Source organism: Crotalus tigris, unplaced genomic scaffold (assembly GCF_016545835.1).
Source record: "Crotalus tigris isolate CLP2741 ecotype Arizona unplaced genomic scaffold, ASM1654583v1 scf7180000018879.704157, whole genome shotgun sequence".
Classification (NCBI taxonomy): Eukaryota; Metazoa; Chordata; class Lepidosauria; order Squamata; family Viperidae; genus Crotalus; species Crotalus tigris.
The window spans coordinates 281,273-704,157 of record NW_024097253.1 but is presented as its reverse complement, the minus strand read 5'-3'; the positions used below and the strand labels follow the sequence as shown (position 1 = coordinate 704,157).

The following is a 422,885-nucleotide window of genomic DNA, read 5'->3' as shown; positions in this document are numbered from 1 at the left end:
CGCTTGTGTTCCAATGGCCAAATCCTCAGTGTGACCAGCAGTGGATTCCTCTTTTTTCTCCATAGCAAAGTCTTCATTGAGTCTTCTCTGTCCTCCCAAGGTAGTAGGTAAGCAGCCAGGGCGCAGCACCCCAGGAAAGATAGCATTTTGAATGAGACTTAGTTTAATGTCAAGGTTCCGATAAACAAGACCAAACAAATCAGAACTCCAAGGCTTGCGATTTCCTCAAAGAACATGTTTATTGGTTACATAGTATTGGCATGGTCAAAAGTGAAACCAAGTCTGAAGTTCCCTTCAGAGAGCAACAATATTACAAAGTTAAACTTCCCACCCCATTGCTATGCAATTAGCTATGTTCCCCAATAGAAGAGTTTGGTGGGCTTTCTAACTAAATGCCCCTAACTGACAGAAATGACCTTGGTCCCACAGGAGCATAAAATGTTTTGTCTAGTAGAAATCCTCCATCCCCCTTCCAATCTTGTGGCAACTTAGAACAAAGGAAATGGCTGCATCCAGGTTCATTGTAGAGTTGACAATATGCATACCTCGTGTAATGGTCGAACACCAAAGTCCGTGTTATTTGTTTTACAGAAATGTTCTACTCTGTTGGACAAAGGTTATTTCCAGAAAGATGAGCAATTGGCATACTGCAAGCAGCAAAGGAGAGTTTATTTCTTTACTCCTGCTATAAAAGTTTGCTTCCTGAAGTTCTATTTTCAGAGGGAGAAGTTTATTTTATTTATGTATTTAACAAATTTAAATATCACCCATCTCACTCTGATTGTGACTCTGGGCAATTTAAAGATAAAGGCATCAAAACCATATGAAAATACAATACATACCAAATTCAGTAAAAAAAATAAAGGAGCCAAGTAAAAACAAAAGAAAAATAAATTAAAAATTAAATACCTAATTAGTACCATTAATATTTTAGGAAACTACCTGAATGTTTTACAGACATATTTCTAAAAGTATCCAAACCAGAGTTCTGAAATCTGATACTTTCTTGTTGGAACGTTGGGAGAACTTTTTTTAAAAAAAATATTCTTTAAAGTTTGATAACAGTCTTTTAATTTAAGATTGTTAAATTAACCTTACAGTCATCTTTATATCACCTATGGTCTATACATTTAGCCGAATCACAAATGGTGTCCTTTCCTGATTTGGTTTTTTTTTCCCCATTTCATTATTTTTCCATTACCTGCAGAATGTTACAATTCCTATGCTCTGTTTTGCACCCTGGCTAATTAAACTAAGTGGATTTACTTTTGATGTTTTGGACAGCTATAGCTATAATAGATAATGGGGTTGGTCATCTTAACTATTATGACTATTTTCAACATTTTAAAATAAAATAGAAACATTTTTGTAAAGCTGTTTCCTATGTACAGTGAAAGCACTATAAAATGCCATACTCAGATTGAAGAATCTTTTGATTGTGTGACAATATTATAACTCACATACTAAAGGATCAATAAAATTAAAAATATTTAATGAAAAAAATGAAAATAGAAACTGAGAAGCATTCTTACTTACATCCAAGGACATAGGATAAATTTTAGAAAAATAGGAAATAAAACCAAAATGATAAATACCTCTATTTTATATATTACCATCCACAAGAAATATACAGTATTTTGCTGATTTCATTTTCCTTTGTGGGTTCATTACTAAATGACAATCAAACAGTCCTTAATTTCTTGTTTCCATGTCACTTAGAAACCACACAATAAGTTCCAAAATGAAAGAATTTCAATTCATTCATTTTAAAACATATCAGTGTGATAACCTCGAAGAAATAACTGATAAGTTCCAAGGATGGGCTTTTATTTCATACAATTATGAAATACAATACAAGGATTCTCTCTCTTGAATTGTATACCAAAGCATATTCAAACTTTTAAAATGCAGCTAATAGCTGCTGTGCCCTAATAACTATAGCAACAGGATGAGCAAAATCAGTCTGTTATCTATGGGCAAAATGACAGGGAAGTATTTGCATTTTAAACAATTCTGGTGACAGATTTTGGTTGGGGTAACAAAAAAAAATGCAATTGGGGCCATATACTTGAATAAACATTGCAAAGTACAGTTTATTGGAGTTTGACTAGCATTTGAGTTGGACAATTTAAAGAGAGGCAACTAGATTTCTTTTCACTTAATTGATCACATTTACTTTGTTTATTGCTTATTGTTCCTTCCCCTGTTCTTCTGTAAACATAGATGTAAATTTACTTGTATTTCAAAATAAGATTTATGCATCTGAAGAAATGGACAACTGAATGAAAATGTAGGACTTCAATCAATCAATCAGTTTATTATTAGTTTAATGAAGAGAAGGACGAGGGGGGACATGATAGCAGTGTTCCAATATCTCAGGGGCTGCCACAAAGAAGAGGAGTCAAGCTATTTTCCAAAGCACCTGAAGGCAGGACAAGAAGCAACTGGTGGAAACTAACCAAAGAGAGAAGCAACCTAGAACTAAGGAGAAACTTCCTAATAGTTAGAACAATTAACCAGTGGAACAACCTGCCTCCAGAAGCGGTGAATGCGCCAACACTGGACATTTTTAAGAAGAAACTGGACAGCCATTTGTCCAAAATGGTATAGGGTTTCCTGCTTGAGCAGGGGGGTGGACTATATGACCTCTCTGACAAATTGAAAAATAAAAAGGACAAGTATAGAAAGTGGAAAGAGGGGAACATAACTAAGTCAGAATATCAGCAAATAGCCCGAGCCTGCAAAGATGAAGTGAAGAAAGCCAAGGCTCAAAATGAACTGAGGCTTGCGACCAAAGTCAAAAAAAACAAAAAAAGCTTCTTTCAACATGTAAAAAACAAGAAAAAAGTGAAGGAAATGATTGGTCCATTAGTGGGTGGAAGTGGAAAGAAGGTGACAAGCAAAAGGGAGAAAGCAGAACTATTTAACTCATTTTTTGCATCTGTCTTTACACAAAGGGAAAAAACAGACCAACCTATCCAAAATAGTGCCACAAAAAACAAAACAGAAACACAAGTTAAGATAGGCAAGAAAATCGTTAGTGAGCACCTGTCCAGCCTAGATGAGTTCAAATCGCCAGGACCAGACGGATTACACCCCAGAATTCTCAAGGAACTGGCAGATGTGATATCGGAGCCACTGAACTATATTTTTCAAAGATCCTGGAACACAGGGGAACTACCAGAGGACTGGAAAAGAGCTGATGTAGTTCCCATCCTCAAAAAAGGAAAAAAAATGGATCCAGGAAATTACAGACCTATCAGCCTGACCTCAATACCTGGGAAGATCATGGAAAAGATAATCAAACAACGAATCAACGAACACCTAGAGGCAAACAAAGTCATTACTAAAAGCCAACAGGGGTTTGTCAAAAATAGATCATGCCAGATAAATCTTATTGCATTCTTTGACCAAGTGACAAAATTAGTGGATCAGAGGAATGCTGTGGACATAATTTACTTGGACTTCAGTTAGGCATTTGATAAAGTAGATCACAACCTACTACTTGACAAGATAGAAAAATGTGGGGTAGACAGAACCACCACCAGATGGATCCGTAGCTGGCTGACCGGCCGTACTCAGCGAGTGGTCCTCAATGGAACTGCATCTATATGGAGGGAAGTGTGTAGTGGGGTGCCCCAGGGCTCTGTTCTGGGCCCAGTACTCTTCAACATCTTCATCAACGATTTGGATGAAGGGATAGATGGGGAACTCATCAAATTTGCAGATGACACCAAGCTGGCAGGAATAGCCAACACTCCAGAAGACAGGCTTCAGATACAGAAGGATCTGGACAGACTTGAACACTGGGCACTAACTAACAAAATGAAATTCAATGGTGAAAAAAGCAAGGTTCTACATTTAGGCAAGAAAAACCAAATGCACAAGTACAGCATAGGTGGCACCATGCTCAATAGTAGTAACTGTGAGAGGGACCTCGGAGTCCTAGTAGACAATCACTTAAATATGAGCCAGCAGTGTGCTGCAGCTGCCAAAAAGGCCAACACAGTGCTAGGCTGCATTAACAGAGGGATAGAATCAAGATCACGTGAAGTATTAATACCACTCTTCAATGCCTTGGTAAGGCCACACTTGGAATACTGCATCCAGTTTTGGTCACCACGATGTAAAAAAGATGTTGAGACTCTAGAAAGAGTACAGAGAAGAGCAACAAAGATGATTAGGGGACTGGAGGCTAAAACATATAAGGAACGGTTGCGAGAATTGGGTATGTCTAGTTTAACGAAGAGAAGGACAAGGGGGGACATGATAGCAGTATTCCAATATCTCAGGGGCTGCCATAAAGAAGAGGGAATTAAGCTATTTTCCAAAGCACCTGAAGGCAGGACAAGAAGCAACGGGTGGAAACTAATCAAGGAGAGAAGCAACCTAGAACTAAGGAGAAACTTCCTGACAGTGAGAACAATTAATCAGTGGAACAGCTTGCCTCCAGAAGCAGTAAATGCTCCAACACTGGAAGTTTTTAAGAAGAGACTGGACAGCCATTTGTCCGAAATGGTGTAGGGTTTCCTGCCCGAGCAGGGGGTTGGACTAGATGACCTCCAAGGTCCCTTCCAACTTTACTACTATTACTATTACCTTCAAGGTCCCTTCCAACTTTATCATCATCATCATCATTATTATTATTACAGCCATAGGCCAATAGTAAAATTAAACATTCAAATAAAACAGAACTAAACAGAACCAAACACAAGAAGGCATACCAATATATTACAATTAATGATGTAATCAATGAGTATCCAAAGTCTGCCTAGTTTTACAGACAGTATAACAAAACCTATCTACCTTCAGAGAGACTGAGTTATACTGACCTGACATTAAAAATACATTAAGTATGGTCTAATACTGAATAAAAACACATAATAAAATTAATTATAAAAGATTATTATTATCTTCAATGTGCACTTCCAGGATTAACCAACAGTAAAGCTGTATTACAATTAACTTGAGAAGAATCAATGACTGAGATTACCCATACCATTGTCTCCAATTGTCCAAACCCATTTATTAGGATTATATCTGGATTGGATAAATCCAGATGAAAACAAATAGTTACAGAAATTCTCTTTGTAGCCATCTAGGGCTAGAACTTTGCAGTGATGAACCTTTTCAGCTTGATGTGTCAAAAATTCGGAAAATGCCTAACTTGACTCTGCTGGTGTGTCACACACCTCATAGAATCATAGGGCTGGAAGGAACTTTGTGGGTCTTCTAGTCCAATCCCCAGCCCAAGGCAGGAATCTTTATTCTGTCCTGGACAAATGGTTGTCCAATCTTTTCTTGAAGACCTCCAATGATGGAACAACCACAATTCCAGTATTCAAGCTGTTCCATTGATTCATTGTCAGCAAATTCCTCCTTAGTTACAGGTAGAATCTCCCTCTGATGAGCCTTTTGTTGTTGTTGTTCCTGAAACAAAAAGGAAACAATTCTCTAACACCCTTCGCTTCATCTAGGCCTCAGCACTTGGCAGCAATGCTTGGGCCTCAGCTTGAACCCTAGTGCCCCTGCTGCCACTCAGAAAGGCTGCTTTGTGCTGTTCCCCAAAGTGCACTGCTTACTTTCAGGCAGTATTCTCTTTCTGTTGACAAGCACCTGCAATCTATATGAGGCTACTCTGGGTTGCACAAGGCCTTCATTTTTAAAGCAGCTTTGGAGAATGCAGAGCCTCTGAGCCTCTGAAAACTGTACTAAAGAATGGCTCATTCTTGTGGGATTTTTGGAGGCTCCGAAAACTGCATGAGAGCAAACCTCATTCTCATACAATCTCCAGGGCATGCTTTTGAAAATAGTTGTTGGTGAATGTTGGAGTATCACCCAAAACATTGTGGCATATCACCTTTGACATTATCATAGGTTTACCATTACAATCAAACACTATTATGAAAACCATTCATCTATCATCTTCACTGCAGGTGAATCATTAGGTTGCCCCAGAGAGGAAGAGAAATTTAAAATATGTGTACAACCATGTTTTGAATGAATTCATGAATATAAAAAGTATGCTTGCATAATTAATTTTCTTTAAAGGGGAAAAATAGACATTATCTGATATTACTATATTACTATACTTTGGTTTGTTTAAGGTCAATTTAAGAGTAACTGAGGAGAACTGGGAATATAAATACAAACTTTTTCAATAATGAGTTACCCAAGCTTGGCAATCTCTTTGTTTTACTACCTTGTATTCCTTGTGTATTTAATCACACTTGGCCAATAAAGTATTCTATTCTTTAATCATCTCATTAGAAAAATGCACAAATAGATGTGCTTGCTGATTGAAATCAATAATGATATCATTTAGACTAGCTCAGCTCCGATGCCTTCAAAAGATTCCTAAATTTTGCAATTTATAAGTTCTACTCCCTTCTTTTGGATACTGATACCAAAATATGTTCTTCAGGGAGTTTTCTAGTATTATTTATTATGTACAGAAAAAAGTCTTCCAGAAATAAATTAAAAGGCCAAAAGAAATTAGTAATCATTGCTAAAATGCTAAAATATGACAATTTGAGCTTCTGAGTCACAAACACCTGTACTTGTTTATAAAAGAATGTTTAAAGTTTCCAGAAGAAAACTAAGTAAATAAAGCAAAATATTTTATGGGTGATAGAAGGGCTATATTTATCGGTTGAAAATCTGTTATATTCTAAAATGTAATAAATGCATTAGTTGCTAATTTTTCAACTCATCTTTCTCAGACCAAACTATCAGTTTATATTTCATCAGCTATTTAAAGAAGTTCTATTTTTAATTGCATGGCAACAATGCATAATCAACCCTCCACCTCCCAAGAAAATTTGGCCAAGATATTCTCACTATGCAAAGATAATGAGAAGTGATTGGCAACTGACAACCATGATTTTTTTCTGCTTTGGGACAGGTCACAATAAAATATTGGTTTCTTAATGTGAAATTTGCTTCAGCAGTTGAGAAATCTTAATTTCTTAAGGAAAGGTGCTATCTGTTTTAGGTCTTTTCTTTTTAGTTTCATTATAAATATCCAATATAATGAGCAGAATTTCAGGAATAATGGTTTCTGTGTATTTGTCAGAAATCCCTTCAATCCTTTTCGAGGCTCTGCCATTCTAGTGGGGGGGAGGTTTTTCCTCTGCTGGGAGGGGGGCTTGTGGCTTGTAGTTCCTCTGCTTTGTTCCTCCTCAACTTTGGTGTATCTCTTTGGGTGTGAAGTGGAGAATGAAATGTGCCACATTATCTCCAGTCCGTTGCAAGATCCGGTGAAGCACCTGGGAACTGTTCCTTATCAGCTCCGGTTCTCATAACAACTTCACACCTGTGGATTGACTGGATGCAAGCTGGACAGTTGGGCTCTGGAGTGGGGTTTTGTGAAGCAAATATTTTAATGTAGAGAGAGGTGAGCTGAGAGCCCTGGAGAGGTCCGTCAGGCTGGAGTCCAGGAGCAGAGGCAATGACAGGCAAGAGGGGTCAAAATGGGAAGCCCCACCCACCACTGCTTGCCTGTTGCCCTCTCTGCCTGGAGCCTCTGGCACCTTAAAAAAAAAAAGCTTGGAGAGCACCAGCTTTGTTTTTTTTCTTCCACCCTCCCCTCCATTGCCTCTGCTCCTGGACTCCAGCCTCACACTGAACGGGGAGTTGGCTGATGCCCCATCTTTCCTGCCCCGTGCCAGGCTCCTCCCCACAATTGGAGCTGCGCTAGTGCCGTTTGCCTCCTTCCTCCTCCCCCCACAATCAGAGAAGCCGCGCAGGCCCTGCTATTCACCTGCTACCTCACAACACAGCCCCTGAGATAGCCCATCGCACACTGCCCCCAAGAGCAACATGGCTGTTGCCTGCCACCGATCCGATTGGCTGTTGGCTAACTGTCCCATGTGGCCCAAAGCTCGGGACAAAGGGAGCCTTGGTGAATGGGCCAGGCTGAAGGGCACGAGGTGGAGGGCCAGGGAGAATGGGCGGGGGTGGTTCAGCTGAGGAGGAATGCTGCAGGCAAATGGGTGGAGGTGGTAGGCTTGAAGCGAAGGAAGTGTGGCCAAGGTAAGAACCTAAAGCTCCCATTCTGCTCTGAAATGGATGATGGAATGCCAAGCGGCGTTCAAAATATTAAAAAGATTGTTCTTGGCAGAGCCGATTCTTTCTTTTTTTTTTTTTTACAAATTTTATTTATAATACAATTAAAAACAAACAAACATTGGATTTGATGTAACATTACAGTATATACATTCTTATCAGATTATTCCACTTTTTACAATCAATTATTCATCTCTACATATACATCTAAGTTTTATATACAATACTTGTTCTAAAATAACATATATTTCTATCTTAACATTCATCTTTAATCCCGACTGTCCTCTTCAAATTCCTCCAGCGGTAAAATTTATCCCAGGTTTCATAATAAACTGATCCACATTTATCTTTTAATATCATTGTGAGCCTGTCCATTTCCTGCACATGCTAATATTTTATGTATTAACTCTTCCTCTGTGGGAATTTCCTTCTCTTCCATTTTTGCGCTAAAGCAAGCCTAGCTGCAGTCAGGATGTGTAGCAGCAGGTAGATTGTTCCCTTGTCATATTTTTCTGTCGTTATTCCCAACAAGAAGAGTTCAGGTTTTAACTCTAAGTCCAGTGTTAATATATCCCTCAACCAGTTTCATGTCCTGTTCCAATACTCACGGATCTTTGGGCATTCCCACCACATATGGTAGTATGAACCTAATGCTGTTTTACATTTCCAGCATAGGGGAGAAATGTTTGAACCCATTTTGGCTAACCTTACGGGTGCGAAATTTGGCAGAGCCAATTCTAAAGCACCCAGATCCAGAAAAGGCATTCATAATCCAGGCTGATGCCAGCAGTGTTACTCCAAGGGAATGAACAGGAAAAACTGCAGTCCTGTGCTTACACCTCCAAAAAATTATCAGAAACTGAACAACATTGGGCAGTGTGGGAGAAGGAAGCTTATGTAGTGCACAGGGCCCTCCTCACCTGGAGACACTTCCTGGAAGGGAGCAAGATCCCTTTCCAAATATGGGCTGATCACAAAAATTTAGAAGCTCTTAAGACACCTAGGAAGTTAATCCCCAATGAGCACTGTGGGCTCAACACTTCCACCAATTCAATTTTACTCTCCATTACCTGCTGGGAGGAAAGAATTTCTTAGCTGATGCTCTATCTAGAATGCCACACTATAACAACACCAAAGCAGAGGTAGTCAAACCTCCATTACCAGCCCAGCAATTGGCTGTGCCAATTGTTACAAGAACATAGAAGAGGACCCCCACCCAAATGGACGGCTCTGCCCCAACCAAGTTCAAGCAGGCCCTTGAGACAGGTAAATGATTCTCAAAGTACAAGAATCTCTGCTCAATGCGAGATGGACTGGCATGAGTAGGAGAAAAACTGTATGTCCCAGGCACGCAAAGGCTAACAACTATGCAAGCCTCCCATGATTCAAAACTAGCGGGACACTTCGGGTTTGTGAAAACCCTTCACCTAGTAAAGAGGCAGTTCTGGTGGCCATAATTGAAAAAGGACATTGAAAATTATGTAGCCAGCTGTCCTGTTTGTGCCACAGCAAAATGTATGCAAGGAAAAATGCCTGGCCTTTTACAGCCAGTAGCTAACCCTTCAGTACCCTGGAGAAAGATCTCTATGGACTTTTATTGTGGAACTGCCAGACAGTGCGGGAAACACAGTTATTTGGGTCTTGACTGACTTATTCTCAAAATAGGTCCACTTCATCCCATGCCAGAAGATCCCAATCACCAAAACCTTAGCTAAAATGTTTCTTCAACACATCTACTGACTACATGGAGCCCCCCCAATGCATAATTTGGACAGGGATGTCCAATTTACTTCCAAGTTCTGGAAGGCCTTTTTGGATCTTTTGGGCACAGAACAGGGCTTGAATTCTAGTCATCATCCTCAAACGAATGGGGGGACAGAACGAATAAACTCAGTTCTAGTATAATATCTTAGATGTTTTATTAACTATCAACAGACATTTGGACCGACCTCCTGCCGTTTGCTGAAGTGGCATATAACAATGCTATTCACACTAGTACCAGATACATTCCCTTTCAAGTGGCTACAGGGCAGGTGTTTAAACCAATGCCAGAACTGCCTACTATTTAACCCACCATCTCTTCCCTTAAAGAATGGATAAATCAGTTACAAATACCTGGTTGATAGTAAGGAAAGCTCTAGACAAAGCCAGGGACACTTTCAAAGTTCAAGCCAATAAAAAAAGAATAGAACCCAAACCTTTCCATATCAGGGACAGGGTTTACCTATCTACTAAGTTTCTACAGTCATTTCAACCTTCAAAGAAGCTAGGCCCATGTTTGTAGGACCCTTTCCCATTAAATGTATTATAAACCCAGTTACTGTGGAGTTAGAACTCCCAAACCCCTTAAGGCAAATCCACCCGGTGTTCCATTGTAATTTACAAAACCAAAAATACACTCGCCTTTAAGGTATTAAAGCTCCTCCTGCATCACAACCTATTATGATAGAGAGAGTGCAGCCCTTTGAAATTAAGGACATCCTAGATTCCCGTAGGCACCATGGGGCTGTCCAATATTTGGTGGCTTGGAAAGTTCTTCCAGCCTCCGAAAATAAGTAGGTACATAAAAAGCATGTTAAGAGCCTCTATATTATTTAAACATTTTCATGCTCGGTACCCAGATAAACCTAATTAACCTATTGTTCTCTTCCCTATTTTATTGTTTCTGCAGGCGGATTTCTCCTTCTATTAAGGGGGGCAGCATGTCAGAAACCCCTTCAATCCTTCTTTTTGGGACTCTGCCATTCTAGTGTGAGGGAGGAGGTTTTACCTTTGCTGGGAAGGGGGCTCGTGGCTTATACTTCCTCTGCTTTGATTCTCCTCAACTTTGATGTATCTCTTTGGGCATGAAGTGGAGAATGGAATGTGCCAGGGGCCATCTGCCTTATCTTCAGTCCGTTGCGAGATCCAATGAAGCACCTGGGAACCATCCCTTATTAGCTCCAGTTCCCATAACAACTTCACACCTGTGGATTGGCTGGATGCAAACTGGACAGTTGAGCTCTGGGGTGAGATTTTGTGAAACAAATGTTTTAGCACAGCAATTTGCATGGGAAAACTTTAGATCTTGCTTTGCTCTCTTGCTATCACTATCTCTCAATAAAAGTTCTTTTTGAAACAATGCCTGTTTCAAGCATTCTGCTTTCTTGGGGGAGGAGTTGAGGCAGGACCTTAGCAGTATTCTGTAATATGTGATTATTACTGTCAACTTGGCTATATGTACATTGTCTTTCTTTTTCTTTAAATCTGTAATTTTTTGCGGCAACTGATTTACCATAACTGTCCTTTAGAATTTCCCCATGATAGCCATTCCAGGAACTTTCTGTGGGAAGAATATATAGCTCTGCCACCATTAGCACAAGTGTCAGAAAGAAAGAAAGAAAATTAAAATAGCACATTCCATAATGCAGAGACCCAAGTTTAATGAAATCAAAGATGTTTATACTCTAAAAAGATTAACACTTAGTAAATCAGGCTTCAATACAAGTCATCCATCTGACAAGATCTAAAACGGTGGGCGGACTCCAAGTCCTGCCATTAAACAGAGTTATGGTGGAGTCGAGGAGACATGCCTTCTGTTACCTGCACAATGGAATTGCATTCTACTCCCCACCCAAGATCCAAATAACCCCAACCTTACCTACCTTTTGGAAGGTTCTAATATCTAGCTTTTGTTTAGGGGATTGCAAGGTTTTGTACCTGTCTTGATTACTTTTCACTGTTTGGGGCTAGATGAAGTTGCCTCAAGCACAGTATGTTTTATTGGTTAAAAATATTTTGGGTATTATGTGTCATTTTGATTTTTTTTAGAAAGTAATGACAGCATAACAAGGGGCAAAGGAAAAGCTGCTCTAGGATATAGTTTATGGCATATGCAGGTGTGAGACTGCAATAGAATGGTTTTGAAAATGAATACTGTATAAAAAAACCTTCATTTTATTAATCTAGTATTGCATAAATAGCAACACATTGAAAATATCTGCACATTTTTAAATCTCACAGCCTCTTTCCTAACCCACTCTTTACCTGCCTGGTAAAAGTCAGGGGAATACATTGCTCTGGCCATTTTGATGAATGACTTATGAAGAAAACTAAATGGAGAGAATTCAAGCCTACTAATTCCCTTGAGTCTCTCAATAGCTTTTTCCCTATGCTGGAAATATAAGAGATATAACAGCACAAGTAGAATGGTATTTTAGAAGAAGCAATTCTTTTTACCAATATCTTAGGATACTGCAAACTAATCCACAGGCTTAGCACAGGTCCAGTGGCCAAACAACATATTGAAGGGGAGAAATAGGGAATACAGTAGAATGGGGTGGAATCCAGAATGCTAAGCATGGTACAACAAGACAAACACAACAAAGCTAAGGGTTGAAAAGATGTTCTCAGCATTTTCTCCCAGAGGCTGGGGTCAATAAATCAGCTTTGCTGAGCCTTCACCCAAATGCACAGATGAGTCATGTTACTCATTAGAATCTGCATTCCTGGATGTCTGCTTTTTGCCCAGTCTGACCTGCAAGGCTCAGGCTTTTGCTGTTCTATCTTTAAAGCATAACCTTGCCTAGGATTGACTGAGAGGCCATCAGTCAGTGCAGGAAAAGACCCGCAAGGTCTATTGTATTTGCTGCAATCAGATTAAGATCTTTGGTCCCTTTATTGTTGCAATCACCCACTCCAGGATTATTGTCACTAAAAGCCCATGAGCCCATTTGTTTGTCGTAGTCCTCCTCTCAAGACATGTCCAGCATGGTTATAGCTTTTAATACTTTCAATTATAACATCTTTCTGGGCCATCTGGTATGATTTTGGTTTGAGGCTATTGATTTGAAGTGGTTCCAGTCCTTCTTATCAGTTAGAAACAGAAGGTAGTTCTGGGGAACTATTGTTTGAAGGCTAAATTGTTGACTATTATGTTTACATAGTTCAATCTTATGTCTAATACTATATAATATCTACAAAAAACTGCTGAAGGAAGGCACCCAGAGATTTGAAGTAGAGGGCCGTCAAAGATGCGGATAATACCAGCTGTTATCTTCATCATTTAACTCCACTGAATTCAACTAACACAGAGCATTGCAATGATAAAAAGAAAATAACAAATTTCCTGTGGAAATGCAGAGGGAAAGAGAATCATTACCAGTACTTTATTAGTATGGGCAGGGAAATGAAAACAGACCTTTAATTATAAATGAAAGGGTTAAAATGTATGTCAGAAAGCATGGATAGGCAGCTTATGGATCATTATGAATATAATGACTGTCCTTTTGGGAGGACAGTCCTCCTTTTTTGAATTCTGTCCTCCCTCAAAAAGTGTCCTCCTAAATGTCCTCCTTTTCCATATTTGAAGACTCATCTGCAGGGCTTTTTTCCCCTCATAGAACGCCCAGAAGTCATTCCAGGACCTTTTTTTGATGGTTTTTTTCAACTTTTGCCTGAGCTGTGCTACTCCCCCTATTGGCTTTCAAAAGCCAATAGGAATTGCTGCTGAGTGCGCCAAAACACCCAGGCGGCAAACTTTGCACATGCAAGTTGCAGGAACTTTGCACCCCTCACTGCTACCCAACTACACCATCTCTTACTTAGTTCCGCAGATAGCTGGAGGAGACTGGAGCGGTAAGTTTCTCTTGATCTTCTCTGTTCGGTTCTACACGGGGATGCACAGGGTAGGCGGTGGTGCTGGGGGGGGGTGGCTGCAGGGCCGGAGCCAGCGCGGCTGGTGCTTTGCGAGCCGCAGGGCCGGCTCTACGGGAATGCGCAGGGTGGGCAGTGGTGCTGGGGGGCAGCTGGGGGGACGGCTGCAGGGCCGGAGCCGGAGCAGCTGGTGCTTTGCCTTTGAGAGCTGTGGGGCCGGCTCTACGGGGATGCGCAGGGTGGGCGGTGGTGCTGGGGGGCAGCTGTAGGGCCGGAGCTGGCACTTTGCCTTTGCGAGCCATGGGGCCGGCTCTACGGGGATGCGCAGGGTGGGCGGTGGTGCTGGGGGGTGGCTCAGGGCTGGAGCTGGCTCGGCTGGTGCTTTGCGAGCCGCGGGGCCGGCTCTCCACGGCAGGGCAGCGGTGCTGGCAGGGCAGCTGTGGGCAGGGGTGCGGCAGGCAGTTGACCTTCCATGGGCCGCGCCATCTGGTGATCTACGCAGTGCTGACCTGCGCTGCCACCACCTCACCCTGCGCATCTACGTGGCCACCCTGGAGCGCCTGGCTCACAACACCTGCCGCCCACCCCCGTGCAGTCCAGCCGTGTAGATTTGGGGACAAGTGAGAAATCGAGATTGAATGTTGATACTTAGCTGCAGCACTTGCCGTAAAATTCAATATGAAGGGTATTTCTTGTTCAGATATTTCCAATATATTGTTAGAAGATGATACATTGACAAAAAATATTCATTCAATGGAAAAGTACTCATTTAAATAATTAATAGGCATGTAAGCATAATTACAATATAAAATGTTATTGTTACAAATGTTTTTTATTATGCATTTATCATATTATAGTGTATTCTGTATTATTGTTGCAATAAATACAATGTTTCTTTTATTTACGATATTTTTTTCTTCAATTTATTCGTGTCCTCCTTTTTGTTGTAAAAAAGTTGGTCACCTTAATATATAAGAATGTGAGCATATCATAAGCTGCTAATAATTGCATGTCAGACACAACTAAACAATCACAAATTTGGGGGAGAAAACTGGATTTTGAGGACTTAATCTTACTTTCTGTTTGCCGCAGCACCAAGATGCTTTACTAACCATTCTGAGGAATATGTCCTTAGGACATCAGCTCCATCTCATCCCCAATCCACAGGTGAGACAGCCAAGACAAATTTTTGTTTGTTCCAGTTTGAAAATGCTGTTTTCCTTATTCTCAAAACATGAAACTTCTCATGCACACAATTTAGAGTGCCTCAGGGATGAACCTGGGGAAGATGTTATGAAGGACAGTGATCTGCTCAGCTTCATTTTGTCCAGGAGTTCTGCTAAGAAATGCTTTTTTCCATAGTTATTTTGGTTTTAATTGCAAAAGAGGCCAGAGACCTGGTCTTTTTTTATATATATATAAAGGAATAACAAATTTTCTAGCAACAGAGATATTTGAGCCAGGAATATTTAGCATACATATACATTTTATGTTGGTGTGTTAGGGAATGGGAAACTAAACAAAAAGCTAACACATGCATATAAATAGTGACGGGTTGAGAGAGATACAACTCTGCCCAATCAAAAACATTTTTGGGGGGAAACTGAAGGGAGAAGAAAAAGAAAGATTCAACATGGAGAGCTCCTCAACTTGGACTTTTCTGCTTTCTATCTCAAATCAGCTTTTCTAAAGTAGGCTTTCTAGGGGAGGGGGTGAATACAATAGATAAAGTTATTTTCTATATCTTTAATAGAACTATTGATCTCACTCAATTTTACCAATGAACTATCCAGATTCTTCAGACTGAAACCTGAAACAATTTAGTATTTAACAATTTAAAATGAGAAATTCGGTTCTTTAAAGGAAAATACAGATAAATAGGAACAGTTTTGGAAGGTATTAGAAATGCTCTGTGACTCCGGTTCTGAATGTAAGAAATAAAAATAATTATTTCAGAAATTGTTTAATGATAATATTTTAAGGTGGGGTAATACCAATTTATTTTAAAGATATTCAGATAGGTATGACAACACATTACATTTAATCTTAATAATCCTAGCTGAAATTTAAGGAGTGGGCTTAACAATTATAAAATGGAATAACTTAAGCTTTTAAAAGTAGGAGCTTTGAAACATGCAAGATAGTTGCTGTGATATTAGACATATAAGTAGGCCACTGGAAACCAGACACAACCGAAGTAGAGGAAACACAAAAATAAAGATACAGCTTATGCTAGAAAAAAGGTCATGGTTAACAGGTACAGCAAATGCAAGGGGCTTTTTCCTGGGAGGGGACGAACAGAAATTTATTCTATTTAGGCACTTCAGATTAGCTGATCGGGATTAGCAGGTGGGCTTGAGTGCGATAAGGTGTGTGTGGGGGGGAACCAGCATCATGAAAAGATATAAATATGTACTTTTAAAGACTTTCTGCGTGAGTTTAAGACCACCAACTTTTGCAAAAGTTCAATCTCAATAAAACTCTGCTCCTGAAATCCAAATGAGTTTGTTTATTTTTTAAAACTCTGAGCCACGCTCCAGACATGAACAACAAAAATATGATCAATTAATGACTTTTTGGATTTGCACAGTACAACAGATCAACTCATCTAAGAATAGTAACACAGTAATAACAACATTCAGGATTCTTAAGCACAAAAATAAATGTATTGTTATATGATATGAGCACCAGCTAACAAGATCATTACCTAATTCCCTGAGTATTGGTAGACAGAATTATAAATTGAACCTCTGGTTGCAAGACAATACTCTCATATCTGCATTGGACCCATATATGTCATTTTAGAAGAATATTACATATTATAGTTGTCAGAATGGATAAGTACTTTTGAACATAATAGGTTTCAATTTATATTAAGATGGCATAGAAAAAATGGCTTTACCTATTGAAAAATGGCTTTACCCACCTCCTCCAAACAGTATTTGCTTAATGTTTACCTAGCAAACCATAACATTATTTTTTTATTATTTCAGTTTGTCCTACTAAGGAATTATCTTACTATGGTGGGAGGGTTTTAATGGACAAACACTGCTGTCACTATTTTTAATGCACATGATATTTTATTTTCACCATCTACAGATGGTGCTGTAGAGCAGTTCTGCTTTATATTACTACACATATGTAGAGTTCTTTGCTCAATCAATTGCCATGTCTTCATTTTCAATTCATTTATTTGCATCTTATTGGCAATTACATAAAAAAGTTCCAAGAATAAATCTTACATGTTAGTCATAGAGCAGCTTACCACACAAAAATATTGGTTTATAAGGGAAGGCATAATCAATGTAGTTTCAGATTTTAGTAATGAAAATATGATAGGAATATTTAGTATGAGAATTTAATAGCACTGGATCTATTAGCTAATACTACCGGAACAAGGATAAAGAACTGCTCATAGCAAGATCCTGCTACTGAAGAAGCAGCAAAATTTCCTTGATTTAATTCAAGTCCATCCAAAATCAATACTTGAATAACAACTTTATTAGCAATGAGCCAAAACTGCAACAAATGTATATAAACTTTTGAGTTCTCCATAATTAATATCAGTTAAGGTATACAAAAAGCAGGAAATTAAAAAGCAGAAAACCACCATACACTTTTAATATCATTTTGATGAGTTCTGGAAATCTCAAAGCTCATTAGCTTTTTTCACACTTGTTTGACCTAAAAATGGTGTCATATAACTACAATTTCATTTTACTTATATGTTGAACCAACAAAGCTTTCTTTAATAATGGTCCTAATTATTCAAAGTACATACAATGCTAGCAATCCCACATCTTCTCCCAGTTTGATATTATACTTCGACTTTCATTATTCTCAATCAGTATATAGTATCAAAAGCTGCTGTATTTATTCTGAAAGTGTGAGAACCTCCTAGTTTCCAACAATACACAAGTGTGCTACTTGAAGCATCTGATAAATGGATCAAGAATGAGAGGCCCAAATAAATGGAAGAAAAAGTCAGAAGCAAGATTCATTTTTGAGATTTTTATTCTCTTTCTTTCCTTTTTTTATAATACTGATTTTTAGCTTCCTCTGTGCTCTGTTCAAAAAGAATAGAGAGGAGTTTCAAATTTTTACATCATTTCAGCTTAGTATGCCGTTCTGAACTGTCTATGTCTTTTTAGGGAAGTAACAACAGAATAGCAGCAGACAAGGAACAATGGAGGGAACGGAATGGGATGACATAGGCTTGAATCAGCTCTGGACATCTGACTTTAAGCATGCAACCAGCTTAAGAAGAAAAACTCTACTTGAACATCAGGATGATTTAAGTCTATGTCTTTCATAGACTGAGGATGAGTCTATGAAAGGATGCTATATAGACTTTGCTTGTTGGAAGTTGGTTGGGAAGGTTACAAATGGTGATGACGTGAACCTGGGATACTGCAACGGTCATAGATGCATGCCAGTTGCCAAGCGTCCAAATTTTGATTAGGTAATCATGGGAATGCTGCAACTGTCGTAAGTGTGAAAACTGGTCTTAAATCACTTTTTTTAGTGCCATTATAATTTCAAACAGTCACTAAATGAATGGTTGTCAGTTAAGGACTATTTGTATTGTATGACCAGAGCACTTTCAGCATCTCGTTTTTTATTTCCTTTGAGTTTAAACTGCTCAAGAAAATAGTTGCAAAAATAAATCAGTTACTGGCATTGTGCACTGATGTAAGAGTACTTATGCATTTATCATTATGGATATATTATTAGGCAATGTGTACAGATTGCAGGTAGCCATTTCCCTATTGTAATTATTGGATGGAGTACAGTTCTGCCTAGGAAACATTGGCCTGTTCTACTGTTGTTAAGACAAGGAGCCTGTTCGTGGAAAAAGTTTTTACTTAGTGTCTATCGAAGTTTTTCAAAAAATAGAAGAATGGCAATGAAATTAATAAAGGGCCTGTTTTGGCAATTGAAAGGCTAAAGCCAACAAATAAAATGATGTTCTACTAATCAGTCAGAATGCAAACAGATCATTAACAAGTCCAGACCCATCTCCATATTTTCTTCCTGTTAATTGGAATGACCTAGTTAACTAATACAGAGCTCCAGGGCATCACTGCCATTCAAGAAAGTACAGTATCTTCTTCAAACAGCCAAAATATAAAAGGTTTATGCCAAACTCCGTTACTCGTGGTTAATATTATCTCATCCATCTTGCCCAGTGTCACTTTACAGTGAGATGGGTTACAAATGAATTTAATAAATAAAATCCTAGCTCCATGGATTTTTCAGTAAGCATTCTTCTCCAGCAGTAACAAAAAAGAATATGGTTTACTTTCTGCTATTTTTTAAACAAAGTCCTAACCATCACTAGCCAGAATTTTAATGAACGCTTGGAGCCAGAAGGAAATGAAAGCGAGAGAGACCTTGAGAAGCATGAAAATGGAGCCAGTTACCAAAACAAATGCCACCTGTGAATTGGCTGGAATTCAAATGGACCTGGGACCCTGGGGGGAGGAATTTTTCTCCAGATCTTGCTTTGTTTTCCTTGCTATCACTAGCCCCTAATAAAAGTTCCTTTTGAGACAATGCCTATTTCAAGAGTTCTGCTTTCTTGGGTGGCTTTGTTGAGTTAGGACCTTACATAAGGCAAGATCGGCATAGTGCCCAACCCAGAGAGGCAGGTGCCCTACCAAGGTGGGTCGCGACCGACTTGTTCCTTCCTAACAGCAGAATGGAAGAGAGCGAAATGGAGTCTTGGGGCAGAGACATCACTCTGGCAAACCCCAAGGAAGCCACTTCCAGGGACCTGGAAGAAGCTGAACCCTCAGCCAAAGGAGATCGAGCCAGGTGGTCACTTGGGGTTGGAAAGAAAGAGGACTGGGAGGAAAAGGCTCAGAGAGTGACCCTCATGTGAGGCAGAGGAAAGAAAAAAGCTAAAAAGAAAAATCCGGAGCCTACCCCTCCCGAAAAGGAGAAAGAAGACCCCAAATCAGAGCTGATGGAAGCAGTGTTAAAGCAGACCATGGAATATGTGAGAAAGTCCTGTGAGGAACTAAAAGCCCAACTGAAAGAGTGCCCAGGGTCAGAGGAAGAAGCGAGGAAGGAGCACAGGAAGAAGAACTAGCAGTGCCAGAGGCGGCAGCGGTGGCTTGCCCCCCCTGAAGCAGCACGATGAGGGCATTCTTCTCAAGTATCCAGAGAGGGCCCACCCCAGTCTACGGAAGTGAAACTGATTCCATTGGGGGTGAAGTTTGACAAAAATCCCCAAATGGTTGGGGTTCTTCTTAGCCCAGATGTTTACCTACATGCAGATATACGGGAGAATGCTGCCCACGGATGGGAAGAAAGTCACTCTGGCACTGGAAGACACTGCTACTAACTGGATGGTGACCCTGTACAATTGCAATGCTCCAGAACTGAGACATTTCAACCATTTCATGGCAGCCTTCCTTCATCACTTCGAAGACTGTTTGGCAGACCGGAAAGCCTGTGAACACATAAAAACAGTAAAACAGGGGTGCCAGCCCAATGAACATTGAGGGTTTGACCATATTCAAGCTCTTTTGTTGCATTTTATATCATCTCCTAACAAAAGGGATATATTGTGCATTTTGTTGCATTTTATATCATCTCCTAACAAAAGGGATATACGGCGCGCGAATTATATAATTAGATAACTAAAAATCACAAACAGTAGCAGTACATTCAGGGCAAGTGTGTCTGACATCCCCTGTATCTAAGATGTCCAGCTTAGTTCAGTGCAACACCTGCTTTGCAGCTGTTTTTCGCAGTACCCTTTTCAAACTTGGAAACTGTCCTATCTGTAAACAAATCACTAGCCTACAAGGACAGATCATTTACCTAGGGTCTGTAATCCGTGCTCTTCGGGCAGAAATTAGGTGTCCAGTTCAGCCCCTCTACTCTAGTAAGCCTCCCTGCTATCAGCCCCCTTTACCACAAAGATCCTGCAGGAAAAGGGCAGTGTGGACAACCGTGGGATCTGGCAGGGTGAGAGCTGTGAACCATAAACACAAAGCTTTCGCTGTGTCCCTGCACAACAGCTACAGTGCCCTTGCTGACCTTAATAGGGACATTAAGGAGACTGGTAAAGGTATTTGTGAAGATAACTCAAATAAGCAGGGGATTGTGGTCCGAGATGAAGAACTAGATTTTGACAGGGAGAAGTGTGAATCAGGTATTGCACATCAGTCATGCAAGAATAGAAAGGCTCCCAAAAAGAGAAGCTACCTTCTGGTAGGTGATTCAATTATAAGGGATGTAAATTTAGGAAAGGACACAGAGGCTTTGAAAGAGGTCAGGTGTCTTCCAGGTGCTACTGCCAGTAGGGACAAGAAGCGTATTTCTAAAATAATCAAGAATGGCAGCAAGGACTGTGATGTGGAGGCTATTGTACATCTTGGCACTAATGATCTGTCCCAAAAAGATGTACTCTCTGTGCAGAATGATTTCCAGAGCTTGGGGAAGGAACTTAGCAGAATAGGCTGTAGGCTTACTTTCTCAGAGGTTTTACCAGTGTATAAGGAGCAAAACGGAAAAGGCCAGCGCATAGCACAATTCAATATGTGGCTAAAGGAGTGGTGTAAAGGGGAAGGCTTCGGATATATTAGTCACGATGTCAGTAGCTGGTCCAATCAAAAGATGTACAAAAGAGATGGTTTGCATCCATCAAAAAAAGGGACTGAGTTACTCGGCTATAAATTCACAGATTTTCTGGAGGGAAATTTAAACTAAACAGCGGGGACAGGGAGTTAATTGATACGGAACAACCCTGTCCCCGGCAATTTAAAAACTATAGGGCTATCAGTGCATGTAGCATAGATGTGTGTGTGGACAAGAATACCAACCTTGCTACCAATCAAAATGAAGCCTCTAATAGCGAGTGCCACATAAAGTGCACTAACCAAATAGGTGGTAAGACAATAGGGGAACTCAGGCACCACACAGGTTATGTAGAAAGGAAACACAGGGCCACCCACAAAGGACTCAAATGTTTATACACCAATGCACAGAGTATGAACAGCAAACAGGGTGAACTAGAAATTCAGGTTAACGAGGGCAGATACGATATTGTTGCCATTACGGAAACATGGTGGGATGAAACTCACACATGGAACACACAGCTAGAGGGATTTAAATTATTTAAAAGAAACAGACCAAATAAAAGAGGAGGTGGAGTTGCTCTCTATATAAGAAATAACTACATCTCCACAGAAATAGAGTACAACAATGATAAAAACTGTCTTGAATGCATTTGGGTCAATATAAAAGGGGGGGGGAAATGACATTGCCATAGGTGTATACTACAGACCACCCAACCAAACAGAGGAAATAGATGAACTTTTTGCTAGTCAGCTAACTAAGGTATGTAGGAAGCACACCACAATAGTAATGGGGGACTTTAACTACCCTGACATCAACTGGGAGACAAACTCCGCACCAAGTGGAAGATCAAACAGGTTCCTGGCAAACCTAGCAGACAACTTTGTCTCCCAAAAAGTAGAGAAGGGAACTAGGGGATTAGCCATTTTGGATCTAATTCTCACTAACAGAGATGAAATGATAGACGGTGTTGAAGCCATAGGAACCCTGGGAGGAAGTGATCATGCAATATTAGAATTCAACATTATAGAAGCACAACCAATAGAACACAGTCAAACTAGAGTCTTGGACTTCAAGAGAGCTAATTTCAATAAACTTAGAGAGGGCTTGGGAAGGATTCCATGGATGAGAATCCTCAAGGGGAAAACAACTCAAGAAGCTTGGGAAATTTTGAAAAATGAGATAATAAAAGCACAGTCTAGCACAATACCAACAAAGAGGAAAAATAACAGCTCTCAAAAGAAACCAGCATGGCTGCATAAAGAACTCTCTGACAAATTGAAAGATAAAAAGGACAAGTACAGAAAGTGGAAAGAGGGGAACATAACTAAGTCAGAATATCAGCAAATAGCCCGAGCCTGCAAAGATGAAGTGAAGAAAGCCAAGGCTCAAAATGAACTAAGGCTTGCGACCAAAGTCAAAAATAACAAAAAAAGCTTCTTTCAACATGTAAAAAACAAGAAAAAAGTGAAGGAAATGATTGGTCCATTAGTGGGTGGAAGTGGCAAGAAGGTGACAAGCAACAGGGAGAAAGCAGAACTATTTAACTCATTTTTTGCATCTGTCTTTACACAAAGGGAAAAAACAGACCAACCTATCAAAAATAGTGCCATAAAAAACAAAACAGAAACACAAGTTAAGATAGGCAAGAAAATGGTTAGGGAGCACCTGTCCAGCCTAGATGAGTTCAAATCGCCAGGACCAGATGGATTACACCCCAGAGTTCTCAAGGAACTGGCAGATGTGATATCGGAGCCACTGAACTATATTTTTCAAAGATCCTGGAACACAGGGGAACTACCAGAGGACTGGAAAAGAGCTGATGTAGTTCCCATCCTCAAAAAAGGAAAAAAAATGGATCCAGGAAATTACAGACCTATCAGCCTGACCTCAATACCTGGGAAGATCCTGGAAAAGATAATCAAACAACGAATCAACGAACACCTAGAGGCAAACAAAGTCATTACTAAAAGCCAACATGGGTTTGTCAAAAATAGATCATGCCAGACAAATCTTATTGCATTCTTTGACCAAGTGACAAAATTAGTGGATCAGAGGAATGCTGTGGACATAATTTACTTGGACTTCAGTAAGGCATTTGATAAAGTAGATCACAACCTACTACTTGACAAGATAGAAAAATGTGGGGTAGACAGAACCACCACCAGATGGATCCGTAGCTGGCTGACCGGCCGTACTCAGCGAGTGGTCCTCAATGGAACTGCATCTATATGGAGGGAAGTGTGTAGTGGGGTGCCCCAGGGCTCTGTTCTGGGCCCAGTACTCTTCAACATCTTCATCAACAATTTGGATGAAGGGATAGATGGGGAACTCATCAAATTTGCAGATGACACCAAGCTGGCAGGAATAGCCAACACTCCAGAAGACAGGCTTCAGGTACAGAAGGATCTGGACAGACTTGAACACTGGGCACTAACTAACAAAATGAAATTCAATGGTGAAAAAAGCAAGGTTCTACATTTAGGCAAGAAAAACCAAATGCACAAGTACAGCATAGGTGGCACCATGCTCAATAGTAGTAACTGTGAGAGGGACCTCGGAGTCCTAGTAGACAATCAGTTAAATATGAGCCAGCAGTGTGCGGCAGCTGCCAAAAAGGCCAACACAGTACTAGGCTGCATTAACAGAGGGATGGAATCAAGATCACGCGAAGTATTAATACCACTCTTCAATGCCTTGGTAAGGCCACACTTGGAATACTGCATCCAGTTTTGGTCACCACGATGTAAAAAAGATGTTGAGACTCTAGAAAGAGTACAGAGAAGAGCAACAAAGATGATTAGGGGACTGGAGGCTAAAACATATAAGGAACGGTTGCTAGAATTGGGTATGTCTAGTTTAACGAAGAGAAGGACAAGGGGGGACATGATAGCAGTATTCCAATATCTCAGGGGCTGCCATAAAGAAGAGGGAATTAAGCTATTTTCCAAAGCACCTGAAGGCAGGACAAGAAGCAACGGGTGGAAACTAATCAAGGAGAGAAGCAACCTAGAACTAAGGAGAAACTTCCTGACAGTGAGAACAATTAATCAGTGGAACAGCTTGCCTCCAGAAGCAGTAAATGCTCCAACACTGGAAGTTTTTAAGAAGAGACTGGACAGCCATTTGTCCGAAATTGTGTAGGGTTCCTGCCCGAGCAGGGGGTTGGACTAGATGACCTCCAAGGTCCCTTCCAACTTTACTATTATTATTATTATTTGTAAGAATGCATTTCTGTTTAGAACTTTCCTCTAACATGTATTTCTCTATCTTCATCACTTGTATGCTCCCCTCCAAAACCAATTTTTCCCAGAGCAGCTTTGTGGAAACATTGTAATGCTAGTTAGCTACATGTCTCAGATAAGATAAACTATTTATATCATTTCTTGCAAAAAGAGAGAGAGAGAGAGAGAGAGAGAGAGAGAGAGAGAGAGAGAGAGAGAGCTTGAATATGGTCAAACCCTCAATGTTCATTGGGCCATATTCTATTAAATGAATGAGATATATCAGCTTTCCTTTGTGACAATTTCTGGTTGTGTTGGACCTTAACTCCCAAAGTACTCAAACATGATGATCAATGGTACAGAAAAGATAAAGTCCTCCTATTTGGAATATATTTGTCTATACTGTATGCTGTTTTCTGAATTTATCTTCATGATCTATGGTTTAAAAAAAAATTCAGAAGATAACTTGTAAGGAGCTGACAATTTGATTGTAAAAATGAAGCCACCCCCCCCCCATCCCCCAATTATAGGTTCTATAGATTTTGGTCTTTAGCTACAGAATACTTGGGGCTTTGTTCTCCCAGTTATACACTAAATTTAATAATCTGGGTATAAGCATTCTGTGAATCAGATTTCCCCAACTTGGAACAGCTGGTTGAAATTAGTACAAGATCATTTTGTCTACAAATTCTAGGAGCTGCAATATTATATATCTGGAAAATGCAAAGTTGGGGAAGAGTAATATAAATAATTGATGTGATATGCAAAAATACCACCTCCCAGGAAAAATAGTTTAGCTAGATCAGGGGTGTCAAACTGGCGGCCTGCGGGCCAGATGTGTCACGCAGAGGCCACACCCACCCTGCTCTGCAAAGGCAACAAATATCGCAATATGTCACGATACATCACATGATGCAATTGAGTTTGACACCCGTGAGCTAGATTATTTACATCTGAAGCAGAGCACAGTAAAGTAACAAAATGAGATGCTACAATTTTCCCTATTCTTGATGTCATAAAATAGTACGATATTACAGAAGCACTCTTCTAATTCTGTATTTTATAATAATTTTACAGTTGCTTGGAAATCATGTTTGCATTTATCAAAATAAAAATTTGGAATGTAAAGTAAGACTAAATGAAACAAATCTACCATTTTAAAAGATGTGAACTTAGATTCCTCTAATCAAAGTGATTGTAAAATTGGATCTGTTTGTGAAAATGGATGAACATAAAAGTTTATTTCAAAGTGTGGTCACAACACATATCAAACTGATAACAAGTCAACTAATTTTTCATAGTCTTTGATCATGATTGTTTCTGTTTTTCAAAAAGATCCTGTGTAGTTTAAAGGCTAGGAGATTTCTTACAGCTAAGGTTTTGTGGATTAGAAGGATCTGCTCTAAAACCATCCCAAGAATAGATGTCAGACTGACTGATCTGTCTTTAACTGGATCTTCCACCTCCCTCTTTTAGAAGACAGAGACATTTGCTGTCTGCCATTTATTTGGCATTTCATCAGTTCTCTAGGATTTCCCAAAGCCAATATGTAAGAATTAAGCCAGGGCATAAATTACTTCCTCCAATATCCTAGGTTTAAATTCATTTGGGCCTGGGCTTCAAAGTAAAGTGTTATTGTCAGTTTCTATGAATTTCAAGCTACAGTCCTGCTTCTGCTCCTTGTGTTTAATAGCATACACAATCTTTTGTTGAACCAAATTAGGAGCCAAATAATTTGTGCCTTCTATTATTTGACACAGAAATAATGGAGGTGAGTGAGTAGGTATGGCTGTTTTACCACTCCCACAAAATTTAGAAGTGATCTGAAATCTTAGATCACAAAAATAGATGTGAATGTGCTATGCTGCTAAAGGAATAGCTAGATCTTCACAAATATGCCTTTTTGAATTAAGTTCTTCCTTCTATGGGAAGCAAGCATTATGAAATTTTTAAGACAAGTAAATCATAAAAATCTAGGCAGTTTTGGCACAGCGAATGTCACCAGGATTTTATTTCACTGAAATATTAAAGAGCTTTACATTTTCATTAACTTTCTTTCCCATTTCAACCAATTCTATCCTGTTTTTACCTTTCACTCAAAATTTAAGGTTTGTTCTTTCAATGTGTTCATTGTCAAAATTATAATCTGTTTGAAGAAAGGTCTTCCTCTTCTGACTTCCTAATGTCACTATTTTTATATTATTTTACTTTGCAAAGTGCTAAAAAGTACAATTATCTACCTATCTTATAAGATTGCATTAGTTTTGGTCATTTTTCCTATCTCTATTTCTCCAGGTTAGCCACTAATTATATAAAACTAAACTAGTTTTAAACACATAATTTTCCTCCAAGAGAGAATGTGAATTGCAATTTGATAGTTGAAAGTTATAAATCGGGGTGTCAAACTGCCGGCCCGCAGGCTGGACGCGTCATGACGAAACCGTACCCACCCCATTGCCGGCAATGGAGAAAAAGTTCCAATACGTCGTGCGATGTCACGTGACGTCGCAAGTTTGACATGTCTGTTATAAATGGTTTGAAATTAGGATGTAATCTCAATTGTAAGTGAAAATAAATAAGTGAAAATAACATACAAGGTAAAGTACATAATGTTAATTCAGTCTAGGAAGACTATTAGTGGCACAATCCATTTAATCCAATTTCCTGGGTTGCATAACATATTTAACTAATTATATAGTTAACTAGTGTTTGTTTCAGAGTATTGTAAGAATGCAAACAGTCTGTTCGAATTCTTATGGAATTGCAAATTGGACTTTATATTTATTATAACACCAAATGTTATGATGGGTAACCATATACATTTTCACTAAATACATACACATACATATGCTTACATGTATCAGGTTTGTCCAAACATTACTGTTCTATACAGCGAAGACTACATAGTTGCCATATATTTTGGGTTTTTTTATAATCTTTATTACTTCTTGTTGAGTCTCATTTTTTTTTCCTTTTTCTCTTTGAAGTTGCAAAAAAATGGAGCTGCTTTGTATGTTTAGTATCTTTTGTTTGGTCATATCACGGACAATTTGTCCTATAGATAAAATAGGGTTAGCTATACGAAGCACTGGTTTACATCTATTAATATTATTTCATTAAATATAACAATAACAACATTTTCTCAAAATTTCTTCCACCACCCCTCAATCCCTTTCAGCAATAGATTATCTTTGTATTATAGAAAGTTTCCACATTTAGAGGCAATTCAAATTAACATTCTTTTGTGCGCACTCATATACAATGCTGAGAGAGAAAATAAATGTTTAACTAATAATATAAAGCTAAGGGCTACTTTAAAAGGAGGGGATTTCCTAGAATTTTTCCTTCTAAACATCACATATAAATAAAGAAGACAGGGGTTTAAATATACACCATTATTTTTTTTTAAAAAAATGGGGTGAATGTTTGACAAATAAGGGACCTGGGAAAAGTGATGATTAAGCTTCTTCCCATAAAATTTCTTTAATTATATTAGGACAACAGGTACTTGTTCCTATATACAATTACATCAATGTTTTAAAATTCCAGGTATGTGGCTAAATTCGGGTCAAAATAGTTTCTTAAAGCAATAATTCTGTTCACCAACTAAGATATCTCTTATATATATATATATATATATATATATATATATATATATATATATATATATATATATGTAGGTCTTTGGTTGTTCGGGTTTTCTCCCGCGTAAAATTGGAAGTGTCTTGGCGACGTTTCGACGAAGTCCCATCGTCGAAACGTCGCCAAGACACTTCCAATTTTACGCGGGAGAAAACCCGAACCACCAAAGACCTCAGAAAACATATATATAGATATATATATATATATATATATATATATATATATATATATATATATATATATATTATTAGGTTTTATAGGATTAGGAATAAGGTGGGGTCGGGATTGGGATTTGGGTTAGGATTAGGGTTGGGGTTAGGGTTTTTTTAAAATAAAATTCTCAATATTTAGCAAACAGCATGATGTCTGGGTTCATGTATTTAAAAAAACAATGAGTGGTAGTTAATTATCATAAACAATATGTTAATTAGTCGCTCGATGGTCTTCTTCTTGCTAATATATATTCAAAGTTACATATCACATTCATTTCTCTCTAACTCATTTTTCTAACCATTGATAAAAATTATCCCATGTTCTAAAACAGTGGTTCTTAACCTGGGCAATATTGCCCCCAGGGGGCGATTTCATTTTTTAGGGGGGTGATGGAACAAAAAGGGGCGACACGGGGGCGAAGGAATGAAAAGGGGCTGATTTGGGGGCGATGGAGTGAGAAGTTTTGGGGACACTTTTGAGACTTTTTCGTACAGTGAATCGCTGTATATCTAATGGAGGGGGAACGCTTCTTTCAAAATATCCCATGTTGAGTGGCTCTATAAAACATTTTGCATTGGACTTTTTTAGCATGCACTCCAGTTCGATATTATATTTTCTTTGTGTCTTTTTAATCCTTTTTACAGTGTGCGTGACTATATATACTTTCCTCGAATCTTAATTTAGTTTCAGAGTTTTTGTCTTGAAATTCTTAGTTCCTGCATTGCGGTTTGTTCTTATGCCCTTTTTATATTTCTTTTTGCATCTTAAATTTCACTTGTAATTCAATCATTAAATGTTACTGTTTTTCTTTTCGGGCATTTCACTTTGTTGCAATTGAATTTTGTTTTCAGTGGTCATTATATTTAAGTGTCTTGAATAAATAAGATAATAATGAAATACATGTATCACGAAGTTTGGGAATAAAGTGACGGGTGGCACCAAACTTTTTTCACACAGTTATGATATGGGAAAAAGACTGGAAATAAATTATTTGCATCGATATGTCCTGATGACAATTTTAAAGAAAAAAAAAGTGTTTGGATAAATTGAAGAATTATTTCCTATATTGTGATTGACAGGTTATATTGGGGGAGGGGGGTGATAACAACTTCCTCATTGGCTCAAAGGGGTGATTCATTCAAAAAGATTAAGAACCACTTTTCTAAAATACATTAAGTTTTCTTTCTCTTTTATCTTTAAAGTATCCATTTCTGCACACTCTAAAATTTTCTTAATTAATTCTTCTTCAGTTGGTAAATTTTCATTTTTCCAATGTTGGGCAAATACAATTCTTGCTGCAGTTAGTACATGTAGAAATTAAATATATAGTCCTTCTCTTAATTTGCTCCTATTATTCTTAACAAAAATAATTCTGGCTTAAAGTCTATTTGTTTTTTAGTCATTTTCTCTAACCATAAATGTATTGTTAACCAATACATTTAGGGCATGTCCACCAGATATGGTAATAAGTACCTGGTCTTTGTTTGCATTTTCAACACAATACTTTGTTTGAAGTATTTTAAAACATTTTTGCTAGTCTCACTGGTGTCATATGCGAGGGCTTTTCAACTTTTCCACCCATTGTACCACTTTTGGGAGATGGCAACATCCGAGTACCACCAGTCACCTAGTAAGGTGTCAAAAACTTGATGACCCCCCCCCAAAAAGGAAAAAAGTGATAAAGTACAGGTAGTCTTCGACTTACAACAGTTTGCTTAGTGACTGTTCGAAGTTACAATGACACTGAAAAAAGTGCCCCCCAAGCCACAGTCGAGCAAGACACCTGCCTGCCCGGCCGGCCGTGCTCTTCCTCCTGTCTGAGGTTTTCATCGTTGTGAGCATTTCTGTTGAGGATTGGCAGCGGGCGTGGGATGGGGGTATTTGGTTTTTATTCCCCCCGTCTGCTGGGTGGTTGCAGCAGGTTTTGGTCACTTCACATGACCCTGGGACGCTGTGACCGTCATAAATATAAATCAGTTGCCAAGCATCTGAATGTAAATCACAAGACCCTGGAGATGCTGCAACATTCCAGCTGATTGACGCTTCTTCTGGGCTCAGCAGAAGTGCCAGGATCAGTGCTGCTTTCCAGATGATTGGTGCTTCTTTGGGGCTCAGCAGAAGCACCAGGATCAGCACCAAGCTTCAGCTGGAGCCTGGCGCTGATCCTGGCGCTTCTGCTGAGCCCTGCAGCTCCAGCCATCTCTCACTCAGGCTTGTGCAGTGCTACCACCAGTTTAGCTCATTCCCCTCCCCCGCTACCACTTTTCTAGGATGGTTGCGTACCACCTGCCAGGTGCCAATGTACCACAGGTGGTACCCGTACCACTGGTTGAAAAGCCCTGTCATATGCCATCTGTAAAACATTTTATGTAAGTTTTCTTTATATGCCACTGCTTTCATTAATTTAGCATTTCTTTCCCATAACTTTTGCCAGTTTTCTAATTCTATATTATATCCAAAGTTCTTTGCCCATATTATCATTGTTTCTTTTACCTGTTCTTCCTCCATCTTTAAGCTTAAAAGTTTCTTAATCTTTTCATCTGTTTTTAACAGTATCTTGTCAAATTCTGTCCTTTATAAAATCCCATTGTTTTAACATCTTTTTCATATCTGGTTTGGATGTGCAAATATGCCCGCCATGATAAATCAATACCTTGTTCTTGTAAATCTTGCCTTACAATTTTCCTTCATTTTCCAAGTTATCTTTATAGGTCACAACTTTGTCGTAATTAATTAAATTTGGGTAAGCAAAAGCTTGATATTTTCACTTTTATTTTTTCCCATTCTAAAAGAAGTACATTTCTTATAAAGTGGTTTTGAAAGTATCTATGTATTTTATTCTTCCCATAACACAGAAAGGTATGCCAACCAATTTGTAGGTCATGCCCCTCTAGGTATAATAGTCTTTTGTCTCTAAGCATTATCCATTCTTTAAGCCAGTGATGGCGAACCTTTTAGTTCGAGTCCCAAATTGCAACCCAAAACCTACTTATGTATCGTCGGGTGCTGGATGGGCGTCGCCCATTGGGTGGGCGTGACTTCAGTGGTAACGGCAGACTGGGTGGGACTAAAAAGTTCAATCAATCAATTCCAACTTTGTGAGATCTTCTTTTTTCCTGCATGAAGTTGAAATTGATTGATTGAACCTTTTTTTTTTGCACACGGCGGCAGAGGCCTAAAGCGAAAAGGTTTTATAAAACCCAGCTGAAGGCCTAGAACTGGGGCAATGGTGCATGTGCCCACAGAGAGGGCTCTGTGTGCCACCTGCGGCACGCGTGCCATAGGTTCGCCACCACGGCTTTAAGCCATGTTAAAATAGTTGCTTGGTAGTATAACATTCAATCCGGCAGTCCAAATCCTCCACTTTCTTTCCCTTCTTGTAGCATTTTCAGTCCAATTCTAGCTTTTTTTCCTTGCCAGATAAATTTCAATATTGTTGTATTCAGTTCATCAAAAAAGGCTTTTCCCAGTCTTACAGGAATCATTTGAAATAAAAAGAGTACTTTTGGTAAGATATTCATTTTTACTGTTACTATTCTCCCCAGCATTGAAAGTTGTAGATTTTTCCACTTTTCCAGATCCAATTTTCTTTGTTTTAGCAATCTTACATAGTTACCTTCTTCTATTGTTACACATCTTGCTGTTAGATAAATTCCCAAGTATTTAACTTTAACTATTTGAAGATTTGGGTTTTTTTGCTAGTTGGTTTTTTTGTTTTTCTGTTAGATTTTTTGTTAGCACTTTAGTCTTTCCTCTGTTTATTTTCAATCCTGCCACTTCTCCAAAATTTTCTATTTTCGCTATAAGTTTAGTACTTGTTTCAAGCGGATCTTCCAATATAAAAACCAAGTCATATGCAAATGCTTGTAGTTTATATTTTTCATCTTTTATCTCCAATCCTTTAATTTCTGTATCTTGTCTGATGTTTTTATTCAATACTTACAGTGTTAGTATAAATAATAATGGAGATAGTGGGCACCCCTATCTTGTGCCTTTTTAATGTTAAATTTTTCTGTAAAATCTCCATTTACAATTATTTTGGCTGTTTGTTTACAATAAATTATTTTAATTACATTTATAAAGTTTTCTCCAAAATCCATTTCTGCTAGTTGCTGAAACATAAATTGCCAGTTAACATTGTCAAACGCTTTCTGTGCATCAAGAAATATTAAAGCCATCTGTTTCCCTGGATGAATTTCATAGTACTCTAACACGTCAAGAATCATTCTTAAATTATTTTTTATCTGTCTTTTAGGTAAAAAAACATTTTGGTCTGTATGTATAAATTCAGTCAAAAATTTCTTCAGTCTTTCTGCTATTATTGAGGCAAAAATTTTATAATCTACATTTAATAACGATATTGGTCTCTAGTTTTTTATTTGTGTTAGATCAGAGTCTTCTTTGGATATTAAGGTAATATTGGCTTCAGTCCATGTATTTAGTATTTTAGCCTCCCAAAGTATTTCATTACACAGTCCTTTCAATATAGGATTTACTAAGGTGACCAACCGTCCTCCTTTAGGGAGGATAGTCCTCCTTTTGTGAATTCTGTCCTCTCTCGAAAAGTGTCCTCCTACATGTCCTCCTTTTCTAAACTAAACTGCAGGGCTTTTTTTCTCTCCTAGAACACTCAGAACGGCGTTCTGGCACCTTTTTTGATGGTTTTTTTTCAACTTTTGCATGAGCTGTGCTACTCTCCCTGTTGACTTTCAAAAGCCAGTAGGAATTGCTGCTGAGAGCGCCAAAACACCCGGCCGGCAAACTTTGCATATGTAAGTTGTCTGCAGCGAAGGCGAATTGGCAGGAACTTTGCACCCCTCCCTGCTACCCAACTACATCATCTCCTAGTTAGTCCCGAAGATACCTGGAGGAGACTGGAGCGGCGATGCCACGGTAACTTTCTCTTGATCTTCCGCCCAGCTACGGCAATAATGGCTGTGGGTGCAAGAGGCAGGGGTGGCAGGGCTACTGCGGGCAGGGGTGTGAGGGGCGGTGGTGGCCGGCTGTCCCCGTGCTGTGGTCTTGCTCTACACAGGACTGCGCAGGTTGGGCGGTGGTGCTGGCGGGGCAGCTGCAGGCGGGGTGTGTCGACGGCAGGCTGCCCCTTGGGGCTGGAGCCAGCGCAGCTGGTGCTTTGGGAGCTACGGGGCCCACGCTACACAGCAGGGCAGCAGTGCTGATGGGGCGGCTGCAGGCTGGGGCACGGCATGTAAGCATAATTACAATATAAAATGTTATTGTTACAAATGTTATTATGCATTTATCATATTATAGTGTATTCTGTATTGTTGTTGCAATGAATAAAATGTTTCTTTTATTTATGATATTTTTTTTTCTACAATTTATTTCTGTCCTCCTTTTCATTGTAAAAAAGTTGGTCACCTTAGATTTACCAAAAATCTCAGAGAATATTCAAAATATATTAAATGGAAAAATAACAACGATGGAGTTTATAGAGGCTATAAAAAGGCAAAAAAATGATAAGACTCCAGGTCCAGATGGATTACCTGCAGAGCTTTATAAATCATTACAAGATATACTAAGTCCAAAGATTAATAATCTCAAAGCAACTGTCCATGTGATTCCTATGAACACTTCTAGATTGCTAAAAGAGATAAAACAAGAACTTGAAACAATGAATGAAAATAATCTAGATCAGCGGTTCTCAACCTATGGGTCGCGACCCCATTTGGGATCAAACGACCATTTTACGGGGGTCGCCAAACAACGCAATCCGCCATTTTTCCCCCTCAGGGGGCGCCGCCGCGCATGGGGGACGGCGCCGTGCATGCGCGCCACGCATGGGGGCAGCCCCGCGCATGCGCGGCGCATCCGTATGACAGGGGTCGCCGTCACACAAAGGTTGAGAACCGCTGATCTAGATAAATTGCTTTATTCACAAAATCTCAGAATTATTTAGTAATTATTTATACTGTTTGGTAAAAACACCACACTGGGAAATATTTTAACACCAAAAACTAATGGCACAAGTTTCGAAGTACAAATGCGTCCAAATATCACACTCCAGCATTTTAGGCAGCCACAAATACAGTAAACCTTGATTTTTCCAGCCTCAGTGTAACGGATGCATTGGATAAAATTCTATTGTATAATATCATTATGTAAATATATCACTTTACCAAATCCTTGTCCTCTTCAGTGCCATACTTTCTAGCAGAAGTTTTGTTTTGCAACCAGACAGTTTGTAATGATATTTTAAATGACAGTGGGTAAGCAAGCTATAGGCACATTACTCACTACCTCCCAGAATATTCAGGATCTACATAGGCTTTTCAGACTCAAATATTCAAACCAGTGTATTGCATACCAAGCAACCTTTGTTGCTGCCCTATACCAGTGGGTCCCACTGATTACATCTGATGGGACCAGGAAGCCTTCTCTGTTATAGTGCCTCCTCAGATATGTGTATAGTTGCCATTCTGGCTATATTATAATAATATCTTTAAGACCTGCCTATCTTCCCAGGTCTTGTGGGGTGTGCAATCTATGAGATAATGGTTCTTTTCTCTGGACATTATTTTTGTGTTATTGTATTGTGTGGATTGTTTTATTTTAAATTTGTATATTATACGCTACCCAGAGTCCTAATGGATTTGGGTAATTTATACATTTAATACAAGAGATATAGGAATCAGCATGGATCAATGAAACACAAAGTGAATCTTGAGAGATGCCCTAAGTTTGTAAAGAAGACTGTCAGCTGGGTAGATGCACGTTCTAAAACATCACATGCATATTCCACTGGATGTAAAAATATTAGCCAGTTGTCTTGTTCATTCATTCAATTTATATGGCTGCTCATCTTGAACATGTGACTTTGGCCATAAAATATGACATTAGCAACCGAGATTTGGTTGCCAAGTCCATGTTCAACAGTCCAAACCACCAGATTAGACAGTAATGGCCAACGATCAATGGTTTCTACAATCAAAGAAGGCTTAACTGAATGTCTAAGGATCTCTAGGATTCCACAAACTTTAAATCCATGAAATTGGTGGTTACTCAGTATCTATCATATCCATGATCTGCATGCTTGCCTGATTTGGGATCTGTAGTCACAAGGACCATTAACTGACAGTTGGGATTGGCATTTGAACTATCTGGCTAATACTGCTTTCCTATTCTAGTAGCCCATTTAAATGGGACAGGAACTATTTCCCATGAGTGTATGACGTGGCTTTAATTGAGCACATAGAAATAAAATAAACATGTATGAATGTAGGTATGCTTATCTGTGATGGATTTTTTCTTCAAGGGAGAAACAAGGTTGGATTCTCCCAACTGCAGGGGTTCTTCAGAAGGGGTTGCAATTTCTTCCAGGGGCTCACAAGTGCTCATTGTTGGCTTGACATGATTCTTGGAAATAACAGCAATAACTTAGTCAATTTTGTTCCAGTTGCTAATTAAGCCATATATCAACAGAGGTGGATCAGCAATGTGAATAGACATTAAACTCTGACTGCTTTGTCCAGTATTTTATCAGCTAATCCCTCCTGAAGCCAATTTATCAAAGTAGCCTCATTCCAGTTCATGTCTTGGGCTAAAAGCTAAAAATCATTCACATAAGCTGCCATTGGGCAATAATCTTGGTATTGCTCTTTGCTACCATAGTCAGCTGTGAGGGGCTTGAGCATTATTGGTTAAGCATTATTTTTGAGTATTGTATGTTCAAGCATTAATTTTAACAGTCTAATGAATTCCTCAAACTTGTCCAGCAGAGGGCTCCATTGAAGCAGCAGCCCATTTTGCAATAGACCAAGTCAGAGTTCTCAACCTGTGGGTTGCGACCCCTTTTGGGGTCGAACGACCGTTTCACAGGGGTCGCCTAAGACCATCGGAAAACACATATTTCCGATGGTATTAGGAACGGAGACACCGCTCTGCATCTGTCTCCGCACGGCCTCCTCCGCCATTTGTAGAGAGAGAGACAGAGAGGCACTTTCGCTTCCCTTCTCTCTCTCTCAGGCAGACTTACCTCCTGCGGGGCTCCTGATTGGCCCTGCGCCCGGGTGCCCCACCCCCTGGGAGAAGCACGGCCAGGGCCTCGTGGCTTGGAGCTGCCTGGGGAAGCCCCGGGATCCCTGCTGGGAGCGGCCCGCTCGAGGCTCCGTTGAGCGGGTCAGCCCTCCTGCAAGCCGTGGCCCAAGGGAGACCAGCCCTTGCAATGCCCACCCAGCCCGACCATTGGACCTGCTGGCCGGGAAGGCGCGCTGGACTCCAGGCTGCTGGGAAGGAAGAAGAAGATGCAGCAAAGGTAGGAGAGGAGAGCCGCCTCCTGGGCCCAGCACTGGTGGTGGCTTCCTTGCCTCCCCTTCCTCTTCCCCTTCTTCCTCTTGCTGCCCCCAAAGCGGCTTGGATGGGCGCCGGGACAAGAGGGGTGCCTGGGGGAAGCAGCTGGGCTGGACGAGGGGCTGGCAGGGGCCATGTGGCACCAGCCCCCACCATGGCTCCATTGGATGGGCAAAGGGCGAGGCCGGGCAGCACAGAGTCCCAGCGGAGGCGGGGGCCAGGCCGGGGGCGGCAGGGACCCCGACGATGCTGCCCTGTCGCTGCTGCTGCCATCAGAGCCGCTGCCTCCCGTCCTGCTCCCCTCCCCGCCCGTTCGGCTGAGGACGCGCAGAGGCCAGGGGCAGTGGGGACCTCCGACGATACTGCTGTAAGAGAGAGAAAGAGAGAGAGGAAAGAGAGAAACAGAGGAAAAGAAAGAGGAAAGAGAGAGAAAGAGAAAGAGGGAGGAAACAGAGAAAGAGAAAGAGAGAGGAAAGAGACTGCCTTCCCAGTTGCCGAGAAAGGAAAAAAAAAAGAGCCGTGAGCGAGTTCCCCTTTCTGCCTCGTTGCTGAAAGCTTTTTTATTTTTAAAACGACCGCTCGTTCAGAACTCCTTGGGGCTTGTTTGCACGAGCTTGTGGCAGATCAGTAAATAAAGGGGTGGGGGAGCCAAACGGTCCAAGGCGTTTGCACCCTGAATGTGTGGATGTTGCTTTCATGATTTGCCACCACCAGCCCCTCTCTTCCCGCCCTGCTCGGGCAACGTGCTGCTGCTGCTGGCTGAGCTGAGCTGCGTCGCTAAGCCGATCCCCACGCCTCCTGGTTGCCCGGCCGTGCTCCACCCCCGTCTGCCCTACGTGCCATGCCGGAGCCTCCCCCGCGCCGCCCGGCCTGCCTCCCTCATGGTTGGAGGGCATCTGTGTGTGTCTCCAGACCTTACTGGACTACCATCCCCAGCAGCCCTAAAAAGCACTGTGGAAGAGTGGGGAATGCTGGGAGTTGCAGTTCATCACCATCTGGAAAAACATGACTCTCCAAAGATCGATCAATCCTTCCTTCCTTCCATCCATCCATCTCCTTCCCTTCCCCTTCAATCTCTCCTTGCTTCCTTGCTTCCTTCCTTTCCCCCTCAATCTCCTTCCTTCTCCATCTCCTTCCTTTCCCCTTCAATCTTCCTTCCTTCCTTCCATCTCCATCCCTTCCCCTTCAATCTTCCTTCCTTCCATCTCCTTCCCTTCCCCTTCAATCTCTCCTTCCTTCCTTTCCCCCTCAATCTCCTTCCTTCTCCATCTCCTTCCTTTCCCCTTCAATCTTCCTTCCTTCCTTCCATCTCCATCCCTTCCCCTTCAATCTTCCTTCCTTCCATCTCCTTCCCTTCCCCTTCAATCTCTCCTTCCTTCCTTTCCCCCTCAATCTCCTTCCTTCTCCATCTCCTTCCTTTCCCCTTCAATCTTCCTTCCTTCCTTCCATCTCCATCTCTTCCCCTTCAATCTTTCTCCTTCCTTCCTTTCCCCTCCAATCTTCCTTCCTTCTTTTCCCCTTCAATCTCCTTCCTTCTCCATCTCCTTCCTTTCATCTTCAATCTTCCTTCCTTCCTTCTATCTCCATCCCTTCCCCTTCAATCTCTCTCTCCTTCTTTCCTTTCCCCTTCAATCTTCCTTCCTTCCTTCCTTCTATCTCCATCCCTTCCCCTTCAATCTCTCTCCTTCTTTCCTTTCCCCTTCAATCTTCCTTCCTTCCTTCCTTCCTTCCATCTCAATCCCTTTCCCTTCAATTCTCTCCTTCCTTCCTTCCATCTCCATCCCTTTCCCTTCAATCTTTCTCCTTCCTTCCCCTTCAATCTTCCTTCCTTCCTTCCATCTCCATCCCTTCCCCTTCAATCTCTCTCTCTCTCTCTCTCCTTCCTTCCTTCCTTTCCCCTTCAATCTCCTTCCTTCTCAATCTCCTTCCTTTCCCCTTCAATCTTCCTTCCTTCCTTTCCCCTTCAATCTCCTTCCTTTCCCCTTCAATCTTCCTTCTTTCCTTCCCTCCCTCCCAACATTTTTGAGCAAGGAAGAGTAAGCTTCTCCAGCAAGTATTGCTATATTGTTTTTGTGATTAATCACTATGCTTTAATTATGTTCACTTTGTAACAATGAAAATACACCCTGCATATCAGATATTTACATTAATATTCATAACAGTAGCAAAATTACAGTTATGAAGTAGCAACAAAAATAATTTTATGGTTGGGGGTCACCGCAACTTGAGGAACTGTATTAAGGGGTCGCGGCATTAGAAAGGTTGAGAACCACTGGACCAAGTCAAAAGATTAATTACATAGCTCAGGGGTCCCCAACCTCCAGTCTGTGGACCAGTACCGGGCTACAACATGCCAGCAACCGGTCTGCACAAACAAGTAAAGCCCATCCATGGGATGCAGGCAGCACACAAAACTACGCATTCTCCGGTTCACTGAAAAACCTCTCTCCATGTAAACGGTCCCTGGTGCCCAAAAGGTTGGGGACCTCTGACATAGCTGACTCTGGATGGTCAGGTAGAAAATCTTCAGGATGAAGACTCATAAAAAGGATGCACGATCGTATTGTGAATTCTGTTCATAAGCAAGTAATTTGTATTCTTTTAATTTAGAATACGATGTAATTCTTCTCATATGCTCAGTCATTATTCTTCATAGTAAAGAATGGAGTGCCATAACTTCTAATCCTGAAGTGTCACCAAACAGGTTTGAATTCAAATGGCAAAGAAAATCTCTTTGGAAAAGGTACTGTACATATGTGTAACAGCCATTCTTATTAAAGATCAGACAACTCATGAGCCCTGGGGTCATCCTTTCAGAGATATTTCCTTACCAGATTCATCAATCCCTTTAGCAATTATAGAATCATGATATATTCAGAGATGTACCTGCACTGAAAATAGCCCAAGCTGAACTGTATTACGCAAACATAAGATAGAAAATGTCATAAACCGTTTTCTGTTTATGTTTAGCTCATGCTGAGTTATATAAGAAAGTCAAACATCAGCACAGGAAATGTTTAATGACATTTTTATTATGTTATAAACTGCTTTATGATAAAGTTTATGTTATGCTTTATAAAATTTGCCAAATTTGCTTTCCATGGGAGTCATGTATCCTGGATTTTGGACTGATTCAGTAAGTTAGCCCATTTGAATTATCTTAGTTCAAAAAGATTTTGCCCTATGGTACATGGTTTGATTTGTCTGCATGATTAAATGTACAATAATGGTTCCCTATGACTATGAATGAACATCTTCCCATTGTATTTTGTATTACCTGACATTTTCAAAGGCAGCTATATAGAATCAATATTATAGTAATGAAGGCTATACATTTAAGGATTTTAAAGGCATCGTTGCTTCTTTTTTTCCCATCATTCACAAACATTATAGATAAGTTTCAGAAAGTTTCAATAAACATGGACAAAAAAATCTCCACAGTGGCTTGTATAACTCAAGCCTCTATACACTACTTGATTTTACAAATATACACATATGCAATTAAAATTGCTCAGAATTTGCACATCACCAATGAACACCAACCAGACTAAGCATGCCAGTGATTCAGATATTTAAAAAAACGTTTCCTGCTATTGCAACTTCCTTTCTAAACTAATAATTAAAAGATGCTTAAGATCACAAAATTGCTGTTAAAATATGATCAAAATATGACTAGCAAGGATAAAGTTTGTAGTCTTCATCATATGTGTGTAGCTTGCATGTGTGTATGTGTGTGTATAATAAAACATGATACCTTACATAAATGAACAAAACCATTGAAAAAAATTGAGCCAAAAGTTTGTCAAAGGTAGAAACATAATTATCTACTATTTTGAGGCAGGAAACCAACCAAACCTTTAAGCAACATAAAGGTCTAAATGTGATTTAAAAAGCAAACAAATTCAACTCAATTCTCTACATTTGGAAAACAAAAAGAATCTCGGCCTTACCTCATGCATGACCTCTATTTATCATGAGTCAGTTAACCCTCTACAAAACATTGTGTCTTCTCAGCTATCAAAGTGTACCCATTCCTATTCTATATTTCTGGTCTTCTGAAACTGTTTGATACGCAAATACAAAGAATTATTCCCCATTCACGCAATATAAAATAGGCAGTCACATTTATTCTGGAATTTAAGGAATTTACAACTGGTTTAATACAACATAGTACGTGTTTTCCTCAAATGCATAATAAGAGTAGAACAGCCTTGTTTATTCAAATGATCTTTATTCTAACTCTCTCATTTGTGGCTGAACAATCCCGCCCACATACACATTCCCAAAATTACACCACAACCTCCTGGCAGAAATTCTAAATTCCTAGTGGATGTCAATTATACATCAAGGAGCCAAGAACAGAGGAAGTCACTCATATACTAAAATTATGTGTAAATTATAAATGAGATATCACAGTTGATCCTTTTTTTATAGTCTTCATGAGCAGCATTCAATATAAACATGCCCTTCTATGAGTTCCTCTTTCTACTAAACACTTCTTAAAAAATTTTACTTGACAAAAGTTCAGGTACTTCGAGTTTAGCTCAATTTTTTTAAAAAAAAAAAAATAGGTAAGGACTGTTGTAATATCCCCTGCTGATGTAATCTTTTCAGTTTAACACTTGTCATAATCTCTCTGAAAGTCAAACTTGATTTAAAAATAGCTGAGTTCCATATAAGTCAGGGGTGTCAAACTGCCGGCCCATGGGCCGGTTTCATCATACTGAAGCCGCACCAACCCCATTGCCAGCAATGCAAAAAGAGTCACGATATGTCGTGACACGTCACGTGACATGGCGAGTTTGATATCTGTGATATAAGTGGATTGACAGAAAGCTTTCTTTTCACAATACATATACTGGAAACAACAAACTCCTTCCATAATCCAAATAGATGTGTTATGTTTATGACAGTTAAAAAGGGGAATGGTTTATTCTTAAGCACTAACACACAATCTTTTTTAAAACCTCAGGTAAGATTTGTCAATACTGTAGAATATTGTATTTATTCAAAATATTATAAAGTATAGATTCTAGTAAGCATGTTTCAAAGTACAGTTGTAGTTTCTGTTCTGGAAAAAAAATAATTTAATGATTAGTTTTTGGTAGGACCTTGTCATTGGAAATAAAGCAGTGATTAGAATGTTAATAAGGATTGGGGAGATTAAGATTTAAATTTGCACAACTGATCTGAAAATCAGTTGCTGTCTTTCAATCCAACTTACAATGCAGGTTTTTTTGTGAGGACAATATGGGGACTCATTTACCAGCTTTTGCTCTTGGAAAAAAGCAGGATATAAATTTAATAAATATATGTTATTTTACAGCTGCAATCTTGTAATTCCTAAACTGGTTATTCAAAGGAAAGCTCTGTCTTCACCATTCTTTCAGGAAAATTCTGAGATCGTTTCCTTGGAAATAAATGATTCCCTTTCCAAAAATGAAATATTTCTCAAAATCACTCCCTTAGCTGTAGGTTTTAGTTTTATATATTTCTTAGGGAACATACTGAATTCTTACTATGAACCAATAACCACGAACAATCTGCAGCATTACAGATGAACATGTTATTTTATCATCTCCAACAAAATTTAAATAAAAAAAGAGGAAGTCATTACAGTAAAGGGAACGTCGAGTCCTTACGGGCGCTGCAATTCCTGCAAGCAGCGCCCGTTTTCCAGCCAAGTTAATACCTGTGTAACGGGACATTTTAAAAATGTTTTGATTTACTAAAGGCCGTTTAAAAAGCAAGAGAGAACTAATTACGCTCTGAAGAATCCCCAACCACGTTTTGTGTCATCAACCTTTTAAGGGGGGATGGCAATTATGACGGATTATTACTGACGCTGAGGGGAATGTGACCTCATGCGCAGAATACCGCATTCTGAGAAGGATGAGCGATGACGCGTCTTTAGTAAAGGCAGCAGAGGACAGCAGCCGTACCTGCAGCGCTTCTCGATTACGTGACAGAACCTTCACGTATCCGGAGTCCTCCACCAGCAAATCTATCGTCGGCCCCCGCTCTTCCCCTCCCCCCCCCCGTGAAAAGAGCCCGCAGCTCTGAGTCGGTTTCTTTACTACCTGAGATAGAAACTGATTGGCTGAGTCAGTCCCGCCCTCGGGAATGACGCAGAAAATCTCCGTTTGATAGGCAGGTAAGGCTCGGACGCGGCCATGTTGGGAGCGGAAGTGAAATGAGTAATAGCCCCAGCCGCGGGACAAGTCAGGCGCTGAGGTTAGATTTACCGAGCGACGGAGGCTTCCAGTTGAACGTCTGCTCCTACGCCGGCGTGGGTATCCTTGCCTCATCCGGAGGGGTAAGAACCGCGTTTCCGGCAGTCTCCTCCCCTTGCCGGGGAGGAAAATAACGAAGAAGGATCCTATGTCTCAGTGGTATTCCTGAGGGGCGGCAAGAGACAACGGCGGCGGGAGCGTGAAGGTAAAGAAGAAAGATGCCGTTGGCACAGTTGGCGGACCCCTGGCAGAAAATGGCTGTGGAGAGTACGGCCGAGAGCGGCAGCAGCGTCGAGGTAAGCTGGTAGGGCATTCCCACATCTGCAGGGCTCGGCTGGGCAACCGCGTGGAATCCCGCCTGCACCCCCCCTTCGCCGCTGCCGGGCAAGATCAGGAGGAAGTGGGGGGAGAACCAGGAGGAAAAGATCGCTCACCACCTCAGCAAAGGAGCGTCACTGCCCCGTTGCCGCCTTTTGTCCGTCTTTCATTGAGAGGGCTGGGAAGAGTCAGGCGCGCTCGATTTCCTCGTTTTATTTCTTTTAGAGGCGCTGGGCGGAAGCCGGGAAGTAAAAGGCTTCCTGCTTGCCTTGCCTCTTTGACTCGGACTCCCTTAATCCTGTGCCCCCAGAGTATGTTGGGCTGCAAATCTTATTACTTCCAACCAGGGTGGTGGAGGATAATGGAAGCCATTTATCTAGCAAAGCTGTTTGACATCAAGATTGCCTCATATCACCACCTCAAATCGATTTTTCAGTCAGTTTGTGACCATCTTTGTCCATCTTGAAACATTTCACTGACTAAATTAGTTGTTGGATTCTTACTTGTTCGCTTACAGCCCCCCTTCCTATAACCCTAGAGTACTATACACATACAGCAGACTTTTGGAATAAAACTTTATAATATATATCCTTACTTCTTTGCAGCAAACAAATACGCTTTTGGAAGTGTTTACCCTATTATCCTTTTACACTAACTTCCTTTGCAAACAAATAAAAAAGGGTTTTCCAAATAACTTTTTGTGTGTAGGGCTAACAGAATGCTGTTCCTTCTAAATAATGGAACATGTATGATTTGGATTGTATGCCTTTTGTTTCCATTTGCCTTCACATGCAGACATTCTCATGTTAATTTAATAACACACTTTTTATTATTTGACAGTTTCCTGTTTTTCACAATAGTGTCTTCCATGATAAAGGAGCCTTTCGAAATAAATATTTGTATTGAGTCTCTTTTATAGAGATAGTGTTTAAAGCAATCTCTTCTTTGTGCTTTTTACAGTTTATGGAGAGAAATGTTACACCCACCTTTAACACTACAGAAAGATAACTTTCTGTGTGAACTTTTTAGTGGTTGTTATATATGAATTTGCTAATGCAGAATTATGAAGAGTGTAAACATATCTTCCTCATTTTGTCATCTTGAAGGGTGGGGTTGGGGCTGCCAGATTGTCAGCCTTGGTAATGCACAGTTGAAGGACTCCTGCCGCTTTTGTTCCCTTTGGTGGTGTCTGGTTACTTTCACATTATTCCTCCCTCCATTTCCTCTCATTTTGCCCAAATGCTTAACTTCCTCCTAGTCTTAAGAAGAAAGAAGGAAGTTTGCAGAGAGGTTACATTTTTTTTATTCTTTTTTGTAAAAGGAAAGTCTGCACATCTTGCTTCTGCTGTAAGAAAGACACCAGCAGAGGAACTGGTGATGATTTGTTTCCACGTTTTTCTCACAGTTCATATATTTCAAGAAGCAGTTTATGCTAGTTATTCAAAATAGTTTATCCAAAATAGTTTTGGCTAAATTTAGATTGTCTGGCTTAATAAATCAAAAAGTAATCCTGAAGTTTTAGATTACATGCTTACAAGGTTCACTTTCTTATTTTTGCGGATAATGGTAATTATTGTGTCTACTTTATTTAAATGTATATAATTAAGTTTTAATTTGTTTCCCACTCATAATCCATTTTATATTAGATTTTATGTTTTACCTTATGAATGTGTTAGTGATTTTTTTAAAAAAATTCTATAGATGACAACATAATTACCATTTTACGTGTGTGTGTGTGTGTGTGTGTGTTTGTCACTGGAGAATACAATTCCATGTTTATGATAGTTTTTTCACAATAGTATTCAATGTATCAGTAACTAAAATGAGAAAGAAGAGAACCTAGTGCAGTGGTTGTCAACCTGTGGGTCGGGACCCCATTTGGGGTCGAACGACCATTTCACAGGGCTCGCCAAACAATGCAGTCTGCCATTTTTCCCCCTTTTCCTTAGCTGTGCTACTCCCTTTTATTCTATTGGCTTTTGAAAGCCAATAGAATAGACTCTCTTGAATAGAGTCTAATTCTATTGGCTTTCAAAAGCCAATAGGAATTGTCCAGGCTGTCTCTGCCCTGCTGAGCCCGCCAAAAGTCCCATTCTGCAAACGGTGCTGCACCAGTTGAGTAGTCCTCGACTTACGACCGGTTGAGTAGTCCTTGACTTACGACCGGTTGGGGGTCGCGGCATTAAAAAGGTTGAGAACCACTGACCTAGTGGATAAGATATAATTGAGAAAATAATAAAACCAGATGAAATATAGTTAGATATTAAGTAGATAATTAAATTTTATGCAATATTTGATTCAGATACATATCTTAATCAAATTTTTAAAAATGTGTTTGGTGATTAAATCTTTTGAAATTAAGTTTGATCACTCGTTTCTAACTCATATCTCCTATAGGATGATGCATAGAGGATGAGCATTGCTTTTATTCCAGCTGTCTGATTGTATGCCATCAAGTCAATGTCAACTTTTAATGACTATATAGATTTTCTCCTGGACAATCTGTTCCCCACCTGTCCTCCAGAACTTTCAACAGTGCACCCATTGTGGCTATAGTTCAGTCCATCCATCTTGCTACCGATTACACACCTTTCCCAGTGCACAGAAATCCAAAATAACTACTTTTGACATTAGACTGAAAAAATGGAAATGCCAGCCAATTTCAGGCATATAGTTCAGAAGCCCAAGTATGTGATTTAGAAACACTACTTATGCTTAGATAAGTTTAAGGTGAACTCAAACCTGTGATCAAAAGGCTGCAAAATAGGGCAGACCCATACCTTATATGCCAGAGAATTTGTGTGATGTACTGTCATCTTGAAATGTTTAAGGAAGTAAATCTTTTTTTTTTCTTAGTACTCTAGAGCACAGGTCCCCAATCTTTCCCGTTTGGCAGCCCGGGGTGAAAGGGAGAAACAAGAAAATTTATGCCCATGTGTACATGTGCACAAACAGGCCTGGTACACCCCGAGGGCGCTAGCACCCACACACATAGAGAACTGCATGCACCCGCAGCACACTAGTGCCTACATGATGCTGATGGTGACGCTAGCCTCCCATGCAACGCTGGCAGAGGTGCTAGTTCCTCCCGCACATGTGCAGACAGGACCAGTAGCGCCCTTGTGACAACTAGCCTCCTTGTGGCATCACTAATGCGCATTCAACAGCCATTCCAACAGCCCAGTGGCTACTAGGCCACGGACCAGTACCCCATAGGTTGGGGAACCCTGCTCTAGAGGCATAGAGAATGAACTGAGTCATTATTCTTAAACAGATATTATTAATGTTTACATCTTATAGTACTTGAAATACCAATATTTCAAAACATTGGGAGAAAGCAAGACTTGTTTAGTTTGTCTAAAGCTTTTCTATTTTTTTAATAATTATTGTTTTACAAAACTATGTTTTATATTTTTTTAGATAAATCAAAGGCAAAATTGGTTTTGGTTAATCCTTGGAAATATTAATATAATTATTTATATTGATAGTCCTCAATTATTGACTGCTTTGGACAGTGAACATTCAGTTACAGCAGTAATGAAAAAGTAACTTTGTGACCAATGCCCACATTTTTGTCCTCAGCATCTCTCTTTCAATCATGTGTTTCCTATTACAATCAGTTAGTACATATTACCTTGTGCCTGACCAATTGTGTGCCTGCTTACTCTCTTGTAATCCCTTCCTCTGCAATGAATGTAAATAGAAGCATCAATTATCTTCTTGCTAATTATCCTAGCACTGGGTAAGCATTCCAGAGGGTGAGGAAGTGAGGTTAAAGGACCATAATATTTGCCCTTTTACCCTAGGCTTCCTCATAAATTAAGTTCTGGAAACCTTTCTTACTGTTTAGGCTCACCTAACCATTTGGGATCATATCCTTCTGACAAACCAAAGGAAAGCTTAAGTAAAATCAAAAGCACAGTTGTTGTCATATGATTTTTATTTACCATGAGTTTGTGCCCACCCACCCACAACAGTTTACAGGGCTTCCCAAGGTAGACGCTTGGGAGTCAAGGGCAGTGCCAGCAGAATATGCCTTCAGGCAAGAGAAGAGTGGCGTGAACAGGCGGGGGCAGCTGAAAGACCGGGTGGCACAAATATCTGACAGGTGGAGGAAGGCGGCAGGGGAGGCTTGTGCCTCCTGATCCTTTGGCTGCCCCTGCCTGTCTGCGCTGCTATTCTCCTTGCCTGAAGGTGCTTTCTGCCAGTACTGCTCTCACCTCGTGAGCGTCTGCCCTGGGAAGCCCTGTAAGCCATTGCAGCAGCGGGCAAGCAGACGGTGGGAGGGTGCAGGTGAGCGGCTTCGGCGGGTGTCTGGCAGGTAGAGGGAAGCGATGGGAGGCTTGTACCACCCAGTCATGGCACAAGCCACAAGAGAGTTGACGGAGAAGGAGGCAGATGCTGCTGCTGCCGGGAAGGTGATCTGCAGGGCAAAGCGGGGGTGGCCAGAACTGAAGAAAGCCCCTCCAGCAGCAGATGCGGCTGTTGCACAGTGGCGGAGAATCCTTTCGCGTAGCTCCAAAACACCGAAGGGAGAGCTGGTAAGGCGACCATGCCTCCCTCGCCCATCCTCCGTAGCATGGCAGTCCGGCTCGGGAGGGGAGTGAAAGGGAAGAGGCAGGCAGGCAGCCAGGTCATTGAACGGCAGGGGGAGGTCGCCAAGCGTGGAGTGGCCTGCCTGCAGGGGCCCTGAGGTAAGTGGGTGCAGGACGCGTGGGGCAGCTCCACCCCCCACACCTGCCTCACCTCACCTTGTGGCGGCAGCACCAGTGCAACGTGCACTGTCCTGCCCCACTGCTGCAGCAAGCAACCAGACAGTGGGGCTTATTTTGGGGTAGGGCTTATATTAGGTGCATGCCAAAAAATCAGGCAAGGGCTTATTTTCTGGGGGGTCTTATTTTCAAGGAAACACAGTAGTGACTGCTTTGCTTAGTGACCAAGTCACTAGAACCAATTGCAGTCCCTAAATGAGGACTATCTGCACTTCAGTTACTCTAATATAGTTCCTCCAATAACTCTTCTTTAAATTATGATTTTTGTAGAATGGTCAACAAATTATGGATGAGCCTATGGGAGAAGAAGAACTAAATCCACAAACAGTAAGTAGAATATGAAGATTCACACCTTATTTAGATAATTTCAATCCATGACTGAGAGGAACTTCTAAGATTTAAAAATAAAGATTCTTATATAAACTATTTAGTAACATGTCAGTAAAATTCATTAGTTCAATTCTTAATGAGACAAATACATTGATATACTAAGCCTGATGTAAAACTTTCTATAATTGTTCCGCATTTTTATAGCAAGTGTGACAATAGTAGGACACTGAAAGGTTTATTAACATGATAAAGCAGAGAATTAGTAAATGAAATTAACATGTATATAATCTCTAGTACATCAAACTTCAAAATATTCAAAATAATAATGGGATTAATATAACTAAAAGTATTTCACTGAGTTTGTATCTTATGATATATGATTGTATTTTATGATTATAATCATGATTTATCACTTGTTGCCTGTATATACACTTGAGAGCTTATGCACCAGAGAAAAATTCCTTGTGTGTCCAATCACACTCAGCCAATACAGAATTCTATTCTGTTTTGTTCCATCCTAAAATATTGATATATTCGATGCCTCAAGGAATATTTAGTAAGGATTGGCTGTGATCATCTTGCTCTTGGAGATGCAATTAAGAAATTTCAATATTAACTCATAACCTGGAGTTATCTTCTATTATCATGTTTGGGGCTGAAATCAACAGCATTGGTAGACAAACAATTTTGGATCAATTGTTGTGAATTTAACATACAATGTTCTTCTTGGCAGTATTCTTGGTGTTTAGAATTATGGGCTTTTGAGGCATTGGAAGTTTTCCAATAAAATGGTGTGTTGTTGATATGTATTACCTGTGAACATCCATATTTGTTATTTTTGACCAAGGAACAAGACTTTCTGCTACTATAATCAATTTTTTCGGAATTGTTTTACTTAACATAATTTTCCAGGATCTTTCTTCCCTTTTTATTATCATGATTATTAATTTTAAAATTGCTTTATAATACAGTTGCATATATTTGTACTTTTATAAATTAGTTTGTTATAAAACTTTTGAAAGGGGAATTGGAACAACCTAGTTTTGGTGAGGTTCGGATGTTTCAATCTAAAAATGTTGTGCACACCTCCATAAAACATAATTTTTTTTAATGTGGTACAAACTCCTGTGCTGTAACTATTTTTTAAGGAATATGTGATTGTTATTAAAATCCTCTCTTTTTAGTATGCATCATGCAATTATCCAATAAGTCTACACTGTTCTATTTTCCCATATTTTCTCACCCTGAAAATCCTTAAAGATGGTTCATTTATGTACAAGGAGTCCTCAGCTTACAACCACAATTGAGCCCAAAATTTCTGTTGCTAAGTGAGATTTGCCCCATTTTATGACCTTTCTTGCCACAGTTGTTAAGTGAATCGATATAGTTGTATAGCTAGTAACACGGTTGTTAAGTGAATTTGGCTTCCCCATTGACTTTGCTTGTCAAAAGGTAACAAGTACATTTATTAATGACTGGAAACCCTTTATGGATTTTTTGCTGGCAATGGAAAAAATCAGTTGTTGATTTATGGATTCGATGCTTAGAACGGGGAAAATATGGAAAGAATGAGATTATGACATAACCTTAAAGGGGGAGGGTTGATGTTAAATTTATAACTGCTGTAAAGAAGGTCAAGCTGATCTTTTATATAAATTCTTTATTATTTTTTCTTTCCTTCATTTACATTTTAACATCCACTTGCACTTTTTCTTTCCTTTTAATTTATATTGTATGTTTTCTTTTTATTATAGTATAATATCTCCTAACAAACATTTTTTTAAAAATGACATGAACTCCCCTTATTATATTGAACCAATTTTATTTTATTTTCTAGGAAGAAGGCAATATTAAAGAGATTGCAATAACATATCATGTCAAAGAAGGGCATGAAAAAGCAGATCCTTCACAATTTGAACTCCTTAAAGTACTAGGCCAGGGATCTTTTGGAAAGGTAAGAGAGACTTTTGATCTGTTAAAAGCTACCATAGTATTTACCTCAACCTATAGTAATCAGAATTCCCTAAATGAATATCTAGTTCTTAAATTCCATCTACCAAATCTTCCTTTAGGTTCTTTAATTGTCTCCTAGTTTTCTGCCCAAGCTCAGATTTAAATATCTGAGAATGATTGTTCACTAATTATGAATGGTGAACAATCTAAACTTAGTATACTTCCTCACAATTTTCCATGGTTGAATTAATATAAAAACTTGTTTCATTAATAAAACTCTGCAATACTTTAGATTCTGGTTCAGAGTGCTTTGGCACATACAGGACCATGAATGTAGCACCTGTCTGCAAATCCTCAAAGCAACCACATCATTTCCCAAGATCCAGCTGCCATAACATCATGGAAAGAGATATCACTACTTTTAAGAGTCACAAACAAAGTTACTTTCATTTTCCTAAATTCTTCAAAGGACCTTTTCAGAATCTAATCAAAGTACTAAATAGACTAACTGTGAAGTGGGCAAGACTTTGTTTTAGACCAGAAGCATATAAAACATTTGGAGAACTTTACATTTGAATAATATTTGGTATGTGCTGATCAGCCATACTCCTCTTATTTGAGTCAGAGGGTTTTTCATAATCTATTCCCCTGCAAGCTGCAGAGTTGAAACCAATATTAATACATTTTGCATGTGTGTACCAAATTGTTAAAAGGGCTGCTTTGTGCAAGTTGATGTAGCTGCTTTGGAATCTGCTCCCACCTGTTTTTGCAAGTGATATACATGCACAACTTCATCATTTTTCCCACTGAAGTTAAGTAGGTATACAAGCATATGCACATACTGTATAGACAGCTAGGAGCAACTTCTGATGCTGCAAATTCTTACATTTACTGTAAGGATTCAGAAGGAGGTACTTTGTAAATGCCCCATTCACTTTTACATTTTTTAAAGCTTTGCAGAGTCCTACTTTTTATATTGTTGGCTTATTCAACTGTTTATCACAATAACGTTGTGTTTGACATTAAAAAGGCTTTACTTGTGCTTGCTACAGGTATTTCTTGTGAAAAAAATCTCAGGACCTGATGCCAAACAGCTGTATGCAATGAAAGTGCTTAAAAAAGCAACATTGAAAGGTAAGTTATGCAACCTATAGATGTTTTAAAGAAAAAGTTGCTTTTTCACCATGGTTGTCACTGTGAACAGTCACTGTACAAGGGAGTTGCTAAGTGCGGACTATTTGTATTCAGGCAGAAGTTAATGAAGGTTGTCACGCTGCTGCTATGCCAAATATTCAATTGCTTAATAATTTATTTTACATATAAGTTGCTGGATTGTGGGGGTAGAAATATAGTAAAATTAGTATTTCCCTGATCACCTATTTGTATTTGTAATTCAATGCTTTTATGGAGAGGTTAGACTAGTGATGGCCAATATTTCTGAAGAACAATCCTGAAATTATTAAAGTGATGATTATAAGATAAGATAAAATAAGATAATCTTTATTATCATTTTTATACTGTAGACACAATGGCACACATCAAAAATGAAATTTAGTTGCCTGTTCTCAAAGTGAAACACATACATGAACAACATACTATGAACAACATATGTATAAACCTACATCCCTACATATACGTAGCAAATAAATATTAAATATTGTCCATCTTGAATATATAACGGAAGGAGGAAGCTTGAGAGTTCGCAAGGTTAATGCTGTATGGAATGAAACTGGCTGAATCTGGATGTTCTGCTTCGGATACCACAAAGCCTCCTCCTAGAAGGTAACAAGGAAAACAGGTCGTGAAGAGGATGTGTAGTGTCATTGTTGAGCGACCAAGTCAGCCTACTCGTTAGACGCACACCCAGGAATTTGATGCTGGTAACATCTCCACAGGTGAATCATTTATGCACAGAGAAGTGTGGCTGTGCCTGCCTTTTCTGAAATCAACAATGATCTCTTTGGTTTTTCCGGTATTTAAAACTAGGCTGTTTTCCTTACACCAGTTCACCAACCCTTCAGCCTCCTTGCGGTAAGCTTCTACCTTGTCATCCTGAATAAGGCCCACTACTGTTATATCATCTGCGAACTTCACAATATGGTTGGTGGCAAACCTAGCACAACAGTCATAGGTCAAGAGGGTGAACAGCAGCGGACTTAAGATGCAGCCTCAGGAGAACCTGTGCTCAAAAAAATGGTATTAGAGGTATTTGTTCCAACTCGCACAAATTGGGGCCTGTTAGTAAGAAAATCAAGAATCCAGTTGCACAAAGGAGTGTTTAAGCCTAAAAGGCCCAGTTTGTCTACTAGATGCTGGGGAATGATTGTGTTAAACGCCAAACTGAAATCGACAAACAACAAACGCACATGAGTATTACTTTCCTCTAAGTGCTTCAGGCTCAGATGGAGAACGGAAGAAATAGCATCCTCCTTAGAGCAATTTGGTCAGTAGGCAAACTGAAGCAGGTCAAATGCTGATGGGAGGCTAGATACAAGTGTCCTTTATCAGCTTCTCAAAGCATTTCATGATGATGGATGTCAGTGCAACCAGACGGTAATCATCGAGGCCTGTAATTGTGGACTTTTTTGGCACTGGCAAGATGATGGCCATCTTAAAACATGATGGGACCACTGCCTGCTGCAATGAGAAATTGAAAATATCTGTGAGAACACAAGCCAGCTCCCCTGCGCATTCCTTGAGGACACGTCCAGGGATGTTATCTGGGCCTGCTGCTTTCCGAATGTTAACTGCAGTGTTTTCCGGACAGAGGTGACATCAAATCTTGGCACTTGCTCATCATGATGGGGCACTGCTTTCCTAGCAGGAGTACTATTTGATGCCTCACATCTACCAAAAAATGCATTCAGTTTGTTTAGGAAGTCTGTGTCATCCTTGCATCTTGATGGAGCCACCTTGTAATCTGTAATGGCTAGGATCTCTTGCCACATTCACCTGGTGTTTGTTGGGTCCCAAAAAAAGTTCGGAATTTTCTGGCAGTGGGCTTGCTTTGCACCTTTTATGGCACTTTTCAGATTTGCTCTGGCTGTTCTAAGTGCCAGCATGTCATCAGATTTAAAAGCCACATTCCATGCTTTCAGCATCTTGCGGACCTCATAAGTCAGCCACGGTTTTTCATTCGCCCTCACAACAATGCTTTTCAGGACACAGACATCTTCTATGCACTTTTGGATATATGCAGACACCGTGGTGGCACACTCCTCAACATTTGTATGTTGGTTATCAGTAGCTGCTTCCTTAAACATGCCCCAATCTGTGCACTCAAAGCAGTCTTGTAATGCTTCTATAGCTCCCTCTGTCCAAACGCTCACCTGCTTTACTGTAGGTTTCACTGTGACTAATAAAAGTTTATATGCTGGAATAAGCAGCACTGAGAGATGGTCAGAGGAGCCCAGGTGAGGGCGGGGGATAGCTTTGAAAGCCTTCTTGATGTTGGAATAAGCTAGATCCAGTGTATTGTCCCCTCTGGTTGCAAAGTCCACATATTGATGGAAATGTGGCAGGGTAGCTTTCAAATCCACTTTGTTAAAGTCACCCACTGTAATAAATGCATCCTCTAGGTGAGTAGTTTGTAAGTCACTAATGGTATGACAGAGAACCTTTAGGACCTCTTCTCTGTTTGCATCAGGGGGGATATACACAGTTGTGATAATGGTGACAGAATTCTCTAGGCCAGTGGTTCTCAACCTGTGGGTCGGGACCCCATTTGGGGTCGAATGACCATTTCACAGGGGTCACCAAACCATGCTGTCCGCCATTTTTTTCCCTTTTCCCTAGCTGTCCTACTCCCTCTTATTGGTGGCCACACCCACTTGGGGGTCACTACAACATGGGGAACTGTATTATGGGGTCACGGCATTAGAAAGGTTGAGAATCACTGCTCTAGGCAGATAGAAGGGTCTGCATTTGATGGTCAGAAGCTCCACATCTGGGGAGCACAGACTTGAAACCACCTTGGCATTATTACACCATCTGTCATTTATATAAAAACAGACACCCCCTCCCCAGGATTTGCCACTAAGAGTAAAACTCCTGTCCAGCCGAAATGTTGAAAATCCCATCAAGCTAACAGCACTCTCTGGGACAGAGGGCTTTAACCAAGTCTGTTGCAATAATGACACAGCAATTTCTCACCTCCCGATTTGTTGTTAAATCCAGCCTCAAGTAATCCATTTTTGGTTCTAAGGAGCGAGCATTTGCAAACAAAATAGATGGAAGAGACACTCTGTAAGGTCTAGCTTTTAGCCTAGATGTTAGGCTTCTACGCTTGCCACGCTTCCTTTTACGGTCGCACCTCCTCCTTTTCTTCTGAAGATAATCAGCAACAGAGGGAAACTTCCCAGCTGCAATGGCTGCTTCTCCACTCTGCCCCTGCCATCCGAAGTACTGGCTTTGCTGCTCAAAACACTGAGCACGATGCTGTTTCCCCCTCCAGCAACTTCCTTTCTTCCTCCTTGCTCCTCCGGACATTGCAGCTGATCTCACAACTCCGTCCTTGATTTTCTCCTTCGTAGTAATCTGAGGCCATGCAGGTTCTCCCAGACAGTTTTCTCCACCATTCCTTTCGCACTGAATTTCTTCATCTCCAATATGGACTGACGTTCGTATGAAAGTTTAGCAGCCTAACTCAGCTTAGTTGTCCCTATTTCTGAAAAGCGTTTCCATCCGGATCGTTCATTTCCCTTCCTAATCCCCACACTTTTGAGAGCTGAAGCAGCCTAGCAAAGCAAGGCGTCGCCATCTTTGGAATCCTGGAGTAATGATAAAACTTCTGCCTTTGCCAAAGCTTGTCTATCTATTAGCTATCTGAAACACAAGTTGGTATCAGCAGACTTGTCTATTTTAGCTATCGAGTAGCATTTGATTTGAGAGCCAGTTTGGTTTATGGTTAAGACATCAGGCTAGAAACTGGAAGATTGTGACTTCTAGTCCCACTTTAGGCACAAAAGTGACCTTGGGGGTTATCATTTTTTTCTTAGTCCTAAGAAAGGCATTGGCTAACCACTTCTGAAAAACCTTGCCAAGAAAACTGCAGGGACTTGTCCAGGTAGTTTCTAGGAATCAGACTCGTTTGAGTAGAAGGAAAAAATGGTATTTGATTGGCTGCACAACTGCATTTACTACATTTTATATTACATAGGTTCTGGAAAACATTTAGGCTGAGATAACTAGATATGCCAAAACAAAAAGTCTAAATTCACTTAGTAGCTATTAATTTGAATGAAATGTTTTATAGTTCGTGATCGTGTTCGGACAAAAATGGAACGTGACATCTTAGTAGAAGTTAACCATCCCTTTATTGTCAAGTTACATTATGGTAAGTTTAATAAATTTTGCAAATCAATGCCATATGATTAGAATATCTGTGTGAGCCCTTTGTGTTAGGCAAAGTAAGATTGCTAGCTTATTGTTGGGAGAGTGTAACAACAAAATTTTGAAGCCCAAAATCAAGGTGGGGTTACTTTAAGTTTCTTTTTCATTCTTCCTTCAGTTTTTGGACTGTGTAATACATTGCCAAGTCCATCCTTAATGGCTCTTTCATACTTTCCCCAAAGTCAGGTCTATATAATTGTTATGTATAATGCTTCAAAAATATATGTTGTCTTAGTAAAAATATTGATCCTGCCTAACAGTCAACAAATTGATTAACATTAAATGGTCTAGCAATAGAGGGAATTAGAAAATGTTTCTTCTGACAGGATAATTTCATGTGTGCAATTCCACCAATAAGTCGCCAGGACTGAGCTTTTAGAAATATAACTAAAAAAGCCACAGTTATGAATTGTTTTTATTATGACTTTGATGAGATTGCTTTGTGTGTTCACTGTTGCCAGCTTTATGGTTCACATTTTTGCGTATCTTTTTTGTCTCTAAGATAATTAAGCAAATCATTCAGAAAATTTGTTTCTTTTATTATGCCTCATTTTCCTTAAAAATATGTATTTACCTAATATTGGAATTTAGAAGGCAGCTGGGCTAAATAAACTGACATTGCTCTATAGACAGGTTATGGAAATACTTTTTCCAGAGGGCATTGCCTTCACTATACAAGATAAGCAGGAGCCAGCAGTTTTCAGAGCAGAGGCATAGTTAAATCAAAAGGTTGCTTTAGACAGCAAGATGGGCGACATATACATTTAATAAATAAAACAGCTTAGCTCCAAGGCCATAAAATATAGGGCAAAAAGTCCATTATAACAGGAGAGAGGTGGGAAGACAAAGTTTTTAAAGGTTTTGGATACAAAAGGGAAGTGTAGTCTCATACACTGACAGGGCCATCCTCTGTTTATTGTTACTTCATACTAATTTCAGTGAAGATTCTTATTTAACAGTGCTGTGCTGTGTATCTGAAGGACTTTAGCCAAATCTGAACCTACCAGCCAAATTAAGCTGGGATGAGATGCATAGATTTACTGTCAAAGTCCTGGTTCAAGAAATCCAGCATCCTTCTTTCTGATGGGCAAAGCAGAGCTTTCCTACAGTGATCTTCTGAGGCATTCTGTGCAAACTTTTATGAAACTGATAATATATTACAGCGTATAGCTTAATTTAGAGCCAATATCTGGTTAAGGCTTCAGGCTAGAAATCCAGGGACTATGAATTCTAATCCCAATTTAGGCATGAAGCAGTTGAGTGATCATGAGCCAATCACTCTCTCTTGGCCCTTCCTCTCAGGAGCAAGTCAGTGGCAAAACATTTCTGGCAATCTTGCCAAGAAAACTGCAAAGACTTGTCCAGGTAGTGGGCAGGAATCAAAACCTGACTCAAATAAATATATCTTAGTTTAAATAGATTCTGAAAGATATTGTATCAAGCCTCACTGAAATATTTTCTCTTATTTTTCAAGCATGGTAAAATATAGTATTACATTCATACAAATAACCATGCAGACCAATATGACAATTAAAAAGTAGCATTAATACTACCTGGTATATAGTGATAATCAAAGTTTGGCCCAACATTTTCCATTTACATGGAGGTTGATATATAACATTCTGCTATTTCCAAGGTTGTATGCCATCCCAATTTTACACAATAGTATCAATTCATAAAACTGAAACAATAGGCTCATAATGTGGAGCAATCTTGCTGTTCTTGCCAAGAACAGACCTAATGTATTTCTTGTGAAGATTAAATAATCAAATGCTGTATATATTTTCCACCAGATATCATTTGTTTCATAGAAGCATTTCTCTTTTATAAACATTCTTACTGAGATTCAGGAACCTAGCTTGAAGACATTTTAATTAGGAAGAGCTCCCATAGTGTCTCTTACAGATACACTGAATTCTACAATAAATGTTTTAGTATTAACAGGCAAGGATTGTACATTTTTAGTGAATTTGAGCTTTGGGCATTGTTTTATTGATTATTTGAAAATCATAGCCTATGGGAAATGCTGGAGTTTAGCCATTGTATTTTAATACTCCTCCAAAAATTGTTAATGACCAAGTATGTTGAAATAGCAATTTTGTAATATGAATACTTCGTATGACAAAGGATTCCCTCCAAGCTAGCTCTAACAGCTATTATGCCCTTTTTAATGCGGGACTGTGAAGCCCCTTAGGCAGGCAATAATAGTTCAGCCTTCTCTAGTGGGGTAATTTTCAGGAAGGATTGAGAGGATGGTAACAGCATCAGTCGATGCAGTTAGTTACTTACTACAGCACAGTAGTAACTTAAACAGCAGCAGTAGGCACTAAAAGGTGATGGGTGCCAGTGTTCGCATGGTTATCTAGTTCTAGCCTATGGAGTGTAACATAAATAATTAAATAGTTCCTTTCCATGGCTAGAGATACTGTATTGACTTTACTGAAATCAATTGTTTACTTTTCCCTCAGCTTTTCAAACAGAAGGGAAGCTATATCTTCTTTTAGACTTTCTCAGGGGAGGCGATTTGTTTACACGCTTATCCAAAGAGGTAAGCAAGGTTTATATGATAATTATGACAAAAGCTTTTTAATAGAACTTTCATTTTAAAAATGTGCTTAACTATGTAGGAATATATTCCACATTTTTTAATTTTTTGTATGTATAATATAGCATTTCTTCTACATTTTCTGTACTTTGAAATAATTCTAAGAGCTAATTATGATTATATATTAGTATGAATTTTAGATGCTTTGTGTTAATACTTATTTACTAATGACAGTGACTTTTATAAAATGAATATTTGTATGCCACTTTTAATTATATATGTTACATTTTAAATTGAGAAATAAACATTCTTACCCTTAGTCCCTTAGAAAATAAAGACCCTCGACTTCATTAGATTGAAGCAAAAAGTAATTTTACTAAGGAAGTTGGTTGCAGTAAAGACCAGCCTCTGGTCTTCATCACCTGTCATTTCTCCCTTCCTATTTCCCATCATGTACATACAATCATATTGTCCATTTGTCTGCCCCCTCCCCCCTCCAGCCATTGATGGTAGGAACTGGCAGGATTGACACTACCTTAGTTATAGAAATGCATGTTTTTCTTTGTAGGTCATGTTCACAGAGGATGATGTCAAATTTTATTTGGCTGAATTAGCACTCGCTTTAGACCATCTGCATAGTCTTGGGATAATATACAGAGATCTAAAACCAGAAAAGTAAGTTATTTCAAATTGGATTCAAGTAGCTGTATCCATGGAATTATGATGAGGCAGAAGGATATGGCAAAAAAAAAATTATGTTATAAGTCTCTGCTTTTTTCTATGTATATTGTAGTTTCAATGGAAATACTAGAGAGGAATAATGTATAGCACAACACTACTTTCATCTTTCTTATAAAAGAAACAAACACTTGCAAATGCCCATGGCTACATTTATACATTTGATAAATTTATTTATAGTAGATGTTTATAGATGACTCTTATCAATAGAGGTGCAATGACTCAGTGGTTAAAGCTGAAAAGCTGACAGCCCAGGTTATAAGCTGAAAAGCTGACAGCCTGGGTTCAATACCTGAGCACCACACAATGGGGTGAGCTCCCATTACTTGCCCCAGCTCCTGCCAATCTAGCAGTTTGAAAACATGCAAATACAAGTAGATAAATAGCTACCACTTTAGTGGGAAGGTAACAGCATTCCGTGCGCCTTGGTGTATGGTCATGCTGGCTACATGACCACGGAAGTTCTTCAGACAATGCTGACTTCCTAGAGTCAGACACAACTGGACTGGGGAAACCTTTACCTGTATCAGTAACGGAGTAACCTTGAAATAATACTCTATAGCTTTCTTTAATCATTGCCAATAAAATTTATATAACCAATTTAAAACTTCATTTTATTTATAGCATACTTCTTGATGAAGAAGGACATATTAAATTAACAGGTATGTAAGGCAAAATTTACTTTCTATGAATGATTTGTAGACACCTTGCTTTTTGCATGATAAAACAGAACGATTTCAAAATACAAGCACTTAAAAATAGCCCACTTAAAAACTAAATAATTTTCTGGTTAGAAATATTACTAAATATACTTTTTTTTCCTTCCAGATTTTGGCTTAAGCAAAGAATCTATTGATCATGAGAAAAAGGCATACTCCTTTTGTGGAACAGTGGAATACATGGCCCCAGAAGTAGTTAATCGGCGAGGTCATACACAGAGTGCAGACTGGTGGTCATTTGGTGTGTTAATGGTAAGTTTTAATGCATGGGATGACTAAAGTCTATGGATCTTTGATATTCGGCCCCATGCTTTAGTACAGCAGTTCTCAACCTGTGGGTCGCGACCCCATTTGGGGTCGAACAACCATTTCACGGGGGTCGCCAAACAACGCAGTCCGCCATTTTTTTCCCTTTCCCTTAGCTGTGCTACTCCCTCTTATTCTATTGGCTTTTGAAAACCAATAGAATAGACCAGCGGTTCTCAACCTTTTTATGCTGCGACCCCAACCAGTCGTAAGTCAAGGACTACTCAACCGGTCGTAAGTCGAGGTCTACTCAACTGGTGCATCTAGTTAATTTATTCTGAACATAGTATGTATACCCGGGATATAAATTGGCAGGATAAATAATTAAGTTCTTTATTTCACTTGTTAGCAATTTGCAGGTCACTATAAATTTGGCACTATTTTTATTATTTCATAAGTAGCTCTAGGATAAATTAAATCCTCTCAATATACATTCTATGGGGTTGAATCAGGACAAATGGAAATAATTTATACCTAAATGGAATTATACTATAAAAATAGTATTTCTCAAATTTGTTATGTTCATAATCAAATCTAAGCAAATTTGAAATTTTAAACTATTTTAATGCTTAATATCCTTTTGATTATTGAAAATTGCAACTAAAAAACTTTTTTGAGATTTTTAAAATGTAATGCAATATTTTCACTATAGATTTGCTTAAATAACAAATGTATGTAGATTTTGAACTTCTGTGTTTAGAGTACAAGCTGTTAACAAGGTCAATATTACTTATGTATTACAGAAAAGCATGAAGTTAGCTTTTACAAGAAACATAATTATGCAGTTTTTGAAAGAAAGGGGATTTTAACATGTTTCTAATCTGACTAGAATGTTATATTTTAGTGTATTTCTTCACAAGTATATTAAAAGCTATATTGATTAGCATGGAGTAAGTATCTTGCAACAAAATTAAATGGTTCAAGTACAGGATTTTTTAAGTTCTCAGAGAAATAATCTCAAATATCCAACTGTATGAATTTTTAGTTTTTAGTAGTCAGTATACAAATAGCTCCTAGATTTAAAATACTTTGAGATATCACTTAGTATCATATGAAATTATAAGCAATGTTTTAAAGAACTTTCTAGACAAGAAAAAAGAATAATTTCAATTTCCAAAAAATTAGTAGCCAGATTAATTTTGACTACTTTGGGTATATATACTTATTCATAAACCATTTTATTAAATATTTAAATTTCTTAAAGTGTAAAAGCAGAAAAGAAAAAATAAATATGTTTTGAAATTCTTTCATTAAAATAGAAATTTGTCAAATAATTTTGAATTACAAACATCTTAACTCTTAAAGCACATTTTAGCCTCACCATATGTGTTCTTATATTAGAACAGTCTGTTTATCAAAAATGGTCCAATCTCACTTTCAAGGTTCCAATGAAATTGGAATATAATGTTTTGAACTCAGAATATTTTGATCTTATAATGTGTTGCAATGTTATCTGTTTTTATTTTACAATTTTAAAAGCAGAATGGAATTGAAAACCTATACTTAAAAGTAAAAAAAATCTAGGAAAATAAAATCTTATATTTGAAGAATATAAACATATTGGAAGCATTAAATATAGAGTTAAACTTTTGAGCACTTAAGCTGTTTATTAATAGAGAAAATTGCCTATAAAGCTCCTAATTTACATTTTTAAAAAAAATGAAAAATCTGCTAAATTAATCTTGTCAAAGATTTTCTCCATATCTTTTAAGATAATTGATGAAAGTTTTATTCTTTCAGTTTGAAATGCTCACTGGTACGCTACCTTTCCAAGGGAAAGACAGAAAAGAAACCATGACTATGATTCTCAAGTGAGTACACTCTTATTTATATATGTTTCAGATATTCTAATGGGTTTGCCCTCTGGGTTGTAATATTTAATGACCATTCTTCCCTTCATTTTGAAAGATACTAATATATTATAAATACATATTTCAGATGTCCTGATTTCTGCATCAGAAGTGTAAAGACATTCAACCCAATGCTTTATAATTTGGCATATAGTAACTATTAGTTCTTTTGACTCCTCAAATGTCTCATGTATCATAGCTCTTGTTCATGTTATTTTCAAAACAGTGTTGGTGTAATCAAACCTTGAAGAGTTTTCTCACATATTCAGTTTGTTAACACTGAATAAGTGAGAAATATGTTTTTTCATTGCTTATTTCTACAATTTATGCTGCTTCTTGCATACCAACTTAATTCTAATATATACTTGGTCATTTGAAAAATCTATAACACTGATATTTTTGCTTGATTTTTGGTAAGTTATATACATCATCTTGTCAGACTTTGACTCTTGATGAATGCCTGGCAATTTTTTTCAAAGTGCCTGCATGGTATGCAAGATATAGTAGTACTATGCTCATAAAATATTACTTATCATACTTCATGCCATATACAATAATAACTCTTAATTCTTCAGATATTAACCCTATATTTAGGAACTTAGTAGAAGCTCACAGACAGAATATGAAAAACTGCAGAACAGATCAATCAGGCTCTGTATAGTATATATTTCCACTCCAGAGTTTAAATCTAGGTCCTTTCCTCCTAGCCTTTAAAATTAAAAGAAATTTGGCTATTCTTTTCTAGACTTTGAGTTAACTTCTCAATATTTACATAACAATTTTGGCTGCCCTGAGAACCGTTGCTTCCACCTCATCAGTTTTAGATGTTACATTCTGTTATCTTGCAGAAAAATATATTTTCATTATTCTTTAGTTAAATTTAAACCCATTAGATCAGGACAATATACTTTTCTATTTCCCTGCCTCTTTTTAATAGTAATTTTACCTTTTAACTGACATTTACATCATTTTACAATATTAGCTCAACCTCTGAAACATGGTTCTTGGATCAGATACTTGGTTTGTCCCATTGCTACCGCCTTTAGAATTGTGAAGGCTGGGAATGTGAATTGATTTATACTTTTTTAAGCAGATGATACTGGGTTTTTGTCTCAGAGCCCAAATATGTAGTAAATGTTAGACTGAATGCTGTTACAAGAAGTACAGATCTGACAATAAACCAAAGACCAAAGAAGTTGCATTTCACAAGGAAAATGAAGTGAGCAACTGGAAGTTATATATAAAGAGAATGATATTTTTAACACACATTCTAGCAAGTATGGTCCAACCACAAATAAAACCGAAAAGAGAGTTAAAATTAAGCAAAAGCAATAAAATCAATATACTTCATGGAATATTTTAAATCGCAATAAAAATAGCACACCATTATAAAATTCCATACCTATCATCCATCTTACTTTGTTCATAAGATGTACAGAAAAACAGTCCTACCAGCATTCTCAGCATTGGCTCACAAACACTTGCACTAGTTGCTTTTATTATATAAAAAGAATTTCAAATATTTTTTAAATACATCCGAAGATACATAAAGTGGAATAGATGGGAATAATTTTTTAAAACATGTATGAATAAGATGCAGCAACATGAAAAAGGTAAATAAGAAAAATCTCCTGTCCCACTGACTATATTATCTAAACAGGATCCTACCAAGACAGGAGCTGGGACAAGTAGTGAGCAAGGCTAGCTGCAGAGCCTTAAACATTACTATGAAGAGCTTAAAATCCCTTCTTAATATGGAGCCAGTTTAAGACCCTGCAGCAGGTGGGAAAAAAGGAAAAATTAGTTCCAGAATAATGCATACTGAAACTTCTGGAATGAGGTCAGAGAGGTAATAAAAGAGCCTGCCCATAGACTATTATAGTCTGGGCAAGATACCACGAGAGCCTGAACTTAAAAATGTCAGTAGCCGGAAACAGTTGAATTTGGCTGATGTTCAACAATTAAAAAAGACTCACTCTCATAGTTGCTGCTAAAATGGCCAAAGAGAGAGCGTACTATCGTCAAATGGGAAGAAATTAAAGTGAGTAAGTAAAGTACAAACTATATGTACTTTATAAATATGTATTATGGTACATATTTAGTAAAGATGGGAAAATGGTGGAGAAATAAACTCAAGAGAAGGGAAGTGGATAGTATGAGATAAGGAATGAAAGTGCTATATGTAAGAGTGTTTCTGGTTCACCTTATGAGTTAGATCAGGAGAAACACAAAGTAAGTCAAATGTAATGCAAATAGTATATTTAAGGATATACCATGTTTCCCCAAAGTAGTTAAGACCCGGTCTGATTTTTGCCTCCAAAAGAGGCATTAGGTCTTACTTTTGGGTGGTGTCTTATATTTTCCGTGACACCTGCCTTGCCTCGCGGCAGTGGCATCAACAACCTCTTCCAGCAGGAGCCTACATGGCAGCTGGCCCACTTCTGCTGTGGCCGCTTGTGGCAGGAGGCTACCCAGCACATTGCGCTGCTGCCACCACAACAAGGCGAGGCAGGAGGCCATGTGGCACATTGTGCCGCTGCCACCACAACAAGGCAAGGCAGGTGGGGGAGAGGATGGAACCGCCCCATGCAGTCTGCACCTGCTTCCTTCAGCCCCTCCCCCCCAGCCAGGCCATTCCTTGCTCCCTTTGATTCCCCTCCTAAGCTGGACTGCCATGCTACTGTACAGAGGATGAGCCAGGTAGACCTGGTCCCCCTTTGCTGTTTCGGAGCCAGGGGGAGTGATGGCAAAAGGCTCTGCTGCTGCTGTGTGCTGCTGGATGGGGCTTTCTTCACACTCCATCCCACAAAGCACCTGCCTTGCGGCACCTGCCACCTCTTTCTCCGCCAATTCTTCCATGGCTTGTGCCGTGACCGCCGACTCCCTCCACCAGCCCTCCGTCGCTGCCACTGGAGAGAATGGAGAGTGGGGAGGGGAGCGGCTCTGCGCAGCAATGGGGAGTGGCTCTGCACAGAGATGCAGAGCAGAGTACTTGCTTGCATCACCCCTCATCTCCCTTCTCCGTTCTGGAAATGGCAGCCCTGTTTCCTGCCATTTCTCCAGCGCTGCTATAGAGCTTGGCGCACCATCGCCCAGCTCTTCCCTCTGCTCCAAAGCAAAAAAAATTCTTTACTAACCTGCTGTCACTCCCCCTGGCTCCGAAATGATGGAGGGGGACCAGGTCTACCCGGCCCATCCTCCATATGATAGCATGGCAGTCCATCTCAGGAGGGGAGTAAAAGGGAGCAAGGAATGTCCTGACGGGGGGGGGGGCGGCGAAGGAAGCAGGTGAGGGGCACATGGGGCAGCTCCACCTTCTCTCCCACCTGCCTTGCCTTGTGGCGGCAGTGGCGTGATATGCTGCACGGCCTCCTGCCCCATTGTGGCAGCCAGGTGGGACAGAGTGGGCAGGTCCTAATTAGGGCTTATTTTTGGAGTAGGGCTTATGTTAAGTCCACCCCTACAAATCATGGTAGGTTTTTTTGGGGGGTGGGGTTTATTTTTTACGTTATGTGGGGGGGGAAAGAGACAGGGTCAGGAATGAACGGGTGCTGAATGAATACAAAACTTAACAGCTTTTTATTTAAAAAATTGGTAAAAGAAATGTATGAAATTGTTTATGAATGTAGTAGAAACAAGGACAGAAAAGCATGAAGTAGCAAGTGATGTACTGCAAACTTGATGTAACTATATTTCTCATTTTCTTATCTTGGGCCTTTAATTTCTTTGGCTTATTATTATTCCCTTTCTGTATATGATGTTGGTTAGCCATGCTTACAAGATGGGCAGCCAAATAAATTGATTAAAATAAAGAATGATTAATGTTGCCATTTTATGACATACTGTGAGGCTTTTAATAGTTTATTTTCAGATAAGAGGCAGCATCCAATATCAGGAGAAATTTTTTTGTCATGTTCTCCTTTTCACTCATCAGTCTCTTTCCCCTGGCTCAATATGCATGGAAGCTGTTTGAACCATCCCCACCTGACCTGAAGCTCAAATGATGAAAGGCAGCAGAATAGTGAAAAATCATTCCAGTCAATGGTACAAACAGTGAATATTAATACCAATTATTTAACCTGTAGTTAAACTACAGTATTGTACAGTAATAAACTAAAACCAGTGAATGTAGATTAATACCCTTTATGTTTGTAAACTATTAATTTGTTTTCTTTTACAGAGCCAAACTTGGAATGCCCCAATTTTTAAGTCCAGAAGCTCAGAGTCTTCTTCGAATGCTTTTCAAAAGAAATCCTGCAAATAGATTAGGTAGAATATTAAAGTTACCTAATTAAGATTCCAACAATAAATTAAATAATCATCTAAGGGTTTTTGGTATTGTTTTTGTTAATAACTTTTAATAGGAGCAGGTCCCGATGGAGTTGAGGAAATTAAGAGGCATCCATTTTTCATCGCAATAGACTGGAATGTAAGTATACAAATCAGGAAAAACACTATTATAAGAAATATATCATGCTTACTGACTGTTCCAAGTTATGGTGGACTCCCCCAAAAAAGCTAATTATTCAGTTCTGAAGTTCTCATATCCCCTCCCACAATCACGTGACATATTTAGAATGTGTGGCAACCAGCCCACATTTACACTTCTTTTCACCATTTGTGGTCACATAACTGCAATTTGAGTCATTTTTTTGTCAGAAAATGTTTATTTCCATTAAAATCCACTCAGAAGGAATAATGGATTTGCTTAGCAACCATTGTGCTTGCTTAGGGACTGCTGCAAAAGTCGTAAAATCAGCTTTGGTCATGTGATAACCCACTTTATAACCATCACAACTTATAACTAATTGCAAGCTCAATTACAATTGTAACTCAATGACTACCTTGTATGTATTTGTAATATATTAACAATTTGTTTGCCTTAGAAATTGTACAGAAGAGAAATTAATCCACCATTTAAACCTGCAACTGGTAGACCTGAAGATACTTTTTATTTTGATCCTGAATTTACAGCAAAAACACCAAAAGGTAAAATATATACTATATGAGGGAAGTTTTAGTATATATATTTCAATTTTTCTCTGGCACAAATATATTAAATTTTATTTTAAAAAACTTTGCCATAGTATTCATGCTATCATATACAGTCCTTCTATATTAAAGAAAATCCCTTCCATGATTTTGTATTAAATGCGAGATAACTCTCCTTGTAGTTTAACTTAAATTGTCAGAATCCATATCTATCTGATTTCATACTTCCCTTGTTCTTTTCCTCTGACCCCAATTCCATTCTCTTCTCTCCCTGGGTTCTGCCATACTCCTGGAGGGGAGGGGGGGAATGATCGTGGGTTTATTGCCTTAGCTTCCTCTATCGCTACAATGTAGAACTTTGCTTTCCTGCACTATTTCTCTCTGTACTTTCCTCTCCCTAAACTGTCAATTAGAAAAGGGGGAGGAAGAAAGGAATGCAGCCTCCAGCAACTGGCTTATCTCTCCACTCTCAAGAGAAGGTACTAAGAATCGCCTAAACATCGCTGTTACAACCAGAGCCGGCTTGATGTTATCTCCCCTTTCCCACGATGGACCTAACACCTATGGATTGGCCGGTTTGAACTCTCCGGATGAACTATGGGATAGGGTTTGCTTGGGGACACTTTAACCCATTGATCTGTGCAGGAAAACCTCAGATCCTGTTTAGTATGCCTGCTATCAGCTTCTCCTAATAAAAGTTCCTTTTGGAAGAGCTTGCTTCCATGAGTTCTGCTTTCTTGGGATGAGGTATTGAAGTGGGCCCTGACATTAGGCTCCGAGACGTCCTATACCTCGGAGGAAGAGGTGGTGGAGACGCACAGTCGTAAGCCTTGCTGGTGCATAGGCGTAGGCAAGAAGGACAAGTGGGAGAAGAAATCGAATAAGGTGACACTGAGGCAAGGCAGCCACCAACCAGGATGGAAAGATCCCTGCATCTTAGTGAAGATGAGGACGATCATGGAGAGCAATCAAGCTGGATCCTGAAGAAGGCAATCAACCTGATGAAATCAACCCTCATCTCCCTCAAAGAAGAAAAGCCCGAGCCCTGCAGCTGTACCATTACCTTGGGCTGCAGCAAAAGGGACACCGAGGGGGAGTCCGAAGCCAAGGCCCCAGGAACGTCAGGCGGAGAAGCCCCACTCCCAGCCGTGCGGTAGCTGCTGATCGGGATGGACGACACTACAGACGACGTAGGCATCAATACATCCAGAAGTTCCCTCCCCTGGACGTGAAGTTTCAAGGAGAGCCACGGCGCCTGGGATTCTTCCTAACCCAAGTCCTCAGCTACATGGAAGAATACGGCCGAGACATCCCGACCGACAAGGCTCAGATCCGCATCATACAGGCGGCCCTGGACAGCGTGGCAGCTGACTGGGTAGTAGACATGCACGACTCCGATGCCCCAGAGCTCCAGAACTTCAACCAGTTCATGTTCTCCCTTAGATGACGTTTTGAGGACCCGTTGGCAGACCGGAAGGCCCGTGAGAAGATTAAGACGGTGAAGCAAGGCAGATGCCCAGTTGCCGAATACACCCAGGAGTTCGGGCCATTGCTAGCAAGCTGAACTGGCCAGAAGACATCCTGCTTAGCCACTTCAAGGATGGGCTGAATTACAACCTCTACGATTCCTGCCTTCCCCGAGGAAACCCACACTGATTGCACGATTGGTACATCCTGGCAGAGGAAGCCAAAATCGACCTGCTCAAGAGACATCGCAGAGGGAGGCCATAGAGCTGATCACCCTCTGAGCTGTCACGCAAGCCCGCAAAATCTCAACCCACAACCAAGAAAACCAGCGGTTGCTTCAAGTGTGGGAAAGAGGGGCATTGCGCTGCAAAGTGCCGCTCAAGAAACCCCAGGAGAAAGCCGACCGGACACCAGCTGGGAAGTCAGGAAAGTCACCCGCCAAGCCGTGAGAACCAGCCCTGAAGGGCACTGAGGCCATCGAGTTCCCCCCTCCACCCAAGGGGGGAAAGGAACCCTGGCCTATACCACAGGAGCATCCAACTCGTCAGACGACAACTCCAAAAATGAGCCCCTGGTAAGTGGACCTATCGCACCCCTCACCTGGACAGTAACTATCCTAGCCTCCTCCATGCCCGAAGCTGTAAAGGTTAGAGCCCTAATAGACTCTGGCTGCATGCGTTGCCTTATTAGCCCAATGCTGGTGGGAACCCTGGGCATTCCAGTGAGGAGGCTGAAGAAACCAATATCCTTTGGTCAATTAGATGGGTCCATAGCAGAGGGAATGCCAGCCGCTCTAGCCACACTACCGATCCACTTTACCCTGGAGGACCACGAGGAGACTTTCATGGTGACCCCAGGCACGGAGTGGCCAATAATATTAGGGACGGCATGGCTAGCAAAATGGAACCCCTGAGTGGACTGGAGGACAGCGGAGCTCAGGTTCCCAAAAGGGGATCAAATGGGATCGCCACCTGAGGGAGGTCCCAAGAGTTCCCCTCTGGAAAAAGCAGCAATGGGGGAGGAAAAAACATTGCCCGAAATGCCTGAGGAGTACAAGGACCTCGCTGAAGTCTTCAGCAAGGAGCGGTCGGAAGAGCTACCCCCTTACCGACCCACAGACTGCACTATAGAAATCAAGCCAGGAGTGAAGCTCCCAAAGCCTAGATTATACTCTATGAGCACCGAGGAGCTACAATAAATGCAAAAAATTTTAGATAAGAACTTGGAGAGGGGCTTCATTGAGCCAGCCTCCCCACAAAAGGTAGCAGCCCCAGTCCTGTTCAAGGAGAAGAAAGATGGCACATTGCGCATGTGCGTGGATTATCACACCTTGAATGCCATAAGCGAAAACAACATGGACCCTCTCCCCCTCCTGAAAGACATGCTGTCCCACCTATCGAAGGGTAAAATCTTTACGAAACTAGACCTAAGGGAAGTCTACTATTTCATTAGAATTAAAGAGGGGGACAAGTGGAAGACTGTGTTCAATTGCCCTATGGGGTGCTACCAATTTAAGGTCTTGCCATTTGGGCTGCAGGGAGCCCCTGCGGTCTTCATGCAGCTGATCAATGATGTACTGAAGGAGCACCTATACAAAGGAGTCCTCGTCTATCGGGACGACATCCTTATATTTACAGAGACTAAGGAGGAGCATGTAAAATTAGTCAGGGCAGTTTTGAAAAAACAGCCGCCAACCTCTATGTAAAACTGTCAAAGTGAATTTCACAAATAGAATTGACTACCTGAGCTACCCGCATATCAACCGAAGGCATAGAGATGGACCCCAAAAAGGTCCAGGCAGTGCTAGAGTGGGCGCCACCCCGCACGAGAAAGCAACTACAAAGCTTCATGGGGTTTGCTAACTTCTACCATCAGTTCATCCCTTCTTTCGTCCAGATAGCCCTGCCTATCACGAACCTATTAAAGACAAAAGAGGGAGGCTTGGTAAAACCTAGTCAGCCACTAACTTGGATGATGGAATGTCAAGCTGCATTCGAAAGACTAAAGAGACTTTTTTCGGCTGAACCAGTTTTAAAACACCCCAACCCAGACAAGCCATTTGTAATCCAAGCCGATGCAAGTGACATAGCAGTAGGAGCAGTATTGCTACAGGAAAATGACAAGGGGCATTTGCGACCCTGTGCCTACACATTCAGAAAACTCTCTGACACGGAGCAATGTTGGGCGGTGTGGGAGAAAGAGGCGTAGGTTGTGAGATGGGCACTCCTCACCTGGTGGCACTTCCTGGAAGGGAATAAAATCCCATTCCAGGTCTGGACAGATCATAAGAACTTGGAGCCCCTTAAAACACCCAGAAAACTCACCCCCAAACAAGCCCAGTGGTCACAACACTTCCACCAGATTACGTTCACAATCAAACACTTACCAGGGAGGAGGAATTTCCTGGCAGATGCTCTATCCTGCATGCCCCGGTATAAAAGCTCCCAGCCAACCATCTCCAAGCCGCTCATGCCGGAAGTGCAGCTGGCAGCACAAGTAACCACAAGAGCTCAAGCAAAACTAAAGCAGCCGATAGCCAGCCAAGCAGGGATCGAATTCAGGAAGGCTCTAGTAACTGATGAATGGTTCCAGAGCCACAAAAACTTATGCGCTATCACTGACAGCTTACCATAGGTGGGGGAGAAGCTGTACATCCCCAAAACCCAAAGGATTACATTTATGCAGCTTTGCTATGACACAAAACCAGCAGGTTACTTTGGATTCGTGAAAACGCTGCATTTAGTAAAAAGACAGTTCTGGTGGCCATCTATGAAAAAGGACATTGAGAGCTATGTGGCCAGCTGTCCAACCTGCGCAGCTGCCAAAAAACTGCAAGGGAAAGCCCCTGGACTGTTACAGCCAGTGGCAAGCTTCTCAGCCCCCTGGAGGGAAATCTCCATGGATTTCAAAGTAGAACTACCAGAAAGTAGTGGAAACAGTGATCTGGGTGGTCACGGACTTATTCTCAAAATAAGTACACTTCATCCCTTGTCCAAAAATCCCCACCGCTAAAGCCTTAGCAAAACTGTTCGTCCAGCACATATATAGACTGCATGGGGCACCCCAACGCATAATATCAGACAGGGGGATGCAATTCACATTGGATTTTTGGAAAGAGTTCCTGTCCGTTTTGGGGACCACCCAGGAGCTGTCATCTGGTCATCATCCTCAGATGAATGGGGGGATGAAGCATTCGAACTCAGTATTTGAACATTATTTAATTTATTAATTTCCATCAGACAAACTGGACCGACCTGCTCCCTTTCGCAGAAGTGGCATACAACAACGCGGTCCATTCCAGCATTGGCTACACCCCATTCCAAGTAGCTACGGGCCAAAGTTTCAACTCCATGCCGGAACTAAGTGCCACTGAGCCAGCCATTCCCTCCTTGAAGGAGTGGATTGTACAATTAAAAACACCTGGCCAGTAGTTAGAAAAGCACTAGATGAAGCCAGACAAGCCTATAAAGCACAAGCAGATAGGAAAAGAGTCAAACTAAAACCATTCTTTGTAGGGGATTTGGTTTACCTATCCACAAAATACCTAAAATCCCTGCAACCATCCAAAAAACTAGGACCAAAATATGTGGGACCGTTCCCCATCAAAAGAATTATAAACCCAGTAACAGTAGAGTTAGAATTACCAAAACCCTCAGGCAGATTCACCCTATCTTCCACTGCAGCCTACTAAAATGAGAACAGCGATCACCTTTACGACCAGCCATCGCACCATCGCACCACCCATGGTTGAGGGGGAGCAGCATTTTGAAATAAAAGAAATCCTTGACTCCCGAAAATACCACGGGGCAACCCAATACCTAGTAGCATGGAAACACCTTCCGTCTTCCTAAATCAAATGGGTTCATAAACGTCACGTTAGATCCCCCAAACTATTAAAAAAATTTCACACAGACTACGCGAACAAACCAGACTAACCTCTCAATATTTGTTTTGTCTCTCAACAGATTGATCTCTCATATTTTTAAGGGGGGCAGGATGTCAGATCCCATATCTATCTGATTTCATACTTCCCTTGCTCTTCCATTCTCTTCTCTCCCTGGGTTCTGCCATACTCCTGGAAGGGAGGAGGGAATGATCGTGGGTTTATTGCCTTAACTTCCTCTATCGCTACAATGTAACACTATGCTTTCCTGCACTATTTCTCTCTGTACTTTCCTCTCCCTAAATGTTAATTAGAAAAGGGGGAGGAAGAAAGGAATGCAGCCTCCAGCAACTGGCTTATCTCTTCGCTCTCAAGAGAAGGTGCAAAGAATCGCTTAAACATCTATGTTACAACCAGAGCCAGCCTGATGTTATCTCCCCTTTCCCACAATGAACCTGGGGATTGGCCGGTTTAAACCGTCTGGATGAACTATGGGGTGGGGTTTGCTTGGGGACACTTTAACCCATTGATCTGTGTGGGAAAACCTCAGATCCTGTCTAGTATGCCTGCTATCAACTTTTCCTAATAAAAGTTCCTTTTGGAAGAGCTTCCTTCCATGAGTTCTGCTTTCTTGGGATGAGGTGTTGAAGTGGGCCCTGACATGCCATCAAACTATTCTTTGTACACTACAATTTGCCCAAATTTTGGAATTTATTTTCTTGGAAGTCTCATCTCTCTCTTGCTATTAGCCTTTCAGAAAAACATAGTTATTCTGTCAGATACCTGACCTATGCCAACTAAAATTTCATTTTTTTTTATAAATATTAATTTTCTATTTTTACAATCAAGTGCTTAATAGACAACATAATGACTGAGTCCATTAGTAATTCCATGGTACTTGTAAGTTTCTTCAAACTAAATCCAATATTACACCATCCAATACATCCTCTCTTCTTCCAGGAATAGACATTTTTCCACACTAAGAAATACAATTCTTATTGTTAATAAATATACAGTTATATATCAGCATTTGTTACAGTTTTCTAATAGTATCAGTAATATCAGTTTAGAATATCTTTTCTAACCAAAACATATCTTAATTGCATTTGTACTCAATATCCATTTATTCAGTCCATGCCCTATTTTCCCCTTTTTCAATTTAAATATCTCAATCATTTATAATTTCAAAACAAGTTATATTTGGTAACCAAAAGCTGCCCTTATTCAAACTTTTTAGCATTTTCTTATTTCCCTTTTCATACCAAGATATAATATTCTGATTACAAATCTTATCTATCTATTTATAATAATACTTCTATTTCTAGCAATCTATTCTTAACCATATTCAATCATCTAATTAATGATATAACATCCCCTCTTAATAGGTCAAAACTTCTGTTTTCTTCAGACCTACTCTAGCTTTCTTCCTTTGCCAACTAACTTGCCAAGTCAGTGCATTTGGATCATCAAATAATTCTTCCTCTATTTTTGTATATGTTATTTGGCACAAGAGAAACAATTTAGTTAAGGTATTTCTGGAAGAACTAGCCCATTGATATTCATTAAACAACCTCCCTCCTTCTCCAGTTCCCCACAGTTCTGTTGACAGCTCTATCTTCCATTCCATCTTCCTTCCTTATCCTCCAGTATGCTCTGAAATTCTGGTTGGTAAAATGTCTTTTTCATTTCCAATATTATCTTTATATCTTCTAATTCTTCATTTGTCTGAGTCTGGCCATTAGTTCCTTCCTTTAGATCCTCCATATTTGGGTCAGCATTCTCTAGTTTTCTTTCTATTTTCTGGGTTGCTAGGTCCTTCTCTGTAGTTGCTTTCTGAGTTTGTAGATTTAAATTAGAAAATTGTTCTTTTGTCTCCTTTGTGTTATTTTTAATCTCATCACAAGCTAAGGAAATTGTTTCTTGTATTAATTTTAACATGGAGAGAATTTCTTTCTGTGATTCATCAGTATTTTCTTGGTGGTGTGTCAAACTGAGGCTTCTGGAGACAGATATTAAGGATGGTTTTTACCATTTAGAGCTAAATATGGAACATCTATTTTATTTTTTGTAAGTGGCCTTTATAGAAATCTGTTTAAGCGTTTAGAAAGTTTCAGTCAATTGTCATTAGAACTCCAGATTATCCAACCAACTTCTCAATCCATTCTTAAACCCTAAGCAAATATAAGTAAAATTCAATTTTTTCTGTCCAATGAGAAATATATCCTTTCTGTCCAGGGAGAAGAAAGAACCATTAAAGGTTATTTATCAATCAAGATTTATAATCCAAAAGGTTCCATCATATCAGGCAATAGTGTATGTTTCTTCTACAGGAAAATAGTTCCACAATACAGTTCTGAAGGTTAGTATTTGTGTTTGTAGTTCAGACAGGCCAATTTTAGAATAGTTTATCATCTCTTGCCACACAGATAAGCAGCCCCCAGGTCTGTTCCTTTTTCTCAGCTGCATTCTTCAAAAGTGAAAGTTGCCAAGCCAAGCCAAAGCCTTATCTAATTCTGGGCTTCAAGCCTGGTTTCTTTTAGGCATAATAAGTTGTAGTGCTGTAATTCACCACTAGATGTCATTAATACCGTTTTTCAGTTTTTAAATCCAAAACTTGTATTATAAACTTTTCAGGTCTCTTTTTTAAAAAAAAGAAGAAAAGGTTCTTAAAAGCACTTTTAGTCCCCAAATTTCCAAGCCATATATATATTAACTCCAAATTAGTCTTGTAGATTTTTCTATTTTCTCCAAGTAATTAATTCACCACTTTCTGTTCCTGAGGGAATGGGGCAGAAATTCCCCTTCCCCCTCTCATTGGGGAGAGTGCTTTGGGCAGCTTTTCAGGAAGAAATCTTAAAATCATAAAGAGAGGATCAGGTCTCACCCAGCTTCATCCACGTTGGTCTAAGGTTGCTTGTTGGTGCTTATTGTCTTCCATTGTCAGCAGCTTTTGACAGGCTACGCGAATGTAGCCAGTCTTTCCCCCGCCGGCTAGGAGGGCTTCCTTGGATCAAATGGGAGGGCTGCTACCCCCAACCCCCTCCGTGATCAGTGAGGGTCCCCTTCTTGCATGCTGCCTCTATGGGGCGACTTTTGACCCTTTTCAGGGTCCCCCAGCGGGGCAAAATCGAATGCAGAAGATGGAGCTGCAACTTCAAAACTGGAAGCCCAGCCAATTAAAATTTTAATGTTTGAAATGTATTGTAATTTACTTAATTTTTAACATTTTTATTACTCTTATAGCTTATTTTTTATTATGAACTGCCTTAAATATTTACAAAACTTACTGAACATACTTATCAATGTATTTTTTGCAGATTCACCTGGTATTCCCCCAAGTGCTAATGCTCACCAGCTTTTCCGGGGTTTCAGTTTTGTAGCTATTGCATCAGATGATGAAAATCAAGCTATGCAGACATCTGGTGGACATTCAATTGTTCAGGTGAATGTTCTTAATGCAGAACTTTTAGATTGACTGTTATCTAGTTCAGAGGTCCCCAACCTTTTGGGCACCAGGGACCAGTTCCGTGGAGAGAGGTTTTTCCACGGACCGGAGGGGGTGTGGTTTTGTGTGCTGCCTGCATCCTGTGGATGGGGCTTTCCTTGTTTGTGCGGACCGGTTGCTGGCAAGCCATGGCCCAGTGTCCATGGACCGGGGATTGGGGACTTCTTATCTAGGCCAACATTCATAGCACAGACACTGTTTGCATAGTTTTGAATGCAGATGGCTACATGTAAAATGCTTACAGAAAGATGTTTCATATGTGTAAAAATTATTTTGAAAGAGTTGCACAGGTGACTTGAACAATATAAACTATGTAGCAATCTAGTTTGATACAGTGACCTTCTGTAGATAGTTTTTTTTCAGTGATTACAGCTTACCATATCTGAAGTGCTAAAGAACATAAAAGTCCTAAACATTGCTACACGCTTAGTGAGTTTTAGCATCTTTTAGAGTTATCCCACCACCCTTATGCCTACATAATAGCAGTGAGGTGATGCTTTGCATCATTTCTACAATGGCTAAAGGATGCTATGAAGTCGCTCCTAAGTACCTAATGGGGAATTGCCTTTAGCATGTAAGTCATTCCCTTGCAAAATGAACAAAGAATCATACTACTTGTACCTTTGTTACTTTGTGCATATATTTTATTTAAATTCATTTAAACCATTTATAAATGTTCATTATAGACATATATGTTGCCCTGCTGTTTTTTACTAGAAGATATAGCCACTTTTTTGTTATGATTAAGATCAGATACTTAATATTTAACTGTTCATTATAAAATTATCATTTATCTCCCTCAGTGTATTTAAACATTATTTACTATGCGTGAATATGAGCATTCTGGCAACAAAATGAAAATTAGATTCATTTTATTTTAAATTTAGTACAAATTTACCTGTAAATATACTGCACATTTAAGATATTTTAATAGAAAGAGCTAAGAGAACTCATTAATTAATAATGTTATTTTGGTAGCAGTTGCACAGGAACAGCATTCAGTTTACTGACGGATATGAAGTCAAACAAGATATAGGAGTTGGATCCTATTCCGTTTGCAAGAGATGCATACATAAAACCACAAATATGGAATATGCTGTAAAGGTAATCACTGCCCAATTATATAAGAAATATAGCTATTAGTTGTGTTGCTGTTTGGATGGCCATGGGTTAGATTACCGAGGCTGAAAGTATAATTGAAGTTCTGACTCTAAAAAAATGTTACAAACTTCAGTAAATGAAATATTTTGAGAATCAGAAATAAACATTTATAGGAATGAAATGAAGTTCTTTAATCTGTTTGTCTGTCTGTCTTAAAGTCAGTTTTGGGCTCCTGGCAACTGTCTTAACAGTCCCTGCAATTTTCTTGACAGGTTTTCAGAAGTAGTTTGCCATTGCCTACTTCCTAGGGGTGAGAAAGAGTGGCCCATCTAGTTTCAAGCCTAAGGCAAGACTAGAACTTGCAGTCCCCTGATTTTTAGCTCAGTGCTTTAACTAGTACAGTAAACCAACTTTCTCTTTAAACTTAAAGGGAAAATACTGTTTTGAAGCTGGTTGTTCTTATAAAACATAATTTAACTTGGGGGGGGGGGGTAAGACCTAAAATGTAAGCTGTTAGTACTGTATAAAATTATTGATTTATATATATTTGCTCCTCTAGATTATAGACAAGAGTAAAAGAGACCCCACAGAGGAAATAGAAATATTGCTACGATATGGACAGCACCCAAATATTATTACTCTCAAAGATGTAAGTAGGTAATATAAGCATATTCACAGAAATTAAGTCATTAATATTAATGTGTTATTTGCCTTTATTAGCTATTAGGTTAGAAATTTTGTCCAGCATAAGTAATACATATATCCTGGGTTTTCTCTGGAACTGTGAACTGCAAATCTTTTTTAACCCCAAATACTTTGGCAGACTGTTTATTTAAGCTGAAAGAGATTGCCTTCTTTCTTGGCTGACAGAAGCACAGATCAGAGAAATGATCAATCTTAGTAAATAGGCCTGGTCTTCGATGTAGAAATATGATCTTAGAATACTGATAGATTTATAATAAAATCAATGAGGATGGCTTTCTAAGAACCTGAGGTAGTGAGTAGTGGCATCGATAGACCCACAGGTTTGCCAAGCATATTCTTGCTTTTTACACGTTGCTACTCCCCAGAGTTCCCCAGGAATAGGATGTATAATCTGTACAAAGCATAAACAAAAGATTATGGAGCTGCAACCACAACAAAAGAAAGACACCCCTAAAAATAATATAGGAAAATACAAACCCCCAGGTACAAACATTTATTTAGCAAATTTTCACAAAAATGAATTAATTCAGAAAGGGTACTTATGTTAGAAATTCAAAACTGAGAGCAAAAAAAGGCCTGTGTAGCCATGTGACCTGAATTCAATCCTTGCTGCAGCAGTGGCCATTTTGAATTCTGTGACTTGCCTGGGCCATTGGACTTACAAAGCAGGCAGGGCTTTTTTTTGTCCCTGGTCACATGGCCAAATGAGCTGAGCCAGCATTGAGTTTTTTTGTTGGTGCTGGTGGAGAATCTGTTGCTGCTTGGGCTTCAGGACTAGAACTTCTGTAAGTATTTTTTAAAAAAATTGTTGTTACTCTAGAAAAGGGCTTTTCAACTGGTGGTACGCATACTATCTGTGGTACTTTGGCACCTGGCAAGTGGTACGTGACCATCCTAGACAAGTATTGCAGGGGAGGGAAATGAGCTGAAGTGGCAGCAGCACCGCACAAGCCTAAAGGAGAGACAGCTGGAGCTGCAGGGCTGGGCAGAAGCCCAGGATTAGTGTAGCTACAGCTGATCGGCACATCTGCAGGGCTAAGGGGGCTGGGCAGAAGCCCAGGATCGGTGTTCGCAGCTACAGCTGATCAGCGCTTCTGCAGGCCTATAGGGGCTCAGCGGGAGAGGAAGAGGAAAAAAAAGACAACAGGAGAAAGAGAAGGGGACTGCAAAAGAGAGCCGGAGACCGCAGCCTTGAGAAGAATCAGCTGGAGGTGCATGGAAGAGAAAAGGAGGAGGGGGGAGAGAAGAGAGGATATAAACGAAGGGAAGGGAAGAGAGGATATAAAAGAAGGGAAGAGGAGAATATAAAAGAAGGGAAGAGAAGAGGATATAAAGGGAGAGAAGAGGATATAAAAGAAGGGAAGAGAAGAGAGGATATAAAAGAAGGGAAGAGAGGATATAAAAGAAGGGAAGAGGAGAATATAAAAGAAGGGAAGAGAAGAGGATATAAAGGGAGAGAAGAGGATATAAAAGAAGGGAAGAGAAGAGAGGATATAAAAGAAGGGAAGAGAAGAGGATATAAAAGGAAGGAAGAGAGGATATAAAAGGAGGGGGAGAGAAGAAAGGATATAAAAGGAGGAGTGAACCTGATTTCTCCATTGACTTTGTTTTTCAAAAGGTTGCAAAAGGGGATCACATGATCCTGGGACTCTGTGACCATCATAAATATGAATCAGTTGCCAAGCATCTAAATGTAAATTGACCCTCGGGATGCTGCAGTGGTCATAAGTGTAAAAAATGGTCACTTTTTTCCAGTGTCGTTGTAGCTTTGAACATTTACTAAGCGAAATGTTGTAAGTTGAGGACTACCTGTACTTTATCATTTTTTTCCCTTTTTTTGGTCATCAACTTTTTGACACCTTGCTAGGTGACTGGTGGTACTCGAATATCGCCATATCTTAAAAGTGATACAATCTGTGAAAAGTTGAAAAGCCCTGCTCTAGAACGCTTGCAAACAAATAGTTTGCAAACTATTCTTCTTTTTAAGTACTTACGTACTATTGTATTTCTAAGTATAGTACTTGTAGAAATGCTAGCCAGCCTCCTCACAAAGCATTCTCTAACATTGTGTTTCCTTGCTTTTATTTTGGAGATTAGCATATATTATTGTAGTTTGTAGGTTTTAAATTTAAATTGCCTCCAGAAGTTGTGGGTGTCTCATTACTGAAAGCTTTTAAGAAGAGACTCGAGAATTTGTGGCAGTGAATCTCTACCTTGAATGAGATCATTCCCTGCTCATTAAGATGCACACGCCTTGTTAAGTGCACATGAGGTATCTCAGGGTGGGGAAGGCCATGGGGAGCCCCCATGGCCTCCCCAACCCACTAAGATACCTCATGCTTCCCCCTCCCTTCCTGCTGTGCTGGACTCACTTACCTTGCAAAATCTGTCTCCTTTCTGCCGCAGTTTCTTTCCCTTTGAGAGAGAAGAGAGTTGGCTTGGAAATGCTTTTCATATCGACAATGGAAGCTCCTCAGTGCCGTAATATCATGCAAGTTCAAACATACATTCTCTGCAAAAGAGATCATGGCCACCTGAAGCTTCCATTCGGGGCGGGGAGAGTGTTTGCTTTGTTTGCATGCCTATGGGACATAGTGTGGAATTGGAGTTGGCCGGGCGCAGGAACCAATGCTATCCATGGCCCAGTGCACTGCTTGCTTACATGCGCCAAGATTTGCTGCACCAAATCCCTGCATTTTGAAAGCCCCACAGGCATGCAAACCCTTTTTATTTGAAGGAAAGAGAGATTGGAAGGTCTGTGTGTCTGCCAATGGGGGGGGGGCTTGAGGAAGGGAGGGAGAAGCAGTTGTAGGGAGTGGGGGGGAGAATAGGGTGAATGTTGCAGAACCTCTGCGGTCGTTTGTAAGGGCGAATGCCTTCCATGGTGCTGCAATATTCTTAAATTTGGGGCTTGTAAACACTAGGGGGCGCTCATCGGGTTAAGTGAAGGCTTGTAACTCAGGGATTAGCTGTATACACAAAGAGACAATACATTTCCAAACACAGATGTAAACCTTTCTTAGCAGAAATGATACTAAAGGTACAGAATTTTAATTGCTGAGAAATCAAAACATTAATACATGGTTTTAAAATAAATGAAGAAATGAATGAATAAACATGTCAGAGCTCTTTTATTTTTCATTCATTATATAGTGGGAGATTCTCTTTCCATTCAGCTATCCTTTTGGAAGACATCATTTAAAATAATTTCACATAGCCAATTTAACCAATATTTGTTTCTTGTTATTTAATTTTATCTTCCTTTCTGTGATTGTCATGCAATTTTAGGTTTTGTTGATCTTATTTAAGTTGCAGTGATTTTTTAAACTGAGTTATCCTTTATCTTGTGATATTTTCTGGGTTCTTCAGATATCATACACTATTTCAGGAGGTTATAACCAGTATTTTGAGGTTGATCCAGCAGGGTCCTTTTTTTGTGAAATAATTTTGTATGTCACTTTCAGGTGCATGTATGATTGGATATTTAATGTTAATTTTCAGGTATATGATGATGGAAAATATGTATATCTGGTAACAGAACTTATGAAAGGTGGAGAACTGCTGGATAAAATCCTTAGGCAAAAATTTTTTTCTGAAAGAGAAGCTAGTGCTGTCTTATTGACAATTACAAAAACTGTTGAATACCTTCATGCACAAGGGGTAAGTCTGTTTTTGTCAGCTATCTATTTTTAAAATCATTATCTATCAGGCTCTTCTGCAAAGAATTCTCGCGCAGTCTCTTTAACAAAACTTATTAGGAAGAAAGAGATGGTTTTACAAGAATTCCTTCAATTGAATTGTTTCCCATCTAAAACCAATGTGTACCAAAGAAAGACAGAGACTTCTTTATTTTTCTGGCTGTTTTTCTGGAAAGCTGCAGAAAAACTGACAGGTCTTTTCAGAGTCATGAAGGAGCCTGCAACTGATTTTGCATAAAAATCACAGTAATTTTTTGCTTTGTTTTTCTTAAGGTTGTTCATAGAGATTTGAAGCCTAGTAATATCCTATATGTGGATGAATCAGGCAATCCAGAATCTATTCGAATTTGTGATTTTGGCTTTGCAAAGCAGCTGAGAGCAGAAAATGGCCTCTTAATGACACCCTGTTATACAGCAAATTTTGTTGCTCCGGAGGTAAAATAACTATTCATTATTTGTCTGCATTTCCTGTGTAGAAAAAAACATGTAATCTGGCAATTCCTTTTTTCTTTAAATGTATTAATTTATGTTTAGAAAAATACAGACAAATATATTTAAAAAAAGATGGAAATCAGAAAAAGAAAAGAGAAGCAGGAAAGCCAAACTAAAAACATCAACGTGAAGTTAAATTTTATACCAAAGCTTTGGAACATGACTATTTATTATATAATTGTATGGAAGGGATAAATCATACTGTGATTTTGAAAAAAAATGTTAAGGAATAGCTTTTGGAAATAGGCTTTTTCTGGGTCTAAAGATACTAGTATAGTAGATTCCATTCTGTACTTGGTTATATCCAGTATATCCATTAATAAACATATTGTCTGATGCCTGATTATTTTTTTGTAAATCCTGACAGGGAGTAAATTATATCTGGCAAAACATTTTGCAACTATATAGTATGTAATCAGCATAATAAATACCTTAGTATAAAACAATGCTAGCAGTTTAACATCCTGAAAAAGATTCATTATTTACATCCAAAAGATTTAGGGTGGCTTAGCAAAGTCTTGTACCAGTCCCCTGAAAAGCCAGACAGACCAGGAGTATTACATATTGCAACAACTGTTTAGAATACAATAGTTCCTGGAGCAACAGAAGCACTTTTCACAAATCTGATTATTAAAAAACTGAATATCTACCAGACTTAAGTTGATTGCTTCCTGTTGGTCCCCCTTACTATCCAAAATATATATATATTGGGTTATAGAAAAAGGGAAAAATGATTATTAGAAGCAAAAGACAATCTAGCCATCCTTAGTGACAATTTCAGAATCTAACAATCTGTTTAACCAAAATTTCTAGCTGTGCAAAACGTTTTTCTCACTTCCTTGTAAAAATAAGCTATATACCAGTGGTTCTCAACCTTCCTAATGCTGCAACCCCTGCAGGCGGGGGCAGGAGGAGGGGCGGGGTTTGCTCGCTCTCGTTCTCTCTCTCTTTCTCTCTCTGGCGCACGCGTTCCACCTCCTCTCCTGTGGCTGGAGCGCACACCGGGCAGGCCGAGGGCGCATACGGGCGGTCACCCAGCAACTGCCTTGGCCCGGGAGCGCCGCGGAAGGCTGCGCCTCCCCCTCAGCCTGCCCACCCGCCCTCGGCCATGCCGCTCCATGCCGTGGCGCTTCTGCGTCATGATCACCTGCCTCAGCAGCAGTAGCAGGAGCCGCAGCGCTCACCTCGCTGCCCTCCTGCCCCACGCCTTGCTCCATGCAGCCCATCCCTCCTCCGCCAGCACCTGGCCTCGCCACCCAACGCCGGCGGAATCCGGCCTCAGCGCCAGCATGGACAGACCCGCTGCCTGGAGACAGATAGAGGAGCAGTGTCTCAGTTCCTAAGACCATTGGAAATATGTGTTTTCCAATGGTCTTAGGCGACCCCTGTGAAAGGGTCATTTGACCCCCAAAGGGGTCACGACCCACAGGTTGAGAACTACTACTATATACTGTAGGTAGTCCTCACTTAGAGACTATTTGATCAGTGACTGTTTAAAGTTCAATGGTGCTGAACAAATTATACTGATGACCAGTCCTCAAAGTTCCAGCCATCGTACCATCTCTGGAGTCACGTGATGTTGATCTAGTAACTTGGCAACTTGCTCCACTGATAGCTTTCTATAAACAAAGTCAATGGGGAAGCCAGCAGGAAAGATTGCAAGTTGTTCTGGCAAGTCTCCCTTTCCTTTCTCACATATGCCACTGCAGCCACCTGCACATCCTCCCCCACCTGCCTAGCAGCCACCCCTGTGCTGAAAATTGCTTGTGTTCTGTTGCAGCCATCTGTGCATCTTTCCCCACCCATCATCAGCCACCACCCCCATCCTGGGCGTGAAATCACTTGCATACACCGCTACAGCTACCATATCCCCCACCCACCCAGCATCAGCCACCTCATGAGGCCAAAATCATTCACATGTGCCACAGCAACCACTTTCATACCCTCCCTCACCTGATAGCCACTTAAATTCCTGCTGATCTGCAAGCCACCTGGTACCTCAACTTTCCTCACTGACTTAATTGTTCTTTATCCTACATATGGGACTATACATGCATTGGCCAAGCCTTGAAGTTTATGTAACATTCCTATCTTTTCCATATTTAAAGAATTTGAGGCTGATGATCATACACAAAGAAACCAAGAAATTGGATATGTGGCTTTCTACTTCTCTTTGAATTACATGAGATGTAATTATATGAACTGAATGGATTCCATGAGATGGTGAAACAACTCTGCAAATGAATTTATCTAAACTATTTTATTTTGATAGTGCTATATGGATTATCCATTATTTATGTGAATGATGTATTTCAGTTTCGGTTTTCTAGTCTTTTATAGTCCAGTGATTTTTAAACTGTCATTTTTACTGCAATGAGAGTTTGATTTAATAATTCAAATATTGTTTATTAAAATATTAAATTATTAAATTAAATTATCCAATTTGTACTTCAGTTTCTCAGTGATTTTGTAGTGAAAGTAATTTACAAAAGTAATATTTACAGTTAAGATAATTGCTTTTTCTGTATGATTTAATTAATAACATTATTTCCATAGGTGTTAAAAAGGCAAGGGTATGATGTAGCATGTGACATATGGAGTCTTGGTGTCCTTCTGTATACAATGTTGACTGGGTATGTTTCTATCAACTTACTTTATCCTGTATCTATATATTGCTAAAATTCTTGTGTCTGCAACCTTTAACTGGGCTAAAATGTGCATCACAGAGCAAACATTTTTGAGCCAAGATACCTCAAATTGGCTAACATACAGAACACATGGATCCACATAGCTTCAGTGGAATGGAAATTTGGCAAATTTCATAAAACATTTTATAATATAAAATTATCATAAGGTATCATAATACAAAATGTCATGAAATATTTGTTGTGGTCATCTCCTGATGTTCAACAAGGGTTAATTTCAGGGCAGATGTAACTCTGGATATCTTTGAATTTTTAAGAACTTTTCATGTTCATTAGAAGCTTGGAAAAAATATATAGCTATTATTAATCTTTCTCAAAGAGTTCACTTGTCATAGCTCAAATTATAATACTTCTAAATCTGTTCCAGTACTGAACAATTTTAGTACTGCTATATGTAATATATTACTTTTCTTTCCTAATTCTTTTTGAAAAGCTTTTTGTTCACATTAATAATTGCTAAGCAGTTACATAGTCTCATGAATAATTATTTCTACAATTTATATCAAGTACAGATAGTCCTTGATTTACAACAGTTCATTTAATAACAACAGCATTGAAAAAAGTGACTTATGCCCATTTTTTGCAGTTAACAACCATTGCAGCATAGTCACATGATCAAAATTCAGCCATTTGGCAACTGACTCATATTTATGTCAGTTGCAGTGTTCTGGGGTCATGTGATCACCTGTGATCTTCTGACAAGCAAAGTCAATGGGGAAACCAGATTCACTTAACAACTGTGCTACTAACTTTAACAACTGCAGTGACTCACTTAACAATTGTGGCAAGAAAGGTCATAAAATGGGGCAAAATTCAACAAATGTCTCAGAAAGACATTTTGGGCTCAATCATTGTTGAGAACTACCTATATTAATTTAGTATGTCAATTCTGATAATGGAATTCAGCAGAATTTTTTTTTAATATGTTAAAACAATTGTCTTTATTTAGTTATACTCCCTTTGCAAATGGCCCTGATGATACTCCAGAAGAAATTTTGGCACGAATAGGTAGTGGGAAGTTTTCTCTCAGTGGTGGATACTGGAATTCTGTCTCAGAAACAGCAAAGGTATGTTAATCATTGTTCTTGAGAGCTCATTCAGTAAGACAGGATATAAATCACTAAGTATTAATAATAGCAAGTTGCATCATGTTTTATGAGTGTAGTTTTTTTGGGGGGGGTGTATTTTTTGTGCCTTCAAGTCATTGTTGATTGCCTGGCAACTAGTCCATGGTAAGATTTTGGAAGTGGTTTGCCATTGTCTCCTTCCTAAAGCTGAGAGTGAGTAACTGGCCTAAGGTCAGCTGCTGGTTTTTTGTGCAAGGCAAGACTAGAACTCATAGTCTCCTGGTTTCTATTAGAATTCTTTATTGGCCAGGTATGATTGGACACACAAGGAATTTGTCTCCTATATACTCTCAGTGTACATATAAACAACAAAGTGATAGGTCATAGATCAAAAATCATAATTACAATCATTAATCGTAAGTTACAAACAAGTGATAAATCAGAAGATACCAATAGGAGAAGGTAGTTGAAAAGATGAGAAAAGAGAAGGATAATAGCAATACAGCATACTACATGGATAAATATAATTAGGCCTAAGACAGTGCTGTGGGAATTAGGTGTTCAGCAGAGTGATGGCACAACTTTGTGTCTACCGTATATGCCGGCGTATTAGGCGACCCGGCGTATAAGACGACCCCCGTCTTTATAGCTGGGCCGCATTCCTAGAATGTCGTCTTATACGCCGGAAACTACCAGTATTTCCGGCGTATAAGACAACTCGGCGTATAAGACGACCCCCGTCTTTGGCGCCGATTTCAGCGCTCGCGGAAGTCGTCTTATACGCCGGCATTTACGGTAGTTGTTTTTGCATGCAGTGCCCTATAGAAGCGTCCTGATGAGAGAAGTTAAAACAGTTTATGTTCAAGATACAAGGGATCTAGATATTTTAGATATCTACATTTTTGTAGAGATGTGAGGAGTTTGTAGATAGATATACCAGGGCTTTAGTCACTACATCAAACTGGCTCTATAGTATCATTACATATAGTGAAATAATTAGGCTATTACTAGGAATAAAGCTCAGCAGTTTATAAAGCCTTCTTCTTATATTAGTGATTGAAATAATTTGCTTTTAGATTTTGTATATGTATAGGGGAAGGGATGCTACAAAAATGGCCATTTTTAATTCCCAAGCTCAGTATTTAGTTCTTTTATTTCCTGTTTCCTTTTTTATATCCCTTATCTCTGTTTATGCAATTAAGTATAACCTGGGCATTTTTTAAAATAATCTTTTTATTAAAGCTTTATAAACACAAACTAACAAAAAGCAGTAGCTGGAAAGAGGAAGGAAGGAAGGAAGGAAGGAAGGAAGGAAGGAAGGAAGGAAGGAAGGAAGAAAGAAAGAAAGAAAGAAAGAAAGAAAGAAAGAAAGAAAGAAAGAAAGAAAGATGGGCAAAAGTGCAGAAAGAAATAATTGAAAAGGAAAAAATAGAAGCTTCTTATTTCTTTTGCAGCAAATATAAACACATTACAAAATTCTCTTACTCTGATTACAAAAAATCCCTTCATCCAAGGACCAAGGAATCCTTTCTAATCTGAAATGATGTTTAATACATCTGAATCAAATCCATCATTTTATTATTTTATAAAACTTGTGCAATTTAACTAATTGTTTACAGGACTTAGTTTCAAAAATGCTTCACGTTGACCCTCATCAGAGACTGACTGCTGCTCAAGTTCTAAGACACCCATGGATAGTTCACTGTGATCAGTTGCCTCAGTACCAACTCAACAGGCAAGATGCTCCACATCTTGTGAAGGTAAAAAAACAACAACCCAAAAACGTATGCATGCTGTTCCTTAGAGCAGCCCTTTATGGCACACCAATGGCATATATCGGACAACATTTTATCAGAACTGATATGCCCTTCTGGTCATCTAGAGGAAGCCTTCTAAGAATATACATGGAAGTGGATTAGATGGCAGGCTTCTCTACAGTAACCCCCATTCTGTGGAACTTTTCTTCAGACAGATCCTGTTGTGTTAGTTTTCCGGAAATAAAACTGCTTTATTTCAGTATGTTTTTGGTCTCAGTGAATGACTACATGGTAGCACTTATTAGGGAATTCATTTGCAATTTACAAACATTTCTTTTGTATAATCCTTTGTAATTAGAGTGAGCTATATAAATAGTTAAATGAATAAATAATCTGTTTACTATATTGTGATCTGCAGTTTGCCCCCTTATTTTTTTCATTACAGGTGGTCCTCATTTAACAACCACTTGTTCAGTGACCATTTGAACTGGCAACAGTGTTGAATGAGTTGCACTTACAATTGGTCATTGAAATTCTGGCCTTTGCAGCACCCCTCAACCATGTGATTGTGATCTGAGCACTCAACAATCAGCCTGTATTTCCGAACATCATGGTGTCCCATGATCACTTGATCGCAATTCACAACCTGTAGTGCTGGTTCCCCACAAGGAAAGTCAGCAGAGAAGCTGACAGGAAGTAGGAAGTTATGATCATGTGAAGTTCTCACTTAAAAACCCATGCTGCCCTCACTTAACAGTAACTGGGGATTGCTAGAATTGCCGTCTGTAAGCAGCACGATCAAGTGAGAACAAGGACTACCTGTATTGTACCATTTCCATTTCTAACAGTGCTTTGAAATTTGCACATTTAAGATTTTCTTAGTCAAATGATCCATTGAAGGCATTTTCCCTATAATCAATCTTTTGTCATTAAGGAATAAAATCAGTAATTGTTTATTTCTGTCAAGCAAGTCAATCCTACCCTATGGGCTTAAAAGGAAGACCATTAAAACATGACTATACCAGCAGGCCATTGAGGTTAGGACATTTTAATATAGTTCATTCTCGCTTTGGAGTATTTGTCTAATATAATTGAACTTCCCAGAGTTATGTATAGAGAAATGTACTTGGATTTGATCTTGTAAGTTTTTTTTATTTTTTAACCTTGTTTATGGATGTCATATAGAAATACCATTCAGCAATGTCAGCAACAGGAACAGTATATAAGTAAGCCCAGTAAATAATAAGCTCTTTCAGTGTTTTTCAAAAGGCAATTTATTGCTATTACATATGGGTTTAATAAAACTACAAAGTTTGTTTAACATACTTTGTATTTTTCTTTGTTTCCACATCTAATATGATAAAAATGTAAAACACTTAATAGAAATCAGAACACTTAGTAACCAGTGATACTAAAGGCACATATGGTATCATCTAACTAATTATTGTAGCTTCTGCACGATAATGGTTATTTGTTATTTACACAAATTCTTCTTCCTATTTGAGAACTGCAATTAGCATTATTAAGAACAAGTCTAAATCACATTTTCGTGAGAGTTGAGAAGTATACAGTGCTAGAATGTTGGACATTCCCTGTCAACTAATATTTTAAATGATTTGGGGATATTATTAACACGCATTCCAACCTGTAGGGATATTGCATTGTAGATTAAGATAAATAATTTTTATGTTTTTAAAAAATATTAAAATTCTACTTCATTAAACCCTACCGCTTGTTTAAACTCTATAATGTAGTCATTTAACCCAGGATTCAGAATTTTAAAAATCTTTTTATTTTTATTCCTAGGGTGCCATGGCAGCTACATATTCAGCATTGAATCGCAATCAGTCACCAGTTTTGGAGCCAGTGGGTCGCTCTACGCTTGCCCAAAGAAGAGGAGTAAAAAAAATTACCTCAACTGCTCTCTGAAATGACCTTGTGTAAAAAACTCGGTACCACAGTGAGTTGATAGCACAAATTATGGCAACAGGTAGCACATGCCCCAATTACCTGAAAGCACACTCTTACAGCTGGTACTGTTATACTGCTGCTCCTGCTTTCATCTTTTGAAAACTCTTAAAGATAAAACATTTTCCTTCAAGTGGAGGAAAAAGTGGAATCAGTGGAAAAAAACCTATTAATGGAAATAATTATGAACACCTCGCTACAATAGATACACTGAAGAGAAAGCACTCTGCACCATATAGCATTATTTTTATAGGGAATGTTTTTCCTCCCTTTAAAATAATTATTTGATACATGTAAGGATGGACAGTTTATGTTAAGCACTTACCTTAAAATATGTTTATATTAGCACTGTGTAATTTGTGCCATCCAGCATTTTATATGTTTTGTATATTTTTCCTAACAATACACTTACGTACTGTTTCCTTGTCTTTAGACTAATTGATTTGACAATTAAATCTGATTAAAATGTTAATCAGTATGATTGGACATCTCTAAAACAGCTTGACTGTTAAACAGCTATTGAATGTAATTCTGTGAATGTGTATTTCCTTGCTTGGATCTTCCCATGGACACATTAGAAATCTTGGGAATTGTTAAAGCATTTAATGGTATAAATGGAATCTTTTAATCACATATGTGGTTTATTATGTATGGAAGCAAAAAGGGTCTGCATATCGTCAAGATGAGTGTCTTTTTGTGAACCTCAGAAACTATGGCTAAATAGTTTAACTTTGGTTCAGCTGATGTTAATTGTAATTGGTTTTTCTTTGTTGCTTAAACAGCAACAGTATTTATTGCACAGTGCTGATCAGCAAATGGAGAGGGCAGAAATGTAATGTTTAAACTGAAATAATGCATTCTCCAATAATAATGATGTTAGATCATTTTTGTGACTAAAAAATTAACAGCAGGTCTGTTATACTTGGGCCACTTTCAGTCTATAGACAAAAGCAGCATTGAGTACAAATTGAACAGAATGTGTCCCAGTGTCTTCAACTGTTTCTAGGGGCTCTGCCTTCAAGGTTTGGTATGTTTATAGATTACAACCTTGAAGAATGCTGCATAATCAGATGCTAAGATTGTAATCATAAACATACATACTAAACATAATGGCACTACTTCTGAGGTTGTTTTTATCATTTTTATGGGAACTGGGGAAAACTTTCACCTCTTCAAATTGTCTTGGGATTACATATGTGAGATATCAAACTTTTATGTATTGCAAAATATAGTATGCTGAAGAAATGAAGAATTTTGGGTGGATCTTCAGAATTCTGCCAAAGAAATTACTCTTTATACAGTTGTAATATTTCTTTATTGTCTTGCATTTTGCCGATAAGTTAGTCTCAAATCATTGTGATAAATACAAAGCAGGCAATGAAATATATCTTTTTTTCTATCAAATGTCCGTGATCTCTTTAATCACTGGGTCCTATAGTTTCTTTGTCTTCCTTTTAGTTGATATTAATTTGTAGTATTTTCCAGGGTTTCATCTCATCTTTCTGCCGTACAGACTTATGCAACTGTTTCAGGTTACAACAGTTTTATTTGTACTGTAATTTAAAATCTTTTCACACGCTAGTTCTTAAATGAGTCTTTGCTTGTATAGATGCTGCCAGTTAACCACCAAGAGGCCTTTATTTCTTACTGTTGGTTAAACGTTGAAGTTTTAAAATGCTATTTTCTTCTGTTATGCTTGAAAATATTTGTTAATTTTGCTACATGTTGCCTCAAGATTTAATTGCAATGACAGATCCTAAATAGGTGATATCTAACTATGACCTATTTTGTAGTTATAGATAGCTTTTCATGACAGGGTCTAGTAACATGGGGACTGTTCATATGATTTAGATTTTCCACATGAAATACATGGGCATGAGCTGTTTCTTAGATTTGGATGGATGGAAAAATACGGTTTTATTTGCTGCAGTTTTCTAATTTGTCTATTTTTAATATTTTGAACACCAGTAGTTTTCAATCCTAATGTGTTTATTGCATTTACTTTGCCATGATTTCCCTAAAGCATCTATGGTGTAATTCACAACTACATAAACATGTTCTGGAGTGCTTTTTAAATTTTAAAGAAAATATAATGCTGAGTTTTTTCAAATAGATACCTTATTTTGATGTCTATAAACATATGTACTAATTGTTTTTGGACATGGATTAAATCTAACAAAGATACTGAAATGCTAAATGTTGTTGCTGAAGTTCCAGAAATTTCACAAAATGCTTATTCCATTTTGGGAGAAGATACAAATCTTTGCTTCTTTCTTAATAAGTAAAGAGCAGACATATAAGACATATTTATATCTTAAACCTTGGGAAAATGAATCCATTATTTGTTTTAGTTTGCTGCTCTACTTATTTTATTTCACTTTGCCACTGTATTTTATTGACTTGCAGGAAAAATATTCTATCTCTGCATGAACATTTTTAATAACCATGTTCCAAATGGAGGGATTTTATTAGATGTTTTAAAGATGCTATTCACAGTGAACTCATGCAGTTAGATTTATAATTAACAATATATAGTTAGAAGTTTCTTGTATAACATTCTGCAGGAAATAAATGCAGTCATACATAGGTCTGTATACATATTTACAAATACGTCTTCTCTACAAAATAATTTTGAGCAGTTGGATTCAAGCATATAATATTTCATATCTAATCTGTTTATAGTCCTAGCTTACCATGATCTTAAATGTAATGGTTAGAGAACATGAAGGTGAACACATTGGAATTTATCTATAAATAAAAAGCAGGTATTTTTCCAATTGGGTTGCACTGGAAATTTTAGATTCAATCTTATCATAAAATTTCATCTAACCTTAAGAAAAATTAAATTAAATAATTTACTTTCCCTAGACAGACTACCAACATTTTTACTTTATATAAAGCAATCATTTATGCATATTATATTTAAGAAAAAGAACAGTTCATTTAAATATTGTTATATTTACAATAGCTCAGTCATATTTTCCAAGTTACTTAAGAAAAATAGGTAATGTATTTATTCCATGTCTTTTTGAAAGATCAGCTTGAACATCTGATATTTCTTTTTCCATATCAAAGTCTAATCTACATTGGATGATTCTAAACATTATTTAACAGCATATGAAGTCAAGGATATTGTGCAATAGTTTGCACACTCTCAATCTTCTTAATATTGGTAAGTATTGTTCAGTTTGCCATATTTCTACAGGTACTCCATCAATTTCTTTGACTTTCCAACTTGGTAATGATCTATCTTCTAGAACTGAAAGTTCTTGTAAACAATGTATCTCTCCTAAGGTATTTTAGATGTTGACAACCCTTATTTATACACTTTCCACTTCTGTTTGATCTTTATTTAATCAATTACTGTCTGCTGATTGCTATCCTTTAGTATAGCAAATGGATGAATGTCCTGACATTGGAGATAGTTCTTTTTGGAAAATTTTTCTTCATTTTCTCTGTTTCCATCTTGGATGTCTTATGAAATACTTTCTTTTAACAATTTTCTGAAATTCCTCCCAGATATTTGTTTTTCTTGACTTTGCTATCTCTTCTTGGGAATACCTACCACTTGCAATGATATCATTCCAGTTTGATTTCTTCAGTGTCAGTGTTTGACAGTCCCTTTCCACATTCCTTCAAACATCAGCTTCTTTTACTTCATTCCACAGTTGCTCTGGTTTTCTATTAAGGTGCAGACCTTCAGAGCAATTCCTGATGTTGCCCCTTGAAAACAATGGGTATATGCTCAAAATCATATCAGGGAAACTGGTTGACTTTGTTCTTCCACTTTAGTTTGATTTGAAATCTACATATAGTTTGTGATCTGTTCCACAATCAGACTTTGGCCCATTTTTGCATTCTATAACCTATCTCTTCTACTTCCTTATACCAATAATATACTCAATTTGTTGTCAGTGTGCTCATATAAACGTATAATCCTTATTGTGATTGTTTGAAGAATGTGTCAGCAATGAAGAAATTATTGGATTGGCAGAAATGGATAAGTGGTTCTGCTTCATTTCTCTTCCCTAGGCCATGTAGTCCAACTACATTTTCTTCCTTATTGTTTCCAGCTTTGGCATTTCAGTCAGCAACCACAAGCAACACATCTTGTTTGGACATTATGTCAATTTTGGGTTGAATTTGGCTATAGAACTCCAACGTCGTCGTCGTCTTCTTCTTCTTCTGCATCAATGGAACTTGAATATCCATATTATATCGCCTGCAGAATCTAATTCAAAGGTGTCAAACTGCTGGCCTGTGAGCCGGCTGCATCATATGGAAGCCGCGCCCACCTCAGCTCCGCCAATGCAAAAAAAGTCACAATACGTCGCGACACATCACAAGACGCGGTGAGTTTGACACCCGTGATCTAATTGATATCAAGTCATCAAGCACTGTCTTTACTACATCCTTCCTGACTATGAAAGCAACACTTTCCACTTAGTGGAATTATTCATTGTCCTGGATAATAAACAGTATGATTTTCCAACTGAAAGTGCCCAATTTCCAGTCCATTTCAATTTCCTGATGCCAAAGATGTTAATGCATAGTTTATACTTTGTATCTTTTATTGTGTTTAAACTTCCCATAATCATGTTTTTAAGTTCCATGTTCCCTCCCTAATTTTGTCTTTGCAGCCTTTGAATTTTTTTCTTGAATGGCAATATCACTAGATTTTCAGAAAACTTTAATTGCATCATAAATATCATTAGTACTCCAAAAGGTCCTCAGCTTTTCTTCAGTAGCATATAAATTATTGATTGATAGTAATGAATAGCTTTTGATGCTGATGTATATATATCTTGATACTTCTGACCTAAACAAAAGAAAGTCCACTTAGAAGGGATACAGTTATTTTACCATTTTAATGACAATGGGGCAGGCAACTATTTAAGAAATTTTAAAATACATATATAAAATATTTTTATATGGTTCTGTACAATAATTCTTTATATTTCATAAGCATAGCATGCAAATATAAGATATAGTAACACGCTTAACTGTACTGTATCTTTCAGACAACATTAAAGTTGCATCTATCAGATGCTTTCATTAGCATTGCAACTAAAATGCTGGTAACTAGGCAAAAAGCATGGGATACTTTTTATTATTTTATTGAGAGCTTTCTCTGTTTTTAGAATATATGTGTGTAATCTTGTTTCCAAACATTATCACATATGAGGCTGGAAGGATACTAATGCTTGTATTCTTGTCAAGAAAGGTTTTGTAGTCTTCAAAAGAAACTCAAATGATAAAGCAAATAAACTTTGAAAATACTGCATTTATGAAGCATTTTATTTCTTCTAGGTGTCTGTTGCAAAGCAGTTCTATTTCTTCACTTCTATGTCTCATAGACAGTTTCAAGAATTTAATAAATAAGTTTGTTGCTATAGAGATCTACAAGTCTGAGTTTTATGTAGTTAGCAAGCAATATTGAGGGCTTTCTATGACAAGTCATGAAACATACATAAAAGTTAAGAAGAGGAAGAAAAAATCGAATCCTTTAGAATAAATAGAAGACATGCCTAAGATTGGGCTGCTGTTTTTTCTCTAACATCTGAGGAAGGTAGAAGCAGTATTGCTCTATGTTACAAGAGAAAGGATCAAAAGAAAGACCCTTAGCAGAAAGCTAAGAAATAAAATAGAATACTATTTTCTCAGTTAATGTCTCAGTTAATTGTGGCTAAATTTTGGAAAGTTAGTTTTTATTCAGATAGATACAGCACTATGAATATCAGATTGTTATGTACTTCATGGACTCAGCTGTTAGAATTGCTCTGTATTTAGATAATTTTTATTTTAAAAAATAATCGTTATAGAAAGCAAATATATTGCCAGCATCATATTCAGCAGGTCAGAGGTTCAAATCTCACCGGCTCAAGGTTGACTCAGCCTTCCATCCTTCCGAGGTAGGTAAAATGAGGACCCAGATTGTTGGGGGCAATGTAAAATATATATATACATTGCTTACTGGTGTACACCGCTTAGACAGTGCTTGCACTTAAAGCGGTATATAAGTCTCATAAATAAATAAATAAACTTAGGCTCATACTTTAGGATGTTTTCTTCCTATAAATTGGCAATAATACTAATCTACAATGATGGGTCTTTGCATTCAGCTATATTTGCTGCCATAGTATAAAATTTTTGAGCAGGTATGAGGAACATATTTTAACCGCAAAGGTTCAAATATTTCAGAAGATTGCATATCTGATGTATACATTCCTGATTGGGGCCAGCCAATTTTAAGCATGCACTTTCACTTTATTCAGTTGCCATTCATGCTGTCTCTGCTGAGGTCATCCCAATCCATAGAAGTACTACATTGGGGGAAGGCTCGCATAGCTTTTCGTTCCTAGTCTAGAGTTAATTATCTGGTTTATATAGTCCTGTCTTTGAAGCGGTCGAATGTCAGCCTTGTTCTCTTTCACCTAACATCCACCTAACAGGTACAGGTGCAGGAAACATACCACAGAATTAAAAAAACAGCTACATGATTTCTTGGAATAAATTGGGTCTAGAAATTATAATTACTGCAGAACTGAAAAGAGGTAATCTTTATACACAGAACATGCAGAAACTGATGCTTAAAATCTTTGTGAGGAAAATTTTAAACACAGAGTACATTAAATACATTCAATTATTAAATTTATAAATTTGAGAAAGGATGTACACCCACTTTATATACGTTCATTCCAGCCTAGCCCAAGCCTTCTTAATTTCGGTAGCCTGCTTACAATATACTTCTATGGAACACCAAAGAAGTGCATTTCTCTACCAGACCTTACTTTAGAGCAGGGGTGTCAAACTCAATTTCACTGAGGGCCACATCAACATTGCGGTTGCCCTTGGGGGGGGCAGGTGGGTGTGGCCACAGTGGGTGTGGCCTACTGGGTTGGAATGGGTGTGGCCAGCTCTACATCATTCGTCAAGGGTGCCTGTGGGAGCCTGGGCAGGAGTGGGACAGATCTGAGAGTCTCTGGCAGAAGGGGGTGGGACCAGGGCAAGTACCAAGGCATGGTCCAATGGAGGAGCCTCACTGTTCTTCTCAGGCCATGCAGGGGGGCTGGATAGTGGCATGGGCTGCCCAGAGCCTTGGGCAGCAGAGGTCAAACACCCAGCCTGGCCCTCGAGCACCCACGGCACCAAGCCCAGCCCACGTCCCCAAGGGGGCACCCAGATGCATTTACCTCCTCAAGGCTGCTGCTGCTGTACTTACTCTCTTTATCCAGGTTGCTCATGATGGGTACGAGGACAAAGTCAGAGGGAGGCCCATTCCCTCTCCATGGGAGGAGACCCAGCTTTGTATCCAAAGTTCCTTAGCAATAGGATGGGAGACCCCCCAGGATAGGTCAGGAGGAGGGGGCAAGGGGATGGTGAAAGGGCAGCAGAGCAGGACTTCCCTCAGACCCTCCCTCTCCTTTCTTTCTTCCTAAGTACAGAGTAGTGGGAAAATATTTTGAGATGAGGGAGGGAGAAAAACAGGCAAGAAATGCAGCTGGGGAAGTGTCACCCTTTATGAGGAATGAAGAAATGCACCGTCACCTGGAAGTGGCCAGCACATGGCCCTCACCTACTTCACATATCTGGCTTGGTGGGTTCTGGGGGAGGGAATGCCATGAGCAGCGTGAGAATCAGCTTTGCACCTTGCTGCCTGCTGAAACTGGGCAGGCTATGGGCTAGACAGCATTGCACTTCTCATCAGATTCGCACCACCCGGCTCAGCTCTTGGCGCTGTGAGGAGAGCGCCCTGCTGCCTGCTGAAACCAGGCAGGCTGGGAGCTGGGCAGCCTTGTGTTTCTTTTTGGATTTGCGCCGCCCAGCTCAGCCTCTCGGCACTGTGAGGAGAGCGCCCCGCTGTCTGCCGAAACGCCTCCCCCAGAGCCCATCAAGCCGGATATGTGAAGTAGGCAAGGGCCATTTGCTGGCCACTTCCAGGCGATGGTGCATTTTTTCATTCCTCACAAAGAGTGACACCTCCTCAGCATGCACCCAGAGAGTGCGGCCGACGTGGCAGGGGCTGGTTCCTTGCTGTTTCCAGATGGCCTTGTGGAGCTAAGACTAAATGCGTTTCAACATAGATGGCCACTACAAAATTGTATATTGGCTCCCGGCCAGCCTGGGCCATGGCAGCGGGGGCCATTCCCTCATTGTTTCCAGGATGGCTTCGCGGGCCATATGAAACCACTTTGCGGGCCGCATCCAGCCTCCGGGCCTTGTGTTTACATACCTGCTTTAGAGAAAGTGGGGAAGAAGGTAATCAGGCTACATATCCAGGCTGTGAAGCAGCAAAGGCAAAGAGATATAGAAACTCGAAACTTGTTTGAATTTTTACAGTCCAGGTACGGGATTTCTGGTGGGCTGATGGTTAAAGGATAAGTTAGTAAAATTGCAGCAATGAATCAGGTACCACTGTTTGGAAGGAGGCTTACGGCTATTTGTAATGCTTATGGATAAACTACTATGATGTCAAGTAAATAGGCAGTAATATACACATTCCTCAATTAATTAAATGGAATGGATTTCCAAATAGTGTAGTGAAAACGTCACACCTCACCCCGAACTCTACCAGCTCGTAGGACCGCCTTCCTCAGCACTGATTCCTCCCACCGGCGGAGGGCGCTAGAAAGGCTCGCGATCTCCCGGAGGAAGTTGAGAGAGCGCGAAGCGCATTCTGGGACCGAGATTTTCTTCCGCCTTTCTTCTCAGAGGGCTTTGGCAGAGGCCGTATCGACTTTTACCTACTATTGCGCGACGTCACGCTGTCAGTTTCTCCTTTTGCTCTTTGCCTGAGCCAGCAGTGTAAAAAAGGGCTCTTTCCTTTTCGTTCGGGCTCGTCAAGGCTGTGTCCGCCGATTGGTAGCTGCCACCATGCCGAAGAATAAAGGTGAGGCCTTTCTGACACCCCCCCCCCCAATTTGGCTTCCATCGACTCCTCTCCCTCCCCACGCCGTTGTCTGCAGATGAATCCCCCGAGGAGAAGACGCCGGTCGCCTCGTCGGCCTGGCTCTTTCCGTGCTTTCTTGGACCCAAGGGCTTTAGTTTTGTACGAGGACTTCTGTTCTCCACGTGTTTCGCTCCGTGCTTTCTCCCTCGTTTCTGGGTGAAGCCTTTTCCTAAGATAGTTGACCGAGAAATAAGTCTGCTTACAGACCTTTTCTAGACCTCCTTCCAGTTACGTGCTGCTACATAACTCTCAGAGAAAAGTAGTCTCTCTTTAATAAAGTGGAGCTTACTGCTAAGGGTATGGTTACAGGTTGATTCTTCCTGGTTTTGACCGGATATTATACATTTAACAGAAATGAGAGGCTGTTGGTTTAATTTTATGAATCATAGGTTGGCCTTGATTTTTAGATAATTGATATCTGGATTTCTTTTTTGGCCTCTTATTTTTGTCAATAGAGGGGTATAAGAATACCTTTCAGAACTGTTTAGAGACTGTCCCTACTGTTTATTACCAGGATACGCTTCCCTGTGATGTTTAAAAAGATCCCACATTGATGGAACATTGAATATGTTTTTATCATTTTAATATTGAAAATGAGTATTTCACTACTGTGAAAACTAAACTGTGGTGGTTCATTAACATTCAGAATTGAAACTGTTCTTAATTGCATATGTGTAGACCTGTATACCATGTGTGTGTGTATACACAGGCAAGCATACAAACATATATCCATACAAAATATTTAGAAAGCACCCTGGCTTGCTTTCTTTCATCTCCACAGCAAAGTAGAAAAATATACCAAGATTTGCAAATATCTGAACCAAAAATTATTTATATCCCACCTTTAAAATATACCCCCCCCCCCAATAACCATGTGAGAAGAGTTGGGCTGAGAGTGCCTGGCCCAAGGTCACCGAGCTGGCTTTCATGGCTAAGGCGGACTAGATAAAATATTGTTTATTTAATTCAAGGTTGTATATAGCTTTCCTAGTAATTGATTAAAGTAGTTTTTACTGATCTAAAATGTCTGGGAAGTTGTACTTCCATAATCTCCAGATATTCTGGTCCTATGGACTAGGTATTCCTGTTTCCAGTATCACTAGGCTAGGCAAATCTAACCTACAGTTTTTTTAGAGTGTGGTTCCACGTTTGCATGTAAGTATCTAAACTTTTGTTTCTTGTAATAGTTGCTATTGTTAATTGCAAGTTTAAGCATCTTTGGTATTTTTATTGCTATTACTTTAATCCAGCTATATAGAGTGGATATAGAAAGTCAGGTTTTTGAGATATAAAAAAAAAATCAGACCAAGGTAATCACTTTATAATTCTTTCCACCTTTAGCATATAAGCTGTACAATTCAATTGAAAAACAAATATTTTAAGGAGAGAAAATAAACTTACAGTGATGTGGTTGCATAAAGATGCACATGCTAAAATTAATACTTTGTTGAAGCTCCTTTTGATTTTAGGACAGCATTCAGTCTTTTGGGATAGAAGCTTATCAGCATGGCACATCCTGCTTAGGAATCTTTGTCCACTCTTCCTTGCAAAAGTGCTCCAGATCTGTGAGATTTTGAGGACATCTCTTGTGCACAGCCCTTTTCAGGTCATTCCACAGATTTTCAATTGGATTCAGGTCTGGGCTCTGGCTGGGCCATTCCAAAACTTTGATCTTCTTCTGGTAAAGTCATTATTTCGTTAATTTGGAAGTAAACTTTGGGTCATTGTGTTGAAAAGTGAAAGTTCTCTTCATCTTCAGCATTTTAGCAGAAGGTTTTGTGTCAAAATAGACTGATATGTGGAACTGTTCATAATTCCCTCCACCTTGATTAAAGCCCCAGTTCCAGCTGAAGAAAAGCAGCCCCAAAGCATAATGCTACCATAACCATGCTTCACTCTGGATATGATGTGCTTTTGGTGATGCAGTGTTGTTTTTGTGCCAAACATACTTTTTGGAATCATGGCCAAAAATTTCAACCTTCGTCTCATCAAACCATGCATATTTTCCCACATGGTTTTGTCAGACTTTATGTAGGTTTTTTCAAAAGGCTTGGATGTTTTATTTGTAAGAAAAGGCTTCCCTCTTGCCAATCTACTCAACAGCCAAAATGTATGAAGAATACAGGAGATTGTAGTTACATGTAGTACACAACCAATACAATCAGAAATTCCTGCAGCTCCTTTAATGTTGCTGTAGGCCTCTTGGCAGCCTCTTGGATCACTTTTATTGTTTTTTCATCAGTTTTGGAGGGACAAACAATTCTTCGTAATGTCACTCTTGTTCCATATTTTCTCCATTTTTTGAAGACTGTTTTCACTGTGTTCCAGTGGTATATCCAATGCCTTAGGAATTTTTTGTACCTTTCTCCTGACTGTTACCTTCCAACAATGAAATCATCTTGTTGCTTTGTACACTATGGCTTTTGCTGTAAGAGGTAATTGAGTAAATGTCAGAAAAATCCTTCTAGCATAGCTGAATTTTATATGAGCATGATCATTTAATTGAGGGCAGGGGTTTACTGACTACTATTTACTGTAGGTTTGAATGTGATTGGTTAATTCTGAACACAATCACATCCCTAGTTATAAGAGCCTGTGGACAATTCTGCAGCCACATATTCTAGTTTTTCATTTTTTCCACAAATTGTTTTTCAGTTGAATTGTACAGTTGATAGGTTGTATTAAAGGTGGAAAGAATTCTGAAGTGATTTATCATGGTCTAATTTTTTTTACATCTCAAAAACCTGGCATTTTAATAGAAGTGTGTGGTTTTTCTATATCCATTGTATTTGGTATTAGATGGAAATCTAATGTATCATAATAATTTCACACTTTTTGGAAAGGGTCTAACATAGCTCTGGTATCAACAATAGTGTTATTGGAAAGTTTCAGATTTTGCCTTAAACCAGCCACCCCCAACCTTTCCAGCTCCATGGACCAGCAGCAGTGGATGGCAGGGAGGATGGTTTCATGCATGCAAGCTAATCCCACACATGTGCAAATAGAGCTTCATGTGCTCACCCGCCACTTGCACAACCTGGTTCCCAGCGACCCGGGGTTGGGGAACCCTGCATTAAACTATTACTTTTTCATTTTTTTTGCAATTTAGGAAAGGGAGGTAAAAACAGACGACGAGGTAAGAATGAAAATGAATCTGAAAAAAGAGAATTGGTTTTTAAAGAGGATGGACAAGGTAAGATGTATTGTCTTTTTTCACTTTTTAACATTAAGCGGTTCCGTAGGAGGAAGGCTTATTTGTGGTGTTCTTGCAGAAGATTGTATTGGTATATGAAAAATATAGGCCTCACCCAAGTGATGTACTCTAACAACAAGAACATTTTTTGTTGAAAAATTGGTAGAACATGCAGAGAGTACTTTTTGGGAAAGTACTGTACTGCATTTGGTGTGTGTGTGTCTATAGTAAAAAAAATATCTGTTTCTTTGCACACTTTCATTACTGGCATCAGTTATTTAGTGTTGACGTATTCTTTTAAAACCCTATGCTGAAATAAGGTAAATTATTTCAGAAGCTTAAAATCTTATTTTGTTTTTAAAGTAGCATCACATGTAAAACAATTAATCCTGTATTATATTGGATGCCATAATATTAATTTACATTTTATTGGACTCACAGGAAGCCATAGAATGAAAAAAACAAAACCTAAAAATATATAAATTAATGTGCTCATATCAAATAATATAGAGGTCATGTGGCCTGTTACTAATATGTTTTTTTTTCAAAAAAGCATATTGATTTGAAAAATGTAGAATAGATTTAATTCTAGGGTAAGATATCCTACATTAGTAATAAAATTTTATTTTTAATTGAAGGGATGAGAATTTGCAGATTTCTAGTCATTGGGATGATTTTCGTGTGTGTGTGTGTGTGTGTGTGTGTGTGTGTGTGTGTGTGTGTGTGTCAAGTGAGAGAGAGCCAGAAGGGAAAGGGAAGAGAAAGCTGAGGTGTTAGAGAGAGAGAATGAATATTCCTTTGTGAATGGGAGAAAGGTTGTTTCTTTTGTTTTTACAATGGCAGTAGCAAATAGTACTTGCTGCTGAACTGTTGCTGCCAAGGCTTTTGATACATTGAAGCATTCCAGCTCAGCAGAGCTTATCTGGACATTTTTCTTGGAAGATGAGCAAGCTGAGAAATCTGTCAATTACAAACCCAAAGAGCTGAGTCCCAGTTCCAGGAGAGAAAGAACATGTACTCGGTCTTCTGTTTATGTACTCCTGTTCCTAATTCCACTACAGAAGATTCTCATCTGGAATTGGAAACAAGAATTCCAACATTTAGAATTGCAATGGGACCACATAAAAACAAAATGATAACAAGGCAAAGGAGTGGCAACTTGCTTGGAAAGGAAAATGATAGGAGCTGAAGCTTTACAAAATCTTGACTCTAGTGAATCAGGACTGGAAAATTAAGGATACCCAGAGAGTTAATCTTCTGCTGGAATACTTCTCTGATAGCCTTCTTGAAGCTATATATCACAGGGACTGCATGAATTCCTGATCTTTAGATTGGATATGTAACTCTTGAGAGACACAAAATAAATCATGATCATGGAACAGACCGAGATATTGGAAGAATTAACTATTAATTCTTTATAGAATTAATTCTCTGTTAGGATTTAAATAGAAAAATCATTACTCTCCAAGCTCTCATGCAAAACATGTTGATGCATGGCTTAGTGATTGAGCTTTCACATATTCTTTTTGGAAGGACAAATGGGCACCCAATCAACTCCTAAGTAGAGCAGTGCCAAAATCTTTAGCAGGAGAGAGAGGGAGCTGAGTAGGACATTTTTGTGTTTAACAAAGGAAGAAAAGGCACCCCACAGAAGAGAAAGTCTTTGTTTATTGTTGTCACCCAGAATAGTTTGTATGTCACTATATAGAAGAAAGAAAACAGACAAGAGAAGAAATGGAAGGCTACAAACCAGTGGAGCACTTGACCTGAGAAGTGACCAAAACTTCTCCAGTGTTTTTCAGTACACTTTCCTTTTTATGTTTACATCTCAGTGACTCAGTTGTCAGGTCTGCCTTATCATTACTGTTTCAGTTTTGATGGGTTCAAGTAATTTCACAGGGCTGGAGTTTACTTTTACTTACCCAGAATACCATGTCCGCCATATGAAATTCCAAATGCCAGTGAGCTACATTACTGTGAAGTATGAAGGAATCTTAACCTACTTTCCAAACATTCTGAACTTTGATATATCCTCAATAGAAAGGAAGCAAGCCAATTACCTTCCCACAGACTATACAACTGTGTTATAAATATGTCACATTCTCAAACACGTTTTTATTCTGTCTGTACTTGAACAAGAAGCTTAGGCGCGAAGGCAGATACTAAATCTTGCCAGTGACAGCTCCTGTCCAATATCCCTAGAAAAGTCTAGGAAATTACATTTATATAATAATTATAGAATGACAATCTGATTAATACTTCAGAATAAATGACAATGCATATTTATTTTAATTTATTAAAATGCCTTCATTGCTACCTCCACTAAGCAGGATGTATTGAGGCATTCAGCTTAGATAAATCACATTTGTATGAATGAATTCTTGCATTGATACAGAAACTAGCAACTATTTTGTACACATTATACGGGCTTCTCTTAAACATCAAAGCATGGGAGAAAGAAAACAGCTGCTTTCAATTATTTATGTATCATGTTCTCATTTGAAAATAAATTACTTTTGGAGTTTTATGCTATCATCTCATTTCTCAATAAATTTTAATAGGATTTATTGTTCCTAGACAATTCATTTCCAGTCTGATTACAGTATCCTGATTACACTATGTCACTGTATTACACCGTATTACGGGATAATGTTTGATTCTAAAGGTTCACATTCCTTTTACCATATAAGGACTTCTGAGTCAGCAATAATTTGCCAGAGAAACAGCATATTTTATTAAATGTACTTTATTATTTTTTTAAAAAGAAAAATATAAAACCAAACACATTATTAAGGAAGAAGATAGGGGCTCATTTATGGTTTTAAGAGCAAGCAGGGTTTTTTAATGTATGATTAGCCCCAAAATATATTTAGGTTCTGAAAATCTACAAAATTAGAAAATACTTTAAAAATAAAGGCCATGCTGAATTTGCTATAAACCTAATTACTACCATTATTTGACATGGTAATGAATGGCATACAAACTAGAGTTCACTGTAGTAGAGTTGTAATTGTGAAATTTCCCTTCATTTAAAGTCTTTAGATTTTACTTTACAGTGTTGTACATCACATCCTAATTTTATTGTTCCACAAGATGTTGCTTCTGTGGTTCATCTTTAGTGGACATGTAAAAAGTTATTGGAATCAAATGTGTACTTTAATTCAGAGGATTCTTAAAACAAATGTACAGTTGAAACCAGTTTTTCTTTCTTCCCCTTTCAGAAGAAAACTGATACCCAGTGCAGCTCACACAGTAAAAGTATTCCTTGACTGTTTTAGGAGTCTAAAATTGCCCACACATCTGCATTTTGTACCAGCTGAAGCTTCCAGATACTTTTCAAAGTGCTTTTATATGTATGTGTGGCATTGGCACATACACGAAAAGAGCAGGGCTTGCATCACAACACCATGTCTGCCATCTTGACTTTTTTGACATATAAGTACCCCATGAATACCACTGCACAAATAGGTAAACTCATGTACCATTATTTCCAGCAATTTAAAAAGTCAAATACAACAGCTTGAATTGAGATTGAAAGAAGATGGGCACTCATACAGCAATATGTTTTAAGAGTAACCAACAATTTGCTGTACCAGTTCAGGTTTAGAGATTTTTTTTTTAATTATACTTTTATTTAAAAGGTAATAAAAGCCTACAAGCCTACAACATGTTTACCTTATCTGGATTTAGTTTATTTATTGTTACCCATCTGGATCTTCATATTTGACAGAATATGGCTCAGTATTTTACTACTTTTCTTAAATATGAGAGAGGGAAATAATGAGTTGAACAGCAGACATCTTGATTGAGATCAGCCCTGGATCTTATGATGCATTTTGTTTTAAGATCCTCACACCCCAGATCTGAAATATCTACACACAAACTTTGCTTTTTCAATATGTGAACCCTGAGTCAATTGATGGATGATGAAATTCAAATAGCTATAGCTACTTTGTGATGCAAGGTTTTTAAAATCAACTGTCATATATTAAAATCTTGAGACTGTTTCTCTCTGGTATAATAGCTATAAATGTGTTACATAATTATCAAATTCTTAAATCATGTGTTCCAGAATATGCCCAAGTTATCAAGATGTTGGGAAATGGCAGACTGGAGGCATTATGTTTTGATGGTGTAAAAAGGCTGTGTCATATCAGAGGAAAGTTAAGAAAAAAGGTATGTTAATGCATTCTGATATAGGGGCAACCTCAAATAAGTTGGTATATTAAACAACTAATGTGACAGTATAGTATATATATATATATCCTGCTACTGGTTCCAAGGTCTTGATTTCGTGGAGTGACCTGTGCCTTTCATAGCACAATACTTCTTTTACAGATAAAACTAGTGACTCAAAAAGCATTTTATTATCCTGTGTTTTGACTGCTGCATTTGCTGATTTTACCATTACTATTTTTGGTTTTCTTTTTTATACATCTTTTATTCTTGCTGTATCTTTTATTCTGCTCTAATTTCTGATGCCCCTGGAGGTTCTACACTACAAACACGTAATATGTCTTGTAATTGTTCTATGAACGGAACCCTGAATTTGGATCTTCCATGCCTTGAACTAAAATGTCTCAGATTTTTATTTTTAATCCATGCACAGAACAATATTGGGCTGTTTTCATCTGGGTGGAAGTGGTTAAGTGGGAGGTAGAAGAAAGCCAAAGAACTGAATTGGCAGCTGAAGGAAAAAGGCTGAACAGACCAGTGGGATGTGCTGTGCTTGAAGCTAAAGGGGAGAAGAGAAAGATGATGTGCCTCATTCCTGCCTTAATTACTTTCTTGGATTTGTTTTGTCTAAAACCTGAAACAATGAAAGCACATTTGGTTCTGCCAAATCTTGGATGACTCTAAATGGTTTGATAGAACCCATGAAACAATTATTTTTCTTAGATTTGAAACATTTTTTTCCTGTTTTGCACATACACCTGGTCTGTATATTTTGTTTGCTACTTTTTACCATTTTCATTTCCAGCTGATTGTGGTTCTGGTGGTAAATACTTCCTATTTTAAGAATTTCACTGATTATATCTCCTCCAATTTTCCTTACACATTTTCTTTTTCCTTGCTGTTTTCTACATTGCATGCTGTTTTGAGCACTGAAAACACTTTTTAAATAAGACTAAATTAAACAGTTTCTGTAGTGCTGTTCCAGTTCCTGGAAATCTTTCTTCCTTCTCTATGAACTGTTACTCTACCTCTCTGTTACTTAATGTATCCCATTGCTAATGACTCATTGCAGATATTCTCCCCACTAACTGTAAGCATGCAGCATTTTGGATCCATTCTGTATTAGCATTAAACATTACTTTATAACTCAAAGCCTCAATGGTACAAGGTTAATGGAGTAGGTGCTGTTGTACATTATCCAAACTTTTAAAAGTTTAAAAATTTCTACAATCAGAATGTTGAAGGTTGAACATGGCATCTTGTTACTTTTTTTCCGTATAGTTTTTCTGCTCCAGAGTGCATAACTAAATGTGAAGACATGCAGGTAGACCCAAGTGTGATTTAACCTCTACATTAGTGTGCAATATTATGCACACGTCATATTATATTCAGCAACTGATCAAGTACTTGAATTATATAGCTTTCACCAAGATTTATTGCTTATCTCAGCCAATTACAAGTCTTTTAAAGATTACATTTCGTTAAGTGTTTCAAGTGAGAAATATATTTTTTAAATGTTACTGTGGAAAAAAGAATAAAATTTCTTTCAGTTCTTTCTTTTGATTTTTAGGTTTGGATAAATACATCAGATATCATACTGGTGGGTTTAAGAGACTACCAAGTAAGTATATTATGTTACTGTTATTACATAAGGCAATGTAATGACAGTTTGGCTGATTTTTTGTCAACAGAAGGTGGAACTCATAAACACTGATTTAGTCATTCACATTTATTTTTATTTTCTATGAATGTAAAAAATGTAAGGATACTTTTCTTCCTTTGGATGTTTTTTATAAATCTTGAACAGTGCTTTAGGTAAAAAATAATTTAACATTTATAAAATTCATGTTTAAGCATAATTTATTTAAGCCTAAATTGCTCAAAGATGTAACATTATCTTTCAAAACAGACAATATACAGGTTACAGGATAAGAAGAAGACATCTTTCTTTGACCTTAGGTAGTTTTGCAGGAAAGTTGAGTCATGTCATAAACAGGTAGTGTTGAATAAGGATATGATTATGAGACAATAATATAAATGATAGACTATATGATATTATAAACTATGCGTGTTGATTCATCTTCAAACATAAGTATGTAAATGCGTTGTTCTAACCTAGGCTATATTAGTAGTAAGACCCAGAGTTACTTAGCATAGTATTGTAATCTCAGTACAAATACTGTGTTTCCCCGAAAGTAAGACCAGGTCTTACTTTCTTTTGGCCTCTGAAATAAGCACTAGGGCTTACTTACTATGGGTTCAATCCATAGCCCAGTGCCTGCAGCACCGAGTAGACGTGCAGGCTGACGCTTAGCAGCCCAAAGGCGGAGGTGCAGGTGGCAAGGTTCCACCGTCGGCCGCTGGCAAAAGGCCCTGGCAGGCCAGTGGCGAGGGGGTGCTCCGGAGGTCGAATGGAAGATCTGGGCCAACTCACCCCGCATCAGGCAGGAGCATCCCAGCAGGGCGATCCAGAGCAGCATGGCCAGGAGGGCAAAGAGCCCCTGTGAGGGCAGAAGCAGCACAGGCAGCCACTTGGTGCCCGCCGTGGGCAATAAGTGTCCCAGGAGCAGAAGGGCCAGCAGGCAGGACGGGTGGAGACTAGGGTGCACCAAGAGCTTGGCCCGCAGGTGCCACAAGAACAATAGCAGAGCTGCGACCAGAGCCAAGATCAGACAGGGCAGTGGCAAGTCGCACAGCAGCTGTGTGGCCCATGCAGGGAGCCGCTCCTGCCGCTGCCCATCGGCCTTGATGAAGAGCAGCCCGGCCCAGGCACCACCGGCCCCCAGCAGGTGCAGCAGGCCCAGTAGTCTGGCCTTGGTGCTGGTCAGGCGGCAGCAGGGCAGCTTCTGAAATCGATCTGGGGAAGAACGGACTTACTTTCTTCCCTTTTCATCCCTTCTGTGGTCCCTTAAGAGCCAAGTGGCAATCGCTTGGGGAAAAGGTAAGGGGGGGGTGAAGAAATCTTTCTCCTCCCCCCATAAGCGCTCCCAACATCAGCTGGCCACGCCCCCCATCTGGTTGACAATCCTGCCGCTAGGGCTTTCTTTGGGGGGAGGACTTACTTTTGGAGAATCATTGTAGTATGGGAAGCTGAGTGGGTGGTTAGTTTTTGCATTACCTAGTAATGTTATTATAACTTGGTAAATAGCATAGTCTCTCTGTAATAGCTTTAATAATACATATTTTGAAGAATACATAGATCTTCTAGTGAGCTATTTACTACAGTGTTCTATTCTCATTAGTAGATGGTACAGAGCAAATCAAAGTAAATTAATGTTTAAGGTGTCAGAGGTTGTGTCTCTCATTAGATATAACTTGATAAAAGAAAGTGTTTAAAATATCCTAATAAAGTTTTCATAAAATTCATCTGAAATCATTTTTATCAACAATAATTTAGGATAACAAGGCTGATGTCATTCTAAAATACAATGCAGATGAAGCCAGAAGCCTGAAGGCATATGGAGAACTTCCAGAGCATGGTAAGAAATTCTCATTATTGCCCAGGTCACTGTGAATAAAGGACACACATACACTTAGCCTCTTACTCAAAAACATTTTCAAAAATATATTCATGGTTTGTGTTTTCATTTGTACATAGCCAAAATTAATGAAACCGATACATTTGGGCCTGGTGATGATGATGAAATCCAGTTTGATGATATCGGGGATGATGATGAAGATATTGATGATGTAAGTAATCAGAAAGATTTCATTTTAAAATTAACATGTCTGTTTCAAAGAGAATGTATATTCATAATTTTCATCCTCAGCTTTGTTATATCTTACCTTGAGATCTAGCAGGGATATAGTGAAAATTCTCTGAACTTTGGAAGGTAGGCTTCTCATTGAAAAAGATCTGCCCTATGTAATATGCTAGCACAGAATTAAGGGGTTCTTGAAACAGAGTACTATAGGTTTTATAGTAATATGCTACAATTTTTGTCCCTATAGTATAGAATGACAGTGTTTGAAAAATTGAGATTCAGTTTCAGCTCCTGGAGGACCATAGAAGGTTGAAGGTGGTGCTATTATATCACTAGGAGGAATGCTGTTGATATTTTTCTAAACATATGTTCATATTTTGGCAGAGAATTAGAATTGGTGACTTATGAGTAGCAAACCTTCATCACACCCATCACACCCTCCTCAAAAGTTCTGTAGTGCATGGCTGAAATTTAGCCATTTTCCACCAGATGTTGCACCACATGAAACTTATAGGATGTTATCCTTGCTTATGATAGTAACAAATTAGGATTTATTTATTTTTTTACTTAGCATGAAATAGACATGAAAGGCAGACAGTGGTAACTCCTGCTCAGAATTAGGGCTGACCTTTTTTCCTTGCAGTTCAATTTGATTTCATGTGGATTGCCAGAAACCTTATCTAAGCACTTCCCATGGTGAGGAGATGAGATTGTCAAGTTCCAGTCATTTAATGCATTAAAAAGCAGTTTTGTTCCTAGTATTTAAATAGATTTCTGAAAGATTGAGCAAAATTGCTTACATGTAAATACTATAGTGATTCATTATACTTCAGTATTACAAAAATTGAGACTTTTTATAAATCCTTAACTGTCCTAATGATACAGAGGTTAATGCTTTTTTCAGACATTGAGATCAAATTAATATGGGGAACATCATAAAAAGTAGTTAAATTATATGTGTGTTGCACACAGTTGAATTACATGATGCCTGAACAGTCATGTATTATAACTACTTTCATTTGGTGTCCTTTGTTGAGGTACTAGAGGTTTTTGTTTTGTTATTAGCCATCAGTTACCCAGATTTCGTGTAAAATGGATAGCCATATACATTTTCTAAATAAAATAATAAATGAGAACAATTTCAGTTTGAGTAGAGTAGTTCAGAATACAACACATTAAGTTTATTTACTAGATAGTATTGCCTATCTGTTCTAATCTGAGCAATTGTACTTTAATTGCAACATTTTAACATTTTTTTCATACTTGCAGATCTAAATGGAACTGAGAGGAATACATTCCAACTTTCCACCTCAATTATTTTGTTTTCAAATCTTTATGCCTAAGAAGACTGAAACTGCACAACATTTGTAGTTACAGCATATCAATATGTACCCAATGTTTAAGTATTTATATTTCTTTAAAAACAGAAGTTGGACTCATAAAAGTTAAATGAAATAATATGGCTATTTTTATCTCTACAATAGACTCTTACATCTGTATGTAAATACACATACTATAAATTTCACACTGGTTTATCTGTTTTCATCAATAAATGTCACTAAGACATATTTTTGAAATAAAAAATATCACCCTATAATTATCAAGAATTTTGATTAAATACCAATTCAGGTTAGTATTCAGTTGGCAGATGTAGTGTAGTTTCCTAGTATCCCTTGACAACAAAGAAGAATTCTAACAACTGTTAATCCCTGAATCTGCTTTATAAGCTTTAGTTGCATATTATTTTTATACAGTATTTAATCATTGTTTCCTTTTCATAGATAATATTTCTAGAGTGGAGAAAAAATAGATTTCAAAAAATTATGTATGTTTGAACAGCTAGTTTGTATTGGTAGTGATAATATTGAAATTAATTTCTGGGTGGCATCAAATTTAAGGTATTCATTACTTTAACAGACATACACTTGCCACATAACCAATTAAAAATATTTTGCCCTTATGAAATTAAATATTTCTGTTAATATATATATTTTGCTGGATACAGTGTTTCCATGGGTTGCTTCAACTGGAAAGATTAGGGAGAGTTTGGCTTAGCAGATTCCCCCTTTCCTGAAAATTGCTGTAATGATTTAGGAGAGAATGTGCACATATGGCAGGAGGGAGGGGAAAGCCTATATTTACTATAATAACAAGAATTGATGCTATTTGTGGAAGGGCAAGCTTAGATTCAATTCAGTTAAATAGGTTCTTTAGAAAGATTTCATTTTAGTTTTAGATTGAGTCTATTATGAGGTACAATTTGATAAGCAATTTTGTATGCTCTTTATCAGTATATGTAAATATGACATTCTGAAAACTTAAATCTGAACCATCAAAGAGACAAATGAATTGTTTGAGTTTGATTAGAAGTAAAGACCTAAACTTTCGGCAAAGATTAATAGTCATATTTATACATACATTGGATTTGGTTGTCCTTAGTATTCTGTTCTGTGTTTTCTGACTAATATATTGACTGCAACAGTTTACATAATGAAAATTATGTTCAGAAGCTTAGTGGTTTTTTTAACAGAGATGACAATTATTCAGAAATCTGAGTTCTGAATATCACATGCATTTTGTTGCGTTTGATTGCAACTGCATTATATAGATTGTTCACAAATCATGCTGAGCTGTATAATTTAACATTGCTTATCTTGCTGTCTGAACACAGACAAATATAGTTTATTTAACAAATCATGGGTAAACAAGCTTTGCATGCTAGACAAATACAACCTTGTATTACTATTCAGTTACCCATGAAACGTTGAATTCTCAAGTTGAGGGCTCTTGACAAGTACTGAAGTTCCTACACTGCTTGCCACTTTTGCTATTGAATCATACCAAATTTGCTATCAGATGATATCAAATGCTTCATGTTGACATGGCTTTTATCATGCTGCAAATGTGCGGAAAAAAGATTTTTTAAAACCACCAAGCCGGTCTGCTCTACTGTACTCTGTAAATGTATAGTGTCAATTAGTTTTCTGATCTTTAAATAATATAAAAGGGTTTGGGATGAGAATCTATTTGGAGCTTAACGACAGATAAAAAATGCAAATATTTACATTTCCTTGAATAAAAGAAACAAAACCAGAAATGCTTGGATGGAAGAAAATAGTAGATATAGAAATACTGAAAATCTTACCACTAGTAATGTTTCTATTAATGCCAAAATTAAAGATGCATTGAATGGTTTGATTTATATATAAATTTATTTTTTAACAGCATCATTTATATTAGTTTAATTCTGTTTGCTCTGACTGCAGGTCTAAATATTAAAAACTAAGATACCTATATAGGTTTAGACACGGGAATTTAGCTTTGGAATAGCAGTAAAAAGGCAGATACTTTTGCAGTTGTGTTTCTTAAAGATATGCTTATCTGACTATTCATCTAAGGATCTTGGGTCAGGTGGGATGTTTACTTTATCTTCACAGCAACATGAATGATATATGACAAAATATGGTTTGTTAAGATCTCCCAGTGAACTGCAATTACATTACCAATGTTTCTCAGAATATATTTTTCAAACATAAATTGCATAATGTTATTAAGTTTGTTAATTTAAAGGTTTTCTGAAACTGGTGCTGCTGAATCTCTTTGTCCGAATGAATATGAAACTTTCTCAGTACATAAGATATAAATTTTGTTCATGTAATAGTATTCTTGCCCTTAAATATCAACTGTTTTCTTAAAAACTGATGCCATGTAACAATATAGTGTGCTGATCATTTGTATTTGAAAAATATGTACTTAAAGGTTGTTTATGATAGCTTAATTAAACAGGCATGTAACTCCATTATATTCAGCAGAATTGACTGAAACCAGGTTACAGTATATATTGTTCCTTTGTGACATTTCAACTCCCAATCTCATTGAAAAATAGTCCTAACAATAGTAATGTTTTCTATTACATTCAGTTATCTTTTTTCATGGTTTAATCAATGAAGAAAGCATTCATACACCAGGTGCTTCAGTCTCTAATTCTAGTCCCAGATCAGTACAAACTGTTTTTTGCAAATGAATTACATAAATAATTGAAAAGCAGATTTAAATTGGTATACTGTAGTAGATTTAAATATTTAGTCTAATTGTTTGGGGATGAGAAGATCCAACAATAGTATTTATAGTAAAGAATTGGTTTAAGTTTTATACATTTGGGAATTTTAACTTTCATTGCCTTTTTTCAGAGAATAAACAATATTTTCTTTTCAGATGCCCATCTATCTTAGTTTCTGCCCCTCTCCATACCTTGTATTTCAATGAGGGCAGTTTAAGATGGAATTTTATGCAGGCTTTTTGCAATTATGAATGAAATACTTGTCACCACAGATGGCATCAAAGAGCTGATCTCCAACACAAACAAAAATGTGCCTGGACAAGATTAATATTGAATAAATAATTCAGCCTGGGACTACAGGCTAAGCTAGAAGAGGGGGACTGGATCTTGGATGAAGGCAATGGCAAGGCAATATAGGCAAAAAATATATAGGTAATACCTATATTGTTACCAAAAAAAATCCCCTATTTGGAACTACCGTATCTAGATGGTCACTAGGAGTCAAGCTTTGCTTTTTGATTAGATTCCCAAACTAAATCTGAAACATCATTCCCACTTGCAAAAAACTATGTTATGCAGACCTAGAATATATTCTAAGATAATAAATTGCATTCAATTGCATTGATTGAAAGGTAAATCAATATATAAGAATAAGTACAATTATAACAGTTTGGGGATAATTTATTTAAATCAATAGTTATATAAAAGTCTAGTGTATTTCTTATTTCCTGTCAAACTTAATACTTTAAAGTAGAAGCATTTAAGACCCTAATTAGAGGTATGACTGGTTAAGGTGAAAATGAACTGTTGTGTTGAATGCTACCAGATGCAGATGAATGCTATTCAGTGGTCACCATATTTCAACTCTGGACAAGCTGATAATGGATTTTCAAGCAATATCCCTAGTATCTTAATTAAAATGAATCATTCCTCATAAAATAGGAAATAATCTACATATTGGTGAAATTGAACATGAAGAATTGAAGTTAAACTCAACAATTCCTAATTCTAAAATTCTGATTCGTACTTGCATTACTTCTATTTCTTGGTTAAAATTTATTTCTAGTCCAATAATTAGAAGATCTGATCTTTGTTTCAAACCAGTTTTTTTTTTAAGGTAAACCATGGTTATGTATGTTTCAGGTGTGCAAAGCTGCTGTTCAATGGGTTTGCTTTTGCATTGCTGTAGAATGTAGATGTTGATACTCCCATATACAGGTGAAACTTGAAAAATTAGAATATCGTGCAAAAGTTCATTTATTTCAGTAATGCAACTTAAAAGGTGAACCTAATATATGACTCATTACATGCAAAGCAAAATAGTTCAAGCCGTGATGTGTCATAAGTGAGATGATTATGCCTTACAGCTCATGAAAACCCCAAATCCACAATCTCAGAAAATTAGAATATTACATGCAATCAATAAAACAAGGATTGTAATAGAACAATATTGGACCTCTGAAAAGTATAAGCATGTATATGTACTCAGTACTTGGTTTGGGTCCCTTTTGCAGCAATTACTGCCTCAATGCGGCGTGGCATGGAAGCTATCAGCCTGTGGCACTGCTCAGGTGTTATGGAAGACCAGGATGCTTCAATAGTGGCCTTCAGCTCTTCTGCATTGTTCGGTCTCATGTCTCTCATCTTTCTCTTGGCAATGCCCCATAGATGCTCTATGGGTTTCAGGTCAATCAAGCACAGTAATCCCACGGTCATTGAACCAGGTTTTGGTGCTTTTGGCAGTGTGTGCCTCTCCATTCTTCCTCCAGACTCTGGGTCCTTGGTTCCCAAATAAGATGCAAAAATTGCTCTCATCAAAAAAGAGGACTTTGGACCACTGAGCAACAGACCAGTTCTGTTTTTCTTTAGCCCAGGTAAGACAATTCTGACATTGTTGTTCAGGAGCAGCTTGACAAGAGGAATGCCACATTTGAAGCCCACGTCCAGGATCCATCTGTGTGTGGTAGCTCTTGATGCACTGACTCCAGCTTCAGTCCACTCCTTGTGAAAATCCCAACACTTTTGAATAGCCTTTTCCTGACAATCCTCTCCAGGCTGCGGTCATCCCTGCTGCTTGTGCACCTTTTTCTTCCACACTTTTCCCTTCCACATAACTTTTTATTAATGTGCTTTGATACAGCACTTTGGGAACATCCAACTTCTTTTGCAATTACCTTTTGAGGCTTTTCCTCCTTATGAAGGGTGTCAATGATGGTTTTCTGCACAACTGTCAGGTCAGCAGTCTTTCCCATGATTGTGATTCCTACTGAACCAGACTGAGAGACCATTTAAAGACTCAGGAACCCTTTGCAGGTGTTAGCTGATTAGAGTGGGACACTTTGAGCCTAGAATATTGAACCTTTTCACAATATTCTAATTTTCTGAGATCGTAATTACATCATCAGTTTATTACATTTTTGCCTTTAAATGCATTACCCAATCACAACAGGAACATATATATTGACTTAAAAGTATTTTACTTACATTGGATAAAAAAGACTTTTGGATCAGCAGTTTTGGATAAAGAAGAAAGAAGTATGGGAAACTTACCCTAATATCATAAGAATTACTGCCAATATCCTAAATATACATGTCCTGAAAAAATTAAAGACCTGTGGCACTCCTGATACAGATGTGAGGAACAAGTGCTCAGCATAATGCTAAGAACAATGTTTTTATCCATATGATTTCCCTGTTGGGACAATCAAATCACAGGCTTTAATATTCATGTAGAAAAATGTATTCTGACAGTTGCTAGCTACTAGATTTTTCAAAGAAATGCCTTTTGCTCATTGTCACTCAAGGGAAATGGAGGAGATTGCAGATTCAGCAGGATTTAACAATTTAGTACACTGAACTGTGCTGCTCAAATAACAGATTGTTTTTATAATAAAACCTACATATGGAGATAATAGTCATTCTGTTGAGATTGTCCCCATCTCTTTTTCTTAATTTCTACCCTGATAAAGTGGTTTTGATAAAATCTGACTCGCTTTCTAATGAGCTATAATAAAAAATGCTCTCTAGCAGATAGGAGAAACAAACAGCATAGCTTCGATATTTTGATGTTTAAATCATTTGAAGATTCTGACTGCAAGAGGATTCCTAAATATGAAGCATTTTAGTAACCCAACTAGTAAGATGTTAAAATACAGGTAGTCCTCAACTTACGACCACAATTGAGCTCAAAATTGATTTTGCTTAGTGAGAAATTTGTTAAGTGAGTTTTGCCCCATTTTACGACTTTCCTTGCCACATTTGCTAAGTGAATCACTGCAGTTGTTAAATTAGTAACACAATTTTTAAGTAAATCTGGTTTCTCCATTGACTTTGCTTGCTGGAAGTAACAAAAGATGATCAATATTAAAATTATAGACTGATCATTTCTTTGTCAGTGGGCAAATGTACAAAATCAGCAGGGGATCAAATATTTTTTTCTAAGCTTTTTCTAAGGTCAGCATAAATATCTGCTTTTCCATTTCCATGTAGGCTCTAATCTGTGTTGAATGATCCTAAACATTATTTTGCTAATATATGAAATTAAGGATATTGATGGTTTGCATACTCTTGTTAAATTTCCTTTTTTGGGGTATTAGTAGTAGACTGACCTACAAACTACAGGCTTAGTAGTGATCAAGTGCTAATTTAATATCCTTTTACAGAATAATAGGAGGTCTTCTAATCCACCCCCCTGCTCAAGCAGGAGACCCTATATCATTTCGGACAAATGTTGTCCAATATCCTCTTTAAAACCTCCAACGATGGAGCACCCACAACTTCTAGAGGAAGGCCATTCCACATTAATTGTTCTCACTGAAAAAATTTCTCCATAATTCTAGGTTGGATCACTCTTTGATAATCTTTTCCCCATCACTTCTTGTCTTGCTTCAGGGAAAGTAAGTCGATCCCCTCTTTCCTGTGACAGCCCTTCAAATATCAGAAGATTGCTATCATGTCACCCCTAGTCATTCTCTTTGTTAGACTAGACATATCCAGTTCCTGCAACCATTCACTGTATGCTTTAGCCTTCAGTCTCTAATCATCTTTGTTGCTCTTCTCTATACTTTCTAGAGTCTTAATATCATTTTTGTATCATAGTGACCAAAACTGGATGCAGTATTCCAAGTGTGGTTTTACCAATGCAGTATAAAGCAGTACTAGCACTTTACGTATTCTTGATACTACCCCTCTGTTGATGCAGCCTAGAATTGCATTGGCTTTTTTGGCACTTGCAACATATTGCTGGCTCATACTTAAATGATTGTATACTAGGACTCTTAGATCCCTCTTACAGTTATTGTTGTAGAGTCAGATATCATCTATTCCAGTGGTTCTCAACCTTTTTAATGCCATGACCCCCCCCCAACCGGTCATAAGTCGAGGACTAAACCGGTTGTAAGTTGAGGACTAAACCGGTCATAAGTAGAGGACTTTTCCCATGCGTGGTGCCGCCCCCTGCAGACAGAGACAGAGCAGGCTGACCACCAGCTGGGCCACCAGCTGGGCCAGCCCAAGGAAGGTAAGGCACCTGCCGGAAAAGGGGAAAAAATGGCAGACAGCCTTGCTTGGCGACCCCCATGAAATGGTCGATCGACCCCAAATGGGGTCGCGACCCATAGGTTGAGAACCACTGATCTATTCTATACCTGTGTAATGCCTTTTCTCAACGCTAATTGCATTTTGTTCGACAGGGCCCTGTGTTCAAGTCTATCAAGATTCTTCTGAATCTTTAGCCTTCAGGGTGTGGGGCTATTCCCCCAAACTTGGTGTCATCTGCAAATTTGATGAGTTCCCCTTCTATTCCTTCTTCTAAATTGTTTATGAAGATGTTGAAGAGTACTGGGTCCAAGACAGAACCTTGGGGTACCCCACCGCATACTTCCCTCCATGCAGATGTAATTCCATTGTGGACTATACTCAACATTGTAGTCAGTTACAAATCTATCTGGTGGTAATGCTGTCTATCTCATATTTTTCTATGTTACCAAGAAGTAGTAAAATAAAAATAAAAAATAAAATAAATAAGTAGTCTGTGGTCTATTTTATCAACTGCTTTACTTAAAACTATGTAAACTATGTCCACAGTATGTCCTCTGGTCTACTTATTTAGTCACTTTGTCAAAGAAGGCAATAAGTTTTTGTTATACTCACAAACTAACCAAGAACATTTTGACTTTCCAAATTGTGTGAATTCAATCCATTTAGTTGGTTTCATTTATCACAGTCCTAATTTGTCAACTAAACACATCATGGTTCAGCTAATAGTCTACATTGGATAAATGTGTAGTGCAGATACCCTAATGTGCACTTAGCTGTGGGAACAAGAATAGAAAGGTGAACAGTATAGAATTATTTAAGTTTGTGTATTAGAAAAAAGGTAGATTAATAGAATGTAAGTAAATAATATGAATCTATCATATCAGTGAAAACTGTAATAATCATTTTGGAGTTGTGGTGAGAAGGAACGAGATGGGATGGCAGCCTACACTTGTTCTTGTGCAAGATCCTTAGTTATAAACAGTGGTGGGATTCAAATATGTGAACAACCAATTCTCTGTGTGAATGCCACTTCAGGAAGTCCATTTTGGGCCTGGGCAACAAAAAGTTAACTACTGGTTCTGCCGAAGTGGTGCGAACCGGCTGAATCCCACCGATTATAAACTTTAATTCTATCATAGAGGCAAAATATTTCCCCAGCATTATTCCTGCTTGTTTTTTTTTCCTGGATAATTCCCAATAGCTTACAAATATTCAACTGGAGATTTAGGAGTTTATCAGAGCTCCTGAGACATCAGGATCCCTAGAAAACTAGGGTTCAGATAGTTTACCTTTCTATAAGATTGGAGGATTTATCTCTGCTTCTGTGAACTTTTTTTTTCCTGTTAACTTCCTTAATGCTTTAGGGTACCTATCTGAAGCTCCTATTTCTTGCTGTCCTTTTTTCCACTGTATCCCTGTATTCTTCCTCGTATCTCAAAAGAAAGCCTATAAAGTCGGACTGGGAGAAACTCTTCGGGGGCTTTTGTCAAATAAACTTCACTACAATGATCCGAGGGAGAGCATATGGTGAATTTGCACTTTGGTTTGAAAAAATACAAACATATGGGAGAAAATGTACTGCCCGAACTCGTTTCTCGTCCGCGTGGTTTAGTTTAATTCTCCCGTTAATTGACAGGAGTGCTTAACGTAAATCTGGAAATTCAGCCAACCACCCTGAAGCAACCGTTTGCGTTTTGCTCTCTGCCTCCCAGAGTAGCAGCTTTGCTTTCGGGACCAGGGGCAACCGTCACGAATCCTTTTTGGCGCGCACTCGCGATCAGGCTGCCGAACAGGCGCTGGTGCCTGGGGCAAAAAGAAGAAAGTAAGGGAGCACGAGCAGGTTGCCACACGTTAATCAAAAGGTAGCAAGAGCCGCGGAGAGAAGGAATGTACACCTGGAAAGTGCCAGAAGCTACGCGGCCGCTGAGGCTCCCTAGTTTTCAGCAATTGCTCTCTCAACACCCACCGACTGTATCAGTCTCCAGCCTCTCCAATTCTCTAACCACGCGTCAGGTGTAGTGCCGAAACGAAGTGCGCCTGTGCGGTGGTGGCCGCGCAGTAGCAGCAGGAGTAATACTACATTATTATCGGTTACGGTGCTTTAAGCGCGGTCCCAGGCGGCTGGGAAGAAAAGTAAGCAGCAGTATCTAGGGTGCCGGAGGAGGAAAATGGCGGAGCCGGGGACACCCCGAACGTCTCCCTTGTATTCGCGGGCTTCAGGTAGGGGCGAAGGACTAGATGACACGATCTTCTGTGGGTGTGGTTTGTAAGCGAAGGCACCTACTTTGTGGAGAAGCCTGCTGCCTGGGACCTCCTGGTCTTTTCTCCGTCGCCGCTCTGGGTTCCCTCGGAGCAGGTGTCCTTCCGTTCTTGGTGCCCAAATTGTAGCCGCAACCCGGTGTTCCTATTGTTCGGTTCCAGACAAGCCCCATAAAGAGCCGCTGTGTAGTAGCGAGATTTGCGAGGGTGGGTGTGTGCAGTGGCATTTGGCAGGCGGGTTCGTTGGAAATGGTTACGTGGAGAAAACTGGGACGGCGCCAAACAGCCTTGGGAAGGTTGGGGAATGGAAGGTTGAATGCACTCCAACACTGATGAATGGAGGCCTTGCGGGAGGTGGAGGTGAGGACCGAAGAAGCAGAGGGCTATTTTATTCCTAGTCTTCGGAGATATTAACTAACCTAGGAATAAGTGGGGCAGTAAAAAATAGGAAGAACAATCAATATTCGGGTGGTGGGTCTTTTTCGTCCAAACACCGGTCAGTTTTTTTTTAATTTTTTTTATGTATATTTTATTAATTTTTTACAGTTTGTACTTTTCATCTTTTCTCTCCATTCCTTTGATTTTTGGATCCTGTCTAACATTCCTATTCAACACTTCCAGAGTTAAGATAAATAATAGTGCAGATAAAGGACATCCTTGTCTTGTGCCCTTTTTAATATTGAAACTCTCCATGAAATCTCCATTCACAATTGTTGTGGCCATTTGTCTATGATAAATTGTTTGAATTATATTCATAAAATTTTCTCCCAAGTCCATGTAGTTTAGTTGTTGAACCATAAATTGCCAATTGACATTGTCAAAAGCTTTCTGTGCATCTAAAAAGATCAAAGCCATTTGTTTTCCTTGGTGCATTTCGTAATATTCCAGTGTGTCTAAAATCATTCTTAAATTATTCTTTATTTGTCTCTTTGGTAAAAATCAATTTTGGACTGAATGTATAAATTCAATCAAGAATCTCTTTAGTCTTTCTGCTATTATTGAAGCAAAGATTTTATAATCCACATTTAGTAGAGATATTGGTCTGTAGTTCTTTATCAGAGTCAAATCTGAGTCTTCTTTGGATATTAAGGTAATATTGGCATCTATCCATGTATTTGGTAGTTTGGCTTTTAGTAATACCTCATTACACACTTCTTGCATTGGTAAGATTAATGTATCTTGCAAAGATTTGTAAAATTCTGCTGGTAGCCCATCTGGTAAGCCTGGTGTCTTACCATTTATTTTTTTTTGTCTTTTTATAGCTTTTGTCAACTCCATCACTGTTATTTTCCCATTTAGCATATTTTTGAAATTCTCAGAGATTTTTGGTGGCTTAGCATTTTCTAGGTATTGCCTTATTTTTTCCTGTGGAATTTCTTCTGTACTATAAAGTGTTTCATAAAATTCTTTAATTATTTTTTGTTGCATCATTTTGACATTGTAGATTGCCTCTCACCTCTTGTAGTTTGTTTATCAATTTCTTCTTTTTTTCTTTTTTCAGTTAATAAGCCAACCATCTCCCCGTCTTATTAGCATTTTTAAAAAAGTTTTGTTTTCCTCTTTTGATTTGTTGAGCCATTTCTTCAGCTTCTATTAGATTTATTTGTGTTTTATTATCTCCATTTGTTTTTTAAGAGTTTTCTTTTGTGATCTCTTTGTAGTTCTAATTCTAGTTTTGTAAGTTCTTTTGTAAGCTTAGTTTGTTGTTTTTTGTCTTTCATCTTTTTCACCATGTAAGTTATGGCTACTCCGCTAAAATATGCTTTAGCTGTATCTAATGGTGGGATTCAAATATGTGAACAACCGGTTCTCTCTGTGGATGCCGCTTCCAGAAGTCCATTCTGGGCCTGGGCAACAAAAAATTAGCTACGGGTTCTGCCAAAGTGTTACGAACTGGCTGAATCTCACCACTGGCTGTATCCCAAATATTTTGGAGTGATGTATCTTCTTTCTTATTTTCTTTGAAGAAAAATTCCATTTCCTTTACGGATTTTTGTATAAATTCTTTCTCTTTCAATAAGAATTGGTTTAAAGTCCATCTTGCTTTTTTCTTTGTTTCTCTCCAGATCATCTTTATTGAATTATGGTCCGCCCATACGTTAGTTTCTATCCCGATTTCTTGTATATCCCTTCTTAATTCAGGAAATATCCATATCATGTCAATTCTAGACCATGATTTGTGGCTGTTTGAATAAAATGTATATTGAGATGTCTTAGGATTTATTTCTCATATCCTGTATACAAATTTCTTCTGCCATTCTGAAAAAAACCTTAGGCAAAATATTTCTTCCTTTTTTCCCTATTTTACTACTCCTATAATCTAACTTTCCATCTATAATTGTGTTAAAATCTCCTACTAAACAAATATTTTGGTATTCCATTTCCACTATTTTCTTGTGTAATCTTTGATCCAGTCAGACTTTTTTTTAATTCATCAGACAAGGACTTAGAAAATGCTAGGAAGAGATTCCTTTGGCAGAAGGGAAAGTGAAATACATCCTATATTCTAAACTGTAATGGTTTGCTTTCCCCTGTGCCTCTACAACCAGGTTTTGTTTGACATTGACTGTCATGGGTAGGAGCAGGAACTAGTATCTTTAGGGAAGTTAAGGTTAATCCAGACAGGATGAGGGAAGGAGAATAATGAACAGGTACCACCAGATGAGGGGTATACACACATACTGGGGAGAAGAGAAAAGCTCCGATATACCCCGTTGATGACACCTGGCCAGACAAACGAGGGCACCCGCTAATGAGGAAGGTAGCAAATGGGAGGCAAAAGCACCTGGACACCCCCCTGGATGATTATATATGCAAGGGAGGGACAATAGAACTTAAGAATGGGGGAAATGCACTGAAGGCGTGCCTTGTGAATGACTCGGCAATAGAACTATGGCCCCGATCAACAGGAGAACAGGCAAGTAATAGCGAATGCAAATGGGATGGGTATCTCCTGTGCTCTCACATATGTACCCAGGGGGCAATGAGGGTAACAAGCAGTGGAGCCATTCCAAAGGCACACCTGGTTAGCAACCCATTAACACATACAGGAGCTCACCCGTTAGCGAGACAAAAACGGGAGGGTGATAAGAAACAGGAACAACGAGACAACCAACCCCCAGGAGTTTTCACACGGACAAGGAAAGCAATAAGGCTGGCAAATAGAAGAACAGAGCTTGAAGCACACATGCTAGATAGCACAGCAATACAGAGGCAAACTAAGATGAATGAGGGGGTGGGGAGAGATGACTGTGAGCAGATGAAGAGCGGATCTCTAGGCACCCGCACACACACAAAGAAAACAACAGCAATTGGAGAGGAGAGGACAACTTTAGAAACGGCCCCTTTAAGAACTACACAGCCGATGCTAAGGAGTTAACCAATGACCCAATCTAGGGTCAAAGCGCAGAGGCAGCCAGCCACATAAAAATGGACTCCCACATCCAGCATTTTATACCCTGACGATGTCGGTAGTATGGCCAACGAAAGCTTGGTTTTGTAGATTAAACATTTGTGTTTATGATTTTATCCTGGTGATCACTTTATTTTATTTCACGTTATATATATTTGTTTTCGTAGATTTTCACGGGTATAGGTATGCAGGTTTTGGTATATTCAGGTCTTTTCTCATGTAAGATTGAGAGTATCTTGGCGACGTTTCGATGAGGTCCCACTCGTCATCTTCAGGCTGGGGTCTTGTGTGTGTGTGTGTGTATGTGTGTGTGTGTGTGTACACATACATACATACACACATACATACTACATACATACATACATACATGTATAAATATATTCAATTTCATTGGAAGGCATGAGTACACCATGCCTCTGTGCATGGCTTTCATTGACTTTCATTGAGTCAAAGGCATTTGACTCTATTCCAGCAAGCAATAATTAATGCGTTACTCAACTAAGGCATAGACACTGCTTACATAAACTTGCTATAATCAATATATGAAAAAGCAACAATTTGTCTTAATCTTTTTTTTATAAATATTTTATTAATTTTCTATTTTTACAATCAAGTGCCTAATAGACAATGTGATGACTGAGACCATTAGTAATTCCGTGGTACATGTAAGCTTCTTCAAACTAAATTCAATATTACACCCTCCAATACATCCATTCTTCTTGTGGTAATAAACATTTTTCCACACTAAGCAAATATAATTCTTATTGTTGTTAGTAAATAAACAGTTGCATATCAACATTTATTAGATTTTTCTAATAGTGTCAATATCAGTTTAGAATATCTTTTCTAATCAAAACATATCTTAATTACATTTGCACTCAGGGCACAGCACAGAGGCAAAACAGTCCACTGGCAGTTCAAACTGCCCTTTATTTGCTCCAAAGTTTCCCCAAATGCTCCCATGTTTCTGGCAAGCCACAGAACAAAGTAAGACACACATACAGCTTCAGCAGCCTCCAGCTGCAAGTAGTTTCACAAGTTTTTAACTCTTCAGGAAGGGAAAGTGTGTATGGAACAAGCCATCCTCCTTCAGATTTCAACTTATACAGTTAGATTAGAAGAGTAATTTACTTAAGGCCACGTAGATAACAAGGAAAGAAAAATACATCCAAAATTTAATGAGTCTGTGGAAATACAAGCTTGCCTGAGCAGTTTCAAAAGAGAAGTCAAAATTCAGTCTGAGGTCTTTGAACACCAAATCAAGTTTGTCAGCCAGTCCAGTGGTCAGAGTTTCAGGGTTTCCAAGCAGAAATCACAACACAGAACAAGAGATCAGAGAGTTGTTTCCAAGATCAGCAACAGCACACAAAACTCCAAGCATTCAGCGTTTGTTTCCAAAAAATGTCCCTTCCCACAGCATCTCCTTAAGTCTCAGTCTCCAGGTGTGCCTTGTGGAGAGGGGCAGGGCGCTCTCTTCCCAAGTAGTTGAGAATTCCCTCCTTCTCTCTACTCTCCATGCTCTAGGATCAGGAGGGGGTGGCTCTTGCTCATCACCAGAGCTCTGTCTCTCATGTTCATCCTGTCCAATCCTGAAAGGCCCTGGCGTGCCTCAGCCTGCTCTTCCCCACATTCCTCTGAAGCCACAGACATCTCTCCCTTGACCTCGGTCAGCTTCAGTTCCACCTCATTTTCCTCAGCAGATTCAGGCTCCGACAGGGGCATGACAATCCATTTATTCAGTCCATATTCTATTTTTGCTTGTTTCAATTTAAATTTCCCATCCACGTTCAAAATATCCCTATCATTTATAATTTTAAAACAAGTTATATTTGGGTAACCAAAAGCTTCCCTTATTCAAAGTTCTTAACATATTCTTATTTCCCTTTTCATATCAAGATATGATATCGTGATTACAAATCCTATCTATCTAATTATAATAATATTTCTATTTCTACCAATCTATTCTTAAGCATATTCAAAGATCTAATTAGTAATATAACATTCCCTCTAATAGGTCAATGCTTCTGTTTCCTTCAGTCTTACTCTAGCTTTCTTTCTTTGCCAACTAATTTTCCAAGTCAGTGCATTTGGATCATCAAATAATTCTTCCTCTATTTTTGTGTATGTTATTTGAAACAAGAGAAACAATTTAGTTAAAGTATTTTTGGAAGAAGTAGCCCATTGATATTCGTTAAACAGCCTCCCTCCTTTTCCAGTTCCCCACAGTTCTGTTAACGGCTTTATCTTCCATTCCATCAGCTCTCCTTTCTTATCCTTCAGTATGTTCTGAAATCTTGGTTTGTAGAATGTCTTTTCCATTTCCAATGTTAACGTTGTGTTTTCTAAGTCTTCATTTGTCTGAGTCTGGTCATTAGTTTCTTCCTTTAGATCCTCCATATTTGGGTCAGCATTCTCTAGTTTTCCTTCTATTTTCTGGGTTGCTATTTCCTTCTCTGTAGTTATTTTCTGAATTTGTGGATTTAAATTAGAAAATTGTTCGTTAACCGCCCCTTTGAGGAAAGCACTAACTGCCAGATGTTGCGACAAAGGAACCAAGTTGTCACAGGTAAGGACCGTTGATAGGGCCGCGACCTGCCTGCGGATGGTACTGGGTGATAAACCCTTGTTCATACCTTCCAGCAGATAGTCCAAAATATTGGGAATTGTGACTGAGAGCAGCCTGAGATGTTGTTTAGTGCACTACGTGCAGAAGTTCCTCCACGTGGCGTCATAAATCCTATTAGTTGAGGGGTGCCTTGAGGCTTGAATCGAGATCACCCCGGACAAATATGATTGCCTAGCTAAACTTTCCCGCTCAAGTACCAGGCGGCCAACTGGAGCCATTGTGGATCTGGATGTTGAAGATTCCCTTGGCTGAGAGCCACTCAGTCCGGGGGAATCCTCTATGGTGGCGAGAGCGATAGATCCATAAGGTCGGCAAACCACGGACGCCTTGGCCAATGTGGAGCAATCAAGATTATTTCCGCCCTTTCCTGAATCAGCTTGCGGATGGTTGCCTGTAACAACAGAAGGGGAGGAAAGGCATAAAGCAGGCCCCCCGGCCACTGGTACTGGAGGGCGTCCGTTCTCTCCACTCCCTGTGTCGGGAACCTGAAGAAGAACCTGGGAAGTTGCGTGTTCGACGCGGAGGCAAATCTTATCGAGATGTCCCTGAACAGTGCCGGGTCCAGTCGCCACTCCGAATTTATTTATTTATTTATTTATTTATTTATTTATTTATTTATTTATTTATTTATTTATGAGACTTATATACCGCTTTAAGTGCAAGCACTCTCTAAGCGGTGTACACCAGTAAGCAATGTATATATATATATTTACATTGCCCCCAACAATCTGGGTCCTCATTTTACCTACCCCGGAAGGATGGAAGGCTGAGTCAACCTTGAGCCGGTGAGATTTGAACCGCTGACCTGCTGAACACAGTCAGCTAAAGTGGCCTGCAGTACTGCACTCTAACTGCTGCGCCACCTCGGCTCTTATGGTCCACTGTGACCCTGCTCAGGGAATCTGCTTGTCGATTCGCCTCCCCCGAAATGTGTTCCGCCCTGATGGACCCCAGGTTGGACTCTGCCCACAGACCTAGGTCCAAGGCCTCCTGCATGAGCAACCAGGACCGGATCCCTCCCTGTTTGTTGACGTGAGCCTTGGCCGCCACATTGTCCGTCAGAATCAGGACGTGCTGTCCCATCACTAGAGAGGAAAACTGCCAGAGAGCTAAGTGTATGGCCCTGAATTCGACCCAATTTATATTGTGAGCTAGGTCCGACCGGGACAACTGTCCCTGGGCCAGATGAGTCCGAACATGGGCACCCCAACCGAACAGACTGGCATCTGTAATCAAGGTGAGTCTGAGGGGCTCCTTGAAGATGGTCTCCTTGGTCATTGCGGATGAAGCCCACCATAGGAGGGATAACAAAGTGTGGTGGGGAGCCCTGACCTTTCTGTTGGAGGAACTGAGGTTCTGTTTCTGGAAGGGAAGGAGGAACCATTGGAGGCTTCTTGAGTGAAGCCTGGCCCACGGAACGATCCCCATGCAAGAAACCATCTTTCCCAAGAGTTGAGACAGCTGTACCAGAGGCACTGCTTTGCCCCTCCGAACCTGATGCACCAGCTCTCGGATGCTGACCCGACGTTCCTGTGAAAGATAGACCTTGCAAAGGTCTGAATCTATGATCGCCCCAAGATGTAGGAGATGCTTTGTGGGGATCGTGTGGCTCTTTTTGAAGTTCACTGAGAACCCGTGAACCTGGAGTGTATGTATTGTGACTTCCAGGTCTGACTGGGCCGACTGGAAGGAACTGGACTGTACTAGAATGTCATCTAGATAGCATTGCATGCGCATCGGCATCATCCTGAGGTGAGCCGCCAAGACTGCCAGAATTTTTGTGAAAACCCTTGGAGCTGAAGATAGACCAAAGGGAAGGGCTCTGTATTGGTAATGCCGGTGCGCATAATAAAACCGGAGGAATCTGCAGTGTTCCGGAAGTATCGGGATGTGTAATTATGCCTCTGTTAGATCTATGGAGGAAAGGAAATCCCCTTTTCTGATACTGGCGAGGATGGACTTTAGGGTCTGCATCTTGAACCTTCTGTAGGTCAAGAAGTAGTTCAGACCCTTTAAGTCCAATATCACCCTCCATCCTCCTGAGGCTTTGGGGATCACAAACAGGATGGAGTAAAACCCCTTTCCTTCTTTATCCTGTGGCACTGGTTCTATGGCTTTGATTTCTGACAGATGGGAGATGGCCTGCCTTGGTTGCGTTTGCGTTTACAGACACTGTATGAAACGGTCTGGGGGAAGAGAGTAAAACGCTAGGTTGAGACCATACTTGATGTTTTCCCTGACCCAAGACTCGGTGGTGGTCACCTCCCAAATGTCGCTGAACAGCGCCAGGTGACGCCCGATGGGAGAGCCCTCCTTGGCGTCATTTGGACCGCCTATAAGGGCGGCCACCTGAGCCCCGGAAGGGACGTTTGGATTGGAAGTAGCCCTTGGCTCCCATGTTCTGGCGGTCCTGTCGATGATCCTGCCTGGGGGGAAAGGATCGTGAGCCTCTTGACCAATCCCAGAACTACCCTGCCCAAAAGGGCTACCTCCACTCTCAGGTACCACTGGGGTGGAAGGCCTGCCTACGGAAATCCTGCTGGGGCCGCCTATCCGACCGTTTGGAGGGGTGAGCCAGGATTTTCCGTTTATCCTTGCCCTCGATAATGTGCGGTTCGAGGATTGACCCGAACAACTGTGTACCGCTATATTTGGAAGTGGACAGATGCCACTTTGACTTCAAGTCCGTTCTCCACTGTTTCAGCCACAGTAACCTACAAGAGGCAACTGTGGCTGCAATGGATCATGCAGAGTACCTGGTCGAATGAAGAGAAGCGTCTGCCACGTACTCTGAAGTGGCCACTAACTTCCCTAGTGTCTGATGTGTCCGAACCTGATCCAGCAGAACAATTGCCTGCAGTTCGCGAAGCCACATGATTGAAGCCCTGGCGAAGAAAGAGGATGAAGTGGCAGTCTTGATCGCACATGCCGAAGCCTGATGCACACAGCAGAGGGAAAGTTCAAACTTCTTGTCCTCCGCCTTCAGGGCCTCAGCCATATCCCCTGGAATAGCAGAAGTGGAAAACAGAGAAGTCAGGAGTATCAACAGAAGGCACCTCCAAGAGGGAAGCAAATGAAGGAGAAACATTGAATAGTTTCTTCTCTGTACTATTAGGAGACGGCAGAGTGGCCAGAGATAACCACTGTTTTTCCACTGTAGTGCGGAAAACCTGCGGACAAGGAATCTGCTTGTCCTCCACAACCTGTTCAGCGAACAAAGGGTTAGACTCCTGTTTGGTGGAGGTAGAGGGTTTATCCTCCTGTACCGAAGTGAGGTTGACAGTGGTAACGGCCTTTATCAGTAGAGACCTGAAAAGAGAAGGATCAAAAAGCCCCAAAGTTGACGCCTGTTCGGGCACTGCCTCCTCATCCTCTGACATGGGCATGTCAGATATCTCCAGGTCAACAGACCCCTCCTCCCCTAGCTGGGAAGAAGTCTCAGAAACGTCTGAACCGGGGACTGTGGTATGTCCCTTTGCAAAGGCAGTATAGAAGGAGGTGGTTGAAAAGGTCGTTGTCCCCTAGAAGACATGAATTGCATAAACGCATTGTGCATGAAGGACTGAAACTGATCTGACCACATGTCCCTTTGTTCCATAGAACTAGCCCCAGCCTCAGCTGGAATAAACATGGCCTCAGGGCCTTGATGAGTAGATGATGAGGAAGAGCGAGGGGGACCAACCTGCTCAGTTTCCCCCTGAGGAGACCAAGCCCTTGGGACATCATGAGAAAGAGCAAATGGAGGCTCAAATGGAGAATTGTCCAATGGAGCGGGGGGGGGGGAACCACTTCACTTTCACTGGACCTGAGCCTTTGGGCTATGGAGAATTTCTTTTCCAGTGCCAAATGTCTCCTTGAGGCCTCTTGCTCGGCTGATTTTGAGGGTCCTTGGTAGAAATGTGTTTAGTCTTGGCCTTTTTCTTTCCCCCCATGTCCAAATCAGTAGATCTGCGCTTTGTTTGTGCAGGGGAATACCAGAGCCCTGTGATGCCTGGGGCGAGGAACTATCTGCCATTGCAGTCTAGATAATCCGGGTAGGAGATATCCAGAAGTGGGGGGAACCCAAACACACAGATCTGGTTGACAGAGATGGAAAACCGATCCTCGCTCTGCACAACAACAATGGCAAGGACAGCCAGACAGCTCCCTAGAACTGCCTGTCTAGGCCAGTGACAAATGCTACTCTCTCTGTGGAACAGATGGTCTAAAAAAGTTCCCCTTCGCTCAACTCACACCAGAATAACGATATGTGACAGAACCACCAATAAGTAATTAGAACAATAATTCCAATATAGGGCAGAATCAAATCTGTGATTCGTATGAAAACAAGCTGCAAAACCTCCCCCCGGTTAAAGGCCTGGTAACACAGGCCAGTAGCAAATAAGGCAAGCCTCAATGTCTTTAAGAAGAACACGAGAAAGGGAAGCCTCCAAACAGCCTGAGTCCCGATCTCCAAGGGCCAGCTGGTAGGCTGGTCTGCGCTCCTCTGTTCCATCTGATCGGCGGTGGAAAAACCCCCGCTTGAAGAAAAAAGGCCTGCAGCCTTCTTTACAGGAGCCCGGAAGGCTCAAAGCCAGAAGGTCCCTTTTCAATTTTGAATTTAAATCTCTGCCAATTCGATCCCAATTACAACAGAAACAAAAGAAATACTACACTTTAAATAATTAAAAATAAGGATTAATCTAATTAGATTTAAATAGATGAAATTAACTTAGCCTAGTTAAGGAGCCAAAATTTCTGTGCCTTGCTGAGCACGAGACTAAGTCAAAACTGGGAAGACACACCCAGAGGGAGGCGTGGCCAAAATTCTGACCTAGTCTCTTCTGAGCAGGAAGGCTGAAATTACCCATCCATTGGATTCTGCACTCATCATGCTGGAGAATGGCATGGTAAATGTGATTGGCAGGCATTCAGCAAGCTAAGCATAATTTTCAAGAACAACCTCCCCCTATGCATGAAGAGAAAAGTTTTCAGTCAGTGTGTGCTACCTGCTATAACATATGCCGGTGAAACATGGACCCTAATCTCACAATTGATACAAAAGCTGTGATTGAAACAAAGAGGCATGGAAAGATACATGCTCAGCATTACAAGGCAAGATAGAAAGACCTGCATATGGATTAGAGAACAAAGAAAAGTATATGATATCGTCAAGAGGGTAAAAGAATTGAAATGGAAATTTATATTCATATTACAATGCAGAAAATTCTTAAAGTGAATATAAAAATTAAACCAGAAACTTTCCTTCTGGGTCTAATGGAAAAAGACTTGGAAAAAAAATTTGGAACTCTGATTTTATATACATTGATGACAGCAAGACTGCTTTATGCACATAGACCAGGGGTAGGCAACCTCGGCTCTTTTATGACTCATGGACTTCAACTCCCAGAATTCCTGAGTCAGGAATTCTGAGTTGAAGTTCATGAGTCATAAAAGAGCCGAGGTTGCCTACCCTTGACATAGACGAATGGCTACAAAGGTTGATGGAATTAGCAGAGATGGCTAAATTGACTGTTTTGATAAAAGAAAAGAATATAAGTACTTTTGTTTCTACTTGGAAACCGCTTCTGGACATTGTGCTTGCAGTGGAAAAAAATGATACAGATAGTCCTTGAATTACGAATGTATCGGAGGTGTGACCCTTTGAAAGCTGTATGCAATGAAATTTCATTTTGATGTATTCCAATTGGTGTACATTTAAAGTGACAATAAAGTTATTATTATTAATGGAGCCTGCCCATTCCATTTGTAACTCGAAAATTCATGGGAGTGAATCTCATACTTGGAACGAGATCACTCCCTGCTCGTTAAGATGCACGCAGCTCAGTAAGTGCACATGAGGTATCTCAGGGTGGTAAGGCCATGGGCGGCCTAGTGATGGAACAGCCCCCAAGGCCTCCCCAACCTACTAAGACACCTCATGCTTCCCCCTCCCTTCTTGCCATGCCGGACTCACTTACTTTGAAAAGGTCTGTCTCTTCTCTGCTGCAGTTCCTGCTTTTGAGGGACAGGAGAGTAAATGGAAGCCCCTGGGTGCCATAATATCGCACGAGTTCAGACATCGATCCTCTTTTGCAGAGAATGTGTGCCTGAACCCTCCCCCCCAACTCCGGAGCCACGTGGCCGCCACCCCCAGAACAGAGATTTTAAAAAACTATTGCCCATCGCACACTGCCTCCCTGCAGCACCTTGGCTTCCTGCCTGCCACCCGATTGGCTGGCGGCTATCTGTCCCATGCAGCCAAAAGCCTGGTTCAAAGGGGGCCTTGGCAAAAGGGCCATGCTGAAGGGCACAGGGCAGAGGGAAAGGGGCCCATTGGCCAGAGAGAATGGGTAGGGGGGCAGCCGAGGAGGAATGCCGAGGAGAAATGCTGGAGGCAAATGAGTGGAGGCAGGAGGCAGTATAAAATTCAGGAAGAAGCAATAGAACCAATTAGAAAACTAATAGAAGCATATTTAAAACAGGGAGTCCTTCGCAAATGCACCTCCCCTTGCAACACCCCCATCTTTCTAGTTAGAAAGCCAAAGATGGACCAGGAAGGAAACCCAGTCTTCAGATTCATTCCCGATCTGAGATTGATCAATAGTCACATGATACTCCACGCCCCAATAGTTCCCAACCCAGCCACAGTCATCACCGAAGTCCCAGCTTCAGCCACAGACTTCACAATCATAGATCTCTGTTCCGCCTTTTTCAGCATACCAGTAGACCGGTCCTCCCTATACCTCCTTGCTTTTACCTGGGAGGATCAACAGTACGCATGGACTTGCTTGCCACAAGGCTATACTGAGTCCACCACTCACAGATTCTAAAAGCAGACCTATCATCTATTTCCCTGCCGGGGGGTTCAGTATTAATTCAATATGTGGACGACCTTTTACTGGTGTCAGACACTGAACAAATTTGCAGAGCTGACACATCATCTGCTCCTTTCCCTGGCAAGGTGTTCTATCCCAGCCTATGTGAATCCTTGTTATGCTTACAAGGAGAAACCCCTCTTCCAAGAAACAGGCAGGAACCGTAAGAAAAAACCAACCCCTGTTATTCTCACAGACCTGAGTCAGTGTCCAAGGCAAACAAACACAGTCCACAGAAACTTCACCCTCAATACGAACGGTTGGCTTCCCACACCTTCCCTTTTATAATTCAGCTAAGGCATGACTTCCTAATGCCTTCTCCTTTGCCTTTGGGGCCGCCCCATTGCATTCCTCTGTCCTACTTGCTTCTCTTTTCTATGCATTCATGCATCCGTGATTTGTCCCAACTGTTCTTCATCACTGTGCAACTCAGGCGCTCAGCACAGTTGTGTCTCAGCCTGAGCGTGAGTAGGGGGGCCAGGCTCCCCCTCCAATTGTAAGTCTTGGAGCTCCTGAGAGCCTTCTTCTGACTCTGATGTCACTCCAGGCCCCTTCTCATCTGATTCCTCAGATTCAGCTGCCGGATCCACTGGCTGGTGAGGAATCACAACACAAGGAGAGGACATAAGGCATCCCCTTCTAAACTACAATACTTGCAACAAGAAGTCACATACCTGGGCTACTGCTCCTGGGATACGAAAACTAACCCCAGGGAGGATAGACGCTATTCTTAAAATGAAGCTTCCCTGTACAAAAAGGCAAGTGCGAACCTTACTAGGCGGCCTAGGGTTCTGCCGCCCATGGATTCCCTCTTCTGGAGAATTAGCCAAGCCTCTCATTCAACTTACCACTAAAGACATGCCCAACTCTGTTACCTGGATCAAACCATTAGACCTTACCTTTTCAAAAATAAAACAGATGCTGGTGTCAGCATCGACCCTGGGTCTCCCTAATTACCAGAAACCCTTTATGCTGTTTATTCATGAAAACCAGGGAGTGGGCTCAGGAGTCTTAGCTCAACAATTTGGCCCCTCACTACGTCCAGTGGCATAATATTCAATACAGCTAGACCCAGTCAAAAGGGAACAGTTCCCTGCTTAAGAGCAGTAGATGCCACTGTGGAAATTGTAATAAAATCAAGAGATCTGGTACTAGGTTGGCCGCTTAGTCTGAAAGTCGCAGACACAAACTTTCACACAACAGAGTTTAGCACAATATGAAGCCGAGCTCTTCATCTCACAACACATTTCCTTGAGAAGTGTATGACTTTAAATCTGGCTACACTATTACCAGCAGGTCACACAAAGGGAAATTTGCATGACTGCTTACACCTACCCTGACCTGACCTTTCTGCTGTCCCTCTGTTGAACCCGGACTTCGAACTATTTACAGATGGATCCTTTTACATACACGAAGGGAGGAGGGTGATGGGAGCAGCCGCTGTCTCCTTCCATAAGATTGTATGGGCAATGCTGTTCCCTCCTTCCTATAGTGCTCAAGCGGCTGAACTCACACCTTTAAATTCAAGCTTGTGAGAAAGCGAGAGACTGATCTACCAGCGTATATACTGACTCTAGATATGCGTTTGGGATTTGCCATGCTACTGGAGCCCTGTGGAAACAACAGGGATTCCTGGCTTTGTCAGGGCAACCCATAGCACATGCAGAGTTGGACTCTAAATTACTAGCAGTTATTCAATTACCATTAAAAATAGCAATCATCCATTGCAGGGCGCACCAAAAGGATAATTCAGAGGTGACAAAAGGTAACCAGTTTGCAGACCAAGTTGCAAAGTGGGCTGCAATCTAACCACTCCCACAAGCCCAATGGCCCTTGCCTTGAGGGTGAACATCGAAGTCCCATACAAAGAGCTGCTGGAGGAAGGGGAAGTAGAGTGTTGGAAGGAGAAATTTGAAGCAGAATACAGGGAAGGCTTTTGGAGGGTCTCTGATGGAACACCCATAGCGCCTCTCCGACTGCTGCAACTTATTTGCCAAAGATTACATACCAAAGGCCACTGCGGAATGCAAGCAATGGTAGATGCAATAAGGGGAGTATGGTACATGCCAGGGGCATATAAGGAAGCCACACGAGTGGCAGGAACCTGTAAAACTTGTCAGGCCAACAACGCCATCTCTAGGAAGGCCAGCCACATTGGGGGAAAGCCATGGACACAGCGGCCATTTGAGAAAATACAAATGGATTATATACAGCTGCCCAAAGCAAACGGCTATCAGTATGTTCTTGTATGTTCTTGGATTGAGGTTTTCCCTTGCCGCCATGCTACAGCATTGGAAACAGCCAGACATTTACTAAAAGGCATAGTATCACACTTTGGGGTGCCCAGCACTATAGATATGGACAGAGGGAGACATTTTGTAGCACAGATCCTCACCCATATATATCAAGCCCCTGGCATTACACAACCTACATACCCCTTTTTCTCCAACTAGCTCTGGGGATACAGAAAGCTAGTCATAAGATAAAGACTCTCCTTTAGACTACTCAGGAGACACGCTTAACATGGCCCAAGCCCTGCCCATTGCCTTGTTTTACATTAGGACCACGCCTTGATGGGACATGGGTATTTCACCATTCGAACTGCTCTTTGGCCGTTCCCCAGTCTCCTTAAAGGGATTAGACCCACATTCTCTAAACCTGGAAAGGGGAGATATGGTTCTCTCTGCTTACCTTACAGCCTTACATCAAAGGCTATGCACCGTGTGGAAACAGAGCACCTTGACACACAGACCCTGCCCTTGGAGGAGGCCTTACACCCGTTCGAGCCAGGAGACTGGGTGTAGATGAAGTCTTTTGCCAGAACAACACCCCTGCAGCCCAGGTGGAAAGGACCCTTCCAAGTCCTGCTGACTACACAAACTGCCATCAGGGTCGCTGAAAAGGATGCCTGGATCCATTGGACTCACGTCAAACCAGCCATATTGGATCACAGCAAAGACCCAGCAACCGAGCAGAAGGTGCCACCCATATGACTTCAAAAGGACCCAGACACCAACAAGTGGGCGCTAAAAACACTTCGAACTAACAAGATGGGAGGGAAGACTGTGGGGAAATTGGGAATGGGAATTGTTAAAATTTGTTTTATATTTGCATGCATAACCACTGTATCAGGACTCTTGGAAATGAACCTCTTTCCAGAAAAGGGAAACATTTGGGAGTATTTAGCGCGAGAAGTCTTGAACACCACCAATTTCTGCCTGGCAGGGGGAAGGTCTGTAAAGGGTATTCTCACTACCTGCCTAATAGTTGTGGCTTCAGGACCCCAAGCTATAATTAACCACACCAAACTAAAGAATTTCCACATCAAGGCTTCCTGTATCACTATCTTTGACTGGGGTAACAATTCAAATTACAAAGACCAAAGCATGTACACCTTGCAGGTTGCCAAAATGGCCCAAGCTGCTAACTGTTTCAAGTAATAAGCTGCAAAAAACCCAGAGTCTCCAACTGCCAAGATCTTAATAATAAGGAACTCATTTGCAACCATACAGAAACCATCCCATTCTCATATAGCTATGTAAAACTCACCTTAGGTTGGTTCTTCCTGTGTAGGTTGAAAGTATACTCTTACTCCCGGCAAACTCAACAGGAGGGCCATGCACCTTAGAGCAACTAACCATGGTGATACCCTCACTTCAAAGGTGACAAAAGAGAGACCTACAGGAGCTGACCCCTGATTGTTCCCCAAAAACCTGGTTACTAACAAAGGCAGGATATGTATCTCTAGCTGTGTCCCTGGTAGGGGTACCAGGCTTGGCAGTGCACAATGCCAGGGCCCTGAACAGCCTAGCTTGCACACTAGTAAAAAGTTTAAATTCAACTTTCCAGGCGCTGGATGCCTTGAATCAGGAACTGAAGCAGGTGAGAGAAGATACCTTTGAAAATCGAGCAGCCATTTATTATTTGTTGTTAAGACAAAATCATGGGTGTGAAGAGTTCAAAGGATTGTGTTGTTTCAACTAAAGAGATAGTTCACAGCTGATAGAGAGTGACATCCAGTGCCTGAAGGAACTAACACATAAAATTGCATACGAAAAATCTCCTTTTGATTTTTTTATCCAGACTCTTTGGCTACCAAACTTGCATTGGCTAAAAATTCTTATTTTGGGGACAATCACAGCTACAGTTGCAGGCATTCTCTTATGTTATCTTTGTCAACTCATGTCGCCCTGTCTTAACTACTAAAAAGCATGTTTTTCAATAATTCCAAAACAGGACAGAAAAGGAAAACAAATTTCCTTGATGATGAGTCAGATTGATTATGATTACCAGGTTTATTTTGATAAAGACATAAGTTATGCGGGGGGGGGCTAGGAATCACAGGCAATTCCTTCCCCTTGCACAAAATGGGGGAATTGATGGATTATTGATTCAACCAAGAACATATTGGAAGTCAGCATCTACTTACCCCTGAAAAAGAAACATCTTTGGGAAATATTAAACAGGCAAGAACCATAGGAAAAGAGGCAGAAAGCCTATCCACAGAAATCAATTATTACAAATATGGAAGCTGCTCCAAAAGAAACATATATTTCCCTTCTCTTAGAAAAATCAAACTGAAAAATAAAAGTACTGGAAAAGAGTTTTTTTTCCTCTCCCTCTCCCCTCTCCCTTCCTCCCCTTCCTAGCTCAGTTAATATCCCCCCCACAAGAGCCAAGAAACATGTAGCAAAAGAAACAATGTAACAGTAAGCGCTAGCCTTGAATAAACAAAAAAGAGCTGATAGGATTGCCCTACGCACACATAGAAACCAATAACAGAATTACCCCAGACATACACCAGAGCCTATGACAAGATTAACCTAGACACACAAAAACATCATCAACGTTATTTCCTTCCTTGAGTGATAGGATTAATCAATCCTGACAGGAAAAAACCAGGCTAGGAAATTAAGAGGAACAAACTTCTTACAAATCTCATCAAGACTTAAAATAGAAAGAGTATAAATTGTACCATGTATTTAGATGATTTTTACTAACTAGTCCAGAACCCATTGCTGAGTCACTTCTTTGTCTGGCTTCTGTAATAAAAACCACTTTCTGGCAGCTTGCTTCGCTCAGTGTCTGTTTTTTTCGTTTGCGCTGAAGACTTATTCCTAGCTGGAGAAATGCTGAAGAGATTTTCTTCTCACAGTATAGAGCAGGGGTGTCAAACTCAATTTCACTGAGGGCCGCATCAGCATTGTGGTTGCCCTCGGGGGGGGAGGGGGGTGTGGCCACGGTGGGTGTGGCCTACTGGGTTGGAGTGGGTGTGGCCAGCTCTACATTGTTCATGTCAAGAGTGCCTGTGGGAGCCTGGGCAGAAAGTGGGAAAGATCTGAGGGTCTCTGGCAGAAGGGGGTGGGACCAAGGCAAGTGCCAAGGCATGGTCCACTGGAGGAGCCTCACTGTTCCTCTCAGGCCATGCGGGGGGGGGCTGGATGGTGGCACAGGCTGCCCGGAGCCTTGGGTAGCAGAGGTCAAAAACCCAGCCTGGTTCTTGAGCACCCATGGCACCAAACCCAGCCCCACTTCCCCAAGGGGGCGCCCAGCTGCACTTACTTCCTCCTCAAGACTGCTGCTGCTGTGCTTGCTCTCTTTACCCAGGTTGCTCATGATGGTACGAGGACAAAGTCAGAGGGAGGCCCATTCCCTCTCCATGGGAGGAGACCCAGCTTTGTATCCAAAGCTTCCTTAGCAATAGGATGGAAGACCCCCAGGATAGGCCAGGTGGAGGGGGCAAGGGGATAGTGAAGGGGCAGCAGGGCAGGACTAAGGCAGGACTTCCCTCAGACCCTCCCTCTTCTTCTTTCCTTCTTTCTTCCTAAGTACAGAGTAGTGGAAAAATATTTGAGATGAGGGAGGGAGAAAAACAGGCAAGCAATGCAGCTGGGGAGGTGTCACCCTTTGTGAGGAATGAAGAAATGCACCATCGCCTGGAAGTGGCCAGCACATGGCCCTCACCTACTTCACATATCTGGCTTGGTGGGCTCTAGGGGAGGGAATACCATGAGCAGCGTGAGAATCAGCTTTGCACCTTGCTGCCTGCTGAAACTGGGCAGGCTGGGGGCTAGGCAGCATTGCACTTATCAGAATCGCGCCACCCAGCTCAGCTCTTGGCGCTGTGAGGAGAGCGCCCTGCTGCCTGCTGAAACCAGGCAGGCTGGGAGGTGGGCGGCCTCGCGTTTCTTTTTTGGATTTGTGCCGCCCAGCTCAGCCTCTCGGCGCTGTGAGGAGAGCGCCCCACTGCCTGCTGAAACGCCTCCCCCAGAGCCCATCAAGCCGGCTATGTGAAGTAGGCGAGGGCTATTTGCTGGTCACTTCCAGGCGATGGTGCATTTTTTCATTCCTCACAAAGAGTGACCCCTCCCCAGCATGCACCCAGAGAGTGCGGCCGACGCGGCAGGGGCTGGTTCCTTGCTGTTTCCAGATGGTCTTGTGGAGCTAAGACTAAATGCGTTTCAGCATAGATGGCCACTACAAAATTGTATATTGGCTCCCGGCCAGCCTGGGCCACGGCAGCAGGGGCCGTTCCCTCACTGTTTCCAGGATGGCTTCGCGGGCCATATGAAACCACTTTGCGGGCCACATCCAGCCCCCGGGCCTTGTGTTTGGTATAGAGCATTAATCCCAAACAATTCAAGCAAGCTTATACACTAGGAGAGGATCCCAATAAAAAATTGCTTTACAACTGATAAAAAAACAAAATAACCACAAAAGGAGACATCGGAACCCTGGATGGTATGAAAACATTACAGCAAGAAAATGGAGTATTTTGATATGTAGATTGAGCCAAGGTCCTGACTGTTTTTCTAATAGCTGATCTTACATTTGAGCATGAAGAAATAAGGAATCAGAGCAATAAATATCCTTGGATACTTTCATGATTTATTAAATTGCCAAAGAAAGGTCATTGGAGCTAAGAATAAAGATTATTTTAGAGATATATTGAAGGAAGTGGAAATGGAAAATCTAAACTTTGGAAGCAAGTTTCCAAAACACATTGACCATATTGCTTTTCAATTGTAATAACATTTGTTATTTATATATAGTATCCTGGAAGTTTTCAAGATTTTTCAAGCTTATTTATCTTCCTCATATTCACATAATGAAAAAGTTATTTTGGATTTATTGGTTGAAAGGGAAGCGTCTTCATGGATGCCAGTGTGGCAGAGAAAGAAACCCAGAATTAGACTCAAAAACAAATTTAAAAAATTTAATGGTGTAAAAGGCAATGTTGATTTCATGGATTGTTTTAAAGGATAATGATTTAGAGCTGGAAAATGCAATTATACACATGCGTGTTTAAATTAGTAAAAATTGATAAATGGATTAAAAGGCAATGTTGGTTCTATGGATTGTTTTAAGGATAATGATTTAGACTTAGAAGTAAGAAATATACAATTATATTCATGTGTGTTTAATTTAGTTTGATGACTTTTTTTTTTATTGAAAATTTTTATAAATTTTTACAAAAAAACAAAAGAATAACAATACAACAAAAAAATAGACAAAAAACTAAACAAAACAAAACAACCCTTTCCCTACCCCCCCCCCAAACCCCCACTCCCTCCCCCCCCGGAGCTTCCCAGAGCAGAATATAGGCTTAATTAAAAAAATAAAAAAGTTATATGAAAAAAGAAAATATAACTAAGATACATATATGTATATAAAAATAGAAGTTATGAAAAAGCTAAATAATATTTTTTATATCCAATTTAAATTGTATAAACTTTATCCATTTATCCCAAACAGCAAAAAATTTCTCTTGCGATTGTTCTTTTAAAAAAGCCGAAATCTTTGCCATTTCCGCCAAATAAGACACTTTAAGAAACCATTCCTGCAAAGTAGGCAAAGATTCCTTTTTCCAGTATTGTCCTACTAACAGCCTTGCGGCTGTGATCAAGTTTAACATCAATATAACCTCCTTTGTGTCACAATCAGTAACTATACCTAACAAAAATAATTGTGGAGTAAATTTTACCCTCCTTCTAAAAATTCTTTGAATATTCCACCATATCTTAATCCAAAAGGCTTTTATATTTCTACACGACCACCAAATGTGATAGTAGGTGGCATCCAAACAACCACATCTCCAACATTTAGGCTGTAGGTCAGGGTACATAAAAGACATTTTTTGTGGGTCAAGGTGCCATCTATAAAACATTTTATAAAAATTCTCCCTTAAATTCTGTGCTTGTGTAAATTTAACATTTCTCACCCAAATGGTTTCCCAGGTATCCAGTAGGACTGGTTCACCAAAATTTTGCGCCCATCTGATGATACAATCTTTAATTAATTCTGTTTCTGAATCCAATTCCACTAGAACCCCATAAATTCTCTTAATATGATTTAGTCTTTGGTCCTTCACTTGCTTAATAAAATTTTCATCTTCTCTGAGAAAACCCACCTTACGATCCATCTTCCATCTATCTACTAATTGCCTATATTGGAACCAAGTATAAGTAATGTTTTCATGTACTAACTCTTCCAATAGTTTTAACTGCCAATTTTGTCCATCCCATTGTTTTATGGAAGTTTGTTTGATATGGAAATATAAAAGTTAAATGTGGAATGAAAAAAGAAACTTGGCTTTATAGAGACTAAGAATGCATTTCTTGGAGTAAATGATTTAGACTGGAATTTTGAAATATTTAATTAATTAGGAGATTTTTGTGTATAATAATCTGTTTCGATATGGTAATTAAATGGATCGAATTTGGTTTGTTTAATGAATGGAAATAAATTAAGTCAATGATTATGATAAGCAACAAAAATGGACTTACTGGCTGAAAGGTTAAAGATAATGATCTAGATTTAGAAGTAAGAAAATTATAACTATGTGTGTAATGTTTAATTAATTAAGAGATATATGTGTATAATACGATTTGATAAGATATGATAATATTGTTTTTTTAACTAAATTAGCTATTATTGGAAGAAGAAATAAGATTGGTGATAAAAAAGGGATGAGAGAGATTAAGAACTTGAATTTATTTGCAAGAGATATTTGAAGGGGTAATATGTTGATGTAAAACATTATTTGATTATGGTAATTGAAATTGATAAAGTCTAAATAAACAGGCTTAGTAGTAATTGAAATTTAGGATAGAAATGAAATATATTAAATTTATTATGTTACTTGAGGGAAATAGAGAGATGATAGCGAATGTATTAAGTTGAGCTGTTATTCTGTGATTTTATGTTGGGAATCTTTGTTTAGCCAAACACCACGGTGTGTCTCAAACACTTTTTGTTAAAACTATAAAACCAATAAAACATATTTTTTTTAAAAAAGCCATTTCAACACTGCTTAGCAAAATGCTGTTCTAACAGATTTTCAGTTTAATAGTTACTGGTTTTGAAATCTTGTTGGATTTTTTAAGAAAAAGACAATCCAATGCATTGATGTTTTTTCCCCCAAAATAAAACTTGTCTGCATGCTTCATTTATTTTCAATAAATGTCTTCCCCTGAATTCCAAAACACCAGTTTGGCTTGATAATCAAATCCAGTCACCAGCATATATTATCATAGCAAGATATTCACTAGCTGTTTTCCTGCACATATCCAAACGAAAAGCCAATACAAACTTGCTGGGGAGGGGAGGAACAATTTTCTCTGTTCTAATTAAAACAATACCAATATGTGGTTTTATTCAGAAAGAGCTGAAAAAAAGTCCTGCCTAGAGTCCCAGAGAAAGGCTGTGAAAAAAAGTATCTAATACAGGACTAGATGGCAATGATCCAACTCTGTATAAGGCCTTTTTCTGTTAAGTAATCGTCAGCTTGGGACCACAAATGAGCACAAATTTCTGTTTCCTAAGCAAGACAGTTGTTAAGTGAGATTTGCCCCATTTTACCACCTTTCTTTCTACACTTGTTAAGTGAATCATTGCAGTTGTTGTTACACGGTTGTAAAGTGAACCTGGCTTCCTCATTGACTTTGCTTGCCAGAAGTTTGTAAAAGGTGATCACATGAGTCTGGAACACCGCAACCATCATAAATATGAGCCAATTGCCAAAGGTCCAGATTTTGATTATGTGACCATGGGATGCCGTAAGTGTATCCAATGGTCATAAAGTCACTTTTTTCAGTGCAGTTGCAACTTCCAATGGTTACTAAAGGAATGGTTGTAAATTGAGGACTATCTGTACTCCATAAAAATGGGAAATTGTAATGTATTTGGCATTGCTAAAATACAAACTTTAAAAATCTTTTTAATAAGAGATTGAGGTTATTAATGCCTATCTTTAGAATATTTTGTCAAAGGTGAGAGACTAATACTTAAACTAGAAACATTAAGCCTTGAGTCAGCTCCTCACTCTCAGCCCAACCCACTCATAGGGTTGTTTTTGTGGAGGAAATAGGAGGCAGAAGGTATGTTCATCACCTTGAGTTGATCAATAAATATATATGAATAAATATATATGAATAAAAAATCTAATAACAATAATACCATTAAAAACCTGCTAAAAGTCAGAATTCAGTTTCCTGAGACACTTTGAATCTGTGAATGCAAAAGATGGAGATAAATGATAGCTGAGTAAGGTTTCTAGAGAAGTCATTGTGACAAGAACAGAATGGGTATCTTAGATCAGGGGTCCCCAAACTGTGGACCATAGCCCACTACTGGGCTGTAGCCTATTTGCAACCAGTCAACGGGAGTGCCGAGTGCCTGCGCTCACCCCACTTATGCAAGTGACAGGTGCACACACCCACTCACACAAATGAACTGTGTGTGTGTGCACATGCCTGCCCCTTGCACAAAATCATCCCCCTTCCCCTGTGCCGGGTTGCCAACTCGGAAAGGCTGGGGAACACTGTCTTAGCTAACTCCTTGTTCTTCTCTGTAATCAGCAAAACTAAATATTGTTTCATTTTCATATTTTATATATTTCAAAACCTGGATGCAAAAATTGTTAATGCAGGATTTATATTAGAATTAATAGAAATTTCATATTTGGACTTTTAGCCCCATGGTAACCTTCAGAATAATTGATTTCTGTTCCAAGAATGTAGTGTATAAAAACATAGATTTACAGTCAACATTCAGAGGAGCAGCCTCTTCTAGATAGATTCCAGGAGAACATACATGTATTAAACATGAAAGGTAGTTTAAGAAACCAAGACTGTTCATCTTTCTTGCAAATAGCTAAACTGAATCATGGAGAGAGCGGTATTAGCTGTTGTTGATCTTGTATTTAAAATACTTAGTTACTCATAGAAAATAAACTTTGAATTTAAAGAATAATACACTGTTTGCCTCATTTTATTTTAAAAGTAACCTTCCCAAAGATTGCCTCCCAATGGCGACTGAATGTAATTCTAATAGTATGTATGGTAAGCCCACTGATGGGAAATAATGGGAATTATAGGTCAACTGGCAACTCTTTTAATCATTCTGACCAATTATATAGTGCCCTTTATGCCATTCACTATCTACTTAGTTGCCCTTAAATGCTGCTAAAACTTCATGCCTGATGGAATTTAACAGTCTTTATGACATAAAGCCAATGTATGATACTGAGCTAAAACAAATCTTAAAAGAACCAGTATATGAAATATATTAAACTGCTTATAGCATCCGATTTTTGTGAAATATTTCATTAGTACTGATTAATAAATCTTACAATATGTAAATTGAAGTAAAGTTATAATAAAATTGTCTAGACAAAATAATAAATTACTTTGCTATAACTGATTTTTCTTTTTCTTTTTTCTTTTTGCTATTAGCTGTGGATGGATTTCTGAAGACTGATGAAAGACAAAGATTAGCCAGAGAAAGAAGAGAAGAAAGAGAAAAATATTTTGGTAAGTTGTATTTTCTTAGTCAATAAACAAGAATAATCTACATACAGCCTTGAGTCTTTTGATTACTAACTATACTTAAGAAATAAGTATAGTTAATGTATAGATAGATGGAGAAATAGAGGACCCATCTTGGATTCATTAGGACGCATGTTTCTGCTGTTCTCATCTGGGATCAGAGAGATTTATTATTCTTCTAGACAGTATCCCCAGTCTTCGGCATAGTTACTGTACTTTTTGACTTTTCAGTCTACCAATGCTTCGGTATTATTAAAGCAACAAGAACTCCCTGAATATGATCAGAAACATTTGGGAATCAAACAAGCGGGGCTTTTTTTTTTTTGTCATAGAACGCCCAGAACAGAGTTCCGGCACCTTTTTTGGATGGAACCTTGTAGGGTAGGCAAGGCAGGTTGTATGACGTGTGTGAGTTATGGCACTTTTTTTTTTTTTTTTTTTTTACAAAAAAAGCACTGCGAAGCAAGCAACTTCCATTTAGAAGAATAAGGGATGTCCTGACCTAGTTTCACTCTATCAACTGTTAGGAACTCAGAGTAAACTTCTCTCGACTTAGTAAAGTATGCATATGGAAAGTTTACTCATGCTCTTATATTATATCCAGATTTCTTGGCTTGTATCTAATTTCCTAGGAAAAATATTATTTTTTTCTGCCTAAATGACCATCTGGCACTAGCATATACTAGATTGAATGTGCGCTTGTTTTCAAGAAAATAAAATGTCAGTGAGCTCAGTGCAGTTTTATTTTGTATGCTATTTCTTTATTTGACAACTAATTCTAGTTAATATTTAACTGTAAAAGAGCTGTAATGAAATATTGCAATGCATAGGGTTCCTGTTCAAGAAAGTTAAACCATGTTTTCTATTCAACAGATATTTAGTACTCTGTAACTACTGAGTACATGACCTTGTTTGACCTGTTCTGGTGATTTTCTCTACTAGAAATTGTGGCTCAGTAACATTTAACATAATTTCCCTTAGAACATTTGTTTTCTATACAGTATATACATATGCAAACTTGGGGCCCATCAAAGCTTCTGATAACTCCACCTAGGTCAGTGGTGGTGAACCTATGGCACGGGTGCCAGAGGCGGCACTCGGAGCCCTCTCTGTTGGCATGCGCGCCGTCACCCCAGTCCTAGACCTTCAGCTGGGTTTTATAAAACCTTTTTGCTTTAGGCCTCCGCCGCCATGTGCAAAAAAAAAAAAGGTTCAATCAGTCAATTTCAACTTCTCGTGGGGAAAAAAAGATCTTGCAAAGTTGGAATTGATTGATTGAACTTTTTAGTCCCACCCAGTCTGCTGTTACCACTGCAGCCATGCCCACCCAATTGGCCATACCCACCCAATGGGCCACATCCACCCGGCACTCGATGATGCATAAGTGGGTTTTGGGTTGCAGTTTGGGCACTCAATCTCTAAAAGATTCGCCATCACTGACCTAGGTCTTCATTGGTATTGGTCTGACTGCCTAAGCACTGGTTATTAGTTTAGATAACAGTTGAAATATGTGGGGTCAAGTTTTATTTGAGATTTTTAATTTATTTATTTTATTATAAGCTGTCAGAGAGCAGCAAATCTTAGAAAAAGAAAGAAGAGCAAAGCTTCAGTATGAGAAACAAATAGAAGAAAGATGGAAGAAGTTGGAGGAGCAGAGACTGAGGGAGGAGCAAAAGAGGGCAGCTGTGGAAGAAAAGAGAAGACAGAAGCTTAGAGAAGAAGAGGTAGGCAGTTGTATGCAGTATATTATTATTACCATATTTGCTGGGATGATGATTTGGAGAAAATATTTGAACATGATTTTTTAAAATATATTTTTAAATTCATAATCCCCGAGTGCTTAGAATATTTGCTTTTTTGTTTGATTAAATATATTTGTATGCTCAGCATACAATTCAGGATAACATCCTTATCAGTAAACTAATGAACAAATGATAAAAGGCAAAACGTAAAAGCATGGGGACCTGAAGAACTGAAAAAAATGCAGTCAACAGGAGTTCATTCTCTCAAGACAGTAGTATTAGTGTTTTAATTTCTTTGGAATAAAGACTCTTTGTGTGTTTTTAATACTTCAAAGATGCATTCCTATTAAGTAGCAGATTTTATAGAAGAGAACTTGGCACCCTTTAGAGACAGTAGGGTTGAGCCTGATGCTTGGCTGTGGTTATATTGAATGTAGGTTGTCATGAGGGTTTTCAGTTGCTATTTTATTGATTTAATGTTTTTATAAAAAATGTTGGTTGTTTTGTATTCTGTTTTAACTATTATGTCTGAAAGTCCACCCCTTAAATGAAATGCCATAAAATGTTCAATATTTTTTGAAAATAAGAAAGTTGTTTGAATATATATATGTGTGTGTAATATGAAATATGAGTATGGAATGGTATTACATAAGAAGAGGTAAATATATGTTATGAAAAATGATGAGGGGAAAAAAACCCTCTTATACCTGACTGAACATATTATGGTTAGCAATCTTTAAGCAAATAAGAATGATGCTATAGTCATACTGGATAGAGTGGTCATAATAATAAGTAGCCAAATTTGGCCATAGATATGTGTAATTAGAAACAAATCTAGGGATTTTGTTTTGCTTTGTTGGACTTCTAAACCTGCCACAAATGCCAGGCAGGATTTTCTGACAAAAAAATACAAAACATAGTAGGCAAAATTAAGTATCTTGCATAGTTATCAAGAACTGTGTCTCCCTAAGGAGGGGAAGAGAGTAGGATGGGAGGTGAGAAAAAGGAGGGAAGTAGGGAAAGTTTTAAGAGAGAGTGGACGCAGCCTGGGAGGAGTGCGCAGGTCATAATAATGTTTATTTTATCTTAAAGTTGTATTGTATACTTTTTTTTGTAATGTTTATATGGAAAAAATAAAAAACTTTCATTATAAAAAAAAAGGAACTGTGTCTCCCTGTGAACTGTCAGGTTGAGATAGGTTATTTATGGCTGTTATTAGAATGGCAACTTGATGGAGATATTCAAAGCCCTGTGATTGACAAGGTTCATCTCTTATTGATGAGACTCATCTCCTTATTGACATCATAGATTTACAATTAAAATGGTCAGGCTCAAAATCAAAAATGATTCATGGCACTTGTCATGGTTCCAATAGATGAAACCCATCAAAAGAACTTCAAGACAAGAATTCCTCCTCAAAGAACATTTTATTCAGGAAACAAAGTATCTGCACTACGTAGTTGAACCCAAAAATTAGATTCCCTTCCCCTAGATACAAAGTAACAAATTGCAATTCCCACCTCCAATAAGCCGTCATAAATTATATTCTCCAATTAGCCTGAAATGTGGGTTTTCTCTCCAGCTCCTCAGCCCACAAAACATTATCAGTTTGTCCTTGGGTTCCCACAAAGCAGCATTATTATTATGGCTAGCTGAGCTCAAGCATTCATCCCAACCCCTCTTCTGCACTTGATCTCTAAATAGAAGAAAAAGCATGTTAAAAGCAAAGCAAAAATGGCTGTGATTTTCATCAGTTGTCAGAGCGGGAACATCCAATGTTTACAGCGTTGACAGCAGTTTTTCCAATGTGAGTTCTTTATTGTTTCATACTTGTAGACAAAAGTTTGGCAGACTGAGGAAACTACTGTGTGCATTTACAATATCAGTTGCTTGTGGGGATGGATATTTCCCAGGTCATGGCTAAGGAATCTTTTAGTCACCTTTACTTGGGGAAATTAGTTACCTTAGATGCCAAATACTTGTCAACTTAGATGTCGACTACTAAATTAGTGTATCTACCAACATAATAACTTATAAAAGGAATTACTTATTGCCTGCACCAGGAAGCATTGCAAGATTGCAGTATAATTTTGACTTGTGAGCTCTGATGGCTATGCTTTTGTTGTTAGATTATTTTCTTTATTTAACCTGTACACCATCTTGATAGTCTCCACTTGTTATTATTACTATTTTATAAAATGACCAATATATATATAACATATTGTACCATTTTTATCTGAAACATTTCTGATAATGGGTTTATAATTTGTGGAACAAAATAAAAATATAATTTTATCACTGATTCTTGGTAACAGGTGGGTGTAATGATTAAGAAGTAGGATTAGAGGAGAGTTAGGTTCTAGTCCAGTGGTGGCGAACCTATGGCACACGTGCCAGAGGTGGAACTCAGAGCCCTGTCTGTGGGCGCATGCGCCGTGCCCCGGATATGGCGAGGGATTGCCTTCCACCACCCTGCCCCGCCCACCCAGTCTGCCATGACCACCACGGCAACGCCCACCTGGCACCCGGTGATAAATAAGTGGGTTTGGGGTTGCAGTTTGGGCACTGGGTGTCTAAAAGTTTCACTGTTCTAGTCCATTTAGCTACTTGAATAACTTTGGGACAGTCAATATCTTTCAGCCCAATATATTACCTGGAATTGTTGGGGGGGGGGGAGAGAAGAGAAGGGTACACTGACCACAGCTTCTGAAAAACGTATTGTATCTTAAGCATTGTTACAAAATAGAAAAATAGTTCTGCTGTAAAATAGTTCTGTTTTGATGCTTTTATTTTAAATGTATTACCAACTCAGTATCTCTCAGCCTCAGGATATGATACAAGCAATAAAAATAACCCCCAACAGCTATGGATAAACATCATTGCAACATCATAAACAGGAAGTTATAAAATAAAGTCCTTATAAAATAAAAGACAAGATTGTACTAAATAAGACCAATCTGTTACTAATATTAGTTTCATTTTGGGCCAAGTGATGACCTGGCTATTTTCTGAAGATGTATGTGAAGATAATAAATGTGTGTTGTTAAATATATTTAACAACAACCAAGCATGCCACTTCATGAGTTCAAACAATTTTTTTTGCATTAATTTCTATGTCTAATGATCTGTGAAGACTCTAATGTCTGTTCTGCTTGAATTATAGGTATAACATTAATTACATTTCTTATGAAAACCATCTATTTAATATTGTCATATACCAGTGATCCCTAAACTTTTTAACACCATGGACCAGTTTCGTGGAAGACAGTTTTTCCAAGGATTGGGAGGATGGTTTAGGTTTTGCTTGCTTGCCTGCTGCTCACCTCCAGCTGTGCAGTACAGTTCCTAACAGGCCACGGATCAATACCATGGAGGATCTATGCCTTATACTATCCTTTCTCAACCTCAACTAATACTCTTTCCACTCCTAACAATTCTCTTAAAATATTGCAAATAAGAGCTTTAAAGCTAAACAAATTTATAAATGTAAGTCTCTGTGATCCAAATGTAGTAGTTGAACAAGGGGGAAGATTTGAATTAGGAAATAATTGTCACACACACTACACACATACATACACAAATCTACCTCTCTCTATCTCTGTCTGTCTGTCTGTCTGTCTATTTGTCATGTACCATCTATCCATTTTGGCATATCACTTCCCGGAATGCAATCAAGATTAGGAAACAGATTTGGGAGAATAGGAAGATGACTGTACATTATTCTTAGTGGGACAATATAAACAATATGAAGAAAATTGATGAAGAAAATTGGGTAGAGTTTTTTTTTATTCCCAACCTATCCGGTTTAACAGGCATTTATTTATTTGTAGAAAGATGATAAGAATAACCAGGAATAATATATTTTTTTTAGTTACGTTTTGGATTTTTTTCTTAATTATTCAAACTGATTAAAGAAAGAAGGAAATCTATGTGAGATGGGAAAGAAGTGCAGGAACTGAGTTTGTCCACTGAAGGGAAAAAACATAGCTCTGCTGAGATGACGGAGTGACAGCTTCTCATGCATTATTCTTAAATAAATTAAGCTCAGACAGTCACGCAGCAGCAGTATTGCCAGAAGAGACAGATGCTGGGGGAGATCTAACTTGTATTACTAACTTCAGCCTCTGTAGCAACCTTAGGAGTGACTGCAGACAAAGGATATGTATATTCAGAGGTGAGTGGATATAATGGAGATCCTAATTCATTTCTTTTAACGGTGCTGATAATAAAAATGTTAAATTTATGTGCTGTCAGAATCAATCTTTTTTTAAAGATGCTTTTTAAACGAAGGCTGATTTTTTTTAAAAAAAGAACAACAAACCACCATGATGTTGCATGATTTGTTTATAGGAACGATTAGAGGCTATGATGCGGCGTTCCGTGGAACGAAGTCAGCAGCTAGAGCAGAAACAGAAGAGGTGGTCGTGGGGAGGAGGACTGGCTGCAGGCTCAGATGACAGAGATGGTGGGTGAGACTGGCTGCATTGCAGATTTTAAACTGAAATATTTGAGTTGAAAAGATAGCTGCAGAATTCCTTCTCTGTATAGAATACTATAGAGTATGAGAAAGAGTCAGGGGCATCATTCATGAAGTATATTCTATGACTTATTAAATTTTACATTCTGATTGTTTCTTGAAAGTTAGGTATGCCAGAGCATCAGTGCAGATAATGTTAGAAAAGAAATAAATTCCATTGAAATAAATCATTTTAATATTACTAGCCCTCAGCTGTGTATAACTTTGCAGCAAGTATTTTTTTTTTAATTCCAGATGCTCATAAAAGCTCAGGGGAGTTCTTCATGATTGTGCAGTATTTACAGCAAAAAATGAATTATTCTCTTAGCATTTGCTTTGGCTGCTTTCTTTTTCTTTTAAAGCAAATAATTAAATCAACCATATTCTACTTTTTATGATTTTGAAAAAACATATTTTTAATTCACCAGCTTTTTCTAGTAAATTTTGATCAAACAAAAATATTTTCTTTAATTGTAAACATCTGAAAACTAAACAATTTTGTATTAATATTTTATTGTAAAACTAGAGATAAATCACTAGGCATCACAAGGACAGTCTTGTAATGTTTCTGTAAACACACACATTAACATTCTTCTTGTATTATTGGGTTTTCATGCTTGATGTAATTATCGCCTATTTTTGCTCTGGTTTTTTCCCCTGTGATGTAGGTGAATCAGAAAATGCCCAATCCTCTCTAGGTTTAGCTGTCAACACTCTTCTTCCAGACCCTGTGGTTTCCACTGCTGCTGTTGCTGCTGAACCCTACAATGGTATTTGAGAGACTCCCAGTGCCATTGTATTGTTTATCACTATAACATATCCACTGATCTTGTCCTTCCTTTAATGGCTGTGTTCTCTGTTATTTCAGTTACAACTATAACAGCGTTCTTATTGGAAATTCAGGGCCAATTCTCCCAAGTGCTATTGTTGCTCTTTTTTCATTTAATAATAACATATCCCATTAAAATAAATGGAAGTTGTGCAGCAGGAGGACTTGGTAAATTGCACCTAGGCACTTCACTGTATTTCTTTTTCAGTTCTTTCATAATGAGGTAAAGCATGCTCAGCATTTCAGCATCACTGATATTTCAAAATATTTTTTTCCATTAGCATTTGACCTTTTCATCTCCTTTGTCCATCTGTGGGATCTGTGTGTGTGTTCATGTATCATATATGTGAGACTAGAAATGAAAAATGAGTAGAAACATAACTAACTGAAAATATTTCAGTTATACAGTATACATAAGCACTAATGCTACTTTGAAGTAGAAATAAGAATAACTTAATTTCTTATTTTGTTGCCTCGTATGAACATTAAGTCTTCATATATTTAAATGGCTAGGTACAAACAGTTCATTTGTATCTCAAATTGCTTTCAATTATGTATTTAGCTTAATTATTAAAATTAATTTGCATATGTTTTTATGTGGAAGGTTGCCTTTGTTTAATGACATATATATAGCAACTAAAAATATTTTTGTTCTTATTGTTTTTCTCTATGCCGTATTAGAGCACATACTTTGAAAGAGGAAATAGAACCGCACTGAATGACAGGCATTTTTAATTTTATTTTTGCTAATACATGAATATGGATCTCTAACCAAACAGGCCTATTTTGTATAGATTTCAGCAGAATTCAGAACCCCAGTCTTCCAAGGCTATGTCTGCCCATAGAGATTTCCTGCACAGACATAAATGTTCAATATCTGGGTGCCATAGAACGTAGAAAAGACACTGATGTGAAGTAATGGTTTATTTCAAACTATGAGTTATACAGGAAGGGGTTCACATTGTTTCCAACATTCTCACCTTTGGAACTGTTTTTAACAATTATAGAGAGATATAGGAGTTTTATAACAAAAGAATAAAATCATGAGTCATAGCAGCATGAGTAAAAAGCAGAGGCTGTATAAATATGAGCTGGCTCCAATTGATTTTGGGGGATTAGATATGCTTAGAATGTTTATTAACTTCACTAGCTTTTAGACTCATCAGAAATGTGGGGGAGATTCATGGAATACTGTAGTTACTACATATGATTGGATTTAAAGTAGGGAATAAAGAATAAAAAGCTTCATGTTGTGTTAAAATCTTTTCACCAGACACTATTAAGATGTAGCCAATAGAGTATATCATTAATTGATTAAATACATCAGTATTTTGAGGTAATATTTGTTAACTGATTGGTTTTACATAGGTAGATTTCAAATAAACAAATGAGAATCCAAATGAATTAATTAAAGAGATGTGATTAAATTCTTTCTTTGACAGATATGAAAGATGAACACTGCCAGGCAGAATGTGCGAGTGATTCTGCTTTAAAGGAGCCTCTTGCATTGATTCTCTCAAGTTTCTTTGAAAGAGTATGAAAAAAATGCTGATTCCTTTCACTAGAAAATCTAAGAGATGATCACTTTGCAAATGGCTGATTACACACAGAGAGCCTCAAAAGAGGAAGGATAGTCCGCTCTGTTGCACAAAGGTTTAGGTCAGAGTTCCCCAACCTTTCCGGCTTGGCGGCCTAGAAGAAAGCAGCAGGGAAATGTGCGCGCGCAGGAACGTGTAAATAGGCCTCTGGCACCCGCTTGACATCCCTGCGCATGTGCAAATGGGGCGGCTAGTGCCCGCATGGGGGTGCTATCGTGAATGGGACGGGGCTCACCAGCTATACATGGGGCCTGGTGGCCAACAGGCCGTGGCCTGGTACCAGGCTGCAGATCATAGGTTGGGAACCCCTGGTTTAGGTGATTCAGGAGATAGAGATACTAGCTGTGGTGGTAAAAGCTATGTACCCCCTTATTAGTTTGAAAATATGGAAGGTCTTTCACTGTTTGAACAATAGATTGGAAAATTTTAAAAGTTTGCCTTCAATGGATATCCCTTCTCAATTTAACTATGTTAAATCAAAGGGTTTCTGCAAAACCTTTTGCACTTGAAATTCATTATCAAATAATCTTATACTGTAGTATAACACTGAAATGTTGATTTTGTAAGAAGAAAACCTTAAAGTAAAGCTTACGATATGGCCAGACAGATGTGCTTTATTCTTTGTCCTGATCCTTTCTAAAGATCCATGGTAACAAATTTAAAATGTTTAGCACTGTGGAATGAATATAAATCTCTTCAATGCGTCTCTCTGCAGCATGTGACAAACTTTCAGTTTCTACAATGAATCTGCCAAAGCAAATGGAGTCGCCTATCAATAAACGTCTTTCCTCCTCCACAGCAACAATAACTTATTCCCATGATAAAGGCAAGTGAATGGGTTGCTCATTGTCGCTAGAAAAATATCTTCTCTTTTTAGTTCCAAGGCATTCCTTCCTCTTTTTCTGCTTTCCCCCTCCCAGTTTTCTTCCTTAACTGTTCTTTTTTTCGATCAGCTTTTTTTTTTTTATAAAAAAATAGGACAAAAGTCACTGATGCTGAAAACCTATCTTGGGAAACAAGATACTATAATTAGATCATTAGTCATTTCAAAAGTTTTAATCACATTTTAAAGTATTTTTAGTTTATATCTGGTTCATAACGGTGGTAGTAGAGAATGCATGTCTTACTGAGCTATTGCTTTAAGAGCACAGGTAGAACATCTCAACTAGGAGAAGAGCTTTGCTGACTTGTCTTGATCAAGGGATAAGACAGACAGACTGTATATACATACTCACATACAGACACAAAAATACACACAAACTTTGTTACACAAGTGAACATGACTTACCTTGGGCCTGTCCTTTGGAGTCAGTATAGTTTGGATTTCAATCACAAAAAGCTGTACTAATGGAAGAACTATACTGAGAATTTTCCAATAGCTGACTTTCCCTTCTGACAATGGCTTGAGAATATTTTCCTAACTCATTGCAACCATGTAGAAAGGAGGACAGAATTGTGCTGTAACAGTGTTTTGTTTTTTTTAAGGAAAAAAAACTTCTGAAACGTTTTTAACTCCCATATATAATTTTATTGCTCATCTAAAATATTGTTACCATTATTACATCTGTGATACACTTTATACAGAAAAGAAGATTCTTCCAGTACTCGTGTACTGGAGTTAAATATAATGCAAAATGACACTTGCTTTCAAGTAAAATATAAATAAAGTATTGCATTTAGAAATAGATTCTTTTCCAAATACAGGGTTTTGTACAAGGCATTGCCTTCCATCTTAAGCCGAGTATAAATTGAGGATAACGGTGCCTTTCTTAAAGGACTGTAATAAGAATTGCAAGAAGGCATGAATATAAGCTTCAAATATTCTGAAGTGTTATATAAGTTCTTAAAATGTTTGGATTCAGATTGTTCAGCCATTTTTACAAATAATGTTAAATAATATAAAATATTTTCTATGTAGTTAGAAAATGCTTTTATATTGATAAATATAAATGCTTTTATATTAATTAATATAACAAAAAAACCTAAATGCTCAATTATTTTATTTGTGGGACAACTTTGCATAGAATGTGAACAAGGATATTGTTTTAAGCCCTTGCTTTTACACTATGATTAGGTCCCTTCTATGGACAGTTGGCACCTGATAACCAGGCATCTTTTCAGGAGTTAGGATTCAGATGTTCCTTTCCAGTGAAGATTTAAGTGAAGTAACACTTGAAATAACCATAACTGATTAGAAGAAAGTAACTAATAATATTTTCATTGTGGTATTATTTGTGCTTGATTGCAAGACTGGTCAGTTTTTCCAGTAGTTCTAGTATTGAGGCTAGTGTATAAATTTAGTTTGTATATATAGTAGCAGGCTGAATAGAGACTGCATGAGCTCTGTTCACGGTACGTGCTAGACAAAATATATTTTGGAAAGATCTCAACTCTTGAAAACTTGAGAGAAAAGAGTAACGAAATGAGAGGAAGAATTTGTGATACAGATCTTTTTTGTATATATATATACGATGTAAATTTGGAGGTCTATAAGTCTTGCATTTGAGAATAGATGTAATAAATTCAGATTGCTCATCCCTGATAAAATTGGATAGTTATTAATGTGTAATTACAGTAAAGGACTTAGAAGAATATGTCAGTTACTGTTGGCAATATTTACTTTTTCTTTCACCATCTTCCAAGAATTTAAGTATGCACTTATAGGCACTTTCTATTTTCCACTGATTTTATGGAACGTCTATCTAAATATGCTTCTTGCCTAATCCTGTGCACCTGATTTCACTTATGTGGTGACTATGTAGTGATTTTGTGCTGGTTGAGTTGAAATTCAGTCTTGTGCATGTTGTTTGTTCTGAAATCATCATTTTCTTTTCTATTTTCTGAGAAGTTTTCACCAATAATTCTTCACTTATTGTTAACTGTGGCTAAAGCATGCTTTGTTTGGTCTTTACATATAACTGAATTCTAAAATACATACAGAATTTGCACTGCAGCATGCTTGCTGTTACCATGCCAGTGGCAAAACTTACAATGAAGAATTCTGTATGTTTTGAGAGCACTAATAAAAATGTCAGAATATAAAAATTGAACAAAACATAATTTGAATATTTTGTACTAAATAAAGCAGATTCTTACATTTAAATTTAAGGCCCAGATAAAATAGCTCTCTCATATTCCTTATTGATCACTTATACTTAGAATATCACACAAGAGTATACTGATCAGTATATAGAAACAAATTTCAATGTATCTATCAAAGATGATAGATTTTATATTGTAGATAGGATTTTAATTGGCTGACCATAAAATTATACTTTTGACTATTGTTTCATAAATTAAATTCAGGAAAAAAAAGCTGTCAATCCTTTTTAATAATAAAGTATTTTACCATTTTATGTCTAATACTAACATGCTAACACAATATTGACCAAAACCTAATGTGGTTTACACCATGAAAACTTCTTTGTGGAAGAATTAAATCAAAGGTTTGGAACTTTAAAATATGTTTAGCTTTATTTTTGGTTGTAATTGTTTATTTCTTTTGTACATCTTGTTTATTCATTTCTTATGTTTAATTGCACATTTTAAAAGTGGTTATTTTTTATTGTTTATTTGCTTCCATCCTTCAGCTCATCGCATGCATCTTAGTCCAATGGAAAAATTTATCATTTCTCGACTATTGACTCCCACACATGCTTCTTTAGCCAGAAGTAGAAGTACTTTAATGCTTTCTGAGAGGTATACTGATTCAGGTAAAACTAATATCTTCAGGAATATTTTAGCCACTTAAAACAAATTTTCCCATAAAATAGTAAATTTAAGGAGTCTATCCAGAAGATTATTGATAAAATACACAGGGAGTTCATGTTAACCCTAAATAAAGGACTTAAAATGATTCATCTAGCCCAGGAGCAGGTAACCTTGGCTCTTTTATGACTCGTGGACTTCAATTCCCAAAATTCCTGAGCCAGCTATGATCTAGCCAGTGAAATTTTCATAGCTAAAACTATATTGGGATGATAGGTCTGTTTTCAACCTTATAGGTTTATTTTTTTAGGTTGTGGTATGTATTTCTGACTTTACTAATCTATAGCAGTACCGTAATTTATTAGAAAATGAAGAATTTTGAATGACCCAATCTTAAACACTTACAAATAAAGTGCTTGTAAACTTAATGTTAAGTTGCTTGAGCAAAGATGTTATGGCTGTTTAAAATGGGAAGACAATTCAATGTTTTGGGAAATCATGCGTTTGGTTGTTTCTAATAAAATGATGCTGTTTCTTTCCTCTTTTCCTTGCTTTCTTTGTCTGTGTCTCCCAATGCACTTGCTATTGTACTATAACTCTTTAGTATTCCATATCTGTCCTCGTGTAGCACCAGCCAGCCCTCTTAAAACTTCTTACAAGCCTTCCCACACTCGAGGTGTGGAGAAAAAGAAAGCAGCATCTGCTTCCATATCAGATTCAATGAAGGGAGCAAGTACAAGTGAAGTCTCACAGGTAGGTTTGAAAACTACTAATTCATACCTTTTTTTAAAATATATTTATATGTTGGTTTATATTTTGATTCCCCAGGATAAATATACAAATACGGATCTCTGCTTTCTTTTCTCCTATCTTGCACTAATAAAAATGTTAAGAAAGAAACCTTATGCTATGCATTCTTGCATTTGAAATGAAGTGTTATTTTGGAGATCTTGCTTTTTTTAATTATTGTTCCCCCAGATATTTAGACATTCATAAAAGTGAATGTTGCATAAGAGCATCCCATCCCACCATCAGAAACGGTGAAATATCAGAGATTAGTTTCTTTTTCTTATTGTTGTGTTATTCCACACATACTGTATAACACTGTTATGGTTTCTCAGATTTTGTACCAATCATTCACTGATAACAATTTTGCCATTTATTGACACTTCACCATTAGAACGTAATACTGAAATTATATGCATATTTTAACTGTTGATTAAAATAGTACAAAGGCTATTGTTACACTCAGATTCCACTTGTAGGCTTCTGGTTTCCTCCTCTGAGAAGGGAATACTTGACTAGATTAATGTTTGTTTAGATAATTACATTTGTAGGAGCTTCAATGAAATAAATGAAATATAAAGTTTAATTGTACATTGTTTATTTATTTTTAATTAATTAGGCTGCCTAATTCCAATGTAACTCTGAATTATACAATATTAATTTTAAAATACAAAATCATAAGCTCTTTTTTGTATATAATTTTTATTAAAACTTTTAAACAAGAAGATAGAAACTAATGCAAATCTAGTATAAAGTAAGAAAGAAAAAAGCAATCAAAGCAAAAAATACAATAAAAGAATTGGAAAAAAAAATAGAAAGAAAAAAGATATATATCTTTGTACATATTGAACTTGCCACAGTAATCATATATTGAAATAATCATCCCTGGCTTTTTTCTATTCATTAATCCTAAAAGGAAAAGTTGTGGTTTCAATTGAATATTGATCTTTAAAATCCTCTATATCAAAGTGCGCATTTGAATCCATTTTTTAGCTTTTTTACCAGTCTACCAAGCATGATAAAACATCACAAAACCACAAGCTCTAAAATAAAAGCCATGTACCATGCAAAAATCCACACCCATTCTAGTCCAATGCTAGGCTAGAAATTAGGTTTTAAGGAAATATTTTGAACAAGTCAAAGCTAGACAAATTTCTGGGAAAGAATGTTCTTCCACAGGGCAGATGCTGCAACAGAAGACACGTTTATTAAGTCTTATCATATGGCACTGTTTAAGAGATAGGACCAGAAGCACGCCAACTCTGTCTGATCATGCAGGATGAGTAAAAACTATGGAAGACAGAAGATGGCTTATATAACCAGACTCTGAACAATTTTTTAGGTAATAATTCAGATCTTGAATTGTACCCAGAAGCTTATTAGGATTCAATGCCACTCATGAAGCAGTAGTTTTACTTGGGCATGCCGTGGTATGCCCATAACTGCCAATATTGCTTTATTCTGAACCAGCTGCAACTAACAATTGCTTTCCAGGGGCAAATCCATGTAGAATTGCATTGGTTTAATGTAGGGTTTGTAAATAGCCATCTTAAAAGTTTTACTTAAACGTTGACCCCTCAAGATGAGCTGTGGTTTGCACTTCATTTTCATAAAAGTTCAAAGGAATCATCAAGTCCAGTCTCCTAGACATTTATTGAGGCAACCCAGAATCTAATGTTAGCCTTAACATAGATCTGCTTAGCCATTGGTAGAAAACTGGATAAATTGAAATGAATAAAAAGGAAGAAAATGTGCTCCTGTTCTTTTTCTTTCCGTTCTTCCCATAGCTTGTACATCTAAGACATAAAACCACTGCTTATATTGAACAAAATAGGCAGCAAAATACCTTGACCCCTGTTATCTTTCTCTAACCGGGAAATTGTTAGGCACAGGAGTTGCAGCTGTAATGGCAGCAGGTCTCTACTAGAAAATTGCTTGCATATACTGTAATAGTTAATTCTTTTCCATTTGTTGGACTACTTAGTTCATCATTTGGGAACTGGTTCATTTGGATTGCTACTTAATTCTGATACTGTGACAATTATTGCAAATCTCACATAATCAAAAGTAAATACCCTGATAACCAGATTGGTTCCTTAGCAAAACAACAGTAAGGTGGAAATTGTTCCTACTATTCAAAAGAGAGAGATATCATTGCTTCATTTGGGTAGGAGAAAGAGGTACAAATTCAAATGTTAGTTTCACTATAAATAAGACTTGTATTTGATGTACAGCAGTTATACTTACTTTCAAAATGCTTCATAACTAAATATTTCAGTTCACAGTAAATCTATTTTTAAGTTTTTGAATCTTTGGAAACTATTCTTTAAGGTTTTTTTTTTCTAGTTAGCTAAAATATTGAAGCAAGACACTGGTAGTTTAGTGAGCTGTCTGTGGAATTGCTGGAGTGTTGTAGTCATTGTGTAGATCCTTCTCTAGCTGTTTTTTTCTAGAGTGATAATGGTAAGGAATGAAAACAGAACTGAAAGGATTCCCAAACTGGGTATCTTCTGACAATGCACACTTGGCTTGATTTCTCAGCTTGACTTGGCATCAGATTAACTGATGCAGCTTGGCTTGATTAAAATCTGTATTGCAAACAAGAATGAAGACACAATACATAATTGCCCACTGGGAGTATAAAGGACTTGGCTTCAAGGACTCAAGGATTCTTCCTTCACAATTAATGAATGCTTGACATGGTCTTGCAGGCTTGGTTTTGGTACTATATGCACAAAGGAAAGTCAAACAGTTCTTAAACCTCAGAGTTTGGACAGTGAATATACAAATTTCAAACTTGTGTGATATTTTCTTATGCAAAAGGCAGGTCTGTGTACGTATATTTATATAAGAATTTGCATATGTGTTTGTTTGTATCTATATATACATGTTGAATAATTGTTTGTCTCAGATTATCAAATTATATTATCTTTTTTAAGAATGAGAAGAAAAAGAAACAATCAACAACACCTGGCACATTATCTGGTTTTGGATCTCCTCTTAAAAAATCTGAATGTCCAGCAGTTGTATCTAAACAATCAGCTTCACCTGCCACTCCAAAGTAAGAATGTTTTGCAAATTGTCATGTCCTCTGAGTAAGCTTAATGTATGCAATTTTTATTTTACAATGCGTTGTTTTCATCATGCAGAGTAGAACATGTCATCTTTCTCTCTGCAGAAATGATCTGCATTCTTGTTGCCCAAGTTTATGCTTGATAGATTTATACTGAGAAAATAGCAACAGCAGTACTAAGCAGATACAGGTGCTATTTCTAGTTTTGGCTCTACAAGTGTAAGCCAAACTATATGAGGTAACACCTGGAGCTTGCCAGTGAGAATGTCCTGACACCCAAAAGTATTCAGCCACCTTGCTTAACAAGGGTCGTCAGATCCATCCCATCTGATAGAAGTCAAATTTTACTTCTTCAAAATGACACTGGGGGTTGCAGTTATATTTAAAATAATGCCTCATTTCATTTTCTTCTTCTGTCCATGATTGCTTTAGCCAATCTCTCAACCTTGCCCTTGTCTCCCAAAATGTTGCCATTGAAATTACTGGTTACTTTCTCATCATCTTGTATCCTTGCTCATATGTATACTCATGACTGAGGCATGCTGTTAAGTGAACATAATAATCTCATTTTGTAGGACAGCATTAGCCTTATTGGCCCCATTAAAAAGGACTGTTACAAAAAATGTAACTCAATGTTTTAGTGTGCTTTCCTCCCTTAATAAGCCTGTTTATATGTAATTTCATCAGAGAGCTGGCCACTTATAAACTTGCTCATGATTTTGTTTGAATACATGCTGCAAAATATACAAAGTAGGCATGCCAATATGTAAAAGCAAAGGAGTACGGTAGTTAGGTTTAGAGCAAAATTTCTCAGGAGACAGGTGTCAATTTTGTCAACAACTAAGACTTCCTCAGAGATGAGAAATATAAGCACTGAAATTAAACTAGAATGGGGATAAGTGGAATTGCATCTTTGAGTAGACAGCACATTAATGGCTTCTTTCAACTATAGGATTAGGATTCTTACTTGCTTTATGTTAAGAGATTTTTACTGAAATTCAGAGGTGGCACGTGGTTGTGGTTAAAGTGAAGAAAGGAAAGTGACATGTTGGGCATTCCCTTCTTTAATTCAAGGGCACAGCAGTGGTCCAGTCTTGCTCCTGATTTTCCTGTGCTGTTTTCCTTTTTCCATTTTAGCTATTGTCACAGATAACATTGCCTTTTTCCCATTATCTACATGCCAGAACCTGCCTGCTTGGACCAAACCTGGGTGTTTGGGATCTGTACCAAATACCTGAAGCGGTTATTGTGTGCACAGGATTCTTTCCTAATTATATTTATAATTAGTTCAATTAGTGCAGTTTAGTGCAACTAATCCTATTATAAGAAGATAACTTTAAATTATGTTATACTGTATTAAAAAGACGACATAGAAGCAAGATTGTGTAGATGTGCAATTGGCCTTAAAGAGTAGAAAAGTATGGTTTTTAACCTTTCTAGAAACCACACAAATATCACTTGGAATTCCCTTTAACCATAGTTTCAGAACTGACTAGCAAAGCTGATCCGTGGTGCTTCAATTAGAAAATGACCGATTCAGTACCAAGATTGCATGAATTAGCTGTAAAATCCTTTAGATTTCCCCCCCCTAATGTTTTTCTTCAATATAATCTTAAAACAAACAATGCAAACAGACTAATAATTTATGTATATTCTACTTTTGATATATTATACGAATGCTACTTCATGCATAAATAGCTTTGATAAGAGATGTTTTGAACAAATTTTTAAAAGATAGATTGCTTCATTCCCACATCTTTATTTTTTATCCTCTCCCCCTCTCCCCCTTCACACATACATGTACATAAACACAGATGCACATTTATAAAATCTAAGTAGAAAGACATGCTATATTAAAACAAAAAATGGCTCTGCTATCAATAAATGATAGATGACAAATAGGACAGTATGTGTGCATGTATTTGCTTAATATTGGAGCTGTTTTATATATTAATAGAAAAATGCCAATAAACATCTAAAACAAGTTTACAGGGTTAATCCAAGAATTTATCTTGTAGCTCATTTTGGATTTAAATGGTTACCACTTATCAGACCGGTTTCCAGTTAAAGTTAGATATCTAGTATTTTCAATATATTCAGCAATGTTTTCACCTGAAATAACTAATTATCAGGCTGCATCCCCACACAAATTATATTTAAAGAAATGTTATAACTAAATGGATATAAACCTCATAATTGTATATCTGTCACAATTCAATGTTTATCTCTTTAGATTATTGCTTTTATTAATGATGTTAATAGTCATGGTATAGCCAATTGTTTCATGACATTGTAATATTGTTTTATCTGTTCTTAAGTGAACTATATATAAACTCTGTATCTATTCTGTATTGTCTTTTTGTAAAAAAAAAATACAAAACCAACTCAATTCTATCTTCCCTTGTGCTATTTTTTAGCTTAATGTTTCATTCATAACCTGATATAAAAGACTGAGAAAAACAGTCAAGGCTATGATTAATTATTATTGACTTGATTTTGTTTATAAGGCAAAACTGAATTATTTGAAATCTATGTTTTAGATCAGTCTCAAAGACTTATCCACAGTCTCCCAAAATTAATAAAACATATCCAGCTTCTCCTGTGAAAAATCGTACAACTTCAAACTTGAACCAAGGAACTCCTAAAAAAAGGACAGCAAAAGTTAAAGAGAGTCAGCGGGAAAGTATTAGTCAAAGAATTCAAGCATCACCAGCTGAAGCTGTAAATCAGTCTAGTGCTGAAAAATCTTCTATAGGAAAAATTGAAAACACTGAAGGTAGATTCTCATTTAGCTCAGTTGACTATTATTTTACATGATTATTTTCTGTCACTAATATTTGGGGGGGGCGAGGGGATGTTAATTTAAACTTTACCATCAATAATTATTTTGTACTATATCCTTAAGAAATTATTCACATGTATTCACAGAATAAACTATGCAGATAGCATCTAGGAGATTGACATTAATTAAAATCAAGAATGCATATTTATAAATATAATAATACATATTTCTGACATTTCATTGACTAGAAAATTCAGCCATCAGGGTAATATTGTGTGCCGTTCTATTGCATATATAACTTGTTTCCTGCCTGCAGATTAATATTCAATTCAAGAACTTATTTTTAGGGAAACATGTAGCAGGGACTACTGATGTGGAAGAAGCAACTAGAATTCTAGCAGAGAAAAGACGTCAGGCTCGACTTCAGAAAGAACAAGAAGAAAAGGAAAGGCAAGAAAGAGAAAAATTTGAAAGGTATCCTGCTCTCCCTATATTAATAACTATAACCTCTTAGCTATCAGATGCAGACATGTGCAAATTAAGAGTATGTACTTCACATATTTAATTAGAAATATGCAACACCTCTCTTTGTAGTCTTCTAGTTCTGTTACCTTGTTATTTGGAACCAGTTCTTAATGATATATTAAATAGAAGAGAACATAAATGTACTCCCAACAATATATTGTGTTTTGAAGGCTAGAAAAAGAAGAGCTGAAAAGAAAAGCAGAGGAAGAGAGGACTCTACTGGAAGAAAAGGCTCGTAAAAGAGAAGAGGAAAGGAAATTGGAAGAAGAATTAGCAAAAAAAAGAGCAGAAGATGAAACAAGAAAAAGAGCTGAAGAAGAACGCAAACTGAGAGAAAAGCAAGAAAAAGAATTGCAAGCTATGCTTGAGATACAGGTGTGGTGATCTAATGGTTCAGAGCATGTAGTTTTCTTTATTTTCAAGGTGCAACATTTTATATAATGAATTGAATGTTCAGAGCTGTTGTAAAATATAATGAATCCAGATGAAGAATCTATATTTTCTTTTAATTTTCCTTTGCTTCTGTAAATACTGCATATACCTTATCCTTAGGTATATGATGCATAAAATCTTTTTATGTTTCATATCTGTGTTTACTTAATACTAGAAACTGAATATTGCAGTTTGGATCAAACTAAATAGTGTGATGCAGACTCTGAAGGTAACAGAATGGAATATATGAGTAATTATACAGAAAACACTGAACCTTTGATATTATTTGCATTCCTCTTTAAATGACAAGTTGTCTTAATGCTACCAAAATGTCCATGCCTGGATACAGTTCAAATGTCTGTCTTTTGAAATTGCCTTGACAGATCAGACCTTATGTTTAAATGTTTTAATCCTAATGCTGTTTTAATTGAATTAGTAGGCAAAAACTACAGTTTATACATTAGTGGACACATTTTCCCTCTCTGGCTTCTTCAGATTAAGCCATAGAAGAGTTTCTGCTTTCCATTGTGCTATATTTTGGGGGAAACTAATGGCACAGATATGTGTATTCCCTATATACAGTAATTACCAGGCAGGTAATGGGAAAATGTTCATTATTTTCACAAATGCTTGTGTCAGTGCTCACAAAGGTATGCACATAATGCTAGCAGAGAATTTGAATCTAATTCTATTTCAAAAAAACACATTCAAATTAAATTTGGAACAGAATTTGTTGGGTCAGATTTCACTTATAGTTTCTGTTACAAGAATTTTCATGAGTCTGGGTTGCAAGCCTAGTGCCCATTCCCCTGCAATTTTCCTACACAGGATATTGTTTCACCCTATCTAATTCACTCTCTCCCTACATTGAGGAATGCAGTGGGATTTTGAGGGGGTAATTCCTGAAGAGACTCTGAGATAGTGATAGAACACAGAATGTGTTTTGATGGACACGTGCTCCCCGTGAGTGAGCAACATCCAGCAAATACCACAATCAATTGAGTATCACCAGATAGAGAAAAAGAGGAAAGCTAAAGAAAACCTGGCACCAAACATTTCAGGAAGATCTGAAAAACCAACATTAAAAACATCAGCCTTAAATGGAAGGATATGGAGACTATTGCTTCAGACTGAAAATTGTGGAGTATGCTTGTAGCCCAATGTGCTTAACACAGGATCATATTAATAATAATAGTAATAATAATAAGTTTTAATTATTAATTAATAATTAAATAAACAGTAGTAATAGAAGCCCTTGGAGCAATACCCAAAGGGTTACCTAGATACATGGAAATTTTGAACTTATCAGACTTGAATATTCTGACTTTGCAAAAAACCACCTTACTTGGAACAGCCTATATCAGGGGTGTCAAACTGCCGGTCCACGGGCCGGACCCATCACCAGGAAACCGCACCCACCTCATTGCCGGCAATGGGGAAAAAGCTCCGATACGCCGAGTGACCTCGTAAGTTTGACGTGTCTGGCCTATATACTGTACTCAGACGTTACTTTAACAGCTCTTAGGTCCTTGGTTAGGACTTGAACTGTTAAGTTTTTACCAGTACCAGAGTGTGAATCAAATTGAAAATTAAATCTTTAATAAAAACAACTTGTTGGCTTATATTTAATTAGAAAGAAGCAGCAGAAGCTAAAGCACGAGAGGCAGCTGAACATTTACGTTTAGAAAAGGAACAAATTATGCAGCAGATAGAGCAAGAAAGACAAGAACGAAAGAAGGTAACAATTTTATTCAAATCAAATCTTGTTGCATTGTTATTTTACATTGTTCCATGACTATGCGAAGGCTGCTGTAAGAAAGGAGCTGTCAACTACAAAAAATACATACGATTTAATTACATTCTCAGTATGAAATGCAATAACTAAATTACAAGCTCTGTTCAGAATTATTTTTTTCAAGTTTACTAGGACTATTAACAATTGTGTTATTTTCTGCATCTTACAAAAAAATGAAAAGCTGGAAAAAATTATGCATGTGGTAATTATAATTGTAATTAATTTGGTAATAGAAGGGTGTTGGCATTACTGATTGACCATTTTATTATTGTTATATACTGTACATAATCCCTGTGTTGCCTGGGGAGAGGTGGAAATTTTAAAGTAACATTTACAAATCATTATAGTACTTCCACCAAATTAGAACTAAAAGAAGGCATGCTAGAGATACCAATAACAATCAGAGCTTTTTGGAAGAGGTGCCAAGAATATAAATAACAAATAGTGATGGCTTTATGATCTGCTTATATGTTTGTAGAATCCTGTACATTAATTCAAAACTTTCTGGAAAATGACATTTTTTTCCACATCTTATACTTCTTTAATCTCATTAAATGAGGAAAGCAAACTTTTTTCTCTCATTTCAGCGAATAGATGAAATAATGAAAAGGACAAGAAAAAATGAAATAACAGAAATCAAGGTATTAGAAAAAAAAGTTATTTTAATAGAAAATGCAGAATGTTGTAATCTGGTTCATCCAGAAATCCTCATATTATTCCCCAATTTTAATTTAACAGAATGACTAAATAACTTATTTCTTGTCTCTGTTGTACGTATTCACTGTAAAGAGAAGAGTTAAACTGTCTTAGGGCTATAATGCTTAATATATGAAGTAAATTTCTTTCTTATAAGTGGGAAAATAAACTGTGAAGAATTGTTTTAAGATGACAGATGATAATGGGAGGAAAAGCAAAAATTCTTCCTTTGCTGTTTTTCTCTTCCAAATCAGTCAGATTATGTATGGGGAGGAGTTGTGGCTAATTCTTAGTTGTCCAAGGTGTACTACTTTCCTTCAATACAACTGATTTAATTTGAAGTTCTTTTCAGTATTATATAGTCAATGCATAATAATAAAATTGAAAGTATTGGCTAAAAAAACCTGAATACATACTTCTTTGTTGATTGTGTTATAATTTTTTAAAGAGAACTGATGAGTTGAGATACAGTGCTGGATTCTTCGGTTATATATGTAGTATATATATATTGTAGCTATATAAAGACGCACAAAGGACTTCTGAAGTATAAGACAAGAGCTCTGTTATTGCTACTCCTCATATCACTCCTTATTAATCTTAGCTTTAAATATATAATAGTGGTAAAACAACCTTTCTTTCATTCCAGCCAACACTGTCAGCCTTTCTATGTAGAATTATAATCTTAAAAATTTAAAGTTATCTCATTGAAGCAGTTTTATCTAGCCCGGAGGTAGGCAACCTTGGCTCTTTTATGACTCATGGACTTCAACTCCCAGAATTCCTGAGCCAGCATGGCTCAGCTTCGAAACTTCTCCCTTTCCCCTCAGCATAGCTGGCTCAGTAATTCTGGGAGTTGAAGTCCACGAGTCATAAAAGAGCCAAGGTTGCCTACCCCTGACCTAGCCCCTACCCCAGTTCTACTTTTCTCTCATGCCCCTAGTGGCTAGGAGGAAAAATGTAGGATGATTAAAGAATGTCCCTAATGCAACCCTATTTTTGTGGACCACTTCAGGATTTATTTCTGCAAAGAAATTGAAGACTTGGTAGCTTAGTATAGTTCCAGTAAACACTCTGGCCGTTTTGGATTAAAATTGCTTCCCTCTAAACCTGGTGATAATCAATCACAGAATATGCTACTCTGTCCATGGTACATTTAAGTGAGCTAGGTGACTAATGACAGATAATGTATTGGTGTTGTTAAAGATACTATTAGTTCATCTTTTACTGGCATTATTATGTCTATGTTCCCTTTAAAATCATATTATGATTCATCACACATTCAGCCAGATGTTTAAAATTGATTTGGCATTTTTAATCCACCTATCAAATCCTTTTTAAAGATGTGGAATAATTATTACTATTAAAATTTATTACAGCTGCCCAACTGCAATAGACTCTGGACAGTGTACAAAATTAAAAAAAAAAAAACAGATAAAACCTAACCCACACAGCTCAGACTAAATCTAATAATCTAAATCTAATTTAAACAGTTTAAAATGACACAAATCAGAACAAAACAGTCCTCCTGACCCCCCCCCCAAAAAATAACAGCAAAACGTTAGCCTGGAACCAAACCATATTTTAAGAGTTTTTCTAGAAGCCTGGAATAGAGTGAAATAATTTTTTAAAGACATTTATTACAATAGCAGATAACATTTAAACCCCGTTGAACTCTGCCACATATTTAATTTGAAAAGGATTTATATGTAATGCATCTATGCATTATATGCAATGTAATTGTATGTACTGTGTTTGATGATAACAGAAAGAAGATACAAAATCAGATGAGCCAAGAATCTTGAATGTGGATCAATATCCCAACTCACTTACCCTTAGTCAAGCAGGTAAAATGTGTAATTTTGGTCACACCTGCATACTAATAATCACTCAAAATCCATACCTTCATGAAAGATGTTGGTTTTATGCTTTCTCATCATATGTTCACAAAGCTGAATTTAGCTTATTTAGGATGTTATTCTAGGACCTTACTCTGTAGCTTTCTCATACATACTTTGTTTACTGTTTGTGTTGTTTTTCATTGTTATGTCTATCTTTCTTCTTAATTTTTGAGTTTCTCTTATTGTTCGAGATTTGGTAGTGCATGATGTAATTTTAATAAGCAAACCATCAGCCTTGTTGGGGTTTTTTTTTGCAATACCAGGGAGAACTGTTACTCCTCTTATTTGCTATAGTAACCAGAATTTATGCAACTCAGAGATGTTTATGTGTTCTAGAGGAACTGTGGCATATTTTCATGTGGAAGTGTGTGTGTATATGTGTAAGCACACACACACAAAAATAATAAAAATGAAGTGAAGTTATTTAGGCAGTGGGTGCTGTAGTTGCAATGTTTCCAAGCTAAACAAGAAACAGTAACCCAATTGTATTACTAGTTAGTCCCCTGAGACATTTGGGGCATCTGGTAAGCAAAGAAATGATGCTTTGCAAAAATTCAGAGCACAAGAGACAGGGCTTACCTATACTAATCAACTGGTTGTTTTCTACCTGTTCTGGCCAGTAATGATCTGTTTCCTAAAAGATATACCAAGAGAGTAGTCTTCTTCCTGGTTTAGTTTGATTAAATGAGGGAGATATTCTAGATCAGCTCTGCTCCTCCTTATAGTGAGTTAGGACTCTGTCTGCCCATTGTTATTTAAGTAATATTAGTATGCATGTATCTTACAGTGAGGGAAAAATTATTTGATTCCTGCTGATTTTGTTCATTTGACCACTGACAAAGAAAGGATCAGTCTATAATTTTTTTTATAATATTTTATTAGTTTTCTAATTTTACAACAGAAACTATAAACCAAGAAGAAGGGGCTAAAAGGAAAGAACAGAGACAAACTAGAACAACTAAATCCTAAATATAATTGAAGAAGATGGAAAAAGACAATGGGATACTCACAATAAATATAAATGAATTAAATTCCCCCGTAAAGAGGAAAAAACTCTTTACATGATTACAAAAATTAAAAATGGATATAGTTTGCCTACAAGAAACACATATTAAAAGACAATATTATAAATCTCTGGAATGCCCGAAAATTGGGAAACTTTATTTCTCATTAGCACAACAAAAGAAAAGAGGAGTAGCTTTATATATCAAAGAAACAATGAATCCTAAACAAATCTACTTGGATGAAGAAGGAAGAATACTAATGTAGAAATAACGATAAATCAAAAACAGACATTGATGGTAGCAATTTATGCACCGAATAACAAACAAGAATGCTACCAAAGATTACACAATAGTGGAAATGGAGTACCAAAATACTTGTTTAGTAGGAGATTTTAACACAATTGTAGATGGAAAGTTAGATTATAGGAGTAGTAAAATAGGGAAAAAAGGAAGGAACATTTTGCCTAAGGCTTTTTTCAGAATGGCAGAAGAAATTTGTATACAGGATATGAGAAATAAATCCTAAGACATCTCAATATACATTTTATTTAAACAGCCACAAATCATGGTCTAGAATTGACATGATATGAATATTCCCTGAATTAAGAAGGAATATACAAAAAATCGAGATAGAAACTAATGTATGGGCGGACCATAATCTGATAATGACCTGGAGAGGAACAAAGAAAAAAGCAAGATGGACTTTAAACCAATTCTTATTGAAAGAGAAAGAATTTATACAAAAATCCGTAAAGGAAACGGAATTTTTCTTCAAAGAAAATAACAAGATACATCACTCCAAAATGTCTGGGATATAGCTAAAACATATTTTAGAGGAGTAGCTATAACCTATATAGCGAAAAGATGAAAGACAAAAAACAACGACAAATTAAGCTTAAAGAAGAACTTACAAAACTAGAATTAGAACTACAAAGAGACCCACAAAAGAAAACTCTTAAAAAAAACAAATGGAGATAATAAAACACAAATTAAATCTAATAGAAGCTTAAAAAATGGCTCAACAAATCAAGAGCAAATCAAAGGAATGGAGATAATAGATGAAAAGTACAAACTACAAGCATTCGCAGATGACCTGGTATTTATATTGGAGGGTCCGTTAGAGAAAGTCCTAAATTATTTGCAAAGATTGAAGAATTTGGAGAAGTAGCAGGACTGAAAATTAGTAGAAAAAAATTTATAATTTTAATTATAAAGTTATAATTAAAAACCTCACAGATAAACAAAAAAACCAACTATCAGTAAAAAGAAACCTTCAAATAGCTACTAAGAAAGTTAAATACTTGGGGATATATTTAACAGCAAGATGTGCAACAATAAAAGAAGATAATTATGTAAAATTATTAAAACAAATAAATCTAGATTTGGAAAAAATGGAAAAATCTACAATTCTGGGAAAAATAGCGATGGTAAAAATGAACATTTTACCAAAACTACTCTTTTTATTTCAAACAAAACCGATAAAAAATTGACAAATTTTTTTCAATGAATTAAATACATTGATATTGAAATTTATCTGACAAGGGAAAAAAGCTAGAATCAGACTGAAAATGTTACAAGAAGCAAAAGAAAATGCTTACCCTACCAGACTGGGTCTTGTACTATCAAGCAGCCGCACTAACATAGTTAAAAGAATGGATAACTCTTAGAAATAAAAGACTATTATATCTAGAAGGGCATGACCTACAACTTGGATGGCATACTTTCCTATGGTATTCACAAATACTTTCAAAACCACTATGTAAGAAATGCACTGCTTTTGACATGGGAAAAGGTAAAATCAAGAACTTACATGAAAATACCAGGATGGATTTCGAGAATGGAGGCGTTTGTACACCCAAACTTAATCAATTATCAGAAACTTGTGACTTATAAAGATATTTTGAATACTGATGGGAAACTACAAACTAAACAAGAATTGGAAGGACAGGGCATTTAGCTATCATGGTGGCTACACCTGCAAATGCAAATGAGATATGAGAAAGATGCAAAAATATATGGTTTTTACAAAGACCAGACGTTAGACCAGATACTATTGTCATCAGATGATAAATTGATTAAGAAACTGTGCAGCTTTCTGTTAAATTTAAAGTTGGAAATGCAGACAAAATCCAGGCACATATTATCATCTTTGGTGGACATGCCCTAAAGCAAAGAACTATTGGTCAAAAATACATAGGTGGCTAGAGAAGATGATAGGAGCACATGTAGACTATAAACCGGAATTATTTCTTTTAGGCATAATTTCAGAAAATTATGATAAAAAATGTGTATACTTAATATTAGATATATTAACATCAGCAATAATTATATTTGCTCAATACTGGAAAAACGAAGAAATACCATCTGAAGAAGACATAATTAAGAACATTTTGGACTGTGCAGAAATGGATAGCCTCACATTGAAAGTGAAGGGGAAGCAATATTCAGAATACTTTCAAACATGGGAAAATTTGTATAAATGGTTAGAAAAACGGAATAAAGGGGAGGAATGGAAATTGTACTGCTATTAATGTCAAACACATAAACCCAAACATGTTGCTTATTAAATACTAAAAGACTGCTACTGTAAAAAAAATAATAAAATATACATAAAATACTTATTTCACTCATTAAAATGCAAATCAATTTATAACTTTTTTGAAATACATTTTTCTGGATTTTTTTTTCTTATTCTGTCTCTCACTGTTAAAATAAACCTACCATTAAAATTATAGACTGCTCATTTCTTTGTCAGTGGGCAAATGTACAAAATCAACAGGAAATCAATTTTTTTTTCCTCACTGTATATGGAATGATAACACAGTGACCTCTCTGGATTTAATTAATTTGTTAATTGACTTTGAGTGTCCTTATCTACCTCATCCAGGAATAAAAGATTATAGAAGCTGTGTCAGTGATGGAAATTATAGAGAAGCACTAGTTTTCTTATTAGATATGCTGGGTTAGCAGTAAATAGCAGGAATAGCTAGACCTAGGGGAGGGAGGGAGGGAGGGAGGGAGGGAGAGAGAGAGAGAGAGAGAGAGAGAGATTATCATATCTGCAATCTGGTTTGTCATGCAGTAAGATTGGCACAATTTATACTGCTTGACCTACTTGAAACAGTTAACTTTTCTGTTCCTCCCACAGGACTAGAGCTGGGAATGCTCTACAGTGAGGAATCCAAGTCTTTTTTATTTTGCAGAAACTATTAAGACTCATTGCCCTTGGCCCCAGTTGTCTGGCAATTTTGTATTCTGTCCTAGCCTTCTTTCGTGTAAGGCCATCAAAACAATTTATTCTGTTGAGAGAGCTGCCTCTTTCTCCCAAACTGTGAGAGGCCTAAAACAGACCTCAGAGGTCAGCAAGAGAAAATATTATTAGCAACAGTGTTTATAAATAAATCTTACATAGTGGCTTTATGAGGAGTTCAAGGACTTGCCTGCTGTCAAGATAATTTTATAGCCTTTGTAGTTCTAATGATATGGCGAAAACTCAGCTTAGCTATTAAATATTATTGTTTAATAATATTAAATATTATTGTTTATTATTATCCAATGCTTCGGATTTGAGGGGAAAGTCTTATTTTCTCAACAACTGAAAGAAACAGTGCTTCAGAATTATGTGACTGTTCTTTGCAACTGCATCTGATCCAAATAAAAGGTGTTCTTTGTTTAAGGAACAGTTGACAAGTGCTATGTGCATACCTATGCACTCTAAAGAACCTTTTTTCCTTTGAATCGAAAATGTTGCACAGCCTAGTAAAGCAGTGTTTACTTTTTACTGGAATTACAAACTTTCTTCACTTAAGGAGCCCCTGGAATGCCAAGAAGACCTAGTTCTCTATAATTTATAAATATTTATGTAACACTTCTGTGATGACAGATATTCTTCTTGTAGTAGCAGATATCAAATTAAATGTTAAATTTGCCCTCTAGTCATATAGGAGTCTATCTAGCTTCAGTTACAGGTAATCCCTGAGTTATAAGCGTTCACTTGACACTCATTCAAAGTTACATGATGAGCCCCCCCTAGTGCTTACGAGCAAGTTATGAATATTGCAGCACCACAGTAGTCGTTCGTCCTTATGAGTGACCGCAGTGGCTCTACAACATTCACCCTGGTTATTCCCTCCCCATCCCCACCCCGGGTCTCCCTAGGGCTAGGCACTAGGCCTTCAATACTCAACCTACGAAGATTGAGATCCTTCACTTTCTTGGCTGCTCCAGGTCTTTGGTGCGTTTGCAGAGAATGGAGGCCTAAAGTAACGCAAGATCACATGAGATCAGTGGGGTGAGATCTCACGTGATCTCATGGTACTTTAAGCCTCTGTTCTCTGCAACAGAGAACGGAACCGAAGCTGGGGGACGCTTCCATGTGCCTCCAGAGGCCTTTCCCAGGCCACTGCTGCCCAGATCTGAGGCAGGGAATGCTTCTGTGCCCCCCCCATGGCCTGATCCAGGCTCCGGAGGCCTTTTCCAGGTCGCTGTGGCCCGGATCTGAGGCCGGGGGGTGCTTCTGCGCCCCACTGTGTCCCAATCCAGGCTCCAGAGGCCTTTTCCAGGCCACTGCCGCCCAGATCTGAGGCCGGGAAACACTTCCGCTTCCCCCCATGGCCTGGCTTGGGCTCTGGAGCATTTTATAGGCCCAATCAGGCCTCAGGGTGGCTGTGGATGTATTTACCGACCTTAGATCTGGGTGGCAGTGGCCTGGAAAAGGCCTCCGGGGCCTGGATCAGGCACAGCAAGAACTGCGACAGAGAGGTGATGGATCTTTTCCAGGTGAGTCCGACGCGGCAGGCAGGGAGAGGGAAGCATGCGGTATTTTAGTGGGTCAGGGAGACCTTTGGGACCTGTTCCATCACTAGGCCCTCTGTGGCCTTCCCCACCCTGAGATACCTCATGTTCACTTAACAAGCCATGTACGTTTTAACGAGCAAGAGTGATTTCGTTCAAGATACGAGATTCACTCTACAAGTTTTTGAGTTAGAGAGGAATGGGCAGGCTCCATTACACTCATAACTCGAGGACTACCTGTATTCTAACATAAGGACAGGCAGAATTAAGTTACTTCCTTTGGTCAACTGATATTTGCATTCTTTTTCTTTGTCCTTTTTGTTTGTTCATTTAAACTAGTTGCATTGATGTCATTTACCACAGCCCCTAAAAACTGCTCCAGTTTTGCAACAAAGTGCTTTTCCTGAAATAGTTATAGCACTGTTTTATAGCTCTTCCCCAAAATTGAAGCAGCTACTTCATATATTTTCAGTACATTCATTAATAGTTTTGAAGGCATGACCATGGGAGAGAAGCAACCAGACTAGTGCATTCATTTCTTGCACTGTGTCTAAGAGGAAATTTTTATTTATCCATTCATTTATTTATTTTCACATTTTTTAACTGCCCAGCTCCCTCAGAGATGAATGAAGTTGTACAAAATTTCTCATTCTTGGCTTTGCCTTTTTTCCTCAAAGCTGTATTCAGAATATGAGTACCCAAACAAGCATACTGCTTTTGAACATACTATTGGAGGATGCTTTCATCCACTGTAGAAAAACAGGTGATTGTATTCTTCTACAGCAGATGGAAGATCTTTACCCTGGGTGGAGATGTCTGAGTGCTGGGAATGTAGCAATTCCTGCTACTTATGGTAATTCTGCTTTTAATGAGTGTAGCCTGAGTTCTAGTAGAGACTTGAGAGTTGGTTTGGAACACCCTTTCTCAACCTGGCTGCCCTCAAGTCATGTAAACTTTGTCTTTCAGAATTGCCCAATCAATGTTGTAATTGCTGGTAATATGGGTTTTAAAGTCTACACCTCTCAAGAATCTCCAGATGTGGGAAGATTGGTTTGAAAGAATTATTGCCTATTTGATGTAATGTTTATCTATATATTGGGTGGGGATTTCTCTTACATAAGAAAATGTATGTATGATTTGCATAAGGCCTACCAATTGAAATTAGTGGGAGGACAAACTCACTTTTTATCCACCTGAAAATTAAACCTCTTGCAATAAATTCAGTTTTTAAGAGAGAAATATTGAACACACACTGATGATATGGGGCTCTGATGACTTAAAGCCTGTCATTATGTATTATATGAGCATAGTTTTCATGTTAGAATGATATTTTGAGAAATTGAAAGGCTTTTAATCCTGGAGAACACATACATAATGGTTGCCTTTCTCCGACAATTTCTTTTTTCCAATCCATCTATTCTTAGTGGCTAAATTTCTGCTATTAGATTCTCCTTTTATAAGGGGAAGAAAAAGGAAGATTGACTGTAAAGAAGAGAAATGAAGGGAGAAATACAAGAAGCTGCAACTTTTACTTTCAAATTTCACTGGGAATAATATCAAATGTCTTGTTATAAATAAATCATGTATTCAATTCTTCAGTGACATATATTTAATTTTCCAGACTTGCATATTTTAGTTCCTTTTACATTTGTGTTTTGAATTTTGTCCAGTCAACTCGGGAATACTGTATTTCCCTGAAAATAAGCCCTACTCCAAAAATAAGCCCTAGTTTTCGGGCGAGGCACACACCTAAAAATCAAGCTGGGGGGGGGTAGAGCTTCCCACATGCCCTGCACTCACCATTGCAACCAGGTCTCCCATACCCAACACCTGTCTCACCAGCCCAGCCCAGTTCTTCTGTGGCTGTTTGCCGCCACTCTCTCTCTTGCGCGTGCATCACCCCAGCCTCCATTTCATTGTCAGAGGCCTTCAGGAAATGCCTCTGCTCATGTCAATCCAGAGCTCGGTTCTCAGCTGCAGAGGCCTTTCCAGAACGCCTCTGACGGTGAAATGGAGGCTGGGGGGCACTGCACATGTCAATCCAGAGTTCCACTCCCAGCTGCAGGGGCATTTCCTGAAGGCCCCTGATGCCGAAATGGAGGCCCGGGGTGATGTATGTGAGAGAGTAGCGGCAAGCAGCCACAGAAGAAGTGGGCCGGAAGGCTGTCAGTACTGCCACTGTGAGGTGAGACCATGGAAAAGACATCCCCCGAAAATTAGACCTGGTGCCTCTTTTGTAGGCAATAAATAAATAAATAAAATAAAGTCGGGTCTTATTTGGGGGAAAACATGGTATATAATAAAGTATTGTATGGAATAATGTGAGTAAACCTGATGGATTTGTGAAAATTGAAAACTTTTTGCATGAAAATTTTAAAATCACATTTTCTAATGCGATTCTTTTTGCAGAAATTAATGGAATAACAAATTGCAAAAATACTAAAGGTGTTGAATGTGCTGTGTCTGAATCTTTTCCTCGTGAAGTATTTTCTAATGGTCTTAAGCCACTTATGGGCCTTATTCAACTAGATGCAATGGATGTAAAATCTCACAGCCTGGATGAGTCAACAGATGAAGTTCAGTCTATGGATGTGAGGTACACAATACATTTTCAGAAATAGTATTAGTAATCTAAAGAAGGTAGCAATTCATTTTCTGTACTTGAAGCTGCTTTAAAATTGTATTTTTGAATGTTATAATATGGGATTGTGTTATATCAGAAGACCTACACAGGTTCGCTTCATGACTAAAGTTACTCGCAACCTGGCACTAATTCTTTTAAACATTATTGTTTTAGTGAAAAAGGTTTAGTTAATATATTCCTATGTTGTCTTTTGTTCTTTTATTTCCACCAGCACCTGTAAATCAATATTTGATGTTCAAAGTATCAAATGTATTTAATGTCAATAAATAATATGCAAATGCTATGCATCTGAAGAAGATTCCAGTGTATCATAATGTTTAGAAACTTAGGATAGGAGCTTCTTTCAGTTCAAGGCTTAATATATACATAACACTTATTCTCTTATCCTATTATTCTTCCATTTTAAAATAAGTGAGATGAAATCATTTTTAATCATATGAAGACAGTTTTATTGTCATACTTATATATGTTAAAATATACAGCAATACTTTGATTCTTTTCTTTCTTCAGTCCTGCTTCAAAAGAAGAACTTATATCTATCCCTGAATTTTCACCACTGAATGAAATGATGCCAGGAATTACTTTGGACCAAAATGGATCAAATAATAGGAAGGCTCTTGAAGAACTCCTAGATTTTACTGGCCAGGCCACTTACCCAAAATTAACAAGTGAAAGTATTAGCATAGATGATTGTAATAAAAATTTGATTGATGGATTTAATAGCCCAAGCCAGGAGACAACACTAAGTACCTTATGTTGATAAATACATCGCTACATAGCAATAAGGTATGGTGCTTTCATAGAATACTACTATTCAGCTTTCTTTTCCAGTCAAAAGTTGTTTGACAGAAGTCAATTCATTTCTTTCTTTAAATGTTAAATAAGTGGCTATGCTATCTTTTGTCTTACTTATATTTTCCCTAGTTATGTTAACCACAGCCACATAAGGGCTGGGGAAATGAAAAGGAAAAATTCTTAAACCAGAAAGGGTTTTGGGGTGACAGAAAAGCAAATTCCATCAGATATCTCAAAGTTTTTGAATTTTACTTTGTTTTTTTTAAAAAAGGAATCCATACAATCAGAAGGTGCACAACAGCACACACTTTGAAATGTGAGTATTGGATGTCCATATATTGAAAAACTGTTTTGTTCAGTACATGGACTGAAATATCAAAGAGCTTTTATGAAGAGGATAAAAGGGGAGGAAAGAGGTTTTCTTAGCAATTGAATGTGCAAATATTGGCAGTGGCTGAGGCAAAGCAGAGAAAAGAAGAGAAAGAAGGGCAGATTATGAGGAAATGGCAAGAGTCTATCTGTACATCTGGGAAAATCACTCTGGGATGTCTCTTGATTTTGTTTTGCCTTAAATCTAGAACAAAACTCAATTTCACTGAGGTCCACATCAGCATTATGGTTGCCCTCAAAGGGCCACTTGCTGTCCCCTTCTCTCCCTCAGGCTTGCCCCACAGAAGCCTCTCCTATTCCTTTCTCGCCCTCAGGCTTGCTCCAATGACATCTCTCCTTTCCTCCCTATTGCCTTTCCTTCCCCTTTCTTGCCAAAACCCCTCCTCTTATATCCTCTCCTCCCCCATGCATTTACTCACTTTTCAAGCAGTTTTCATCAGCTGCAGCTGCGTACACTGATTCTGGGGTCCCCGCCAAGCCCCGCAGCTCCAGCTGACTCTTCCCTGAAGACTGTGTGCGGCTGCCAGCCACCCCCAAGGCCGCCAGAAGCCTCGATCAGCTGGAGCAGTGCATGTCAATCCCAGGGCTTCAGCTGAGCCCAGCTACACCACAGTTCCAGCTGACTCTCCCCCAGGACTCTCTGGTGCTGCCGCTGCTTCAACTCACCCCTCTACATAGAGATAATCCCTGAGTTACAACCGTTCCCTTAGTAAACATTCAAAATTACACGCTAAGCACCCCCTAGTGTTTACAAAAAACTCTCGAAATTACGAATGTTGCCGCAGCACGGCAGTCATTCACCCTTACAGACGACTGCAGTGGCACTGTAACATTCACTCGGCTATTTCCTCCCTCCCCCCCGGGTCTCCCTAGGCACTAGGCCTGTGGATACTCATCTTGCAAAGATCAAGAGATCCTTCGCTTTCTTGGCTGTTTCGCTGCTTCCTCTGGTGCATTCGCAGATAATAGAAGCCTAAAGTAACGCAAGATCATGCGAGATCAGTGGCACGAGATCTCACACTACTGATCTCACATGATCTCATGGTAGTTTAGGCCTCTGTTCTCTGCAACAGAGAATGGAACAGAAGCTGGGGAAGAACGGACCTCCAGAGGCACGCAAAATCCCCCCCGGCCTCCGTTCTGGGCATTGGAGGCTTGGAGGAGGCCTCCGAGGCCCAGAATGGGCCTCTGGAGCCCCGCTGAAGCATTCCCCAGTATCCTTTCTGGGCAGCAGCAGCATGGAAAAGGCCTCCGAGGCCCACATGAGGCCTTCAGAGGCCCGCTGAACCGTCCTCGCCATCCTTTCCAAGAAGCAGCGGCCCAGAAAAGGCCTCCAATGCCTCGATTGGGCCTTCGGAGCCCCTCTGAAGTGTCCCCTAGTGTCCTTTCTGGATGGCAGCGGCCCAGAAAAGGCCTCTGATGCCCAGATTGGGCCTTCGGAGCCCCACTGAAGTGTCCCCCAGCATCCTTTACAGGCGGCAGCAGCCCTAAAAAGGCCTCCAATGCTTGAAATGATATCAGGGGACGCTTCAGCGGGGCTCTGAAGATCCGTTCTGGGCTTTGGAGGCCTCCAAGGCCCAGAATGGAGGCCATGGGTGGTGTCCACGTGCTTCTGGAGGTCTGTTCTGGGCCTTGGAGACCTCCTCCAGGCCTCTGAGGCCAGAATGGAGGCCAGAGAGGTGGCCATGTGCTTCCAGAGGTCCATTCTGGGCCTTGGAGGCCTCCCTCTTGCTGGGAGCAGAGAAAGAAACATAGGCTGGAGAAGAGACAGATCTTCACGTGACCCGGTGTGGCAGGATGGGGGGGGGAACAATTGTGGGCCCCCAGGGGAGGGAGTATGAGGTATTTCAGTGGGTCAAGGTAGGCCTTGGGTGATCTGAAGATGACCTGTTCCATAACTAAGCCCTCCATGGCCTTCCCCTCCCTGAGATATCTCATGTTCACTTAACGAGCTGCACTTTCTCCCACGCATTAAATTAGCAAATGCGTGGGAGAAAGCTGGGAATGAATTACGTTCAAGATACAAGATGCCCTCCTTCAAATCCTCAAGTTATGAATGGAATGGGCAGGCTTCTTTGCATTCGTAAGTTGAGGACTATCTGTACTCAGTATTCCTCCTCCTAGTCTGCTTGCAGGTCAGATCTAAACACAAAATGGGCCGTATCTGGCGCATGGATCTTGAGTTTGACATGTCTGATCTAGTACAAAACATTTTGGGTGTAATTTGCTACTGAACTACAACTTTGAAGCCCTCCCCCCCCCCACACAAATACACATATTTGTTTCATGTATAGCTCCATTCTTGGCACATTCATTGAGCATGAATGGGGACCTGGCTCTATCTAGCAATGTCCTTCATAATAACATTCCTTTGTAGATACATGGTGTCTATTTTGTGTGTTTACTTTTAAAAAGAATTTACGCAGTTTTTATATATAAACTCCATTCATAAAAGTCTATCGTATTTCCCTGAAAATAAGACCAGGTCTTATATTTATTTTTGCTCCAAAAGACCCACTAGGGCTTATTTTGGGGGGATATCTTATTTTTTTATGTACAGGAGGCAGCAAGAACTCGGAAGCCAATTGTGTCCGGCAGCAACCACAGCCCGCCAGCCCCTTGGCCAGTGCACTGTGGGGCTGCAACGCCCATGCAACGCAGGTGATTGGGACCACTGCTACTGCCAAGCCGGCCCTTTCTGTCCCACCATGGCTGCAACAGGGCAGGCAACTGCGCAGCACATCCAGTGGACTGGTACCACAGCCACGAGTTGAGGTGAGGCAGGTGGTAGGGCAGGGTTGGCCTAGCTGTGGGTGTGGGGCTCTTGGAGCAGTTCCACCCTGCCACCTGCCTCGTCTCACCTTGTGATGGTGGCATTGGTCTGCTGGACGCGACACACAGCCACTGGGCCACGAGATGCACTGTGCGGCCGCCTGCCCCATTGCGGCCATGGGCAAGCAAACGGTGGGACTGGGAGAGTGAGTAGCTGCACGGGCTTCAGCTGGACGGGGTTGGTGATTCTGGTGCCACTGCAGCGAGGTGAGGCAGGTAGCTGAGCTGGGGTAGCCTGGCTGTGGTGCCCTGAGGTGCGGGTGCGGGACACACGGGGCAGCTCCACCTTCTTGCTACCTGCCTCGCCTTACCTTGTGACGGCATCGGCCTGCCAGAAATGCCATGTGGTTGCCTGTCTCACTGCAACCGCGGGCAAGCAAACGGTGGAATGGAAAGGGCCGGGCCGGCAGTAGCAGCGCTCCCACTCATCTGCATTGCATGGGTTTCACAGGCCCAGAGTGTGCCTTGGCCAGTGGGCTGTGGCTATTCGACAGTTGGTTCCCATGCGCTCGCGCCTCCTGTGCGCACATCAATAGTGTCTTGAATTCATTGGTTTACATATGGTACCTTTACCTCTTGTCCAAAGGCGCCTGCTTGGGTACAGTATGTACAAATACTTATTTATATTTTATATTATCATTTATTTTAAGTATTAATGTTAATAATATTATTTCTTTATATTTAATTATATATTAATATTATTGTTTTATAATTCAATACATCCGTTGTTTATTGCAATGGACCTCTGGCTGATGATCCTAACGAGCTTATTTTTGGGGTAGGGCTTATATTACGAGTGTCCTGAAAAATCATGCTAGGGCTTATTTTCCTGTTGGCTCTTATTTTCAGAGAAACACAGTATTTAGCACTTGGGTTTTCTAGGGATATCTGCCTACCCTTCCATCAATTTACTTAATGTAAAAACAATAATATATTGTATAATAAAATCTGAAAATGAATCCAAATGTATATTACAAAGAATCTTGTGCCCTTTATACTACTGTATAAAGGTTAACAAACTTATATTAGCAAAAACATTTATGGATTTCCAAATTAGCTACATGAAATATTATTACCTGCCATCATAATGGATGAGAGTAATTGAAATAGTTAATAGATGTAGTAATCTGTAACTTAATTATATAACATGATAAGATCTGTATGCTACTTGAAGTTCATCTGCATGAATGATGGCTCAGCTACTCAAGGATAATATCCATATTTGTGATTTCTTTGCTCAAGGTTCTGTACTTTTGAGTATACTCATTGTATTTCTCTTTCTGATCAGCAGAGGAAATTGAGAATATAGAACACTCTCAATGCTGCTATTATCAGTAAAACAAGAGCCTGTCATTTTAAGAAGCTGCTGCAGTCTGCAATACTGGATACCAGGAGCTCTGCACTGAATTTACAGTCTTCCCAAATGAATTGCTGAGTAGTCACGATAAAAGGCGGGATTTTTTTAATGGTTTGAGGAATTTTTGTGGGAGTTTTGTTTAGAATATGGCCTAGTGAAAATGTGAGTCCTAAACATCCCTCTCAATGGATTCCATTTATTTTAAAAGAAAAAAATAATTTTGTCACTGAAACATGGTATGTAAATGATTATTAAAATGAAATATTGCCAATATGCTTGTTTTTACTGAAGGCCCATCTTAATGTCATTTTATAAATATTTCACTGAAGCTCTATAATTGAAAAGGTATTGAAAAATAATATGCAACTGTTGGAATCCAACTATCTTGAAGACAGTGTAGAATTAGAATTATCCCTCAACATGTGGCACATAACAGATTTTATGTTGTTTTAATCAATAACTTAGTTAGTATTACTCTGTGATGACAATATATGCTAAAATTAAAAGGACTTTATTACATGGATCTAAAACATATTTAAGTTTGTTTCTTTGGGATAAAATATTGCTACATTTAATTATGTATATTATACTGCTTCATAAGCAACTGTATCAAAACTGAAATATTTATATTGAAAATAAATCCGTTCTCAATATCAAACTTCATAAATCACTGGAATTCTGAAATTCAGCATTGTAATGACAATAAACAATCTATAGACATGGCAACATACTACTAAGATGTAATTACGAATGCAGAAAATTATATTTATCCAACATGATAAACTGTTAGCATCTTTCACTTAACAAATGTGACCGAAGAAAAGTTCTTGAGATAATCAATATCTTAAAAAACTATAGCTCAGATAAACATTTTAAGAACTGTTGATTTTAACAAGCTCTTATCTAGATTTTTTTTTTTTTTTTTGTTAAAAATCAATGGAACTTGTAAAGGTTTAATTTATCTTGGAAGTTGGCATAAGCAATTTCAGTTTTCAGTGACCTCTTTAATGCTGTGATGTATGCTGCCTAGGGAGGTCAATGTTTGTCCTATTCTATAAAACCAAAATATTTGCTAAAGCTAATGAATTTTTTTATGTTAGACTGTGTTAAACTATAACTCTGTTCTTGTGACCTATTTAATAACAAAAATATGTGACAAAAATATGTGACAATATACATTGCTTACAATACTTATATTAATGTATTTCCACAAAAGTAATTCCTTGTTGGCTTGCAAATATGTTGTGGCATGGTACAATGTCTTTCACGTAATCCTGCAATTTCCATCTTACACAATAAAATATATCAACCTATTATATATGGCTATGATACTGTGATAGTGGTGTTTTTGTTCTTGTTTTGTTTGAGAAATCCTTATTTGGGCATATAATAGTTTTGCTTGTGTGTGTGTTTCTAAAATATTTTAGAAGTTCTATAAGGTTTCCCAAATATCAGTTTTCTACTCATTTGATATATTCTTTCTTCAGCTGTATTAGAAGGCAGATTCAAGAAGATATCCTTCAGTTGCAGAACCTGCCTTCTGGCTCAAGTCATTAAAACCCTGGAGCAGGGGTGTCAAACTGCCGGCCTGTGGGCTGCTCGCATCATATGGAGGCTGCGCCCATCCCAGCTCCAGCAATGCAAAAAAAGTCGCGATACATCGCGATATGTCACGTGGCAAATTTGACACCAATGCCCTGGAGGATCCTGCTTTATTATATCTTTTAGACAAATGTAACTAGCAGTCTAATTAGGAACACTCCTGGTCAGCCTAACTATATGTTATACAGTATATTTTCTGAACTAAGAAGACCTAAGTTGCTGAGTTTTCTATTATCCCTGTAGGACTAAGTACCTGCATATGAATGGATACTTATAGTACATGTCAGCTCCCACCTCATTCTTAGCTTGTGTTTCAAAACCATGCAGTGACAATCTGCCATGAACTATGGTGAGAATGGATGGGAAGGTTGCTTGGGGGAAAGTGAAAGTGACTGCTGCTTGGGGAAAGCAAGAGTTAACTGCTGTCTCTCCCCTCCCCCCAGCTGGGAGAAGACTGCAGCTGCATACCAAACTATGCTTGAAGTGACCATTCTCAAAACATCTTGCTTGAATCGGGGGGCCAGTGATGGGAAACAGCTAAGGAAAAGAAAAGTTGAACTTAGGGATTTGATTCGCAATTCTGGCTATGCACTATTGCAATGCACTTGACTTGTAATAAAACTATACCTTTCTCAACAAATGGAGCCAAGGATCGTTTCTATTTAGAGGTTTAAGTTGTAGCAGGTCTGACAGTACAGTACACTTAATTAAAAACAGGGTACCATGCAATTTTATTGTATTTTTATTCTATAATAAATTTAATCTCACAAAAATGTGATATAATACTTGAGAGATCACCAGGAAATCCCCGACCTGTAGGCTATAGTTGTAAACTGGATGGTTGAAAAAAAATTCCAGAAGAAAACAAAGACAAACCACCATAGGACTATCAGCTTTATGGACATGCACACAAAGTAAGCTGCAATCAAAATCACAACTTGAAGGAGGATTTACCTTACATTAACCTCCAACATAGCATTATATATCAAATTTCACATTAGCACTTATTATGGAAACATTTTAAATATTTTGAATTATTACTAAACTAGTTGCCTGGAACCAGCTTTAAAAGCCCTTTCAGTAGTTATCATTTTCTAAATACCCAATAATGTATATATTGTGCTTGACTTATGTATTAATCTTCCATAAAATAGATTTAAAATAGATTGCTTTAAAGGAATATTTCCAATTAAATTAATTCCTACATAATATTTTAAATTTTAATTCATCAACACATCAAGAATGCATTATTTTGTATTTGGATGAGCAATAGTTCTGAAAATAAATTTTTCTCTTCAAACAACGCATGTTTCACAAAGCCTAACTTAAATGAGAATTTATCATATATATGAAGAAGCAATATTCCTGGATGATGTCTGTCACATTGTAAGCACTAAGTATTGACTGATCCACCCAATGGTTGCAACATCTTTGATTTGCTTTACTCTGATATGTCTCCAGTATTCATAGGGTTATATCCAATTATATAAATCTCTAGCACAAAATGTCTATGAGTTCCAAGAAAGCTGATTTCATTTTTTTAACTATTAATCATTTGATTTAGATTATGAAAGCTATTACACAATTCCAAGTGATTTCATTACACTTGGTAAAATTATACTAATTTACTATTATGATTGTATATTGCTATCAGCAATTCTAATATTTGTATTTGTCGGACCTGCCACAACTTAAGCTTCTAAATAAAAATGATCCTTGGCTCCATTCGTTGAGAAAGGGATAATTTATTAGAGATCAAGTGCATTGCACTAGTGCAAAGCCAGAACTAAAAATCAAGTGCCAAAATCCCTAAGTTCTACTTTTCCCTCCCTTAACTGTCTCTCATTGTCCACCCCAATGCAACGGATCAGATTCAGGCAAGAAATTTTCCTAATGGTCAGTTCAAGCGTAGTTTCACATGCGTCCCCCTTCTTCTTCCAGCTGGGTGACCTTGAGGCAGCTTTTTGAGGAGATACAGCACTTACTGTTATAAGTGCTAATATGTGTCAACTCTACAACAAACCTGACTACAGCCATTTTGCTCGTTCGAGGTTGCCACAAGAATGGGAGGGGCTGTGGAGGATTTCTACTAATCTAAACATTTTACTGTCCTGTGGGAAGCAAGGTCATTTCTGTCAATTAGATGGGGGCATAAGCATTTAGTTAGAAAGTCCGCCAAACTCTTCTATTGGGAAACATAGCTGATTGCATAGCATTGGGATGGGAAGTTTAACTTTCTAATATTGTTTCTCTCTGAAGCGAAATTCAGACTTGGTTTCACTTTTGACTGTGCCAATACTATGTAACCAATAAAGATATTCTTTGAGGAAATCTCAAGCCTCGGAGTTCTACTTTATTTGGTCTTGTCTATCGGAATCTTGACAATAGGGTTATCAATGCTTTAATACAGATGTTTGTGCAGGTAAGAATATCAACCTTGCTGTCAAGGAAAATCAAGCTTTTGATAAGAGTGTGCCATACTATGTGCACTAATCAAACAGGTGGTAAGGAAGTAGGGGAACTCAGGCACAAAACAGGTTATGTAGAAAATAAACACAGGGTCAGTCAAAAAGGACTCAAATGTCTATAAGTATATACCAACTCACAAAGTATGAGGAATAGACAGGGTGAATTAGAAATTTAAGTAAATGAGGGCAAATATGATATTGCTGCCATTATGGAAACTTGGTGGGATGAAACCCACAAATGGAATATACAGCTAAAGAGATTTAAATTATTTAAAAGAAACAAAGTAAATATAGAGGAGTGGAGTTGCATATATATAAGAAATAACTATTTCTCTACAGAAATAGAGCACAACAATGATAGAAACTGTCTTGAATGCATTTGGGTCAATATAAAAGGGGATAAAATGACATTGCCATGTTTACACTAGGCCACCTAACCAAACAAAGGAAATAGACAAACTTTTTACTAGTCAGTTAACTAAGGTACGTAGGAAGCACATTACAATACTAATGGGGGACTTTAACTACCCTGACACCAACTGGGAGACAAACACTGCACCAAGTGGAAGATCAGACAGGTTCCTGACAAACTTAGCAGACAACTTTGTCTCCCAAAAAGTAGAGAAGGGACCTAGGGGATTAGCCATATTGGACTTAATTCTTACTAACAGAGATGAAAAGATAGAAGGTGTTGAAGCTACAGAAACTTTGGAAGGGAGTGATCATGCAATATTTGAATTCAAGCACAAGCAATAGAACATAGTCAAACTAGACTCTTGGACTTTAAGAGAGCTAATTTCAATAAACTTAGAGAGAGCCTGGGAAGGATTCCATGGATGAGAATCCTCAAGGGGAAAACAACTCAAGAAGCTTGGGAAATTTTGAAAAGTGAGATTATAAAAGCCCAGTCTACGACATTACCAATGAAGAAGAAAAATAACAGCTCTCAAAAGAAACCAACATGGCTGCATAAAGAACTCTCTGATAAATTGAAAGACAAAAGGGACAAGTATAAAAAGTAGAAAGAGGAACACATACTGTAACTATGGCAGAATATCAGCTAATAGCCCTGCAAAGATGAAGTGAGGAAAGCTACGGCTCAAAATGAACTAAGGCTTGTGAAAAAAGTAAAAAATAAGAAAAAGCTTCTTTCAACATGTAAAAAAACTAGAGAAAAATTCAAGGAAACGATTGGTCCATTAAAGGCAAGAAGGTGACAAGCAACAAGGAGAAAGCAGAATTACTTAACTCAGTTTTTGCATCCGTCATTACACAAAAAGAAAAAAATAGTCCAACCTATCAAAAATAGTACTGTAAAAGACAGATTAGGAATACAAGTTAAAATAGGCAAGAAAATGGTAAGTGAGCACCTGTCCACCCTAGATGAGTTCAAATCACCAGGAGCTGATGGATTACACCCCAAGGTTCTGAAAGAACTGGCAGATGTGATCTCAGAATCACTAAACTACATATGTTAAAGATCCTGGAGCACCAGGGAACTACCAGAGGCCTGGAAAAGAGCTGATGTAGTTCTCATCTTCAAAAAGGGGACAAAAATAGATCCAGGAAACTACAGACCTTTCAGCCTGACCTCAATACCTGGGAAGATTCTGGAAAAAGATAAGCAATGAATCAGCAAACACCTAGAAGCAAACAAAATAATAACCAAAAGCCAATATAGGTTTGTCAAAAACAGACAAATCTTATTGCCAGACAAATCTTATTTCATTCTTTGACAAAGTGACATAATTAGTGGACCAAAGGAATACTTGACTTCAGTATGGCATTTAATAAAGTAGACCACAACCTACTATCTGATAAGATAGAAAAACGTGGGTTAGCATCATCACCAGATGGATTCATAACTGACCAACCATACTCAGCATGTAGTCCTCAGTGGAGCTGCATCTACATGGAGGGAAGTTTGCAGTGGGTACCCCAAGGTTCTGTTTTAGGCCAAGTGCTCTTCAACATCTTCATCAACGATTTGGATGAGGGGATAGATGGGGAACTCATCAAATTTGCAGAGGACACCAAGCTGGCAGGAAGAGCCAACACTCCAGAAGATAGGCTTAAGATACAGAAGGATCTTGACAGACTTGAACATTGGGTGCTATCTAACAAAATGAAATTAAATGGTGAAAAAAGTAAGGTTCTACATTTAGGCAAGAAAAATCAAATGCACAGGTATAGTATAGGGTGTTTCAATAGTAGTAACTGTGAGAGGGATCTCAGAGTCCTAGTGAACAATCATTTAAATATGAGTCAGTAGTGTGCTGCAGCTTCCAAAAAGGCCAACACAGTTTTAGACTGCATTAACAGAGGGATAGAATCAAGATCACATGAAGTGTTAATACCACTTTATAATGCCTTGGTAAGATCACACTTGGATACTGCATCCAGTTTTGGTCACCAAATGTAAAAAAAGATGTTGAGACTCTAGAAAGAGTACAGAGAAGAGCAACAAAGATGATTAGGGGACTGGAGGCTAAAATATATAAGGAACATACCCGTTGCTGGAATTGGGTATGTCTAGTTTAATGAAGAGAAGGACGAGGGGTGACATGATAGCAATGTTCCAATATTTCAGGGGTTGCCACAAGGAAGAGGGAGTCAAACTATTCTCCAAAGCATCTGAATGCAAGACAAGAAGCAATGGATGGAAACTAACCAAAGAGAGAAGCAACCAAGAACTAAGGAGAAAATTCCTAACAGTTAGAAAAATTAATCAGTGGAACAACCTTCCTCCAGAAGTTGTGAATATTCCAACACTGTAAGTTTTTAAGAAGAGATTGAACAACCGTTTGTCTGAAATGGTATGGGGTTTCCTGCCTGAATAGGGGGTTGGACTAGAAGACCTCCAAGGTCCCTTCCAACTCTGTTATTCTGTTTCCCCAAGCATTCCCCTCTTCAAACCCCTCTCCACAGTTCATGGCAGTCTGTCACCGCATAGCAACGAAGCATAAGCAAGCATAAGATAGCAGTAGACAATATTCTTTTCACTAATAGGATATAATACTGAAAAAAAATCAACTAAACATCTATTTTATTATTAGCTGTTGCAGTGTTTACAATTTATTTTTTCAATATTATGTTGGGAGAATTTCCCTGAGTTCCTAAAATTAAGATGCGGAGGCTGGCTACTTGAAAAGGTCTCTCTATTTGATCCAAAAACAATACAAAGTTTGCTTTGGGAGCAGCTGACCACATCAGTAAGATTTTTACAGGCCTTCTCAGCCCTTTGAATGTAATATATGCTTTTATGGCTGGAGGAGTTTAGAAGAAATATTTTGATATCTCTCTTATCAGACATGATATTTTTGGTTTAGGTATATGATCTTTGTTGTTGTTTTTGGGGGTGTAACAACCCTGGACAAAAGTGTTAAATTCCCATGCCCCTTAGGTGTGGATTGGTTCACTGGCAACAATGTATATCCACTTCTTTTCCAGTGGGGATCTTCTAATGGGGGGGGGGTCAAAATAAACTGTACAAGTAGTACCAGTGGTAGTCTCTAGACCACGGGTGTCAAACTCGCCACGTCACGTGACGCAACGTATCACAACTCTTTTTGCATTGCTGGAATGGGGTGGGCGTGGCTTTGGTATGATGAAAACGGTCTGCAGGCCGGCAGTTTGACACCCCTGTTCTATACCAATGGTTCTCAGCCTGTGGTCCATGAAGATTTGAAGAAATGTTAAATTCTTGAATTAAGTCATGTTTAAATCTTGAATTAAGTCATGGGGGGTCTGTGGCCATGATCTGTGGCCACAAAAGGTATTTAAAGGGGATCTGTGGCGAAGGTTGGGAACCTCTGCTCTAGACTACAAAAGATAAATTTGTATGATTGCTTATGTATCACATGTACAAATAACCATTAACTAGTTACTGTTACGTTTTAGTCCAGCATATTGCACTAATTTAATATAATCTAATGTCCCTATCAAATTAGCTCCAACTAATCATGAACATGATTTGCCTACCAAAAAAGGAAAGGATATTGGCATCGGGTCCCCTTTGGAGCAGAAGAGACATTTCGAGATGGGTAAAACGGTGCTTTTGCATATGGATGAGCGAGCTCCTGCCGCAGCACCGGTAACGGACAGTAAGTGTTTTCCGGTTGAAACCGGTATATCAGGGCAACCTGGTCTACTTCAAATATGGGACGGAGCATACTCCTTCCGCTTTCGCCTTTCAGCCGCAATGTAGGAGTCTTCACAGGCAGTCCCTTCTGCGACAGACTATTTGTGTGTTAAATCTAAATGTACCGACAAAGAATTAAAAGGCAGACTAGTATGGCTAGCTGATGACAGTTAAATAGCTCGAAATAGTTGTACTAGTCTCCCTTTAATTCTTTGTCGGTAAATTTAAATGTAACCGACGATAGTTACAGATTTTTATGATTGTAGGAGAAGCTGAGTACTTACAAACCAGTTTGACCCATATACGTTTAGTGTCTCGTGAGAATTCAGCCAAGAACTAATCAGTACAACTTCCTGAAAAAGGGAAGAACATACAAGCCACAAGCAGCAAACATGGAGAAAGGCACGAGCTTGGCAGGATCAGAGGATGGAAACGCGCAGCCATTCTCTCCCGCACAAGAATCGCCGAGACAGCCAGAGGAGTCTCAATTTTTTTTTTACCACCTACTTCCGGCTCATGTATTTCCGGGGCACTAAGCCCAACTCGTTTTCCTGAGGCGGAATAGGCAGGCGGGCTAGTGGACGGGCTTCTCCTTTCCGCCTTCCGCTTCGCGGGGCGTCTGTTCTACCCCGGTCCGAACCTGGCGGATCCAAGTTGGAGGGAATCCGGGCGCGGCGAGAAGCTCTGAGTGGCCGCTCGGAGAGCTTTTCTGGAGCAGCGGTTACTGGAGGAGGAGGAGGAAGGGGAGGAAAAGGGTCGGAACGGCGGGGCAGAGTAGAAGGTGAGCATCTCCCGGTGCCGCCCCTTTCACGGGGCCTCAGTGCTTAGGCTCGCCGCGGTGGAAAAGCGCACCGGACGGGCTTTCAGGAGCACGTATGGTCTCGGGGGGGCTGAGACGAGATGGCTCTGCGCCATGGTGCTGCGTTCCCTCTACTTTAGACTCTCCAGTCCTGGTTTCGCAATTGGGACGCGCCCCCTCCACGTCCCTTTTCTACCGAGAGAGGGACATCTTATTTGCGTGACTCTTAAGTCCATAATGCGCGGAATCCGGATTTTAGATAGGAATTAGTATGAATTAAATGATGCTAACTGTTGTGACATCTTATGAACTTGCTGTTCTAGGGCGGGGAGAACCGAAACGGTCTCTTTTGTAACTAAGTGAGCAATAATTTTATCAAACTATGAGAGGAAAACAGTTTTCTGAGAGGAATTCCATATTAATGAATAGAGTTATTGCTGTTCTCTTTGTGATCATCACTAGGTTTAGATTCTCTATTTTACGTTTCAATGTGTAACACAAGTAATTTTAAATATGATAGTAATGTGAAAGAAGATTCAAAATATGCCATGGTAACATTTTTTAAAAAAACAAACCATTATAATATATAATGTTAACTCTTACCAAATTCAGGGTCACTTTTTTCTATATCTTATTAAGAGAGAAGCATTTACTTAAGTGATTTGAGCTTTGTACTGTCTTGTAGAATGCCATGGGCTATCTAAATTTGTATTACAAGGAAAAACATTAATTAATGGCAGTCTGTATAAATGATATAGAATTCAGAGCAAAAAAAATATATAGTATGATTTTTTTTCATATGAGTTTGATTTATTTAATTTTTGCACTTAAATAACCAAGCTGATTTAGAAAAAGTAAAATTTATGCCTTTTACAAAAGGCAATGACCATCTCTCATGATTAATCTCAAGCAATTAGTACTTAAGAGAAGTACAGTAGTTAACTGTGTCAAGCCATTGAGAATGTTACCACTTGTTCTATTAACAGTTGCTATAATGCTGTTATTTTATTTCTGACAATAATGCTGCTGTGAAGAAGTAAGTTCTAAAAATCATCAGGTTGTCTGTGGTGGAAAGCATACTAGGGTAGATGTACTTCTAGTTTCATCTAATGGAAACTTAAATAGTATAGAAAATTATATAGGAAGGCATAGTTAGGTTTATTTGAGAGTTTTGATGTGAGTGACCTTTTAAATCTAATATTTTTCTCATTTCAATAGTTTTGTAAATGTTTTTGCATGATGTCAACTTAAGTGTTATTCATTCCACAAAGTAGTAACTTAGTATTTAGTAACTTGGTAACTTAGAATTTAGTAGCTTGCCACTGAGGTTGTTACACTTAGGAAAATTTATTCATTTCAGAGACAAATCTTGCTTAGCAAAGTTTCCTGTGAGATCAGATAATTATAACTAATTTGGCAGATAATGTCTCTTAATGTGGGTATATTTCTGCAAATTCCTTTTAATATAGTTGTTAGAATGTGGTTACATACATCTGTTCTTTCCATGATTCAGCTCTTATTCTATGATAGTCATGGTGTTCATTTTGTAGAGCAGAGGTATTTTCATGCACTAATGGTAATGTTAAATAAGATTTCCATTTGTGTGATTGTTCCCTGAAAATGCATAATATGGTAAACATAACATCCTATGAAGATTTTTCCTAAGGAATATTAGTATAATCCAGAAACCCAGAGTCTTACTTACTGGATACCTTTTGCTTTTTTTTTTTTTTTTAAACAATGAAATGGGTTTAAATTTGTTGATCTTATATGCAGGTGATGCAGATGAGAATTTTAGATCAAGATTGGCACCCAAGAGATAATTGTGAGAGCAATTCCCATAATATGGAGAAAAAGTGACCATTGGATCAGTCTGTGGCTCAGTTTTATTTTTATTTATTAAATATATATGCCACCCATCTCTCTTTTTCCAAAGGAACTGTAGGTGGCTTACAGAGCTGTGAAATCATAAATATAGAATTAAAAAATAAAAATGTAGAGCACAAACAGTATGGGGATGGGCTCTTGTCTATCATTCCACCAGCCACCTTCAGCACAGAGTGCCCCCATTGGGGCCTGAAGCAATGGCAGAGCCAGGTTGTAAGGCCCTTCCAGAAAGCCAAAAAGATGGAAATGGATCTCGTCTGGCAAAATGTTTCAGAGGACAGGAGTCACTGCACTCTTCTTGATCCCGCTAGCTGAAATTTATTGACTGACAAGGTCTGCAGCAGACCCTTTCTACCAGAGTGAATGGGGTGAACCAATTCTATTGAAGCAAGATAGTTCCCCAGCTAAGCAAACCTGCAACCAATGCAGCTCACTGAACAGCAGTGTTACATGCGTCACCCTAGAGGCCTCCTAAACTGTCTGTACCACTGCATTCTGTATTAGTTGTAGCTTTTGAATACTTCATTTTAATCACCTATTTTAAAAAAGTAATTAATAGTAAATACTTAAATATACAGATATTTACATATTTAACATACATTCAGAGCTAAAGAAGCTTCTTGGATGAGAAGCGAAATGTCTTCAAAGAAAAACAAAGTCCAGTTGCCTCTTGAAAAAGCACCTTTGGGATACTTAAATATACAGTGCTCTTTAATTTTGATATTGTTTCTAAAAAAGCTAATTGGAGTGTATTGAATAACTTAAAACTATAGTATGATCTTAACAGAAATATCAATTTCTAGCACATGATTTTTCAAATTAAATGTTATTTCCCAATTTTATTAATCTAGTTTCCATTGCCTAAGAGCAGAGTACAGAGAAGAAAGTCATTCAAATCCAACTGATGTGAATCCTTTTAATCTTGTAATAAAATTGTATTACTTTTGCCTTTTTGTCAGCCTTGAAGAAGAATTTTACCAACTTAATTCTCATCAGTATTTGTAATAATGCAGGAGTACAAAATAAGCCATTTAAATATTGTTTGAGTATACAGGAAATTTGTACAAGGCAACTGGCTGAATCCCTTTCAGGAAACAAACTTTACAAATTACAGATGAGTTCACCCATCAAATTATATAAAAATCAGACTATATAATGTCTTTTGTTTGACTACAGTTAACAGAAATAATTTACAAATGAAGAGATTTTCATGAACTAGAATATATTTTCTTTTTGAACCATAACTATAATGTAAATAATTACTTGATATGTCAATAATGGGCTAGATAAATTTAAATTAGATTTAGACAAGATAGAGTTGGTATAGATCGCAGGTCGGCAACCTGCGGCTCCGGAGCCGCATGCGGCTCTTTGAGCCTTCCCCTGTGGCTCCCAGCCTCCTCTGCCTTTGCAGAGAGAGACAGAGACAGAGAGAGTCAATTGCGCTTCCCTGCTTCCTTCTCTCTCTCTCTCTCTCTCTCTCTCTCTCTCTCTCTCTCTCTGTGTGTGTGTGTGTGTGTGTAAAAGAGAGTGCACTCACAGTGTTCTCTGAGGAGCTGAAAAGCTTACTGGGCAGAGCTCCTCCCTTTGCTGCGTCTCTGCAGGAAGCAGGAAGGGCAGGAGAGAGCTAGCTAGCCCAGCTAGGCTGTCTCAGGAATTCTGGGAGTTGAAGTCCATGAGTCATAAAAGAGACGAGGTTTTCTACCCCTGAGCTTGTTGGACAACAGCTTGAAGCTTGCCAGGTGAGCAGCAGATAGGAGAGGGGGGAGAAAGAGAGAGAAAGAGAGAGGGAGGGAGGGAGAGAGTGTGTGTGTGTGTGGGGGGGAAGAGGAGTGGTAGACCAAGGGCAGATAGGGAGGGAGGGAGAGAGACAGAGAGAGAGAGACCCTTTTGACATCTAAAATGAAGATAACACTGCATATATCCCTTTTTTACCTTTGTGTGTATGTAATTTTATTCTCTTAAAGCATTCTCTTGGTGATCATTGTTTTAATAGTATGGATATTCCCAAGAGTCATATTTTTACTTTTATTTTTAATGTGTGTGTGTGTGTGTATACATACACACACACACACATACATACACAAACACACACACACCCATAATAAAGGTAAAGAAGGATATATGCAGTGTTATCTTCATTTTATATATCAAAAGGGTTTTGCGGCTCCCGGTGTTTTGTTTTTGGTGGGAAACGGGTCCAAGTGGCTCTTTGAGTGTTTTGGGTTGCCTACCCCTGGTATAGATAAACAGAAAGCTGGTTTTGCAAATAAAGTTCAGCCTACTTTGGATAGTCTTACACCCATGAAAGAGCAATTCCATAATATGGGAGTGCTCTTTGAATGATCCAGCTGTCACTGGATTCACAGATAACATGGATTTTTACACAAGATTGAAGTGCCAATAGTGACTTTTCATAGTCAGATTTGGTTACAGTTATCCATACCTTGGTTTCTTTCTGGATTTTCTATTGCAACACTATATATGGGATGTCATAAAGCTTGTGGAAACTGCAGTTAGTACAAAAGATGATTGCTAAGTTGCCAACCAATGCAAGTTATAAGAATCAATTGGTTACTTTTCCGAAAGATCTATTATATTGGTTGCCAGTTGCTTATTGGATATAATTTAAGATGTTGGTATCTGCATATCTGGCATGAACTTGCTTGGGAGATCAGAGGGCTTTTTGACAAACAACATAGGCAACAATGCATTTTGGGAAATTGGTTATATCCTTCATGGTATCTTCCTATGCATACTAGTCTGGTTCAGTGTTTTTCTTACAACAGACTTAGGAACACTGACATCAGACAATGCAAGAGTGGCCTACAGATCCTTTCCTATTATTCTTTGGGTTTTGAAATCTCTTCAAGTATTGTGCATCTTGTTCTCAGGGTGTTCTTGTTTTTGTTCATAGAGCTTCTGTTCAATATGCTGATACTGAATTTTTAGGCTATTGATGTACCTGAAGAATTGGAATGGAAGATAAAAAAATAATAATGCAGGCCTAATTGATTCATTTTAAAACCTGCAGTAACATTTTATACGTGATCATGAATTGTTCCTGTTGTAAACTTTAGGGCCAGCCATCGGGAGAATGCTATTTTGTCCCATTATTGTTGATCAGCTTCCAAAATGGGAAAAGAGAAGAGGTCCTGTTACATATTAGTAATTGGTTGAAACAGCACAAAACGGGGAATGAAATAAATGGATAAAATTTCCCAATGAAGCTTTCATTAGATGGATATATTTATAGTGAACATATGAATTTAACTATATATTTGGCAAAGTTTTTCTCTCCTAAAGTAGATAAATTTCTGAAAAGATTCTATGTTAAAATGTATTGACAATTCCTTTCTGCAAGGTAAAAGTATCTGCATAGGAAATTATACTAGTCTTATTTAAACCTGAAGCAATATCTCATCTATTTCAAATTTTCCATGATTTGAATATGAAGGCGTTGCCTGGTTGTGACTTTATCTGTATTCGACTTTGGCCTGCTGAAATTATTTTGAGCATGGACAGGAATGTTCTATTTCTGAATTCTGTCTAGAAACACTTCTCTGATATTGGATGCAGAATACTTTACTGTTTTATTAATAAGCAGAAATCTGAAACTGAAATTTGAAACATGGATGATACTGGGTAGAAATGTTAAAGCATCAAAAACACAAGAAAATCAAGTGTTTCTGTAGTGATGTGCACAAAAGAGATCTATTTAAATGAAAAGAAGAGCAGTAGTATTCTACCATAATGTATTAAGTGTAGAAGAGACATTATTATACATTTCTGGTTCTTTCTTTCCCCTAGCCTTTCTTAGTTAAATCCATATGTATAAAAATGTTTTTGGGATGAACAGTATTACTGACCATGTACCATTAATAAAGGAGGCAGGTCCATTTTATCTGTGGTTTCTCTATAGTTTACAGTATATAAAGATAAAGCTATTGTAACAAAACAGCAAAAATTTGGTGACTGAAAGTCAACAAACATTTTGTAATAAACATTTTTGTAAAGTAGTTTCCACTTCATTCAGCAATAAAATAGCTAAGGTTTCTGAATTGTTTGCTATGCATTCCTCATTTAAGGTAAATTCTACATTAAAGTACAGTGTATGTCATTAAATCTTCCATGGAATGTTAAAGAAAGCATTCTCTTTTTACAAAACGCAGTAGATGAAAGTACTCCAAATCTCTAAATACAAAAAAACTGAGATATAATATTGAGTTGGTATAAATAGAAAAGTAAAAACTTGACATTTCTCCATGTTTGAATTTGGGAGTTTATTTTGATAGCACAGACTGGGGATTTTGAATACTTATTTTGTATAATGCTAATTCAAAACTATCTGCATGATAATCTCAATATTGCATAATTTTTGCTACAGTGTATATCATGACAGGTTGTGACAATTCAGGAAGGTGTGATAATTCAGAAAATAATAGTACATACTGGATATATCTTAATTATGGCATGACTATTAAATTATTGTGTATTTATATTTTTAAGAATATAAATTTCTGCAAGATTTGTTTATATGTGTTTGTGTGTGTGAATCTTAATATCTAATTATTGCACAGTGATTTGCGAGTTAGTGGCTGAGCTCCATGGATAGATTGCAGGATGTTGTCAGACCGGCCCCAGTCTGATCTCTTAGGGAAGTAAAACTCTCAATTCCATTTGAAGTGAAAAAGCAGTTTTACTAAGAGATGCTGATTGCAGGACAGTCAAGCGGAATCTAAAATTCCCACAGGCCAATACAGAGCTAAAAACCCTGGTTTACCCGGGTGCTTCCCCTGTGGTCCATCTGAGCATAGCCAATCCAACACCACCATGATGTTACCGGAAACTGTGAGGTGTTTGGGCTGGTGAAATTCAACAATCAGGGCAAACAGATGCCAGCACGAGCTGGATTCCAAATAGCTCTGTTCTTCCTCAACTGTCAGTTACCCCCTCCCAATTTCCCGCCATAAAGATATACAGCAAATTGTCCTTTTGTTCCCCCCTCCTTTTCCCATTGATGATAGAACGCGGCAAGGTGCCAAGCTGAAGTGGCAAGGTGCCAAGCTGAAGCTGCTAGTTCCGACATGCTACCCTCCTTGATAGAGACGTTAATCCTGCAAAACAAAAGGAAAGACACAATATAAAAGAGAAACAAAGTAGAAATACAGTTAGAACAATACTATTTCAATTTATCAGGATACTGGTTGTGCAAACATTTGAGAAGTTTGGCCTTTTTAATGTATTTAAGGTTCACCCTTTCAGTTTCTGAAGGAGGGAAGTCCTTCCACGCTACCAAATACTGAAGTTTCCAAATTGGCTGGATAAATCCCCACTTTAGGTTTTTATCTATAAAAAGATACAGCTCCTCCAGCTCCCTCGGGGTCATCAAGTATAGTTTGGGCTTGGGTAGCCTAGCCCCCAGCAAGATCTCTATGGAGCAGTCTGTTGATTGGTGGGGTGGGAGTTCATCTAAAATCTTTTCACTAAATACATCCCGCAAGACCCAGTACTCCATTAGAATTTGGCGATCAGATTTCTTCCATTCTTGCATAGTAGACCTAGCCTTTGGTTTGATTCCTTCCTGGCTTCAATTTAGGCTTTGTCCACTCCATTGGATTTTTAGCAAACCCCCCTCCAGTTCACATAAGAGTTCCACTTCTGTAGCCACACTAGTCCCAGCACCAAATGTCTCTCCAAGCCCAGGGCCACAATAAAACTCAAGAGTCTCTGTTTATGCCCCCATCTGCATTTCTAAATTTGGTGATGAATATCGCTGGAATCCCACCCACCCCGGTCACAGAGCCATCTATCTGGCAGAATGCCACTGGCACTTTGAGCAGTCTAAGTCTCACTCCCAAATCTCCACCAGGGCAAGGTTGACCAAGGACCTGGTGTCATGGGTACCTCAGAGGCTGGTTTGGAGGAGAAGGAGGAAGAGTTGGAGCTGGGACCATCCAACGGGGAAGGCATGCCAGGGGCTGAGGACGATACTGTCCTGGCCTCTCAGGCATTGGGGGAGGTGATCAATCAGACGGAGAGCTGCCTGCCTGCACAAACACGGGAGGATCGGCTACTGATAGGCAGCCAGTCTCTTCTAATGAGGAACAGCTGCCTATCCACTCAATCCAAGGGCAGGGAGAGTGGAGCGTAGGCAAGTCCAGAGAAGGACTGCAAGACTACTTAGGAGGAGGTCGCCCCACTCCCTTCTCACAAGGAACACCTGGAGGGGAGTAACTTAAGGAGAAGCTGTGAGGAGTTAGTCTTTGCCAGGTACAATTGTTTACTTTGGTTTACCCTCCGCGGCTTTTACTTGTGCCTGTTGTTTTTTTGCCTTGCCTCTCTTGGAAGATTGCTCTTCACATTTTGTTTTGGACCGCGCCCTTCTCTTGTGACCTATGTTTCCCCTTTGCTTCACTGGGCTTTTGGAACTGTTTCTTGCCTGGCACCTGTTTCTTGTTCTTGTATTGTGCCTGGACCTGCCTGGTGGATTGGACTTAGAACCCTCAGCCTTGCTGAGTATGCTCCTACTCTGTGGCCTTTCTTTTTACTACTGGGGTTGTGTTTGGGAGTCTGAGGGTGTCTGCCTTCAGGGTAGCATGAGGGTGGAGCCTTACCAGTTGTTGGAGGGCTGTTGGCTGGAACTTCATTAAGAAAAATACAAACTCTCTAGAGGCCTGTCTTGCCTTGACCACCTGGGTCATAAAACCTGGTACATCCTTAGTCCAGAAAGGCCATCAGGCTGGCTTTATGCTCCGAGAACTGGGCTATCAGTAATGGGGACAGTCACCGGGATGACTGGACTACTTACCAGGGGGACATCATTGGAGTTATTATTGCTCTCCTCTGAGCTCCTCACTGGGCTGGTCAGAGTTCTCCCGCCATCCTTCCAGGGTGGTCTCAGGGATTCATAACTGCGGCTTGGTAGACTTTTTGGTGGGCCTTGGAATTGTCTTCTGGACCAGTTGGTTGAACCTACACTCAGCAGCCCGGTGCCTCTCATTTCTGCATTTGAAACAGGCTGTGGAACATTGCTGAGAGTTCTGGACACCTGTCTTTGCTTTTGGGGGTTCCTTCTTCTCTGAGAAGGATTTCCACCAATCTCTCCCTGGACAATGCTTGTTAGGAGCACGGTCGATCTCTGCTTCCTCAGGGAGAATGTACAGCCATGGACAGTGGAAGGGGTGCCCCTGGAGATGTAGGTGTTGTAGATCTCGTTGGTTAGCTCGTCTTTGAAGCAGCCAATCAGGATGTCTTGTGTCCAATCATTCAGTTAGCAGATCGCAGAACTCCTGGGTATACTCGGCTTTATTCCTTCGGCCCTGGCCGATGGTCTTGATTCAGTCTCTAGCTTTTCAGTCAGGAAGAGGGTCTTCAAAGTGCTTGTGGAGCACCGCCATGAAGCAGTTGAAATTTCTTAGCTCCGACACATCATCATTGTGGAGGGGGACCATCTACCTCGATGCAACTCCTTCCAGGGCCATGGTGACACATCTCACCTTGCTGCCCTCTGTAGCTATTTTGAGACCATATTCTGCATGTAGGTCCAAACTTGAGCTAAGAAGGACCCCAGTTGCTGGGAATCTCTGTCAAATTTCACACCCAGTTGTGGGGTCTTGTGGCTCCTCCTCGCCAGTGCAGTCCCCACAGGGGCCCTGCACTGGGCCACCCTTCCAGGTGTTGGGGCTGCTGTGGCCGCTGCCGCCATGGGTCCGTCACCAGCATTGCCTGCTGTGGCAGATGTGGTCATCCCATCAGTTGCTGACACACTAAGCATGATTGATTGTCTGGCTGGAAGGCTTGGATGACTGCTTCTCATGCCTTGAGTTTTTTTGAAAGCTCCCCGCATAAATTTGATGGCTTGTTCCATCACCCAATCAGCTTGTAGATGCTCTCTACCCGTCTCTTCCTTCTCCTCCTCCAGTTCTTTCAGCTCAATCTTTTGCTCCCTCTGGTGGCTTCCACAAATAAAAGTCACCCCTGAGGGCTTCTCTTCCTTTCTTCCCAGGGACCACCTGAGTCTTGGCAGGTTGCTGCAGCTCTCTGCATCTATTATCTAGTTAGAGAGATCCAGCCTGGAAGGGGACCTGGACAAAGCCTCCCCCCAGCATTCAATCTCCTGGTTGCTCTCTTGAGCCGACATTGCGTGCACGATCCCCACAGTAAAGGTGATGCCCTCTCCAGATTGACAATAAATGCAGATTCTGCTTAATGTCAGATCTGCCCCAGGCTGATCGCTTAGGGAAGTAAAGTCTCGACTCCCTTTGAAGTGAAAAAGCACTTTTACTAAGAGATTGCAGGAGAGTCAAGCAAAATCTAAAATTTCTGCTCACCAATACAGAACTAAAACCCCTGGTTTCCCCTGCCCCCAGTGGTCCAACCGTGTGTAGCCAATCCAGCACTACCAAGATGTTTTATGCAAAACTCTGAGGTATTTTGGCTGGTGAAATTCCACACTCAGGGCAAACAGCCTTGAAGATGCCAGTGCTCCAGCACGAACTAAATGGCTCTGTTCTTTCTCAACTGTCAATTACCTCCTCCCAATTTCCCGCCATAAAGGTATACAGCAAATTGTCCATTTGTTTCCCCCCTCTTTCCCATTGATGACAGAAGGCAAGGCACCAAGCGTTAATCTTCTGCTAATCCCTGGTTTACAACACTTTAGTAGGAATGGTATGATTTAGGCTTCTGTCCCACTTTTTTTGTGGGCATTTTTTTTCTTTAGAAAATTACGTACGGCAGAATTTTTAAAAAACTAATGAATGCAGTATATGAAATCAGCAACTTATCAAAACTTCCATTTCAGATAAAATACGAGGTTGTTTTTTGCTTTAGTTTTTCGTTTTTGTTAATTATTTATAAATTAAATACCTTTTTTGAAATATATTCTGGTAAACATTAAACTATTAACAGTTATAGTATGTACTAGTTACTGCTAAATATTTACTTGTTTACATTTTTTCTAATAGTTTAACGAAGACAGCTTACAAGTATATGAAAAGATGGTTAGATCACGGTCAAGATCACCACGATGGAAACGAAGGTAAATGGTCTTCTTTTTCTATTGCTCATACAGGTTTTACTTAATTTACTAGAAGACAGCAGCACTAAATGATTATCTGAGAAATATTTTTAATTATTGCAATTATATTTGGAAGTAAATGTATTCAGGATTTTAGGGTGAGAGATCCTCTTATCTGTAAGAATGGAATATAATATTCTCTACTGAGAATATAGCTGTGATAACATTGTTTATCTTTTGGAATGTAGCTGGTGATGGAACAGAAAAAGTTTTATGCGGCACTTAAAATTTGCTGCACTTCATATAAATAGTTTTCAGAAGCAGTTAGTCTGTATAATAAGAATTATCTACATGATAAAAACCTGTTCCAGTTTTACTTCATTTTCCCTCAATTTAAGCAACAAAAAAGTGAAGCAGCTTGTTTAATTTGCAAATGTTTTTTAAAATGTAAAGATGCCAAATATAATAAGCTCCTATATGTAAGTTAGAACAATATTTTATGCTACTTTGTCAGACTCTCAAACCTACTGACATAATGTATGTTGCAATAATTGAATTGAATTCTGTATTTATGTGTTTTCATGTAGATCTTTATCACCAGTCTTCAGAGCACAGGAATACAATAGACAAAGGCATTATCACATTGATTATGACTCTGAATATAAGATTTTCCAAAAAGACTCAAAGAAACTTATATCTTGGAGAATGGAAGAGGCAAAACATGGGCAAACCAATCCCAGATATATACCACATGAAGCTAACTATCATCGACTTCATGAATCCAGGTCATATTCCCCTTCTCTGAAAAGAAACCCTTCAGAACACATTGATAATCATAAATCTTTTAGAACATATTCACCTGAAAGAAATGAAAATATCAGAAGAAACCAATTTACTTCCAGATATTTAGAAATGTCTCACAAAGAACACCATCAGTCATTTTATCCATCTAAAGTACATGTCAGAGAAATGCATGAAGATACTAGAGCTGTTGGAAACACAAAAGAAATGAAGACATACCATAGGCCATTAAAGACTTTATGTAAGTTTGAAAGGAAGTGGAATGAAAATGACTTGAGGCAGCACCAGTTACAAGAAGACAAGTATGTTCAATCATCTCGAAGATTTTCTAATGAATGTATGCCAAGGAGTTCTTCCCAGAAGAGGTAGAGAAATTGCCCAGTTTTATTTTTATTTTTTTTAGTGGTGTAAAGCCTCAAGTGAAAACTATTTTCCCTAATAGTTGAAGATTTCTGCCCAGAAAATTATTTTCTCTAACAATAAAAATATAGTTTAATTGTGGGCTACTGGTGTTAGAGGAATTTTATTTCTTTTATATTAATCCTGTTGGTGACTAGCATATTCAAGATCATAATTTCCCCTCTTTGGTGGCTTGAGGGATCACGGGGTGACACATTCTACCTAACACCTGAGTTTACCAGCATTCTGCATACATAAATTCTCATTTTCTTTCTTACTGCAAGTATAAACTACTTTATATCAACACAGGTATCCTGACCGTGATTACAGAGAATATGGGCCCAGCTCTAAAAAGGTGAATGAAATGGAGAGGTATGATAGAGAATCCGCAAGCAGTTCCAAATGGAAGCAAAATCATTCTTCCAATCAGAAAAAGGAAGAACAAAGAAATCTTGAAGATCAATGGCGTGCTGAACTTAAATACAGTAATAATTGTGAAACTAAGATTACATATGAGTATTCTCATAAACATCATAGATATCCAGATGGAGGAAAATATTCCTCTGATGAAAAAGAGAAATATGTGAAGTTGGACAACGAGAAATACAGCTACTGTAAAGGAGTTTGGAATAGTAAATATTCACGTCGTCATAGCAGTGACAGAGCAAGCCGAATGGGAGAGCCTCACGCTGAAGTGGGAATGAAATATAATTCAGGGAAAGGCCGCAGTTCATGTGCTAAATTCTTAGAACAAAATGAAAAAGAACAAGCAAAGAAAGATGTGGATTTTAGGGGAAGAATAGATTTTTCCAGCAGCTACCAGCATGATACCCAACATAAAATTTCAGATGTTCATGCTAGGAAAGAAAAGCTCACTGTCAAAGTGGATATGAAGAAAACAATGCATAAATACAGGTAATGTCTCTTAATTATATTTTATTGATTTTATTTCAACAAATTATTAAAATGAACATATTTTGATAATTTTAGATCAGTACAGTGGTATTTCGGTACTCATCGTTAATTAGTTCTGGGAGGTGCGACAAGTACCAAAAACGAGTACCAAATAAGGAAATAATTTAATGAATCACAAGGTAACCACACCAACAAGTTGTAGCTTGTGCGTTGTGAGTACCAAACAAATGATGAGTACTGGGACAACATTTTTATGTCAAAATGCATTGAGTACCAAATTCGATGACTTTCAAAACAGTTGAGTACCAAGATACCACTATACTGTTGAGTTCAGTGACCAGGATTCAGAGAATTGCAGTAGCTTCTTCCTTCATTGTCCCATTAGCTTCCTGAACATCTGAATATCATGGGACAGTTCTTACCTTTATCTCCATGAATATCTCCAGTGCAAGGGGCTGCAGTTAAAATGAAAACTCGGGGGAAAAAAAAGCTCCTTTGCGTAGTGCATCCTGAAATATGTTTGTTTGAAAGTTATTTCAAAGTAATTTTAAATAATCACCTAAAAGATGAAAAATGTCATATAATTATAACTTGCTTGAATTAGCTTGGCCTTTAATGGTTTATTTTGTGACACTATGAATCATGTCTGTAATCAGTTCATATAATCAAAACTGGATGACAAAAGTTTTCCTAGTTTTATAATTTCAGAGACTGATTTGTGGTTGCTTTAAGCATGTTTTAAACTTGTATGTTCAGATGTGCCTTTATCAAGTAGTGTTCCTCACTCAAATCTTGTATATTATTAGATGAAGAGCTCTTTATGTTAACTCTGAGCAGTGCTATCTTACAGGATAAAGGTGAAGGGATGCTGAAAGTTATAATTGGTCACAGGTTTCAATCTCTATATGCTGCCTTTTCATTCTGTATTTTGGGGAGGAAGTCTCTCACAGCTGTACCTTAGAGAAAACTATTCTTCTATATTTTTTGTTCATTTATGACAATATTTTTTATCATATCTAATCTCGGAGTTAGGCCAGCAACTAACTCCAGAGTTATAAACTGCATAGCCATGAAATGCTGGCAGTTGAGTTGTTAACCTGTTGAAAAGATAAGATAATTATAGTGGTGCCTAAAACACATATTTTAGATCATATTTATGCAGAAATATTGAAAATCAAAAAGGGTTCGCAAATGTTTAAGCACCACTGTACAAAGATTGAACTTGCTCAGTTCCCTTATGTATCATTACATAAGGGAAAGATGACAATATAGCTCAAAGGATGAATAATAGAAGCTCTAGTATCCTAGAGCAGTGGTTCTCAACCTGTGGGTCAGGACCCCATTTGGGGTCGAATGACCATTTCACGGGGGTCGCCAAACCACGCTGTCTGCCATTTTTTTCCCTTTTCCCTAGCTGTCCTACTCCCTCTTATTGGTGGCCACACCCACTTGGGGGTCACCACAACATGGGGAACTATATTATGGGGTCACGGCATTAGAAAGGTTGAGAACCACTGTCCTAGAGCAACATTCAGCATTTTGCTGATTTGAAAAATCATTGTATATTTTATGATGCATTATTTTCTAGATTTGCTGTATAAGTGAAAATATAACTTTCTGTAGCATGTTTTTAAAAGCATAACAGAAACCCAGATAATGAAATTTCAGTTGGGCATTTTGTAAGTCTTATACTGTGGTCTTGTGTCTCTGAAGAAAATGAAGGAAAATGCCAATACAGTGCAAGAATAATCATGTCAGCTAGCACCTTTATTGTGCTTCGCTGCTTGGTGACAGATTGTCAAGAACTGTGGGGAGGAAGGAGGGAAATGCTTGGGAAACAGAAAATAGAAATTGTACTTTATTGAGAGGCTACCTCAAGGTTACCCAGCTGACCATTATGAAAACATCTTGCATGAACTTGATTGGTTACACTAGGGCAGTGGTTCTCAACCTGTGGGTCGGGACCCCATTTGGGGTCGAACGACCATTTTACGGGGGTCGCCAAACAACGCAGTCCGCCATTTTCCCCCTTTTCCTTAGCTTGCTACTCCCTTTTATTCTGTCTGTACCCTGCTGAGTCCGCCAAAAGTCCATTCTGCAAACAGTGCTGCACCAGTTGAGTAGTCCTCGACTTACGACCGATTGGGGGGTCGCGGCATTAAAAAGTTTGAGAACCACTGCACTAGGGGCAATGAGAGACAGTAAAGGGAGGATGAGGGATTTGGAGCATGATTCTCAGTTCTGGCTATGCAGCGCTGCAATATATTTAGAGTTTGGGAAGGATTCCATGTTTGAGAATCCTCAAGGGGAAAACAACTCAAGACGCTTGGGAAATTTTGAAAAGAGAGATAATAAAAGCCCAGTCTATTACAATACCAACGAAGAAGAAAAATAACAGCTCTCAAAAGAAACCAGCATGGCTGAATAAAGAACTCTCTGATAAAAAGGACAAGTATAACAAGTGGAAAGAGGAGCACATAACTAAAGCAGAATATCAGCAAATAGCCTGAGCTTGTAAAGATGAAGTGAGGAAAGCTAAGGCTCAAAATGAACTAAGTCTTGCGACAAAAGTCAGAAATAAGAAAAAACTTCTTTCAACATGTAAAAAACTAGAAGAAAGTCAAGGAAACTGGAGACTAAAACATACAATTGGAATTGGGCATGTCTAGTTTAATGAAGAGAAGGACAAGGGGGGACATGATAACAATATTCCAATATCTCAGGAGTTGCCACAAAGAAGAGGGAGTCAAGCTATTCTCCAAAGCACCTGAAGGCAAGACAAGAAGTAATGGATGGAAACTAACCGAAGAATGAAGCAACCTAGAACTAAGGAGAAATTTCCTGACAGTTAGAACAATTAACCAATGGAACAACCTGCCTCCAGAAGCTGGGAATGCTCCAACACTGGAAGTTTTTAAGAAGAGATTGGACAGCCATTTGTCTGAAATTGTATAGGGTTTCCTGCCTGCGCAGGGGGTTGGACTAGATGACCTCCAAGATCCCTTCCAACTTTATTATTATTATTATTATTAATCATCGCAGTCAGCCAGATGTTCAGACTGGATTTGGCATTTTTGTCTACCTATCGAATCCTTACCAAGGACCTGTGATAGGCAGATGTGGATGTTTGATGGTATTACAGATATCGTCGCAGGATGGAAGCAGTTCCTAGTAAGGCCGCCTTTTGCAATTGACTAATGGCGAATTTGTCAATGCCGATGGTGTTCAAGTGGTGCTCCAGTTGTTTTGGGATTGCACCCAAGGAGCCTATTACTATTGGTACTACCCTTGTTTGCCTTTGCCACAGTCTTTCTATTTCTATTTGTAGGTCTTTGTATTTTATTATCTTCTCCAGTTCTTTCTCGTCTATACTGCTGTCTCCAGGCATTGCCACGTCCACTATCCAGACTTTTTTGTCTTTCTTATCGACAATGGTTAGGTCTGGGGTGTTGTGTTGCAGGTGCTTGTCTGTTTGAATTTTGAAGTCCCAGAGCAGTTTAATTTTATCATTTTCTATGACTTAACTCCATTTTATGATCCCACCAGTTCTTACTTACAGGCAAATGATATTTCTTGCAGATCTTCCAATGTACCATTGTTGCTACTTTGTCATGGGGCTGCTTGTAGTCAGTCTGTGCGATCTTCTTGCAGCAGCTTACCAGGTGGTCCACTCTTTCTTCAGCTTCTTTGCATAGGCGGCACTTACTGTCTGTTGTTGTCTTGTCAATTTTGACTTTGTATGCATTTGTCCTTAAGGCTTGGTCTTGTGCAGCCAGAATTAATCCCTCGGTCTCTTTCTTCAATTTTCCTGCTCTTAGCCATTGCCAGGTTTGTTATTATCTGCTTTCCCAGCTATTTTTTTAATGTATTGGCCATGTAGTGCTTTGTCTTCCCATGCCTCTATTCTGTTCTTCATTTGGTCTTTCTTGTAGGCCAGTTTGGTCTCTCCAGTAGTCAGTAAGCCTTCCTGATATACTAATTTCAGTGCATCTTCATCATTGTTCTTCAGATATTCTTTCAAAGCCATTTTTTCTTCTTCAACCATCTGATGTACTTGTAGCATTCCACGCCCACCTATTTGCCTTGGTAGATAAAGTCTGTCAATGTCATTGCGTGGATGAAGGGCATGATTCATTGTCATTATTTTTCTGGTCTTCCTATCCATTGCTTTTAGTTCTGCTTGAGTCCAGTCCACTATTCCAGCTGTGTATCTAATGACTGGAATTGCCCAGGTGTTGATTGCCTTTATGGTATTTCCTCCATTGAGTTTGGACTTTAAGATCTTCTTCACTCTCTTGATGTATTCACCTCTAATCTTTTTCTTGACTTCAGTGTGCTTGATGTTGTCAGCTTGAAGGATACCCAATTATTTGTAGTAATCTTCCTCATCCAGACTCTTAATGTTATTTTAGTGGGGCATCTTGATTCCTTCAGTTTTCACTATTTTTCCTTGTTTGACAGTAAGTGTGGCACATTTGTCCAAGCCAAACTCCATTGCAATATCTTGGCTATATATACGGACAGTGTTCAGCAGCGATTCTATTTCAGATGATGTTTTTCCATACAGCTTCAGATCATCCATGTAAAGGAGATGGGATGGTCTGGCAGATGTTTTTGATGTTTGATAGCCATGTCCTGAGTTATTCAGTATTGTTGACAGAGGAAACAGTGCAATAGCAAATAGTGGTGGTGATAATGAATCTCCTTGAAATATTCCTCTCTTGATATTAACCTCTCCCAGTTTTTCACCATTGACCTGCAACTGTGTCTTCCACTGTACCATCGATCTTTGCACAAATTTTCTGATGTTTCTACTGACTCCTCTTAGATAATGAATCTCCTTGAAATATTCCTCTCTTGATATTAACTTCTCCCAGTCTTTCACCATTGACCTGCAACTGTGTCTTCCACTGTACCATCGATCTTTGCACAAATTTTCTGATGTTTCTACTGATCCTCTTATTTCGAGGCACTTGATTATCCAGTCATGTGGCAGAGAGTCAAATGCCTTTTTGTAGTCAATCCATGCCACATTCAGGTTGGTCTTCCTTTTCCTGCAGTTTTCCAAGATCATTTTGTCTATTAGGAGTTGATCTTTTGTTTCTCTGCTGTTGGGGCGGTTTCCTTTCTGCTCGGGTGGAAAGAGATTGTTTTCAACTAGATGATATTGTACTGCATCAGCTATCACACCAGTTAGCAATTTGAAACTTGTTGGTAAGCAGGTAATTGGCCTGTAGTTGCCTGGTGTTGCCCCTTTTGCTGGATTTTTCATTATTAGGTAGGTTTTCCCAGTTGTTAGACACTTTTCAATTTCTCCTCCTTGTAGTATATTGTTGAACTGCTTGGCAATGAGTGGGTATATAACAGTTAGATGTTTCAACCAAAACCCATGCAGTTCATCTTCACCTGGTGCTAACCAATTTTTGATCCTCCTTGCTCTTTTTTCTACCATTTTTGTTGTTATTACTAGTTCTTTCATTTCAACTTCTGTTTTACTTGCATGCACCTCTTTTAACCAAGCCACATCGTTGTTGTGTTTCTTTGGGTTATCCCATATCTGCTTCCAGAACTGCACTGTTTCTTCCTTGTCAGTACTGACTGATTCATTGCAGTTTCTCCATTGATGGATTGGTAGAAACATTTCTGATTGGATTGAAATTGGAGGTTCTGCCTATAATTTGCAATTCAAGCTTCGTATCTGCTGACTTTCCTGGCTATATTTGCTGCTTTATTATTTCCAGTGCTTCCTTGATCTTCCTTTTTTCTAAGTGGTATTTCTTGATTAGGTATTATTTGGTCTTGTTCTTCATCTTTTCTTTCATCTGTTCTAGCTTGCTTGCATGTGATCTTAACTTGCTGATCTTATTTTCCGGTCTAACCTTCCATTTTTGTGATGCACTGTTTGTTTGTTTGTTTGTTTTTTGTTGGTTTTGCATCTCAGGTATTCAGTTATAATTGCAGCTGTGCTGTACGTTAGTTGGTTTGTTTCTTGCAGTGAATTGGTGCTTATACTTGACATTGCAGTATTTGCATCTTTTAATGCTTGTGCTAGCTGTTTCCTTGGAACAAGCTTCAATGCAGGCAGCCTTATTCTGTTGTTTTTGTGCTGTTCTAGATGCTCAGTTATTCTTTGTTTCAATTCTTTTATTTCTTTAGTTAGAGGGTTTTGTTCTTCCTGAGGAAGAGTACCTGGTTTCCAGATGAGAACAGTTGTATATCTCTGATGGATTCCTTCACTGCCAACTCCCCCTGGTTTGCCTCTACATTCTGAATTACTCCTGGCAAGGCTTTGATTTCTTTGCCCTGGGTAAACCCTTGCAGTTCGTCCAATTCTGTTTTTGTCAATACTTTATTTTGTATTACACATCGGCGTTGATCTGCTAGTCTTTGTTCTGTTATTTCTGATTCTGGATGTTCTTCTTTCCAGAACTGGTGCATTCGTTTTAGATTTCCTCTTTTTGTTGGACTTGATCTGTAATAACAGATCATTATTTCTTTGTTTTCAATCACTGTATTTGCGACAGGTAAACACCTTTTCTTCCAGTAGTTCTGCAGCTGCTGACCCTGGTTGCTCAACCAACAGTCCTGAGTCCTATAACCCATTTTTCACCAGATATCCAAGAACTCCAACATCTAGCGTGGACCTTGTTAACCCGGGCGACATCAGAGCCGGTATGGCTTTCTGAAATTTACATCTCACCATATTTTTTATGGGAGAGACACTCTTTGTCTGACTCCACTGATGAGACCTGTCCAATATGGTTGAACCTCTGGCATAGCTCTCATCTTCCTCAGAGTACACAAGCCCCACAATCACGTCAAGGTAGTGCCTCATTGGGGGATGATGATGATTGTTGTTGTTGTTGTTATTATTATCTCTAATAAAACTATACATTTCTTAACAAATGGAGCCAAGGATTATTTCTGTTGAGAGGTTCAGGTTGTGAGTGATCTGACATCACATATGATTGAGGCAAAATGAAAAAAACTGATTTCTGCCATACATAAAAGATCAGATAACTCTTAGAGTTATGATCAGTTGCTATTTGATATGAGTTGAAAGTAGGATTAAGTATCACAAATACACAAATCTGATTGGCTTTCTATTGATGTCATAAAAAAACAAAATAGCATTTTTTTTATAGCTAAGCAAATCTGGAGACACTGTTATCACTATTTCACATATATGCAGTGTATATGGGGAAAGACTGAGCAACTGTATTTCTGCTCCACAAATACTTTCATGCCTTTGCATTGTGTATGAGAATTCAAAAACTGCATTTTGTATTTGAAATTGTATATGTATATTAAATTTGTATATGAATGCAGTAAGAACAGTGAAATGCTATAAATATGAATATTACATTTGTATATTGAATCATTAATATTCCTACCTGTCTCCATCCTTATATGTGGATTAATATTCATTTTCCTTTTTTAATCTCTATTGCTATTTTATTCAAATACTTTGAATGTTATTTTAACAGAGAATATTTTCTAAACTTTTCTAAATTTATTCCAGGGCAGCTTCTGGTCATATCACGGAGAGGCAGACATCATGTGACCTAGTAGCTGTTGGTAAAAAACCTCAAAGTTTTCATCCTGTTTTTGAACATATAAAATCTGTGACGCAGAAGATAGAACAAAACCCATCAAAAGAATTTGCTCAGGAAATCATCACAATTATCCACCAAGTTAAAGGTGGTTACAGAAAGTTAAAAACATCTTGTTTCCATGTGGTATCATCACTGTCTAGTAATCAAAATATTTTGTATGTCATTAATCCAGGTAAACCAAGATATGTGAAATGTTGCAGCTGTTTAATAAAGTAGTATGAGATTATTATCAAAAATCCAAGAAAGACTATTTCACTTTTTAAATTAGAGGTGCTGCGATTTTTTTAACAATTGAAGTTCAGATATAATGGCTTTGTACATGCATATATAGATCAAATTAATACTTTAAAAAACATTATTGAGGATTAATGGACACAGAAGTGTAATACACACACAAATTTTTAATTTGAGATAATTTTAACTAAAATGTATATCAATTTGATCTTTCTGCACTTGACTGCCTAAAATGGTAAAAGTTATATGGGCCCCTTGAGATGAAAGGATTAGTGAGTAGATTTTGAAGGCTATATTGAAATAAAATCATGCTGTACGCTACCATTACAAATTTATGAAGGAAAATATGGCTTTAAAGTTTACAAGGTTAAGACAGTTATGACGAACCTTTTAGACACCAAGTGCCCCAAAACCCTTCGCCCACCCCTGCTCCACCACTTGCTCCCCGCCTGCTCCCAGGGACACCTACCGCCTCCATAGCCCGCTGCAGCAAATCAAGCGGCCCTGCAGCACCATGGCCATGCCCTCTATCCATGCCCCGCAGCATCATCTGCGTGAGAGGGTGCGAGGGCGGAGTCTTGTCCCTGCTGCCTGGCTGCCGTGTCCTTGGCTGTGTTGCTCTGCATGGGCCGCACCCGGGGCGACTTCTCCAGGGAGGCTGCTGGTGGTGAGGAGGGCGGGCGGGGCTGGGGTGACAGTGCGTGTGCCCACAGAGAGGGCTCTGCGTGCTGCCTCTGGCACACATGCCATAGGTTCGCCACTACTGGGTTAAGATACTACAATCTTCAGGGTGGAGATTTCAATTGCTAACCATGATATTGCTGCTTGTCAATTTAGCTTTTTTCTTCATTGTCTTCACAGCAAATTATTTTAAATCTTCTGACCTTACTTTAAATGAGCGCTTCTCAAAAATACAGGAGATATCAGGGGCAAATGAAGTTAAAAGATATTTGGATCCAGAGATTCACAGGTAAGGTAAATTTATTCAACCCATAAAATTTATTTTGGTTGATTAAATAACAAATAATTCTGCAAAATTAAGATATATCCAGCATGTGATATCTGCCTTTTCCACTATGAACATTTCTTGGTTCATTTTCTGGCTCTTCCCAATTATTTCTATGATCTAATTATATCCTACCCTTTCTATTCATATTCAGAATGGTCTAAATGCATTCCTGCACTATGACCAACATAGACCCAGAGATTTTAAAAAACTCCCAGCAAGTTGTATTATTCAAATATATTTTGTGTAATTTAGTATCTGTTGTAGTTACATTTTTTCCATATAATTTATTGATACTAATTTGCTTGGTCATTATATTAGGAGAATTGATATGTCTCTGGCAGAACTTCAGAACAAACGAGCTATTTCGTGTGAGTCTGGACAGGTATGTATATTTATCTCCTAGTGAAAAAAAAAACAAATTTTCAGCAGTGGGATAAAGTGTCTTATTTTAATGAATCCATAAAATGTTTATTTATTCAGCATGTAACCCTACCTTACTGAAACAATGCTGTATCTTTATTTTTTATTGAAATGCATTTCTTATTCCAATTGCCTCCCAAAGAGCTGAAATGGATGTAATTCTTTCTTCAAACATATGAGGTGTCTAGGTTCCAACTAATGGAACACTTCAAAGAACTTCCAGGCATTGTTTATCTAAGAAGTCTTTATTCATGTAACAACGTGTCAGCAGGCATGGATGGATGCCAAGATCTAAATTCCCCTCCCTTGATCACATAATGTTCCAGCCTATTCCCTCCTCTTTTTTACAGTCATAAATCACATTCTCCAATCAGTTTGAAGGCCAAAGGTTTTCTTCCATTTTTTTCAGCAGCCAATTCCTTATCTCACTAATCCCTCACATGCATTCTTTCTCTTCCCCTCCCAGCATCATTTAAGTTAACTTTAAAAATATCACACAGCTTTGCATATTTTGTCAGAGCAAGAACATCCAATATTAGCAGCATTGACGTGAGGTAGATTTGGCTGAGAATTTTAAGTTCACTAAACCAGGGCTTTTCAACTTTTTCACCCATTGTACCACTTTTAGGATATGGCAATATCCAAGTACCACAATCGCCTAGCAAGGTGTCAAAAACTTGATGACCCCCCCCCCCGCAAAAAAGGAAAAAAGTGATAAAGTACAGGGAGTCCTCGACTTATAACAGTTTGCTTAGTGACTGTTCAAAGTTACAGTAGCACTGAAAAAAGTGCCCCCCAAGCCACAGCCGAGGAAGACACCTGCCTGCCTGCCCGGCGGCACTCTTCCTTCTGTCTGAGGTTTTCATTGTTGTGAGCATTTCTGTTGAGGATTGGCAGCATGGTTGGGGTGAGGGTGTTTGGTTTTTATTCCCCCCCCCCGTCCGTCTCCTGGGTGGCTGCAGCAAGTTTTGGTCACTTCATATGACCCTGGGACACTGTGACCATCATAAATATGAATCAGTTGCCAAGCATCTGAATGTAAATCAGAAGACCCTGGAGATGCTGCAACATTCCAGCTGATCGGCACTTTTTCTGGGCTCAGCAGAAGCACCAGGATCAGCGCCGAGCTCCAGCTGGAGCCTGGCGCTGATCCTGGCACTTCCGCTGAGCCCTGACAGTCCCGAAGAAGCACCGATTCTGGAGCTTCCGCTGAGCCCTGACAGCCCTGCAGCTCCAGCCATCTCTCTCTCAGGCTTGTCTGGTGCTGCCACCGGTTCAGCTCATTCCCCTCCCCCGCTACCACTTTTCTAGGATGCTCGCGTACCAGCTGCCAGGTGCCAATGTATCACAATGGTACCCGTACCACTGGTTGAAAAGCCCTGCACTAAACTGATTTTAATAGTTGAATGAGAATTTTTTACTGCACTATAATGTATAATGTCCTGTTAGGGGCCCTATTACCTGATTGCATTGTTAATTTCAGTGTAATTATTATGATAATTTTTGTTTTTATGGTTTTAATTGTTGTATATTGTTCGCTGCTCAGTCAATTGGTTTGAGATATAGAAATTGAATAAATAAATATTCATTTCTGTGAAATATAACACTTTATTTTATTCTAATACTGGTCTTATGTTAAAGTTAGGTGAAAATAAAAATAAAAACTTTTAATTCAGTAATCCATTTATTATATTTTTAGAATGTTGTGAGAGTTCTAGAGGATCCAAATGATTTAAGACATGACATAGAGAGGCGAAGAAAACAGAGACTGGAGAATGAAGATGAAAATATATTTTACATTAATATCCCACAAAGGTAGATGTTCTCAAAAGAAATAATAGTTGGAATTGAAATACGATAGTCACACTATTACATTCTAATGCTATTTTCATGATGTGCATCTTGAACTTACTTTTTCTTTTCCCTTTGCAGTCTTACATGAAATATCATAATCCACACAAAAATTCACATAGTATTCCTTTGTTTTCTACCCTATTACTAGAAGATACTATAATTTGAATTAATGTTGATCTTAGTATCAACTTTTTACTATTCTTTTCTTTCCCCTGATACCCTCATTATAATAAGTTGTATTAGCATGATATAGTTTGGATTATAGACTATAAATGAACTAGTTTAGTTGTAAAATATCTGATGTACTATATTGGGAATTGAGGAAGAAAATGCAATCAGATTAATTGTGTACAAAACTATGTAGTCATTCTGTTCTTTCATATCTGGTTTGAAATACTTGTTTCCTACCTACATAGTCAGATGATTTTTTTTTAATTTTGGCGGTATGAATAAACTTTGAGATAGCAGTCACAGAGTAGAACCCATCACGTTTCGATTTAGTTTTTTTCCAAAGACAGTGCCCATATATTTTTGATACTCCTTTTCATCTGTGAAAAAAAACATTTTTCCCAGCTCTTCAAAACTAGTTCATTTTTCATTAGACATTTTTGCTTCCACCTTTCAGGAGATACTTGATTTTATTTAGACCTCAGCCATATAATAATGCGAATGCAAGCAACTGAGATAGGATACTGTCTTATATCCTTCTATAAGATTCATGTTACTTCTATAACAAAGATTCATGTTACTTTTCAGTACATTTTAGTTGAAATGTTGTAAATTTCTATTTATTTATCATATTTATATTGATAAATTTTAGTTGCCCTCTTCTGAAACTTCTTTAGCTCCATTGTATCCTCTTTGGGATGTGATGACCAAAGCTGCACACAATAGCCCAGATGTGACAGCATCAATGGTTTATATAACGGCATTATGGTATTGGCACCTCAACTTTCAGTACTGCTTTTTATTATCTCTAAAATGCTGTTGGTTTGTTTTATGATAGATGTTATAGCAATGCCTTCAATTAAACTGTTTACACCCAAGATCTGTTTACTCATTACAGGTAGTCCTTGACCTACAACCACAAATTTTGGTTGCTAAGTGATGCTCTCATAAAATGTAACCACTTTGCTTAGCAATGGCAATCCAGGCAATTGCCACTGATAACTGAATGCTCCAGTCTTATGTGAGGCAACTTCATGCTAGCTTCCCACAATCAGGTCATTGGGGAAGCTGGCTGGAAGTTGCAGACCTCAGGCCCTACTGGCTTGGGGAGGAAGCAACAGTGTGGCTGGGGTTATTACAGAGCGTGCGTGAGGGCATTGGAACTGTTTGGATTTTCAGCTCCAAAGTCAAGAGTCTTTCCATCCTGAGGTTGAATATTCTCCATGGCTGAAAATTCTCCTTGGATTTTGGCATGGGATATTTTCAGCCACCCTTCAGAATGGAAAGGACTTCCTCTTGTTTCTAGGTACTGGCTAAAAAAGCTCCAAAATATACCAAAATCCAAGCAAGAATCTGTGTAGAAATCAAAGAATACATGCAGAAATCTGCTGCACACATACAAGTCACTCCACATGCCAAGAGGACTCCCTCTCATTTTTGCAGGTTGGCTGACAAACTCCATGCCAAAATCCAAGCCTCAGTGCAGAAATCCAAACTGCTGCTGCCTCCCTCTTGTTTCTAGAGGCTGGCTGAACCCATTCCATGCCAAAATCATTCTTGGATTTTGGCATGGAGCTTTTTCAGCCACCTACCAGAGATGAGAGAAAGTTCCCAGAAGGCAGCAGTGGTTTGTGATCTTTCCTGCTGGTTTCTCCATTGACTTTCTGGGAAAGCTGGCAAGGAAGATTGCAAATGGAAATCACATTATTGCAGGGCACATGGTAACCAGTCATAAGGACAAATAGATTGCCAAGTCCCAAGTTGCAATCGTGCAACCACAGGAATGAGGCAATAGCCATAACTTTAGGAACTGGACATAAATCCTTTCACTAAGCAACATTGTAATTTTGAATGGTAGCTGAATGGTCATAACTCTACCATTAGTCACGGTTACAATTAATCTCATTCATTTATATAAGTAGTTAGAAATGTTTGCACTAGTGTGCATAACTTTACATTGAATGATATCCTACACATTGACATCTATTTCTCTAAATGTATAGAAATCCCTTTGAAATTCTTTCAAGTCCTTTATTGTTTTTATGACTGTTCACAGTTTAGGGTCATAAGTAAACATGGCTATTCCACTTCTCATGCCTGAATCCAGGCAATTTATAAATAGGTTAAAAAGCATCAGCTAGACATAACCCTGGGGAACCCCCTAGCTCAGACATGTTAAACACAAGGCCTGCGGACCAGATCCAGCCTGCAGAGAGCCCAGATTTGGCCCCCGGGGCTGTCCCAAAAATGGCAAGGGACTGGCCCCTACTGCCCCAGCTCTGGCCCACCCCAACCCGGTTGGGTGCTCCCTGGTGCACACACCTGAAACGGTAAGCGCTCAGGGGTTGGTGGTATGCAGCAGAAGCTGCAGCTCATTTGCTTCACCCCGCCCCTCCCAGCCTAACCCCGTCATGCCCCACTTTGCTAGGTCTCCTCCTCCGGCTCTGCTTTGCCAGGTCGCACCTGTCCTCACTCGGGCCATGGCGTTCTGTAAGCCTAGCACCCCAGGATATGCCCAGCCTGCGGGATGAAAGGCCCAGAGAACGGAGCACGCGGTGGCACAAGCCAACCATTGGCCGGCTCCCAGTCGCCCTCTCCATGTGGTAGGGCTGGAGAGGGAACGCATCATTCATGCCAGATGCAGAGCAGCTGCCTGGAATTTTCTCCCCCTTTCCCCTCCCCTTTTTTTAACCTCATCCCATTCCATTCAATGCAGCTGGAGGAAAAGAGCAAGAAAAGGGAGAAAGCAGGGAGGTGTGTGTGTGTGTGTGTGCGCGCGTGTGTGTGTGAGAGAGAGAGAGCCATCAGGGAAGCAAAAGTGGGGAATGGGGAGCGTTGCAAACAGAATAAGCAAACTTACAAAAAGGGAATCTCTCTCTCTCTCTCTCTCTCTCACACACACACACACACACACACACACACACACACGTGCTGCATCAGAGGGGTGGTGTGCAGGCAGGTGAGAGCAAACTCGCAAATTGGCTTTGTGGTCTATTCTTGCTGCCTCCCCTCCCTAAAACCCAGCCGATAATAGAATTCTTTGGATTGAATGGGACATTAAGAGGAATTGGCGTGAGTTGAAATTAAAAGGCTGAGTCAACTGCCCCCCCCCCAATTATTGGAAAGTGTTTCTTGCTTCTACTTTCTCTCATCTGCTCTTTTATAATTTAATCCAGCCTTACCCAAACTAATGTCTTTTGGATGTCATGGACCACAGTTTCCACCAATGCAATGATAAAAGCCCAGACCAGCACAATACCATTGAGAAAGAAAAACAAGAAATTCAAGAAGAAACCAGCATGGCTGCACAAAGATCTCTGACAAACTGAAAGAGAAAAAAGACAAATACAAAAAATGGAAACAGGGGCACATAATTAAGACCGATTATCAACAGACAGCCAGAATATACAAAGATGAAGTCAGGAAAACAAAGGCTCAGAATAAACAAAGACTTGCAACAGAAATCAAGGATAACAAAAAAAGGTTCTTCCAACATATTAACAAGAAGAAAAAAGTCAAGGAAACTGTAAGCCCACTAAAGAAAGAAGATGGCAAGGTAATAATAGGCAACAGGGAGAAAGCAGAGCTCCCTTAACCTTCATACTTTGCATCAGTCTTCACACAAAAAGAAACCATAGCCCAACATACTGTAAAAAACCACTGCAAAAGACATACTAGAAACAAAAATTAAAATAAGCAGGAAAATGGTAAGAGAATACCTATCTGACCTTGACAAAGTTAAATCACCAGGACCCGACAAATTACATCCCAGAGTTCTGAAAGAGCTGACAGGTGTTATCTCAGAACCAATGCTCCACATCTTTCATAAATCCCAGGAAACTACAGACCAATTAGTTTAATATGAATACCTAGAAAAGATAATCAAAAAACAGATCTGCAAACAACTAGAAGCAAACAAAGTTATAACCAATAGCGGACTTTCGGTTTGCCATCGTGGTGCCGCAGATGCTGGAAGACGAGTTCCGTTTTTTGCGACCAATTTCGTCCCACAGGGGGACCCTGGAAAGAGTTGAAAGTCACCTTTAAAGCAACACGGATGAAACTGGGTGAGATTTGATCTTCTTTTTAAGACTTTAAGTATTTTTTCTTGTAAAAGCTGCCCAAAGTATTTTCCCCATGTGAGGAGAGAAGGAAGGGAATTTCTACCCCACCCTCTAAGAACAGCAGCAACTAACTACCCAGGGGAAACAGCAACTATAAGAACAATTTAAATCTAATTGGATGTATATGCTTTTGAAACTTGGGGACTAAAAGTGTTCCTATTCTTACTGGAGACGTTTGTTTTTATCTAAAAAAAAAATAAAACTTGAAAAACTATCATAAAAACTTTGGACTTAAAAAGCTTTAAACGGCATTGGTGACATCTTGTGGTGAAGTATAGTATTATAACTTGTTATTGCCTAAAAGAGACTTGGCTTGAAGCCCAGACTCCAGAAAAAACTTCTTTGACCTTGACAGTTACCATCTGTGAAAAACTCAGGTGCAAAGAAGGAACTTCTGGGTCACATATCTGGCCTGTTTGAACTATGAATGTAAACTTTTATTGACTTTCAGAGCTATACGTGGGGAATTGCTTTCCTATTTCTTTATACGAGAAGCATCTGTTATGACATAAGATGATGGAATACCTTGGACTTATACCTTACTTGACAAATAATTTCTATTATAAAGACCACCTATAATATGTGAAATAGATGTCCCATACCTAGCTATAAAAAACAAAAAACTATTCTTAGTGTTTGATTCTTCAACTTAACATATTATCAAGAGAATATGGATAGAGACCAGGAAAAAATCCTTTCCATGTTAAAATCAGTACATGAAACCATCCTTTCAGCTTGTGACAAAATAAGATGCAACATAAAGGAATAGCGTGTGGTCCTCAATGGAACCGCATCTACATGGAGGGAGGTATGTAGTGGAGTGCCCCAGGGCTCTGTTCTGGGCCCAGTGCTCTTCAACATCTTCATCAACAATTTGGACGAGGGGATAGATGGGGAACTCATCAAATTTGCAGATGACACCAAGCTGGCAGGAATAGCCAACACTCCAGAAGATAGGCTTAAGATATAGAAGGATCTGGACAGACTTGAACACTGGGCACTATCTAACAAAATGAAATTCAGTGGTGAAAAAAGCAAGGTTCTACCTTTAGGCAAGAAAAACCAAATGTACAGGTATAGTATGGGGGTACCTTGCTTAATATTAGTAACTGTGAGAGGGACCTCGGAGTCCTAATAGACAATCACTTAAATATGAGCCAGCAGTGTGCTGCAGCTGCCAAAAAGGCCAACACAGTGCTAGGCTGCATTAACAGAGGGATAAAATCAAGATCACGTGAAGTGTTAATACCACTTTACAATGCCTTGGTAAGGCCACACTTGGAATACTGCATCCAGTTTTGGTCACTGCAATGTAAAAAAGATGTTGAGAGTACAGAGAAGAGCAACAAAGATGATTAGGGGACTGGAGACTAAAGCATGTAAGGAACGGTTGCTGGAAATGAAGAGAAGGACGAGGGGGGACATGATAGCAGTGTTCCAGTATCTCAGGGGCTGCTACAAAGAAGAGCTATTTTCTAAAGTGCCTGAAGGTAGGACAAGAAGCAATGGATGGAAACTAATCAAGTAGAGAAGCAACCTAGAACTAAGGAGAAATTTCATGACAGTTAGAACAATTAACCAGTGGAACAACCTGCCTCCAGAAGCGGTGAATGCTGCAACACTGGAAGTTTTTAAGAAGAGTCTGGACAGCCATTTGTCCAAAATGGTATAGGATTTCCTGCCTGAGCAGGGGGTTGGACTAGATGACCTCCAAGGTCCCTTCCAACTTTACTACTACTACTACTACTACTACTACTACTACTACTACTACTACTACTATGATGCCAGCTTAAATATACAAACCCAGATCTTGACTACAACCAAAAAAACTAAAAATGCAGAAAATAACAGAAGTGGAACAACTAAACACCAAGACAGAGGACTCAAATGACCAACAGATCCAGCCAACGAAAAAATCAGAACGGGGAGGGACAATATTGAAAATGGAAAAGACGTTTTACAAAAATCAGAAGAAATTTGAGAGAAAGAAAGAAGAACAGATTGAATGGAAGATAAACCTATCAGGAGAAAAGCAAAGTTTTACATCTAGGCAGGAAAAATCAAAGGTACAAGTACAGATTGGATGAAACCTGGCTTAAAAACAGTAACTGTGAGAAGGACCTTGGAGTCCTAATGATGATCGCTTGACTATGAGCCAGCAGTGTGCAGCAGCAACCAAAAAAGCTAATATAATCCTGGCTTGTATAAACAGAGGCATAGAATCAAGATCACGCGAATTATTAGTACCGCTTTATAAAACCCTAGTAAGACCACACCTGGAACACTGCAGCCAGTTTTGGTCACCATATCACAAAAAAGATGTTGAGAGTTTGGAAAAAATTCAGAGAAGAGCAACTAAGATGATCAAAGGCCTGGAGACTAAAACAGACGAAGAACGGCTGCAGGACTTGGGTTTGGCTAGTCCAGGGGTCGGCAACCTGAAACAATGAAAGAGCCACTTGGATCTGTTTCCCTCACAAAAGAAAAAACTGGGAACCGCATCATGCATGCACACGCGGAATGGGGCTTCATTAAAGAGTGGAGCCTAAGGTGAGACATGAACCGGCCCTGCCCGTCCAGCTCTGGTATGGACGGCTCTGCCATCCTGGCTTCTCCTCTTGGAAAAGACTACTCTTCCCCCCGCCCCGCGCTCTCCCTCTCTGGGACTTTCTTCTTTCTGCCTTTTGGCGCGAAGGTTCCCAGGGAGCAGAGGAGGAGGCCAACGGGGAGAAAGAGCTGCTGCGGCAAATCTTCCAAGGCGGCAGCAGACAGCCGCTCGGGCTCACCTATCTCAGCTTGCTGCAGGAGGCTGGAGTTAAGGCTTCTGGCTCTCTTTGGGAGGGGTGCTTGGAAAAGAGGATGAGAAGCGGAAAGTGGGAGAAAGGACTTCTTCCAGCTCTCTTGGGTTCTTTCGCTGGGAGGGCGAAGAAGCAGCAGTTCTGCTCCGCAGAAGTGGGAGCAGGTGACCTCTCCTTCAAGCTTTGCCAAGTGATTTCAGGAGCGAAGTGAGGTCCGAGTCCCTGGAATGTCAACTCTGCAAAAGAGGGAGGCGATGGTGGGATTAAAATAAAACGGGGGGAGAGGTTGAGGAAACTCAGCAGACGGCTATATCAGAGGGCAAGCAAGAAAGGCAAGATCAGGGAGAGGAAGAAAGCTTTTGGGGCTTGCCCAGCAGGCAGCTACTCCTCACTCTCAGAAATCGCCGTGGCAGGCAGGGACCGCGAGGAGCAGCCAGGATTGGAGGAGCAGAAGTCAAGACTGCCAAAGAGGAGGAAGGAAAAGAAAAGTGGAGTTCTTTAAATAGTCACACACACTTTTACCTTTTTTTCCTATTTTTTGCAACGACCAGTTGTAGACATCCACGTGTGTATGTGTGTCAGGTTTGGAAGCCTTCGTTTAAATCTGCGCACGGCCCGGACTGCCGGCGTTGCCATGGGATCACCTGCGGTTCCAGCAAATGCGGCATGCTTCTCTTTACAAATGAACGCAAAAGGTTTCAGGGTTTTGCTTGCCTGCCCGCCCGGGTGGAGAACCTGCGCTGCCCCTTCTCCGGCCGGGGAAAGAGGGCCAGCCCCGAGCCTGTCCTGGAGGACTTTTTAGGCCCCGGATACCCCCCACCCCCTCCCCCGTCAGCCCAGGCACTGCAGCTCCACAGCAGGAGGGAACCCTCCAGACCTTTGGTACTCCCGGCTTGCCGGCAAGGCTTGCAAACTCGGCTCCCGCCAGGAAAGCAGCACCTTTTGAGGCAGGGGCTCCTAGCAATTGCATGCTTTGGGGAAGGAGCCGGGCGACCTGCAAGCAGGCAGCCGCTGGGCATGAAGTGAGCGGCAGCAGCTGGACAGCACAAATTGAGCAGCGGCAGGAGGGACGCAGGGCCTTGATTTGTTGCTTATCAAGGCCGTGTTCAATTCGTGCTGCCCAGCGTCTCTTGTTCCGCCACCACTCAGGCCCCTTTTTCGCCGCTGGAAGCATGCTGCATTAGCTGGCACCACAGCGGGAGGTCCCACGGCAACGCCGACAGTCTGGGCCATGCACCACCGGCGTCTCTGGTCCTGAGCTGTGGGCTGCAGGAAATATCTGGACCCGAGTTGTTCGCTGCAAGGACGCCCTGCCTACGGCAGCGCCACCAAACCGCCTTCTTTGCCGCTGGTGTCCCCGGGCTGGAGCAGTGAAAGCTGGTCCAGCTGGTCGTCAGGGTGCGTAACTGGGCCATGGATGGCAGGCCTTGCTTACCGGCAACGGTGGAGGCTTCCACGCCAACCGGTAGGTCTTCTGTGCCGCTCCGCTTGGACCGCCGGCTTCTGGCTGCGGGGCTGCCTCCCTCTGGAGCTGTCTTTCCTCCCCTCCCATCTATGTCAAGCCCATGGGCAGATGGCGTCCCACAAACCAAAGAAGTTGAACCGATCAATTCAAACTTCAGAGGTTTTTTTATGAGAAGTTTGAATTGATTGGTTCAACTTTTTTAGTTTCACTTTTTTTTTTTTTTGCACTGCACATGGCTGGGAGCTGCAGGAAACGGCTGAAAGAGCTGCATGTGGCTCTGGAGGCATGGGTTGCCAACCCATGGGCTAATCTAAAGAAAAGAAGAAATAGGGGAGACATGATAGCAGTATTCCAGTATCTGAGGGGCTGTCACAAGGAAGAGGAGGTCACTTTGTTCACCAGAGCACCAGAGGGAAGGATGAGAAACAATGGTTGGAAACTGATCAAAGAGAGAAGCAACCTGGAATTAAGGAGAAACTTCCTGACAATGAGGACAATCAACCAGTGGAACACCTTGCCTCCAGAAATCATGGGCGCTCCATCACTGGAGATTTTTAAAAAGAGACTAGACAATCACCTGTCTGAGATGGTATCGGTTCTCCTGCTTGAGCAGGGGGCTGGACTAGAAGACCTCCAAGGTCTATTCCAGCTTCTATTCCATTCCACTCCATTCCATTCATCCTGTGGCTATGCTGGCTAGCGATGGAATGCCTTATTTTTTCTGCAGTATGCACCTAGGAGGCAGTAGGTCTGTGGGGTTTAGATGTATTTAAATATTTGTTTCTTCTGCCTAATTTATTAAATCAATGTCTAATTTGAAATTAAATGTTTCAGAGAAATCCAGGGTGGTTTACAAGAAAGCTCTCAAAGACAGCTATTGTAAAGCATCACCAGCACTGCTTAAAACAATATTAAAAGTGTGTATTTTAAGAAATAAAAATATTAGTAGTAATTTACTTAGTGCTGTTTGACCATAAAATGTTTGTTGTTCTACATATGCCTGGCTGAACAGTGTGTTTGGAGTTGCCTCTAAAAGGGTGAGGGATGCACTGTTCATATTTTTCTTTGGAGAAAGTTCTATAATTGGGGTGCTGTCTCTGGGAAGGCTCTGCTCGTGGCTACTGTTCTATAAACCAAACCAGAGGGACCATCTGGTCTAAATGGATGGCAAACAAAGATGATTAGGGGGCTGGAGGCTAAAACAGTGATGGTGAACCTTTTAGAGACCGAGTGCCCAAAAACTGGCCCTGCCCCCGCTCCATCCCCTGCCCCGCCCCTGCTCCGCCCCTCATTCCCCGCTCCGCCTGCCCACAGGGCCACTCACCGCCTCCAGGGCCCACCGCAGATCGCCCAGGCAGCCCAGCAACACTATGGCGGTCAAGCCCTCTGCCCATGCCCTGCAGCATCAATTGTGCGTGAGGGCAGAGTCTTGTCTACACTGCCTGGCTGCCATGTCCTTGGCTGCGCTGCTCCGGGTGGGCCACACTCAGGGGTGACTCTCCTTCAGAGGGGCTGCTGGAGAGGAGGGGGTTGCGGGGGGGAGGCGAGGCTGGGGCAATGGCACATGTGCCCACAGAGAGGGCTCCAAGGGCCGCCTCTGGCACCTGTGCCATAGGTTTGCCACCACTGGGCTAAAACATATGACAAATGTTTGTGGGAATTGGGTATGTCTATCTTAGTGAAAAGGACTAGGGCTAGTGACATAATAGCAGTGTTCCTATATTTAATGGGCTGCAACAGAGAAGAAGGGGTCAACCTATTTTCCAAAGCATCAGAAGGCAATAACAGATGTAAACTAATCAAGAAGAAAACCAGCTTTGAACTAAGGACTTGTGAAAACAACTAACCAGTGAAAAGGCTTGCCTTCAGAAGTTGTGAATGTTCCATCACTGGAGGCTTTTAAGAAGAGATTGGATATTCCATTGTTTGGAATGGTATAGGTCCCCTGCTTGAGCAGGAGGTTTGACTAGAAGTTCTCAAAGGTCTCTTCCAATTCTGTCATTCTTTGAGAGAAGCGCTGCCAACTTTTCCCCCTCCCCTCGTCCCTTCCTGAGCACAGAGACAGAGAGGGAGGGAAGGAAGGAGGGGAGGGAAACAGGAAGAAAGAAAAGGAAGGAAGGAAGGAAATGGGAATGAAAAGGAGGGAGGCAGGGGAGGAAGGAAGGAGGGAGGGAGGGAGGGAGATTGGAATGAGTGGGAGGGAGGGCCTGAGGGAAGTCCTACCTTACCACCTGGCCACCAGCAGCCCTGTTGCCCTTTCACCATCCCCTGATGGCCTCCCATCCTATTGCTGAGGATGCAAGGGTTACAAAGCCAGGTCTCCTCACATGGAGAGGAAGTGGGCCTCCCTCTTACCCATGCTTTGCTCTCCTGCACCCACCATGAGCAACCTGGCCAAGGAGAGCAAGCACAGCAGCAGCAGCCTTGAGGAGGAGGTAAGGGCAGCTGGGTGCCCCCTCAGGGAAGTGCAGCTGGGCTAGGCAGGGCTGTGGGGTCCCGGTGCTGTGGAAGCTCAAGGGCTGGGCTGAGCGCTTGACCTCCACTGCCCAGGGCCCCGGGCAGTCCATGCCACTGTCCAGGCCCCCCCGTGCACAGCCTGAGAGGGACAGTGAGGCTCCTCAAGTGAACAATGCCCTGACACTCGCCCCAGTCCCACCCTCCCTCCGCCGGAGACCCTCGGATCCGCCCCAGGCCTGCACAGGCACTCCTGACACAAGTGACATTGAGATGACTACGCACACCCAGTAGGCCACGCCCATGCCAGCCACACCCACCTAGTAGGCTGCACCCACCCCAGCCGCACCCACCTGGCCCCCCAAGGGCAACCACAATGCTGATGTGGCCCTCAGTGAAATTGGGTTTAACACGTCTGCCCTAGCTACATCCTTATATTGTGAAAAATGCTAACCAGTCATTCAAATGCCCTAGGCAAGTATGTTTCATATATGTGTATCTCTTTTAGCTTTTGGTTTTGCTGCACTGCTACCATCTTTCAGACAAACAATTTGCTATCAATTATCTTTATTCCAAAGTTGAATTTTATAAGCCAGTTTAATTAATGTAAAATCCTTTCCACGACATAGCCTTCAAAACATGTACATTCCAAATAGCTGTGCCTACACAACACTAACATATCTTATCTTCAGCCATAATATTAGCAAAATGCTGTCTGGCAAAGCTGTTCCGAACGATGAATGACCAGGTAAACTGGCTCTTTGCTAAACTATAGGTCATTCTTTGCTCTCTATAATATATTTGTCACCCACACTCAGGCCAGATCATTCATTATTTAAATAAACTTTGTTACACATTCAGAGTTCCCAGTACCAAGCCATCTAGCTATAATTTTTGAATTCAGGTTATCCTTCAGTATAAAACAATACTAGGAGGAATACAATCATTCCACATCTGTTTGGCAGATGCTATATTATATGTCAAGCACAGTCAGAGCTACCTTTTTTCAGAATTAGTTTATTAGGTTGTTATATATTCTTAGGATTTGCTGTGGCATTTGAATTTTGACACTGGCATCCACTGCTTTACATTTTTCACTGTAAATATTTACCATGTGTCTACAAAATGCAGGCCATTTTATCAACCATCAGTTTCCTGGAATTTAGTTTTGTTTCATTTTACCTAATAAATTTAAGATAATTACCTTATTGAATCTCTTATATTTTTATTCACAATTTTTGAACAAAAATATTTTTAATATGGTAAAGTGGCTGTCATTAAAATTGATGCTTTAAATGTGTTTAAAAAATGAATCATTATTTTTACAAGATGAATTGCCAAAACTATTGAGCTCATATCCATTTAACTTCTCTATTTATGAGGCCATAGAAAAAGATTGCTGGTGGCTGCCACCCTTTTTCAGTTCCTTTCCAAACTAGAAGATCATCCAAAAGCATATTTTGTTTAATTTGACATTTTGGCAGGAGTTTTGGCATTTATATTATATTTGAATAACTATAGTGTCTCTTTGAATCACTAATCTGTCAGATTGTATTTATGGAATGTTTGGTTCAGACTTGATCATGAACAGCTTTGGTCTAATGGACATGACTGAATTGGTCTAAAATGATTGGATTAATTTCAGATGGATAAAGATGTACTATAATGTCTTAATATGCAATAATAATTTGATAGATATTGAATAATTAGAAAATACTAATCTTCTAAAACAGATCATTTTAGAGTGTTACATTGAACTATAAATTGAACTTTCAGAAGAGAATAAATAGTGTAGCTTTTGCACAAATACTTAATGGTGCTTGATAATCTGCAAATAATAATGTATTTAGTCTCCACATATGGAAGATTGTATGAGCAAAAATACTTTATGATTAGCATGTTTATTAGAAATATCAGATGACTGTTGAATTTATCAAAGTTTTCATAAATTATGTTTGATTTAAATTTTATATGACTGACAATTTAAATACATTTATTTAAATTGATAAAAGCTGAAATATTTTGTTGTTTAGGCATGCACAGGATAATAGCTTTGTAAAACTTCAGAATGCTCAAGCATACAAATACCAGAAATCACCAAGATTCCCAAGTCAGCCTTTCAGAAAATTTATTAAGAAACCATACACGGTAAGTTATTAGAAATTAGTTATGTACTTTCACAATTCCATTTATTTTGACCGAGCTTTCATTGTGACGTTTTTGTTGTAGCTTTGTTTGTATTAACTATTATACATTGCCTAGATTCCTATAATCTTAGGGCAAATTATAAATACAATTAAATAAAACTTTTTTAGTTTATCATTTAATAATGGGTTATCTTTAAAGCAAGAGGCAAAGACTCTTTTCGCTTTAGAGAGTTTGAAAAAAAATGCAGAAGTTTAAGTTACTTGCACATTGTGTCACAGAGCAAAAAAAATATTGAGTTTTTTCCATTTTTTTCTGGGACAATATGTGAACAGCTCAAAAATAGCTACAAAAAGTGAACTTGATAAGATTTTATACAGAAAATACAGAATTAGTTGCATTGCATATCTTTCCTTCTACCAAAAAACCTTCAAATTGTGTGTCACATTTTGAAATAATTCACACCCTAAAAAGAGTTGTTACAGAGTAAATTGGGTTAGATTATAGATTTTATTATTTTTAATTTCAAACAGAACTTAATAAGGCAGAAAGGCATAATATTTGTAGATGAAGAATCTATAGACATAGACTGGAAAGGCAGTGTAGGATTATGGAAAGAGAAGCAGAGAGAGTAGGAGAAATTTTTTAAAATGGTTTGGCTGTTTTCACTCAGTCAGCTAGAGAAACAAGCTAAATTAGCAGTTCTAGCGACTTTTTCTATTTGGCTCAATAAAAGGAAGGTTCTATCAGGTTTTAGAAAGTGAAATACAGTGATTCCTTGAAAAAAACTGTTGACAAGAATGAAACTCATGATTGCAGCCACATTTGTTTGTTCCTAATAGTCCTCTTTTCTTGCACCTATAATAAGCTCTTCCTCTTAATAACAGTAAACATGATTATCCTTGCCAACAAGAATTTTTTTCCCTTATGAATTTCCAAATCTATTATATAGAACAGGGCTTTTCAATTGGTGGTACGCGTACCACCGATGGTACATTGACACCTGGCAGGTGGTACGTGACCATTCTAGAGAAGTGGTAAAGGGCGAAGGGAATGAGCTGAACTGGTGGCAGCACCGCACAAGCCTGAGTGAGAGACCTCTGGAGCTGCAGGGCTGTCAGGGCTCAGCAGAAGCACCAGGATCAGTGCCGCTTTCCAGTTGATTGGCGCTTCTGGACTCAGCAGAAGCACCAGGATCAATGCCACTTTCCAGCTGATCAGTGCTTTTTTGGGGCTGTCAGGGTAGGATCAGCGCCGGGCTCCAACTGGAGCTCGGTGCTGAATCTGGCACTTCTGCTGAGCCCCAAAGAAATGCCAGTCAGCTGGAGCCTGGCGCTGATCCTGGAACGTCTGCTCAGCCCAGAAGAAGTGCCGATCAGATGGACAGATCCCGCCCCCCAAAACAAACATGCTTTGTGGGTAACCTCCCAGCATGACAGAAGTGACCAAAACCTGTTGCATCCACCCAGCAGACAGGCAGGAGGAATAAAAAACCAAACACCCCCCACCACTGCCTATCCTCAACAGCAATGCTCACAACACCGAAAACCTAGGACAGGAGGAAGAGAGTGGCCGGGCGGGCAGGCAGGTGTCTTGCTCGATTATGACTTGGGGGGGAGAGGGCAGCTTCACCCCCCCCCCAAACTCTGTCCTCACAAAAGCAGAATGAAAACTCCAAAAAACGACAAGGGAAAAAGGTTAAAACAGAAGAGTGTCTTGTGATGGTTTGCTTCCCTACTTCCTTCTAGTAATTTAAATATGTAAAGACCGCAAAAGAAAAAAACTTGGCTTTCTTTCATTATAATTCAGAAGGGAGGAACTGGAGGATTTGGGGGGGGGTTGTTTCAAAGGAAGGGAAAGAAGGGATTCAAGTCTGTGGGGGGCGCAGCAAGTGAATGGTGATGGCACATGATTTCTGGTGTTGGGAGGGGTGGTCTTTTTAAAAGAGCAAAAGGAGGCAAAAAATAAAAATCCCTCACTCCACCCCCAAGAGCTAGATGCGGATGTGATCTTTTTTTTTTTTTCTTGTTCAGAAGAGACACTCTTCTGTTTTAATCTTTTTTTCTGGTTGTTTTTCGGAGTTTTCATCCTGCTTTTCTGAGAGGGCAGCATTTGGGGAATGTGAAGCTGCCCCCTTTCCCCCCCAAGCTACCAGCTGAGCAAGACGCCCGCCTGCCTGTGCTCTTCCCCCTGTCTGAGGTTTTCATTGTCGTGAGCATTTCTGTTGAGAATTGGCAGGGGGGCTGTTTGGTTTTTATCCCCCTCCCCATCTGCTGGGTGGTTGCAGCAGGTTTTGGTCACTTCTGTCGTGCTGGGTGGTTACCCATAAAGCATGTTTATTTTTGTGGGGGGATCCCAACTCCGGTTGCTAAACTTGCTTAAATCCTCTTCCTCCACCTCTTCCTCACTGGAGCCCCCCTTTATCTGCAACAGTGCAGCAGGAAGAGCCCTGTTGAGCTGGGGATAATGGGGATCTGTCCTCTGCGGAGTAGGGGCAGGGTTACTATGCTCCCTGTCAATCAGGTTTGATTTCCTTTTTTTCTCCCCCCCTCCCTCCGTGCTTCCCTGTTTACAGCTGCCTCTGAGCCCCTCATTTTTGGGAGTTAGCATTGCCGGCATCTCTTTTTCCTGAGCCCCTCGTGCTGGGTAACTGTTGCCACCCAAGAGCTGTTTTAAAGTTAGGGAATCTTTGGGGGATAGCCAACTAGCACCCCAACACCCCCCATGCCTCCACTTCAAGTGCAGAAGCCGCATCCCCCTCCAAAGCCCCTGCAATCACCTATCAGCTTCTTTGTCAATCAGAAGGAGAGAAGGGGGTAGAACAGTGCAAAGATTAATGTCAGAGAAACAGGCACAAGTTTCCCAGTAAAAGTGTGGTAAGTGGTTGTACAGATAGTCCTCAGCCTACAACCACAATTGAGCCCAAAATTTATGTTGCTAAGTGAGAAATTTGTTAAATGAGTTATGTCCCATTTTATGACTTTTCTTGCCACATTTGTTAAGTGAATCGCTGCAGTTGTTAAATTAGCCACACAGTTGTTAAGCGAATCTGGCTTCCCCCATGAACTTCGCTTGTCAGAAGGTCGCACAACGGAATCACGTGACCCTGGGACACTGTGACTGTCATAAATATGAATCAGTTGCCAAGCATCATTCCCCACCCCCGATTGAAAGCCACCGGTTGAAAAGCTCTGCCGTAGGATATTAGTTAGCCCTGTTATTCTCCATGATTTTCTGTGGAATCTCCCAGTTGTGATTGGGAAGGTCTGGTATATCTATTGTGCAGATGTATCTGTACTCTATGCCAGCTACTTAATTGTGCCATTCAATTTATCCTGTTCCTGCCTGCTTCTATACCCCGCCACAATAAATTGGATTGAGACCTGTTTGCACCACGGGTCCTGTGTAGTGTGTGTTTGAGTGCCTTCTTACTGTTATATTCCCAGAGTTGTGAGTGCTTCAACACTGGAGCTTTTCAAGAAAGGAGTGGACAACCACCTGTCTGGGATGGAATAAGAATTCCTGCCTTGGGAAAGGGGGTTGTGTACAAATTCTGCAGATTAAGAGGTTGTACAGTCCCAAGATAGATGGAAGGAGAGGGAAGAGGTTCAGTATAGCCATACCCTAGAACAGTGATGGCGAACCTTTTAGAGACTGAGTGCCCAAACTGTAACCCAAAACCCACCTATGCATCATCGAGTGCCGGGTGGGTGTGGCCCATTGGGTGGGCATGGCTGCGGTGGTAATGGCAGACTGGGTGGGACTAAAAAGTTCAATCAATCAATTCCAACTTTGCAAGATCCTTTTTTTTCCCGCGAGAAGTTGAAATTGACTGATATGAGCCTTTTTTTTTTTTGCACACAGCAGCGGAGGCCTAAAGCAAAAAGGTTTTATAAAACCCAGCTGAAGGGCTAGGACTGGGGCGACAGCGCGCATGCCCACAGAGAGGGCTCTTAGTGCCAGCTCTGGCACCCGTGCCATAGATTCGCCACCACTGCCCTAGAATCTCAGGATATATCTAGTAGGTTCAAAGTTTATAATTTTAGTTTGGCAAGATTCTGTCCATTAGGTATAAGCAAATAAAGGATTGGACTTGGTTGGATTTTGCTGTGTCGTCTTTGGGTTTAAGCGTGACAGATACCAAACCACTCTGCTATGTGGTCTCCTGGGAGCTCAACCCCTCTCTCTTAACTGTCTCTCTCTCTCGCTCTCTCTTAGACTACATCTTGATGTCATCCATGTAGAGGAGGTAGCTGATGGAGTTCTACTCTTGAATTTGTATCCATATCCACTCCTTGTGATTATCTGGCTGAGTGGGTTTAAGTGTATACAGAATAGTAGTGGGGACAGTGTTATATATGGTATATGCTGCACTTGATGACAACTTGTGTGAGATGTCTTGAGTTGAATCCCAGTGTTGTTTTCTACGGTTAAATTGAGTTCTTGAGAAAGATCCTTAGTGTCCTATTGCCTTTGCATAGTGCCGAGCATTCACAGATCCATGTCTGTGTGCAATGAGTTGCAAGTTTTCCGGTAGTCAATCCAAGTTGTATCAGATTGGCCTGTCTTGACCAGGCATGTCCAACCTGCTGCCACTGGTTGCATGTGGTCCCGGACAGATAGTAATGCAACTTCACAAGATCGTAAACTTTTAGCATTATTATATGATTTTATATTATAAAACTGTGTTATATATTTTATATGTGGCCCAAGACAATTCCTCTTCACTGAGTGCAGTCCAGGCTAGACCTTAAGTCTTGAGCAACTGCTCTATCTTATGAGCAATTGGTGTTTTGAGCCTCTGGTGTTGTTCCCAATTCCCTTCTGAGCTGTGCTGATATACTGGCTCTTTTGGTCCTGTAGCTTAATGGCCATAATGCCTGATAGGACTTCTTGTAGAAAGTTGTAGGGAGGCAGGTTATTGACTGATAGTTGGCTAGTGCTGTTCCCTTATGGGAGGTTTTCATGATCAGTACTATCCTTGCCTGAGTTAGTCACTCTGGGTGGGAGCTTGCTGCTGGCAGCTAGTTCATCTGTGCTGCTAGACATTTATCCACTGCTTTAGTTTCTTTAGCCAGTAAGTCTGGATTATGTCTGGGCTGAGTGCTATTCAGCTCTAGTTCAACAGTAGCAGACACTGTTGAGTGTCTGCTACTGTGATGATGACTGTGACTGTTCTGGGAGATTATTATGGTCTGCTCTCAGGTCCTGCGGCCCTTTGCACTGATATTATGTGTCTGCTCTTTCTCCCATATGTCCTTCCAGTACAGTTCAGTCTCTGCTATTGGTGGCTCTTGTGTTATTGTGTTATTCCACTGCAATTGGGAATGCCCTTTGGATAGTTCTTTGGAAAAAAAGGCATTTATCTTCTTGGTCTCTGCTTCTCTGATTTATCTCCTTAGCCTGGTAAGCAGTGCTATGAGCCTTTGTTTAGTAGTTTCAAGGCCTTCAGATGGAGTCAGGCCCTTGTATTTTTTCAGTAGTCGAGTTTTATCCTTAATCTTTACACCTTTCTATAATTCCACCAACTGACTAACCTCTTTCCAAGTTGTCTTGATATTAACTTCTAACCTTATTTTCGGGGGTGGGGGTGTACTGCTTCTGATTGTGTAGCCTGTACCAGTTCATTGGTTTGAGTTATGCGGTAGTAGGGATTTCATGATTCTTTTGGAATCTTCTAGCATACTATCTGATGGTACTCCTCCCCTGGTAACTCACCTTGAGGGTTGGTTGTAGCTAGTTTATCAATGATCTTATATCTCATATCACCTACTGTGCTCTGTAACAGAGGCAGTGGCAGTGACGTTCCAGTTTCAGGTGTGGCTGCACATCCAGTTGTTCTTCTGAGTCTCTTTCTCCCCCTTTTATTGCTTTTGTTACGGAAGAAAAATAAGCATTCTTTATGTTGGATTTGCAGGGCTTATAATTTGAAAAACCTAAATATTCAATAAATCATTGCAATTTTCTTTTAATATAGAGCCATTATACTGAAAATTCACATGATGATATTGCAACCAATCGATTTAAAAGACCAATTGAAAATCCTGAAACAGTTCAAAGACCCATCAAGGTATAAATTTAATTTTACTGAATTGTACTGGATCAGTAGAATTACTTTTCTCTTTACAATATAGTTACACAGTTTAGTATTAACACAGACTATAGAAGGTCATTATAACTAGAATAACTGAATGAACTATATTTTCTAAAACATTCAGTTTCCTCCAGTAAGAAAAGTGCTATGGTCCTTGGAAAATATTCCTGTTGCAGAAGCACTTTGTTTAAAAAATAAATATGCCTTGTATCTCCTACTATCTGCTGTGAGTTGTAATGCATGAATCTAGTGAGTTTCTATTCACAATAGGAAAATAGATATCTAATTAAAACTGGAACAAGTTTCTTTTAAAATTCAAAACTGAATCATTAAGATAGAGTCATTAAGCAACATAAAATTGTTCTGAGACTCTTATGCTGTCTCTCAAAATAAACATAATTTAAATAAGCTATTACATTGTCCTTTGTCTAATGGAAATTATTGTCAATTTAAAGATACACTGGTTTATGTAAATCTAAGTTTATTCCTTAGATCAGGGGTCCCCAACACCTGGTCCATGGACTGGTACCGGGCCACAGCATGCCAGCAACCAGTCCACATAAACAAGCAAAGCCCCATCCAAGGATTGCAGACAGCACACAAAACCACGCCCCCTTCGCTCTGCGGAAAAACCTCTCCACAGAACCGATCCCTGCTGCCCAAAAGGGTGGGGACCTCTGCCTTAGATTGTGGAGAATGGGGATGAAAAAAGATATTTTGGACCTTTCAGATATTTGCATAATATTTGTTAGTTTGTTTATTAAATTTATGTAACTGTCCATTCGGTGCTACAACTCTGGACAGCCTGCAGCAATGGAAAAGCAAGTTTGACCGATTAAAATAAAAAAACTGTTATAATATAGGGTTTAGTTGGCATATAGGAGGATATATAAAAAATTATTCATCAGAAATATTGAATCTCTTAAAACTATTACGACTGTACAATCATTCTTAACTATTGCTTTTGCAGTAAAAAATACAGAACCTTTTAAATTCTAATGATTTATTTAAAGTTATTTAGAAATTTTATGCACATGCATTTTCAGAGAAAAGCTTCATTTTTTAATCATCTTTTTCACAGATCAGAACTTTCTCATGAGAGGGAAATCTGCAATAAGGATTGCCAATATTAATTAGTAGTAATGGAGGTTGTAGGAATTAAAGTATGTTACTCCATATGCTGAGGCATTGTTCTACATTAGAAGAGTTCTTATAAGTTTGAGGTCTGTGTAGCTTCCCTTGTTATTTATCAGGCTTTTTGTCCTTTCTGACTTTTTTAATTTTTATTTTTAAAGAGAAAGCATGTTACAAATTATTTCGCTGCAATGCCAGAAACTTTCTTTTTAAGAATACCTTAAAAAGGTATTCTTTAAACACTAAATATAATGGGTGGCTGCAGTTCACTGGTTTGTTTGGAAATGTGCCTACTTCCCCAAATGGATGAAGATACGCAAAAGTACTAAGGAATTTCATACAGGAGAGATGGCAGTAGTACTTGATAAAATTATAATTTGTTATGTCTCCTAAGGTAGATGTTTTATAAATAGGCAAAAATGAACCTACTCAAGCAGTTGTTTTGTCATAATATCTACATCATATTCTTTCAGTATTCAGACTGCTATCCTGTAATGTAAGCCCTTCAGATTTCTTGTTTACCTTCTGACAAATCTTCCCTCTTCGAGGGAAATGGGTAGTCTAGAAATATGAAATAGAAATAAATAAATAAAACTTTTGAAGCCTTTGCAAGGAGACTTTTATATATGCACTAGTGTCTATGAAACTCTCTAAACATATGTGTGACAAACCAATATTTTCTCAAATTTTAATGATATTTAACAACAACAGCTATCTTCAGATGTGTTGTAAATAGTATTTTTAGATGGTATTTAATGTTAGCCTATAATATCTGAACCTTTTAAATTTGGTGATGGAAAATTGGATTGATGGAGCTAAAGGGGTAGTAGATAAACCAACAAGAAACAAAAATTAGGAAAGTTAGCAGATGATAATGGTTGGAAAACATTAGGATGTTGAGAAGAGGCCAACCTAGTTTAGCTAAATCATGTTCTATAATTATCATAATTATACTATATTTCCTAAATAATCAGTAATAAGACCAGCTAATCCTACATATTCTTGAAAATTAACGGCAATATTATACTTCTGAACTTCATTTTGTGTATTATGATTTCAAATCATAAGACACAAAGTTTCATAAAATCTGTTTATTGTTAATGGGGTGGGGAGGCTGTGAGCACTCAGTCAAAGCCCCATTTTATGTGTGTTATGCTACACACAAAAGGGAAAGCTATCTCCCCTCCTGACCTTGATGTTTTCTTGAATAATGTTTCTCTATAGTATTCTAGCTAATGGGGTTTGGGGATATTTTTTTAAAAACGTTTTGCTCTTTTTCCTAGAATATGGGCATTTTTCTTCAAAGTCATAATGTGCGTGTATATATACACACACAGATAAATGCATACACAAATAAAATTTATACTTAAAGTTCTTGATTCTTCTATTAAGGATTATTTAGCTAAGATTATGAAAACTATTACATGATTATTATTTTTTCTCAACAGTGCAGATTTATTGATGGGCGCCCCCACTTCAGATCAAATTTAGTACAAAAGGGATTGTACATACAGGCTAAATATCAGCGGTTACGTTATGCTGGAGCAAGAGGAGTTACGACTTATAAAATCAGAGAAGAACTTTTGAGAAAACAGCAGGTAAATGAATTATTTTGGGTCAAAGTTTGAATGGTTGCCAAGAAAAATATAATTATGGTTAATGACAAGAATTCTACAAATAGATAACAAAATGAATTCTAAATACAAATGACTATAGATGACAACTATACCTTCACTGCAATCAAATCATGGCAAGTTCTACAACAATTATAATAAAACAGTTGTCATTATCTTGATAAATATAAAAGATAGAAATTGAAAGGCTTTAAAAATATATTTGATTGATTTTTAACACAATCACCTTAATATTTGGTAAACAGTGTGTTGTCTGAGTTAGTATTTAAAAATAATAACAATTAATTTCTATAATATAGTCCATATAATGGCTTTGCTTGATTTTCTCTTCTTCCAATAATATTCTCTTTTGCCAACCTTAAATTAATACAGTTCTTATTATTTGAATAAATGACAAATTTATTTTTCTCATGCTTCTGCAAATAATAACCACATCAATATAAAGCTTCTTTTCTAATTGCCTCATCATAGATCCTGTTTACAGAATTCTTATTTAAATTTGTTTCCCCACAATATTCAAAGCATTCTTACTGGCTAAGATTTTCTCAAAATTAGTTACACTTAAGTATTTAAGTCTTTTTTCTCATACAAGCTATCCCAACACTTTTACATTTCTCATATCTTAAAAAAAGAGAAAACAATTCTTTTATATAAATATCCCAACATTTTTATATTTCTTATGTCAAAAAACAAAACACAAAGGAAAAAAGAAAGAAAAAATACTGTTACTTGAGGGGTTCATCCCTCTTATACTAATCTTCATTTATATCCAAAATCTTTCTATTTCTTTAGCCATATTCAAACAGATGCTTAATTTTTAAATATTCCCTCTGGTAAATCCCATCATCTAATTTCTTAATTATCACTTCAGCCCCCCCCCCTTTTTTTTTTTTTGCCAAACATCTTTCCTGATCAATACGTTTCGCTGAATCAAAGAATCTTTCCATAATCTTAAAAGTGTTGTTGCAGGTACAAAAGGCAAAACAGGTAAGATGTTTTTATAGGAAGGTTTCACCCCTTCATATTCACTGAGAATCTTTTCTTTTTTTCTTTTTCTTTCTTTCCTTCCTTCCTTCCTTTTCTTTTTATTTCTTTTCTTTCTTAATTTTATTTATCATTTTTTGTCTCTCACGTTCTTGTAATTCTCCTGGCAGAGTCCATTTTGTCAAATCTTTTTTCTTGTCCTCAAACTTATTTTGTAATCTTAGGGTATAGGTTACATGTCCAGTATTTCCTGTAAGTTTTTCCCCCTTCTGGGTTAAGTCATATTTCTTCTATTGTTAAGTTCCATCTTGAAATCTCTCTCCTCTGTCTCGTATTCAGTTGTCTGTTTTTTTCTGCTTACTCTCTGTTTTTATTTTCTGAGAATAATTGTGTTGTAAAGTTAAGTTGGAGATGTGTTCATTTATATTTTCAAAGTTATTTTTAATTTCCTCATGGTTTAAGATCATTGTTGTTTGGTTGCAACATAGCATAGATCTCTTGGTATATTTCTGCAGATCTCTGGTTTTTCATGATAGCTAAAAATCAGGATTTTCCTTTCTCTGCAGTCAGTTTTAGTCACAGTTGACTTAGTATATGTAATCCAGAAAGGTCAATTCTTTTTTTTTTAGAGTTTATAATTCTCACTTTGTAGAAAGCCCAAAATGTTTTCTTTCTTTTTTGTCACAGCTGTTCTTTCTTATTAAGACATTGAAGGTCACCAAAACCACGTTATCTTTTCCTGGGCTTTGCCAGTCCCTGTAATAAAGCAATTTCTGTTGTATATTTTTATCCACCGCTAGATGTCAGCACCAGTCAGTAATAGACAATTGCTTACTTTTATTCTCATGATTTAAAAGGAAAATCTTAACGGATTCCACCAATTTCAAACTTATCCAAATTAAGTCATATTCACTTCATTTCAGTATATTTCTGTTCCCCCTGAAAAGTTTAATTTGCCACTTCCATCTGTAGGAGGGTGGGGCAAAGATTCCCCCCCCTTCTCACTTTCGGAGGCTTTTTGCTTCTTGGGGTTTTTTTTTTTCTTTTTTCCCATGAAATCAATTTTCAAGTAGAAGAGAGAAAATCACTGTTCTTACCCAGTTCCAAACATTTTGTTTACAGTCAGCTTAAAGTAGTGCTTTTGGGCTTTGGCTGCTTATAGCTTGGGCTAGACTCTGAAGTTAAGCTAGTCTTTCTCCTGCTGGTTTCTGGAGGGCTTTTCCCAAACTGATTGGATCGACCACTGTCTCTCCACAACCAGCGGGACTTCCTTCCTTCTTTGTTGCCTCTATGGCAGAGGTTCCCAACTTTTTGGGCATCAGGGACCAGTTACAGATTTTTCCGTGGACTGGAGTTGGCATGGTTTTGTGTGCTGCCTACATCCTGCAGATGGGGCTTTGCTTGTTTGTGCGGACCAGTTTCTGGCATGCTGCAGCCTGGTACTGGTCCATGGACCAGGGGTTGGGGACCCCTGCTCTACAGGGCAACTTCAGGCCCATTTAGGGTCCCCTAGCAGGTAGAAATTGGCCGTAGGGTACAGAGCGCCACAATCCCTTGGCTGCTGTGCTATTGTGCAAAACCGGAAGCCTGAAATTGAAAGGCTGTTTTTATTGTAACAATTACTTAAACATTTTTGATGCAAGTATGAATTATAAGTACATACCATATCTTTGAGTATTCATTTATTACATTTATATTTTCTTTGTTAGAGTAGCAGCTTGGTTTCATGATAATCATGCAAGATAGATTATGTGTGTGGGGGGGGGAATTCCACCCTCAACCTACTATTTATTTCATGATTGCTAGTTATTTGTTTCTGAATATAGAAAGCTCAAATAATAGAAATTTGAACTGGCTAGGAAAAGTAGACTTCTTACACTTACCTGTTTTGATGAAGTGATTGCAGCTATATGGTCATCATCTGAGAATCAGTGTGAGAAACATCACTGAAGCTGCCTAATATGTTAATTCTAAGGGAAGAAAATATAACTCTATATAGCTTTCAGTAAATTATGGTTCTTCTGAGTTTTCTCCTTTTTTTCTTTTTTTCTCTTTTAGCAACAAGGAAGCAGTGAAAAAAAAGTTTATTAAAGTCAGTTGCATCAAGCACTACCTTTCCCATAGTCTTCCAACAGACATTTGAATTGATAATAGCATAGCAAAACACATAAGATCCTTACAGTAGTAACCTGAATATTCTTTTTATTCTATATTATTCTTTTGCTGTCTTTTTAAAATATAAACTTAAAAGCATAATTATTTTTTATTGATCTATAGACAAAACTGGGATTCTTTCAGTTTAAAGTGTGGGCTGCAAATTAAATGTACAAATTAATAAGTATATCCATCTTTTAAAATATAGCACAACTAAATGAGTTAGATTTTTTCTTAAGCTGGGCCAAGTGATAGTCCTTTTCTTCCTTTTTGCTGACTAGAAAAAAAAAATCCTGGGTTCACACTATAATGTAATTGGGTTGATTTTGGCAGCAGGTAATGAAGTCATTGAAGCTTAGCATTATGTAGAATCCAAGCCACAATAGTTTATACAATAAACATGATTAAATCCTCATGTAGTAAATGCAGTTGGGAAGAATGGTTTGGTTCACATTCAACATTAAGCCTTAAATTCTATAAATAGGCCAATGATTAAGTTTTATCCATTACACTAAACCAAAACTACTCAAACATTATGGCTTAATATATGAACACACCCAATGTGAATCTGCCTAAACAAAATATATTCTTTCCAACGGAACCCTACTTAATTAAACTAGTACAAAGTACTTGAAAGAAATTGCTTTGCCTTTCTTTCCAGGAAGGGTTAGTGCAGAATTAGTTTCTAGAGGCTGAAGCAGAAGCAGAAAAGGGTTTTATACAGCTGAGGACAATACATTTAGTTGACAGCATTTTACAGCATTGTTATATTTGTAAAAGTAGAACTATTTAGGTTGAGTGAATGACTCTAAATAGTTCTTAGTGTTTTCCTGTAGTTAGCATTCACAGTGTTTTATTATCAGAACCACTTTAAGCATCTATAACATTTCATTTTAAAATTAATGTACAGAAATAAAGTATTGCTAATTGCAAATTCCAGAAGCCTAGCAATTATATAGGATTTCGAAGATACTTGGTACAATAGAATGTTTTTCCAATCCCTTTAGAGTTCTTTTGGGTGAAGTTTATGAGGGTTGTTAAATGTAGTTAGCACTGGTAAAATTTGGAAATTCAAAATTAGCTTTAGAAAAGCTAAACAAATAAAAATATGAAGCAGCAGATTAATACTTTTTGCTAACAAATTAGAAACTTTTGTATATTTATTTTTTTTTTCCTTTCACAGGAACTGGACATCTGAACTACAGTACTGCAGTAGATAACAAGTTTAATTTTAGAAGTAACTGTTTGCATTAAATAATGCTATCAAGAATTGAAATGGAAAAACTTTTCTTGATAAAGATAATTTTATTTTTAGTAGTATAATGTTTCAGGTCTTTTCTACAGTTTTAAGAATGCTTTTCAAAAATAGCTTTCAACTGAACATTGTAGGATTATTATTTTGTTCCTCGTAAAGAGAAGTCTGAGGAAAAAATCCCACCTGAAGGAAATCTTTATTTATTATCATTTTTCCTCTAAGCATGATTTTGTTGCTAGTTGTTATACATAAATTTATATGTTTAAAGTTTATTGCTTATATAATAAACAAACAAAATAATTACTTACAGCCTCTGATATACGAAGCCATATTTTGCCTTTCCTAAAATGTTCCATAGCATTATAGAAAAGGTGTACCTTTGGGTTCATGTACTTCTGATCTAATATGATAGGATCTTTAAGCATCCTCTCATCTACATACACAGGACAAGCAGATTCCATATGCAAAAGATAGTCCCTGAGGTATTCTGGTGCTGAGTCCTATAAGATTTTATAGATCAAAACCAGCATTCCAGATTGAACTAGAAAACCCATTAATAGCTTCTATAATTACAGGATAGGTATTACATATAATGGCAATTTTTATCTGTCAACATTCTGATTGCCATATTTAATATCATTTCTATCTTCCAGGTCATTTTCAAAGGTAATTCTGTAGAATGTGTTATATACTCTAACACAGGTAGTCATTCTTCAAAGAAAACATATTGTTGTGCTGCTCATCTGTGAACACAGAGGTCGCTTTGCAATCTCATTCTGGAAGCCCAGAGTCTAGCACAATGGGAGCATCAGACATTCATTGTTACAATAATTGTGGGTGTTATTCTGGGATTCCATTCATAATTTTCTATCAGTTTTTGGAAGACTGTCTTCAAAACTGGTATAGGCTTTGTGACACAGTATTTGTCAGTGGGTTCTGTCAGCAGCCGCAGCTTTTATTTCTCTTGGCTGAATGTCACAGTTGCATAGGGTTTCATTCACAACATCTTTGTAGCACTTGTGTGGATGACCTTGAAGTCTCTTTCGGTCTCCAGTTCACCACAGAGCAACTGGTGAGGCATACAGGGGCCTTTCATTCTTATAGTGTATCCCAGATGTCTCACCATGTGGTAAAAGTGGATGAGTTATCTCCAGGGCTTCAATGAAATTGCAGCACCAACCTATGCTGGAGGAAGATTTCCCAAGTCATATCTATTTACTGACTATTCCTATTCTATGGTATTGGACTAACCAAGGATCAGATTACATTTCTCTCACAGTTTCTGCTTCCTATATAAGACAGTGCTTCAAGCAGTCAGTGGAATCAGTACAACCATAGTGCCTCCAATTTTTGGATGTCATAGTCAGTGGCATCAAAACTGCTGAGAGATGTACAATAACATCAAGGAAGAGACACTGGTCCTTCAGGTATTGACAAAAGTCATTCAATAGAGTGACCAGTGCTCTTTCTGACTTATGCCTAAGCCTTAATTTAGAATGGAAAGGAGCAAGATAATCCATTTCAAGGTAAGATAGACTGCTGTTGCTTTCAAGGCCAGTGGCATCAAACACATAATTTACCTCTTTAATGTAGCCATTCATATTCTTTCTACATTTCTGAAGAAACAAAAAATGTGAATCTAGCCTGAAGCTCATACTGCTGTGTTTATACACAGGGGCTTTTGTGGACACCAGCTATATGGAATAGGCACATAAGTCGCAGATCTTCTAAGTGACATTGCTAACTTGTGGGTGACTGTGTAAAAATCTCATTACTGTCTACTTGAAGGAAAGATTTGATATCTCTCTAAATATTTCAAATAGAATATTAAAAATATATACAAATAACAGTTAAAATAGTTTATTTGCATTGTCACCAGAAGACAGGATTATCCTTCAACCATGTCCTGCTCCTTTGTGTTTTTCCAAATTCAATACTAGTTATGAGTATTACATTCAAAATATATTAATGATTTAATATATGTACAAGTAAACATGATTTTTAAAATATATTTTTTAAAATAATTTTATTAAAACCACTTTCTATAGGGTAGGAAGCATCTGTTACAATAAATCAGCGTATTTATCATGTTAGGCTTCTACTTGAGAGGCTAAGCTGAAATCAAATACAGAAGAATCCAAATAATAATTTATTGTAGCAAACCTAAAACTCATTATGAAAGAATTGAAGCAGGCAGTGAACATCTAATACAAGTTCTGTCTATAATAATGCTCAACTTTTTTGCATCTTTTTTGAATAGGAAAGTATATTTTAATTATGGTAAATGTAGTGCCAGGATAGTTTACTTTTGCACGTGAGAACTATCATAGCTCAAAGGAATAGTCTAATTTCCTTTCACATCTCAATACTTTGATCAGATATGTCTAAACATAACAAGGGTTCACTTATATTTTCCTGTTTTTGTCCTAAACATTGGTCTTGAGGCACCTGTTTGGTTATATAGTGTTACTGCTATGCACTCCTAGAATGGCACTGAAAAGTTATTTTTGAAGATTGCAGGTGCTTCTCTTCCATGAGTATTGTGGCTGTCAGAAGTACAGCACCAGACTGTCTCAAATCCCATGTTTATTTTCTCTTAATTAGTGGCTGATAAAAACAAAGTTGTGCGTTATCACGTTTTTATTGCATAATAAATTAACCTATAAGTACTTTTTTTAGTAAGTAGGGAAGCTCAGTGCTTTTGTAAGTCATGATTTTCCATTCCATTGCCATACGCTAAATAAATTCCATTATTTTTTATTATTATTAGATTTTTGTCCCACTTTATCTACTATTGGAAGGTGCTGAACTTTTGTAATATTTTTGTCTCTTCCCCACAACAGCTGTCTGAGGTGGGTTGGGCTGAGAGAGAGTGACTGGCCCAAAGATGTATATTGTCCATTATAGAAACTTTGATAAGAAAATGTAAAGAAACAAAGAAATAACTTGTTGAAGGAATGGATGGATGAATTGCCTGGCTGAGGAATTCTGGAAGTCCACAAGTCATAAAAGGGCCAAGTCTGAAGACCCTTGGTTTAGCCTCTGAAGGAGAAACTTAACCTGATGTATATGCTGATTTACTGTAACAGTTCTTAGTCTATCCTTTACCAGTACTTTCGATTCCTCATTATTTACAGATGATATTTCTGCCTAGCTCTGATTCTAACTATAGTAACTTCAGTCGGTCTCCAACAAGAATCCTACCATCCGTTCCTTTTACTTGGTGGTCTATGATTTTTGCATGTAAAACAAAAGGTTCTGAACTGAAATATGGCTGTTAGAATACATTATTTTTTAGTGTTTTGAACAACAGAGACTGAGTACATGCTCAGGAGGACAGACATCAGGCGTGAGTGGGGTCTTTGATAACTAAGGAAAGGGGGCAATGGCAACTTGGGATGTATGTGGTTAGTGATGGGAAAATAATGCTGATAGACAATAGCAGATAGTCAGGTGTGAATTCCTACTTATGACATTGGGCCTTAGCAATAAATTAGGAGTTCTGCTACTGTATCAGCCTCCCTGACTGCTCTGCCTGAGCATATCTTCAGGCTAGTGGTGAAGTTCTTTGGAGGCAGTGCAGAAGTATCTCAGGCTCAACTGACACTTGTTCCAGGTTTTTGTCTCGGGGCATGATCTGGAGTTGGGGGATGTTGCTTTCTGGAGTTTACTTTAGCAATCCGCTCCCACTTGCAGGGAAATGTTGGCAATCCAAGTTAACATTGGTATTCTTGAATTGTGAGTGCTTAGGAAAGTATCCCCTCCTTGTATGTTGCTAACAGCCATTTCCAGTGGGGAAAACAGGACAAAGCAGAGTGGGGAAAAATATTTTCCTTTGCTATATTTCCAGGGTCCCTACAAGAGAGCCCTTTTAAGGATTATGTATTAATAGAGTAGCAACTAAGCTACCTCTGTTCCTAAATGCTAAAGCTGTTGCACATAAAAAATGCTGATCAACTATCACAGCCACAGCAAGTTGACAGTTTTGCTGTACTGTTGCCTGTGGATGGCTCCACTAAATGCAAACACAGGATAAACTGAGCCTGGTTTGTTCTTAATCTTTTAAGTGGCCACAAACTACTAGCAAAAGTGGCATTTGATCACAAGGCAAGGAGGCATCGAGAAATGTTTCCCCTTTTGCATTTGAGCATCCAAGAAGGGACAGGAAAGGAGAAAGAGGAAAGACAAAGAAAAGGAAAGGGGAAGAGAGCAAGGAAGGAAAAAAGGAAAGAAGGGAAGGAAGAAAAAGGGAAGGAGAATGAAGAGGGAAAGAAAAGGGGGAAGGAAGGAAAGGAAGGAAGTTAGATTATAATGAGAGGGAGGGAGGGTCTGAGGGAAGTCCTGCCATAGTAGTTGGCCACGACCAGCCCTGCTGTCCTTTTGCCATTCCCTTGTCCCCTCCTCCTGACTCTCCTGGTGGTCTCCCATCCTATCGCTGAGGATGCTTTGGTTACAAAGCCGGGTCTCCTCGCATGGAGAGGGAGTGGGCCTCCCTCTGACCCACACATTTTGCCCTCCTGCACACACCATGAGCCTGCACCACCAGGGGTCCTCCACGTGGCCCATGAGCAAAGGAACCACCACCGAAGAAATTAAAACCAATACTTTTTTCCTTTTTTTTTAACGGTTTGTAACATTTTATTAGATTATGGAATAAAATACAAAAGCAAGTAGGACACAGTGGAGAGGAAGAAGGGGGGGAAGTGAGGGGGAGAAGGGGAAAAGGCATTGGCTTTCAACTTCCTCTATTGCAGTAGAATGAAACATTAACATCGAACCTCAACTTTTTACTTTTCCATAATAGTACTGTATAAACTAGCCATTTTTATAACAACAAATGAATCTAACCAGTAAAACCCAAAATCTCACCCCTTTTTTTTCAGTCATCAATTTTTTGACACCTTACTAAGCACTGGTGGTACTCGAATATTGTCATGTCCTAAAATTGGTATAATCTGAAAAGGTTGAAAAGCCCTGGCCTAGAGCACTGCTGGCAAAAAACTTGGAGCAAACCTAATTGGATAAAGGTAGCAGCTTTAATTAGAGCCTATCTATCCTATTTCAATATGGGCAGCAAAAAAGACTAATTACTCTGTCCTTATTTGGCAACCCAGTCCCTTTTGGGTCAGAAGGGATTGACAGAACATTTGTGAGGTTGTATGGACTATTGGCATTCAGTGAATAAAATCACTTGGATTCACTGTTAGACTCCAGCTGAGTAGGTTCTTTGGAGAACAGTGATGCATATTCATGTGATGTTATCCAGGCTGAGTTCAAGCATGTTAATCCCAAGGAAGTGAACAGGATCCTCAAGAGTTGTAAGTATGATTCCCTGTATATTGTATCCTTCTGATTAGTTAACATAAGTGGATCCACATGTCAGTAAATTCCTCTTGGAAAGGGGACAGTTCCATCTGCTCTTCAAGACACATCTTTGGATCCAAACAATCTGGATAATTTTTGACCAGTCAGCACCCTTCCCTTTTAGGGAAAGTTGTTGAGAAAGTGGTTGGCTTCCAGCTTCATAGGATCCATAAGAAGTACATTATATGGAACCTTTCCAATTGGAATTCAGATTGGGATGGCTTGGTCACACTTCTTGACTATGTGGCGAGTATGTGATGGGCTGGCACATCCTGGATCTCTCAGTGGCCTTCTGTACCATCACCATGGTGTCCTGGCTGATAAGGCTGGGAGAGAGGGGCACCATTTGGCAGTGTTCTTCCAAAACTAATTTCATTCAGTGTTGATGGAAGAGATTTGATTGAGCTCTAGGCCTCTGCTTTGCAGGAAGCCTCAGAACTTATCCTTTTCCTCCTTTTTCATTATTTACACCAACCCATGGGTGAGTCATCTGTTGGTACAAAGTATCACTGATATGCTAATAATGCCCAGTTGTATACTTCAGCCCTCAGCCATACAAAGGTTGTTGAGGTTCTGTCCCAGTGTCTAGATATTGTGAAGATCTGGATGGAGAATAGGTTGTATCTCATCCCTGCCAAGTTGTTTGATGTCCATCTTTGATTCTGGACAGGATAGCATTGCCCTGTTTAGTCTTTAGATCTTGGGGTCCTGGAGTCACAGCTCCTGCTTGAATAGTAGTGGCAACAGTAGTCAGGAGGACTCTGGCTCCGCATTGTTTTATGCACTAAAATTGTTCCCCTTCCTGGACTGTTCATGATCACTCATGCCTTGGTGACAACCTGAATGGATTACTGCAACATATTCTACAAGTGGCTGCTTTCAAGACCATCTGGAAGCTGCAGCTGATTCAGAATGCAATTACAGGTACATCTTGGTATACCTACATTACACCATTGTTGCCATAATTACACCAACACTAAGCTGAAATAGCTGCCAGTGTGCTTCTGGGTAGAATTCAACACATTAGTTTTACCTATAAAGTCCTTGGCATAGGGGTGGGTTATTTATAGGATTTCTTTTCAGTTGTTGGACTGAAAGAGATGGGTAGGAACAAGAAGGGTGTGCATCAGCCCCTGAAAAGAATATCATCTTATGGAACCTCACCCTTTCTGACCCAGTGCCTGTCCTCTGATACACTATAAGCCCCAAGATCTGATTGGCCCCGACCCTACCAGCTTCTCATAGAGATCTGGATTGCTCCAAGGCCTGGGGCTCAGAAGACCATTGAGTGGTCATTCTTGATTGATTGTGCGGGTTTACACTCAATGATCACTGTAGGTTTTTAGTCTTTGTTAAAATTGCTTTTTATTCCTTTAACCAACGTGCCCTGAATCGCATTCGCGAGAGGGGCGGCCACATGAATCGATTGAATAAAAATCACAGTGAGCAACGCTTTCTCCCGGGTACCGCCGGATGCCCGAAGATCGGCCACGGCGGGGCATTCTCGTGCCTTTGCCCTGCTTGTCAGGGCACTGCCAGTCAGAGTCGAGTGGGTAGCTGAGCGCCAGTTCCCTTTGTAGTTCCACTTCCTACCTTGCCGCACGAAGGGTCTCGAGAAGGGCGACACCCACCCATTCAACCACCCCATTCCCTTGCAGCGAACCGCTCCCGCCGCCCCTTTGCTTGCGTTCCCGCCCTAACGCGCGCGCGCACTCTCCCTCGCTGCTTCCCTGGCTCGCAGTTCCAGGTGGGATCGTTTCCCCCCCCTTTTCCTTTACGTTTCTCGCTGGCGCGTCAAGTGCTTTGTCGTCGTCCCCTGTTCTTTTTTTCTGTCAAGAAAAAAGTCCCCCCCCTTCCTCTTTTCTTCGGAGGGCGGGAGAGTTTCAGAGCAGGAAATAAAATATAACAGTGCTGCTGTTGTTGCAATGGGCACTGACTAGTCGAAAGGAAGCGAAGAAGACGTTGCTCTTTCTGCAATCGGAGAAAAGAAGCTTCCTGTAATTCATCTGACTCCATCGGCTCGGTTGCCTTTCACCGCCTCGCAAACCTCAAACTTTCACCCTGTCTGGAGGAGTCCAAGCTCGACATAAATGGGTAAGTGTGAACGTAGACATAGCTTGGGGTATGTGCCTGTCTTCCTCCCCCCCCCTCTTTTTTTTTTTTTTTTGCTATCTGAGACTTGCTGCGTGGCTGATCGCGAGGCAGGCCGAACCGGGTGGTCGCTATTGCTATTCGTCTCTTGTGGCATATTATAATAGTAATGGCAAGTATCGTGAGGCGGAGTAGGACACATCCGAAGGGTGTGTCTTGTCTATCTCACTCTGTCCGTTTGGGGAAGGGGAGAAGGGGCAACGTCAGGTCTGTTTTCCCACCCACCCCTAGAGATCTTTAATTGTCTGGTCTGCGCGGTGACTCTCTGGCCGGGGCGCTTGGAGGTGTAGGGGTGGCTGCTGGAAAGGCTTGAATGAAAGCCGGGAGGCCAAATCCATCTCTTGTTATCACGCGCTGTCAAAAAAGCACCACCACCCATCCATAAACGGGGGATAGGGAGGGAATCCCTTCCGTGGCGTTGCCTTTGCACCACGCGGCGTGGCTGCCATAGCGCCACAGACGGAAGACGGCTAGTTGGGGGTGGGGGGAGCAAGATGATGAAGTAGTAGAGAAAAGATGCCGGGGCCTGGAGCTCGCGAGCGAGCCGCCCTCTCTGGTATCCGGGGAGGGAGCGCTTTTCTTGTCAGTGGTGCGCGAGCGGGCAGGCCAATGCAGAAATTAGCCTCCGTAATATGGCAGGAAATCGGAGGGGCGTGTTACCCATTTGACTTCTCTCTCTCTCTCTCTCTCTCAATCTCTCGAATGGGAACTGTGGGCTTTTCCTCCCGCCCCCTGTTCCCGACACCGCATGAAATGTCTAGTTGGCTGCTTTAAACAACATCTCCCTTCCTCTCCCTTGTAGAGACGCCTAAAGGGGAATTAGGAATCCGCAACTTTGCTATAGCTTTCTTTGCGTGCCTACCTGAATCTGCTCCTGGATGGAGTGGCAAGCTTTTGGAAAAGGCCACAGCTGTTGACCCTTATTGATCTTGGCAGCCAGTCATCAAGATGTTGTTTGAAACAGACTCACAGACTGTCTTTCAAACTGTGACTGGATCATTAGAGCATTGGTGCTCTGGAATGTCTCTTCTCCCTCTTTTTTCTTCTCCATCAAAATTCTAGTTTATAATCTAATAGACATACTTGGTGAAAAAGATGTCTATTCAGAGAAGAGCAACAAAAAGGTAGTATTAAATTAATTTGGGACTTCTTGTATACTAACGTCTTCAGGAACTTGGATGCAGAAAAGGTATGAGATTTGTTTGAGATCTTTTTTGTGGCATGTTAGCAAAATTAAGGCATGATTCAACTATTTATATTGTTATTAGGGTTCAAGAGAGGCAGAAGTAGCAGTGCCAGGCACTAGCTATCTGAAGGGCAAGGAGCCTGTTTCCTCCTGAAGAAGGGACTGCATTCACTCATTCTGCTTAGGTTTTTTGTAAATACAATGACTCTCTGTGCAGCAAATATTCATACTGTTGGAAAGTAGAGTGTGCAGCTCTCTTGAAATAGTACAGTCAACTGATTACAGGATTTTTTTGGTTATGTGCACTAATTGTGCAGAATAAAATATTTCTAGAATTTCAAAGATAAAATATCTGTTTATTTTGGGGAATTATCAAGTATCATGTAAATGAGAAGGGAAGATGCTTAGGGGAAGAAGTTTTTCATGTTTTTTAAAAAAAGTTTTCAACTATCCAGATTTATATATGCATTTTATTTCTTATGTCCTTTCATTTGCCTCTGTTTTTCACTGCTGAGCTTTAGATGATTCTGTGATAAATATTCATCCACTGTGCTGTTACTGTATTTAAAATTTAGTTGGTTCAGTTAAAAGGACAAAGTCTTGCAAAGCTTTAATATGCAGCTTTACAGAATGTGGCTAAATTTTTGTATTGTTCTAAACCATAATGTGGTTTATTTGATTGTAACAAATTATTATGTGAACTGATTTTCTAATTTTTAAACCATTATTTTTAACTTCATATGTTGTATAAAGCAAGACAAAATATATTTAAAATAAATATTTAGCATAACAAAGTAATGTGTATGCAATACACATTATTTGTATGTGATACAAATTTTCCCTGTGTAGTTAGTATGAAAAGAGAAACATGAAATACACCTTCTAATATTCTAATATTCTGCTGCATAGTTTCATTTGTGGACTTAGAATCATTCTTCATCAGAACTACACTCTCCTTGGTATTTTATATTATGTAGTTGGATGCATGATGGGTGAAATTTATGTTTTTTATTGATTGGTCATGAATAGACTATCATGACATTTGTTATAAATTTGTATTTATTACTGAGTGTATTTTTTTACTTTTTTATTTTATTGCTAATCACCCAGAGTTCTTTGAACTGTGTGATATGTAAGTATTATTAAATAAATTTGTATGCAATACTCACACAGGGGCCTTCTTAAATGTGGTTTCTCACTAAGTTCCAACCATCTTAAACCAGAATTTCAGCCTAATAATTTGTCTAAGACCCACTTCTGTATCCATGCTTTTGCTTTCTTTTGATGTGTTCGACTTGAATATGTACAACTTCTTAGCGTTCTTTTAAATATTTGGGCTTAATATGTTGATCGTTTGTAGACTACTCTCTTGTTATAATTCATACATAATAATCTTGGTCCTCAGACTATGAAGTTTACAAAGGTTCTGTAAACTTTTTATACACTGTAAATTTTCTTCAAATATATTGACCACTCTCTTAGAAATATGAATCTGAACTCTAAGAATATGAGTACGATTGAAGAATACATCTCACATCTTGATCCCAGTTTCATTGCATGAAAGAAAATACAATATAGCTAGTCCTTGATTTATGACCATAATTGAGCCCAACTGAAAGCTCCAAATGTCTGTTACTAAGTGAATTGCACATGATTTTACAACCTTTTTTTTACCACAGTTAAAGAAATCATTGCAGTTGTTAAGTGAATCATGTGCTCATTAAGTGAATCTGGCTTCCTCCATTGACTTTGTGAGAAGCTGGCTGGAAAGATTAGAAATGGTGATCATATAACCCCACAATACTGCAACTATTGTAAATAACATGCTAGTTGCCAAATGCCCAAATTTTGATCATGTGACCCTGGGGATGTTGCAACAGTTGTAAGCGAAAAATGGTCATAAGTCACTTTTTTAATGATGTTATAACTTCAAACAACCACTATAATGGCTGTAAAATGAGCTACCTGTAGTACTTAATAGGTAAATGTTATTAGGTAGTCATTGACAGAAAAATTTCTCACATACCAATAGAACATACAACCTATATTTAGATTTTTAAAAAATCAATATATGTATAGGTATAATGAAGTGTGGACCCCATAACCCTAAAATTGGAAAAAGCTGTAACAAGAGAAGTACATTTTTCATGCACATAATGTGTCTCTAATAGTTATGGCATAACTTTTCCTTTCTAAAATTGTATTTAGATTACAAAATAAATTTCCTGCCATTGCATACATTTTTATCTTTGATTTACATCTTAAGTGCAATCTGATGTGCTATTTATTTTTGCTATGGGCTGGGAACATATAACACATATATGTCACAGTATTCTTGATTTTGATTTTGGTGGCGCAATGGCTCAGTGGTTAAGGTTCAAGACCCAGTGCCGCACAACGAGATGAGCTTTCGTCTTTGCCCCAGCTCCTGCCAACCTAGCAGTTTGAAAGCATACAAATGCAAATAGATAAATAGGTACCACTTTGGTAGGAAGGTAACAGCACTCTGTGACATCATGCTGGCCATGGAAGTGTCTTTGCATAGTGCGGGCTCAATGGTCTTGAAACGGAGATGAGCATCCATAGTTGTCAGTGACTAGTGGAGTAAAATCTGCAAAGACCCCCTTTTTAAATGTTGATTTTATTGATTCTCATTCAGATGAAAAAATAATTTATTTTCAAGGTTCTAGGATGAATAAGAGTGACATTTTTACCTTAAAAATCTTAAGCATGATCTTTTGTATGTCTGATTTATTTCCTGTCTTTTCTTAAAATTATTTAGTAAGGAGGACCCAAATGGTTATCTTTTTTCAAGCAGCTTCTGCAAGATTGACAAGCACTGAACATCTACAAGTCAGATCAGATCAGACCTTGGGAGAAAGGGGATATAGTATAATATAGTCACTCAACTGGGAGAAATACAGAAATGACTCGCACAAAAGAATCAAGCTATTTGATTAGGAAAGACCAAAACAGAGACAACAATCCCCCCAAGTCTTACTTTCTAGCTAAGGCAGTGTTAGGAAAAGTTTTTGCCTAATCTCATAGGATGAACCTGAGTTTTATCAGAATCCATTTACATAGTCCATCCATTAACAATTCTAATGAGTGCAAACCTTTTCAAATTTAATGGCCTATATGTATTTTTCTAGAACCCGTGTTATTTTAAATAACATTAAAGCAGTTTAATATATTACTGTTTCCAATACTGGGAGTTTTCCTACTCTTGAGAGCCAGAGGATGTTCAAAACATAGGAAATGTATGCAGGAGGTCAGGAAGGTGGATCTTGTTTAAGAAAACTAGGCCAGTATAGTAGTCCTTATCATTTGCTTTTACATTAAAGATACTGTACATATAAAATTAGTTTTGATTACTTGGATTCAGTACTGGGTCTTTGTGTAATATATATAATTTTAAGTTAGCTTGGAAGAAAGGATTTGCTTTACAAAAATACTAGATTTTGTTTGGGGAAAGAAATGGAAAATTTGAATTAACAGTTGTTGGGGGTACTATTCAGCATGTCCAGGTACTTGGTTGAAATAGTGTCAGAGCAAATATTCTGCTACTAGGATAAATCCAGAAATATAGTTTGATACTTGAATTCATTTGGACAACAAAATTGATACTCTTTAGAGTCGATTTCTTCACCATACGCAGGATTGATTGTTTAGTCCATACTGAAGATGTATAACAGATTTTGGTTGTGTTTTGAGGTGCTGAATCACAACTTAGGTAGTGTTAAAATAATTATTTTACTGTGCACCCATTTCTTAAGTATTAGTATGCTATGTGAATTGGCCTTATTCATAAAGCTGAAAATGTCTGAAAGACCTTCTAATCCAGTCTAGCTACCTACATTAGGCAGCTTATTTACTTATGTGTTAGGGATCAACTCATGACATTCCTAGCACAATAAGGTTTAAGCAAAAAAAAGTTGTAAAATGGAATGATGTAGAATAGTTTTTCTTGCACTCTGGTTACCAGAAACATCTATTATTTCAATCTACTAGTCAAATGAAACTTTTAAAGTTTCTAAACTTGATTTGACATTAAATCTTTTTTTTTACAAATTTTATTTATAATACAATTAAAAACAAACAAACATTGGATTTGACGTGACATTCCAGTATATACATTCTTATCAGATTATTCCACTTTGTACAACCAATTATTCATCTCTATATATTCATCTAAGTTTTATATACAATACTTGTTCTAAAATAAGATATATTTCTATCTTAACATTCGTCTTTAATCCCTACTGTCCTCTTCAAATTCCTCCAGCGGTAAAATTTATCCCAGGTTTCATAATAAACTGATCCCACATTTATCTTTTAATATCATTGTGAGCCTGTCCATTTCCACACATGCTAATATTTTATGTATTAACTCTTCCTCTGTGGGAATTTCCTTGTTCTTCCATTTTTGCGCTAAAGCAAGCCTAGCTGCAGGATTTGACATTAAATCTTATCTACAGAAGCTACAGTATGATAGGACATGCCAATACAACAGATGCTTCTTGTGAACTGTGTTTAGTTTCCATTAGATTCAAGGTGTAATTGAGAAGTTTCTAACTTCGCTATTCATTCACTATGCCTTTTGCAAATACAAAAAACAATTTGTCTCAGAGATAATTGTGATTTCTCTGCAGTTCATTTGCTGATTACTGTGCTACATATATGCAAAAGAACAAATATGTTTCAGACTGGACTTTGATTTTGTGCTGTTTCTAAAACTCCATTGTCTATGTTTTCTCCTCTGTCTTGAGCAATGGCAAATAGGCATTTACAACTCCTGAGGCCTAGCAATAAGCTCAGGAATTAAAAGGCTCTAAAGATATCTCCGTACAGATTTGAATTAAGTGCAGGTTAAATAACATGACAATTAAATAAATATATATCTGATTTGAAATTTGTACTCAAAGCTATTCAACAATACCAGTCTCTTATTAGATTTGAGTTGAGTTGTGAAATGGAGTAGCACAAGTTATATTCCTGGGCATTTTTTAATTAATTATTTAGATCAGGAGAGAATGCTTATCAAATTTGAAATGACACAAAATTGTGTGAGATAGTTAATACTCTAGAAGATAGCAATGACATTCAAAATTATCTTGATTTGTTAGCAAAATGGACTTCAATGGAATTCAATACATGTATATAACGTTCATCTAGAAATGGCAATCAATTACATACATGTAAACTTAATGAATATTGGCTTGGCAATAATACTTGCAAAAAAATCTTGAGGAATAGTAGTTCATTAAAACCAAATTTGAGTTGGCCATATGATAGGGATGCAAATAAAAAGGTAAATGCCTTCTTAAGATGTATCAACAAAAATATCATTTTAAAATCGTAAGAAATTGTTCCCACCTTAAACTATTTCTCTAAGTTGCATATTTTAAGGGGGATTCTGAAATGGGCTCTTAGACAGGCAACAGGATTCTCCTGTTATTAGAAACTAAGTTAAAAGAAGAAGAATTGAAGGGAGATGTTTAGCCTTGAAGAGAACAAGGGTTCAATAACACTTTTGAAGTACTGAGAGGACATCACATGAAAGATCAGCGTGTCCTCTGTATTCTATAGTACAGAACGTAAGAATAATGGATTTTTTGAAATGAATGTTTAGAAAAACATAAAAAAACAAGAATAGCTAACAGTGGAGCCAATTATCCAGGAAAAGTGATAGACTCCCTTTCACTTAATAGTTCAAGCAAAAGCTGGACAGCCATTTATCTCACATGACTTAATATGAATTTCTGTGTAGAGCAGGAATTCAATTCAGTAGTCTAAGTGGTTTTCCCCAACTATTAGCAATTGTGTAAACTGAATCCTCCGTATTAGTTGTTCATCAAGACACTGTTTATGCAGTTTTGTACTATCTGATTTGACACATAAAGAATAAAAAATAAAACAAAAAGGCAATTGAAAGCAATTAAACTCTGTATCAAAACCCAGAGTCTGTAAGACAAGGATTCAAATCTTTCTTAGGAACAATATTCAGTGGGAAAGGAGGAAGAAGTTTCTTTTATTTGGGAAGGAAAGAAAATGGGATGAGTAATAAGAAAAATCAAAAGTTTATTCAGATAGTTTGTATTGGATTCTTTTAATTTACTTTTAAATTGGTCTTGAATCCTAATACAGATTATGTATAATAAAGTATGTACTAGGTGAAAAGAAGAAACTTTGTTCTGAAAGATACTTTCTTGTCCTTGAGACCCAAAGCATTTCATATCAAATCAGTTTATTACAGCCACATGGCCAGAAACAGTAAAATATCTAATTGTAGGCTAGTTAGATACATATATAAAAATGCACTGAGTATGTTCTAATGATGAGTAAGAACACATATAATAAAATTAATTTAAAGATTATTAAAAAGATCTAAAATATTTATCTTATTTATGTTCCAATGAAATGTGCAGAATCTAGCCACCTGTACCGAAACCACAGCCTGTTTGTCCTTAAGCAGCCACTGGAGATAAGTAATGTCAAAACGGCCAGGATACCTATCGATTATTGGGAGGATAAGGATTTTTTGAATATCTCTATAGAAAGAACATCGAAGGAGTATGTGTCCAACAGTCGCCCCCTCTCCTGAGCCACAGGAGCAGAGTTTTTCAGTCAATGGTATCTTGCCGTATAGGATAGCTGATGGAAGCGCATGGCACTGTGCAAGCAAAAAGGAGGGGGATGTGAGAGGAGGCGGGGCTGGGGCAATGGTGTGTGTGCCCACAAAGAGGGCTCCGAGTGCCGCATCTGGCATGCATGCCATAGGTTTGTCACCACTGGTCTAGTTTCTTGTTTTGAAGTTAGCATTTTATGTGTTATTTTATATAATATTTTTAATTCCATTTAATGTAGATGTTGCATTTTTCAATTTTTATGTAAAGTATTTTTGGTTAAAATATTAATGCAGTTCCAAAAGTAAAAGGAGAATTTTCTTTTCAAATTTCTGCTAATTTCATGAATATATGGCTAACTATTTATTTATTAATAATACCCAGTCCAATAAACTCTGGGCCACTCACAAATAAAGAACAACATAGTTAGGACCTATTTTATTGGTTTGCTCCAGATATCTGATGGATTTTACAGAGTTCCAGAAGGAGCTTGGGGCCATTCCATGGATATTGATACACAGTTCAACTGAGGCTTTAGTCACCACTTGGATTGAGAGTCTCACAATAGCCTTGGATCAAATTGTGGTTTTGCAGGCTCTCTCTGCATGTAAATCCTAGAAAACCCTTTGATTTTCTGATGTGCTTTGGGAGTTGAAGCAGTGTAAGTGACTCCTAGTGTTTTGCTGGAGGAAAACAGAGTTAATCTAACTGCGTACAGGAGAAAGTCTTTCTTAGGCATTGCTTTGTGGCATTAAGGATAGCAAAATATTGTTATTTCTCTGCCCTTATTATGTCCCTAGAGAGCCAGCCAGTGGTCCGGTTTAATATGACCCAATTTTTCTTAGGTAAGGAAAGTCTGAGAGAACATGTATAGAACTGCTGTAAGGATTATTTTCAACATCATTCAGATAAAATCACTTGTATTTGGATTTAGGGTTAGACTCTAGTTAGCTGTAATGTTTTGGTAGTTCTCCTTTCCCCAGGGTTGGATCCAGTTGATGTTGGTAGAGTGGAAGAGATTGAACCTGAGGCCTCTGCTTTGTGGGCTTCCCCAGGACTCTGCTCTCTTCCTACTTCTGCTCCATATCTACATGAAACCATTGAGGAGGTCATCCTTGTGATTGTAATGGTATGTGCAACTGAGGAGGAAGAGTTGCAGCCTGGACTACAGTTTGATAAAAATCTGATTCTGAAGGAAGAGAAACATCTTAGAAACATCTTAGTTTTGGGGAGAGTAAAAGTAATGGAAGGGAGAGGGTTTTCTAGACTTGCAAGGTTCTGTTAGTGTAATCTTATAGTAAAGATAGTATTTATTCATTTGCATTCCACCATAACTCGTAACATTCCAATATACACACTATAACTCAAGGCAGCAAACATATACAACGTGCCTTCTTCCTCTTTTTTCCCCCACAACAACAACCCTATGATGTGTTTGTCTGACAGCGACTAGCTTTCATGGCTAAGGCACCACTTCATCTCATGGTCTCCTGCTTTCTAGCTCAGTGCCTTAACCACTAGACCAGTGGTTCTCAACCTTTTTAATGCCGCGACCCCCAATGGGTCGTAAGTCGAGGACTACTCAACCGGTCGTAAGTCGAGGACTACTCAACTGGTGCAGCACCGTTTGCAGAATGGGACTTTTGGTGGGCTCAGCAGGGCAGAGACAGCCTGGACAATTCCTATTGGCTTTTGAAAGCCAATAGAATTAGACTCTATTCAAGAGAGTCTATTCTATTGGCTTTCAAAAGCCAATAGAATAAAAGGGAGTAGCACAGCTAAGGAAAAGGGGAAAAAAATGGTGGACTGCGTTGTTTGGCGACCCCCGTGAAATGGTCGTTCGACCCCAAATGGGGTCCCGACTCACAGGTTGAGAACCACTGCACTAGACCAAACTGGCTCTCATAGTTGATGCTTCTTGTCTGAACTACTTCAAAGGATTGAGAACAATACAGACAAGAGATGCCATTAAAATCTTTTTCTAGTGTTGAGCCTGTGGAGGTCTGGATGGGAAAGAATAGAAAGAATTTTGGCAAAATTGAGTGTTTGTGGGTTTTGAGACCATGAATTTACAGATTTTGTACCTCTATCTCTGGATGTGGATGCAGCAGTTCAAATGGAGTTGTTGAGTAATTTGAGGGTCTTCTTCAACTATAGATCTTGCTTGGAGAGCCTTTATACAGATTATCTTGTGCACCAATTACATTCATTTCAGGATTGGCCTTACTCATAATAACTCATGCTATAGGAACCTTCCATTTGAACTATTGTAATAAGCTCTACAAGTGGTTGCCTTAACATTCAGAAACTGCAGCTGACCCAGAATGCAGAACTTCCTGATGAGATACAAGGTTTGAGAGGAGACATCAAGCAGGTGAAGGACATAAAGTTGGTAAACAAGATAATCTTCTGGAAACTGAAGTAAATGAGGGAATTATCCTGGAATTTCATGCCAAAAAATTTCAGTTAAGATTCAGAGCAATTCCTGAACAACCTGAAGAGGACATCAGAGCAAGGATGATTAAAGCTTTGGCTGTGTTAATTGATTGTGGTGAAAAAAGTCTCAACCTGGACATAGACAAGGCGTATTGACTGAACTCGAAATTTGCTGCTATGAGAAAATTGCCAAGGGAAGTTTTGGTCCACTTTGTAAGAAAAACAATAAGGGACTGTGTTCTGAACTGTCATTTTAAATCAAAATTACGAATGTAGAATGTAGACATAATTATTTTGAAGGAAATTCCTCTAAGAATTTTGCAAAAAGGGAAACCTACTCATTCCTTACAGATATTCTGAAGATGAGAAAAAAACCTTTTCATTGGAATAAGTTTGAGGGGGGTGACACTTACATACTATGAACAAAGATTTTGACTGAACTCTATAGATAAAGCCAAGGTGTTTTTGAGCAGACATAAATTAATTTCAGAGACAGGTAATGAGATGGAGATGGATAAGTCTTCGGAAGCAGACCAGCTTCAAAAAATTGGTATTGAAGAAGAGATGCCTGAGGTGTCTGTACAGGAATCTGATGTTTCATTTAAAGATGGAAAGTAAACTCATTACATGGAATATCAATGGGGCTAATGCCCCATCTAAGCGTAAAAAAATATTTCATTATTTGAGAAAACTTAATGCTGGTATAATCTGTCTTCATGAAGCACATATTTAAAAACAATGAGAAATATCTAATAAATAAAAGACTAGGAGGAATTTGTATCTGCTGGATCAAAAAAGATAAATGGAGTGGTTTTATATATAAAAACCTAATTTAAATCTAGCCAACTTCTTATCAGATGAATATGGTAGATTCATAATAGTGGAAATTGAATTTAATGGAATAAAATCAATAGTGATTGGTCTATATGTGCCAAATGAGGGGAAAAATTTTTTTTAGTATCTTATAGACCAACTCTTGTCTTTTTCATATGAAAATTGGCTTATGCTGGATGATTGGAATGGAGTGACTTTGCCACTTTGGGATAAAACATCTACTAAGGGGATCAACTAGCCCAGGGCAAACTACCAAAGTCATTTTTTGAAATGATAGACAATTTATCAATTATGGAGGCATAAAAATGGCTTTGCAAGAAAATATACCTTTTTTTCAGAAAGACACAAATCTTTCTCAAGGATCGACATGATATGGACCTCTAAAAATTTAGCACATAGAACCATAACCCAACAGTTTTGGTTCTTAGAAAAAAAGTTTTGAGTTATAGATGGAGATTAAATGAATCTATTTTACAAAAGGAGACAACTGCAAAGAACTGCAAAAAGAAATTACATGAATATTTTGATAATAATTTAGGTAAAGGGACAGATCTAATTACTGGAAGGCTAGTAAGGCATTATGAGGGGTTATTTTATGCAATACAATTGGTTAGAGAAGAAAAAATCTTTGGAAAAGACCCAATCAGACAGAAAGAAATTGTTCTGCAAAAGTCACCCCCCGGACCCTAAAATTCTGCACCAAATTAACATACTACGTCAACAACTGTCTATGTTAACAGTCCAAGAAATAGAAATAAAATAGAGTTATGTGAAGCAAAGACATTTTGAGTTTGCAAATAAACCAGGGAGATGGTTGGCATATAGATTAAGAAAGGAGAGGGAAAAGAGAACGATTGAAAAAAATTGTGAAGGTAACAAAGTAATAACTGATAACGAACAGATTAAAAAATCTTTTCACAATTTTTATTCTAATTTGTATAGGATGCAGTAGTTAGATAGGTCAAAAATAGATGAATATTTGCTTAGACAAAATTTGCCAAAACTTTCACAAACTCAGAGACAATTTATGAGTGACCCAATAACTACCTTTGAAATATCAGAAGCTATAAGAAAAATAAAATCTGGCAAAGCTCTGGCCCAGTCAATATTATAAATGTTTTGAAGGTGAACTTCTTCAGCCATTAAAGGATATAATGATTGTTATATTACAGGGGAGAAAAATACCCACAACATGGACAGAAGCTAATATTGTGCTACTTCCAAAGGAGGATCAGGATGCCACAATGATAAAGAACTACAGATCAGTCTCATTGCTAAATAAGAATTATAAGCTATTTGCTGCAATTTTGGCAGAAAGACTAAAAAAACTTTTACAGGTATATATAATTCATGACGACCAAGGTGGCTTTCTGCCAAAAAGACAACTAAGGAATAACATGAGAATGTTTTGAATATTATTAAATACTTACAATATCACAACAAACAACAGGCAGTGTTAATATTCTTAGATGCTGAGAAGGCCTTTGACAACTTAAACTGGGTCTTTATGTTTAAAGTTCTGCAAGAAATGGACTTTGGGGGGAATTTTATTCAAGGGGTCAAAGCTGTTAATACATTACAGCAAGCAAAAATGGTTATTAATAGCGATCTAACTAACTCGTGGGAAATTCCCAAGGGTACAAGACAAGGATGTCCACTATCTCCACTGTTGTTTATCTTGGCGCTGGAAGTCCTGAACAGAGATATCAGGCAAGGCGAGAAAATAAAAGGTATAACTGTTAAGAAGGAAGTGTATAAATTGAGGGCCTTTGCTGATGATTTGGTGATATTTCTCAAGACCCAAAAAATAATATAGAACAGGGCTTTTCAATCTTTTCATCCATTGTACCACTTTTAGAATATGGCAACATCCGAGTACCACCAGTTGCCTAGCAAGGGGTCAAAAACTTGATGACCCCCCCAAAAAGGAAAAAAGTGATAAAGTACAGATAATCCTTGACATACAACAGTTCACTTAGTGACTGTTCAAAGTTCCAATGGCACTGAAAAGTGCCCCCCAAGCCACAGCCGAGCAAGACACCTGCCTGCTCAGCGGCGCTCTTCCTCCTGTCCGAGATTTTCATCGTTATCAGCATTTCTGTTGAGGATTGGCAGCAGGGGTGGGGTGGTGGGGGTATTTGGTTTTTATTCCCCCTGTCTACTGGTTGCAGCAGGTTTTGGTCACTTCACATGATCCTGGGACACTGTGACCGTCATAAATATGAATCAGTTGCCAAGCATCTGAATGTAAATCACAAGACCCTGGAGATGCTGCAACTTTCCACCTGATTGGTACTTCTTCAGGGCTCAGCAGAAGCACCAGGATCAGTGCCAAGCTCCAGCTGGAGCCTGGTGCTGATCCTGGCACTTCCACTGAGCCCTGACAGCCCTGCAGCTCCAGCCATCTCTCACTCAGGCTTGTGCGGTGCTGCCACCGGTTCAGCTCATTCCCTTCCCCCACTACCACTTTTCTAGTATGGTCGCGTACCACCTGCCAGGTGCCAATGTACCAAAGGTGGTACCCGTACCACTGGTTGAAAAGCCCTGATATAGAACACTTGATGAGGAAACTAAATGAGTTTGGCTCCTTGGCCGGTTTTAAAATGAACAAGCAGAAAACATGAGTAAGAATATGACCTCACATGATGGTGATATATTGACTAAAATGTCTGGTTTTAGGGTTGAGAAAAAGGTCAAATATTTGGGGATTACGTTAACAAATTCAAACACAAACATTTTCAAAAATAACTATGTGCCTCTCTATGTGCCTGAGCAGGGGGTTGGACTAGATGACTTCCAAGGTCCCTGCCAACTTTATGATGATGATGATGATGAAAAATTTTATAAGATGATGTACCATTGGTATTTAACACCAGATAAATTATCAAAAATATATAAAGGCATTTCAGATGAATGTTGGAAATGTAAATATAAAGAGGGGACTTTTTACCATTTATGATGGATGCGTGACAAAGCAAGAAAATATTGGAACAGGATTCATATGCTAATACAGAAAATTCTTAAAATGAATTTAGAAAGAAAACCAGAGACTTTTCTTTTGGAGCTAAGGGACAAAAACCTGGAAAAAAATATGGAACTTGATAGCAGCAAGAGTATATGCTCAGAAATAGAAGACTACATCAATTCTCACAACGGAGGAATGGTTGCAAAAACTGATGGAGCTAGCAGAGATGGCTAAATTGACTGTACTGAGTAAGAAAAGAACACCAATACTTTTATTGCTAAGTGAAAACCACTTCTAGACTTTGTGCTTGAGGTGGAAAAAAATTAAACTTTGATTTTGGGCTTTACCAATTAGATAGATTTGATATTATCAAAATGGCTAGTTTATGTTATTTTGTAAAAGTAAAAAGCTGAGGTTTGATGTTGATATTCTATTTTACTGCACCAAAGGAAGTTGGAAGTCAATGCCTTTTTTCTTTTTTCTTCCTTCCCTCACTTTGCTATTCCGTTTTCCCTTCCCTATGTTTTCTGCTATTTACTTTTGTATTTTCGTTGTATATTATAAACTAATAAAAACCTATGTGACAGATTAATTTGATTTTTTCCTGTACTTTTTTTTTTTAAAAAAAATATTGTTCAGCAAATACGAATTCTCCACATTTTGGGGAGATATTTATCTGGCCATGGACAGATCAATATGTAATCTCTTTTTAAGTAAGAGTTTAGAAATCACTGTTAGTTTTTGCTAAAATACTAAATTAGCATTATTACTGTGTTACTACTGAGTATACAAATTGTAAGCCGTTTTATGTTTAGAATTAGACAGTACTTTCTAAATACAAGAAAAATAATGGTACAAAGTGTATTTGTATCATTCATATTTGAAGTATGCCATTAGATCTGTACACATAATTCTTGAAATTAACTAGTAATTGCTATAATTATTCTCCATATGTGGATTGTTATCAAAACTGTTTTGCAGTATTTTAACATTACTAAATGACATGCAATTCATCTTAATTTGGTTAATTTTGCTTACTGTTACTATATACTAGTTTTCCAGCTTTTTCTTTTGAACTGCTTATTTAATAGTCCTCAGTACCAAGTGCAGTAAAACTTTAAAAAGCTTATTTTTATATCAACTTTATTATTACTCCAATTTATTTAAGACCTGTATAGCAAGAAGCCTATCGCGCCTGTCCCTACCAGCTCAGGAGCCGCCGGCACCAACAGCAGTAGTGCCAATCCCGCTCCCAGAGACCCGCCGGTCGCTACCAGTGTTCCATCGCCATCTGGCTCTGTCCCTGGAACATCTGGCCCCTTTCGACCTCTCTTCAATGATTTTGGGCCCCCATCTATGGGCTATGTGCAGGCTATGAAGCCACCAGGTGCCCAAGGCTCCCAGAGCACATATACAGATTTGCTTTCTGTAATTGAAGAGATGGGCAAAGAGATCCGACCTACATACGCAGGTAGCAAGAGTGTTATGGAACAACTGAAGCGTGGCATTATTCATGCCCGGGCGCTAGTAAGAGAGTGTCTAGCAGAGACAGAGCGCAATGCCCGCACGTAACACTCACTTCCTCCTGGCGCCACCCTTGGAGGATCTTAGCACTTTCCAGCTAATCAACATTTTAGAATCTGGAGTTTTCCCCTTCCTTTCAAATCTTTCTACCAATCAGTGTCTCAAGTCTTAGAACTGTGATAGCCTTCAAAGACCTTTATACCAATTGGCACCTAAGAATCTGAAGTATCTCCATTTACATCACAGAACTTCCCATCAATTGGCATTCTGGGAATATATACAGAAAACGTTCATTGTGCATATCCTTGGTTTACTAGTCAAAATAATTGCTGGTGACAAGTTCTATATCTTTATAAAATACATAAGGTTTTTGAAGAAATAAAAATCTTTAGAATTTGGATTATCTCTTCTTCACTGTGCTTTTCTATTTTTTTTATGTGGTGAGGGAAATATTCTCTACCTCGCTAAAATATTCCTGAAGGGCATGTATTGCAAGATATGCTTCCTTAGTAAAGCAGTATGAAACCCTCTCTTCCTCTTGCAACAAGAGTCTCAACCAGTGATCACTGAGCCTGTATTGCAAAACTTGTAATAAAATGTTTCTACTGTATAGCAAAAACAAAACAAAACAAAACATTTTTAGAAGTGTACTTTTTCCTGTGTGAAGTGTCAGAACAGGCTACTTTGTAGACTGGTATTCCACAGTAAATATTAATGTATTCATCTGATACATAATAGTCGAATGGCCATATAAACTATAGCAACTGTACAACATTTAACCATTGTTATAGTTGAATTTCCCTGATGGTTTCCTTTGCATGTTTTCCTGACAAGTCCTGTGGTAATGGATTGCATAAATATTTGCACAGAAAACTGGACATTATTGCATTTCTTGACTTGCTCTTTAAATAAGGAAATATGCTGAAGCATATCTTCAAGAAGACTTGGGTCCTAAAGAGTCAGAGAAATGGTCCAAATGTATATTTTGCAAAGTATTAGACAAAGTAATAGTGAAAGAGAGTAAACAAATAGTTATGAAAATAGTTCTACAAATAGTATAGCAATATTATATTTTAAGCTAAGGTGTTGAAATATAGGTCCCTATTTAAACAACAAGAAGTCTAATATTCATTGATACATGCAGGCTGAAACATATATCAAGATAAATCACCCAAATTTCATTCTTATTCCTATAATGTTGTGTTCTGATGAGCAGGCCCATATTTAAACACTAAGAAATCTAATATTGTAAGCTTTGCAAGGTAGGCCAGGCAGGAAACATGACCAGAGGAACTAATTCTCCTTGATTGTAAAGCTACATTAACAGAATCTTGCAAATCTGAAAGTACAATTCTGCACCATCTCCTTTACAGCCCAAAAAACTTGGGAGGGTCTCTTCTGAGCCTTTCCCCCATCCACTATCCACCTGCAAGCTATGTCTTTTCTTATCTGACTATTCCCTTGTCAGTGTCTCGTTGTCCAGTCTCCTATAGTCTTTCCCACATATTATTACAAATATGCTCTGATATACATAGAGAGGGTAAAAATGTTGTGCTAGGATTCACCTGTTGATGAAACACTGCCTTATAATGTTTATTAGTGACTACTGGAGTGATTGTGTCCATGTGCTGATGATGATCTACATCATCATAATTGAGTCAGATAAAGAGGTTTGTGGGGATGTACCTTCGATTCATTCAAATACTGACAGTTTTCTTGGCAACATTTTCAGAAGTGACTTTCTATTGTCTTCTTCCTAGGGCTGAAAGAAAGTGACTTGCCTTGATTTTAACTGGCTTCATGCCTAAACTGGCTTCATGCCTAAGGTGGGACTAGAATTTATGGTCTCCTGATTTCTAGCTTGGTGCACCAAACTGGCTTTCTAAAGGTAAAGGTAGAAAATGTTTATTCAGTTCATAGAAGACAGCTGCTTCAGTAAGATTGACATGGTAATATGATGGACTATATTACAGCAGTGGAAATTCCATTCCCAGTTGTGGTCATAAGCTGAGGCAACCTGTACTGATTTGACAGCAATATAGGCAAAAAGGATCAAGGGTGAATGTAATAGGCCTTGTATCTTGTAAAGTGAGCTACAGCTCACAAAGTCTTATGACTTTTAATAAAATTTGTTAACTTGGTATCAAGTTAAAGTGCTATCAGATTCCTTCTGATTTTTGGCCACCATTGGTTAACGTGGGTCTCCTATGTTTAATTGTTCTCAAGAGGTGCTTTGTGATAGGGAACTCTGGTGCCTTCGAAATCTGTGCTTTTGAAATATTTGTCCAGCCTTAATAAATATGAAATGAGAGATGATAGATGACAGCTAAAATCCTAGGATCAGTCAGCAGAAGTAAAGGATATTCTGCTTTTGCTAATTTCACCTTGTTTATTGCATGCATTTTAGAGCACTGAAATGTAAGAGGGCTGTGATGGAGCATATATAGGGGTTGCCAATAAAAAAAGATAAAGGGCCTGTAAATCATATCCATTGAGGAATGGTTGAATGAGTTGGATATGTTAGTCTAGAGAAGTGGCTATAAAAATATTATATGATTGTCATTCAAAGTAGAGATTTAAACAACAATGTTATGAAAACTTAGGCAGTGCAACAGATTCTTAGGAAAATTGGGAAAAGGTGCTAGGTAGTCAGTATGGCCATTATACTATAATAGTAAATTTATTGTATTGGCTGGAGTAGATAGCTTTTGTTTAACAAAGGTTAACACTGATATTAACAATATCTGATATCTGCCTGTATATTGAGTCCCTACTCTGCAACAAACACATATTTGTAGTACTTTTGTATTTTTGCACTAATCAGAAACATTGCCTGCTATATGTCAATGAAGATTCTCAATCATCCAGGTAAAGTTATCTGAAAGCTGAGTCATGGCAACTGGACTTATTTTCTTGCTAGTTTGAGACATTTCACTGGTTATCCAAGCAGCTTCAGTTGTCATGATTTAACGTTCCAATGATTGCCTGATCTACTTTGGAAGTGCAGTTTTAAAGCAACTGGTATTGTATCAGGATGCTTTTTTGAGCAATATTGTAACGAATTGTGAGAATAAAACATCTTTTCCATTCTCTCAGAAACAAGTGTGATACTATGCAATCCTTCTGAATCAAAATAAACATTCTTTAGTTTTAATGGATCTAAAAATAATATTTTACCTTCAACTAGAAGGAATGGATACGATCATGTTAGATCGGTAACACTGAATCTTTTGGGTGTGGAATCTTTTAGTTATAAAATGCCTAACTTGACTCTTGCGACATGTCACACCCACCCACTCCCAAACAAAAGAGAATCAATTTTTTATGTCCCTGTCCATCTATGCCACTCTGAACAATGGCACTTGGTGGCAGGGCCAAGACTGGCCCAAAGTTGAGGCATGGGCTTCAACTTCACCACTGTCACTCAAAAAGGCTGCTTCACTTCATTCCCCAAGGTGTGTGAGCCTTTGGGAAAGGCATGATTTCCCCTGTGGCCCAGTGATCCCCAAGATCTGCCATGTATTACTTACCTTCAGGCAGTATTCTCTTTCTGTTAACAGGCCCCTGTGACCTACCCAAGGCAGTTTTGGGTTGCATGAGGCCTTCTTTCTTCACAACTATTTAATAATAGTTTAAATAGTTAAGCATCCTAGGGTCCTTTCAAAGGGAATGGAGAGAAACTAATTTTAGATAGGTTGCCTGATGCAACTCCCCACCAGTCCCTGTTGCTAGAAACAATTTTATTTTACTTTGACTCTTTTGGACAGTTTTGTAATTTGTTAAATGTTGCTGATTGGATTATGGGTATTCATTCATGTATTTTAAAAATTAGAGAAATCATTCTGGATTCCCCCCCCCTAATTTTGTACTGTATCATTATATTTTCCCTTCTAGTGGAGGCGATAGTGGAGTTTGACTACAAGGCTCAACATGATGATGAGCTGACAATCACTGTAGGTGATATCATCACCAACATCAGAAAAGAAGATGGAGGTTGGTGGGAAGGACAGCTCAAAGGCAGAAGAGGTTTGTTCCCTGACAACTTTGTAAGAGTGAGTACAAAGTGAAAACTGTTGTTTTATGTCATCAACTTACATTATCTTGTTGAGATGCAGGTTTGCAATATTGGGAGCCAAACTGAAAACTGAATTGTTTGAAAAGCTTTATGAAAAAAAATAAATGATACTTGTTGTTTTTGTTATAATTGCTACTGATGTATTGTTTTTGTGATATTTTCATAATCACCTTTTATTTTTATTTATTTAGTGTTTCATTTGTATTAATATTGATGTAAAACATTGAGAAACAGGTTCAGTTGTGGCAGTATACAAAAAAGTAAACAATGACTTTTTATCAAATTGAAGGTAAAGATTTTAGCATAAGAAAAGAACAGAACACAATTACATATGCGTTGATATGTTCAATTATTTTATAAAAATCACAATTATATAGCACTTATAGTTTATTTTTAAGATATGTATTTAAAATATTGCATTTAAGACATAATAGAGATTTGTGAAGGCAGAGGGTGCTAAGAATCATCAGGGTAAATCAGGCTGCCTTTGGACTTTGGACAGGAATGGTCAACATTCAAACAATGAAAACAGACGCTCACCTAAAAGAACTGCTGATTGAATTTAACAATATCCATTGGGCTATCATTGGATTATGTGAAACATGACAAAAAAGTGAAAAATTAGTTGAACTTGATAGGACTGGGCACTAGAGATACCGAAGATGGACGATTTGGCAAAGTTGGTTTTCTCATCAACCAAAAGCTGAAAGACTCTGTTGTAAAATTTGAAAGTATATCAGACAGAATAGCTCAATGCATCATTCAATTGAACAAACTATACAAGTTTCAAACCTTCCAAGCTTATGTGCCAACAATAAGCTATAGTTTTGATGACGTTGAACAGTTTTACGACAATGTGGCCCGCCTTCAAGACAAAGAAAAATGCCAATACAAAATACTAATCGGTGACTTTAATGCAAGGAAGAACAATACCTGGAGAAAAAGCAACTGGCCTGTATGGAAGTGGTGAAAGAGATAATAAAGGTGACAGACCAATAGATTTTGCTGAAGGACAGGAACTGTATATCATGAACTCATTTTACAAGGAAAAAAGCTAGCAGAAAATGGACATGGAACAGTCCATCTGGGTACACAAGTGAAATTGACTACATCGTGTCAAGTGATAAAACCATATCCTGCAATTGTACTGTCATCAATCGTTTTAATGTTGGAAGTGGCCATAGAATGGTATGAGCTAAAGTGAAGATAGACTGTCAAAAAGTGCATATGAAAATGATAAAGACATCACAAAAAACAAAAATAAAGAGTGACAAACTGTTAGAGAAGAACAGTGATTTTGAGATTAATCTAAATCACTTTGCTCTACTGCAAGATTTGGAAGAGATGAATATTACAGACCAAAATGAACAAATAGTCAAAAACATCCTTGAATCTGCTACATCTATAGCACTGCCGGAAAAACACCTTGTACAGTCTCTGATATGAAACTATTGATTTAATACAAATACAATGGACAATGAAGAATGTCTGAAGTTTCACTAATAAATTGGAGTATGTTGAACTTTGTAAGACCTTAGGAAAACGTATCCAAGATGAAATGCATCAGTTTAATGTGAAGCTTGTGGAAAATGCAATTGAAGAAAACAAAGGGACTAATAGAGCAAAATGGAAGCTTATATATACAAGAAATAAGACTATTGCATTAAAACGTGAAGATGGCTCTTGTGTGTAGAACAAGATAGGAAATGTTGGAAATAATTGGAAAATTCTATTTAGAGCTATACAACGATCAAGATTACTCAAAAGTAACAACACCCACAAAAGAAGAAATGCCAAATATCCTAGTGGAGGAGGAATCAAGTGCCATAAAATCAATGAAAAATGGCAAAGCTTCAGGAAATGACTGTGTTATGATTGAAATACTGAAAGTTGGTGGTCTCAGTTTACACAAGATACTAGCAAAACTATACTCGAGATGCCTCAGAAAAGAAAAAATATCCGATGCATAGAAAAATGCTGAAGTTATTCTTATACACAAGAAAGGGCCCCAAGATGATTTAAAGAACTATTGCCCAATAAGTCTTCTTTCAATCATCTACAAGGTTTTCACCAAGATAATAGCAAAATGAGTATTGAGAAGATTAAATGATGCAAAGCCAAAGGAGCAGGCAGAGTTCAGAAATGGTTACAGCACAATGGATCATATCCAGGATGTTCAGCAAATCATTGAAAGGCACAACAAGTACACCATGTCTCGGTGCATTGTTTTCATTGACTACGAAAAGGTATTTGATTCAGTATTCCAGCAATCAATAATTAATGCATTGCTCAGCCAAGGCATAGACACTGTTTACATAAACTTACTACAATCAGTATATGAAAAAAAAACAATAGCGATTATTTGCTTTAATGATGTTAAAGTGAAAATCAACATAGAATGAGGTGTACGACAAGGTGATCCAATAGCACCTATCCTTTTCTCAGCCGGCCTTGAAGAAGTATTTCGCAAACTAGATTGGGCAAAAGATAGAATAAAAATCAATGGCTCTTATTTAAATAACTTAAGATTTGCAGATAATGTTGTTCTCTTCTTACAAGACTCAGAAGAGCTACAAAGACACATAAAAGAGCTGCACAAAGCAGGAGAACCATTTGGCTTAAAAATAAACCTGAAAAAGAGCCAAATAAATTCACCAAAGAAAGAAAAAATTATATCAGAAGAACTAGACCGCTACATATACCTTGGCCAACAGATCTCAATGGTAAGTGATAACAATAAAAGAAATCGGCAAAAGAAAGCTCAGGACTATATTGGTTGGAAACATGCGGAAGAGGCTTTCATCCTGCAGATGATAGACAATAGCTAAAATGATGATGATGAGAGATTTGTGAACATAAATTCAGTTATAAAATTGTTCTAAATTTATAGTTACTGTAAATAACCATGTTGTAAAGTAAAGCTAACAAGTAGTAATTTCTGGCTCTGTTCATATTCTTAATTTTTTTCTAATAGAGGAAAGGCTAGAATGGATCTGTCAGGCTTTATTTTTCTTAAAATTGTGAGAAATCAAAAGAGGAAGAAAATATCTACTTTGTGCAAGTTAATTTGGTAAAATAATTTCTTTTTAGTGAGTTCATGCTCAGCAAAGCAAGTGCTCTAGTATAAAAGGTAAAGATATCAGTCTTCTGAGAAATACAAATGTTATGCTATGGTGTCATAAGGCCAAAGAACATATTGTCAAACCTTCAAACAATTCTGTCTGCAGCCATCTTTACTTGGTTTTCGGTTGCCACAGCTATGGGAGAGGGGGAGTTTTGTTCTTTTAGTTTAGCCATAACAAATACTTTCTTATGGGAACCAAGGTCAAGCTATCTAAGTTTTGGCGGGCTGGAGATATCATTAGAAAGCCCGCCAAATTAGTTAATTGGGGATTGTGATTTATGACAACTGTAGGGGTGGGGAGTTCAACTTTTACTTTATAACCTTTGGTGGGTTGAGAACTTTCAGTCTTGGGTTCACCTTTGTTCGTGCCGATACTATGTAACCATTAAAAGTATTCTTTGAGGAAAGCAATTGCCTCAGAGTTCTTATTTCTACTGGTCCCATCTATCGGAACCATGACACATATTTTGAGATAGTTCCATTGCTAATCTATGCCTATTTCCTTTAAATTAGTGTATATGTTAATAGATAGTACAACACAAATGTATATACACAAATAAAGTGGAAGATGATAGTGGCAAAATTTTGCTGACTTTAATTTGTTAAGTGCAACAATACAATTCTCGAACTTGTGGATTGTAATGTTTGAAAGAATCTACATTGATTGTCCCTTTTTCTTCTTCTTCATCTGGATATTATTTGTGCTTCAGATGGTTTGAAGTATAAACTGTCCTGGTACATTTTTGACCAACTGTACATTGTGTAAGTTGTAGGTTCTCTGATGATTTTGATGATTGGTACATAATAAAATAACTTTTTTTGGTGGAATATGCTATAAGTTATTTTGTGAAAACTTAGAACCATTTTAACATACAAAATATATGAAAGAAGAATGCATCTCTCCAGATAAATAATAAAACTAAGTAATATCGTTTGATTAAAAATGCATAAAAATGCATTTCTTTTTAAAGAAATTGAAGAGCTTCTCAGATTCAGTTCTTCTTTTGGCCTAAAGAGCACAATATAATTTCTTTCACATACAGACTTTCTTTTTGAATAAAAGATAAGTATGGCAAAATGACTAGAGATACAGTATATATGAAATAAACAGAACATTAAACAATTGTATGTAATTTAGATTTCATAGTTACTGCCTTATTTAACTATAAAGTTTTTTAAGAGTACATTAACCAACATCCGGTATTACTGCTTACTAAATTTAAGCTTCAGAATGGTAGTTACACAGTATATAGGATATTCTTCCCAAGCTGATAGTCTCCAGTTGGATTGAACATTGGATAGAAATTCTCAGGTTGCATTATTATCCCAACTCATCTGGTGGTCATCATAATGATGAATGCTGTCGTAGGACACAGTATTTATAGATGTCTCTACACAAATATACTTACTATTGATAGCTGATGGCTTTGCCTGGCATGTAAAGATTGAGAGTGCATTAAATCTTAGGAAACTTAGAAATAAAATGCCAGTATCTAGATTTTCTCACAGTTCAGGATGAAGAAAGAAAGAAACAAACTGTTAGAAACAAAATCGTAAAAGAGTAGGCAGAGCTGGGGAGTGGAGTTAAAGCATCATCAGTTTAGAATCCTTGCATTGCCACAAGAAATCCAAATCCAGCCCCCTTTAATTCCACTGAGTTTCAGCGCACAGTGCAGAGAGAAGGTGAGACACCAGATGCCTTTTGGGTTCGCCTCCTGGAGGTGGGGGTTGCTTTTGTCCACTTAGATGTGAACAACCTTAATGACGAGTGGATCCTGGCCTCGGCATTCGTTGATCAGTCGGCCATCGACATCTGGAACCCCTTCCACCGAATTGTATCTAACTGGTCCAGTTTAGAGATATCAGAACTACAAAGAATAGCAAATTTCATATTTGATCAAAGGAAAAGACTGAGAGAAGAAGAAAGAAGAAGAGAAATAGAAAAGGGAAGATTTAAAAATGTTTGCAGAAATACGAAACAACAGGATGTGTCCAAACCCTCTTCTAGCAGATAACCATCCCAGATGCCCTTGATGTGAAGAAACAGGGGAATAAAGAATAAGATGCCCCCACTGCTTCAAGTATGGCAGGAGGGGATATCTAAGGAAGGACTGCAGGGAAAGTCATTTCCCTCCTCCAAGAGTCCTATTTTCTAAGAGACCCACTGCCTCCAATGGGAGAGAAAACCCCAGGCCTCCTCACCATGTACAGGTCGAGGATGGCTTCAGGACCTTATGACTCAGCCCTGAGCCAGCAGAATTCAGGGCCATCTTCACTGGTCTCACCATTCCCCTAAGGACTGATCATGAAGGCAAGTCTCTCCTCTCCCTCATCATAGGAGAAAAAACATACGATTGCCTGGTGGATACCAGAGCCACCTCATCACTAATCACTGAGCTCCCATTTAGAGGATCAGTAGTGCCAGGAGCCAGGCATTATCATTGGAGTAGGGGGTAAAATAATCCCTGTAGAGCAGTGGTTCTCAACCTGTGGGTCGGGATCCCATTTGGGGTCGAACGACCATTTCACAGGGGTCGCCAAACAACGCAGTCCGCCATTTTTTCCCCTTTTCCTTAGCTGTGCTACTCCCTTTTATTCTATTGACTTTTGAAAGCCAATAGAATAGACTCTCTTGAATAGAGTCTAATTCTATTGGCTTTCAAAAGCCAATAGGAATTGTCCAGGCTCTCTCTGCCCTGCTGAGCCCGCCAAAAGTCCCATTCTGCAAACGGTGCTGCACCAGTTGAGTAGTCCTCGACTTATGACCGGTTGGGGGTCGTGGCATTAAAAAGGTTGAGAACCACTGCTGTAGAGTTCACCAATGTTATAAAGATTGAGATAGGACCTTTCTCCCTGGACCATTCATTCACTATCTGCCCTCAGTCTCCCTTGTCACTGCTAGGCAGGGATCTCTTATGCAAGCTTGGAGCCACAATAAAGTGCTCCCCTGATGGGCTCACTTTAGATATCTCAGCTAAACACATCCATTGTACAACCATTCCAGCCCCCTCAGACCAATTACACCCTGACCTATAGGACTTGCCCCCTTCACTATGGGACTGGGACTCCACTGAGATGGGCTTCCTTAAGGGAACCACCCCAGTTAAAATACAAATCAAAGCAGAACCACCTCCTTGCATTCCCCAGTACAGAATAATGGCTGAGGCAATTGAACCAATTAGAAAACTAATCAAGGTATACATGGGATAAGGGGTCCTCCAAAAGTGTACCTCCCCTTGTAATACTCCAATCTTCCCAGTCCAAAAACCCTGGACTGACTCAGAAGGTAACGCCATCTTCTGTTTTGTGAATGATCTGAGGCTCGTGAATGAATATGTGGTACCAAACCCAGCCACTATTATCACAGGAATACCAGTCTCAGCAATTATCTTCACAGTAATAGATCTTTGTGCAGCATTCCGATAGACCCAGCTTCCCAGTATCTGTTTGACTTTACATGGGAAGACCAGCAACTCACTTGGACTCCCCTTCCTCAGGGATATATGGAATCATCTATCCTGTTCTCTCAGATCTTAAAGGCAGACCTGTCATCCATCCGCCTTCATGTAAATCATCCCTAGTCCAGTATGTGGATAGTCTATTATTAGCTTCAGAGACAGAGGATGACTGCAGGACCGATACTTGTCATTTACTCAACTGCCTAGCAGAGAGGGGACACAAGGCATCACCCTTAACTTCAATATTTACAGAGGGATGTGACCTACTTGGGTTATGTCATCTCCCCTGGGACCCAAAAATTAGCTCCAGAGCAGGTCAAGACTATATTGGGCATAGAACCAATGCCAGGTTAGAACTTTTCTGGGGGTCTTGGGATTCTGCAAACCCTGGATCCCCTCATTTGGACAGCTGGCTAGACCCTTTGTTCAGTTAACAACAAAGGAAATGACAGACTCTGTTCTATGGATTAAGTCACTGGCCCACGCTTTTGAATAAGTAAAATGAACTTTAACCTCAGCCCCAGTCTTGGGCTTGCCAGACTACCAGAAATCCTTCATATTTTTCATATATGAAAATCAGGGGGTGGGCTCTGGAGTATTAACACAAAAATTTGGACCTACACTATGGCCAATAGCATACTATTCTGTCCAACTGGACCTAGTAGCCCAGGAGCCATTCCTTGCTGCAGGCAGTGGCTGCAACCATAGAAATAGTAAAACTATCAAAGGACCTCATCCTTGGCCACCCTTGGCTAAGGGTCCCCCATGACTTCTTTGCCATACTTCTTAAATCCCAAATCCAAGACTTTACCCAGAAGTGACTGGCACAATATGAGACTGAGCTTTTTACCATTGACCACATCACCTTTGAATGATGTTTGATACTGAATCCAGCCACCCTGCTGCCAGTGGAGTGTGCAGACAACATCCTACATGACTGCCTTCACTTTATCCACGACATTGAGTTGCTATGACCTGATCTGACTGATGTGCCTCTACAAAACCCAGTCATGGAGCTTTTCACCGACGGATCATCCTATCTGCATGAAGGGACCCAAATCACTGGTGCCGCAGTTGTCTCCCTGCATGAGATCGCCCATTGCCCCCTGCCACCTTCTGCGACTCATCTGCCAACAGTTATATTCAAAGGGATATTGTGGGATCCAGGCTATGGTAGATGCTACCAGACAGGTCAGGTATGCACCTGGAGTTTATAGTGAAGCTGTGGAAGTAGCAAAAAGCTGTCATCATGAAAGGCAATTCAAGAGGGAGGGAGATCATGGGTACAATGTCCTTTCAAAAAACTACAGCTGGGCTTTATATAGCTACCAAAGGCTAACAGTTTTCTATATGTGTTAGTATGTAGGGACCAGCTCACCTACTGGATCGAGGTTTTCCCTTGTCATCATGCCACCGTACATGAAACAGCCTGGCACCTACTAAAAGATATAGTGCCAAGGTTTAGGGTGCCTAATGTCTTAGACATGGACTGAGGGAAACACTTTGTGTCACAAGTGATTACCCATTTGTTGCAAGCTCTAGGGACAACCCAGAACCTTCATGTGCCTTACCACTAGGCTTTGTCTGGGGGTAGAATATCAGAATAGGAAGCTTAAGATCCTCCTAGGCAAACTTTGTCAGGAGACACACCTGCCATGGCCTCAAGTGCTACCCGTAGCTCTATTCAATCTAAGAACCAAACCTAGATGAGACTTAGGCACCTCCCCTTTTGAATTACTCTTTGGCTGCCCCCAGACACCATGCAGGGTTTCGATCCCCACTCCCTTAGCCTAGAAAAGGGGGAGGTGGTCTTATCAAAGCTATCATTCAGCCTTGCACCAGCAGCTCCAGAGATTGTGGAAACATAGTGCCTTGACACAGACATTGTCACTCGAAGAGAATCTTTATCCCTTCGAGCCAGGAGATTGGGTCTGGATCAAGTCATTCTCCCAGAAATATTCCCCATGCAACAAATGGAAACAACTCAAACAGCCATAAAGGTAGCAGAGAAGGATGGCTGGATCTACTGGACCCACATCAAGCCGGCAGTTTTTGACCATAACATTGAATCAGCCCCGACGCCGAAGGTGTCACCTCTAAGACTGCAGAAGGACCCAGAGACAGACAAATGGGCATTAAGGATTCTATTTTGAGATGAGAACCATGGGGAAGACTGGGGGGGAGGTTGAAATGTGTTCTAGCATTGTACCTAATATATTCTGTGACACAGCTGACCAACTGATTTATGGAAACAAATCTGTTCCCTGACAAGGGAAATATATGGGTATATTTGGCAAATGAAGTGTTAAATACTACATAATTCTATATAAAAGGGGGAAAGTTGGTAAGGATATTTTGTCAACCTGCCTCATAGGTCCATAAGCCATCCAAAATTTCACTTGACTCAGAGATTTCTATTTAACAGTTTCATATTCCACCATTTTTGACCCAGCACAAATTTTAAAGAAGAAAGCACTGTTAATGTAACTAATGACATGGATGCTTCAAAATGGACGGTTATATAACTCCAAGGGTACCAAATTGCCAAAACTTGAATAATACTGCCCTCTCCTGCAACCATACCAAGATAATTCCCTTTGCATATAACCAGATCAAACTTCCCTTGTTGTGGTTCATACTCTATGACACAAAGGCTTATTTGTACATCCCTGCCAATGCCACCGGGGGACCCTACACTCTGGGACAGTTAGAAGTTTTCATGCCCTTCCTAAGAGGTGGCAGAGAAGGGGTCTCCAAATCCTAACATCCGATTGTGACTCCCAAGTGCCCTTACTCACCAAAATGGAATATGTGGCACTAGCAGCATCATTGGTAGGTGTGCCAGCACTTACTGTGGGTAATGTAAGAAACATAAGCATCTGGCATGCAACCTCATAAAAAGTCTAAATTCGACCTCCCAAGCCCTAGATCAGTGGTTCTCAACCTTTTTAATGCCGTGACCTCCAACCGGTCATAAGTCGAGGACTACCCAACCGGTCATAAGTTGAGGACTACCCAACTGGTCGTAAGTTGAGGACTTTCCCTGCCCGGGAGCGCTGCGCATGCGTGGTGCCGCCCCCTGCGCCGGCCGAGGCATAGCTGGCAAGCGGCAGAGACAGCGCAGGCCGACCACTGGCTGGGCCACCAGCTGGCCCAGCCCAAGGAAGGTAAGGCACCCGCCGGGCCCCACGCGCGCCAGCAACCCTCCCTGCGCCTGCTGGCCTCCCATCTCCCACCCCTGGCCCTCTTTTACTTACATTTTTAGTAGTTGCTCAGCAGGGAGGGGAGGAAGCTTCCAGACAGCTCGCCTTCACTGCAGACAACTTGCAGTACCGTTTGCAGAATGGGACTTTTGGCAGGCTCAGCAGGGCAGAGACAGCCTGGAGAATTCCTATTGGCTTTTGAAAGCCAATAGAATTAGACTCTATTCAAGAAAGTCTGTTCTATTGGCTTTTAAAAGCCAATAGAATAAAAGGGAGTAGCACAGCTAAGGAAAAGGGGAAAAAATGGCGGACTGCGTTGTTTGGCGACCCCCGTGAAATGGTCGTTCGACCCTAAATGGGTTGAGAACCACTGCCCTAGATGCCCTGAACAGGGAACTGAGACAGGTTAGAGAAGCTATACTTGGAAAATAAGGCAGCCATTGATTACTTACTACTGAGACACAATTATGGCTGCTCGGAGTTCCAAGATATGTGTTGCTTCAATTTAACTGAATACTCAGAACTAGTAGAGAGTGAAACATTTTAAAGAACTATTGCATAGTATTGGCTATGACAAATTCTCCTTTGACCTACCTGGGCTCTTCTCTTGGCTGTCAGACCTCCATTGGTTAAGGCACTCCTTTTGGGGGCTGCTACTGTGGTCACCTTGGGGATTCTTCTCTGCTGCCTCTGCCAGTGCATATCCCCATGCTTAAACAATTTGAGAAACTGCCTGCCCAATTCATCAAAAAGAGATACAAGACAGGTATTGTTAATGATGTATAAAATAGACAAAAATATGAACTTTACCTCAATTAAACAGGATTGTGCTGAATATTGTTTCACAAGTATTAGCACAAAACGGAGAATTGTAGGGAGCCCCCCCCAAAAAAAATTAGGCGAGAGGAGTAACAGTGTTTTATATTAACGAAGAAAAGATTAAATGGATTAAAGCACTACAATCTTGAGTGTTTCAAGTGTTTTGATGATTCATCTTGGATTATGGGCTTGTAGCCATCTTGTCATTTCATTCTTCTCTTGAAATCAGTAGCAGGATTCTAGCACTGCAGTCCCCATTCATGAGAAAAGAAGAAGAGCCTCATTTATAGGGATAATGATTGGTAATTGAGAGACCAGCTGGAATCTACTTTTCATTTATAAACGACAGTAATGTCTCTTATAGGCCTTTCAGTCTTTTTAATTGACCAAAGCTGGCATTTCTGAGATGATCTAGACCCCAACATTTCCAATTACTCCTTCATTAAATATTGAAGATTTATTTTTCCTTTTTGAGAAAATTCTTTGTAGCCAGATTTTTTCAGATATCAGACTCCAAAAAGTTCTAGACTTTTTAAAACTATGCCCTGGTGAGGAAAAGAAAACTGTTAGTTTCTTTGTAGCCGTTTGTTTAATTATAAGAATGCTGCTGTGGTTCTCATTTTGTTTAAAGTGTATTTTTTATGGAAAAAGCACCTTATCTCCAGTTTTAGCTCTGTTAAATATAATTTGGCTAATGAATTTTTTTATTCAGAAATTATCAACACCCTTCATTTTATAGTCACTGCTCTTTATAATGTTAATAATGATTTAGCTTTTCCAAAATCTTTTTATTATAATGCAGTTCTCAGATACATTTCCACAGGAACAGTAATTGAAAGAAAACAAAATGTTTGATTGAAAGAACCAGAATAATAGACATAAAATTATAAAGGATGCATAGTTTTAAATCTCTAAATAGAATCATTTGAATATTTTGGCTTCTGAATTGATCAAAAGACTTGATGTTGTCCTGACATGTGTATAAATCTATGCTGACAGAACCATAATCATGTGTGTTTATTGACAGGCTTTTTGTAAGGTAGAAGACTCTGCTTTTACTGGTTATTTTTTCCATATGGTCAAAACCTTAATAATATATTTAAATTGAAAAATGATGAAACATGTGTTCTTACCTTATGAATATCAGACTGTGATAAGACTACTAATCAACCTATCCTTGTCTATTAGCCAACCATTTGTTTTTCAGAAAGTGTAACTACAGAGAGTCCTCAATTTATAAGCACAACTGGAACCAGAATTTCTGTTACTAAGTAAAACATGCCTGATTTTATGACCATTTTGCCATGGTTGTTAAGTAAATCAGTGGTTGTTAAGTGAATCATGTCATTAAGTCAATCCAGCTTCCTCCATTGTTTTTGTTAGAAGACAACTGAAAAAGTCATAAATGGTGATCACACGACCCCAGACATTGCAACCGTCATAAATACATGCCCAAATTTTGATGTATCCACTGGGATACTGTGATAGGAGGCCTGCTACAAAGAAGAGAGAGTTAACCTATTCTCCAAAGTACGTGAAGGCAGGACAAGAAGCAATGGGTGGAAATTAATCAAGGAGAAAACCAACCTAGAATTAAGGATAAATTTTCTGACAGAACAATTAATCAGTGGAACAACCTGCCTCCAGAAATTGTGGGTGCTCCAACACTGGAGGTTTTTAAGATGAGATTGGACAATCATTTGTCTGAAATGGTATAGGGTTTCCTGCCTGAGCAGAGGGTTGAACTAGAAGACTTCCAGTGTCCCATATTCTGTTGTTCTGACTGTCATAAGTCACTTTTTTCAGTGCTTTTGAACAATCACTAAATGAGACTACTTGTACTCCACATTTCCCTAGATGATGTGGATAATGTCGGAAATATATACTTTATGGATAGAAGATGCTTTATTCTTAAAAACTACTTAGGCCAGTAGTTCTTTATACTGCAAATGGGCAAATAGTATTATAATAAAATTTTATATACTATTAAAACTTACATTGTGTTTACCTATTTGTCTGCACCCTAAAGTTAGGCCAAACAGTTCATTATTCAGCAATCATTTTTTAATCAAAGTACATAAAAAATCCTATTACTCCTGTTGAATTGAAATTTTTATTTGTTCAGACCAGTTTTATTTGCAAAGTTGTAGCTGTTGCAATGTCCCTGTGGTCACATGATTATTACTTCCTTGTTCCTTGCCATCTTCCCACAAGCAAAGTCAGCGGGAATGCTGGCAGGAAGTCAAAAGCTGCTCATGCTCCCGCCATTATTTTTGCTCGCCTATGATAATTCTGTTTATGTTTTAGTTAAGCAAATATTGATTTATTAATAAAGTTCATTTGCCTCTACTATTCTTTTTATGTTTATGATAATATACTCTTCTTAGATGATTGTGAGAACATCCAGCACTGTGGTAAAAAAATATGGTCAGCCTATAATTTAATGTTCATTCTGGTCACATCAGAGTGCAGTAGCTTTCCTTCAAAGGATGACCCAATGGGTCACAAGTTGTCTAATATATTTTAAAATCAGAGAGCTTCAACCTTATATTCTTCTGCTCAATGTTGATAACCAAGTGCTTATCTTACATTATTTTATGTATTGAAAACCCGAATACATTATACAGAATAATGCCTTAATTAGAAACATTATTGGTTTGTCTTTTTTAGGATATTATAAAAGATGCAGTATAATTAAACAAGTTCAGATTTTCCTTAGCATAATACTTCAGATATAGAAGAAATGTTATTTATGAATACATATTGTTTGCCAGAATGTATTACAACATAGGGTAGAAAAAAGTTTTTCATTTTTCTTATATCTTGTAATAAGGATGAGCAAGCTAGTGTTTCCTAGACATTTTACAGTATAACTCCTATAAATTTCAGCCAGCATGACTAGTAGTCAATCTTTGGGAAGTTGTAGCCCAAACATTTAAAGGCACTTGTCTTAAAGAAAGACAATACTAGCTCTTCTACAGGTAATCCTTATTTAATGACCAGTTATTTGGTGACCATTTGAAGTTATGATGGATCCCAAAAATATACTTACAACTTGGATTCAAAGTTCCAAGGTCATGACAGGAGACATCTCCTGCGGCTCCGGAGCCTCCTCTGCCATTTGCAGAGAGAGACAGAGACAGAGAGAGGCACTTGCGCTTCCTCCCCCTCTCTCTCACGGACTTGCCCCCTTGCAAGGCTCCTGATTGGCCCTGTGCCTGGGTGCCCCGCCCCCTGGGAGAAGGGCAGACAGGAAGTCCCTTTCCCGGGCTGGCCCCATCCAAGGCTCATGTGGCTGGGGAGCCGCGCGGGGAAGCTCTGGGATCCCCACTGGGAGCGGCCTGCTGGAGCCTCCGCTGAGTGGGCCAGCACTCCCGCAAGCAGCAGCTCCAAGGAAGAGCAGCCCCTGTGATGCCCAGCCACTGCAACCGTTGGCCAAGAAGTAGCAGAGCTGGATATGGACGGTCAGCTCTGAGTCCGCAGAGCACTGCTGCGAAGTGGCCGCAGGGCAGGTGGTGCGCCCCCCCGGCTTACCTGTACCAGGTGGCAGTCCCGGTGGGGGCATCACTTCCTGGGCCATCCCCGAGCCAGCCACGTGTTTCCCCGGGCTGGGCGGCAGTGTCGGCTGGAGCAGTGGCTGGTGGGGACATTGCTTCCCGGGCCGCCAAGCCAGCCATGTGTTTCCCTGGGCCGGGCGGCAGTGTCAGCTTGGGCGGTGGAGGCATCGCTTTGTGGGCCGCCGAGCCAGCCATGTGTTTCCTGGGCCGGGCAGCAGTGGCGGCTGGGGTGGCGGCTGGCAGGGACATTGCTTCCCTGGGCCGCCAAGCCAGCCATGTGTTTCCCTGGGCCAGGCGGCAGTCTCGGCTCGGGAAGCGGAGGGATTGCTTCGCAGGCCGCTGAGCCGGCCACGTGTTTCCCTAGGCCGGGCGGCAGTCTCGGCTCGGGTGGCGGAGGCATCACTTCGCAGGCCGCTGAGCCGGCTATGTGTGTCCCTGGGCCGGGTGGCAGTCTCAGCTCGGGCAGCGAAGGCATTGCTTCACGGGCTGCCAAGCCGGCCATGTGTTTCCCTGGGCTGGGCGGCAATGTTGGCTGGGGTGGCAGAGGCATTGCTTTGCAGGAAAATGGGCGGAGGTCCTGAGAAGGCCAAGTATAGGGGGCAGGAGGAAGCAGAAGGCAGCAGGGCCACCACGGACCGGACCGGGGAGATGCGTGGGTGGCTCAGCTGTCCGCCGGCCCAACCGACACTGCCTCCTGGCCCGGGGAAACACATGACTGGCTCGGCAGCCTGGGAAGCGATGCCTCCGCCGCCAGCACCGAGACTGCTGCCCGGCCCGGGGAAATGTGTGGCTGGCTGGGTGGCCCGGAAAACGATGCCCCCGCCACCCCAGCTGACATTGCCGCCCGGCCTGGGTGTGTCCTGTCAAAAAAAACCCCAAACAAACCCAAAACAATTTTTTTAAAACTCCCCCAAACAATAGAAAAGCAACTGAAAACCTCAATAAAACCCATGCTGAAATTTGCACATCACAAAACCACAGCAGATGTACAGATGCAATAATATACAATTCATGGTTTATAATAAAACATTATATACAATAAATAGGTTCTTGTTACTTTTTTGTCAATCTGCAAATAGATTTCTCAGTACATATCTGACACAATTAGCTTCTCTCCTGCTTTGACTCTCTGGTTTTCAAAACATTTCAAATGTTGAATGTGTGTGTGTGTGTGTGTGTGTCTGTGTGTATGGGAGTATACATCTTCATGGTGTTTGCTCTTTTGTCATTTTTCTTTTTTTCTTTTTACATTTTTGAAAAGTATTTACAATTGCTGGTTTTGTGCAGATAGAAAAGGCCCATTTCCCTCAGCCCTCCCTCCTCCCTGCTTCCAATGGAGAAGACTTGTGAGCTTCTCCAGGTCAGATCCATCCAGCACTAAGGGGGCAGAGAGGGACAGTAAGAGAGGAGCTCGGGGGTCGCTCAGGGGTTTTGCAGCTCCCAGTGTTTTGTCTTCAGTGGGAAACGGGTCCACGTGGCTCTTTGAGTCTTTTGGGTTGCCTACCCGTGGCCTAGCCCTAGACCAGGGGTAGGCAACCCAAAACACTCAAAGAGCCACTTGGACCCGTTTCCCACTGAAGACAAAACACTGGGAGCTGCAAAACACTTTTGATATCTAAAATGAAACTAACACTGCATTTATTCTTTTTTACCTTTATTATAAGTGTGTGTGTGTGTGTGTGTGTGTGTGTAATAAAGGTAAAAAAGGATATATGCAGTATTCTCTTCATTTTAGATATCAGAAGGGTCTCTGTCTCTCTCTGTGTGTCTCTCTCTTTCTCTCCCTCTCTCTCTCTTTTTCTCTCCCTCTCTCTTCTCCCCCCCCCCCCCGATCTGCTTACCTGGCAAGCTGGCTTCAAGTTGGTCTCCAACAAACTCAGGGGTAGGCAACCTCGGCTCTTTTATGACTCATGGACTTCAACTCACAGAATTCCTGAGTCAGCATAGCTGGGCTAGCTGGCTCTCTCCTGCCCTTCCTGTTTCCTGCTTCCTACAGAGATGCAGCAAAGGGAGGAGCTCTGCCCAATAAGCTTTTCAGCTCCTCGGAGAACACTGTGAGTCCGCTCTCTTTTTTACAGAGAGAGAGAGAGAGAGAGAGACGCAATTGCCTCTCTCTGTCTCTGTCTCTCTGTGCAAATGGCAGAGGAGGCTGGGAGCTTCAGGGGAAGGCTCAAAGAGCCACATGCGGCTCCAGAGCCACAGGTTGCCGACCTGTGCCCTAGATCAATCAGCCAGTTACAATTGCTACTAGTTGTGGACACATAATTCTTCTTAAAGTCTAGGTCAGGAATAATTTTTTTAGAAGTATTTTAAATGTTACATATAAACAGTGGGAATATCAGATCATTACACAATTTTTAGACTCTAGGTTGTTATATCTTATTACCTTTAAAATGTCCTTTAAACTGCAGGATAAATGCTTTGGTTTACATGAGTATTGCTATGTCCAGCAAAATGTCTGGCATTCTGTTACATAATAAGAATCTTATGCCAACATAGTGGCTGTAAGACTATGATTTGGGAATACTTGGTAGCTTAGAACACTTGTATAATTGAAGTAAACTTGAATTCTGTTTTGTGTCAGACAATACTGCAGAGAATACTATTAGTGCTTCAGCTAAAGAAGAAGGCTTGCTTCTGATTTTGGCAACAGGATAGTTCTGATCCCAAAGATATAAGCAAGTCTGCAGGAACATGGATAAAGAACAAACTCTGTGTTTTGGAATGACCAATCCAAAAGAAATATTGTGGCAGAGCATAAAATTAGCAAATGTTATTGAGTTGAAGAAAAACAGAATAGAGTAGAGTAGAATAGAATAGAATAGAATAGAATAGAATAGAATAGAATAGAATAGAATAGAATAGGAAGGGACCTAGGAGGTCTTCTAGTCCAGCCCCCTGCTCAAGCAGGAGAATCTATACCAGTGGTGGTGAACCTATGGCACGGGTGCCAGAGGCGGCACTCAGAGCCCTCTCTGTGGGCACGCGTGCTGTCACCCCAGTCCTAGGCCTTCAACTGGGTTTTATAAAACCTTTTCGCTTTAGGCCTCCACCGCCACATACAAAAAAAAAAAAAAAGGTTCAATCAGTCAATTTCAACTTCTCACGGGAAAAAAAAATCTTGCAAAGTTAGGATTGATTGAACTTTTTAGTCCCACCCAGTCTGCTGATACCACTGCAGCCACACCCACCCAATGGGCCACACCAACTCAATGGGCCACACCCACCCGGCACCCAACGATGCATAAGTTGGTTTTGGGTTGTAGTTTGGGCACTCTGTCTCTAAGAGGTTCGCCATCACTGATCTATACCATCTCAGACAAGTGACTGTCTAGTCTTCTTAAAAATCTCCAGTGATGGAGTGCCCAAGATTTCTGGAGGCAAGGTATTCCACTGGTTAATTGTCCTCACCATCAGGAAGTTTCTCCTTAATTCCAGATTGCTTCTGTCTTTGATCAGTTTCCAACCATTGTTTCTTGTCCTTCCCTCTGGTGCTTTGGTGAATAATGTGACCCCCTCTTCTTTGTGGCAGCCTCTCAAATACTGGAATACTGCTATCATGTCTCCCCTGTTTCTTCTTTTCTTTAGACTAGCCAAACCCAAGTTCCGCAGCTGTTCTTTGTATGTTTTAGTCTCCAGGCCTTTGATCATCTTAGTTGCTCTTTTCTGAATATTTTCCAAATTCTCAACATCTTTTTTTGTGATATGATGACCAAAACTGGCTGCAGTGTTCCAGGTGTGGTCTTACTAGGGTTTTATAAAGCGATACTAATACTTCGCGTGATCTTGATTCTATGCCTCTGTTTAGACAACCCAGGATTGTATTAGTTTTTTTGGTTGCTGCTGCACACTGCTAGTTCATAGTCAAGTGATCATCTGCTAGGACTCCAAGGTCCCTCTCACAGTTACTGTTTTTGAGCCAGGTTTCACCTAAATGTAAAACTTTGCTTTTCTCCACACTGAAGCTCATTTTGTTGGATAGGGCCCATTGTTCAAGTTTGTCAAGATCTTTTTGGATCCTTAGTTTGTCTTCTGGAGTGTTGGCTACACCTGTCATTTTGGTGTCATCTGCAAATTTGATGAGTTCCCCTTCAATTCCCTCATCTAAGTCATTTATGAAGATATTGAAGAGTACTGGGCCCAAGACGGAACTTTTTGGTACCCGCTGCTTAATCTCTCCATGTGGATGTGGTGCCATTGAGGACTACTCATTGAGTATGGTTTGTCAGCCAGCTACAGATCCATCTGGTGATGATGTTGTCTATTCCACCTTTTTCTAGCTTACCAAGGAGTAGGTTGTGGTCTACTTTATCAAATACCTTAATGTAAAGGTGTTTGATTTTTGAAGTGTTTTATGTGCTGGATTCAGTACAAAACAAAGACCAGTTTCTTAATAAAGTGCTGTATTAGGGGCTGATCAGGATAATTGGATCACATATATTCCAAACAAAAATTTTGGGGCCTATTTTTTCATTGCATATATACATGGGTATGTTGTATGTGTGTACAGTAGTGCCATGTGATATCTGTGTTTGAGTGTTTCATCAGCTTCAGCATTGCTAAAAGCTGTGAATTCCTGCCTTTAATTAAGCTAAAGTGCCTTTCAGGCCTGCATCCAATCTTCAGATCTAAGCTATAATTTTATTCGGTAGCTTGGGTTCTGTCCTTCCTTCCAGTAAAACTAATGTGTGGGTGTTAAGTCAAGCATATCTTTATAGGACCAAATGTGAGTTATATTTTCAGAACTCTGTTAGACAATGAGATAATGCTAAGTTGCCCCATGCTAAGGAATATTGAATCTTGCCAGGGCTAATATACTGGTCATTCATTGCCTGAAATATTAATATCTTTTGTTAGATGTTGCAGAAATTGCAGCATGTAAGGGAGGCGTGGAACTAACTCAAAATAACTTTTGTGCCTATGGAAACATTTGGAATCTTGGTTGAAAAGAAATCACATTTTAAAATGTCAGTCAGTTATGTTATTTATTTTGCTTCTTAATTTACTGACCTTTCCTTGCATAAAATTCTTGCATGACCAGTAAAGTATCTTCTTTAGAATTCTATGTTACATTCTACATAAAACAACAATGTACTGTAATAATGAACTCAGAACACTGTTTCTAAATTTGGATAAGTTTCAAGTTGAAGGATACTTCTAGATTAGAGGTCTGCAAACTTTCTGGGCTCACGACCCGGGGGGAAGGAGAGCAGCTTCCAAATTGGCGCATATGTGTGCACACAAACAAGGCTGCATGCACCAATGTGGCACTAGTGGCTCCGTTCGCACATGCGGCATGCACTGGCGCCATGCACATGTGTGAACAGCTGGCCCCGTTCACACATGCACAAATGGCCTGCACACACACGCCTTGTGCTAGCGGCCCGTTCGTGCCTACATGCATGTGCAAATGGGGCCGCAGGCACTAGCTCAAGGGGGAGTGTGCGTGCGCACATGCGCGCAATGGCCAACCTTTCCCACGGCCCACTGGCCAAGAGGCCACCACCCAGTAGTGGGCCACGGTCCATAGGTTGGGAACCCCTGTTCTAGATAGTAGCCTTACTTTTTTCTCTTTGATGGATTGTAGTGTGGCAGTGGTTGTAAAAGAAGATAAAATATTGATAGTTAAATTGGGAAATGTATGAATGGATTTATCATTTGGTCCTATAAAGATATGCTTGACTTAACACCCACCCATGTCTAGATTCCTATAAAATTTCAAGGAACAACAATTTAAAATATTGGAATTATATTTTAGTTCCAAACATAATTGTGTGGTTTATAGGCTAGTGAAAATAGGTTAGCATGGCTTAGAAAAATATTTTAATAATAATATGGTATTGTATTGGTATTTATGGAAAATGTGCATGACTTTCCATGTTTAGCATTTCATTTATGCTAAACATGGAAAGTCATGCACATTTGTTCTAGAAATAGAAGCAATGCCTAGCTCAGAACAGAGATAGCAATCAACTGCATGGAAGTGCATTTTTATGGATTGTTCTGAAAGGATCTGTAATACACAGTTATTTTTTTTTCTGATTCATAGAGTCATTAGAAACAATGTGGATACCCTTTATTAAATCCTTTCATATTATCCAGTGCAATTCACAATTAATTTTATTAATATAATACTATTATTACCCTGTTACATGCTACATGATCATATCTAATTGTTCAACATAAATAGCAAAGTTTGTCCATTTATCTTTGGTACCTGGGTGATAGAAGCCAGTGGTACTTTATTGTACAGGTAATCCTTACCTTATAACAGTTCATTCAGTGACTGTTCAAAGTTAGAACATAACTGAAAAAAGTGACTTATGACCACTTTCACACTTATGACTGTTGCAGCATCCCCGTGGTCACATGATCAAAATCCATATAGTTGGCAACTGACTCACATTTATGATGGTTGCGGTGTCCCAGGATAATGTGATCATCTTTTGCAATCTTCTGACAAGCAAAGCCAGTGGATGAACCAGATTCACTTAACCATATTACTAACTTAAGAACTGCAATGATTCACTTAACAACTATGGCAAGAAAATGGGGCAAAACTCACTTAACAAATGTCTCATTTACCAACAGAAGTTTTGGGCTCAATTGTGGTCATAAGTGGAGGACTACCTGTAGTTCAGAATTGCAGGATTAAGGGGCTCTTTCACAGAGAACAAAGACACAACATGGCTTGGAACTTTGGTATGCAGGAAAAGGGCAAAGGCAAAGAGCTTTCCTAGCAGTTTTATAGGGTATAGCTTATAGTTATGCAGATAATTGCTTTAGTCTGGCAAGATTAATGTCAGAATATATTTTTAAACTTACTGTTGTAGATTTTACATTTCCCTTTTCCAGACTGTATTTGCTTTATCAGTGTTACTGATTTTTCAAAGAGTTTGATAGTCTTTAATATATATCTTACAAAGCATAAGCTTTCATGATCCATGGTCCCCTTTATCAGTTGCATAGAGTTATTTAACTAATGTAGAATTGCGACAAGATGGGGAGAGAAGGTGATGGTAATGAGGTTCCTTGGTGGACAGATTACAAGGACCTTATCAAGTAATGATTATAATGTGCTAAAAACCCATTGTGTGTTTGGTCACACCTTTTGAGAAAGCCTGAAATCTATTGAGGTATATAAGCACAGCTGCCTTCTGTTCAATTGGGTTGGTAAAGTTTCTTTGTTCCAAAACTGCTACTCTGAGATCTGTAATGGAATGTCCTGGGAGTTAAAATGCTCTGATGTTGCTTTGTCCTTGTTTTCAATCCTGTGTCCTTTAATTCTTTTGCACACTCTGGCCTATTTGTTGTATGTAAAATCCAAAGGGGCACTGCTTGCAGATATTCAGTGTGTTATTCAAAGAAAATTCAAATGGAATTTTACTGTGGCGGACACCATGAGTTAGCTAGGTTTCAGATCCCGAGCAATCCTATCCATTGGCTTTATATTGCCTGCCAGTTGCAGGGATTGATATATCCTTTACTCCGTTTATATTAACAAAGATTGTGGTGTTTAAATGTAGTCAATTTGATTTGGTCTGATCTTAATGCCTGATAATCTCCACAAGAACTTTAGAATCCCTGATACATGAGTTCCCAAAGAACTACTTCCACAGGTTAGTGATGTTTAAACTAACTCAATACACAGGTATATGATTCTTTATTTGAACTACCTTTTAGCTGTACCCTCTACTATCGCTCTATTCTGTTCAGTAGAAGCTCACTAGGAACCATCTGATTTAGCAATAATAACAAGTCTGCACGCAGACACACACATTAAAATTTGTAATCTCTTCCCTGAAATCTTAGTCTAACAGCCTTGGTATTTAAATTATTTATTTAATATCAGGAAAAATTATACATGCTGGTTATATATGTTGTAATGTCATGCCAATGTCATGTCATGTAACCTTATTTTTAAGGTTGGTTAGTGATTTAAATAATTCATTTATTAATTTCATTTTAATTAATTTTGGCTTAGATATGTATGATGCTAAATTGTTTGGAAGTAGACTACTGTTCATATAAGTGATCAAAATTGATTCTGAATGGATGTTTTATAGAACAATCCACAGCCAGGGGTTTAAATAACAAATATTGTTTAAATAATTTCCTGGCAGGAAGAACTATGTGTAAGCAATCAAATTACAGACACTGATAGCCTTGCTTGATTCTTTTAGGGCAGCATTTGAACTGGCCCACTGTAATGTTGGTTTTATGTTAAGGCCTGGGATTTCAGAAGACTATATCCATCTTTTTAGATTCCTAGTTATTTAATTGAGGGACTTATTAATATAGTAACAGTCATTCTTCTTTAGCACAAATGAATTATGTTGAACTTGACTAAAACTGTCTTCTTTCGATTTTTATTATTTAATGGAATATCAAAATATTGGTGCAAAAATCACATTAAAGATGAGCTCTTTAAGCAATCTTTTGCAGAAGTGAAAAATTATTTTAATGTTATTAAAATATATCTTGCCATCATTTCCCCCCCCCCCCAATGTTCAGGCTCTATCATGTATTATGAACTGCCAGAGCTTGACAGTTTCCGTTTGTTTTGTTTCTGTTTTACATAGAGCTGGGACAGGGAGAAGCAGCAGGTGTCACAATCAAATTCTGCAATCTATTTTAATTCAATTTAAATAGCAAGCATGGTTTGTTGTTGGCCTGTGTAACAAAGTTGGCTAAAAATGTAATCCAAAAAAACAATGTAAAATAAAATTATGAAGTTGGCAACATTTCCTGCAATATGCCCTGTCATCTAAGTATCTCCCCTCTAAACAACTGATACTGATGTATTATACCCATATTTGTATCTTTGTTTTTCCTACTTAATTAGTTGGAAGCAGAATTTGCTGTTTGCAAATACAGAGCAGAAGAAGTGATGTACTTATATCTGATTGTGATCACTTTAATCATTCCGAATCAGATGACACAGAATAGTTCTTGTTTGAAAGGACCACTCCAGTAAATCACAAAATATACATTTTATAATAGGTTTGATATTTTTCAGTGTTACAAAGCCTGAAATTATGTAGCAGAAAAGTGATCACTGGAAAAATGTAGAAATATTATAAGCCCATTGTTCTAAATGGATATGAATATTGATTACTTTAAACCAGGCATGTCAAACTGCCGGCCCACAGGTCAAATGCACCATACTGAAACCACACCCACCCCATTGCCGGCAATGGGGGAAAAGTCGCAATATGTTGCACGATGTCACATGACGTCGCGAGTTTGACATGCCTGCTTTAAACTCATTTTGTTCCAGTGCAAAATGTGTGCTTCTTTATTCAACTGAAAAGGCAATGCCATAATACTTAGAATGAGCTGAGATATGTAGCACACATATAGGATTCTGCTCTTATTACTGCTATCATGTATGTCAAATTACATCTTGAGCTGAGATCTGTTATGCTGGAAACATTAGATGGCAGAAGTATGTTATTTTGAGAGATGTATGACAGTAGAACACCCAACAAAAATATTAGGGATTTAATTGAAAGATAAATTGAATAATTCTGTAACTGATATAGCAGGAAGCCACAGTAAGTTCTAATATTTGCTTTGTGTTCATATTAGCTGGCTGAGGAATTCTGGTAGTTGAAGTCCACAAGTCACAAAAGGGCCAAGTTTGAAGACCCCTGACTTAAACTTATATACTGCTTCATAGTGCTTTGCAGCCCTTTCTAAGTGGTTTACAGAGTCAGCATATTACCCCCAACAATCTGGGTCCTCATTTTACCAATCTCGGAAGGCACTTTGAGCCAGTGAGGCTCATTAAAATATCTTTAGAGAATTTATTGTTATATAAATTCCTTTTTTGCCTTTTTTAAAAAATAGCTCTTTGTAGTGAATATAATAGATTCTTGACAATTTTCATAAAAAAGTTTTAGGAATTATCATATGTTGTCATATGAAAGATATTGAAACCATAACTGAAAACAGGCCAAATAGCTAAATAAACAAAAGACAACTCCAGATTATCTAAAAGTTTCTTAACTTTGGCAACTTTAAGATGTGTGGATTTCAACATGCTAGCTGGAGAATTTTGGGAGCTGAAGTCCGCAAATGTTAAAGTTACCAAAACTGAGAAATATTCACTTAAATTACTCATTGCACGCTCATAGTTTTCTGGCATTTTTAAACTTGAAAATCTGATGATTTATTTAAAGAAATGGAACATCAGTGCAGCAACCAGCATCTATAGTTCATTATTAGCATTACTTTCCTGCCATTTTAAGTTTTTCCTTTTGTTTCTGCCCAATTAATACAGTTCATTGTTGTGAAGATTCTTTGACTCGGTATGTATAAATGAGAGAGGAAGATCATTCTGGTTGCAGGAAGAAATGAATGTTGGATAAAACTGCCCAGAATAATTAAAAAAAAAAAAACACAAAACCCTAAAGTTCAGTGTCAGACTCTCTTTAACACTACTTTCTTTCTAAAACTCCATGAATTGTTGTAGCTGAGGGGTACAGTCCATGGAAAAAAACTGAAAACTTATTCACTTAGTATATTTCAAGTTCTTCTTTCCCAATCCATATATCTCTGGTCATCCAAGATCTCTTTCTATCTGCAGTTGATCAGACTACAAGAAATAACTTACTCGCTGCCAAACAGCTTCCTCTGTGGCTCCTTGATGGTAGTTTGCATTGTACACCTGCAGGCAGAGTTACTTTCCTTTTTAATGTCACATGCTGATTCTTTAATATAATTGTGTGGAAGAAGGCATTATGTTTGTGTTGAATAACCCATAGGCTGCTTGTGTTCTACCAAATCCAGTTATGTCACCCCAAGGCTCTTTAAGACCACAGCATTTAAAGATAGTAGTTTTCAATTGAATTATTGTTTTCTGGTTTTGATTATTTAAGCCTTAGAATAAATTAGATTTCTGGGATTACAACTGCTTTGTATATTTTTCATTCCCTCCACCCACCACACAAGAGGAAAAAAGCTAAAATGTCTGTTCCTGTTTACTTAGTGATGTAACTCTCATGGCCCTAGCATTCCCTAGCGACACAAGAAGTAATAGTTTGGGGTTTTATTTTTTGTTTTTAATGTAGCTCTGGACAAAAACTGCTCCCTGTACTATAGCAAGGCATGGAACTAATTCCCAAATAAACATTCAGAGGCTCTTTCTTTAAAGGCTACAGTTTTGCGTTTCCACATAATTCTACTTAAGAGTTCATTATGGAAACCAACATATATATTGGCATTGTTAATAGTTGATAGAAGAGGAGCAAGGAATCTAAGAGCTTTTGGCTAAATCAAGAAATTGGGGAGAGAGGGAAAGAACATCTAAGAAGAAGGCAATGACAAACTACCTCTGTACAGTGGAACCTCGGTACTCAACTGCTTTGAAACTCATTGAATTTGGTATTTAACACATTTTTACGTGAAAATTTTGTTCTGGTACTTATTGTTTATTTGGTACTTAGCACACAAGCTAGAACTTGTCACTGTTGACTGCCTTGTGCCTACATCATTCCTTATGGGAAAAATTGGTTTGGTACTCATCATTTTTGGTACTCATTGTGTCTTCTGGAACCAATTAACGATGAGTACTGAGGTACCATTCTATTGTTAACAAGAAGATGATAAATGTGTCTATTAGGTCAGAGTCTTGAGTTTGATTCAAAAAGACTTTATTTAAAAATATGTAATGTGGATGTTCTTTTACTATAGGTTTCAAAATGGTTTTATTTATTTTATTTAGCTTTCTATACAATCAAGTACTAGAGTTTCTTAGCCGTTTACCAGATTTGGACACTCCAATGTTTATCACATGATTCATCTGTGATCATGGATGTGAATTTTAAAAGGCACCCCCCCACCTTTGTTTTTATTTCTTACACAGGAAATAAAAAAAGAAGTGAAGAAAGAAAGTTCTGCCAGCAAAGCACCAGAGCTCTCTATGCATGAAGTTCCTAATGGAAGTTCTTTACTATTGTCTGAGACAATTATTAGAACCTCCAAAAAAGGTAATACATTTTTAATTGTAGAACTTTAATAAAGACAAATTATACCTGATATTCTAAGTGTCTCCTAGGCATCTCAGTACATTTCCTGTGCCTCGTTGTTGTTATGACAGAGACAACAATATGTTCTTACATTAGAAATCCTATCATATATTGAATAGGATGAGAATGCTTGGAATAAAACAATACTAATGACCAAAATACTAATCTAAATGTACGCAAACTGATTGCTAATTGCTGTTGTTTGTTAACAGAGAATGCCAAAGACAGTTGCAATTCTTTTTCCTAAAGAATTCCAATTTATCATGAAATAAGGCTGAAACAGATACAAATAAATGGCATCCACCATTGATTATTCCACAGTTCATAGATCAAACACTTTGCTTTTAATGTATCTTAGCATACATTTTATGAAGATCATAGATTATTATTTCCACTCTTTGCTACCTTTTCTATAATACTGTATTAAAGCTAAAGCTTTTAAACTGCTTCAATTGTCAAATGGTGCACAACTTTCTACCTATTTCCTGTGTTACGGGTTTTTTTTAGTGCTTACTCTGCATAGTTGTGGGATCTGATTGTTTTTGCAATGCCCTTAGTGTTTACAGTAAAGAATTAATGCAGCAGACAATGGAGGGATTTTTTGTTTTATTAGCACCTTATCACAGAATCTGAAAGGGAGTGCCCCCCCCACATAATTATAAAATGCAAACACACATATAAACACAAAGACCCTTTTTCCCTTTACCCCCCTCCCCAGTCCATGTGTATATATAAAATATTGAGAGGGGGAGGGGAATGGATAAGGACTTATGTATTTAACAAGCAGATCAGAAGTTTTTCAACTTTCCATTAATTTATCTTCACGTATAAATGTGTGTGTTTGTATATGTATACATACATAGTCAGTGGTGAGATTCAAATATGAGAACAACCGGTTTTCTGTGTGGATGCTGCTTCCGGAAGTCCATTCTTGGCCTGGGCAACAAAAAATTAGCTATTAGTTCTGCCGAAGTGGTGCAAACTGGCTGAATCCCACCACTGTACGTAGTGAAAATAAAAATGTATAGTGTTTTATGCACATGTGGAGAATGGATTTCTTCTTGAGAAGTTAACAGTAACAGTCTGGAAGGGAAAGTGATAATGAAGTTGCTTCAGTTTCATATGGTAGAACATAACCACAAACTATACAGGGCATGGAAAATAGGAGTTCAAAAGCTGTCCAGACAAGTTGTATTTTGAAGAGAGCTTTAATGAAGTGAAATAAGTATATTCAGTAAATTTCTGATGTAACTGTTTTCTGTAATGCTAGAATTGCTCTACATGAAATTTTGTAAATCCCCCTTTTACTACATTTATGATGCAGTTAATTTCTTGTTTCAGTGTTGTTTGTGACAAACAGTAATGTTTTTATAAGAATCCAGCAATTGTTTTTATAAGTAATATACTGGCTCTAGCAGGGTTAAAAAAAAGGAAGAAAGAAATAGGAACCATCTGAAGAATGCTGACATTAAAGAATGTGATAGAAGATGAGCTAGTGGTTTGAATTTCACAATATCCTTGATATTGAGATGTCCAACTTCCTTCAAGTTGAGGGCCACATTTTGTCTGTAAGTGTCTTATAGTTACATTCAAAGCTGTGTTGAAAGAAAAAAATTTATCAGGGTCCAGTCCAGGCTGGGAATAAACAAAATGGAGACTGCTTTAGTAAAGAAAGTTCTTGTTTATTGAGTTGCCAGAAACGTCAGTGATAGCAGCATTGTTTCTGGGATAGCTGACTACATGGAGCTGGAGTGGTGGGTTTTTATACCTTCTTGGGCTTTTGTGTTTTTAGTTGTTCCTGTGGCATGAACTTTGACCTGAGGTTCAATGTGCTCTTTTAGTATTCTGATGGTGGTGAGTTAATCCTTTTATGTCCTAAAGGTCATGTCCTGCTTTCCTGTGGCTGTGGCTGATGGCTATGTCCTGTGTTGGATGGGTGAAGGGTTGCTGGTTCTAATCCTATCACTCTGCTATTGTTAGCTATCAGTTTTGCTCCAAGGGATTTTGAAAGATCTGTCTTGAATGGGTTTCTGCAGGCAGTATTTGCTCATGAATGGGGCCTTGGACTTTCTGAATGGGATTATCAAATCTGCATTTCTACAGACCTGGCCTCTGCCTAGTTTCTGCTTGGGGCTATTAAGAAAAACTGGGCCTGTTTTTCGGCCTTTAAGATCCTTTGGCGAAATATAATATTCTGCTTTTTTAATATTCCCCAAAATATTTCTTTCTCTTGGGTGGGGGCTGACTTCCCACAGCTGTATATGAGGTCAGATAAAAAAAATATATATTCCATTTTTTTACATTTAATCATTTTACCCACATCAATATTTCTGTTTAAATGTTTAAACACAGTAGATGCAATTAATCACCAGTCATGAAAGTTTTCCTTTCTGGCACATTAAAAATTATAATTTGCAAATTATTATAGGCCACACACAAAGCTTCTCTAGGGATTATGTGGAACTGAAGCCTTAGATTAAGTTTTCTTTGTGTGAGTTTTGTTTTCAAAAATTGGAAACCATGTTGCTGCAAAAGGCCAGTTGCATTTACAATACCTGTACCTGGGTTGCATTGCAGCAGTTTAATATGGAATTATCCTTTGTACCTGTTAATTCTAAAAACAGAACTAATTGATGTTCAATGATTGGTATTTCTCCCATAAGAATTTTTTAAAAATTATTATTGGTTTAAACTTAGAGTTGTTTTCTGAGGTCCACGCACTGTCTTCTGCAGGCCCAAGAACTAGAATACCAGTTTGGTCCATCTTTTACTAGCTTATGCTGTATTTGATACACACATTGTTTTGCTAGAACTAGTTGTAATAAATTCAGCATTAGCAGGTGTTGATTTTAGACAATTTGTTTTTTGGTTTTTTTTGAGTGCATTCTTTCCAAATCATAGAATTCTGACTCTTTTTAATATTAATTATACAAAGCCTGCACATGTAATCCAACATTAAGACCATAAAGAAGTAGATATTAAAAGAAACAAACATGTAGACATTATATTAAACCTACTAAATAATTTATATAGTGTTACATTAAACACCTTCACCTAAAAATTGTAGAAGAATGAGAAATATGTTTTAAAAATCTTAGTGGCATTCAGTTTTTAAAAAGCCTATAATGTGCCTCTGTAATCGCTTTGGTTTTAAACTACAGCTGTGTTCTTTCCCATGCACTTATCCTATATATTTTTTAAAAAATATACTTCCGGCTATTGTGGTTTGAACAGCTGTCAGCTTTCTTATTTTGTTCTGAAAATTCTGTATTTAGTGAAATGAAAAAATTCACGTAAGACTAACAAGCAAATTGGGAATCTTTGAATAAAGTCATCCTTGGATGGGATCCTCTTAAGGGATTATATATGTTTGGCACAAGAAAGATAGAGATAGAGGAATATTAAGGCACTAGAGTCCCTAATTAAAGAAAAAGTTAGAAATATTAGGGCATTAGGGTCCAAATAAAATATAATAATTGATGTGCAAGTTCAAGAATATAAACCCTGAGCACCAAAACTACTGGTGCAGTTTTGCAGTAGTAGTTTTACAAGATTCTTTTAGTGTTCTAAAAGAATTGGCTCTTCTTTTTGAATTGGATTTGTGGAAGTAAATGGAAGGCCACATATGAAATTTGGGGGTTGGGCCTCTGGTTTCTTACGGCCCTGTTACAACAGCAGCAACTTTAAGTCCTATATATTCTTGATACTGTTTTTATATCCATGAACTTTTACTAGGCATTTAATTTTATGTAAGATGTTTTTAAATGTTGCAGTGTTCCAAATCAAATGAAAAAAGGAAGCTAATAAAAAAGAAAATCATATTTATTTGCTTTGCTAAAACATGTAGTATTTATAGTGACTGCAAAGTATTTTTTTCCTTCTGCTGTCTTTATTTAATGGGTTAGGCAGATTATTTCCTTGAGTCTGATAATACAGCTTTATTTACACTGTAACTTTTTTTAGTCTTGTGACCTATTTCCATCACTATGGTGTATGCTAACCCCTACAGAGAATTGTCTTAAGAAGGTTCACAAAACGAAAAGAAAGCAGTGTGGAATTAAGTTCATGAAGGAAAAAAATAATTGTTTTGTGTGATAGAGGCATATTTAACGCAACCCATAGTCATTTTAAATTAGCACTTTAGCTGAATGAATGTATTTTAGATTTTAAAGAAAGCTATCAGAATGGTATAAACCTTCTTTTAAGCTCTTAGAAAAGATACATTACATTATAACCTATCTACATTTATAAGTTTTGCATGACTTACACACATCCCTCCTGGAGTGTGTGGATGAGTGAGGAGAGAAAATGTGTTTATACAATAAATAAATAAAATTATGTATATTATTTTCAGTTGTATTATGACTTGTTTCATTTTTATTGGGATTCCTCTGACACAAGTAGCCAAATATTAGTCTGTGGGGTTCAGACCCTCTAGTGCAGGGGTGACAAACTGCCGGCCCATGGCCAGATGTATCATAGCGAAACCACGCCAACCCCATTGCTGGCAATGGCAAAAAAAGTCACAATACGTCACAACATGTCACGTGACGTTGTGAGTTTGACACCCCTGCTCTAGTGGGAATTGAACTCCCAAACCATCACATTTTAAATTACTATAAGTGCATTAACTTTAGGAGCTATGTACGACCTAACACTCAGCGGCTGCAGGAAGCCATGTTTAGAAATGCTATAAATGGATTGGCTAATATTCTTAGTATAGTTAAAATAAGCAATACTTCTTCAAACTATAACAAAATATGTAACAATAATAATGATGATTGAAAACAGACAACATATTATTACATATTACTCAGTTCTGGACATTATTCATAAAATAGCGTTAGTTAACCACTGGTAGTTTAAAAACAGTTTTGAAGCTCATTTTTTTCTGGTTCAATGTTTCCTAAATGTGGAATGCTAGCACAAGGCATTCCCAACAAGCACTCCCAAAACAAGAAAGGGACACCAGGTTGGAAAATTGAGTAATTCCGTCAATTAGTTAAGTTGTGGGGGGATTTCTATGTGTTTTGATGACACCCATTATTTTCTTCAATAATAATAATAATAATAATAATAATAATAATAATAATAATAATAATAATAATGTTGGAAGGGACCTTAGAGGTCATCTAGCCCAACCCTCTGCTGAGGCTAGAAACCCTATACTATTTCAAACAAATGGCTGTCCAGTCTCTTCTTAAAAACCTCCAGTGTTGGAGCATTCACCGCTTCTGGAGGCAGGTTGTTCCACTGGTTAATTGTTCTAACTGTCAGGAAGTTTCTCCCTAGTTCTAGGTTGTTTCTCTTCTTGATTAGTTTCCACCCCTTGCTTCTTGTCCTGCCTTCAGGCACCTTGGAGAATAGCTTGACCCCCTCTTCTTTATGGCAGCCCCTGAGGTATTGGAACACTGCTATCATGTCCCCCCTCGTCCTTCTCTTCGTTAAACTAGACATACCCAATTCCAGCAACCGTTCCTTATATGTTTTAGCCTCCAGTCCCCTAATCATATTTGTTGCTCTTCTCTGTACTCTTTCTAGAGTCTCAACATCTTTTTTACATCGTGGTGACCAAAACTGGATGCAGTATTCCAAGTGTGGCCTTACCAAGGCATTGTAAAGTGGTATTAATACTGTTTTTCTTTTACCTCTCCATTGAACTTTAATCTATTTTACCCTACACAGCTGTTCCTCACAGACACCTACCCCTGGATACTGTGCTTCTATGATAGTATTTTGCCTGAAACATTTTATCCCGTTTTCCAGGAAAAGGCTAGTTGGCTCATGTAAGGTAGAAGAAGAAGAATAGTTCCTGATAGAAAAGGCAGACCACCAGATGTTCAATACATCTGAAAGGCACCAATTTAAGAAAATGGTGGTGATTCTTATAAAACTAGAAGTAATGAAAATAATTCAGGGAGAGAAAAAATCCTCCAACAAAACCAGTGGGAGAAATCAAATGTCCTACTGTAGTTCTCATTCTTTGGTAAATGTTTAAAATCTGTTTGGGGCAGAATTCTTTGCTGTAATCTTGCCAACTGCTAGTGTAAATATAGCACTTATTTTGCTGATCATAGTTTTCCTGAAATTGCTATAAAATTGGTAGCTATATAACCCATTGTGTCACTGAGGCCAAAGCTGTATATGAGTGATTTAGTACCCATCCCATCCTTATAAATTTTTTCAGCTGATACCAGCCAAGCCCCATCATAGCAGGTAGTTTCTTACCTTAGTTACTGGTAGTCAAGCCTGGTCTTGCTGAATGTCCATGTGTTCATACCATGACATTGCTACCTTAACACAGACATGTAGCCTAAGACCACACAGCTACCAGTAATATACATTTGGGCTAACCTTGTCCGGGCTTAGAGGTTCAGCAAGACTAGGTTGGGACTTGGGTGGAAATTTCAATATAATTGCAGGGTTATAGGCTAGACTGGAAGGCATCTGAAAAGAAAGCTGTACAAGACACTATAAAAAACTACATACTTTTGAGTACAGATTGATTTCTAGGAAATTATATATCAGAAAGTTTTACACTAGGGACCAATTCCATCTATCAGCTTGACGTAATCATTGAAAGTTACCTGATTGTTATTATGACATTGAGAAATAGCATGCTAAGTTGAACTTAAATGTGTGCTCAAACGGGTAAGAAAGATCCACTCTTCCTGTCACCTATATCTGTTTAAATATTCACTTTAAAATTAATAACAAAAATATTGGGATCTTATTCATTTGTAGGTGAACGAAATAGAAGGCGACGATGTCAGGTGGCTTTCAGTTATATGCCTCAAAATGAAGATGAACTGGAGTTGAAAGTTGGAGACATCATTGAGGTAGTGGGAGAAGTAAGTAGTGCTTTTAAGCTTTACAGTGTCCAGGTTTCTCTTACATTTTGAATGCAGTTCCTGATATAATTCTGCTTGAATGACAATTTTACCTGGGTAGGATGTTAGTTATATAGCCAGTAGGGGAATGATGTAAGGAATTAAAAAGGCTGGCTGTGTTAAAGATAAATGAGAAAAGCTTGAGCTATTATGGAGATAATGTGGTCAAGATTAAGAGATGTTTTACAGAGAAAAACAAAGTGTTTGTAGTGTACAGTTGAGTGGATGGAATACTAGAGCAGGAGATTTAAAAGCAATAGTATGGTCTGTAAAGTTAAAACATGAGTAAAAAAGAGGAATGAGTTCAGACAGAAATAAGAGTCTTGAGAGTGTTATTTTTGCTATTATATATAGGCAGAACCAGTATGATGAATTGCTACAGAAAACATAGGAAATAAACCCAAGTCTTGTGTAAGATCTACAGGGTGAATAGTTATATTGGCCATGTTGACATGTTGGTACAGTCGTTCATATATCATGGTTTATGAAGTTGTAGATGAATGTCATTTCCATTTATCCAATCTATTGCATGCTAACTTTGGCATTGGTATTCTGCAACCCATTCAAGCAGAATTATCTGTTACTCAGATATGTTAATTAACAAGCTAGTAAAATAAACTGCTTTATAATCCTTGGATGACTATCTGAATCAATTGTTGTTGATGGATTAATTATTCTTTAACTAATCTGAATTATAACTTAGTTAGGTCTTGCTGCTAAATATAATTATATTGTTCTGTATTATTCAGTCTACATGTTCAGAGAGAGGGAGGGGAAGAGTACATAAATTTCAGCCTCTCTCTTATTAAACATTTAAGTTGTAATGTATATTTTATTATGATATTTGCCATAATTGTAGGCTAATTTGTTTAGAATATAATTATATCAAAATTTTGTTATATTGTATTTGTAAAGAAAATGTTAAACCTATTCTAATATTCACCACAACAATACATCTCTTCTGCTTAAAAGTTTCTCCTCCTTAGTATGAAGAGTAGAAAGGATTTTTATATATATAGAGAGAGAGAGACTGTGATATTCTCAGTTTGTTTCTGTTTTGTTTTTGCTTGGTAGACCTACATTATACAGCATTTTTTCACCTATTGAAACTATCGTCTCTATTAGTTTTTTTGTAGAGGGACAGTACCTGGTTGATAGAATTTACTTAATGTCAAAGGTACCTTTAGGTGACTGAAAGAATAAGCCATTCCTTGCTGCCACAATATAACCCAAAGGCATTTATTTGGTCTTCAGGCACTACAATCTCCTAGCACAGCGGTTCTCAACCTGTGGGTCGGGACCCCATATGGGGTCGAACGACCATTTCACGGGGGTCACCAAACAATGCAGTCTGCCATTTTTTCCCCCTTTTCCTTAGCTGTGCTACTCCCTTTTATTCTATTGGCTTTTGAAAGCCAATAGAATAGACTCTCTTGAATAGAGTCTAATTCTATTGGCTTTCAAAAGCCAATAGGAATTGTTCAGGCTCTCTCTGCCCTGCTGAGCCTGCCAAAAGTCCCATTCTGGAAACGGTGCTGCACCAGTTGAGTAGTCCTCGACTTATGACCGGTTGGGGTCGCGGCATTTAAAAGGTTGAGAACTACTATCTTAGCAGGATTCTGCCATTCCATAAATGGGCAGAAGAACATCATTGTCTGTGACACATTTGCTTAAGTGTTACACTAAAAATGAATCACCGTGAATCACCGTGTCTTTCAGTAGAAATAGATCTTGCATCCTATTGCTTTCGATGAGTCTAGTTTAGCTTATTGATGCATATCAAAAGCGTGTAAATTTATTGATGTTATTGTAAGCAATAATATAATAGTACAGTACTCAGTTTTATTTTTCCTGTTGAAGCACTGATTAAAATTAGAAGCAATTTAGTTTAATTGGAGATCATAACTAGAATAAGTAAAAATATTTATGATAAAGTTGTTATCCTTTTAAATAATACTTCACATCTGTAATTGCTTTATAATGTAAATTGTTAAATCTATCTTATGAGGTAAGTAATTACTCCCATCAATTTAAATCTGGATAATATAATTATACTTTTTCAATATAGCTAAGGACTTTAATTCTTAACTAAGCCCAGTATTCTCTCCACTGGAAACTATCTACTTTTAGTTATTCTAATACAATTATTCAGGGGAAAAATTATTATTAGTATTTTAGTAATAACGAGTCAGTAAAATAAGAAACTAACAATACATCTCACATAATTAAATTACCAGAAAAACAATATTTATCATTTTCTTAAGTGAACTCTTTTACTTACCGCTCACTGCTTTAAAAATAAAGCTTACTGCTTTAAAAATAATTATTACCACTTGGAATTCAGCCTGGAAAATCTATATTCCAGAACATTAAGAACAATAACTTCCCTAGGTCAAATGTTAGTTAAAATACAAGTGGTCCTCGACTTATGACCACAATTGAGCCAAACATTTCTGTTGCTAAGATAGCTTCTGGTTTTGCATGGTAGCCACTGGTCGTGGGCTTGCGGATTCTACACACCCCCACAGCTAATTTCACCCTGCCAAGGGACCCTAAATGGATCTAAGTCGTCCCGGAGAGCTAGTGAAGAAAGAAGGATGCTCCAGCGATTCTGGAACGACGGCGGCCGTTCTGTTCGATTTGGGGAAAGCCTTCTAACCCGACAGGAGAAAGGCTGGCCATATTGCATCAACCAGCCCAAGCTACTAGCAACCGAAGTCCAAAAGTACTAGCTAGCACAACTGTGAACAGTGTGCTTGAAACTGGGTGAGGAATTCGATTTTCTCTTTTCTATTCTATATTTAATTTCCTGGAAAAGATCCCCAAGGAGCAAAATACCTCTGAAAGGGGAGGAGGGGGATTTCCACCTCACCCTTATACTAACAGAAGTGGCGAATTAATCTTTTTGTGGAGGATCAAAATGTCTGGAAGTAAAATAAATATAAAACCTGAAATTTAAAAATTAAATCTGGATAAATATAAAATTGTTTGAATGATTAAGACTTTCATTCTAAAGATAATTGTTTATTTTGGAAATTGAAAAACAAATAGTTGCTGACACCTAGTGGTGGATGAAGACTATGACTGCTATGGCAAAACCTGGGAAAAGCTAATCTGTGTTTGTGACCTTCAAAGCTTTAACAACAAAGAACAGCTGTGACAAAAAAAGACAATAATCTGGGCTTTAGACAGAGAATTATAAATTTCAGGAAAATAATTTTTTGAACTATTTGGATTACAAAAATCTATTTAATTGGGACTCTAGAGCTATTTGCAGAGAAAAGAAAGGAAGAGAAAAACTCAAATTCTTGGCCATCATGGATCAGAGACATGTAGAAAGAACATATCAAGAAAACATAAAGTCTTCACAGGAGGAGATATATAGTATACTGCAACTAATTCAAACAACAATAACTTTAAACCACAAAGAAATCAAAATAACTTTGAAAATATAAATCAATCTATTTCCAAGTTAACTCTACAACAAAAAGATTCCTAGAAAACAACAATAGAGAAGGAGCAGATAAAACAGATAAATGGATATAGAAGTGAGAATAGAGATTTAAAGATGGAACTTAATAAAACAAGGAAACATGATTTAATCCTAGTGGGAAAAAATTCACAAGAATTGGAAAAAACAACTTATCCCTTAAGACTATAAAATAAAGCCGAGGACAAGAAAACAGATTGGATAAAATGGACTGTAGAGATGTCAGGAACATCAGAGAGAAAGGAAATGATAAGAGAAGTGGAAAGAAAGAAAAAGAAAAAGATTTTCAACAAACATGAAAAGGTAGAAGCCCCGTACAAAAACACTTCACCTGATTTACTTTTTATATCTACAGTAACATTTACGAACATACGGAAAAACCTTTTGATTCAGCAAAATACATTGATTAAGAAAGATACTGGGCAAAGGAAAAAGACTAAAGTGGAAACCAAGAAAATAGATAATGGGATTTACCAGAGAGAATACTTAAAAAAGAAACATTTATTTGAATAAATTAAAGAAATAGAAAAGATTTGGAATACATATGTCATTATAAAAGGGATAAATTCTCTAAATAATATAGTTTGCTTTTTTCCCTTTTTTATTTTCTTTCTTGATATGAGTAATTAAAAAAAAGTTGAAGTGACTAGATAAAGGAAATGTTTTAGATATTTAAATGTGATTGAATTTAAGAAAATTATAATGGATAAAAAATGTTTTGAATATGAGTTAAAGGACTAGATGACTGGATGTATTAAATGAAATGTTTAAAGATTAAACATATTTTATTTATGGTTAAAAAGAATAAGAAATTTTGGAAACAAATATATATTAGCTTAGGAGAGATATATATTTTAAGTAGTATGTTATTTTTTATGTTTCTTTACTCTTGCTCTCCTTTCTTTTTTTTCACTGTTTTATCTATTTCTTAAGAAATGTAAAAGTGTGAGATGGTTCATATGGAAAAAATAGAGTTAAATTTTTAAATGTAATTAATTTTTGAGAAAATCTTAACCAGTAAGAATACCTAGAATTTGGTGGGACAAACAAATTAAAATAAGGGGTGCAACAGGATTTATGATAAAGCAACCAGAATGATTGGATAGAAAAGAAATATTATATTGATGTGATTATTATCTTTAGGAAGATTGGGAAAATTATATATTTAATTGTTATCTACCAAAACAATAAAAATTGTATTAACTCAATGTTTGCAAAAGCGGATATTTTGGGAAAAGAGGACATCAACTAAAACCATTATGTGGATTATGGATTACAGAAAATAGTTGTTAGTGATTGTTTTACAAATGTAAACCCAGACAACACACTGTTCGCCAATTATTAAGTGATTTATGTTTTAAAAAAATCAATAAGATATATTACAAAAAAAGAATAGTTGTTAAGTAAGTTTTGCCCCATTTTAAAACCGTTATTTGCCCCAGTTGTTAAGTGAATCATTGCAGTTGTTAAGTTAGTAAGATGTTTATTAAGTGAATCTGGCTTCCCCATTGACTTTGCTTGTCAGAAGATTGCCGAAGTGATCACATGACCTTGGGACACGGCAACCGTCAGTTGCCAAGTGTCTGAATTTTGATCACATGACCATGGAGATGCTGTAACAGTCATAAGTATGAAAAATGGTCATAAGTCACTTTATTTTGTGCCATTGTAACTTCAAACGGTCACTAAACGAACTGTTGTAAGTCGAGGACTACCTGTACGTAATGTTAAAGTCTGCAGTGCTTCAGGGTTTTCACTCTTCTTTGGCAATTGAGCTATCTTGAATGCATCACTATAGTCAAAATGAAAGCTATCAATATATGGATAACAGATTTGGAAAGAAAGGAAGGCACATAGCTAAGCTAACTAGCAATTATTCTAGAAACAGAGGCAGCTTGAAATCTTGAACTGGTGTAAAGTTGGTTATTGTTTTTAAGGGAGTATGATACCATATATGGCCCATAACTATGGCATTCCAGGATCCAAAGCCAATACATCTTACCTTGTGTAGTTGAAATTTCAGTGTCTTACTCTTCTCACGTACCAAAATAGCATCCAGAAACGGTTGCTTATAGACTTGATGAGTACAGAGATATATTTCTATTCAGTAATGTCAGTGTTTTCAAATGAATGGCACCACTTACCATAAAATCTTGCAAGATATTGAAAAGGACATGATTGTCCATGGATATTTATGGATGGCCAGAGGTTTGTATGGAACAATACTAAAATTGTTGTCGTTGCTGAAGGTCTAAATGTAGGAACTCATTATGTTTGTTTTCTGCTGTGGCACAGGTAGAAGAAGGTTGGTGGGAAGGAGTGCTAAAGGGGAAAACTGGCATGTTCCCCTCTAATTTCATAAAGGAGCTGTCCAATTCTGAGGATGCTAGAATTGTCCATGAAGAGCACCTGATAAAACCAAGTAAGCGTATAAGCATTCATTCTATTTTAGCTTTGGTTGGATTCTTTCATTATACCATGGCTTTTCTTTTTCTCCTTTCTAATGAACAAAATCCAACAAATTTTTAGAATTGGTGCAGTGAACTGTACCAGGTGGAACAGAATTAATGCTAAATTGCTTTTAGCTGCAAAGATTTAAGCTCCCGAGTTGTTCTTTTTCTGATTGAATGACCTTTTTGTTCATTTTCCTTAACCATAATTTGCCATTATATTTTATCACTAGAAGTTCTGAAATGCTAATTCAGAAAGTCAGTTGAACTATGCTTGGTAATGTGATGTTCCTATCATTTAATGTTGATCAATGGATTATAGTTAAAAGAATGATAATACATTTGCAACAGCTTTATTTTTTTTCCTTTGCCTGACACTTAGCATTTTTGTTTTTTCTATCAATAGTGCTGCTGTACCTAGAGCTCAAGTTTAGGTCAGTAAACCCACGGAATGGTCTTCAGAATTATCCAGAAGGTGGTCACTAGCAAGGCTGTGGCAAACAAGCTAAGCCAGGAGACGATTGATTATTTAGAGTGGCAGATCTCTTGAACCCTTGTTTTTTTTTAAAAAAAAAAAATAGTATATACCATTGGATACAGCTAGAAATGTTATTTTTATTATTTTGCTTTGCAAATATCCTGTGTTTTTAAGTCACAAAAGTATGCTACCTACTGCACCATTGCTTAGTATACTTTTTATTAAAAACTCCCATAAATTTAATACATGGGGTTCATTTGTAGTATGAAGCAGAAGTGAAGGATTTGTGGTCCTCCAGATGTTATGAATTCCATGTACCCTTAGACATGTTGTATGGAACTACTGTGAGGGCCAAATGTTTTCCTTTGCTGTAAAGATTTATGTCTCTGGACAATGATAAATTTGCTTTGTCAACTGTGACATTCACACATCTTCCATGATACAACCCACCTTCTACCTCTATTTCAGGCATGTCAAGCTGCCGGCCCATGGGCCGGATGCATCATACTGAATCTGCACCCACCCCAGTGCCGGCAATGGGGAAAAAGTCACGATATGTTGTGCGATGTCACATGACATCGTGAGTTTGACATGCCTGCTCTATTTGATGAAAAAGAATAAAATAATTGCTATTTCCCCCAGTATGTTTAGACCAATATTGAATTAAACTTGTTTTTACGGAGAATTATATTGTTACTGCTATTCAAATTGCACCATTGGATTTTTTAATTTAGTTTGTCCAGAATTTTTTAAACTATTTGTGTACAAACTACTTTTGAAGTATATTTTACTTTTGAAATATTGTATGCACTGCAGTGCTTCTATAATGATTTATTAATTAATGTTTGCCAAGAATATTGTACCAGTCATAATTACTGCATTGTTTTTAATTTCTATAGTAGTTTTCAATTTATAACTTAGATAGAAATATATTTATGAGCTTTCTTTTGCTTACATCATTCTTTCTGTCTCCCCATCATAATAACTAAAATGTTTCACATCATTAACTGGATATACTCCTTGTAAATTTATGGCATCAGGTGAAGGTGGATTTGTCAGTAGTTACCAAAGACATTTATGGCAAAGGGCAGAATTGAAATATAGCTCTTCCTAATTTATAATAGACCCCATGGTATTATTCACTATAGTCCAGTAATTCTTGACTTTGTCAGAAGAGACATGCCTAAGTAAAATTCAGATAAACAACTGGCATGCATGTATGACAGATCAAGATAGTTATCCTTTGTATAGCTTAAGAGACTTGACTTAAAATATTTTTATCATTTTTACTATACTATGGTATTTGAAAAGATGGCATTCTGAGTAGTTTTAGGATTTTAGATTAAAACAGTTTTTGCAATCATTGCAAGCCTTTCATGCAGAATCTCACAAAATCTGAATTTAAACTTTTCAGTAATTTTTATATCTGTTTAAAACATTTTTGATATAAGGAAGATTTCAAAAGCAGTAATTATATTTTTACATTGCTTTTTGAATAGAGAATTTTGCTAAGCAATACATATTGATGAATTCATAAGCATATGATGTTACTGAACTTAACTTGGATTAAATGTATTCTGCTGTGCTTATAGAGTTAAAGACTAATGGCAAATGTATTCGGGTAAAATACTTTTTATTCTAATACATTAAATCTTTTATAAAAAGAGGAGTGGGGGTAAAGTTAAGCATCATAAAACCTTTCTTACATACAATGTAACTTTTTTCTTTATTTTTTTGTAGCAATAACATCTCTCTGGAGAATTCCAAATCCTCTGAAAACAGATTTGGGAGTAGGGGAAAAGTTGGTTCTGCTTAATTTGTTGATAGACACTCAGAGTTGTTGTGTGTTCTGAGCAAAAAGGAAACAAGTGTATCCCAACGCTTTGCTAATTTGCACAGAAATTATACTTCATCTGTTAAAAATTAAACCATTAAAAATATTCAGGAAGAATACACGGTTTACTTTGCTGAATGGCATAATCTGAACAAAGTTTTGACTTTTTTTTCCTCAGAAATGCAAACAGTGAAATTATAATTACTTATAAGCTTGTTCTTTTACTAATGAAACTTTAATGCAGCAAGATTAAAAATTATTCCTCTCTTTACTTCTGCTATTACTTCAATTTTCCTATCCTTTCTTTTTGTTCTGCTCTCCTTTTCTTTCATTCTGCTGTCAGGAAAGTCTGCCTTTGAAGGGTCAATTCTGTATAAAGTGGGACCGACAAAGATTGAGAGCTGCAGACGCTATAACAGTGAGTTAATTAACAGAAAAAAGAGAGAATGCTAAGCTAAGGCTGCTCTTTGAATGTGTCTGTTTTCATCTGCCAATGAAAGAATGTCCATCCATTGTGCACTGGAGTCTTGGCTACTTGCATAGTTGTCTGTGAGATGCAGTCATTTCGTTTGCAGTCCACAGCGCATGTCTTTTGAAAATGAATGTAATCTACATACACGGGCAAAACAATCTGCAATATTGGGAATCACCCCCCAAATATAGTGCTCAGCTAGATATTTTGATTTCAATCAATCAATCAGTTTATTTTTACAGCCATAGACCAACACATAAAATTAAACATTCAAATAAAACAGAACTAAACAGAACCGAACACAAGAAGGCATAGCAATATATTACAATTAATGATGTAATCAATGAGTGTCCAAAGTCTGCCTAGTTTTACAGACAGTATAACAAAACCTATCTACCTTCAGAGAGACTGAGTCATACCGACCTGACAATAAAAATACGTTGAGTATGGTCTAATACTGAATAAAAACACGTAATACAATTAATTATAAAAGATTATTAAAAAGATCTAAAATATTTATTTATGTTTCTGGTGAATCCCCAGTGCTGCTGTGCAGAATCTGCCATGATCACTGCCTGCTCGTCCTTAAGCAGCCACTGTGGATAAATACTTTCTGAACAACCAGGATACCTATCACTTATGGGAAGGATATGGTTTTTCTGAATAGCTCTATAGAAGGAACATCGAAAGAGTATGTGTCCAATGGTCTCCACCTCTCCTGAGCCACAGGAACAGAGTCTTTCAGACAATGGTGTCTTTTTATACTTGCCATACAGGACAGCCGATGGAAACGCATGGCACCTTGCGAGTGAAAATGCTTTCCGGTGGTTTACTGACTCCAACTGACTAAGATAACAGGCAGGTGTAACAACATATTGGTCAGAGTCCAATTTGAGTATTGAGGCTGAAGAGAAGCCTAGTTTGGCAAGGTTGGACTTGACTGTCTTGATCCATGAAGAGGAGAATTTGTCTTGAAGGATTAATGGAGCAAGGCCTTGCGGAAAGCAATTAAGCCTTAGCCAAATATTCAAGGAAGCTATACAGATTCTTGCTTCGACTTTTATCAATCCTGTCTCCAGGCGCAGAAGTGTCTCAAACGTGGCATCTGGAGAATTGTTCTAATAAATTTGGATTGAACTCTTTCTAATGGTGTGAAACACAAAGCTGCGGCTGCCTCTGGCCAACTGATTAGCGAACACCATCCTTAAATTTTTCTGCACAAAGGGAGGATACTATGTTCCAGCCTCAATTAAGCTCTTTCTGGCCAAGTCGCTAGCACAGCTTCTCTACGGGACCCTGCTTGGTGTTCGCTAATCGTTGGCCAGAGACAGCCGCATATTCTCCATGTGCTTTTCATGAGCCAGTGGCGTGGATGACCACTCCTAGGTACTTAAAGGTGGTTACCTGCTCTATTTTATGGCTATTTAAATACCATTACAATTTTGGCCTTTTTGCAGAAGCCATAACCTTTGTTTACTCATAATTTATGTCCAGTTTATTGTAATTGCAATACTGGACGAGGGCTTACAAGGCTCTTTTAAGGCCAACTGGAGTCCTGGAGAGGATCACATCATCGTCTGCATAAAGCAGCAGGGCAATGCTTCAGTCACCTATTTTTGGGGGGTGGTAATTTGATTTATTTAACCATTTTACCATGTCATTTATATAAAAATTGAAAAGCAAGGGGGCCAAAATGCACCCCTGTTTAACCCCCTTTTGAGTTTCAACTGACCTCAAGAGGGACCCTTGTATATTGCACCTTACCTTGAAGGATGTTTTAGTATGTAAGGCATGTAACAGATGGAGAAGACTGTGATCAGTTGAAGCAGCTTCCAGCTTCTCCCATAGCTTAATCCTTGTAACCGTATCAAAAGCTGCCTTGAGATCTATAAAGGCAGCATCTCTTTGATACATATTTTTCAATCAAATGATGAAAAACTAAGCACTGATCTATAGTGCCTCTCCTCTCTCTAAACCCGGCTTGATCTTCAGCAATCAGGTTCTCAAGATCCAGCCACTCCTTTAATTTATCTTGGAGGTGTTTGGCATAGAGTTTGCCGATTATATTTAGCAGGCTTATTGGTCTGTAATTGGCAGGGTCGTCTCTTTCCCTTTTTATAAATTGGGACCACAATTGCCAAGCCCCAATCCTCCGGGACATGGCCGGTGGAATCAATATACTGTAGGTGAATAGCGCTGCCAAGACGGGTGTCCACCATTCCATATTGTTCTTTAGTAATTTAGCCAAAATGAAGTCTGCTTCTGGAGCCTTCTCAATCCTGAGTTGGCCAATGAGGGATTTAATTTCAGACTCCAAAACTGGAGGCCATCAGGTAAATCCTTCATTGTATACCTTGTACTCTCCCTGGAGGGATCTTCATACATTCTCCGAAAGTGAAGTTCCCAAGTTATAGGAGATATATGACAGTCTAATGGGGTATAAATTCTTTCAGAGTGGCAAGCTATTAGACTCCAGAATAAAGAAAAGTTCTTTTGCTTTGCTGCCACAATGATCTGTTCCTTGTGTCTTGTCTCTTCTTGAGTGCAATCAATTGTTTAAATTGTTTTCTGAGTGTGAGTAACTGTTTAAGCATTGCTTTATTGCCATATCCAGTCTCACTTTTATACTCCTTGTATGCCAAGTTAAGAGCTTTCTTGGCTTCTACACAGTCCTTATCAAACCAAGGTTTAGAGGCGATGCAGGGCCTCTTAACTGAGAAATTTCGGTCATGTGTTAGTAGTGGTTGTAGCTCATAAACTAAGCTTTTATATAGTTCTAATAAGCCTTGAGTCGGGTTGGCTGATATAAAAGCTGCACGGATTTTTTGAAAATTACCCTCTGTTAGGGCTCTCCTCACCTTCTGATCAAGTTGTTGTCGTAAATTTGCAAGGTAACCTGGTTCCTGAGTTTATAATGGTCACCTCTTGAACTATCTGATTGAGTGTTGTTTTCTTTGTAGGTATTCTTTCCTCTCACGTTTTTAGAAGAGAGAGAAGGGCCTGTTCTAGTTTCTATCATTAGGTGTCCTCCTGGGTCCTACTGCAATGTTTGGGTGGCTCATAATAAACTTGGCAAAGGACTCTTTCAAGCAGTCAATCTTATTTGTGATAGTTGATAAAAGTTCGTAGATTGAATTTACGGTCTGAGCTGTAAGCAAACATTGTCTGGAAAGGAGAGCTATTTCATTCTTCCTTACTAATTTGTTACTACCCCATCCTGTGCAACAAAAGCGGGTATAAATTTCCAAGGAGGGGAGCTATTTTCTGTGAGAGAAGCAGAAAGTTCTATATGCTGTTTGCTTTCAGGTTCGGTTTGTAAATCCATTCCAATGAGTCACATACAGATGAGTTACTTACTGGAACAAACTGTTTATTTGCAGCAAAATCTTCTATTTTCTGCTGCTTCAGTGGCTTGAAAGAACTCTGTTCTGCCGAGTGAACACACTGTCTTTTTCTCCTTTTCCCCATTTTTCCTTCCGAGATGTGCTTCTAATTTTGGGTCTAAATTCGAATGGCATTCAAGTTTCAAATAATTTCTCAAAAGTCTTTGTCTTTTATAAAAAGTTAAACAAGGGTTAAAACAGGTTTAAAAATAGGTTAAAATGGGTTAAAAGTAGGTTAAAAATGCAAGGTTAAAAAGAGTTAAAAAGTTAAAATAAAAATAGAATAGAATAAAATAAAAACTTTTACTTTTGGAGGAGCTCTTTACAGCCTTTGCTGCCTGTCCACCATCTTGGCTTCTCAATATTTTGATTTGAAAACATGCATATTGGAATTATTGGAGGAATTTAGGTCAACAGTAGAATATGTGGTTGGAGCTCAGAATATATAGGTTCAGTTCCCTAAGGGTTATTCAAAGGTTGTTGGGGAACGTTTTTCATGAAATCTTGGACAAACATTGCTAATTGAGGCATTTACAGTAATAGTATGCATAGTATTTATCTCTATATGTAGCAGCTTTGTGTTGTCCCAGAAAGTTTGAGGCCTTTTACCTGGTGTAAGGGCCCAATCATCACTCCAGATATGTGGAAAGGTCCAAAATGGGCACACACTGTCTTCAAATGAACCACCTTTTATATAATGTTGGATACCGTACATTCATAAAAAACAACATGCATACATTTTCAGTAGTCATAGTAACTTAGTTCAAGCAAAGCTAACAAGATATAATAAAGCCTTTACCTCATCAATACCATTCCTGCATTAAAAGTATTCCTAAGTAAGTTTGTAACTTGGTATCAGGGTCTCGTTATGCTTAAAATCCTACAAGCTAGACTCCAGCAGTATGTGGATCGAGAACTACCAGAAGTACAGGCAGGATTTCGAAGAGGCAGAGGAACTAGAGATCAAATTGCCAACATACGCTGGATCATGGAGAAAGCTAGGGAGTTCCAGAAAAACATCTACTTCTGCTTCATTGACTATGCAAAAGCCTTTGATTGTGTGGATCACAACAAATTGTGGCAAGTTCTTAAAGAGATGGGAGTACCAGACCATCTCATTTGTCTCTTGAGAAACCTATATGCGGGTCAAGAAGCACAGTGAGAACCGAACACGGAACCACTGATTGGTTCAAAATTGGAAAAGGAGTCCGGCAAGGCTGTATACTGTCGCCCTGCCTATTTAACTTATATGCAGAGCACATCATGAGAAAGGCAGGGCTAGATGAATCAAAAGTTGGAATTAAGATTGCCGGGAGAAATATCAACAACCTAAGATATGCAGATGATACCACTCTAATGGCAGAAAGTGAAGAGGAACTAAAGAGCCTCTTGATGCGGGTGAAGAAGGAGAGTGCAAAAGTTGGCTTGAAACTCAACATTAAGAAAACCAAAATCATGGCATCCGGCCCTCTCAATTCCTGGCAAATAGATGGGGAAGAAATGGAGGTAGTGACAGATTTTATTTTTCTGGGCTCCAAGATCACCTCAGAGGGGGACTGCAGCCAAGAAATTAAAAGACGCTTGCTCCTGGGGAGGAAAGCTATGGCAAATCTAGACAGCATACTAAAAAGCAGAGACATCACCCTGCCAACAAAAGTGCGTATAGTCCAGGCCATGGCTTTCCCAGTTGCATGTATGGCTGTGAAAGTTGGACCATAAGAAAGGCTGAGCGCAAAGAATTGAGGCCTTTGAACTATGGTGCTGGAGAAGACTCCTGCGAGTCCCTTGGACTGCAAGGCGTTCAAACCGGTCAGTCCTAGAAGAGATCAACCCCGACTGCTCTTTAGAAGGCCAGATCCTGAAGTTGAAACTCAAGTACTTTGGCCACCTAATGAGAAGGAAGGATTCACTGGAGAAGAGCCTAATGCTGGGAAAGATTGAGGGCAATAGAAGAAGGGGACGACAGAAAATGAGATGGCTGGATGGAGTCACTGAAGCAGTAGGTTTGAATTTAAATGGACTCCAGAAGATGGTAGAGGACAGGAAGACCTGGAGGAGCGTTGTCCATGGGGTCGCGATGGGTCGGACACGACTTCGCAATTAACAACAACAACAACAACAAATCAGGGTCTCATCAATCCTCTTGATGAACAGACAATTCCTAAGGAAGAAGGCAGGTTTTCATCTATTGCTGCCAAACAAAGTTAGCCAGTAGTCAAGGCGCTCTCCATTCTGGTATTCATGAGATAATGGTTATCATTTTCTCAGGTATTAATTAAAAAGCATGATGTAAAAAACTAAAATATTGACCAGAAAGATTTACTAGAGTTCCCAGGAAACATTTTTTTTTTACATTGACAGTAACTTTCCTAGTTTTATTCTTATTTAAAATGCTGTTCACCATTTAAATAGTATAGTTGCTCCATGAAAATAAAACCACTTTTTCTCACAGTGTTATAGTTGGCATTTAAACCTATACAAAACATCTGTGAAGCAGAATAGGAGAAAACTGGCTTTGATCTGAAATGGAGAAGAGGGGGATGGGATACTTTTTCATATTTTCATTTATCAAGAAACAACAGGTGGAAAAACAGCACAGTTAGAATGGAGCATTCTATTCATTTATTTTTTTTAAGAAAAGGTTTTATGTGCTGCCTTTAAAAATAGGAATTTTTCAAGCACTTCCAAATAAAAACTGAAATACATTATAAAACAGCAAGCATCTATGCTAAACAAATTAAAAGTTGTTAGCATTATTAATGAATTGTGAATTAACTCTAAATCAAACTTAATTTAATTATCTGCTGAATAAACCAATCTGAATTGTCTCATTTATCAAATATAGTTTGCAATCACAAGCCATGAATTATAGGAATAGAAACTCAGTTGAATATGGGAAAGGGGAAGTATGGTTTAGAATTACTTTTGAACTGGATAAAAGGCCATGTAGTATGGTGAGTTCTGTTGAGATTTAAAAGGAAACTGGGCAGGCTTAAACATGATAAACATTAAAGAGAAGAAATAAGGAAGCTGAGACAGTGTGCAAATGTAAGATATATTCCAAAGGGGAAAACCCCTGATCCAATGAATCAGCTTGATATTTAAGACTTAGACAATATCTCTGTCTAAATGTTGCTATAATAATAATAATAAAGTTGGAAGGGACCTTGGAGGTCATCTAGTCCAACCCCCTGCTCAGGCAGGAAACCCTATACCATTTCGGACAAATGACTGTCCAGTCTCTTCTTAAAAACTTCCAGTGTTGGAGCATTCACTGCTTCTGGAGGCAGGTTGTTCCACTGGTTAATTGTTCTAACTGTCAGGAAGTTTTGCCTTAGTTCTAGGATACTTCTCTCCTTGATTAGTTTCCATCCATTGCTTCTTGTCCTGCCTTCAGGCGCTTTGGAAAATAGCTTGATTCCCTCTTCTTTGTAGCAGCCCCCGAGATATTGGAACACTGCTATCATGTCCCCCCTCGTCCTTCTCTTCATTAAACTAGACATACCCAATTCCAGCAACCGTTCCTTATATGTTTTAGACTCCAGTTTAGCGCCCTAATCATATTTGTTGCTCTTCTCTGTACTCTTTCTAGAGTCTCAACATCTTTTTTACATCGTGGTGACCAAAACTGGGTGCAGTATTCCAAGTGTGGCCTTACCAAGGCATTGTAAAGTGGTATTAACACTTCATGTGATCTTGATTCTATCCCTCTGTTAATGCAGCCTAGCACTGTGTTGGCTTTTTTGGCAGCTGCAGCACACTGCTGGCTCATATTTAAGTGATTGTCTGCTAGGACTCCAAGTTCCCTCTCACAGTTGCTACTATTGAGCAAGATACCACCTACACCAATGATGGTGAACCTTTTAGAGACCGAGTGCCCAAACTGCAACCCAAAACCCACTTATGTAGCGCCGGGTGGGCATGGCCCACTGCGTGGGCATGGCTATGGTAGTCATGGCAGCATGGGTGGGCGTGGCCAGGGTGGGCGTGGCCACCTCAATGTTGCTCCTGGGGAGGAATGCCTGTGGGAGACAGGCAGGATTGGGGGAGATCCAGGGATCTCTGGCAGGTGGGGCAGTGGGCAGGAGGCTTATCCTGCAGGGTGAGGCGAGGTGAGGGAGGGAGCAGGGCAGGGGTGCCATTGCCTTGGGGCAAGGCAAGGCAAGGCGATGCAGGGACTGGGGCTGGTTGCAGACAAAGGGGGGCTCCAGTGAGGAGGAGGAGGTGGAAGAGGGTTTAAGCAAGCTTAGCAATCAGAGTGGGGATCCCTCCCAAAACAAACGTGCTTCATGGGTAACCTCAAAGCACGAGAGAAGAGACCAAAACCTGCCCCAACCACCCAGCAGATGGAAGGGGAATAAAAACCAAACAGTCCTCCCCCGCCAATCCTCAACAGAAATGCTCATGACAATGAAAGCCTCGGACAGAGGGAAGAGCGCAGACAAGTGGGCGTATTGCTCAGCTGATGGCTTGGAGGGAGAAGGGGGCTACACCCCCTCCCAAATGCTATCCTTTCATGAAAGCAGTTTAAAAACTCCAAAAAGTGACAAGGAAAAAAAATTAAAACAGAAGAGTGTCTCACGATGGTTTTCTTCCCCACTTCCTTCTAGCTGCAGTTTAAATATGTAGAGACCACAAAAGAAAAAAACTTGGCTTTCTCTCATTTTAATTCAGAAGGAAAGAATGGGAGGATTGGAGGGGTTGTTTGTTTCAAAGGAAGGGAGAGGGGCTGGGGGAGTGCAGCAGGAGAAAGGCGATGGTGCAAGGCTTCTGACTATGCAGGGAGGTGTTGGGGCGCATTCTCTTTAAAAGAGCAAAACGAGGCAAAAAGTAAAAATCCCCCACTCACTCCACCTCCCAAAAACACAATAACAGAGCTTTCAATGATACACACAACTTTTTATTGAAAAGTAAAAGTTTGAATTTGGCATGCTTTTGAAGAATTAATGTGATTTTTTGCTGTTGTATGCCTATTGATAATTTATCTAACCTTGGCTCATATTTTGTAAGTTTGAGAGCAACACATGCAGCACTCAGGTCATCTGTTAGTCTGTTTCTGGTGTCAGATTTGATATAATTCAAAGCTGAAAACAACTGCTCACAAGCATAAGATGATCCAAACAAAGTAAGGAAAGCAATCCCAAGTGCTTTCATTGACTTAAAATTATTTGGCAGAGAATTCCACATTTTGAGGATTTCATTTTCAGAACTAACTGTGCTGTCCTTTGTCATCCCTTCTATCTTCTCAAGTGTTTCACACAGGTCACAGAATTTATTTTTCCAGATAGAGTTTTCTTGAAATCTGCTCCATTTCCAGATTTCCTAAATCTAACCAGTGTAAACAAGAAAGATCAAGTTCTTCAAATTTGGCTTTATCTGGAGAAGTAAAAAAACATAGGGTTTTTTTACAGAACTGTAAAAATCTGTTACTAAAATTCACCTTTGCAGCTGCTACAATGCTATAAAATTTCTTGTAGATTTCCTGATGGCTTATAGGATTGTCTGCAAATCTTGTAGAATTTTCTAAATGAATTTTTAGATTTGGAAAATATTTCAGCTGCCCACTTTCAAGATCTCTTTCAAAAAGCTGCAGTTTTCTCTCAAATGTTTTGATATCACAAAACATCCTTTCTGTTGTTTTTCCTACATCTTGTAATTATTTGTTCAGTACATTGAAGTATAGTGTAAAGCCTGTAAAAAACATGAGGTTGGTAAGCCAGGCCATATCAGTGAGCTGTGGATATTCTTGCCCTTTTTCGTTCATAAACAGCCTAATTTCATCCAAGCAGGCTACAAATCTCTCCAGGACTCATCGCTCAGCCACCGGACATTATTATACATAAATAAACAATTATACTGTGCCTGAACCTCCTCAAGAAGTATTTGAAACTGTCGACAATTCAGAGCACGAGCCATGATGTAATTTACTATTTTTGTGACATCTTTGAGGACATCGTCAATTTTTTTGTTGCTTTCCCTGGCACAAAGAGCTTCCTGGTGTGTAATACAATGGAATTGAATGACTTGATGTTTTGTTTCTTTAACAAACAACTGTGTGAAACCAGATGTTGCCCCCACCATAGAAGATGCTCCAACACTTGTAATTGAAACCACCTTTTCTGGTCTTATGTCTTGTGATAAAAAAGCTTCCTTCACAGTTTTGTAGATATCTCACCCTCATGCCCCACAGCATCATCTGCACACGACGGGGCATGAGGGTGGAGTCTTGTCCCTGCTGCCCAGCTGCCATGTGTTTGAATGCATTGCTTCGCGCTTGGGGGCGGCTCTTCAGGGGGGCTGCTGATGAGGGGGTGGCAGGGCTGGGGCGACGGCGCGTATGCCCACAGAGAGGGCTCTGAATGCCACATCTGGCACGCAAGCCATAGGTTCGCCACCCCTGGCCTAGAGTAAACACCTATAGCAATGTCAGCAAAGGTGGCTGGTGCCTGAAACCACCAGCCCAGAGATGATGCAGAAAGCCTACCATCAGCCTCCAGAGCCATTAAAACCATAAAATACAGGTGGCGAATGGGCAGCAGGCAGCGCAATACAGTGTTGCAGGACCCAAGCAGCAGGCGGAAGAGAAGGAGGAAGAGGCTGCCAGAGGGCAGGTGATCTGTGGGGCAGGCCCAGAGGGAAGCAAAGAAAGCCCCTCCAGCGGCAGATGTGGCTGATGCACAGCAGCGGCAGAGGCCTTTTGCTGTCACTCCCCTCTGGCTCTGAAATGGTGGAGGGGGGCTGGGTAAGGCGACTGAGCCTCTCCCACCCATCCTCCATAGCATGGCAGTCCAGCTTGAGAGGGGAGTGAAAGGGAAGAGGTGGGCAGGCAGGTCATTGAATGGATGGGGGAAGGTCACCGAGCAGGGCGTGGCCTGGCTGCAGGAGCCCTGAGGTAAGCAGGTGCAGGGCACATGGGGTAGCTCCACCCCCACCTGCCTCGCTTCACGTTATGGCGGAGACACTGGTACCACACACAGTCTCCTGTGCCACTGCAACCGCAAGCAACCAGATGGTGGGATGGAGTGGGTGGGCTCTTAACTAGGGCTTATATTTGGGGTAGGGCTTATATAAGGCACACACTAAAAATCATACTAGGTCATTTTCTGGGTGGGTCTTATTTTCAGGGAAACAAAGTAGATATAATTATTACAATAGATAAAGGTTGAGAAGTTGTTCTGATGGTGCAGTTGAAAAAAGATTTAATGTTATAATTAATTAATTGCTTAATTTATGAGGAGATACCACAACATTCTAAGTTGTAACTTAGGAGAGGTTTTCAACCTGGCCTTGAGATTTCTGCCCTTCCATCATTAAATTCCATTCTTCAGTTTTCAGTTACAAAGCATTACAGAATTGAGTAACTTTTGACAGTAGTGAATTTTTCTCCAGATGTGGTTTCAACACAGTATTATCTAGAGCGGGGATGTCAAACTGCCGGCCTCTGGGCCAGATGTGTCATGGCGAAACTGCGACCACCCCATTGCTGGTAATGGAAAAAAGTCACGCTATGTCACGATACATCACCTGACGTTGTGAGTTTGACACCCCTGATCTAGAGGCACCAGATCACAACTGTGTCTTTGATCTTTCTGGCTGGAAAATGATGGCATTTTAAACGTATGTGAAGAGAACGGCTGCTTTATGTCATCTATTACTTATTTTGCATCAGCATTTTACCATAGTATATAGCTCCATTAATTTACACAAATCAACTGTGGTAGCATCATTTGTAGACACTTTTGTCTACAACTTAGCTTTGATAGTTGAGACTCCCCCGCCCCAAGAAAAAAACTATATTTGGTGTTTTACAGCATTAAGTAAAAAAAAAGATATATGATGCTTATATTAATATGGGATTCCTTTATTTCCAAATTAAAGTTGCTGTTTAAATGTATTTTTTGAATTTTCATTTTGGCCTGTATGTTTCTTATTTTAACACTTGAACCACTGGCAATTGTACATAAAAGAATCAAGAAGAAAATGGAGAAAAATCCCCTTTTGAGAATCTGTCAGATAGAAAGTTCAGAACTGGATATCATGATAATCTTAATAAGGTAGCAGTAGAGATGAAAATTGGAGACAATTAAACTTATTTCTTCGTTCTTCGTCCTCATTTAAATTCAAACTGTAACTTCAGTTAATGATACTAAATACATCTCAGCATTGAGAATGCGCTAAAATCTCTGAGCTATAAAATGCTAGTGTGACTCCAGCATCACTGGAGATAATTACTATTTAATGTATTAATTTTGAAGTTTATCTATCTCCCCCAATGAACAGTTTGTAAATTCATTATACCTTGATAACGTTTGAAAGACATGTTCAAGCTCAGTAAAGAATATAACAATTAGAAAAGTTAATGTTTGTTTTAATACCTGCTTGAAATACAGATAGTCCTTGACTTATGATCACAATTGAGCCCAAAATTTTTGTTGTTAAGTGAGACATTTGTTAAATGAATTTTGCCCCTTTCTTGACACATTTGATAAATGAATCACTGGAGTTGTTTAATTGTTAAGTGACTCTGGTTTCCTCATTGACTTTGCCTGTCAGAAGGTTGCAAAAGGGGATCACATGATACCAGGACACTGCAACTGTCATAAATATGAACCAAGTTGTCTGAATTTTAATCACATGACTATTGGGATGCCACAACGGTTGTAAGTATGAAAAATGGTCATAAGTCACTTTTTTCAGTGCTGTTGTAACTTCAAATGGTCTCTAAATGAACTGTTGTAAGTTGAGGACATTGTAACTTCAAATGGTCTCTAAATAAACTGTTGTAAGTTGAGGACTACCTGAATATTGCAATAGCTATAAGAGTAGACACTGCTTCTAATATACACTATGTTATAAGAGAAGTGTCATTTTACCACTGCAGCATAAATGGTAAAGACCTATGTTTCCGAAGTCTAATTTACTAACCCAAATGTGTCATAAAAACGACAAGCCAGCTGAGCACCGGCCAGCTAAGCGTTGGCTTCAAAGCCTCCGCTGCGGTCCCGTTCTTGGTGTGCTCGTCGTGGCCGCCATTTTGTGGACCGGTGGACAGCGTTTCTTTGCCTCAGCGATTTTATTGATTGAGCCCCAAAATAACCGACAGGCACAAGTGCGGCCAGGAGGCCAGTTGATTAGCGGGATTCTGGTGTTTTCAGCCCCAGTCTGGCGCTCACTGCCCAGCAATCTCAAGGAGCTCCTAAAAGGCCTTTGTCCTACGTCTGCCATTTTGGGACATTTAATATTGATCTAAACTGCAGGGGATTAAATTCCTTTCTCAAAATTAGCAAAAGTTGCTAAAACAGGCCATATATGAAATTGAATCCAGAGGCCCTCTTTTCGCTAGGCATCACAGCTTTAGCCGGTGCAGGGCCCCAGCAGGTGGCACCAATTACTGAACGTGTCTATTCTTGGAAATTAAGAGGATTTGTGCCTGGCTGGTACTTGATAGGAGACAGCCTGTGAGCTCACAGTCACAACAGCCCAGTCCTCAATGGGCCACTCTCTAAATTTTACAAAGTGTGCTGGCCCGCCTTTTGGCCCCGCTGCCACCACCTAGGTCTAGTGTGCAGGCACTTATCATTAAGGTGATTGGCCACCAATGAATGACATACGTATGTGCTGGCGCTCACCAATTGTGGTTTTGCCACCACTGTACACCTGACTAGTACACCGTGAGTGCGTTATCAGGCATTGTCAGCTATCTGGAGCATTACAGGTTCGCGAGAGTCCATTAAGTTGGTCCAGCAACCACCGTTTTCTAGAGCAATCACTGGTTTCCAGCGTTTGACGCACAGTCACAACCTAGTGCTCTGCTCCCCTTCCTTGAGATACCTCTCAGAACACTATTGAGATATCTCCTTTATGATGGCGGACAACGCGGCACCTCAGACTGCGCAGAGTGCTCCCGGCACTCCCATTCCAAAGAAGCACAAGTCCTCCAAGTTGGAGGCTGCAGGGAAGCTTAAGGCCAAGGCCAAAGCTATTTCTGGCAACAAGCCCTCTAAGGCGGCTGAGAAAGAGGCCAGCAGGAGACACCTAGCCTTAGAGAAGCAGTTTTCCAATGTTCAACAGCTGAACACAAGTGGAACAGTCCAAGCTTCCCTGGTTCCACACGAGGGTTCGCTCTTTAACCTGCAACTTGCCCCACCCAGCTCCTTGGTCCAATGGGCCTGGTCTCTGGAAGGGGAAGCCAGGCAAGGGGACATTCTGCTGCTCAACCAGGGTCCAGTTGGGGCCAGAGGCCACATTCACATCCATAGCGGCTGGACTTTGTCCCACTGAACCTCAAGGGGTGTGGCCAGCACAGCTTCAGGTGTTACTTGCTCAAGCATTTGCCCAGGGCATGGCCTCCTTGTTCCACCAGAGGCCCAGTCCAGAATTTGTGACACCCATGACACCATCTCACTTCCAGGTGGAAGCCCCAGAATATCCTTGCTCTGTCTCTTCAGAACATGGTTTCTTGTATGGTGATAGTGCCATGGGCCAGACTACACTCCAGAAACCTACAATAGTTTTTGCTCCCGTTTCAGAGGCTGGGCACCAGCTCCTCCAACCAGAAAGTCAGGGTTCTGCTTCAAACACTAAAATCCCTTCAGTGGTGGACCTCCCCAGCAATAGCCAGAGGTTCATTGTTCAAGGAACCAGCCCGACTTACCCTGACTACGGACGCCAGTCTGTTCAGCTGGGGAGCACATGCACAATCACAGTCGGCTCAGGGTCGTTGGTCCCAGTTAGACCTCAAACACAGTATAAACTGGCTGGAGCTCTGAGCCATTCATCTGGCCCTATGCCACTTCGCCGACAAAGTGGCGGGGCAACATGTCCTAGTCCTCACGGACAATGTGGCAGCAAAAGCCCATGTGAATGGGCAAGGGGTCACCCGGTCCAGGTCCCTCATGACCCCAGTTGTTGGGCTCTTTGGCAGAGACCAACCTCCCTCAGAGCAGAACACATCTCGGGAGAGATAAACCAGCAGGCGGACTCCTTAAACAGGTCAACAGTGGACCACTCCAAGTAGTGCCTGCATCCCGATCTATTCTGGGAGATCTCGGAGAGGTTCAGCCTTCCGGTGCCGGACCTGTTCGCCTCTCCAACGAATTCCCAGCTCCCAAGGTTTTTCTCCCAGTTCCCATCTCCAGGGGTGGAGAAGGAAGACACCCTCCGCAGTCCATGGCCCGAGGGTCTGCTCTATACTTTCCTCCTCTCCCTCTGCTCCCGGCAGTTATCCGGAAGATACTGCAGGAACGGGCGGAGCTTGATACTGGTTGCCCCACACTGGCCAAGATGACTGTAGTTTGCCAACCTTGTGGGTCTCTCCATCTCTCCCCCATGGAAGATTCCTCCAGGTCGCATTGCTCTCAGCCAGGGGGCTCTGCAACATCCAGAACCTCAGTGGTTCCAGTTAACCACCTGGCACTTGAACGGCAGCTCTTGACCCAGGAATCCTACTCGATGGGGATAATCGCCATGATTCAAGCATCCAGGCACCCCTCAACGAACAGAGTTTATGACTCCACATGGAGGAGCTTTTGCCACTGGTGCACTAGGAACTGATTCGATCTCTCGACCATCACCATCCTGAGGATCCTGGAATATTTATTGGAAGGGCTCAACAAGGGCTTAGCACCCAACACCATCCACAGGCAGGTGGCGGCCCTATCTACGGTGTTTACTTGTGACAATTCAACACCATTGGCTCAGCACCCCATGGTGCACTCCTTTGTCAAGGGAGTGACCAACACCAAGCCACCTGTGGTTCATCATTATCCCTCTTGGGAACTGCCGTGGGTTTTACAGGCCCTTACCTCACCACCATTTGAGCCCATCAAGACCTGTACACTACGGTTCTTAACCATGAAGATGGCCTTCCTGGTAGCCGTTACATTGGCTAGATGCATCTCGGAAATGGCAGCTCTCTCTGTCAGAGAGGACCTATGTGTTTTTCATAAGGACAGAGTGGTCCTTCATTTGGATCCATCATTTGTACCCAAAATGAATACCTTGTTCCACAGGGCGCAGGAGGTGATCCTCCCAGACTTTTGTCCTCACCCATATCACGAGTTAGAATGCCAATGGCACACCTTGGACGTTCGCAGAGCATTGCGCCATTACCTCAAGAGGACTTCAGCTTTTCGCAAGTCGGAAGCGCTCTTTATATCCTTTCAGCCCTCTTCCATGGGGTAGAAGGTATTGTCTTCAACCATAGACATGTGGATCAAAGCTTGCATTGCAAGAGTGTACCAGTCGTATTCCCTGTCTGTTCCAAGCCATATTACTGCTCACTCCACCCGCAGCACTGCAATATCTGCGGCGTGGGCAACACAGGCATCCATTGGGGATATTTGTATGGCGGCGACCTGGTCCTCGCCTTCCCTGTTTGTGAGACATTACAAACTGGATAAATTTGCCTTCGCTGAAGCTTCGTTCGGCCGGAGAGTGCTCCAGCAAGTGTCATCAAGTGGGACACAGGCCCAGACTAATTCCCTCCCATAGGGACAGGGCAGCTTTGTTATGTCCCATTCGTGGATTCTCCATCCTCATGCTGGAGAAGGGTCATTGTCTTACCTGAACACCTTTTCTCAGCATGATGATGGACAATCCACAGCCGTCCCTTCAGTGTCTGTCAGGTCCTGTGTCAGAGGTAGGGGAGCCAACACGTCAGACTATCATCAATAGCTTCGCCTTCGTTGAGACTGGGTGGTACTCTAGCCCAGCAAGAGGCATGGCAAGTTTCTCAGACTTAGTCTAATTGGGCAGGAAGACAGTCTAAACCCATTTGTGGATTCTCCATCATCATGCTGAGAAAAGGCGTTCAGGTAAGACAATGCCCCTTGTCCAGTCAATCACTCTACTTTCTGAACATGCATTCAAAGTATCTTTCACTTGCTTTGATCAGCAGTTCACACATGACTATGATTGGGAATATTGAAAATGCTTATTGTTGCACAGCTCTGGTAAAGGTGGGAGTATTTATTAAAGGAGAACATATATACAATGCAGTGGGTTTCTTTTCCCTTACCTTCTCTAGGTGCCAATTATAGAAGTGTTAGAATCTGAAGTGTTAGAAGTGTCAGGGTCCCTTTGTCTTGTAAAGAGGCACCCAACAATTATTATAATAAAACTTGTTTCTTCTTTTCAGTGTCATGCTCCTTCTTCAGATTGAATCCACAACATTATCATTCCACACATTTATGTGGAATTCTATAATACACATATAATTGTTTTGAGTTTGTTCTAATCAGCTTCTATATCTTTTTTTCTTATCCTTGACTAACACTCACTCTGTTGAGGAAAGTATATTCTTTTAGTGTTTCCTCCTACAGTCATTCTGCTTCCATTAAGTTCCTTCTTTTTCTTCCACAAATTCTTTGTTCATGTTACCATTTACCAATTGCACACAACTATCATCAACAGAGCCTTCATACTTTCATATGCACGCACAATAAACCAAAGGGCTGCTTGAGAGATTGAACGGAATTATTGTACACTCATGTTTTCCAATTAGCACTGTCAGATACCCATGCCATTTGCAGTTTAAAATCATAAGTTGGAAGTAATGTCCTAATATCACATTCTTAATGGATATGATAATTTTATTTTGTAACCAGTCAATTCTATGTACAGCAGCAAAGTATAAAGGCATAGTTGTAAAGGGCAAAAATAAAGTTGAAAGTAGATTTGATAATGATTCTTGAACTACAAAAGATCAAAGATCTCAGTGATGGACCTGTCTGTGACAAAAAGCTGCCCACATATCATTTCTCCTAGGAGAAACGTCTTTGCATTTTCTTCCAAAGTGGTAGACCAAACATTGCCTTCAGCCTAAGGTTTCTTCTTTCCCAAACCCTACTACAGTTGCAACTCAGAACAAATCTCTTTCTCTTTAATATAAGGACCGCAAGAGCAAGTGGAATAATATATTCTGACCTACAGAAAAATTCCCAAGAAGAATAAAACAGAATACTTTTTTTAAAAATCACCTAAAGAATACTTGTGGTGCCACTCCAAGTTTAGTTCAAAGTGTTGTGTTCTATAGTCAAAATAACTAATGTATTTTATTTTAGGCCTTGAACAGGCAAAATCTTCACTTTGAGACTGAAATGTATTAAACTCAAAATGATTTCATACCTTAAGTTGGGCAATATTGTTTAAGTCCACAAATTAGGAAATTTACCTATATTTTGTTAATAACTCTATGGTTGGAACTATTTGAATATTTATAGTATCCTCATCTGAAGTCGTAGATTGTAAATTAAATCATTAGTTCTGCTTATCTAAAATCTATGTATAATCATATCCTTGATCTTAAAAGGAGTTCTTCAATAAACTATCATTTTGGTTCCAAATATATTCAGGTTTAATGTCTTATACTTAATATTTTTGGACAATAAGAGTAGCAGAGGTTCAAACTGGTATCCAAATTAAAACACTTCCTTCATTTTTTTCAATCCATGTTTATGACAAAAGGTATCCTTGTGAAATTGGTTGTGATTTCTAGGCAAAACAAGCTTATTTCCTGCATTAATAGAAATGGAAGTTTGTTTTCACTGGGAATATTAAAGTTAATCAGATTGGTTTAATGGACAGACAGGAATCTATTTTATTCCTGTGCAGGGATGTGGATGTATTTTTCAACAAGGTTTTCTCAGGTAGATATTTGATTCAATATGTTGGCAGAGATAATGTTATGCAGTCCATTTGATTGCATATTTGATTAACTTCTGCTTTCTGTTTCTACAGTATCTGTCTTAAATAATTTCTCTCTTAAATAATTTTTCATATTTATTTCATAATTGGCTTGTTGTGAATTATATATATATATAAGACCCAATATGTAGCTCAACTATATTTTAAATCATAACTTATTTAGCATTTCATTCATTTTCTGATAGATATCCATTTTTTTTCATTGCATGGTTATTTAAAAATGGATGTCTTTTTGTGGATTTTCTAGAGCTACTTTGTTTCCCCGAAAGCAAGGCCTACACCAAAAATAAGCCCTACCTTGATTTTTGGGGGTGGGCCTAATATAAGCCCTACCTCAAAAATAAGCCCTAGTTTTGGGGCGAGGCACACACCTAAAAATCAAGCTGGAGTGGGGGGGGTGGAGCTGCCCCACCCACCCTGCACCCACTTACCTTGCAGCCAGGCCTCTCCTTGCCGGCCCACTTCTTCTGAGGCCTCTTCTGCAGCCAGGTCTGCATTTCTCAGTCACAGGCCTTTCCGGAAGACCTGTGCAGCCAAGAACTGAGCTATGGATTCAGTCCGTAGCTTGGTTCTGCAAGACTTCAGCAGCTAAGCATCAAGCTATGAATTGGATCCATAGCTTGGTACTCAGCTGCTTAGGCCTTCTGGAAAGGCCTGACTGCAAAATGTAGGCCCTAATGCAGCTGCAGAACTTCGGCCCCAGAAGAAGTGGACCGCTGGGTGGTGCCAGAGGTGAGGTAAGCCCTACCCTGAAAATAAGACCTGGTCTTATTTTTGGGGAAACACAGTAGTATGACATATGAACAAGGTGATTCTGATAATCACTTCTGCTTATTTTGGTTAATTTGTTTAGCTTATAAAAGCTATGTGAATTTGTTCACATATTGAGATTTTTAATTGAAGCTCTCCTGTGGTTATCCATACTTTTGGATGTAACCTCTAAGAATAGTGGTTTACTATATCCTAGTCAGTTTGTACCCAGCTCTATTATCCTGTGAAAAATCTTAGAATGCTATTCTACACTGCTAAGTATCTGAGGGATATAAATAAATAAAATAATTTCTCTTCTACCTACCCTTGTATGTATATCCATATCTTATTGTATGTTCTCCATAAGCATAATAAAACTGATCCTGGTTGTTATGTTGTCAGTTGGAACAAAGTTTTAAAATTAATTTCAGTATTGTACTATTAATCTGGTGCATAAGGGATTTTTTTATTTTATTTTGCTGATTGTACTCTTATAAAAATAATCTTAAGAGCAGGCTTCTCTTTCTTTCTTCCCTCTGGCAGGTTTAAGAGATACTACAGGCTCAGAAAGTGATGGTGGTGACTCAAGTAGCACAAAATCAGAAGGAGCCAATGGAGCAGCAACAATCCAACCCAAGAAAATCAAGGGGATTGGATTTGGTGACATTTTCAAGGACAAACCCATAAAGCTACGTCCAAGGTCAATAGAAGTAGATAATGATTTTCTGCCAGTTGAAAAGGTATGTTATATAAATTATAAACATGTATTTCTGTCTTAAGATTACATGTACTGCCAAGGTCAAGAAGATGAGCACTGCTTAAAGATGTTATTGAACTTTCTAATTGCCTAGAAAGATATGCCAATGATTACCATTCCTTATCTACCTCTCTCCTCCAGCAGTTATTCTGTGATCCGTGAGGTACTTTTATGGCTCTTTGCCAGTAATGCAACCTAGTATTTTCTTCCTGGCACATACGGAGCTTTGTAGAAATAATTTTGGCACCTGAACCAGAAGAACAATAAGTTAAATAAGTTAAATTTGTAACAAAGAAGCTAAAAGCTTATCTACAAATGCCCTTGAGAAGTCTCTTTCAAAAGAGTTCTCAGTTCCACTTGACAATTATCAGAAGAAATACATTTGGATATTGGAGAAAGGCTTGAGTATAGAAAATGATAGTGATGGATTGTTTGAGCTGGCCTTTGGCTACTTTTTCCTTGATGTGCACCATTTATGGTGATTTGATTTCATATTGTTGGTCTCTGAAAGTAGTTTTGATAGAATCTGCTTGTTTTATTTTGGTACTATGGATTCTTTTCAGATTATATAAGACTTTTGCCTTTTATTAAAGGCACAGTTGTTGGCATTGTCAATTTCACTGACACAGTCTGATAACTTATTTTGGATAATAGTTTTGACTGTATCTAGTGATGTAGTTATAGGAAGGTGTCCAGTAATTTTTTAAAGGACTACCTTCTAAGAAATGAGAAATGCAGTTATCTTCCTAATAAATTAATTAATTTTGATTGTTAGATTTATAGGCAAGAGCCAAGTTCCCTCAGTGGTTGGAATGCAGCATTGCAGGCACAGTCTGATAACTTATTTTGGATAATAGTTTTGACTGTATCTAGTGATGTAGTTATAGGAAAGTGTCCAGTAATTTTTTAAAGGACTACCTTCTAAGAAATGAGAAATGCAGTTATCTTCCTAATAAATTAATTAATTTTGATTGTTAGATTTATAGGCAAGAGCCAAGTTCCCTCAGTGGTTGGAATGCAGCATTGCAGGCTAATTCAGCTCAGTGCTAAGAGTTGGATCCTCATCGGCTCAAGGTTGATTCAGCCTTCCATTCTTCTGAGGCCGGTAAAATGAGGACCCAGACTGTTGGGGGCATTATGCTAACTTTGCAAACCTCTTAGAGAGTGTTATTAAGCACTATGAAGTGGTATATAAGTCCAAATGCTATTGCTATTTAATATGTTTACTGTGTTGTAATGATTAAAAAGATTAAACCACATTGTTGAAAACTTAGTGTTCATGGAATGCTTAATTCTGTAAGTATTCTAAAAGAATTTTTTTTCTGTTTGGAAGATAAAGCAATGATACTGTAAAATTAGAAGCTATATAAAATGCTCTTTGAGAAGAAAACATTCAGAGAAGCCTATATCTATGAATGGAATTGTTCATCCTGTTGAGGAAGAATGGTGATATGGAGCAGTCTTATTACTTATTAACTTCTTATTTAGCAAATGTCTCCTTAAGAACTAAAGTTATGTTCAGTAGCCTATAGCACTTTAACACAACTAGATGTGGAAATATGAACCCATTTATTTCCAGCAAGTCAAGTCCTTCGGGATCATTATTATTTTTCACCAGTATCATTCTTATATTATCAAGATCTAACTTTAACCAACGTCTCTAAATATTTGTATTTGTACAATGACATAATTATTGATCTGATAGAACTTACATGAACCAGTAAATATACACTGATTTTTTTTTGATCATGCTGCAAGCTTCTTCAGAGATAATTTGAAAGTGAATTCTTTACAAACATCCTGTCTTTATATACAGGTAATCCTCGAGTTACAAGCATTCACTTAACGCTCGTTTGAAGTTATGTGATCAGCGCTCCCTAGTGTTTAAAAGCAAGTCCCAAAATTATGAATATTGCAGCACCACATCAGTCATTCCCCCTTACGAGCTACTTCAGTGGCACTGCAACATTCATCCCATTTCCTCCCTCCACTCCTCACAACTGCTTCCCCCTACCTTCCTGCCACGCTGGACTCACTTACCTGCAAAAATCCTCTCTGCTGCAGTTTCTTTCCCTTTGAGGGAGAGGACAGTCAGCTTGGAAATGCTTTTCGTGCCGAGAATGGAGGTTTCTGGAGTCCGTGATCTCGCACAAGTGTTTGAAGTTGCTCAAATCACGGACCTCAGAAACTTTCATTCTCTATGTGAAAGATGCCTGTCTCCTGCTCCAGCCCTCAACTCCTTTCTGCCTGAGGGAACTGAGAGAGAAGGCCAGGTCCTTGCACCCGCATCCAGCCCGCCGGAGTTCACCATGCTGGGGGAAAAGTGTCCCCATTGTCCACAGAGCCTCGGAGGCCTCCTCCAAGCATCCCAGAACGGAGGCTGGGGAAGGCTTCTGCATGCCTCCGGAGGTTGGATCCAGGCCTCGCAGGGGTCCTCCAAGCTATTTGCGCCCGGAACAGAGATCGGAGGGGGGCTTCTGCATGCCTCCGGAGGTTGGATATAGGCCTCAGAAGCTCCGTTCTGGGCAGCAGCAACTTGGACCAGTCCTCCAAGGCCTGGATCTAATCTCCAGAGGCATGTAGAAGCCTCCCCTGATGTCTGTTCCGGGGACGGCAGCCATGTGGCTCTGGAGTTGGGGGGAAGCAGGAGGCAGGCATCACAAACAATGTGAGAATTCAGGCAGCCATTCTCTGCAAAAGAGGATTGATGCCTGAACTTGCGCGATATTATGGCATCCAGGGGCTTCCATTGACTCTCCTGTCCCTCAAAAGCAGGAACCGCAGCAGAGAGAAGACAGATCTTTTCAAGATAAGTGAGTCCGGAGTGGCAAGAAGGGAGGGGGAAGCATGAAGTATCTTAATTGGTCGGGGAGGCCTTGGGGGCATGTTCCATTACTAGGCCCCCCATGGCCTTCCCCACTCTGAGATACCTCATGTGCATTTAACGAGCCCCATGCATTTTAACGAGCAAGGGAGTGATCTCATTCAAGGTACTAGATTCACTCCCACGAGTTTTTGAGTTATGAGTGGAATGTGCAGGCTCCCATTACACTCGTAACTCGAGGACTACCTATATTGCCATATTCAACAGAGCTCCAAACAGCTGCTGACCATCATATATTGTTTCTCCCTTTTTAATTACATGGAAGTGATAGATTTCTAATGTTTCCAATAATTGTATGAAAATATCTGTAATACTAGACCAGGATGTTGACATTTTCAATCTGTTTTATAATTTGGCCAATCAAAAGTTATAACAATACTGTCACTGTGTAAGAAATTTTATGAACTGGAATAGCCATAGCAACAAACCAGCCAATGAGAACTGTTTTTGATTAAGACATAGTATTGGCTGTGTGAGGCACGGGATCCAGCCTAGGTCTGGGCATATCTTCTCTATGTTTTTTTTTTTTCTGATCTCCACGTTAAGAGTTGTTGATGTTCCCCAGAGCTGAATGAAACTGTATGCATCATGTTTATATATATTTTATAGATAAAAGTTTTTCTAAACTATGTTTCCTGCTCATTTTGAATGTGTGCTTATTTTTGGGGCTTATTTTTGAGCTGGAAAGCTGTAAAACTCTAACAAATACCCCAATCAAAGAATTACTAACTCAAGCAAACAAGTTAACATTAAGCAACAGCCTAATCAAAGAACTACCAAAACAACTTCCACTAACGCTGATGGAGCATGCCACTAGTATATAAAAGGAGAGCAAGCTTCTAGCATTGATGTTGTTACCTAGTTTGGTAATGAAACATCTGCAAGAAAACAACCAAGCTCAGAGAGCACCAAGGACTCCACAATCTAATCCTGAGCTAGAAATATTCTCTTCTATCAGCACCTTCCATTCTTTGACAGTAGGTTGGAAAATATTGTTTTAGAGCACCTTAAACAGACTTCATACAAGATTGTGAGCATGGTGTCTTCATTGGCTCCTGGCGCTCCAGTCGCAGATTGCCTACAGAGTCCCCCTAAACCAGAGGTTCCCAACCAGGGGTTCTCACATCCCCTGGGGGTGCGAGATGATATTCCAGGGAATGCAAAAACTTGGGTTTTCAAAATTATAGTATATATGCATAATTCATTGCTGTTATTTCAAACTTTTGTAAGGGGTGTGAAAATACTTTAGAAGCGTTCTAGGGGCGCGGGGTATAGAAAAGGTTGGGAACCACTGCCCTAAACTCTGTGGATTTTCTCACAAAGGTCTTCTCCCTTCCACCACCTAGGAGCTCAGGTGGGCAAACTTGTGAGTTCTCCTTATTTGGAAAAGCTCTGTGCTAGTCTGCCCTGATTCCATGCAGAAGTGCACAGTGCTCCTTGATTTCATTACTAGAAAATCATTTGCATTTTCATCTATGAGAGTAATGTCATCAGCGTAATGTAAATTACTCTCAAGTTACAACTATGGAATGATTTGTTCAAAATTTCTACCTTTGTTTGAAATACATACCTATGAAATAAAAGTATCATAATTGGCCAGGGGGAGGGGAGTAATAAAAGAACAAAAATCTTTTGTTCTTCTGTTTTTTTTAATGTGCTTCAACAAATTAGGAGATAACTCAGCCATTATTTGTATTAATTTCCAATACTAACTATAGTTTCACAGCCCTTTATTCAACAAGCTGCTATATTTATATCCTGTAAGTTTATAAGGATACTTATTGCTGCTTTGAAATTCAGAACATGGTTTTATATTAAGTTTATTCTCATTCAATATGTCAATAAGAGATGAGTAAAATTATATTCTGTATGGAAGAGATTACAAAGAAAAACAATACATACTACTAATTTAGAATTTTCCCCTTGAAAACAAAGCAGACGTTTTCATTGTTTTGTACTTATAACATAACTAATTCTAGAAGTGTGCCTTTAAACGATGTTGACACTTGGAAAACAAAAAGTACTTCCAAGAATTTTTATTTCTAAGAAATCCTTGGACCCACTTGAGCAAAACTAATTTTCCAAACTATTAAATAATTAAACTTTTCTTTCTGTACTATATATATAGTACAGAATATATATATATAGATAGATTTGTTGTAAAAGAACATGGAACAGTTATAAATACAAACATAAATGAAGAATCATTTAAATAAACAGATTTTCCCAAAGTTGCATCTCCCACATATTTAAGACTACAAGTTTGTTTATTAATCATCTATGTATGATTTTAATTTATATGTCCACCCATTTAAAGCATATGATTCTGGGCAGTTAACAGAATGAAAACAAATAAAAACATAATAAAAATAATTATTACAAATATAGGAACTGAGTTAAAACCAACCAATATCATAAATATAACCAAGATATGGGCTCAGCTACATTATCCAGGTAAAGTTGTAAAGTATTCACTAGAAATTATGGAATTGAATCTCTAGCACATTTGAGGCTATTATAGAAAAAAGAAAAATTGATTTTTTAAAAAAATATCTTTATATTAAAAGTCAAATTTTATTTAAATGCTGGTTCTTAGTACAAGCAATCACCTTAAGACTACTTAGAACAGCGGTTCTCAACGTTTGTGTGACGGCGACCCCGTCACACAAACGTTATGCGCATGCACGGCGCGCATGTGTGGCGGCGCCCCCATGCGCGGCGCGCATGCATGGCGGCGCCCCCATGCGCGGCGCGCATGCATGGCGGCGCCCCCATGTGCTGCGCGCATGCGTGGCGGCGGCCCCATGCGCGGCACGCATGCACGGCGGCAGCCCCATGCGCAGCACGCATGCGCGGCGGCGGCCCCATGCGCGGCACGCATGCGCGGCGGCGGCCCCGTGCGTGGCGCGCATGCGCGGCAGCGCCCCCGGAGGGGAGAAAATGGCAGATCGCCGCCTTTGGCGACCCCCGAAAAATGGTTGATCGACCCCAAATGGTTGAGAACCGCTGACTTAGAAGACTGTCTTTATCAGATTTCTGCAAGTGCCTCATATATGTGCTAGGTTGCAACTAATATCAACTAGTTACTAGACTGAGCAATCTAGGGAACTACAATATAATAGGAATACTTCAGGTTTATAATAGATAAAACTAGACAAAGTGATATAAATAGATCACAACCTAACAAGGAATTGAAGACTGATAGTCCCAATCCTCCCATAATTCTATTTTGACTAGACCAGTGGTTCTCAACCTTTTTAATGCCGCGACCCCCAACCGGTCGTAAGTTGAGGACTACTCAGCCGGTCATAAATCGAGGACTACTCAACTGGTGCAGCACCATTTGCAGAATGGGACTTTTGACAGGCTCAGTAGGGCAGAGACAGCCTGGACAATTCCTATTCAAGAGAGTCTATTCTATTGGCTTTCAAAAGCCAATAGAATAAAAGGGAGTAGCACAGCTAAGAAAAAGGGGGAAAAATGGCGGACTGCGTTGTTTGGCGACCCCCGTGAAATGGTCGTTCGACCCAAAATGGGGTCCTGACCCACAGATTGAGAACTACTGGACTAGACGCTTATTATAATTCTTAAAGATCCAGCCTATTTCTGTATTTTTTTTCATTGGCCAAGCATCCAAACATACTTACCGTACCTGATTTGTTAATATCTATGCCATATTTATAGGGCAATTAACTTGTTAGACAAATAAAACCCAGCAAGTACAGTATAAGGGTTTTTTACTTGTACAAATGCGATGCCATATGATTAATACAGATAATTATAAGAAACACAAATTCATATTGTTAATTTTACATTACATTTGCAGTCACATTATTATTTTACTTGGTAGAAGCTAATCAGTTATGATTATTCATTCATTCCACTTCTAAGCATAGAAAAATGTAATAGTTCACAATTCTCATTGCGAAATGTCTGAGAAATCATAAATTTACATGTTTATATCCCAAATTAAGGGATTACAGGGAGTTAGATAGTATGAACCTGCACACTTTCAGACCATTATCTTTTTCCTAGCAGAGGAAATACATTTTCCAGTCCCCATCCTAGTATTCGGGGAAATCTACAATCTACTACTTTTCTTTTCTTTTTTTTTTACTTTATTTTATTTTATTTTATTATTTTGCTATCACTCTTGCCTCAGTGTGATTCTGAGCAGCATAAAACATTAAAAGCTATAAAACTAAAACATAAATATTTCTAAAAACTATAAAAATATACCGTAATTACAATCAAATGTAAGATTATAGTTAAAAGATGGGGAGGGAGGTAGTAGAACTAGCAGGTCGGAGATGGGATTTTTCTCTTAATCTATCAACTGCCTCTAGCACGATATTCCCCTTTTGGGATCCCAAGCCTGGCAGAGCTAGGTCTTCAGGCCCTTATGGAAACTCAGAAGGGTGGGAGCAGATCTCACTTCAGGAAATAAGATGTTCCAAAGTGCAGGAGCCCTAGCAGAAAAGGCTCTCTTCCTGCCAGCTGGGATTCCTTGGCTGACAGGGCTCTCAGTATCCCTCTGCTGCTGGCAGAGGTGGGGTGGGCCAATTCTATTAGGATGAGATGTATACTTTCAAGAATTTATTTTTGAATAGAAAGAATGGTTGTGTTTTTCCTCAAAAACTAATGTGTGAACTCTGGGTAGGTACCTTACCTTGAAAGATTTGTTATGGGTCATAATGAAGTGAAGTGTAGTTTGTGATGAAACCAAGCACAAACATAAATAATAAGCAAGGATCTAAGAAGGCTTCCAAATAATCATACAGTAACCCTTGATTGGAATAATATTCCTTAATTTAATCTGTGAAACTACAAGCATTTTATCCGCATGTAATTTCAGTCAAAGATGATAATGTGTAGCATTATTCCAATATTACTAAAGATTGCAACAGTAGTTAATTCATTTCTGTATCCCTTTGACTAATAGATAGATTCTGGATAGATCAGAATCGAAATATGCTGTGTCCAAGGCTAGTGCACTACTTACTGGCATCCCGACACCATATTGTAGGCACATTTTCATTGTTAAACTTTTAGAAAACTGGAAGTACATAGTGTTACAAAAAGAATGCTTTCCGTCAGTGAAAGCATTCCGTCACTGAAACTCATCTTGCAGGATACTGGATTTGGTTATTCAGTGTGGGTGGCATTGTATTAGTTAAATCTGAACCTGTTCAACTGCGTAGTTTGAGGTGAGCATTTGTATGCTGGTATATGTATCTCTGAAAAAACATTCCATGTCAATTATTTCTGCTTATTAAATTTTTCACACTTCCCTTCCTATATACAAAATTATTGTGAGGCTGTTTACATCAATAAACAGTGTCTGATTATTTTTGACCGGGATATTCTTCAAAAACATTTTTTTATTATACTGTAGCATTAGTTCTATAGTATACAAATTGTGTAACTATTTGTGTGATTAGTATGTTAATATATTTTACTTATTTAAAACTTTTAATACGAATAGTATAGAATAATTTCTTATAGCTAAGAAAGGAATACGTTTTTTAAAAATATCACCTCATATATATCTGACTTATTTTCTGGATTTTTCAGAAAAGTTTTATCTTCCAGTGACAATGATGTTGTTTGCTCTGCTTTGTGTTTGATCAGAAGCAGGACAGTTTTCTCTCTCTGCAAGGGAGTTAAAAATTGCCTTCTTGTAGCCCAGTTTCCTGTGAAATAAACAAATGCAATATTTCCTCATAGCTAGTATTAGTCTTAAAGTATGACTCAGTTTTAGGCTTGGTTTCTCAGTGAGCTGAACTTTTACAAGGAAGTGGGAGGACTCTTCATACTGCTTCTGAACATTTTTTAGGCAGCTTTACTTCACAATGGGAGAAGAGGTATGTCTTTTTAAAAAAAACCAAACACTTCTTTCTTATGTATATATACAACTACGTTATAATTTGCATAATATAGGTAACAAGATGTTTGGCAACAAAGGCTTTAAATGGTCTATATATTCGCATTAAATGTGTTAAATGTGAGTTTTCACTGAAGTCTTAAAAGGAAAAGCAGTAACATCTGTGTTTCAGAGCTAATAAATAATATATTAATGATTTGCATTGAATTGTGTAACTGCATCTTTTATATTTCTATTTTGAAAGATACAGATACACAGATGCTTTATGATACTCTTCTTTAGTATGATTTAAGATATGTTTTAAATCTTACTATCTCATTAATGACAGACTTTTGGAATTGTTACTGATAAAATATAACAAACAAAAAGAATATGGTAGGAATTACATTTCCCAAACAGTATACTTTTTTTTCTTGTAGAAATAGTTTACTACATGTTTATTTGATTAGAAGATATTTATATTTTTATTCAAAAGTAAGTTATAATTAGAGTTATAGAGAAAGTCTCTTTACATTTTTTAAACATGTTGACCTTTTATTTGTTTAAATATTATTTGCCAGTTCCTTAATCTATATTTGTTGTCCAGATTTCTAATTCTGGGTATAAGCATTAAACTGAATTCTATTGGAAACATTTTTTTCTGCTTGCAATATAGAATGTGTCATCTATTTTCCTGTTCGAAACTGAACAAAGAGAAAAAGAAAAGGATGTTTACAGTTTTAATACATGCTAAATGTCTGGAATAATTTCAACATATATTTATACACAAAAACTTAGCAGAGAACAGTCATTTGTTAACATGACATAAATCAGTAGCAGTTCTGGCAATTTTATTGAACTGGAGATCTTACATTCATTTCAGTAAATTCTTAAAGTATTGGGCACAAAAACATTTATATGTATATTTATCTTTTTGCATTAATTATAAAAAAATGTTCTAATACTAATAATAGCGGAGACTTCAACTGGAACCAAATAAAACAGATTGTATTGATATTCTTCCATGGGTTTAGTTTGGTTCTTACGCAGTTCAGCAGTATTTTTATTCTTTGTATATAAGATCAACTATTCTTTTATCATTCTCTTTGCAGACATACAATATTATATAGAGAAGTTAACATAGTCTTATAATGTCTACAGTGGGTATTCTATATTTTAGAGAAGTTGACAAGTGCCTGTCAGTTCCTATTCCTTTAGAAATGTGGAAGAAATTGATATTTGAATAGGACTGGAAAAAATGTGTGGGCTGTTGCCTTTTTCATTTGCTGTTAATTATAGAAGTTTATATATATATATAAAATATGTAATATGTGTATCTGTGCACAAAACCTACATGGGAAGGAGTAATGAGTAATAAAAAAAATCCTCAATCCGGTGGAAAAATAAAATGAGAAATGGAAAATTGGATGAAAAAGCAAGTGGTTAAAGAAAGAACTGATAGTATATTATGTGTTTTCCAGCTGAAAATATTGTAATATTTATAATAATGTTGAATATATCTCTCAGGGATACACAATTTGATTTGAATCTTGCATTTATAGTTTTTTTTTCTAAACATAAATTTGCTCTGTCCCGTATCAGCATCAGATTAGTGATATTTTTCATGAAGATGTGTTTTCTGTATAATATCAGTCTGATATTATTATGACTTCAGTCTGATGCTCCATATCATTTGACCATCAAGAGAATGTTTGTTCATACCACACTGACTTTAAAATATGCTGGTGATAAACTATACAATTGTAGTATTTGTTGTTCTGTAACTTTCCAATTTGAACAACTTGAACAGCCATTTGTCTGAAATGGTATAGGGTTTCCTGCCTGAGCATGGGGTTGGACTAGATGACCTACAAGATCCCTTCCAACTTTATCATTACTATTATTATAACATCAACAAAACTAGATCCAACTCACTTCTCCAGAAAAACTGGATCTTCAATCAGGAGTTAGCCTTCACCTCTACAGTTGTATCTCAATTTTAGGCATCTCTGTCTCCAACTGAGCAGTGCATTTACTCTCCTTCTAATTTAATTTTTATTAGCTGTAATATGCTACTTCTCAGTACATTGTTCATTATTTAATATTTGGACTTATGTTTTAAAGATTTTAGTGCCGCACTATTGATGCTGCATTTTTAATAAAAAAGAAAAAAAGTGATGTTGGTCGATGATCTTTAGGTCACCTGGGATAAATAATGGTTATGTGTATCCCAAATCCATTTGGAATGGAAAATCACCCCAAAATATTTTTAAAAACATTGCCCTATTTTATCCTATTCCTCTCTGTAATCCAATGTGTGGTGTTTGGCTATTTTAGCTCCTCTTTGATGTATGTATACATTGTGTATAACTGAAGAATGTAGACTAAAGTATTGTCTATACTGAATTTTGGAAATTTTATCATCTAGTAATTTAACCCATGTAAATTTAATCCTGTTATTTTGAATAGATAAGATTTCTTTTAAGTCTGTGGTTTCCATAGAATAAAAAAATGTTTATTATTTTTAACAATTGTATGGAACTTATAAAGTTGTTTGTTAAAGGATTTAGAATTCATATGGCATTCTGTTATCAATATCAATTGTTGATAGTTATTTCCTCTTCTTCCAGTGAGATGCTACTGTCCTTGCATTGGTGCCTGGAATCAGTAATAGTTTGGTTGAAGATCAATAAACAGACAACTCCATAGATTTTATGAACATTGATGGGCTGTCTTGAACCAAAAAAATAAATTGATAGCATTATTTATGTTGTCTTTCATACAGCTAATACAAAATCTCGTAATTGTTGTGTATTTTTAATCTGCACTTTAGACAATTATACCTAAAGTTGGAGACTCAAACAATGTCCCCAATATAGTTTGTTATAATTTTTAAAAAGTGACAAGACTTAGCCACAGACCCTACTATTAGAATAAACCTTGGCTAAAAGTAGAAGTTTGAATATATTTAGATGTTTTACTTTAAACAGCACTTTGGATAAATCTCATTTTTCTAGTGCACAGATAGTAGTTTTTTATGAGTAAAATATTTCAGTTTTTATTAATCATAATTTTGTAAAGAAACATAGAATGTGGTCATACAAGGATTATAAAAGTAAAAGTAAAGGTTTTCCTGACCAGTTGTATCTGACTCTAGGGGGCAATGCTCATTCTTCATTTCTTAGCTGAGGGAGCCAGTGTTGTCCGAATATATTTTCCTGGTCATGTGGCCAGCATAACTGTATGCCAAGCCACATAGAATGCTGTTATCTTTCCATCGAAGTGGTACCTATTTATCTACTCACATTTGCATGCTTTCAAACTGCTAGATGAGCAGGAACTTGGGGCAAGTAATAGAAGCTCACCTGGATGCGTGACTCGGGTCTCGAACTTGGGCTGTCAGCTGACAAGCTCAGCATCTTTAACTGCTAAGCCATGGCACCTCCACAAGGATTATATGCTAACAATAAAGGAAAGTAGAACATTTATTTCTCTTTACAGTTATACTTTGTCTGATAAATACACAGACAATAGAAAAGGGGATTGATACAGTGCAAATAGAAAATTAGCATGTCAGCCCAGGTAATTCTACTATGAGCCTTTTATGCTGATTATCTTCTGGCAAAGTTTTTTTAATATGGTGAAAGCCTTAAATTTGATCATCTGTTTGGATTATGAGGTAATACAATGAATACATTGTAATCTAGTGTTGAAGGAAAAGTCTTCATCATGGTTTAGTCCAAGCTGGGAATAAACAATATGGCAACTGCTTTAGAAAGAAGGTTGCAATTTATTGAAGAGGAAAGCCTGACAGAAAGATGGCTCTGGAAGAAAAGAGTGAGCACATGTATAGGGAGTAGGTTTTATACCCTCTTGGGCTTTTGTTTGGAGTTGTTTCCTGTTCCTGTTTGAGGCTTTGTATTTCCTGTGTCATGTACTTTGATCTGAATCTGAGTGTGCCTCTTTTGCATCTGTGGGTTAATCCTATTATGTCTTGTCTTAGAGTTTGGGTGGGGTATGTAGATTCTGGATGTCTTTGTCTTCCTAAGCTTCTAGCTGGAGACCTCCCACCTTCGTGAATGGATTATCACATCTGCCTTTCTACAGAGCTGGTTTCTGCTTGGGGGAGGGATACTTGGGGCTATTAAGAAAAACTGGGCATGCTTTTCTGCCTCTTTAAGATTCTTTGGAGAAATATAATATTCTGCCCTTTTAATATTTCCTTCTCGGGGGGGGGCTGACTTCCCACACTGGATTTATTTAAAAATGGCATAGGGGATAAGGTCTATTTTTTAATATAATATGAGGGGAAAAGAGGATAGGAAGTGATATTTGATGTTTCCTGTTGCTTTATTTCCATATTTTTATCCTGGTACTATTCTCTAAAACACTGCCGCAGTATAGAAATTGATGGACTGGGAGTGAAATAAAGCCAGAATATGTGTATGTAAGGGGGGGGAGAGATGTGTTTCCCATTTATATCTTTAATTTCATAAAACAAAAGTTTATGTTTAAACAATATTTCATGTTTATTTGAAAGTGTGAAGAGAGATTTGACTAGAAGATGAGAAAACTACTGTAACATCTGGTTTGATAAATATATTCCACATCTATTGTTGCGACAGAAATAAAACTAGGGTTGTGTTCTGTCCCAGCCTATGTGAGTCCTTGTTATATTGACAAGGAGAAACCCCTCTTCAAGAAATGGGCAGGAACTGCAAGAAAACCAACAACCACTTTTATTCTCACAGACCTGAGTCAGTGTCCGAGGCAAACAAACACAGTCCACAGAAACTCAATCCTCAACATGAATGGTTGCCTTTGGCAACCAGCACCTCCCACATCTTCCCTTTTATAATTCAGCCAAGGCGTGGCTTCCTAATGCCTTCTCCTTTGCCTTTGGAGCTGACCCATTGCATTCCTCTGTCCTACTCGCTTCTCTTTCCTGCGCATTTGTGCATCCGTGATTTGTCCCAACTGTTCTTCATCACTGTCCAACTCAGGCTCCCAGCACAGCTGGGTCTCAGCCTGAACACGAATAGAGGGGCCAAGCTCCTCATCTGACTGTAAGTCTTGGAGCTCCTCAGAGCCTTCCTCTGACTCTAATGTCACTCCAGGCTCCTCTTCCTCATCTGATTCCTCAGACTCAGCTGCCAGATCCACTGGCTGGCGAGGAATCACAACAGGTTGTATAGTTAAATGACAAGGGAAATTTACAACATATGTAATTAGTTCTTAAATTTGCACATTTGCGCAGCTAAATGACTGCTTAGCCTAGACAGATTTTGACAAAATCTGTCCAGGCTAAACTATTACATTCCACCCTTCCATTATTAATTTAGCTGCAGTAACTTTAACATAGTCTTTTAGGCAGAATTACAAAAAGTAACAACTGTTTTTATTCACAAAAATAAACAGGATCATTATTTTTCCTAATATGAGATGGTTAAGCTGTGTGATAATTGTATTTTTAGCCAAAATATTGCTATTATTTAAATTAAAGTTGTATTTGTACAGACTCATAAATGTAAGCTGGGAAAACAAAGTCCTTTCTTCAACCTTGCCTTTCTTGGTAAAAGTAGCCAGAAAAACCAGTTAATTTCTCCCACTTAAGGACCATATAGATTTATTTATCTTTCCACCGACTTAATGTTTTGAAATCTGTATTTAAAACTGTCATGATTAATTACTGAAGATTGTAAGTTTACACATACACCAATATGTTTACAACATTGATTGTGAAATGTGTCAGCAAGGACTTGTCTTTGATTTTTAAAATTTCTGAAGCCATATTTCATCATCTTCATTATTCTAGTCATTGTCTATCCACTGCAGGACGAAGGCCTCTCCTGCATGTTTCCAACCAGTACAGTCTTGAGCTTTCCTTTGCCAGGTGGCCCTGCAATAGTTGCTGATGTTGTCACTCCATCTTGTTTTAGGTCTCTTTTGTAGAAGCTTTTTATCAAGTGGGATCCATTCAATGATTACCTTAGTCCACTTGTCATCAGTGACCAGCCCATTTCCATTTTAGTTCTTTTACTCTTTTGATGGCATTGTATATTTTCGTTTGTTCTCTAAACCATGTGCAGGTCTTTCTATCTTATCTTGTGATGCCAAGCATGTTTCTTTCCATAGCTCTTTGTGCCACTCATAGGTTTTGTATTCATTGTGAGGTTAGTGTCCATGTTTCACTGGCATATATTAGAACAGGTAGCACATACTGATCAAAAACTTTCCAGGCATAGGGGAGAGAAGCCAAATGTAAATGTTTAATAAGCAGTAGTGATTACAGCAACTGATAGTAGAATTCAACTGAGACATTACTAAGTAGATTGTTGGGAATTAATCTTTATAATAACTCTACATGCTGTGCTTCTACCACCTCTTACACTACTAGACAACACAGTATCAAGTTTCTAGTTTCTATAATATCTCAGGACTTAGAAAGCTCAGACTGCCCAAGGAACTGCTGATACAATTCTACAAAGGAATTATTGAGTCTGTCATTTGTACCTTTATAACTTTATAACCTACAACTGCATGTGAAGCTAGGCAAAATCATATCAGATACCTGTACAATTAGCATAGCCCCCCCAGGGTTGTGTGCTCTCTCCATTACTCTATATACCAACGATTACATCTCAAAGGATCCCTCTGTTAAAGTATTGAAGTTTGCAAATGATACAACAGTGATTGGTCTCATTTGAGATGAAGCCGAATCTGCATACAGATGGGAAGTTGAACAACTGGCCCTCTGGTGCAGCCAGAACAATCTTGAACTGAATACATTCAAAACTGTAGAGATGATTTAGGAGAAGCCCTCCTATTTTACCACTTCTTACAATACTAGACAACACAGTGTCAACAATAGAGACCTTCATGTTTCTAGGTTCTATAATATCTCTGGACTTAAAATGGACACCTTACATCAAAAATGTCATCAAAAAAGCACAACAAAGAATGTTCTTCCTGCTTCGACTCAGAAAGCTCAGACTGCCCAAGGAGCTGCTGATACAGTTCTACAAAGGAATTATTGAGTCTATCATTTGCATTTCTATAACTGTCTGGTTTGGCACAGCAACCAAACAAGATAGACACAGACTTCAACAGATAGTTGGGACTGCAGAAAAAATAATTGAAACCAGCCTGCCTTCCACTGAGGACCTGTATACTGCACAAGCCAGAAGAGAGCTGTGAAAATATCTACAGGCCCCTCACATCCTGGACATTGTTTCAACTTCTTCCCTCAAGTTGATACTATAGGCATTGCATGCCAAAACAACCAGACACAAAGACAGTTTTCCCTCCATGCTATCACTCTACTAAACAACTAATTCCCACAACACTGTCTATGTCCTAGGACACAGTTCAGCAACCTGCGGCTCTGGAGCCGCATGCGGCTCTTTGAGCCTTCCCCTGTGGCTCCCAGCCTCCTCTGCCATTTGCAGAGAGAGACAGAGACAGAGAGAGGCACTTGCACTTCCCTGTCTCTCTGTCTCTCTCTGTGTGTGTGTATGTGTGTGCGTGCGTGCATGTGTGTGTGTGTGTGTGTAAAAGAGAGTGGACTCACTGTGTTCTCTGACAAGCTGAAAATCTTTTGGGGCGTGGCTCCTCCCTTTGCTGCGTCTCTGCAGGAAGCAGGAAGGGCAGGAGAGAGCTAGCTAGCCCAGCTATGCTTACTCAGGAATTCTGGGAATTGAAGTCCATGAGTCATAAAAGAGCCGAGGTTGCCTACCTCTGAGCTTGTTGGAGAATAGCTTGAAGCCAGCTTGCCAGGTGAGCAGCAGATAGGAGAGAGGGAGAGAGGGGGGAAGAGAAAGAGAGAGAGAGAGAGAGAAAGAAAAAGAGAGAGGGAGGGAGAGAGAGAGAGGAAAGAGAGAGAGAAAGAAAGAGAGTGGGGGAAGAGGACTGGCAGATCAAGGGCAGATAGAGAGAGAGGGAGGGAAAGAGACAGAGAGAGAGAGAGACCCTTTTGACATCTAAATTGAAGATAACACTGCATATATCCTTTTTTACCTTTATAATATGTGTGTGTGTGTGTGTGTATGATGTGTGTGTGTGTGTGTGTGTGTGTGTATAAAATAAAATTTGGATTGCTAACAAAGAATTAAGGGAGAATGGGATAGCTATTTCGAGTTTCTTAACTCTCTTCAGCCAGACTTACCCTTCTGAGATTCGAGCCTGGGCTGTGTGCATATTAAGCATCCTGTGGCCTAGAGGTTAATACAGCTGCTTAATATGCACACAGCCCAGGCTCGAATCTCAGAAGGGTAAGTCTGGCTGAAGAGAGTTAAGAAACTCGAAATAGCTATCCCATTCTCCCTTAATTCTTTGTTAGCAATCCAAATTTTATAATATAAATGATGCCGCAGTTGCGACTGCTGCTTGTGGATGGCTCTGGATTGAGCTGATACAGGCAAAAGAAAAGAAAAAGAAAGAAGATTTCTTTCTCCCATATTTGGGCCGACAGGGTGCATCAAGAAACACTCAAGGTAAATCTCCTCCCCCTGTCTCTTCCCTCCCTGATACAGCTGACAAAGTGAGAAGGAGCCTGTGGCCTAGAGGTTAATACAGCTGCTTAATATGCACACAGCCCAGGCTCGAATCTCAGAAGGGTAAGTCTGGCTGAAGAGAGTTAAGAAACTCGAAATAGTTATCCCATTCTCCCTTAATTCTTTGTTAGCAATCCAAATTTTATAATATAAATGATGCCGCAGTTGCGACTGCTGCCTGTGGATAGCTCTGGATTGAGCTGATACAGGCAAAAGAAAAGAAAAAGAAAGAAGATTTCTTTCTTCTATATTTGGGCCGACAGGGTGCATCAAGAAACACTCAAGGTAAATATATATATATATATATATATATATATATATATATATATATATATATATATATATATATATATATATATATATGTATATATATGTATATATATGTATATATGTATATATGTCCTTAATAGTTATAAAAACTATTATATGTATATATGTATATAAAGGATATATGCAGTGTTATCTTCCTTTTTAGATATCAAAAGGGTTTTGCAGCTCCCAGTGTTTTGTTTTTGGTGGGAAATGGGTCCAAGTGGCTGTTTGAGTGTTTTGGGTTGCCTACCCCTGTCCTAGGATGTCAAACCACTTAGTAGGGCTGTATTACCTTTTATCGTTCTCATCTTTTCATCTTTCCTATTACCTATTTCCTTAGCTTCTTATGACTATAACTTTGTTGTTTGTATCTCATGATTTATGTTGATTACATTATTTAATATCCTATTATGATTTATGTTGTTTGCTTATTTAGTATCCTATGATGATTACTGAGTTTGTATCTTACGATTTATGATGATTGTATTTTATGATTATGATCATGATTTGTCACTTGTTGCTTGTATGTACACTGAGAGACAAATTCCTTGGGTGTCCAATCACACTTCTCCAATAAAGAATTTCTATTCTACTCTACTCTACTCTACTCTACTCTACTCTACTCTACTCTACTCTACTCTACTCTATTGCCACTACAGCTGTAACCATTAGGATTATTGTCTGGACGAGAATTATTTTTATACATTTAATAAAGGTAAACTTTCTTTTGAGTCAAAGTAACCTATTAAACACTTGTGATCCTATAATTATTAAAAATTAATAAAGTTTCCCGTGAGTTTGGTACTTTCTTACTTTTGCATTTGGTCTATATTTTGAAATATTCATTGACCCTCAGCACATCATTTCATTCGTACTATAAATTTCAAAAACAGCTCTTATTTACTCCTCACAGCTGCAATTTTATACATAGTTGAATGGTATGCAATTCAGTTATTTTTATGTCTGAATATATACGTACAGGATTTATTTAGGACAACTTTGTGAAAGTCAAAAGTAAAGCAATAATTATCGTTAGGATTAAAAAGGGCATATTTTTAAAGGAATTATCTAATTCTTATTGAGGAAAATCAAACCTAAGTCAAGATGTGGAGATGCTTAATGTAAAAAATATGAATAAATACCTTAAGTTCTTCCTGGTTCAGTTACCTAAAGCTGCCATCTGGAGGTAGGTCTTCCCCCAAGATGGCTGCTGAATGGTAAGGAGATTTTTTCTTGCCAACAATCTGCCTATTTTGCTGCCTAAACTGGCTCTCTGGCAGTGCTGCTCCCTGGATTTGAATGGGAGCACTTTGGGATAACTGTTTTTGGATGGTGGTGAAGAGGAATCTTGAGGAATCTTGAAGATTACAATTCCCTTTGGGAGGGGTTGGAAAGTCATGGGCATCCATCTTCCTGTTGCATTTTTTTTTAAAGCATGCCTGGGTCTTGATTTCACATTTGAATTTTTGCTTTGTGTTTTATCTTTAAAAGCGACTGAATGCTGATTTATTTCAACCCCTTGCTGAACTTTAACTGTTCTCTTTTTTCCCCTTTGATTTATGCTGTTCTAAATAACTTTCACTTTCTGTATGGAAACATGGCATGCTTGTCAATGGTGAAGTACTTCCATTTGATTTATATTAATATTGGCTCTTACAACAGGGTTTTTGTATCTTTTTAATTTGCAAAATACTTGGAGCGGTTTTTTTTTTTTCTTTTAATCCTGGATTGAAATATCCAGAAAACACATTTCCTGTTTCATTTTGCTTCAGCTTCTTTGTTCTCTGGTTAAGCTTCATAGAGTAACAGTGTAGTACATTACAGTCAATCAGTGCCCAAAATCTGAGAAAAGGTCTTTTGGCAACATGCAACTTGTTGGGGGCTGTTTCACAAGGAGTGGGAATTAATATTGTAATAATGTATTAATCAGTACTCAACCAAGGGGGGTAATATGTAGATATGTTTTGGGTTCTTTTTTTCCTTTTCTTTTAATGCACTTTTTTAATGTCTTGAATGCTTTGTGTCTTTTGTTTTTGTTGTTTTAAATTTCTTGGAGTTTTGTATTTTAACTTTTCTTTGAATAAAACAAAAATTGTTAAATTTAAAAAAGCTGCCATTTGGAAATAATATGTTCTCCTTATAATTGGAGAATAAGGTATGAAGAAAATACCACTTGGAACCATGCAAAACTATTTAAATTCTACATTAAGAATTCCCAAACAAAAAAGACTTTTTAATGTGCTTTTCCAGTTTTGTGAACAATGTTCAACTAAACCCTAATACTGATCACAAACACCCACTGCTCTCATTTTTTTTTTTTTTTTGTATGTACTGGCCTGTATTCTGAAGTAATAATACTGTAAAACTACCCATTGTAAATAAAACAATAAAATAAGAGATATTACACATTTAACAACAGTATCAGAGAAGCCAAAAAGAACATGGACCCAAGAAGACAATCTTACTTCATACATAAAATGTATAAGAGTCTCTTTTATCCTTGGTTAAATGAACAAAATATGTACAAAAAAGAGCATATATTTTACTTGCCCATTACAAATTCAGTGTTACATGTTTTATAAAAGAATGCTTTTAATATATTTTATTCCGTCTTGAAGTGAAAATATGCATATTTTATTAAAGCAGTTACTGTATCATTTTTCTCTGGAATAACTGATAGACATTTAACTCTAAACTAGATTACAGAATTCATACTTTTCCATAATTGCCTTGCATAGTTTTTCAGATTCCATTTTTATGTAAAACAATACTCAGTGTTATTCTTCAGAACATATAATTTGAAGGTCTGTTTTGAAATAACTCCCATAACATTTGGATATTTTTATCCAAGTAGCAAAGGGAAGTAGGTGTTTACAAGCTATAATTTCCCCCCCTAAAATTAATGTAGGTGACAGAATAAAAATATGTCTAGCTTTCCTTTAATATTTAACATATACCACAGGTCGGCAACCTGCGGCTCCGGAGCCGCATGCGGCTCTTTGAGCCTTCCCCTGTGGCTCCCAGCCTCCTCTGCCTTTGCAGAGAGAGACAGAGACAGAGAGAGGCAATTGCACTTCCCTGCTTCTCTCTCTCTCTCTCTCTCTCTGTGTGTGTGTGTGTGTCTGGGGGTGTCTGGGGGTGTGTGTGTGTTTTGTGTGTGTGTGTGTGTGCGTGCGTGCGTGTGTGTGTATGTGTAAAAGAGAGTGCACTCACAGTGTTCTCCGAGGAGCTGAAAAGTTTTCTGGGCGGAGCTCCTCCCTTTGCTGCGTCTCTGAAGGAAGCAGGAAGCAGGAAGGGCAGGAGAGAGCTAGCTAGCCCAGCTAGGCTGACTCAGGAATTCTGGGAGTTGAAGTCCATGAGTCATAAAAGAGACGAGGTTGCCTACCCCGGAGGTTGTTGGACAACAGCTTGAAGCTTGCCAGGTGAGCAGCAGATAGGGGGGGGAGAAAGAGAGAGAGAGGGAGAGAGAGAGAGTGGGGGAAGAGGAGTGGCAGACCAAGGGCAGATAGAGAGGGAGGGAGAGAGAGACCCTTTTGACATCTAAAATGAAGATAACACTGCATATATCCTTTTTTTTACCTATGTGTGTATGTAATTTTATTCTCTTAAAGCATTCTCTTGGTGATCATTGTTTTAATAGTATGGATATTCCCAAGAGTCATATTTTTACTTTTATTTTTAATGTGCATATATGTGTGTGTGTGTCTGTGTGTGTGTTTGTGTGTGTGTGTATATATATATATACACATATACACACACACATACACATACACATACACACACCTATAATAAAGGTAAAAAAGGATATATGCAGTGTTATCTTCATTTTAGATATCAAAAGGGTTTTGCGGCTCCCAGTGTTTTGTTTTTGGTGGGAAACGGGTCCAAGTGGCTCTTTGAGTGTTTTGGGTTGCCTACCCCTGACATATACTCTGCTGACGATTTTAACTGCTAATTACATACTTTTTCCTTCCATAGTGAAACTTTCATTTTCATTTTTAATGTTTTCATTTTCTTAATATTGTTTCTCTTTAGTATGGTCAATCACCTTTAACCCTGGTCTTTAAACCATAAATTTTTTAACATAAATCATATTACATTATATTAAATTCTGTTTAAACAATTTTATTTTTACTGAGAATACTGAAAGCTTAAATATGGTTAATAAATAATCAAGATAAAATATAGTTAATAGTTACTTTGGAACAAGCAAGTATCAATAAAACCTTAATATGATTGCAAATACATAATTTTCCAAGTAGCCTCAGTGACATAGGTGGCTATATAAATTTGATTGATTAATCATTTCTTTTGCACAAATATGTAATAAAGTCACAAAGAAACAATTAAGAACTAGTTAAATATATTTGTCATTTAAAAATATGTTTTAGTTAAAATAACTAAGGACATTGTGGCAGGTAATAAATTAAATCACTTTTTTCATATTTTCATTGACTGTTATGACTTAAATGAGGAAATAATGAGTGATGGTATTTTATAAATGGCATTATTTAATTATTTTTATGTGTACAGACAGTTGGAAAAAGAATGCCCACAGCTACAACAGTCCAGGAGACAACAAAAATAGAATTGGATAGCAGAACAAAGAGTAAGTCTTCCTGCTTTTTTCATTACATTCTGGTTGGAGAAATTTGGGGACACACTGTAGAAGTGTAAACTGCCTAAATAATGGTGCCACTCTATGAACAGGATAACATCAGAGGGAACTGCTTAATTTTGTATAGGAAAAACTTTTAGTGCATAAATTTTCTGGTGAGAAGGAAATATTGTGGGAGATTTTAACATTTTAAAATAAAACAAATGGGAAATAATGAAAAAACTTCCTTAGCTCAAATATGTAATGTCATGGGATCATGTGACTACTGTGTGTACCAGGCAAAAACTTCTTTAAAGAGGCATTGAGAACTACATCCTCAAAGGTTGATAACAAACTAAGCAAACAGCTGGTTCAGTTTGTAAGAATATACTAAACATACTATGGCTAAGTACACTATAATACTGTATTCACTACTAAGATAACAGAACCATGCATTTCAATCTTATTTTTTTCTGTTGATGATTCTGTCACTTCTGATTCTGTGTGGCAGCACAAGGCATCTCTTACAAATAGTTTAATCTTTGTGAAATGCAAAGTTTGAGTATGGGGCATTGCCTCCTTCCTAGGACTGTGATAGGGTGACTGACTGGCTTTGTGCCTAAGACAGGTGTCTTCTGTTTTCTAGCCTGATGCCTTAATTATTGCACCAAACTGGCTCTTTTCCTTATAGTTAGTTGATTCCTAAATTACCAGTGAAATATATTGAATATAATTTTTAATTGAAAGAGGGACATAGTATTTTTGTAGAGTGGTCTGATTATCATATCCATTTGGGTTTTTTGTTTTATTGTTTATTTACTTATTTCCCACCTTTATTATTTTTATAAAAAATAAACTCAAGACAGTAAACACATTCAACATACATTCCTTCTCCTATTTTCCCCACAATAACAAACCTGTGAGGTGAGTTGGGATGAGAGAAAGTGGCTGGCCCAAGGTCACCCAGCTGGCTTTCATGGCTAAGGTAGGACTTGAACTCACAGTCTCTTGCTTTCAAGCCTGGTGCCTTAACCACATGACCTAACTGGCTCTAATGGTTCCTACATATTCTACATTTGATCCTGGGAATCTAAATCCAAAATACCTTTCTGTTCTAATAATCTAGTGCACAGCCATGTGTACATGTAAGGAATGCAAAGGTATTGTTTAAAGTGACCTATACAATTTGGAATATCCCTTTGATTTCATTTTCCATGTTAAATTCACCTTAAGAATTCTGACCAATGGCCAATAATTTCATTTTTCACTGTGATGAGCTTTCCCATGTTCATATGTCTTATGTTCTAGATTTCCAGGAATTATCTTTTTGCAGCTTTGGATTTTTTTATATATATGTCAACATTAATATCAATAATTAAACATCCCAAAGACTTTAATCCAGCCAACAGTATTATTATTCTGAAAGATCATCAGCTCTTCCTTCAGTAGCATGTTGGGGTCATTTGGCTTTAGGGAACCCACCTTACAGTGTATTGTCACTCATTTTATATTTTCTATCCATGTGGTTTTCTTGGTAAAATACAGTGGTGATTTACCATTACCTTTTCCCATACAATATGATTTGATGCTTTTGCCATTATTACTAAGTATGTGTAAGGATTTTATTTAAATGAGCCCAAACTCACTGCAGCAACCCAGAACAGCAGAAAAAGGAAATGGAGCATCTATGCAACACATTACAACAAAATGGATACCCACACAACTTCATCAAAAAGTCCATGACCACTCAACCTAATACAGCACAACCAACACAAACCCTAAAAAGAATTACACTGCCATACATCAAGAATATCTCAGAAACTGCAAATATACTGTTACAACCACTTGGAATCAGCGTAGCACATAAGCCAACTAAAGCCCTTCAAAACATCCTAAGTAAACCCAAAGACCCAGAAACCCCAGAAGAAAAAACAGGAGTCATCTACAACATACAGTATAAGAACTGCAACAACTACTATGTAGGACAAACAGGCAGAAGACTGGCAGAACGCATCCATGAACACCAACTAGCAGTCAAAAGGCATGACAAAAATTCTTTTAATTTCACAACATATAGACAGTTTAACCATCAAGTTAGCAATAACCCAATCAAGAAACTGCCACAGAGCCATTAGTAAACAAGACAGGCAAGAGACCAGAATTTAAACAGACAGCAAACAGCACTTCTTACTAGCACTGAAGATGTTACCTATTTAGGGTAATGAAATGTATGCAAGAAAACAAGCAAGCTCAGAGAGCACCAAGGACCCCTCATTACTAAGTATGTTCCACTGGATTGGTGTTGCCTAATATAAATGCCTGTGTGTTTCAGCTTGGCAGCTAACATGACCTTCATGTTTTGGGTGACCATACTGAGATTGCATACTCTTGGGATACCCTCCCAGTATTCTTCACTCATCCTACTGCCACCCCTATAATAAGCAGCACAGCATGATGTAGGGTCGGGTATCTATGATATTAACCTACAAATGCAGGCAATGGCATTTATCTCAAAAATAGATAAAGTATGACTAGTAGTAATGGGCTGTGGGAATAACCCTGAGGAACAGGAAGAAGAGCCATAGCCAAGACAGTGGTTAGGTAGGGTAAATCTGAAACCAAAGCAGAAATGTAATTTGAGAAAAAAAAAACTCACATTTGACCCATTCTAGTTTTCTTGTACATAAAGGGAAAGAGGAGCACTTACAGATTTGTAAGATTCTGTTAATGTAACTCTATGATAATAGTAGTATTTATAACTTTGGCTTCCAAATCTGGTCTACCTTAAAATGCTAAGACTTGTTGTGAATACTTTAAGAATATCAACTGAAAACACATATTTAAAGTGCATTTTTTCTTTTATTTATTTTTTATTTTTTCTTTAAAATTTGGAATGTTACATGCTTTTATTCTCATACTAGCTGTACCCAGCCACGCGTTGCTGTGGCTCAGTCTGGTTAAATGGAAAAGAAAGAAAAGAGAAAGCGCACGTTTGTAATATGTTTAATTTCACAATGCTTGTGGGTATATAATATTTTTTGTTGTTCCATTGTCTGTGCAGATATAGAGATTGTCTGAAATCGTAGCGTGTGTTGCTTTTACGTCCAACAGATGACGCTGTTTTTCAAAAAAGCATGTTTTTACCTGTCACAGGTGTGACATCTATATAATATAGGTACATAAAAACACGCGCGTATTCGAATGCAACGTTGTGTCAAAATTTCAAAGCAGTCGGTGGAGAAGTTTCAGAGATTTAAGATTTTGAACAAACGAACATTTACATTTTTATTTATATAGATTAAATGGAATAACGTGGTTGACTTCTTAAGAATGTGGGTGCATTTATATTCTTCTTTATATAAACCAGAATATTCATAAAAGTATTGGAGAAACTCTCCCACTTTCTGTTTATAAAGATTCTTCCTCATAGCATCAAATTCAGGAAGAGAACAATATTGCCATAAAGCAAGGTTTAACAAAACATTTCCAACTAGTGTTGTAGCTAATGGCTATTTCTGCTACAATCTTTATTACTGTTTATTGAAAGTTATTTTAATATAATTCTAATCCTTGACCTAGCAAGTTTTATTTCTTCACATTTACTTCTGAAGTTGGTGAAATGTATTGAAATACACCACTTTTCTTTTTAGTGAAGGAGTATTGCAAAGTTATATTTCCTTATGAAGCACAGAATGAAGATGAATTGACAATCAAAGAAGGTGATATTGTTACTCTTGTCAATAAGGTAATTATACTCTTTGTTTACAGTCATACCATTTTATAGAAAAATGCTGTATTGGATGAACTAATCAAACTGAGTACTTAGTTTGAGCATAATGCCTAATGTTTAGGGTGGGTTGTTTCTTTTTTTTTTTTTTTTTTATTAAAAGTTTTATAAGTTTTACAAAAAAGAAAAAAGAATACAAAACAAGAGACAACATATACAAAAAAATAAAACTAAACAATACATATATAAAATAAAAATAAAAAAACCCCCCCCACCCTCCCAAAAAACCCCCCTCCCTTCCCCCCCCCCTGAGCTTCCCAGAGCAGAATATAGGCTTAAAAAGTAAAAATTAAAATTAAATTAAAAACTTTATATATATAAAAAAATTATCTATAATATATATAAAAATAAAACTTATGAAAAAACTATATAATATTTTTGTATACCCAATCTAAATTGTATAAATTTTATCCATTTATCCCAAACAGCAAAAAACTTCTCTTGCGTTTGTTGCTTTAAGAAAGCCGAGATCTTTGCCATTTCCGCCAGATAAGCTACTTTAAGAAACCATTCCTGCAATGTAGGCAAGGATTCCTTCTTCCAATATTGTCCTACTAACAGCCTAGCGGCTGTAATCAAATTTAACATCAAATACAACCTCCTTTGTATCACAATCTGTAACAATACCTAACAAAAATAATTGCGGAGTAAATTTTACCCTCCTTCTAAAAATTCTCTGGATATTCCACCATACTTTGATCCAAAATGCTTTTATCTCTCTACATGACCACCAAATATGATAATAGGAAGCCTCCTTATAACCACATCTCCAACATTTGGGTTGCACGTCAGGGTACATATAAGACATTTTTTGTGGATCAAGGTGCCATCTATAAAACATTTTATAAAAATTCTCCCTTAAGTTCTGTGCTTGTGTAAATTTGACATTTCTCACCCAAATTTTTTCCCAGGTGTCCAATGAGACTGGCTCACCAAAATTCTGCGCCCATCTTATCATACAATCTTTAATTAGTTCCGTTTCTGAATCCAATTCAACTAAAACCGCATAAATTCTCTTAATGTGGGTTTGTCTTGAATCCTTCACTTGCTTAATAAGATTTTCATCTTCTCTAAGAAAACCCACCTTACAATCCATCTTCCATCTGTCTAGTAATTGCCTATATTGGAACCAAGAATAAATAAAGTTTTCTTGTGCTAACTCTTCCCGTGATTTTAATTGCCAGTTTTGTCCATCCCATTTAAGTAACTGTCTATAAGACACCATATCCATTTTAACCCCTCTTTTTATTGCTTCTATCGCATGCCAAGGTATAGCCCATAATGGTACTTTGAAATCACTTTTATAATATTTTCTCCAAATCCTAAATAAAGAGATTCTTAAAATATGAGATTTAAAAGCCCAATCCATTTTTTTATTGAATATTAAATAGGCATGCCACCCATAAAGTAAATCCCATCCCTCTAGATAAAGTATCTCAGAGTTTGTCAAATTTATCCAATCACTAATTAGTGTTAAAACCACCGCATCATAATATAATTTCAAATTTGGTACCTTAAGTCCACCCCTCTCACGAAAGTCTTGCATAATTTTAAACTTAACCCTTGGCTTTTTCCCTGCCCAGATAAATTTATTAAGACCCTTCTGCCATTCATTTAAATTAATCTCATTTTTCAAAATTGGTAACATTTGAAACAAAAAAAGAAACTTAGGTAAAATATTCATTTTTATCACTGCAATTCTTCCCATGAGGGATAATTGCAACTTTTCCCAGTTCTTCAAGTCCTTCTGTACCCTGACCCACAACCTTTCATAATTATTTTTAAATAATTTTACATTAGAAACAGACAACATCACCCCCAAATATTTTACCTTATTAACAATCTCAAAACCCGTCAGGTTAGTCAAAATCTGCTTCTCCTGACTAGACATATTTTTAGGTAAAATTTTGGTCTTATTTACATTAATCTTAAAACCCGAGACCAAGCCATAATGATGAATCAACTGTAATAAGTTTATTACAGAATAATCAGGTTGCGACAAAGTAACAACCAAGTCATCCGCAAAAGCTCTTAACTTATATTCTTTTTTATTAACATATATTCCTTTAATTTCCTGGGATTCTCGAATTTTGATCAATAATATTTCCAATGTTAAAACAAACAACGAGGGGTGGGTTGTTTCAAAACAGCTGATATAATAAGAAAATATCACAGTGCCCAAAGTGAAACTGGTTGAACTTTATTTCTTTATGCATTACAAACAAGTAATTGAACTTTGACATATGGAAGAACCATTAGTTTGCAGCTAAGTATATTATTGAAGAACTTAGTTGGAAGAATGTTGTTGCTTTTAAAATAAAATGTGGAATTAATTAGCTAATAATTTATTATAGGAATTTAAAACAGCCTATCAAACCAGTTCTTTTAATACATATTAAATGTAAGGTAAAACTAAAAAGTATTTTCAAGCTATTTTATTTCAGTATTAATTTATTTCCTCTGTTTTTCTCAAGAAACAGTTGGGACTTTTCTAGTCCTGAAAAGTTTAAAAATCCTGTTCAAAAAGAAAGCTGAGCAAATAGGCATAAAGCTGAAATTATGGACTCCATAATTCATATATTCAATTTATCTCTATTTGACTTCTGTAGCTGAGGGAGTGGAAGGTGACCAATATAACTCTAATTGTTAAGAAGGGTTCATGGGGAGATCCAGGAAATTATAGGCTTGTCAGCTTAACATCTGCCCAGGGAAGATAGCAGAAATTGCCAAACATTTGGAGATGCAAATCTTGTTCAAGGATACCCAACATGGCTTCAATAAGGGAAGATTAATGAATCTATTAGAGCTTTTTAAAGATGTTCATAAACATTTGGATAAGAACAAGCCAGTAGATATCATCTAGCCTTTGATAAAGTTCCTTGTCAATGACTTCTCAATAAGTTTAGTAGTCATGGAATAAAAGGGCAGGTTGTCTTGTGGATAAGCAGTGGCTAAAAAACTAGAGGAAAATCAGAAGAGGGCAGCTAAGATGATGATGAGGAAAGGTTGCTTTGTTTGGAGCTTTTTAGTTTAAAAAGGAGGCGATTGAGAGGGGATGTGATTGAGGTACACAAAATTATGCATTGTGTGGTTAAAGTGGATAAAAAAGGTTTATTTTCTCTTTCTCAGAATACTAGAACCAGATGTTATCCAAAGAAATGGCATATTGGAAGAAACATACAGATGATTATGCATTATGCAATGCATAATTAAATTGCTACCATGATATGTGATGCTGGCTACCAACCTGGCTAGCTTAAAAAAAAAAAAAGATTAGACTGACTCATGAAAGTCGTAGGGATCATTAGCTATTAGCTTTAAGGACAATATGACTGCTTCTGAATGACATTTGTTGGGATACTAGTGAACTTCCTAGGGCAAGTTGCCGGCCACAGTGAGAAAAGGCTGCAAAAACAAAACTAAATCTCCACTATCCACCAGTGACAACCATCAATTAACCATGAATTAAATTATAAACCTTGATCTTAAAGAATTCTAAACCTACAACTTTTTTTTGGATACCAAAATTGAATGGAACTCATTTATATGCACCTGCACCTGAGGGCAGGACAAGAAACAATGGATGGAAACTAATCAAAGAGAGAAGCAACCTAGAACTAAGAAGAAATTTCCTGACAGTTAGAACAATTAATCAGTGGAACAACCTGCCTTCAGAAGTTGTGAATGCTCCAACACTGGAAGTTTTTAAGAAAAGACGGGACAACCATTTGTCTGAAATGATATAGGTTTCCTGCCTGAGCAGGGGGTTGGACTACTAGATGACCTTTAAGGTCCCTTCCAACTTGTATTATTATTATTATTATTATTATTATTATTATTATTATTATTATTATTATTATCCAGTCCTAATGATTACTTTTCTCTTCCCTATTGTTAAATTCAGAAATAAAAATTTTGAATAGGAGAGAGAAAGGATTATTTTGTTGTTATTTTCAAGTGATGGGTAATTAGGGTTCATTGCTGATCTATTTCAAGCCATCAAAACATCTGTCAATAAATCCAAGTTTCCATTTGGTTGGAGGTACAACGTGAAATAATTTATTATCTTTCGAGCAGGGGTGTCAAACTGGCAGTCCGTGGGCCGGATGTATCACACACAGGTCACACTTACCCTGGCTCCACAAAACATAAAACATTGCAAAACGTCACATGACGTAATCGACTTTGACACCCATGCTTTAGAGAGTCAATTTGCTGTACTGCTTAAGATTCCAGGCTACGTTTGATCATATCAAGTAGTTTTTAAATTCTAGAAACCAAGTTTATCTTATCTCTGCATGCACTTTTACACAACAGTTTGACTACCTCAGGGGTGTCAAACTGCTAGCCTGCAGGCCAGATGCATCATAGCAAAACCGCACCCACACCATTGCTGGCAATGGCAAAAAAGTCACTATATGTCACATCACGTTGAAAGTTTGACACCCCTGGATTACATTATCTAGTATGCTGAGCTCCAAACAAGCCATTAGATGGCAGCAAATAAATTGTTTCAAGTATTTATTTTCACCATATAGTGATCAATCATAGTTTGCAAATCAGTTATGTTAGCTCCCATTTAGCACTTTGGGAGAGGAGGCAGAGAAACTACAAAGTGGCAGTAAATGGAGAACATTTTTTTTAAAACCCAGATATCCAGACATATATTTTCCTCTCCACCTTTAAAATAATCATATTTTTTGTATTATGTCATGGTTCCGACAGATGAAATTTTTATGTCATGGTTCTGACTGATGAAACTCTTTAAAAGAACTTTGAGGAATTGTTTATCTTAAAGAATCTTTTATTAGAGAAACACAGCATCAGCAGTAGATAGTTAAAGCCAAAAACTGAATTTCTCCCCCCCCCCCCCCAGGCACAAAGTAGCAAAGTACAATTCCCTCCTCCAATTAACAATCATAAATTAGCTTGAAGCGTGGGCTTTCTCCCAGCTCTCCAGCCCACCAAATCTTTATCAGTTCTGGGCACAATAACCTTGATTCCCATGGCTGAGTTATTGTTGTTATGACTAACTGGACTCTCATCCACATCCCCCCTCCCAGCATCATCTAACTCTAAAAGCGAAAGAGAAAAGATGGCTACATTTCCATCTGTTCTCAAAGCAAGAACATCCGATGTTAGTAGCGTTGACATCCGGCCCCCCCTTACAAAAAAGGACAAATCCTGTAATGTAGACAAAAGCAGAGGTTAGGGATTGCCTCTTTGTTTATTAGGGTGTTTCTTATAGAACCTATTAATGAATGTCAGCTTTCACATCACTAGACTTCACCCAGGTGGTCTCAGACAACGAATATCCCTTCCATTGCACTAAGTACTGCAATTTCCCCATAAACATTCTAGAATCAAGAATATGCTTTACTTCATGTGAGTCTGTCCTGCCACCACAAAGGGCCCAGGTTTCTTCTTAGGGGGTGGTCTTAAAGTGGAACCCCAAAAAGGTTTCAACAGGCTACAATGAAAAACAGGGTGAATTTTTCCTAAGAGCCTAGGATGTTTTAATTCCACTTGACCGGGTTAATGATGTTTACAATGGGGAAGGTCCTATGTACTTCGGTACTAACTTCTTACTAGGTAACTTAAGCCATAAATATTTAATTGACAGATAAACCTTTTCCCCAACTTGGAATGTTCTTTGAGGAGCCTTTTTTTATCTGCCTGTTTTTTGTATGTCTCGGAAGCCTTTTTTAAAGCAGTTTTTGTGGTTTTCCAAACTTCTTCCCACCCCCTCACCCATTGATCAAGAGTCTGAGAAGCGGAGGGTGCTTGGGGATATTCGGGTATCAGGCTGAACTCTTTTCCTGTGGCCACTTTAAAAAGGCGTGAAGCCGGTGCTGCTGTGAACAAAGTTATTGTAAGCCACTTCTGTGAAAGGGAGTCGGTCAGTCCAATTCGTTTGTTCATAATTAACGTAGCATCTGAGATACTGCTCCACCATTGAGTTCGCTGATTCAGCCCCCCCATTAATAGACGGATGAAAAGCAGATGGTAGTCTTTGAGATGAGCCAATTAGTTTAAGAAAACGTCTCCAAAACTTAGCTATGAACTGCACTCCTCTGTCAGAGATTATTCGTTTAGATGTGCCATGCAATCTGTAGATGTGTTTCAGCAACATTTTGGTTAGTCATTGGGCGGATGGGAGCCCTTTGCAGGCAATGAAGTGAGCCTGCTTTGAGAACAGATCTATCACAGTCCAGATGACTGTATTTCCCCTACTTTCAGGTAGATCCACTATAAAATCCATAGCAATTTCTTCCCATGATTGGGGAGGGTCTGCCACCAGTTGCAATAACCTAGGGGTTTTCCCCGGAATTGTTTTCATGGTGGCACATACAGCACAACTCCAGACATAGTTTTCCACGTCCCATTTCAATCCTGGCCACCAGAATTGATGGCGGATGAGGTGTAGTGTTTTTAAATATCCAAAGTGCCCAGCCTGTTTTACGTCGTGCTGTGTCAGAGTGTGTTAAGATGGGGGGTCTCTGGCAAATATAGTTTTCCACCTTTCTAAGCCAAACTGTCCCTGCATGTTAAGGAGGTTTGATTGTCCTTGAACCAGTGGTTGGTGAGGAGCTCTTGTTTTATTTTCTTTGCCCCAGGGTCATTGGGATTAGGGGCTCTTGGAGGTGGGACTCTGCACAGTGTAACCTGAGAAGTGGTTTGTGGATTGGAGATAATTGCTTCATTAACCTCTTCACGCAGTCTGGATAGAGCATCAGCTAAGAAGTTTTTTCGTCCCGGTATGTATTTTAGGGTGAAGTTAAAACGGTTAAAGTACTGTGCCCATCGTACTTGTTTCGGAAACAATTTGCTGGGAGTTTTTAGTGCTTCTAGGTTTCTGTGATCAGTCCATACCTCGAAAGGCACCTTACTCCCCTCTAGATAGTTTCACCAGTTTAATAGAGCCCAGCGTATTATGAAAGCCTCCTTTTCCCACATAGCCCACCTTCTCTTGCATTCAGTGAATTTGTCTGATGTGTAGGCGCAGGATTGTAGGATCCCACTCTGGTTCTCTTGCAGTAGCACAGCTCAGACAGCCACATTGCTGGCATTGACTTGAATCAAAAGGACTTCCCTAGGCAAGAATGTTTTAAGACCGGTTCAAGCGCAAATAGTCTTTTTAAATCTTCAAAAGCAGTTTGACAATTCATAGTCCATGCTAATGGTTGGCCCGGATGTGGCTTTCCTTCCCCTTTGCCTGTTTTTAGTAATTCCATAAGGGGCAGGGCAATTTTAGCGAAGAAGGGGATGAGTTGATGGTAGAAGTTGGCGAATCACAGAAAGCTCTGGAGCTGTATGCGAGTCTTTGGGAGTTGCTATTTAATTACGTTTTTCACTTTGGTTGGGTCCAGTTTTGCCCCTAGCTGGGAGGCCTGAAAAAGTTCCTTCTCCACTGGTGCGCTGGCTGTCGCTTCCCCTTCTGGGGTAGCAGCCGCTGCCAGGGTGCTGGTTTCAGGTGCTGTTTCTTTCTTCATGCTGAGATCTTCCCTGAATCTTATCCCTTGATTCTAGGGACAGCGACTGGGGCTCGGGATCCCAAGATAGATAGGAAAAAATTGCAGTTTTTGGCTTAATGTCATGGTCCCAACAGATGAAACTCTTTAAAAGAATTTTGAGGCATTGTTTACCTTAAATAATCTTTTATTAAAGAAACAAAGCATCGGCACTACATAGTTAAAGCCAAAAACTGAATTCCACACACACATCCCCCGGGCACAAAGTAGCAAAGCACAATTCCCTCCTCCAATTAACAGTCATAAATCATATTCCCCAAATAGCTTGAAGCATGGGCTTTCTCCCCAGCTCTCCAGCCCGCCAAATCTTTATCAGTTCTGGGCACAATAACCTTGATTCCCATGGCTGAGTTATTGTTGTTATGACTAACTGGACTCTCATCCACATCCCCTCTCCCAGCATCATCTAACTCTAAAAGCGAAAGAGAAAAGATGGCTACATTTCCATCTGTTGTCAAAGCAAGAACATCCAATGTTAGCAGCGTTGACAAATATGCTGTCTAAAAGATGCTTTTTTGAAAAGCAACTGGACTTTATCTACCCTGATATCAACTGAGAGATAAACACTGCAGCAAATGGAAGATCGAACAGATTCCTAACCAAGTTAGCTGACAACTTTCTCATCCAAAAGGTAGAGGAGGGACCTTGGAGTCCAAGTGGACGATCACTTAAATATGAGCCAGTAGTGTGCAGCAGCAGTCAAACAAAGCTAATATAATCCTTGGTTGTATACACAGAGGCATAGAATCAAAATCATGTGAAGTATTAGTACCACTTTATAAATACTTAGAAAGACCACACCTGGAATACTGCATTCATTTTTGGTCACCACATTACAAAAAAGATGTTGAGATTTTGGAAAAAGTGCAAAGAAGAGTGACTAAGATGATTAAAGGCTTGGAGACTAAAGCATATGAAGAATCATTGCAGCATTTGGATTTGACTAATCGAGAGAAAAGGACTAGGGAGACATGATAGCAGTATTCTAGTATCTGAGAGGTTGCCACAAAGAGGAAGGGTTCAACTTATTTTACAAAGCATCAGAGGACAGGACAAGAAACAATAGATGGAAACTAATCAAGGAAAGAAGCAACCTGGAATTAAGGAGAAACATCCTTACAGTGAGGACAATTAACCAGTGGAACAGCTTGCCGTCAGAAGTTGTGGGTGCTTCATCACTGGAGGTTTTTAAGAAGAGACTGGACAATCATTTGTCTGAAATAGTATAGGGTCTCCTGTTTGAGCAGGGGGTTGGACTAGAAGACATCCAAGGTCCTTTCCAGCTCTATTCTAATTGATTGATAGGTTGATTGATTAAGAATTCTATAGCTAGATTCTGTAATGATGGGTTTACTTATTTTGTAATAATCCAATATTTTACAAAATGAAGAATGAGAATGGCAGTAAGATCTTTCACATATTGGTAAGAACAGCACATTACATGTGGAGAAAATCCCACTTTCTGAAGTAAGTGCTATGACTTCCTGGTCAAAACAATTATAGAGGAATGTGATATATCATAATAACTACTGTTTCAAGGTATTTGTCTATTTATTATCAATGCACAAGAAAAAAGAATCCTGATTTATAGAATAATTGTCTTTCAATATACACTCTTATGTATCATAGGATTGCATTGATGCTGGCTGGTGGGAAGGAGAACTTAATGGTAGAAGAGGAGTATTCCCTGATAACTTTGTAAAACTATTACTTCCTGATTTTGAAAAAGAGGTAGGAGCAACTTGCCTATCATTGTAAAGCAAATTAACTTTTATATCATTTACAAATGTTGCCCATCTAAAACACAATAAAACATAATTCATTTTTTTAAAAAAAATCACAATTAATGGAAACTATACAGTTTTATAAAATATAATCTGCATATTGATATTTTTTGATATTTGATAAATATTCATGTTTTTATGGTGTCGTTTGCCTATCAGGTGCCACCTTTCATTTCTTTGTTAATAATCTTTTATTTATTCATTTTCTTTTATTTTAGAGACCTAAAAAGCCTCCACCTCCTTCAGCTCCTTTCAAACAAGGATCAGGTAATTTACAGCATCAATAAATATGCTCTTAAATATACAACAATCTATTTGGTGTCTCTTAATATGCTCTCAGCTACTGTATATACCATACCATGTTAAATGGTTAAATTGCAATTACAGGTACTCCTCACCTAGTATCCATTCAAAATTATAATGGACCTCACCAGATCTATTTATATTCTGAACAGCTGCCCCCCTCCACCCTTCCTGCAGCCCTGTGATTGCCTGGCAGTTTGCTCACATTTACAACCATTTGTAGCATCCTACAGCCATGTGACCATGATTTTTGGCATTTTTTTTCCAGTTTTCAGCATTTACTTCTGATTTCTGGAAAACCCACCCATTGATTATAATGGATTCATTTAACAACTGTGATGTCACTTAATAACTGCAATGTTTACTTAATGACAGCTTCAAAAAGTCATCATGTGTTACCAGCTCATAACCCAAGGAATAAAAGAGAAGAAGTATGAAATAAAATCCTAAAACATATAGGCACTGGAAAGAATAATGGACAAACAGCTGTAAATACACTATTCTCTGTATTTTGAATCTTACTTTATATGCATAATTATGATTATGAGTAAAAATTCACCCACACTTGTATGGTAATAAATGTATGCACCCTACATTCAAATGAATCCACTAAATTTGTCTGGAAGGAGGAGACAGTTAAAAAGGGCATTTCTGTATCCTAATAAACACATGAAATATTCGTTTAGGATGCTACACTTCATATATGAGTTATGGAATTACAAAGACTTCTTTCAGTTTAATTCTCTTGCTCCTGCAATAGGACAGATTATTTTAATTAAATTAATTAGTCAATTTATAACATGAGGCATAAATATAATCATGAGTATTCTAGCTTTAGCTACAATAGACATAAAATAAACCTTTGGCAATTCTGAAATATTGCTGAATTCACTTGTAAACTGACATCCAATAAGAATTATTATGATGGATCATTTTCATATAAGCAAACCAAAGCAGTGAATCTCTTTTTCCTATTAAGTGCCATAGCAGTGGTAATCACTTCTTGTGATTTTAAATTTTAAAATCTACTTGATTTGGTACTGTATCTGACACAAAGAACCCAAGTTTAACAGAGTTTAATTGAAACTGAAATATTCCTAAATATAAATAGGTCTACGTGTGTAATCCATAGAGAAACAGCCTATCACATTTTAAATGAAAAACTACTAAATTAGCAGAGCAGAAAAATAATCTTTATTGCCTTCTTTTTAAGTGTTTAATATTATGCTTTTTGATAGCTACTACAGACAGAAAGCATGAAATTAAAAAAGTTCCTCCTGAGAGGCCAGAATGTCTTCCTCATCGAATAGAAGAAAAAGGTAAGAATTGTAATTCTGTTTGAAAACCACCTTTGTACCTATATTTTAATCCTTCATCCAAGAGACAAGTTGCATTTATATCTTGTCTGGTCTAATTTTTTTGATCAGAGACTCAGAAACACTGGTACAAAAATCTTTGTTATATATAATTTCTGGAACAGGAATAAGGGAATTCCATATTGTAATGTGTAGAAATTAACTTGTGAGTGTGACACGTATGCCACCAGGTTCCGTTGTGGCCCAAATTTCCCACTTGTATGATTACTTGTAAAACAGTGCCAGAAGCATCAGCAATGAAATAAGGTTCTGTGAGTTTCTCTTTTGTTTTATTTAAAACTGCATGTTATTTCTCTCTATATAAGAAAGCCTGAAATGTTAGATGAAATATATGTAAGGCTTCTTGAGAACATCCAAGGCTATTCCGGTATAGAACTTTTGATTCTCTAGATATTGATTCAACAGAACCTTGATATAACCGGAAAAAACTTTACTTTCATTCTAAAAAGCAAGCAAATGCTGTTGCTTTTGAAGCAGTATGGACAATTGATATCATTTGCAATATTATGTAATTTATAATTATTGGATCAATTTATACAAATAATTAAATCTATTATTTAACTCTGCAAATGGAATAAAACATTACTTCAGATTGCAAATGAGGTCAGTTACCTGTATTTTAATTTAATGTGAGTTCAGGCTTGATAGATATCCTTCCTTCCCATCCCCTATTGGTCCATTAAATCATGAAATTCATCCAGTCATTAAATTGTGGTTCAAATATTAGATAATAATTATATAATATTTTAGAATATAAGAAAAAATGGATGTAAACTACTTATACATTTTAGTTAAATTTTAAGAATTCCTTTATAATATTCTTAAATTGGGCAACAGTAGCAAGTTATTAAGATTCACATTTATTGTTAAAAATAACAACTTTAAAAAAATTTAGCACGCAGAAAATTAATTCTGTTTTTTTAAAGTTATAAATGAAAAATGCAATTTGTTTAATAAAAATATACTAATAATTTAATAAAGACAAAAAGTCTGGGTAGTGTACGTGGCAGACAGGAGAAAGCAGAATAGAAGAAAAAGAATTGAAGAAAATCACAAAACACAAAGCTTTGCAAATAGAGGTAGAACAATTATGGCAAAAGAAAGCAAAGATAGTACCAATAATGGTAGATGCCTTTGATGGATTCCTAAAATATCAAGAACATCATTTGAGCGCCATCAGCATTGACAAAATCACCGTCAGTCAGTTGCAAAAGGCAGCTTTAATTGGCTTACATCCTGCAACAATACCTTTAACATCATCAAATAACATCTGCTATTGCAGGTCCACAGGAAGGACTCAATAGATGGATAAAAATGCCAAATCCAGTCTAAACATCTAGATGACTGTTTGATGAACCATAATTTGTTAAACTTATATACTGCCCAACTCTCAATGACTCTAGGCGGCTAACTATAATATACTTGCTGTGACAGTAAATCAATTGCTAGTTGTTTTTTTTCTTTTTTCCTTTTGTTGGCTATTGTAGCTATTGTATATGATCATTCGGCTTAAAAATGTCTTTATTCTTTTGGATGGAAAATTGATTTGAAGAAAGACCAGAGAGAGAGCCAAAAATGTTAGATTTACAGAAGCCTTCTGTTCCTGCTATACCACCCAAGAAACCTCGACCACCAAAAACAAACTCTTTGAACAGACCTGGTACGCTGCCACCAAGAAGACCAGAAAGACCAGTTGTGCCTCTGATTCAAACAAGGTATTTGACCTAATTGCTTATTTTTAACTATAATGATTATCTATTGTCAAGTTGATATCAATCTTTTTTTATTTTTCTGATGCCTAAGTCAGTATTATCTCCTGGACTAGTCCCTGCAGTTTTCTTGGCGAGGTTTTTCAAAAATAGTTTTCCCATTGCCTCCTCCCTAGAGCTTTGAAAGAGTGACTGGCCAAAGGTCACGTAGTTGGCTTTGTGCCTAAGCTGATACTAGAACTCACAGTCTCCTGGTTTCTAGCCTGATGTCTTAAGCATTACACTGAATTGGCACTCTCATCATCTCATTATTAACCATATAAGATTTTATTCAGGATGATCTGTTGTCAACTTGGCATTTTAGGTTTTTCTGTTGTGCATTTGTTGCTGATGTTATTAGTTCATCCACCTTGCTGCCAGTCAATCTTTTTTTTTCCTTCCATTTTTTCCCCAGCATTATAGTCTTCTCAAGGGTGCTGAGTCTTCAAAAAATATATCCACAATATGGTAGTTTGAACCTGATCTTTAAACTATAAATGAAATAAAAACAGTTTGATTGAAGTTGAGAAAAATTATCTTAATTCAGTGGTTCTCAACCTGTGGGTCGGGACCCCATTTGGGGTCAAATGACCATTTCACGGGGGTCACCAAACAACACAGTCCACCATTTTTTCCCCCTTTTCCTTAGCTGTGCTATTCCCTTTTATTCTATTGGCTTTTGAAAGCCAATAGAATAGACTCTCTTGAATAGAGTCTAATTCTATTGGCTTTCAAAAGCCAATAGGAATTGTCCAGGCTGTCTCTGCCCTGCTGAGCCTGCCAAAAGTCCCATTCTGCAAACGGTGCTGCACCAGTTGAGTAGTCCTCGACTTACAACTGGTTGAGTAGTCATCGACTTATGACCGGTTGGGGGTCGCGGCATTAAAAAGGTTGAGAACTACTGTCTTAATTCAACTATAAAATACACAAGTTTATTTGTTGTGATTTTATTGGTTATTATAGCTCTTGTGAAAATTCGGGATTGATTTTTTTTGTTAGCCTTTTGTTTGTTTTCTTGGCTATCAGTATTCTCAACTTCAAGTTGAGAACCATCAACACTCTTTCTGTCCTACTTCTTCAAAATCCAATTATCTCACCAGTATTAGGGAAAATCATTTTTGGCATGAATCTGATATTTCTAACTACAGCATTTGAATATCATTTCCAAAGCCTTCATTGCTATCAAGGATATATTGTGAACTTCATTAAGTACATTAAATATATAATGCAATAAGAAAGTGTTAAAATGTAATCTAATGTAGAATTATACATATTACTTATTGTTTTCAGTTAGACTTTTTGTGATAAATGAGTATAGAATTCAACAGAGCTACCTTGAGGTAAGATGGCTAAAATTAATTAATTAATTAATTAATTAATTAATTAATTAATAGCTTTGGTTCCTTTTGGGGTTTTACAAGACTCCTGTCTTTAGGAAAAGCAATTAAAAATTAATTAATAAAATAATTTTATAATTTATATAAATACCTTTAACAATCCTTATTAAAAAGATGGCCAGCGCAAACATAGTACTTTGCACCTGTAATGTAAATAAATAATTTTGATTCATTTTATTATGATAATCATCATCAAATAAGACCAGTTGAACTTTTGTAGCAACTAAGATTTTTTTGAATTTTTTACTTATAAAGCCGTGTATAGGAGTATTAATATGAAATAAACCTACTTTTCTATATAGCTGAAAAATTTCCAGGGTGTAGAATATAACCAAATCTGATTGGTTATGGGTTATAAGCCTTTTTCCTAAGCAACCTCTGATTAGTTTGGTCTGTTTAATAGAGATGATGACATAATGATCACTATATCTACTGTTTGCTAAAGGGTTTCTGAAATTACCTAGTGTTTAACTAATAGGTTGTGTCTGCCTCCATGAACATTAGGTATGTCTATTGTTGCTGATAATATTGGTATCATTTAAAAATAAAATCAGTGCTAAATTAGCTTTTGTAATATCAAAAAGGAAAGTGTCAGGCCTGAAATAATTGACATTGTTAAGACATATTTATGGTTATTCAACTGACATTGATAAACACTGTTCTTTTTCTTGTAAGTACTACCTGTGTTTCCCCAAAAATAAGACCGGGACTTTTTTTTTTTTTTTGCCTCTAAAAGAGGCACCAAGTCTTATTTTGGGGGGGTGTCTTTTATACTCACCTCTGGCACCGACAGCCCCGCCCAGCAGGTCCGCTCCTGATCCTAGAGCACGGAGAGAAGGAGGGAACAACGCAGGCAGGCTCAACTACTCGGAAGGAGAGTGCCCAGCCTCTCTCCACAAGGCACACCTGGAGACTGAGACTTAAGGAGATGCTGTGGGGAGGGGCATTTGTCGGGAACAAATGCTGAATGCTTGGAGTTTTGTGTGTGCTGTTGCTGATCTTGGAAACAACTCTCTGATCTCTTGTTCTGTGTTGTGATTTCTGCTTGGAAACCCTGCAACTCTGACCATTGGACTGGCTGACAAACTTGATTTGGTGTTCCAAGATCTCGGATTGAATTTTGGCTTCTCTTCTGAAACTGCTCAGAAAAGCTGGTATTTCCATAGACTCATTAGATTTTGGATGTATGTTTCTTTCCTTGTTATCTATGTGGCCTTGAGTAAATTACTCTTCTAATCTAACTGTGTGTGAGTCGAAACCTAAAGGAGGACAGCTTGTTCCATTCACACACTTTCCCTGCCTGAAGAGTTAAAAACTTGTGAAGCTACTTGCAGCCAGAGGCTGTTGAAGGTGTGCGTGTCTTAATTTGTTCTGCGGCTTGCCAGAAATGTGGGAGCATTTGGGGAAAATTGTAGCAAATAAAGGGCGGTTTGAACTGCCAGTTGACTGTTTTGTCTCTGTGCCATGCCCTGGGTCATTACAGTTCTTTATTTTATATTGGTCAGACCAAATCTAGACTATTGAGTCCAATTCTAATCACCACATTTTAGGAATGAAACTGACAAACAGGACTATGTCGGGAGAATAGCAGTCAAGGAGATAAGGGTCCTGCAAGGAAAAATTTATAAAGAAGTGGGTATGTTTACCTTAGAAAGCTAAGACCATAGGGAGAAATGACAACTGTCTTCTATTATCTGAAGGGATATCATGTGGAAGACAGGTCAGAATTGTTCAGAGTTATTCCAGACAAGGTGAAATGGGATTAAATAATTTAATTTGAAATCATGGGGGGAAAATCCAACAATAAGAGCTGTTCAGCAATGGAACAATCTGCATTACAAGGGTGTGTGGGACTGTGCTAGAGGAGTTTAAACAGAAGCCAGGTGGTCATTAAATCCCTGATAACAATAGCACTTATGTACTGCTCAATAGTGCTTTACAGCACTTTCTGAATGGTTTACAAATGTCAGCATGTTACCCCCAACAATCTGGGTCCTCATTTTACCAACCTTGGAAGGATGGAAGGCCAGTCACGATCGAACTCCTGGCTGTGGGTAGAGTTAGCCTAACAATACTGCATTCTAATTACTGTGCCACTAATGGGACTTGGATTACATGATCTCCAACATCCCTTTCAAATAAGATAAGATAAGATAAGATAAGATAAGATAACCTTTATTGTCATTTTTTTTACTGTGGGCACAACGGCACACATCAAAAATGAAATTTAGTTGCCCACTCTCAAAAGTGAAACACATACATGACACACACCTAAACATACTATGTACAACATATGCATAGACCCACCCCTACATATGTATAACAAATAAATATTAAATACTGTCCATCTTGAATATATAATGGAAGGAGGAAGTTTGAGAGTTCACAAGGTTAATACTGTATGGAATGAAACTATGACCGAATCTGGATGTTCTGCTATGGATACCGTGAAGCCTCCTCCCAGAAGGTAACAAGGAAAACAGATCGTGAAGAGGATGTGTAGTGTCCCAGTTAATCCTATGGACCCTGCTCAAGCAACATTTCTGTGTTATGTCCTGGATAGGAGGGAGGGAGCTGCCAATGATCTTTTTGGCCATCATCACCACTCTCTGCACCATCTTCCTGTCTGAAGCAGTGATGCTCCCAAACCAGACTGTGATGCTGTATGACAGGATGCTCTCGATCATCCCCCTGTAGAAAGTGGTCAGGACAGGGGAAGGAAGATGTGCTTTTCTCATGTAACACAGAAAATGCAGGTGCTGCTGAGCCCGCTTCACCAGTTTCTCACTGTTGAGCAACTAAGCCAGCCTACTCGTTAGCTGCACACCCAGGAATTTGATGCTGGTAACCATCTCCACAGGTGAATCATTAATGCACAGAGAAGTGTGGCTGTGCTTTCCTTTTCTGAAATTGACAATGATCTTTTTGGTTTTTCCAGTATTTAAAACTAGACTGTTTTCCTTACACCAGTTCACCAACCCCTCAACCTTGCGGTAAGCTTCCACCTTATCATCCTGAATAAGGCCCACTACTGTTGTATCATCTGCGAACTTCACAATATGGTTGGTGGCAAACCTAGCACAACAGTGATGGGTCATCAGGGTGAACAGCAGTGGACTTAAGATGCAGCCCTGAGGAGAACCTGTCTCAAGAAAATGGTATTAGAGGTATTTGTTCCAACTTGCACATACTGGGGCCTGTTGGTAAGAAAATCAAGAATCCAGTTGCACAAAGGAATGGTTAAACCTAAAAGGCCCGGTTTCTCTACTAGATGCTGGGGAATGATTGTGTTAAACACCGAACTGAAGTTGACAAACAACAAAGACATGTGAATATTTCTTTCCTCTAAGTGCTTCAAGCTCAGATGGAGGACAGAAGAAGTAGCATCCTCCTTAGAGCAATTTGGTCGGTAGGCAAACTGAAGCGGGTCAAATGCTGGTGGGAGGCTAGATACAACAATGTCCTTTATCAGCTTCTCAAAGCATTTCATAATGGTGGATATCAGTGCAACTGGACAGTAATCATTGAGGCCTGTAATTGTGGACTTTTTTGGCACTGGCAAGATGATGGCCGTCTTAAAACACGATGGGACCACTGCCTGCTGCAATGAGAGGTTGAAAATATCTGTGAGAACACAAGCCAGCTCCTCTGCACATTCCCTGAGGACACATCCAGAGATGTTATCTGGGACTGCTGCTTTCCAAATGTTAACCGTCTGCAGTGTTTTCCGGACAGAGGTGACATCAAGGCTTAGCACTTGCTCATCAGGATGGGACACAATTTTCCTAGCAGGAGTGCTATTTGATGCCTCAAATCTACCAAAAAAATGCATTCAGTTTGTTTAGGAAGTCTGTGTCGGATTTCAAAGAAGACATGTTTTGAAAATAAATATTATATTTACCAGTGAAAAAGATGCACTGGACTATTTTGCATCTTTAACTAGAAGGAAAAAATAAAAATTCCATACCATACGATCTAGAATAAGTCTATTTTAAAAAAGAATGACACTAATAATAAAGTATTCACATACTATAGATAAATATGAATGTACAGTACAACAAATGGAATGTTTTGTTAAAGAGCTTGTGGTTTTAAGAAGTAAAGAGCTATCAGTTCTGTCTGGTTTGGGAATAAATGGCACAATTTATAACATATGGACGATCCTTTTTCTTTTCAAAAATATAGTTGCCTGTTTCTGAGTCGAAATCCCCAGATACTAGGGTCTAAAGGAAAGCTTACCCTTTTAATTCCACCCATTTATGCAAAAAACTCCCATTTCAGTTGGTCAGTAGAAGGGTATTAGTAATTCAAACCCTTAATGCCAATACAAATCATACTAAAGGTTCCAGCAACAGACCTAGGGAGTGTTTAACTATTTTGTTGCAGCTGGGCACCTCATATATTTTACAGTTGAATTTGCAGTATAAATTTTCTTTTGTGTAATATGATTGAGAGAGGCTGAAATTGTTTTTTGGATTACTGAAAAATTATCTTCAGTATTAAGGCACAGCTAGTATTTAAGGCATCATTTAGGATATTATTGTGTCTAAAATAAGTTCTTTTGACAGGTGTTAAGGAGAAACAAGATAAGGTTAATCCTAGCAGGGTACTGTTTTATGAGAGATGGGTGTCTCTGACAGCTTCTGGTGACACTGGAGTGGCATAGAGGAAGGCTTCTTTTTCCCCAGTGCTAAAAAGTGGGAATGAAGCAATTTAAATGAACATCTCTCTTGTTTCTAATTGCAGGAATGAAATTCCAAAAGTCGATTTGGGGAGCTGTTCTTTGTCCAGCACCTTAGAAAAGGGATTCACTGAAAAAAGCAAGGACATTGGTAAGTTGAAGTACATTTTACATATATACATGACCAGATCACTATATAAAAAGAGTATTTCTGAACTGTAATCAGTTGACATATTTATTATAAAATCATTGTATACTTTTATATCTCTATAAAACACAAATAATGTGGTACATAATATTCTAAATGTTTGCTATTTTTGCTTAATTGAATGCTATTTTATTATTTAAGTTATTTTTTAAAAAACTAGAGTTTTTAAAATTTACCTTTAATGGTTGTTAGTTCAAAAGAACTAGTAGAGTTCTGTAACAACTTCAGAATTAAGGTGACTTTGTGGAGCATTTTAACCATGTTTTCTATCTTGAGAAAATTAAGAAAATTGTTACTTTTTCATAAATTTGCTGTCCTTAAGAAGTGTTCTAGGTTGTAAAGATAGTACACTTAGGCTGGAAAGTGAGGTGTTCTGCTGTGATCACATATCTGTTAGCAAACCAAGTGTCATTTTCATATGGAAATATTCTAGTATCATCTGCTTCAATCACTCAGTTCTGTAACAACTGGGCTTCAGAAGACATGATTTTGTAAGAGGAGAATCTTTGTATTCTAAACTGTAAGCATTACTACATAACATTGGTAGCATACTCTGTTACTTTTATGATGTGATTTCTTTAGGAAGCTAATATTATTAAAATTAAAATAAGCCAGAAATGTTTCTTATTTTGGAATAATATTTTTAATATGTTCTTAATAGGCAGTTGTTCAAATAATAATCTAAGTTTTTTTAACAAAAAGAATGATTTCAGAAAATAAAATTATAAAAGAAACGTATTTTAATATGTACGTAATATTTTGCTTTTTGCTTACCAAAGTACATACCGAAGTATAGCAGTTTTAGTTTCATTTATTGATTAGCCATAAACAGCGTTGAACTGATATTCTTCAAATACTTGTTTCTTATAAATATTAGCTGTTGATGAAGTCCAATAGATTTGTGAACATTAGCTTAGGCTGAAAAGAACATAGAATACTAACATGTGACATTGTGATTTTCTCGTCTTTGAATCAGAATTACAATTGCAATATTTAGTTAACATACGTGAAGATCAGAGCACTAAATGGGAATAATGATAGAAAATTAAAACATTAACATTGCTTTTTATATGTAAAGTTGCTCAAAGACTTTTTGTATTTTGGTAAGATTTAGAAATAATAAAAGAAAATAAAAGCCTTTTTTGAGATACAGAAGTATGTGCACATTAACAAAAATGAAAGCCTTATGTATATGTTGTGATGCTGGAAGAAATGTTTAAAATTGTTAATCACTTGAAAATAGTGGAAAGAAACATAAAAATAGATTAAATTATTTGTGAGTAATGTTAGAGTAGATTTGAGTATGGATGGAGGGCAAAGGAGATGAATATGAAATATACGAGAGGTGAGAAATGTTCTCACCACCATCTTGGTAAGTTACTTGGCAGATGATACCATGAACCACTGCAGCCTGAACTTCAACTTTATGCAAGAATTCAGCAATGGTGAAACAACAAAATGTTCATTATACCAGCTCATTTTTTAGAGAGGGAAATGAAGCATAGTATTGCACTGTATATAGTACTGCAATGTTATTTTACTGTGGTATGCAAACTAGAAATGTGAGATTAATTTGTTGATGGAAATGCTTTATTTAACATGTCAAATGAATATAGATATTGTCATGTGCACACGAATGTAGCTCCCCAAAGGATGCATTTATTTAATATATTTTTCTTGGTGTGAAGACTTTCAGGTGTTTATATTAGATCAAAATTAGCTAAAGATGTCTTGGTTGGATTATAAGCATTGTTTGTTTTTAATATGAGTATTGTATCAAAGGGACTTTTTTCTTTGTTTTATCTATGATTCACACAGGCAAAGCTTTTGGAGGAAAAAACACTATTAGTCCTGTTGTTAAGTATGCGTATGGATCTGTTCCTTTTCTCCTCACACTTTTTTTCTTTTCTTTTTCTCTACATTTCCAGTGGTGCCTTTCTTTTTCTTTCCACTCATATTTCTTCAAGCTTTCCCCATTTACTCCTTTTATCATGGGTAATTCTTCTTCACTTGATGATGGTAAGGCTGTTTTGCACCTTCTGTCTGTCCTGTCTTTTTTCAAGAGAGAATGAATGGCATCTACTGCTCCATTCTCCTGGCATCCTCTTGTTTGCTTTTGTTGTAGTTGTAATTCTTTAGTAACCAAGCCATCTCATACTGGCCAATGGAATGCTTCTGAAAATATTGCACTTCTTTATTATAATATTGTTTCTTAGCAATAGTAAAAACCAATTTTTATGCTAATAAAAATGTGTGTCCATCTTCTAATATAAACTAAAATATTTGCATGTTAGTCAAATACAGTAGGTAACAGACATGCATCAGCAATATTTTAAGAACTAACAAAATGATCTTACAAGGATTCTGTGCTTTTGCAGGAGTCTCTCAAATAAGAACCCATCTGTCTGTTAGTGGATTATTTCCAGGAAACATGATTTTAAAACTTCCATAATCAGAAAAATAACATTAACTTTCTTACTACCAATTAGTTTTATTGTAAGTATCCTTGCAGATTGAGCCAATTTTAAAGGTCATTCATTAAAGATATGACCTAATCTCTAAAGAAGGAGCATGAATTTTACACGGCTGAAACAAATGCCAACCAGGATATTAAGAATGGATTTATTTTATAAAATATAAAATTGTGTATCGCACAAGGGCACTGAATGAATGATATGCCATTGCAAGGTTTAAAAAAAGACTAATGGTAGGTGAGTGCGTTAGGAGGAATCCTGAACCAGGATACCTTGTATACCAGCAGTGCCCCTGCTCAGAATTGTGCTAGTTTGGTAGTCGGACTTTTCAACTTTTCAACTTTTTCAACAACTGTGTGCCGTTATGCCTACAGTAAAAAAAAAATGACAATAAAGGTTATCTTATCTTATCTTATCTTACATATTAACTTTTGTGGAAATGATTAGACTGTTTTGTACCATTGCAAATAGGCCTTTGTTTCTGTAATTGGTTTTATATCCTTTAATTCCTATTATTTTCTGAATTTTAAGTCAGAGAACAGTGTAGTTGTTTTTAATTTAAAAAAGAAAATTGTAATAGAAAATGACATCTCAAAAAGTAAGATTTTATGCTTTTTTTAAAAATATCTTTTTTTTTCCACTGCTGTATTTACAAGGGACAGGGAAGATGCTCCTTTGGATTTAATGTGGTATTAAGCCTCCCATGGCAAAGATAGCTTTTGAAGTCAATACTAATAAAGGAGAACATTTGTGGCTCGGGTTGACACGAGGGGTCCCTGATGCTCTCTGAGCTTGCTTGTTTTCTTGCAGATGGTTCATTACCCAAACTAGGTAACGTTATCAATTCTAGTAAAGAGTGCAGTTTGCTGCCAGTATATATTCTGGTGGCTTGCCTGTCGGTGGGGGTGGTCTTAGTGGTTATCTTTGGTTGGGCTTTTTGTGTTGACTTCTTTGGAGGTATTGTTTATTTGATTGTTGGTCTGATGTTAACCTTGGAGTTAATCTATGCTGATCTGGGTGCTGATTGCTGGTGGAGAGGTGCTTGGATCTTTTTGTTCCTTTTTAGACTGAGTGATAGTCTCTTTTGTCTGTGTGTGTATTGATGGCTGATTTGTCAGAGTGCCAGGCTTCTAGAAATTCCTTGGCATTTTGGGACTTGGCTTGGTCTAGGATGGTCACATTTCTCCAATTGAAACTATGGTAAAATCTGTCTATATGTTGTGAAATTAAAGAATTTTCATCAAGTCTCTGACTGCTAGTTGGTGTTCATGGATGTGTTCTGCCAGTATTCTACCTGTTTGTCCTACATAGTGGTTGTTGCAGTCCTTATATTGTATGTTGTAGATGACTCCTGTTTTTTCTTCTGGGGTTGTTGGGTCTTTTGGTCTGCTTAGGACATTTTGAAGAGCTTTAGTTGGTTTGTGTGCTACGCTGATTTGAAGTCAGTATCAGATGTCAGTGTCAATGTCCTAAAGCTAAAAGATTTTGGTCAAAAATACACATATGGTTGGAGAAAATGACTAAAAAACATATAGATTTTAAGCTAGAACCATTTCTGTTAGACATAATAGGAGGAAACTATGAGAAAGATTGTATATACTTAATTTTACATGTATTAACTGCAGTAAAGAACTGTATTTGCCCAATATTGGAAAAATGAAAATTTACCAACGGAAGAACTAATTAAGAAAATTTTAGATTGTGCAGAAATAGACAGATTGACATTAAAGAGAAAAGAGAAAAAGATGGCAGAACAGTATGTGGCATAAATGGCTGAACTCTCAAACAAGGCTAGGGAACAGTGCTGTCCCTACAGTTTCAGTGCGGGTCAAATTAAAGAAAGTATTGGCTCAGTTTTTTCCTTTACTACCAGATGTCAGGAAAAGCATACACTTGTCACTCTTTTTAGTGGGAGGTAGGGCTGGGTTTGGCAAAAAGGTGAGTTGTATCAGAGGGCTAAACTGCAGATTTAGCCATCTGGTAAACCTAATTCTGTTTTTATGTAAGTACTTAGTTCTTGTGCACTGTGACATAGATTTAGCATTCTTTTCTGAAAAAGGTTTGTCTGTCTGTTTGTCTGTCAAATTTATATGGCTGTCCATCTCATGGAAAATGACTTCTGAAACAATGGAACAGCACTAACATGATGTTTAAAAGTAGCCTGATTAAAGGAAGGGTTGATAAGACTGGGGAATGGAGCTTTCCCATGTCACATCACAGTCCTGCTCCACCTGCTATTTAGTTGTTTTCAGAATGTTTTCTAAGTATACATTTAGCATTCTTTTGAAAATGGGATAGCCTTGTAAATTTGGAGTCTTGGTAGGGAAATCTTGACCAGGAAACGTGGCTTTTAGTATGTGAAAGAAATCAGTTTGAAGGTTTTGAACTCTACCAAAGCAAAATGATTCTGAAAAATATTACCTAGGAATGGAGAAGAGGGAATATTAAAACTCTCATATTACAGATACTCAACTTGCAACCATTTGTTTAGTGACTGTTTGAAGTTATAGCGACACTGAAAAAAGTGACTTTATGACCGTTTTTAAACTTACGACTGTTGCAGCATCCCCATGGTTACATGATTAAAATGCATCTGCTTATGATGGTTGCAGCGTCCCAGGATCATGTGATCACATTTTGCGACCTTCTAACAAGCAAAGTCAATGGGGAGGCCAGATTCATTTAACAACCAGGTTACTAAGGGAACAACTGCAGTGATTCACTTAACTGTGGCAAGAATGGTTGTAAAATGGGGCAAAATTCACTTATAACTGTCTCACTTAGCAACAGAAATTTTAGGCTCAATGGTGAGTCAAGGACTGCTTGTATTTTGTTTATATTAAATTATAACATAGAGCAGCAGTTCTCAACCTGTGGGTCGCGACCCCATTTGGGGTCAAACAACCATTTCACGGGGTCGCCAAACAACGCAGTCCGCCATTTTTTCCCCTTTTTCTTAGCTGTGCTACTCCCTTTTATTCTATTGGCTTTTGAAAGCCAATAGAATAGACTCTCTTGAATAAAGTCTAATTCTATTGGCTTTCAAAAGCCAATAGGAATTGTCCAGGCTGTCTCTGCCCTGCTGAACCCGCCAAAAGTCCCATTCTGCAAACAGTGCTGCAAGTTGTCTGCAGCGAAGGCGAGCTGTCTGGAAGTTTCCACCCCTCCCTGCTGAGCAACTACTAAAAATATAAGTAAAAGAGAGCCAGGGGTGGGAGGTGGGAGGCCGGCGGGCGCAGGGAGGGTTGCTGGCACTCATGGGGCCCGGCGGGTGCCTTACCTCCCTTGGGCTGGGCCAGCTAGTGGCCCAGCCGGTGGTCGGCCTGCTCCGTCTCTGCCGCTTGCCAGCTACGCCTTGGCCAGTGCAGGGGGCGGCACCACGCATGCGTGGTGCTCCTGGGCAGAGAAAGTCCTCGACTTATGACCGGTTGGGTAGTCCTCAACTTATGACCGGTTGGGTAGTCCTTGACTTACGACCGGTTGGGGGTCACGGCATTAAAAAGGTTGAGAACCACTGACGTAGAGGATACTACTTCAACTTTATGTCCCTTTGTGTGCACATAAAGAAACAAATTAAAGGACTACTTCAGTTGAAAAATGACATGTTTCCTATCAGCAAACAGATATTAAACAAGGAAAAAAGTACAAACCTCATGATCCCTTGTAGGATCAATCCCCCCCTAATTTTTAGCCAAGTATAGTTTCACAAGTTCTCCTCTTTTTTTTAATCATACTTCTTCATTCTCACATGTAAGCATTTTTATAGAGATGGAGAGAGGATATGGCAGGAGATGACTAATGGACAAAGGGACAAATTCTGACTTAAGCAGATGTAGTGGAGATACTATGGACTTTTGTTGTAATGGGATCAGGCTTTCTGAATTGGGCAATTCCATCATTATGTTTATCTCTTCCGTGTACAGTATTCATATTTTAAAAGAAATAAACTCTGTAGTTGAAATAGCAGCTTTTCTTAACTGGGTGTTTTCGGTATGTTTTGGAAGTTTTAATCACAACTCAACCTGAGGGCATTATGGAGACTAGCGCAGAGCATGTTATATTGCTGTCTTTCATTATTACTACATTCACATTGAATTTATTATTGGGTTAAGAAATGCAAATTATGTCAGCTCTGAAAGAGGTTATACAATCCTGTTGAGAAAAGGGGCAATTAAAAATTATCTTTCCCACATTTAACAGCAGCATTCTAAAAAAATTTTTAACTTTTCTTAAGTGTATCTTACAGATTACGCATTCTGAATGGTATTTGATATAATTTGATTTGTCCATTCCTAATTTGATTATGTCCCCTTAGAAAAAAGCTATTAACAAAATGGTGGTATGTTCTAGAACATGAATATACTTGGTGAGATTTCCAAGAAATGTCTCAAAGTACTTTCCTCAGAAGACATTTCAAGAGAATAAGGTAGTATAAAATTAGGGAATACCTCATAATGGGAGCAAGCTTTAAAAGAATAACAGAATTGGAAGGGACCTTGGAGGTCTTCTAGTCCAACCCCCTGATTAAGCAAGAAAGCTTATAACACTTCAGACAAATGGTTATCCAATCTCTTCTTAAATACCTCCACTATTGGAGCATGGTGGTGACGTGGTGGCGCAGTGGTTAGAATGCAGTACTGCAGGCTAACTCACTGCTCACTCCAGTAGTTCGATTCTGAGCAGCTCAAGGTTGACTCAGCCCTCCATTCTTCCAAGGCCGGTAAAATGAGGACCCAGATTGTTGGGGGCAATATGGGTTGTAAAGCACTGCGAAGCAGTATATAAGTCTAAGTGCTATTGCTATTGTTATTCACAACTGCTGGAGACAAATCATTCCACTGATTATTTGTTCTGTCAGGAAATTTCTCCTTAATTCTAGATTGATTCTTTATTAGTTTCCATCCATAGCTTCTTGTCCTGCCTTCAGGTGTTTTGGAAAATAGGTTGATCCCCCTCTTCTTTGTGGCAGTCCATTTGATATTGTCTCAAAGGTGCTTCTTCAAAAGGCAACTGGATTTTCTTATTTTTCTTTGAAAATGTTTTACTTCTCGTGCAAGAAGCTTCTTTAGCTTTGACTAGATGGTGGGGAATGGAAGGATTTATATTCCTTGCAGACAACTGGTCATTTGCATTCTTTTAGAGAATCATTCAGGTCACCTGGAGGTTTATCTGTGTCCTCAAGGTCATCTGAGTGGTGCAAATCGGTGTGGAACCTTCTTGGAACTGCTGAAGAATCCATTTGCACCACTCACGTGACCTTGAGGACACAAATAAACCTCCAGATGGCCTGAATGACTCTAAAAGAATGCAAATGATCAGCTGTCTGCAAAGAAGAGCTGAAGAAGTTTCTTGGATGAGAAGCGAAACCTCTTCAAAGAAAAACAAGATAGTCCAGTTGCCTTTTGAAAAAGCACCTTTGAGATAGCCATGACCTGGATGACTGAGATTCTCCATAAATGTTGATATTGGAACACTGCCATCATGTCATCCTTACTCCTTCTGTTCACAAGACCAGCCATACCCAATCCCTGCAATTGTTCTTCATATGTTTTAGCTTCCAGGCCTCTAATCATCTTTGTTGCTCTTGTCTATACTCTTTCTAGAGAACATCTTTTTTACCAAAACATGATGCAATATTCCAAGTGTGGTCTTACCAAGGCATTATAAAGTGGTACTAACACTTCACGTGATCTTGATTCTATGCTTCTGTTAACAGTTAATACAGCCTAGGATATGTTGGCTTTTTTGGCAACTGCAGCACACTGCTGGCTCATATTTAATTGATTATCCAGTAGGACTCCAAGATCCCTCTAGCAGTTACTACTATTGAGCCAGGTACCACCTATTCTATACCTGTGCATTTGATTTTTTTCTTGCCTAAATGTAGAACTTTACTTTTTTCATCATCTTGTTAGATAGAGCCCAGTGTTCTAGTTTGTCCAGATCCCTCTGTATCTTGAGCCTATCTTCTGGAGCATTGGCTATTCCTACTGGCTTGGTGTCATCTGTAAATTTGATGAGTTCCCCGTCTATCCCCTATTCAAATCATTGGTGAAGATATTGAAGGCCTAAGACAGAGACTTGGGGTACCCCACTGAATACTTCCCTCCATGTAGATGCAGTTCCATTAAGGATTACATGTTGAGTATGGTTGTGAGCCAGTTACAAATCCATCTGGTAGTGATCCTGTCTAACCCACATTTTTCTATCTTATCAAGTAGTAGGTTGTGGTCTACTTATCAAATGCCTTACTTAAGTCCAATTAATTAATTTTGTCACATTGTCAAAGAATCCGATGAGATTTGTCTGGAATAATCTGTTTTTGACAAACCCATTTGTCTTCTGATTATGAATTTGCCTCTAGGTGTTCTCAAGCTTTGTTGTTTGATTGTCTTTTCCAGAATCTTCCCAGGTATTGCTGTCACACTAATAGGTCTGTAGTTTCCTGAACCATTTCCCCCCCTTTTTTGAAGATGGGAACTATATCAGTTCTTTTTCAGTACTCTAGCAGTTCTCCATTGCTTAGAGGAGGGCATACTCCAGTTTTCATGTTCTAAATATCATCTTATACGATCTAGAACCATGCCTTTTCTGTTTTTATCCCCGTTCTCTGGAATGATCTCCCCTGGTATTCAACAGTTTCCAACTCTTGTTGCCTTTAGATCTTTTCTTTCTTTCTTTCTTTCTTTCTTTCTTTCTTTCTTTCTTTCTTTCTTTCTTTCTTTCTTTCTTTTTCTTTCCTTCCTTCCCTTCCCTTCCCTTTCTGCCTTTATTATTTTTACAAATAACTCTTGGATATGTTCACTGATTCAAGGTGGTGAACATATCCAACACACCTTCCTCCCCTATTTTCCCCACAATAACCCCGTGAGGGGGTTAGCTTGAGAGAGAAGGACTGGCTCAAAGTCACCCAATTGGCTTTCATGGCTAAGGCAGGACTTGAACTCACAATCTCCCACTTTCTTGCCTTAACCACTACACCAAACTGGCTCTCAGGTATTAGGGCTCCCAGGTATTAGGGACCAGTTAAGTGGGAATTACCTTCTGCTGTATAATTTATATATAGTTGTGTCTATTTTATTTTTTTCTTTTATGGTTTATTATATGCCACCCAAAGTCACACTATTTGAGTTGGGTAGCCTTATAAATCTTTTAAATTAAAAAGCAGCATTAACACTAACACCATAATACATCTGAATAGAATACAAGAGATCCTAAGCAAACAAGTATGAAACAGGTTATATCTATGGATTACTTTGTGCTCCATCATTCTCAGCTGGGAAATTGTGACAGTACCAAAGCAAAATGTTTCTTGGAGGTTATTAATTTAATATCGGAGGTTCATCAGCAAGACAAATTTAATTAGAGATTCTTTAAATGCATTTTTGTATTACCTTAGCTTTGCAAGAATGAGCTTATAACCTCATTATTGGGCAGGGTCAAAAATACAGTGGCAAGATTTCAGTAACAGATCTAAGGAAAGAATTATTGTTTTCATTGGGAAAAAAGGAAACAATTATAAATCCTAACTAGACATTTTCAAAAGTGAAGCTATTATTGAAATTCTAGTCTATCTATTGCATAAGAGTATGGATAGAGGAGTTAATGGAAACAATAGCAATTTTAAAATTAAAATGTGAATTCCATTTACTTTTATATTTTGTAAGTGCTTGAAATTCTGAACTATTTCTCATCATTTCTTCTAAAATGCTATTAAATTAATAAATAATTTTACTACAGTACTAGATTTAAAACATACAGGTATTTCATTATAACAATTATTTTTAAATATCTACTTAGGAATAAAACTGGAGGTATATCTTATTTTATCTATTCTGTTTAATAACTCTTTTAATATCTCTAAATAAATTACAGGTAATCCTTGACTCACAACTACAGTTCCAAAATTTCTATTGCTAAATAAGTTAAGTGAGTTTTGCCCCATTTTACAACCTTTCTTGCTACAGTTGTTAAGTGAATCACTGCAGGTGTTAAGTTAGTAACATGGTTGTTAAATGAATATAGCTTCCTGTTTGACTTTGTCAGAAGGTTACAAAAGGTGATCACATGATCCCAGAACACTGAAACCATCATAAATAAGAATCAGTTGCCAAGCATCCAAATTTTGATCATGTGACCATGGGGATGCTGTAACGGTTGTAAAAGTGAAAAACAGTCATAAGTCACTTTTTTCAATGCTGTTGTAACTTTGAATGGTCAGTAAACGAATGGTTGTAAGTCAAGGACTACCTGTATTTAAATTAGTTTTCGACTTCTTTATTATCTAATGGTTTTCAGATGTCTGATGTATAGCATTAACTAAAGACCTGACAGAAATATTTTCTTTAAAGTAAATAAATACTTACAGATGCCGCCCTATGTCTCAATTTGATAATATCAAAGTAATGTAAAATAATATGGAAATTAAATTTTAAAAGTTTCATCATAATATTTGTAATATTAATATATTTGCCTCTCTTCCATGTTTTTTTAAGATTTGGAAGGGTTTGATTCCATAGTACCAGTTGCAGAGAAACTCAGCCATCCAACTACTACAAGACCAAAAGCTACTGGTAGAAGGCCTCCATCACAGTCATTTACATCTGTAAGTAACATCTGCTTAGTTTAACTTCCTTTATGGCATTCTTAATTAGTTTTTTATTCATAATGCAAATAGTCCTCAGTTTACAAGGATAATTGGGACCAGAATTACTGTTGCTAAGCAACACTTGCATGCAGCATGACATCACATGACTGAGGCACTTAGTGACTGCAGTTCTAGCATTTTTGTCTGCTATTGTTAAATGAGGACCATATAGGCATTAAGTGGAGAACTGACATGACTGAAACATCTGTCTTCCTAACAGTTTCCCCAATGATTTTATTTGTGGGATGCCAGCAGGAATGTTGGAAATTATAATTAAATGACTATGGTTTGCTGCGACACTGTAATTGTGAGCTAAGTTCCGAAGACCTGGATCACAATCATATGACCATAAGGATGCTGTGGGTCATAAATCCCTCTCTTTCAGTACCATCACTGAATGAATGGACATAAACCAAGGACCACTTGTAGGGATTAGACTAATTTTCATCTGTTATCCAGCTCAAAACTGCCAAGAAATCATGTCAGTTTTCAATAATCATGGTGTAAGGCAGGGCTTTTCAACTGGTGGCACGCAACCATCCTAGGAGGGGAATAAGCTGAAGGGCGGCAGCGCCACACAAGCCTGAGCAAGAGTCAGTTGGAGCTGCAGGGCTCAGCAGGATTGATACTTGCGGCTACATGCTGATCAGCACTTCCGGCATACCCAGAATAAAAAAGGAGGAGGGGGATAGGAGAGGTTATAAAAGGAGGAGGTTTTGGTGGAAGAGGGAGGGAAAAACACAGACTTGGGAAGAGGAGTCAGCTGGACCTGCACCAAAGAGAAAAGAAGGAGGAGGGAGGGAGAGAGGAGAGGATATAATACAATGTCAAACACAAGGCCCATGGGCAACATCCGGCCTGCAAAGTGGCCCACTGGGCCACCCTAAAAACAGTGAGGGACCGGCCCCTGCTATCTCGGCCCAGGCCAGGCAGATTCAACTTCTCGCCAGGTTCACCTCGCCTGGCCCAGCGCGCTGTGAGGAGAGCATGCCACTACTTGAGATGACCCAGGGCATGGCACAGAGGCAACGCAGTCAGCTGGCAATTCAAACCGCCCTTTAATTGCTCCAAATTTTCCCCAAATGCTCCCACATTTCTGGCAAGCCACAGAACAAAGTAAGACACACACACCTTCAGCAGCCTCTGGCTGCAAGTAGTTTCATAAGTTTTTAACTTTCCAGACAGGGGAAATGTGTGTATGAAACAAGCAGTCTTCCTTCAGGTTTCAACTCACACAGTTAAATTAGAAGAGTAATTTACTAAATACCACGTAGATAACAAGGAAAGAAACATACATCCAAAATCTAATGAGTCTGTGGAAATATAAGCTTGTCTGAGCAGTTTCAGAAGAGAAGCCAAAATTCAATCCGAGGTCTTTGAACACCAAATCAAGTCTGTCAGCCAGTCCAATGGTCAGAGTTGCAGGGTTTCCAAGCAGAAATCACAACACAGAACAAGAGATCAGAGAGTTGTTTCCAAGATCAGCAACAGCACACACAAAACTCCAAGCATTCAGCATTTGTTCCCGACAAATGCCCCTCCCCACAGCATCTCCTTAAGTCTCAGTCTCCAGGTGTGCCTTGTGGAGAGAGGCTGGGCACTCTCCTTCCGAGTAGTTGAGCGAGTAGTTGAGCGTGCCTGCGTTGTTCCCTCCTTCTCTCCACTCTCTGTGCTCTAGGATCAGGAGCGGGTGGCCCTTGCTCATCGCCTGAGCTCTGTCTCTCATGTTCATCCTGTCCCAGTCCTGAAAGGCCCTGGCCTGCCTCGGCCTGCTCTTCCCCACATTCCTCTGAAGCCACAGACAGATCTACCTCGACTTCCATAGGCTCCAGTTCCCTCTCATTTTCCTCAGCAGATTCAGGCTCTGATGGAAGCATAACACTACCTGCCAAAACTGGGAAGGTTGGGGGCTGGGTGGCGTCGCACAGCTAATGTGGATTTTCATTCCACTCATGGTGTCCCCTCCCCTAGAGGCCACAGAGCCAGGTATGTGAAATGGGCGAGAGCCAATTGCTGGTCTCCTCCAAGGGATGGTGCCTTTCCTCATTCCTTGTGGAGGGTAACACTGCCCCAGCTGCGTTTCTTGCCTGTTTTAATCCCTCCCTCATCGCAAATATCCTCCTGCTACTCTGCTCTTAAGGCTGTGCAGCTCTTGTCCAGGAATTTACAGTGGCCTTTCAAGCCATAGCCACTAGCAACCTTTGGCAATCTCTCCCCCTCCCTTCGTCCCTTCCTGAAGAGGGAGGGAGGAAGGAAGGAAGAAAGGAGATGGGAATGAGAAGGAGGGAAGCAGCGAAGGAAGGAAGGAGGGAAGGAGGAAGGGTCTGAGAGAAGTCCTGCTTTAGCACTTGGCCACCAGCAGCACTGCTGCCCTTTCGCCATCTCCTTGGCCCTCCTCCTGGCCTATCCTGGTGGTCTCCCATCCTATTGCCAAGGATGCTTTAGTTACAGAGCTGAGTCTCCTTGCATGGAGAGACAGTGGGCCCCCCTCTGACCTATGCACTTTGCCCTCCTCCACCCACCATGAGCAGCCTGGGAAGGAGAATGAGCACAGCAGCCTTAATGAGGAGGTAAGTGCAACTGGGTGCCTCCTCGGGGAAGTAAGCTTGCACTGGGCTGGGCTGCAGGGTCCTGGTATCCCCAGGAGCTCAAGGGCTGGGTGTTTGTCCTCCACTGCCCAGGGCTCTGGGCAGCCCACGCCACTGTCTGGGAGTCCCCGGAATGGCCCAAGAGGGATAGCAAGACTCCTCTGGTGGACCATGCCCCAGCGCTCATCCCAGTCCCACCCATCCCCACCAGAGACCACTGGATCCCCCCCACAGCCATGCCCAGCCCCCACGCCACATCCTCCCTGGCCCCCCGATGGTAACCACAATGCTGATGCGGCCTTCAATGAAATCAAGTTTTACACCCCGATATAAAAGGAGGAGGGGGGAGAGGAGAGGATATAAAAGGAAAAAGGGTGAGAAATTTGTTAAATGAGTTTTGCTCCATTTTACGACTTTTCTTGTCACATTTTGTTAAGTGAATCACTGCAGTTGTTAAATTAGTAACACGGTTCTTAAGTGAATCTGATTTCCTCATTGACTTTGCTTGTCAAAAGGTTGCAAAAAGGGATCACATGACCCTAGGACACTGGGACCATCATAAATATGAATCAGTTGTCAATTATCTGAATGTAAAACACATGATCTTGGGGATGCTGAAATGGTCATAAGTGTGTAAAATGGTCATAAGTCATTTTTTCAGTGCCGTTGTAACCTCGAACAGTCACTAAGCAAACTGTTGTGTCGAGGACTACCTGTACTTTATCACTTTTTCCCTTTTTTTTTTTTTTTTGCTTGGTCATCAAGTTATTGACACCTTGCTAGGCGAACGGTGGTGCTCGAATATTGCCATATCCTAAAAGTGGTACAGTGGGTGAAAAGATTGAAAAGCCCTGGTCTATGGGATTCTGAGATACAAGTTGCCTATCCAATGCTCTGTATTTTCAGCATAAATGGACAATTGGCAGCTGTACTTCAATAAAATGGTATCACTTATACAAAGATATTTCTATATTTATACCACTTATTTTACTTCTTCTTCAGGCTTCTTATTTTACTTAAGCAATTTTAAATCATGCATGTTACCTTGAAGCAACTCAGTAAGATATACTTCTTGAAAGTCATGTGTAGGATAACATTCAACAAAAGCATAGTATATTCAGTGAAAGTTTTTTCACACTGTTAAGATTTTAATCATTTTATCTCCTTATTTTGCATTAGTGTACTTAAATATTCTTTTTCCCCCGTTACCTTTTCCCACTATTCAAAATCATATATCTTCTACTTGTTTCTATTTTAATTTACTAATTATATTTGTATATTATTTCCCATATCTCTCTTGAAGCAGTTTACATAGCACAAAATGTTAGAAGAACTATGAGATTTTAAAATAGCATAAAGTAGTATAAAACAACATGCAGTTTAAAAAAAATAATGGTGAAACCATAAATATGCATACAGGAAAGGCTAGAGTAAAAAAAGGACCTTTCCTTATTTTGTCACTATTTTTTGCTAATTTAAAAAATAAATGGTAATCATACATACCAAACATAAATTGATAAAAACAAATCTGACAAAAGCTTCTATGCTTCACATCATATGTTCCTTCTTTTGGAAATCCAATTATGATAAATAGTGTTTGATCTACACAGGTGATCAGTGCCCAGAAATCAATAAAGTGGTATTTATTTTCATATAGGCAATACAAGTCTATGAAATATCCAAACTTATACTTCACTTAAATCAAAACCTATAAGGTCAAATGGCGATGACAGAAGATATTGGACTACAGGTAGTCCTCAACTTACAACAGTTCATTTAGTGATGGTTCAGTTACAACAGCATTGAAAATAGTGACTTATAACCATTTTTTCACACTTATGACTATTCCAACATCCCCATGGTCACATGATCATAATTCAGATGCTTGGCAACTAATTCATATTTATGACAGTTGCAGTGTCCTAGGGTCTGAGATTACATTTTATGACATTTTGACAAGCAAAATGAATGGGGTAGGCAGATTCATTTAACATCCATGTTATTAACTTAACAACTGCAGTGATTCACTTAACAACTGTGGCAAGAAAGGTCATAAAATGGAACAAAACTCACTTTATTAACTCTTTCATTTAGCAACAGAAATTTTGGGTTCAATTGTGGTCATAAATTGAGGACTACCTGTACTGGATGGGATTTACTTTCAGTAGTTTGGTAGTGATTTGATGGAAGCAGTTCATAGTTGGAAGGCCATATCAGTATCTTGCCACAGTCAATATTAGTAAGCATGCAGCTAATGAGAAATTACATAAGGTGTGACTAACAGGGGATTATTTTTGTTTTCAGATTAATTACAACAGTTACATTTATAACAAACAATTATTTTTGTTTTCAGATTAATTACAGCAATACTGAAATGTTATAGAGTAAGTGCATGTTTTGAATACTTGAAAATAAAATAATATATTATGTTATTTCCACAGTCTTCACTTTCTAGTCCTGATTTTTTTGATTCACCAAGTCCTGAAGATGAGAAAGAAGAACAAGTTTCCCTACCACATAAAGTAGTTGAGCCATTAAAGAAAGCAAAGACTGTTACAATTTCACTTGTAAGTTACTTAAGTTATATGTAACATTCAACAAGGGTGGTACCTATAGTTCTTAATGTGGCATTATATTATTATTTTATAGACAAAAATGTGAAATGACAGTTGCCAGTTCTTCAGTGCTATTGGCCTTCATATGCATTAGGTTCTTCTCAAGAACTAGGATGTCTTAATGTAGTAGCATAGTATTTGTGCAAATCCAAGCACTCTGGCCTTTTGCAACAGATGAAAATTGTGAATTTTCTAAGTGCCATCCAAGATTTTTTGGCATGGCACCCAGTATCCACTGGGACCACCATGGCCAATTTATGCTGTAATTTTTCAATTTCAATTTTCAGATCTTTACACTTTGTGATGTTCTCCAACTCCTTGTCTTCTATTTTTCTATTCTCTGCTATTTCTACATAAATTATCCACACTTTCTTCTTTTCAGCCACTTTTATATCTGTTGTGTTATGAGACTTTATAGGTCTTTATTTGGAAATCCCAAAATGGTTTAACCTGCTCAGTTTTTACTACTTTTTCAACTACATATTCCCATCAATTTTTCATTACTGGTACAGGATAATTTTTACAGATGTTCCAGTAAATCGTTTTGATGATTGTGTTATCTTTCTTTATAATCAGTTTGCATGATCTTCTTGCAAGAGCTATGATCTACTGTTTCTTCTGCTTCTTTGCACAATCTGTACAGGTAATCCCCAAGCTACAAGCGTTCACTTAACACTCATTCAAAGTTATACAGTAAGCGCCCCCTAGTGCTTACGAGCAAGTCCCGAAATTATGAATATTGCAACACCATGGCAATCGTTCGCCCTTACGAGCGACTGCAGAGGCTCTGCAACATTTACCCTGGTTATTCCCTCCCTCCCCACCCCTGCCCCGGGTCTCCCTAGGCCTTCAATACACACTCTGCGAAGCTCGAGATCCTTCCCTTTCTTGGCTGCTCCAGGCCTTTGGTGAGTTCGCACAGAATGGAGACTTAAAGTAATGCAAGATCACATGAAATCAGTGGGGTGAGACCTCACAATACTGATCTTGCATGATCTCATGGTACTTTAGGCCTCTGTTCTTTGCAACAGAGAACAGAACCGAAGCTGGGGGATGCTTTCACATGCCTACGGAGGCCGGACCGTGACATCACAGGCCGCTGCCATGTGGATCTGAGGCTGGGGGACGCTTCTGCGGCCAGCAGCCAGCAGCCAGCAGCCCATGTCTGGGTGTCAGCAGCCTGGAGAAAGCCTCTGGCCGCGGAAGCATCTCCCAGCCTCAGATCCAGACAGCAGCAGGAACTGTGGCAAAGAGAAGACAGATCTTTTGAAGGTGAGTCTGGTGTGGCAGGAAGGGAGGGGTAAACATGAGTTATCTTAGTGGGTTGGGGAGGCCTTGGGGGCCTATTCCATCACTAGGCCCTCCATGGCCTTTCCCACCCTGAGATACCTCATGTGCACTTAACGAACCACCTGCGTTTTAACAAGCAAGGGAGTGATCTTGTTCGAGGTACAAGATTCACTCCGAGTTTTCGAGTTACGAATGGAATGGGCAGGCTCCATTATACTCATAACTCAAGGACTACCTGTACTTTATAATTTGATAATTTTTTCACTCCTAGCCTTGATTATATTTATTTGAATATCTTGCTCTTGCACAACCAAAATCATGCCTTGTTTCTTAATGTTCCAATTATAAGCAATTGTCAAGTTTTATCTTTATCCATTTCCCCCCAATCATTTGTAGAAATTGACCATGTAATCCTTTTCCTTTCCTGCATTCTATCCATGCTTTGATTACATAATTATATTTAAAAAATCCTGTACATGTACAAACTTCCAATTTTTAACGTGTCAGTTGTTGATTTTTTTACATAATCTGCCAGTTCATGTTTTTCTTCTTCAACAATTAGTTTTACTCAAAGTGAACCTCTGCCTTCATTTCTATGGGCAAGTATAATCTATCAATATCATTATGGGGATGTAATGCATAGTGAATAGTCATCAGCTTTCTTGCTTTTTGATCCAAACAGTCCAGTTCACCTTGTGTCCAGTTAATAACTAAAGTACAATATCATATTACAGGCCTGGCCCAGATATTGATGTCTTTGGTGGTGTTGCCACCATTTAATTTTATCTTTAGCACTCTTCATACTCTTTGGATGTGTTCTGTACTAATCATATTTTTACTTGTTCACATTTGATGTTATCCAGCTGTAAAATGTAGGCTTCATTCTGATGGCTCCTGATGGGTTAGCCATTCAACATTTCAATTCCATTATTGATTATGATTTTTCCCCAACTTATTGCTACTGTGGCACATCTCTCTAGACCAAATTCATTGCTATATCTGTGCTTGTCATACTATATATCTAAATGTTTGTTAGTGTCTGGATATATATATATATATATATATATATATATATATATATATATATATATATATAAATGGAATGAATAAAGCGCGTTCACCAGGAGAGTTTAAAGTTAAAATACTTTAATTAAAGTATTTTACTATATTAAAAGGTTGCCAAGCTTTCGTTGGGAAAACTCCCCAAAATCTTCAGGGCTGAGAGACCGTTTCTAACAAGGTGATTCAAACGGGTTCCATAGACGTCTGCACGTGGTTCCTAGACTGTGCTAGCATTCCCTGCTGAACAGCTGATAGGTGGGGGGGGAATCGGAGTAAAGATTTCTTCTGTCGTTCTCTCGAGCACTTTTGTTCACATTTCCGTCGACCTCAGGGGGTATTGTTAAAGGTATGTTCCGCCCTCTCCCGGCAGTATTGGCTCTCGTTGCAGTGGGGGGATTTAGTTTGATGTCATTGTGTATCCTACCATGGAGGCGGGGCTTCATCGGCTGCAATTTAACATCTTTCCTCTGCTGCATGCTCCCGTATTTATCTTCGCTCGCATGTACAAGCATCAACTGGATGTGGTATTTTTCAATGTTTGAATCATCCTCCTCCATCATGGTGTCCCCCATGCTCATCTTCCCTCGTAGGTCAATATTCAGGTTAAATCCCCCCCATTTCTGTGAGCAAAAGTCTGTTGGTATGTGGGCAGATTCCCCGCTCATGTTACTTTCCCTTTTATCAAGCGAACGGGTCGTCATCACATGTTTTTTCTCCCCTCTCTGTATGGGATATTCACTTTTATTATTATTATGGTTAGTGCTAAATTTAGTGGTTCTATCCTCAAATTTCTTAAGCGCTCCAATGTCATTATTGTTGTTTTCTCCAATTAAAGGGGGTGTGGTTTCCCCTTGATATGGTTGGGGGGTTTCTGGGTAGTCTATATCAGATTGTTTCTGGTAGGGAGGAGGTGTAGCTCCTGGTTTGGAATGTTGTGCATGTTGATTGTAAGGTTTGTGATATAAAGGATGATGTTTTGAGTTCCATTTTCGTAGCGCTTGTTGTGCTGGGTGCAAGTCAATGTGACGATTGATTGAGTTGTTATTCGAGAACCAGGCTTCTTTTAGCAGCCGACCTCCCTTCGTGGCATCACTGGCTATGATAAGGGTGTTATTGAAGTCAAACTGATGGCCTTGTTGTGCCATATGCATCCAAAGTTGTGAGTGTGGTTCGCCTCGTTTTATGGCCAGTTTGTGTTCGTGGAGGCGAGTTTTCAAGCGAACCACACTCACAACTTTGGATGCATATGGCACAACAAGGCCATCAGTTTGACTTCAATAACACCCTTATCATAGCCAGTGATGCCACGAAGGGAGGTCGGCTGCTAAAAGAAGCCTGGTTCTCGAATAACAACTCAATCAATAGTCACATTGACTTGCACCCAGCACAACAAGCGCTACGAAAATGGAACTCAAACCATCATCCTTTATATCACAAACCTTACAATCAACATCCACAACATTCTAAACCAGGAGCTACACCTCCTCCCTACCAGAAACAATCTGATATAGACTACCCAGAAACCCCCCAACAATATCAAGGGGAAACCACACCCCCTTTAATTGGAGAAAACAATAATAATGACATTGGAGCGCTTAAGAACTTTGAGGATAGAACCACTAAATTTAGCACTACCCATAATAATAATAAAGGTGGATATCCCATACAGAGAGGGGAGAAAAAACATGTGATGACGACCCGTTCGCTTGATAAAAGGGGAAGTAACATGAGCGGGGAATCTGCCCAAATACCAACAGACTTTTGCTCACAGAAATGGGGGGGGGATTTAACTTGAATATTAACCTACGAGGGAAGATGAGCATGGGGGATACCATGATGGAGGAGGATGATTCAAACATTGAAAAATACCACATCCAGTTGATGCTTGTACATGCGGGCGAAGATAAATACGGGAGCACGCAGCAGAGGAAAGATGTTAAATTGCAGCCGATGAAGCCCCGCCTCCATGGTAGGATACACAATGACAGCAAACTAAACCCCCCCACTGCAACGAGAGCCAATACTGCCGGGAGAGGGCGGAACATAACTTTAACAATACCCCCTGAGGTCGACGGAAATGTGAACAAAAGTGCTCGAGAGAACGACAGAAGAAATCTTTACTCCGATTCCCCCTCCCACCTATCAGCTGTTCAGCAGGGAATGCTAGCACAGTCTAGGAACCCCGTGCAGACGTCTATGGAACCCGTTTGAATCACCTTGTTAGAAACGGTCTCTCAGCCCTGAAGATGTTGGGGAGTTTTCCCAACGAAAGCTTGGCAACCTTTTAATATAGTAAAATACTTTAATTAAAGTATTTTAACTTTAAACTCTCCTGGTGAATGCGCTTTATTCATTCCATTTATAATTATGCCCGGGAGTCGCATTTTCACCATCATTATTGATATATATATATATATATATATATATATATATATATATATATATATATATATATATATGTTTTTTCTGAGACCCTAGCCTGAAGATGACGAGTGGGTCGTTGAAAGGTCGCCAAGATACTGTCAATCTTACACGGGAAAAGACCCGAATACACCAAGACCTACCTGCATGCATACATACATACATACATACATATATGTTTTCTGAGTCTTTCGCGGGTGTTTGTATGTAGGTCTTTGGTTATTCGGGTTTTCTCCCATGTAAAATTGGAAGTGTCTTGGCAACGTTTCGACGAAGTCTCATTCGTCATCTTCAGGCTGGTGCTTTCGGCTTCGTGTTTCTAGGAGCAATGTGTGATTGTAGCTGTTTCCTCCTTTTAACTGCCAGTGGGGGTATGAACTGATTGGATGAGAGCTTGGCTGTGTTCTGATTGGATGGAGGTGTGTTCTGATTGGCTGGGGGGTTGGCTGTGCTCTGATTGGCTGGGGGAGTGTTTTGTTTGGTGGGGGTTTTGTTGTGCTCAGGTTAGTCTGAGTTGCAGGGGGGTTTAAAATGGTGACCTGCATTGCTATTTTTTGGCTTCGCGTTCGTGGTCGTGCCTCAACTTCATGGTGGGTGTCAGTTTGCTTCATGTATGGATTGGAGGGGTTTCAAGTGGCTAATGATGCAGCTGTGGTCTGGCTTCTGGTTTGTGGTCGTGCCTCATCATCGGTGTGGCTTTGGGTTTGCTTTTTGCATGGATGTGTGGTGGTGACATCCTGTGTGGTTTTTGTGAGTGTGGGTCTGATATCATTTTTTGTGTTTAGGGAGTCGTTTGTCAATAAGGGCGGGTTTCCAAATGACTGGTAGGCGGGAGGTATCATCTCGCTTGTTCATGCTGTGTGGGCGTTTTTCTATCTCGATGGTTTCTCTGATTATTCTGTTATTAAAATGTTCACTTTTGGCAATGGTTCTGGTATTTTTAAAGTCAATTTCATGTCCTGTGGCTTTAAGGTGTTGGACCAGGGAAGATGTTGGTTCCTCTTTTTTGACTGAGTTCTTATGTTCTTCAATGCGTGCACTTATTCTTCTGTTGGTTTGTCCGATGTATGTGGTGGGACAAGTGGTGCATGGGATTTCGTATACTCCTTGATTTTCTAATTCAATTTTATCTTTGGAGTTTCTTAGGATGGTGGATATTTTTCTGTTTGGGCAGAATACTGTCTTAATGTTGTGTTTGTGGAGGATCTTACTGATTCTGTCTGTGGTGCCTTTTATGTAAGGGAGGAGGGCTTTGCCGTTTTCTTGTTCTCTGTCTTGGGTTTTAGTGGGGGTTTCTTTTTGGATTAGTTTGGTAATCTTATTTCGTTGGAATCCATTGGATGTAAGTACATTAGTGAGAGTGTGTAGTTCGGTTTTTAGGTGTTGTTCATCAGCTAAGCGTTTTGTTCTAGAGATGAGTGTCTTGGCTACGGAGTTGATCTGTGCTGGGTGGTGGTGTGAGAGAGCATGCAGATAGCGGTTTGTGTGTGTTTTCTTCTGGTAGATGGTGTGTCCTAGGGAGCCATTGGATTTCTTGTAGACTAAGACATCTAGGAAGGGAAGTTGGTTATTAGCTTCTGTTTCCATGCTGAACTGTATTTTGGGGTGTAGGCTGTTGAGGTGTATGAGGAAGTTGTCCAGTTTTTCTTTCCCATGTGGCCAGATTATGAAGGTGTCATCTACGTATCTGAGCCAGAGTTTGGGTTTGTGTTCAGATTTTTCTAGAGCTTGGGTTTCAAAGTGTTCCATATATATATATAGTATAGTATAGTATAGTATAGTATAGTATAGTATAGTATAGTATTGTATTGTATTGTATTATAGTATAGTATATTATAGTATAGCACACAGGTCGGCAACCTGCGGCTTCGGAGCTGCATGCGGCTCTTTGAGCCTTCCCCTGTGGCTCCCAGCCTCCTCTGCCTTTGCAGAGAGAGACAGAGACAGAGAGAGGCAATTGCGTTTCCCTGCTTCTCTCTCTCTCTCTCTCTCTCTCTCTCTCTCTCTCTCTCTCTCTCCCTGTGTGTGTGTGTGTGTGTGTGTCTCTGTGTGTGTGTCTGTGTGTATGTGTAAAAGAGAGTGCACTCACAGTGTTCTCCGAGGAGCTGAAAAGTTTACTGGGCGGAGCTCCTCCCTTTGCTGCATCTCTGCAGGAAGCAGGAAGCAGGAAGGACAGGAGAGAGCTAGCTAGCCCAGCTAGGCTGACTCAGGAATTCTGGGAGTTTAAGTCCATGAGTCATAAAAGAGACGAGGTTGCTTACCCCTGAGCTTGTTGGACAACAGCTTGAAGTTTGCCAGGTGAGCAGCAGATAGGAGGGGGGAGAAAGAGAGAGAGAGGAGAGAGAGAGAGGGAAAGAGAGAGAGAGGAAAGAGAGAGAGAGAGAGAAAGAAAGAGAACGGGGGAAGAGGACTGGCAGACCAAGGGCAGATAGAGAGGGAGGGAGAGAGAGAGACAGAAAGAGAGAGAGAGACCCTTTTGACATCTAAAATGAAGATAACACTGCATATATCCTTTTTTTACCTGTGTGTGTATGTGTACGTGTATGTGTGTGTGTGTGTGTGTGTGTATACACACACACATACATACATACACACACATATACATATATACACACACATACATACACACACAAACACACACACACACAAACACACACACACCTATAATAAAGGTAAAAAAGGATATATGCAGTGTTATCTTCATTTTAGATATCAAAAGGGTTTTGCGGCTCCCAGTGTTTTGTTTTTGGTGGGAAACGGGTCCAAGTGGCTCTTTAAGTGTTTTGGGTTGCCTACCCCTGGTATAGCATAGCACAGACACCACAGCACAGTATAATGTATGGGCATTCTACTGTTAGATTCACAGTCTAAGTTTGGTGAAAGTTAATTAAGTTTGAAACAAGGATTTAAACGCTATTAAGTTAGCGTCTAAAATATAGGCAGTTTCAACCAGGATGGGGTTTTGTTTTGTTGGGAAATTAAGATGTTCAGGTATGATAAATTCAATATGTTCAGATTTTGAGAAATCCTCTAGGTATCACTTTGAGAGCTCCAATCACAATTGACATAACAGTAAATTTCTTTTTCAGAAGCTTTCAATTATTATTATCATGGATGGTCACAAAGTCAGCCAGATGTTTAAACTGGATTTGGCATTTTTAACCACCTATCAAGTCCTTCCCAAGGATCTTGAATAGGCAGATATTGTTTGATGGTGTTAAAGCTATTGTCACAGGAAGTAAGCTGTTCCAAGTGAAGCTCCCTTTTGAAATTGACTGATGGTAATTTTGTCAATATTATTATTATTACATTGAGGCACAAATAACACAAACATTAAGCAGCTAATATATATTCTAGTTTCTATATTCCATTCTTCACTAACCAAACATTCTCCAAATTTGTTGGGACAAGAGTTCCCAGAATTCCCAGTGAACATGGAAATTGGAATCCTAGCACATCTGTAAGGTGCTAAATTGGAGAACATTACTGTAGATTTTCAACTTCTGATTTCAGCAATTCTTCCACCTCCCAAATAAGATGAAGCAAAAATTAAAAAATCACATGTGCATCTTGACTGAATCAAATCCTACATCAGCTTCATGCTTCTCCCTTACAGAATATAAGGAATCTTAATAAACCCGTGATAATTTATTCAGGATTTGCTATTCTTCCAATTCTGTTGCAGCCACTTATGAAAGAGAAGAACCATTGTAGAACTAGATACCTTGCCCTTAACCTTGGTAGGCAATCTAAAAAGATTGATTGCTATGGAGAAGTCAAGTAGGACAAATATTATTGACCAGAGTGACCATTGCCTTTTTTGTCCCATGTCTAGACCTTATTTCTGGCTGAAAGTGGACTCTTTTATCCATTTCATTTATATCACATCCTTTAAAAGATGAGGCTAAAGACAGAATGATAATTGATTAATATAGCTCAACACTGAAAAGACATATTCAGGAGGGGACTGCACCATTGCCTCTCCTTCAAGTAGACAAAACAAATTATATAGCAAGCAAAATGTTGTCTCCCAAAATAACTGAGAACAGAAATTTTCTGCTCAGGTAGACATTGATTGTTGCTTTTTTCAAATGAATAGAATCCATTCACATTGAATTTATCTTGAGTTAAATTATAAATTTCAATTTTATGCTTAACTGGCAGGCAAATATTTCATTTCATGTTGCAATTATTTTTTCCTTAAAATCTTAGTTTCTGTGTTTTATACACTTACCTTTACAATTTTCTATAACTATGGAATGATAGTTCCAGAAGCATGTAATAAGAAAATACTCTTTATTCATCTTCAGATTCCTGAAAAATATGTTTAACATACAACATGGAGTTTACTGGGATTGAATTTTAGAATTTATTATTGTAAAGCATGTTCTTCACGTTCATTTTATAGTTTCTTCAATTACAATACTCGTATAACTGTGGAATGGTAGTTCTAAAGCATCTCTGTGCTGCAAAATGGTTAGCTAAATTCAATAGCTTAAAAGAAAAAACCCAATGTCATGCCTTAATTTTTATTTCTACTATAGTACAGAAACAAGACTTATATTCTTTTTTCATATTCTCATTTTCCCCCTTCTTTTTTGGCATTCTTTTGAGGCAGAAAAAACAATTCAGAATGAAGTCTGCCCAACATTCTCATGGTTGATTGTCTGCCTCAAGATCAAGCTTGCTTTTAAAACAATATTTAAAATTGTGAGAAAATTACATTGTCTCTTTTATGACCATTTAAAGTAGTTGAAACAAGACACAGCTGGAAAAATATAACTTGCTGATCCCAATATATTGTTTCCAAATGTTTTTGTTATCTGTTTCACAGGTGTCCGATAACAAAGCTTCTTTGCCTACAAAGCCAGGAGGTTTAACAAGTGGAAGTGCTTTATCTTCATCCTTATCTTCTTCATCTGTACTTCATCCAGCTTCAGTAGGAACCATAGGTCACAGGTCAAATTCTCCTTCTTTGTTCAGTACTGAGGGAAAGCTAAAGACTGATCACTCAAGCGAAGGTGAAGCAGCTTTGGAAGAACTAAGGTTACAAGTTAAAGAGCTACGCACTATCATTGAAACAATGAAAGACCAGCAGAAGTGAGTGTTCCAATATTTTTCCTTGTATTAATCAAGTAGCACAATATGAGTTCTTGTTGTTGTTAATTCCATTAACTTTATCAATGAACTTGTTCAACTGTATCTTTTTCAGGCTGTTAGATAAAAATGGAACGGCAGGCAAAGACTATAAATTTAAGACTTTCAAAGCTGTATTCCACAGCATAATTTTTCTGTTTGTTTATTACAGTCTTGTATTATCTCCTGTATTAAACTATTTGACTTTACACAGCATACAAAAAGAAAATCAAAAACTGTACTTAATTAATGCAAAATAACCTATAAATAATATATAAAAATATTAAAGGTGAGAAATACATAAACAATAAATAAATAATGATTTAATCAGTGTACTTCAGATTTTGTCATATCCCAAAATCTAACATCTCTGGACAGAAGCGAATGGTGGAGAATTTACATTATTAAATTATATTGAATTTGTATTATTTTATCATTATTGTGGCTATAAGTGCAGAACTGTCCGGAAAAAAAAACTTTCTCCAATCTGGGGTCAACTAACTGTTTTACTTTGGGAAGTTAAATTAGGCACTTCCTCCCACCAATATTTTTATATACAGTATGTATTTAATTGTGGTGTCCTCAAATGTGCTGATATATATCTTGTACATAATTCTTGCCATTTTTGGCTGCCTAACAGCATTTTCAGCATTTGTAAATACTAATTGATCTTAAAGTTTAAGGCTGAATTTAAACATTATTGATGTACTTGAAAGAAAATGAAAGTTCTATTTGCCAGTTTTTGTAATATGTACATAGAATTGTTCTAATTCCCACAAAATACTTAGAAATCAGAAAGCTGGTTAAAACTCCTATTTCCTGTAATTAATTATACATGTACTCAAGAACCAGAATGACTAAATCAATTTTTGTATTTTTTTACATGATCTTAAAGGATTTTTTGCTTCTTATCATGTCTGTTTGGGTTCATGATTAATTTAGCCTTTATTGAATATAATAGTAAAAATTCTTCTAAGTTCTGATTTCTGCAGTAAGGGCCAAGTAAAGTCTAAAATTACATTAGAGCAGTTATATTTTAGGGGGGGAAAGTTAGAAAAAATTATAACTGGTATAATATAGTTACATTATAGCTTATATTGATATGAAATGTGAAAAATGCATTGGTCCCTTGGAAATATGGTCCTTAAAATTTTGTGTTTTTTCCTAGAAAAGAAATTAAGCAATTGCTGTCTGAATTAGATGAAGAAAAAAAGATTCGGCTACGATTACAGGTGCTTGTATATGAATGAATAAATGAATCAGCTTTATAACTGAAAGGATTTTTAATGAAACCTTGTAATAATCCAATACATTTTGTATAATATAAAACAATTTTTAATAAATAGGAAAAAGAGGAAATAAAACAGAAAAATATTGGAAATTTTATTAAGTTATATAAGAAGTTTTATAATTGCCAAGAAAATATTATCCAAAAGCATTCTGAGAGGCTTAAAATCAGTAAAATTTAAGTCAGTGTTTCATTCAGATAAACCTTTCATCGTTGTATTATTTTCTAATCATTAGGACTGTTTTCTATTCAGAGAAAATATGTTGGTGTTTTCTGTATGCTTTTCTGGATAGGCAAATAATAGCTTTATAGAACAGTTTGTGTGGAAAACACAGCATGGGCAAATATTTTTAAATTTTCTTGGAATATTCCTTTTCCAAGCAGTTCCTTTGAACTAAAAAAGAAAAGAAAAATCTAGCCCTGGATACCTTGTGTCAGATTTTCCCCTTATAGTCTCCTTCCTAAAACTCTTTCAATATGCTCGTGATTTAAGTCAAATTAATATAAATGATTTCTCATTGTGGGTTCCTATTTTTGATATTGTGTCAGTTTATACATACTGATTTTATTCCCTTTCTTAATAATTTCTCACATTAAATTAAATTGCATGTTGAACTGAACAGTGAATTAAAAGTGTCTTAAATACTTGATAAAATAACTAGTTGGCTATAATTTAATCTGTGTTTCTTCTTTTTAGATGGAAATTAATGATATAAAGAAAGCTCTTCAATCAAAGTGAATTCTGGATGAATGGAATGTTGTATTAATTCTTAGTGACAGAGACTTATGCCCCAAACAAAATAACTTTGTGCCAAATGATTAAAAGATCTGCCTACATTTCTTTGTTTGGACAACTAGCACAATAATTTAATAGCACAACACAAATTCCAGTGAAGAACAATTTTTTTTATGTGATACACTTTCTTGAGATGGCACTGGTTGTGACTGAATTTTTTCTTATTGTGCTAAAATCTTCTCTGCTTCACGTTCACAGGCAAATTGAAAACTCAGGCAGTTTAGTTCATAGTGGTACTATTTTAATGATATTTTCCATAAGTAAATTGTTTATCAGTTTACAGGTTTCATGAGTTTGACTTTTTAAATTGTCTTTTGTCATAGACTCTTAAAATATTTGTATTGTATTGCATATATCCAGAAATGAATGTGGCTATTGGGTGAGGGGGGGTTGTTTCTCTTAAAGCAGCTTAATGTGTGTTATTTTAAATACAATTATTTATGCAATCTTATGTCCAAAAATTAACTACAAGCTGAATCATATGTTTGTGTACAAAGGGTATATTTAAAAAGAAAAATCTGGTCTTTGCAATGATTTGTGCCTTCTTTTGCCAAAAACGGATTGGAACTAGTTGTAGTCCAGAATTTAGAAATGTAGCTATCACAATGAGGCCTATCTATCCACTAGAGCCGGAGTGTCAAACTCAATTTCATTGAGGGCCGCATCAGCATTATGGTTGCCCTCAAAGGGCCAGTTGCTGTCCCCTTCTCTCCCTCAGGCTTGCCTCACTGACATCTCCCTATTGCCTTCTCCCCCCCCCCGCTTCCTGCCAAAACCCCTCCTTTTATATCCTCTCCTTTCCTCCCCCATGTGTTCACTCATTACCCGGCTGGCCTTTTCACCTAGTGCTCATCAGCTGGAGCTACGTGCATTGATTCTGGGGTCCCCACTAAGCCCTGGCTGCCCCAGCTGACTCTTTCCCTGAAGACTGCATGTGGCTGCCAGCCACCCTCCAAGGCTGCTGGAAGCCCCAATCATCTGGAGTAGCGCACACTGATCCTGGGGCCTCAGCAGAGTCACTAACACCGCAGCTCCAGCTGACTCTCTTCCAGGCCTCTCTGGTACTGCCGGCACTTCAGCTCGCCCCCCCCCCAATACATACATACTCAAGTCACCTCTTAGTACTAGTCTGCTTGCGGGCCAGATCTAGACACATCATGGACCAGATCTGGCCTGCGGGCTTTGAGTTTGACATGCCTGCACTAGAGGTTGGTCTTTCAGCATATTAACTGCTTGCTCATCAAAATCTTCAATTTTGATCTGATTTGATTCAGCTTGATGATGTAACAACCACACTGAGTTTGAGGCAGCTTTATTTTAACTAGTATAGTATATTATGATTATTCTGAGAATTCACTTTGCTTAAAGTCACTCAAACGTTAAACACCCACTTTTATCTCCAATTTTGCACATCTTGGGTGGACAGAACAGGCATCATCTAAGAGCAAACAAGGATAAAATAAAAATTAACAAGAGAAAATTATATTATTATATGCACAGAGAACTATGTGATATTAACCTCATTTAAACAATTTGTAAGCCTGCAAATTTGGGATGAATGGTTTCTATACTGGCATCTTACCAAATGACTTATATCAAAGCAGTGTTTACATCTCTATACAGATAGTGAAGATTTCAGCTTTTAAAGGCAAAGGAATGTATATGTGTTTACATAATATATGTGCGATCTTTGAAAAGCACTCGTAACAAAATTATAGCTGGATTTCTTATTTTCATAGTACATTAATAGTGCAATCCTGTGCATGGGTTTTGTTCAGTTCAGTAAAATATATTATCAGATAATGGTATGTAAGCTTGCAGCCTGATTTCACAATCCTAGTACCATTACTACATAACAAGCATTAAAAATAGTAAGACTCACATGTAGATAAACCTGCATAGGATTGCACTGAGTGTTCTTGAATAGCTGAGATATGTGTCCTGCTGAAATATCCATCTTTGGTTATATAATAGAATTCTAGTATTTCTCTTTTCACAGAGCTATGAAGTTTACATGAAATATCACATGGTGACTTTATCATATCAAATATAAACATTTAATATTTATCATTTAAATATCTACATTTAAAGTTGCTAACTTCTATTTGTTATCAAATAGGAGACTTAAAAGTATTGCCATGACACCCAAAAATGTCCTACAATTGTGTTTATTAATAGCTTCATATCAGGAAAGAACATTCAGGCTAGAGATTTAATAATGCATCCAAATACTTGTATCTGTCATGTATATTTTTTGTTATTAACATTGATACAAGCACACTAAGCAAAAATGTATCACTGTGATATCTTTCAGGATTTTAACATTACATTAGGATTTATGTGTTAAAATGACCAAATCATCTTGATGAGTGTTTTACATTGAAGCATGAAAGTAAATCATGGAACTAATTTCTTTGTCCTCACAGCATTCATGTAAAAAAAGTGTTAGCCCTTATTGTTTTACAAAACGAACTTGATTTCCAGTCATAACCTAAGAGTGTAGGACATTGTGCTGCAACAAAGAGGTCTAGGCAGTGTTATAGTGTCATGATTTATAGACATTAGCTTAAATAATTAAAGTGGACAAAAGGCTGTAGGACCTTGAAACGCCCTAAGTCCATGGTCATGGCAATTCTTTATTAGCATGCCATTCTGAATGCTTTTGTGGGAATAAGTATTTTTACATGCAAATGCATGTGTACCATGGAAATTGGTAGGAAAGATTACTAAAAATACTGTGAGATGGAGGGTTGATGAGGCATTATTATTGCAGCAAAGAAACTTTTCTTTTGCATCAGATATTGCTGTCCTAATGAATATTTTAGGAGGAATATTTGGTTTCTTTGTGTGTCCACATCGTTTTGCCTTGGATGTAGTAGTCTCTGTGTCATGGAATGTATTCGAGTGTAACTTCAACATGGCAGAAAGTAAAAATGATGAAATATGTTGGGCGTAATAATAATATATTTATTTTAAAAATAAATTTAATAAAGTTTTTGCCCTTGTTATGCCAACATCTTGTCCCATCCTGTGAAGAGCAGGCTCAACATTGCCACTCAAAACCCAACTGCAGCCTAGGAAAAGGATGCACTGATGAGATTCCAGTTTGAAGTGGACCCTGATTGTCTGGAAGTGTCTCTTGCATGACAACAGTTATTGAGCCTGAATCTAAGGCTGAACTGGCTCTGCCCCAGTTTTCCTATTAGACCTTTCTAGTTCTCTTAGAGGTTTTCTAGCAATAAAGATGTATAGCTACTAGCTTCAGCATTGTGGGAATCCAACAGGAGGACAAGTAGTGTTTCTAATTTATATATATTTGAAACTTGGAATAGTTTAATAGGTTTCTGATTTCATTCACTTGAAAAACTTACTGTGACTTGTTACAATATAGATTAAAAGTCAGCCTTGAAAACGAAGACATTTTAAAATCTTATTTAAAAAAAATGAGTTCAGCATTGATTGACCTGAAATCAGGGTTCTAATTCCTTTTTCTCTTCCTGTTATGTTGGTAAATTGTCATTTTATAAATCTGTATCAAGAGTCCAATGTATTGTGATTTGTAAAATAAGATTAAATGAGATTTTATGGAAATTCTTTGTTCAGTGCATTGAATTTTTTTTTTTTGAACTGGAATATTTGGGTCAATATTAAGGGGGGGAAATGACATTGCCATAGGTGTGTACTATAGGCCACCCAACCAAACAGAGGTAATAGATGGAATTTTTTGCTAGTCAGTTAACTAAGGTATGTAGGAAGCACGTCACAATAGTAATTGGGGACTTTAATTACCCTGACATCAACTGGGAGACAAACTCTGCACCAGGTGGAAGATAAAACAGGTTCCTGACAAACCAAGCAGAAACCTTTATCTCCCCAAAAGTAGAGAAGGGAAGTAGGGGATCATCCATATTGGACTTAATTCTCACTAACAGAGATGAAATGACAGAAAGTGTTGAACTAACAGGAAACTTGGGGGAGTGATCCTGCAATATTGGAATTCAACATTATGCAAGCACAAACAATAGAACATAGTCAAACTAGAATCTTGGACTTTAAAAGAGCTAATTTCAAGAAACTTAGAGCTTGCAAGGATTCCATGGATGAGAATCCTTAAGGAGAAAACAACTCAAAAAGCTTGAGAAATTTTGAAAAGTGAAATTATAAAAGTGCAGTCTAGCACAATACCAACGAAGAAGAAAAATAATAGCTCTCAAAAGAAACCAGCATGGCTACATAAAGAGTTCTCTGATAAATTGAAAGACAAAAAGGACAAGTATAAAAAGTGGAAAGGGGGGGGCACATAATTAAGGCAGAATATCAGCAAATAGCCCGAATCTGCCAAAATGAAGAAACTTAAGGCTCAAAATGAACTAAGGCTTGTAACAAAAGTAAAAAATAACAAAAAAAGCTGTTCTCAGCATGTAAAAAATTTCAAGGAAACAATTGGTTCATTAGTAAGAGAAAATGGCAAGAAGGTAACAGGCAACAGGGAGAAAGAACTACTTGTTTTTTGCATCCGTCTTTACACAAGGGGAAAAACAGTCCAACCTATCAAAAATAGTACTGTAAAAAAACAGAAACACAAGTTAAAATAGGCAAGAAAATGGTAAGTGAGCACCTGTCCACCCTAGACAAGTTGAAATCACCAGGACCAGATGGATTATACCCCAAGGTTCTGAAGGAACTGGCAAATGTAATCTCAGAACCACTGAACTATATCTTTCAAAGATCCTGCAGCACCGGAGAACTACCAGAGGACTGGAAAAGAGCTGATGTAGTTCCCATCTTCAAAAAAAAAAAAATAGATCCAGGAAACTACAGACCTATGAGGCTAACCTCGATATCTGGGAAGATTCTGGAAAAGATAAGCAACAAATCAATGAACACCTACAGGCAAACAAAGTCATAACAAAAAGCCAACATCTGTTTGTTAAAAACAGATCATGCCAGACAAATCTGATTGCATTCTTTGACAAGGTGACAAAATTAGTGGACCAGAGGAATGCTGTGGATATCATTTACTTGGACTTCAGCAGTGGACTACAACCTACTACTAGATAACATAGAAAAAAGTGGGTTAGAAGGCATCACGACCAGATGGATTCGTAACTGGCTCACCAACCATACTCAACGTGTAGTCCTCAATGGAGCTGTATCTACATGGAGGGAAGATTGCAGTTGGTACCCCAAGGCTCTGTTTCAGGCCTACTATTCTTCAACATCTTTGTCAATTATTTGGATGAGGGGATAGATGGGTAACTCATCAAATTTGCAGATGACACCAAGCTGGCAGGAATAACCAACACTCAAGAAGATAGGCTTAAGATACAGAAGGATCTTGACAGACTTGAACATTGGGCACTATCTAACAAAATGAAATTCAATGGCGAAAAAAGTAAGGTTCCACATTTAGGCAAGAAAAACCACATGCACAGGCACAGTATAGGTGGTACCTTGCTCAATAGTAGTAACTGTGGGATGGATCTTGGAGTCCTAGTGGATAATCACTTAAATATGAGCCAGCAGTGTGCTGCAGCTGCCAAAAAAGCCAACATATCCTAAGCTGTGTTAACAGAAAGATAGAATCAAGATCACATGAAGTGTTAGTACCACTTTATAATGCCTTGGTAAGACCACACTTGGAATACTGCATCCAGTTTTTGTCACTGGAGACTAAAACATATAAAGAACAGTTGCTGGAATTGGGTATGTTTAGTATAATGAATAGAAGGACTAGGGGTGACATGATAGCAGCGTTCCAATATCTGATCATAAGGTGTGACATCGTAATCAAGACCATCAAGCAAGGCCATCGTTCCATAGCCGAGCCGAGAATTTCGGGACCTGATGTGCCGCCTGAACTGGCCGGAAGACATCCTGGTGAGCTGCTTCAAAGACGAATTTTATGATGACCTATACCAGGGGTAGGCAACCCAAAACACTCAAAGAGCCACTTGGACCCGTTTCCCATCGAAAACAAAACAATGGGAGCCGCAAAACCCCAGAGCAACCCCCAAGCTCCTCTCTTACTGTCCCTCTCTGCCCCCTTAGTGCTGGATGGATCTGACCTGGAGAAGCTCACAAGTCTTCTCCATTGGAAGCAGGGAGGAGAGAGGGCTGAGGGAAATGGGCCTTTTCTATCTGCACAAAACCACCAATTGTAAATACTTTTCAAAAATGTAAAAAGAAAAAAAGAAAAATTACAAAAGAGCAAACACCATGAAGATGTATACTCCCATACACACAGACACACACACACAGACACACACACACACACACACATTCAAAATCTGAAATGTTTTGAAGACCAGAGAGTCAAAGCAGGAGAGAAGCTAATTGTGTCAGATATGTGCTGAGAAATCTATTTGCAGACTGACAAAAAAGTAACAAGAACCTATTTATTGTATATAATGTTTTATTATAAACCATGAATTGTATATTATTGCATCTGTAATCTGCTGTGGTTTTGTGATGTGCAAATTTCAGCATGGGTTTCATTGAGGTTTTCAGTTGCTTTTCTATTGTTTGGGGGAGTTTTAAAAAAATTGTTTTGGGTTTGTTTGGGGTTTTTTTTGACAGGACACACCCAGGCTGGGCGGCAATGTTGGCTGGGACGGTGAGGGCATCGCTTCGCGGGCCGCCAAGCCAGCCATGTGTTTCCCCAGGCTAGGTGGCAGTGTTGGCTGGGCTGGCGGCCGGCGGGGACATCGCTTCCCGGGCCGCCAAGCCAGCCACGCATTTCCCCGGGCCAGGCAGCAGTCTCGGCTCGGGTGGCGGAGGCATCGCTTCACGGGCTGCTGAGCCAGTCATGTGTTTCCCCTGGCTGGGCATCAGTGTCGGCTGGGGCGGCGGGCAGCCGAGCCGGCCACGCATCTCCCCGGGCCAGTCCGTGGTGCCCCGGGTGCCTTCTGCTTCTTCCTCCCCCCCATACTTGGCCTTCCCGGGACCTCCGCCCATTTTCCCATGAAGCGACATTGTCCCAGCCGACATTTCTGCCCGGCCCGGGGAAACACATGGCCGACTTGGCGGTCTGCAAAGTGATGCCCCCACTGCCCAGCCGACATTGCTGCCCGGCCCAGGGAAACACATGGCCGGCTTGGAGGCCCGTGAAGCGATGCCCCCACCACCCCAGCCGACATTGCCACCTGGCCTGGGGAAACACATGGCCGGCTCAGCAGCCCGCAAAGCGATGCTCCCACCCCCCAGCTGACACTGCCGCCCAGCCCGGGGAAACACGTGGCCAGCTCGGGGATGGCCCAGGAAGTGATGCCCCCACCGGGACTGCCACCTGGTACAGGTAAGCCGGGGAGCGTGCCACTTGCCCCGCAGCTACTTCGCAGTGGCGCTCTGCAGACTCAGAGCCCCCTCCATCCCCCCGTCACTGACCGTCCATATCCAGCTCTGCTGCTTCTTGGCCAACAGTCGCACTGGCTGGGCATCGCAGGGGCTGCCCTTCCTTGGGGCTGCGGCTTGCGGGAGGGCTGGCCCACTCAGCGGAGGCTCTGGTGGGCCGCTCCCAATGGGGATCCCAGAGTTTCCCCGCGCGGCTCCCCAGCCACATGAGCCTTGGACAGGGCCAGCTCGGGAAAGGGACTTCCTGGCCGTCTTTCTCCCAGGGGGCGGGGCATCCGGGTGCAGAGCCAATCAGGAGCCCTGCGAGGGGGCAAGTCCGCATGAGAGAGAGAGAGAGAAAGAGAGACAGAGAGGGGACATGCAAGTGCCTCTCTCTGTCTCTGTCTCTCTCTGCAAATGGCGGAGGAGGCTCTGGAGCCGCAGGAGATGTCTCAAAGAGCCGCATGTGGCTCTGGAGCCGCAGGTTGCCGACCTGTGACCTATACTATGCCTGCTTTGCCCGAGGGGCTCCTGCCCACATCCACGACTAGTGCATCCTGGCCGAAGAAGTAGAGATCAACCAAGCCTGAAACCAGCACTGGTCCAGCAGAGTATGGAAACGATTCCCACAGGAGAGGAAGTGGGAAGCAGCAAAACCTGCAGCAACTCCCCAGCGATCAACCATTTATTTAAAATGTGACAAAGAAGGCCACCAGGCTGCAGAATGCCATGCAAGAACCCCTGTGAAGAAGGCAGAACGACCATCGTGGGAAGCCATTCCAGCACCCGAAAGACACAGCCCTTAGGAGCACGGAAGTCGTGGAGTTCCATCCTTCCCCAAAATCAGAAGGAGGAAGTTAAACTCCACCGGAAAAAGAGCCAGGGATGTCTGCCAGCAACTACAATGACAACCCCCTGGTAAGTAGGCTGATTGCACCAGTAACTATGCCCATAGAACTGTCCATCCCAGGCATGGGGACAGAAGTGGCCCGAAAGGCCCTACTAGACCCAGGGTGCATCTGATGCCTGATAAGCCCCACTCTGGTGGGAAAATTGGGGATCCGCTTAAGGAAACTAAAGAACCCCACTGCTTTTTGCCAACTAGATGGGTCCATACCCAGAGGCATCTCAGCTACTTTTATAATTGAGCCCCTGGTCTGACCATGGGAAGCCACTCTGAGACTTTAACCTTCATAGCGGCACCTGGTATGGAGTAGCTCCTTCTCCTAGGGCTGACGTGGTTGAAAAAATGGAACCCACAAGTGAACTGGCTGGAAGGGAGCTTGAGGTTCTCAAAGGAACAGAAAACCCCACCTGAGAATCACAAAAGCAAAAAGGAGGAATCAAGCCAAGAAATGGCAGCAGTAGCGAAAAGCGAGGGTCTGAAAGGCATACCAAAAGAATACCATGATTTGGATGAAGTATTCAGCAATAAGGGCTCAGACAAACTCCCCCCTCACCAGCTGACAGACTGCTATTGAGATTGTCCCTGGTGCCAAGCTCCCAAAGCCCAAAATATACTCCATGACCCCTACAGAACTAGATGAACTGCAGCAATTTGTAAATAAAAACCTACCCAGAGGTTTCATCCAGCTGGCGAGACCCTGGTGCCAACCCTAGTGCTGTTCCAGGAAAAGAAGGATGGGTCTCTTTGTCTCTGTGTGGACTATAGGGATCTTAATGCCATGTGCATGGAAAATGTGTACCCCTTGCTCCTCATGAAGGATTTGCTGGCCCATCTTTCCAAGAGGAAAGTGTTTTCTAAACTGGACTTATTGGAAGCTTATTACAGGTTTAGGATCAAAAACAGGGATGAGTGGAAAACGGCTTTTAACTGTCCCTTAGGTTACTTTCAATTTAAAGTGCTCTCTTTGTATTATAAGGAGCCACTGCTGTGTTTATGCAATTAATAAATGAGGTGCCACATGAGAATTTATATAAAGGAGTTTTGGTGTACCTGGACGATATCTTAATTTACATAGAAACTAAAGCCAAACACGTGAAACTGGTTAGAGCAGTTTTGAACAAATTTCACGCAGCCAAACTGTATATTAAACTTTCCAAATGTGAATTCTGTAAAGAGAAAATTGACTACCTGGGCTACTGAAGGGGTAGAAATGGACCCAGAAAAGGTGTGAGCCATTTTAGAATGAGAGGCCCTGCGCACCAGAAAGCAGCTGCAAATTTCCTGGGCTTTGCCAACTTCTATAGACAATTCATCCCTTCATTTGCACAAATTACTCTCCCTATCATGAGCTTGCTAAAAACGAAAGGGGCGGAGGACAAGGCGAAACTCAGCCAGCTGTTAAAATGAACAATGGAATGCCAAACCACATTCAAAAAGTTAAAAAGACTTTTCTCCGTGGAGGCAGTACTGCAACACCCAGACCCAGAGAGACCATTTGTGATTCAGGCTGACACTAGCGATGTAGCCATAAATGCAGAATTGCTCCAAGAGAATGAAAAGAACCCTGTCATTAGACACCACTGTCGCATTGGAGCTTAAACTAGAGAAAGATGACTGGTTCCTTAATCACAAAAACCTCTGCTCCATGTTGGAGGAACTGGCATGGGTAGGGTAGAAATTATATGTTTCAGCCAGCCAGAGACTAAAGACTATGCAAATCTATGACAATTCAAAGATGTCAGAACACTTTGGATTTATAAAAACCCTACACCTGCTAAAGAGACAATTTTGATGGCCCGCTATCAAAAAAGATGTGGAGAGTTATGTGGCCAGCTGCCCTACCTGTGCAGCAGCAAAACAAAGGCAAGGAAAAATGCCTGGTATTTTGTAGCCGGTTTCAAACCCTTCAGCACCTCGGAGAGAGATTTCTATGGACTTTAACGCAGAATAGCCCGGAAGTGTGGGAAACACCGTTATTTGGGTGGTGATTGACCTGTTTTCTAAACAAGTTGTTTTCATTCCTTGTCAGAAGCTCCCAACAGTTAAGGTTCTAGCAAAACTGTTCTTCCACTATGTCTACAGCCTGCATAACCTATAATCAGACAGAGGGGTCCAGTTCACCACCAAGTTCTGGAGGGCTTTTTTGGACTTTTCTAGTCATCATTCTCAAATGAACAAACTCAGTACTGGAACAGTACCTGCGATGCTTTATCAACTATCAGCATGATAACTGGACTGACCTCCCGCCATTTGCTGAAGTGCCATACAATAATGCTGTTCACTCTAGCACTCGATTTACTCTTTTCCAAGTAGCCATGGGACAAGTATTCAACTCCATGCCTGAATTACCCAATAATGAACTCACCATCCCGTCCCTTAAGAAATGGATTAAAGGCTTCCAGTTCCAGTTCGCGGCGTCACTAGTTGTACGGGGAGACATCTCTCCTCGTCGGCTAGATTTTCCTCCGTCAGTGGACCCTTATACAGGTCCAAAGTCGCCCTAGAGGGTGCGACTTCCGTCGAGGAGGCTGCTGTCTGGCTGCTGTCTGGCTGCGGAGGAGCGGCGGCTCCTCCAGCTGTCCATACTATCTCCGAGGGCCGATGGAGAAGAAGATCGGCCAGTAAAATGGCCGATTGCCTTGCCGCTTCAGACCATAAGTCAGACAACATCTAAGCTTTGAGTGCCCCTGTGGTGAATCCGGGTGAAAATTTTTTCTTGTAACTCTCTCTTTTCTACTTTTTTTTGTTTGGATACCTGTAAGAGCTTTTGGAATTATTTCCCTGGCTTGGAAAGATGGCTTCTGCTTTTTTTGGGGGGGAAGAAAGGCGTTTTATAAATATTGAAAAAGACTATATTTTACTTTTATATATATTTTATTTTGATACTAAAAAGGAAAAAAAGATGGAAAAGGTTTTCTCTTTCCTCTCTTTTTAAGAACTATATTATTATTTTTTTCATATATATTATACTTCAAAAGATAGAATTGTTAAATGGGCTCAAAATTTTGAAGAGCCGATTTTATTAGATACATGGGAGATAATTTGGGTGAGGAATGTTAAATTTACACAAACTCAAAATTTACGAGAAAATTTTTATAAAATGTTCTATAGGTGGCACCTTGATCCACAGAAGATGTCTCGTATGTATCCAAATTTGCAGCCTAAATGTTGGAGATGTGGTTGTTTGGATGCAACATATTATCATATTTGGTGGTCATGTAAAAATATAAAGGCTTTTTGGATTAAGATTTGGTGGAATATTCAAAAAATTTTTAATAGAAGGATAAAATTTACACCACAATTGTTTTTGTTAGGCATTATTGTTGATTGTGATGATAAAGAAATTATTTTAATGTTGAATTTAATTACAGCGGCAAGGTTGTTGATAGGGCAATACTGGAAGAAGGAATCTTTGCCTACTTTAGAGGAATGGTTTCTTAAAGTTTCTTATTTATCTGAAATGGCAAAAATTTTGGCTTATTTGAAAGATCAATCACAAGAGAAATATTTTTTGGTGTGGAAAAGATGGATGAATTTTATACAGCACAAATATGAGATTAAAAAGTATTGTCTAGTTTTTGAATAATTTATGTTTAAGGTAATGATTAGAACTATTGTTTTGTTTTGTTTTTATATATTGGAGTTAAAGTATTTAAAATTTTGTTGTTTTTTTGAATGTATTTATAATTGTTTGATGTTTATTTAAGTTGTAGGGGTTTTTTTAGTTTTTATTAACCCTGTATTCAGCTCTGGGAAGAAGGAGGGAGGATGATGGGTGGGAGGGGGGGTGGGAGAGGGGGATTATTTTATTGTAAAACTTTAAAAATTTTCAATAAAAAAAAAGATAGAAAAAAGGATTGGTTTTTGGAAAAGACTTTCTTTAACTCACTGAGGGCATCTAGTGGTGAAAGTATAATACTGCAACTTCTCCTTATTTTCCTACTGAATTTCAAAACACTTTTGAGGGAAAGATAAGCTGTACAGCTGTGGAAGCTGTGGGGGTGGATGTTGTTTGCATTAAATATAGCCTCCACAAAAAAGAAAAAGAGATCTTCTTTTAAGCATTAGTATTAAAATGGAGAAACTTCAGCTACAATTGAACTGTGCACTTATATTGGAAAATATCTATGAGGCCACTGCAGAAATATCTGCTACAATTAAAAACTGTACTTTAGAATTAAGATTGAGAGACTCTACTACATTTGTTCAAACTCATGTTCAGGCTACAACTGACTATGGCTTAAATCAAAATGTACCAGAAGAGGAATCTACAGAGATAGAAGAGGAACTTATTTCATCTGACAACCCTCTCTTCAACAACTTACATAATCAGAAGAACCAAAGACTAAGATCTCAAACTACAAAGCAACGACGCTGCAAGGAGAAGAGAAAAAGACATTTACTGCAAAGGAAGGAATTTATATTTTCTCAAAGATTACTATAAGCAACAAGAATGGATTTGTTGGTTGAAAGGGAAAAAAGACGTTTACTGCAGAGGAAGGGATTTATATTTTCTCAAAGATTACTTCTAGCAACAAGAATGGATTTATTGGTTGAAAGGGAAGCGCTTCTATGGAAGCCCGTGTGGCATAGAAAAAAACCCAGAATTAGACTCAAAAAGAAATTTAAAACTGTTTAATGGATTAAAAGGCAATGCTGACTTTGGGGAGTGTTTTAAGGATAATGATTTAGAGTTATAAGTAAGAAAAATACAATTATATACATGTGTGTTTAAATTAGTTAGATGATTTTTTTTTTAATGGAAATTTGCCTGGTACAGATTTTATGGATTGTTTTAAGGATAAAGATTTAGACTTAGAAGTAAGAAAAATACAATTATATACATGTGCTTAATTTAGTCAGATGACCTTTTTGTTTTATAGAAATTTGTCTAGTACAGAAATATGAAAGTTAAATTTGGAGTGAAAGAAGAAACTTGGCTTTATGGATTGTATTAAGGACATTTTATATATATATATATATATATATATATATATATATATATATATATATATATTTATATATATATATATATATATATATATATATATATATAGGTCTTTGGCTGTTCGGGTTCTCTCCCGCGTAAAATTGGAAGTGTCTTGGCGACGTTTCGACGAAGTCACATCATCTTCAGGCTGGTGTTTTTAGCTTCTTGCTTTGAGCAGTAATGTGTGGTCTTAGCTGTTTCTTCCTTTTAACTGCCAGTGGGGGTATGAACTGATTGGGTGGGAGCTTGGCTGTGTTCTGATTGGGTGGAGGTGTGTTCTGAATGGTTAGGGGCTTGGCTGTGCTCTGATTGGCTGGGGGAGTGTTCTGTTTGGTTGTGCTCAGGTTAGTCTGAGTTGCAGAGGGGTTTAAGATTTTGGGGTTATGGAGTCGTTTGTCAATAAGGGCGGGTTTCCAAATGGCTGGTAGGCGGGAGGTATCATCTCGCTTGTTCATGCTGTGTGGGCGTTTGGCCACACAGCATGAACAAGCGAGATGATACCTCCCGCCTACCAGCCATTTGGAAACCCGCCCTTATTGACAAACGACTCCATAACCCCAAAATCTTAAACCCCTCTGCAACTCAGACTAACCTGAGCACAACCAAACAGAACACTCCCCCAGCCAATCAGAGCACAGCCAAGCCCCTAACCATTCAGAACACACCTCCACCCAATCAGAACACAGCCAAGCTCCCACCCAATCAGTTCATACCCCCACTGGCAGTTAAAAGGAAGAAACAGCTAAGACCACACATTGCTGCTCAAAGCAAGAAGCTAAAAACACCAGCCTGAAGATGACGAATGTGACTTCGTCGAAACGTCGCCAAGACACTTCCAATTTTACGCGGGAGAAAACCCGAACATACCAAAGACCTACAAATATATATATATATATATATATATATATATATATATATATATATATATATATATATATATATATATGTTTAAAGAGACTAAGAATGTATTTTCTGGAATAATAGATTGATTTTGAGGGAAATTATGTACTGAAATTGGAAAAAACGTTGAGTTTTCAGACTGGAATTTTGAAGTGTTTAATTAATTAGGAGATTTTTGTGTATAATAATATGATTTGATAAGGTATGATAATTAATTGGATGGAATTTGATGTTTGTGTAATGAATTGAAATGAATTAAAGTTTAACATTGTTTTTTTTTAATTAAATTATTATTGGAAGAAGAAATAAATGAGATTGGTGATTAAAAGAGGGATGAGAGAGATTAAGAGCTTAAATATATTTGGAAGAGATATTTGAAGTGATGATTTGTTGATGTAAAACAATATTTGATTATGGTAATTATAAATTGATAAAGTTTTAAAACAGGTTTAGTAGTAATAGAAATTTAAGCTAGAAATGGAATATATTAAATCTATTATGTTATTTGAGGGAAATAGAGAGATGACAGTGAATGTATTAAGTTGAGCTGTTTATGTATGTTTTTATTTTGGAATGTTTGTTTACTCAAACACCACGGTGTGTCTTAAGTACTTTTTGTTAAAATTAAAAAACCAATAAAATATATTTTTTTAAAAAAAGGAATGGATTAAACAGTTGCAAAATACCTGGCTGGTGGTCAAGAAAGCATTAGATGAGGCCAGAGCAGCTTATAAGGCTCAGGCAGACAAAAAGATAGTGGAACCTAAACCATTCCAAGTAGGGAACCGAGTATACCTGTCTACTAGGTTCCTGTAGTTCCTACAACCATCAAAGAAACTAGGACCAAAACCTGTATGACCATTCCCAATCATACGCATCATAACCCAGTCACAGTAGAACTGGAACTCCCGAAGACCCTAAGGCAAATCCATCTTGTATTCTATTGTAGCCTGTTAAAATCTGAAATTACCTCATCTTTACAGCCAGCAGCTCTTCCCACACCACTGCCCATCACGGTAGAAGGTGAAGAACACTTTGAGATTAAAGAGATCTTAGATTCTCGCAAACACCATAGAGCAACCCAATACTTAGTAGCCTGGAAAGACCTCCCAACATCCTGGAATGAATGGGTTCACAAAAAACATGTTACAGCCCCCATGTTACTCAAACATTTTCATGCTCGTTACCCAGAAAAGCCTGATTAACATGTGAATTCTCTTTTCTCTTCTCTCTCACATTTTATTATTTTATATATTCTCCAGGAGGACTTCTTCTTTTAGGGGGGAGCATGTCAGATCATGTCCAATTCATATTTTTGGGGCTCTGCCATTCTGATGGGAGGAGGAAGGTTTCACTCTGTTAGGTGGGGGGCTCATGGATGTATTTTCTTTACTTTGTTCTCTCCTTCTTTGATGTATCTCTTTGCGTGTGAAAAGGGGGAGGAATATGCCAGGGACATCTGCCTTATCTCTGCTCTGTTGTAAAGATGATGCAATGTCTGGGAACCGTCCCTTATCACTCCAGTTCTCACAACTTCGCACCTGTGGATTGGCTAGAGACAAACTAGACAGTTGAGCACTGGGGAGGAGTTTGCCAAGGGAAGTTTTAATGTAACATTTTGTGCGGGAATTCTTTAGATTTTGTCTTGCCTTCCTGCTTAATAAAAGTTCCTTTTAAAACAATGCCAGTTTCAAGAGTTCTGCTTTCTTGGGAGAACTAGCTGAGATAGGACCTTACATTAATCAAGGAGAGAAGCAACCTAGAACTAAGAAGAAATTTCCTGACAGTTAGAACAATTTATCAGTGGAACAAATTGTCTCCAGAAGTTGTGAATGCTCCAACACTGGAAGTTTTTAAGAAGAGATTGGGCAACCATTTATCTAAAATGGTATAGGGCAGGGGTCCCAAACCCCCAGTCCATGGACCAGTACTGGGCCATGGCATGCCAGCAACCAGTTCACACAAACAAAGCCCCATCTGCAAGATGCAGGCAGCACACAAAATCACACACCCTCCGGTCTACAGAAAAAAATCCATGGGACCAGTCCCTGGTGCCCAAAAGTCTGGGGACCTCTGGTATAGGGTTGGGATTGGCAGACCGCCAAAGTCCCTTCCAACTCTGTATTGTATTGTATTGTATTGTATTGTATTGTATTGTATTGCATTGCATTGCATTGTACTGTACTGTATTCATTCCACATATTTACAGATGGAAAATATTGTGCAGTGAGATATTTTCAACTTTTTAAAAGAAACTGTTATTTCAGACCTGTGGTTAAACGTAATTCTGGAAACTTTTTTCTTCGAATTGGACTAAATTGTGTTCAGAAGATAGAAATTAGCAGTTACTGTTAGTTCCATATATTCTTACTTTTATTTCTTGTATTTCATATTTAAATTGTTATATTATATGATAGAAGAAAACTTTACAATGAATAGTTTTATCACACACAAATATTATTTTTAGTTTCTCTAGCTTATCTTCCACTTTTATTGTATCTTTGAGGTAAGTCAAAATATTATTCTGCAATCTAAATAGTGCTCAGTGTAATACCTAAGCAAACATTGGACATGCAGTGACTAAGTGAAGATACCAGTGAAATAGTTTAAGTGTAGTATATGAATGGAGAATGAGAGATGGAGAATTGCTTCAGATATCAACAGAGATTCAAGCCAAGAAAGATGGTGGTTGCTAGCAAAAGAAATACAATGCAAGGATGATCTCAGGATTAAAAATCTCAAGTCACCCTTTATTTCAATTTAGCATCCAGGTTGATTGAGCATTGGGAGCTTTGGGTTATGGCTGCTGCCAGATCTGTTATGAAAAAAACGCATCTGTGATTTGACTCTAGATGAAAGACAGATTTTTTTTTATCATTGAGACCTGTATGGGTTGGAGGGGGGCTTTCTCTTCTTGGAAATGGCTTGTTGGGGTTTCTGGCATCAACAATGTGTTTATGGCAAGGAGAACAGCGGGAAAGTGCCACTTGGGAGATACTGGTGAGTGAAGTTATTGATGCACAGATAATATCAAGTCCTGTGATGCTGTCAAATTCAGGAAACAAGAATCACTTGGATTTCTGGAAAGATCTATACCATAATGTAACAATTCTGAAAATCTGCTGAATCAATTCTCCAAACCAATCTAGCATAATTAAGGCAGAATCTTGAATCCAAATCTCTTTAATATACTTGCTCCACTCTACTGAGCTGCCTTTTTTGTAAGCTTCCTGTTTCCTTCCCAATGGTCCCAATGCCTGCTAAATATTTCATCACAGGCAACCAGATGTGAGGTCTTGTTTCTGCAATTGGGCTGTAGGAACAAGCTGTCACTATTGTACCAACTTTCTTGTTGAAAAAACAGCATCCCTCCTGAGCTGCTACCACCTTGTTATAATGGACTTCCCTAAGTTTATGCTGCTGGGGCAAATTAATTTGCCTTCTTTGGAGGAATGGCTAGAAGCAGCCCTTTTGAGTTCACAGGCACCAGAATAGCCATGAACATAATGGGTCAACACAGGAGAGAGACACTGGATCTCTGCTAAAGAAGAGACAGAATATAATAATCTCTGTCCATAGTATAATGCTACCTCATAAAGGGAGATAAATGTAGACCATGGGTGTCAAATTTGCTGCATCATGTAATGTACCACAACCTATCATGACATTTTTTGCATTGCCAGAGCAGGAGACGGCGCGGCCTCCATAGGATGCAACCAGCTCACATGCCGGCAGTTTGACACCCCTGATGTAGACTGATTGAGATAGAAGTAGTAATACTTTTAACTTAGAAAAAATTATGTCACTTTTGGTCAAATAAACCAGATTCGCTACTTTTTTGGGAGGGAAAGGATGCAGTATTTTTAAAGTTGGCTTTCACATAATTTTAGCTAGCAAACCATAAGGCTTTCCGTCCAAACCTAACAGATCAAATTAAATATTTAATATTATAACCAATGCAACAATCTACTCTTTTATCACAGTGAGATTAAAGCAAAAACAAAGAACTGAAAAAATTAACATGTGCTTATGTCTCCCTTAATAGATTCCAAATGTTAAATAAACTGTGTTGAATGTTCTGTAAAGTACCATTAAAATAATGTTTTATATTTAATATTCACATTTATATCTGAAGCTCTAACGCTAATGGATGTATTAAAGAGAATTTGCATAAGATTTTTCTTTTCACAGTTCTATAAAATACAGTTGTTAACTCTAGTTACAGTTGATTATGGCTTGGGGATGCAGTTTTGAATTTTTCTGAATAGGGACAGGAATCAGGAATCCGGGCAACGGAGTT

General features: G+C 38.7%; 5 protein-coding genes and 1 long non-coding RNA gene across 33 annotated transcripts; 5 read left to right on the top strand and 1 right to left on the bottom strand.

Moving 5' to 3' along the window:
- The first annotated feature begins 42,870 nt into the window (after positions 1-42,870).
- Positions 42,871-94,459, top strand: RPS6KA3 (ribosomal protein S6 kinase A3). Of its 3 annotated transcripts, XR_005558399.1 has the most exons (23): positions 42,871-43,209; positions 48,274-48,330; positions 50,171-50,287; positions 51,339-51,420; positions 55,541-55,621; positions 58,146-58,225; positions 58,791-58,897; positions 59,585-59,622; positions 59,789-59,931; positions 61,726-61,796; positions 66,016-66,104; positions 66,200-66,264; positions 66,722-66,824; positions 75,495-75,619; positions 76,661-76,786; positions 77,343-77,432; positions 80,990-81,148; positions 81,460-81,621; positions 84,235-84,311; positions 85,333-85,450; positions 87,070-87,210; positions 89,014-92,347; positions 93,249-94,459. XR_005558399.1 is itself a non-coding variant. In XM_039357245.1 (22 exons), exons 1-22 carry the CDS (start codon positions 43,132-43,134, stop codon positions 89,134-89,136), a joined length of 2,229 nt encoding a protein of 742 aa, XP_039213179.1. In that variant the 5' UTR covers positions 42,871-43,131; the 3' UTR covers positions 89,137-94,459. The 3 variants fall into 3 exon arrangements, 2 of the variants coding, with proteins under 2 accessions (XP_039213179.1, XP_039213176.1); XM_039357245.1 differs by having other exon boundaries at positions 76,664-76,786; positions 89,014-94,459; XM_039357242.1 differs by having other exon boundaries at positions 89,014-94,459.
- Positions 94,460-97,853: 3,394 nt separating this feature from the next.
- LOC120314293 (eukaryotic translation initiation factor 1A, Y-chromosomal) lies at positions 97,854-113,000 on the top strand. Its single transcript, XM_039357241.1, has 7 exons — positions 97,854-98,065; positions 101,235-101,318; positions 105,391-105,494; positions 107,065-107,115; positions 108,892-108,973; positions 109,093-109,184; positions 110,468-113,000. Exons 1-7 carry the CDS (start codon positions 98,050-98,052, stop codon positions 110,471-110,473), a joined length of 435 nt encoding a protein of 144 aa, XP_039213175.1. The 5' UTR covers positions 97,854-98,049; the 3' UTR covers positions 110,474-113,000.
- On the bottom strand, positions 98,076-121,063 carry LOC120314295. The gene is made up of 3 exons (XR_005558398.1): positions 120,082-121,063; positions 102,294-102,390; positions 98,076-100,551 (listed from the first exon to the last, which is right to left on the bottom strand). It is a non-coding gene; the product is annotated as an uncharacterized LOC120314295 (long non-coding RNA).
- MAP7D2 (MAP7 domain containing 2) lies at positions 119,486-184,299 on the top strand. Of its 17 annotated transcripts, none has more exons than XR_005558394.1 (19): positions 119,486-120,017; positions 144,687-144,764; positions 146,340-146,503; positions 150,872-150,986; positions 151,706-151,807; positions 154,180-154,290; positions 157,055-157,177; positions 157,777-157,925; positions 160,898-161,019; positions 163,572-163,807; positions 164,161-164,287; positions 164,509-164,713; positions 166,404-166,508; positions 167,153-167,206; positions 169,027-169,105; positions 177,367-177,553; positions 178,112-178,387; positions 178,668-178,712; positions 182,910-184,299. XR_005558394.1 is itself a non-coding variant. In XM_039357230.1 (18 exons), the coding sequence occupies exons 1-17, from the start codon at positions 119,966-119,968 to the stop codon at positions 178,359-178,361; spliced, it is 2,235 nt and encodes a 744-aa protein (XP_039213164.1). In that variant the 5' UTR covers positions 119,486-119,965; the 3' UTR covers positions 178,362-178,387; positions 182,907-184,299. The 17 variants fall into 17 exon arrangements, 14 of the variants coding, with proteins under 14 accessions (XP_039213164.1, XP_039213162.1, XP_039213163.1 ...); XR_005558392.1 differs by having other exon boundaries at positions 182,907-184,299; XR_005558395.1 differs by lacking the exon at positions 182,910-184,299 and adding an exon at positions 181,347-182,900.
- A 7,433-nt stretch (positions 184,300-191,732) lies between these two features.
- On the top strand, positions 191,733-242,860 carry BCLAF3 (BCLAF1 and THRAP3 family member 3). Of its 5 annotated transcripts, XM_039357223.1 has the most exons (12): positions 191,733-191,967; positions 202,842-202,915; positions 203,482-204,060; positions 204,404-205,009; positions 212,532-212,797; positions 213,721-213,829; positions 214,187-214,250; positions 215,988-216,103; positions 229,185-229,299; positions 235,274-235,366; positions 237,973-238,122; positions 242,480-242,860. In XM_039357223.1, the coding sequence occupies exons 2-12, from the start codon at positions 202,875-202,877 to the stop codon at positions 242,492-242,494; spliced, it is 2,154 nt and encodes a 717-aa protein (XP_039213157.1). In that variant the 5' UTR covers positions 191,733-191,967; positions 202,842-202,874; the 3' UTR covers positions 242,495-242,860. The 5 variants fall into 5 exon arrangements, with proteins under 5 accessions (XP_039213157.1, XP_039213156.1, XP_039213158.1 ...); XM_039357222.1 differs by lacking the exon at positions 242,480-242,860 and having other exon boundaries at positions 237,973-238,451; XM_039357224.1 differs by lacking the exon at positions 242,480-242,860 and having other exon boundaries at positions 212,532-212,710; positions 237,973-238,449.
- A 6,490-nt stretch (positions 242,861-249,350) lies between these two features.
- On the top strand, positions 249,351-408,047 carry SH3KBP1 (SH3 domain containing kinase binding protein 1). Of its 6 annotated transcripts, none has more exons than XM_039357217.1 (19): positions 249,351-250,009; positions 269,532-269,663; positions 295,743-295,866; positions 302,650-302,756; positions 308,581-308,707; positions 311,391-311,465; positions 330,902-331,098; positions 353,260-353,335; positions 356,974-357,068; positions 366,272-366,373; positions 366,645-366,693; positions 367,968-368,048; positions 369,658-369,820; positions 375,997-376,082; positions 387,109-387,218; positions 392,290-392,415; positions 402,071-402,336; positions 403,541-403,604; positions 404,358-408,047. In XM_039357217.1, the coding sequence occupies exons 2-19, from the start codon at positions 269,625-269,627 to the stop codon at positions 404,397-404,399; spliced, it is 1,929 nt and encodes a 642-aa protein (XP_039213151.1). In that variant the 5' UTR covers positions 249,351-250,009; positions 269,532-269,624; the 3' UTR covers positions 404,400-408,047. The 6 variants fall into 6 exon arrangements, with proteins under 6 accessions (XP_039213151.1, XP_039213149.1, XP_039213150.1 ...); XM_039357215.1 differs by having other exon boundaries at positions 269,532-269,689; XM_039357216.1 differs by lacking the exon at positions 311,391-311,465 and having other exon boundaries at positions 249,354-250,009; positions 269,532-269,689.
- Positions 408,048-422,885: the final 14,838 nt, after the last annotated feature.

Excerpts from the sequence above, each read along its gene's own strand:
- BCLAF3 (XM_039357222.1), top strand. The coding sequence starts at position 202,875 with ATGGTTAGATCACGGTCAAGATCACCACGATGGAAACGAAG. Across the intron at positions 204,061-204,403 it reads AGGAGTTCTTCCCAGAAGAG|GTATCCTGACCGTGATTACA; the intron begins GTAGAGAAATTG and ends ATATCAACACAG. Across the intron at positions 212,798-213,720 it reads TTTGTATGTCATTAATCCAG|CAAATTATTTTAAATCTTCT; the intron begins GTAAACCAAGAT and ends TTGTCTTCACAG.
- LOC120314293 (XM_039357241.1), top strand. Across the intron at positions 101,319-105,390 it reads TTTTAAAGAGGATGGACAAG|AATATGCCCAAGTTATCAAG; the intron begins GTAAGATGTATT and ends CATGTGTTCCAG. Across the intron at positions 108,974-109,092 it reads TGGAGAACTTCCAGAGCATG|CCAAAATTAATGAAACCGAT; the intron begins GTAAGAAATTCT and ends ATTTGTACATAG.
- SH3KBP1 (XM_039357215.1), top strand. Across the intron at positions 369,821-375,996 it reads GTGCCTCTGATTCAAACAAG|GAATGAAATTCCAAAAGTCG; the intron begins GTATTTGACCTA and ends TTCTAATTGCAG. Across the intron at positions 392,416-402,070 it reads AGACTGTTACAATTTCACTT|GTGTCCGATAACAAAGCTTC; the intron begins GTAAGTTACTTA and ends TCTGTTTCACAG.
- MAP7D2 (XM_039357228.1), top strand. The coding sequence starts at position 119,966 with ATGGCGGAGCCGGGGACACCCCGAACGTCTCCCTTGTATTCGCGGGCT. Across the intron at positions 151,808-154,179 it reads TGCTGCTGAACCCTACAATG|CATGTGACAAACTTTCAGTT; the intron begins GTATTTGAGAGA and ends GTCTCTCTGCAG. Across the intron at positions 164,288-164,508 it reads GAAAGAGAAAAATTTGAAAG|GCTAGAAAAAGAAGAGCTGA; the intron begins GTATCCTGCTCT and ends TGTGTTTTGAAG.
- RPS6KA3 (XM_039357242.1), top strand. The coding sequence starts at position 43,132 with ATGCCGTTGGCACAGTTGGCGGACCCCTGGCAGAAAATGGCTGTGGAG. Across the intron at positions 43,210-48,273 it reads AGAGCGGCAGCAGCGTCGAG|AATGGTCAACAAATTATGGA; the intron begins GTAAGCTGGTAG and ends TGATTTTTGTAG. Across the intron at positions 66,825-75,494 it reads TACAGCAAAAACACCAAAAG|ATTCACCTGGTATTCCCCCA; the intron begins GTAAAATATATA and ends TATTTTTTGCAG.